The sequence below is a fragment of the Lithobates pipiens genome, unplaced genomic scaffold (assembly GCF_037356315.1).
Source record: "Lithobates pipiens isolate NorthernLeopardFrog02 unplaced genomic scaffold, aLitPip1_a1.2 Scaffold_13, whole genome shotgun sequence".
NCBI classification, from domain to species: Eukaryota; Metazoa; Chordata; class Amphibia; order Anura; family Ranidae; genus Lithobates; species Lithobates pipiens.
The window spans coordinates 490,944,102-491,520,817 of NW_027507718.1; the positions used below are offsets into that span (position 1 = coordinate 490,944,102).

General features: G+C 43.7%; 2 protein-coding genes across 2 annotated transcripts; one reads left to right on the plus strand and one right to left on the minus strand.

The window, feature by feature from the left end:
- Nucleotides 1–123,948: 123,948 nt before the first annotated feature.
- Nucleotides 123,949–376,143, minus strand: ADRA1D (adrenoceptor alpha 1D). Its single transcript, XM_077478012.1, has 2 exons — nt 374,744–376,143; nt 123,949–124,637 (listed from the first exon to the last, which is right to left on the minus strand). Exons 1-2 carry the CDS (start codon nt 375,669–375,671, stop codon nt 124,081–124,083), a joined length of 1,485 nt encoding a protein of 494 aa, XP_077334138.1. The 5' UTR covers nt 375,672–376,143; the 3' UTR covers nt 123,949–124,080.
- Nucleotides 376,144–462,286: 86,143 nt separating this feature from the next.
- On the plus strand, nt 462,287–464,694 carry LOC143975917 (uncharacterized). Its single transcript, XM_077478453.1, has 3 exons — nt 462,287–462,297; nt 463,285–463,459; nt 463,545–464,694. The coding sequence occupies exons 1-3, from the start codon at nt 462,287–462,289 to the stop codon at nt 464,640–464,642; spliced, it is 1,284 nt and encodes a 427-aa protein (XP_077334579.1). The 3' UTR covers nt 464,643–464,694.
- The last annotated feature ends 112,022 nt before the right edge of the window (nt 464,695–576,716 follow it).

Genomic DNA, 576,716 nt, shown 5'->3' on the forward strand with positions numbered 1-576,716 from the left:
AATTGAAATAAAAATAAAAATAAATAAGAATAAAAATAAAAATAAAAATAAAAATGAAAATAAAAATAAAAATAAATAAATGTGAAAATAAAAATAAAAATAAAGATGGTACATACATGTATAAAATTAGCAAAATTATCTGTCCGAAATGAAGCAGTTTAAATCAAAATCAACGTTCAAGCCACTCGGGGCAAGAACCCTTGTTTCATGAATCCAATGCGACTCACGTCTGCTCAGTTGGCGTATGAAGTTACCCCCACGCCAATGTTTCGTAACCTTCTCTATCCCTCAGAAACTCAAACTTTTGGGATTCTGAGCATGTACCAATTTAAAGTGTCGAGATACATTGTGTGTCCTCAGACCCTTCTTAAAGCGGGAGTCCACCGGGACTCCGCGTTTTTTTTTTTTTTTTTAAAAGCCAGCAGCTACAAATACTGCAGCTGCTGACTTTTAAATAGTGACACTTACCTGTCCAGCGCGCCCGCGATGTCGGAACCCGAAGCCGATCGCTCGCTCGGCTGCCGGGTCCCGCCGCCATCTTGGGTATGGGAATCAGGAAATGGAGCCTTTCGGCTTCATTTCCCGGTTTCCTACTGCGCATGCGCGAGCCGCGCGGCGCAATCCGGACGGTCCTCGCTGCCTCTGGGAGCTGTGTGTTTCCCAGCAGGCAGCGGGGCACTTGCTGAAGGGGGCGGGCGCTTGCGGAACAGGGGCGTAACCTACGCCCGTTCCGCAGAGAGCTAGCCCGGAAGTGGGTGCAGTTACCTGGATTATCCAGGTAACTGCACCCCCCTCCCCCCTGAAAGGTGCCGATTGTGGCGCCGGAGGGGGGGGGATTCCGATGAGCGGAGGTCCATTTTAGGGTGGACCTCCGCTTTAATATTATTTACATGCTCACCTAATCTCACATGGAGAGGCCTGGACGTCCTGCCAATATATTGGAGGCCACATCCACATTGTAACATATATACCACCCCTACCGTAGAGCAAGTGATCAATTGATCGATCTTGTACTCCCTATTGTTACTAGTAGCAACAAAGGATTTCCTCTTTTTTACATTGCATCTGGAGTGTTTGCAAGCAGTACACCTACCACACGCATAGAAACCAGACAAGAAAGAGAAAAGCCTGCTTTCAGTTTGTACAGGAGGATCAATGACACTGGGGGCTATCTGATCACGTAACGAAGGAGCCTTTTTATATATAAAAGAGGGGCGTGCGGGTAAGAGAGGTCCTAATACCCGATCCTGTTTCAGTATAAACCAGTTTTTAGCAACTAATTTTTCAAATTTCTTGTGCTGGACATTATAATCCAGAACCATTCTAAAGTTGACACCACCATCTACTGGTTCTTTTATTTTATCTCCTAGCAGAAGAGATCTATCCAACTGTTGGACTCGAGCTACTTCATGATCAAGACCAGATCTGTCATAGCCTTTTTCCTGAAATTTGGAGGATAGAATTTGAGCCTGAAGCGCAAAATCGTCCACTTTGGAACAATTACGTCTTAATCTAACATACTGTCCTCTGGGGATGTTGCACAGCCAAGACTTATGGTGGCAGCTCCCCAGAGGTATGTATGAATTGCGGTCGGTTGGTTTGAAATAATTCTTCAGAGACAACCCATCCTTATCTTTACTAATCTCCAAATCAAGGAATACCATACGTTCCTGACTAATGTTCCAAGACAGCTGGATGTTCTTATCATTCGTGTTCATAGTCCCAATGAAATTGTCCAGACCCGCTCGATCGCCATCCCATATCATAATCAGGTCATCAATAAATCTTTTGTAGCAGATTAATTCATGGGGGCGATTACGGAAGACGATGTCCTCCTCCCAGTGGGCCATAAATAAATTGGCCACACTGGGAGCGAACTTAGCCCCCATGGCCACACCCCTGGTCTGTAGATAGAACTGATGATTACACCAAAAATAATTTCTGGTCAAACAGAAATTTAAACATTTACGGAGAAATTTTTTATGGCACTCAGAAAGATCGGAAAATGTGGACTTAGCCCACTGAACCGAAGCCTGCGCGTCATTGTGCCCAATAATTGTATACAGGGAGCCAACATCAGCAGTCACAAGGAAACAGGATGCCGAAACATTCTAATGATTCAAGAATTTGTATGATATGTTTGGTGTCTTTAAGAAATGCCTTCGTTTTCAACACCAAGGGCTGCAGAAAGGTATCTATATATTGGCCCACCCTAGATGAAATAGAATCAATGCCATTAACTATAGGCCTGCCGGGAGGATTGACACAATCCTTATGTATCTTCGGCAGGCTATATATAATGGGGGTCCTACAAAACAACGGATCAAGGTAAAGTCCCTCTTTTTTATTTAAAACATTCTTGTTTTTTCCTTCCTCTATTAGCCAATGTAATTCATCCTTATATTGTAACATAGGATCTTTGTTTAGCACTTGATATGTATCTATGTCACTCACAAGTCTATTCATTTCGGACATATAGTAGTTTTTATCTAGAATGACCAACCCACCGCCCTTATCGGCAGGGCGTATAATAATATCATCCCTACTTTTTAAGGACTCAACACCTAGTTTAATATACTGGGGATCTTTCACTTTACGTATTTTTAGTGTATCTAAATCATTTATTACGACATTTTTAAAAACCTCCAGAAACTTGTTATCAGTATTAAGAGGATTAAACGTAGATTTGTTACGGAGATTAGAATGTTGAGTTTCAAAAGTTCTAACCTGTTTAGTCGGTTTAGACAAAAAATATTTTTTCATATTCAGATTCCTAATGAATTTCTGAATATTAACATAAGTATGAAATTTATTTAAATTCCGAACGGGAGCAAATTTTAAACCTCTATCTAGAACCTTCAGTTCATTGTCACTTAATGTGCATCCACTAAGGTTGTAGATACCCGCTCCTACTGGGGTTTTTGTTTTTTGAATTCTCCTACCCCCTCTCCTTCCTCTCTCTCTTTTCTTTTTCGAACCTGGCTGCCTGACCGAGGGGTTCCGTGGGGTTGCTGTTTCCACCACTCCTGATGGGTAGGTGGTTGTACATAAGGTGGATTGGTGGGTTGGTGGATAGGTGGTTGCACATAGGGGCCCCCCCCTGGACCACCCCGTGTGCCCAAAAAATCCCCTCCCTCACCTGTTGGACCATATTGTAATGGCGCAATCTGTTGGACACAGGTATAGGGTACCTCACAGGACCACCATACGAAGCCCCCTGGTGGGAAATGTGTTCATGCTGGTAACCTCCCTGTCTATTTGGGGAGTGGTAGCCATAATAATATTGGGAGTCATTCCCAGGCCCCTCCCTAGGACCCCAATTCCCATTGAAATTGCTATTACCTCTCCCCCTATTTTTCCCACGATTATTACGGGCACCCCTCCCGTACGTACCTCCCCTAGGGGAGTTACTTCTATTGCCACTAGATCGAATTTCGGGATACTGTGGAGTTTTTATTTTTATTTTTATTTTCACATTTATTTATTTTTATTTTAATTTTCATTTTTATTTTTATTTTTATTTTTATTTTTATTCTTATTTATTTTTATTTTTATTTTTATTTTTATTTCAATTTCATTTATATTTATATTTATTTTTATTTTTATTTATTTTATTTCGATATTTATTTTGGGACTCATTTTCATTATGTAATTTATTATTTTTGTATTAATTGTTTTTTCCATGCATGGATCAGTGTTGCTTGCTGATGGCGTCGGCGGCTTTGTGGTTTTATCTTATGTTCTGCAGGGGTGCAATGATGGGTTGAGAGACACTTATGTGTCCCCACATCGGCGCTATAATACTGCATTTTTATGGTTATTAGGAATTTTTCTTGCTATCTAATATGCTCTATTTGATGGCAATGGGTTGTGTAACGTATGTATGTTGCTACTGATGTGGTTTAATTCATATGCACCCCTTTATGTTATTAGTTTTATTAGTTTTTATAATGTTTCCTCTCTTTCCGGTAATTGATTAAGTGTTAATTTGGCTTCCGGAGTCACGCTTGATGCGTGTTGTCTCTGTGAAACTGCCTTGCGCACTATCTTCTCTCTCATTGGCTTATTATCAGTATACCAGCTTAAAAGCGGCTGTCCGACGTCACGCCGTCGCCGCTGATGAAGTCCCGCCTACTTTTCGGGGACGCAACGCGTACGGACCACGTGACCTAAGCCGTGATGTCATCCGCAAGCTGTTATACTGATCCATGCATGGACGCTGTGCTACATTTGTTTTCATGCCCAGCACTCAGCACTGGAGATCAGTGCACCAGAATGTGAGTGTATTTCTTTCATTTCTGTTTTAAAATAAATTTGTTTAAACGGAGAGCACTAGATTTTGTTCTTTATGTTTTTATATGGAATCATATTAACTTGAGGATACTGAAAAGGATTCAATCTTTGAGCACTACCGCTACATCAACTGAATGCTGTGATTAACCCATGATGGGAACATGCGTTTTCTGACCTGTCTGTTAAATCAGGGGTCCATGTTTTGAGGTGAGAGTCCATCTTGCTTATTGGTGAAGGAATCACATCATCACTTGTTATTGTCGATTGAAGGCACACTGCACAAGCGGATCTTTTCCTTGACAACTCTACTTGTTGTTTTGTTGTATCTATGGACTTTTGGGTTTAGATGCATTAATAGAGTGTCACTTTATTATTATTCACTTATATTATTTATTTATGCGCTGTACTGTTACTTTTTTACTTTGTATTGTGGGATTTGGTATTTTGACCTATAGTATTCTAGCTGCATATTGTTTATTATTTTATTTATTTGTTGTGTTCAGCGCTGATTGATTTATCGTTATATAGTTTTTTGCACAAAATAATTAATACAGTGGTGTGAAAAAGTGTTTGCCCCCTTCCTCATTTCCTGTTCCTTTGCATGTTTGTCACACTTAAGTGTTTCGGAACATCAAACCAATTTAAACAATAGTCAAGGACAACACAAGTAAACACAAAATGCAATTTGTAAATGAAGGTGTTTATTATTAAAGGTGAAAAAAAATCCAAACCATCATGGCCCTGTGTGAAAAAGTGATTGCCCCCTAAACCTAATAACTGGTTGGGCCACCCTTAGCAGCAACAACTGCAACCAAGCGTTTGTGATAACGTGCAATGAGGCTTTTACAGCGTCCTGGAGGAATTTTGGCCCACTCATCTTTGCAGAATTGTCCTAATTCAGTTACATTAGAGGGTTTTCGAGCATGAACGGCCTTTTTAAGGTCATACCACAACATCTCAATAGGATTCAGGTCAGGACTTTGGCTAGGCCACTCCAAAGTCTTCATTTTGTTTTTCTTCAGCCATTCGGTGGTGGACTTGCTGGTGTGTTTAGGATCATTGTCCTGCTGCAGAACCCAAGTTCGTTTCAGCTTGAGTACACGAACAGATGGTCGGACATTCTCCTTCAGGATCTCTTGGTAGACAGCAGAATTCATAGTTCCTTTTATCACGGCAAGTCTTCCAGGTCCTGAAGCAGCAAAACAGCCCCAGACCATCACACTACCACCACTATATTTTACTGTTGGTATAATGTTCTTTTTATGAAATGCAGTGTTCCTTCTACGCCAGATATACTTGGACACACACCTTCCAAAGAGTTCCACTTTTGTCTCATCGGTCCACAGAATGTTGTCCCAAAAGTCTTGGGGATCATCAAGATGTGTTGTGGAGAAATTGAGACGAGCTTTGATGTTCTTTTTGCTCAGCAGTGGTTTTCTCCTTGGAACTCTGCCATGCAGGCCATTTTTGCCCAGTCTTTTCCTGATGGTGGAGGCATGAACGCTGACCTTAACTGAGGCAAGTGAGGCCTGCAGTTCCTTGGACGTTGTTGTGGGGTCTTTTGTGACCTCTTGGATGAGTCGTCGCTGCGCTCTTGGGGTAATTTTGGGCGGCCGGCCACTCCTGGGAAGGTTCACCACTGTTCCATGTCTTCGCCATTTGTGGATAATGGCTCTCACTGTGGTTCGCTGGATTCCCAAAGCTTTGGAAATGGCTTTATAACCCTTTCCAGACTGATAGATCTCAATTACTTTCTTTCTCAATTGTTCCTGAATTTCTTTGGGTCTCGGCATGATGTGTAGCTTTTAAGGATCTTCTGGTGGACCTTACTGTGTCAAGCAGCTCCTAATTGAGTGATGCCTTGATTGTGAACAGGTGTGGCAATAATCAGGCCTGGGTGTGGCTAGAGAAATTGAACTCAGGTGTGGACAACCACAGTTATAGTATGTTTTAACAAGGGGGGCAATCACTTTTTCACACAGGGCCATGATGGTTTGGATTTTTTTTCACCTTTAATAATAAACACCTTCATTTACAAATTGCATTTTGTGTTTACTTGTGTTGTCCTTGACTATTGTTTAAATTGGTTTGATGTTCCGAAACACTTAAGTGTGACAAACATGCAAAGGAACAGGAAATGAGGAAGGGGGCAAACACTTTTTCACACCACTGTAGCTGTGCAAACATAGTCCCACCACATGGCCAATGACATAACACATGTATGAGGTGAATCTGGGATCGACAACTACAAGCATTCTTCTTTTATATGGGAAATTGTTGTGACAATTCAGGACTGTGGAGCGCATGAAGGCAATGGAGGAGAGGGAAGGTCAGGGTAGGCAAAGACGGTGCAGGAGATGATCACCAGCAGCGTGACATACAGCAATGACACCTGCACTGTGATAGAGTGATCTGACACCAGCACCGTGATAGAGAGCACTGACATCAGCAGCGTGACATACAGCAATGACACCTGCACCGTGATAGAGTCATCTGACACCAGCACCGTGATAGAGAGCACTGACATCAGCAGCGTCACATAAAGCACTAACACCAGCACCGTGATATACAGCAGTGAAAGCAGCACCGTGATAGAGAGCACTGACATCAGCAGCGTGACATACAGCAATGACACCTGCACCGTGATAGAGTGATCTGACAACAGCACCGTGATAGAGAGCACTGACATCAGCAGCGTGACATAAAGCACTAACACCAGCACCGTGATATACAGCACTGACCGCAGCACCATGATAGAGAGTACTGACATCAGCACCGTGATATACAGCACTGACACCTGCACCGTAAGCAGCCCCAGGAGGAAGTCAGCATAGCACAGGGATGGTGGGAGCCCCTCATAATGAGCATAGCACAGGGATGGTGGGAGCCCCTCATAATGAGCATAGCACAGGGATGGTGGGAGCCCCTCATAATATGCACAGCAGAGGTACAGCCCCAGGAGGAAGTCAGCACAGCACAGGGATGGTGGGAGCCCCTCATAATAAGCAGCCCCAGGAGGAAGTCAAGTATGTGCAAGTATTTTATACGTGTATTACACAACTATATACTGCACACGAAATAGTACACCTATACCAGTCCTTAAGGACCTTTGTGGAACTAGTAGCTAGGGATTAGCAGACTGTACCTCAGTCCCTATACTGATAAAGGACTGCTGCAGCAGTAGGGCAGCAGTCAGCAGTAGTGCACCTCAACCCTATGTATTGTGGACCTATACCAGTCCTTAAGGAATAGCAGACTGTACCTCACTCAACCCTATGTACTGTAGTACCCTAGACCTTACCAGTCCTTATAAGGACCTTTGTGGAACTAGTAGGTTGTGAATGATTAGCAGACTGTACCTCAGTCCCTATACTGATAAAGGACTGCTGCAGCAGAAGGGCAGCAGTCAGCAGTAGTGCACCTCAACCCTATGTATTGTGGACCTATACCAGTCCTTAAGGAATAGCAGACTGTACCTCACTCAACCCTATGTACTGTAGTACCCTATACCTTACCAGTCCTTATAAGGACCTTTGTGGAACAAGTAGGTTGTGTGTGACTGATTAGCAGACTGTATGTCAGTCCCTATACTGATAAAGGACTGCTGCAGTATAGGGCAGCGGTCAGCAGTAGTGCACCTCAACCCTATGTATTGTGGACCTATACCAGTCCTTATAGAATAGCACACTGTACCTCACTCAACCCTATGTACTGTAGCACGCTACACCAGGTTACCAGTCCTTATAAGGAGCTTTGTGGAACAAGTAGGTTGTGTGTGACTGATTAGCAGACTGTACGTCAGTCCCTATACTGATAAAGGACTGCTGCAGTATAGGGCAGCGGTCAGCAGTAGTGCACCTCAACCCTATGTATTGTGGACCTATATCAGTCCTTACAGAATAGCAGACTGTACCTCACTCAACCCTATGTACTGTAGTACCCTATACCTTACCAGTCCTTATAAGGACCTTTGTGGAACAAGTAGGTTGTGACTGATTAGCAGACTGTACGTCAGTCCCTATACTGATAAAGGACTGCTGCAGTATAGGGCAGCGGTCAGCAGTAGTGCACCTCAACCCTATGTATTGTGGACCTATACTAGTCCTTATAGAATAGCAGACTGTACCTCACTCAACCCTATGTACTGTAGTACCCTATACCTTACCAGTCCTTATAAGGACCTTTGTGGAACAAGTAGGTTGTGACTGATTAGCAGACTGTACATCAGTCCCTATACTGATAAAGGACTGCTGCAGTATAGGGCAGCGGTCAGCAGTAGTGCACCTCAACCCTATGTATTGTGGACCTATACCAGTCCTTACAGAATAGCAGACTGTACCTCACTCAACCCTATGTACTGTAGTACCCTATACCTTACCAGTCCTTATAAGGACCTTTGTGGAACAAGTAGGTTGTGTGTGACTGATTAGCAGACTGTACGTCAGTCCCTATACTGATAAAGGACTGCTGCAGTATAGGGCAGCAGTCAGCAGTAGTGCACCTCAACCCTATGTATTGTGGACCTATACCAGTCCTTACAGAATAGCAGACTGTACCTCACTCAACCCTATGTACTGTAGTACCCTATACCTTACCAGTCCTTATAAGGACCTTTGTGGAACAAGTAGGTTGTGTGTGACTGATTAGCAGACTGTACGTCAGTCCCTATACTGATGAAGGACTGCTGCAGTATAGGGTAGCGGTCAGCAGTAGTGCACCTCAACCCTATGTATTGTGGACCTATACCAGTCCTTACAGAATAGCAGACTGTACCTCACTCAACCCTATGTACTGTAGTACCCTATACCTTACCAGTCCTTATAAGGACCTTTGTGGAACAAGTAGGTTGTGTGTGACTGATTAGCAGACTGTACGTCAGTCCCTATACTGATAAAGGACTGCTGCAGTATAGGGCAGCGGTCAGCAGTAGTGCACCTCAACCCTATGTATTGTGGACCTATACCAGTCCTTACAGAATAGCAGACTGTACCTCACTCAACCCTATGTACTGTAGTACCCTATACCTTACCAGTCATTATAAGGACCTTTGTGGAACAAGTAGGTTGTGTGTGACTGATTAGCAGACTGTACTTCAGTCCCTATACTGATAAAGGACTGCTGCAGTATAGGGCAGCGGTCAGCAGTAGTGCACCTCAACCCTATGTATTGTGGACCTATACCAGTCCTTATAGAATAGCAGACTGTACCTCACTCAACCCTATGTACTGTAGTACCCTATACCTTACCAGTCCTTATAAGGACCTTTGTGGAACAAGTAGGTTGTGTGTGACTGATTAGCAGACTGTACGTCAGTCCCTATACTGATGAAGGACTGCTGCAGTATTTGGCAGCGGTCAGCAGTAGTGCACCTCAACCCTATGTATTGTGGACCTATACCAGTCCTTATAGAATAGCAGACTGTACCTCACTCAACCCTATGTACTGTAGCACCCTAGACCTTACCAGTCCTTATAAGGACCTTTGTGGAACAAGTAGGTTGTTACTGATTAGCAGACTGCAGCAGAAGGGCAGCAGTCAAGTATAATATTCTTTCTATATTTGGAAGAAAGAATATTATACGTGTACAAGCCTATTACCATACCACTGATACCAGTCCTGAAAAGAACCTTTGTGGACCTAATATAGTAACAGCTACTGATTAAACTGACCCTCACTGCCTCACACACAGCTTCCTGCCTGTCCCTATATAAACTGACAAAACAGAGGCTGTTGGAACAATAACTGGTTACTGGAATAGCACTTTTGTGGACCTGATAGTAACAGCTAATGATTAAACTGACTCTCCCTGCAGCACACACCATCCTGTCCCTTTCTCTAAACTGACAAAAGACACTCAGGCTGCTGCAACAATCACTAACACAGCACTGCCTCAAACCTATATCCTGAACTACACCTAACACCTATACCAGTCCTGAAAATAACTTTTGTGTACCAAATAGCTAGCAATTTGGGTCACTGCAATCTCTCCCTGCTCCACACAGCAACCTCTCCCTATAGTGACAGAAGAAAGAATGTAAAATGGCCGCCGGATCGGGTGTATTTATAAGTTAGGGGGAATGTCTAAGTGTCCATGTGCTGTAATGTCTCAATTGGCTGTCCTGTACCCCATGATGGATGTGTCATCATAGGTCAAAGTTCTTTTACACAGAAAACACGGAAGTCCGCCGGGCGAGCAGCAGCAATAGTCCGCCGATCGGGCGAATCGCGAACAGCCGAAATTCGCCGCGAAACGACCGCCGGGCGAACCGTTCGGCCATCACTATTTATGGTTGTTAGATAAGCAACCCTCTTTGATCCTAGCATAACCAGTTCCCACATTAGCATGTCAAGGACCCCTGACCAGGTGGTGACACACAGTCTGATATGGCTCTCTACAAAAGGGTAACTTAGTTATCACCTGACTATTTAAGACCTCAAACAGCTTTTAAAAAACAGGAAAAAAGAAGTCTTGCAAGCCGGGCCCATATCTCACCATGATATCACAAAATATATTATGTACATCCAGGGCAGGACTTAGGGTGGTGGGGGCCCCTGGGCTTGAGTCCCTTTCAGGCCCTACCTTCTATACATTACCATATTTATAGGAGTATAACACGCACCGGCATATAACACGCACCCCAAGTTTAGGAGGGAAGTTTAAGGAAAAAAAACGTACATTTAAATGCCCATCAATGCAGCCTTATCAGTGTCCATCTGCAGCCTTGCCCATCCATCTGCAGCCTTGTCATTGTAGCCTTGTCATTTGCAGCCTTGCCCCAGTGTCATTTGCAGCCTTTTTATTGCAGTCTTGAAGTTTAAAATTGGCGCCGCCGAGATACATAGTCCTCTGCATCTCAGCGGCTCTTGTGTCCCCTCGGTAGCTCTTGGGTCCTCTCGCAGTCCCAAGCGAAGCCGAGAGTAGCCGAGTGTACTCGGCTTGGCTCACAGTCACGCCCAGTCCCTGTGTTATGTCCATCATAGGGCAGGACTGGGCATGACTGTGAGTGGAGCCGAGCTGAGTACACTCGGCTATGTATCTCGGCGGGGGCCCCCTATTGGGAGGGGTCCATGGGCTTGAGCCCAGTCAAGCCCAATGGTAAGTCCTGCCCTGTGTACATCATCCCCCTGTAAAAACATATACATACATCTAATGGGGCATGGTAATTTAAAAGTCCTCACAATGGTTCCCTTGAAACCCCTTCATATATATATATATATATATATATATATATATATGAAGCTCAGTATTTCCAAACCAGTTCCCCCTGAAGTTCATTCTTGAACTTATGCCACCCCTCAATGATTTTGTACCCACCCACAAAAGCCCAGAAACCAAGATCCTTCCCCACTACCACTGAGGCCTCCTCTTCCTTTTCTTGAACACGCCATCAATGTAGACTTGAGACAGCAAGAAAAATCCTGGTGCCTTTGAGACTCCACATCAGGACAATGAGTGCCTGTGCTGCAATGTTTCCATGCTCCTCTGCCTTGGAACATCGATGGCGGGATCCTGGCATATCTAGTGCTGTAACTTGGGCATATGGTGTAATGATTGTAACGATTGGATTGGACCGCAAGATAGCACTTTTCAGCATGGTGAAGGAAAGTTCAGGAGAGTCTTTTCGTTGCACATTTGTCTCAAGAAATTACTTGGTTGTCAGGTAGCTTCTTAGAATAATATCAGTGTACAGTTATTGGAGGAATGCCAGACAGGAGCAGTGGGTTGTCCATGAAGACTAAATAATTATAAGGGGTGTAATGTAGATGAGTAAAGCGGGATACCCACGGGGTACAGAATCCGAGCAACAGACAGTATCATCCATGGCCCTTGATGGTAGGGATAGTCAACCCTGCCTACTATTGCCAGGTCTCTGGGTTCACCACACCTGCTCACAGGGCTCAGGTTAAAGCAGTAGGCAGACTAGCGGAGGTAGAATTACATTTGGGAGTTAGAATTACATTAAAGCGGGAGTCCACCGGGACTCCGCGATTTTTTTTTTTTTAAAAGCCAGCAGCTACAAATACTGCAGCTGCTGACTTTTAAAATAGTGACACTTACCTGTCCAGCGCGCCCGCGATGTCGGAACCCGAAGCCGATCGCTCGGTCGTCTCTCGGGTCCTGCCGCCGCCATCTTGGGTATGGGAATCAGGAAATGGAGCCTTTCGGCTTCATTTCCCGGTTCCCTACTGCGCATGCGCGAATCGCGCGGCGCAATAAGGACGCTCCCCGCTGCCTCTGGGAGCTGTGTGTTTCCCAGCAGGCAGCGGGGCACTTGCGGAAAGGGGCGGGCAGTTGCGGAAAGGGGCGTAAGTTACGCCCCTTTCCGCAGACAGCTATCCCGGAAGTGGGTGCTGTTACCTGGATTATCCAGGTAACTGCACCCCCCTCCCCCCTGAAAGGTGCCGATTGTGGCACCGGAGGGGGGGAGGGTTCCGATGAGCGGAAGGTCCACTTTAGGGTGGACCTCCGCTTTAAGACATAAGACCTGGATGTCCAGGGATACTTTGGTTTCACTGGGTGTAAAATATGGTACTGGCAGGCAGGAATGCTTATGCCTCCTAATTTGTAAAAACAAAAATTATATGACTCATGTCTTAGTTACATTATCTTGAGGAGACAGACGATAGAAACCACAAGAAAAACGTAGAGGGTTATTTACTAAAGAGAAATCCACTTTGCACTGAAAGTGCACTTGGAAGTAAAGTCGCTGTAGATCAGAGGGAAACATGCAAGGAAAATAAAAAACAGCATTTTAGCTTGCACATGAGTGGATGATAAAATCAGCAGAGCTTCCACTCATTTCAGATCTACCCCTTAGATTTAGAGCAGGGATGTCCAAACTTTTTTCAAAGAGGGCCAGATTTGATGAAGTGAACATGCACGAGGGCCGACCATTTTTCCTGACATTCTTTGAACCATTAAAATTCGGTCTAAGTGTGTTCGTTCGAACACTAATACACGGCCCAACAAGAATTCTCTTGCCTTTGTGGCTGTGTGTGTTGAAGAGTTGAGCTTGGGCATGTTATTTGGATATACCGTATTTATTGGCGAATAAGAGGGAAGTTTCAGGAAAAAACCTTAAAATTTTAAATAAAAAACTGTAAAGCAAAATAAGGGTCAGTGCCCATCTGCGCGCCCACCATTGCTGGGAATGCAGCCCCCACCATTGCCAGGAATGCACCCACCATTGCCAAGAATGCAGCCACCATTAGCCAGGAATGCAGCCACCATTGCCAGGATTTCACTCACTATTAGCCAGGAATGCAGCCACCATTGCCAGGATTTCACTCACCATTAGCCAGGAATGCAGCCACCATTAGCCAGGATTTCACATACTATTGCCAGGAATGCAGCCACCATTAGCCAGGATTTCACATACTATTGCCAGGAATGCAGCCACAATTAGCCAGGAATGCAGCCACCATTAGCCAGGATTTCACTCACTATTAGCCAGGAATGCAGCCACCATTAGCCAGGATTTCACTCACCATTAGCCAGGAATGCAGCCACCATTGCCAGGATTTCACTCACTATTGCCAGGAATGCAGCCACCATTAGCCAGGATTTCACTCACTATTAGCCAGGAATGCAGCCACCATTAGCCAGAATTTCACATACTATTGCCAGGAATGCAGCCACCATTAGCCAGGAATGCAGCCATCATTAGCCAGGATTTCACTCACTATTAGCCAGGAATGCAGCCACCATTAGCCAGGATTTCACATACTATTGCCAGGAATGCAGCCACCATTAGCCAGGAATGCAGCCACCATTAGCCAGGAATGCAGCCACCATTAGCCAGGAATGCAGCCACCATTAGCCAGGATTTCACATACTATTGCCAGGAATGCAGCCACCATTAGCCAGGAATGCAGCCACCATTAGCCAGGAATGCAGCCACCATTAGCCAGGAATGCAGCCACCATTGCCAGGATTTCACTCACTATTAGCCAGGAATGCAGCCACCATTACCCAGGATTTCACATACTATTGCCAGGAATGCAGCCACCATTAGCCAGGAATGCAGCCACCATTGCCAAGATTTCACTCACTATTAGCCAGGAATGCAGCCACCATTAGCCAGGAATGTACTTACCACTGCCATCAGTGCAGCCTTGGAGGGGACATGGAGGGGGCTGAACGAGCGCCAAAGAACAGGAGAATCTCCTGTTTACACAGCGGCCTCTTTAAGAGAAAGTCCCGCCTCCTTTGATGGACAGAACAGTCGTCCAATAGCGGAGATGGGACTTCCTGTTACAGAGGCTGCCGTGTAAACAGGAAATACACCTGTGTGCACGGCGCTCGTACAGCCTCCTATCTCCAATGCAACCAGACTATATATCTTTTGTGGCCCCGGCGCTGGGAGATTGCCGGGGGCCACAAAAGATATATATGTTTAGATTACGAGGCGGGCCGTTCAAAACCGGGCCGCGGGCCGCGATTGGCCCGCGGGCCGGACTTTGGACATGCCTGATTTAGAGTGACTGCACGTTCAAGTGCGCTTTTAGTGCACTTTCAAGTGCACTTGCAGTGGAAAGTGGCTTTGCATTTCGTATATAACCCCCTTAGAGTGCATAATATTAACCACTTCCCGACCAGCGCACGACGATGTACGTCGACAGAATGGCACGGGCAGGCATATTGGCGTACATGTACGTCCAATATTCGTTGCCGCCGTGCCATCGGGAGCGCGCCGCCGGCGGCGCGCTCCCGCGCTGGTCGGGGCCCCCGTGAGTCCGGTCGCGGGACCCGCGGACTCGATCGCCGCGGGCATCCCCGCGATCGTCTCACGGAGCGGCCGAATGGAGGAAATGCTGTATAAACAACATTTTTCCATTCTGCCTAGCAACTAGTGACGCTGATCTCTGCTCCATGTGATTGGAGCAGAGATCAGTGTACACTAAATGAAAGCCCAACCCCCCTACAGTTAGTAACACACCCCTAGGAACACTTAACCCCTACACTGCCACCCACTGGTTAACCCTTTCACTGCCAGTGTCATTTACACAGGAATCACTGCATTTATATAGCAGTGATTACTGTATAAATGACAATGGTCCCAAAAATGTGTCAAAAATGTCCGATGGGTCCCCCACAATGTCGCAGTCACAATAAAAATCGCAGATCGCCGCCATTACTAGTAAAAAAATAAAAAATAAAAAATGATTAATAAAAATGCTATAAAACTATCCCTATTTTGTAAACGCTATAACTTTTGCGCAAACCAATCAATAATCGCTTATTGCAATTTTTTTAACCAAAAATATGTAGAAGAATATGTATCGGTCTAAACTGAGGGAAAAAAATGTTTTTTTATATATTTTTGGGGGATATTTATTATTACAAAAAGTAAAAAATAATGCGTTTTTTTCAAAATTATCGCTCTATTTTTGTTTATAGCGCAAAAAATAAAAACCGCAGGGGTGATCAAATACCACCAAAAGAAAGCTCTATTTGTGGGAAAAAAAGGACGTTAATTTTGTTTGGGAGCCACGTCGCACGACCGCGCAATTGTCAGTTAAAGCGACGCAGTGCCGAATCGCAAAAAGTGGTCTGGTCTTTGACCAGCAAATTGGTCCGGTCTGAAAGTGGTTAAGGAAGGAAAAGGAACGGAAGAGAGGTGAGTAATGGAAATGAACAAGAAGAATAGTAAAAATAATAATGAAAAATAAATAAAAAATAAACTACAGATTTAATGCTGCTCCAACCAAGATTTTTAGTTTACATTCCACTTTAGACTGTTAAAGAGCATTGAATCTCTATTCAAAAAACGAATACCTAGTTGCCCTGAAAACATTTGCTGACTGAAAGTAAATAAATAAAGTTCATTACAAAAAATGGCAACTCCTCTCCTATACTAGTAATTAGCAGTATTTTTGCAGGTCAGGTTCACAGATATTAACAAATAGAGAGAGAGCAAAAAATGATTACAATTTTTAGAATTTAGGTAAACCTGACTGCAATTTATTATTACAAACTGAAGAGGCTTATCCCTAAAACAACAAAAAAACAAGAAAATATAGTTCTAGGGTCCTCTCTTAAATGCGCAAATTCTTTGTACTGGTCTGGATTGGATCAGGTTTCTTTAGAGATCTTTTCTGAGTTAGTGGCTTTTCTGAGGAGATGCGTCATTGAGGTTCACATTCTCATAGCTTTGGCATTCGTTCTCCTGATAGTAATGCGCATTATTACTTGCATCAGGAAAAGCAATAGGGCTACACAGATTAGGACGACAACAACAGGGTGGAGTAAAATTTTTAGGAAAGCTGTAGTGTTAGGACTGTACCCAAATATACTTTCCCACCAGGAAATTTTAGCGCCTGCATCTAAAGCGTTGAATACTTGGATCAATCTATTTTGATCATGTGTGAGTCGTATGGTGGCTTGTTTCTCAGCATCTCTTAACACATTTAAAATTGAATCCTGTTCTAATCTAATAGCAAAGCTTTTAACTGAGCCCCAAATCCAAGAGGAAGTTTCTGTAGGTGTAAGGGGATGTCAGGTTTGATATCAAGCATTTTCTCTGGGGTAATAGGGGTCGGTCCTTGTGTCTCTGCTATATCTGATCCAAGGACAGGGGAAGATGTACAGTAGACTCCCTGAGGTAGTGTACCAAGCTTGGTAAAGTTCAACCCATATGCAGAATATAGAGCATCACTGGCCATTTGATACCAGCACCAATACCCTTGCCCCAAGTATTTTAAATAAGGTTGGGGCAATCCCTCTGCATCCATGAGACATGACCCTTCCTTGTGCCAGCATTGCTGTCTCATGATCCTGTCCTGTTTCCCTTGGCATAACCCAACCCCTTCCTTTCTCCAGTACCCATCAGTATCAATCATTTGAGGTTGTCCGGATTCATAAACCATCAGATCATGCTGGACTTGGGGGTATAACACGGTAGAGCCTGATAGGATAGTACCCAAATTGACTGTGGTAAAAGCACGATGTTCAGTCCCTTCGACCAGAATCAGGGTTGAGCCCGTGCAAGTCAGGTTTTGACAGCCATGGAATTGAGTCATCCATCAATATATATGACTCATAGCAAACTTGGATACTACCCTACCTGCTTGTTTTCTCAATTTTAGTGGAAATTCTCCTGCTGAAAAAGAAGCATTCATCACTCTGAGGTCCTGGGACAGTTCTGATTGCTCTTGGGTGCAAGATAAAGTAAGTTGAATGTCTTCCTGTACCTTGGATAATCCCGCTATCAATCCTGTGAATTTTTGTTTCATTACCTCAGATAGTGAGGCAGTAGCATCAATATGAGCATGTTGTAAATTTTCAAGGATACGATTCACATCTAGCTGCACCTTAACCCCTTCCCCAACATGTTGTGCCAACCCTCCCAACTTGTTTCTGAGTACCTCTAAATTCATTGTGTTTAGGCTACCCAGGGCAACACCCCCTGCTATTAAGGCAGTCTCTATTAGGCCTCTCTTTGCTCTAGTATGGGAATATTCTGAATATCCAGATTACATCCACTCCTTTAACATGCATTCCTGATTCTTTATGAAGGCTGCACACTGTTGATCCCATTTATCAACCTGGAAATCAGATAAGGTTGTCCTCCATGCATATAACATAAATTGCGTTTCTGTTAGTACTGTCCAGTGAGAATAGAGTAAAGGGATGACTAGATCTGCTGCCTTCACTATAAGAGCCTTACAGGAGTCTGAACTACTTTTTGCCGGGACAAGAACATCCACTTATTGGGTACCTGGATAACTGTCACACAGATCTTTTCCTCACTCTTTCCAGGGAAACCAACATTTAGGATCAATAACTGGGGTACTTATTCTGGGGAACATGTCATCACTCTTAGCCCTTGTACACATCCGTCGGAATGTGTCCTATCGGACCATGTTGTCGGATAATCCGACTGTGTGTGGTATGCATCGGACTGATTCTGTTGGAATATCCGTCGGACCCAATTTTCCAACATGTTGGAAATATTTCCCAACCAACTGGGCCGATCGGACATACTCCGATCATGTGTAGAGAATTTTGATCGGACCAAGTGCCACGCATGCTCAGATCAAATTCCTACATCAAAGCTATTGGCTACTAGCCTGAATGTAGTCCCATCATAAAGAAATTACGTCATCACGTTCTGAAAGATCGGATTTTTTGGCAACTTTGTCCAACCGTGTGTATGCAACAGTTTCGGACAAGATCCGACGGACAAAATCCGACAGGCAAAATCGGATTTAGTTGTGGAAATCTCCGACCGTGTGTACAAGGGCTTAAACTTTGTCATTTGCATAAAGGTCCAACAGCCTTCATCAAATGTGTTGCAGAATGGCCACACAAATGGGCCACCTAGATTTAAGTCTAAATCCAGTTCATATCCTTGGGGATCCTGACAGTCTACAGTCATATGCACACCTCTCATTTCTTCATTCATTGGCCTTCCATTCATCCACTCATTCAAGCTAGGCAAATCCACACCATTGCATAAGACATCCCACTTCCATGGGTTTGGATTGTTGAAAGCCAAGGACTGATTTGGGGGCCAATAAAATGTCAATAAAACCCTCTATTTCGGGGACACAAGTCTCCCTCATTGCTTGCAACACAAAGGCAAGTATGGATAGTCTTGGTTGTAAATCCAGGACCTCATACTGTTTGTTTTTAGCATCAGTCCTAATTTTTAAGATTACAGTGTTTGTATATTTGGCAGAGACAATTGTACAAGGACGGCCGCGCTTATGGAGTAGGTCACAGTCAAACAGCGATGTATGTGAATGCTTGTGCCTCCCCCAGGCTCTGTTAATAATGTATTATTAATTTCAGTTCTTATGAAATATAACAATATACAAAATGCATATGTGAAAGTTGGACCTATTTAAATTAATCGCTATGAGGTTGCTGCCTCCCTAAGAACACAATCTGCTAACCAGGTTATGTTTAAAAATTGAATAGTAGTTGTGGGCTATTGGCGCTACCTCAAACCCTATATTACCTTTTATCTTCCCTACAGACTCTGTGCAAACCAAATATGTGTTTGCTATAATGTCCCAATTTTTGTAGTTGAGGACCCATTGGTGGACAACAAAGCCTCCTTCTCTCATCGCTTCCAAAAAACCCTGGGGAGGACCAGTTGAAGACAGAGTCAATCAGAAGAATCCTCAACTAGTGGAACACTGATTACAGGCAATAAACCCCTTAGGGGGTGCGTGGATTCGGTGAGTGGGGACCCTTGAGGGGGAACGAGCACGGAAGTCACCAATAAGCAGGCTTAATCACAAAAGTCACCTTCCTGTTGTTTGAAAAAGAATAATCGCACAGTTGACAATACCTGATAAGAGACTATTTTGTGGACTATATATACACATTTATTAATATTCTGACCTTATTCACATTTTTCCTAGGTTTTTTGTATTTTTTTATATATCCGTAAGGGGGTTAGAATTACTCTGCACATTTTGTTTATTTTTTATTTATTTTTATTTTTAATTTTTATGTTTTGGGTTGCTTTTGTTGATTTTTATACTGCAATACCCCCTTTTTTCCTTTATTGGGGCACTATAGTGGAAATATAAACTGCGCACAGTGAAAGTAATTATCAGCACAGGAACTGCGCATGCGCAGTAGAATTATAGGTGTTATAATTTTTTCCCCTATAAGGGGCTTTTTGTACACAGAGTGTGTTTGTCTCTGTCTAGTATCACAAATATTTTTAGTATTACAAAAAAATTTAGTATCACAAAAGTATTTTGAATATTGCTTGGTACTCTTGAATTTTTGGTGGTTTTCATATGTGGTTTTGGGTACTTCAGGGTCTAATTAATTAATTATCCCTTTGGGATTTTGATTGACTACGTTGGTGAATAATTGAACGTGTCCATCTCTTTTGGGGTTATCCACTGTAGGGTAATCAATATAAATGGTTTATAGTGGCACGTGGTTGAATCTAGGATAACAAGAAAAAATCTGTTGGACACAAACACAAAAATTGGGACATTATAGCAAACACATATTTGGTTTGCACAGAGTCTGTAGGGAAGATAAAAGGTAATACAGGGTTTGAGGTAGCGCCAATAGCCCACAACTACTATTCAATATTTGGCAGAGAGAGTCACATTTGCTCGTTCATACCACACGGCCTGATGGGCGTCACTACAGTTCAACTGCAATACAACTTTTTCTTTGACAGGTAGTCTTTGACAGGTAGTTTAGTGGATGTATCTTCCTATCATAGGTGGGATGTTTAGCGATCAGAATCTCAAGGGTTCCTTCAGCGGGATGGAAACACTTGTCCACTAGTCCCTTGAACAAGTTCTGGGAAACCATAATAGTACCTCTTTTGTTCTTTCTCTTCCCCTTGATTGAAGATGATGTAAATAATATACCACCCTTCATAGTTCTCACCTGTGGGATCTACTGGATATAATTTGCTATTTTTGCATTTTATCCTCCATAAATCTGACCCCTTGGTTAAGTTTGTTATGGACATTTCATAGGTCTCGGTATCAAGATCTACAAACATTCTTTTGGTAGCTTGACTGTCATTTGATCTCTCAGGAAAAATCCTGGGATTAGACATTCCATATTCTTGAGGTCCCAATCCTCTTCACACAAGTCAACATTATCTATGTGATATGTCACATACAGTATGGTATCAGGGGTATTAATTTCCGCTCATCAGGACTGGTCTTCCAGTATGTAAGACTGCAAAGCCTAGCACCCAAGAGATTTTTCCCTTCTTCTTCACTGAGGTGGGGGTGGCCAGCAATACCTTGTAGAGACCCTCAAACCTGGGCTCCAGTCCTCTTTGTTGAAAGTTACTGATCACCCCCCAATCTCCAGGCTGTAGGGAGTGAGAATTATCATCTGAATTTGGGTCTGGAATAGAAGAGAACACTTGGGCATGCAACTTAGTGAGCTGCTTGTGTAATTCCTGAACATATATCTTTAATGAACAATGCATTAATGTCATCTCTTCTGGGAAAAACAATCCTGTCATTGGGGGTCTCCCAAACAATATCTCAAATGGAGGTAGTTTTTCTGGACCTTTAGGAGTATGTCGCATGGATTTTATCACCAGAGGGGGAGCTTGCACCCAAGTAATACATGTATTTTCACAAATTTTGGCTAGTCTATTCTTAATCATCCCATTATATCTTTCGACCTTCCCTGACGCCTGCGGGTGATAGGGAGTATGGAACTTTTGTTCAATTTGGAGTCCTCCCATAATCTCAGCCATCACTTGGCCTGTGAAATGGCTCCCTTGATCAGATTCTACAGTCTCTATTAGGCCATACCTGCACACAATTTCCTGCAATCATTTGTTTGCAGTGACTGACGCAGTAGCATTGGCTAGAGGACAGGCCTTTACCCATCCTGAAACATGTCTACACATACTAGGACATATTGGAATTGTTGGCATTTTGACAATTGAATTTAAACAATCAGCAGTCTCTGGAAGGGATACTGTGCTTTGGACAAATGCTTAGTTGGGGTTTTGACAAGTCTCCCAGGATTATGTATCTGACATGTTTCGCACCCTTGACAGAATCTCTCCGCAACAGTGGTGAATCTGAGGGCCACCCAGTGAGATGTGATTGCCGAGACAATTGCTCCTTTTGACAGATGAGAGGAGCCGTGCAATGCCCAAGCCAGGTATGGATACAATGCTGGAGGGGCACAGTACCTTCCATCCTCATGGGCCCAAAGTCCATTGGTTTCTTTACATCCCTGGTCTCGCTAATTCTGTTTTGTCTTTTCATTGGTTTGCACTTGAAATTTCTTCAAAACAGTCAAATCTACCTGATCAGGACTGTCGGAGGAAGGTGTGGCCATAAAGATTTCCACAGACTCAGTACCAGTTACAGCAGCTGCCTTTGCAGCGGTATCTGCTTTAGCATTCCCAAGTGAAAACTCATCCGTGCCTTTGGTGTGTGCTGCACATTTTAGAACTGCTATTTCCTCTGGGAACCAAATTGCCTCAAGGACTTTCTTAATGAGCTCACTATGTTTTCCACAGGTGGTCAGGAAGCCTCTCAGTTTCCATAGTTGGCCAAAATTGTGGCATATGGCAAAAAAAAGGCTGTGTAGACATTGAGCTTTTTTTCTTTCCCTACTATGCAAACTTGCATGAGAGTCATAAGCTCTGCCACCTGGGCGGAATGATGCCCAGGTAGTTTTTCTTGGAAAAGGATTTCCTCCTTGGTGACTGAATATTCAGTAACAGGGTGCCCTTCTTCAGTATCGAAGCGGGACCCATCTACAAAAACAGTGAGGTCAGCATTGTGGATGGATGTGTCTCTTACTCTCTGTGCTTCCAGATAATGATCCTCCATTTCTGCATTGCAGTCATGGCTTCCTATTTCATCTTGCGATGTCTCTGGTAGCAATGTTGTTGGATTTAATTTTGCACACCTTTTGAGGGTAATATTTGTGGGCGTTAAAAGTGGCAGTTCATATCTGGTCAATCTTGCTGACGAAATGTGCTTTGTGGTCAGGTTCTGCATGATCCCATTTACCTCATGGGGTACCTAAATTTCCAATGGGTTCCCTAGCACAATGTCTGCCTTCTTGGGCAGCATCTCAACAGCTGCTGCTACTGCCCTCAGGCAGAGTGCCTTTGCATTGACAGCTGTGGCAATCTGACAACTGTAGTAGCCAATGGGCTTGTCCTGTCCTTCATGGTCCTGTGTCAGTACTCCGGAAGTGTGGCCTCTGGACTTCTGACAGTAAAGCCAGAATCCCTTGGTATAATCTGGCAGGCCCAAAACAGGAGCTTCAATGATTTCCTTTCTTGTCTGAACAGAATGCATTTGCCCCACACTGAGTTCCAGTTTCCCCAGTATGTTTACAGAGTCATAGAGTGGCTTACAAACATAGGACATTTCTGCTATCCATTGTCGGCAATATCCAACTAACCCTAGGAATCCGCTCAATTGTTTTGCATTTTGTGGCATTTTGCTATTCAGAATAGCCTTTTTTTCAGTCTTACGTCAAGTGTTTTTTTCATTGGGAGATGCAATAACCCAAAAGCACAACTCAGTCCATGTTGTATTGTAACTTGGTGGGGGATACTCTGCATCCCTCCTCTCCAAGGTGATTCAACAAGGAGATAGTGGCATCTCTACATGCCTCTCTCATGTCGCTGCAATCAGCAAGTCATCCACATACTGAAGGAGAGTGATACACTCTGGGCAGTGCGACCTGTCCAGGCATTCTTTTATTGCTTTGCTGTACCCATTTGGGCTAGATACCATACCCATGGGCAATCTACTCCAGGTATACTGTTGCCATTCAAAACTGAAGGCAAAAAGGTATTGACAGTCAGGGTGAAGTGGTACCGTGAAAAAGGCATCCTTCAAATCCATAACTGTGAAATATTGATTAGAAGGGATGATGTTACTCAGAATAGTGTAAGGGTTTGGTACCACTGGAGCATCCTCTTGGATGATGTTTGGACCTGTTATTTTTTACACTGGGGTATTAGCTGGTAAACTCACTTTCACCAATATACCCTCTTTCAGGAGGTATTTGATTTGGTCATAAGATCATAAGTCTAGTGGTCCGATCTTTAGCCCAAACATCTGGATTGATGCTTTCAAATAAAACACTGGGCAAGCTCATTGCAAAACTTGCATCCAGTTCCAATTTACACAAGTGTAGCACTAACCCCCGAAGGAGCTGCTGGTTATTTTTGGGCTTACCATTACCTTCCATTCTCCTTGTGACATGTCTAGGGGATGTCCCATGGTAGATGACCCAGTAACTTGAGACTGACAATAAATCCACTTGAATGGATTTTATTTGCAAAATTCAAACCATTGAACAGTCTTTCATCTTGGGATCAGAGGGTTGGAAAGGAAAGTTCAGGTACTCTCAATGTCAAAGTCCAAAAAAACGTTAAAGAACTTGCTTACTTTGACTGCATACAGAGAATAGCCATTTGCAGCTTCATGAACACTCAGGTTGGACAGTCCCTCTCTCATAAGGCCTAGCAGCCAACAAGGTGCTTACTCAGGAACAAAGTCTTTGTCACAGACGTTGTTGCAGAACATGAAGGGAAACTAAGCTTTAGAACACTTGTAGGATACCTGGATCTTTCAACCTGCTTGGCGATATTCACAAGACCGGATTCTTTTGGTAACTTCAGTCCTTCCAGGCTCTTGTTAAGAAAACCAACCCATACGTGGTGTTCTTCTAAAGAGTCCTCCCCTGGAATGCTCGAAGTACAATGGGTCTCTCCCAAACCGCAGACGACACCCAACCACCTGAGAATCCTCCTTTCGTTTACTTGCCCTGGGCTAGCCAGCCCCGAGGCATTACAGTCGGGTGAACCATAGCCTTCCTGCGGGCTGGTCAGGAGGACCAGGACCATGTAATCAGCACATCATACTGGACCAGAACCCGGAATCACGTGACGTCCGCATCTTAAATACCCTCTCCCAGAGGGCACAGCGAGAGGGCCACTCCCACTGACCTGACTCCAAGAGAGAGAGTAATTTAAACATCAGACCAGACCCCAGTTCCACACCTGCCAGAAGAGACAGTGCCCCCTGTGGCCAGGCTGAACATTTTACAGTCCAGTCAGACTGATACAGAAGTCAAATTTAAACAAATAATGCCCAAACCTAACTGCAGCTTAGGTAGAGTTTAATTTTGAAAAAACACATAGCGTGTGCTCTTCAGGAGCCCGCCGCTACACATTCCCCTGCTTATTTAGACGATGTACCCATTGTCTGGGAAAGAGAGGAAAAAAGAAACCCAGAGTTAACAACTAATCCTAAAAAAAAAAATTAGAGTACCCGAATGTTGGGGATGGGAAAGGGAAAAGAGGGAGGGAAAACAATAGTAAAATCTCCATATAGTATCAAACAGACTCATCTCACATTACAGTTACCACCCAAGCCTGCCTATCTAACCCACCTATTCTCCGGCGGTTTGATAGATGCTCTCCCGTGAATCATGGAAAAAGAAAAAAACATATATATAGTATTTTACATCAGACTATTAGAAGGCAGGATTCCACCTATCTCTGTGGATTCCTCTCCTCTAAATTCCTAAATTTCTAAATCTCTAAAACCTTTTTTTTTCTCTGTAAAACAAAACAATACTAATTGTGCCAACTCATCCCACCTAGTGGTATGCGTCGCTGAAGTGCAGTCTTTGACCTAAAACTGTTTAAATGTTCTTGACACGATGGATCTTCCATTCTCTGTGTGACTGGCTCTGACTAACTACCCCAAAGTTCAGTAGCTTCAAAGGAAAATGCAAAGAGATGAAGACCCGGAGAAGCTCTCCTTGCAAATTCAAAGTCTTGACTCAGGAACAGTTCACCAGTAAAAACGGGGCTCAAGCAACCGTGTGCAGCCACGGTAGTAATACAGTACACGGCACTGTCTTTGTCCGGTCTGCAGATCACCACTTTGTCCTCATAGATGTGCCGACCGTAGCTCCAATGCCGCTACACAAGGCAATGATGCTATCCCAGGTTTCTACCATTTGGTGTTGGTCAGGATCAGAAGGGATGTTTACTTCCACTCCATCCTCAGTGAATTGAATTTGTGCTCTCATTTGGGAGAAGAAATATTTTCCAAGAAAATTGCAAGGAATTGAACTGCTCAAGAGCAGGGAGGCTTCAGTTTGAAAGGGTCCAATTAGAACTTTTGTGGGAGTGGTTTCCAATAGGGGGTATGATATACCCCCTAGCCTAACTCCTCTCACGGTATTTTGAATGGGAAGATTCACTTCACTGGATTTTGAAATGGTGCAAGCTGCCACGGTGTCTACCAATAGATTTAGGATCTGATTATTTAAGTGCATTTGTACATAAGAACTACCTAGCTCATTTGTGGATGATTACAGGTAACACCGGGAGCTCTATCCCATCACTTGAGGTCTCTTTCAGATTCCCTCTCATGTCATGGTGGCCTACTTTGTCTTGGAACTCTACACTCCCTCTTGAAGTGTCTGAGTTTGTTGCACTTGAAGCAAACCGGTTTCCCTTTTGTTTTTTTGGCCGAGATCGGCACTGTTCAACTGATCGGTGACAATGCAGATCCTTTGAGGTTTCTGTGATTCCCAATCTGCTATATTCCTTTGAATAGCAGTTGCAAATGACAACAAAGAGAAGAGGGGCTTATCTCTCCAGTCTGGATTTGCAATCATCAATTTTTTCCTGATGTTTCCTCTCAACCCGGTAATGAAGCTATGTATCAATACAGGTGATAGGGCACTGTTAGCAATGTCCCCAGCAGCCAAATCCACAGCTTGTTTAAAGTGATTCATTTGGACATTGGATCACTCCTGACACCTTGGTCCAAGACTAGGGAGGATAGACTGTTTTAATCAACTGCGCCAAATGCTTAGTGAGTATACCTCCTTGATGGCTGAAGTCAATATACAGGCAGTGGCGGCCTGTGCACTGTGGGTGCACAGGGCCACCCCCCCATCCAATGCGCCCGGCCCCTTTCAGGATGCGGGATGCATGGATAACTATGGCGGGGGTGGGAGGGGGTGGTACATTTTGAAGCACCTGATTAGAGCCAGAGGCTCTAATATGCTTCAAAATAGGGTGGGCTCAGGGCACAGAGAAAAAAGAAAAAGAAAAACAGTGATTATAAAAAAGAAAAAAAAAACAAGAAATTCCACTGGTGTAAGCAATACTGGCAGTTCTGCTATGGAGTACACTGCCTATGTACCTTTACACCCCAAAGTAACTAGCACCCCACAGCAAGGACCTATGTGGTGTCACTCTAATGGGGAAAGGATATCACCCAATGTGGGCACACACATTCTGATAACCCCTTATATGAAACCAGAATCCAGGGGGCTCCAGCCAGGTTCCTACCCGCTAGTGTTTCCTTCAGAGGCACCCAAAGTTTACTAGCAGAGTCATGGCACCAGTTCATAATACGAACCAGGGCCATGGCTCTATGTCTGGAAGTCCCACCCCACCCTCCCGTTTTGGACTTCTCAGTATCTCGTATGCCAACCTAGGGTGTTTATCTCCCCACACAAAGGTCGAAAAAGCCCTTCGTATTTGTTTGAAGAATGTCTGTGGGAGTGTTATGGGTACGGCATGTAAAACATAAATAAGTCTATGGGTTACACTAATTTTACGCGCATTTACCCTGCCAAACCACGTCCGAGTATGACTTCTTCACCTCTGCAAGTCTTTTAATATAGGTACCACCAAGGGACCATAATTTAGATCATATAGGCACTTTACATCTGAAGAGATATAAATCCCCAAGTAGAATATAGAATCGAGGAGCCAAACAAAAGGAAAACATTGTTGCAAAGTATTCCTCATCCTCACAGGCACATGACTCGGCATTAACACTGATTTCTCAATATTTATTTTAAAATTAAATATAAGGCCAAACCTGTCTATTTCCAACATCAGTTCTGTCAAAGACTCTTGGGTAAAAGAGAGATACAACAGTAGATAATTTGCGTAAGCTGATATCTTATGTTCCATTGATCCGATACAAGTCCCCTTAATCCTCCTATTTCCCCTAATCGTTCGTAGAAAAGGTTCCAGCACCATAGCAAATAACAATGGGGACAATGAGCATCCCGGCCTAGTCCCGTTCCATATTTTAAAAGAATCTGATAATCTACCGTTAACCTAATCCTTGCTATAGGATCTGTATACAATGCCTTCACCCACCCCATCATCCGTTCTTTCAGACCCATCTCCCTCAAAACTCTGACCATAAAATCCCACCCCACACTATCAAATGCTTTTCCAGCATCCATTGAAATTACTACGCTCGGGGTGCAGAATTGCTTGTTAACTGGCGTTTAGGGAGAATGCTGTCTCGCAGCCAGTAAATGGAGGATTACTATATTCAGGAGGTTCCTCCGTCAGAGGGGAAGAAAGTATCCCTTCTGATGGTATACGGTCTCTGGAACTGGGGATACTTTTCTCCCTTGATTCCAGCATTCCCTTCCCCTGGCTTGCTGTGCTATCTCTCTTCTTTTGTTTCAATGCTTCACAGGAAGAGTTTTTCTATGATTCATTCGGGGTTTTAAATGAGGTGTCAAATTTGGCAGCAAGTTGTTGTGGCTTTCCCTTTTTATCATCTGTTGATAGATGATAATTCCTATCAGCTTCTGAGTATTTTGCCAACCAGGATCGGACGATTGCATAAGGCCCCAATCCTGACAATTCCTCATCGTCCCCCTGTTCATCACTGTCACTAATCCGGGGATTTGGCTCTAGTGGCTGCCCCTGCTTGTCCCTACTCCTCAGCATCATTTGGTGTGTTTTCTCCTTAACTCCCACCTTAAAATATTCACATCATCAGTTCTATTCGTGGATTCTACCATCCATGCACTTCAAGCATCTCTTTCATTTGTTCGTATCATCTTCCCATGGTGACTGTACCACAGTGCTTCCCAAGCTTTTGGCTTAAAAGTACCTCTTTTGGAATACTTTTTCCCAGTCCAGCGATCCCAATCTCGAATATATTTCACAACCCAACGTCCATATTTATCTATCATCTCTTCCTACTGGGTCAAGCGGTACCATATTTATCTATCATCTCTTCCTTCGGGGTCAGACGGTAGGGCTCCCCACGGTTAGGCACCCTCTTTGAAGCAAATGTATTACCCATCCTTTACGGATACTGGACCCTGAAGTGATTCCCCAACCTTTTATAGGTTGCTTTTTGCAGAGGTAGCTACTCTCTGGCCAATGATTGGGTTGATAGGTGCCACCCCTGTCACTGTTGCTGCTTTTTTTTCACTACTTGTCAGAACAATATTTTAACTTTTCCCTGCCCTGACTATAGTCCTGGGAGATTTTGGGAGTTTGAGAGATTTGAGTTTGAGATTTCCCAAACTCAATAATAGTTCAATCCCCCCGTGGACTTTTCCGAGGTATTCTAAAAGAAATGCTTAAAGAATGGCTATTACTTCTGTTATCTCAAGAATGATTAGCACAAACTTGGATAATCAGAACCCTATGAGTGCTTGCAGTGCAGGAGGCAGTCAACTGAGGCACACCTAATTGCAATGTGATTTGTAGCAGTTACAATATAGCCAGTGTTTAAAGTCTAATTACAAACCATACAATCCCCAGTTAGTAGTTTACAAAGAAAGACAGATTCATACACATCGAGACCATTCAGTGTAACCTAGGCCCACAGGTGCGTTTCAATCTCAAAGATTGGGAAGCGTCTTGACCTAGTCTCATGCAAGGGTCAACCGGAAACACTTGTCAGAAAGGCCCAAATACTAATTCTTTTCACTGCTTTCAAGTGTCCAATCAAAGCCCATATCATTCACGCTGACACCCTCCTGCAATTTAGGCGCAACCGAGCAGGATGTCTTCTCATACAATCTCAGTACAATTTTATTTCACTTACACTGTTCATATCAGTCTCATCAAAGTATTAGTACAGACAAAAGGTTTTATATATATATATATATATATATATATATATATATATATATATATATATAGATATATATATATATATATCTATATATATATAGATATATATAAAAACAATGTTCGAAGAAGCTTGCCAGTTTGGGTGTTCAAACAGGGGAGACAGACATACGAACGAGGACATAAAAAATGCTTACCATGGAATTAGACTTGTCTGGTTCAGCTCCGTCTTTCACTCACGAAATCACAATCACCCAAATGTTAAACTTCCTCACACACAGGCACCATATGTGATGGCAATGTTTGTACCTCACTTAAATGATTAATGATACATAAAATAAGTGATGAAAACCTTTTGTCTATATAAGAATCAACCAATGCAGTTGCAGCTATTAAGGAGAGAGAATTAAAAATGAATGACAACTGTACGAAAAACTATAATAATCAAATTTATTTATACAGAAAAGAAACGTTTGAATAATCAGATATTACCAAATATAATTTAGCAATGTTACAAATACAGTGTTGCCAGTTTACAAAGATAATTAATGCAAAAAGGATATATGATTACAATGGACATACAAATGCTATCAATGTATAAAGGCAAATCCTAGGACAGAAAAAGTTATAGAAAAGAAAAGAGAAATAAGATACTGTATTTGCCGGCGTATAAGGCGACTGGGGGTATAAGACGACCCCCTATTTTTCAAGTGAAAACATAGGTTTTGGGCAATACTCGCGGTATAAGACTACCCCCTTTCTGAGGCAACACTATTTAAAAAAAACATTAGAACCATTAAAAAACACAAAGCAAGAATGCCAACTACTCATCCGCCATGCTGTGATATGTCATAAAGTAAATCAAACAGTAATAACACAAACAGAGATCAAAACCTATACCACTTTTGGGTTACATTCTATGGGAATTGTCCACCAAAATGCATTTAATAACCCCCCCTGTCATATGTCCCAGATTTACCTGTCCCTCTTGGGTGCCTGGGACCTCAAAGGCAAACAGCAGGATGTATAGTAGTAGGAGATCAGTGGATGGATTTACCCAAGGAAGTATGGTGAGCGGTATATTATTTTAATGAATACGCCTTCTTGGATTGGCAGAGGCTGTAGCATCATCAGCCCTTGCCTCTCTCTATCTCTCTCAAAGCCAATCTGAGCAGGCTACTCTATGTAGCCTGCTCAGATTGGCAGAGGTTGTTACTCCAATCCAAGCAGGCTCTGTATTCATTAATAGAATACATCGCTCGCCGGGATTGGCTCAACGGCATATACTGTTTGTAGCTGAAGCCACATACAGTATTAGCAGACATTTGGGGGCTGACATCCATTGGGCAGCATTGTATACCCGATGTATAAGACAACCCCCGATTTTTGGGCATTTTTTTAAGTGTAAAAGGTAGTCTTATACGCCAGAAAATACAGTAATACGAATATGTTACACAGACCTCCTGACTTCCCGATGGTTTGGGCTCAAGCAGAGCTTCCTAGAACTTCCCACCTATTTTTATATTCCTTCGCCACCAATCAACCAAATAGAATACTTTCATTGGTTCAGAGCTGCATCAAATTCTGATTGGCTGCGCCTGAAGCCTCTTTGACTACCATGCTCAAGAATCAGAACTTTCCGGTGCCCCTCTGTCTACCATATTGTCTATGGTTGTTAGGTCAGCAACCCTCCTAGCATAATCAGTTCCCACATTAGCATGTCAAGGACCCCTGACCAGGTGGTGACACAAAGTCTGATATGGCTCTCTACAAACAAAATCGCAACTTATGCCGCGTACACACGATCAAACAAGCGGGTGGAAAAGTCCGGCAAACTCAAGTCCGCCAGACAATCCCCCCCTTGTGTAGCCTCCGGCATATTTTTTGACCCGAAAGTACGGCGGACTTAGAAAGAAGTTTTGCACTCCAATCTTCCCGCCGGACTCGCATTTCTGCGGACATTCCGGCCGTGTGTATGCCAGTCCGCCGTACTTTTGAAATGAGTGGACTTTTCCCGCCCGGAGAAAAGTCCGCTCATTTCGAGCGGGTCTGCAGGTAGGCGGGGCCCGCGAAGGAGACGCCGCTGGATCCGCCACCTGGTATGGACTTAAAGGGGAACCCCAACGCCGAAAAAAAACGGCGTGGGGGTCCCCCTAAAGTCCACAACAGACCCTTGTCCAAGCACGCTACCCGGCCGGCCAGGAAAGGAGGGGCGAGCGAACGCCCCCCCCTCCTGAGCCGTACCAGGCCGCGTGCCCTCAACATGGGGGGTGCTTTGGGGAAGGGGGGGCCGCGCGGCCCCCCCACCCCAAAGCACCTTGTCCCCATGTTGATGAGGACAAGGGCCTCTTCCCGACAACCCTGGCCGTTGGTTGTCGGGGTCTGCGGGCGTTGGGCTTATCGGAATCCGGGAGCCCCCTTTAATAAAGGGGCCCCCGGATACTGGCCCCCCACCCTATGTGAATGAGTATGGGGTACAATGTACCCCTACCCATTCACCTGTCAAATAAAGTACAAAAAAAACCCCACAACACACAAGATAAAATAATTTATTGCACAGCTCCGGGGGTCTTCGGTCTTCGGGGGTCTTCTCGCCGGACTCCTCCGCTATTTTCTTGTAGCTCTTTTACTAGCGGAGGAGCCCGGCATTCTTCTTCGTCGCCGCGGCCTCTTCTTTCGACTTCGGGGGTCTTGTCCCCCTCTTCGGTTCTTCTGCCGGGCCACCGCGCCTTCTTATAGCTCTTTTACAGGCGGTGGCCCGGTCTTCTGTCGCCGCCGCCGCCGCCTTCCGTTCTTCTTCTTCTTCTTCTTCTCCTGTAGATGTTCACTCAACGTTCTCTCCGGCCGCAATGCCAGGGACGCGCTGCGCTGCCACTTATATAGGGACAAGGGGCTGTGTCACATGGGTTGGTGTCACATGGTTTGGTGTCACATGGGTTGATGTCACATGGCGACAGTCCCAGCATCCTCCGGGACTGTGACATCGTAAGGGGGCGGGGTCACCATGTGACACCAACCCATGTGACACCAACCCATGTGACACCGCCCCTTGTCCCTATATAAGTGGCAGCACAGCGCGTCCCTGGCATTGCGGCCGGAGAGAACGTCAAGTGAACATCTCCAGGAGAAGAAGAAGAAGAAGAACGGAAGGCGGCGGCGGCGGCGACAGAAGACCGGGCCACCGCCTGTAAAAGAGCTATAAGAAGGCGCGGTGGCCCGGCAGAAGAACCGAAGAGGGGGACAAGACCCCCGAAGTCGGAAGAAGAGGCCGCAGCGATGAAGAAGAATGCCGGGCTCCTCCGCTAGTAAAAGAGCTACAAGAAGATAGCGGAGGAGTCCGGCGAGAAGACCCCCGAAGACGGAAGACCCCCGGAGCTGTGCAATAAATTATTTTATCTTGTGTGTTGTGTTTTTTTTTGTACTTTATTTGACAGGTGAATGGGTAGGGGTACATTGTACCCCATACTCATTCACATAGGGTGGGGGGCCGGTATCCGGGGGCCCCCTTATTAAAGGGGGCTCCCGGATTCCGATAAGCCCCCCGCCTGCAGACCCCGACAACCAACAGCCAGGGTTGTCGGGAAGAGGCCCTTGTCCTCATCAACATGGGGACAAGGTGCTTTGGGGTGGGGGGGCCGCGCGGCCCCCCCTTCCCCAAGGCACCCCCATGTTGAGGGCACGCGGCCTGGTACGGCTCAGGAGGGGGGGGGGCGTTCGCTCGCCCCTCCTTTCCTGGCCGGCCGGGTAGCGTGCTCGGACAAGGGTCTGTTGTGGACTTTGGGGGGACCCCTACGCCGATTTTTTTCGTTGTTGGGGTTCCCCTTTAAGTCCATACCAGGCGGCGGGGCCAGCAGCGTCTCCTTCGCGGGCCCCGCCTACCTGGAGACGCGCTCGAAATGAGCGGACTTTCCTCCGCGTGTGTGGGCGAGTCCGTTCATTTCAAAAGTAGGGCGGATAGTACGGCGGACTTAGTACGCCGTATTAGTCCGCTCAAAAAGTGCCGTGTGTGGGCAAGTAGCCCGTTCGGAAAGTCCGACGGACAGTCTGGCGGGAAGTCCGCCAGACTAAGTACGTCGGACAAACGGCTACGTGTGTACGCGGCTTTAGTTATCACCTGTCTATTGAAGATATCAAACAGCTTTTAAGAAACAGGAAAAAAGAATAAGCCGAGAAGTAGAAAGGAATGAGGAGGATTTGAATGCAAGATCTTTTCTATGAGTTTTTAACTCATCCTTGAGGTGAGCGGGCATTTTGGCTGGTGATGGTGTGAACATAGCATTATACTCAAGAGAGAGAGGATCTGCACATGGGGTGTTTCTGTTTACAACACATTTGATGAGAACATTTTTTAAGAAAATACAGGAGTTGTTCTTTCACTAAATTTATTATTTTTTCATTAATATTTTTGAGCGGTCACACAAGGACTGATTTGAGTGTGAGATAATCACTATTAATAAGCATCGTACACTTTATATTTGTATGTATATTTTAGAGTTTATTTCAAAGCGCTGCACTATTTAACAATTATTATAGTATATATACATACATACACATATTGTATATATATATATATATATATATATATATATATATATATATATATATATATATGTGTGTGTGTGTGTGTGTGTGTGTGTGTGTATATATAATATATATATATATATATATATATATATATATATATATATATATATATATATATATATATATATATATATATATATATATATATGTTTATATATATACATCATCATCACAATGGTTCCCTTGAAAACCCTTGTTATTAATATGAAGCTCAATATTTCCACATCAGTGCGGTATCACAAATGGCCTGGTCAGGAAGAGGGGTAAATCTTCTGGAGGACAAGTAGTTAAATATCCAATGTTGATAGTCATGCAAATAAACCAAAACTCTCATAAAATAGCCTAATGGACCAAACGGTTCTTGCAATGTCCTTATTTCACCATAAAACAGTACTAGGTAATTTGTCAGACACGTTTAGGGAGAAAGTCATCTCCCACACAAAGGCTTTATGTACCTAATTTAAACCAAACACAAAAAGATTTCCCCGATGGGGCTTTTTAGCAGCGGAATAGCAAAGTCAAATCTCTTTGTCATGATTGTATAAAAAGAAATTGATTTATTCAAAAGATGTCCAGTGTCATAATGTAATTCAATACAGTACAATGTATCATCTGGTTCAGAGATTATATGTTACATATTCCACAATCCAATAAAAACAAACATGTATAGTTACACATTTCCCAGTGGCCCCAAACCAGATAGCATAAAAACCTAAATCGTAATAATTGGACATCTAACCATTGCATTTGTAAGATGGTAAAAACATAAAATATCCAATAAGGACTATTTATATTTGACTGTTGCACAAGAGCTGTCTACTGCCATACCACCCTGGTTATCCGCATGAAAAATTCCAATTACAATATATCCACAGAAATCATTTAAGATATTCGGGCATCATCCCATGCAGGGATCCATAGTGGATACATCCTGATACATGGAGAGGGAAAAGACTGGATCTCAATCCAATCCCCCTTTGTATAATTTATTGTTGAAAATTGGAAAATGCGGAGGTCGGGTGGTGGCGGAGAGACACATAGCCCTTGTCTTCTCTCACAAGGTGTCATAATGGGGAACGGGTGTTTAACCACCCAAAATTGGAATACCAAAAACAGAAAGGGAAGACACCTAGAGGGAAAATGGGAAGCGCTGCACACCCCTAAAAGTTATACCAAACACAAAAAGATTTCCCCGATGGGGCTTTTTAGCAGCGGAATAGCAAAGTCAAATCTCTTTGTCATGATTGTATAAAAAGAAATTGATTTATTCAAAAGATGTCCAGTGTCATAATGTAATTCAATACAGTACAATGTATCATCTGGTTCAGAGATTATATGTTACATAAATTATTATGTACCTAATTTATTCACTTTCTCTGCCTGGGCGGATTTATTACTTTCCTTACTTGTTCTCCGAGCTCGTTTTGGTATTTACATGAAGTTTAATGAGTTTGAGAACTTTCTGAGTTGCTCCTCTTCTTACGTAACGTATTTGTTTTCCGGTCTGATTATTTTCTCAATACTTTAGTTCCACCTTAGAGCTTATTTATGAGAATTTCTCTAGTAATTAATAAGGACATTTTAAATAACGTTAGATACTGGTTTTGAAGATTTATCCTGTAAAGGGGCACATTTTTAGAATCTTATTGCAGTGTTTACCTTAACACCTTCCTGCCCAGCCCTGCCATCCCTTAACTGGGCTATTATGCGGGCAGCAAGGTCTGCCTTATCACGTGACCACTGTGAAATAGTGATGAGTGCAATTTCAAAATGATGTGATGATCACTAGCAATACCAGTAAATGATAATAAATATTAATAAATATAAGTGATGAATAAATCACATGGTGATTGATGATCTAAGTAAATGTGAAAAAAGTTCAAAATATTGAAATAAAACATGGTCAATCAAAAAGCAAAAGATGCTGTGTATAGTTCAAACAAAAACAAATCCTAATTGTACAATAAAACTTCCAGTTCATATGTCAAATAAAAAGCTTCTTATAAAGTGCTTCTCATGAAATCTTCCTTAAATAATGAGCTCTCAGAGCACTTACCTCATCGGCAGCTAAAAACAGCATGAAACAAACTCCCAGGCGTTCAGATCTTCAGAAACGATCGTCTGGTCAGGCCTCCATCCGATCGGTGGTTCATCGGCAGCTGAAGAAACCATAAAACAAACTCCCGGACATTCAGATACCCCGATAACAACCGTCTGGTCAGCCTTTCATCCGATCGGTGGCCCGAATAATGGGGTAAGCAGCAATGGTAATGATGATCAGTCAAAATATCGGTGGCACATATAATAAGGAGAAAAGGAAAGGCCTCTCATCGTGTAAATTGTAAAATATGAATTTTAATAAAATGAGCGCTTACATGCAACGATCGGATAATGGGTAAAAAATCAATACGACGGGTTCCACGTCACTTCCGGTCACACGCAATAGTCCTTACGCATTGCGTCACACTATGACTTCATCAGAGGAACTGATTGGGTGTGACAGCTTTCTTTAAATATTTCTTTAAATATTCGTTCCAGCAGGATCAAGTCATAGGCAACAAAGGTCCTTCCAGCTTCAAGCTTCTCTCAGCTCTGATAGCTCAACAGCCATTCCCCCCACTGAGGTTGGCTGTCACAGTCATCGGATGATAGGGAGTTGGTTCCATCACCTACAATCATAACTATCAACCAGGAGAGACTGGGAGCTGTCATTGAGCTCTAAGCACAAAAACCTGCCACCAATGGATGCATATGCAGGGCCGGACTGGGAATAAAATCTAGCCCTGGAAAAAATTTCATACCAGCCCCACTGCATTATTATACCAGCGTAACAGCATAACGTCATTATTTTCTTGTTCATAAAAGGTAAAACCACACATTTTAAAGCACATTTGAAGAGTGTATTATATATAGATAAGACAGATATGAAATCACATATATATATATATATATATATATATATATATATATATATATATATATATATATATATATATATATATATATATATATATATATATATATATATAAAAGCAAATTCCAGTTAAAAGTGGTCAATCATCAAGGGGGACCCCAGGAACTCAGAACGAGGGGGGGCACCTTCTGCAGAAAGAATACACTAAGGTAAGGGGGGGTGGGTTACTAATATAAGGAGGAAACCCTTTATATCAGTGCCCCTTACATTATCGTATTCACTCCCCCCTTACATCAGTGACCCCCCTTCAGACTGGCCTGGTGGTGCTGTCACTCACGACCTCTTAGGTGCACCGTGCAGGGCTCAGTCAGTCAGCTCCAACTTGGTTGGCTCTGGTTTTATCCTATAGTCTCCTCTTCACAGTCCACACAAGTCTGACTTCTCCCATGACCCCCATCCTGACTCCTCTCCAGACTCCCTCAGAGACTACAGACATGATACAGGAGATGGTCAGAGACTGCAGAAATAATACTGGAGATGGTCAGAGACTGCAGACATGATACAAGAGCTCAATGCAGCCTCACCAGTTCCCATCAAATGCAGCCTCACTGTGCCCATCATGCAGCCTCACTGTGCACACCATTGCAGCGTCACTGTGCCCATCAAATGCAGCCTCACTGTGCCCAAAGCAGCCTCACTGTGCCCAAATGCAGCCTCACTGTGCCCATTAATGCAGCCTCACTGTGCCCATCAATACAGCCTCACTGTGCTCATCAAATGCAGTCTCACTGTGCCCATGAATGCGGCCTTACTGTGCCCACCATTGTGGCCTCACTGTGCACATCATTGCAGCCTCACTGTGCCTATCAAATGCAGCCTCACTGTGTCCACCATTGCAGCCTCACTGTGCCTAAATGCAGCCTCGCTGTGCCCACCATTGCAGCCTCACTGTGCCCACCATTGCAGCCTCGCTGTGCCCACCATTGCAGCCTTGCTGTGCCCATAATTGCAGCCTCACTGTGTCCATAAATGCAGCCTCACTGTGCCGTGAATGCAGTCTCGCTGTGCCCATCATTTCAGCCTCTCCTGTGCCACATGTCCCAGTCTGCAGTCCCTGTCTGTGGGAAGGTGTGCTGTTGATGCTCGGTACGGTACCTTGCATGTCAGCAGGATATCCATGACAGCCAGCAGCAGGCAGAGTCTGTTTTCGGATGGGGACAGTGCTCCTTCCAGAGGATCTGTTAGCTGTGAGATGGAGTGGTCCCTGGCAACCTGTACCTTCAGCCGTCCTCATTTTCTGGCCCCAGTCAGCCTGGCCTCTGGTCCTAGGGAAGTGGAGCACTGGGTGGGAGCTGGAGAGAAGGAGAGAAGGGGGAGCAGAGAGTACTGGTGGGGTTGGAGAGCACATGGGTGGGGGCAAAGAGCAGGGGTGAGTGGAGATCACAGGGGTGGGAAGTGCTGGGGGGGAACTTGAGAGCAATGGTGGGGGCCAAAAAGAATAGGGGTTGGAGAGCACAGGAGGCTGAGAGCACTGGGGGGGCTAAGAGTGTGGGGTAGCGAAGAGCACTGGGGGGAGCTTGAGAGTACTGGGGGGCAGAAAAACAGGGTTGGAGAGCACTGGGGGGTACAAAGAGCAGGGGGGAGTGGCGAGCAATTGGGAAAGCTTGAGAGCACCAGTGGGGGCCAGAAAGAACGGGGGTGGAAATCACTATAGAGGACGGAGAGCACTGGCGGGGTTGGAGAGCACATGGGTGGGAGCAAAATGCAGGGGGATTAGAGAGTACAGGGGTGGGGAGCGGAGAGTGCTGGGGGGGAACTTGAGAGCAATGGTAGGGGCCAAAAAGAACAGGGGTGGAGAGCACTGGGGGGGGCTAAGAGTGTGGGGTGGCGAAGAGCACTGGGGGGGAGGCTTGAGAGCACTGGGGTGAGCTTGAGACTACTTGGCGGAAGAAAAACAGGGCTGGAGAGCACTGGGGGGGGGGTACAAAGAGCAAGAAAGAGTGGAGAGAAATGGGGGGAGCTTGAGAGTGCCAGTGGGGGCCAGAAAGAACAGGAGTGTAAAGCACGGGGGACTGGAGAGCACTATGGGGGGTGGAGAGGACTGGCAGGGTTGGAGAGCACATGGGTGGGGGCAAAATGCAGTGGGGAGTGGAGAGCACAGGGGTGGGGAGCGGAGAGAGTGATGGGGGGGAGACAAAAAGAACAGGGGTGGAGAGCACGGGGGGCAGAGAGTGCCGGAGGAGAAAGAACAGGGGCGGGGAGCATGGGGGGCTGGAGAGCACTGTGGGGGGGTGGAGACCACTGTGGGGTGCTGGAGACCACTGTGGGGGGGGGGGTGGATGGCACTGTGGGGGGGGCTGGAGAGCACTGTGGGGGGGGTGGACGGCACTGTGGGGGGGTGGACGGCACTGTGGGGGCTGGAGAGCACTGGGGTGTGGGCTGGAGAGCACTGTGGGGGGCTGGAGAGCACTGGGGTGTGGGCTGGAGAGCACTCTGGGGGGGGGGTGGACGGCACAGTGGGGGGAGTGGACGGCACAGTGGGGGGGCTGGACGGCACTGTGGGGGGGCTGGAGAGTGTGGTGAGGGAGGAGAGCACTGGAGGGGGGGCGGGGGAGCACTAGGAGAACTGGGTGGACAGTAAAAGAAGTTGGATTGGATAGGAGGAGAAGCAGTGGCTGCATGGAGGAATATAGAGAGCTCATCTCCTCTATATGTCCTGCTTCTCCTCCTATCCAGGCACACAGGGCGGCATCTCTTACTGTGTATCATAGCGCTGGCTGAGTTTTGTGTTCGGCGGCCGTGCTATAACACGGCACCGCCCCCCTAGACGTGCTTGTGTGATAGAATCAATATTCCGCCTATCACACAAGCAGATCTAGGGGGGCGGGACCGTGTTACAGCAGGGCCGCTGAAGACAAGACTCAGCCAGTGCTGTGATACACAGGAGAAGGAGAGAGTAGCAGTGCAGCCACAAAGCGGCCCCAGAGCAGGCGGCCTACCGGGAAATCTCCCGTTATCCCGGCAGGCCAGTCCGGCCCTGTGCATATGTGTGGCATGTAGCATGTGGGCGTTAAAGGGCGTTAATGCCACACATATGTATTACGTGGGTGGCAGTAACCTAATGCACAAAAAATTGAAATGCTGTTTATTTAATTTTTAATATTCAAAATGAACTCCCACATCCAGTGCTGCATTAAACCCTGTGGTGCCCCATAGGCAGTCAAAACTTTGGCACCCCCCTCACAGGTTTCTGTCTTTATCATACACGCACTCTAGTGGGATAACATAGTAGTATGCATGTCAGCTGCTAGTTGGAGATTGCCATCCCTTTTGTGCATTACACGTATGTAGGTTGAAGTAACTTTTTTTACAAACCGACAGTTGAAAGAAGATGAGCTTTTAAGAGACAAACTGTAATGTGAATCTGATGTCTATGGTTTATGTACTTTAAGTTGGTATTAGGTACATTGCATGATTACAGTATTTTCTCCATAGAGTCGTTAATGTAAAGTTTTCATTTCTTGAGTTGATTATTTTTTTTCTATCTTTTGTAAACAATTTAAGAAAGATTCATTGTAATTTCTTTCCAGACTACATCAATATTATTTTGATACATTGTAACAGGGCCTTTAAACATTGCCTATTTGTTAATCTGGTACTGTACCCATCCATTTATGTCTCCATGCTTTGTCTTGGTGGAAAATCACTTTTTAAAAAACACCCTTCCAGCATTTCTAGCCACAGCCTTCTGAAGTAAGAGCAGATGATTCATGTAGAACTTACTTCCTGGATTCCATCTGCCCTTGGCTCAGGCATGCATGCAGGAGGGTGTGCTTATTTAAGAAAGCCCCTCCTTCCTTCTTCCAGATGAAAGAAAAAAATGCCCCTGAAGACTCCTTGGATGTATGTCATTTTGGCCTAGAACAGAAACCAGGAGGCAACTGAAGAAAAACGTTTAAAATAAGTAAATATAATATAATTTCCTATCTGTTTACTAATGCTAACAGAACAAAGATTAAAATTGTTAATGTTGCTTGAGAAAGTTTAGTTCAACTTTAAGGGAAAACTGAACTCTGGAAGATGTATCTTAAAAAAGCAGGCAAAACACAAAGGATGAGTTACTAGTATTGCCTATTTTTTTGTCCAGTAGCTGTTCTTTTCCCATAACTGACTACTTTGACCTGGGTGGAGGTGACCATCTTGGTGGAATCAGGGTTTTGATTTCTCACGTCAGAGCTTCCAGCAAAGAGAACATAGGTCGCCACAGTAGTGACATCACCAAATTTCACAAAAAATCTTTTGAGGATAGGGGCAGCAGTGCCTTAAATCTCACCTGCAGATATAGACAGCACAGGGGTGCCTAGGCACCCTCCCATACCAGGAAGTAAACTGTTATTTTTCTGAAAAAATGCTAAACTAAAGGTACATTTTTTCATGGTACTGCTTAGGTACAATTAACACATTTAGACATTCCATATACCAACACAAATCATTACTTTTTAAGTTCAGTTCCACTTTAACTACTTGCCGACCAACCGCCGCAGTTGTAATGCGTTAGGTTGGTACAGCTGTGCGAACCGCCGTCATTGTATGTCGGGCACTTTAAGAGCTATTGGAGGTGCTGAGTAGGAACAGTGATTAGGAACAGCGATCTGTCTACTCCTCCAGTCACTACACTCCCCCCACAGTTAGAAACACTCCATAGGGAACACTTAACCCCTTGATTGCCCCCTAGTGTTAACTCCTGATAAAGAAATTCGATTTTTTTTTTAATTTTTGGGGGATATTTATTATAGCAAAATGTAAAAAATATTGGGTTTTTTTCAAAATTGTCGGGCTTTTTTTGTTTATAACGCAAAAAATTAAAACACAGAGGTGATAAAATACCATCAAAAGAAAGCTCTATTTGTGAGAAATAAAGGACATCAATTTTGTTTGGGTACAGTGTCGCACGACCGCGTAATTGTCAGTTAAAGCGACGCAGTGTCATATCGCAAAAAATGGCCCGGGCCTGGTCATTAAAGGGGCAAATCCTTCCGTTCCTTAAGTGGTTAACCACTTCCCACCCGGCCAATGCACATATACGGCCGGGTGGGAGCCGTCTACTCCTGATAGGACGTTCAGGAACGTCCATCAGGAGGAGCGGGATCGCGCGATCCCGATGCGCCCGTGTCACCGGGACACGGCGCATCTTAGATCGGCAGGAGGGCTCTGTGATTGGCCCTCCTGATCACATGACGGCCGTGTCCAATCACGGCCGTTATGTGATGTAAACAAACAGCCGGTTGCTAGGCAATCGGCTCCTCCTCTCCTCACACAGAAGTCATCGCTGAGGAGAGGAGAGCAGATCGCTGCAGCCGGCTGATGATCAGTGAGTATGAGCTGTTTTTTACAGCTTTTTACTCACTGATCTTCAGTCTAGTGTAAACACACAACACATCACACAGTGTAAACACAGTCCCCACATATGTCCCCATAACACACATGTCCCCAAAACATACATGTCCCCAAAAAATAAAAACACATGTCCCTAATAATAAAAACATGTCCCCCACATATGTCCCACTAAAATCACTTGTCCCAATGATTATGTGCACACATATGTACGTGATCACCTGCACACATATGTACATGATCATTTGCGTACATATGTCCGTGATCACACAAACCAATTATTATACACTTAACGGAATTTTTTTTACCAAAAACATGTAGCAGAATACATTTTGGCTTAAATTTATGACAAAATTTGATTTTATTGGATTTCTTTTAAAATAGAAAAAAGAAAATATTGTTTTTTTTCCAAATTTCCGCTTTTTTGCGCTTATATCGCAAAAAATAAAAAACGGAGTCGTGAATAAATACCACCAAAATAAATCTCTATTTGTGCGAACAAAATGATAAAAATTTCATTTGGGTACAGTGTAGCATGACCGCGCAATTGTCACTGAAAGCGCTAGAGCGATGAAAGCTGAAAATTGGGCTGGGAAGGAAGGGGGCGAAAGTGCCCAGTATTGTAGTGGTTAAAGACAAAACTTTTTTTCAATTTGGATTGAGAAAGAAATTGGTAAATTTCTGGTTAGGGGTTTTTTTTTGTCATTCAAGAGATTTTTCTTTCACTTCCTTGGCTGGATGCATACCTGGAATCCCAGTGTCTTTACTTCTATTATATAACAATTCAGGGTTCTATCTACATCTAATACCTAGAGTTTTCCTAAGGCATTACGGCTTGGTTATCTTCCTGCCCCACCTATTATTGGGCAGTGACAAAGAAGGGAAGACTAATGCAGGGTACCTGATTGGTCCAAAGTACTGCTCTTCCCTCTCCTAGAGTGTTGTTGTATAGTTAGCTACAAGGTTGAAATCAAAACAGTGTAATTCATTTTTGCTTCATTTAATATATATGCAATTATATATATTATTTTAAATAAGCACATAATAGTATTCATTGGTGTGTTTCAATATTTACTTGGGGTTCATCCTTAAACAACAGAAAGATCCGTCCGTAGTTTTCCAGTGTTGTGTGAATATTTAGTATATGGCAGTTGCATGACTTTTTAAGGATGACAATAGACATGTTAACCTCCTTGGCGGTATGATTATGTCAGGAATTTTGTACCAAAAGCGGTACTATTTTTTGCATGGAAATTTGGTGTTATGTATTATAGGCCTGCAATTCTTAGTAATTACTTACTTAAATCTGACCAAGCAAGACTCTAGTAGACATCCCAGATGTGATAAAGTTTTAAACACAAAATCATGAATTATAATCTAATAAATAATATAATTTTATTCAATAATGTAATACAAAATAATGAAATTTGTCAAACAAAGAAAATTCAATAAACATCCTGAGTGTGATACATTTTGAAACAAGGTACAGCACACAGTCCGACGTCACAATCAGGACAATGGAACCTGCTTTCTTTTCAAACTTTCTTTCCATTGCCATCTCTCTTTGCACAGCAAACCATCCTGGTAGGTGCTGCCTTTTTCACAGTTGGCGGTATGTAGTCCATAAAGTGATGACCAGTCAGGCGTTCTGGGTTGGTAATGTCAACAGCATGTCATCCAGGTCTGTTCACAGCTACTGATGGTGCCTGGTGTTTGACAAAAATCTGCTCAGCCACCTTCCAGATAAAATCAGCATGAATAAGAGGCTTGTCACTCTTTGCTCTGTACAGGATATACGCATTCCAAAGACATTGTTCCACAAGATGCCTGAAAATCTTCTTATAATATTTTTTTTGCTGTTTGTGCACAGCCGGATAAAATGTCATTGCCTGATCGGCTCTGTTGACACCTCCCATGGTGTTATTATAGTCTAACACGACTTGCAGCTTCAGAACATCTTTCCCACCTTTTGTGTGGACCATGGCAGTGGAGGTATTGTGCACGTGCTCATGAGACACACATCCTTCTTTTCTCGCCATCGCATTACCATCATCTTACCCTTCTGCCAGGCAACCATTTCTCAGTTTTTTTCTTGGCAAACATAGATGGCATGTCATGTCGGTTAGGCCTAACGGTACCATACGCATCAGTCTTGTTTTGTAGCAAAACCTCAAACAGTTCCGGGAACGTGTAGAAATTGTCCATGGTCAAACAATATCCCTGGTTCAGCAATGGCTCCAGCAGTGTAAGGACAGATGATGTGGCCATCCCATAGCCGCTGTACCTGGGGTTGAACTTCGTGCCTTTACCGGTGTAAATGACTGAATTCCAGATGTACCCAGTGGATGATTCGCAAGAGCATGTAGGATTTGATGCCAAGCCGCGATCTTTTGGATGAAATAAACTGTATCCAGCTTAGGCGTCTCTTGTAGGCAATTAAAGTTTCATCCACGTTGACGTCCCTTTCTGGCACGTAGGTCCGCTGGATATTGGTCACAATAATTTGGCATACCTCCCAGATTTTTTTTAGTTTGGGTGCAGGATGCATAGCCTCATCAAATTCTTCATTGTTCGTGAAGTGGAAGTACTTCATGATGACACCACGGTACTTCATGATGACTTTGCGTTATTCTGACATCACGGTGGCAAAAAACGGAGTGTCCGGTAACTTATTGGTGGTCCAGTGCCATTTCTGGAGCAGTTTTCCCACCACCCCTGAAGAATGATGAGTCCCAGAAACTGCCAGATGTCCTCTCTGGTCACCAGTTTCCACTTTCTGCTTCTGGAAAACCTGGCATGCAGCGTTGCTGCTCTTGGTATCGATTTGGCTCTGTGACAATTTTTTCAATTACCTCCTCAGTGAGGAATAATTGCAGGTATGCCAGAGGGTTGTCATGCTCAACATCTACCTTCACCCCAGGTGATCCAGTGAAGGGGAATCTTGGGGGCGCTACCTGGTCCATATCGCATTCAATAGGACACCAAGTGCGCTCTGAGGTCAGTTGCAGGATCATCACCGTTGTTACTTGCCAGATCAGTGTCAGACGACAAATCTTCCATCGATTCACTATCGCTCATTTCTGCGAGCAACTCCATGTCGCTGTCACTGTCGCTGTCACTCAATTGGTCCAAAAGCGCTTTTGTAGTAAAGTGCTTCTTTTTTAGATGCCATGTTATAAATATTGTATGGGCACAAGTTACAGTAAAATGGCAGGCAAGGGGCACTGTACATTGATCAAGTGTCAAATCTGAGATGATACAGTGTAATCCTCTTAGGTTACAATGTATCACCTCTTTTTATGTGTGTGTCACTTTTGAATTTCCCACCCAGTCCCACTCCCATGCACCACTGCTACTCGCAGGGAACAGAACCAGGAAGTCAGATGCCAGTGATCTCGCCGGCAATCACAGTGGAGGACGTCGCTGGATCGCCAGGAGAAGGTAAGGGGCTCCGCTGACAGCTCTGCAATGTTACCCCGAGCGTGACTTGGGGTTACCGCTCCTGGCAGAGAAAATCAACCCCGAGTCACGCTCGGGAATACCGCCAGGGAGGTTAAAGGTAGGAACAAATCAAATAAGACAAGAAGGAGATTTACAAAGAGTGGTAGTTGCAGAAGAGGAATTTTGAGGCTGTAAATGAGTTGAGAATATGGGTGAGAAGGACAACAGTAGGTCAGTGGGGGTGAGTAGAGGGTAGATTGGGGTGAACGTGTCTATGTGATCAGAAATATAGGCGGAACATAAAAAGATGTGTAGGAAGGGGAGATCATTGTCAGAAAGAATATGTAACCATTTTACAATGTTTGGTTGATAAAGTCGTTGAAACCTAAATGCCCAGACTAAATGTAAGAAAGAAGGATGAGATTGCGCTATGGAATAGTATTGGAGTGATGCTAAAGTAATATAGGGTAAGAGCTGCCTCTACTTAATATGCACCCCCAACCGGATGGGGCTTATTGAGATATGAAAGGAAAATTGGGTAGAATTGGCACTATACCTTTAAATCAGTTATATATTTCAATTCACAAAAACCCTTTACTCGTTAATGTTATGAAATTGCTACTTTTCGGTGGGTTTAACGAATTACATTTTTTTTTTAATGTCCGTGCCCATTAGCAGGGGCCTCGTGCTGCTATAAATTTCAGGTGTGCAAAAAAAAAAAATTATATATAATATATAAGTGTATGTGAGAATTCCTTAGTGCTACAAAAAACATTAATCAACATTTATATAGGTATAGGTTATAAATGTTGATTAATGTTTTTTGTAGCACTAAGGAATTCTCACATACACTTATATATTATATATAATTAGCTTTTTTTTTTGCACACCTGAAATTTATAGCAGCACGAGGCACCTGCTAATGGGCACGGACATTAAAATTTTTTTAATTTGTTAAACATACAGAAAAGTAGCAATTTCATAACACTAACGAGTAAAGGGTTTTTATGAATTTAAATATATAACTGATCAGGGGCGTAACTATAGGGGGTGCAGCAGTCGCGACCGCAACCGGGCCCTGTGATGCAGAGGGCCCATGCAGCCCCCACTACATATGGCTGGCAGCAGCATAGGCAGCTAAGGGTACCAGTGCACCATGCACACGGGTGGCTGGAGGTGGAGGGTGACTAGCAGAGCTCCATGCTCGACTATCGCACTGACTGCTCTTTAGTTGTGGATTCCCTGCATGACCTGTGTCCTCAGCTGGCTCCTCAGAGTACCCCTCTCCTGCTCCATGCATTGCCACTCAGTCTGATGTCTGTTCTCCCCAGCCAGACAGGGACAGCCCCCCAATGGGGCACCTAAAAATTGAAAAAAAACTAATAAAAAAAAACTACCGATACCAGTGGTGGAACTACAGGGCTCACAAAGGTCATACCTGTGACCACGCCCTAGAGTTTCACCGCCGGACTCAGAGGGAAGGGCCCTGGCTGGGGTTCAGGGGGGCCCTTCATGGTTTCTTGCATTGGGGCCCTGAAGGTTCTAGTTACGCCACTGTAACTGATATAAAGGTATAGCGCCAATTCTACCCAATTTTCCTTTCATATCCCAGACTAAATGTGCCCTTTTCAAGGCAGGGTGGCAGCTCCAGCTGGCATGTTTGTTTCTATTCAAACCCTTATGTGATCACCACACTGATTGTTTTCTAATTGTTAGTGTGGGAAAAGACGCTATCCGTGATAGCAGTTTCTCCTAGCAGGTCCTTGTCACTCCCAAGATGTACAGCAGTCCATATACCCTTGGGAAATCACAATCCTTTCAGCATACATATTTCCTCACCCAAAATGGTCATTCCCTCCAAGGTTGAAGACACTCAATAGCCATGCATTGTTCATAGTCATTCCCAGAATGGTTACTATAAGTCTACATTGCAGGCAATCCACTTACTCTCCTTGTTTCACAGGTAAGGAGTAAAGCTTCCAAACAAGGAAAATGCATGTAACCACTGTAAACCTGGCCGCATAGACTTACATTCTCTCAGCATACAGTGCCTTGAGAAATAATTAAAACCCCCTTTGCCATGTTACAACCAAAAACGTAAATGTATTTTATTGGGATTTTAAGTGATAGACCAACACAAAGTGGCAAATAATTTGGAAGTGGAAGGAAAATGATAAATGTTTTTCAACCTTTTTTACGGATAAATATCTGAAAAGTGTGGGGTGCATTTGTATTCAGCACCCTTTACTCTGATACCCCTAGTTAAAATCTAGTGGAACCAATTGCCTATACAAGTCACCTAATTAGTAAATAGAGTCCACCTGTGTGTAATTTAATCTCAGTATAAATACAGCTGTTCTGTGAAGCCCTCAGAGGTTTTTTAGAGAATCTTAGTGAACAAACAGCATAATGAAGGCCAAGGAACACACCAGACAGGTCAGGGATAAAGTTGTGGAGAATTTTAAAGCAAGGCTCGGTTATTAAAAAATATCCCAAGCTTTGAACATCTCATGGACCACTGTTCAATCCATCATCCGAAAATGAAAAGAGTATGGCACAACTGCAAACCTACCATGACATGGCCATTCACTTAAACTGACAGGCTGAGCAAGGAGAGCATTAATCAGAGAAGCAGCCATGTGGCCCATGGTAACTCTGGAGGAGCTGCAGAAATCCAAAGCTCAAGTGGAAGAATCTGCCCATAGGACAACTATTAGTCCTACATACCACAAACCTGGCCTTTATGGAAGAGTGGCAAGAAGAAAGCTATTGTTGAAGAAAGCCATAAGAAGTCCCATTTTCAGTTTGCTAGAAGCCATGTGGGGGACACAGCAAACATGTGGATGAAGGTGCTCTGGTCAGATGAGACCAAAAGTTAACTTTTTGGCTTAAAAGCAAAACGCTATGTGTGGTGGAAATCTAGCACTGCACATCACCCTGAACACTCCATCCCCACCATGAAACAGGGTGGTGGCAACATCATGTTGTGGAGAAGCTTTTCTACAGCAGGGACAGGGAAGCTGGTCAGAGTTGATGGGAAGATGTATGGAGCCAAATGCAGGGCAATCTTAGCCCCTGTACACACGGTCGGACATTCTGCCAACCAAATCCGTTGGATTTTGTCTGACGGATTGTGTCCGAAACTGTTGCATACACACGGTCGGACCAAGTTGTCTGATTTTGCGGTTGCCAAGAACGCGGTGACGTAAGCCGTGTACGGCGGGACTAGAAAAGGGAATTTCAGTACCACGTCCGGCACCCTTTGGCTCCTTCTGCTGATCTTGTGTTAGTAGAAGCTTGGGGAGAGATGATTCGCACTTTTCACATTAGTGATTCAGATCGCTACTGCTCTTCAGTTTGTGCTTGTGTTTGCGTATCTGATAATCAGTGCGTGTAGTCATTAAGTATTTGTTTCTCATTGTGGACTATATCTTGGTATAGTACGCTTTGAAAGGCATTTTTTATTGTCTGCTTGCTTCTGCTATTCAGGTCATTCTTTCAGGCCTTGCTGTTTATCGGCGCTTTCTGGTGTCCGTTCTGACCAGCCGACCGTTTTCAAACCATGTTTCGTCTACGTACTCGTCGTACAGTTTGTGCTGTGCAGGGTCTTCGTGTTGGGGTTCTTACTTTGACACAAGCCCGGTCCATGAACAGGGAGGGGAGGCGTTTGTGGACCAAGAATTGGTTGCGCCAGCGTCACCAGTTCTCGCACATGCCTTTGCTCCGGGAGATCCGCGAGAATAATCCTGATCATTTCAGGAATTTTCTCCGGATGACGGACCCCGTTTTTCACCGTCTGCTGGCTTTGCTGACCCCTTATATCACCAGGCAGGATACCTGCATGTGGCAAGCCATCACTCCGGAGCAGAGGCTCATCGCCACGTTGCGCTACTTGCCGACAGGGAGAAGTCTTCAGGACCTCAAGTTCTCTACAGGCATCTCCCCCCAGGCTCTGGGGATCATTATTCCAGAGACCTGTTCTGTCATCATTCAGGTCCTGCAGAAGGACTATATGAAGCTAAGTTTTATCCTTAAACATCACATTCTATGTATTTCATGATTGCTAATGTCTTGCATTTCTTTCTTCATTCCCTAATTACCATCATTGCAATATGCTCTAATTCATATACTCTGCCCCTTTGTCCTCATGCATATTTGCCTCACTAACTTCCCCACCATTCTCTTCTTGGTCTAGTCACTTAACAATGTCTTTTGGCAGCTCCATAGTATTGCTTTCCCCTAAACACCCCCTAAAATGTCTACAAATGTGATGTGTGTGCTTCAATTCATGCAAAGTGACCTTTTTTTTATTTTTGGAGTTGTGCCAACTCATTACTAACCCCCCTCTCCCCAACTGCTACCTCAGCTGATAGCAATCTTCTATCTGATGACTTGACCAAACCCAATACACACTATAACTACCTTTTTCATTATCACATTTATGGACGAATTCACCAAAGCATGTTGTGCAAGGGCCTGCCTCAATACTTTCAAATGCTATTTTTATTTTTTTAACACATTAATTTTCTTGCTATGTAATAGCAGAATGTCAAAATGTCCTTTCATTTTGTTATTATGACATTTCTTACCTGTCCGGTGGGCTGCCAATAGTGTAAGTAAGGAGGGGCTTCCCAAAGTATCACACATTATTTAGGCATTCAGCTCTCAATCAAGTGGAGAGGGTTACCTGTCCTAAACATCCCCCCTCATTTTTTAGCAAGGGCCCATCAGATGGGGGGGGGGGGGGGGGTGATGACTCTCATAAGGGGACCTTATACTTTAGGCTTTAAATACTCAGTTCCCAAAATGTTATAAGAATTTTGACCAAAAATGTGGGTGTCTAATCTGCTTGCAATGTTGATTTGTCAAATAACGATTTTTTGTACTTGTTTCACTACACAGTGTCCTTCAACGCCACAGGAATGGCAGACTGTGGCCTCCCACTTTGCCATTTTTTTTTAAGTTGTGCCTTTTTCACCAACAGTGCAAACCCAAGTTCAGAGCGAGATGAGTTTCTTCTTCAGATAATCCAATAATGTTGTGGGTCTGCTACACACACATCTTGTTTTTGTTAACTAATGTATGTAGTGAATTACTGACCAAAATCGTGCTCATTTTCAGCACCATGGCAGGAAAATGGCATGATTGTCCAAATTTACACCTCACTGTGGGTGTTTTTTACTAAAGGCACATCCACTATGCACTACAAGTGCACTGCAAAAGTACACCTGAAACTGCACTTGGAGTGCAAAGTGGAGTTGCCTTTAGTAAATCACACTCCTTCTCAGCACAAACTCAAATTTGACTACAAATACATTTTATGCGTATTGAAAAAGGAAGCCACACATTGTTGAGAATTCAACTTTTTAATACAAGCACATTCACATGTGCGTTTTGAAAAGGTTTTTACAACAAACCAAGAGATTTTGTGTATCCAAAACAGAGTTTAATCAGAATTTAGTTTCCTTGTTGTTTTTGTGTAAACAGACATGTATCAAACCGTAAAATACAGAACACAGGAACTTACAAAGTTCAACTTTGAAAAGTGAAGACAATATCAGACATGAGTATGGACAAACTGGGCTGATATTGCCTTCATCACATGGGGTGTGACCCCTGAAAAAAACTAATTTGGAAGATGCACACAGTGTGTCAATATGTGCTAACTCCCATCATGGGGGATCAATGTACATGCTTTGGGGCTGCAACCCCTTCATCTCAGCCACTTTACACAAAACGCATACATTGATCCCCCATGATGGGAGATAGCGCATGTTTACACACTCTGTACACCTTCCAAATTTGGAATTTCGATAAATACAACATTTTGTTTTTAAAATAGCAAAAATAAAACCCTATCTAGTTTTTGTTGTTTCACACTCTCCCCAAAACATCAATGATGTTCTTCATTTTATTTTTAACATCATTGATGTTTTGTTGGATAATTTCCAAATCCCGATTGCACCCCATTATCTCCCAAGATCTGGGCGCTTTCACTGGTAAAACGGGAATCTTCTTCCACATCACCTAGAAAACAAAGCAAACAAACACACTATGTAATCCAAATATGGTGATATACACTGAGGGCTTACCGGAAGCTGTGTTCTCCGACACTCTCCTGTTGTGGTGACAATTTGTCCAACCTGCACGATCTCTCCTTCCTCCTCCTCCTCCTTCTCCTGCTCCTCTGTTTCTGCTTTTGGAATTTGCCCTTCTTTGAGAGGGGTGTGGTCCCTGGTGTCCTCATACTTGCAGAGTCTTCTCTCCCCTATGAGAATGTAAACAAAGATTAATTAGCAGGGCAGAAATAGGAATATGAAACATTGCTTGGAAGTGTTGTACAATTGTGTTTTTGGGCCGAGTTCCAAGGTGAGAACATTATTGGGGACACTCTGTTAAGCTGGAATACTTCCCTGCAGAACGATGTTTCATACGAACGAACAAAACCATGAACTTAAAAGTGGCCATTTTAAAATACACAACATGAAATCAAAGCACATGGAGCAGTATGCAAGCAAGAATAATCATATGAACACACGACAACTACTTACTTTTTTTAAGAACACGCTTGATCCTTAGGTACTGCTCGTGCTCCCTCAGTTTCAGGTCTGACCAGCGTTTTCTCAGTTGATCCTTGGATCGGTGTACCCCAAAATTCTTCAGAAGACTCTTCACAACTTTATTCATGTTCTTGGCCTTTCTGATATTTGGGTTTGGGTAAGGTCCATACTTCCCATCATAGTCGGTCCTGTTCAATATGTCCACCATCTCCAACATCTCTCCAAAAGACATATTTGAGGCCTTAAATCTTGTCTTCCTGGATCGGGATGTTTCAGGCTCCGGGCTTTCCTCACCCTCCTCCTCGTTAGTGGAACTATTATTAGTGTGCACCTGTGTTCTCTCCGCCATGTGCTCTCCCCACTGCGCCAGAAGCAAAGGGGCGGGGAATAGTCTGCAAAAGAACGCCAGGGGCGGGCAGAGTTTCACGCATGCGCACTGTATATAAAACGCAACACGCGTGTATTGTCCGTACGATCTGGGAAGAGAGTGAGGCGCGGACGTGACGAACGTGGAAACGAAGGTAAAATTTTTAACTTGGTGCTTCACTAGACTAGACTGCTTCTACCTAGGCCGATGTTGGGACAAGATTAGGAGGGTTTTTAATGGCATTATTAGTATTTGAGGGTTTGTCTTGTGTTGTGTCTTGCAGACAATATGGATCCTTTCACAAATGCAAACTTTATGGGGCTATTCATAGAACTGTACATGGAGATGCCCTGCCTGTGGCAGTTCCACAACAAGTTTTATACTGACAGAACAAAGAGGAATGCAGCACTGGAGAAACTGCTTTCTTTGGTGAGGATCATGGTCCCCACGGCAGACATGGCCTATCTGAATCGGAAAATTGTGGCCATGAAGCTTACATATTTCAGGGAGAGAAAGAAGCACCTGGAGTCCTTGAGAGCAGGAGATACAGATGCTGTTTATTACCCCAGGATGGTTCACTTTGACAGGCTGCATTTTCTGGTAGACCAAGGGGTACCCAGGCCACCACTCTGGCCACCCCTCTCCAGGCTTCCTTCAAGGCATCCTTCACCCCCAGCTGAGGCTTCTGATGTCCAACCTGGGCCTTCCAGGCAGCAACATGTGGTGGGGCCCAGCTTGAGACAGGTATTGCATTGTTGAACATATTTCTTGTGTTACATTTAATGATGTTAACTAGATGTTCTTATTGATCAGTAAGTTGTGATTTCTCAAAGTGGCTTACATCTCAATAGACAGTAGTGACCAAAAATTATTGGGACGGGAAAGAAAAATGCTGGGCTCAGAATGATAGTCTGTTCTATTTGGTAACATTCAATTATCAAAAGTCAGGAGCACAAAATGGTGTGATTGATGATCAAAAAACTAAAACTATGTCCCCTTTTCATACACAGGAAGACCTCAGTCGGGGGAGGCTGTAGCAAGTGGCAGCCAGGAGGTCGACCAATGCCCTCCTTCTCCTCCTGCCCCAACTACAGGAGCCCAGCCACAGCCTGGAAGGATGCCTGGTGGGAAGTGCCCAAGGAAGACGAGAGAGTGATGGCCTGGGTTCAGTCTGGTCTGCCAGAAGATGCAGCCTCTTGAAGATCCACATCCTGGGGACAGAAATGGCATCTGAATTTGCTGTTCTCTAGGACTTCGCGACCAGACTTCTCTCCCTGAGATATCTACTCCTCAGGCCACCAATTTTTTCAAGTAGAACTTGTTCATGTCTGCCCTGGGGGCCAAAGGCTGCACCAAAGTTAAGAAGTTTCTCCAGTGCTGCGTTCCTATTTTTATTTTATAGCGACCAAAATAAAGGTTTTTTTTGTTTGATGAAATACTTGTGTAATGTGTTTTCCTTCCAAAAGGCCAGTTTATTTGTGAGCAGGCAGGTACATTTCAAAAATACAAAGTGAAATGAATAACAAGGGGTACCAACACTAAACAACCTCCTGTAGATTAAAAAAGAAAAACCAAAGATAAAAAATAAAATAATGTTGTTGTGGTAAGTTTACACACAAAAAACACCCCAAAAAAAGGAGAAATGAGCAAACTGTCTTTAACCACTTAAGGACCGCCGCATTCCATTGTACGTCATCACAATGGCATGTACAGGCACAAGCACGTACATGTACGTGCTTGCCTTCCAGTGGGTGGGGGGTCCGATCGGACCGCCTCCCGCTGGATGCGGCGGTCCGTTTCGCTGCAGGAGCAATCCGGGGTGAGGGGATGGCCGTTGGTTTCTGGCCATCCCCTCTCGATCGCTCCTGGTGAATGAGAAGCTTCCTCCCTCTGTGTATAGTAAACACAGGCAGGGAGGAAGTGATGTCATTCTCCTCGGGGCGGTCTTATTGACCAGACTACGAGGAGAGGACACAGTAAGTGTGCACCAAACACTACACTGACACATAGGCACACATAGGTTCACCGCCAGGTTTTTATAGTGCTAGGTACCCCAATATACTACCCAATAATGGTTTTAACCCCCTGATTGCCCCTAGTTAACCCTTTCACCCCCTTTTGCCAGTGTCACTAAGCGATCATTTTTCTGATCGCTGCATTAGTGTCGCTAGTGTCGCTAGGTAGCTAGTTATTTTTTTAGGTTCACCGCCAGGTTTTTATAGCGCTAGGTACCCCGATATACTACCCAATAATGGTTTTAACCCCCTGATTGCCCCTAGTTAACCCTTTCACCCCCTTTTGCCAGTGTCACTAAGCGATAATTTTTCTGATCGCTGCATTAGTGTCGCTAGGTAGCTAGTTATTTTTTTAGGTTCACCGCCAGGTTTTTATAGCGCTAGGTACCCCGATATACTACCCAATAATGGTTTTAACCGCTGATTGCCCCTAGTTAACCCTTTCACCCCCTTTTGCCAGTGTCACTAAGCGATCGTTTTTCTGATCGCTGCATTAGTGTCACTGGTGCCGCTAGGTAGCTAGTTATTTTTTTAGGTTCATCGCCAGGTTTTTATAGCACTGATCAGATCTATACTAGCGTCCCCAGCAGTTTAGGGTTCCAAAAAAAAAAACGCATTGTTAGCGAGATCAGCCCAGATACCTGCTAGCACCTGCGTTTTTCCCCTCCGCCTAGCTCAGCCCAGCCCACCCAAGTGCAGTATCGATCGATCACTGTCACTTACAAAACACTAAACACATAACTGCAGCGTTTGCAGAGTCAGGCCTGATCCCTGCGATCGCTAACAGTTTTTTTTTGGTAGCGTTTTATATTTTAATCCTGAAGGCAGTGCTTGGTTTTCGGGGTCCCTTACGTGGCTAGGCTCCCAAAAAGTCCCCCACATGTGGTATCCCCGTACTCAGGAGAAGCAGCAGGTTTTTATAGCGCTAGGTACCCCCCACATACTACCCAATAACGGTTTTAACCCCCTGATTGCCCCTAGTTAACCCTTTCACCCCCTTTTGCCAGTGTCACTAAGCGATCATTTTTCTGATCGCAGCATTAGTGTCACTAGTGTCGCTAGGTAGCTAGTTATTTTTTTAGGTTCACCGCCAGGTTTTTATAGCGCTAGGTACCCCGATATACTACCCAATAATGGTTTTAACCCCCTGATTGCCCCTAGTTAACCCTTTCACCAGCGATCACAGTATAAGTGTCACTGGTGACGCTGGTTAGCCAGTTAGTTATTTAGGTTCCCCGTCAGGTTTTTATATAGCGCCAGGGACCCCCATATACTACCTAATAAAAATTTGAACCCCCTGATTGCCCCTAGTTAACCCTTTCACCAGTGATCACCGTATAAGTGTTATGGGTGACTCTGGTTAGTTTGCTTTTTATAGCATCAGGGCACCCACCATTTTTTACCCAATAAAGGTTTAACCCCCTGATCACCCGGCGGGTGATATCAATTAGGTTTTAGGGTCAGGGTCTGCGTCGCCCCAGGCAGTGCTAGGTTAGTGCCAGTACCGCTAACACCCACGCGCAAAGCATACACCTCCCGTAGTGGTATAGAATCTGAACAGATCAATATCTGATCTGATCAAATCTATACTAGCGTCCCCAGCAGTTCAGGGGGGCCAAAAAAACGCATTGTTAGCAGGATCAGCCCAGATACCTGCTAGCACCTGCGTTGTGCCCCTCCGCCCAGCCCACCCAAGTGCAGTATCGATTGATCACTGTCACTTACAAAACACTAAACACATAACTGCAGCGATCGCAGAGTCAGGCCTGATCCCTGCGATCGCTAACAGTTTTTTTTGGTAGCGTTTTATATTTAAATCCGGAAGGCAGTGCTTGGTTTTCGGGGTCCCGTACGTGGCTAGGCTCCCAAAAAGTCCCCCACATGTGGTATCCCCGTACTCGGGAGAAGCAGCAGAATTTATTTTTGGGTGTAATTTGACTTATGCCCATAGCATGTGTGAGCAATATATCATTTAGTGACAACTTTGTTCAAAAAAATTTTTTTTTAATATTGTGGCAAAATATAAAATATTTAATGGACTCAACATGCCTCTCAGTAAATAGCTTGGGGTGTCTACTTTCCAAAATGGGGTCATTTGGGGGGGGGGGGGGGTTGTGCTATTTTGGCATTTTATGGCCTTCAAAACTGTGATAGGTAGTGAGGAGTGAAATCAAAAATTTGCACCCTCAGAAATCCTGAAGGCAGTGATTGGTTTTCGGGGTGCCGTACACAGCTAGACTCCCAAAAAGTCCCACATATGTGGTATCCCCGTACTCAGGAGAAGCAGCAGAATATATTTTGGGGTGCAATTCCACACATAACTATGGCATGTGTGAGCAATATATCATTTAGTGACAACTTTTTGTAAACTTTTTTTTTGTGTCATTATTCAATCGCTTGGGACAAAAAAAAAATATTCAATGGGCTCAACATGCCCCTCAGCAATTTCCTTGGGGTGTCTACTTTCCAAAATGGGGTCATTTGGGGGGGGGGGGGGGGTTTGTACTGCCCTGCCATTTTAGCACCTCAAGAAATGAGATAGGCAGTCGTAAATTAAAAGCTGTGTAAATTCCAGAAAATGTACTCTAGTTTGTAGACGCTATAACTTTTGTGCAAACCAATAAATATACGCTTATTGACATTTTTTTTTACTAAACTTGAGTTTATTCGATTTTTCTTATAACAAAAAGTAGAAAATATCTTTTTTTCTCAAAATTTTCGGTCTTTTTCCATTTATATCGCAAAAAATTAAAATCGCAGAGGCAATCAAATACCATCAAAAGAAAGCTCTATCTGTGGGAAGAAAAGGACGCAAATTTCGTTTGGGTACAACATTGCATGACCGCGCAATTACCAGTTAAAGCAGCGCAGTGCGAAATTGTAAAAAGACCTCTGGTCCTTAGGCTGAAAATTGGTCCGGGGCTGAAGTTGTTAAAGGAGATTTTTAGGAATGAAAAATAAAAAAGCATCCAAAAATGAATAAACCAAATCTAAAATTGTGTAGATGTGATGCAAACTAAAATTGTATTGCTGAAATGGTTAAAAAAGAGTAATGAAATCCGTTCGGGAGAAGTGTATGTGACTATGAGCATCAAAAGAAGTTTGTTCTTGCAGCATTGTAAAGAACAAGAGAATGCGCTTGAGGAAAGAATTTTTAACATTGCAGCGTGACGAATGTGCTATATCGCAGTAGTTTTACCTGAACAAGCACTTCCGTGTCGGAATTTGAATGTGAGCATGCGTGGCACCTTATCCGTCGGAGTAGGCTACACATGATCGGAGTATGTCCGATCGGCCCAGTTGGTTGGGAAATATTTCCAACAAGTTGGAAAATTGGGTCCGACGGATATTCAGACGGAATCAGTCTGATGCATACCACACACAATTGGATTATCTGACAACACTGTCCGATAGGACACATTCCGACGGATTCTCCGACCGTGTGTACAAGGGGTTAGAAGAAAACCTGTGAGAGTCTGCAAAAGACTTGAGACTGGGGTGGAGCTTAACCTTCCAGCAGGACAACGACCCTAAACCTACAGCCAGAGCTGCAATGGAATTGTTTAGAACAGGAATATGCAATTAACGGACCCCCAGCTGTTGCAAAACTGCAAGTCCCATCATGCCTCTGCCTCTGAGTGTCATGCTTGTGGCTGTCAGAGTCTTGCTATGCCTCATGGGACTTGTAGTTCTGCAACAGCTGGATGTCCGCTAATTGCATATCACTGGTTTAGATCAAAGCATATTCATTTGTTAGAATGGCCCAGTCACAGTCCAGACCTAAATGAGAATCTTTGGTAAGACTGGAAAATTGTTCTTCACAGACGCTCTCCATCCAATCTGACAGAGCTTGAGCTATTTTGCAAAGAAGAATGAGCAAAAATTCCACTCTCTAGATGTGCAAAGCTGGTAGAGACATCCCCAAAAGACTTTCAGCTGTAATTGCAGTGAAAGGTGGTTCTACAAAGTATTTTCTCAGGGGGGGGGGGGGTGAATACAAATGTACACCACACTTTTCACATATTTAGTTGTAAAAAAAATTTAAAACCATGTATTTATTTTCCTTCTACTTCACAATTAAGTGTCACTTTGTGTTGGTCTATCACATAAAATCCCAATAAAATACATTTACGTTTTTGGATTTAACATGGCAAAATGTGGGAAATTTCAAGAGGTATGAATACTTTTTCACAGAGCTGTATGTTTAAGGATGTTCATCTATAAATTGTATTTGATAGGGCCAACTAGACTGAGGAATAATGGATTTGAACTTGTACTTAGCCAAATGAGCACTTTACCCATGCAATCTCAGGAGTTCATGCACACGGACTAAAATAGGTATTTTATATGACTACGTTTTTTCTGTGGAAGTTTCACACTCAGGAGACACATTGCATCAAGCGCTGATGCAAAGAAGCATTTGCATTTATAAGAGTACAGCCATGTACAGCTATTTACTAAAATGACTGGCTGAATATGGAACATGCAGCTTCCCAAGTATGGAGAAGCATTTGGAGATTTAGGCTAGGCTTTAAAAAATTACCTATTTTAGTCCATGTGAATATGATCAGCAGCCTGAAGTTGGGCATTAAAACCAAAAAAACTGAATTTATTATAATGCAGCTTGCCAATTCTTACATGTGGTGGCTGCATTAGTTTCCTTTTTAGTTTTTTCCCAATTATACTCATACATAAAGGTTATTGCTGCTGTTTGATTAACAAAGTGCAAGTGTAAATGTGGACTGGCATGATCTATAAACCAGAGTTGGTTTTCATTCCCAAGTCCAGTACAGCTTTATGACCTTGCTTGTAACTATGAAACTTTCCTCTGAATTTTTCTCTTCAGAGACTTAATCATTCCATAAAATGTCCTTTCAAAATTCAGGATGCTGAATATGTACTTTGGAGAGATTACTAAAAGTGACCTCTTCAGCAGTTTCCAAGAAAACTTGGATTCAAAAACAAAAGTGTACATTAGGCATATTTGGTGGGATAGTCCATTGTGCCAAACTCATCAAGAAATTATTTTCAAGATCAATGCCGTGTTGTGTCAAGGTTCTGCTAAACTCTTCTAATATTTAAAGTCATTATAATAAAGACTGACACTTTACTGCATAATGATCTATTAAACTGCATTTGCATCCAACACGTTTGATTTAAAGTGGTTGTAAACCCTTACAAACCACTTTGACCTACAGGTAAGCCTAGATTAAGGCTTACCTGTAGGTCCAAGCAATATCTCTTAAACCTATATGGTTTAGGAGATATTTGCCCGAAAACGGGCACCGCTGTCTACGGCGCATGTGCCGTAGACAGCGGCGCGCAGGCGCACTGAGCGCGGCAGTTCCAAGAATGGAGCTGCCGTATTTGTCGACTCCCTTTGCGCATGCGTGGGAGTGACGTCATCGCGGCTTCGCCGAATGACAGCGGCGGAGCTGCGAGACGCCACCAGCAAGATGGATGCGGCGGACTACAGGACTCGCTGGCTCCTGTGTCAGGTAAGTGACACATAATGGGCTACTATGCGATGCATAGTAGTCCATTATGCTTTACCTTTGCAGGGAAAAAAAGAGGAAGTAAACTCATCAGGGTTTACTTCCTCTTTAACTTTGCATAGAGTAGGGAAGAGTTAAAACCAGTGTTTATTTATTTTTTCGTGTTTCATGCACTCCATTGAAGAAACAACAGAAAGCAAGAGGAAGGGGTTTTAAAACTTTCATGCACCCCATTGAAGAAATCGGTTTTAAAACTAGAGGGTGAAAAAAATGGTGCAGCTATGCATGGTAATCAATCAGCTTCTAACTTCAAACTATTAAATTAAGCTTTGACAAAAAAAATTGGAAGCTGATTGGTTTCAATGCAGAACTGCACCAGATTTAGCATTTTCCAATTTTAGTAAATCAAGCCCAAAGTGTCTCTACAATATAAAGGGAGACAGTGGGGGTTATTTACGAAAGGCACTACCACTTGGAAGTGCAGTCGCTGTAAATCTGAGGGGTAGATCTGAAATGAGGGGAAGCTCTGCTGATTTTATCATCCAATCACGTGCAAGCTAAAATGCATTTTTTTTATTTTCCTTGCGTGTCCCCCTCGGATTTACATCGACTGCACTTCCAAGTGCACTTGCAGAGCACTTGTAGTACAAAGTGGATTTGCCTTTCGTAGGTAACCCCCAGTGTAGTTACAATACAATAAAATACAAGAGGGTTAAGAGGGCCCTGTTCCTAACAATTTACAATCTAATAGGGTAGGGCAAGTGGTACAAAGTTAATAGCTGTGGAGGATGAGCTGATAGATTTATTAGTTGGAAGTGTGATAGGCTTTCCTGAAGAGATGAGTTTTAAGGGATCACCTAAAGATGGCCAGAGCAGGAGATGGCAGGACAAATTTAGGTACAGAGTTTCAAAGGATGGGAGAGGCTCGGGAGAAGTCCGGGAAGTTAGCATGGGAGGAGAAGACAAAAGGGCTAAAGAGCAGGAGGTCTTGGGAGGAGCAGAGAGAAAGGTTTGGGTGATATTTTGAGATGATGCTGGTGATGTAGCTCAGGGCACTGCTGTGTATGGCCTTGTATGTTGTTGTTAGTACTTTTTATTTATTCGCTGGGCAATCCAGTGTAGGGATTGGCAGAGAGTGGTGGTAGATGAGAGGAAGTCCAGTTGTCAAAAAAGCATGTGTCCCTTTTCTAAGATTTCTCCTCTTTCCTCTGTTCATCATGCATTTTATCCAAGACCGATCCAGCAGTGTACTGTATATCTTGCAAAGAATGACCGCTTCAATACCAGTCCTACCTTCGTTACACCAAACACACCATTTGGAGGGTCTCCCTTGGTCGGATGATTTAAAATGAATAACCGGTGATGTACAATCTTTGTACGCAAGCATTCCACATACTTCTAATCTTCAGGCCTTATGCCATCATATGGATTTATGTACAGATTAAATACAAGAAATAAAATAGTTTATCCCGGAAAGTGAATATTTTCTACTGAGACATAACTACTTTTTTTTCAGACAAAAAATACTATCTACAAAAACAGGGAGCCTCAATGGGGGCCAGATTTGCACCCATGTATGCCAACCTGCCCATGGGTAATTGTACAGGTTCTCATCTTTTATGCTCACAATCCTTATAGAGACTTAATAAATACATATTTTCGACACATCGATGACCTTATGTTTATAGTTAATAAAGATCTGGAGTTGGAGGGTCCTCTCACTTGTTTTAACAACAATTCACTAAATTTACAGTTTACCAGGGAAGAACAATCCATCAAAGTCAATTACTTAGACATCGCTTTTAGCAGGCTCCCTTCAAGAACATAGGGTAGGAGTACGAGTGTATAGGAAACCTACATCAAAAAAATCACTGTTGCATTCCTCAAGTTGTCATCCTCCCCATTTAATAAGAGCTGATCCTAAGGGCCTATTCATTTGACTAAAATGCAACTGTTCTACCCTTACTGAATTTGAAAAGGTAGCTGACATTGAATACTTGTTTCAAGAACAAGGTTACAACAAATACGTTATCAAACAATCATGCACCTCTGCAAGTGACACATCCAGGGAAACACTATTACAAGAAAAGAAACCCTTGAGATTTCCACTAGGCATTGATACTACATCAGTAGTTTTTTCAACATGCTTTAGTAATCAATTTTTTAACATCAAACGTATCGCCTCCCAGTATTTACCCATTTTATATGGTTATTCAGAGTACAAAGTAATACTTTCTAAGGAGTAAAGTACATTGTAAAAAGCACGCACAATATCATTATTTCCCAAAGTCTTTCTACTTCTGAAAAACAAGCATGTACATGGTTGCATACTGTCGGTTTCTTCAAATGCAGTGCAACTCGATGTTCAAGTTGTCGGTATGCCAGGGACCTTCACTATATTAAATCTAGTTCAAATGGCACCGCTTATGAAATTAAACAGCTAGTCAGCTGTCAAACAAGATATGTAATATATGTGATTACCTGCACCCACTGTAATATTCAATAAGTGGGCTATACCACGAGATGCTTGTGTGACAGGTTATGGGGTCACATCTCAAACATCAATACCAATAAGGAGACCAACGTTGCCAAACATTTTAGGTCCTTTCATGCCTCAAAAATTCAGATTGTGGAAAGAGTGGACACTCCCCTTGGGGGAGGAGATCACGTCTCTCTTCTTTGTAAGAGAGAAGTCTTTTGGATTTTTAAACTCGAAACCAGCATCCCTAAAGGACTTCATTTTGAACAGATGTGACTGACTTTTACGAGTAGATATCCAAAAAGTGCCTTTTTCTTGGACTCTTCCTACTAGTCAAATGGCATCCTGGGATCTCCCTCCTCTCCTTTCTATAGCAGTGAATGGCAGTTTTCAATACTGACATCAGTGCAGTTTTGTGCAGTGTGATATTGTGAATCCAGGGCTCTATGGTGATGAATCCTCAGAGGGTGTGTCCATGCAGCCTGGGCTCACATGAAGTTGGCTGAATGATGCTGGCCGCCATTCAACCTGGAATAGGACAGGCAGCAGATCTGAGTTTCTTTGGGGGACAGCTCTGGAGATAAGGCATACCAGCAGTGAGAGGTGTATTTTATTATTTTAAAAAGTCTGGGCAAGTAATTAATATGAAATAGAACTGGAGATCTGTTTTAACAACCAAAACCGGTCAACTCATGAGGCAAACTTATGTTTTCAGTCAAGATTCACACAACTTTCACCCAAGAGTCACACATTATTCACCCCCCCCCCTTTCTCTGAACTCCCCCAAGTGTATATTGTGCTTTTTTTAGCATATCATTTTGACATGTCTTCTGGCTAGACATGTGATGTGCTGGGTCTTCTTCTTTGCCAATAAGCATTCCTGGATGATGTAGAGAGCGGCACCATGCTTAGGAGGTATCATTCAACCCAGAAGTCTCAGGATGTCTTTTGGCAGAGAAAAGTTATGGGAGACAGCTTCAAATTGACTGGAGAACTTAAAAAAAAATCTAATTTAGAGTGGAGTTGAACTTGAAATCAATAACTCAGATTGATTATAGTATTACCTTAGGCTGATCTCTTTTACACAAATAGCTCAGGGCTATAAGTCCCCTTTAAATATAGAAAATAATGATAATGTATCTAGCTTGTTTCTTGATGATGAAAGACTCATGTTCACATCAGTAGGCCACACAATTAAAGGTTTTCAAATGAGGTTGTCACTATAACGAAAATGTAAGCGTGGATAGTTTTGCCTTAGCAAGATGTGATGTGATCTGTAGAAGTAGTGCAATTGTAGATGTAGTTTAAAATCTGGGTTATTAAAAATATAGTATTCTATGTCAGTCATGCACATATGTTCTTTCATTAGCATTTGAAAAGAACAGAGCCAGTTTTCTAGGATCGAAGTGACACCTAGATGCCAATAAAAGTTCCCATTAGAGTAAACATAGATTGCCACCTTCCTGAGGCCTCAAAGAAAACTGCTAGTTATTGTGGCTACACAGATCTGCAGGGGGCGTTCACATGGCCCCGGCCGGTCTGCAAACTTTGATTAATATCAACAGATCTAAGGAACCTATTTTATCTCTCATACAAGCTAAAATATTAGTGACAGAGAGATGAAAATAATTCCTTTTGATTGTACACGTGATGGGTTACGTGGACATGCAACTCTGTATTTTTAGCATGTGTGGAATCCTAGAGAACCACACAAAACTGATATATGGCGCCTGATTGCGGAGGCAGGCATTGATTGGTACTGTTGCGATTGGACTCATGCGCTGGTATCGGAAATCCAATCCATGACCCAGCAATCAGCGCCGTTCTGGGCCAAATCAACTCTGGTAATTTCAGAACACAAAACATCCTGTGGGTTGAGGCAGGAACACCCCCAGGGTTGAGAGGGGCTAAAGTCCAGCCCACATCCATATTTCAATAAATTGGGTAGCCTGAGATATGGACATTGTTCTTCCATTAAGCCAGTTCGAAACTGGGGAGTAGAAGTATGCTTCTACTAATGGATAGACTTCGGTAAAGTTTATTTCAGTTTTTTATCCCCTTTTATTTTCATAGCCAATTGCCAATTGTGTGTCTTTCTGTATTTTTTGTATCTTTTTTAGTAACTCCTTTTTCTTTGTATATCTTATATGCACTGCCCACTTTCGGGATATTAAATGATAAAATTAATAAGTGACTTCTGTGTACTAAGCTAGGACTCATATCTCTGGAGAGGTTGTTGTATTTTAGTGTCTAAGTACTCGGTCTAAATTACGCACCAATCGGTATGCAATTGCACTGTGTGTTGGCAGATTGCATGCAGATTGTAAGTGAACAGATCTTCCAGACAGAGATCTGTGTGTGTGGTGGCTCAGCAGACCAGTCTGCGGACAAACTGTTGGGTGGTGGCAGGCTATCCTTTATTGTGTGTCTGGTGTGTGGGTGTGGGGACAGTGGCAAGAGTGATTAACACCATGGTTTAAGCTTGCAGGATAGCTGGAGGAACCCTAGAAGTATGTAGTAATTGCTAGACTGCTCCCCAACCCTTAAAGTGCACCAGATTGTATGTAAGATTCGTATCTGCCTGGGTGTGGTCAGCCAGATGGATTGAAGTGGAGTCTCCCTCTAGTGGTGGCCAAAGGTAGTGCAGGCTGTGAAAGTACCACAGGCAGTCTTACATGCTCGGTATAAGTTCCCCCTTATTTCCTTAGTTCCCCTTATACCCCAGTCACGGAACGCACGCCGCGGTTGGCTAGTTGCCTTGGGCAGGCGTGATTTGTGACAGTCACAATCTATTTATACAGTTTACTGACAAAAAAAATAGAAAAATTGAGTGCCATTAAGTGATATGTTTTGATACATTATAGCTTCTACAATTGATAACTGCCTGGGAAACTATGGTGGAACATGAAATGACTCATTCTAGCCAAACAGTGAAGATAATAGCTAGCGTAAACTTTAAAATATTCAGAAGCACTGAGATAACCGATGACAACTGAACATAGAACAGTCATAAAACAAACATGAACCTGAAAACAGTTTCTCTTCTCTGTATGTGGGAAATTGAATAAAACCAATTAAAAAAATGGAGAAACTTAAGCAGGTTTCATTCTGTTGATTGGTGGATGTTTGAGGATTGGGGTAATTAACCCTCCAATCAAAGTGGTTATTTTTTTCTCTAATTATATATATCTAAAGTGGATTAAAAAATATGTTAGACTTAACAGTGACACTAAACAATATACTTATTTTTTTTTAAATAATCCGTACACATCCACTACTTAATGTAGAACTATAGGCAGAACTTTTTTTTTCATTTCGGATAGAGCAAAGAAAGATTATAACCCATGTCAGATTTTTTTTTTGCCATCTGCATTCCATTATGGAGATTTCTCTTCGCTCCCTGTCCCAAAGCCAAATTTATAGAAATCCCTTGGGGACCCCAGGTCACCAGAACTAGTATCCCCATTGGGAGATTTCCCCTCCCAAAATTTAGGATTTGCTTCTACTTACCCTTTTTAATGGTAATGGTAAAGAGGACAAATAGAGAGGGTGAATCTCCATAATGGGGATACAGACAGCAATAAAAACTGACAAGCTTTCTAATTCATCTCTATTCTATGCACAACGAAAAAAAAAAGTTTTGCCTTTAGTTATACTTCAAAGCGGTTGTATACCCGCTGAAGTTTTTTTTTTTTCCTGACCTGCAAAGGAAAAGGCATAATGAGCTATTATGCACCGCATACTAGCTCATTATGAAATACTTACCTTAGAACGAGGCCCCGACATCTGGCCCGATCCACACCGAGGGAGCTGACATGTTCCCTCGGTGTTTTTTTCCGGTTATCGCGGCTCCGGCGCTTTGAGTGGCCGGAGCCGTGATATCGTCACTCCCGCGCATCAGCACATGAGACACATCATACTGACTGTAAATTATGTCTCTTGTGCTAATTATTGTGTTTTCTATCTTGACTGCATCTAGGTTCTAGTATCCTTGTAGTCTATTTTTCATGAAATCATTTCCTACTGTGATTTCTGCCTCCTTGTAATGTCCAACATGAGCTCCCTAACCTCTCTTTTCCTCCCCTCACTTCATTTGAATGGAACAAACAGTGCATGTTAGTTGCGGTCCTAGTGACAATTAACCCCCACCACCACCTTCCCATCTCTTGCACGGGTGTCACAGGGAAGGATGGGAAAATCTCCCCAAGTGGGATCACAGACCGAAAAAAAATAAAACTCTAAAGAATTTTAACATTTGCTAATTCTATCCAAAGGGTAGAGTAAGAAAGGGTTGATAGAAAAAGGCATTCCAGGCATTTGTTTGGGGTATTTTTTCCTGTACGCATAGGGTCCTAAATGCAAGTAACTGAAACTTTGACAGGTTGCAGGGAGTGGGGCTGGACTATAAACAGAAAAGTCAGTGCTACTACCCATACAGCACATAGATAGCAGAGCTCCCGGGTGCTCGATCCATAGTCGCTGGCTGAGTAAAGTAATGTAGGAAAAAAGATCCGCACTCCGGTTATTGCTATTTAACCACTTCCCACCCGGCCACTGCATGTGGGTGGGCGCTCTCTCCTTCTGAGTGGACGTTCAGGAACATCCCTCAGAAGGAGCGGGATTGCACGCTTGTGTCACCCGGACACGGCGCACTCTGTGATTGGCCCTCCTGATCAAATGACGCCCGTGTCCAATCACGGCCGTCATGTGATGTAAACAAAGAGCCGGTTGCTAGGCGATTGGCTCTCCTCTCCTCACACGGAAGTTGTCGGTGAGGAGAGGAGAGCAGATCTCTGCAGCCAGCTGGTGATCAGTGAGTATGAGCTGTTTTTTACAGATTTTTACTCACTGATCACCAGTCTAGTGTCACCACACAATGTAAAACACACAGAGTAAACACACATGTCTCCAAAACACATGTCCCCACATAGTAATGATCCCCAAAATACATGTCCCCCACATATATAACAGTAAAATCACATGTCCCAATGATCATTTGCACACATATGTCCGTGATCACCTGCGCACATCTGTACATGATCATTTGCGTACATCTGTCCGTGATCACACAAACCAATTATTATACACTTAACAGGATTTTTTTTTACCAAAAACATGTAGCAGAATACATTTTGCCTTAAATTTATCACAAAATTTGATTTTATTGGATTTCTTTTAAAATAGAATAAGGAAAATATTGTTTTTTTCCCAAATTTCCGCTCTTTTTTCGCTTATATCGCAAAAAATAAAAAACAGAGTCGTGAATAAATACCACCAAAAGAAAGCTCTATTTGTGTGAACAAAATTATTAAAATTTTATTTTGGTACAGTGTAGCATGACCGCCCAATTCTTATTGAAAGGGCGAGAGCGCTGAAAGCTGAAAATTGGTCTGGGAAGGAAGGGGGCAAAAGTGCCCAGTATTGATGTGGTTAAAAAATCTTTGTTTTTATTGACAAGCCACAGTGAACAAACGCAAATGAAAACAGTTGACACGTTTCAGTCTATAAGGCCTTAGTCATAACCACATATGGGGCTGGACCTGTCTCTCCAGGGGTGGCCCTGTGTGCTCTGGGCATCCTGTCCTGACCCAAACACCTTGCAGTTGCCCGGAAAAGTACCAAGTTTTGGTGATTTGCTCCTAGATATTGGACTGCTTTAACGCATTATGGAGATTTACTAAACCTGGAGCACTCAGAATCTGGTGTAACCATACATGGTAGCCAACAGTGGCGACCCGTCCACTAGGGGCACACGGACGCCGCCCCCCCATCCATGCATCCGGCCCCCCTGATCTACATGCAGGGATGCCAGACACATGGATTCCAATAGGGGGAGTGTGTTGTTTTTGAAGCACGTGATTAGAGCCAGAGGCTCTAATAGGCTTCAAAAATAGTGTGGAATTGTGGTGCAGAGCACCCAGTTGTGTTACAATAGCGAGTGAATATTTTCTATTATAACACAGAATCTCCTCCTGGCCAATCAGGAAGTGGGTCATGAGACCCGTCACTCGATTGGGCGAAAAAATATCAGATCGGACTGGCTGGCTGGAGGAGGAGGGAGAAGACGGGAACTGAGCCAACAAGCAGCCCGCAGCCCAGAGAGAAGCTGACACCGTAGCACTGCTCGCGATATGACGTAAGTGATCTGTGACCTGGTTGACCTGGGGGGGGGGGCACATGTCATAGCGTAGGATTGTTTGCCACCACCCCAAAAAAAAAAAATACCGCCACTGGTAGCCAATCACCTTCTTGCTTCAGCTTGTTCAATTAAACTTTGACAATAAAACCTGGAAACTGATTGGTTTCTATGCAGGGCTGCAACAGATTTTGCACTCTCCAGTTTTAGTAAATCAACCCCATTGCATCTTAATGCATCAAAAATGAAAAATCTAAAAATCATTCAGTTCGGGTTTTGAGGTTCTTTAAGTATTTGTGAATCTTTATGTAGTTATACAAAGTACATTTTAAATGAAATGGGTTCTTTAAAACCCTATTTGTCCAGTGCTGTCTATTCTCAGAGACAGTGATACCGAGACATTCTCATGAGCACATGAGGGTATTTTTTATGATTACAGCTCAACATTCTGTGGAAAAAATGTGAACTATACAGATTTCTTCAAATTGAGTTCAAATCTGCTCTTCAGAGCTATACAGAATAACACAGTATATCTATATATAGGTCACAAAGCCCCGTGTAATCGTGTGGAAACATCAAGCAAGAAACCATGATGCTTGAACTTTGGCCAAGCCTTCATACATCTCATGCTCCTGCTTCACTCAGTGGGGTTCCAGACTTGGCAAAGACTTGGCCAGATCACTTGAAGGTCTCATGTCTTTTATCACTTGGAGGGGTTATAGACATTGTGACAGGCAGGGCTTATCATATCCAAAATTCACCTGCGTGAAATGTACATTTCCTCTGCTTTTGTGGGCTTTAAATACAACTCTGTTAAAGCTAAATTCCAGGATAAGTAAATACTGTCTAAATACCATGTGTATTCTTACTGGAATCTTGGTGTGCTTTGCACATTCCTTCCAGATCGGTGCAGTAATCCAGTGTTTTACATGGATCAGGTATGTACATCTGATGATCATCTTGTTCCATGTCCAACTTCAAGAATAGTGATTTAATATTATATCCAGAGTACCCCTTATATACACTTTAGGTAAGTTGTACCAGTGTTGGGCAGGGCCTACTGAGACCGGGCGTAGACTGTGGTCATGTGAAATATTTACCATTAAGGCAGCTCACCTCCTTAGGGATGGGTCTTTAATGTGCATAGTAATAATCAGGGATGAAGCTGTTGTTCGAGTCGAACATCGGGTGCTCGCCTGTTCGCCGAACAATAAACATTATGTGGTGTTCGCAGCAAATTCGAAAAGCCGCAGAACACCGTTAAAGTCTATGGGACATTAACATGAAAAACCAAAAGTGCTCATTTTAAAGGCTTATTTGCAATTTATTGCCATAAAAAGTGTTTGGGGACCTGGGTCCTGTGGCAGGGGACATGTATCAATGCAAAAAAAAGTTTTAAAAACTGAAATTTTTACGGGAGAAGCGATTTTAATAATGCTTAAAGTGAAACAATAAAAATGAAATATTCCTTTAAATATCATGCCTACGGGGTGTATATAGTATGCCTGTAAAGTGGCACAGAACAGTACCACAGCAAAATGACATTTCTAAAGGAAAAAAGTACAGTATTTTTCGCTCCATAATGCCACGTACACACGTAGCGGACTATCCGGCCCCGCCTACCTGGAGACGTGCTCAAAATGAGCGGACTTTCCTCCGGGCGGGAAAAGTCCGTTCATTTCAAAAGTACGGTGGACTGGCATACGCACGGGCGGATTGTCTGCCGAAATGCAAGTCCGGCGGGAAGATTGGAGTGCAAAACTACTTTCTACGTCCGCCGTACTTTCGGGTGAAAAAAGTCCGCTGGAGGCTACACACGGGGGGATTGTCCGGCGCACTTGAGTTTGCCGGACTTTTCCACCCGATTGTTTGATCGTGTGTACGCGGCATTAGATGCACCTGACCATAAGGCGCACCTAGGTTTTAGAGGTTGAAAACAAGAAAAAAAAATTCTGAACCAAATGGTGTACTAAAATATTTTCCAGTGCCCAGGAAATGCAGAGTGACCATTACTATAGAAAATGCAGAGTGACCATTACCATAGAAAGTATTGGCAGGGTATTGGCAGGGTATTGCAGAGTATTGGCAGAGTATTAGCAGGGTATGGCAGAGTATTGGCAGGGTATCGCAGAGTATTGGCAGTGTATTGCAGAGTATTGGCAGGGTATTGCAGAGTATTTGCAGGGTATGGCAGAGTATTGGCAGGGAAATGCAGAGTATTGGCAGGGTATGGAGGGATGGCTGTGACTGCACTTGTCACAGAGCACAGAGATCGGATGGCAGCAGCACTGTGGGCTGCATCTGTAGTGCCCACAGTGCTGCTGCCATCCGATCTCTCCCCTCCACTATACAGATCTCTCCCTTCCACTGTACAGAGAGGAACCAGTGTCATCATGATGCCGGTTTGTTTACAAGTGATCGCTCCGTCATTTGATGGGGACAAGGGCCTCATCCCTACAAACCCTTGCCCGGTGGCTGTGGGGGTATGTGGGTGGGGGGTCTTATCAGAATCTGGATGCCCCCTTTAACAAGGGGACCGCCAGATCCCGGCCCCCCCATCTGAATTGGTAATGGGTACATGTACCCCTACCAATTCACACAAAAAAAGTGTCAAAAATAGTAAAAATGACAGGAGACACTTTGGGACAAATCCTTTATTAAAAAAGAAAACTGTCCCATGATATAGATCCATCTCACACTGCCTGACAGACCGAAAGAAGAAAAAAAAGCAACAGCTCCGCCTCAATGGGAGGCTCCCGCTGTGTGACGCTTCTTCTCGATGACAGCTGTGTCCCAGAAGTGGATAGCCTTATCCCTTATGACTGTGGTACTACAAGTGTTAGCAAGATGACTACCAGCAATGATGTTTGTATACAGTCTTCAAATAACTCCTTCTGTAGTGCAGTGTCCCTGTTCCCTGCAGATGGGCAGAAATGCCCTCTCACCCAATCCTGCGAACAGGCCCCAAGCAAACGTCCTGGAATAGGCAGGATTTCCCGGTGACCCGACCGGTCCCCTAACACTAAAACGGTTCACCGTTGGTGGAGATGCACCTCAATATTCACCTGGGATCCCCCTCTCTCAGGCTGGATGTCCCACCTGTCGGTAGAGGCCTGAATTGTGCAGGGAGATCATCTGAGAGACAGAACCCCCTCCCTCAGGTCTGGTCTCTTTACTCCCTCATCGCTGACTGAACTTTACCTCAGGGCACAAAATGGAGTCTTTTACTTTCCTGTTAGCAAAGCCTGCCGGGATTTGTATTTTTTCCTGTATACCAGTCTACGGGGCCATTTTGAGCAGCTCTCCCTGCAGTTCAGTAAATCTCTTCCATTGGCTGTTGTAACTGTGCCCCTTGGTTTTCCTCTTCCAGCCAATAGGGGCACAAGAGAGGCCACTGAATGCAGAGTTCTGTGTCAGCTCATATTACATTAACTCAGTCAGTGAAAACAGGAAGAAGGGGGGGATACCCCTTACAGTTGGTGGCAGGCAGCTCTCCTTAACTCAAGCTAGAAAACCTGTGTACATTGTTCCGGCCAGCTTGGCGAGATCTGTGGGTAATAGAGTGAGACACCCGCTACACTTACAACAAGGACTGATTCTGTACAGTACACAATGGCAGTTCTTCCTTTCATAAATTATGTGAACAGTTTAGATTGTCTTTTTTTATGTGTTTTTATGACTGGAATGTCAATATGAATGAATGAATGAATGAAATGCTTGTATAGCGCACAATGCAAACTGAATTGCCTCTAGGCGCTGTGGCGAGCTTTGATCATCTGCTAAAAGAGGAAGGTCTTACCTGTAAGCCACCAGAGTTGAACCTTGGTTGGACCTGGATGTTGTAATGGGGCCGGGAAGAGGAGCGCCCCCCCCCCCCCCCATCCTCCCTTTTCTCCCTATACTCCACCCCTTCCCCCTAACCCTATACAGCTGCCCTTCTAAGGTCCCTCTCAGGGACCCCCCTGCTCCCTTCTTCCCCATGTCTTACCTTCCCTTCCCCACTTTTACCCTCTTCTCTTTCAACTCCCTATAGATATACTCCATTTCATTGGCACACTACCCAACGAAAATACCCATCACCCCGTGAGAAAATGATACCGGGAGGCGCGTCGAACCTCATAAACCTATCTGCTAGTCTTATGCTCCCTCTGAGGCTGCGGGAGGGCCGAGTATTTGGCGTCCCCGTGGTCATTGTCTACTCTTGATTATGCTAGCCACCACAAGTTTGGAGCCTCCCGGGAGCTCGTAACTGTTGGTAGTAAATACAATGGTTCTACCCGTTTATTAATCATATTTACATAGTACATTGTGTACTCTATCTCTTCATGTCTAGTAACTCAAATGTCTTGCCTCAATATGATTTGTCATTGTACCGCACAGTAATTGTTGTTACCTTTCTGTACCAGTTTGCTATGACATGTATGTGATTACTTTATCTTTGAATAATAAAAAAAAAATTTTGAGGAAAAAAAAAAAAGAGGAAGGTCTTGAGTTTTTTCCTAAAAGCCAGGTGATTTTCTTCCAGGCGGATGTTGATTGGTAGAGCATTCCATAGCCGAGGCCCTTGGACATCGAATCTCCGATCCCCCTTGGATTTATACCGGGCTTTGGGCACGAGGAGGAGGTTTTTGTTGGCTGATCGAAGACTGCGGTTTGGTGTGTAATGATTTATTTTCTCCATTAGGTATTGCGGAGCTTCTCTATGCACGCATTTCTGGGTGAGGCAAAGGATCTTGAACGTGATCCGATTTTTTACAGTTAGCCAGTGTAAGCTCCTCAGCGAAGGAGAGATGGATTCCCAGGTTTTTTTTCCTGTTATCAGCCTTGCTGCCGTGTTTTGAATCAGTTGTAATCGCGCAAGTTGATATTGTGGTAATCCTATGTAAAGCGGGTTTGCGTAGTCCAGTCGTGACTTAATGATTGTTCCAACTACCACTCCTTTATCATTCTGTGGGATAAAAGGGATGAGTCTGCGAAGCATGTGCAGCAGATGGTGAGATTGACTGACTACAGATCCTATTTGCACATCCATTGACATTTGTGCGTCTAAAATAACCCCGAGACTCTTCGCTTTGGTCTTTGGGGAGATAGTCTGCCCAAAGACGGTTGGTGGAGACCAGGAGGTTTTGGTTGCGCGCTTATGATTTGGGTGTAAGATAAGAAGCTCTGTCTTTGATTCGTTCAGCTGGAGGGAGTTGGTGGTCATCCAGTCCTCTATTGATTTGAGGCAGTTTTCAAGTTGTTGTTGGTGATCTTTTTTTCCATTGATCCGGAAAAAAAGTTGCGTGTCGTCAGCGTAAGAGTGGAAGCAGAGATCTGAGCATCTGATGATTTGAAGGAGTGGCGAATGTAAATGTTGAAGAGAACGGGTGACAAAGGAGAGCCTTGAGGGACTCCGCAGGTGACTGCCTGAGTTTCGGAGAGGAATTTTCCTAGTTTCACTGTTTGTGACCGATTTCCTAGGAAGGACGCGAACCATTGGAGATCTATGTCTTGGACTCCGGCTACTTCTGTGAGGCGGACGAGTAGAGTCTTGTGATCTACTGTATCAAACGCTGCACTTAGGTCTAGCAGTACGAGGCGACACGGCTCTCCGTCATCTGCTGCTTCAAGGGCGTCATCCCAAATCTTGAGGAGAGCTGTTTCTGTTCCATGACCCGGGCGGAAGCCTGATTGAAGCAGGTCCAGGAGTTTGTGAGTATCCAGGTGAAGTTGTAGCTGATGTACTACAGCTTTCTCCATGATCTTAGAAATGGTGTTGAGGCTTGTGATTGGCCTACGGTTGTTTGGATCCTGAGGGTTCAGGTTTGGTTTCTTGAGTAGAGGTTTGACGATGCCTTGCTTGAGGATGCTGGGAACAATCCCTTCGTGGAATGATCTGTTTAGGAGGTGGGTTATGGTTGGAGCCACGATGTCCGAGCATTCTTTCAGTAGTTTTGTGGGGATGATGTCAATAGGTGAGGTACTGTCACGCAGTTTATTAATGATGTTTTTTGCGGTGTCTACTGTAATTGGGGATAGTGAAAATTTAGGCGGTTGCGGTATGTTGGTGCAGACATCCTCTTTATGTATTTGCTGGCTGAGGTTGGATGTTTTCTTCTGACAAATTGTTTCCCTGATGGTTTTGACTTTATCGATGAAAAAATCTGACAGTTTGTCACAGTAATCCTGGGATTCACTTTCTGGGGGTTCTAGGCACATCGGATTCATTGATTGATTAACCAGTTTAAACAGTTCCCGTGGTTGGTTTGCGGCCGTTGAGATTGTATATGAGAAGTGGTCCTTTTTGGCTTTGAAGATTGCTTTCCGATAATTCTCTGTGAGACCTTTGTAGTTAAAGTGGTTTTCCTCGGTGGGATTTCTTCTCCATGTTCTTTCCGCTCTTCTGCGTTCTTGCTTTAGTACGGCGAGGGAGCTATTAAACCATCCAGAGTTTTTTTCAGTACAGAGAGGGGAGGGAGGCCGGTCATGATGCCGGTTTGTTTACAAGTGATCGCTCAATCATTTGACGGAGCGATCACATGGTAAACAGCCGCTACCAGCGGCTGTTTACCGCGATACATGATGCCGGTAACCCGGGGTCACGGATGTTTGCGGGAGCGCACCCCAGGGGGTGCGCAAGAGCAAGATTCTGGGAGGACATCCATGGACGCCCACCCAGAAAAACACGACCACGCTTTCGCCGTCTTTCAGCTATGGCCGGTCAGCAAGTGGTTAAAGAAACCCAGCATGGGGTCCACTCCCAATCCATACCAGGCCTTTCGGGTCTGGTATGGATTTTAAGGGGAACCCACGAGGCCAAAATAGGCATGTGACAGCTACTCTTTATGGAGAGATCTGGGCTCTTTAGAATTCTTTCAATTTGTAAAAAAAAAACTGGCACCAAAGGTCAAAGCGGACATGATGTCATCCCTTCTGATTTACTGTTACAAACAGCCAATGCAAGCCGATCCCCGCTTTGCTTGGCTGTCCAGCCAGCTATCGGACATGCTGGTGGTGATGGTTTGGGTCTCCCAGGGGGACAGGAGAGTCTGAGAGAGCCACGGAAGGAAGCGGGGGGGGGGGGGGGGGGTGCATCCCATCCTGCTGCTTGTAGTGGCAATCAAGCAGCTGGTAAGCCGAGCCAATTGCTATTACAAGAGATACAACCGCTGGCTCTAAAAAACTATACCAGGATGATGCCACAGCACAACCACCAAAAAGATGGAAAGTGGCTAAAGAGTAGTAAAGAGAGGGTAGTGAAGGGTGGAGGAAGAGGGGCACAGAAGTAGTGTGGGGGGGGGGGGGCTACCATGCCACCTTGCCACCATTGCTGTGCTTAGTGCAGGAAGGAGGATTTTTTTAACGAATGGGGAACGGGTAGGACGGAGCGAACGGAGCGGGTTTGGGCTTCAAGCTAAACTGTGCCATAGTAGCACCAATATGATCTCACTGTAAATCCCCATACCCTTCAACTAGGAGGTCAGAATTTCCAAACGCTGTAGGCTTCACTGAACAGCAAGTAAAGAATATATGTAGTTCCTGCAGTAGATGAGACCGGTTCTCACACAGACGTTGGCAGTCCTGCCATGTCTCACACCCCACAATGCCAGCAGCAGAAATATTTCACCATTGGACCATACACAGATTTATTTTAAACATAGCTCAACATGCTTATCACATCAGCTAAGTGGAACATAGCATTGCCTGTCTGGGGATAGTGACAGACGTTCGTAGATTAGGGGTCTGGACGCAGAGGAGATTAAATGCATTCTGTGATCAAAACATTCTGGAGTATAACCTTTAAAGTAGTATTGAACCCAAGGCCTTTTTTTAAACTTAAAGCAGTATTCTGCCCATAAGCAAACATTTATTATATTGCAGCTCATCAGTTCTTAGATGTGATGGCTGCATTTGTTTTAATTTTGGGCTTTCTTTCTTCTATTTTCACCTGGCAATCCAGCCAGTAAGTTTGTTGTTTTTTAAAGTAGACAAGCTGTTCTACAGTTGTAGCACTTAGAGAGTTTATACAAGCCATTTATCATCGACAGAGGTACTTACAATTATTATCTTTTCCTCTCCAAATTATTTTATTAGAGGTATTCAAAGATACAAGAATAGGTAAACAAAAGTTACATGGGCCCATCGGCCTGAAGAAATATTTGAATTCCATAATCATAACAGTGATAAACGTTTTGACCTGATGTGAGGAGAATATAAAACTCAGAGGTTGTATATATTATTGAATATACAGAAGTTTTATGTTGTTTGGGCCTGTGAAGGCCATTTCTTTAGAGCAGTCAGAATCTTACTGATATTGATTCTGGTGTGAGTTGATGTGACTTCTTGAGATCGACGGGGTTGAATAGATAGGTTATACTAGGATAATGTGGGGTGTATTTTAATTTGCAGAATGGCTAATGTCATAGGGTGGATGTTGTTTGTGGTTGGGCGTATATCCAAGGTTGACAGTCCGGCTGGTCACCTTGATTGATTATAATATTTGGCTATAGGAAGGCAGATGTGAGAGGGGGGTGTGAAAGGATGAGTGAGACTCTAGGTAAGGGCTATAGATATGTATGAGATGAAGGATAGGAGGGGAATGGATCAAGACAGGGGGGGGGAGGGGGGTATGCGCCTCCAACCAAATCCTGATCTTTGACCCATCCAACCCTACCTATTAAGAGAGTATGATTATGATTGTTGATCCAGCTTAGGTGGAGGGTGGGCATATGGTTTGGGTGTATTCTGAGGTAGTTTTAAAGTGGTACCAACAAGCCCAGTAGCCTGTGTGTTTGGAAATATTGTCATGAGAGTTGACTGTGGGCTCTTCCATTTCAGCGATTTGGTTGATTCTCTGAAACCATTCTTTGACTGAGGAAGCACGTGTCTTGCCCCACAAGACTGGGACATACAACTTAGCTGCGTTTATCATGTGCATAGCTAGAGATCTATGATAAGAGCGTCTGGATAATGCGGTGTGGTGTAAGAGAAGTTGGGTGGGGGAAAAATCCAAAGCCAGGGTAGAGACTCTTCATGTCACTTCATGGACTTCTCTCCAGAACCGTTGGATGATGGGACATGCCCACCAGATGTGTATGAGAGTGCCTGGTGCAGAGGTGCATCTCCAACATAAGTTGGACATTGATGGAGCAAATTTGTGTATAGTGGTCGGGACTCTGTACCCTTGAGTTAGGATTTAATTATGCCACATACACACGATCGGAATTTCGGCCCGCAAAAAAACGATGAGAGTTTTTCGGCGGAAAATGCCGTTGTGTATATGCTCCATCTGTCTTTTGCTGGCGGAATTCCAGCGAGCAAAAGATTGAGAGCATGCTCTCAATTTTTTTGTCGGGAAAAGTTCCTATCCGAAAATGTGGTTGTCTGTGGCAATTCCAACGTGCAAAATTCCTACGCATGCTCAGAGACAATTCAACGCATGGTCGGAAGCATTGAACTTAATTTTCTTGGCTTGTCGTAGTGTTGTACGTCACAGTATTCTTGACAGTCGTTCAGCAAACTTTTGTGTGTATGCAAGACAAACTTAAGTGGAATCCCGTCGGAAAAGCCGTCATATCTTTTTCAGATGAGAAATTCGATTGTGTGTATGCGGCATAACTGTTTTCTTGAGTTGATACATTTGTCGATCCTTTAAGGATGTTCTCATGAATTTGTTCCCATTGTTGTTCCGTGATTTCTAGAGAGAGTTCTTTTTCCCCAAATTGCCATGTTTTGTTGTGTACGGGATGTTTTGGCAAAGAGTAATGAGTAGATAGTGGAGATAAGATGTCTTTGTGGGTTATTTTCAGAGCATAGTATTTCTATAGGAGTAAGCTGTCGAGTCCAATGCAGTTTGTGGTTTGGATCTTGGAGAAAGTGCCGTATTTGCAGGTACAGTGGTGTGAAAAAGTGTTTGCCCCCTTCCTCATTTCCTGTTCCTTTGCATGTTTGTCACACTTAAGTGTTTCGGAACATCAAACCAATTTAAACAATAGTCAAGGACAACACAAGTAAACACAAAATGCAATTTGTAAATGAAGGTGTTTATTATTAAAGGTGAAAAAAAATCCAAACCATCATGGCCCTGTGTGAAAAAGTGATTGCCCCCCTTGTTAAAACATACTATAACTGTGGTTGTCCACACCTGAGTTCAATTTCTCTAGCCACACCCAGGCCTGATTATTGCCACACCTGTTCACAATCAAGGCATCACTTAAATAGGAGCTGCTTGACACAGTAAGGTCCACCAGAAGATCCTTAAAAGCTACACATCATGCCGAGACCCAAAGAAATTCAGGAACAATTGAGAAAGAAAGTAATTGAGATCTATCAGTCTGGAAAGGGTTATAAAGCCATTTCCAAAGCTTTGGGAATCCAGCGAACCACAGTGAGAGCCATTATCCACAAATGGCGAAGACATGGAACAGTGGTGAACCTTCCCAGGAGTGGCCGGCCGCCCAAAATTACCCCAAGAGCGCAGCGACGACTCATCCAAGAGGTCACAAAAGACCCCACAACAACGTCCAAGGAACTGCAGGCCTCACTTGCCTCAGTTAAGGTTCATGCCTCCACCATCAGGAAAAGACTGGGCAAAAATGGCCTGCATGGCAGAGTTCCAAGGAGAAAACCACTGCTGAGCAAAAAGAACATCAAAGCTCGTCTCAATTTCTCCACAACACATCTTGATGATCCCCAAGACTTTTGGGACAACATTCTGTGGACCGATGAGACAAAAGTGGAACTCTTTGGAAGGTGTGTGTCCAAGTATATCTGGCGTAGAAGGAACACTGCATTTCAGAAAAAGAACATTATACCAACAGTAAAATATGGTGGTGGTAGTGTGATGGTCTGGGGCTGTTTTGCTGCTTCAGGACCTGGAAGACTTGCCGTGATAAAAGGAACTATGAATTCTGCTGTCTACCAAGAGATCCTGAAGGAGAATGTCCGACCATCTGTTCGTGTACTCAAGCTGAAACGAACTTGGGTTCTGCAGCAGGACAATGATCCTAAACACACCAGCAAGTCCACCACCGAATGGCTGAAGAAAAACAAAATGAAGACTTTGGAGTGGCCTAGCCAAAGTCCTGACCTGAATCCTATTGAGATGTTGTGGTATGACCTTAAAAAGGCCGTTCATGCTCGAAAACCCTCTAATGTAACTGAATTAGGACAATTCTGCAAAGATGAGTGGGCCAAAATTCCTCCAGGACGCTGTAAAAGCCTCATTGCACGTTATCGCAAACGCTTGGTTGCAGTTGTTGCTGCTAAGGGTGGCCCAACCAGTTATTAGGTTTAGGGGGCAATCACTTTTTCACACAGGGCCATGATGGTTTGGATTTTTTTTCACCTTTAATAATAAACACCTTCATTTACAAATTGCATTTTGTGTTTACTTGTGTTGTCCTTGACTATTGTTTACATTGGTTTGATGTTCCGAAACACTTAAGTGTGACAAACATGCAAAGGAACAGGAAATGAGGAAGGGGGCAAACACTTTTTCACACCACTGTATATCCACAAAGGGAATTTCCTGTCTATCCTTTTGGAAGGGGTCTTTTTGTTCCTGAATGTGTCTCTTTGGAAAAAGTGTTTGGCTAGGATATGTTTATGAGGCCATGAGCTAGAGAGAAATTGTTGGGACATTCCTGGTGGGAATTCAGGATTGAGACGGAGCGGGGTCAAGGGCCCTGGTGTGGACAATAGAGAAAGTTTGATACTCACTTCTTGAAAGCATAGGTGGGTCCTATAAGCATATGATCATTGGCGGTGGTCGGAATATGTTTTGGGTGTAGCCAGGGGGCTGAGGCTAGGGGGATAGAGGAGAGGGATTCTTCCAATGTAACCCATTGTTTTGTGTCTGCATAGATGTTCCAGTCCACTATCCTTGTAAAAAGGCAGGCTTTATAGTAGTTGCGTAGGTCAGAGAGGCCTTTGGATTTGGGGAGTGTGAGGTGTTCGTATTTGATGCGTGGGCATTTGTTGTGCCATAGAGATTTTGTGCATATATCTTTGTATATAGAGAAGAACGTAGGGGGTAAGTGGATGGGAATGGTTTGCATAAGGTATAGTAATCTAGGGAGGACGTTCATTTTCAATATTGCAACTCTTCCAAATCAGGAGAAGGAGGGTGCATCCCATTTTTGTAGATCTGTTTTTATGGATGCTAGTATTGGTGCAAAGTTTAGTGCATATAGGTCAGAGAGACAGGCTAGAAGTTGTATACCTAGGTATGTAATTGCTTTGGATTTCCAGATAAATGGGAAATTGTTTCAACATTGGGTTACTGTGTCTTTGGGTAAGGAGATATTCAGGGCGTAGGATTTAACTAAATAGATTTTGAGGTTGGAGATGTTTTGAAAGTGTGCAAAGTCCTTGCAAGTTTGGGAGGGTAATGTGGGGATCCAATAAAAATAATAAAATATCATCTGCAAATGCTGCAATTTTAAATTCACGTACCAAGACCGCAAGTCCTTTGATATTTGGATTGTCTCTGAGACGGTTGAGAAAGGGCTCCAGAGTGAGAACGTAGAGAAGAGGGGATAAAGGGCATCCCTGGCGTGTTTCATTCCGGATGGAGAAGGCATTCGACAGGCAGCCATTGGCTCTTAAGCCGCGTACACACGGGCGGACTGTCTGTCCAACTTAGTCCGCCGAAACACATTTCAGCGGACAGTCCGCTCGTGTGTGGGCTTCAGTTGACTTTTTCAGCGTGCAGTCTGGCGGACTAAGTATTTCGGAATTTCCGTAATATTGTCCGTCCAACTTTTGTTTCAGCGGACAGTCCGCTCGTGAGTAGGCTAGTTGGACGGACTAAGTATGGCGCATGCTCAGAAAGGATTTACACGGCGGAAGGTTGCATTGCTGTGTATTGGACGTCCTATTTCTAGTCCCGTCGTACGTGCTGTACACGTCATCGCGCAAGCTTTCAACGGACTGTTTGTTCATCGTGTGTGGTCAAGTCCGTTCATTCGAAAGTAGGACGTACTGTCCGTCGGATTGTCTGACGGACTTAGTTGGCCAGACAGTCCGCCCGTGTGTACGCGGCTTTACTTGTGCAGTCGGGTTTGTATAGAGTGCCCGGATCAGGTCGAGCATGTTGTCCCTCAGGCCAATGGCCTTGAGAGTCTCTTCTAAGTAGTCCCAAGCTACTCTGTTGAATGCCTTCTCCTCATCCGATCAGAGAAAGAAGCCACTTTTTTTGAGGAGTTTACCCAGGAGTGGAGATTGATGGCCTTGATGGTGCTGTCCCTGGCTTCTTAGCCAGGAATGAAACCCACTTGGTTTACGGGGATAAGTGGGAGAAGGAGGTTTGATAGTATTTTCACAAATATTTTGGTATCTACATTGAGAAGGGACATGGGACGTTAGTTGCAGTCTAGAGTGTGGTCCTTGCCATCTTTGGGCATGACGGTTATGTGGGCTTCTATGACATGGTGTGGGGGGAAGTGTTGTAGATGTGAGAGAGTTAAATGCAGAGAGGTATGGAGCAGTAAGAGTGTTTGCAAAGGTTTTATAGTATATGGCTGTGAAGCCATCTGGGCCAGGGCTCTTTCCTGCTTTCAATTGTTTGCTTGTGTTAGCTCTTCCGCTGAGATAGGAGGTTCCAGGGACTGAGCTGTATTTTGAGGCACGGGGTTGGGGGAGTACTGTCTCAGAAACTCTCTGATGAGTGTGGCTCTGGGTGTAGGAGGATTTAGAGGCTGTTTTCGAATGGGTTAGGTTATATAAGTAATACTGTTTAAAACATGTGTCATATGTCTTTGTTGCTTGTGGAATGTGTGCCATCAGGGTTCTAAATTTTTCATTGAGAGCTTTTTTGACTTTTTGTCTTGCAGAGCTCTTGTCCAGTAGGGCACCACTTTTATTCATAAAACAGATTTACGGGACAAGGTAAATTTGCCCTTTGTTATTTGGTTTAATTCATCTAATAAGAGAGATCTAACTTGGGTGAGTTCTTGTAGGGTTTGTAGGGCCTGGGTTTTTTCTTCTAGGTCAGCTCTCAAATATGCTCTTGTTTCTGGCATTTGTTTTAGCGGTAAGGGCTAGGAATTCTTCTCTAATGGTGCATTTATGTGCTTCCCATTGGGTTAAAGGATGAACGTCAGGGGTCTTGTTTGTTTGAAAAAAGGATCTGAGGCAAGAGTGATTGTATTCTAGATTAGCTTTATCTGTCAGAAGTAAGGAGTCTAGACGCCATATTTTTGATTTTTTTGACCATCTCAGGGAAGGTTTGTAGGATAGAAATAGGATGATGATCCTACAGGAACGTGGGTTCAATCGTCGCTTTGGTTTGGAAAGTCAAGTCTTGTTGGATTAGGAAAAAGTAGTCAATTCTGGAGTATCTGTTGTGCGGGGCTGAGAAGTATGAATAATCTTTTTTCTTTTGGGTGTAGGGTGTGCCATGTGTCATGCAGTAAGAGATCATGGATCTGAGTATGTATCTGGCATAGAGCTCAGAAGGTAAGGGAGGAGGTGCCTGTGGAAGAATCTACAATGGGGTTGAGGGGGGACATTGAAGTCACCTCCTAAGATCAGGATCCCAGATTGAAAGGAAGATAGAAGCAAGACAATCTCATGGAAGAAGGGTACTTGTTTCACATTGGGGGTGTAAACGTTGGCCAAGGTGACTGGCCTGTTCCCTAGATGTCCTTTGAGAATGAGATAACAGCCTCCGGGATCCACCAGGGAGTCCGGTATATCCAGGGACAGTGTTTCACTATTAGAATAGAGACTCCCTTTGACTTGGCTAGTGGTTTGTGGCATGGAAGTCTTTATAGTAGTGTGAATTGCCAAGCTTAGGTATACAATTGGTTCCAAAGTGAGTTTCTTGAAAGTATATTACATCTAATTTATGTTTTTTTATTGTAGTGAGTAACTGTGAATGTTTCTCAGGGATGTTAAGTCCTTGAACGTTTAGGGAGAGAAGTTTAACCATGAGCTTCAGATGCTTTGGAAGGCATTGTGTTGTGTGGAATTATTATATTTTATTTATCTTGTAAAACCTTTATCCCAAAAGAAAAACAAAATGCCTAAAGTGCTTATAACATGTGAGCTGGAGTTTGGCTTCAACTTGTTAGTATATCTAAATCTGCTAGTCCATCAATCACTCCCCTCCCCCCAGACTGAGATTGCTGCTGTCTGCTGTGCCCTCTACACATGCCTTTACTTCATTATATTTCTTTATTTACAGGTTTTGCTAGGTGAACCTCCTGATTATGTTTGTCTGGGCATATATGGACTTTCAATGTTTATATTGATCTTAATGTTGCCTTTTCAGTATACTGTATATGTGAAAAAAATTATGCATATGTATACTTTTTTCACTATTTTTCCCGTTTTTGATTATGCATGGATTACCGTTAAATCATCTTTTCCCATACCTTTGGATGCACAAATGATTTTTAATTGATAGTCCATGATTTGATATTAATTTATCACATGCAATCACTATGGTCAATGTTTTATTGTTTTTTTTATCACCCTTCTTTATCTACTGACGTTTGGTCCAGAAGGGGTTAAGAGCGTTAACTCACACAGGTGGGATGTTTTCACAGATGGTATATATGAGAATGTGCTTAATCCCTCCGCAGTTATGATTAAGCACTGCTTGTGTGAAACGCGTTAACTGTATTGTCCATCCTAGTGCTGTCTGTCCCGTGTTATAGAATACAGAAATTTTATGGATGTTATCTGCAGTGTGTGGCCAATCTTCACTTTTCCATACTGTGCCCCCTGTGCTCCTTCATCCAGAGTGGAGGTACTCTAATACAGGAGGTGTGTTACTGGCCAAATCACCAGGAGAAAACAGAGTGAAGAAAGCCGAAAAAAAAGGAAAATTAATGTATCCATCGCATCTAATGATTGGTAAGCTGCAATATATTAATTTATTGGTTTTGGGGTTATTACCGCTTTAACACATTCAGCACAGTGTAATACACATTTGCCAGTAAACCTTTGGTTAAATTCTTTCCCAAGCACTTCCAGATTACAACTTTCTGTTGGCTTTCCTGCCTCTTTTTCCTGCAAGTGCTGCTTCCCTGAAGTTCTGGTCTTCAGAGGAAAGTTTTAACAGTGGACATTTCAGTCTACAGCCAGTCTGTTAAGAAGGAGGAGGAAAAGTAGGGAGGAGCTGGGGAGTGCCTTGCTATCTTAGGCTATGGGGCTGTGTGTTTCTATTGATGCACACAGTGTAGGCAACCAGAACTCTAGTCCCTGCATGCAATCGTGACTCTATAGGATGCTCCAAGAGAAAGGAGCCACCCTGAAACAGGAAAACTGGAGCAGTGATCATGAAACCAGCTTAACCAGTTGTCAAGCAGCCGCCGCAGTTAAACAGCGGCAAGGTGGCTCGGCTGAGCGAATCGCCATACTGGTACGACAATTTGCTCACTAGCTTTTGCGGGTGCGCGCTCGCCACCCGCGGGTCCGCCGCCCACCTGCGATCACGGTGAAGAGAGGCAGAACGTGGATCTGCCTATGTAAACAAGGTGGATCCTCGTTCTGACAGGGGAGGAGCAAGAGATCATCTGTTCCTAGTGATCAGAAACAGCGATTTCTCTCTACTTCCAGTCTGTCCATCCCCCTGACAGTTAGAAAACACCTCCCTAGGGAACACCTAAACCTTTGAGCACCACTCGTGTTAACCCCTTCCCTGCCAGTGCCATTTATACAGTAATCAGTGCATTTTTATAGCACTGATCACTGTATTGGTTTCACTGGTCATCAAAAAGTGTCACTTAGGGTCAGATTTTTCTGCCACAATCTCAAAGTCCCACTAAAAATTGCAGCCATCGATGCCATTACTAGTAAAAACAATAAAAAAATAAAAAGTCCCTAAATCTTCCCCCTATTTTGTAGACGCTATAACTTTTGCGCAAACCAATCAATATACGCTTATTGCGATTTTTTTTCCAGAATAGCAGAATACATATTGGCCTAAACTGATGAATAAATTAAATTTGTTTTATATATATATATATATATATATATATATATATATATATATATATATATATATATATATATATATATATTGTGGATATGTATTATAGCAGAAAGTAAAACATTTTGTTTTTTTTCAAGATTGTCAGTTCTTATTTGTTTATAGCGCAAAAAATAAAAACCGCAGAGGTGATCAAATACCACCAGAAGAAAGCTCTATTTGTGGGAAAAAAAAGAACATCAATTTTGTTTGGGTACCTCATCGCACGACTGCGCAAATGTCAGTTAAAGTAACGCAGTGCCGTATCCATAAAAATGGCCTGGTCAGGAAGGGCGTAAATCCTTCTGAAGTGGTTAAACTGGTACATTGACAAAGATTAAGACCCCTTTCACACTGGGGCGTTTTTCAGGCATTTTTCAGGCGTTTTTCAGGTGCTTTAGCATTAAAAAAAGCGCCTGTAAAGCGCTTGAAAGAAGCTTCATCTGCAATCATAATGTGAAAGCCTGAGTGCTTTAAGAGCCCTTTCACAAAGTCAGCGCCCAAAAAACGCTCGTAAAGCACCACTTAAACTAGCAGCGCTTTACCAGTGTTTTTCGAGCGTTATTGGGGTGCTTTTAACCCCTGCTAGTGGCCAAATAAAGGGTTAAAAGCGCTCACAAAGCGATCCTGCCAAATGCGCTTTGCAGGAGCTTTTCAGGAGCTTTCATGTGCTTTTCAGGTGTTTTGCAGGAGCTTCCCATTGATTTCAATGGGAAGGGGCGCTTTAGAATCGTGTATTCACTGCTCCAAAAGTGCTGCATAGAAGCTGCTTGCAGGACTTTTTTTGATGCATTGCCAGCGCAGCGCCTCAGTGTGAAAGCACTCGGGCTTTTACATTGGGATTGCAGTTGCGGCTTCTTTCAGGCGCTTTACAGGCGCTTTTTTTAAAGCTAAAGCGCCTGAAAAATGCCCCAGTGTGAAAGGGATCTCAGTGTGAAAGCACTCGGGCTTTTACATTGGGATTGCAGATGAGGCTTCTTTCATGCTCTTTACAGTTGCTTTTTTTAACGCTAAAGCGCCTGAAAAACGCCCCAGTGTGAAAGGGGCCTTAAAGATAAAGAAGCTGCATATTGAGGAAGTGAATGAACCTGCTGCTGCAAATGCTTAAAAAGGGGGGTTAGTATCCCTTTAAGGTTTAATCACTCAGAGCACATTATAATATCTGAGCACCCATTATATATATAACCATCTGCATTTACTGGTCCAATCTTCAGTGCTACCCTTTAAACCCTCGGAGCACGCTCTCACTTCAGGGCTACAGTAAACAATATAATAACCATCGCTGTTCACCAAATTGAATTAGATTTGATCTGTCACCGTGAAACAAAGGGAGACAGCTGAAGTATGAAATAAATACAGTGTATAACAAAGCACACTTTGACATTTGCTGAGTCCGGTGTTCTCTATTCAGCTTCGCAGCTCAAGATGTAGTATTGATCGAACCAGAAGGCAAAATACATTGTTGCTGTAAACTGTAATCTCTTAATGGAACTAAGATAGCTGCCAATGTACAGTGGGTATAAAAAGTCTACACACCCCTGTATTAAATCCGGTTTCTGTAATGTAAAAAATGAGACAAATTTCAGATCTTTTTCCAACTTTAATGTGACCTATAAACTGTACAACACAGTTGAACAACAAACTAAAATCTTTTAGGTGGAGGGAAGTAAAAATTAAAAACTAAAATAATGTGGTTGCATAAGTGTGCACACCCTTACACTTATACTTTGTTGAAGCGCCTTTTTATTTTTATTACAGCACTCAGTCTTTTTGGGTATGAGTCTATCAGTATGGCACATGTTGACTTGCCAATATTTGCCCACTCTTCTTTGCAAAAACACTCCAAATCTGTCAGATTGTGAGGACATCTCCTGTGCACAGCCCTCTTCAGATCACCCCACAGATTTCAATCGGATTCAGGTCTGGGCTCATTCCAAAACTTTAATCTTCTTCTGGTGAAGCCATTCCTTTGTTGGTTTGGATGTACGCTTTGGGTCGTTGTTATGCTAAAAGATGAAGTGCCTCTTCTTGTTCAGCTTTCTAGCAGAAGCCTGAAGGTTTTGTGCCAATATTGAAACTGTTTATAATTCCCTCTACAATGACTAAGGCCCCTGTTCCAGCTGAAGAAAAACAGCCCCAAAGCATGATGCTGCCACCACCATGCTTCACGGTGGGTATAGTGTTATTTGAGTGATGTGCAGTGTTGTTTTTGCGCCAAACATATATTTTGGAATTATGGCCAAAAAGTTCAACCCTGGTTTCATCAGACCATAACACATTTTCCCACATGCTTTTGGAAGACTTCAGATCTGTTTTTTAATGTTTTTCTTTCTAAGAAAAGGCTTCAATCTTGCCACTCTACCCCATAGCCCAGACCTATGAGGAATACGGGAGACTGTTGTCACATGTACCACACAGCCAGTACTTGACAGATATTCCTGCAGCTCCTTTAATGTTGCTGTAGGCCTCTTGGAACCTCTCTGACCAGTTTTCTTCTCGTCTTTTTATCAATTTTGGAGGGATGTCCAGTTCTTGGTAATGTCACTGTTGTGCCATATTTTCTCAACTTGATGATAACTGTCTTCACTGTGTTCCATGGTAACTGATACCTTTTAACAATGAGATCCCTCTGATGCTTTGGAAGCTCTCTGTGAGCCGTGGCTTTTGCTGTAGGATGTGACTAAGAAAATGTCTGGAAAGACCTACCGTATTTATTGGCGTATAACACGCGCCGGTGTATAACATGCACCCCAAATTTAGGAGGGAATTTAAAAGAAAAAAACTTTTAGGAGGAAAGTTTAAGGAAAAAAAACTTACATTTAAATGCCCATCAATGCAGCCTTGTCAGTGTAATTTGCAGCCTTGCATTGCATTCTTGTCAGTCATTTGCAGCCTTCCATTGCAGCCTTCCATTGCAGTCTTGTATTGCAGCCTTGCATTGCAGCCTTCCATTATAGCCTTGCATTGCTGCCTTCCATTGCAGCCTCCCATTGCATTCTTGTCAGTCATTTGCAGCCTTCCATTGCAGTCTTGCATTGCAGTCTTTCATTGCAGCCTTGCATTGCAGCCTTCCATTGCAGCCTTGCATGCTTTTCTCCTTGCCATTTTAAAAATGGCGCCACCGAGATACAGAGCAGATATCGTGTGTATCTTGGCGACGCTCGTTCTCAGACGTTCTCGGTGGCTTTCAGGTATTTTCGGCTGCACTCGGCCGTTCTCGGCTATTTTCGGCTCTTCTCGCCTATTTTTGCTGTCGAGAATGGCCAAATGTGGTCGAAAATAGCCGAGAAATGACAAAAATAGCCGAGAATGGCCGAATATACCCGAGAACGGCCGAAAATATCTGAAAGCCGCCAAGAGCGGCAGAAAGGGTTAGGAAGGGCAAGGGATCGGTGTATAACAAGCACCCCCGATTTACCCCTGGTTTTAGGGGGAAAAAAGTGCGTGTTATACGCCGATAAATACGGTACTAGAACAGCTGAACTTTATTTGGGGTACATCAGAGGCACTTTAAATGATGGAAGGTGTGTACTGACTCCTATTTAACATGATTTTGAATGTTATTGCTTAATTCTGAACACAGCTACATCCCCAGTTATAAGAGGGTGTGCACAATTATGCAACCACATTATTTTTTTTTTTTTACTTCCCCCCTAAAAGATTTCAGTTTGTTTTTCAATTGAATTATACACTTTATAGGTCACATTAAAGTGGAGTTACACCTACTTTTACAAGGTTGTCTTAAACTAAAGACCACCCTTCCACCCCTCGTTATTGGAGATTTATATATATATTAGGGCTGTTACTGATTAAAATTTTCATGTTTGATTAATTGATTTTTTTAAAATGGATTAATCGACTAATTTCGATTAATTATAACGCACATACAGATCCAACTACTTTTAGCTAATCTCCTTGCATTGCAGCTCTGCATTAGTCAGTGGTAAATGTGGTATACACTATATACAATCACCAGACACTAGTTCGTTTCCACAATCCATGACTTAACTTCACAGTTCGCACAAATACATTTTAAATTCTAACTGTAGCACTGACGTAAGTCATTTTTTTTCCACAGTAACGTGACAATCCCTCCACCTCCAGTCTAACTAATCACTCTCACCTTATGGCATGCCTAGACCCCTGTGCAAACAGGTGGTCATGCAAGCGGGAATCAAAAGGGTTAACACGGACCATAAACTTCTCTCACGTCTCCTTAGATCTCAGCAAGGATGCCAGGTCATGGGTAGAAAGAAAAGATCTAAATGCTCACTGCTTAAGTATAATATTAAATTTTTGTGTTCAAACACAAACTATTCTAAATAACTACATAAAGTTGATAAAAACAAAACTTAGTTCCGTAGGGCAGCAGCGGGTGACGTCATGCGTAGCTCCTCCCCCGTACCCATTACGTTCAATCAGAACTTCAATATCACCAGACTCCTCCTCCCTTCCATTTGTTAGCAGATGGAGGCACTTGGGGAAGGGGGGGGGAGTCCAGTGATGTTAATGTCCGTGACATCACCGGATCTCCGATGGAACTTCCTGAAGAACCGTAAGCTGGCGGAGAGGTGAGTACCGATCAAAAGAATTTTGATCAATCAAAAAAATTTATCGATTAATCAAGGAGTTTATCTTTAATCTCCACAGCCCTAATATATATATATATTTTTGCTTTCATACCATTTTTGAAGTGCTTAGTGTACTTCCGTTCTCAGCCTCAGCACAGGACGTCAAGTCCCCTTCTTCGGTGAGCTCTCCTCCTTCACCCCTGTTGTCTTCTGAGACCTGTGTGTGTCCCAGAAGATGAACTGGCTATTCAGAAAGCACCTCATGACTCGCGCATACTGCACAGTAGGAAATCGGCTGTGAAGCCTGAAGGCTCCAATGCTGGTTTCCCTTAGTTGGAATAGCAGCTCCTGCACCCGAGCCGGTGAACAAATCGGCCTTGGAGGGTCCGACATTGCGGGCTCCCTGGAGAGGTAAGTGTCCTTATTAAAAATCAGTAGCTACAGTACTTGTAGCTGTTAACTTTAAACAAAAAAAAATAATTGTGGCTGGAACACCTCTTTAGCCACTTCAATACAGGGCATTTCCACCCCCTTTCTGCCCAAGCCAATTTTACATTTTCAGCGCTGTTGCAGTTTGAATGACAATTGCGTGGTCATGCAGCACTGTATCCAAATAATTTTTTATCATATTTTCCCTACAAATAGAGCTTTCTTTTGGTGGTATTTGATCACCTCTGCGGTTTTTATTTTTTGCACTATACACAAAAGAAGAGTGATAAGTTTGAAACAAAACACAATATTTTTTATTTTTTGCTATAATTAATATCCCAATTATTTATTTATTTTTTCCTCAGTTTAGGCCAATATGTATTCTTCTACATATTTTTGGTAAAAAAAATCGCAATAAGCGTATATTTATTTAATTTGGCAATCTACTAGGAGGCTATCAAAGGCTTAACTCTGTGTCCTAGGGAGTGATTTTAACTGTACGGGGAGGGGACTCACAAGGGGAGGAGACCGATCGGTGTTCCTCTGTACTGGGAACACATGATCGGTTTCCCTTCCCACCTGACAGGACGTATATCTGTTTGTTTACACAGATCCATGGTCCTGATTGGTTAACGGGCAATCGCGGGTGCCTGGCGGACATCGTGGCCGCCGGGCATGCGCATCGGTGTGGTGCGCACGCAACCCCCAGACGGCTGGGTAGCCCAGGACGTCATATGACGCCCACCCAGGATGGGAGATCCCTCCATCAGACGTCATATGACTATATGCGGAATGTGAAGTGGTTAAAGATGGAAAAAGTTCTGAAATGATTTATCTTTTGTCTCATTTTTTCAGGGGCGTGTAGACTTTTTATATCCACTGTATCCTTTTTATCTCTTAAAGCAACTGTAGAGCTGGTTTTAAATTAGTAATACATTAGTATTACTAATTAGTTAAGAGATAAAATATCATCTTCTGGGGATAATTCGTGAATTAATATGACTACGCTAAACTGCTGATATGTCATATGGCAGCTCACCCTCATTATCAAGATAAAAACGTTTTGTGAAAGTGATTGCTACAGATTTTAAACAATCCAACATATGAAATGAAAAATCAGCAAGAAAAATAAACAGTCTAAAAAAGAAAAGACTTCCCACTTAGATGAGAAGAATTAAAAATAACTTTCATTTTCTTTGAAAGTGTGAACAATCTAATTTCTCTTGTAATGTGTTTTAAATGTTATATCTTTGGATGCTTATTAAAAATAATTTCTTCCTTTGCTTACAGTAAACTTCTGCTCGTTATCATTTATATTCTAGAAGTCATTAAATTCTATAATAGGTGTTAGGCTGCGTACACACGCGCGGACTGTTCGCCCAACCTTGTTCGTCAAACAGTTTCGGCAAACAGTCCGCTCAAAATTAGCATGGACGGACATGGCCACACACGACGAACGAACAGTTTGCTGAAACCGTGCGCGATGACGTGAACGACACGTACGACGGGACGAAAAATACGACGTCCTATACACTGCATTATAACTTTCGGCGTGTAAATCCTTTCTGAGCATGCGCGGAACTTAGTTTGACGAACAAGCCTACACACGGGCGGACTGTTCGCTGAAACAAGGTTTCAGCGGACAGTTTTTCGGAAATTCCGTAAAACCTTGTTCGTCAAACTGTCCGCTGAAACTGTCCGCTGAAAGCCCACACACACGAGCGGACTGTCCGCCCAAACACTGTTCAGCGGACAAAGTTGGGCGAACAGTCCGCCCGTGTGTACGCGGCCTTAGTGTGTGTGTTTTTCTTTTTTATAAAAATGATTTACTGTAGCATCTGAAGGTGCCTATACAATCCACTCACTTTATCTCAAGATGTATCTAAAAAATTTTTCTTTTTTTTTTTGGACATTGGGGTCTACTCACTAACATTTATCACATACGATAACACGGTTATGTGACTCATAAATGATTGCATGTGGTAAAAAAAACGTTGAATTATTTAAAAAAAACGATTTTGGGTTAAACAATGTTAAAAAAAAACGTAAATATCGCCAAAAATCATACAGTAAGCTGTCAAAGCCCGATTCACAAACTGTAAGTAAAAAAAAAAAACTGCAATATTTATCACCAGGGCTTTGCTGACGGTAACCAGTGCAGTATTTCCTGCTTGAGAAAGAGTTGGCTTAGCAGCATCACCAGCAATGAAGGTCTTTGAATGCAATTTATTGAAATTTAACCTGCTCAGAAGGCGTCTGAGAAAGAGGAGAAGGGTTGTCATGATGGCTCCACAACATTTTATGGAGAGGACCCTTCTGGATGAAAGTTCCGGATGAACAAGGAGCTGATTCTTATGCTGTAGGCAAGGTTGCGGCTAGTACTGGAGACCACTACCCAGAGGAGTCATGCTATCCCGGGCATGACGAAGTTGCTACATTTTCTTGGCAGTGCTTTCTACCAAACCAAATGGTGGCCGGGATGTTGTTGGCATGTTGCAGATATCCCTTTCCCGTATCCTTGGTCGAGTGCTGCGGGGAATACATGCAATTGCATCCACCTATGTCTACATGCCATCATCTTGCCAGGAGTGGGCTCGTTCAGTGTGGGAAGTTTAGGACCACTATCAGTTTTTTTTTTACTGTCTGTGTCTTTGGGGAGGCTAACCCTCTGTGATGCTGAGTATTTTCACTGGGATAAAAATAAAAATGGGGAAAAAAATTTAAATATATAACCACCTAAAACAGGAGTCTCCAAACTTTTCAGTATGAGGGCCAGGTCGTATATTGTAAAAACATGGGAATGCAGGCCGCACCTACCCTCCCCGAATACCAAAACTTATCTAGCCTATTTAAATAATACTCAACACACTTATTGGCAAAGAATTGGCCGCTGCACATTTATTGGTATATTCAAATCAATAAATAAATAATAACCATATTCTGATAATTTTATTGCATCATAAAATTCTTATATTTCAAACGATCAACTTCAAAACAGCTCAGTCTTAAAGGACTCGAGCATACATAAATCTTTTAACCAAACGTCCCCCCTACATCACGTAGGGTGACAGACCACATAAACGTGCTTAGCGACAAGGAAAGGGGGGGTGGGAAGCTTGTTGCACCTTCACTGCTTGGCTGGGAACAGGTGTGAGTGCACCTGTGAGAGATTCCTATATATAATAAGCCCTTTTCCAGAACATTCCCCATGGGTCACATGACCATTTGGGATATCACCAATAGCCTTGCAACCCTTAACCCCGCCCCCAGCCCAATTTGCCATTCTCTTAAAGGGACATTAACCCAAATACATTAACCTGTATATAGCCCTAAATATTTACACTATTGCTTCTATTCTCTTATTAATAAAGGGAGGGGCGACCGCATTCCCATGCTGTCGGGCTCAAAGCCTTAAGCCCTCCTATTTCATGGGAATGCAGGCCGCACCTACCCTCCCCGAATACCAAAACTTATCTAGCCTATTTAAATAATACTCAACACACTTATTGGCAAAGAATTGGCCGCTGCACATTTATTGGTATATTCAAATCAATAAATAAATAATAACCATATTCTGATAATTTTATTGCATCATAAAATTCTTATATTTCAAACGATCAACTTCAAAACAGCTCAGTCCTAAAGGACTCGAGCATACATAAATCTTTTAACCAAAGTCCCCACATGCCGGGTTTGAGAATTTCAAGCCCGGCCTACCCCACAACCGCGGCCAATTCAATGCAGTTTTGCAATCCTACATTAAATATATCTAAACCTATATCGGACAGATGAACTCCATCTGCTCTATATAATCCAGGGAAACCACCCTCTATATTAATGTGTCTATATGAGAAACCTCCAATGCGCATAATTAATAACCATATTCAGATAATTTTATTGCCTCATAAAATTCTTATATTGCAAAAGATCAACTTCAAAACAGCTCAGTCTTAAAGGACTCGAGCATACATAAATCTTTTAACCAAATGCGCAGCATAAATTTTTCCATAAACCTGTTCAATCTCATCCTAATTTTCTTCAAAATTTTTTAAATGTACTTCTTGGAGCTATACTTACCGAGGGATTATCTCCGAAAAGATAATTCTGGTATTCGGAAAAGATAACTTAACCTTAATTAGCTCATGTCTAAAAAACGACATGAGGTCCAGAGGTCTAACTTTCCCCACATCATTTCCCCCTAGGTGTACTGTTAATGCATCTGGAACTGGCCATGACTCAATCAATCTAAAGACATAAAAATAAATAAATAAATAAATTAGCCCATTTAAGACCCTTTAATTACTTTCCAGAAAATTCTGGAAATTCATGAAATTTCTCCAGGATCCATAGACAAATTGGACATATAGTAGCGCTTCTTGGCTCTTTTATTAGCCCAGTATACAAAAGAGTGGCTCAGGATCCAAACATATCTTCTATTACCTAGAATTTAAAGAAAAAGAGCAGATCTGACATAAATCTGAAAACGATGAGATTCCCATCTCCCCAACCGTTTGATTATTGCATCATCCAATCCCATCCTATCAGCTTCCATAGCTGCCCCGATCCTGAAAGAATGAGAAGTAAATTTAAATTGATGCAAATTCAATTTTCTCAAGCAAGCCTTTAATATGTAATTGAATTGATACTGAGTAAGAGGGGACCCATCAGCATCTACCAAAAAATAAATAAATAAATTCCCCTCTCCTATTGGCCTAACTGCCAGGTAACCATTTATGACTCTAACTGGACATATATCCTCATCTCCACATCGACTTAAAGGTACCCAACTGCCTTTTCCTAACCTATCTGTTTTTTGACACAGGGATGAACAATTTGACCGAGACAATCACATTCTTTTTTAGTAAACCCACCATTACTTTTTTGTTTTTTTTGGCAGCAACTCAGATATTCTGAGAGCCCCAGAAAGGCTAGTACAAATGCAGTATTAAATAATATAGCCGTAATTTTTTAATTTAAAATATTTTTAATTTGAAGAAAAAAGATAAACCCGCCATGATTTTGGAAATGTGACTCAAATTGTAAATCCATTTCCATAGCAAAATTATAACACCCATTCCATGCGATTGAGTACTCAACTCATGTATTTTCTGCCACAGAGTGTCTTATCGCATTTGTAAGAACCTCTAAATTAGGCTCCACAGATTTTCTGGACACACATTACCTTCCTTGTCCGCATTCTGCAGGAGTTGGTGAAACCGGTATACCTGAAATCGAGATAATGCATCCGCAATTTGATTCTCCTTCCCTGGGACGTGCCTGGCCTTTAACCAAATATTAAATTTAAGACAAAGAAACACTAAGAATCTTAGTAATTTGACCACTTGTGTAGATTTGGCTGACAAACAAATTCACAGCATATATGACCCCTTTATTATCCAAATTAATCAGGATTCTTTTATTTGCAAATTGCTCACCCCACATTTCTATCGCAACCACTAAAGGGAAAAGCTCCCACACTACTATGCTTTTGGTGACTTTATTCGTCTCCCAACTCACAGGCCACTTACCACAGCACCAGTGAGTCTTCCAAATAGCTGCAAATCCATATGAGCCTGCAGCATCTGTATATAGCTCAAGGCCGGATAAGGACACAAATTGTTCCTGAAAAAATGATCTGCCATTGTATTTTAGATTGTAAGCTCTTCCGAGCAGGGTCCTCTTAATCCTCTTGTATTTAATTGTATTGTAACTGTATTGTCTCCCTTTTATATTGTAAAGCGCTGCGTAAATTGCTGGCGCTATATAAATCCTGAATAATAATAATAATAATAATAATATATCAAAGGATTTAAACCAAACTGACAGGTCCTCCTTGAGGTCAACTGTCAATCTGATGTGGGAAAATGGTGATTTCATTCCTGACATGGCCAAGTACAAGAGCCACGAGAAGATTCTACCAACTGCCATAATCCTTGTCGCGAATGCCAGAAGGCCTAATAAAGATTGGAGTTCTTTTAATAACACTTTTTTACGCCTAATCAACACCGAAATTAAAGATTTTAGATTCAGGTAACTGAAATATCAGATTAACAGTGTCAATCTTGACACCTAGGAATGCTATAATTGAAGAAGGAAAAACTGTTTTCTTGCTAGCTAGTGGGATACTGAAATGATGCGCTACCGCACTAAACAGATGGAACATAAAATAACAGACAGGAAATTGCGCTGGACCAATGAATAAAAAGTTGTCATGGTAATGTAATATACCTTGGTAGCCAGATTGAAAAGCCACAATCCATTGGAGAAAGGTTGCAAATTTTTCAAAATATGCACAAGATATGGCACATCCCATAGGGAGGCACATATCAAAGTAGTATTTGCCCTAAAAATACATACCCAAGGAGTTGAAAGCTACTGCCAATCGGTAGCAGCCTGAAGGCCGCCTTTATGTCTGCTTTCGCAAGCAACACACCTTTCCTAAACTTCCTAATTTGCTGAATAGCCTCTTCAAATGTGCAATATGATACTGATGACATGCCAGCATCTATTTCATCATTTAACAAGCTACTTTTTGGGAATGATAAATGGTGGATTAGGCGAAAGGTATTTGGCTCTCTTTTTTTGGGTATGATGCCTAACGGCGATATGCTAAACGGTGAGAAAAGAGGGGAATCAAATGAACCTGCTATCCTACCTTCCTTAATTAACTTCTCTTTAACACTGTGTGCGTAAGTATCCACTGTTTACATTTTTTAACTGGCTCACACCCTTCACCCTGAAATACTGGTAAAGGGAAACCTTTGGAGAAACCTTTAATTAGGAACTTGGCTGTCTCCTGGTCTGGATATATGTCCAACCATTGCTGCATACTTGCTAGTTTCACTGGGGTGTGAGCTTTTTGCATAAATATCCCTCTGGGAGCTTTGAATATTGGAATTCCTTTTTGAAACACCTGATCAAAGGGTGGGGCCCAGAACTCATCATATTGAAACCATTCTAAACCCACAAAACTTTATACGCTTCTAGCACATGCTCCATGTGTTGAAACAGCTCGCTGCAATACTCCAGGTGCTTTTCACCTAGCACACTGGAGTATATTGCAAATGACTGACACCAATTATTAAAAGACCTCGCCACAGGTCTTCTCCTATCACCCATATCTTTCTCATCTGATTTTTTTTTTATAATTTCTGTTGACAAATTCCTTTTTTTTTATTTTTTAAGCGACAGAATATGTACGAATTGACCTTTCCATATTTTTTCCTTAGTCTGAGGAGTAAGGTGGTAACCTAATGGCGAGATCTCACATGGTAATGTCTCTTTAAAGCACACTTCTGGTACCGATGCGCTAGATATATTAATCTCAGCTGGTAATAGATATTGTGAATTAACATTAGCTGACTGATTGTTATTAACATTGCCTATATTGCTTAAGCTGACAGAATGTCTATTTTGATTAGACCATACATTACAATAATTACTAGTTTAAATTGCAGGTGTATTCATAGTGTCAGCTAATCTGTTAATGGATTCCATAATGCTATTAAGTGTGTGCTAACTTACCTATACCGCCAGGGGGCGCTGGAGCATTTGTTATATCTGAAGCAGCATAATGCTGCTCTCTGTTGCCTCCAGTGGCCATCTGTGGGATGTCTGGGATACTCACACTGCTTGCAGCCGCATGCTGTGGTAATAATACTGGGCAGGGTTTGTCTCTCCTCACAACCGCAGACACTGCCTCTGTCCTCTGTATAACTGACGCTCCTCTAGCCCACCCAGCACTGCCTCTGGGCGGCGATGGGGACCGGACCCTCCTCTATTTCTTTTCTCTCAAGCTGACCTGATGCTGCATAGTGGCTGCTGGTTTTTCCAGCCATGCTGTGCTGCTGTCTTCTCTGTCCTGTGACACCGGCGGCTGCGGAGACGGTTTATGGCAGCGGTTCCGGCGGTTTTGAATGTCATTAACAGTTGTTCTACCTCTGACTACAGGGGAATACCACAGGATACTGTACTGAATTTACCTCAGCCAAAGCACTTTGCTCATTATCATTCTCTGCCGAAGCCAGTCATTTTCTAAGTCCTTCTTCTCCACCTTTATCCCCAGCTTTCTCCAACACTTGCCTCATTAAGGTTTTCATAGCCATGAATGAAGTACTTCAGGAGCCTGTTTTCACCTTCACTAAGCTTGTTGCACCTTCACTGCTTGGCTGGGAACAGGTGTGAGTGCACCTGTGAGAGATTCCTATATATAATAAGCCCTTTTCCAGAACATTCCCCATGGGTCACATGACCATTTGGGATATCACCAATAGCCTTGCAACCCTTAACCCCGCCCCCAGCCCAATTTGCCATTCTCTTAAAGGGACATTAACCCAAATACATTAACCTGTATATAGCCCTAAATATTTACACTATTGCTTCTATTCTCTTATTAATAAAGGGAGGGGCGACCGCATTCCCATGCTGTCGGGCTCAAAGCCTTAAGCCCTCCTATTTCATTATTGGAAAAACAGTTTTATAAAGGAATGAAGGCACAAATACATTTTACTCTGAGCTTTTTTTGTAATCAGTGTAGCTCCACCCCTCTAGGGGCCACTGGAAGATGACTGTCCCCCAAGGTTGCCCTGACCTTGCAAGCCTCCCGATACCTCTGACACTAATTATTTTGGCGCAGAGTTCCCCTTAAAATTCATACCAGACCTGAAGGGTCTTAATGATTTTTTTTTGGGGGGGGGGCCCTTCAGGTCCCGCCATTTAAAAAAAAAATTGGTGCAAGGTCCCTCTTAATTTCCATATCAGACCTGAAGGGCCTGGTATGGATTTTGGGGGGACTCCCACACAATTTTTTTTAAACTTTGCTTCGGGGTTCCCCTTAATATTCATACCAGACCCAAAGGGCCTGCTAATGGACTGGGGGGGGGGACCCATGCCATTTTTTTCAATGACTTTTATATACTTTTCTATATTGCCGAAACCCGACAATTCATTCCAGCCGTGATTAGTTTTACGTGACTTTTTTCCTTTAGAAATGTCATTTTGCCCTGAGACTGTTCTAAACATGGGAAAACTGCGCCACTTTACAGGCATACTATAGACACCCCGCAGGCACGATATTTAAAGGAATATTTAATTTTTATTGTTTCACGCATAATTAAAATCACTGTTCCCGAAAAAATGCCAGTTTTTAAAACTTTTCTTTGCATTGATACATGTCCCCTGGGGCAGGACCCGGGTCCCCAAACACTTTTTATGACAAAAAAATGCAAATAAGCCTTTAAAATGATTTTGATGTCCGCGTCCCATAGACTTTAAAGGCTTGAGGAGTTTTGGCTCATCCTTATTAATATTGTCTGCAAATACAGAGATTGAACTGTTTACCCCAATACGCCAATTCATTTTGTATTTTGTAGAGTAAACGTTTATGGGGAACTGTGTCATATGCCCATGTCTACGGGCCTTCCTTTATCTAGATGGCAACTCACCTCCTCATAGAAGGTTAATAGTTGTTCTCTTAAAGTTTGTCTCTTACTCTCCAGTAATCTTCATTTTATTTTTCTTCTGGATATAATCAGTCCCAGTAGTTTTTGTTCACTGCCATTAAAAAAATGGTACCATTCGTCAACAGTTTCTTGGCTATCTAGACCATCACTGGGTGCTATATCCTAACAAAGCATTTTTGGGGTGATGCCATCTTTAACGTATTGTTCCAGTGTAGTGATATCCCACCAGGTTCTCACCTGTTTATCTAAAGTGTGTTTAAGTTGCTTAAAATTATATTCAGTATCTACATTAGGTGCATTTTGTGAAAAAAATCTCCTCTGTATTGACTCTTTTTTTTTTTTTTATAAAATCAAATAACTCCATTGCTGTTGGGTGAAATTGTGAAAAGCACAATGCTATGTAAATGGGACAGTAGTAACTAAAAATAAATAACAATGTGGATATGTAGTTTGTGCTGCTGCTGTAGTGCAAGGTAAAAGACCCCAAGTGATGAAAAATATAGATGTTATACTCAGCGCTGCTCCTGTAAACAATAAACACTAATAAAATATATAATAAAGTGCCTACATCAGTATAATCAATAACATGGTGTTTCTTAGAAATATAAAGTGCTCAGCAGGATTATAGTGCAAAACCAATAAAGTGCAATCAAATAAAGTCCATCCATATAGTGTCCAAATTTCGAAGTTGGTGTAGATCTTGGTGACACCCCGTGCTCCCCTCCTGGGTCCCCACTCACCAGCAATAATCTTTAAATGTGCCTGTTACTAAATTTAGAATGGCGTCTCTCATCAATGACTAGGGCTTTTGAATGTGATCAGTATATGGGTGAAAATAACACCTTTGTTCCATCAGCATATAAGAGGCATCTGGTATATCCTATATCCAAATAAGGTTATCACCTTCCCAACTTTCACAGTGATTTGATATCCATTTTAGATGTATGACAATGAAGAGAAAAGGAAATATAGTGTAATACTGCTAGTTTTATTCATAAAAATCCCAAAACATTACACTTACATGAAAACTTTTAAAATTGTGCAGAAAAGCGCTGCCTTGGCATGCAAACAACTGTCACTAGGTCTCCTCAGCTTGACGCATTTCAACCCTCCCACTGGGTGTCTTCAGAAGCTAGTGGAGCCCCTGACTGGTTGCCTTTCATGCATTAAGTCCCGCCTACTACACCTGGTAACTTCTACTACTCTCACTAAGTGCAGTAATAATTTCCATCACTTGGCTGTTACCGCCATTTTGTTACTCCCACTACATGAGCAGTATGAGATCACATCCTGTTTCCTCAAGAAGTGCTCATATCACCATCTTGCTACTCATTTTTGAGACATTACACCCACTGCTGTAACTACCTTATATACGATCACTTCCTGTATACACAGGAAATGTGGATGTCATCATTCTAATACTCAATGTCGTCCTTTAATTATGTGTATGTTATACTTAGTGTGGTATTAACAAATTACCTTCTCAATATACCCATTGTATGTCTGTCGTTTATTTTGTCTACACGTGTTGTTTACTCTAATATGGATGGCAATGTTTGAGAAAATTCCCGAATTAGGACATGCAATCAATAAATACAATGTTGTGCTCTACTGCCCCAAACACACAATCCGTCTTCCGCCAACAAAAACATGGATTTTTGTTCGAAGGTTGTGGCTCAAACTTGTCTTGCATACACACGGTCACACAAATGTTGGCCAACCATTCCAAACGTGGGAATGTGGTGACGTACAAGACGTACGACGAGCTGAGAAAAAGGAAGTTCAATAGCCAGCGTGGCTCCTTCTGCTTGATTCCGAGCATGCGTGGACTTTTTGGGAAGCGGGTTTAGAAGACAAATAGTATGCCTAGGCACTTCTTCCATGTCGAGGTGCCACAGAGGCCGCTTAGTGTGGGCTGGACGAGGTGTTTTTTAAGTAGATTGGTAGATGGGACTCCAGGAGATTCTGTACCTACATTTGCCTGCATTTGTTGGCTGATTAGCCGATGGTAAGGAGGAGGGGGTGTCTTATTGAGGGCAGGAGTCTATGGGATTCTTTCATGTTGGGTGAGTATTCATGGCGGCCTTGGTGTTATCCAGTGGTTTTGTTCTTTTCTTTCAGATGGAGTGCAGTTATGCTGTAGTTAGGCCAGATGGCAGGCATCTGGGTATTTCTAGGAGGGAGGCATGTGTTTGTTGGTTAGGGGTACCGGGGATGATGTGGAGCAGGGTCATGCCTGAGGTGCATCGCTTTGCATGCCATGACAGGCCACCTGACATTCTGATACTCCATGTTGGCTGGAAAGATCTGGGTTTTTTTTCCAGTAGGGAGCTGATTATGAATGTCAAGTTAGATTTCCTCCATACATTCTTCTCCAATATGCTGGCCTTGTGGCTTGGGCGACTTGGCGAATGGTGAGGTCAGTTGTAAGAGTCAACAAAACTTATATAAGGTCAATAAAGTGGTTGGCTGATTTTTTATTCGGAATGGGGGCATGGTCACCCGCCATTTGGAATTTGAGTCAGATACCAGGCTGTACCTGAGGGGGGATGGTGTCCACTTATTGTCAGGGCTGGCTTAGCCCTTCCTCCTCTGGCCTGGCCGCTCAGCTGTCGGCTAATTGTCAGCTCTCTTCTCTTTTCACAGTTACCAGCTGTTCCCGATGATGCTCGTCTGACCTGCCTATTTAAAGCCTTCCTGCTCACTTTTTCATTTGCCTTCACGTTGGTCACATCACAAGGAACCATCTCCTGCTGTTTGTTTCAAGACTGGCTTGCTGACATCCCTCCTGGCTTCTTATCCTGCTTGCAGTTGCTCTCCTTGGATCCCTGACTTCTGGCCTGGCTGATTACCCGATCTGGTTAATGAACTTTGGACTGGCTGACTATCCGATCTTGCTACTGGACTCTGGCTATGCTTGACTACGCTTTTTTCTATTTACCTTTTATTTTTATTAATAAACAAGTGTGATTTGATTGTACTTCTGTCTCAGTCTGTTTCATGGTTCCTGACACTTATCTGCGGTGGGTATAGATTTATGGTCCTTGGGGTTACAGGATGGGATTCAGCATGCATTGCGGGTGTGGGGGGGCCCTTAAGGGTAAGGTGTCACCCTTGTGGGCGGTGACGGTGGTTGGTCTTTGACGGTGTAAAAAAATACGAGATGGAAATGTTGGGGACTCATTGGTGGCATGTACCCCTCTGGTGTATTCCAGTTAACATGGTTTAGCTGGACTATGGTAATGGTTACACTGCGGGTAGTGGGTTGTCTCCAAGCTGGTGTGTTAAGGCCGGAGGCCTATCATGGTAAAGGTCCCGCAGTGTAGAAGTGGAACATGTTTTGAATTTTGGGTTGCCGTCAAAGACCAACCAGCAGAGGACTGTTAGTTTGTTTTTCACATGTTGATGTGTAAAAGAATGTTAATTTAACCACTTCCCGACCAGCGCACGACGATGTACGTCGACAGAATGGCACGGGCAGGCATATTGGCGTACATGTACGTCCAATATTCGTTGCCGCCGTGCCATCGGGAGCGCGCCGCCGGTGGCGCGCTCCCGCGCTGGTCGGGACCCCCGTGAGTCCGGTCGCGGGACCCGCGGACTCGATCGCCGCGGGCATCCCCGCGATCGTCTCACGGAGTGGCCGAATGGAGGAAATGCTGTATAAACAACATTTTCCCATTCTGCCTAGCAACTAGTGACGCTGATCTCTGCTCCATGTGATTGGAGCAGAGATCAGTGTACACTAAATGAAAGCCCAACCCCCCCACAGTTAGTAACACACCCCTAGGAACACTTAACCCCTACACTGCCACCCACAGGTTAACCCTTTCACTGCCAGTGTCATTTACACAGGAATCACTGCATTTATATAGCAGTGATTACTGTATAAATGACAATGGTCCCAAAAATGTGTCAAAAATGTCCGATGGGTCCCCGACAATGTCGCAGTCACAATAAAAATCGCAGATCGCCGCCATTACTAGTAAAAAAAAAAATAATAAAAAATTATTAATAAAAATGCTATAAAACTATCCCTATATTGTAAACGCTATAACTTTTGCGCAAACCAATCAATAATCGCTTATTGCGATTTTTTTTACCAAAAATATGTAGAAGAATACGTATCGGCCTAAATTGAGGGAAAAAAATGTTTTTTTATATATTTTTGGGGGATATTTATTATAACAAAAGGTAAAAAATAATGCGTTTTTTTCAAAATTGTCGCTCTATTTTTGTTTATAGCGCAAAAAATAAAAACCGCAGTGGTTATCAAATACCACCAAAAGAAAGCTCTATTTGTGGGAAAAAAAGGACGTCAATTTTGTTTGGGAGCCACGTCGCACGACCGCGCAATTGTCAGTTAAAGCGACGCAGTGCCGAATCGCAAAAAGTGGTCTGGTCTTTGACCAGCAAATTGGTCCGGTCTGAAAGTGGTTAAATTATTTTTTTTTGTTAATAAAAGGCTGCTTTAAAAGGCTAATTTAGGTAATGTTAAGGGGTGGGGTGAGTGCAAATGGTTGGACAGACATCAAAGAAGGTTGGGGACATCTGATTTACACTGGTCAAGCCTATTTCTGGCAGAAGACGGTGGTACTGCTCAGTGAGAAGACTAGTGCGCTTTATGTCCCTCACCGGTACTCATATAGGGACCCGCTGTGGCGCAGGGTCAACCTAGGGTGCAAAGCATTGTATTATTTATAAAGCGTGGTGGCTTCCTGTGGTGGAGCCTTTATGGTGAAGAGAATCTTTAACAGAGTAACAGTATGAGACAAGTGTTTGTGTCCAGGGTAGGACATGAGACACTGGTAGGGTATGGGGCATGTTCTGCACCCCCATCTTAAAAAAGTTAATCATCTTAAGTGGAGAGAGGAAAATACTAGGGTGTGTTGGTCCTGGGCATGGAGAGGTTAATGCTTTGGGAACTTTGGGAATTGTGAATAAATACTTAATGGCTTCTGGTTTCCAACTTGCCCTCCAGGGGGTGAACTCCCATTCCCCAATATAATATTATTCCCCCAGCCCATAGGGGAATACTAGGTGCTATCTCTTTGCAGGAGTACACTCTTGTGTTGCTTGTTTAATGTAATTTGTTTGGTTTCCATTTGTTTAAAAAGCACTTTAATAGTATTTAATATAAATATAATAGTATATAATATAATATATTAATATATTTTATTAAACTATTCTATATATATATATATATATATATATATATATATATATATATATATATATATATATATATATATATATATATATATATATATATATTGTAGACATGTCACTGGAGAAGTGATCGAGGGGGTGTACATCTCACCTAGGTTGCTACACAGTGTGAGATGGTAAATCCAGGATGGTTCAGTTTCTCAGCAGCGATATGCTGCTGAATTGTTATTTAATTTTGCCGGGCCTGGGTTTATATGGAATGGCAGGTAGGTTTGGTAGAGGGACCTGTCATTCCACATCCCCCGATCCAGTTCTGGGTTTGGGATCAGGTGAGCTTTGATCCTAATTAGCCTGGGAAGCTAAAGGCTCTGTAGGGTCTGCAGGTGATTGCTCTCAGCCAGGGAATGAACAATCTGTGTGTTGAAGGAAGCTGCAAGCACAGCCACTGCTGGAGCTAAAACTCACCCTGCGACATCCAGGCGAAAGACGCTGTGTTTGTAAGTGTCAGATAGGTGAGCAGAACCTGTTAGTAAGCGCCCAGCCGGGCTAGGACTTTTATTTTTGTTGTACTTAGAAAGCACGGTGTTGCTGTATATTTTGTTTGCTGGACTGTTTGTACCACGAATAAACGCCAAGATCTGCTTTATAAATTCCAAGTCTGCTGTGAACTGTGTCCAAACACACCCTACCCCGGGAAGATCCCTTACAATTGGTGGAGGTAGCGGGCAACGCGGTTGCTAGGGGCAACGGTGTGGACAGACTTGGCTACAGCTGCTGATGTCCTGGGTGAAAGCTGCAACTACACTCCAAGAACAGTCCAGCAACATGGAGGAGATGCTGAAGCAGTTTATGCAAGTGAGTTTGCAACAACAGCAACGACATGAACAGTCCATGGCTGCACAACAGCAGATGCATAAGGAAGAGTTGCAAGCTTTGCGCCAAAGCCAACAACAACTTATCGAGCACCTGATAGTAAATCGAGAGGCGCCCGTGGTTGCTAATCCACCCACAATGGAGGGAGCCGCTCCAGAGATTTTTTTTGGGAGAAGGACTGTGCAGAAAGCGCTGCAAAAGATGACTGCTGAGGACGATGTTGAAGCCTATCTAACAGTATTTGAGCGCGTGGCTGAGCGAGAGAAGTTACCAGCCGCTGAGTGGGCAGAGGTAATTGCGCCCTATTTAACAGGTGAACCTCAAAAAGCCTACTATGACCTCAGTGAGCAAGAGGTTAAGGACTATACTCGGCTAAAAGAGGAGATACTTGCCCGACTAGGAGTTACTACTGCAGTCCGTGCCCGGAGGGTACGCAACTGGAGCTACAGTCTGGACAAATCAGCGAGGTCCCAGATGTATGACCTAATCCATTTGGCAAGAAAGTGGTTGGAGCCAGACACTTCTACTCCTGCACAAATCCTAGAGAAGGTCGTGATGGATCGCTACCTCCGAGCGCTTCCTACTGACTTGCAACGCTGGGTGGGACAAGGTGATCCTAAGAATGCAAACGAACTTGTCAACCTTGTGGAGAGGTTCCAGGCGACTGAGGACTACCTCCGTGATGTTCCTGCAGCATCTTCACCTCCCCGGAGCGCCAGATCTGTGCCGTCAGCTGGTAAGAGACTTCCATCTATTGGGGGAGTGTGGAGGGGTGCTGATGGGGGGAAAAGGGCTCAAGTGGTGTCTCAGGGACAAAAGACTGGTGATGGTCCAGGGTGGCTAAGGGGCTCTGAAAAGGACTCCTTGCCAAAGAGACCAGGCCCTATCCAGTGTTGGAGATGCCATGAGGCGGGACACGTGTCGGCCCATTGCCCTCTTACCTCTGAACCCATGGAATGTGACGCTAGCCGGCGTCAGTCGCTATTTGCGGAACCATCTTGTGCTGCAGTTCCTGGACTAGAGACTGAACCGCAAATCTGCAACATCACAATCAATGACTTTCCTGTTAAAGCGTTAATGGACTCAGGAAGCCTTGTAACCTTGGTGCATGCTAGCCTGGTGACTGGGGACTTAGAGTCTAAAAAGCATATGAGCGTTGTGTGTATACATGGTGATACAAAAGTGTACCCTATAGTGCTGGCTAAAGTCGGGACTGAACAAGGCACAGTACAATATGAAGTGGGTGTGGTTAAAAACCTCATGCATAATGTAATATTGGGGCGCGATTTTCCTTTATTCTGGGCTCTCTGGGAAAAAAAGAAAAATCCCCAAAAGGAGTTGGGATATCTCTAAGGTGGTTGCTTTGTCCACTGTGAATGATAAAAGTGTACAGGATGAAAATGATTGTTTTCCTTTGCAGGTCCTGGCTGGGGAGGAGGAGGCTCCTCCCACTGAGCAAAATATACTAGACTTAGAGGTGTCTAGCGATAATTTTGGGGCTGCACAATTACAGGACCCCACTCTCAAAAATGCGAGAGAGCAGGTTGCTGTTATGAACGGGGTACCTCAGGAACCAGATGCTGAAAAAAGATTTCCACATTTTTCGGTGACTAATGATCTTTTCTATAGAGTCAATAAGGTTAAGGATGAGATTGTGGAACAGCTTCTGGTACCTAAGCCGTACCGGCGTCAGGTGCTTGACATGGCACATAACCATGTTCTTGGGGGTCACTTGGGGACTGACAAAACGCGAGAGAGGGTTCTCCAGAGGTTTTTTTGGCCGGCCATATATGATGACATTAAAAAATACTGTGAGTCGTGCCCCACATGTCAGGTTAGTGCCCCAGTGTCACATTTTCGCAGTCCTTTGGTTTCGCTCCCTATTATAGAGGTGCCTTTTGAGCGTATTGCCATGGATCTAGTGGGTCCCATTGTAAAGTCAGCTAGAGGACACCAGTATATTTTGGTAGTCCTAGATTATGCGACCCGCTATCCTGAGGCTGTACCCTTAAGAAACACTGCATCTAAAACAATTGCACGTGAGTTGTTTTATATGTTCTCTAGGACTGGGATCCCCAAAGAAATCCTAACTGACCAAGGTACGCCATTTATGTCAAAAGTAATGAAGGAGTTATGCAAACTATTTAAAATCTCACACATCCGTACCTCTGTATACCACCCCCAGACGGACGGATTGGTGGAGAGATTTAATAAAACTTTGAAACATATGTTGAAGAAAGTGGTGGCAAAAGATGGTCGTGACTGGGATCATTTATTACCCTACCTCATGTTTGCTATTAGGGAGGTGCCCCAAGCGTCCACAGGGTTCTCACCATTCGAGTTGGTCTATGGTCGTCACCCTAGGGGTCTACTGGACATTGCAAAAGAGACATGGGAGAATGAGTCCACCCCATACAAGAGTGTTATTGAGCATGTAGCACAAATGCAGGACCGTATAGCCACTGTAATGCCCCTGGTAAGGGAACACCTCCAGAGGGCTCAAGAGGCCCAAAGTAGAATTTACAACCGGTCCGCAAGAATCAGGACATTCAACCCAGGCGATAGGGTCCTTATACTAGTCCCCACTGTTGAGAGTAAATTCTTGGCGAAGTGGCAAGGTCCCTATGAAATTGTTGAAAAGATCAGTGAGGTGAACTACAAGGTGCACCAACCAGGTAGAAGGAAGCCTTTCCAAGTTTATCACATAAACTTGATCAAGCCCTGGAAAGACAGGGAATCCTTGGTGGCGACAAATACTGTTAATAATTTGTCACCACCAATCCCTCCAGTCAAGGTAGGTGATACTCTATCAGTGTCACAGAAACAGGAGGCTCAGGAATTTTTACAGAAAAACAAAAACAAGTTCTCTGACCTCCCAGGGCGTACACACCTCATCCATCATCACATTGAAACTGAGCCTAGAAGCAGAGTAAACCTTAAGCCCTATAGGATACCCGAGGCACGTAGGGAAGCCGTATCTGCCGAGGTAAAACGTATGCTTGCTCTGGGGGTAATTGAGGTGTCACAGAGTGAATGGTCCAGCCCAATTGTGCTAATCCCAAAGCCCAATGGAACTTGGAGGTTCTGTAACGATTTCAGAAAGTTGAATGAGATCTCCAAGTTCGATGCGTATCCTATGCCCAGGGTAGATGAGTTGATTGAGAAGTTGGGTAACGCCAGGTACATAACCACCCTCGATCTCACAAAGGGCTATTGGCAGATTCCACTTTCTGGTGAGGCTAAAGAGAAAACTGCATTCTCCACCCCTGATGGGCTATTCCAGTATGTAGTGATGCCATTCGGGTTACATGGAGCGCCTGCAACTTTCCAGAGGTTGATGGACTTGATTCTGCGACCACATCGTGATTACTCAGCTGCCTACCTCGATGATGTGGTCATTTTTAGCCCTGATTGGGAAAGTCACCTCTGTAAGGTACAGGCCGTGTTGGATGCCATAAGTGATGCGGGGTTGACCATAAATGCCGAGAAGTGTGCTCTAGCCCTAGAAGAGGCCAAATATCTAGGCTACATTATTGGGAGAGGGTTGATTAAGCCACAGCTAAATAAAATTGAGGCAATACAGAATTGGCCTAGACCCCTGACAAGGAAACAGGTTAGAGCTTTCCTGGGTATTACGGGGTATTACCGTAGATTTGTGCCGAACTTTGCCTCAGTTGCTGCTCCACTAACTGACTTGACAAAGGGCGGAAAGACAGCAATGGTCACGTGGACCCCAGAGGCCGAGAAGGCTTTCCAAAGCCTTAAGTCTGCCTTGTGCCAACCACCTGTGTTAGTTACCCCCGATTTCAGGCGAGAATTTCTGGTCCAGACAGATGCCTCTAACACAGGCTTAGGTGCAGTACTCTCACAAGTAGTGAATGGTGAGGAGCATCCGGTGACGTACTTGAGTAGAAAATTAACCCCGGCCGAGAAAAATTATGCCATTGTGGAGCGAGAGTGTTTGGCAGTAAAGTGGGCCCTAGAATCGTTAAAGTATTACTTGCTAGGCAGGAAATTCAAGTTGGTGACAGACCATGCCCCCCTAACATGGATGAAGTTAAACAAGGAGAGAAATGCAAGAGTGACTAGATGGTTTCTCTCCCTACAAAACTTTAATTTCACTGTGGAACACAGGCCAGGGAAATTACAGGCAAATGCTGACGCATTGTCAAGGGTAAGTTGTCTGTGGGGACAAAAGGCTCAGCCCTCCGGTCTGAAAAAGAGGGGGGGGATATGTAGACATGTCACTGGAGAAGTGATCGAGGGGGTGTACATCTCACCTAGGTTGCTACACAGTGTGAGATGGTAAATCCAGGATGGTTCAGTTTCTCAGCAGCGATATGCTGCTGAATTGTTATTTAATTTTGCCGGGCCTGGGTTTATATGGAATGGCAGGTAGGTTTGGTAGAGGGACCTGTCATTCCACATCCCCCGATCCAGTTCTGGGTTTGGGATCAGGTGAGCTTTGATCCTAATTAGCCTGGGAAGCTAAAGGCTCTGTAGGGTCTGCAGGTGATTGCTCTCAGCCAGGGAATGAACAATCTGTGTGTTGAAGGAAGCTGCAAGCACAGCCACTGCTGGAGCTAAAACTCACCCTGCGACATCCAGGCGAAAGACGCTGTGTTTGTAAGTGTCAGATAGGTGAGCAGAACCTGTTAGTAAGCGCCCAGCCGAGCTAGGACTTTTATTTTTGTTGTACTTAGAAAGCACGGTGTTGCTGTATATTTTGTTTGCTGGACTGTTTGTACCACGAATAAACGCCAAGATCTGCTTTATAAATTCCAAGTCTGCTGTGAACTGTGTCCAAACACACCCTACCCCGGGAAGATCCCTTACAATATATATAAATTATTTTATATTTTACTTACGCCTTGTGTGTTTCAACAAGCAGATTTTGTAGCAAATCTTAAAGGGTTATTTTTTGATCCCCACTCTGGCCCTCTGAGCACTAGTTGAAATAATGTTTGAATATGCTTAATGGGTTAGTTCAGATGGCATGTAATGGTGCCATCCAGGCGATGTATGATTTAATGAAACCTTTGGCTTGCTCACCATAGATTTGATAAAGACATTAGTGGTTACAATGTGTGATACCAGCCTTGCAATGTTTCTAAATGGATTATAATACAGGATTTTGTATATTAGGGTCATACTGATTATCTTGTGGTTTTGGACAATGCAGATGAGCATACAGATGGTGCATCCAGGATCTATCTCCAATGAGAGCATATGAAAGGAGAGCTGGTTTGAACATTTATTTTGGTGACCATGAAATCCAGACAACTAGTACATGACCTCTGATCCATTTTTTTAAAGCCCAGTGTTGGCAGATTTAGTAAGGATTTTAGGTGTGCTTCTATTCTGATTAGCAGCAATACGATGTTCTAGAATTCTGCATTGAGCAACCTGCCACTCATTCCCATGTGTGCATGGTTTCAGAGATAGGGCATTGCTATGGAAGATCAGTGCATTTTCACAGACTTAGATTCAGAGCTCATCAGATAATGAGAATACTGGAACCCAGCTAGCAGACATGCACATTTACTGTATATAATCATGAAATAAATACATGTATTTTTTAAAGCAACTAGCATAATTACAGCACAAATTTATCTCAGTGTCGGCACACAGACTGGAAGAAGGAACATGAAGATTACTGGCCAATCAGGTGTGCAACAAACACATGTTCTTACAAGGAAATTGCTGACAAATGTAGAAAGCAGAGTTAGCAGAGAGATGTCCTACACTGTCTGCTGCTATGCCTCTACTGTCTAATAACATGCTGGGCATGGGGTGGTAATCAAGTCATATTGGCTAACTGCAGTAGAGATAACTCAACTCACAAACCTGGACTGGATGGAGAGAAATACAGATCATTTAGCAGTTAAAATGCTCCCATATTCCAAATATATATTTAGTTGCTTGCCAGGAGCTTAGCTTTAAAAAAGGAATAACAATGGAAATATTTTTATCAAGAGGGGACTGTGATGTCAGGAATTGCTGAGGTAAGCAGAGGCACTAGTTGAACTGTGCCCACAAAATCACTCCCACACTTTGTCTGGCTCATTCTTGCCATGTGTGTATCTATAATTAATCGATTGTGATCTAAGGCTTTAACTGTACAGTCTCCTTTGGAAATACCAACACCTATGTCAGCCATTATCAACATCTCTCTCCCCCCCCCCCCCCCCGGTTCGGTTAGCACCAGAACATGCGAGCAGACAAAAATTATGTGCGAACATGTTAAAGTCTATGGGACACAAATGTGAAAAATCAAAAGTGTTAATTTTGAAGGCTTATATGAAAGCCATTGCCATGAAAAGTGTATGGGGACCCGGGTACTGCCCCAGGGGACATGTATCAAGGCAAAAACATGTTTTTAAAACAACCGTTTTTTCAGGAGAAGTGATTTTAACAATGCTTAAAGTAAAACAATAAAAATGTAATATTCCTTTAAATATCATGCATGGGGGGTCCCCTTAGTCTGCCTGTAAAGTGGCACATCTGTCTGATGTGTTTTACTGTGCCACAGAAAAATTTAATTTCTAAAGGAAAAAATGTAATTTAAAATTGCTTGCAGCTGTAATTTATTGCCGGCTCCTGGCAATATAGATAGAAAAATCAAGGACAAAATTGGCATAAGTTCCTCCCCATATTAAAGGGAACTCCACGCTAAAATAAAAAAAAAGCACTGTGGCCCCCCCCCCCCCAAAAAAAAAATCCTTACCAAGCCTTTCAGGTCTGGTATGGATTTTAAGGGTAACTCCATGCCAATTTTTTTTTTTTAATCGCCATGGGAGCCCCCCAAATTCGTACCAGACCCTTATCTGAGCAAGCAGCCTGGCAGGCCAGAAAAGGGGTGGATGAGCAAGCGCCCCCCCTCCTGAAACATACCAGGCCACTTGCCCTCAACATGGAGAGGGTGCTTTGGGGTCCTGGCCATTGGTTGTTGGGATCTGCGGGTGGGGAGCTTATCGTAATCTGGAAGTCCCCTATGTGAATGGGTATAGGCTACATTGTACTCCTACCCATTCACCAAAAAAAGTGTCAAAAAATAAAAACCACAATACACAGTTTTTGACAAGACCTTTATTAAAAAAAAAAAAAAAAAAAGTGTCTTGCAATGTACATCCATCGTCAATCACACCGCCCGACAGACCCAAAAAATAGAACCCCCCAAAAATACTCCACTGCTGTGTTTTGGCTGTTAAAGCTCTTATATAGGCAATGTTGGGGCCACCCGCTGACATTATAGTATGCTGTCCAGTTCTGGGCACCAGTCCTCAGGAAGAGTGTACTGGAAATGGAGTGAGTACAAAGAAGGGCAACAAAGCTGATAAAGGGTCTGGAGGTGACCCCACAATAGGGATAAACTTTTTCATGGAAGGGAGTTTAACAAGTCATGTGGCCACTCATTAACCACTTCAGCCTCAGAAGAATTTACCTCCTTCCTGACCAGAGCACGTTTTGCGATTCGGTACTGCTTCGCTTTAACTGACAATTGCGCAGTCCTGTGACGTGGCTCGCAAACAAAATTGACGTCCTTTTTTTCCCACAAATAGAGCTTTCTTTTGGTGGTATTTGATCACCCCTGCGGGTTTTTTTGCGCTATAAACAAAAAAGAGCGACAATTTTGAATAAAAAGCATTCTTTTTTACTTTTTGCTATAATAAATATCCCCCAAAAATATTTAAAAAAAAATTTTTTTTCCTCAGTTTAGGCCGATACGTATTCTTCTACATATTTTTGGTAAAAAAAAAACGCAATAAGCGATTATTGATTTGTTTGCGCAAAAGTTATAGCGTTTACAAAATAGGGGATAGTTTTATGGCATTTTTATTCTTTTTTTTTTAAATGGTGGCAATCAGCGATTTTTATCATGACTGCGACATTATGGCAGAAACATCGGACATTTTTGACATATTTTTGGAACCATTGTCATTTATACAACAATCAGTGCTATACAAATGCACTGATTCCTGTGTAAATGACACTGGCAGTGAAGGGGTTAACCACTAGATGGCAGTGTAGGGATTAAGTGTGTCTTAGGGGCGCGTTGCTAAGGCCCCTTTCACACCGAGGTGGTTTTCAGGCGCTACAGTGCTAAAAATAGCACCTGTGTAGTGCCTGAAAAACCGGCCCCTTTCACTCCAGTGTGAAAGCCGGAGGGCTTTCACACTGGAGTGGTGCGCTGGCAGGACGGTGCGCTGGCAGGATGGTGAAAAAAGTCCTGCTAGCCGCATCTTTGGAGCGGTGTATACACCGCTCCTAAACCGCTCCTACCCATTGAAATCAATGGGGCAGCGCGGCTATACAGCGGGCGGTTTTAATCCTTTTTTGGCTGCTAGCGGGGGTTAAAACCACCCCCTAGTGGCCGCTAAAACTACGGTAAAGCACCGCTAAAAATAGAGGCGCTTTACCTCCGGCGCCCGCACCGCCCCAGTGTGAAAGGGGCCTAACTGTGGGGGGCGTGGCTGTGTTTTAAAAATCACTGATCTATGCTCCAATCACAGGGAGCAGAGATCAGTGTCACTGTTGCTAGGCAGAACAGGGAGGTGCTTGTTTACTTGGTATCCCCGCGGCGATCGAGTCTGCAGGACCCACGACCGGACTCATGGAGCTTCCCGCACGTGCGGCCTCTTAAAGGGCAACGTGCAGGTACGTGATTTTGCCCGTATGTGCCCTTCTGCCGACGTATATCGGCATGAGGTGGTCGGGAAGCAGTTAAAATTTGAAGAAAAGAGGTTTAACCTTAAACTACATAGAGGGTTCTTTACTGTAAGAGCGGCAAGGATGTGGAATTCCCTTCCACAGGCGGTGGTCTCAGCGGAGGGCATCGATAATTTTTCAAGAAACTATTAGATAAGCACCTGAACGACCACAACATACAGGGATATACAGGGTAATACTGACATATAATCACACACATAGGTTGGACTTGATGGACTTGATATATATATATAGCAGCTGTCACTGCCAAGAAGAAGCAGTCGGCAGGAAGCCTCCCATTGCTGCAGAGTTTTTTTTTTAAATATTTTTCAGGTTCGTTGGGCGGCGGGATTGAAGATGGATGGACATCGCGGGACACTTTTTCTTTTCTTTTCTTTTTTTAAGGGCTTGTCAAAAACTGTGTATTGTGGTTTTTACTTTTTGACACTTTTTTTGGTGAATGGATAGGGGCACAATGTACCTCATATACATTCACATAGGGGGGAGAGCCAGTATCTGGGTCCCCCCTTGTTAAAGGGGGATACCGGATTCCAATAAGCCCCTTTCCCGCAGACCCCCACAACCACCGGGCAAGTGTTTTGGGGATGAGGCCCTTGTCCCCATTAACATGGGGACAAAGCACCCTCCCCATGTTGAGGGTAAGCGGCCTGGTATGGTCATACCAGGCCGTTTTTCTTTTATTTTGGTGCGGAGTTTCCCTTAAAATCTATACTAGACCCAAAGGGCCTGGTATGGACTGGGGGGGCATGCTGTTTTTATTCTTAATTCTGTCATAGGGTTCGCCTTGACCATTTCAATACACTGTATTATATAATGTACACTGCCTGCACTGTATATATATTCTACACTGAATGCAGAGTATATATATTGTATATATACAATTGAGATTGTTCAGAGATTGTACCATCAGATTGTATAGTGTATAACAAACATAAGACAACCTGTGTGACAGTAAGCTTGTCAAACTAAACTGGTACTGTAAATTCTTTTCATCTTCTTTTTGAGTCTGGCTTTCCCCTGAAATATGAAAATGATCCTAGGCATAGAAACTTTTATGCCAGGGTACCATAGGAACAACTAGTGTACTCAAATAATAGGAACAAATAAGAGTCTATTATGCTTACAGGAAACAGGAGGAACCATGGGAACAACTAGTGTAATAAAATAATAGAAACAACTAGTATATTAAATTAACAGCCCCTGTTATGTGTCTGCGAGGGACTGAACATTAATACCGTTGTCATCAGGTTATGCATACATTTATTGCTGCCATTTAGTTGTGTGTGAGATTTGTTTGCTATGCCTCTTATTGTTTTACTGAATGCCAATTGCTGCTATAAATGTTCATCAGCATCCCAGCTAATATTTGCAGGAAAGCGAATCCTGAGATCAAGTGAAATGACTGCATTTAATAGGATATATTCCTTAAAGCCGTTTTCCAGGGTAAGTACATATGATCTAAATACAAGAGTCATGCGTATTCTTCCTTACATCTTGGTGTGCTTTGTGTATTTCTTTCACATCTCTGTAGTAATTCAGTGTGAAACTTTACCTCTGTCCAGGAGTTTCCTGTAATAAAGACCTCCCGATGCTGCTCTCACCTTGTGAAGGGAGACTGGTCTTGTCTCCATTCCCTCCTGTAGATTTCTGCAGGCAGCCTGTACTGGGAGGAGCCTGTTGAGTCCAGTGGCAATTTTTTGGGGGGAGGCGGTAAACAGTACCACCCCCATGCACCCGTTGGTTGGGTCTGGAGTACTTACCTCTTTTATGGTGGCCAGCGCTTCTCCCTGGCTTCACCGGGGGCTTCCCTTGCTCAGCAGCAATGGCTGTCCCTTCCCCTGCTCTCCATGGGCATCGCAGTGGCTTCTGTTTCCTACCTCCTTCTCGGTGGCCAATTGGGACTCTTTTCTTTTTGGCCAATTGAAAAACGGGTTTCAGGCCTGCTTCTGATTGGCCGGATTGAGGATCAGTGTTTCAATAGCAAATGTTCATTCGGTGTTGTAATGCCCGGGTGGGCTCATGGCGCAATGCTCTGCACCACAAGCCCACCCTATTTTGAAGCCTATTAGAGCCTATGGCTCTAATCAGGTGCTTCAAAAAACACCCCCCGCTGTAATTCAGACATACTGAAAGGGGCCGGATGCCTGAATAGGGGTGGCTGCGGCGTCTGTGGATAGATTCTTTCATAGCATGAGTTCTATCTATTCATATAGGGGATAGCATGTATAAAAGGGGCAGCACCTGGGTGCCCCTAATGAATGGGCCGGCACTGGCTGAGTTCCTTCTGCAGCTCTGCTCTCTGCAGAGCACAGTGATGACATTACTGCGACTTTTATAAGGCATTACCTGGGTTTAATGGTTGTGCCTAAAGTTCAGCTTTACAAAAGAGAATCATGCTTCACTTATTTGTCAGTTGTCATATAATTAACGTGGTTGTAAACCTCAACATGAAATGTGAACAAAGCATATCCCTCTGGGATTAAACGTACCATTTCAGTCTTTGCAGATGACACTAAGCTATGCCGTGAAATAACGTCCTTACAGAATGTCTACAATTTACAAGCCGACCTCAATGCTCTGTTTTATTGGCAAACTGTGTGGCTAATGAGGCTTAATGTTGATAAATGTAAAGTTATGCACTTGGGGGCTAAGAATATGCATGCAACATACATATTAGGGCAGTGGTTCTCAACCCTGTCCTCAAGTACCCCCAAAGCACCTATGCATCATAAAGGAAAACCTGCAAACATGGCCTGTTGGGGGTACTTAAGGACAGGGTTGAGAACGACTGTACTAGGGAGAGTACAACTGGGGGATCCATATTGGAGAAGGATCTGGGTGTTCTGGTAGATCATAAGCTTAATAATAGCATGCAATGCCAAGCTGCGGTTTCCAAAGCAAGCAAAGTCCTTTCTTGTATAAGAGAGGTATGGACTCCAGAGAGAGAGATATAATTTTTCTCCTGTACAAATCATTAGTAAGACCTCACCTGGAATATGTAGTTCAGTTTTGGGCTCCAGTTCTCAAAAAGGATATCGGGGAACTGGGGAAAGTGCAGAGAAGAGCAACCAAACTGATAAGAGTCATGGAGGAGCTCAGCTATGAGGAAATATTAGAGGAACTGAATTTATTCACTCTTGAGAAAAGGAGATTAAGGGGGATATGATCAACATGTATAAATACATAAGGGGTCCATATAGTGAGTGAACTTGGTGTTGAGTTATTAACTTTATGATCATCACAGAGGAAAAGGGGGCACTCCTTACGTCTGGAGGAAAAGAGATTTAATCTCCAAATGTGGAAAGGCTTCTTCACAGTAAGAGCTGTGAGAATGTGGAATAGACTCCTTCAAAAGCTAGTTCTGGCCAGCTCAGTAGATTCTTTTAAGAAAGGTCTGGATTCTTTCCTAGATACACATAATATATAACTGGATACTAACATTTATAGGTAAAGTTGATCCAGGGAATATCCAATTGCCTCTTGGGGGATCAGGAAGGACTTTTTCCCCTGCATGTTGCAAATTGGATCATGCTTTATTGTTTTTTTTGCCTTCCTCTGAATCAACTGTGGGTATAGGATTGTGTATATAGGATTGCATATATAGGATTGTATTTTTTTAAATATTTTTCCTTTCTATGTGTTGAACTGGATGAACTTGTGTCTTTTTTCAACCAGACTAACTATGTAACTATGCTCTCTATAATGTGTCTCAATTAAGGACACTAATGGTGTGTACACACGACCAGACTTTTCGATGGACTGAATTCTGTCAGACTTTTGACAGACTTTCGACGGACTTTACAAACGAACAGACTTGTCTACGCACAATCGCTCCATAGGACCTTTGCTGTCGAAAAGTCCGGCCGCATGTACACGGCATATGTATAATTTCTGTCAGCTGCTTCATTCCTCTTCTACCAGCATGAATCACTTCTGACAAGTTTTCCTGACATTTAGAGAAAAATTGTGACAGGGGAGGGACCTCTAGCTGAATGACAGCCTCAGTTCTGTTCCTGTGCTGTGTCAGCTCTCAGAGATCTCCTCACTGAAATCTGCAGTCTGTAATTTCAGCTCTCCACCCCCTTTTTTCTGACAGCTCAGACAAGCTTAAAGTGTAACTAAACCCACAACAGTAAAATCTGTCTGTATATGCAGAATAGCATGCTTGTTATACGCACTGTGGAACTTAAGGGGTTAATCCTCTGTATTGTGTAAAAAGGCTCTTTGATCTATGCACAGATCCTCCCCCTCCTACAGGGTCTCTCTTGGCAAGGCCAGATAAGACACAGTGAGGGTAGTAAAGCTGCACATGCTCAGTTTGGTCTCTATTGCTGGAGAGCACAGTTCCTTGTTGAGCTGAGCTATTCAGGTCACATGATATTGACATCACACATGTGGGTGTGTATACAGATCCTATATGACAGCCTAGTCCTTCCCTCCTCCTCCATTCCCAGTAACAAAAAAAGAACACAGTGGGTGGGATGTCACATGTTGATTGATGGATGATCCGCCTCCCACAACAGGACGCAGGCTGTAGTGGAACTCTTCTCCTACCTGAACACTCAGCACTCGGGCAAACCCTGCAGTTTATCACATGACAGTGGCATACATATCAGCCAAAATGGTATATAGTGGCAGTGTTTTAATGTAAAAAGAAGATTTATAAGCTGTGAACACTGTAAGGGGGGGGGGGGCGATGAACTATTTTCATATTACTGGGTTTAGTTACACTTTAATAAACTCTGCACTTTGTACAGATATAGAGAAGAAAGGGCTGCCGATAAGATAAATGGGTACAACTTAAGGAGGTGGATTTGCTTCATCTCTGTGTGTCACTTTACTGGGTATATGTAAGGGTTTACAACCACTTTAGGATAAAGATTGCATCCTTTTAAATGCACTAAGTCCTGTTTGTTCTACTTTTACCACTTTAATATAATTGTGAAGTGACTATTTCTGGTGTGTTTACATTCGATCTGACTTGGCCTATGTTGTGACAAGAGAGTGAACCAAGCAGCATAACAGAAGAATTAAGTTTGAAGCCCTTGAGTGTTCTTGAGACTAAGGATCAAGGAAAGGCGTTTCAGCACGAAATCACGCTGTCCATTGTACCTTGTTGAAAAACTAATAGCAAGCTGTAAGCTCTATTCCTGATCTCCGCCTGTGGATTCTATACGTTCCATACCATATACACTCGTGTGCTTGTCTCAGAGTTTGTCTGCAAGTCATTCAAAAGAACCATGAAAATTTGTTGGGCATATAACGGGACTGTTGGCTAACCCTAGCTACTTTACTGTTTCAGGAAACCTGTCATGCAAGGAATACATAGGATACCATTATTGGTTTACTTCTAAACATGTCAGCTGGATTGTCGGTTATGCTGATTCTCAGACTGTCATTATTTTTGAGCTTCTGATCCAAAACAATTAGACTAGGTTCACACTGCAGCTATACAATTTCAGACTTTCAGTGCAATTATGAAGTGCTACTTGGATGCAACTCAGATGCAACTTTGATGTGGTTTGTATATTCTATAGGGCCAAAATCGCACTGGAATTACACCAAATTAGTGCAGGAAACTTTTCCAAAATTGTGACATGTTGAGTCGCATTGATGTGAAGGGACACCTTTGAAAACAATGTGATTTCCCTTGTCATGGGATTCTGTGTGACTCACATCTGAAATCGCACTAGTGTGAACCAGGCCTTATGGAGATCAGGATTTCTGACCATGTTGGCCGAATGCTTGTGCTGGGTCAGTGAATTAAAAAGAAATGGATTGGATGGTATGCAGGAAACTAGCATTTTTATAAAGGAAGCAAACAGTGGCTTCCATTATAGCTAGTAGTAGTTTGTTACTTTCAACTGTTCTTGCCTTTTAACATTGAAAACGTTTTGCAGCTTATCCAAGCTGCTTCTTCAGTTCTAATGAATGTCCGGAAAATGCCCTAAGCATAGGTAACACCATGATACATTGAATGTGTCATGGTGATTGCCATACTTCATAGTTCTGTCAAGACCAGTATCTTCTAATGTAGTTTTTATCAGTCAGAGTTCTATGGACCCCTAGGGTTCCTTTAGAGCAGGGATATGCAATTAGCAGACCACCAGCTGTTGCAGAACTACAACTTCCATGAGGCATAGCAAGACTCTGGCAACCACAAGCCTGACACCCAGAGGCAGAGGCATGATGGGACTTGTCATTTTTCAACAGCTGGGGCCCGCTAATTACATATCCCTGCTCTAAAGGAACCCTAGGGGTCCATAGAACGCTGGCTGAGAAAGACTATATTAGAAGCTTAAGCAATGAGCAGTGACAGTTGGATCTCCTACTTGCACAATTCTAGAGCCAGGGTCACGTGGCAGAGCCAACAGTGAGAGACAAGTTGAGCCCTTTTCTAGTCTCTCAGGTAACCAGTTATCTTTTTAGCTGTTTGCCCATGTAAAATGCAATCTTCTCAATTGACCACAAATGTAAGAGGCATGCTTGAGTTACACTAGTGCAAGGAGAGTTTGCTCCTACTGACCACTAATGTAAGGGGCATACCTCCACTGAGCACCAATGTAGGGAGACCCTACACTGACCATCAATCTTAGGAGGCACGAAAAGTGTGTTTCTGACCAGATGACTATTTGTATCAATTCAAAATGATTGCTGAAAATAATATTATTGTATTGCGCATGTGATGTTAAAAATGATCTGCTCTGGGTGTCTAAATTCTAGGTAGGATATATTATTTTTTAGTATCATATATATAATTTACTGATTGTGCATGTACAATAGGCTGCAGATAGATTCATTTTTTGCAGAAGTTTCTTGAGGCCGGAAACCAAGGGTTCCTTTGTGATAAAGGGGTTGGAAAGGCTGCTCTAAGTTCAAATTAGACTAAACAAATTCTGGAAATATTTTATTTTTAGCAATGATAGGAAAACAACAAAGTATTTTCAGCTTTGCAGTATCCACTTAGAGCAGTCTTTCTAATCTCTTTAACATGGAAGAAACACTGAAAGAATTTTTAGGTTTCAGGGACCTCCTGCTAATAATCACTATACTGTATCTACAGTTCATGGTTCATGTCAGCTTGGTGGTCAGTGGGAGGAATGCTCTTTACATTGGAAGTCAGTGAGAAGAATGCACCTTACATTAGTGGACAGTGGGAAGAATGCTCCTTACATTAGTGGTCATTGGGAAGAATGCTCCCTAGGTTAGTGGTCAGTGGGAATAATGCTCCATACATTACTGGTCAGTGGGAATAATGCTCCTTACATTAGTGGTCATCAGGAAGAATGCTCCTTACATTAGCGGTCATTGGGAAGAATGCTCCTTACATTAGCAGTCATTGGGAGGAATGCTCCTTACATTGGTCAGTGGAAATAATTCTACTTACATTGGTGGTTAGTTGGAATAATGCCCCTTACATTGGTGTGGTGGTCAGTGAGAAGAAGGCTTCTTATATTGGTGGTTAGTGGTAACAATGCTTCTCACATTAGGAGTAGTAGAATTAATGCTTCTTACATTAGTGGCCAGTTGGAAGAATATCTATTACATTGGTGGTCAGTAAGTGGAATGTCCCTTACATTTTTGGTCAGTAAGAAGAACCCTCCTTATCTTAGTGGTCTGTGGACATAATACTCCTTACAGATAGCAAAAATGATACTTGGGGGCAATGATTTCATATCACAGAGGCAAAAAATTACTCATTGCTCAAGAAACCCTTAGCAACCTCTGGAATATTTCTAGGTTTCCATGCAACCCTGGTTGAGAAAGGGTGATCTAGAGTAACCTGCATACATTCTTTTTCTTTGTCTGGTTGATCCAAGTTATGTATCCTCTGCAGAAATCGCCAGTAACATAATGCCAGGACAAAAATGCGGAAGACCTATAAATCTCAGTGAAGATGAACAGGAACAAATTGCCCTGGATCTATCATGTGGGGGCTGGATGAAGTCTGTTTCAGCCAAGTTCCAGCACAACCAGGTATAAACAGACATAAAAAAGTCCCTTGAAACCTGTCCTGTAATAACAATGGAGATGACCATTGCTGACCCTATTCAAAAAAATGTCAGTTGCCTAGCTCTCAGTCTGATCTGATGGATTCAATACTCTTTGAGTTCTGAACCTGAACATGCATATATAGAGTGAAGTTCTAATCTGCAGAGGCCAGTTACTCCACTGGGGTGGATTTACTAAAGGAAAGTAGACTGTACTTTGCGTCTTCTGTTCAACAAATTCCTATATACCCTTTCACATCCTCTGGAAAAGCAACTTTTTTTGTCCCATGTCTTACAAAAAAGTTTGCTGTATGTTTCCCTAAAATCTCAATAAATCTCTTGTGAAATAAAGGCAAACAGACCGTGCATTTTGTAAATGCAGTTGCATTTTCCCCAGAGCTTAATAAATGCGGTAAAGCTCTGTTGATTTCCATCATCCAATCATGTGCAAGCAAAAATGCGTTTTTTTATTTTCCTTGCACCTGATTGGGTATTCTTTACAAAATGAAGCTTCATAACATTTATATTTACTAAGGAAAATGAGTGCAATTGCAAAGTCCATAGTCTTTAGAAAATTTACCCCAATGATTCTCCTTGGCAGCTAGACAGTACATTTTTTTTTGAGGAAACAGCAGTTGTAGCCTCCATTCCTCCAGTTTTCTTTTAGCGGGCATCATTTAAAAAAAAAAAAAAAAAAAAAAGGAGACCCGTAGTTTGAGACAATCACACAGTTTTTAGTTTTTTTACTGCATACCAAAAATCTTTTATAATCCACATTTGTTTTTCCAATAAAATCACAATTTTTTAAACAACCCCCCCACAGTTAAAACAATAATAGATGACATCTATATATCAGTTTCTCTAAGCCCACAGCAGTCTGATAAATCGTACATTTGACACTCAAGTTCTGTAAAGTCATTTGAGACAGCCATTGAGATGGACTCAACTTCACTCTTGTAGGCCGCTGACATGTTGCTCTTTGTGGAGCTGCTGCGAATTTTATTAGAAATGTTGTTCATTTTCTCTTTCAGCTGAGAAGAAGAGTTCTGAAAAGGGGAGATTAATTTCCAGCTATTACAATCCACGTTTTTCCTCTTTGTTGTTATCCCCTGGTTACCAGGGTTATAAATAAACGAGGAGTTCATAGAAGAGAAATCTGTGGTTTCACCTTCAGAACCTCTCCGTGAACTGTTCATTGATGTCCTCCATTGATTGTCATAGACCCTCCAGAGGGGGCGCCGTCTCCTGCGGCAACGGCATCTTAGCAGCCTGATAAATGCTCTTTTAAATTCCTTGCTCGAACACGGGTATATGATAGGATTGACGCAGCTGTTGAAGTAGCCCAGCCAGAAGATCACTTTGAAGACACCGTCTGAAGGCTTCAGATTAGGAAAGAAAGATCCTGAACACGGAAGGAAACAGAAAAACAAGATTAGTATATTAGCATGCATTATTGTAATCCTAAACAATATAGTCTACTTAAAGTGTACTTAAACCCAAGAACAGAAATGTAATACTTTGCAACTGGTCACTGCATTGTTTTATTTTTTCAGCTTATTAATCCTTTCGTTTCACCTGTTGACCCTTCCATGAACATTTCCTGTCCTAGGGTGACAAAGCTTGCTCACTTGTATGCCCTGTACACACGGTCAGACATTCCGACGGAAAATGTGCGATCGGATCGTGTTAACGGAAAATCCGATCGCGTGTGAGCTCCATTGGACTTTTTCCATCGGAATTTCCATCACACAAAAAATGAGAGCTGGATCTAAAATTTTCCAACAACAAAATCCAATCATTTAAATTCCAATTGTGTGTAGACAATTCCAACGGACAAAGTGCCACGCATGCTCAGAATAAATTATGAGATGAAAGCTATTGGCTACTAGCCTATTTATAGGCCCGTCGTACGTGTTTTACGTCACCGTGTTCTGAACGATTGGATTTTCCGATAACTTTGTGTGTATGCAAGACAAGTTTGGGCCAAAATCCATTGCAAAAAATACGACGGAATGTCCAACCGTTTGCACAGGGCAGTAGTGTAGCTAAGAAGAATAACAGTGTCGCCACCCTAGGACTGGAAATGTGTTATGACTACAGAATGCCTCTCTGTCTCATCATCTCCATAATATAGAATGGGGGGGGGGGGTGTTGTAGTTCACAAAGGTAACCTGGAGGGGAAGATAAGACTTCTTTTACAACCCAAAGAGCAATAGACAACACTGGATTTCTGGCAAGACCAAAAATATTTTTTGCACTTGTAAAACCGATATAAGAAAACACTTTCAATTATATATTTAGCAGAACAAAAATGGAGCAAATTAGAAAATTTAATTGTTAGGGATTTCATGCACTTTAATACATAGTTGACAAATGTCTCAATTTATGCTGACAGTATGTATATATGCGGCCTCACTGGACTGGGCGCGTCATTTTGGAACAGAAAGGGGCCATCCCCAAACTGTTCCCACAAATTTGGGAGCATGAAATTGTCCAAAATGTCTTGTTTGGAATGCAGACGCCTTTAGAGTTTCCAACCCCTGAAAAACGACCCCACATCATAATCCCCCCTCCACTAAATGCCATTTTTGCAAATATTTTATTATGTCTTTATATGTGACAACACTGAAGAAATGCTGAAGAAATTACACTTTGCTACTTTAAAGTAATGAGTGTACATATTGTATAACAGTGTACATTTTCTGTTCCTCAAAATAACTCAATACACAGCCTTTAATGTCTAAACTACTGGCAACAAAAGTGAGTACAAATTCTTAAGTGAAAATGTCCAAATTCAGCCCAATCAGCCATTTTCCCTCCCCAGTGTCAGGTGACTCGCTAGTGTTACAGGGTGTCAGGTGCGAATGGGGAGCAGGTGTGTTAAATTTTGTGTTATCGCTCTCACTCTCTCATACTGGTCACTGGAAGTTTAACATGGCACCTCATGGCAAATAACTCTCTGAGGATCTGAAAAAAAGAATTGTTGCTCTACATAAAGATGGCCTAGGCTATAAGAAGATTGCCAAGACCCTGAAACTGAGCTGCAGCACAGTGGCCAAGACCATACAGCGGTTTAACAGGACAGATTCCACTCAGAACAGGCCTCACCATGGTCGACCAAAGAAGTTGAGTGCACGTTCTCAGCATCATATCCAGAGGTTGTCTTTGGTTAATGAGTATGAGTGCTGCCAGCATTGCTTCAGAGATTGAAGGGATGGGGGGTCAGCCTGATGGTGCTCAGACCATACGCCACACACTGCATCAAATTGGTCTGCATGGCCATCGTCCCAGAAGGAAGTTTCTTCTAAAGATGATGCACAAGAAAGCCCGCAAAACAGTTTGCTAAAGACAAATAGACTAAGGACGTGGATTACTGGAACCATGTCCCGTGGTCTAATGAGATCAAGATAAACTTTTGGTTCAGATGGTGTCAAGCGTGTGTGGCGGCAACCAGGTGAGGAGGACAAAGACAAGTGTGTCTTGCCTACATTCAAAAAGCATGGTGGTGGGAGGGTCATGGTGTGGCTCTGCATCAGTGCTGCCGGCACTGGGTAACTACAGTTCATTGAGGGAACCATGAATGCCAACATGTACTGTGACATACTGAAGCAGTGCAAGATCCCCTCCATTCAGAGACTGGGCCGCAGGGCAGTATTCCAACATGATAACGACCCCAAACAAACCTGGAAGACGACCACTGCCTTGCTGAGGGTAAGGGTGATGGACTGGCCAAGCATGTCTCCAGATCAAAACCCTATTGAGCATCTGTGGGGCATCCTCAAATGGAAGGTGGAGGAGCACAACATCTCTAACATCCACCAGCTCTGTGATGTTGTAATGGAGGCATGGAAGAAGATTCCAGTGGCAACCTGTGAAGCTCTGGTGAACCCAAGAGGGTTAAGACACTGCTGGAAAATAATGGTGGCCACACAAAATATTGACACTTTGGGCCCAATTTAGACATTTTCACTTAGGGGTGTACTTACTTTTGTTGCCAGCGGTTTAGACATTAATAGCTGTGTGTTGAGTTATTTTGAGGGGACAGCAAATTTACATGGTTATACAAGTTATACAAGCACACTACTTTACATTGTAGCGAAGTGTCATTTCTTCAGTGTCCTCACATATAAAGATATAACAAAATATTTACAAAAATGTGAGAGGTTTACTGATTTTTGTGAGATACTGTGTATATATATATATATATATATATGTATGTATGTACTGTGTGTATAGATATAGTATATTGTATGTACAGCGGATAGAGGCACTTTAAGAAGCAGCTTTTCTAAACTTCATTATAATAACAAATACCTGTTTAAAAATAATTGAAGCCAGCTACCCTATCACCCTCCGAACACTTGTGCAATCACATACTCCGCAAGCGTATCTTCACCCTCCAAGTACTGCAGAATCCCAGCGATAACTAATTACTAAAAGCTGAAAACACATGATTTTTCCACTCGGAAATAAATGAGTATGGTAGCATGGAGCCAAAAAAGATATTAAATATATCTTCAGACGCAGACAAAGAAAACGAAGAATGCTAGGATTTAGAACAACAGTCGAACTTTTATTGGAACCCAAGCTGTTCTTTATTACAACTCATTACAAATTTTAAAGGAAAATTCCACTTTCTCTAAAGAGTGATATATTTTATATATCAATGCTACACAAGCTGTTTTGGAAATTATTGTCATTAAATATGACTTTTCCATTTCATTCCAGCTGCTACGAGTTTCTAACACGGCTGGAGAATTCAAATGTCTCTTTCTTGCAGCCATGGTGTCAACTCGCCATGACAGAATCGCTAGAGAGTGCAAAAGGAAAGAATACCCATCTGGTTCTATGGCATTGCTCCATCAGTGGTCAGAATAGAGAGGCTTTGCTCATTCATCAGCTGAAAAGCTACAGACTCTCCCTTGCCAGAGAGGAAGCTTCCTCTGTTCTTACAATGTTGACGTAAAAGGTATATGGTATTTCGTTTTTTAGTTTTTTCATCTTTACTGATTTTTTTTTTCATTTTAACTTAAAAGATTCACGCTACTATATGATAATGATATAACAATCATAAACAATGTGCATATGACTCGTGTATACAAAATATAGCTATATAAATAAGAGAAAAAAATAAAAATTTACAATCTAACTAAAGTCCAGGTGCAAATATGAATTTGTGAAAGAAATTGAGTCTGTGTATACAGTGGACATCCATTACCATTATAAAATCCAAGCCGTGACACCACCACCTCAGTATGGCAAGGATACAATCATCCAGCTTCACAGGACCTTCTAAGATAACAAAGGCCAACAAAGAGTGTGGCCAAACAACTCGGCCATGGTCTTCACAAAGTGTTCCTAAAGGATCCCTTTAGAGGTAGATGTTTGAGCAGTAATTATCGTCTCAGCATCATCTCCTTAGACTCATCCCCAAAATATGGAAGAAAATGCTCCACATGTAAAACCTTTTCTTGTATTTATTTAAAATATAAGATTGCACTTACATTGAAAAAATGGAAATAGCACTTAAAAGAAATCCGCGACATGCACTTGCGAAACCACATGATGACATCAGCACGGCATACTGCCCTATGCGTTTCGTCACAGGTGGTGTCGTCCGGGGCAGTGATTTTTTTCATTGCCAAGTTGTGGACAGTGAAATAATTACTAATGTGCCATAAGCTTAAAGCATAGCTCCTAACTATCCTGCTTTTAGAAGCCAATCCCAATCCCATTGTCCCTCTTCCTCCTCCGTTGCCTCTCTTTTTTGCGCTGAAGTATAGACAGCTATAAAAAAATATATACTATTATTCTATCAAAAGTGTTATACTACCCCAGTCTTTCTCAACATGAATGAACTCTTAAAATAAATTTCAGGTCTCAGGGAACCCCTGCTAATAATACTTGTATCTACAGCTCACAAGACATTGGTGTCTATGGCTAATAGACACCATTAGATGGCTAATTAGAATTATATTGAAATTAAACAAATAGTAATAATGGCCAGAAAAGAAATGCACGCACATACAATCCAATGAGACGGCCAAACACATGTCCAAGAGTAATTTAACCCCTTAATGCTGGAGTTACCTGGCCCTTTAAGAGGTTTCTGATGTTAGGAGGCGGGGCGGGGTTTCTGATCATGTGACCGCCATGATTGCTTGTCACAGTGGTCACATGATTGGAAAGCTCCCGATCACAAGTGGAGACCGGGAGCTTTCAGTTAGACGCTGGTAACTGTGCATACTCTCGGCACAGCTTTGGTTACATTCTGCTACGCATATATACGGCTGCTTAGGATTAAGGCCCACGTGCCGAGAGCCACATTAGTGTTTACCCCCGGCGTCAAGATGTTAATGATAAAAAAAATAGATTTATAGCAAAATAGAGCCAACGGGCTTCAGGGGCCAAAGACACTGCCCCTTCATCAGGGATATGAATTCTGACTGTGCTTAAATAGACTCAGGTAAGCAGATACCAAACAAAACTGTGCTGTGACTTACTGCTTGGAAAGTTTCAGGTGGACAATGTTGGTGAAGGCAGCAAAGGAGCTGCTATTCTCTCATGAATCAATTTCTATTATTCTATTATTAAATTACCTTGGAATCTTCGATGTGTATTTGGCGACCTCATTTGATTGTATGTGTCTGGCTTCTCAACTGGTGGTCAGTGGTAAGAATGCTCTTTACATTGATAGTCAATAAGAGTGCTTCCTACAATGGTGGTCATTGGAAAGAATACCCCTTACAGATAGCTGAAATGGTAATTGCTGTTAGTAGTTACGCATGTGAAAGGCATAAATTGCTCATTACCCAATTGCAACCTCTGGAGGAACCCTAGAGATCCACAAAAAAAACCCTGGTAGTCAGTACTATGCTAATGCTTTAATTGCACCTCTAAAATATTGCATTTGTTATATGAAAAGTCAGTAAAAAGGAAAATTAGGCAATGAAAAAAGAGCTTGGGAGTTTAGCAAAAAGTTGTCCCTATGTCTTTCCTCAGAAAGTTAGAATGTATGCCTAAGGCAAGGAGCAATGTGGAAGGTGCAGTAGCTACAAGCATCCAGTCAAAACTCATTCATGTATGATATAATTACCGTAACTTAAAGGGACTGGTCGCCATGGAATTCTTCCTGCTACTCATCATCATTGCTTTACAATGCCATATTGAATATTCTTTACTTGTATGCATTAGCTATAGCAACCTCTATTAAAATTGAGATCCTCAAAGTCAAGCTCCCAGGATGTCATACCAATTCAAAACTATCCTCAGATAGATCAGTGCCAGAATTTCCAGGCTTAGTGCTGAGTGCCCACTGCAGCATATCAGATTGCAACAAAAGGTTATTTTTCTCGTTTATATTTGGAAATAGTTGAAAAAAGCCTGTTAATTTGCCAGGTACAATAGAGTCTGTTCTATTTTCAGGCACATTGATAAATTAGACTCTTGTACTGTCAATGTAAGAACCCTGCTGATTGTGAGGCCTTTTCCAAAGTTGTACATGAGCCTCTCTCTCTCTCTCTCTGCACGTTTTCAGATAAATGGATGGCTAAAGTGTTGCTCCAATGCCTTTCATAACATGGCACTGATAAAAGTCCCTGTTTGTTCCTATCTTTATTAAATAAACCCATGTGTGTTGATATTGGCTGTACACTTCCCTCAAAAGCTCAGAGAAATCATAACAAAGCGGCGAGAACGTGTCTCGGCACTGTTTGGCTTCTTTAGGAACTCTTACCCTCTGTATTTCTTAAATATTTGACTTGTTTAACTGCTGTACCGATGGTATCACAGATCAAAGAGGAATCACAAAGCCATCTCTACTAACCAAATACGGTCTTGCAGACAACGATTTAAAGAAGGGGTAGAAGCTCTACAGACAGGTAGTTAGATGGTGAACTCCATTATTCGCTCCACTGGGTGAATATTCAAATTTACAGTGGTAGTGGTTAAAGCTGAAGTCTGGAGAAAGTTCAGAATTACCCTTGCAGTGGGGCAACTCCTGCACTACAAGGGATAAATGCTCTTTTTTGCCAGGGTACAAATAAAAAGCAGTTTACTTGCCTTATCCTACACCAGTGATGGCGAACCTTGGCACCCCTGATGTTTTGGAACTACATTTCCCATGATGCTCAAGGACTCTGCAGTGTGGTTGAGCATCATGGGAAATGTAGTTCCAAAACATCTGGAGTGCCAAGGTTCGCCATCACTGTCCTTACACTCTTGCAGGCCTCTTTTCTTCGATGCGCCAACCCTTGGTTGAACACTTACAACATCACATAAAATGCAGGACCAGCAGTTCTGTAATGTAAGTAAGGATCCAGAGGGCTCGTGCACAACCAGGAGCATTGAATGGAAAGAGGGAAGCATCAGCTGTTGGGGGAGAACAGGATAAGGTAAGTCCCGTGTTCTCCTAGACAACAAGGAGCATTTAACCCTTGTAGTGCAAGGGGAATCACACTGCAAGGGTAGTTTTGAAATTCCCTGGAGTTTATCTTTAACTTGTAAAAAGTTTTCCAAAAGACCACTTACCAGAACACTTTCAGGAGGTATAGATACAAATCACTTCTCCCCCAAACAGGAAGCCTACACTCCAAGTGTGCACTCTACTAGGTGCTAAGAAATTGTACTAATTTATTAGATCACTGATATCGCAAAGGTGACTACCACCCAATAACACTCTACAGCCTTAAAAATAGAATCCTCACTGGATGCTGCTAGGTGCCCCTGACAGTTGAAGATTTCTGGTTTATGGGAGCTCAACTCCTCTCAATAGCAACTTTGACTTTCTGAGATGGAAAAGGGGTATACTTTTAAGTGCAAATCTACTGAAGCAAAAGACAGACCCTTAACATAACTTTGCAGAACATGCAGAATTTATGAGCAAAAGACACATTTACAATAGTAAGTTGCCTCCGGTGCTAAAATTTTGGAGCAAGGTCAGAAGCTATTGGATTGTTGCATCTACTGGACACAATACTTTCAGCCCTAAAATCCATACTAGGCTTTAAAATCCATACTGCATACAGTATCTCACAAAAGTGAGTACACCTCTAACATTTTTGTAAATATTTTATTATATCTTTTCATGTGACAACACTGAAGAAATGACACTTTGCTACAAAGTAGTGAGTTTACAGCTTGTATAACGGTGTACATTTGCTGTCCCCTCAAAATAACTCAACACACAGCCAATAATGTCTAAACCGCTGGCAGCAAAAGTGAGTGCACCCCTAAGTGAAAATGTCCAAATTGGGCCCAATTAGCCATTTTCCCTCCCCGGTGTCATGTGGCTCGTTAGTGTTACAAGGTCTCAGGTATGAATGGGGAGCAGGTGTGTTAAATTTGGTATTATCGTTCTCACTCTCTCATACTGGTCACTGAAAGTTCAACATGGCACCCCATGGCAAAGAATTCTCTGGGGATCTGAAAAAAAAAAAGAATTGTTGTTCTACGTAATGATGGCCTAGGCTATAAGAAGATTGCCAGGACCCTGAAACTGATCTGCAGCACAGTGGCCAAGACCATACAGCGGTTTAACAGGACAGGTTGCACTCAGAACAGGCCTTGCCATGGTTGACCAAAGAAGTTGAGTGCATGTGCTCAACGTCATATCCAGAGGTTGTCTTTGGGCAATAGACGTATGAGTGCTGCCAGCATTGTTTTGTTGCCAGTGGTTTAGACATTAATGGCTGTTTATTGAGTTATTTTGAGGGGACAGCAAAATTGACACTGTTATACATGCTGTACACTCACTACTTTACATTGTAGCAAGTGCAATTTCTTCAGTGTTGTCCCATGAAAAGATATAATAAAATATTTACAAAAATGTGAGGGGTGTACTCACTTTTGTGAGATACTGTATTTATGGATTTTAAGGGGTTCATCTAAAGCTGAAGTATGGATTTTTTTCCATAGTTACATTGGTCCAGCTTAAGCCATTGTAACTATGCATGTGCCATACCTGGTTGATCCCTGGGAAAGCTGTAAATCACTGGTAGGCACCACTACTACAGTGATCACTGCTAGCTTTCAGGTCTGATACTGAGAAGAGATGTCTTTCAGAGAAAACTTGGCATTTTATCAATGAATACAAAGCGTTCTTTGATTGGATGTGGTGGATATTATGATGTCAACTCCTCCCCACTTCCTCTCCACCTCATCCAGCCAGAGAACACCTTGCATTCCTAGGTATGGGACCCGAGAGCAAGCGAAAATCACTGTAGTAGTGATGTCTATTACAGGGAATTCGATCTTCCAGGTATGGCACATATTTGGTTCATGCATGCATGCAAGTTCATCAAAACTCTCTTAACCTGCACCAATGCTTCATAAAAGGCCCCCCATATAGCCAGCAGAAGAAACATCTCAAGGACTGCCCCGTCACGCAACCTGCACACAAACCCCCTATATCCTTCTGTGCCTGTTCTTAACCTCTCTACCACGGCTCATGCTTAGGCCTAAGAACCCTTTCGCACTGGGGCGGGTGAGCGTTGATGGTAAAACACTACTATTTTTAGCGGCGCTTTACCGTAATTTTAGAGACTATTCGGCTTTTAACTCCCGCTAGCGCCCAAATAAAGGGATAAATGCGCCCGTGTAGCACCACTGCCGAGGCGCTTTGCAGGCACTTTGGCAGCATTGGCCATTCATTTCAATGGGCAGGAGCGGTGGAGGAGTGGTATATACACTGCTTCTTTACTGCCCCAAAGATGCTGCTTGTGGGACATTTTTAACGTCCTGCCAGCGCATCGCCCCAGTGTGAAAGCACTCAGGCTTTCACACTGGGACTGCAGGGGAGGTGTTTTTCAGGCGCTTTGCAGGCGCTATTTATAGTCCAAAAAGCACCTTAAAAATGCCTCAGTGTGAAAGAGGTCCAACAGAACCACCATTAGAGCACTCTGACAGTATAGCCCATGTAATTTTACTGCTCAGTGTTGCACTTCAGGTGGCATTGTTACTGTTTATGCTGTTCTACCCTGTTCTTATTGTTAAATTTTATATGTACTAAGTGTATTATTGTCATTATTATTCAATGCATCTTTGTACCAACTTTATTTTATGACAATATATTAAAGTGATACTAAATACACACTGTTTAATTTACATTAACCCTTTTATTTCTGTGTGTGGATGATGGCACTGTAATTATTTTAATAAAAAAAAAAATCTAAGTGCCTTTTTCCTAATAAATATACAGTTGTCACATGACCCAGCTCTTTCCCAGGCATGTCTGCAGGGAAACATAAGCAGGAGGCGCTTCCAGTCCTCTGCAGCTGGTCACATGTTCAAAAAAAAAAAACAGCCTTTGGAATACAGAGTAAAAATAAATAACTAATATCAATAAATTGTTTTAAAACATCCTACAAATATACTGTATATTTGAAATGAAATCTTTATTTTATGGCAATAACATGGAATGAGTGGATTTCTGACAGCCACGGGCTGTGTCACGCCCCTCCAGCCTGTGTTTTAGAATAAAAGGGAGGTGAAGCCTCCATTGATTTACATGTAATATCCCACCCCTTTGTGTTTCACTGGTTAGTGGGCATGAAGGAGCAGAGAGGGAGTGGGCTGTCATTTAGCACTGTGTAGACGCCCACATGTGTGACTCTATAGTCACATGGGCTGCTTAGATATGATAGGAAGGAAATGCTCAGCATAGAAACTCACTGAAAACTGAGCATGTGCAGAGTTGCCACTACAGCTGCAAAATTCCCCGCTGAATTGGGGGCATGGACAGAACGTGAAGATAGAGCGCAGCAGATCAACTAGTTTTTTTTTGCAGAATACAGTAAACTAATCTCATAGTGACCGAGTATGATCAGCATGTAATACACTATTTATTGAAAGTTTTTTATGATGTGGGTTTAGTGACACTCTAGGTTTGTTTTTCACCAATTGTCTTGGTATTTACAGTCTTTAAATTTAGCATTATAGTTGGGTACTTGTGTTACTGTCAGGAATTCCTCTGTGATACTGTGAGGGAGATTCAAGCATTCTCTTCTCTATCCAACCCGAACCTGCGCACTCAATATCATTATCGTATAAATGTATATTATAAATTGTATAACTGAATATACAGCGTATTATAGATCTATGTATAAAAATATAGAGGACATCCGAATGATCTCTGATGGGCAGCTTTAGTTCAAACACATACAATGTACTAAAAATCAAACCTTCAAAAGATCAGGGCAATTTTCTTATCACTAAGTCACCCAAGTCCGTGACAAGTTTCCTTTAAAGCCCATTGTTCTGTCTTTGAGAACTTCAAACGATTTATGATTTAGGCAGAACATGAGTGAAAAAAAAAGATGGATTTATTGAATATGTTTGTGTAACATATAAGAGATAATTGATATCTGAAATCACGACGTGTTATGTAAGTGAATGTCTAATTAAATCATCCTGAGCATGAACAGCATGTAATACATCATGTATTGATAGTTTTACAGCACAATCAATCAGGTTTTTTTTTTTTGCAGAATACAGAAAATGAATCCCATAGTGACAGAGTGGGTATGATCAGCATGTAATACACCATTTATTGATAGCTATTTTATGATGTGGGTTTAGTGACACTTTAAGTTTGTTTTTTACCATTTGTCTTGGTGTTTGCGTTCTTTAAATATAGCATTATAATTGGGTGCTGGTGTTACTGTCAGGGATTCCTCTGTGATACCAGATTTACCAGAATTGGAGCACTCAGGATCTTGTGCAGATGTGCATGGTAGAAAATCAGCTTCTAACGTCAGCTTGATCAATTAAACGATGACAATAAAATCTGGAAACTGATTTGTTTCTATGTAGAGCTGCTTTTTGCATGCCTGGTGTATTAGAGGGGCTGAGGTCTTTGAGAAGGTCGAGGACAGATAGAGAGGATGTTAATTAGCGGCTCCTTTGGAGGTAGTGCTTCAGTCTTCTCCTTCCTTCTTTAATTCCTTCCTGTTTCCTTTCTCTTTTCCTTCCTTTCCCCTCTCATACCTACCTCTCATGTTGCCTTTCTTTCTCCCCCATTTCCCTTTTTTTCCCTCTATCTTCACTTTCATACTTTCTTTACCTTCATACCCCTTCACTTCCTTTATGTCTAAACCACCCTTTCTTCCTTTGTTCATACCCCTTTGCTTCCTTCATGTCTTATCCACCCCTCCTTCCTTCCTTCCTCCATAGTCCTCCGCTTTCTTCATGTCTGATCCATCCTTCCTTCCTTCATTCATACCCCTTTCCCCTTCTTCATGTCTGATCCACCCTTTGTTCCTTCATTCATACCCCTTCGCCTTCTTCATGTCTGATCCACCCTTCCTTCCTTCATTCATACCCCTTCGCCTTCTTCATGTCTGATCCACCCTTCCTTCCTTCATTCATACCCTTTCACTTTCTTCATGTCTGATCCACCCTCCCTTCCTTCCTTCATTCATACCCCTTCGCCCTCTTCATGTCTGATCCACCCTTCATTCCTTCATTTATACCCCTCTACCTTCTTCATGTCTGATCCTTCCTTCTTTCCTTACTTCCTTCATACATCTCTGCTTCCTTCATGTCTGAGCCATCCTTCCTTTATACCCCTCCGCTTCCTTCATGTCCGATCTTTCCACCTTTCCTTACTTCCCTTGAATCAATCTGCTTCCTTCAAGTCTGATCCATCCTTCCTTCATGTTTGATCTATTCTTCCTTCCTTCCTTCATACCCCTTCACTTCCTTCATGTCTGATCCATCCTTCCTTTCTTCATACCCCCTTCATGTCTGATCCATCCTTCCTTCCTTCATACCCCCTTCATGTCTGATCCATCCTTCCTTCCTACATACCCCCTTCATGTCCGATCCATCCTTCCTTCATACTCCTCTGCTTCCTTTATGTCTAATCCATTCTTTCTTCATACTCCTCCACTTTCTTTGTGTCTGATCCCTTATTTCATTGCTTCCTTCAAACCCCTCCACTTCATTCGTGTCCAATCTTCCTTTCTTGCTTTTTTCCTTCCTTCCTTTCCCTCTCCTTGCTTCCTGTCCTTTCCCTTCCTTTTTCTTTCTTCATACATTACGATATTCACAATTTCTTATAGTATATGACAAGACCTTGTATAGTCTATGAAAAGATCCAATGAGTCCCCCTGCTGCATCCTTATCAGACCGAAGTTCCACCTAGATAGAGTTCTCATTTTATGTTATTCCTGCATTCAAAAGTTCGATGTGTTCCAAACAAAAGCAACCCAACCATTAAATTGGAAAGGCGATGCCTGATTGCTTTGTACTTTTCACCAACGACTTTCTGTGTCCTCTGGATGATATCCCCAATTGTACAAACAGTAATCAGCCCCCACATCGCTTTTTAGTTTACCTTGTTGAATAAAGCAATAGAAAGAGAACACTGAATCATTTCACAAATCAAAGAGCAGTCTTCACTGTTCCAACTGATGTTATAGAAGAGGGAACATCCAGTTTACTAAGTGTCTCTGATCGTCAGAGCTTGTTGAGATCTTTCAGAGATTTATGCAAAAAAAAAAAAAAAAAAAGAAGAAGCATTTAGATGAATCAAATAAGTCTTTTAAAAGCCTCATTAAATGAATGCTTAAAGGGGGTCTAATCAGAGGAACTAGAGAGAAGATGATTGCAGGGAAGTAAAAGGTTCTTTATTGAACTAACAAAATAAAACTTCTTAATTGCCTTAAAGGCAAGGAAAAGCTTTGTTATTACTGCCGTTCTATTTCATTTTTTTTCCATAGTTAGCAATGTATGCTGCAGCCTCTGAGAAGGTCAGGCAATAATAAAAAGAAATACCTAGCAAAAAAAGTGCTTTTTAAATAGGCCATCATATTATAGCTGCCTACCTGTAATAAATGCCCTAGTCACGCCTCCTGCTTTAGCTCCATCTTGTGGCCAACTGGGGAATACTTTCAGCATTTTGACCTTTCTATCCCCCATCCTTTGATTAGAAGAGGGAATAAAGTGAAGAAGAGATGTTTATCTCTCTTGTATCAGTCTTTAAAGTCTTAAAAAAGTATATATATATATATATATATATATATATATATATATATATATAAAATTCTTAATTATGATCTTGTAATAGTCTTTTTTTACACTTTTATTGTATTAGATTTTTTCAATTATAAGTCATTACTGGGATGCTCTTGGAGAGATGTTACTTCACCTATGAGGAAGGGCCCGAAACTGTCATACAATGGAATACTTTTGACATGTTTGTATATTTTTTGTAATTTTTGTGTTCAATAAATTTGATGTGCAACACTGCAGAAATGACACTTTGCTACAATGTAAAGTAGTGAGTGTACAGCTTGTATAACAGTGTAAATTTGCTGTCCCCTCAAAATAACTCAACACACAGCCATTAATGTCTAAACCGCTGGCAACAATAGTGAGTACACCCCTAAGTGAAAATCTATCTATCTCTATGTAGCGCCAGGCTCCTGAAGTTTTTGTCAATTTAAATGTTCCTAAAACCATAGTTGGGTTTTAGGGTTAATTGTAGTAAATTATGGTCTCAGTATCAGTTTGGCTGGACTGTATTGTGTTCTGCTTGGCCATAGGTGTGGGTGTCACCTTTGGCAGGCATTGGAACGCAGTCCTGTTGGACGCATTGGGTGCCAATCTTTCTCGGAACCAATCAGTGGGTGCGTTGTCTAGCTGTGTATTCTGGGAAAGGGTACTTAAGGTACTGAGGTCACGTGATTCGGGATTCCAATTCAGAGAATTATTTCTGACTCCCTGGTCCTCCTGACCAGCCCCCAGAGGCCTTCATGGCCTGGGGTGTGGATCCATCCATTTCCAAGTCTCGGAGCTGGCAAGCCAGGGGCACAGTGACTGGAAGGAGGGTTTCAAGGTGGTCCGGTGCTGTCTCGGTTTTGGAGAGGCCCAGCAACTGAAAACGCAACCAGGGGATGACTCTTCAGAAGAGGGCCATGCACAAGGCTGGCTGCTCAGCAAGAGCCTGGAAGCTAAGCTGGAAAGGACACCAGGTGAATCCACATGATATCGCCTGACCGGCTGCAAGATACTGGTACCGTGTGAGAGTTCTCTAATTTCATTCTAAAGTTCTACAACCAAGTCTGTGGCAGAGACTTTGCTTTATCTGAATCACCTGTCGGTTGCTAAGTTCACCAAAAGGGGATTTATCCGATAGTTGTAATATCCAGTTGCGAATGGCTATTCCCTGGATTGCATAGAGAGAGACATTCAAGTGTCAGCAGTTCCAAGAGTACCTGAGCTTTTCTACCTATACCCTCTATTTCCTACTGAGAGACTGTGTCCTGTTCAACGTTTTGCAAATAAAAATCCCTAAAGTGGATCCAGTGTCAGTCTCTGCAGTTCGTTGGGCCATCTACCTCGGGAAACCCCTAGATGCACACGAGGTCAAGAAGGTAAAGGTAAGCCCAAAAAAAATAAAAATAACCAGCAGTGCCTTTGGGGGTTAGTGCATCTATCTCTCATGCTCTCACTCACACACACATACAGTGGTGTGAAAAAGTGTTTGCCCCCTTCCTCATTTCCTGTTCCTTTGCATGTTTGTCACACTTAAAGCGGGAGTCCACCAGGACTCTGCGTTTTTTTTTTTTTTTTTTTAAAGCCAGCAGCTACAAATACTGCAGCTGCTGACTTTTAAATAGTGACACTTACCTGTCCAGCGCGCCCGCGATGTCGGCACCCGAAGCCGATCACTCGCTCGTGCCGCCGCCATCTTGGGTATGGGAATCAGGAAATGGAGCCTTTCGGCTTCATTTCCCGGTTCCCTACTGCGCATGCGCGAGCCGCGCGGCGCAATCCGGACGGTCCCCGCTGCCTCTGGGAGCTGTGTGTTTCCCAGCAGGCAGCGGGGCACTTGCTGAAGGGGGCGGGCGCTTGCGGAAAGGGGCGTAACGTACGCCCCTTTCCGCAGAGAGCTAGCCCGGAAGTGGGTGCAGTTACCTGGATTATCCAGGTAACTGCACCCCCCTCCCCCCTGAAAGGGGCCGATTGTGGCGCCGGAGGGGGGGGGGATTCCGAGGAGCGGAGGTCCATTTTAGGGTGGACCTCCGCTTTAAGTGTTTCGGAACATCAAACCAATTTAAACAATAGTCAAGGACAACACAAGTAAACACAAAATGCAATTTGTAAATGAAGGTGTTTATTATTAAAGGTGAAAAAAAATCCAAACCATCATGGCCCTGTGTGAAAAAGTGATTGCCCCCCTTGTTAAAACATACTATAACTGTGGTTGTCCACACCTGAGTTCAATTTCTCTAGCCACACCCAGGCCTGATTATTGCCACACCTGTTCACAATCAAGGCATCACTTAAATAGGAGCTGCTTGACACAGTAAGGTCCACCAGAAGATCCTTAAAAGCTACACATCATGCCGAGACCCAAAGAAATTCAGGAACAATTGAGAAAGAAAGTAATTGAGATCTATCAGTCTGGAAAGGGTTATAAAGCCATTTCCAAAGCTTTGGGAATCCAGCGAACCACAGTGAGAGCCATTATCCACAAATGGCGAAGACATGGAACAGTGGTGAACCTTCCCAGGAGTGGCCGGCCGCCCAAAATTACCCCAAGAGCGCAGCGACGACTCATCCAAGAGGTCACAAAAGACCCCACAACAACGTCCAAGGAACTGCAGGCCTCACTTGCCTTAGTTAAGGTCAGCGTTCATGCCTCCACCATCAGGAAAAGACTGGGCAAAAATGGCCTGCATGGCAGAGTTCCAAGGAGAAAACCACTGCTGAGCAAAAAGAACATCAAAGCTCGTCTCAATTTCTCCACAACACATCTTGATGATCCCCAAGACTTTTGGGACAACATTCTGTGGACCGATGAGACAAAAGTGGAACTCTTTGGAAGGTGTGTGTCCAAGTATATCTGGCGTAGAAGGAACACTGCATTTCATAAAAAGAACATTATACCAACAGTAAAATATGGTGGTGGTAGTGTGATGGTCTGGGGCTGTTTTGCTGCTTCAGGACCTGGAAGACTTGCCGTGATAAAAGGAACTATGAATTCTGCTGTCTACCAAGAGATCCTGAAGGAGAATTTCCGACCATCTGTTCGTGTACTCAAGCTGAAACGAACTTGGGTTCTGCAGCAGGACAATGATCCTAAACACACCAGCAAGACCACCACCGAATGGCTGAAGAAAAACAAAATGAAGACTTTGGAGTGGCCTAGCCAAAGTCCTGACCTGAATCCTATTGAGATGTTGTGGTATGACCTTAAAAAGGCTGTTTATGCTCGAAAACCCTCTAATGTAACTGAATTAGGACAATTCTGCAAAGATGAGTGGGCCAAAATTCCTCCAGGACGCTGTAAAAGCCTCATTGCACGTTATCGCAAACACTTGGTTGCAGTTGTTACTGCTAAGGGTGGCCCAACCAGTTATTAGGTTTAGTGGGCAATCACTTTTTCACACAGGGCCATGATGGTTTGGATTTTTTTTCACCTTAAATAATAAACACCTTCATTTACAAATTGCATTTTGTGTTTACTTGTGTTGTCCTTGACTATTGTTTAAATTGGTTTGATGTTCCGAAAAACACTTAAGTGTGACAAACATGCAAAGGAACAGGAAATGAGGAAGGGGGCAAACACTTTTTCACACCACTGTACATACACACATATAATATATATATATATACATATATACATATATACATATATACATATACATATACATATACATATACATATATATATATATATATATATGTGTGTATATATATATTTATTTATATATTTATAATTTACATTTATAATAATTTATATTTAATATATATTTATCATTTATCACATGCTGGTAGGTTACATTTTCCTCCATGAAAACTCCTCTTCTTTTTCATTGCAAGTAATTAATGTATTACAAGCAGAAGCAACGTGCTGTCATTGCTTTTTTTGATGAAGATGGGGTGCAACATCCATAGAAGGTTACAGAATGTTTACAAAGGTGACACCATTGAAAAGTACAATATCTTGTCATTGGTGAATTTTGCCAGTGGTGCGATTTCTGTAAACATTCTGTAGCCTTCTGTGGATGTCAAAAAATGCAATGAAGGCAAATTGATTATGCTTGGAATCCAATTATACAGTATATTTACAATGAAGAAGAAGAGTTACTATAGAGGACGATTTACTCTACCAACATGTGAAGCTTGAACAACCTATTTAAGGTTATAAAAATGTTATTTGAATGACTAATGTAAGTTAACAAAAAAAGCTATTCTCACTTTTGCATTATTTTGGGTAAAGTACATATACAGTATATATATATATATATATATATATATATATATATATATACACACATACACACACACATCAGTTATTTCTACATCTGTTACCTGCTACAGGGTCATGCAAAAATCAATTGCCATGCACCTTCCTCTGATATACGCTCACCGACCACTTTATTAGGTAAACCTGTTCAATCGCTTGGTAACACAAATTGCTAATCAGCCAATCACAACATCTCAATGAATTTAGGCATCAAGACACGGCGAAGATGACAAGAAGTTCAAACTGAGCATCAGAATGGGGAAGAAAGGGGATTTAAGTGACTTTGAAAGTGGCATGGTTGTTGGTGCCAGACGGGCTGGTCTGAGTATTTCAAAAACTGCTGAACTACTGGGATTTTCATGCACAAGCATCTCTAGGGTTTACAGAGAATGGTCCAAAAAAAGAAAAAGAAAATATCCAGTGAGTGGCAGTTGTGTGAAGGAGAATGCCTTGTTGATGTCAGAGGGGAATGGGCAAACTGGTCCGAGATGATAAAAAGGCAACAGTAACTCAAATAACCACTCGTTACAACCAAGGTATGAAGAATACCATCTCTGAACGCACAACACATTGAACCTTGAAGCAGATGGGCTACAGCAAAGTACAGGAAACTGAGGCTACAATTCGCACAGGCTCACCAAATTTGGACAATAGAAGATTGGGAAACCTTAATTTCCCAATCATCACAGCTGTCTGATGAGTCTTGATTTCAGCTACGACATTCAGATGGTAGGGTCAGAATTTGTCATAAAAGCATGGATCCATGTCCATCCCTTTATGACTACAGTGTACCCATCTTCTGATGGCTACTTCAAGCAGGTTAATGCACCATGTCACTGTCACAAAGCTCAAAGCATGGGACAGAGGCCCTCGTTCTGACTTTTCCCGGGAATGGACAAAAGTATAATAGAACCAATATTTTATTAACAACAAGATTACAACAGACAGGTCATATATAGAAAAGAGTTAAAAGCATAAAATACATATTGACAAAAATCCTCAGAACTTTAATGTACTTAGAAGTTGCACTTACAAGATATGTCATGTAAAAATGCCTTAATTCGTATACATAGGCTGGCACTCTGCTGACGTCACCATTACACTCTTGTGCCGGCCTACTCATAGGAATTGAGGCATTTTTACATTTCATATCTTGTAAGTACAACTTCTAAGTTCATTGATGTTTTGAGAATTTTACACTATGCAGAGTCTTTTTTATTTTGGGGAACCGCTATGATCGCCCTATTAGGAGGATTGATGTCCCTTGTCTAGAAGACTTGCTGGATTTAAAAGGCCCTGGTTGGGTACGGAGCCACAGGCGTTTCTGACCTTTTTTAATGAGAGGTCCATTTGATCTGGTAAGCAAGCATTTTTCAGCCTTTGGTAGTGGTGTTAAGTCACAAGATCAATTCCCGAGGTGTTGGATGGTGGTGAAGATCTATCAAAATTACTGAGCACTATTATTGGATTATTTATGTTACTGGACTTATTTTTATTGCTTTCATTGCTTTGATTTAAATTGGCTAATGGGACATCCATAGTTATTAGATCATCTTTCTTTGGTTTATTAATTTTGTCTTATGTGTTTATAAGTTATGCAATTTGAGCGTAGTTTATTTTTGAACAGGTATACTGAAAAAATAGACTATTTCACCGTGACCGACTGAGGGTTTCAAAAAATGTACCTTGGCGCCAAATGACTATCAATTTGGTGCTGAGCAGGGCAGGGTGTACCAAGATGGCCGTCAGCACCTTCTGACTGCAGGATTGTCATGCTCTATATCTTCTTCTTGTCATTATCATATTATATAATACATTGTATAATTGGATATGCAGTATATTATAGATCTATATATAAAAATGGTATAAAAAAATAACAGCACCACAGGTAATAATCTAAGTGGACTGCAGCTTTCTCAATTATTGGCAATGTCAATAAATAATTTGGTTGGTAAGAGTGATTAGCGCAAGTCCTCAACACCCTATAAAATATGGCCATGCTATAAATACAAACAAATAACCTTATTATTAGTGGTTGTAGACCCTACTGTACAGCTATGCAAATTAAAGTGCAAACTATTTTTGTCCAAAGTAAATTAAAAAAACAAATCTGTATGAAAATTGTTTCTAGTGCCCAAAAAAAAATCTAGAATCATGAAATACACCAATAATCATATAGTGTCCCAAAATGTGAACAAAATTCCAAGTTCTTCCACCATGGCATGAGTCCTTCACCAATCCAAATGTATATAAAAATATAGAAAACATCTGATTGGTCTCTCATGGCCATCTTTAGTCCAGACATAAAACATATTAAAAAAAAAAATATATATATATATATATATATACATATATACAACTTTAAAAAACACCTATCTCATGGCCATCTTTAGTCCAGACACATAAAACATATTACAAATATATATATATACACATTTAAAAAACATCTGAATGGTCTCTCATGGTCATCTTTAGTCCAGACACATAAAACATATTAAAAATCTATAGATACAAATTTAAAAAAAACATACGTATGATCTCTGAAGGCCAGCTAGCTTTAGTTTAGTTCAGACATATAACATGAACTAAAAATCAAACTGTCGAAGACCGAGACAATTTTCTCATTACGAAGTTGCCCAAGTCTGAGACAGGTTTCCTTTAAAACCCATTGTTCTGTCCGTCAGAGCTTTAAAAGATTGATGATTTAGGCAGAACATGAGTGAAAAAACTCATAGATTTATTGAATATGTTTGTGTAACATAATAGAGATAATAGATAGCTAAAAACACGACTTGTTATATAAGTGAATGTCTGATTAAATCATCATGCATGCTATGTGACAGAAAGAGTTGAGCATCCTGTCTATAAAAAAAAATAATAATCGACTTTATCTTCTGAGAACGGCAGGCTGCCTATCCTGGTAATGGACTTGAGTACTTTCACTTCTAGGAAAAGATATTATCTGTCCATTTCGATGCTCTTGGATGTTGCTATTTCTAAATAGCTCATCCTCTAATAGTCCACATTAAACTTGAACCAGAATCTATTTTTCTTTAAAATCACATTCGGTACAAATAATGATGACCTAAATAGATCAGGAGTGTCTCAGCCCCCTGGAGTGATGGGGTGGCGAACTCTTATTTTAAAAGGAATCTGAAATAGAGGAATATTTTTTTTGTATCTGTAAAAGTAATAGTTTTAATAAAGATAATCTTCTTAAAGTGAAACAGTGCCCAGATTATGCTCACTAAAGTATTTACATATTCTGAAAAATCTGTAATAAACACACTTCAAAACAAGCCCTGATTCACAGCTGTAGCTATAGGAATTATGGACAAATTAATTTTCAAAGTTCAAAACAAGCCCTAATTCACAGCTGTAGCTATAGGAATTATGGAGAAATTTGTTTTCAAAGTTCGCAACAGAGGCACAGAAATCACAGCTTTATGCTATGGAAAATAAGTCTTGGCAGCACACAATAAGCAGTAAACACACTTCAAAACAAGCCCTGATTCTCAGCTGTAGCTATAGCAATTATGGAGAAATTCATTTACAAAGTTTAAACAAAGCCCAGATTCACAGCTGTAACTATAGGAATTATGGAGACATTTATTTTCAAAGTTCATAACAAGCCCTGATTCACAGCTGTAGCTATAGTAATTATGGAGAAATTCATTTTCAAAGTTCAAAACAAGCCCTCATTCACAGTTGTAGCTAGAGGAATTATGGAGAAATGCATTTCCAAAGTTGAAACAAAGCCCCGATTCACAGCTGTAACTATAATAATTATGGAGAAATGAATTTTCAAAGTTCAAAACAAGCCCCAATTCACAGCTGTAGCTATAGGAATTATGGAGAAATACATTTTCAAAGTTCGCAACAGAGGCGCAGAAATCACAGCTTTATGCTATGGAAAATAAGTCTTGGCAGCACACAAAAAAGCAGTAAACACACTTCAAAACAAGCCCTGATTCACAGCTGTAACTATAGGAATTATGGAGAAATTCATTTTCAAAGTTCAAAACAAGCCCCAATTCACAGCTGTAGCTATAAGAATTATGGAGAAATAAATTTTCAAAGTTCAAAACAAGCCTTGATTCACAGCTGTAGCTATAGGAATTATGGAGAAATGCATTTTCAAAGTTCAAACAAAGCCCTAATTCACAGCTGTAGCTATGAGTATTATGGGGAAATTAATTTTCAAAGTTCACAACAGAGGTGCAGAAATTACAGCTTTATGCTATGGAGAACAAGTCTTGGCAGCACACAAAAGCTGTTTCTAAACCATCCAATCACAACCAGAATTCTGTGTAGCACTAAGGCTCGGTTCACACAGGGGGCGATGCGAGGCGACATGAATTGCCTCGCCGCGACCTCAGCGGCGACTTGCAAATGACTTCTGTATAGAAGTCAATGCAAGTCGCCCGAGGTCGCCCAAAAGTAGTACAGGAACCTTTTTTCTAAGTCGGAGCGACTCGAGTCGCTCCTCTTAGAACGGTTCCGTAGTACAGAACGGGGGCGACTTGTCAGGTCGCGGCACGGCAAGTCGTGTCGCCTCGCGTCGCCCCCTGTGTGAACCGAGCCTAAGGCTCCTTCAGAAGTTGCTAGGAGTTTCTAGAGAAGTCGCTAATTGACCTCCCATCTGATGGTGCCTGCATAGCTCCAAGTGTGAATTTACTATTAATTTAGTCTGTAGTGCTGCACTTTATTAATGTGGTTGTAAAGCTTAAGGCTCCGTTCACACTTTGGCAATTGGAATCGCGGGCGGAATCGCCATGATTCTGTCCGCGATTCCAAATCGCGGGACGCTTGTGCGATACCATTACTTCTTAATGGTACCCAAATTGCACTGCCATTTTACCACAATTGTCACGCCACAAGAAGTAATGGCATCACACAAGCATCACGTGACTTGCTGCGATTTGGAATCGGGGGCAGAATCGTGATTCCAGGTGGGAATGGAGCCCTAAGCTTTTTCAATGCGCACCTCCTAAACCGCAAGCACGAAATCACGTACAGGTACGTAATTTTGCACACCCGGGCAGCCCTGCCGCAGCAAATGTACATTAGGCGGTCCAGAAGTGGTTAAAATATGTAACTGATATCATGTCTGGACGCAGCTGCACTTTAAAGCGTGTTATTATTTTAGCTATGCATGCCTTGCCATGATAGTTTTATAATAAGGACAGTCGTCGTTTCCTCCTCTTTTGAAAATGCTTAAAGCGGGGGTCCACTCAAAAAAAAAAAATATTAAAAGCCAGCAGCTACAAATACTGCAGCTGCTGAATTTTAATAAATGGACACTCACCTGTCCAGGGTGCCCGCAATGTCGGCAGCCGAAGCCGATCAAACGTTCGGCTCTCAGCTGCTGCCACCGCCATCCTCGGTGAGGGAATCGGGAAGTGAATCGTTGTGGCTTCACTTCCCTGTTCCCTACTGTGCATGCGCGAGTCACCCTGCGCTGTGTTCTGGGACCTGTGTGTTTCCCAGAACAAAGTGGGGGGGGGGGGGGGTGTGAAGGGGCGTGACTCCCATGGGAATCTAAGCCCAGAAGTGGGTGAAGATATCTGTATTATACAGAAATCTGCACCCCCTCCCCCCGAAAGGTGCCAAATGTGACACCGGATGGGGGGGGGGGGGGTGGGTTCCGAAAAGCGGAGGTTCAATATTTGTGTGAACCTCCACTTTAAGGGTGGCCATAAAAAAAAAATCTGACACTCAAATGAGGATTGGTTTATTTTTGGGCAAGAATAAAAAAACAAAACAGTTTTGACTACCAAAGGCTCTCATTACCAGTTACCATTCAACTTTTTGGAAAATCTCTGAGACATGGCTGCTTGCAAAAGAGTCACCCAGAAGTGACATTGATTTCCATATCTTCTGGGCACTCCAGCAATGAAATCTCCCTGTCTCTATTTCCTGGTTCTGTTCTGACATCTTTTGGGTCTTCTCTCTTTTCCTGTTGCATTCTCAGGGATTCATTTAAATGAATTTAGTAATTTAATTAAAATTAAAATATGGAAATTTAAATTAATTGAATTAGAAATACAACAGCGAGAGGGGGACTTTTCATAATGGTCACAGCGGGTAGATAGATCTAAGAACTCATTAATGGAGTGCAGCAGTTTCATGATATATACTGACAGTGTATATATATATATATATATATATATATATATATGTGTATATATATATATATATATATATATATATATATATGTGTGTATATATATATATATATATATATATATATATGTATATATATATATGTATATATGGATATATGGATATATATATATATATATATATATATATGTATATATGTGTATATATATATATATATATATATATATATATATATATATATGTATATATATAGATATATATATATGTATATATATGTATATATATATATATATATATATATATATATATATATATATATATACACACACACAGCTAACGTAAGGCCTCATGTACACTGCTGCTGCTAAACAGACTCTTAGGATCAGTAGGGCATTTTTTTCAACTGCTCCTGAACTCTCCTCTATGTTATCCTATCAGTACATGTACACCGGGTCGTTTATAGTTGTTTCTAGGCAGTTGCGTTTAGAGGCTTTTTTTGGAACCCAAAAAAATGCGTTCAAAATCTGTGTTTAGAGGCATTTCAAACGCCAAACGTGGCTAAACTCGCATTTATCTGCGTTTTGTTTACAGGTCTTTTTCATTTTTGGCTATTTTGAAAAAAAAAAATATATTATTTTTTTTTCAAACGCTTCTAGGCGCAAACGCGGCATGTAAACGCGGCTAAACAGCTGCTTTTAGATGCCGGTTTCTAGCTGTCAAGTTCAATTGTTCAGGAGAGGTTGAACAACGTCCCGTGTACATGAAAGCTTACACTGATTATCTTGTGACAATGGCACATGAAAGTATTATGCAGCAAATGAACATGTTATCACTGAAGTTGTTGTTAGTAGGTGAGGTTGAAAAAATACATCAATTCCAACCTATGTGTGTGATTATATGTCAGTATTACATTGTATATCCCTGTATGTTGTGGTCGTTCAGGTGCTTATCTAATAGTTTTTTTGAAACTATTGATGCCCCTCGCTGAGACCACCGCCTGTGGAGGGGAATTCCACATCCTTGCCGCTCTTACAGTAAAGAACCCTCTACGTAGTTTGTGTTTCAAGCAAAAAAAAAAAGATAGGCAAGTGTAACGATTTTAGCAACTTTGAAAAGGCCAAATGTAAATAGCCAGGTGACTGAGTCAGAGCATCTCCAAAACTGTAGCCCTTTGAGATGTTCCAGGTCTGCAGTGGTCTGGACCTAACAAAAGTGGTCGAAGGAATGAAGTACAACAAACAGGTGACAGGGGTCATGGGCAGACAAGGCTCATTGAAGCACATGGGGAGAAAAGGGTGGCCCGGGGGCTGTTGTTAGAAATCATGAGGCTCGTACAGCCTTCCCAAACCCTGAGGTGCAGTGGAACAGCAGCACTGACTTTATCCGCCTATGCTCCAAAATGAAAAAAAAAGTCCCTCCTCTGCTCCCACCTTCTGAGCCCCTCTGATGACATGACGGGGCACAGAGAAATGTAATTTAAGCCCTGGAAAGCAAGTAGGAGGGGGTGTGTGGTCTAGTAAAATCTATTTATTAATTTACGCAGAAATAAGTCAAATTAGGCAGAACAATAAAGCTGCCCTGGGCCCCCCTTTTTAGCTGATGAGGCCTGGGCCCCGTACAACAAGACTGGTTGTACTGCCTTATAAGTAGCCAGGGCTGGCCCATATTCTCTGATCCAATAGAAGAGCTGCTGTAGCTTAAATTGCTGAAGAAATGAATGCTGGTTCTGATGGAAAGGTTACAGAACACACAGTACATTTCAGTTTGTTGCATATGGAACTGCATAGCCACAGAGCAGTCAGGGTGCCCATGCTGACCCATGTTCACAGATAAAAAAAGTGCCCACAATGGCCCTGTGAGTATCAGAACTGGACCATGGAGCAATGGAAGAAGCTGCCTTTGATGTATTGACTTGGCCTCCAGACTGTCCAGATCTTAAAGTGATTGTAAAGTCTTGTTTTTTTCCTATAAAAATAACAAACATGTTATACTTACCTCCTCTGTTGCAGTGGATTTGCACAGAGAAGCCCTGATCCTCCTCTTCTTGGGTCCCTCTAATGTGATCCTGGCCCCTCCCTCCTGGTCAGTGCCCCCCACAGCAAGCAGCTTGCTATGGGGGCACCGGAGCTGAGTCCCAGCTCCCTGTGTCCATTCAGACACGGAGCCCGGGCCTGCCCCCGCTCTCCCCCAATTGGCTAGCTGACTTTGATTGACAGGAGCCAATCACACCGCTGATGTGTCTCAGCCAATCAGGAAGCAGAATCTCAGACGACTGAGACACTCGTGGACAACGCTGGACAGAGAAGGACCTCAGATAAGTGTTGGGGGACTGAGGGGGGCTGCTGCACACTGAAGGCTTTTTATCTTAATGCATAAAATGCATCAAGATAAAAAAAAACTTTGCTTTTACAACCACTTTAATCCATTTGAGCATCTGTGGGATGTGCTGGGAAAAAAGTCAGATCCATGGAGATCCAACCTCACAACCTACACCTAAAGGATTTGCTACCGATTGCTTGGTACAAGATACCACAGTGTACCTTCAGATGTGTAGTGGTGCCCATACCTCAAAGGGTCAGGGCTGTTTGGGTGGCAAATGAGGGATCTACTCAATATTAGATGGGTGGCCATAATGTTATGGCAGATCGGTGCATATATATATATATATATATATATATATATATATATATATTGCTGTCCCCTCAAAATAACTCAAACAGCCATTAATGTCTAAACCACTGGCAACAAAAATGAGTATACATCTAAATGAAAATGTCCAAATTGTGCTCAATTAGCCATTTTCCCTCCCCAGTGTCATGTGACTTATTAGATTGACAGGGTCACAGGTGTGAATGAGGAGCAGGTGTGTTAAATTTGGTGTTATCGCTCTCACTCTCTCATATTGGTCACTGGAAGTTCAACATGGCACCAAGAGCTCTCTTTGCCATGAGGATCTGAAAAAAAGAATTCTTGCTCCACGTAAAGATGGCCTAGGCTATAAGAAGATTGCCAAGACTCTGAAACTGAGCTGAAACTGAGCTGCAGTACGGTGGCCAAGACCATACAGTAGTTTAACAGGACAAGTTCCACTCAGAACAAGCCTCACCACTGTTGACCAAAGAAGTTGAGTGCACATGCTCAGTGTCATATCCAGAGGTTTTCTTTGTGAAATAGACGTATGACTGCTGCCAGCATTGCTGCAGAGGTTGGGGGGGGGGGGGGGGGTCAGCCTGTCAGTGCTCAGACCATACGCCACACACTGCATCAAATTGGTCGTCCCAGAAGGAAGTCTCTTTTAAACATGTTATCTAAATATGATGCACAAGATTTTTGCTCTAAATAAAGATGGCCTAGGCTATAAGAAGATTGCCAAGACCCTGAAACTGAGCTGCAGCCTAAGTCTTTAGGCCCAAAGTGTCAATATTTGTTGTGGCCACAATTTTTTTCCAGCAGTGGTGGTGGGAGTGCCATGGTCATGGGGCTGCATGAGTGCTGCTGGCACTGCAGAGCTACAGTTCATTGAGGGAACCATGAATGCCAACATGTACTGTGACATACTGAAGCAGAGCATGATCCCCTCCCTTTGGAACTGGGCCGCAGGGTAGTATTCCAACATGATAATGACCTCAAACACACCTCCAAGACAACCACTGCCTTGCTAAAGAAGCTGAGGGTAAAGGTGATGGACTGGCCAAGCATGTCTCCAGACTTAAACCCTGTTGAGCATTTGTTGGGCATCCTCAAATGGAAGGTGGAGGAGCGCAAGGTCTCTAACATCCACCAGCTCCGTGATATCGTCATGGAGATACATCAGCTGTCAAGAGCCACCCTCCCTCCCTTGCATCACAGTGCACCCCCCTCCCTTACCTTGTGCTGCTGCTGAGAAGAAGCTGGGGGTGGAGCTGGGAAGTAGAAAGTGCAGAACCTGGAGGAGGAACTGAGGAGGGCTGGAGCCAACTGCTGGAGTTTGCTGAATGCTGAGACCAGGGGAGGCGGAGACAAGACGTTGCCGTGGCTGTACAGAGAGGCACAGGATCTGTATGGGGAGTTCTGTCCTCCTCTCTGCTGCCAACTGCTGAGGTGAGGTAGGGCACAGCTGAGCCTCTCTGAGGCTGCATGAGGGGATGCCGCAGCTGCAGGAGAGGTGCGAGGGACAAGTGAAATGTGACCCGCAGGCCTTCCATTTGACACATATGATCTACATTAAGAGCCAGTTCACACCACATGCAGTCCAGTGCTTTTTCTTCTGAATCAAAAAACGCATAGATAGTAGGCTATATGGTTTTCAATGGCATAGTTCACATCAGTGCTTTCAGTTCCAGTGCGTTCCAGTTCCAGAAAAAAAAGTAGAACACGCTGCATTTTTCCTGCACTGGACTGTACTGAAACGCTGTAAAAAGCATCAAAAACTCACGGGAACGCACCAGAACGCACCTAAACGGGCCAAAAACGCACTGGAAGACCCATGTTCCTATTTAAAGTTAAGGAAAAAAAAAAAGGGGGGGGGGGAATCTGGACTGCGTTTCTGTGGTGTGAACTGGCCCTAAACGTATGGATCACCACACATTTCCCAACCATTTCAGTTGTTCTACATGATCCTGGCTGTAATTGCTAATCCATAGTCATTGTTTTGTGCACACAGAGGACTGCAATTGGTCAGAGTACATAGAAATAATGGTTAGCGGGGTTTTTCTTTAGAATACCTGGAATCGGGGAAATTCCATGTTCTGCTTTTCCCAGGACATTTTACGACACTGAAAATCTACGACTTTGAATACTGGGAATAGTTTTTGTTTCCAAAAAAAAAAATGATACTGGCAGAGCGTTATTTATATTGGCAGGATCAGAGGAACTTGAATGTAAATGATTCAAGGGCTTTATGTTCCTGAATCATTTTTTTTTTCGGGATTATCCTGTGTGACCATGATACATATAGCATAGACCCTAAGGAGTCATTACAGTGCAATCGTCACAGAAGGTCCCGTCTATACCACATGGGATAGGAATGGTTAGAAGCAAGAAATGAAAAGAGTCAAAAGAAGAGTTGAAACAACGGTATGACCTATATATACATATATATACACTGTGTATATTTACATTATTATGTGTGTGCAATATACACACATATATATAGTATCTCACAAAAGTGAGTACACCCCTCACATTTTTGTAACAATTTTATTCTATCTTTTCATGTGGCAACACTGAAGAAATGACACTTTGCTACAATGTAAAGTAGTGAGTGTACAGCTTGTATAACAGTGTAAATTTGCTGTCCCCTCAAAATAACTCAACACACAGCCATTAATGTCTAAACCGCTGGCAACAAAACTGAGTACACCCCTAAGTGAAAATGTCCAAGTTGGGCCCAAAGAGTCAATATTTTGTGTGGCCACCATTATTTTCCAGCACTGCCTTAACCTTCTTGGGCATGACGTTCACCAGAGCTTCACAGGTTGCCATTGGAGTCCTCTTCCACTCCTCCATGATGACATCACAGAGATGGTGAATGTTGGAGACCTTTCTCTCCTCCACCTTCCATTTGAGGATGCCCCACAGATGCTCAATAGGGTTTAGGTCTGGAGACATGCTTGGCCAGTCCATCACCTTTACTCCCAGCTTCTTTAGCAAGGCAGTGGTCATCTTGGAGGAGTGTTTGGGGTCGTTGTCATGTTGGAATACTGCCCTGCGGCCCAGTCTCTGAAGGGAGGGGATCATGCTCTGCTTCAGTATGTCACAGTACATGTTGGCATTCATGGTTCCCTCAATGAACTGTAACTCCCCAGTGTCGGCAGCACTCATGCAGCCCCAGACCATGACACTCCCACCACCATGCTTGACTGTAGGCAAGACACACTTGTCTTTGTACTCCTCAGCTGGTTGCCGCCACACACGCTTCACACCATCTGAACCAAACACATTTATCGTGGTCTCATCAGACCACAGGACATGGTTCCAGTAATGCATGTCCTTAGTCTGCTTGTCTTCAGTAAACTGCTGGTTTTCTTGTGCATCGTATTTAGAAGGATGACAGCCATGCAGACCAATTTGATGCAGTGTGCGGTGTATGGTCTGAGCACTGACAGGCTGACCCCCACCCCCTCAACCTCTGCAGCAATGGTGGCAGCACTCATACGTCTATTTCCCAAAGACAACCTCTGGATATGACGCTGAGCATGTGCACTCAACTTCTTTGGTCGACCATGGCGAGGCCTGTTCTGAGTGGAACCTGTCCTGTTAAACCGCTGTATGGTCTTGGTCTTGCAGCTCAGTTTCAGGGTCTTGGCAATCTTCTTTACGTGGAGCAACAATTCTTTTTTTCAGATCCTCAGAGAGTTCTTTGCCATGAGGTGCCATGTTGAACGTCCAGTGACCAGTATGAGAGAGTGAGAGCGATAACACCAAATTTAACACACCTGCTCCCCATTCACACCTGAGACCTTGTAACACTAACGAGTCACATGACACCGGGGAGGGAAAATGGCTAATTGGGCCCAATTTGGACATTTTCACTTAGGGATGTACTCACTTTTGTTGCCAGCGGTTTAGACATTAATGGCTGTGTGTTGAGTTATTTTGAGGAGACAGCAAATTTACACCGTTATACAAGCTCTACGCTCACTACTTTACATTGTAGCAAAGTGTCATTTCTTCAGTGTTGTCACAGGAAAATATATAATAAAATATTTACAAAAATGTGAGGGGTGTACTCACTTTTGTGAGATACTGTATGTGATTCTGCACCGGAGTGCTCCCCTAGCAGTAAATCTGCTATGAGCCTGTCTGGAAGTGGTTAAACTGCCTGTGGATGGTGCCAAGCCAGCGGGTGACCATACTGTCTGGATAGACTGGGTCTAAGAAGGTATTTCAATGCATAATGTGGCATTTGAACAGAACCGAACAGTATTTTGGAATCAATGTTGAGATAATATTTAACCAAGAGCTGTATGACAATAGTGGATACATATAAAAGGCATTCAGAAGTAACCCTAGGGTCTGTGGAAGAAACAAATATGAGGATGACTGTATGAGCAATATACACAGGACCGTCTACCAAGAGACAACTGCATATAATACTGAGATGGATAAGGTTCTAATGCAATCTCTCGGAACGTGTCACCTGTGCCACCTTCATTCGCAGTCAACTCGATTTCAATACGTCTGAGGATTAAGGCAGAGCGGAGAATGTATTGAGTGTCACGGGCTCAGTTATGAAAATGAACTTTCTTCTCACCTCTGATCTCAGGATAGTAATTCAGTTTCTTATGGTTTAATCCAAATGAAACAATAAAAAACAGACCTGTTTCAATGACATGACAAGCTGATTTTATTACAGTGATTTTATTTATATTCTTCATTTATATCACTCCCTGACTTATTCCATAGCACTCTTCGCAGTGTGCAGACCAGCCATTCTCAAGGGTTCCTCCAGAGGTTTCTAGGGGTTCCTTGAGCTTGTGGCTGATGAACCACCATTTGGTGCCTATAGATCAGCGATTCTCAACCAGGGTTCCCCCAGAGGTTGCTAGGGGTTCCTTCAGCATTGGGCAATTTTTGCCTCTCAGATAGGTTCCCACTCACACTATTGATCTTGTTAGCTATCTGTAAGGAGGTAATTCTTCCCAATGACCACAAGTGTAAGGACCATTCTTCCCACTGATCATCACACTAGTGTATCATGAGTTGAAGATTTACATTTTTTAGAAGGGGTTCCCCGAGACCGGAGAACTATTTCAAGGGTTCCTCTGTTTTGAAAAGGTTGAGAAAGGCTGCTATAGAGTTTCACTTGTTGAACCTTAAACAAAAACCAGCAGCATGACACAAAATCTTTTTAGCTGTCTTTAACCGATTCCCAACCAGCGCACGCCGATGTACGTTGGCAGAATGGCACGGGCAGGCAAATGGGCGTACCTGTACATCCCTTTAAATTTGCTGCCCTGCCATCGCGAGCATGCCATCGCGAACATACCACTGGCAGCGCACTCGCGTGCCGGTCGGGACCCCCATGAGTCCGGTCGCAGGTCCCATGGACTCAACGATACCCGCGATCGTCTCACGGGGTGGCTGAACGGAGAGATGCCGTTGTAAACAGCATCTCCCCGTTCTGCCTAGCAACTAGTGACGCTGATCCAGGGGCGGACTGACCATTGGGCCACTCGGGCACTGCCCGAGGGCCCCGTGCCACTAGGGGGCCCCATCAAGATTGCCAGCCTCAGTAAAACCAGGGACAGTATGTAAAAATCTGTGTTTTTTTTTACATCTGTCTCTGAAATGTCCGTTACTGACATCCTTTTGGTCTAAAAATCCTGAGATTATAGCTGCCCCACCTCTCCAGTACCTTCTCAGCCAATAGAAACATGTCTGTGTATACTGTGTGATTGCATACTGTGTGTGTGTGTGTGTTTGTGTATACGGTGTGGCCCCATAATGTCTGATTGCCTGGGGGCCCCATTATCTCCTATTGCCCAGGGGCCCCATGAGTTGTCAGTCCGCCCCTGCGCTGATCTCTGCTCCATGTGATTGGAGCAGAGATCAGTGTTCACTAAATGAAAGCCCAGCCCCCCCACAGTTATTAACACACCCCTAGGAACACTTAACCCCTACACTGCCACCCACTGGTTAACCCCTTCACTGCCAGTGTCATTTACACAGGAATCACTGCATTTATATAGCAGTGATTGCTGTATAAATGACAGTGGTCCCAAAAATGTGTCAAAAATGTCCGATGTGTCCGCCATAATGTCGCAGTCACAATAATAATCGCTGATCGCCGCCATTACTAGTAAAAAAAAAATATATTAATAAAAATACCATAAAACTATCCCTATTTTGTAAGCGCTATAACTTTTGCGCAAACCAATCAATAATCGCTTATTGCGTTTTTTTTTTACCAAAAATATGTAGAAGAATACGTATCGGCCTAAACTGAGGGAAAAAAATGTTTTTTTTATATATTTGTGGGGGATATTTATTATAACAAAAAGTAAAAATAATGTGTTTTTTTTTCAAAATTATCGCTCTATTTTTGTTTATAGCGCAAAAAATAAAAACCGCAGAGGGGATCAAATACCACCAAAAGAAAGCTCTATTTGTGGGAAAAAAAGGACATCAATTTTGTTTGGGAGCAATGTCGCACGACCGCGCAATTGTCAGTTAAAGCGATGCAGTGCCGAATCGCAAAAAGTGGTCTGGTCGTTGACCAGCAAAATGGTCCGGTCTATAAGTGGTTAAAGGTGGCATTCTGAGCACCACTTTAAGGAGAACATTCTTCCTATTGACCACCAGTATAAGGAGCATTGTTCCTATTGACCCCTAATGAATTGGTTTAGTAAGGGTTCCTTGACATCTGAAAATTATTTCTGGGGTTCCTCTAGGGTTAAAAGGTTGAGAAAGCCCGGTGTAGACCATTCACATAACTCCCTGAGCTCAAAGAGGCTCCCAATATCTCTATCATTGCATTATACACTCACTGGCCACTTTATTCGGTACACCTGTAAAATTTCTTGGTAACACAAATTGCTAATCAGCCAGTCACGTGGCAGCAACTGAATGGATTTAGGCATCTAGACGACTTGCTGAAGTTTAAACTGAGCATCAGAATGGGGAAGAAAGGTGAATTAAGTGACTTTGAACATGGCATGGTTGTTGGTGCCAGACAGGCTTGTCTGAGTAATGTCAAAAACGGCTGATCTACTGGGATTTTCACACACGACTATCCCTAGGGTTTACAGAGAATGGTCAGAAAAAGAGAAAATAACCAGTAAGTGGTAGTTGTGTGGAGGAAAATGCCTTTTTGATTCCAGAGGTCAGAGGAGAATGGGCAGACTGGTTCGAGATGATAGGAAGGCAACAGTAACTCAACCACTCATTACAATCAAGGTATGTAGAATACCATCTCTGAGTGTACAACACATCAAACCTTGAAGCAGATGGGCTACAGCAGCAGAAGACCACACCAGTTGCCATTCCTGTCAGCTAAGAACAGGAAACTGAGGCTACAATTCGCACAGGCGCACAGAGCCGCTCAGTGTGTGAAACTGTGGGGAAGGGAGGTAATTGGCCGATTTTTTGTACAAAAATCGTCCGATGCCGATTTCTTAAAAAAGGCCAAATATCGGCCAATATATCAGTCGACCTCTACACAAATGCAAAGAACACTAAATAAAAAATGTAAAAAAATACCATAAATATACTCAAAAAAGGAAAACAGAGCCGTCAAATAGGAAGAAGAAAAAAAATTAGACTTTTGAAATTTTTTTAAGAAAATTTTGACTAGACAGCTCAATGAGCAAAATTGAGAATTACACTTCAGCTTACATAAGAATAAGGCCCCTTTCACACTGGGGCGCTTTACAGGCTCTACAGCGCTACAAATAGCGCCTGCAAAGCTTCCTGAAACAGCCGCTGCTGTCTCTCTGGTGTGAAAGCCTGAGTCGCATCTTTGGAGCGCTGTAGAAGCCGTGTATTTACTGCACCTAAAGCGTCCCTTCCCATAGAAAATAATGGGGCAGCGCTGCAAACCTGCCTGCAAAGCGCCGCTGCAGCGCCGGGTTAAAACTGCCCCGCCAGCGCCCGCAACACCCCAGTGTGAAAGTAGCCATAGTAATTTTGTAATAAAATCATTTTTTGTCAAATTAACTCTGTCAATCTGTAACCAGCAACAACCCTAGCATTTGCGGTAAGAAGACATTCCACGACTGCATTTTCTCAAACCCCTCGTCAGGGAAAACATCTGCCGCAGCTCAGGAGCTAACCATCAGTTATATCCCATACTACAGACTACTCAACCTTTCAAGATAATAGGGAGCTGTACCTATTGCCAATGGTTATTAATAAAAGATACACCATTCCTGATAAGAAAAAAAAAAACTAAAACAAATGTCCATTAATACAAACAAAATCATCGCACACTGAATGTTTGTTCTACCTACAATGGTCCATACCATCGAAGAACGGTAACTACCAAAAACACAAATCACTCGCACACAACATTGCCTCTCCAAAAACAAAATAGCTTTTCGTAACAATGGAATTCCTGTGTGGCATCGGTTTCTGGATTAAGTTACAAAGTGAAGACAAACATTTGACTGGTTGGTATGGGTACCATTAGGGTTTAGAAATAAGGAGATTAATTTACTGAGCGGTCTAGTATAAAGTTTGGAACAATATAAACACTTCATTTAAATGGTACACCTAATTATACAGATCCTCAGATGTAGATGATGGCATTTGGCATATGTTAATGAAAGAGCGTCAAGGATACAGTTGAAAATAGGGACTTTTTCTTCAAAATGGGGACTGTTGGGAGCTATTATATACCTTTAAAAAAAAAAAGATTTTGGTCAAGCCATTTGCCTAGTACAGGGCTTAGGGCCGTCCAGGCACTCACCAGATATATATATATATATATAGATAGATATTGCAAAGTTCTAAGAGTAAGGTGCATGTCGGTCATGGATGTTCGTGCAATGCAATCACGGCTTCTCAAGGGTTACTATATAGAAAAAGAGATGGGATTGCTGCACAAAAATTCTTTAATGAAAAGACTAAAAATACATCAAAGTTATATGGTATTCAAGGTTGACAGTTTTGGGCTTAACAGATAATGCCCTTCTTCAAAAACCAAATACCTACCAGGTAAGTATTTGGTTTTTGAAGAAGGGCGTTATCTGTTCAGCCCAAAACTGTCAACCTTGAATACCATATAACTGATGTATTTTTTAGACATGTGCATTCGTTTTCGTCCGAATGCATTTTCGTCCGAATTTCAGCTATTTTCGTTTTCGTTTTGCCAAACGATAACGAAAGCACAAAATCCGAAAAACGAAAGATCCGACATAAATAAATGCTTTATTTTCGTTTTCATTGTTACAACAGTTCGATATAGAATAGGAGATTCGACGTGACTCTGACAACGTGTCTATAGAACCTGTGTTCGAATGTGCCTAACCTTACCTCTATTAGTCCAAGATTATATAGAGAAAATATTCGACAGAGAAAAAAGATTTGACAGAGAGAAAAGATTCTGCAAGATACTGTCCTAAAAAGTGTTTGGGGACCCGGGTCCTGCCCCAGGGGACATGTATCAATGCAAAAAAAAGTTTTAAAAACGGCCGTTTTTTCGGGAGCAGTGATTTTAATAATGATTAAAGTGAAACAATAAAAGTGTAATATTCCTTTAAATTTCGTAGGGGGGGGGGGTTGTCTATAGTATGCCTGTGAAGGGGCGCATGTTTCCCGTGCTTAGAATTGTCCCTGCACAAAGTGTCATTTATGCAGGAAAAAAAGTCCTTTAAAATCACTCGCAGCTATAATGAATTGTCGGCTCCCGTAATACAGAGAACACTCATTGAAAGTCATTGATAAAAAAATAAATAAATAAATAAAAAAAAAAGCGTGGGGGTCCCCCAAATTCAATTACCAGGCCCTTCAGGTCTGGTATGGATATTAAGGGGAACCCTGCCTCAAATTTAAGAAAAAATTTGACGTGGGGTTCCCCCTAAATATCCATAACCAGACCCTTCAGGTCTGGTATGGATATTAAGGGGAACCCCGCGTCAAATTTAAAAAAAAATTGACGTGGGGTTCCCCCTAAAAATCCATACCAGACCCTTTATCCGAGCACGCAACCTGGCAGGCCGCAGGAAAAGAGGGGGGGACGAGAGAGCGGCCCCCCTCCCTCCTGAACCGTACCAGGCCACATGCCCTCAACATTGGGAGGATGCTTTGGGGGTCTGTGACCCCTCAAAGCACCTTGTCCCCATGTTGATGAAGACAAGGGCCTCATCCCCACAACCCTGGCCGGTGGTTGTGGAGGTCTGCGGGCGGGGGGCTTATCAGAATCTGGAAGCCCCCTTTAACAAGGGGACCCCCAGATCCCGGCCCCCCCCCCTGTTTGAAATGGTAAGGGGGTACAAAAGTACCCCTACCATTTCACAAAGAAAGTGTAAAAAATGTTTAAATAAAACAAACACACTTTTGAAAAATTCCTTTATTAAAAATAAAAAAATAAAAAAAAGATTCCAGCGGCGGTAATCCACTCTTGCTATCCATCGACGGACGGTCATATCTCCAGCGATGTCTAATATCATCCAGCGCAGCGCAGCATCCTTCTTCTGTCTCCGTGGAGGAGACACTACAGGCATTCCGGCGGCTGACGTTTGTTATATACGGAGGGCGGGGCCACCCGTCACCTGACCCCGCCCCCCTCTGACGCAAGGGGAAACCCGGGGTTCCCCGTGACGTAGGGGTGACCCGCACCCCTCTGATGTAACACAGGCAGGTTTCCGTTACATCAGAGGGGGGCGGGGTCACCCCTACGTCACGGGGAACCCCGGGTTTCCCCTTGCGTCAGAGGGGGGCGGGGTCAGGTGACGGGTGGCCCCGCCCTCCGTATATAACAAACGTCAGCCGCCGGAATGTCTGTAGTGTCTCCTCCACGGAGACAGAAGAAGGATGCTGCGCTGCGCTGGATGATATTAGACATCGCTGGAGATATGACCGTCCGTCGATGGATAGCAAGAGTGGATTACCGCCGCTGGAATCTTTTTTTTATTTTTTTATTTTTAATAAAGGAATTTTTCAAAAGTGTGTTTGTTTTATTTAAACATTTTTTACACTTTCTTTGTGAAATGGTAGGGGTACTTTTGTACCCCCTTACCATTTCAAACAGGGGGGGGGGCCGGGATCTGGGGGTCCCCTTGTTAAAGGGGGCTTCCAGATTCTGATAAGCCCCCCGCCCGCAGACCTCCACAACCACCGGCCAGGGTTGTGGGGATGAGGCCCTTGTCCTCATCAACATGGGGACAAGGTGCTTTGAGGGGTCACAGACCCCCAAAGCATCCTCCCAATGTTGAGGGCATGTGGCCTGGTACGGTTCAGGAGGGAGGGGGGGCCGCTCTCTCGTCCCCCCCTCTTTTCCTGCGGCCTGCCAGGTTGCGTGCTCGGATAAAGGGTCTGGTATGGATTTTTAGGGGGAACCCCACGTCAATTTTTTTTTAAATTTGACGCGGGGTTCCCCTTAATATCCATACCAGACCTGAAGGGTCTGGTTATGGATATTTAGGGGGAACCCCACGTCAAATTTTTTCTTAAATTTGAGGCAGGGTTCCCCTTAATATCCATACCAGACCTGAAGGGCCTGGTAATTGAATTTGGGGGACCCCCACGCTTTTTTTTTTATTTATTTATTTATTTTTTTATCAATGACTTTCAATGAGTGTTCTCTGTATTACGGGAGCCGACAATTCATAATAGCTGCGAGTGATTTTAAAGGACTTTTTTTCCTGCATAAATGACACTTTGTGCAGGGACAATTCTAAGCACGGGAAACATGCGCCCCTTCACAGGCATACTATAGACAACCCCCCCCCTACGAAATTTAAAGGAATATTACACTTTTATTGTTTCACTTTAATCATTATTAAAATCACTGCTCCCGAAAAAACAGCCGTTTTTAAAACTTTTTTTTGCATTGATCCATGTCCCCTGGGGCAGGACCCAGGTCCCCAAACACTTTTTATGACAGTAACTTGCAAATTAGCCTTTAAAATGAGCACTTTAGATTTTGAACGTTGGAGTCCCATAGACTTTAATAGGGTTCTAAAGTATGCTATATACTAGCTCCGTCGAATCTTCTTTATACATTCGACAGACACCATAAGCCTTCAAAGACAGATTCGACCGTGATTCATGTGGATTTTCGGACGAATGCAATTTTTGAACGAAAAATGAAATAAATAAAAACGAATTTCGGGAGTAACTAAATAAATTAAGTTTTCAGACGAAAACGAAATTCCGAAACGAAATATTTTACTCTGCACATGTCTAGTATTTTTAGTGTTTTAATTAAAGCATTTTTGTGTAGCAATCCCATCTATTTATATATATATATATACAGTGCCTTGTGAAAGTATTCGGCCCCCTTGAACTTTTCAATCTTTTGCCACATTTCAGGCTTCAAACATAAAGATATAAAATTTTTATTTCTTGATCATACATCACGGGACACAGGAGCTTCATTACATAGTGGGTTATATAGGCACCTCTGGTGATTGGACACTGGTTGACCCTAATTAAGGAGAATTCCTCCCCTATATAACCCCTCCCATCTGGGAGGCACCTCAGTTTTTTCGCCAGTGTCTGGGTGATGGTCACGTAAAACTTTAGCTCTATGCAGGTCCCTGCGGGGCCGAAGGGCTACATCAAACCGGATCCATATCTCGGGCCGATATTTGACTCCCAAGATGGTATGGTACCCGGGCCTCGTCTGCCGAAGAAGCGAGGTTTTGCCTGTAAGTCCTCTCCATTGGAAGACTGGGCTCTGGGAAAACCAGACTTGGGGTACTGTTTATACAGAGCGCCCGAAAGTTTCTGGCAGAGCTTTTTACATGGCCCAGGTGGGAGGATCTTTTCGTAAGAGCCCCAGATATACCTGAAGGTTGGCTAACAATACCCGCCGTGATGGGTGAAGGCTGGAATTGGTCTGTTTCAGCAATTCCTGCGGCGGGGACAGGTAAGGGAAGTCATCCTATATATTTAAATATATGAATGGATTTCTTCATTGTGAGTAGTTGTATGTCTTACCTGGTTTCCACCACTAGAGGGAGTAAGAGCACCCTGATGCATACTTACATGCCTTTCAATACACACGCTCAGTGAAAGCCTGGTTCTTCAGCTACTCACGTCTCCATTGCAGTCCCTGCCACAGATGAAGGTAAACAGGGGTCCCACGCAGTTCAGGGGTCCCACGCTGCTCCGTTTTGGGTTCTCCCCCCCCCCCCGGATTCCGCGGTCCGGGCGCGCTCCCGGCCTTATGGAGAAGGGGGGGGGTGTGGTTGCGAGCCGTGCACGTCAGTGTGCACGGCGCTGTACTGCGCAGGCGCCAGGCGGCAATTTTAAAAAGCCCAGAGCGTCAGGGGGCTGTAACTGGAGACACAGGAGATGTGGGCAGTAGGCATCCGTGGGGATTGGATCCAGGCAAACCTTAAGACACCTACTCAGCGTCAGGTTGTGCAGTTTAAGCATATATTTATTTATTGTGAGACTTTAAGCGCAACAGTGATCGCACTTGTACTAGTACCTCTGCTTTGTAGCTTAGTACTATGTCTCCTCATAAGAGGGTCTCAGGGGGAGGTAATAAGAGCACTGGCAAGTCACCGCCTAGGTCCAGGGGTTCCAAGAGTGCCTGTAAATTACCATCCCCCTCTGCAAGACTGGAGCCAGCCTCTCAAGACAAGTCAGTGCACCTGTCAGGTTTTGCAGCCTCTCCTAATGTCGCAGCCCCGGTTTATGTCACTGAGGACTCCCTTAGGGCTACATTGGAGGGTTTTGAAGGGAGAATCATGAATTTTATTTCTGCTTCCCTAAAAGATAGCAGGAAAAGGGGTAGATCCCCTCCCTCTGCTGGTATCCCTCTCTCGGATAGTTCTTCTGAAAATGAGGAGGGATCCCTATCTTTGGATAGGGATCATGAGCAGTCGGATGAGTCAGAGGAAGAGGAGAGAGTCCCCTCCTCCCAGGCACTCAGAAAGCAGGTGCAGTATTATACTGAATTGGTGCGTACCACGTTCAGAATGCCTGCTGCTGAAGTCGCTACGTCCTCTGTTTCTTCCCTGGGTGTCAGGAAAGCCCCACAGACTGCTTGTTCCTTCCCAATTCATCCTTTAATGGATAAATTGATGTATGAGGATTGGGGACATCCCGATAAACTGTTTACTCCTCCCAAAAGGTTTTCCATGCATTATCCTGTGGAGGAAAGTTTCACCAAGAAGTGGGGGGTCCCATCTGTCGATGCGGCTGTTTCTTGTGTGAATAAAAACCTAACTTGTCCTTTGGATAATGCGCAGGTATTCAAGGATCCAACCGATAAAAGGCTGGAAACCTTATTAAAAACCTCCTTTTCCATGGCTGGCGCTGTGGTGCAACCTACAGTCGCAGCCGTGGGGTTGTGTCAGTTCCTCAAGGAACAAGTTAAACAGATGTTTGGGCTCCTTCCCAGTGAGGAAGTAGAAAATTATGCAGAATTGCCTCACATCCTGTGTTTTATAATTGATGCGATTTTGGATTCTGTCCAATAAGCATCACGTTTGTCCCTCATGTTGGTACACATGCGTAGGGCCCTATGGCTAAAAAATTGGGCTGCTGAGCTGTCATGCAAAAAGCATTTGACTGGGTTCCCGTTTAAAGGGGAGCGTTTGTTTGGGGAAGAATTAGATAAATTCGTCCAAAATTTTTCAGGAGGTAAGTCTACACTCCTTCCAGTCAAAAAGAGCAAGCGTCCTTCATTCAGGCGTGCTCTCTCTCCCGAAGCATCAAGCTCTAAACAGTGGCGACGGCCTTCTCAGTCCTCCACTGCTAGAAGGGCTCAAGGCCGAGCCCAGGGACAGAAAAAGACTTGGGGGCGAAAGCCTGCCAAGCAGAGCCCCAAAACTTCCTTGTGAAGGGGCGCCCCCACTCGGCAGAGTGGGGGGAAGGCTCCTGCAGTTTGCAGGCGCCCGGCGGGAAGAGATCCAGGACAAGTGGGTGATCTCTTCAGTATCTCTGGGCTACAAGCTAGAGTTTCAGGAGATTCCACCTTCTCGTTTCCTAAGGTCAAGGATCCCCAGGGATCCAGTAAAGCAAAAACCGCTATTCCTGGCCTTAGATCAGTTACTATCCCAGGGTGTGATAGTAGAAGTGAGCCCGAAAGATCAGGGTTCAGGGTTTTATTCAAATCTCTTCACCGTTCCAAAACCAAATGGAAGTGTCAGACCTATCCTGGATCTGAAAGACCTAAACCGGTTTTTACACATCCAGACCTTCCGTATGCAGTCAATCCGCACTGTGGTCTCCTCCCTGCAAGGGGGAGAGTTCATGGCATCAATAGATATCAAGGATGCATATCTCCATGTGCCAATTTTTCCCGCACACCAGAAATTTCTAAGGTTCGCGGTAGAGCAGCGCCATTTTCAATTTGTGGCCTTGCCGTTCGGGCTTGCTACAGCCCCTTGAGTCTTCACAAAGATTCTGGACCCTCTCTTAGCAATCTTAAGAGTTCAGGGCATCGCCGTCATGGCTTATCTAGACGACTTGCTTCTCGTAGAGAGAACTGCAGCGTTCCTAAGTCGCAGCGTCACCAAAACGCTAGAACATCTAGAACGCCTAGGTTGGATTATAAACCTAGAAAAGTCGTCCCTACAACCGTCTACCAGGTTGGAATACCTAGGTATGATTATCGACACCGCTCAGGGCAGGGTGTTTCTTCCAAGGCTAAAGGCCTTGGCCATTGGAGATCTGGTGCGCCTGATTCTGGGCAGAAGATCTTCCTCCATTCGGTTGTGCATGAGACTATTGGGAAAGATGGTCGCCTCCTTCGAGGCCGTCCCATTCGCCCAGTTCCATTCAAGGCCTCTGCAAAGATGCATCCTTGCGGCTTGGAACGGGAAGCCCCAATCCCTGGTTCTTCCTATGCGTTTATCCCCCGGGACACGCAAAAGTCTTGTCTGGTGGTTACAAACCAGGAATTTGCTGAAAGGCAAAACTTTTCTTCCCCTCTCATGGAAGATTATCACAACAGATGCCAGCCTGACAGGCTGGGGAGCTGTATTGGAGGGAACATGCTCGCAGGGGAAATGGTCTGCGACCGAAAGTCTACTGCCCATAAATATCTTGGAGATTCGGGCAGTTTACATGGCACTCATAGAGTGGTCTTACAGACTGCGAGGTTTCCCGGTTCGGGTTCAGTCCGACAATGCCACTGCAGTGGCTTATATCAATCACCAGGGCGGTACCAGAAGTCTGGTGGCCCAAAAGGAGGTGAATCGCATACTTGTCTGGGCAGAAAAGCATGTTCCGTGTCTTTCTGCAGTCTTCATCCCAGGAGTGGAGAATTGGCAGGCGGATTTTCTCAGCCGCCAGCAATTGTGCCCAGGAGAATGGGCTCTGCACCCCGACATGTTTCAGAACATATGTCACAAGTGGGGCACTCCAGACGTAGATCTGTTTGCATCCAGGTTCAACAGGAAGCTGGACAAGTTTGTGTCAAGGACAAGAGATACACTTGCTCAGGGGTCAGATGCTCTGACGGTTCCCTGGGATCATTACAATCTGATCTATGGCTTCCCCCCGAGCCCGCTGCTGTCGCGGTTCCTGGGAAGGGTCAAGAGGGAGACGAAGTCGGTCCTTTTGGTGGCCCCGGCTTGGCCCAGCCGACCATGGTATGCAGAAATCATGAAGTTGGCAGTAGGCAGGCCATGGACCCTCCCTCTCCGGCCAGATCTGCTCTCACAGGGTCCAATCTACCATCCTGCTTTACGCAGTCTGAATTTGACGGTTTGGCTGCTGAGACCCACATTCTGAGAGACCGTGGCCTTTCGGGGCCAGTCCTTTCTACTCTGGTCAATGCCAGAAAGCCGGCCTCCAACTGGAGGGCATATGTTTCCTGGTGTGAACTCAGGAAGTGGCATCCTAGAAAGTATGTCATTAACAGAATCTTGGCCTTTCTCCAGTCAGGCCTAGAAATTAATTTGGCCATAAGCACTATCAAAGTGCAGATTTCGGCCCTATCGGTATTTTTTCAAAAACCACTTGCATCACATTCCCTGGTACGGGCTTTTATCCAGGGGGCCATGCGGACAAAGCCGCCAGTTAAACCTCCGGTATGCCCATGGGATCTGAATTTGGTTCTCTCGGCCTTACAGGGGCAACCTTTTGAACCTTTGCATCTAGCTTCTTTAGCTCTCCTGACTAAAAAGCTGGTCTTCTTAGTAGCCATATCCACGGCTAGAAGAGTATCAGAGTTGGCAGCTCTTTCCAGTAAAGAGCCGTATTTAATTATCCATAAGGACCGGGTGGTTATGCGTCCCAACAGGTCCTTTCTACCTAAGGTGGTTTCGGGTTTCCATTTGAATCAGGATGTAATCCTACCATCCTTTTTTCCGGACCCTCAGTCCACAGAGGAAGAGTCTTTTCACACTTTGGATGTGGTTAGAGCAATCAGGGTTTATCTTCAGGCAACTTCTGAGATAAGGAAAACTGATAATTTATTTATTCTGCCGGAAGGCCCTAGAAAGGGCCAGGCAGCGTCAAAATCCACTCTCTCAAGGTGGATCAGACAAGTTATTTCTCAGGCCTATGACTTAAAGGGGAAGATTCCTCCTTTTCAGGTGAAAGCGCACTCTACTAGGGCTGTCAGTGCTTCTTGGGCAGTGCATCACCAGGCCTCCCTGACTCAGATCTGTAAGGCTGCGACTTGGTCATCAGTCCATACATTCACCAGATTCTATCAGGTGGATGTCAGAGGGCAAGAGGATATCGCCTTCGGGCGCAGTGTACTGCAGGCTGCAGTTTAGGTCCTCAGGTCCCTGGCGGTCTATATTTATGATCTGTGTCTCCCTCCCCTCAATCTGAGCATTGCTATGGGACATCCCACTATGTAATGAAGCTCCTGTGTCCCGTGATGTATGATCAAGAAAATGGGATTTTTATATACAGCTTACCTGTAAAATCCTTTTCTTGAGAGTACATCACGGGACACAGGGCTCCCGCCCCTCTTGGGTTTTACGTGGTTTCTTATTGCTTTGCTACAAAACTGAGGTGCCTCCCAGATGGGAGGGGTTATATAGGGGAGGAATTCTCCTTAATTAGGGTCAACCAGTGTCCAATCACCAGAGGTGCCTATATAACCCACTATGTAATGAAGCTCCTGTGTCCCATGATGTACTCTCAAGAAAAGGATTTTACAGGTAAGCTGTATATAAAAATCCCATTTTTTTGTGAAGAATCACCAACAAGTGGGACACAATTGTGAAGTGGAACGAAATCTATTGGATTTTTGAAACTTTTTTAACTAATAAAAAAATGAAAAGTGGGGCGTGCAAAATTATTCGGCCCCCTTGCGTTAATACTTTGTAGAGCCACCTTTTGCTGCGATTACAGCTGCAAGTCGCTTGGGGTATGTCTCTATCAGTTTTGCACATCGAGAGACTGAAATTCTTGCCTATTCTTCCTTGCAAAACAGCTCGAGCTCAGTGAGGTTGGATGGAGAGTGTTTGTGAACAGCAGTTTTCAGCTCTTTCCACAGATTCTCGATTGGATTCAGGTCTGGACTTTGACTTGGCCATTCTAACACCTGGATACGTTTATTTGTGAACCATTCCTTTGTAGATTTTGCTGTATGTTTGGGATCATTGTCTTGTTGGAAGATAAATCTCTGTCCCAGTTTCAGGTCTTTTGCAGACGCCAACAGGTTTTCATCCAGAATGGTCCTGTATTTGGCTGCATCCATCTTCCCCTCAATTTTAACCATCTTCCCTGTCCCTGCTGAAGAAAAGCAGGCCCAAACCATGATGCTGCCACCACCATGCTTGACAGTGGGGATGGTGTGTTGAGGGTGATGAGCTTTGTTGCTTTTAAGCCAAACATATCGTTTTGCATTGTGGGCAAAACGTTCGATTTTGGTTTCATCTGACCAGAGCACCTTCTTCCACATGTTTGGTGTGTCTCCCAGGTGGCTTGTGGCAAACTTTAGACGTTACTTTTTATGGATATCTTTGAGAAATGGCGTTCTTCTTGCCACTTTTCCATAAAGGCCAGATTTGTGCAGTGTATGACTGATTGTTGTCCTATGGACAGACTCTCCCACCTCAGCTGTAGTTCTCTGCAGTTCATCCAGAGTGATCATGGGCCTCTTGGCTGCATCTCTGATCAGTCTTCTCCTTGTCTGAGCTGAAAGTTTAGAGGGACGGCCAGGTCTTGGTAGATTTGCAGTGGTCTGATACTTCTTCCATTTCAAAATGATCGCTTGCACAGTGCTTCTTGGGATGTTTAAAGCTTGGGAAATCTTTTTGAATCCAAATCCGGCTTTAAACTTCTCCACAACAGTATTACGGACCTGCCTGGTGTGTTCCTTGGTCTTCATGATGCTCTCTGCACTTTCAACAGAACCCTGAGACTATCACAGAGCAGGTGCATTTATACAGAGACTTGATTACACACAGGTGGATTCTATTTATCACCATCAGTCATTTAGGACAACATTGGATCATTCAGAGATCCTCGCTGAACTTCTGGAGTGAGTTTGCTGCACTGAAAGTAAAGGGGCCGAATAATTTTGCACGCACCACTTTTCAGTTTTTTATTTTCTAAAAAACTTTAAATTATCCAATAGATTTCGTTCCACTTCACAATTGTGTCCCACTTGTTGGTGATTCTTCAGAAAAAATTAAAATTTTATATCTTTATGTTTGAAGCCTGAAATGTGGCAAAAGGTTGAAAAGTTCAAGGGGGCCGAATACTTTTGCAAGGCACTGTATATATATATATATATATATATATATATATATATATATATACACACACACACACAGTATCTCACAAAAGTGAGTACACCCCTCACAATTTTTTTAATATTTTCTTATGTCTTCGTATCTGGTGGTTAAGGAGGGCATGAACAATGAAGTGAAATGTTATTTATATATATATATGGAAGAGCGCAAGATCTCTAATATCCGCCAGCTCCATGATGTCATCATGGAGAAGTGGAAGAGGACTCCAGTGGCAACCTGTGAAGCTCTGGTGAACTCCATGCCCAAGAGGGTTATGGCAGTGCTGGAAAATAATGGTAGCCACACAAAATATAGACAATTTGGGCCCAATTTGGACAGGAGAGGAGATCACAGCAGGGCCGTCATAATGAGTGGGCGACCCTGCACTTTCCCAGCTTTGTAAACATCAGAAGTTCATCGGGTCGGTAGGGGGCCCAACGGTGCAGGGGAGGGTGGTTGCCTGTCTCCCCAGTCATCCAATCAGGCAGACTGTCCTTCGACGAACTTCAATGTCTCATGAGGTGGGTGGGGCCAGGGGTGTGGCTGTCTCTTCCACTCCTCCCAAAGACTCCTTCACTGGCTGACCCTGCAGCTGAAAGAGCCACGAGTGTCTGCATCTGCAGCTATGCTGTAAGTGAGCACATTGTCACTGTATACAGACCTAACCTGCCCTATAATACCTATACAGACCTAACCTGCCCCTATAATACCCTATAAAGACCTAGCCTGCCCCTATAATACCTATACAGCTTTAACCTGCCACTAAATACCTTATACAGCCCTAGCCTGCCCCTATAATTCCCTATACAGTTCTAATCTGCCCCTATATAACCCTATACAGCCCTAACCTGCCACCACAATACCCTATACAACCCTAACCTACCACCATAATACCCTATACTGCCCTAACCTGCCACCATAATACCTTATCCAGCCCTAGCCTGCCACCATAATACCCTATACTGCCCTAACCTGCCATTATACTACTCTAACCTTCTTAAATTGAGCTGCAGTTGCGGCAAATCACAACGTGTGATACTGTTGCTCAAAAGAAGCTCCTGCTCCTTTTTAAATGACAAGCTTTGTGTGCTGTGATTTTGTTGGGGGGCGTGCCAGAAATAGGATCCGCCACGGGTGCCAAATGCCCTAGGTACGCCCCTGACAGTATATATATATATATATATATATATATATATATATAAACATTTCACTTCCCTGTTAATACCCTCCTTAACCACTTCCCATTCATTTGGACTAAAGTTGAAGTGTATATACCAAGATCATGACTGTAGCTACAGTGATAACCCTGGTGTTGTTCCATTCAATTGGTAATTCCCTATCACATAAAAGTTATTCTAGCAGCTGTTTATAGCCTCTGAGTCACTTTTACAGGCAGTGGAAGGGGGTCTCCTGTCCCGCCATTACTTTTACAGCGCCCTCATCCCCCCCATGCTCATACACAAATAAGTCCCGCACTCATATGCAAATGGTGATCGCACAACACATGTGAGGTATACTGATAATCTATAAAGCTTTTAAAGCATTGCCTATGGAGATTTTTCTGCACCATAGTTTGGCGCCTTTCCGCAGGCATACGCAATTTTAAATCTTGACATGTTAGGTATCTATTTACTTGGCATAACACCATCTTTAATGATTTAATAATAAAAAAAAAGCGGGTATTATATTGTATCTAAAACCATTTTATTCTGCAGGGTCTCTGCTTAAAAAATGTATAATGTTTCAGAGTTCTAAGTAATTTCTTAGCAAAACAATGTTGATTTTCACATCTTTGAGAAAAACGTTTAAATTGCCCAATACTGGAACTGCACACACACACACACACACACACACACACACACACACACACACACACACACACACACACACACACACACACACCTCCTCTTGTCAGGAAGGTCTTGCTAGCCAAGGTGTGCAAAAACTGAAGAGCAGACATCATAACTTTGTCTTGTCTAATGACCCTGCACTCACCACTCACTTCTACCTGAACTCAACCTTAGGCTTAGCCTATGTTTTTACTGAGTTCCTGCCATCTGGTACCTGCCTACTAGTGATCAGAAGACTTCAGCTTCCAATAGGCCAACAGATTTTCAACTGCTGTTGAGTCTTCATCCTGCACTTGTTCTACTAAACCAACTTAGCACCCCCTGTAACCTGTTTGGACTACAGGCTCAAGAGGATCCTTATCATTAGCTCTGCCCTCCACCTTCTGTGCACTCCCCCCATAGCTGAACGCAATAAAAGAGCCCTTTGTGAGCTCCAGGTTGGTCTAGTTAAAGATTTTATGGAGATAAAGTCCCTCCCCACTGCCTTCATGTGCCGATGCTTGGATCTGGCAATTGGCTGCTGAGGAACCATTGCATACTGGTGTGTAGTGGCTATCAACATTCCACACTAATCTAAAATGTCCCATTAATGAGTGAACAAGGTGGCCAATGTGGATGACACTGTTAAATACAAACTATAATCTCTAAGGCAACCTTTCTCAACCTTTTTAGCCCAGGGGAACCCTTAAAATTATTTTCGGTCTCGGGGAACCCCTAATAAAAACCAATCATTGGGGATCAGTGGGAACAATGCCCCTTACTTTAGTGGTCAGTGTAAGAATAGCCCCCTTACAGAGAGCTATGAAGATCATTGGATCATACCACTGGCCCCTCCAAGTGGCATGGGCTCAGAATTATGTAGGCACCATCAAACAGGAGGTAAATAAGCCACAGCTCAAGGAACCCCTACCCAGCTCTGGAGGAACCCTAGGTTTCCACGGAACTCTGATTGAGAATGGCTGCTCAAAGGAATATTCAACATTTCACGCAGAGTCACGTGTTCCCCCATGCTCGAAAGTGCCGGATATTTCACTTTGCGTGTAATGGTGGACCATTAACTGTATCATTTAGGAAAGAACAGCATTTTGGTGAAGAGGGTAGCATTCTAGTCTTGTGGTACCAAGTACATTTTCTACTAGCAGTGCTGCATGGAATTTCTCTGTTCTCCTGGTGTTTGTGTAGTAAAGGTGTATTACACAAAAGCTCCTCGGGGGCAGGGACTGGCATGAATGTTTTTTTTTATCTACTCTTCAAAGAATGCTGTGACAAGTCACATTGTACTAATATTAAAAACAACAAGAAGAAACTTCTAAAAGATCAGTAAAATTTCTTCACGACAAATCTTCCAACAGAGATCAATCATTCGTAAACTCCGAACAGTAGCGCATGAATTTTCCTATTGTGTGTTGATCCACCCAGCCTTAAACACGGCAATTAAACCTGATGGGACAAGACAGCTATTTAATTATGTAGGCTGATTTTCTTTCTTTAATTTCTGAGCACAAAATGAGGAGATAAACGATTTTCTGTGAAGACAAAACATCTTTCAAATAAATCATAGGCAGGAGAGCGGGGGAGGGCGGTTTATCTTTAGGTCGTTTTAACTTAAAAAAAAAAAAAAAAGTTTTGAACATTGTGTTTGTTTTTGGTGACTAACATGTGTAATATAGACGAGTTATAATCATGTCAGAGAGAAGTTTGAAAAGCAGCATAAAAATAATTGCTAATTATGGGTGGAGTAGACCAGCATGCCATATCGGAGCTCACCTCTGATCCGAAGCTCAGCGTCAATATATGGGAAGGTAGATGCAAAGGGATGTGTATCTGTTTACATTCAATTGCCTCTGAGGTCCAAAAAATAAAAAAAAAGTTTGTGTCCTTATCCTTTTTTTCAGATCTAAACGTGAACGATCAGAGGTAAACAGACGCACATTCGTTTACATCTGCTTGCCCATAGACTTAACATGGATTAATTTGCCTTCGCTTGCAAGCTGGAGAAAAAAAAGAATGGACATGGATATCATGATCCCGATACCTTTTGGTTCCGGTTCACGGATCTCCTGCTGATAGGGGGAAGCCATCTGCAAGTGGCCTAAATTGTATCTATGGTTAACAACTTGAACTACCTTCTCCATGATGACCAGGGTATTTTTTGCTATTCGGTACTTCGCTATTTTAACTGACGATTGCACAGTCGTGCAACACTGTACACAAATGAAATTTATATACAGTAAAACCTTGGATTGTGAGCATAATTTGTTCCGGAAACATGCTTGTAATCCAAAACACTTGTATATCAAAGCAAATTTCCCCATAAGAAATAATGGAAACTCAGATGATTCGTTCCACAACCATTTATTCATAAGTCCTTCAGTTTATAGTCCATATATAAAAGATTTTAGCAATGTGACCAGGTTGTGTAACTATAAAATGTTCATGCACAAAAAAATGAAAGCCTCCACAAAGGGATTAGAAGCAAAATCCAGCAGGAATTACAGAGTATAAAAGAGAAGAGAGGCAATATGGTTACATTTAATGACGGTACAACATGCGTCTGTTTTAATCATCAACCATGTGATTTGCTAAATGTTGTACCTTCATTAATGTATCCATATAACCATATTGCTACACTAATGCCCCATACACATAGGAAATTCCACCAGAAAAAGTCAGATGAGAGCTTTTGGTCAGAAAATGCGATCATATGTATGCTCCATCGGACTTTTGCTGTCGGAATTTCGGCCAGCAAAAGATTGAGAGCACGTTCTCAATTTTTCAGTCGGAAAAAGTTTCGATTGGAAATTGCGATCATCTGGACAAATTCCGACGTGCAAAATTTCTACGCATGCTTGAAAACAATTTGACGCATGCTCGGAAGCATTGAGCTTCATTTTCTCGGCTCGCCGTAGTGTTGTACGTCACCACGTTCTTGATGGATGCAAGCCAAGCTTGATCGCAATTCCGTCAGAAAAACCATCCAAGTTTTTTCAGACTGAAAATTTGCTCGTGTGTATGGGGAATTATAGGCACCTCTGTTCTGTTTTATACTCAGTTGTGACGTGACGCTACTTGTATATCAAGACATCTCTTGTATATCAAGTCAAAATTTATTTGAAAATTTTGCTTGTCTTGCAAAACGCTCCCAAACCAAGGTTTTACTGTAATTCTTTTCACACAAATAGAGCTTTATTTTGGGAGTATTTGGTCACCACTGTTTTTTTTTTTTTATTATATAAACAAAAAAAGAACATTTTTGGGGGAAAAAATAAAAACTATTTTTTAAACTTCCTGCTATAAAAGTTGAAGTGTATATACCAAGATCATGACTGTAGCTACAGTGATAACCCTGGTGTTGTTCCATTCAATTGGTAATTCCCTATCACATAAAAGTTATTCTAGCAGCTGTTTATAGCCTCTGAGTCACTTTTACAGGCAGTGGAAGGGGGTCTCCTGTCCCGCCATTACTTTTACAGCGCCCTCATCCCCCCCATGCTCATACACAAATAAGTCCCGCACTCATATGCAAATGGTGATCGCACAACACATGTGAGGTATACTGATAATCTATAAAGCTTTTAAAGCATTGCCTATGGAGATTTTTCTGCACCATAGTTTGGCGCCTTTCCGCAGGCATACGCAATTTTAAATCTTGACATGTTAGGTATCTATTTACTTGGCATAACACCATCTTTAATGATTTAATAATAAAAAAAAAGCGGGTATTATATTGTATCTAAAACCATTTTATTCTGCAGGGTCTCTGCTTAAAAAATGTATAATGTTTCAGAGTTCTAAGTAATTTCTTAGCAAAACAATGTTGATTTTCACATCTTTGAGAAAAACGTTTAAATTGCCCAATACTGGAACTGCACACACACACACACACACACACACACACACACACACACACACACACACACACACACACACACACACACACACACACACACACACACACACACACACACACACACCTCCTCTTGTCAGGAAGGTCTTGCTAGCCAAGGTGTGCAAAAACTGAAGAGCAGACATCATAACTTTGTCTTGTCTAATGACCCTGCACTCACCACTCACTTCTACCTGAACTCAACCTTAGGCTTAGCCTATGTTTTTACTGAGTTCCTGCCATCTGGTACCTGCCTACTAGTGATCAGAAGACTTCAGCTTCCAATAGGCCAGATGAGAGCTTTTGGTCAGAAAATGCGATCATATGTATGCTCCATCGGACTTTTGCTGTCGGAATTTCGGCCAGCAAAAGATTGAGAGCACGTTCTCAATTTTTCAGTCGGAAAAAGTTTCGATTGGAAATTGCGATCATCTGGACAAATTCCGACGTGCAAAATTTCTACGCATGCTTGAAAACAATTTGACGCATGCTCGGAAGCATTGAGCTTCATTTTCTCGGCTCGCCGTAGTGTTGTACGTCACCACGTTCTTGATGGATGCAAGCCAAGCTTGATCGCAATTCCGTCAGAAAAACCATCCAAGTTTTTTCAGACTGAAAATTTGCTCGTGTGTATGGGGAATTATAGGCACCTCTGTTCTGTTTTATACTCAGTTGTGACGTGACGCTACTTGTATATCAAGACATCTCTTGTATATCAAGTCAAAATTTATTTGAAAATTGTTGAATTGTTAAAAATGCCATAAAGCTATCCCCTATTTTGTAGACGTTATAACTTTTGCGCAAATCAATCAAAATAAGCTTATTGTGATTTTTTTTTACCAAAAATATGTAAAAGAATACATATCGGCCTAAACTGAGGAAAACAAAAATTTTTTATATATTTTTGGGGGATATTTATTATAGCAAAAAGTAAAAAATAATGTGTTTTCAAAATTGTCGCTCTTTTTTTGTTTATAGCGCAAAAAATAAAAACTGCAGAGGTGATCAAATACCACCAAAAGAAAGCTCTATTTGTGGGGAAAAAGGACGTCAATTTTGTTTGGGTGCAATGTCGCACGACTGCGCAATTGTCAGTTAAAGCGACGCAGTGCCGAATCGCAAAAAGTGCTCTGGTCAGGAAGGGGGTAAAATCTTCCGGAGCTAAATCGGTTAAAAAAAAAAAAAAGAACGAAGCTTTACATTACATATTCTTTAAGTACTCGGTATTTGTTTTAGCTATTCTCGTAGGAGGAAAAAGGATCATTGCACATAATAAGTAACATCAACAGTTATTCAGTTTAAAATATCATTATTTTCCATTAGGCAGGTGTTCTTCTTAATATAATTCCCATATTAATTTCCAATTCCATAGACACAAAGTGTGACTGCTGACAGCTGTCATGATGTCTTGTCTTTGCACTTCCTGGAATGTCCACTAGTAGGCAGCAAGAGACCGAACTCATGAACTGTGTATCCACGCCGCAAAAGAGACAAGACGCTTCTCCGAACAAAAAACATTCTTGACAAGCGTCTGAAAACAACTCTCTGGGTTTATCCAAACAGTGAATGATGGCCGATGTTCATATATACATACAGAACTGTGGCTGTCTTTCTAAGCTCAAGGTGCTGGAAGACGGACACATGATTATTGTTCTGAGAGGCAGACGTTCTGCTAAGTTTAGGTTTCATGTCAAAGGTCTTCCATCATGTGTAAGGTGATTGTAACCGTGTTGGTGCAATTGAAACACCACAAGCGAAATACCGAATGTGAAAGTTTCTATTTTGCACTATTAGTTCATTTTTCAGGACAAACTTTCGGGAAATTTATTCCTTTCCTTCAGTCCAGGCAAAAATGAAAATTCTGCATATTTCTAAATACTGTACACCCGGAGTCTCCGATTATATTCAACATCCTATAAATCCACCGTTCCCGGGGCTAGAATAAAGTGGACCACTTTATAGAACAATCGAGAGATGTAAAACGGAAACATTTGTTTTAATTTTGATTCATTCGTTAAGTAAATCATTTTGTTTTGCCTTATTAGTTAGAATGATTTGTTTTCAGAATTAATTTTGTATCCTCGTCCGAATCAAGTGATATTTACGGAAGTTATTTCAGAAGATTGTCTATATTCGTTTTAATGTGTTAAAGTGGTTCTAAAGGCCGAACATTTTTTACCTTCATGCATTCTATACATGAAGTTAGAAAACCTTCTGTGTGCAGTGGCCTCCCCAATTCGTACCTCAGCCCCCTCCGATCCAGCAATGTTCACGATAGCCTCAACTGTCCCGGGACTCTCCCTCCTTATTGGACAGCAGTGGGAGCTCATTGGCTCCCATTGCTGTCAATCACAGCCAGTGAGCAAATGAGGAGAGAGCGGGGGGGGGGCGGAGCCAAGCTATGGCTCTAAGTGTCTTAGGGACGCATAGAGCAGCTGCTCGGGGGCGAGCACACAGTGGTGCCCCTATGGCGTGTGGCTTTTTCTGGGGGGGGGGGGCCTGAAGAGAAGAGAACCGGAGCTGCAAAACCACTGCACAGAACTGGTAAGTATAACATGTTTGTTATTTAAAAAAAACAAAATTGTATTTTTAGTATTTACTACAATATTATCATTACAATATGTTTAGGAGTCCCATGGGGGGGGGGGGGGGGCTTGGATGTAATATCAGGGGGTTTAAACAGACCCCTGATGTCTCACTTTTTGATTAGGGTGTACCCAAGCGCACGCCTATGCCACCATCATTTAATGGTGATCTGTTCACGAACATAAGTATGCCCTAACAATTACATTATTTCAGTTTAGAGCAGTCTTTCTCAACCTTTCTAACACAGAGTACCCTTGAAATAATTTCCATTTCTGGGGGAACCCCTGCTAAATGATTACATCTAAGTCAAAAGTCTAATAATACATAGAAGAATGTAGAGTGCTTAGCATATTTGTCACCCAAAACTGATTAATAGGAAAAAAAAAACGGATTCAGTAACAATAATAAAATGTAGAACAAATAATAATAATGACCAGAAAAATAACAAACAACAATGGAGACAATTCTAGTGCCCCTTACATTGGTGGTAAGTGGAAAAGTGCTTTCTTATATTGGGGGCCGGTGCAGTGGTTCCAAAGATAGATGGCCAATGAGAGAAAGACCCCTTATGCCGTGTACACACGGTCGGACTTTCCAGCAGAAAAAGTCAGACGGAATCATTTGATCGGATATTCCAATCGTGTATGGGCTTCAGCAGACTTTTTTTTTTCGAAAATTCTGACGGACCTAGAAATTGAACATGTTATAAATCTTGCCAAAGGAATCAATTCCTTCAGGAATACCGTTTGTCTCTATGCTGTTCCGACTGACCAAAAATGACGCAAGGGCAGCTATTGGCTACACTGGCTATTGAACTTCCTTTTCTAGTCCCGTCGTACGTGTTGTATTTCACCGCGTTCTAAACAATCGGACTTTGGTGTGACCGTGTGTAGGCAAGTCCATTTCAGCGGAACTCCGTCGGAAAAACCGCCAGAGTTTATTCTGACGAAAAAAAACGGTCGTGTGTACGCGGCATTACAATATATTAATAGCTTGTGGAAGAAGGGCACTCTTACATTGTCGACCAGTGGGAAGACTTCCCTCCTTACAGACAATTAAAAACATAATATTGATAGGAGTTAGAAACTGTTCATTATTCGAGGAACCCCTACCAACCTCTGGTTTAACCCTAGTGTTCCACAGAACCCTGGTTAAGAAACCCTGGCATTGACCAATAAAACACAGGCTCTCTACCCATCTTAACCCTGGTTAAGAAACCCTGGCATTGACCAATAAAACACGGGCTCTCTACCCATCTTAAAGTAGTACTCACATCTAAACTTTTTTTTACCTTAATGCATTTTTTACATCCAACTGCCCATAGAGGAGAACAGGCTGTGCCCCTGTCCATTCAACATATTTGGAGCAGACGCGGACCTGCAGCTCAGCAGGGAATCAGTGGACAGACAGGGGCCTTATAGAAGGAACTGAAACATTCCTTTTGGGCAAGGCGCCCTTCAACCTTGAGAGTCGTATGCTCAAGGTAGGTGGGCCAATCCCATTGAGAACTACATAAATTGCTTGCTTGCAGTGATTGCCCCTGAAGGGTATGCAACAAACGGTTTGGTTAAGGATCCTATCATTTTTGCCCATGCCATTTCATTTGTTTCTTTATTTAAATTATTCAGTCGAATCAAAATCTCTACATTTTCATTCTTGGAAGGGTTCCTTCACTTTCGTGGAGAGTTGCCAACATATTGTATATATATATTCTAATATAATTATAATATACAGTATATATATATATTATGGGAAGCTTTGGGGTGTCTGGTGGGGCATAAGGGTCTTGCCAAATGTAGCTTTTTATTTTCCGCATAAAAAAAATAGATTCATTAATTGAAAAAATGATTACAGGAAATTGATATTTTAGCAAATCACTGAGAGATTTTTTAAGAGAAAAATATAAAGTATCTGATGATATCTCAGTTATTGGGCAACAATATCACCGCAGGCTCCAGACATTGCTTTAAGTAATGTAGATAGCATGACCTTGTAAGTGACCTGTGGCGGTCGCTACTCCGAATGGCGCTCTCTCTGTAATATGACAAGATAAACAGAGCCAAACAGGTTGAGGAATTCTCTGAATAAAAAGCTAATTAAGTTGTAACTTTGTTATAGCGCTGTGAATAATGCATTGATAAGGCATGAGGTCAGCCCTTATTGAAGGCAATTATTTCTAAAAGCAAAGTAGTCCATGTTTCTTATTCATTTTATGAAGTCACTTCCATTAGTCACGCTAGCCTAGACAATAGAGACCACATAAGAACGATAATGTGAAATAAGGATGCAGCTCCTTATCTATCTCATTAAATAAATCAACGTATTTTTATTTGTCTCTATGCTCTGCCTTATTGTAGAAGAGTGGGAATTATGAAGACAAAAGTATCGTTTTAAAATACGTTGAAGTCTTTCCTTTTTTTTCCCCAAACGAAGAATCAATTGGCCTTTACAAGAGTAATAACAAAGTCCCAATGTCCAAACTCAAAATTAATATTCATAACCAATAAGTAATCGCTAAAGCTGAGAATTTGTTTGAATTTGTCGAGAATTTATATTTTGGAGAGTAGGAAACCCTACCATGGTTGTAGGACATTGGTGGTTCATCGGCGGCTGAAACTATGGCTTTGTAGCATCAGGATTCTATGTTTGTTTCTCACCAGTGGCACTCGGTGCTTTATTTCTAATGCCGCGTACACACGGCTGGACTTTTCAACAGCAAAGGTCAATTCAATCGTGTGTGGGCTTCATTGGAACCTTTGCTATCTAAAAATCAGACGGACTTTAGATTTAAAACATGTTTCAAATTTTCTCGACGGACTTGAGTCCGGTCGAAAAATCAGTTTGTCTGTATGCTAGTCCGATGGACAAAAACCGACGCGAGGGCAGCTATTGGCTACTGACTATGAACTTCCTTATTCTAGTCCAGTCGTACGTCATCACGTTCAAATCCGTTGGACTTTGGTGTGATTGTGTGTGGCCAAGCCCGTTCGTTCAGAAAGTCTGTCAGAACTCCACCGAAAGTATGTCGGGAAGACCGTCGGACCTAGTCTGCTGGAAAGTCCGGTCATGTGAATACGGCAAAAGATAGAAAAAAAATTTAATAGTTGTAGGAAACCTGGACTGAAAGAAATAGGTTGACCACTATCAGTCTGCCTGATGGTTTAATGGCTTGAATGCCGTCTTAGCAAGTCACCTGGAACAAGCGTTCAAGTTGGAAGTTCCAAATTCACTTGTTTACCTATTTCAGGTTACTGCCTTAAAGTGGTAGCAAACCGACAATAAAAAACAAAACAAACAAAAAAACCCTGCAAGACAATAGCATAATGTGCTAGTATGCATCTCATACTAGTGCATTATGAGATACTTACCATAGAACGAGGCTCCCGAGTTCACCCAGTCACCGCAGAGGGAGCTGACATGTTTCCTCTGCCTTTCTTCTAGGTTCGCAAGCTCCGGTGCTGTGACTGGCCGCGATGAGGTCACTCCCGTGCATGCGCGTGGAAGTCCTTCATTCTGGCAACGTCCAGCATGAGCCACTGGGACCTTCAGCGCGCATGCGCCACTGACGTCAGCGGCTGCATGAAAGGTGAATATCACCTAAACCGTACAGGTTTAGGAGATATTCAATTTACCTACAGGTAACCCTTCTTATAGTCTTACCTGTAGGTAAAAATTGAGCAAGCTGACAATACAATTGCTTAAACCCCTTGCCTACCAGGCACTTTTACCCCTTTTCAGCTTTCAGTGCTGTCGCCTTTTGAATGACAATTGCGCGGTCATGCAAGACTGTACCCATATGACATTTTTTACATTTTTTTCACACAAATAGATCTCTTTTTTGGTGGTATTTAATCACAACTATTTTTTTTTTATTCTAAACAAAAAAAAGACAGAAAATTTGGAAAAAATAATGTTTTTTTTTAAATTTCTACAAATAAGTAAATTTTTCTTCCTCACCGATGTGCACTGATAGGCTTCACTGATGGGCACTAATGAGGTAACACTGATGGGCACTGATGAGGTAGCACTGATGGGCACTGATGAGGTAGCACTGATAGGCACTGATAGGCTGCACTGATGGGCACTAATTTGTGGCACTGATGGGCACTGATTTGTGGCACTGATTAGCTGCACTTATGGGGCTGCACTGATAATCAAGGCATTGGTGATCAGTGCCCTGATTAGCAGTGTGAACGATGTCCTGACAACTTTGCCGGTTAACGGCTCTCTTTTCCTCCCACAGACACAGCGTGGGAGGAAAGGAATGCCAATAACCAGCAATTCTGTTTACATGTGATCAGCTGTAATTGAGCGATCACATGGTAAAGGGACGCTGTGATTGGCCCTTTTCCACCGATCTGTAATCAGCTGTGTGCAAAGGACACAGTGATCAAACAGCGCCACAGGAGGTGTCGCAGGAGGCTGGGTACTGGTAGGGCATCTAATGACACCCGCCCAAAACTGGATGGATGTAGCCGTCATTTTAGTTATATCGCGGTTAGCGAGTGCTTGAAAAGTACTGGAAAATGGGACAGCAAGTTTATTTTTCACACATTTCTTCCCCATTGCCATGGCCTTGACGCCCAAAAAGCCACCGTGTTTAGAGAAAAGACTCTTGGGGGATGTCTATGTCAATAGGATCTGAGCTCCCGGAAGCTGTCCCTGCAGAAATTTTATAAGTCTGGTAATAATATCACAAGGAGTAATAAGACAGAACAAGATAAAAGAAAAAAAGAAAAATTAATGCTGGGACATGCCCTAGAGAGAAAAGGGGGGATTAAGGTTAAATTTAGGTAATGCCTTGACATACCCTTTAAGCATTTTTGCATTTCTCTTTGCGTTCATTGATCTTCGGTTCGGACTGTCTCCCCACAATATTTATTTCCTCCTAACATCTGGAGATTATTCTCTAAGCTTACTCGGCACCCCCCTCCCTTTTCCTTTCTGCTCATCTCACTCTTTCATCTCATGGCTTCTGTCTCTTCTTCCAATTCTCCCCCCCATCAATCTTACCCCACACCACGTTTTCATGTCACCTGTGTCCTCACTTGACTTTTCAGAGTCACAAGCATTTGCAGTACAGCTGTCTTGCTGAAATTGCCCATGTAATTCTTAGCCCTTGTACACACGGTCAGAAAATCCGATGGAAAATGTCCGATCGGACCGTGTTGTCGGATAATCCGACAGTGTGTGGGCTCTATCGGACTGTTTCCTTCGGAATATCCGACGGACAAAGTTTGAGAGCTTGGTTATAAAATTTTCTGACAACATGATCCGATCAGACTTTGTCCGATCGTTTGTAGAGAATTCCGATTGGACAAAGTGCCACGCATGCTCAGATCAAATTCCTAGACCAAAGCTATTGGCTACTAGCCTGAACGTAGTGCCGTCGTAACGAAATAACGTCATTACGTTAAGAACGATCAGATTTTCTGACAACTTTGTTCGACTGTGTGTATGCAACACCACTTTCGGACAAAATCCATCTGAAAAAATCAGACAGATTTTGTTGTCGGAATGTCCGCCCGTGTGTACAAGGGCTAATACCTTATAACTTAAACAGTCATTTTTCACTAGATATACCGGCACATTCTACAGGTGTGTTTCATGTGGCTTATTTTGACCCTAATTATCCCCTATATGTATGATTTAGAAGCCATGCACTAACTACCTTCAGTAGGTCATCTTAGGCCCCACACTGGTTTATTGTAAACACTGTTTCTAATGCCAGGAGAAAATCTGCATTAAAAATGCACCCAAGCCAACGCATTTAGGCACGTTTAGCCGCAACTGGTGTTTGGATGTTAATTTATTTCATTAGCCAAAATTTTTATTTATTTGGGCCATTGAAATGAATAAACATTCAAGTGCTAAATGCACCTAGTGCTTTAGCGTGTTTAGAAGTATTTATCTTGGCGATCTTGAATGATAACATGAGGATGGTTGAGAAAGCATGTGACCCAATAAAGAACCTGCTTGCTCGCATTGTTTTACTTTAGTTCTTCTTTAATCACCTCACGGCTGAGTGGGACGTTCGTCATTCCGGGTGGACGTCATATGACATGCTCCCAGCAGGTGCCTTGTGCTGCCGGTACCATGTGATCCATGTGACCAATCACAGCAGATCACATGGCAATTGTAAAGAGTGGTTGGATTCCTTTAACCAATTCCCAACCAACCGCCACAGTTATGCTGCGGCAGGTTGGCTCCCCTGCGCGATCCGTTGTAGCTGTACGTCGGCTCATGGGGTCGGGGAAGCAGGTATGCTCGTGGCCGATGGTCGTGATGACCGCTGACCACAAGCGATCGTGAGCAGGAGACAGTGTCTGTGTAAACACACACTTCCCTGTTCTGTTTTGACAGGAGTGACAGATCGTGTGTTCCTATTAGCTAAGAACCACGATCCGTCACTTCCTCTAGTCAGTCCATTCCCCCTTCAGTTAGAATCATCTCCCAGGGAACACAGTTAACCCCTCGAGTGCCCCCTAGTGTTAACCCCTCCACTGCCAGTGACATTTTTACAGTAATCAATGCAGTTTTATAGCATTGATTGCTGTATTAATGGCAATGGTCCCAAAAATGTGTCAAAAGTGTCCAATGTGTCCACCATAATGTCTATTTGTGGGGAAAAAAAGGATGCAAATTTTGTTTGGCTACAGTGTCGCACGACCACGCAACTGTCAGTTAAAGTGACGCAGTGCCGTATTGCAAAAAAAGAAAGAGCTTGGTCAGGAAGGGGGGTAAATCCTTCCGGAGCTGAAGTGGTTAAATACCACCAAAAAAAGCTCTATTTGTGTGAAATAAATGATGAAAATCTCATATGGGTACAGCGTAGCATGACCACGCAATTGTCATCCAAAGTGTGACAGCGCTGAAAACTAATAATTGGCCTGGGCAGGAAGTGGGTAAAAGTGGCTGGTATTGAAGTGGTTGGGCGATAAAGTGGTGTCACCCTCCTGGCTGTGTTGTCTGGCAGAGAGGTGTAATGTAACACGCGATCGGAATTCTTGTCGGAAAAATCTCTGATGGTTTTCCCGATGGAATTCCGATGGAACTCCGCTCAAGCTGTCTTGCCTACACGCGGTCGCACCAAATTCCGATTATAACGCATTTATAACGCAGTGACGTACAACAGGTACGACGGGACTAGAAAAAGGAAGTTCAATAGCCAGTAGCCAATAGCTTCTGTCTCATAGTTGAATCTGAGCATGCGTGATTTTTGGCGTGTCGGAATTGCATACACACGATCAAAATTTCCGATAGAAAGTTTTTCCATCTGAAAAATTGAGAACATGCTATCAATTTTTGGCTGGCGGAAATTCGGACAGCTAAATTCCGATGGAGCATACACACGTTCGCATTTTCCTGGCCGGAATTCCTGTCTTTTTCTGGCCGGAATTCCGATCATGTGTACACGGCATAAAACATGAAAATGGATGGACAGAATTAGAAATCTTTTGGTTGCTGAGAGAGTTCACAACTGTGAATTCCAGCAGTTTTTTTTATCAGTTTGCCTCCTGGAGTTCAGCTTTAAAAATGTGGTGCAGAAATGTTTTCTGTGTAGGACAATGGGCCGTGTGACAAGTACACTCGGAGGTCCCGGCAAGTCCTTATGGCTTTCTGTAGTTACACTGACAGATCCATGCAGAGATGCAGCGGGCAGACAGAACGAGTTAGAATGAAGTCTACCTGGTTTGTATTTGGCTGTGTATGTGGACAGGCTCAGCCGGGGCCCCGCAGACACATGTGCTGGATTACAACAACACGTGTTCAACACATTTCCTACCAGCCAGGCCGTAATGTAATCCTGCTGTGGATGATCCAGACAGGCATTGGATTGGGGGGAGATTTACTAAAACTGGAGCACTCAGAATCTGTTGCAGCTGTGCATGGCAGCCAATCGGCTTGTAACTTAATTTTCTTCAATTACGCTTTGACAATAATACCTGGAAGCTGATTGGTTTCTACGCAAAGCTGCACCAGATTTTGCACTCTTCAGGTTTAGTAAAAAACCCTCAATGCCTCTCACATAGGAAATAAAAGGGAACATTAGCTCTATTTATTTATCAAGCACTTGTAAACCCTTCTGGCTACTTTGCGTGTTGTGACATGTCGGGCTGCCTGATATTGCGGCATTATATATTTATTATAGGGCTGCTACTGATTAAAATGTTCGTGTTCGGTTAATCAATTTTTTTATAAACGATTAATCGACTAATTTTGATTAATTATAACGCACATACAGATCCAACTACTTTTAGTTGAACTCCTTGCATTGCAACTCTGCATTAGTCAGTGGTAAATGTGGTATACACTATATACAATCACCCGACACTAGTTAGTTTCCACAATCCATAACTTAACTTCACAGTTCACACAAATATGCTTTATATTCAAACTGTAGCACTGATGTAAGTCATTTTTCTTTCCACGCTAACGTGGCAACCCTCCACCTCTGGGCTAACTAATCACTCTCACCTTATGGCATGGACCCCTGTGCAAACAGGTGGTCATGCAAGCGGGTATCAAAAGGGTTAACAGGGACCATAAACTTCTCTCACGTCTCCTTAGATCTCAGCAAGGACACCAGGTCATGGGTAGAAAGAAAAGATCAAAGTGCTCACCGCTTAAGTATAAGATTTATTTTTTGTGTTCAAACACAAACTATTCTAAATAACTACATAAAGTTGATAAAAACAAAACTTAGTTCCGTAGGGCAGCAGTGGGTGACGTCATGCGTAGCTCCTCCCCTGTACGCGCTGCGTTCAATCAGATCTCCGACATCACCGGACTCCTCCCCCCTTCCCTTTGTTAGCAGATGGAGGCACTTGGGGCAGGGGGGAGGAGTCCAGTGACATCGATGTCCGTGACATCACCGGATCTCCGACAGAACTCCCTGAAGACCCAGAAGCTGGCGTAGAGGTGAGTACCGATCAAATAATTTTTTGATTGATCAAAAAACATAGTCGATTAATCGAGGAATTCATCTTTAATTTCCACAGCCCCAATTTATTATTCGGACTCATTTATATAGTGCTGAAATGTTCTGTAGTGCTTTACAGAGAACACTTATGCCGCATACACACGATCGGACATTGATCGCACATTCCGACACAAAATCCATGGGGTTTTTTCCGACGAATGTTGGCTCAAACTTGTCTTGCATACACATGGTCACACAAATGTTGTCGGAATTTCAGATCGTCAAGAACACGGTGACGTACAACACGTACAACGATCCGAGAAAAATTAAGTGCAATAGCCAGTGCGGCTCTTCTGCTTGATTCCGAGCATGGGAGAACTTTGTGCGTCGGAATTGTGTACACACGATTGGAATTTCTGACAATGGATTTTGTTGTCGGAAAATTTGAGATCCAGATCTCAAATTTTGTGTGTTGGAAATTCCGATGGAAAATGTCCGATCGGGCCTACACACGGTCAGAATTTCCGATAAGAAGCTTGAACATTTTCCGTCGGAAAATCCGACCACGTGCACGGGGCATTAGAGGCGCCTCTCTTCTCTTTTATACTCAGTTGTGATATGATGCTACTTGTATATCAAGTCAAACTTTGTCTTGCAAAACGCTCTCAAACCAAGTTACTCTCAAACCAAAGTTTTACTGTATTTGTAACAGGAGCCCAATAATTGCTTTTTAATGATTTGTAGGCTGTATACTATGACATGTCAAGAATTTATCCATACAGATTTGCAAATTTGCAAAAAATGTTCTGCTTTCATTTTTATTTTTACCACACTAGTCTTCTTATTCTGCAACAAGTCACCTCTCTGAACTTTGGCTTTGATAATGGGATCAGAACCTTCTATTCCCCGGTGGGGTCATTTGTAAATTGTATGAGATGTGTGTAATCAGACCCTAGTCCTGGAGCCAGCAGAAGTGGGAGCTGGAAGACCTGCATCCAGATCTGTCAGTGGGATTAGAAGGATAAAACTGTGTTTAGTTCAATAATCTGTGCCAACTGGACGATCGTCTGTGCTGTATAAACCTCGCTGTCAGCGGGGATTCACTTATGTCATAATCCTCCTAATGATTAATTTTCATTTCGTTTTCATATCCTTCACAAAGATCTTTATCCTCTGTTGTAGGATCACAGCTGAAAAGTAATTACTAAAATATATCGGTATATAACATTTGTGAGAGCCCTGCAAGGACAGATGTGAAAAGAATTTGTCAAAATTTAAAGGGAACGAACATATCATCCAAGCATTCCAGCACATTTCCCCTACCTGTTCCCTGATTCTTTGCCTGCCTGTGTGCCACCTTAGCTCCCATGAACTAGACCCACTTTCAGTGACTGTTGGCACACTCGAGCCTCACGACTAGCCTACAAGCTGGTCGCATCTGCTCCTGACGAGTGGTAATCAACCACGAAACGCGTCGAGGTACAGATGCCATACCAATGCGTTTTCTATTCAGAGCAACATTTAGATATGTATCATCGGGGCTTTTTTTCAGCGGGAATGCGGGGGAACGCAGTTTCAGCACCTCCAGCACTGAATATATGTAATGGCAAGGAGTGCTGGGTTGTGCTACAGTGTCTATTGATGCTGGCTGCTGGTGGATCTATTGTTGCTAGCGGGGATCAATTTCTACAGAAGGGTTGATTGCTGCTGAGGAGGTCCACTGTTGCTGGTGGGGGATCTATTGTTGCTGGGGTGGGTCTTATTTTGCTGGGGGGGGGGGGTCAGTTGCTACTGGGAGAGATCTAATGTTAGGAGAGCAGTCTATTATAGCTGGTAGCTAGAAGGTCTATTGTTGCTGGGGGTATTTTGTTGTAGGTGGTCCATTGTTGCATGGGGGATCTATTGTTGCTGGTGGGTCTATTGTTGTTTGCTACGGGGAGTCGATTTTATTACTTTTCTTGTTATCAATAACAAATTCCATACAAATGACTTAGTACCACAAATGTTACTTGGTTCTGTATTCTCTAAAAGGGGTAGTGCTGGGAGGTGGGTAGGGGGTGAAACCAAGGACTGGCGCTCAGAGGTAGGTGGGGGAAAAGACAATGGGTAACTCCCAAAAGGAGGAGTTCCTGCACCTATTCTCTGAGAAAAAAAGCCCTGTGTATCATTATATGCTTTACCAATGCCTACTAGATACTTCTTTTTTATTATGCTATCAACAATTCATGATTTTAGAAATTGATCTATGAGCTACCATGAAGTATTATGCCCTTGCATTGATGTGTATTTTCATTATGTACATATATATGGAATTTACATCATGCTTATGTGTATGTGTGAAACAGCTTCGACCTATTTATGGTTATATGTGTAGCGCCGGCTCCTGAAGAGCATGTGTTTTTCTATATTTAAAATTCCTAAAACTACAGTTGGGTTTTAGGGTCAATTATACAAAATTATGGTTTCAGTACCAGTCTAGCTAGAATTGCACTGGGTTCTGCTTGGCCACAGGTGGCGCTGTTACTACTGGCAAGTGTGAGAACGCAGTTTAGCTAGGCGCATTGAGTGCCATTCTTTCTCGGAACCAGCCCAGTGGGAGTGACTTCTTGCTGTGCATTCTGGGAGAGGGTACTTAAGGTACTGTCATCACGTGCTTCTGGGTTCTGGTCCAGAAGATCTTTCTGTCTGTTTAGTCCTGGTCCTCCTGACCGGCCCCCATGGCCCTCATGGCCTGGGGTGTGGATCCATCCAATTCTGAGTCTCGGGGCTGGCTAGCCCGAGGCAAAGCAACTGGAAGGAGGATTCAAAGGTGGTCCGGTGCCGTCTCATCTGTGGAGAGGCCCAGCAACTGGAGAAGCAACCAGGGGAGGACTCTTCGGGAGAAGGCCACGCTGAAGGTTGGCTTCTCAGAAAGAGCCTGGAGGCTCAGTTGAAAGACACCAAGTGAATGTACACTCATACGGTATCACCGGACCGGCTGCGAGATACTGGTACCGTATGATAGCTCTCTCAATTTATCTACATCCTTCAGTTACATTCTAGTCTGTGGCAGAGACTTTATTCACAAGTGTTCTACATCCAAGTCTGTGACAGAGACTTTGTTCAAGTGTTCTATATGCAAGTCTGTGGCAGAGGCTTCGCTTTACTCAAACACTCTATCGGCTGCTAGGCCTAGTGAGAGGAGGTCTATCCGGTAGCTGTGAGAATCCAGTTGTGAGCGGTAATTCTCTGGATTTCTATAGTGGGAGACTTTCTATATTTTGCAGTTTCAAGAGTACCTGAACTTCCTACCTAAACCCTCTACCCTTCATTGAGGGACTGTTCTGTCTACTTGTCAAATAAATATCCTAAAAGTGGATTCAGTGTCAGTCTCTGCAGTTCTTTGGGCCATCTACCTCGAGGAAACCCCTAGACGTACACGAGGTCAAGAAGGTAACGGTAAGCCCAACAAAACCAGCCTCTCCTTTGGGGGTCAGTGCTACATATGCAATAAACTTGTCTACACAATAATGCCCCATACACACAGTCGGACAATCCGACCACAAAATCCGTCTGATTTTTTCCAACAGATTTTGGCCGAAACTTGTCTTGCATAAACATGGTTGGACAAAATTGTCGGAAAATCCGATCGTTCGGAACGAGGTGACGTACAAAACATATGACGGGACTACATAGAGGTCAGTAGCCAATAGATTTTGTCTCCAAATTTTTTCTGAGCATGCGTGTGCATTGGAATTCTCTACACACAATCGGAAAAAGGCCGATCGGATTTTAGATCTAGCTCTCAAACTTTTTCCGTACGAAATTCCGACAGAAAAAGTCCAAAAGAGCCCACACACGATCGGACTTTTTCCGTCGGAATTTCTGACCATGTGTATGGGGAATTACAGTTCGTTACTCCTTCCCATATTGCATGTTTCATTTAAAGTCCCAAACCCTTGTTTTTTATCATCTGAAGAAGAGCACTTGTCAGGAGTGAGCATCCACCTATTTTAATATGACATTAGAAATATAATAAGAATAGACTTATATTAAACCGGAATGGTATTTAACAGAGTGACTCATCTACCGGCATACGCATTGGAGGCACATACTGTACTGAAAGTCCCAAAACAGATGTACAGATAATTGGACCTTCCAGTCACATTTCAAGTCTACATAAATACATTCATGACATGTCACAATAGACAGCAACAATGTTGAATTCGTGGACGAAAATATTTTTATCCTAATTTTCGGCATCGGCATGTTTCCAGTGATGAAAACTAAATGAAAATTGCTCCAAATTTTCATCAATTGATGAAAACTATGACAAAAATCAATTTCAGTTTTCATCAACGAATGAAAATGTGAGGGAGGGACATTTACACATGTGAACTTCTGGTTTCTTCAGAGCTCAAAGCCCATGAGTGTTTCTCCTCCCAGCAAGTAAGCAAGCAACCATAGCGTGCTTAGTGGTGTGCTTAGCGCTGTGCAGCATTACAGTCTTTCTCAGACCACTGTTGTCCAGAGCACTGTGCAGCATTGACAGGCCTCTCGACTGTCCAAAGCACTGTGTGCAGCATTATTACAGGACTCCTCAGACAGACAACTCCAGAGCACTGTCTGTGCCATTACAGGCCTCCTCAGATCACTGTCCAGAGCACTGGGTGCAATACAGGCCTCCTCAGACCATCAAGAGCACTGTGTGCATTACAGGCCTCCTCAGACCACCATCCAGAGCACTGTGCAGCATTGACGGGCCTCCTAACCATCCAGAGCACTGTGTAGCATTGACAGGCCTCCTAACCATCCAGAGCACTGTGCAGCATTAACAGGCCTCCTAACCATCCAGAGCACTGTGTAGCATTGACAGGCCTCCTAACCACCCAGAGCACTGTGCAGCATTGACAGGCCTCCTAACTATCCAGAGCACTGTGCAGCATTGAAAAGGCCTCCTAACCATCCAGAGCACTGTGTAGCATTGACAGGCCTCCTAACCATCCAGAGCACTGTGTGTGGGAATAATTACAGGCCACCTCAGTCAGACTACCTTCCAGAGCACTGTGTACATTACAGGCCTCCTTGGACCACTGCCCAGAACACTGTGTACATTACAGGCCTCCTTAGACCACCCAGAATGCTCACTGTGTATTACAGGCCTCCTCAGATAATCCAGATCGCAATTTAACTAAACCCATTTGATTTTAGTTGACTAAAACGTACTGGAGATTTTGGTTGACTAAAATATGACTACAACTAAAACAATTCAAATGACTAAAATACGACTACAACTGAAACAATTCAGATGAATAAAATACAACTACAACTAATATGGCATAGTCATAAGACTATGACAAAAACGAAATCAAAATATGATGTAAAAAATTAACATTGGACAGTACAATAAAAAAAAAAAAGATGAATCCTTAATTATTAAAAGGCCGTTCTTGAGCTCCAAGTCTAAAGACTTTGCCTAGGCCGAGATGTCATCAGTCTGCTGCAGGCAGGAGGAAGCATTCCTCAGTCTTCTCTCCTCTTAATACCCAACACTGTAAAGCGGGGTCTTCACTTACCAGCAGGTTAACAACCGCAGAAGATTGAAAAACCACTGTGCCTTCCCGCACCGCTTCTGGTGTCAACCAGCCCTGAAGGCGCCTGGCACATAAGGGGTGTCTAGCTGCTGTGCACCCCGTCCAGTGCCAAGGAAAGACAGGTATACAGTATTCAGCTCAAGGTCTTCTGAGTTCCATGAATTCATCCCTGAATTACAGGGCCCTAATTGTGAGTACCACTTAGCACAGCATTCAGTCATAACCAGCCACAGCACGCCATAGACTTTGATAGGCTGCAGGCAGTGCGGTCTGCCACTGCACCCGTCCCCCCTGGGCACATTAAAATGCTGCAGGGAGTGCGCAGCAGCTAGATGTCCCCCTGTGCAAGAAGCCTAAAATGTAAGTTTGTTCACGGCCTTTAAAAAAATAGCTTTGAACCAGAATCATAATTTTAGCACCATAAGAGTGTAGAAGAACTTTTCTGTGCCACCCATATCTATCGATTTATCTATCTACCCTCCCTCTTAGATTGTAACTTCTAAAGAGCAGGGCCCTCTGATTCCTACTGTATAAAAACTGTATTGTAATTGTACTGTCTGCCCTTATGTTGTAAAGCGCTGCGCAAGCTGTTGGTGCTATAATAATAGTCACCTACAGCAGTGTTCTCCAAACTGCGGCCCGTGGGCTAGATGCAGCCCTTTTCATGCCTTTATCCAGCCCTTGGGGCCCCCTTCATACCACTGATTAAGGCACTAAAATACCTCCTATAAAATATACATGATAAAACAGTGCTGTGCTCCCTAAACAACTCCCAATAAATCCTTAAATAAGAATATGTGATTAACTTGCAATATAGCAAGATACTGAGTGCACAATCAAATATTCATGTTCCCTGACTGGGAATAGTGAAAAATACACAATAATGAAATATACGTGTTAAAATAAATAGAATAAAAATAAGAATAAGAATAATAAAATTCCTCCCACTGACACAGAGAAAATGAGACACCATTTCTTCTACTGATACCAATGATGGGGCACCATTCCTCACACAGACATCAATCACGAGGCACTATTTTTCCCACTGACATCAATGATGAGGCACTATTCCTTCCACTGACCCCAATGATGAGGCACTATTCCTTTCACTGACCCCAATGATGGGGCACTATTCCTCCAAATGACACCAATGATGGGTCATAATTCCTCCCACTGACATCAACGATGAGGCACTATTCCTTCCACTGACCCTAAGGGGCCAAGCCCTGAAAAACAACCCCACACCATAATCCCCCCTCCACCAAATGATTTGGACCAGTGCACAAAGCAAGGTCTATAAAGACATGGATGAGTGAGTTTGGGGTGGAGGAACTTGACTGTTCAGAGTTCTGACCTCAACCCGATAGAACACCTTTGGGATGAATTTGAGTGGAGACTGCGAGCCAGGCCTTCTTGTTCAACATCAGTGCCTGACCTCACAAATGCACTTCTGGAAGAATGGTCAAACATTCCCATAGACACACTCCTAAACCTTGGGGACAGTCTTCCCAGAAGAGTTGAAGCTGTTATAGCTGCAAAGGGTGGTCCAACTCAATATTGAACAACAGGGACTAAGACTGAGATGCTATTAAAGTTAATGTGCGTGTAAAGGCAGGTGTCCAATACTTTTGACAATATAGTCTATCTATCTATGTATGTCTATAGAAATGAACATAAAACCTCCCTACACATACAGCAGTGGCAGCTGGTGTGCGAACAAACTGAAAAATTAAAAACTGTGCCTATCAAATGCAGCCTCACTGCACCCATAATAAGCAGCCTCACTGTGCCCATAATATGCAGCCTCACTGTACTAATCAATTGCAGCCTCACTGTGCCCATCAATTGCAGCACAGTGAGGCCTACTGTGCCCATCACAGTAGGCCAATCACATCCACGTTTTAAGTAAAATAAAATAAATTCACTGTCCTCAGAGCCCCCTATTACATCAGATGTCACAGTCTCCCATTACAGCAGGTGTACCGATCAGAGTCCTCCTTTATAACAGGTGTCCCCATCTGCATCTCCCTTTACATCAGGTGTCCCCATCGGAGTCCCCTTCACATCAGATGTCCCCATCAGAGTCCCCCTTTACATCAGATGTCCCCATCAGAGTCCCCCTTTACATCAGATGTCCCCATCAGAGTCCCCCTTTACATCAGATGTCCCCATCAGAGTCCCCCTTTACATCAGATGTCCCCATCAGAGTCCCCCTTTACATCAGATGTCCCAATCAGAGTCCCCCTTTACATCAGATGTCCCCATCAGAGTCCTCCTTTACATCAGATATCCCAATCAGAGTCCCCCTTTACATCAGATGTCCCCATCAGAGTCCCCCTTTAGATCAGATGTCCCCATCAGAGTCCTCCTTTACATCAGATGTCCCCATCAGAGTCCCCCTTTACATCAGATGTCCCAATCAGAGTCCCCCTTTACATCAGATGTCCCCATCAGAGTCCTCCTTTACATCAGATATCCCCATCAGAGTCCCCTTTTACATCAGATGTCCCCATCAGAGTCCCCCTTTATAGCAGATGTCCCCATCAGAGTCCCCCTTTACATCAGATTTCCCCATCAGAGTCCTCCTTTACATCAGATGTCCCCCCCCCCCCTTGTACTCACAGCCTGCACAGCAAGTCGCCTGTCATCCACCTTCAGACGAGTCAGAGAAGTGAAGGCACGGCACCCGCCAATCACTAACCACAGCAGGGAACAATACTATAGTTGGAGTGTTCTGAGCGCAGAGCTCTGCTCCCCGAGAACTTTCTAAAAGAAGCCAATAGAGCTTCTTGTTTGCAATCAGACTTGTACACACACTTATAGCGATTGTATAGTCATATTTGTAACTTTGACCTACAGGTGAGCCTATAATAAGGATTACCTGTAGGTAAAAACAATATCTCCTAAACCTGTATGGTGTAGGAGATATTCCCCTCGCAATGAGCCACTGACTTCAGCGGCGAATGCGCTCCGGGTATTCTTAGTTGAAAGTCCGGCAGACGCCGGACCCTGCCGGGAAGAAAACTCCCGCACATGACGACTTCGGGGCTCCGGCCACTCACCATGATACCTGGAAGACACGCTGAGGGAACATGTCAGCTCCCTCGGCGTGGACTGAGTGAGATGCCGGCGCCTCGTTGTAAGGTAAGTATTTCATAATGAGCTAGTATACTGTGCATACTAGCTCATTATACCTTTTCACTTACAGGTGTAGAAAAAAAAAAAAAAAGTCAGCGGATTTGCTCCCACTTTAAAGGGCCAGTATTTTTTTATTTTTTTATTTTAATGATGAGTAGCTTTGGTGGCTGGGAGGGCGGGGGTTGGGGGAGTGTGTGGCGTCCTTGCGCCCCCTATGGGCGGGCCGCCACTAACATACAGTATACAGTTTGCATATTCCTTGCATGTATCAGTGTGTTGATGTAGTTGAGTGTTCTCTAAGGCAGAAGATTGGACGTAGAGGCCAAGGCATTGCGGAGGTCATGACATGAAAGTAGTGGTTCTGGGAGATGATAGGTGATGGAGCCGACGGGGTCTCTTTGTAGTGAAGGATGTAAATTGAAAGCAGCAGAACAGATCAGATGCTTAAAATGAGAACCTTACTACCAGCCTGTGCACACGGTGACCCCCCAACCTCTCCCCATCCTGATTTAGTGACTACTACATCTGCACTGTATGGAGACAGTCTATCTTCATATTTCACATTATACTGCATTAATAACGAGCCACTTAGAATTCCCGAGCCAATCAGCTCAATCTAATGCCTTGTACACACGGCCGGAAATTCCGACGGAAAAGGTCAGATCGGATTATATTGTTGGAAAATGCGATTGTGCGGATTTTCCGGCAAAAAAATCCTATCAGACTTTTTCCGATCGTTTGTAGAGAATTCCGATCGGACAAAGTGCCACGCATGCGCAGATCAAATTACGAGACCGAAGCTATTGGCTATTAGCCTCAATGTAGTCCCGTCGTAACGAACAAACGTAATCACTTTCCGAGCGATCGGATTTTCCGACAGCTTTGTCTGACCGTGTGTAGGCAAAGCTAGTTTTGGACAAAATCCGTCGGAAAAAATCAGATGGATTTTGTGGTCGGAATGTCCTATCCTGTGTAAAAAGCCATTAGATTCTTAAACCAATTCAGAATTTTTCTAAACTGGAGAAAAAAAAAAGCACCCCGGTTCAGCAGTAAATATACGTGATCTGGTCAGCAAGTGGTTAAAGTGGTTGTAAACCAAACCCCCCCCCCCCTGGCATAGGTGTGCACCCCCCCCTGGCATTACATTAGGGTGTGCACCCCAAAACTTAAAACACACACGTCTTTCTCCGCAGCCTCAGCCACACTGGGCAGTGAATGAATGAGAAGTGCTCTGTGTGGCTTTCTGTTCATTCACAAACTGAAGCATAGTAAACACAGTTTACTATTCTTCCGGTATTAATGGACACAGTGAGCACTGTGTTCATTTAGAAAAGGAAAAATTACATATTCACTAGCCCCTTTCCCTGCTCTCTCTCCTGAAACATCTCCCGCAGCAGCCGGAGGGAGAGGAGAGGAGGGAAGCCAGCAGCACTGTGGGGCTAAGGAACCAACACAGGGGGAAGCCCAGACAGTAGGAGGAATCGTCACCTCACTTAGTGATTAGGGTGTGCCCGGGCACACCTGGCACACCCCCTGCCCATGCCTATGCCCCGCCCCCGGAGACATTTTTACATATAGGTAAGCCTATAATAAGGCTTACCTATATGCACTGAAGATATCTCCTAAATGTGCGCCGTTTATGAAATATTTACCTTGTAGTGCGCCGACAATGTCATCGGCACATGCGCAGTGAAGAAACGGCCCTCAGTGCCGTTTCTTTCCCAGCGCGTGCTGTGACTGGTGGCTCTGGGAGTGACGTCACGCGACTCTGGCCAATCACAGAGCTGGAAAAAGAGGGGTGAAGATGGATGCTTCCACCAGCGGGGACATTGTGGACATTGGGGGCTTTGTTTGCAGGTAAGTGCCACATAATGGGCTATGCGATGCATACTAGCCCATTATGCTTTTATTGTGCAGGAGAATAAAGAGGAAGTAATACCCATCAGGATTTATTTCCTCTTTAGAGCCTAAAATATGATTTTTTACACTTTTTTTTTTTTATATTTTCAGGAAATAAAGACTATCTCAATTTTGTTCATACCTAGCCCTTCCTTCACTGCTTGGTAATGATCTCACTGAAGCACCTTCTGATATATGTAAGACAGCCATGGCATCGCTATATTTTATTTTAATTCCAAAGCCCAAAATTTTAGTAACACTAATGCCGCGTACGCATGATTGGAAATTTCTCCAGCAAAAGACCAATGAGAGCTTTTAGTTGGAAAATGTGACCGTGTGTATGCTCCATCGGACTTTTGCTGACCGAATTCCCACCAGCAAAAGATTGAGAGCAGGTTCTCAATTTTTTTGGTCGGAAAAAGTTCAGATCGGAAATTTCCGATCGTCTGTAGCAATTCCGATGCGCAAAATTCCTACGCATGCTTGGAAACAATTTGACGCATGCTCGGAAGCATTGAACGTCATTTTCTCGGCTCGTAGTAGTTGTATTTTTGTTGTATGTTACGGCGTTCTTGCCGGTCGAAAGTACATAGAACTTTTGTGTGACCGTGTGCATGCAAGGCAAGCTTGAGTGGAATTCCGTTGGAAAAACCATCCAAGTTTTTTCCGATGGAAAACCCGCTCGTGTGTACGGGGCGTAAGAGATAATGAGTTATTGTTGACCTTTATTTGTGATGCATCAAAAAGAACAGACAATCAGCTCCCTCATTGGTGACAAATAAAGGCCAATGATTATCATGACCCAAGTGCACATCACATCTCGTTTGATCTCGCTGTTATTGATGGATTTGTAACAAATAATGCCCTGTACACACGATCAGACATTCCGATGACAAAATCCATGGGATTTTTTCCGACGGATTTTAGCCCAAACTTGTCTTGCATACACACGGACGCACAAAGTTGTCAGAAAATCCGATCGTTCAGAACGCGGTGTCGTAGAACACGTACGACGGGACTATAAAGAGGCCAGTAGCCAACAGCTTTTGTCTTGTAATTTATTCTGAGCATGCGTGGCACTTTGTCTGTCGGAATTAAAACAATCAGATTTTGTTGTTGGAAAACTTTAGATCCGGCTCTCAAACTTTGTGTTGGAAATTCCGACGGAAAAAGTCAGATGGAGCCCACACACGATCGGATTTTCAGACAACGCAATCCGATCGCACATTTTCCGTTGGAAAGTCCGACCGTGTGTACAGGGCATAACACTGTTGTTGCAACTTCTCAATCTTGTCACTGAATAGATCTCAGTTGAGCCAGAGCCAAAGAAAGGAAGGATATATAAACTTCTACAAGTTGTGACTTTGTAGAGAAGAAGCCAAGATCTTTGTATCTGCAATGAGTGGAAAGGATGTGATATCTCCACCCCGGGGTGCCTGAAGGGTAGAAGAAAACAAGGGGGATCCATGTCATTCAAACCAACACATCCGCTTTGAATTAAGCCAACCTGAAGTCAAAAAGGAAAGATTTATGTAATATGGAGCATTTACTGTCTGTTTCCCATTAGTGCATTTATCTTCCCCCTTGTCCCAAAGACACAGAAGGGGGTAAGAAGGGGGTAAGAGGAGATCATGGAAGATGACGCTTCCTCTATATTCCCTATTTCTTCCTTTCCCCATCTACATTCTAATGACACTTTTTAAATAGAATCTTTCCATTGTCATTATATATTGTTGTTTTTTTAGACCAAGTGACATCATCACTAGGTCTCTGTGCTTTTCTATTCAATGTAGGCAGATCATGGATGGTGGGGGCTGGCAGGGTGCTGTACATAGATTCCTGAAAACATCCCAGCGCCCATTCTCAGTGGTCCTCACAAGACCCCCCCCAGCCATGACACAAGCAGTGGGCCGGCTCTTGGGAGGGGTTTTGCAATTACCATGGGTGAGTGTTAGTTTGGAGGAGTGCGTTCTCCTAGATAGAGCACCCTGAGCCTCCATCATTTAGAGAACTACTGTCCATAAAATCAGTGGTCTCAAAACTGCGGCCCGGGGGCTGGATGTGGCCTTGTCTTTATTTGCCCCTTGGGGCACCATTCCTCCCACTGACACCAACAATGGGGCATAACTCATGACACTGATACCAACAATAGGGCACCATTCCTCCCACTGACACCAATGATAGGGCACCATTCCTCCCACTGACACCAACAATGGGGCATAACTCCTGACACTGATATCAACAATAGGGCACTATTCCTCCCACTGACACAAATGATGAGGCGCTATTCATTCCACTGACACAAATGATGGAGCGCTATTCATTCAACTGACACCAATGATGGGGCACTATTCCTCTCACTGACACCAATGATGGGGCACTATTCCTCCCAATGACACCAATGATGGGGCACTATTCCTCCCACTGACACCAATGATGGGTCACTATTCCTCCCACTGACACCAATGATGGGTCACTATTCCTCCCACTGACACCAATGATGGGTCACTATTCCTCCCACTGACACCAATGATGGGGCATTATTCCTTCCATTGACACCAATGATGGGGCACTATTCCTCCCACTAACACCAATGATGGGACACTATTCCTCCCACTGACACCAATGATGGGGCACTATTCCTCCCACTTACACCAAAGATGGAGCACTATTCCTCCCACTGACACCAATGATGGGGCATTATTCCTCCCACTGACATCAATGATGGGGCACTATTCCTCCCACTGACACGAATTATTGGGCACTATTCCTCCCATTGAAAAAAGAAATAAGCCACTATTCCTCTTACTGACACCAACAACAGGGCATAATTCCTGTCACTGATACCAACTATAGGGCACTATTCCACCAACTGACACCAATAATGGGGCATTATTCCTCACACTGATACCAATGATGGAGAATAGTTTACTTCCATGGACACTGGGACATTTTCTACTCCTATTGGCCACAGTCTGACCCCCTCTGAAGAAAATGAAATAAAAATCTATTGAAATCTAAAAATCGCAGATCGTCGCCATTACTAGTAAAAAAAAATCAGAAAAATGCCATAAATCTATCCCTTATCATGTAGACGCTATAGCTTTTGTGCAAAACAATCAATAAATGCTTATTGTGAGTTTTTATTTTTACCAAAAATATGTAGAAGAATACATATCGGCCTAAACTGTGCAAGAATTACGATTTTTTTTTTTTATAGATTTTTGGGGGATATTTATTATAACAAGTAAAAAATATTGCTTTTTTTCAAAATTGATGGTCTTATTTTGTTTATAGCGCAAAAAATAAAAATCGCAGAGGTGATCAAATACCACCAAAAGAAAGCTCTATTTGTGGCAAAAATGTAGGTTGAGTACAGCATCAATAGACCGCGCAATTGTCAGCTAAAAAGGATGCAGTGCCGTTTCACAAAAAATGCTTTGGACAACAAAAAAAAAGAAGAGAAGAGGAGGAAAAAGAAAAGGGAAGGAGAGAATAGAAGAGGAGAGGAGAGGAAAGGAGGAAAAAGAAAAGGGAAGGAGAGAAGAGGAGAAGAGAGGAGAGGAGATGAGAGGATGAAAAAGAAATGGGAAGGAGAGAATAGAAGAGGAGAGGAGAGGAAGAAAAAGAAAAGGGAAGGAGAGAATAGAAGAGGAGAGGATAGGAGAGGAGAGGAGGAAAAAGAAAAGGGAACGAGAGAATAGAAGAGGAGAGGAGAGGAGAGGAGGAAAAAGAAAAGGGAAGGAGAGAAGAGGAGAGGAGAGGAGGAAACAGAAAAGGGAAGGAGAGAATAGAAGAGGAGAGGAGAGGAGGAAAAAGAAAAGGGAAGAAGAGAATAGAAGAGGAGAGGGGAGGAGAGAAGAGAAGAGAGGGAAAAGGAGGAAAAAGAAAAGGGAACGAGAGAATAGAAGAGGAGAGGAGAGAAGAGAAGAGAGGGAAAAGGAGGAAAAAGAAAAGGGAAGGAGAGAATAGAAGAGGAGAGGAGAGGAGAGGAGGAAAAAGAAAAGGGAAGGAGAGAATAGAAGAGGAGAGGGGAGGAGAGAAGAGAAGAGAAGAGAGGGAAAAGGAGGAAAAAGAAAAGGGAAGGAGAGAATAGAAGAGGAGAGGAGAGAAGAGAAGAGAAGAGAGTGAAAAGGAGGAAAAAGAAAAGGGAAGGAGAGAATAGAAGAGGAAAGAAGAGGGGAGGGTAGGCAAAGAAAGGAAATGGAAAGAACTAATGGAGGGATGGATGGACTATACACTCATTTGTGAATGGAGTCAATGTTCGTTTCCTCTTGAGAATTGCAGGCTCGTGGTGGGCAGAGGAATTCAGACTGCAATGCTGGACTGACCATGCAATTGTTTAATGGGTGGCTGGGTCTGGAGGGTCTCACCAGGCCTTGCAAAGCAGACGACTCTCTTTAACAACTAAATTCACTCTGTCTTACATTATGTGAAATAAACACAACTGAATGAACTATTTTCTGGTCCGTTGCACTTTCTAAAAGTCAAAGTCTTTAGAATAAAGTGAAAGATCATTACACATAATAATGGAGCTTCAATTTAAAATTTTACATTTATAAAAAGGTTGGCACAATTGGCAAAGCACATTTTTATCGATGTGAAGAATGATTTTGTATAATAAAATCTGTGATCCAAGTGCTTCTAAATAACTGATGTGTTTTGTAGAGGCGTTTGCTCAAAGATGTCCCAGAATAGTATTTTTAATAATACTTTAACTCAACCAGCCGTGCAGGTACGGTACCAAAACATAGCAGTAAATATTTCAGTGTATCTATGGTCAAAATGTAAAATCATATATTCATTTCCACATTGTATTTCCATTTTTCTAGTCTATGCCTATCTATCTGAAACCTACTTTGGGAAGATTTCTTATGATACTTACCGCCATCTAGTGGTCAAATGATGTACCTGCAGTTTTAAACCAATTGAAAGCATTTGAACAGCACAGGAAATAGCCTAATAAGTACTGATGTTTGCCCCATTTGCAAGGAACAAATGTGCTTCTGGTAATAAAGTGAAGAGAGGCAATAGGGCTGGAGTAGGATGAATATTTGTGGTTCTCTTTAGCCAAGTGCTAGGAATTTTGTTACTAGTGGTGCATGCTGGGGAAAGATGTAGATATTTGGGTTAACCTTGAGGAGAGAGTCTTTCTCCCCAAGGCTTAGTCCTGCTGCAGAAGTGCTTTCGGTGTTGTTAACTTCTTTGGCCTTCTGCCTGAGGATGATCTACACGTATTTGAAGGTCAGGCCTGGGCCATGGTCTGGACTTGTTTTGTCTAGAATAATAGAAGCTATACTCAACTGGAGTACCAAGGGGAAGACTCTCTACTGGATAAGGTGACCTGATTAGTTGTGAGCAGCCGGGGCCTCACAGAGGTAGGGATGAGCTTCGTGTTCGAGTCGAACGCATGTTCGACTCGAACATCGGTCGTTCGTGCGTTCGCCGAATTCCGAACGTTTGGGCCGTTCGCGGCAAAATTCGTGTGGCCCACAATGCATTGCGATGGCGCAATGCATTGCTGTCTCACGATTGGCCAAGCATGCACTGTGACCCCGCATGCTTGGCCAATCGCAGCGCCAGTATCGAGGAGAGCAATGGTTGGCCACAGGCATCCTGCCTGTGGCCAATCATAGCTCAGGCTGTGTAGTGCACGCCCCACACTATATAAAGCTGCCTTTCAGGCGGCCTCGTGTAGTGTTTGTTAGCATCTGAAGCAGTGGGTGTTCTGTGTACCTTCAACACAGTTACACACCAATCGTTTTTGGCTGATTTACTATTTTGCTCTTGTGTAGTGGTTACTGTCTGTGCCCTGACCGCAGTATACACCACTATATTCACCTCACCTATATAGCTAGTGATCTAGCTTTAATAATAGAGCTTGCAGTCAGTAGTGTTAGTGCGTGCTGTCTGCGTGCTCTGTACCCAGTACATACCACTATATACACCTACATAGCTGTTCTCTATTTGAGCCCGATTGTCATTTGCTGGAGTTATTGGAAGTTGTGTGTGCCTCCAGCACAGCACAGTATACATCTGTATATACCCCTTTAACTCTGCTGTTTTCTGGTTATTGTCTGCGTGCCCTGACCGCAGTATACACCGTGATATTCACCTCACCTATATAGCTAGTGGTCCATCTTTAACAATAGAGCTTGCAGTCAGTAGTGTCACTCAGGAGATAGTGCGTGCTGTGTGCCTGCTCTGTACCCAGTACATACCGCTATTATCCACCTACATAGCTGTTCTCTATTTGGGCCCGATTGGCATCTGCGGGAGTTATTGGAAGTTGTGTGTGCCTCCAGCACAGCACAGTATACATCTGTATATACCCCTTTAACTCTGCTGTTTTCTGGTTATTGTCTGCGTGCCCTGACCGCAGTATACACCGTGATATTCACCTCACCTATATAGCTAGTGGTCCATCTTTAACAATAGAGCTTGCAGTCAGTAGTGTCACTCAGGAGATAGTGCGTGCTGTGTGCCTGCTCTGTACCCAGTACATACCGCTATTATCCACCTACATAGCTGTTCTCTATTTGGGCCCGATTGACATCTGCTGGAGTTATTGGAAGTTGTGTGTGCTTCCAGCACAGCACAGTATACATCTGTATATACCCCTTTAACTCTGCTGTTCTATAAAAAAGGCATCTGCAGGAGTTAGTGGGTGTTGTGTGCCTCCAGCACAATATAAACTACCCAACTACTGTTTTACCCAACTCCCTTCAGGCCATTACCATGTCTGGAAGGCCAGCAAGGAGAGGCAGACAGGCGCGAGCCGATAAAAGAGGGCAAGCAGGCTCTGTGTCTAGAGACAACAGTGCTGGTCGTGGACGCGGTGCATTGTCATCAGCACGTGGCCATGGGACATGCTTGTCCTTCTTTTCTGCAGCTGGACATGTTGAACCGCAACATGCCAACGACTTGGTAGAGTGGATGACCAAGCCCTCTTCATCCTCCTCATCCTCTCTCACCCAGTCTCAGGGTAGTAGAAAAGCAGCTGCCAACACATCGTCGTCCCTCCTCTCAATGTCATCATCAGTGACTCCTTCCCTAGACCCACCACGTCCTCCTGAGGAGTCTCCTGAACTCTTTGAGCACAGTGTTGGGTACATGCTCCAGGAGGATGCCCAGTGTTTGGTGGGCTCTGATGATGACACTCAGCTAGAGGAAGGCAGTAGCGTGAGCACAGAGAGAGGGGATGCTCAAGAAGGACAGCAATCTGGCAGTCATGTTCCACAAGCTGCAGCATACTGCCAGGTTTGCTACAGCGATGAAGAGGGAGGGGATGATGAGGGCACTGACTCCACGTGGGTGCCTGGAAGGAGGGAGGAGGAGGAGGAGGAGGCACATGTCCAACGAGGCAAAATGCCTTCCGGGGGCCAGCTTAGGGGCAGCACACCGACTGAATCACACCGCAGAGCTCCGCCTGCGCAGAGCGCTTCCTCTGCGCAGAGCGCTTCCTCTGCGCGTTATTCTAAAAGTTCTTTGGTGTGGGCCTTTTTTGAGACGAGTGCATCAGATCGCACCGCTGCTATTTGCAACATATGTCTCAAGCGTATCTCACGTGGCCAAAACATCAGCCGCTTGGGCACCACATGCTTGACCAGACATATGTTGACCTGCCATGCAGCTCGTTGGCAAGCATACCTCAAAGACCCACACCAAAGAACAAAGCGGACCTCTCCTTGCTCCTCATCAGCTGGCATCTCCAACCCCACTAGACCTTCAGTCCTCTCTGAAACCTGCTCTGAGAGGAATGAAGGTGTAGAATTAGGTGTGTCACAGCCAAGTGCTTCCGGGAACTCTGCTAGTGGTACATCCACGTCCGATTATAGCAGACAAATGTCCCTGCCCCAGCTGCTGGACCGGCGGAAGAAATTTACTCCCAGCCATCCACATGCCCAGCGGTTGAATGCTAGCTTGGCTAAATTGCTAGCACTTCAACTGCTGCCTTTTCAGTTGGTAGACTCGGCCCCCTTCCGTGAGTTTGTACAATGTGCGGTTCCTCAGTGGCAGGTCCCCAAACGCCACTTTTTCTCACGGAAGGCGATTCCGGCTCTCTACCGGCATGTGGAAGGCAATGTCCTTGCCTCGCTGGACAGGGCGGTCAGCGGTAAGGTGCATATTACCGCTGACTCATGGTCCAGCAGGCATGGACAGGGACGTTACCTGTCTTTCACGGCCCATTGGGTCACTCTCCTGGCTGCTGGGAAGGATGCAGGACAAGGTGCAGTAGTGTTGGAGGTTGTTCCGCCACCACGCCTCCAAAATGCTACTATTGGTTGTGACACACCTCTCTCCTCCACCCCCTCCTCTTCTTCTTCCTCCATGGCCTCTTCCAGTGCTCTGTCCTCAGAACCAGCGGTGCTCCGTAGGCGTTCCAGGGGCTAAGCAAGTACGCAGGCAAAACGATGCCATGCCGTGCTTGCGCTGGTTTGTTTGGGGGACAGGAGCCACACTGGGGCGGATGTTTTGTCAGCTCTGCAGGGGCAGGCCGAGAGGTGGTTGACGCCACGCCAGCTTAAGCCAGGAATGGTGGTTTGCGACAATGGCACCAACCTCCTCTCCGCCCTCCGACAGGGACAACTGACCCATGTGCCCTGTGTAGCTCACGTCCTTAACCTGGTGGTGCAGCGGTTCTTGGGCAGGTACCCCGGCTTACAGGATGTCCTGAAACAGGCCAGGAGAGTCTGTGTGCATTTCCGCCGATCATTTAATGCCTGTGCTCGGCTGGCTGAGCTCCAAAAGGAGTTGAACCTGCCCAAGAACCGCCTTATATGTGACATGCCCACCAGATGGAACTCAACATTGGCCATGCTGCAGCGGCTGCACACGCAGCAGAGGGCCATCAATGAGTACCTGTGCGACTACGGCACCAGGACAGGGTCAGGGGAGCTTGGTTTTTTCTCACCACGCCAGTGGGGCATGATCAGGGATGCATGCACTGTCCTGTCACCGTTTGAGGAGGCCACAAGGATGGTGAGCAGTGACAGTGCATGCATCAGTGACACTATACCTCTTGTCCACCTCTTGGAGCATACGCTGCGTGGAATAATGGACAGGGCACTTGAGGCAGAACAGAGGCAGGAAGAGGAGGACTTCCTTGCCTCTCAAGGCCCCCTTTATCCAGACAGTGTTCCTGCTGTGCCACCCATCACACAGGAAGAGGGTGAGGAGGAGGAAGAGGAGGAGGAGGATGATTGTGTCAGCATGGAGGTGGAGGCTGGCACTCAGCATCAGCAGCAGCAGTCTTATAGGGATGATTTACAGTCCCAAGAAACACGTGGACTTGTACGTGGCTGGGAGGAGGTAGCTGTGGATCATGTTGTCCTTAGTGACCCAGAGGACTCCGGACCGAATGCCTCAGCTAACCTACGCTGCATGGCCTCCCTGATCCTGCAAAGCCTGCGGAAGGATCCTCGTATTCTTCGGATCAAGGAGAGGGACCATTACTGGCTGGCCACTCTCCTTGATCCACGGTACAAGGGTAAGGTTGCCGACCTTATCTTGCCATCGCAGAGGGAGCAGAGGATGAGACATCTCCGAGAGGCCTTGCAGAAAGCTCTGTGCAACGCGTTCCCAGAGACTGGGAGGTCACAAACTCCTGGTCCTGGACAACGTGTTGCTGAGGCATCAGTCAGAAGGAGCGGTGGAGAAGGTGGCCGTCTGACTGATGCTTTCAGACAATTTTTTAGTCCGCAGCCCCAAGGTATGATTGGTTCCAGCACCCATCGCCAGCGTCTAATTTACATGGTGCAGGAATACCTAGGGGCAAGGTCAGACTTGGACACCTTTCCCACTGAAAATCCTCTGGCTTACTGGGTCTTGAGGATGGATCACTGGCCAGAGCTTGCACAGTATGCAATTGAGCTACTGGCCTGTCCTGCATCCAGCGTTCTTTCGGAACGCACCTTCAGTGCTGCTGGTGGCTTTGTTACCGATCACAGGGTGCGCCTGTCCACCGAATCAGTTGATCGACTGACCTTCATCAAGATGAATCAGTCTTGGATCACCCACAGCTACCAAGCACCTGAAGCTGATGTAACCGAAATACCACATCCCTTCAAGACTGCCTATGCTGATGCTGAGTGACTGTCCTGTTATGTTGATTGTCTATCCTCTTCCTCCTCCGCTGATATGTTGGAAGAACATTTTTGGTTCTGGGTGATGCCAGCAGCCCAATTTTTCTGCCCCTGTTTAACAGGGGCGTTTAAGTACAATTTTTGATGCAATGTTTTGCAGCAGGGCTAATTCCTGCAATAAAACTAGAGTATATGGCAGAGGTTGCAGTGTGATGGCACCAGTGCCTAAGGCCCAATTTTTCTGCCCCTGTTTAACAGGGGCGTTTAAGTACAATTTTTGATGCAATGCTTTGCAGCAGGGCTAATTCCTGCAATAAAACTAGAGTATATGGCAGAGGTTGCAGTGGGATGGCACCAGTGCCTAAGGCCCAATTTTTCTGCCCCTGTTTAACAGGGGCGTTTAAGTACAATTTTTGATGCAATGCTTTGCAGCAGGGCTAATTCCTGCAATAAAACTAGAGTGTATGGCAGAGGTTGCAGTGGGATGGCACCAGTGCCTAAGGCCCAATTTTTCTGCCTCTGTTTAACAGGGACATGTAATTACAATTCTTGATATAATATTTCACAGGAGGGCCCCTTCCTGTGCCCACCCAGAGTAACTGTGAGGACTTATAGTGTTGTGGCACCAGCACCACAACCACCAAAGGTCAATTTTTCTACCACTGTTCAACAATGGCATGTAATTACAATTCTTGATATAATCGTTCACAGCAGGGCGCTCCAGCGCCCACCAAGAGTCACTTTGAGGGCTTACAATGTTGTTGCAAAACCAACACCTTGTTCCGCCATTTCTGCAGAGCATATAGGGCAGGCCCCTACTTTCAAACATCCAATTTACAAACATCTCCTACTTGCAAACGGAAGGAGACAACAGCAAGTGAGATGAAAAAAGATGGACGACAAAACAAATTATACAGGGGTGATAACCCTTCCCTATGTTTTCCAAAAAGCTTAAAAATATTTTTTTTGACTGGAGCTACACTTTAAAAATGTACCAGTTGAAAATTACAAACAGATTCAACTTAACACAACAAACCTACACAGTCCCTGTCTTGTTTGCACCGCCTGTATACTTCTGTTCTGAGTATATAGGGCCTGGGGGCCACACGCATTTCCTTTTTTTAATATGGGTACAGGGTTCCCCTTAATATGCGTACAAGACCCAAATAGGCTGGTAATGGGCAGGGAGGGCTACCCATGCCATTTTTCTGAATGATTTTCAACCATATTGCAGGAACCAGATATAACATTAAAACCGCAAGCAGTTTTAAATGGTGTTATTTCCGCTTAATGTCATTTTGTGCAGGGACTGTTCTAAACACGGTAAACACGTGGCACTTCACAGGCATACTACAGACACCCACCAGGCACCATATTTAAAGGAATATTTCACTTTTTTTTTTCACTTTAATCGTCATTAAAATCAGTGCTCCCACCAAAACGGTAGTTTTTAAAACTTTTTTTTGCAGTGACCCATGTCCCCTGAGGCAGGAGGCAGGTTGCCAAACCCTTTTTAGGACAGTATCTTGCATATTAGCCGTTAAAATTAGCACTTTCCAATTCGAACGTTCGAGTCCCATAGACTTCAATGGGGTTCTAACGTTCGTACCGAACGCGGGGGTCGTTCGCAAGTTCTGGTGCGAACCGAACCGGGGGGTGTTCGGCTCATCCCTACACAGAGGACTCGTAACTGAATAGAGCCCTTTACTTATCATCCAATGTACTGAGATGCCAGTCTCGTGTTTAATGCTCTGAATCTGTAAGACAGACGTGGAGACTAGAGTCTGTCCAGAACTGTGCTTGTGGTATTTGATGCCCTAAAATCTCTTTCCTTTTGGTCAATTACTGCCAAATAAATTTCAGCCCTGGGGTGAAGTGTTAGCCTGCCCTGCCTGCCAATGTGCCTCTGGGGTCAGGAAGGTTCTTCATGAGGCCCTCAAAGAACCCTGAGAGACTTGTCCTTTTGCCCTCATCTGGGTCTTTTCATTGGCTTCCATCTCCCCATCTTTATATTTCATTATTTAGCATTACTCTATTAGTTCCCCCTTCTCTTATTTAGCACTTTAGGTATCTGATACCATAAACCTTTTTTCCTTTTGACCAATTACTGCAAAAAGTATCCAAATTTATTTATAAAAGTGACAGGTGAACAACTTCTTATTTACATGTAAACATAGGATCTGCAGGTGAGTCATCTGCACACAACAATAGGGCAGAGCTGGGCAGAATTAGTACCAGCACTTCACACTGAGATATTGGGACACAACACAGGAATAAAACTTCAAGGGACAAGGGAATTTAAACCTGGATAGTTGGCAAGTATGACACAGCTGTTTTGGGCCCCACAACAATGACAGGGCCCAGGGCAGCTGCCCCTTTTGCCCTGCCTTAAAGACGGCCCTGCCTGGAGACATGTCCTTGTGTCCCCGTGTGGGTCTGTTCATTGGCTTTCCCTTTCTTGTTGCTCCATTATTTCCCATCGCTCTACTAGTTTCCCTCTCTCTTACTTAATGTTCTAGGTCAGTGATGGCGAACCTTGGCACCCCAGATGTTTTGGAACTACATTTCCCATGATGCTCAACAACACTGCAGAGTGCAATGAGCATCATGGGAAATGTAGTTCCAAAACATCTGGGGTGCCAAGGTTTGCCATCACTGTTCTAGGTAGTGGATGCCTTGAACCCTATCCCCCTTTGATCAATGTGTTACATCCCTCACCTTTAGCTGTGGACTCAACTAGGACCCCTGTCTCTGTGGGTTCCTAATGTGCCTCTGGGGTCAGAGGGTTCTACATAATTCAGATTCAGAATACTTTTCTAATCCCAAGGGGAAATTATTGTTTTTTTTTCAGATTCAGAATACAAACAAGGCCTACAAAGAATCCTGGAGACTTGTCCTTGTGTTCCCAGGTGGGTTTCTTCATTGGCTTCCCCCTTTTTGATTGTTCCATTATTTCCCATTACCGTACTAGTGCCCCTCTCTCTTACTTAGTCACCTAATAATGTCTTTGAAAATGTTCAAACTTGTTTGCAAAGATTTTTTTTTTTTTAAGTATGATGAATTTGCTCTTACTTTATGTAAAAAAATAAATAAATCAACATATAGGACACGTAGGCTGTCTTCTCGGACACTGGAATTTAAATTGGTTTATGTAAAACTTTACACAGTCCCCCCCTGTCCGATGAACATTGCATACATAACTTGAACAGAATCCCAAAGTACTACATCATAAATCACATTCTATATTGTCAAAGTCTGCTAGAGGAAGAGCAGAGCGAAACCAGATGCATAAAAGAACACTCAGTAATCAAATGAATGAATTACATAATAGCATAATAGCTCTTCGCGGTCAGCCCAAAGGCAGAGGAAGAAAGTTTCATGCAAAGTTAAAATATAGGAAAGAGATCCGCCATTGTGGTGAAGCACGTAACACAGAAAATGGTACACGGCTCTAAAGCTTTGCATGGACATTTGGCTCAGTAACAGAGGTGGCAAGTACTATTGGACCCATGGCCAGAAGAAAGAAACTCTGCCATCAGGGTACTATATTGTCCATGTGTAGCCTTCTTTTTTCATTTAGCCATCCCCAACCCCGTATATCTGCAATTTGTTCTGTCTGAGAATAGGACCAGGGCATAATGCCCATTTCTATCATGGTCGCCTGCCCCTGACAAGCGTTATGCTTAGTCCAAGTGCGGACTCAGACAGGCAACTACTGGCAAACTTCCTGACTCTGGCCATATTCCAAAATGGCCGATGCGCTGTAAGGACGTGGTTTACGTCCTTCGCACATGCGCAATATGAAGTGTACGCGCAGCCAGGAAGTCCTCTCTATAGGTGTGCCCGCAGCCCGGCGGTGACGTCAGACGCCGCCGGGCTGGAGTCACGAGATAAGACGTCGGTCCCGTCAGTGTCGATCGGGCAAGCGACAGGAGAAGACACGTGGGGACGCTCCCCAATAGATGAGCATTCGAACCACCTTGATCGCCATATTATTTTACAAAACAGGTAGGAACTGGGAAGTTTTGTTGGGACTCAGAGGACGCTCCTCAGGGCCCAATTGTGGAACTATTTTTTCTATATCTCTGAGGTAGATATACATTAATGATCGGGATGTTGTCCCCATTTTCTATTTTTGTTTTTTAGATCTATATAGACGAACATCTCGTACTTAAAAACGTATTTTGTTTAACTTTCATCTGACAATACACGGATTGTGCTGGTATTGGACATGTTTAACTGGTTCTAATTCAGCTATTTCCTGGGTTGTGCCAGGTATGTTTTTAATATCAATTTTTGCTTGCCATTTGAATTTTTTTTAAAACTCAAATAGCCTAGATATATTATATAATTTCTTCTCGTGCCTCTGCAGACTCATGGGAGAGATCGGGGATCCTAACGTTGTTTTCATCACACTCCACTTATTTGGTGGAAAAAAGATTCTTTTTCGCTTAGGGCCGGTTCACACTGCAGGCGAGGCGAGGCGACTCCGACTTGCCTCGCCGCGACCTGCCGCAACCTCAGCGGCAACTTGCAGATGACTTCTGTATAGAAGTCAATGCAAGTCGCCCCGAGGTCGCCCAAAAGTAGTACAGGAACCTTTTTTCTGAGTCGGAGCGACTCGAGTCGCTCCTCTCAGAACGGTTCCATTGTACAGAACGGGGGCGACTTGCGAGAGCGAGGCGAGGCGAGTCGTGTCGCCTCGCATCGCCCGCTGTGTGAACCGGCTCTTAAGCAACAATTAATATTTATAATAACGATACACAATATACAAACTTACAAACCATATGGGGTAAGATGTTTTTGTTGTTTGTTTTTTGTTTTTTTGTTCTTTAACTCAATCTGTAATCTCCAAAATGGAGAATTATGTTATTATTTAAGTCTATCTAACAAATTTGGATGCCATTCATAGGAGTGAATGTCTTTTTCCATTAATTAATCAATTTGTTATCTTATTGTTTACAATAATTATGTCCTGTTTTTCATCATTGTAGAGGTAATTGATTCACTTTTCTTTTGGGTCGAATGTTCGATCTGAATGGATCTTTTACCATACTTATTTAATGTTTTGTGTTAGGCTGTCTATGTGGACATTTCGTATGTCCCCTAGGGGTTCTGTGTATGCACATTATTTACGTTTACGTTTTGTATATTTTCAGTTTTCTATCTATAACTGTATGCTGCAATTGTCCTGAGGAAGCTCAGAAGAGCGAAACATGTAGGAAAGAAACAATGCAGGCCAAATCATATACAAATGTGGTAATTCGTGGAGTTTTGTAGGATTCTGCACCAACTTTTGTATATTTGTATATTTATATTTCTCACATTGTTTATGTATGGATAAAATTGTCTTTCTCATTTGAGAAATGCTTTTTGTACATTTAATAAAACTTTATTGATTTTATTCATTGTCTGCATATATCTGGTACCGTTAAGAAAAGCCCGGGGGTTGGTTACCCTCCAGTCCTCTCTATTCATTTCCCCTTTCTTTTTCTTTTATCGGTTGTTTTAAGCTGATCTGAGTAGCTGCCATTGTTGCTTTTTTTGTGTTTGGTGCAGACACACCAGGGATCTTTCTGTACCTTTAAGGGGCAGGGAAAAGCAGGGCTATCTAAATATCATCATGGGCCCTTAGGCAAAGTAATGCATTGGGGCACCTACCAGCCTGCCCCAATTTGCACACCTACTTTCAAGGATGAAAGTATAAATAGCTGATAAAATTAAACATATATTATTATTAGTACTTTCAATAAAAGGAGGGGGGGGGGGGGTTATGAGGGCACAATACTGGCATCAGGACAGCACAGTACAGGTTCCAGGATGCTGCCTGGGACATGGTCATTCTGGGATCACTTAGCAAAAATAACGTGACTGTCCCGGCAAATCCGGGACAGTTGGCAAATCTGGTGTAATGCAATTATCATGGAGTCCCCATATACCTGGGGCCCCTGGGCGGTGCCCATGCATTAAGATGGCCCTGAGCAGCACAGTGCCTTAGTGGTTAGCACTCATGCCTTGCACCATTGGTTTTTAGTTGTCAGCCAGGAAAAAATTAGAAGCTGCACCTTTAAAAAAAAAATATTAAAAGCCAGCAGCTACAAATATTGCAGCTGCTGACTTTTAATACATTTACACTTGCCTGTCCCAGGGTCCAGCAATGTCAGCGGCAGATAACGAGCAATCACTTGTCTCTCTGCTGCCCCCGCCGCCATCCTGTGTCAGGGAATCGGGAAGTGAAGCATTGCGGCTTCACTGCCCGGTTTCCTACTGCGCATACGCGAGTCGCGCTGCGTGTCTCCACTGGTCCTCGCTGTGTCCTGGGAACTGTGTGTTTCCCAGAACACAATGGGGGGGGGGGGGGCATCTGTGGCTAGCTGTGGCTAGCTTGTCCCAGAAGTGGGTGCAGGTACCTGGATTATCCAGGTATCTGCACCCCTCTCCCCCCTGAAAGGTGCCAATTGTGGCACCGGAGGGGGGAGGGATCAGATGAACGGAACTTCCACTTCAGGGTGGAGGTCCGCTTTAAGCCCCATACACACTATCAGTTTTCCTGCTGAGTTTTTCCTTCAGATTTACCAAAACCATGTAGTGCAAGGGCCTGCCTGATTGCATACAATTGGAAACTCCTAAGGTTTGACCTCATATTATATGGTTTTGGTAAATCTGAAGGAAAAACTCAGCACAAAAACTGATAGTGTGTATGGGGCTTTAGAGTTTGAATGTTCTCCCTGAGCTTGCATGTGTTTCCTCTGGTTTCTTCCCATACTCCCATACTGGTAGGTTAATTGGCTCCTGCCTCAGTTGGTCCTCAGTTGGTCCTAGGTCCGGACACTTTATTAGGTACACCTTGCTAGTACCGGGTTGGACCCCCTTTTGCCGTCAGAACTGCCTTCATTCTTCGTGGCATAGATTCAACAAGGTGTTGGAAACATTCCTCAGAGATTTCGATCCATAGTGACATGATGGCATCACGCGGTTGCTGCAGATTTGTTGGCTGCACATCCATGCCGTGGCAATTAAATGATGCTCAATTGGTACTAAGGGGGCCAAAGTGTGCCAAAAAATATCCCCCACACCATTACAGCACCACCACCAGCCTGAATACTGATACATGGCAGGATGGATCCATGCTTTTATGTTGTTTACGCCAAATTCTGACCCTACCATCTGACTTTCGTAGCTGAAATCAAGACTCATCAGACCAGGCAACGTTTTTCCAATCTTCTGTTTCCTGTTCTTAGCTGACAGGAGTGGCACCCGGTGTGGTTTTCTGCTGCTGTAGCCCATCCACTTCAAGCTTCAATGTGTTGTGCGTTCAGAGATGGTATTCTGCATACCTTGATTGTAACGAGCGGTTATTTGAGTTACTGTTACTGTATTTTGATGAATACAAAGCTTCCTCTGGATGCCTGAGATAGAGAGGCAAGCTGATGATGTCATGATGATGTCATGATCTCCATCTCAGCCAATCAGATGAAACCTTGTATTCATTCATAAAAATACAAAGCTTCCTGTAAATGGCTGAGCAGCTCTCAGCCCAACTTGATTTTGTTCTGAGAAATGGACGGGAAGTCTCTGTCCTGTTGTTGGAACATAGCATTGTATACTGCATTTAGCTGAGGCTATGTTCAGTTTATACAGCACTGAGACTGGATACACCTACTAGTAAAAAAAATAGTTTGGACCAGCTTGGTCCAAACAAACTAATTAAGATTGATTAAAACCTGGAGTTAAAGTGTAACTAAACCCAGGACCCTGCACTCACTATATCTGGTCTCCCACAGTACAGAGAACATGGAAATTCAATTATTTTAGTAATTACAAACTGCTAAATACCTTTTCTCATCAGCAGTATATAGCAGTCTTCTGACTTCTATCGGTGTCTGGGTTAAAGCTTGTAGGAGGAGTTTTCATTCTCCTCTGACTGTCCTATGAGGCTGCAGGACCCCTGACCCTCTGTCTAGACAGTGCTGATTGGCCCTGTACCGATCACATGCACCATCCCAAGAAAAAAAGAAAACAATACACACCAAACTAAGCATGTGCAGAGTGACTCTAAAGGCTCTGTTTTATCAAGAGATGGATTGGGGACAGTGGAAGAAGGAGAGGATAAGAGAAGACATGATCAAACAGCCTTTTCACAATACAGAGGATTGACCCCTTAGGTCCCACAGTGAGTATAACAAGCATGCTTTACTGCATATACAGACTGATTTCACTGTTTAGTGATTTTACTGGGTTTAGTAACACTTTAAGCCTAGTAAACACAATGAGATTATTGGACGAATGACCATCCTTTTTTTTTTTGCATACTAGTCTCCATATCGAAAATGCGGAAATGAAGAGGTTACTCTCAAAATTCCCGTACAACAGAATAAAAATTTGGAAGTGATGTAATGTATTGTATTTTCGGATGAAAATTACTGATTAACCACTTGCCGACCGCCGCACGCCGATGTACGTCGGCAGAATGGCAGGCATAAGGGCTTACATGTACGTCCCTTGCCTCCCGCGGGTCGGGGGCCCGATCGGGCCCCCGCCCGGTGCCTGCGGCGGTCGGTATTCGTTCGGGAGCGATCCCACCCGAGGGGACGGCCATTCATTCATGGCCACCCCCTCGCGATCGCTCCCGGCGAATGAAAATGTCCGGTGACATCACTTCCTCTCCTGTAATGTAAACACAGGAGAGGAAGTGATGTATTCTCTCCTCCGTGTCGGTAGTTTTCGTTCCGGCACCGAGGAGAGAGCATCGGTGAGTTGCACAAGCACTACACTACACAGTAGAACATGCCAGGCACACTCACACCCCCCCTTTACCCCCCGATCACCCCCCAATTACCCCTGCCCCCCCAGTCACAGTGACACCAATTGCTTTTTTTTTTTTGCATTGGTGTCATTTGTGACTGTAATAACTGTTAGGGCAGTTAGGGTTAGCCCCCTTTAGTTCTAATGTGCCCCCCTAACCCCCCCAATAAAGGTTTAACCCCGTGATCACCCCCTGTCGCCAGTGTCACTAAGGCTGGGTTCACATTGCAGCGGTTTATGAGAACCAATGTGATTCGCACCGCACTGCAGTGCAAATCACATCCGATCTCTGTGCGATTCGAGTTCAGCCATACAGATAGTATGGCTGAATTCGTGTCGCACCCGCCGCAAACTCGCACGGGACCCTTTTTTTGGTCCGCAGCAGAATCGGATCGCATGGGTGTTCACACCATGCGATCCGAGTTTGCAGATCGCACTGCGATATGCAAACTGATCTGGGGGTGTCATTAACATTTCACTGACACTCCCAGCAGTTCGCATAGGGCAGTGTGAACTGCCGCCGGGAGGCATGTGATGCGGGAACCCGCCGCGGATTCGTGGCGTTCCCGCATTGCTCCAGTGTGAACCCAGCCTAATAAGCGATCGTTTTTCTGATCGCTGTATTAGTGTCACAGGTGACGCTAGTTAGGCAGGTAGGTATTTAGGTTCGCCGCAGCTTTTTATAGCGCCAGGGACCCCCATATACTACCGCATAAAGCCCCCTGATTGCCCCCTAGTTAACCCTTTCACCAGTGATCACCATATAACTGTTACAGGTGACGCTGATTGGTTAGTTATTTTTTTTATAGTTTCAGGGCACCTGCCATTTATTACCTAGTCTCACTAGTGTACCCCTAAATTTAGGGGTGTCTACTTTCCAAAATGGGGTCATTTGGGGGGGGTTTGTGCCATCTTGGCATTTTATGGCCTTCAAAACTGTAACGCCCTTAGAAAGCCTGAAGGCGGTGCTTGGTTTTCGGGGCCCCGTACGCGGCTAGGCTCCCAAAAAGTCCCACATATGTGGTATCCCCGTACTCAGGAGAAGCAGCAGAATTTATTTTGAGGTGTCATTTCACATATGCCCATGGCATGCGTGAGCAATATATCATTTAGTGACAACTTTGTGAAAAAAAAAAAAAAAAAAAAAGTTTGTAATTTTCCCGCAACTTGTGGCAAAATATAAAATATTCCATGGACTCAACATGCCTCTCAGCAAATAGCTTGGGGTGTCTACTTTCTAAAATGGGGTCATTTGTGGGGGTTTTGTGCCATCTTGGCATTTTATGGCCTTCAAAACTGTAATAGGTAGTGAGGAGTGAAGTCAAATATTTACGCCCTTAGAAAACCTGAAGGCGGTTCTTGGCTTTCGGGGCCCCGTACGCGGCTAGGCTCCCAAAAAGTCCCACATATGTGGTATCCCCGTACTCAGGAGAAGCAGCAGAATTTATTTTGGGGTGTCATTTCACATATGCCCATAGCATGTGTGAGCAATATATCATTTAGTGACAACTTTGTGAAAAAAAAAAAAAAAAAAATTAAAGTTTGTAATTTTCCCGCAACTTGTGGCAAAATATAAAATATTCCATGGACTCAAAATGCCTCTCAACAAATAGCTTGGGGTGTCTACTTTCTAAAATGGGGTCATTTGTGGGGGTTTTGTGCCATCTTGGCATTTTATGGCCTTCAAAACTGTAATAGGTAGTGAGGCGTGAAATCAAAAATTTACGCCCTTAGAAAGCCTGAAGGCAGTGCTTGGTTTTCGGGGCCCCGTACGCGGCTAGGCTCCCAAAAAGTCCCACATATGTGGTATCCCCGTACTCAGGAGAAGCAGCAGAATTTATTTTGGGGTGTCATTTCACATATGCCCATAGCATGTGTGAGCAATATATCATTTAGTGACAACTTTGTGTAAAAAAAAAAAAAAAATTTTTTTTTTGTCATTATTCAATCGCTTGAGGCAAAAAAATAAAATATTCAATGGGCTCAACATGCCACTTATCAATTTCCTTAGGGGGTCTACTTTCCAAAATGGGGTCATTTGGGGGGGTTTTGTACTGCCCTGCCATTTTAGCACCTCAAGAAATGAGATAGGCAGTCGTAAACTAAAAGCTGCGTAAATTCCAGAAAACGTACCTTAGTTTGTAGATGTGACAACTTTTGCGCAAACCAATAAATATACAATTATTGACTTTTTTTTACCAAAGACATGTGGCTGAATACATTTTGGCCTAAATGTATGACTAAAATTGAGTTTATTGGATTTTTCTAATAACAAAAAGTAGAAAATATCATTTTTTTTCAAAATTTGCGGTCTTTTTACGTTTATATTGCAAAAAATAAAAATCGCAGAGGCAATCAAATACCATCAAAAGAAAGCTCTATTTGTGGGAAGAAAAGGACGCAAATTTTGTTTGGGTACAACATTGCATGACCGCGCAATTACCAGTTAAAGCAGCGCAGTGCCAAATTGTAAAAAGACCTCTGGTCATTTACCAGCAAAATGGTCCGGTCTGAAGGTGGTTAAACGAAAATCGCATGAGAACATTTTTTGTGTTTGTCCCTTCAACTAACAATCAATCAGATTATCGCGCAATCGATTAGAAAGCGGTATTTTTTGTACGACTTTCTAAACATGTGTATAGGCCTTTAGGCTTTAAAGCGGGAGTCCACCGGGACTCTGCGTTTTTTTTTTTTTTTTTTAAAAGCCAGCAGCTACAAATACTGCAGCTGCTGACTTTTAAATAGTGACACTTACCTGTCCAGCGCGCCCGCGATGTCGGCACCCCAAGCCGATCGATCGCTCGTCTAGCGGGTCCTGCCGCCGCCATCTTGGGTATGGGAATCAGGAAATGGAGCCTTTCGGCTTCATTTCCCGGTTCCCTACTGCGCATGCGCGAGCTGCGCGGCGCAATCCGGACGGTCCCCGCTGCCTCTGGGAGCTGTGTGTTTCCCAGCAGGCAGCGGGGCACTTGCTGAAGGGGGCGGGCGCTTGCGGAAAGGGGCGTAACGTACGCCCCTTTCCGCAGAGAGCTAGCCCGGAAGTGGGTGCAGTTACCTGGATTATCCAGGTAACTGCACCCCCCTCCCCCCTGAAAGGTGCCGATTGTGGCGCTGGAGGGGGGGGGGGATTCCGATGAGCGGAGGTCCATTTTAGGGTGGACCTCCGCTTTAAGTCGGGCCACCTTGTCGCTTCTCACTTCTTATCCCCATAGAAGGGCATTTTATATTAGAAAGCTAAATATAAATACACAGATGAAAAATATATAGTGAGGGGAAAAAAGTATTTGATCCCCTTCTGATTTTGTACGTTTGCCCACTGACAAAGAAATCATCAGTCTATTATTTTATTGGTAGGCTTATTTTAACAGTAAGGGACAGAATAACAACAAAAATTGGCCTGGGCCAAAAGGCAGCGGTGGCCCGTCCATTAGGGGCGCCGCACCCCATCCATGCGTCTGATCTCCTGATCTACATGCAGGGCGCCAGATTACGGATTCCAACGGGGGGTGTTTTTTTTTTGAAGCACGTGATTAGAGCCAGAGGTTCTAATAGGCTTAAAAAAAGGGTGGGCTCGGGGCGCAGAGCACTGTGCTCCGAGCCCACCCAGTTGTGTTACAATAGCGAATGAATATCCACTATCGCTACACTGATCCTCTTCCCAGCCAATTAGGAAGCGGGTCTTGAGACCCATCACCAAATTGGCTGAAAGGACAGGCGATCCTATTGGACACCTAGGAGGAGGAGAGAGGAGATGCACAGCAGAAGCCCCTGTGATTCAGAAGAGGAGGAGAGGGCACAGGAGCCACTGCCCGTAGGAGCCCGCTTGATGACCAACTGGGGGTGGGGGTGTGGGTGACCAGACCATTGACCGAACAACCTACCTAAAGTGGGGGGGGGAGGGGAGGAGGTGCCGCTGGCCGACTGGGTGGGGGTGGTTGTTTGCTGCATCCCCCCCAAAAAAAACACCAGCCACCACTGCTAAAAGGCCTTTTGCAATCCACCCTAGCTCCCAACTCCATAAAGATCAGAAAGTCCACAGCTGACTCTCCTGGGTGCAGGTCTACTCCTTCCTTCCTATCCTCCTGCCTTGTACAGGACCTCAACATGCTGGTTACATTTGTGCTGCTGTGGGGTGCCCCAAGTGCACTAGGGTTTATAACTGGGTACTAACTCACCCATGACATCACTGCAGGAGGGCTCTAACTAAAAGGTCACCTGATGACACTAAGTGCTGTAATCAGACACTATTCTGGTACAGGGACACCTACTGACAAAATAGGTAACTGCACCTGTATACATGCTCTCTCCTCCTATCGGCACACCTCAATGGCTGCTTGTTCTGCCTTCCCTTCCCCGTCTTTGAACTCTACTATACATAGATTGCACAAGGTTAATACCAGGTCAAATATAGGTCCCTTCACTGCATGAATTTAAGAAATTCAATAGGATATATCCATGGCTACAGAGCTGCATTTATTTGTGTCTTTTATATACTGGATGTCTGGAGTTTAGCTTTAACCACTTGAGATCCGCGCTATAGTCAATTAACGGCTACAGCGCGGATCTCCTTTTCCGGGACTATGTCTATTGACGTCGTCCCGTGTACGAGCGGCGCGCTCTGTGATCGGCGAGTCCATGAGACTCGCCTGATCACCGATCCGTGCAAGGGGTCGATCCCGACCCCTTATCACGTGGTCAGCTGTCAGCCAATGACAGCTGATCATGTGATATAACGGAGCCGGTAATCGGCTATTATTCCTCCTCGCGCTGACAGCGCGAGGAGAAAAAAAAAAAGCCGATCACCGGCGGCCGTGATCGGGACATCAGTTCCGATCACGGCCAGCCCTGCTAGCGACCACCTGCCCCCTGCCAGTGCCCACCTGCCCCCTGCAGTGCCCCACTTATTAAAAGTAAGTGCCCCCCGTCAGTGCCACCCAGCAGTGCCCATAGTGCCACCCAGCAGTGCCCACAGTGCCACCCAGCAGTGCCCACAGTGCCACCCAGCAGTGCCACCCACAGTGCCAACCAGCAGTGCCCACAATCTGCCTCAAAGGTGCTGCACCCCAGTGCCGCCCATCAGTTCCCAGCAGTGCCGCCCATCAGTGCCCAGCAGTGCCGCCCATCAGTGCCCAGCAGTGCCACCTATCAGAGCCACCTATCAGTGCCACCTATCAGTGCCCATCAGCCCCATCTATCAATGGTACCTATCAGTGCCCATCCGTGCCACCCATCTGTGCCACCCATCCGTGCCACCCATCCGTGCCATCTTATCTGTGCCCATCTTTGCCCATCAGTGCCGCCTTATCTGTGCCCATCGGTGCTGCCCTATCTGTGCCTATTAGTGCCGCCTTAACTATGCCTATCAGTGCCCACCAGTGCAGCCTATCAGTGCCCACCAATGCAGCCCATCAGTGCCCACCAGTGCAGCCTATCAGTGCCGCCTAATCAGTGCACTTCAATGAAGGAGAAAAATGACCCGTTTGCAAAATTTTATAACAAACTATTAAAACATGATTTTTTTTTTGCATCTTTTTTTGTTTGTTTAGCAAAAAATAAAACTCTGAGCTGTAATTAAATACCACCAAAAGAAAGCTCTATTTGTGGGAAAAAAATGATAAAAATTTCATTTGGGTACAGTGTTATATGACCGCGCAATTGTCATTCAAAGTGCATCAGCGCTGAAAGCTGAAAATTGGTCTGGGACTGAGGGGGGTTTAAGTGCCCAGTAAGCAAGTGGTTAAACATATTAAAAAAATCCATCATGTGTAAGTGCGCCTTGGGTTATTGCCGGTAATATGCCGATAATATCTATAACCTTTCTTGTCACGGTCTTTGTCACTGTTATGTTATGGAAAATATCTTTTGAGTGATGGTGCCACATTCCGTAGATATTATGTATACTCGGTAGAATATTGATTGCTCGTGTCTCACATGTTCATTATACGGGCTGATGATTGGGAATCCCTCGAATGATTGTCTACATCCCTGTAGCACACATCGGGAATCGTTCTAGATTATCTCACTAAACAGTCTCAGGTGGGCACTTACTCCCATTCTGTGTTGTATATGATCCCGTTTTGTGTCCAAAGGAGAGTCACTTCCACTGGTAAAATGAGAGGAAAAACTACTTTCTAAGGCTGGCCATACACTATATGAGGGTTTCTCAACCAGGGTTCCATGGAACCCTAGGGTCCCCCCAGAGGTTGCTAGGGGTTCCTTGAGGAAGGAACAATTTTTGCCTCTCAGTTCCCACTGGCACCATTGATCTTTTTAGCTATCTGTAAGGGGTGATTCTTCCCAATGACCACAAGTGTAAGGACCATTCTTCCCACTGACCATCACGCTAATAATGTATCATGAGTTGTAGGTATAGTCATTTTTAGCCGCGATTCCCTGAGACCGGGAAGTTGCGTCAAGGGTTCCCTTGTGTTGAAAAGGTTAGGAAAAGCTGCACTATACAACTGTCTTGTTCAATTTTCCTTTAGATTCACCAAAACCATATACAGGGATTTTAACAAACCAGGTAGCAGAATCCTCTCTTTTGTTGCTCTGAAGAAATAGCCATTTGTTCCCTCCATGTCCTGGCCACACTGATTCTGAATTGGAGGGTCTGGTTCATTATAATCACCTGGTACGCTATCAGTGTTCTTAAGACAAAAGCTGCACTGTCTGAATCCCTAGATGTATATAACCCCTGTAGGGCATTTCACTAAAACTGAAATTCCTATTCCATCAGGTGCCCAAAATCTGACTTGTATCTTAGAGCAGATTTCTTTGAAAATCAGTGAGCCAATCACACAAGGAGGAAATTACATATTTGGGGGCGTTCTGTTCACTGACAGTTTACATAACAAACCCCACCCCCCCCCCAGGTTGGGTTTTACAGAAAAATAAAGTGGCTACAGATTGAAAAGGGAAAGGTCATATTTTTCTAATAATAAATCACATCATGGCTTTTGTAGCAATTGTATGTTTTATATTATTTTTTATTATTTGTTATATTTTTATCCACAAAAGTGGCGTTATCCTTAAGCTGGCCATACATTATACAATTTTTCTTAGTCCATTTCCTTTAAATTTACCTTCAACTATGTAGTAGACATGTGCATTGCCGAAAAATGTGTTTGTTTTTGTTTCATTCGTTTTGTTTTGTTTTTCCGTTTTTCGGGTCATTCGTTATTATCGCAATTCGTAAATTCGCAAATTTGTAAATTTGCAAATTATAAAATTTGTAAATGAGAAAATTTGAAAGAATAACTAACTAATAATAACTTAACTATTACTAACTACCAGTATTAAATTATAGATATTTGAATTTCCTTTCAAATTTGGCTGTTAGTGAATGTAACGAATATGAAATTATCTAAAGTTACGAATTAACTGAAATAACGAATGCCGTATCTAAACAAATGGAACGGAACAAATTCATAATAATAAATAATAATAATAATTAATATGTTTTATTATTATTATTGTTATGTATTATTATTAATTCATTACGTTCCATTTGTTTAGATGCGGCAGTCGTTAATTCGCATTACTCATAACTTCGGATAATTTCATATTCGCTACGTTCACTAACAGCCATATTTGAAAGGAAATTCAAATACCTATAATTTGATAGTTAGTAATAGTTAAGTTAATATTAGTTAGTTATTATTTCAGATTTTCACATTTTTGCGCCACATGTGCACCCTAGAGGCGCGCAGCAGCGCAATCTATGACACAGATCATTGTACCGGGCCGCTGTACGCAGTCCTGGTACCAGGTGATTGCTGTGACTAATCGCAACAATCGCATGTCAGTTGTCAACGATGGCTTTCATTCACGGCTATTGTTTTATTACTGTGATCTCTGCCATTGGTCACAGCAATCACATGGTACAGGGAATAATCACAGTACTTGTACCATGTGATAGCTGTGGCCAATGAAACCTTTGAACAGTGTTAGAGATTGCTTATTACAGTGATAATCTGATCACTGATCGCTTCCCCCAGAGTAGTAAAGTGTCATTATGGTAACACTGTACTGCTCTGGTCACAGTATGTTAAAAAAAAAAAAGAAAGAAAAAAAAATTGTAAAAAAAAGAAAAAGCTAATTATATAAAAATGATATACATTTAAAGGGGTTGTAAAGCTTCGTTTTTTATTTAATAGGTTCCTTTAAGCTAGTGCATTGTCGGTTCACGTACCTTTTTCTTTCGATTTCCCTTCTAAATTTTTTTTCTTTGTCTGAATTTCTCACTTCCTGTTTCTCCTCAGTAAACTTCACACCATCATCCGAGCGGTGTTTAGTCAGCCAGAACAGCTTACTGAGGAGGAACAGGAAGTGAGAAATTCAGACTAAGAAAACAAAGAAAAATAACATTTAGACCCCTTTCACACTGGGGCGTTTTTCAGGCGTTTTTCAGGTGCTTTAGCGTTAAAAAAAGCGCCTGTAAAGCGCTTGAAAGAAGCCTCATCTGCAGTCCCAATGTGAAAGCCCAATTGCTTTAAGAGCCCTTTCACAATGTCAGCGCCCGAAAAACGCTCGTAAAGCTCCACTTAAACTAGCAGCACTTTACCAGCGTTTTTCGAGCGTTATTGGGGCGCTTTTAACCTCTGCTAGTGGCCAAATAAAGGGTTAAAAGCGCCCACAAAACGCTGCTGCCAATAGCGTTTTTCAGGCGTTTTACAGGCACTTCCCATTGATTTCAATGGGAAGGGGCGCTTTAGGAGCGTTGTATTCACCGCTCCAAAACCACTGCAAAGAAGCTGCTTGCAGGACTTTTTTTGACGCCCTGCCAGCGCAGCGCCTTGGTGTGAAAGCACTCGGGCTTTTACATTGGGATTGCAGTTGCAGCTTCTTTCAGGCGCTTTTTTTAATGCTAAAACGCCTGAAAAACGCTCCAGTGTGAAAGGGATCTCGGTGTGAAAGCACTCGGGCTTTTACATTGGGATTGCAGTTGCAGCTTCTTTCAAGCGCTTTACAGGCGCTTTTTTTAACGCTAAAGCACCTGAAAAACGCCCAAAAAAACGCCCCAGTGTGAAAGGGGTCTTAGAAGGGAAGTCGAAGGAAAAGATAAGTGAACCAACAATGCACTAGCTTAAAGGAACCTATTTAGAAAATAAAAACAAACCTTTACAACCCCTTTAATTTGGGTACAGTGTTGCATGATCACGCAATTGCCAGTTAAAGTAGCGCAGTGGTGAATAGCAAATAATGGCCTGGTCATGAAGGGGGTAAAACCTTCTGGAGGTCCAGTGGTTAATACCGCTTTAGGAGTGTAGTAAAGCTTTTGTTGAGTTCCCCTCTGCATGTTTCTATAGTCCAGTTCTATAGTTTTTGTGTATATTGTGTAATGTCTGTCCTGTCTGAAATGAAAACTTGCTGACATTACTAACAAATAATTCCAAAGCTTGTGGCATTGTTTTCAGTGCAGCTTGAAATATTTTCCATTGTGTGCTGTAAACTTGCGATGATTGAAAGAGATATACGGTAAGTCGCATACAAACTGGAGGATTGGCTGTGGCCAGTTTGTATGTTGCTGGAAACACCAGCCCCTGGCCACAAACTGTCATCACCCAGGCCCAGTCAAGGTGGATGAGTGAACAGTGACAATGCCAGCCATTGATTTGTACAGAAAGTACAAACTTGGTAAAGTGACTGCTGGCTGCAGCTAAATTTACACAGAGTGATTAATAATGGTATAATTCAGATAGATAGATAGATAGATAGATAGATAGATAGATAGATAGATAGATAGATAGATAGATAGATGTAATATGATACTCCGAGACATCTAGTGGCCAAATGTTGTATTTTCCATTTTAAATCAATGAATAACTTTCGACCAGCACAGGACATAGCCTAATAACATTTGTTTTTTAACCCATTTGCTGAGAACAAATGTACATGGACTTTTTCGTCTGGGTGAATTGCTATGCAATTTTTTTTTTTTTTTTTGGTGTTCTTGATTTAATTCTGTCCTAGTTGAAGTCTTGGCTAAATGTCCCATCTTTCACATCCATATTTGTGCTTGTTGTTTTCTTGCGGCCTTTGTGATATTTCAGCAGTCTATGAAAATATTTGTCGTAATGGAGCACACATGTTTCTGCTTTGCCTGCTTTATTTTGGTTTCCCCCTGCGCTGTTTTGTGAAATGACGGTTTCGTGACTGTATTGGGGATGACAGTCGAGGACACGGTAGCAGTCGGCTAAAGAGCGGGGTGATATTCAATCCTGCAGTTTACCCAAGAACAATTTGGATGATGGTCTAATTATTTCTACGGATCTGGGGATTTATCAACATGCAGAATCATTGTTTTTTTTTTGTTTTATGTTTATTTTATGTTTGTCTGTACTTGCACATAGCTTAGATGTGGATGTCATAACTAAGACATCATAATCCTGATTAAATACAAGGAAATCTCTAGATTTCTTGGTTTAATCCTAAACACAAAGTGTCTTTTTAATAAATACTCTGGATTACCCTGGAGGTCTGTTCAATGTACCCCAACGTCCATCTGCCAATAGTCATTTTTTATTTTTTTATTTTTTTTATCTCAAGCTAATGATTATTGAAATAGTTACATTTTTATTTCCTATGTAATGGTTTCTTTTTTTTTTTACTTTTTTATAGATTTTTTTGAACTTCATAAATAGATAGTGATTATAGAATTGCGACATCCATTTGATGTTGAAGGATGAATTTTTTTTTTTCGTGAGATCACCCATTAACATCTATTCCAGACCCTCATCTAGGATAAGGATATGGTATAGATGAAAGGAATCCCTTGCCGCTTTGTTTATAAATAAAGTAAGTAGCTCGGAACTGTCATTTACTGCCAATTTAAACAGAATTATTTATATTTTTGTAAGTGCCAGTTTTGCTGTAGCAGGTTGTATACAATGTATTGACCAGTAATGGCTCATCCATATGAGGCACAGGGGTGCTGCCCCCCTAATCCTTGTGTTAAACCCTAATCTACATGCAGGGCACCAGACGCATGGATTTCAATGGGGATTTTTTTTTTTTAGAAGCACATGATTAGAGCCCGAGGCTCTAATTGGCTTAAAAAAAGGATGGGCTCGGGGCGCAGAGCACTACGCCCTGGAACCCCCCCCCCCCCCAGTTATGTGACAATAGTGAATTAATATTCGCTATGGTCTTCTTGATTCTCAGCCAATCAGGAAGCTGGTCCTGAGACCCGGGAGGAGAAGCGATCATATTGGCCGTCATGCCGAAGTTGCCAAGGAGGAAGCTGCCATGAAGCCTGAGAAGCGGGGTGAAGCCGCAGAGGAGGACCTAGATCGGGGAAGTAGGGGTCGGCCGACTGCCTGGAGAGGGGGGGGGGTGCAAGTATTGCAAGGCCAACCTACAGATGGGGAGGGCGGGATGCCGCCCCCCCCAAAAATAATATACAGCACCAGCCGCCACATGCCACTTCACAGGCAGGTTAAAGGCATCTCCCAGCAACATTATTTAAAGGAATTTTCCTGATTTTATTGTTTAATTTCAAGAAACATTTAAATCACCGCTTCCTGTCAAGCAGAATTCTTTAAAAAAAATATTTTTTTTTGGTTCATGTTCCCCATGGCAGTGCCCAGTCCCCCCCCCCCCCCCCCCCCCCCATACAATTTGTTTGACCATCCCATTCCTATTAGCCTTGAAAATGTCCATTACTTATTTTCAGTCCTGTTGACGTCAATAGGTTAATATACGGTACGGACCTTGTTACATTGGAACCCAGGTACGTTTAACTCATTAATCAGTATACAGTTAAAACAATATTACCCTTAGCAGTAAAATAAAAATGTCCTAGCCCAGCACTTGCAGTATACAACGTTCAATGCTGTTGGCTTCTTCTCTCTCAGTGCTGCTTCCCTGAACTTCTGGCCTTCACAAGAAAGAGCTAAAAATGGGCAGTGCAGTCTGTTAGCCTAAAGAGAGGAGGGAGGGTGAGGAGGGGGGAACAGAGGAGGTTCCTTGCCATCCTAAGCTATGGGGCTGTGTGTTTCTATTGATGCACACAGTGCGGGGAGACACAACTCTAGTCCCTGCATGCAAAGGTTGCTCTATAGCAGGGATATGCAATTAGCGGACCTCCAGCTGTTGCAGAAGTACAAGTCCAATGAGGCATAGCAAGACTCTGACAGCCACAAGCATGACACCCAGTGGCAGAGACATGATGGGACTTGTAGTTTTGCAACAGCTGGAGGTCCGCTAATTGCATATCCCTGGTCTATATAATCCTCCAAGTAAAGGAGCCACCCTGAAACAGGAAACCTGGGGCAGTATTTGCGGTTATCGACAGTGGGTGAGTATTTACTTTCTGGGATATACAGTAGGTGTGCACCCCAAAGCTCAAAAACAGAGCAACAGAGGCAGTGGCTTGGGGTGTACACATTCCACAGCTGTGACGCTATGCTGTGCAGCCATGGCAGAAATGATAGAAGCATATGTGAATGGGTCCTTAATATTTGTTTTATTTGATCTTTAGTACTGGATTTGTTTTTTATTTTTTTTTAGATTTTTATTTCTTTATTCACATTTTTTAGCTTCCCTGTTGGTGAAACAGACCCCTGATATTTCACCTTTAAGGCCGGGAAATGGACAGAGGACATAAATTCATCAGTCCCTTTGCCTGCTGATGTATGAATAGGAAGTGCTCACAGGCTTCCTGTTCTTTCACGAACTGAAGCATAGTAAACATAGTTTGCTATGCTCCAGTCATGAATGGACAGAGGACTGATCGATAACGATCGCTCTCTGTGTTCATCCAGAAAAGGACATATCTATTGACCCCCCTTCCCCTACTCTCCATACTGAAACCTCCCCCCTTGTGCCCTCAGCAGCTGCCATCGAGAAAGGAGAGGAGGGAATCTGGCAGCGATGCAGGGGAGAAAGGCACATGGGGGGGGGGGGGGGCACAACTGTGCAGGGAAAGAAACAAGAAGATTAGTGTCTGCAATAAGGCAGTACAGCCAGTCCTCCTGCTCGGCAAGTGCCTGGGCCCTCCTTTTGAACTTATAGGGCCCAGCCCAGGCCTTGGTACAAGAGGGCCAGCTGTATTGCCTTATCAGGGGCCCTGGCACACTGGGTGATTAGGGTGTGCCCAGGCACATCCAGTACACGCCATGCGCTTGCCTATGTTTTGGGATGTTTTCTGGCAAATTTTAGTTTTCTGATGTGGATGCTTTTAAATAAGTCACCAGATATCCTTCAGCCTAATTTAATTATTTTTTATTAAATATTTCCTTAAAAGCTAAAGGAATAAACAAGCAAGACTGTAGAGAAAAGAGGTTCATTCAGTAAACTTGTTTTATAAGTAAAAAGTCACTTTAGTATTAAGTAACACATTTTGTACATAGGATTACAGTTCAGCTCAGGGAAACACAAATACATCACATTTAGGAGATGGTTCGATAAGAAAAGCTTTTGGTCTTCAGGGTTTGGTCCAGTATGCTGCTGTTAGAATTGATGTTGAGGTCAAACATACAGGAACATTGAGGATTTTATTTTTTTGTTATACTAAATTTTAGGCAGCTGGAACATTGCAACATTAAGGAACTTTAGAGTAAAGTATAATTGAAAGACAGCAAATAGAGGAAAACCATCTGCCACATAAGGAAGAGGCAAAAAAATGCATGTCTACATACTGTATATTTACACCACCATAGATTCCTTCCCATACGGGTACAGCTTTTTTTTAAAGGAAATGTATAGTGGACTATTTTTTTAATTTATTTATAGGTAATTACTACATGCTTACATATGAATAAACTATATTTTCATATGTAATCAGCAACTTTACATTTGTTCAGATTCTGCTTTAAAAAAAATGTTTGCCATAGAGCTCAATAGCTGAAGCTGAAAATCTTAGGTTCCGTTCTATGAAGATACATCAGTTTTATTAACATCCCTGGTGGTATGATTATTTCGGATTTTAGGTGCTAAAGCGGTACAATTATTTTGCATGAAAATTTGGTGTTTTATATTGTAGTCCTGTAATTTTTAGGAATAACTCACTTAAATCTGTCCAAACCAGAGTCTAGCAGACATCCCGGGTATGATAAAGTTTGAAAAATGAAATCATAAATTATAATATAATAAATAATTATAAATAATTGTACCAAATAATAATATAACAATAATAAAAAATATTCAATAATGTAATCAAATCAAAGACACTGAAATTTGCTCAGTTGCAGAATTGTCACTGTCATTACTTTTCAGTATTTGATGACGGATCTCCCCACAAATCGCTATCCCTCAATTCTGCGAGTGATTCTAATTTATTATCGCTGTTTTCTAGCTGGTCTAAAATCTTTTTTGATGTAAAGGGACAGTTTTGGTTGCTATGGACAATCTCCAGTTTCCAGGCATAAAGAACAGTTTTTATTATATAAAACTGCATGCAGGACACTGGGCAGAACACTAGGGACAAAGGGGATGTGAAATATTTACATACAGCAATGTAATCTGTAAGATTACATTATACTGTATGTATACTGTGTGTTTCACTTTTTGAATTTGGTGCCGCTTGCAGGGAACGGAGATCGGCTCCATGATAGATCGAGCGAGACACGGCTCGCTCGTACAGAGGGGGGACATCGCTGGATCCGAGGGAGAAGGTAAGTAAGCGTCCTCCTGGATCTAGCGATGCGGTACCGAGTCTGGCTCGGGGTTACTGCTTTTGGTATAAAAATTCCACCCCGAGCCAGACTCGGGAATACCGTCAGGGGGGTTAACCTCCCTGACGGTATGATTCATTCTGGTTTTAGGTGCTGAAAGCGGTACAATTATTTTGCATGGAAATTTGGTGTTTTATATCGTAGTCCTGTAATTCTTAGGAATAACTCTCTTAAATGTGTTCAAACCAGAGTCTAGCAGACATCCCGGGTATGATAAAGTTTATAATATAATAAAGAATAATAAAAAAAAATTCAATAATGTAATCAAATCCTAAAACACTGAAAAAGGGACACTTTCTGGTTGCTATGGGCAATCTCCAAATTTCAGGCAGAAAAAACAGTATTTATAATATAAAAGTGCATGCAGGGCACTGCACAGACCACTAGGGACAAATGGGGGTATGTAATTTTTCAATACAGTACTGTAATCTGTAAGATTACAGTACTGTGTGTGTGTTTTGTGTCTTTTTACTTTTTTGAATTTGGCGCCGATCTCCGCTCCTGTGCGCCGTAACGTCACAGGGAACGGAGCTCGGCGGCATTCGGCACTGTGAATCGAGCGAAGGACGGCTCGCTCACACAGCGCGGAGGACATCGCTGGATCCAGGGGACAAGGTAAGTAACTCTCCCTGTGTCCTCCCTGCATCCAGCGATGCGATCCCGAGTCTGGCTCGGGGTTACCACTTGTGTTAGTAAAATCCCAACCCGAGTCAGACTCGGGATTACCGCTGGGGAGGTTAAAGGAAATGTATAGCAGACTCTTATTTTTTCTCTTTTTCATTTTAAAAGTAACTGTGACATATCACATATGAATCATTTATATTTTTGTATGTAGTTAGCAAGTTAAATTTTGAAAAAACTAATTTGCCACAGAGCTCAGTAGTTAAATCTGTTTTTCTGAATATATTTTGATTCCTTACCACGAGGATTCATCTGTTTTATAAAGGAAAATGTATAAGGGACTGTTGTGTTTTTTTTTCTTTTTCTTGTCAAAGGTAACCGTGACAAATCGCATATTAATAAGTTTGATTTTTGTATGTAGTCATCAAGTAAAGTTTGAAAAAAAAAAAACTTGGCTTGCTGGCTACAGAGCTCAGTAACTGAATCTGACATATTTTGCTTTATTTAGATTCCTTCCCCTCAGGATGCATCTGTTTTATTAAAGGAAATGTATAGTGGGCTTATTTGTTTGTTTTTCTCTTCCGAATATATTTTGATTCCTTCCCACGAGGATTCATCTGTTTTATAAAAGAAAAGGTAGAAGGGAATGTTGTGTTTTTTTTCTTTTTCTTGTCAAAGGTAACTGTGACAAATCGCATATTAATAAGTTTGATTTTTGTATGTAGTCATCAAGTAAAGTTTGAAACCAAAGTAAAAAAACTTGGCTTGCTGGCTACAGAGCTCAGTAGCTGAATCGGACACATTTTCCTTTATTTAGATTCCTTCCCCTCCGGATGCATCTGTTTTATTAAAGGAAATGTGGGCTTATTTGCTTGTTTTTTCTTTTCAAAAGTAACACTTAAATATTGCATATGAATAATTTATATGTTTGTATGTAGTCAGCAAGTTACGTTTAACAAAAAAAATTAAAAATTAAAAATATGAAAAAAAAACTTGTTTGCCACAGAGCTCAGTAGCAGAAGCTAAAGTTCTCTCCGTTAGCCTCCTTCCCTCATTATATTTTTACAATTACACATCACATACGAATCATTTATATTTTTGTATGTAGTTAGCAAGTGAAGTTTTGAAAAAAAACTATTTTGCCACAGAGCTCAGTAGTTAAATCAGTTTTTTCCCCACATATTTTGATTTCTTCCCACGAGGATACATCTGTTTGATAAAATAAATTGTATAAGGGACTGTTGTGTTTTTTTCTTTTTCTTGTCAAGGGTAACTGTGACAAATCACATATGAATAAATTATATTTTTGAATGTAGGGAAGTTTGAAAAAATAAAAACTTGTTTGCTACAGAGCTCAGTAGCTGAATCGGACGTTTTTTCCTTTATTTAGATTCCTTCCCCTCAGGATGCATCTGCATTATTAAAGGAAATGTATAATATATATCAATTTACAGAAGTTGGGTTTATCTCATTTAGTGTTCTTTGTATTTATTTTCTTTCCCTTTTGTGCATATTTGAGTTTTGTTTGTTAACTGTCCTTTAAAAATGAAAAAACCCTGCATAGAATACTGAATCTAGTCTTTTTTGCACAAGAAACAGCCCAGGATAGTTGCTGACCAGCTGCCCCAGTTTTACCGTGGCAGAATGGCACACCTGGGCGAACCCATGTTACCTCACGTCACTTCACCTTTTGACCACTAGGGGTGCACCTGCAGCATGTGCCCGGGGCTGATGCGAGTGCCCGTCACCCGCGATTGCTTGTGACAGAGTGAGAACCAGGATCTGTGTTTTTTATTTTTATTTTTTTGTTACCAAAAATATGTAGAAGAATACATATTGGCCTAAACTGAGGAAAATATTTTTTTTTGATAAAAAAAATGTGGGATATTTATTATACCAAAAAGTTAAAGATATTGGGGGTTATTTACTAAAGGAAAATTCACTCTGCACTGCAAGTGCACTTAGAAGTAAATTCGCTGTAGATCGGAGGGGGACATGCAAGGAAAATAAAAAAACAGCATTTCAGCTTGCACATGATTGGATGATAAAATCAGCAGAGCTTCCCCTCATTTCAGATCTACCCCTTAGATTTACAGCGACTGCACTTCCAAGTGCACTTACATTGCAAAGTAGATTTGCCTTTCGTAAATAACCCCCATTGTGTTTTTTTCAAAATTGTCGCTCTTCTTTTGCTTATAGTGCAAAAAAATAAAAACCGAAGAGGTGATCAAATACCATCAAATGAAAGCTCTATTTGTGGTAAAAAAAGGACGTTGATTTTATTTGGGTACAGTGTCGCACGACCGCGCAATTGTCAGTTAAATTGATGCAGTGCCGAATCGCAAAAAGTGCTCTGGTCAGGAAGGTGGAAAATTCATCCGGGGCTGAAGTGGTTAAAGAGAACCTGTTACCAAAAATTTTTTACATGGTGGACTTATTGTCCCCTATGTGATGAAAAAAAAAGTTACGTGAAAACATTTTTAATTGAAAAAAAATTACACCCAAGCACATAACAAAACATAAACAAAAAAGGGCGACAACTTTGAAAAAAAAAACAATATTTTTAACTTTTTGCTACAATCAATATCCCCCCCCCCCCAAAAAAAAAAAGTCTTCATCTGTTTAGGCCAATATGTATTCTTCTAAATATTTTTGGTAAAAAAAAATGCAATAAGGTTTGGAATTGCAATTGTTTGGTTTGCGCAAAAGTTATAGCGTCTACAAAATAGGGGATAGATTTATGGCATTTTTATTATTTATTTATTTTTTACTAGTAATGGCGACGATCTGCATTTTTTAGCAGGACTTTGACATTGTGGCGGACAGATCAGACACTTTTGATACTTTTTTGGGATCAGTGACATTTATACAGAGATCAGAGCTAAAAACAGCCACTGATTACTGTATAAATGTCACTGGCAGGGAAAGGGTTAACACTGTCAGGGGGTTACGTGTTCCCTAGGGAGGTGTTTCTAACTGTGGGGGGAGTGCACTGATTGGAGGAGGAGAGAGATCACTGTTCCTGATCACTAAGAACAGCAGATCTCTCTCTACTCCCCTGTCAAAACGGGGATCTGTTTGTTTACATAAACATATCCCCGTTCTGGCTCTCTGTGGAGCAATCAAGGGTGGCCGGAGGACATCACGACCGCTGGCCACATGCATCGGCTCTGGCATCGCACGAGCCTCCTATCACTTGCCAATGTGCCAACCTGATGCAGTATGGTGGCAGCTGGTGGGCGAGCGGTTATCATCTAATCATGTGCTTGCTTTGAATACCCAGTTATGTTTAGATGACATAAGTAAACTGGAATTTACTGTTCATGTGATTGCATAACTGAAGTAAGGAATTCACTAGTTATGTTATGTTATTATAAGAAGATGCTCAACTTCTTTAGTAAATCAGCCTACATGTATTGACTTAAAGAGGAAGTAAACCCTGATGGGTTTACTTCCTCTTTGTCTCCCTGCAAAGGTAAAGCATAATGGACTACTGTGCATCGAATAGTAGCCCATTATGTGTCACTTACCTGACACAGGAGCCAGCGATGTCACTGCTGTCCCCTGTAGCATGGAGCGTCCATCTTCTTCCAGGTATCGCTGCTCCGGCTACTCACAGCGCCGGAGCAGCGATGATGTCACTCCCGCGCATGTGTATGGGAGCCACCACTAATGGCATATTGCCCAGTGCGCCTGAGCACCGCTGTCTACGGCGCATGCGCCGTAGACATCGGTACCTGTCTTTTAGTAAATATCTCTTAACGGTTTAGGAGATTTTTTTTGGACCTACAGGTAAGCCTTAATCTAGGCTTACCTGTAGGTCAAAGTGGTTTGTAAGGGTTTACAACCACTTTAAAGTGGTTGTAAAGACTGAAGGTTTTTTACTTTCATGCATTCTATGCATAAAGGTAAAAAAACCTTCAGTGTGCAGCTCCCTCCTCAGACTCCCTCATACTTACCTAAGCTCGATCTAGATCCAGTAACATGCATTAGACCTGAGGCTCTCCCGGGTCTCTCCCTCCTGATTGGCTGAGATGCAGCAGCAAGAGCCATTGGCTCCCGCTGCTGTCAATCACAGCCAGTGAGGCAGGAGTGGGGCTGAGCCACGCTCTCTGTGTCTTACAGACGTTAAGTGCCGGCTCGGGGATGAGCGCACACGAGTGCCCCCACATCAAGCGGCTTACTATGGGGGCACTCAGCAAGGGGAAACCGAGAAGAGGAAGATCGGGGCTACTCTGTGCAAAACCACTACAGAGAGCAGGTACGGTAAGTATAATTTTTTTTTTTTTTAACATACATTTTTTTCCTTTACAATCACTTTAAACCCCCCCTTGGTTTCCTTTTAAGACACAGAGTTGTAAATTTGTGGATTGATGTGATCATGTCCAGAAAACATTTTTGTGGATATCTGAAAAGCTGCCTTGTGGCTCTTGGTCTCATATCAGCATCTATGTCTGATCTCCAAAGAAATGTCAGAAAGGATTTGGAGAGAACATTATATTTCTTCTCTGCTTCTTTATTATGTAACATAATATATAACGAGATCTAACGTTCCTCCCCAGACCATTGTTTTCTTCTCTTCCATCTACATTGTAAAGACAGTCTACCCCTTCCTCCTATAAGCCTCGTTCCTTTATTTTATCTGGAATCTTTCTGTATTTATTGGCAGGACGCGGCCCATCTAAATTCCCCGCTAGCTCGCAATAACAGCTATTTGGCAATAAAAGACTGGACAAAATAGGTTCAACCAAAAACACAAACAACTTCTTAAATGTCAGAAGAAGGCCTTGGTAGACACCTCTCATCGGAGTTGGGTACAGAAGCTACTCGTCTCTGAAAGACTGGTGAACTCTGGATAGGTGACGCAGGGACTGTGGTTGAATATAAGACCAAATCTATTCTTTAGGGACCAGTGTTGCCAACCATCAGTATTTTTACTGCCAGCCATTAAAAAATGGGCGCTTTTCTCCTGCCTGTAAATGCCAGTGACAGGAAAAGGGAAAGGTTTCCAGTAAATAATAAAAATATGACTGTGACACTCGGCTCGGAACTACGCAATCGATGTTCCGGTCTGGAGCCGGCCTGGTGCCTGCTACAGTGTGTTCAGGCAGCGGCAGCTGGCAGAGGCGGTGCCTGAGTGTGTTGTGTGATGTCATAGTGCAAGGGAGCCAGGCGCAGTGGCCGGAGCCTGTTGTGCGGGTCTGCGGGATGGGAGCAAAGCCAGCGGGGAACGGGACTGTCAGTGCTCTTTGGACTGGAGTGGACTGAAGAGACCACCTGGCATGGAGAGCGACTGTCAATGTGACTCAGGAGGGGACGTGTCGTGTCAGTGAGGTGTTATCATCGTCTGTGCTGCTACACATTGCTGTCATTGTCACTGTGAGACAGGCTGGGAAATTATATAAAGATATGACTTGTATGCATGTGCTGTGACTTTACTGCAAGGTATAGCTGCTGAAAAAGGAAGGAGAGGAATAGGATGAACAGTCCCAAGCCCCATCAAATCCTATTGATTGCAGCATAGCATAGTTCTATAATATGTGGGGTCAGTAGTGTGCAGTTCGTGAATGGTCCATATACACCCTCCCCATGAATTTAATAGAACTCTCAGTTTGTTGTGCTCCAAAACTGTTACGTCCCACTTTAAATTTCCCCACCACTCCAAGTGCAATTTCAAAGGGTATGAATACTTTTTCAAGGCACTGTATATGTGTGTGTATATATATATATATATATATATATATATATATATATATATATGTATATAAATGAGCATTACCTTGTTGTTTTAGGTAAGCTCTGAGTTTTTATTTTTTGTATGTACAGCACAAACAGAACCTTTACCTTTTTGTAATTCAATTTTAGAGCTCCATAGTCCCCAATAGCCAGGTCGTCAGCATGCAGACCTCAACTTTGCCTTAAGGCTGACCTCAGATGCCCCATCCCTGCATTCCACAATGTAATATAGGCACCACCGTGACCTATGGAGAAGCCTGCATATGTGAAGTAGTATTATAGAGAGTTGTGGTTGAGCAAATCTGAGATCCACATACTGTGTACACCATGGGAGCATGACAGCATCTGAGCATCTTGTAATAACATGAACTTTATACCCCATGGCATTTCATCAGTCAGTTATGCCAGTAAATTTCCACAATATCTTCTAATGACAGGTTGCATTTAGAATAAAACAAGGGAAAGCCAGATATCGCCACTGAGACTTTGCTGCCCTAGGCTGTGGCCTTTCCACAAATCCAGACTCCAGACTTGCATACTTAAAATACTTGAATACATGAAAAAAGCCCCTTTATATTATAATATACACACATGCCTATATATACAGTATATATATATATATCAATATATATATATCAATATATATATATATATATATATATATATATATATATATATATATATACAGTGCCTTGCGAAAGTATTCGGCCCCCTTGAACGTTTCAACCTTTTGCCACATTTCAGGCTTCAAACATAAAGATATAACATTTTTATTTTTTGTGAAGAATCACCAACAAGTGGGACACAATTGTGAAGTGGAACGAAATCTATTGGATAATTTAAACTTTTATAGCAAATAAAAAACTGAAAAGTGCAAAATTATTCGGCCCCTTTACTTTCAGTGCAGCAAACTCACTCCAGAAGTTCAGCGAGGATCTCTGAATGATCCAATGTTGTCCTAAATGACTGATGGTGATAAATAGAATCCACCTGTCTGTAATAAAGTCTCTGTATAAATGCCCTGTGATAGTCTCAGGGTTCTGTTGAAAGCGCAGAGAGCATCATGAAGACCAAGGAACACACCAGGCAGGTCTGTAATACTGTTGTGGAGAAGTTTAAAGCCGGATTTGGATACAAAAAGATTTCCCAAGCTTTAAACATCCCAAGGAGCACTGTGCAAGCAATCATTTTGAAATGGAAGGAGTATCAGACCACTGCAAATCTACCAAGACCTGGCCGTCCCTCTAAACTTTCAGCTCAGACAAGGAGAAGACTGATCAGAGATGCAGCCAAGAGGCCCATGATCACTCTGGATGAACTGCAGGGAACTACAGCTGAGGTGGGACAATTGTGTCCCACTTGTTGGTGATTCTTCACAGAAAATAAAAATGTTATATCTTTATGTTTGAAGCCTGAAATGTGGCAAAAGGTTGAAAAGTTCAAGGGGGCCGAATACTTTCGCAAGGCACTGTATATATAAAAACTTTGTTACTATCTATTAGATAGTAACAAAGTTTTTTTAATATCTAATCATCTAATCATATATATATATATATATATATATATATATATATATATATATATATATATACACTGTATGTGTATCATATGTAACTAAATATAGCATGTTTTTAGTAAAGGGTTGCATAGGGTTGATTTAATAAATCAGTAGAACAGTAGAGAGTGTTCATTTAGTATAGCTAATAATTACATTGGAAAATTTGTATAGCTTAAGGGCTGGTTCACACCACAATAGTGCACTCCAGATCCAGTCGAGATGCATTTCTGCATGCATGTTTTAAACGTGTTTTTGATGAGTTCCGGTGCATTTTTGATGCTATTTTTCTTCTTGTTTGCTTTTTTTTTTCAGGGTCAGTTCGCACCAGATGTAGTCCAGTGCGTTAGTTTTTCTACATCAAAGGCGCATGGATAGTAAGTTATATGGAGAAAAAAAATGCACTGGACTAGATGTGGTGTGAATTGACCCTAAAGGTGACATAAGGTAAAGCTAGTTTCACTTTAAATACCCATTCTTGTCTAACGAAAAAAAAAAAAAATTATAAAAAAGCTTTTGCCTTGTATATAATTGGTTGAAATTACGATAGAGGCACCTTATTTACTAATCAACTTTACTGTTTACTTTGTTAAGTCCATATTCAATTTCCATTCTGAGTTATTATTGCAATTGCGATATAATGTTTAATAGCTTAACATGTGCCTATGTGTGTCTTACATATATGCAATCTTTAATTGTTTAACAATGTGCTTCTGTCTGTCTATACTGTATATGTAAATGTATATATATATGTATATATATATATATACATATATATATATATATATATATACATACATATATATATATATATATATATATATATATATATATATATATATATATATATATATATATATATATAAATAAAAAAATAAAAAAATAAAAATAAAATATACAGTATACGGTATATTGTCACAGCATTCAGTGGACCCTCTGTGTTGCCAGAGGACAGCAGGAGGAACAGATGCTATAGCAGGTGTAGACAGGGTCCAGGTTCCAAACAGGTAAATGGATCAATGAAAGACAATAGCAAAGACAGGGTAGACTGAAAGTAAGCCAAATTGAGTATAAACACAGTCCAAACAATACACAGGAATAATCCAAGGCATAAACAGACAGAAATTAGAGGTAATCCTGGAATGTTCAGAGCTTTCACAAGATACCGGGATGTCCTCTCCTTTTCCCTTCACCATTCCCTTTTTCTCCTTGTACTAACTAGTATTTACTGTACATCCTTTGTAATTAGAAATAGAAATTAGAGGTAGACAGACCTCTGTCCAGGGCATGAGCAAACCTGTTGATGAACAGAGGCTGAATTAAATTTCCAGCATTCAGTTTAACCTCTCTGGATTAGAGCACAGGTGTACCCAACAGAGACCTGAGCTGCAGTGTTGAACAATGACCATCAAATTGTTGTTACAAAAATATATAATACAGGGGTTGGACAAAAATACAGAAACATCTGGTAACATAATTAAATTCTTACCTAATATGGTGTTGGACCGCCTTTGGCATCCAAGATGGCCTGAATTCTCCTGGGAATTGACAACTATAAGTTTCTGGATAATGGGATTTGATACTACTCTTCATGCAACAATTGTTCCAGTTCTCTCAGAGATGCTGGAGGTGGAAAACAAGACTGAACCTCCAAAATTGATCAGGTTCGGAGGGGGGGGGGGGGGGGGGTTCTATGGGATGGGTAATTTGAGGTCACCTGAACCCCAGGAATATTACAGAAATTCCCAGGACCACTTTTTAAGCAGGAGGCTGAGGTGGGTCGTTGTCAGTTGCCAGAGGGATATTTGAAGAGTGCCCCACTGGTTTTGTTTACAGTTTTAAAGTAGTGTTTCATTAAAAGAGTTATGGTGAATTGTTTATATTTGTGAAAAAACAATAAATAAGGCTGCACCCGTTGTTAATTCAGTTTAGTGTGTCTAGTGTTTTTTGTATGTTTGGAGTTTATGCCATCTACCGTTCCATGTTACATCACTTTCACTTTCAATGCAAAACATATAGTCCCTTTCACACCTGAAGATCATGTAGTGTTTCCATATTTTTGTCCAACCCCTGTACATTATATATATATATATATATATATATATATATATATATATATATATATACAGTGCTCAGCATACATGAGTACATCCTTTTTGAAAAGTAAGATCTTAGTCAATATCCCAATTTCCAAAATTTCCAAAATTTCGTTTAGCTCATTATATGAAAGAAAGGTTGATAATATAACTTATATTACAAAATCTTCAGTTTTACTCAAATTAGTTGATGCAAAAATGAATACACCCCACAACAAAAACTATTCCATCTAGTATTTTGTATGACCTCCATGACTTGTAAGGACAGCACTAAGTCTTCTAGGCATGGAATGAACAAGTTGACAGCATATTGCAATATCTATATTTTTCCATTCTTCAAGAACAACCTTTTTTAGAGCCTGGATGCTGGATAGAGAGTGATGCTCAACTTATCTCTTCAGAATTCCCCATGGGTGTTCGATTGAGTTCAGATTAGGAGACATACTTGGCCACTGAACCACTTTCACCCTATTCTTCCTCAGAAATGCAACAGTGGCCTTATGCCCTGTACACACGGTCAGACATTCCGACGAAAAAAATCCATCTGATTTTTTCCGATTAATTTTGGCCCAAACTTGTCATGCATACACACGGTCGCACAAAGTTGTCGGAAAATCCGATCGTTAAGAAGGAGGTGACGTGGAACACGTACAACGGGACTATAAAGAGGGCAGTAGCCAATAGCTTTCGTCTTGTAATTTATTCTGAGCATGCATTGCAATTTGTCAGTCGGAACTGTCTACACACAATCGGAATTTAAACGATTGGATTTTGTTGTTATTTTTGTTGGAAAATGTTAGATCCGGCTCTCAAACTTTGTGTGTCGGAAATTCCAATGGAAAAATCCCACACACGATCAAATTTTCTGATAACACAACCTGATCGCACATTTTCCATCGGAAAGTCCAACTGTGTGTACAGGGCATCAGATGTGTGTTTTGGATCATCTTCATGTTGGAAAAGTGCACGACAACCAAGGGCATCTTCCCTTTTCGATATAGAGCAGTACATCTGTGAATTCATGATTCATCAATGAAATGCAGCTCTCCGACACCAGCAGCACTTATGTAGCCCTGCAGAAGGCCACTGTCACCACCATGTTTCACTGTAGGCACCATGCATTTTTCTTTGTACTCCTCACCTTTGCAACCAGTGGCGTAACTAGAACCTTCAGGGCCCCGATGCAAGAAACCATGGAGGGCCCCCCTGACTTCCAGCCAGGGCTCTTCTGACTGATCCCGGGGGCAGCAGGACCTGGATAGGAGGGGGAACAAATCCTCTCCATTTTCCTCCTGCAGTTACTTAATTCCTATCAGAGGAAGAGGAGGAGAAGCAGACTTTTAGTGGCTACAGGAGAAAAATTGAGGGGATGTGTTCCTCTAAATGCCCCCCTCCCCCATCTAGGTGTTCAGGGGCAACACGTGCACTATTGCAATTGTGAACCCTGTAGTTACGCCCCTGGGATGAGTGCCAGTGGTGGTGGTGGGGGATGGGATTAGTGGCAGCAGTGGTGTTTGAGGAGGGATAGGATCAGTGGCATTGGTGGTGGGGGATGGGATGAGTGGCAGTGGTGAGGGAGAGATGGGATGAGTGGCAGCGGTGGGGAGGATGGAAAGAGTCGCAGCAGTGGGGAGGATGGGATCAGTGGCAGCAGTGCTGGTTGGGTGGGGATGGGATCAGTAGTTGCGGTGGTGGGGAATGGGATGAGTGGCAGCATGAGTGGCAGCGGTGAGGGTGATGGGATCAGTGGCAAGGGTTGTGGTTGGGGTGTGGGATCAGTGATGGGGGGGTTGAATGGGATGAGTGGCAGATGTGGTGGTGTGAATGGGATCAGTGGCAAGGGTGATGGTTGGAGGGGGATGGGATGGGATGAGTGGCAGTGGTGGTGGGAAGATGGGATCCGTGGTGAGGGTGATGGTTGGGGGGGTGGGATGGGATGAGTGGTGGGGAGGGGAATGGTATCAGTGGCAAGGATGGTCGTTGCTGGATGGTCATGGTGGGGTGGATCAGTGGCAGAAGTGGTTGTGGTGGTGTGGGGGGTATAAATGGTGGTGGTGTGGGGGAGGGGGAATCAGTGGCAGTAGTGGTGGTGTGGGGGGTATCAGAGGCAGTAGTGGTTGTGTGGTGGGTATCAGTGGCAGTAGTGGTGGTGTGGGGGTATCAGTGGCAGTAATGGTGGTGTGTGGGGGTATCAGTGGCAGTAATGGTGGTGTGTGGGGGTATCAGTGGCAGTAATGGTGGTGTGTGGGGGTATCAGTGGCAGTAATGGTGGTGTGTGGGGGTATCAGTGGCAGTAATGGTGGTGTGTGGGGGTATCAGTGGCAGTAATGGTGGTGTGTGGGTGGTATCAGTGGCAGTAATGGTGGCGTGTGGGTGGTATCAGTGGCAGTAATGGTGGTGTGTGGGTGGTATCAGTGGCAGTTGTGATGGTGTGGGGGGTATCAGTGGCAGTAATGATGGTGTGTGGGTGGTATCAGTGGCAGTTGTGGTGGTGTGGAGGGTATCAGTGGCAGTTGTAGTGGTGTGTGGGGGTATCAGTGGCAATTGTGGTGGTGTGCGGGGGTATCAGTGGCAGTTGTGGTGGCGTGCGGGGGTATCAGTGGCAGTTGTAGTGGTGTGCGGGGGTATCAGTGGCAGTTGTGGTGGTGTGCGGGGGTATCAGTGGCAGTTGTGGTGTGCGGGGGTATCAGTGGCAGTTGTGGTGGTGTGCGGGGGTATCAGTGGCAGTTGTGGTGGTGTGCGGGGGTATCAGTGGCAGTTGTGGTGGTGTGGGGGTATTAGTGACAGTAGTGCTGGTGTGGGGGGTATCAGTGGCAGTTGTGGTGGTGTGGGGGTAACAGTGGCAGTTGTGGTGGTGTGCAGGGGTATCAGTGGCAATTGTGGTGGTGTGCGGGGGTATCAGTGGCAGTTGTGGTGGTGTGTGGGGGTATCAGTGGCAATTGTGGTGGTGTGCGGGGGTATCAGTGGCAGTTGTGGTGGTGTGCGGGGGTATCAGTGGCAATTGTGGTGGTGTTCGGGGTATCAGTGGCAGTTGTGGTGGTGTGCGGGGGTATCAGTGGCAGTTGTGGTGTGCGGGGGTATCAGTGGCAGTTGTGGTGGTGTGCGGGGGTATCAGTGGCAGTTGTGGTGGTGTGCGGGGGTATCAGTGGCAGTTGTGGTGGTGTGGGGGTATTAGTGACAGTAGTGCTGGTGTGGGGGGTATCAGTGGCAGTGTGCGGGGTATCAGTGGCAGTTGTGGTGGTGTGGGGGGTATCAGTGGCAGCAGTGGTGTGGAGGGGGATCAAGAGATGGGTGCCACTCACTTGTAGATCACTTGGTTCCCCCTCCTTGCTCGGTCTTGCTTGGGTGAGCAGGGAGACTGGGCGGGGCCTGTGATTGAAGGTGTGGACGGAGAAGATGGGCGGAGCAAGCGGGGACAGAGAATTTGGGCGGAGACTGTGCGGGCAGAGGGAATGGGCGGAGAGGATAAGTGAAGCGGGCGGGGACTGTCCCCGATGAGTGCGGGAGCAGAGGATGGGCGGGGAGGATGGGCGGAGCAGTCGGGGAGGATGGGCGGAGCAGTCGGGAAGGATAGGCGGAGCTTACCGGGACTCCGCGTAAATGACTATCTCCCGAGCGGCGGCGGGCCCCCTTACAGTGGCGGAGCTCAAGGGCCCAGTCGCAAATGCGACTGGTGCGACCCTGATAATTCCGCCACTGTTTGCAACGCCATTCAGTTTTGAAGCCATCAGTTCCAAAAACATCCGAATTATCTTGGTCTCATCACTCCAGAGTACAGAGTCCCAGTAAACTTCTTCTTTTTCAGCATGGCCCCTTTCAAATTCTAGGTAGGTTTTTTTGTTCATGGGCTTAAGGAGTGTGTATGCATTATTGTGTCATGGGAAACAGTCACCCCAGTTTGGCTTTCTACTTCTTTAGCTAACTGCAGTGAACTTGCATGGTGAGTTTCTTCAACCCTTGTCATCAGGATAGGCTCCTGTCGAGATGTTAACTCCCGTGGATGGCCTGGACGTCTTTGTGAGATGGTAGCAGATCCATCTTTGTTAAATTCTTATTCTTATCTTGCTGCTACAGTATTCTGACTGATATGCAAAGCTTTGCTGATCTTCTTGTGTATAGAAATAGTTTTCTTTCTCAGGCCTTGTGCCATTGCTGACACCATGAAATGGGAAGGGGTTTTCTTTGTTAAGTAACAACCTTTTATAATTTACTGTCTGCTGGACACCTGTTTAATGAATAATTAGACTCACCTGTAGTTGAATTCTTGTTAATGAGGAGTTTGTTGTCTAAAATGTAGCTTTGCTCCATGGGCTGGGTTCCAATCCAATCCAATTCGCATAGTAGGAGATTGTGACTGGCTCTCTATAGAGCCGGTTCACAAATCTCCGGTGCAAATTTGTACAAGGGTCCTGCGTCCTGCATCTTTTGATCCGTTTCAGGTCTGAATTCAGCCCAAAAAATATGGACTGAAATCGTACCTGAAACGGTGAATGGGTACACACTGGACCCCTGCTGTTAGCCTCATGCGGCAATAGTGTGAACCCAGCCTAAGACTTTCTTTGGTGTGTATTCATTTTTGCTACATGGCCTTAAATTAATTTAGGAAAAATACTTGTATTTTGTAGCATAGTGTCCCATAGAAAATGTTGATTCTGAAAGGAAAGTGAGGCTGGGTTCACACTATTGCGCATTGGATGCGGGTTTCCCATCCAATTTGCATAGCATGAGATTGTGACTGGCTCACTATGGTACCGATTCACACACCCCGCAGCGACTCCAGTACAAATTGCACAGGAGCCCTGTGAATCTTTTTGTGCCTTTCAGGTCCGAATTCAGACCAAAATTTGGGCTGAAATCAGACCTGATATGGTGAATGGAGACGCACTGGACCCCTGTTGTGAGCAGCTGCACTTTATAGTGTGTACCCAGCCTAAAAGTTTTCTGACAAATCTGGTGGGGTGTACTCATTTATGCTGAGCACTATATATTGGGTCCAATTAGCAATTATCTCTCGCTCGGTGTCATGTGACTGGTTAGTCTTACAAGGTCGCAGGTATGAATGGGGAGCAGGTGTGTTACATTTAATGTTATCGCTCTCACTCTCTTATACTGGTCACTGGAAGTTCAACATGGCACCTCATGGCAAAGAACTCTCTGAGGATCTGAAAAAAAGAATTGTTGCTCTACATAAAGATGGCCTAGGCTATAAGAAGATTGCCAAGAACCTGAAACTGAGCTGCAACATGGTGGCCAAGACCACACAGCGGTTAAACAAGACAGGTTGCACTTGGAAGAGGCCTCGTCATGGTCGACCAAAGAAGTTGAGTGCATGTGCTCAGCGTCATATCCAGAGGTTGTCTTTGGCAAATAGATGTATGAGTGCTGCCAATATTGCAGCAGAGGTTGAAGGGTTGGGGGGGTCAACCTGTCAGTGCTCAGACCATACGCCGCACACTGCATCAAATTGGTCTGCATGGCTGTCGTCCCAGAAGGGAGACTCTTCTAAAGATGATGCACAAGAAAACCTACAGTTTGCTGAAGACAAGCAGACTAAGGACATGGATTACAGGAATCATGTCCTCTGGTCTGATGAGACTACAGTGCCTTGCAAAAGTATTCGGCTCCCCTTGAACTTTTCAACCTTTTGCCACATTTCAGGCTTCAAACATAAAGATATAAAATTTTTATTTTTTGTGAAGAATCACCAACAAGTGGGACACAATTGTGAAGTGGAACGAAATCTATTGGATTTTTGAAACTTTTTTAACTAATAAAAAAATGAAAAGTGGGGCGTGCAAAATTATTCGGCCCCCTTGCGTTAATACTTTGTAGAGCCACCTTTTGCTGCGATTACAGCTGCAAGTCGCTTGGGGTATGTCTCTATCAGTTTTGCACATCGAGAGACTGAAATTCTTGCCCATTCTTCCTTGCAAAACAGCTCGAGCTCAGTGAGGTTGGATGGAGAGCGTTTGTGAACAGCAGTTTTCAGCTCTTTCCACAGATTCTCGATTGGATTCAGGTCTGGACTTTGACTTGGCCATTCTAACACCTGGATACGTTTATTTGTGAACCATTCCTTTGTAGATTTTGCTGTATGTTTGGGATCATTGTCTTGTTGGAAGATAAATCTCCATCCCAGTTTCAGGTCTTTTGCAGACTCCAACAGGTTTTCATCCAGAATGGTCCTGTATTTGGCTGCATCCATCTTCCCCTCAATTTTAACCATCTTCCCTGTCCCTGCTGAAGAAATGCAGGCCCAAACCATGATGCTGCCACCACCATGTCTGACAGTGGGGATGGTGTGTTGAGGGTGATGAGCTGTGTTGCTTTTATGCCAAACATATCGTTTTGCATTGTGGGCAAAAAGTTCGATTTTGGTTTCATCTGACCAGAGCACCTTCTTCCACATGTTTGGTGTGTCTCCCAGGTGGCTTGTGGCAAACTTTAGACGAGACTTTTTATGGATATCTTTGAGAAATGGCTTTCTTCTTGCCACTCTTCCATAAAGGCCAGATTTGTGCAGTGTACGACTGATTGTTGTCCTATGGACAGACTCTCCCACCTCAGCTGTAGTTCTCTGCAGTTCATCCAGAGTGATCATGGGCCTCTTGGCTGCATCTCTGATCAGTCTTCTCCTTGTCTGAGCTGAAAGTTTTGAGGGACGGCCAAGTCTTGGTAGATTTTCAGTGGTCTGATACTCCTTCCATTTGAAAATGATCGCTTGCACAGTGCTCCTTGGGATGTTTAAAGCTTGGGAAATCTTTTTGAATCCAAATCCGGCTTTAAACTTCTCCACAACAGTATTACGGACCTGCCTGGTGTGTTCCTTGGTCTTCATGATGCTCTCTGCGCTTTCAACAGAACCCTGAGACTATCACAGAGCAGGTGCATTTATACAGAGACTTGATTACACACAGGTGGATTCTATTTATCACCATCAGTCATTTAGGACAACATTGGATCATTCAGAGATCCTCGCTGAACTTCTGGAGTGAGTTTGCTGCACTGAAAGTAAAGGGGCCGAATAAATTTGCACGCACCACTTTTCAGTTTTTTATTTGCTAAAAAAGTTTAAATTATCCAATAGATTTCGTTCCACTTCACAAATGTGTCCCACTTGTTGGTGATTCTTCACAAAAAATTAAAATTTTATATCTTTATGTTTGAAGCCTGAAATGTGGCAAAAGGTTGAAAAGTTCAAAGGGGCCGAATACTTTCGCAAGGCACTGTTATTTGGTTCAGATGGTGTCAAGCGTGTGTAGAGGCAACCGGGTGAGGAGTCCAAAGATAAGTGTGTCTTGCCTACAGTCAAGCATGGTGGTGGGAGTGCCATGGTCTGGGGCTGCATGAGTGCTGCCGGCACTGGGGAGCTACAGTTCATTGAGGTGAACTATGAATGCCAACATGCAATGTGACATACTGAAGCAGAGCATGATCCCCTCCATTTGAAGACTGGGCCACAGGGCAGTATTCCAATATAATAATGACCTCAAACACACCTCCAAAACGACCACTGCCTTGCAAAAGAAGCTGAGGGTAAAGGTGATGGACTGGCCAAGCATGTCCCCAGACCTAAACCCTATTGAGCATCTGTGGGGCATCCTTAAACGGAAAGTGGAGGAGCACAAGGTCTCTAACATCCACCAGGTCCGCGATGTCATCATGAAGGAAGGGAAGAGGACTCCAGTGGCAACCTGTGAAGGTCTGGTGAACTCCATGCACAAAGGGGTTAACGCAGTGCTGGAAAATAATGGTGGCCACAGAAGATATTGACACTTTGGGCCCAATTTGGATATTTTCACTTAGGGGTGTACTCACTTTTGTTGCCAGCGGTTTAGACATTAATGGCTGTGTGTTGATTTATTTTGAGGGGACAGCAAATTTACACTGTTATACAAGCTGTACACTCACTACTTTACATTGTAGACAAGTGTCATTTCTTCAGTGTTATTACACGAAAAGATATAATAAAATATTTACAAAAATGTGAGGGGTGTACTCACTTTTGTGAGATACTATATATATATATATATATACACATACACACACACACACACATACATACATATATATATATATATATATATATATATATATATATATATACATACACACACACACACACACACACACGTTTTATATATATATATATATATATATATATATATATATATATATATATACATATATATATATATATATATATATATATATATATATATATATATATATATACATATATATATATATATATATATATATATATATATATATATATATATATAAACACTAGACTTGCGTGCAAGACTTTTAATGATAAAGGGTAAACTGAATGAAAAACTGAATGGGAAAGCTTATGCTGACTACCAAACCATGCAGACAATTTCAAGAAAAGCATTAAAATCTTTACAGATAGGGAATGACATTTAAAATGATATGCAGACAACTGTGTGAAGCCAGAAACCAACCTGCACCCTGCAAGCCACTGAACTTTACACTCCAAATGTGATTAAAAAATAATTGTCCTTTGATCTGCTGTATCAGATCCAATAACAAGAGAACACTGTAATCCAGCTATTGTTTTTCTGGAGGAATTATTAAACAATGCTTCATTATGAAGACAAGTCTCCCCCTGGGCCTCTTTATGACACAACCAACACAAGCTCATAATAGTGATTGGGCCAATTTCTGAAATGTAATATCTCGCATTCATAACGCAAGATTGGCCAGTATCTAAACCATGCAGATGAGCGGAAATGAATATGTCTGTGACAATTACATGGAACTATTAAAGTGATATTAAACCCCCAGTTTTTTTAAGCACTTTCTGCAGATGATTTAATCACTGAGTATAAAGCTTCTTTATCTTTTAATCCTTGCCATGTTCTAGTTTAAACTGTTGCCATGACCGCTGCCCCAGGTTTCTTGTTTCAGGGCGGTTTCTTTCTCTTGCAGCATCCTACGAAGTCACCCTTGCATGCAAGAACTAGAGTTGTGTCTCCCTACACTATGTGCATCAATAGAAACTCATAGCCCCATAGCCTAGGATGGAAAAGCACTCCCCTGCTCCTCCCTCTTCCTCCTCCCCCTCCCTTCTCCAGACTGACTGGAGACTCCGTGGTCCACTGTTAACTCTTTCCTGTGAAGAGCAGAAGGCCAAGGAAGCAGCAAAGAGAGAGCAGGAGCCAGCAGCATTGAAAGTTGGAAAGTTTAACAAATAATTTACTGGGGACTTTTTTGTGCTCAGTGTGTTAAACTAAAAATACTGAGGGTTTAATAATACTTTAGGTCTTTCTCTGGCTTAAAACTGAAGAGAACCTGTCATGAGGTAAAATCAGAGGCTACCCTTGCTGAACACAACTGAAATTGCTCTTGGTCTTGCTGTCAAGCTGACTTATTTGGTCCAATATTTCAATGCACAATAAACCCAACTAGGCTTATGTGTAGGGTCCTGTATTATTGTAGCCTGGATTTTACATGGTTAAAACAAGGTCACAGGTAGGGACCTAGGTTCTCAATAAATTTTGGCTCTTCGGTTGCTTTTAGAAGAATGTCTGAACTTTTGGCCATTTGGCCCCGTTTGGCAGGAGCCAAAAAACATATATAGAAGTCACATTTCTGCTGCTTCTGTATATGACAGCATCCCACTGTCACTGGTTCTTAATGAAGAGGTGGTGCTTACAAATGCTATGTCCCTAGTAACCATTGATATCACTCGGAATAGCAGTTCCATCACTGCACAAATATGTCCACTGCCCATATTTGTACAATGACCGTGACCAAATATGCTATAGCCATATTTGGTCAATGATGTCATCACAATCCCCACCCCTTTCATTATATGGCTGGTAACAGATTGGGGAGCTACCATTCGGCTATGGGTACTATCGGGATCTCTCCTGTGCACTGGCCATCGGGTCAGTACTATTCTGGTACTGTAAAAGTTACTGTCAGGATGGCGAGTGGAAGCAGATCAGGGAACTTCCGTCCTCTGCTCTGCGATCACAGTCCTGTGCTTTATGAGTTTAACATTTAAAAATCTATACGCTAAAAACTAAACATAGAAGTGTCAGCATGAATGAAGTCTTAGATGGTGTCTTTTTTTGTCTTAAAGCTGAACTCCGGTATATTATAAATGATCCACTGTTAGACACACCTAACCCATTTCACAGCTCACAGGCCAGCCTGTATCCTCTATTTCCTGCAATCAATTAGATGCCAGGAGTTTGCTCTTGCTCCTCTGTAGTCCACCATCCAGATAAAGGGCCTGCACACTAAAGATATTCAACTTCAGCCATGGTTTATTGCAATGATAGCAAGCCATTTAGTCCCACCTAAACAAAGCCATGACCCAATAGGGATTCTCCATGAATAGGCTCTACTGTGGGTAAAAACATGTTGGAGGCATGGCTTTTGGTGGGAGCATGCGGCGTGCTGTCATTGCAATAAACCTTGGCTGGAGTTGAATGTCTTCGGTGTGAGAACTCTTATTTGGATAGTGGATTATAAATGATCCAATTTCATTGGATTTGCTTTGAGAACTGAACTTCATGAACCTAAATCCAGACAAATGTTACAGGGCCAGCACAAGACACTGTTGGGGTCAGTGGTTTGCCCTGTGTTTCTCCTTCTAGTGCATGGCATAGCTTCTAGCATTTGGAGGTAATTTTTCCCATATTGGTAGATTTGGTAAGTCCTTTACACTCTAAGCCCTTGTACACACGATCGGAGATTCCAACGGAATGTGTCCGATCGGAGCGTTTTTGTCAGATATTCTGACTGTGTGTGGTCTGCATCGGACTGTTTCCGTCGGAATATCCGTCGAACCAAATTTTCCAACTTGCCGGAAATATTTTCCGACAAAATTCTCCGATCGGACATACTCCGATCATGTGTAGAGAATTCCGATCGGACGAAGTGCCACGCATGCTCAGATCAAATTCCTACATCAAAGCTATTGGCTACTAGCCTGAACGTAGTGCCATCGTAACGAAATTACGTCATCACGTTCTGAAAGATCGGATTTTCCGACAACTTTGTCCGACCGTGTGTATGCAACAGTTTCAGACAATATCCGTCGGACAAGATCCGTCGGACAAAATCCGACGGACAAAATCCGACGGACTTGGTTGTCGGAATCTCCGACCGTGTGTACAAGGGCTAAGGTAGAAGGATCAGAAGACAATATATTTTCTTTTCCTCTTGCCCTTGCTTGGGATCTCTATTCCCGGATGGCCACTGACCAGTCAGTGAATGTAGTATTTATGTGAAGGAATTAATTCCGGGCATTTTGCCAAACACGACTAGAGATACAGTGCATGTGTTACTAATGCTGTTTGTATACCAGGACCTCCATGTTATGGCTACAGTACAGATAACGTGCACGCAGCTCAGCTGCTAGCAATTGCAACAGCCTGCCCTTCAGCTCATGTATACATAACCACTTTAGATCATTTGATTACAACCTAAATACTATTACGGAAGACCGATCAGCATTGATAGGTTGTTTTTTTTTAATCTTTGGGGCACTAAAACTGACCTATGGATATTGGATGATTGAAGGACAGCTATTACAAAAGAAAAGCTGAACTCCAGCCAAAACATTTTTTGCTTTGGATGGGATGGTTTCTTCCATTCATCCTGCTGGTGGTACTTTATCAAAGCCTGACACACCAAGACAAAAAAGTATGCTAAAATCTTGCACGTTTACTTCCGGTATTTGTTGCTGTCATTGCTGGCTATTGACAACCCACTTCTGACCAAGCCTGACCCTCAGACTACAGTTTGTGCTTGTTTACTTTACTCCACAGTTGGATATTGCTGACCTCTGACCTATGTCTGTGCCCGTTGACTTGATACCACACCTGACCACCACTAATCTGTTGATGACTTGGCCTAACATCTGACCTGTGCCATTTCCAGACTGTCCTCAACTTTAATTACTCTACCAAAGTACAAGATAATAGAGTTTAGCCTTTAAATCATTACGTCTTCATATGGTTTGAATCTACTTGCTGGACTATGATATCAGTCCACAAAGAAGAACTGGTGTAGTTTCTTCAAAGTAATGCTTAGCTTCTTGACTATGTTTGTACAGTCATCTGGCATCCACTATTAACTGAAATTCAGCACTATCACACTGCTAAATCTGTTTGCTGCTTCTCACCCTGCTTGATGGAAAGTTACAATCAGCAGTCACAGAAAACAGTTTTTTCTCTAATCTACAGCAGGTGACCTACATCATCTTCCCAGGATGCTCTCGTAGCACCCCCTAGTGTGCTACTAGTGTGAGTGTTGGCAAATGTATGTTTTGACTCATAGTTAACTTGTGAGTCTTAATTGAGTCATGGGTTTACTGCAGGCAAGACTGGACGACTCAAACAGGCAGGCCAGCATATGGTTCTGGAAGTTTGGAGAAATTTCTAGATGCTAGATGGTGGAAGCCAGGAGGGTTAATCTGCATACTTAGGAGAGCTTGGCCAATCCCCAGGCAATGGGCCTGGCAGGGTGGCTGAAACAGCCCTTAAATATGGATCAGTCATGCCAGCAAGGGGTCAGGTGAAAAATGGAGTGCTAGGGGGGATCCCTAAGGAAGTCCTTGCCTAAGGAAGCAGCAGGGAGGACAGTGTGAGTAAATCAGCATACCTAGGGTTACATAAGCGGAGGGACTGTCACATGTAGCAAGTAATTTGAAGACAGTGTTGTGCTTAATCCTTCCTTTCCCTTTGCCCTGAAAAATCTTCAGAACTCTTTCAGAAATCTTCAAAACTGCAGGTTTTTCCATGTCAGGAGATTGTGACCGACTCTCTATGAAGTTTTGCCGGGTCCTGTGCGTGTTCTGGTCCGAATTTAGCCAAAAATGCGGATGGAAATCGGACGCTCCATACGGCACTGTGAGCCCAACCTCCCTAGCGGTAATCCCGAGTCTGGCTCAGGCTGCAATTTCAGTACCACGACCGGTAACCCCAAGCCAGACTCGGGATCGCATCGCTGGATACAGGGAGAGGTTACTTATCTTGTCCCCTGGATCCAGCGATGTCCTCCACGCTGTGTGTGCGTGCTGTCCTCCGCTCGATTCACACAGTGCCCGAGTGCCGCCGAGCTCCGTTCCCTGTGATGTTACGACGCACGGGAGCGGAGATCGGCGCCAAATTCAAAAAAGTTAAAATACACAAAATACATACAGTACTGTATAAAAAAATTACACACCCCCTTTGTCCCTAGTGGTCTGTCCAGTGCCCTGCATGCACTTTTATATTATAAATACTGTTTTTTTCTGCCTGGAATTTGGAGATTGTCCATAGCAACCAAAAAGTGTCCCTTTATGTCAAAAGTGATTTTAGACCAACTAGAAAACAGCGATAATAAATTAGAATCACTTGCAGAATTGAGCGATAGCGATTTGTGGGGAAATTCGTCATCAAACACTAAATCTAATGACAGCGACAATTCTGCAAATGAGCAAATTTCAGTGTTTTTGGATTTGATTACATTATTGAATAATTTTTATTATTATTTATTTTCATTATTTATTATATTATAAACTTTATCATACCCAAGATGTCTACTAGACTCTGGTTTGAACAGATTTAAGAGAGTTATTCCTAAGAATTACAGGACTACAATGTAAAACGCCAAATTTCCATGCAAAATAATTTTACCGCTTTCAGCACCTAAAATCAGAAATAATCATACCGCCAGGGAGGTTAAACTGCACTGTTGTGACATGTCACATTGTTTCTATGTCACCTAGCTGCTTCATATGGAGTGTCCTGTTTGCCCATTGACTAAACCATTAGACCTAAACCAAAAACAGAAGCCGGTTTTAACTGCAGCGCACCCTTAAACTCATCATATACCGCTTAGATAAACACAAACATAAAAAAAAAAAAAAAATGAAAAGTAAAACAAGTACAAAGGTCAAAGTCCATAAAACCTGTTCCAAACCAGAGACGGAACAGGCATTTCACATGCCTTTCCCAAGGACGAGTCTGTTTGTGAGAACATTTCCAAAAGACTTCACATTTCTATGACAATATACAAGAATAAAGTCATGTAACATTGCAAAATATCTTGGATCTGGCACGGGACACGGCTTGGCTGCGGCATGCTTAAAATTCATCCAGATTGCATTTTTTCCTCTTAACTTTGAACATTCCGTGTTTTCTTTTTGAAATTGATTTTGCCAAATAACATCTCAGGAGGATTACTTAAGTACTTTTGACATTCACTCTACATCTCGCTTCTTCAATACGAAGTTTCCTTATTTAAATAGCAGATACCTCAAGTGTCAGTAGAAATTTCCTCTCTATTAAAATCACAGAAGGGCTCCGTAAAAAGATCCATCTGATTCTGATTATGTAGAGTTCCCTGTGGCAAGTGTTTAGTGACTACAGCGATCACATTGATGTACCTTATTTATCAGCATCTCTACAGAAGGACTCTTGGCAGATTTATAAAATACAACCTTTAGTTCATTTATATAATCCTTCAAACACCATGGAATCATTTTTCAAATTATCTCTATGAACTTTACTTTGATAATGAGCTGCCACACACCAGTGTAAAGCTGACAGTTTTGCAGTTGGAGTGTCTAATTTGTAAACCATACTTCTCTTTTAAGTACACCCCCCAGAACTACATCTCCCAAGAGCCCTTTCATTCCAGAGTGTGAAGCATCCTTCTTGCTACTCTATGTGGAAAGAGTAGCAAGAAGGAACTTCACACTGTGAAACGAAAGGGCTCTTGGGAGATGTAGTTCTTGGGGTGTGTTTAAAAGAGAAGTATGGCTTTAAAAAAAAAAACATACTAGCCTAGATAACTGAAGCATCCATCCCAGCTGCAGCTATCCCCTGTCACCTTTAAGACTGAGAACTGAGACTGAGAACCACTGATCGCTCAGTTCTCGGTCTTCAGCCTGCAGAGAGCTGGTGACTGCCAGTCACCAGCTCTCTGCTCTGCCCTTCCAGTGCACACTGGAGTGCTGGGCTATGGTGGGGGCAAGAATTGATTGCTCAGTCTTTCAATGGCTCACTGTGGGGCTGAACCAGTTGCCAATCCAGGTATCTGGGTGGATACCGACTGTAAAGTCGTGATCTTTCCCGAGCCTAGACCAGCTATAAATGGGTCACAGGAGTGCAGAAAGAAACGGCACTCCTGTGATCCATAGGAGAAGCATAGACAAAATAGCTATACTTCTTCTTTCTAGAGGAGCTCCAGTCTGTAAAAAATATAAGTCAGCAGCTACAAATACTGTAGCTGCTGACTTTTAATATAAGGACACTTACCTGTCCAGAGATCCCGTGATGTCAGCACCCCGAGCTCATTCGTCAATCACTTCCGGTGCAGGTGCTGATATTGTAAGTAAGGCAAAGCAGCCGTGAAGAACAAATAGAAAAGCAAGGTGTGCTAAAAACTAAGTGCAGCAGAAGATGCAACGAATGGTATAATGAATTAAAATCAGCTAAATGGCTGCTCACACTTATATAAATATCAATAGGCATATAACAGTTTAATACTGTGGTCATTCAGTGGGTCCACAGTGGATGGTGGTGTGTAGATGCTGACACGAGAGGAGAGGAACAACTGAAACCTTATCTCCATGTTCTGACATCACTTCCGATGCGACTCCAAGTGCGTTCCATGTTGGTTCCGAGACAACGAGATGGATGTCTGGCCAGTTGTTCCTCTCCTCTCATGTCAACATCTACACACCACCATCCAATGTGGACCCGCTCATTGCATTTCTGTTGCACTTTTCGGCGCACCTTGCTTTTCTCCTAATTGATCTTCCAGAGACTGCTTTACTCTCAAGGGAGCTGCCGCTATTGCTGCATACATATACTTCCTGGACTTTATATAGACTTTTAGTTGTTTTAAGTGTGTTTCGGTACCCTCTCGTGCGCCATTCTGTTTTGTCTTAATGTAAACCAGCAGTAAAGCCTTCAGGCTTCATGGCCGGTTTCCTACTGTGTATGCGTGAGTCACGCTGTGCTTTCTGAATGGTCCCTCTGTCTTCTGTAATCTGTGCATGTCTCAGAAGGCAACGGGGAGAAGCCGGAGGGACAGGAAATGTCACAGATCACTGATCTTAACTGGAAGTGGGAGTGGGTACCAGTCAAAAACAGGTACCCGCTACTCCATCCCCCCTAACAAGTGCCTAATGTGGCAGTGGTTGGGGGGGGGGGGGTGCGAACAAGTGGAGCTTCCCCTTATGAGTGGAGCTCCGCTTTAATTCAGTGTGAAGAATTGATCTCCCAGAAGCTGCCCCTGCAAGAATTTTTCAAGCCTGGTGGTGATGACATCTCAGGGATATGGTAAATGAAAACAATTATGTTGGGGTATTTTATATCGGATCTATCACTTTTAGTAGTTTTGGTGAGGAGGAAAAGGTGACTGATGGATTGGTTCAGAATTATGGATAATCATTCCAAATCTGGGACAATTGGGAATATTGGACACTGAGGGTCCCATACATTGTTCAGAGCCCTCCTCGCAAGATGCCTAAAAATGGAATAGAAAATTTAAACTTGTACTTTCACCAAAAAATACTTCACCAATATATATGTCGGCACCCTATACCAGCATCGGAGAGACAAATTTTATAAATTCTAACAGAACCTAAATCACAAATTCACTTCACTAATAGCAGTACAGCTCTGTTTTATATACTCTATAAAAACAAAGATCTGAGGAGCCCTACACAACGCCTTGTATCTCCATTTCCCACCTCGTATCTTCTTCGACCACCTCATATCCCCTATCTCAGCAGAATCTCTAATGGGTTCTTTCCTGGAGATGAAGATGTTGGTGACATGAGAGATCACAGTCTAGAGACAGTATGTTCTAAGCATTCATTCATAAAGACCTGTGATCAAAGCATTCTGTAGCTGCTATGAGCTGCTATGGGATGGAGTTCGGAATGGAGGAGCATCTAAAATTTCAACATTCACTGCAGATGTTTGCCCATTAGACATGAGTGTTTTGTTTTGTTTTTTTTTTGTTTTTTTACGAATCGAAATTTAGACAAATTTTCATTATTCAAAGATTCTGATGTAATCAAATTTACCAATCACAATAGTAACGAATTTCAACGAATCTGAAATAAATTATAACTGAATAAATTATCTGAATTTGAAATCGAAAAATTTATTTGAATTTGAAGCCGAATATTAATTCAATATTTTGAAATAGAAACATTGCAATAAATACAGTAAGGTATAAAAGTGAAATAAGATGATTCCTACTCTACTTAGGCTGCTTTATAGAATAAATTAAAATATAAATAGAAAATAATATAATAGAATAATATAGAAAATAACAAACAATTAATAAAACAGATTAGAAGAGACTAGAAAAGAAAAGAATATATAAAAGACTATAATAGAAAATAATAGAATAAAACAGAAAATAAAATAACAGAATAGAATAAAATAGAATAGAAACTAAAATAAAATTATACAATGAAACAGAATAGAACAGAAACAAATAAAATAGAAAATAAAAGAATAGAGTAGAAAACAATAGCATAGAATAGAAAATAAACTAATATAATGAAAAGAATAAAATAGAAAAAAACATAGGATAGAAAAGAATAGAATAAAACTGAACAAAATAACACAGAATATAAAATAAACAAATAGAATAGAAAATAAACAAATAGTATACTACCCAATTGGTTTCCAGCGTTGTTCTCAGTCAATACTGTTGGCATGCATTGACACCCAATGCCTCCTCTGTAGTTACGGCTCTTGTGAACTCAGAGGGAGGCGCCAGGAATAGTGAAGAGTGCGGGAGGTGAAGAAGGAGGAGACTTCCAATGGCAGTGCTGATTACAGACTTGAGCACATGGCTGGAAAAGGAGGTGAGATCCAATAATGAGTCTGTGCAAGGCAGCAGAGTGATGCAGAGTGCAGGGGAAGGATGGGGAGCAGAAAGCCAGAGCATTGTGTGCATAAGGCTTGTACAATTCATACTAGTGATCTGTGGGGTTCAAATTTGTGAGCTTAGTGGTCCATGAGGTCCGAAAGAAAGCTTGGTGACCACTGTTCTAGATTGCCCCCAAGCCTCTTGGGATGTGTGACATGAGTATTCCAAGGAGGCTTCGGGCAGCTGTGTGGCATTCTTGTCTAGGTGAGAAAGGGGAGCACTGTTTTTGCTCCCCAAAAAGGGTTAATCCCCCACCCACCCGGGTTAATCCCCCACCCACCCCTCAAAAAAAATCTCTGCTATTTCTGGAAAAGAGGGAAGAGGAAAGGAGAAATATTTTTCAAAGGGAGTGAAGGTCTGCTTTAAAGGGGTTGTAAACCCTTGTGTTTTTTAACCTTAAAGGGGGATTCCGTTGAATTTTCTTTTTTTTAAGAGTCAGCAGCTACAAATACCGTAGCTGCTGACTTTGAAAATATGGACACTTACCTGTCCAGGGCGTCCGCGATGTCTGCACCTGAAGCCGATCTGTCCCTCAGCTCTTGGGTGGAGGCACCACTATCTCCAGTAAGGGTATAAGGAAGTGAAGCCTTGTGGCTTCACAGCCCATTTCCCTACTGTGCATGTCTGAGTCGTGCTGCGCGATCCCACTGGTCCCTGCTGTCTTCTGGTACCCGTGTGTCTCCCAGAAGACAGCAGGGGGGGGGGCGGATATGGCGTAGATATCCGCTGATACTGCGGCTATCTGTGCCCGAAAGTGGGAGGAGATACCTGGATTAGACAGGTATCTGCTCCACCCTCCCCCAGAAAGGTGCCAAATGTGACACCGGAGGTGGGGGAGGATTCCGAAAAGCTGAAGTTCCATTTTTGGGTGGAAGTCTGCTTTAATGCATCCTATGCATTAAGGTGAAAAAAATACCTGCCAGTAACCGGCCCCCAGCCCCCCGTTTTACTTACTAAGCCATGGAACATTACCCGGCGGGGACACGCTGTCCCTCTACCCAGGGGTTCTTGGCTCTTGATTGGATATATTGATAGCAGTGCAGCCATTGGCTCCTGTGGCTGTCAATCAAATCCAATGAAGCAGACGCCGGGGCCGAGTCATACATTCAGCGACTATGGACGCCAAATGATGGACTCGGGAGCACGCCTGCAAGGTAACCGCCCTGGAGAGCGCTTATCCTAGGGGGTTATCTGATGTGGGGAGGAGCTGCGAGAGCTGCCATGGGACCCCAGACCAGGTTTGGGGCCACTCTGTGGAAAACGAGCTGCACAGTGGAGGTAAGTATGCCTTGTTATTAAAAGAAAAGAAAAAAAACCCTTACAATCACTTTAGGGCAGGGGCCCTAAATCTCCTATATTTGGTACCAGCAGGGGGCAGCGTATTGCACGTGATGGCAGGCGGCACGCTTACCTTGCCAAGTGTCATCCCAACTTCTCTGGAAATGTGGGCAAATTTGGGATACTTTCATGATTAAATATATATATGGTTATGATAGTTTTCATGTTTTTTTGTTTGTTTTTTACAAAAAAGTATTTCCCTTCTTATATTGATGGATGTATTGGCTCTGCTCATTGATACAGTCATTGGCAGAAGGCACAGGCATGCTGCCTAGCACTTCACCATCTAAGAGATTAAATTGACAGCTGAAGACGGTGTAACCTGCTGTGATCGGAACTTTTGCTTCAGCTATCAGAGGAATTCTAAAAATAGACGGGAAAGTCTTCAGTATGCAATGAAAGTGCGCAGATTGTGACTCACTGTCCCTGATCCTCGGGCAGGGAGAGAAAAAAAAAAGACATCACATGGTGAATATAAAAAGGATAACAGTTATAAAGGAGAGAAATTTCATTTTCCCAGCCTGATGTATGGTACGTGCGTCTGGCGTAGATGTCTCTTTCAGATGCAGTAAGATGACACCAAGACTGGCTACAATATTAAGAACTTATTTAAAGGATAGAAAACAATGCTGGACTTTTTATTATATGATTTACCCAGACATTGACCCTACACCCTATAATGGAGACCCCACCACCAGCAACCATGATGTTACTAGGTACAGTATCTCACAATAGTGAGTACACCCCTCACATTTTTGTAAATATTTTATTCTATCTTTTCATGTGACAACACTGAAGAAATGACACTTTGCTACAATGTAAAGTAGTGATTGTACAGCTTGTATAACAGTGTAAATTTACTGTCCCCTCAAAATAACTCAACACACAGCCATTACTGTCTAAACCGCTAGCAACAAAAGTCAGTACACCTCTAAGTGAAAATGTCCAAATTTAGCCCAAAGTGTCAATATTTTGTGTGGCCACCATTGTTTTCCAATACTGCCTTAACCCTCTTGGTCATGGAGTTCACCAGAGCTTCACAGGTTGCCACTGGAGTCCTCTTCTACTCCTCCATGGAGACATCACAAAGCTGGTGGATGTTAGAGACCTTGCGCTCCTCCACCTTCTGTTTTGAGGATGCCCCACAGATGCTCAATAGGGTTTAGGTCTGGAGACATGTTTGGCCAGTCCATCACCTTTACTCTTAGCTTCTTTAGCAAAGCAGTGGTCGTCTTGAAGGCGTGTTTGGGTGTTGTTATCATGTTGGAATACTGCCCTGCAGCCCAGTATCCAAAAGGAGGGGATCATGCTCTGCTTCAGTATGTCACAGTACATGTTGGCATTCATGGTTCCCTCAATGAACTGTAGTTCCCCAGTCCCGGCACCACTCTTGCAGCCCCAGACCATGACACTCCCACCACCATGCTTGACTGTAGGAAAAGACACACTTGTCTTTGTACTCCTCACCTGGTTAGCGCCACACATGATTTACACATCTGAACTAAATAAGTTTATCTCATCAGACCACAGGACATGGTTCCAATAATCCATGTCCTTAGTCTGCTTGTCTTCAGCAAACCGTTTGCGGGCTTTCTTGTGCCTCATCTTTAGAAGAGGCTTCCTTCTGGAAAGACAGCCATGTAGAGCGATTTGATGCAGTGTGCGGCGTATGGTCTGAGCACTGACAGGCTGACCCCCCCACTCCTTCAACCTCTGCAGCAATGCTGGCAGCGCTCATATGTCTATTTCCCAAAGACAACCTCTGGATATGACGCTGAGCACGTGCACTCAACTTCTTTGGTCAACCATGGCAAGGCCTGTTCTTAGCGGAACCTGTTGTGTTAAACCGCTGTATGGTCTTGGCCACCATGCTGCAGCTCAGTTTCAAGGTCTTGGCAATCTTCTTATAGCCTAGGCCATCTTTATATAGAGCAACATTTTTTTTTTTTTAGATCCTCAGAGAGTTCTTTGCCATAAGGTGCCATGTTGAACTTCCGGGGACCAGTGTGAGAGAGTGAGAGCGATAACACCAAATTTAACACACCTGCTCCCCATTCACACCTGAGACCTTGTAATACTAGCGGGTCACATGACATCGGGCAGGGTAATTGGCTAGTTGGTCCCAATTTGGACATTTTCATTTAGGGGTGTACTCACTTTTGTTGTCAGTGGTTTACACATGGTTGTGTGTTGAGTTATTTTGAGGGGACAGCAAATTTACACTGTTATACAAGCTGTACACTCACTACTTTACATTCTAGCAAAGTGTAATTTCTTCAGTGTTCTTCAGTGTTGTCGCATGAAAAGATATAAAATATTTACAAAAATGTGAGGGGTGTACTCACTTTTGTGAGATACTGAATCCACAGAGTTCTCTCTTATATCAGAGTCTGCAGGATTCCCGCTTACTGTGCAAGGGGGAACTCTGCGGACTCTGGTGTTAAGGGGAGCACAGATGTCAGGTGGTCTCTAGTCACCAGAGCCCCCCCACCACCTTACATCAGGGTCTGCAGCATAGCACTTTAAATCAGTGTTCCCCTTTAGATCAGGGTCTGCAGATTTCCTCCTTGCACTGTAAGGGGGAATCCTACAGACTCTGATGTAATGGGGTAGTTATGACTTCACCACGTGCCCGCCCCGTCTCCCCCTTCTCTGTCCAAGCCCACCCAAGCCCAGCCAACTTTGGATTTGTGGAAATGCAGTTCCAAAAATGGCCCACGGCCATATGTTTTATCGGCAGCCGCTGTCCATAACAGACTTTTACAGCCAGTTTGTAAGTTGGCCAATTATTACAAACTGTCCATAAATTTATGGACGGTTGGAAACCTTGGTGGTGATAGGTTAAAGACCATAAGAGATGCAGAGTTTGGTGACAAGCCATTAAAATAGTAAACAAAACACAGGCGACTCACCTTCATCAACTCCTTTATCCACTGTTTTTTATTAGCCCCTGTACACATGGTCGGAGATTTTGCCAACCAAATCCGTCGGATTTTGCCCGTCGGATTTAGTCCGACGGATTGTGTCCGAAACTGTTGCATACACACAGTCGGGCCAAGTTGGCGAAAAATCCGATCTTTCAGAACGCGAGGACGTAATTTCGTTACGATGGGACTACATTTAGGCTAGTAGCCAATAGCTTTGATGTAGGAATTTGATCTGAGCATGCGTGGCACTTGGTCCGATCAAAATTCTCTACACATGATCGGAGTATGTTCGATCAGCCCAGTTGGTCGAGAAATATTTCCAACATGTTGGAAAATTGGGTCCGACGGATATTCCGACGGAATCAGTCCGATGCATACCACACACAGTCGGATTATCCGCCGACACGGTCCGATAGGACACATTCCGACGGATTCTCCGACTGTGTGTACAAGGGCTTAAAGTGGTTCTAAAGGCTCAAGGTTTTTTACCATCATGCATTCTATCCATGAAGGTAAAAAACGTCCTGTGTGCAGCAGCACTCCCAGCCCCCCCAAAACTTAGCTGAGCCCCATCGCGATCCAGCCATGTGCACAAGAGTCTTGGCTCTCTGGGGACTCTCCCTGCTCATTGTCAATCACAGCCAGTAAGTTTGTGAGAAGAGAGAAGGTGTGGGGCGGGGTCGTGGCTTTGTGTGTGAATGAATAGGGAGCCTGCTCGGGTGCCCCCACAGCGAGTTGTTTGCTCTGGGGGGCACTCGGCAGGGGGGGAGGATTCATGAGCCACATGGGGGAGGACCCAAGAAGAGGAAGATTAGGGCTGCTATGTGCAGAACCATTACACAGAGTAGGTAAGTATAACATGTTTATTTTAAAAAACGGGCCAAACTTTTTTTTTTTTTAACAAAAAACAGTGTTTAACCACATGTCGACCAGCGCACAACGATGTATGTCAGCACAATGTCACAGCTGGGCAAATGGGTGTACAGGTATGTCCCCTTTAAATCGCGGCATTGTGGGCGTGCACTGCTGGTGGGGCATAGTGGGCGCACGCCGCATACTATGTGACCGTGCCCGCGGGTCCCGCAGACTTGATGTCCCCATTCTGCCTAGTGACATGACAGGGATCTACTGCTCCCTGTCATTTGGAGCAGTGATCTCTGTCATGTCAGTGGTAGCCCCCCCCCCCCCCCCACCGTTAGAATCACTCCCTAGGACACACTTAACCCCTTCCTAGTGTTAATCCCTTCCCTGTCAGTGTCATTTACACAGTAATCAGTGCATTTTTATAGCACTGATCTCTGTATAAATGACAATGGTCTCAACATTGTGCCAATAGTGTCCGATGTGTCTGCCATAATGTCGCAGTCACGATAAAAATCTCAGATCGCCGCCATTACTAGCAAAAAATAATAAAAATGTCATAAAATTGTCCCCTATTTTGTAGATGCTATAACTTTTGCGCAAACCAATCAATATACGCTTATTGTGATTTTTTTTACCAAAAATATATAGAAGAATACGCATCGGCCTAAACTGAGAAAGAAATTAGTTGTATTCATATATATTTTGTGGGGATATTTATTATAGCAAAAAGTAAAAAATAATGCTTTTTTTTTCAAAATCGTCGCTCTTTATTTGTTTATAGCCCCAAAAAAAAAAACGCAGGAGGTGATAAAATAACACCAAAAGAAATCGCTATTTGTGGGGAAAAAGGACATTGATTTTGTTTGGGCACAACGTCGCACGACCGCGCAATTGTCAGTTAAAGTGACGCAGTACTGAATCGCAAAAAGGACCCTGGTCAGGAAGGGGGTAAATCATTCCGGGGCTGAAGTGGTTAAGAATCTTAACTTCTGTCAAATTGTTAGTGTTGTTGGTGTCACCACTAGGGATATTTTCCATTACTGCACCAGGACTAGAAGAGAGACAGGAATGACACGGGGAGTATTAAAAATCTGACAGATGCTCTAACCCTATTCCCACTCTACTAAATTAATGTTAGCCATATCTGTGCCAATCAGAATAATATCTGATTACTTTCTTTCCTGTCTTGAGACCAGGGGCATGCTAGGTCTACAAAAGATCTGGGGCTAGAGCCCATAGCAGCGTAGTAAAGAAAGTTATACGCTTGGGCGGTCATACACATGTATATACAGAAATATACATGTGTGTGTGTGTATCCCCAGAGAGCCCCCCTCCCTTACATCAGGGTCCCCAGAGCCTCCTTCTTACATCAGAGTTCCCAGAGAGCCTCCCCCTTGCATCAGGGTCCCCAGAGGCCCCCCTTACATTAGGGTCCCCCAGAGAGCCTCCCCCTTAAAATCAGGGTCCCCAGAGAGCCTCCCCCTTGCATCAAGGTCCCCAGAGAGCCCCCTACTTACAGCAGGGTCCCCAGAGAGCCTCCTCTCCCCTTGGGAACCCCTGCAGAGACTCAAGGCTATGAGCCCCAGATACGGGGCTGTAGCCCCAAAAGCCACCCCCTAGTGACGCCACTGCTTGAGACAATCTTCACGGAAACAGGAAACAAAGGTAAATCTCAATGGAGACACAGACTGAAAAAAGACTGACAGAGGCTCTAATCTAGCCCTTTCTGTGCAAAACATAAAAAAAAAAAAAAAAAAAGAAAAACAATGCTTTGGCAAAGTTTGGGATGGGGGGGGGGGGGGGGGTTCTTAATCGCTACTTTCTTTACCCAGTAAAATTGGATCTCCTGACATACAATACGTGCCTCACTAAGTATGGAAGCCAAGGTGAAAGCTGTCATATTCTTCCTCTGACAGGTCCCCTTTAAATCACTGATCCACGGTTCGCCGTGATCAGTCACAGTATATTTTTTGTAGAATGGTGGGGTTTTCCTGTTACATTTGGCACATGTGATTATGTACTGTTCCCTGCTTACAATCATCAGATTCGATTCTCATTACACTCCGCAGACAACGTGGGCTTGTTTCGCTCGTTGGTGATATTGGATCTGTTCTATCGGAGTTTGCAGTAATTCACACTGAGCAGGGAATTTCACACTCGAATATTGGACAAAGGCTCGCGCTAAATTGGTGCATTTTCTCCAAATACATAATATGCGGCGAGCATATAGGAGGCACAAGTATTTCTGGCTTTAAAGACATACAGTAAATCACGTTTTGGACATTTAAAGAGACCCTGTCACCAGGTAAAAAAAAAATAAGTTGGTGCACACTAAGACCCCTTTCACACACACAGTGCGGCCGCAGTGCTTTTAAAGGGGTTGTAAAGGCTCGTGTTTTTTCACCTTAATGCATCCTATGTATTAAGGTGAAAAAACACCTTGCAGTCACTGATCCCCCAGCCCCCCGTTTTACTTATCTGAGCCCCGAATTTCCGTCGACGTGCCCCTGCCATCCCTCTCTCAACAGGCTCCCGGCTCCTGATTGGATAGATTGATAGCCACACAGCAATTGGTTCCTGCTGCTGTCAATCAAATCCAATGACTCGGACGCCGGGGGCCAGTGCCGAGTCCTGCATTCGGCCTCTATGGATGGGAGCGTGCCTGCAAGGTAACCCCCTCAGGAGAGAGCTTCTCCAAGGGGGTTATCTAATGCGGGGAGGAGCCACAAGAGCCACCGAAGGACCTCAGAAATGGATGTTCGGGGCCACTCTGTGCAAAACGAGCTGCACAGCGGAGGTAAGTATGACATGTTTGTTATTTAAAAAAAAAAATTAAAATGATCCTTTAGCTTTATCACTTTAACGCCTGTGGCCTAGTGGCCAAAGAAAGGGTTAAGTGCACCTGAAAAGGTGCATGAATTTATCCATTAACCATATAGAAGGTGGCGTGGATAGAGAGGGCGGTCCCAGGCGCCACTAATGGACAGGCGGCCACTGAGGTCCATAAAGACATGAATGAGCGAGTTTGGGGTGGAGGAACTTTTCTGACCTCAACCCAATAGAACACCTTTGGGATGAATTAGAGCGGAGATTGCGAACCAGGCCTTCTTGTCCAACATAAGTGCCTGACCTCATAAATGCACTTCTGGAAGAATGGTCAAACATTCCCATAGACACACTCCTAAACCTTGTGGACAGTCTTCCCAGAAGAGCTGAAGCTGTTATAGTGGCAAAGGGTGGGCCAACTCAATATTGAACCCTACATACCAAGATTGGGATGCCATCAAAGTTCATGTGTGTGTAAAGGCATGTGTCCCAATACTTTTGACAATATAGTGTATGCCAATGCATAAAGCGGCATCTGAAACAGAACATTCCATCTGCAACTAAAGACTCACTTTTCCTGATAGGTTTGATTTAATAATTATTTTAAACAAACTGTTTTTTTTGAGGGTGACAGCTCTATTGTGTGTGATATGTTCTCTACACTTGAATAGCTCCGGGCAGATTCATGACGTGACTTATGCAGGAATCTGAATATTATATGTTCTTTGTTATTATAACTGTTCTGGCTGAAAGATTTATATTTTCCGCTTGTTTAGCTTGAACTTACTTTGTGCCAAGCCTGACACTTCAGTTGGAGCGTGAGGGACATTTGCTAGATATCATATGGCTGACCTCACACACTGCACACTGGGAAGATGGGAGGCACTGAGGTCACGCATTTGACAGGCCACCTACTTATAGACTTCAGGTGACCCCTGACTATCACAGTAATTCCCACATTTCTTTTCTGACGGGTTGCTTTTACGTTTTGAGCAGCAATAGTTCATAAGCAGCTAAATTGAAGTACGGTAACCCTACAAACAAATGACGAAACCTTTAGATGAAGATGGAAGCTACCCATGAGCACCAAAACACAAGAGGCTCTGTTATACAAATTGTAGTTTTAGTTTAAAGGGTTAGCTGTGAAAAATGCCTTCTCTTCTAAAGTGTGACAAACACAAACTCTGGTGTAATCGAACATTTAACAAGAGGAAGCTAAACGTTTTCTGGTGTTCCACCAAGGACTCCCTCGTAGGAGTTTAGATTTGAGGCTGCAGGCGCAGAGGTGGCACAGTGAAGATCTTAGGTTGTGGGTGCAGAGGTGGAACAGTGAAAGTTTGAGGTTGTGGGTGCAGAGGTGGCACAGTGAAGATTTAAGGTTGTGGGTGCAGCGGGGGCACAGTCAATATTTAAGGCTGCGGATACAGAGGTGGCACAGTGAATGCTTGAGACTACAGGTGCAGAGGTGGCACAATGAAGATTTGAGTTGTGGTGCACAGTTGGCACAGTGAAGATTTGAGGTTGTGGGTGCAGAGGTGGCACAGTGAAGATTTGAGGTTGTGGTTGCAGAGGTGGCACAGTGAAGATTTGAGGTTGTGGGTGCAGAGGTTACACAGTCAATATATGGGACTGCGGATACAGAGGAGGCACAGTGAATGCTTGAGGATGTGGGTGCAGAGGTGGCACAATGAAGGTTTGAGGTTGTGAGTGCTGAGGTGGCACAGTGAAAGTTTGAGGTTATGGGTGCACAGGTGGCACAGTGAAGATTTGAGGTTGTGGGTGCACAGGTGGCACAGTGAAGATTTGAGGTTGTGGGTGCATAGGTGGCACAGTGAAGATTTGAGGTTGTGTGTGCATAGCGAATATTTGAGGCTGCGGATACAGTGGTGGCGCACTAAATGTTTGAGGCTGTGGGTGCAGAGGCAGAGGTGGCACAGTGAAGATTTGAGATTTTGAGCGCAGAGGTGGCACAGTGAAGATTTGAGGTTGTGGGTGCTGTGGTGGCACAGTGAAGATTTGAGGTTATGGGTGCACAGGTAGCACAGTGAAGATTTGAGGTTGTGGGTGCATAGGTGGCACAGTGAAGATTTGAGGTTGTGGGTGCTGAGGTGGCACAGTGAAGATTTGAGGTTATGGGTGCAGAGGTGGCAGACTGGAGGCTTGAGACTGCGGGGGGCGGCAGAGGCTGCTAGTGCAACACAGGTATGAGGTTCAATGGAGGTTCAGACTGTGGATGTGGTGGAAGCTGCTGGTGCACTGGAGACCAACAACATGGTCTGAAATCGCATTGCACCCAGGAATGAACGCGCAACACATTTCTTTGCAATTCATGGTTTGAACTGGGCCTATGGGGGGGGGCAGGTAATACCGTGGTTCAACTGCTCAAATGCAGGTGTAAAAGATGCCCACTAGGGTATCGCTAGCTTAACACTCAGTTCTACCAAATACCAATAAACATAAATTGAGAGTGAATTGGTTCTCCAATTTCCATTACCTTTGCCTAGTGGATTCTTTTCTCCAGTGAAACATCTGTTTTGTGCACACCCCAACTAAAAATCTCTGGCCATGTAAGAAAAAAATCTAGAAAATCTATGTAAATACTTAGGTCTGACCCCTATGACTTGTGTACATGATCCTTTTAAACACATACAATCAATTGGACATGGAGCAATTCAATAATTAGACATGGTAGCATTTTCTGAATCTCTCAATGTCCGGGTCACACTTACATGAATACATTCTGGAGGACAAGAAATTGAACAATTCTGCACAGTGTACAGGACCAGCGCAGTGTCCAGAGCTCCAGGCATTGAGCAGCTGATAGGCTACTTACCACAAACTTCTCAATTATTTAAACATAAAATATTAAAACTGATCTTTCACTACCGATTATTTGCCAATGGCAGCAGGAATGTAAAAAATAAAAGTGATTTCTGTGAGATCTCAGCGTTCACTGACATGGAACAAATGTAGAGATAAGGAGATAAGAAATGCTAAATGATAAAGTACTTGCTAAATTTTCTTCTTTATTAGAAAAGGTCCATTAACCTCTTGCTTACTGGGCACTTAAACCCCCCTCCTGCCTAGACCAATTTTCAGCTTTCAGCGCTAACGCACTTTGAATGACAATTGTGCAGTCATACAACACTGTACTCATTTGGAATTTTTATCATTTCTTTCACACAAATATAGCTTTCTTTTGGATGTATTTAATCACAGCTGGGGGTTTTATTTTTTGCTAAACAAACAAAAAAATGGAAAATTTTGAAAAAACAAAAAACACGTTTCATAGTTTGTTATAAAATTTTGCAAACAGGTAATTTTTCTCCTTCATTGATATGCACTGATGAGGCAGCACTGGTGGGCACTGATGGGCTGCACTGATGGGCACTGATAGACACAGATAAGGTGGCACTGATGGGCACAGATAAGGCGGTACTGATGGGCACAGATAAGGCGGTACTGACGGGCACAGATAAGGCGGCACTAATGGCCACTGATAAGATGGCACTGATGGTCCCTGATAGGTGGCACTTATACTTACCACTGATAGATGGCACTGATGGTCACTGGTAGGTGACACTGATGGGCAGCATTGTTGATGAAGCAACTGAAAGGTTGTTGTCTTTCTTTTAAAAATACTAGTTGCTTGGCCTTTATTCTGTCTTTCTGGTTTCAGTACTTTCTGATTTACTTACTAGGAATGAGTATACACATCAAGTCAGTCATAAAAAAGCCCTTATTTGCATCATTGTTCCAGGTCTGTAACTGAAAGTAAGTTTGGAAGAAGTGGAGTGTAGCAAAATAGAGATAAAAAACATCACAGCACCAGAATCCAAGGTAGACCCGTTAATGCGTTTTACTCTGAAAAGCACAATGCATAAGCGATTTTCAGTGAGAAACACGTACACATGTTTTTTTATCTCTATTTTGCTACAATAAAGATTTTAAAGTGTCCTACTAGAATGTGCGGTCACCCACTTCTTCCATTAAAATGTCTTCGGTTGCAGTCTGCGCAGGTACCTCGATTTAAGGACTTTTGGAAGAGGTACTATGTGGACCGACCTTGAGCAGTGCTTTATTTTTGTAGGGTTAAAGGGAAGGTCAGTGTTATGATTAGCGTTAGGGTCACAGACAGGGTCAGTGTGAGGGCCAATGATAGAGTTACACCTTGAATATGGACAGATTAAGATAGAATAGGGTCCTAGGCAAGGTAGAAGCTTTGACTCTCCCCAACACTTTGATTGGCATCCATAAGGTTTGCAATATGTAAAGTGTAGACATCCCGGGCGTGACCGGATGTTGAGGTCGTAGCAGCCCGGACCTTGCACCCACTCCTGTGCTGGGTACCTGGCGATGCAGCTCGTGGGGGAGCTGAGGCGACGCTGAGCCGCTGGGAGGTGCATTGGCTGACTGGCGTGCTGGATAGGTGGCGGAGGGTGCCCTATCTCTGTGGCTGCCACCAGTGGAGAGCTCTCCCATGATGATTCCAGTGGTGCATTTCCTCAGTGAGAGGGGAGGAGACAGCGTGGGCCCGGGATAGAGCCACAAAGGATATCAGAGAATGGCGGAGCATCCCCTACCGCTATGACCAGGAGGAAGGGTACGGAGGAGGCAGACACACAGGATGGCGCTGGTGCGCAAGCACAAGGCAAAGCGAAAGAGAAGGGAAACAAGGCCGCCGCAAAGTTGAGGGATTGCCCATATACCGGCCCAGACACCCACGAAGGGTGGACAGGCTGGAGGACAAAACAACTTTGCTCCCAGACTGGCCCTTCTGTGGGGAGAAAGAGCCAGGGCCCAGCACCACCAGTAGCAGCAGCAAACTGGGAAACCTTGGAGCAAACTCCAGGAGGGGGAGGGGGACCCTGAAAGATGTTTTCTATGCAATCAACAACTGTAAGTCCTCTTTATCTGAAATTTCTGACCAACTTAAATGCATAAAAGAAGAGCTCTTACTGTTAAGACATGATGTGCAAGAGGTAAGTGAACGCACATCTGCTTTAGAGGGGAGACTTAAACTCATAGAAGATGATGTGAATCCAATGAAACAAGAGATAAAATCAATGAGGGAACAACTGAAAATGCGTATACATAAAATGGACACAATGGAAAATAGGTTATGCAGGAAAAATCTAAGGGTCCTAGGTCCGGAGCAGAGTAAACAGATCAACCCCATAGAATATTTTGAGGACTGGTTTAAATGAATTTTTGGTAAAAAATCTGTCAAAATTTTTTTCAATCCAGCAAGCACACAGAGTTCCTTTTAGGGTACCACTTCCAGGGGTCAGCAGAGGCCCCTTCTTTTTAGACTTTTATGTTACAGGGATAAAGTTATGATCCTTCAAAGAGCAAGGGAGATGGAAAATATATTGTTTAATGGTGTAAGGATTTCTATACACCCGGACTTTTCCCCGGAGCTACAGAACAACAACAAAGGGCCAGGTTCACAGAAAGCAAACGTAGATTGCAACAACTTAATATAGGATATGCAATGCTATACCCGGCACGATTGCGGATAACAGCCCTGGGGGGAAACCAAGTGATACTGTGGTTGGATACCAATGAAGGGAAACTTTAGTAGAAAATGGAAACATGACAGGAAATAAGCCTATGTGACTGAAGGGGGAGTTTTTGTCTGGTCTTTGTCTGTTTTCTTGAGCTCTATATATAATGCCATACTAAGGAGTGTGTGTGGGGGGGGGGCTGTAGTAGGGTAAGGGATTAGGAGGTGTGTATGTTTTGTGGGGAACACATTCTTATTATTGTTATACTTGTTTTTCTTTTTCACTTGATAAATGGATCACAAAAGAAGTGGCACATATCACCTTAACAAGAAAACACAGTCACTTTAGAAGCCCATGGTATAGGCCCAAAGAGGGGCAAGGAAAGACGGAGGGGAGGAGGGTTGGGTGGGAAGACTAGATGGATCGGATGAAGTGTATGGTGGAAGGAGGATATGAAGGGGAATGGATGGAGTGTATGTAAGAATGAGGGTATGATGAGGGGTGAAGGGGTGTGAGGAATTGATGCACAATTAGAATCCACGCAAGGAGGGAAAGAGCGACAAAGTTATAAGTGTGAGAAAAGACACACAAACACAAGATTTAAGGATAATTACTTTCGTTTAGTGAAGAGGGAAGAAGTAAATGATTGTCACTAGAGAAAGGGGAGGAAAATCCCCAGGGAAAACCAGAAGGTTAAAGATATGCTCCTGGAATGTTCGGGGGATGAGGGATCCATCTAAGAGTCAGGCAATCTTTTCTATGTCCAAGGCAGGAGTTGTTAAAATACTCTGCCTGCAGGAAACACACCTGGAGAAGGAGATGATATGCACATTGAGGCTTAGCAATTACCAGGTGCAATACCATTCTATTCACACCTCCTATTCGAGGGGAGTGAGCACTCTGGTGGATTCGGGGGTGGATTTTTCCTGCAGGCAGAGTAAGATAGATAAGAAAGGTCAATATGTTTTTTTTTGTTGTTCAATAGAAGATAGGTTGTTTATTTGGCTAATGTTTATATCCCCCCCACCTTTTGGCATGGAAATCCTGAACGATCTAATGAAGTTTATTATGAATAAGCCATAAATACTGGTGGTAGTGGCAGGAGACTTTAACATGACCATGGATAAAAATATGGATAGGTTTCCTTCGAGGCCCCCCTGGTGGTACATCCAGCAGCCCGCTCCTCCAGTTTTGCGGGGAGACAGGGCTGGTGGATGTATGGAGGAGGTACTGCCCGGATGTAAGACAGTACTCTTGCCATGGTTTTCTCAATAAAAATAGGGAATAGCTATAGAAGAAGCATTTGGAAAGTAAACCCCTTCTGGCTGGAAATGATCGAGGATTCAGGGAAAATAACAACCAGCCTGGAGGAGTTTTTAGATCTAAATGCGCAGTCAGCCTTTGTAGGAGTGATCTGGGACACCCTGAAGGCATTTCTTCGGGGGGTATTAATTCAGCAAATCTCTCAAGTTAAGAAACAAACAAAATTAAAAGAGATCATTGCAGGGGAGAATGCTAGAAATGCGGAAATGCAATACGTGGTGGATCAAACGCCGGTTAACTACGGGGAGTGGATTGAGAGACAGGAAGAATATAAGAAGCAGGTCTTGACGAAAGCAGAAAATAAGAGGCAACTTAAAAAACAGAGTTATTTGGGGAGGGGGAGCAAGTAGGGAAAATCCTGGCTTTAATAGCCAGGGCAAATGCACCCTCTTATACCATACCGGCCATAATGGTTGAGGGAGGCAGGATTACTAGGTCAGTCCCGGAAATAGTGAATGAATTCAACAATTATTTAAAAAGTTTGTATAGCACATCATATATAAACGTAGAAGGGGAGATGTGGGACTTCTTCAGGGGGTTGTAGATTCCGTCACTTTCAAAGGAGGATAGAGAGGGATTGAAGGCTCCATTCACATTAGAAGAGCTACAAAAGGCAACAGCAGATATAGCAAACCACTAGGCCGTGGGCTCAGATGGTTTGCCAATAGAAATATAAAAGCATACTGCTCCCAAAACTCTTGGAGGTGCTTAATTGGGCTGTGGGAGAGGGGAAGTTGCTGCCATCCATGACAGAAGCAACAATCGTATTGCCAAAGGAAGGGAAAAAACAACATGAAGTAGCATCATACAGACCAATACCCCTCCTTTGCTCAGATGTAAAAATTTTAGCAAAGGCGTTAGTGGCAAGATTAAATATAATAATATCAAAACTTATACACCCGGATCAAACTGGATTCATACCAGATAGAGCAGCAAGTGCGAATATAAGGCGGGCATATTTAAACATCCAGTTACCGACAGAAAATGAGGGGACAAGGGCCATCTTGTCATTTGGATGCTGTCAAGGCTTCTGATAGCCTTGAATGGCATTACCTCTGGCATGTCCTAGCGGATTTTCAATGTCAGCCCAATTTTGTTAAATGTATCAAAATACTATATGAGGGACCAAAAGCCAAAGTGAAAATAAATGGGGAAAGCTCAGAGTGGTTTCGGCTGGCGAGGGGTACAAGACAGGGGTGCCCATTGTCGCCCCTGCTCTTCGCCCTGGCAATAGAGCTATTGGCTATTGCTCTGAGCTCCTCAACAGAAGTACAGGGATTTAGGAGGGTGATGGGTGAAGAGAAGGCCGCCATGTACGCAGACGACGTATTGCTGTTCTTGGGGGACACGCAGGCTTCCCCGGGGGCAGCAATGGGTATAGTCAGGGATTTGAGTCATCTCTCTGGGCTGGTAATCAGCTGGGGAAAGTCCGCACTCCTGCCAATTGACCCTCTTACAGAGCCACTTCCCCAACAGATAACCCAAGTGAGGGTAGTAAGCCAAATTAAGTATCTGGATATTAATATATGAAAAGACAATATATAGCTGGTAACTAGTCCCTCTCATGACAAAACTAAAACAGAAATGCCGGGTGTGGTCCCAGCTTCCACTCTTGGTAGCTGGCCGTTGCAATTTAATTAAACCGGTTTGGATGCCACAGATTCTGTATTTGCTACTCAACTCTCCAGTTTGGATTCCAAAGCATTGGTTTAAAAAATTTGTTGCAGCTGCTGAGAGAGGAGGGGGGATTAGCCTTGCCAATTCCAAGAAACTATTTTGTAGCTGCACAGATGCAGCATATGAGAGGGTGTAGCATATGAGAGGGTCTTAGGTGTAGAGAGGGACGCAGGAAGGAACATGGTGTTGGAAGACACTAGTCACGATACAGTGGTAGAGGCAGTTGAAGTGGACTCCTTCAGCCTTAGGTGCTCTACGGCTCAACTGATGTTAAAAAGGTGGGAAACCGTTAGGCCCTGTTGGGCTATGGTGGCCTCTCTGAATTTTCCCCTTTGTGGGACAATAAGAACTTAAAGGAACTGATGGCAATGGGGAAAATCGAGGAACAAAGCGGCATTTACTGCCTGGCTGTATAGCACTGGGAGGTTGAAAACATTTCAGTAGATAAGGGAGGAATATGCAGTCCCAAATAGGTCTTTTTACAGGTACCTGCAGGTTAGACATGCCCTGAATGCACAGTTTTGGGGGAGAGCGGTGGAGTGGAATGAGATACCCTCTCTCCAAAAGGTGGTTAACATGGGGATTTCTAAAGGGCTGGTTTCTGACATGTTTTGGCGCATAAGCAGGGCAGAACTGGAGGGCGATAGGGGACTCTCTATTAGATCTAAATGGGAGGAGGATATCGGATGATTGTATTTTTTTTTGCTCTCCCTGTGACGTATAAAATGTAAAATGAAGAAGTATTTGATTTAAAAAAAAAAAAGTGTAGCCATCCCATTTGATGTTTCTGTTGTAGATGATCTTCCTGGACATTCATTGCACCCTATGTTTGTTCCTAGGTCGCCTTATGAATATAGGCCTCTGAGGTTGAGTTAGCTTGACGGTTAGCATTATAGTTATAAGAAGAGTAATATTAGGATTGTAGCTACAGGGAAGGTTAGTGTATGAGTTGAGGTTATAGGGAGGCTAAGGCCTCGGAGGTCTTAGGTTAGGGTTTCTCTCAGAGTCTCAGTGCCAGGACAGGTTTCTCTCTGAAAGTTGGGTTGGAAGGAAGGTCAGTGTGATGGTTAGTCTGATGTTTATGGAGAGCTGGGGACTGGAGGTGGCTGGGGCCTCAGAGGTCTTAGGTTAGGGCTTCTTTTTTGGTGCCAGGAACAGTACTCTGAAATCAACCAGTGCCAAACTACCAGTGTTGAAAGCTAATATATTGTACAAATGTTGGTTTGTGAAGGGGCATGTGTTCACGTAGGCATGTCAAGAGGCAAAGTTGAAACCTACAGAAAACACATTGAACTTGAACAGAGTAAAGATTGCATATTGCATAGAAGACACCAATAGATACATTTAAAAAAACGGAAGAATTTATGGATAGGGGAAGACCACCAGATCTGCTTGAAAATAATGTTTTTTCAAGTGTGGTAATAGAGTGGTGGTAGAGCCGTGTCTCTACATCTCACTTTATGATTTATGTTTGTTCCCTGTGAGAAGCTATTCAAACCAGAGATGCATTATCAGAAGGGTTAGAAATATAGGGTCACCCAGAAATTGTTATTAACAGCTGTCAGTGCTTGTAACTTAGGATCACATCTGGAGATATAAGTGAGACGACAAAGAAAATACATTTATCACCACATCTAATGCACTTTGTGGTTTGTGGTATAGAACCACATTTCTTTGGTATATTTGAAAACACAACCTTATTTGCTGGACGCTGTTTTCAAACAGGTTGAACAAAAATAAAAAAATAAACAGATTTGTATCTGGATCAGTGCTAGATGGTCTACATAACAACCAGACAACAGAATTTTATCAGGAGAGGTCAGCAATGGCATACTTGCCAACATACTTGTCCCAGTTCCCAGGACACCTCTGCCTATGGCTTATACTTGACATGCCCACCTTCCAGGTTGCCCAAGCCAGATAATGCCCACTTTCCTAGCAGTTCTAATCATAATTACACAGGAACCGTCCACTTGTGGTCACATATCCCTCAGTAAAGGCCCTTTTTGAGTTACTGCACATAGTCATTAAAGAGTAACTAAAGCCAAAACGTTTTTTTTTTTTTTTTTTCGTTTTGGATAGAGTGGAGAGGAATTAAAAAACTGGTCAGTTTTTATTGCTGTCTGTGCCCACCATTAAGGAGATTCACGCTCTATAGTTGTCCTGTTTACTATTACCAATGAAAGTGAACGTAAAAAAAATCACACATTTTGGGTTGTCCCCAGCACAGTAATAGAGTTTTGGTGACCCCGGTGTCCTTAAATTGCAGGGATGTCCTCTCACTTCCTGATTAGCTGATGGGACAGGAAGTCAAGGGAAATCTCCAAAATGGTGGGACACAACTATCAAAAATGAGAGTCCCGGACAGCTGAGACTCTCATGTAACATCGCTGGATGGAGATGGGGCTCAGGTAAGGCGCTTAACAAATGTGCTTAACAAATGCCTTAGTATGGGCGTTAGACTCTCATTAATGAGCTTTAGTATGGGCATTAGCCTTGCATTAATGAGTTTTAGTATGGGCGTTAGACTCTCATTAATGAGCTTTAGTATGGGCATTAGCCTTGCATTATTGAGCTTTAGTATGGGCGTTAGACTCACATTAATGAGCTTTAGTATGGACGTTAGACTCACATTAACGAGCTTTAGTATGGGCATTAGACTCGCATTAATGAGCTTTAGTATCGGTGTTAGACTCTCATTAATGAGATTTAGTATGGGCGTTAGACTGGCGTTTTACAAGCTTTATTGACAAGTTAAAAATGCTCCCCAAATGCCCTATGGGCAGTTTTGAGCGTTAAGTTGTGTTAAAACCGCTCCACAAACTCCTATTCCATTACAGGAACTAAACAAATCCTAATTCTCCGCAACTGCATGGCAACTGCCTGCCAGAAGCTTTACCATAGACTTGAATGGGAGGCTTCAAACACATTGATAGGCTTCAAACACCTCCTGACCCGACATGAGGCTTCAGTTTTGAAGTGACGCAACACTAATGCCCCGTACACACGAGAGGGATTAAGTCTGACAGACCTCCAAAGGAGTTCCGCCGGAGTTCCGACGGAGTTCTGGCGGACTTTTCGACCGAACGGACTTGACCACACACCATCACACCAAACTCCGACGGAGTCGAACGTGATGACGTACGACTGGATTCGACGTAGGAAGTTCATAGACAGTAGCCAATAGCTGCCCTAGCGTCGGTTTTAGTCCGTCGGAGTAGCACACACACGAGCGAATTTTTCGAAGGGGACCGGGTCCGGCGGAGTTCCGTCGGGAAAATTTGAAGCATGCTTCATTTCTAAAGTCCGTCAGACTTTGGCGAAGCTAAAGTCCGTTGCAGCCCACACACGATCGGATAGTCTGACGGACTCGGTCCGTCGGAGTTTGGATGTCGAAAAGTCCGCTCGTGTGTACGGGGCTTTAGCCCTTGTACACACGGTCGGACATTCTGACAACCAAATCCGTTGGATTTTGTCCGACGGATTTTGTCCGACGGATTTTGTCCGAAACTGTTGCATACCCAGGGTCGGACAAAGTTGTCGGAAAATCCGATTGTACATAACGCGATGACGTTATTTCGTTATGACGGGACTATGTTCACGCTAGTAGCCAATAGCTTTGGTCTAGGAATTTGATCTGAGCATGCGAGGCACTTTGTCCTTCGGAGTAGGCTACACATGATCGGAGTATGTCCGATCGGAGCATGTTGTCGGAAAATTTTATAGACAAGTTGGAAAACTTGGTCCGTCGGATATTCCGACGGAAACAGTCCGATGGAGACCACACACAGTCGGATTATCCGACAATACGGTCCGATCGGACACATTCCGTCGGAATCTCCAACCATGTGTGCAAGGGCTTATGCTTCATATTTTGATAGCGTGACCAGCAGAGTGCTCTCCATTGTATCATTCGTGTAGGTGTTTGAGGTGTGCTTTTGGTCTCAAATGCCTGCTTTTAATGCCAGCATGAACTTAAGCTAAGACTGCATTCACGCTTCAGCATTTTGAATCACTGGCAGATCCCCACCGTGATTTTAGGTATCATTAAAATGAATGTCCTCTCAAATGCGAGCCCGGTGATTTGTCATTCACACATCGGCACTTTCAAATCACGGGCAGGATCGAGGCAAATCTGCCTGTGATTCAAAACGCTGAAGTGTGAATGTAGCCTAATGCCGCGTACACACGATCGGAATTCCGGCCAGAAAAAAGCAGATGAGAGCTTTTCATCAGAAAATGCGACCGTGTGTATACTCCATCAGAATTTAGCTGTTTGAACTTCCGCCAGCCAAAAATTGATAGCATGTTCTCAATTTTCCCGATGGTAAAACTTTCTATCGGTAATTCCGATCGTGTGTATGCAATTCCGACACGCCAAAAATCACGCATGCTCAGATTCAACTACGAGACAGAAGATATTGGCTACTTGCTATTGAACTTCCTTTTTCTAGTCCCGTCGTATGTGTTTTACTTCACCGCGTTATAAACGATCGGAATTTGATGTGACCGTGTGTAGGCAAGACAGCTTGAGCCGAATTCCGTTGGGAAAACCATCAGAGCTTTTTCCGACGAGAATTCCGATCGTGTGTACGCGGCATAAGGGAGCAGAAGGTGGAAAGGGGGCACAAGCCCAGATGTGGGCTTTAAAGATTAAGACTACGTTGGTCTTAAATAGAATGTATAGTATTTACAAAGTTTTTTTTTAGATACTATATATACTGTACATGAAAGACTTCTGCGATCTCTGCAACAACGTTTGGAATGCTCATGTGACCAAACCAGTTAGGCCCCATATCCACCCAGTGCTCTCCACATCTTAACCCACCCAACCAGCTCCTAGTACATGAAAACATGTTAGGTTTGCAGCTTTGTGCAATGCAAAAGAGCCCAATAGTGCATTAGTTCTAATTCTAACTCAGGCGGGTTTGTTAACAGTATTTAAAAATGCATTTAATTAGATGAAAATGTGTTTTTATGTTTGGCTAGAATTCTGAGTTAATGAGTTTCTTTTTCCCTTTTATGTGATTGACATCCCAGTTCAAGCTTTAATAAAGTATCAGTGTGTAATGACAATGTACGATATAAGCCGCGGACAGGATCACAGAGGACATAAAGGACAGAACCAAATCAGCATAACAAAGCAATGACATGGACCGTACCCTGTCTGTGTATAATGAGATGAGACAGTGTAAGTCCAGATCAGAATGTATTATTAAATTCCAACCAGCCAAGTCATGTAAATCTAGATCTAGGCCATCTAGTCAACGTGACATATACTTAACCACTTCAGCCCCAGGCCATTTAACTGGCCAAAGACCAGAGCACTTTTTGCGATTTGGCACTGCGTCGCTTTAACTGACAATTGCGCGGTCTTGCGACGTGGCTCCCAAACAAAATGTACGTCCTTTTTTCCCCACATATAGAGCTTTCTTTTGGTGGTATTTGATCACCTCTGCGGTTTTTATTTTTTGCGCTATAAACAAAAAAATAGCGTAAATTTTGAAAAAAAAACACATTTTTTTTTACTTTTTACTATAATAAATATCCCCAAAAAATATATAAAAAACCTTTTTTTCTCCTCAGTTTAGGGTGATACGTATTCTTTTTCTATTCTCTATTTTTGGTAAAAAAAACTATTTGCAATAAGCGTTTATTTATTGGTTTTGCGCAAAACTTATAGCGTTTACAATATAGGGGATAGTTTTATGGCATTTTTTATTAATAATTTATTTTTATTAGTAATGGCGGCGATCAGCGATTTTTATCATGACTCTGACATTATGGCGGACAGATCGGACACTTTTGCCGTGATTTTTGGGACCATTCCCATTTACACAGCGATCAGTGCAATTAAAAATGCATTGATTACTGTGTAAATGTGACTGGCAGTGAAGGAGTTAACCATTAGATGGCAGTGTAGGGGCTAAGTGTGTCCTAGGGAGTGATTCTAACTGCGGGGGGGAGGGGCTGTGTGTGACACATCACGGATCACCGCTCCCGATTACAGGGAGCTGTGATCAGTGTCACTAGGCAGAACGGGGAAATGCTTGTTTACATCAGCATCTCCCCGTTCTTCCTCTCCGTGAGACATCGAGTCCACGGGATCACGCTTATGAAACTCCCGGGGTGGGAAGTCGCCTCTTAAAGGGCAACATACAGGTACGTGAGTCTGCCTGTACGTGCCCTTCTGCCGCAGTATATCTGCGTGAGGCGGTCGGGAAACGGTTAAATAGAAACTGTAATGATTTTGGGAAATTTAATTTGAAGTACATTAAACACTATAGACTATAACACTTGGTAGGATATATCTCGTGAGCTGTACATTATGTTATGTGTTGCATATTCTGAACTGCTGCTTGCACTGTACATTACATACTATAGGAAACTGTAATTGTTATGTTGTTCTCAATGCTTCATACTCAAAGACCAGTGCACTCTGCATTCTGTTCTATATCCCATTCCATAACCCAGAGTGCTGAATGCTTTACAGTTGTTATAAATTCTTTCCACTGCACTCTATTTGCTGAGTTAGGATGGGTTCACACTACTGCAAATTGGATGCCGTCTTCTCCACATCCAATTCTCACGTTGGGAGATTGTGACTGGCTCTCAATAGAGCCGGTTCACACATCGCTCCGGAGCGAATTGCATGGGAGTCCTGTGCGTATTTTGGTCCATTTCAGCTCCGAATTCAGCCAAAAAAATTAGACCGAAATCGGGGCTGAAACGGTGAACAGAGCCGCTCCGTACTGACAGATGATACCTGAGCACTGAACTCTAGACACTATTTTATACATTCCTTACTCCAGACCATTGTGATCTGTACACTGCATCATATATTTTTTACCCCAGACTTTTGCAATCTGTATACTGTATAATACATTAGACACGTGTGTGGTTCGTAGCAAATGGATTTTCATACCAATTTGTTAGTATTCATACATTTGGATCAATCCAAACATCCAAATATCCGAAAGGACCAAAATACGAAAATTACGAAATTACGAATAAGCAAAATAACGAACACGTGAAAATACAAACTTATGAACGGACCAATTTACGAAAATACGAAACTCTGAAAAAGTAAAAGAAAGAAAATTACATCTATAACGAATGATTTACATTTCGTATGTTCAATCCTTTGTCTGTTCATAATTTTGTATGTTCGTGTTCTCGAATCGTGCTGAGTTTTTCCTTCAGATTTACCAAAACCATATGATATGAGGTGAGACCTTAGGAGTTTCAATTTGTATGCAATCAGGCCGGCCCTTGCACTACATGGTTTTGGTAAATCTGAAGACAATAATGAGCAGAAAATCTGAAAGCCCTTGTACACACGGTCGGAAATTCAGACGGAAAATGTCCGATCGGACCGCGTTGTTGGATAATCCGACCGTGTGTGCGCTCCATCTGACTTTTTCCGTCGGAATGTCCGACCAACAAAGTTTGAGAGCTGGATATAAAATTTGCCGACAACATGATCCGATCGGACTTTGTCCTATCGTTTGTAGAGAATTCCGATCGGACAAAGTGCCACGCATGCTTAGATCAAATTACGAGACCAAAGCTATTGGCTACTAGCCTGAACGTAATCCCATCATTGCGTACGAACGTCATCATGTTCCGAACGATCAGATTTTCCAACAACTTTGTCCGAACGTGTGTATGCAACACCGGTTTCGGACAAAATCAGTCGAAAAAAATCTGACGGATTTTGTGGTCGGAATTTCCGACCGTGTGTACAAGGGCTTAGTGTGTACGGGGCTTAAGTGTATCTTAATATGTATGTTTGTAATTTCGTATGTTTGTAATTTTGTGTTCTTGAATCGTTCTTTCGAATGGGCAGTGCATTAGTGAGTGATGTATTTTACTTAATATCTTTAGCCAATCGGTTCCCTTTTGTGCCTGAGTCGCACGGCATTCCTGAATCTTTTTAGATTCAGTTGAGAAGGAGACGGAGTCGGGTCTCGTGACTGAGGGAGTGGACTGGAGTAAGTACAGGACTTATTAGAAAAGCAAGAAGAGGATTATTATTCTTTATTTCCTATGAAAGTATGACTCAACGACAAAGGCAATCTCACTAAAGTAACAATTACTAAATTACGAGTAGTGTTCAGAATAAATGAAAATTATTATCTAACAAAATTACGAATATCAAATCAAAGAAAATTAAACGAATCACGAATCATTCTGTATCAATGAAAATATAACTGCTACGAAAATAGGAACGAGTCCAAATATGAAAACCCACGTCTTATGAAATTACGAATTGTTACGAATTGTTACGAATCAATGTAAACAAACAAAGAGAAACACATTTTTTTGTTGTGCACATGTCTATAATACATCCATTACCACTGACTGCCCACGTTGGACACTGGGGGTTATTTATGAAAGGCAAATCCACTTTGGACTGCAAGTGTACTTGGAAGTGCAGTCGCTCTAAATCAAAGGGGTAGATTTGAAATGAGGGGAAGCTCTGCTGATTTTATCATCCAATCACGTGCAAGCTAAAATGCTGTTTTTTTATTTTCCTTGCATGTCCCCCTCGGATCTACAGCGACTTTACTTCCAAGTGCACTTGCAGTGCAAAGTGGATTTTCCTTTAGTAAATAACCCCCATTGCTTACAGCCCATGAGAGAAAAAAGTAACAAGGACTACGTAGAGGCCAGTAGCCAATAGCTTTGGTCTCGTAATTTAATCTGAGCATGTGTGGCAAAAGTCCGATAGAGCCCACACACAATCGGATTTTCCGACAATATAATTAGATTGGACCTTTTCCATTGGAATTTCCGACCGTGTGTACAGGGCATAACTCCCAGCTGTGGCAAAGCTGGGGGGAGGGGGCTATTTTCAAAATCCCTTTCTGAAGCTAAATGAGGGATTTCCCCTAAGGGTTTGGTCTAGAGAGCTCACTGAAGAGTGCCTGATGGAAGTTCTAAGCATTTTGCCTGGGTTTTCATTTTCTAGTCATATTTCATCAGTGTGGCCCTGCAAAGTAAAATTGAAGTTGGTGCCGTTTTTTTCTTTTTTTTGGTCCTACTCCTTTGTGAATTGCTGGGGTTATGTGAGGACTGGAGTCTGGGAAAATACATTGCACATGAAGATATTCACTTTACCCCCCTAGGTGAAACCAACTAGTGGAGAAGAATTTTGACAAAATCGCCTGCAAACTTACAAAATCCGTAACTCACGATATAACCTTCTGGACTGACTCCTGGCAGCTGAATGAATATGGTACCATCAGAACAGTGTGAATTTTTAATGTTAACATTTAAACATTTCTTTGGTCTGCTACACATTTAAAGGCCACTTTTTAAATTAAATCGTCTTCCTCAGCTGGATACAAGTTCTATTTTCTCTTTTACTTTTAGTTATATCTAGAATCATCTCTTTCTATAGAGACACATGTCCAGGTACTCAACTGAAAGTCATTGTCAATTTTAACACATCCCTCCTACCTGAAATTTCTTTCTTTTTTTTTTATTTTTCTTTTTTTTTCTTTTTTTTCTCGTTTCAATATATTTTATTTTGCATCAAGAAAATGAAACAGAGTCATTGTAGATAAGACAAACACATCAAGAGGTAATACAAATGTGCAAACATTCATAGTCCTGAAATTGCCAAGCGGTTGTACATTCGATCAAAACAATATGAGAAGATCCATGAGCCAATACAAAGTAAGTGTTATAGGGAGTACAAACTTATACATCCGGATAAGTACCTGAAATTTCTTTATTCTTCACTTATCACAATAAATAAACTAGAATAACTGGAATCAAGATGCGGATAAGTATGGGGTAGTTTGCACTTAGGGGGAATAACAATGCTAGGAGGGGGGTGGTACGTTGGAAGGGTAAATGATCAGGTTGTCCTGATACAGGTTGATACAAGTTGTAAATGATACAGGTTGTAAGTGATACAGGTTGTCCTGTAATGAACATCACCGAGCAGATAATCAGTGTGGTAGGGTTGTCTTGCAATGAGCATCATAGGCCAGATTGTCAGGGCACTAGGGTTGTTCTGCAATGAACATCTTAACCCCCTGGCGGTATTCCCGAGTCTGGCTCGGGGTGGAAGTTTTATACCAAAAGCGGTAACCCCGAGCCAGACTCGGGACCGCATCGCTGTATGCAGGACTTACCTTCTCCCCTGGATCCAGTGATGTCCCCGCGCTGTACGAGCGGCTCGTCCTCCACTCGATTCATCATGGAGCCGATCTCCGTTCCCTGCGAGCATTGCGATGCATGGGGACGGAGATCGGCGCCCAATTCAAAAAGTGAAACACACACATTACATACAGTATAATGTAATCTTACAGATTACATTGCTGTATGTAATAATTTCACATTCCCTTTGTCCCTAGTGGTCTGCCCAGTGTCCTGCATGCAGTTTTATATTATAAAAACTGTTCTTTATGCCTGGAAACTGGAGATTGTCCATAGCAACCAAAACTGTCCCTTTACATCAAAAATGATTTTAGACCAGCTAGAAAACAGCGATAATAAATTGGAATCACTCGCAGAATTGAGCGATAGCGATTTGTGGGGAGATCTGTCACCAAATACTGAAAAGTAATGACAGTGACAATTCTGCAACTTTGCTGCAATTTCTGTGTTTTTGATTTGATTACATTATTGAATAAATTTTATTATTGTTATATTATTATTTGGTATAATTATTTATAGTTATTTATTATATTATAATTTATGATTTCATTTTTCAAACTTTATCATACCCGGGATGTCTGCTAGACTCTGGTTTGGACAGATTTAAGAGGGTTAATCCTAAGAATTACAGGACTACAATATAAAACGCCAAATTTTCATGCAAAATAATTGTACCACTTTCAGCACCTAAAATACGAAATAATCATACCGCCAGGGAGGTTAAAGTGGTTGTAAACCCTCTACAACCACTTTTTACTACAGGTAAGCCTATAATTAGGCTTACCTGTAGCTACACAGGATATCTTCTAAACCTGCACGGTTTAGGAGACATCCTCTGTATTTGCATGTGCCTAAGCAAACTGAAGCAATGGCACGTATGTGTCATTGCTTCAGTTAGACTGTGCCACCGTGGGAGTGACATTATTGCGGCTCTGGCCAATCACAGCATAATCCCTGTGAGCGATGTCGGAGGGGTGAACGAGGAACGCTGCGGGGGCTTCGATCTCAGGTAAGTAATTTATAATGAGCTGGTATGCTAAACATACTAGCTCATTATGCCTTTTGTGTTGCAGTTTTTTTTTTGGGGTTTACAACTACTTTAAGACAGATAGCAATGCAATACGATTGGTCTGAATTGAGCATCATAGGGCAGATAGTCAACGCAAGGGTTATCTGTAACGAACATCATAGGCTAGACAGTTAACACAGTAGGTGTGACGGAACGCTTGCCACCCTGCTTGGGTGCTTCCCCCAAACAGTGCCTCCTGGTCTCCAAACTGTTCAAGCAGACGGAAAGTTAATACCAGCCCTTTTACCCCAACTATTGTACACAGACAAGATGTTGTGGTAGAACCAAAGGAATGACTGTTTATTAAACAGAAATACAGGTTTTTATACACTTCAAAAGTAGGTCAGTCACCACATGAACAATAAAACCAAATATTTACCCAAAACATCACACAATGGTTAGATAATGGGCTAAAGTTGACACAAGGCTAATCCCATCATAAGAACCTACAAAAGTTAGCCAAATTAGCCAACAGACGGAGACAATAGGTGACTCAATTAACAATGGGCATGCACACCTAGAAGGCCCACAATGGGAGAGACACACTTAAAGTGTGTCAGGGTTGGCTTAGCCCTTCCTCCTCTGGGCTGGCCGCTCAGCTGTCGGCTAATTGCCAGGTCTCTTCTCTTTCCACAGTTACCAGCTGTTTCCGATGATGCTCGTCTGACCTGCCTATTTAAAGTCTTCTTGCTCACTTTTTCATTTGTCTTCGTGTTGGTCACATCACAGGGAACCATCTCCTGCTGTTTGTTTCAAGACTGACTTGCTGACATCCCACCTGGCTTCTTATCCTGCTTGCGGTTGCTCTTCTTGGATCCCTGACTTCCGGCCTAGCTGATTACCCAGTCTGGTTAATGAACTTTGGACTGGCTGACTACCCGATCTGGCTACAGGACTCTGGCTATGCTTGACTATGCTTTTTTCTATTTACCTTTTTATTTTTATTAATAAACAAGTGTGATTTGATTGTATTTCTGTCTTTGTCTGTTTCGTAGTTTCTGACAAAGTGTTACTAAACCCAATAATATGAAAATAGTTAATCCGCCCCCCTACAGTGCCCACAGCTTATAAATATTCTTTTTACATTAAAATACTGACACTATATACGGTCACATGATAAACTGCAGGGTCTGCCTGAGTGCTGAATGTTCAGATAAGAGGAGGTTTCCACTATAGCCTGTGTCCTCATGCTGTTATGCTAGGCAGATCATATATGAATTAAGATGTGAAATCCCACCAACTGTGTTCTTTTTTAGTTATTGGGCATACACGTCAAAATGTGAGATCTCAATACCATGTGACCTGACTAACCAGGAAATGTTCTCTCCAGTAGTAGATACCAAACTGAGCATGTGCAGCCTTACCACTCTGACTGTGTCATATCTGGCCTTGCAAAACGAGACCCTGCAGGACGGGGGAGGATCTGTCCATACAGGATCAAAGAGCTCTTTTTCACAATACAGAGAACTAACCCCTTGAGTTCCACAGTGAGTAGAACAAGCATGCTATTCTGCATATACAGACTGATTTTACTGTTGTGGGTTTAGTAAGACTTTAATAAACACAGAACACCTTAATATACAGACTATAGCAGGAGATCTCCAGCATCAGGTTGCTTGTGCTGATTATATTAACATCTGCTCTGAGTCTCACAGTCTAAACAAATCGATGCTGGCTTGGGCATAGAAGCCCCAAATATGTATCTGGGTCCTCCAGTTCCCAGAGTCTGTGTATTTTGGGGAGACCTGGACTTCTGAAGAAATACCACTCCAAGGGTCCCCCAGGCACACACCCAGTAGTGTGTGCCTGGGGTTTTGTGCTGCCCTAGGCCTGACTAAACTCGTGCACACCCTCATTTAAATATGACCCACCCCATCCTGTCAAGGCCACACCCATTGCTGTTTAAAACCTGCCCTGAAATTTTTGAGTAGGGACACTAGTTCTGAGGGCCGGGGGGGGGGGGGGGGCAATGGATTCCCTTAATTTGCTCTTAATTTAAATTTTCTCTCACTTCCTGTTTGGCTATGGGGCAAGAAGTGAAGGGAAATCTCTGCAATAGGACAGGGATGGTAAAAAATAAACTCACCCTCCATTCCTCTATCCAAAATGAAAAAAAAAGTGCTGCCTATAGTTCTACTTTAAGCACAAATTTCTGATACTTTTATGGAGAGGACTAAGAAGATATAACCATGCCAATGGTACAGCAGAAAACATATAGCACAGTAGTGAGGAAGGTTTGTTGTCCTGGATGAGAGAAAAGTCAAAATTAGAAGTGGCACCTGACCCACACACAGTTGCAGAATGCCAGCCGCCTGCATACCAGAAGCAGTTATGGGGGTGCTAGACTAATTTGCCTCTCAGCCCAGTCCGCCCCTCTTTCCGTGCTGCCCCCCCGCAAAGTGCTGCCCTAGGCCTGGGCCTTGTTGGCTTAGGCCAGGATACAGCGTTGCACACACCACCCAAAAAAAGTGTTCCCTTAAAAGCCAGGGCTCATAGTCAGTACCAAGAGGCCACCCTGCAGTCCCCTCCGAAAGCCCCTGTCCTAGTTGGTTCTGTCACAGTAGGGTTTGCATGTAAAGAACATCATAGGGTAGATACTGCATTCAGAAGGGTTGCCCTGTGATGAACTTCATAGGCCAATGCAATAGGGCTGTCCTGTCATGAACATCATAAGACACATAGCAATGCAGTAGGATTGCCCTGTAATGAGGGTCATATAGTCAAATAGTCAAAGTAGGGCTACCCTGTAATGGACATCATAGGCCAGATTGTCAACTCAATAAGGTTGTAATGTAATGAACATCATAAGACAGATACCAATACAGTAGAACTGTCCTGTAATGAGCATCATATGGCAAATAGTCAAAGTAGGGCTGCCCTGTAATGGATATCATAGGACAGATAGTTAATGCAATAGGGTTGTTCTGTAATGAACATTGTAGGCTAAAAAGTCAATGCAGTAGGTTGCCTTGCAATAAACATCACAGGTCTGATAGTTAATGTAGTAGGGTTGTCCTGTAATACACATTTTAGACTAGATAGTCAACACAGAAGGCTTCTAGTGTAATGAACATCAAAGGCCAGATAGTCAATGCAGTATGGTTGTCTTGGAATGATCATCATAGGCCAGATGGTCAATGCAGTACGGTTGTCCTGGAATGATCATTATAGGCCAGATAGTCAATGCAGTACGGTTGTCCTGGAATGATCATCATAGGCCAAATAGCCAAGGGTCAGGTCAACTACTTTTATGTATAAAGGTAACTTTTGAAAATAACAAATTCCTTCTCTGTTGACTATCACAGAAGACTTCTGTGTTGACTATCTGGCCTAAAATGTGCATTACAGGACAACCCTACTACATTAACTATAAGACCTATGATGTTCATTGTAAGACAACCTACTGCACTGACTAGCAAAGTATATTAGAAAACTTAAAAAAGGACAAGCAAATACCTTTTCATGAATAATAAGTGGAGAAAAATCTGCCTATCTTCACGTCATCAGAATTCCAGGACCCACCTCACTCAGAAGTGACAGTGGACCATGTGTTGTACTTGTTACTTTATTCAGGATATGCCTACTTTATCGAGACCCCCTACCGATTGAAGGATCAAGTTGCACAGGGCTAAACCCAATCATTCTGAAAGGTGTTAGTGGTGCACATGATGTACATGTCTCCTTCCCTCAAAAAGGGACCTACTGGGCTGGAATCCTTCCTGTATAAAGAAAAGAACTGTAGACCACCAGGATCAATCATGCCCCAAAGTTACTGTACTATACAAGCTTTATATTGGTTCTTCATTCAGTATGGCTCCATTTGCAGCATCTTATGCCTATAACAATAATAATTTGAGGATCCTCCTTTAATTGAAAGAGTAAAATAAAGAGTGCAAGGACTGACCATATCCAAAGATGATAATGGTACACACACTGTAGTTTAGTTCTTCACTTCTGACTGAAGAACCAAAGTATAGAACATCAGGACAAACCTTGCCAGTAGGTGACAGAGTTGCACATGTTGTACTTTAATGCTTCATTCAGAACAGGGCAACCTCACAATGACATTTCTACAAATAGAACAGTCTCCCTTTGTGCGGTGGTTTAAGGAGATCTCAATTATTACGTTATTGCATGGTTTTTGGCCATCCTGACCTAACTGAAAGGTGCCAAGTCCTTTTTTAACAAATAAAGTTCTTTCTCACTTTCTGTGCCAGATTGTTCATTTCAAAGAGCTGAGGCCAATTAGCTGCGTATGCCACACATTATTTTAACACAAAAAGAAACGCTTTATCTAATTAAGCATAATGTACTATCCCAACCCTACACTGTTCGAATTTTTGTCACTTTAGTATTCCAGTTCTTTTTTTTTGTCATGAAGTTCGGTTCCAGTCTAATTAATAAACAGCGGGTACGTTTAAAATGCTAAGATGCATACAGCACAGAACCTGGAAGATAATGGAGAATACATGAGTCTCTCTCTCTCATAATTTCGCCATAAACTGGGCATGACTAAGTTCTCCTCACAAGATTTCTGACAGGGGAGTGAAAAGATTTATCATAAGAGTTGTCCAAGAGTCAAGGACTCTTTGTGGACAGTTTCAGAAACACCTGGAATTAGCAGGTACTGTACAATTGTTTCAATTAAAAAAAGTAATGCACTCAGCCGCCATGGCCTGTATGCATGCTCACCACGCAAGACTTCATTGCTGAAGAAAAAACATGTTGAAGCTTGTTTAACGTTTGCTGCACAACATTTAGACAAGCCTGTGAAATACTGGGAGAATATAGTCTGGTCAGATGAGACTAAAATTGAACTCTTTGGATGCCATAATACGCACCATGTTTGGAGGTCAAATGGCACCGCACATCACCCTAAAAACACCCCCATACCAAAAGTTAAGTTTGGAGGTGGGAACATCATGGTGTGGGGCTGGTTTTCAGTATATGGCACTGGCAAACTTCATATCATTGAAGGAAGGATAAATGGAAAAATGTACGGGACATTCTTGATGAAAATCTGCTGCCATCTACCAGATGATGATGAAGATGAAACAAGGGTGGACATTTCAGCCAGACAATGATCCCAAACATGGAAACTGTCAATTGGTTTCAAAGAAAGAAAATAAAGCTGCTAGAATGGCCCAGCCAATCACCTGACTTGAATCCAACAGAAAATCTATGGAAAGAAACTAAGATCAGAGTTCATAGAAGAGGCCCCCAAGGAACCTTCAAGATGTGAAGAATGTTTGTGTGGAAGAATGGGCCTAAATCACACCTGAGCAATGCATACGACTAGTTTCTCCATATAGGAGGCGCCTTGAAGCTATCATTACCAACAACGTATTTTGCACAAAGTATTGCATACATTTCAGTTAGTGTGTTCAGTACTTTTTCTCTGTGCCATTCAATTTTATTACACATAACTTCATTTCTGAACTTATTTGTTTTGATTTCTTTGTATGTATCGCATGGGTTGTTAACGACATGGAGAAAAGTTTACCTAGAAAAATGGTGACTTGTCCAATACTTATTTTACCCGCTGTATATTAGCAGGGATTTTCTGAGACTTAGGCCGCGTACACACGCGGGGACTGTTCGCCCAACTTTGTCCGCCAAACAGTTTCAGCGGACAGTCCGCTCAAAATTAGCATGGACGGACTTGCCCACACACGACGAACGAACAGTCCGCTGAAACCGTGCGCGATGACGTGAACGGCACGTACGACGGGACGAAAAATACGACGTCCTATACACTGCAATGCAAACTTCGGCGTGTAAATCCTTTCTGAGCATGCGCGGAACTTAGTTTGACGAACAAGCCCACACACGAGGGGACTGTTCGCTGAAACAGAGTTTCAGCGGACAGTTTTTCGGAATTTCCGAAAAACTTTGTTCAGCAGACTGTCCGCTGAAACTGTCCGCTGAAAGCCCACACACGAGCGGACTGTCCGCCGAAACCCTGTTCAGCGGACAAAGTTGAGCGAACAGTCCCCGCGTGTGTACGCGGCCTTAAAAGGAAGTAAACCCTCATGGGTTTACTTCCTCTTTGATTCCCTGCAAAGGCAAAGCATAATGGGCTACTGTGCATCGCATAGTAGCCCATTATGTGTCACTTACCTGACACAGGAGCCAGCGAAGTCGCCGCTGTCCCCTGTAGTCCGGCGCATCCATCTTCTCGGTGGGTCTCGCTGCTCCGGCGCTGTGATTCGCCGGAGCCGCGATGACATCACTCCCGCGCATGTGCACGGGAGCCGACACTCACGGCATATTGCCGCGATCTGCGGCCTGCCCAGTGCGCCTGCATCTACGGTGGCTGTCTTCGGGTAAATATCTCCTAAACCGTATAGGTTAAGGAGATATTTCTTGAACCTACAGGTAAGCCTTAATCTAGGCTTACCTGTAGGTCAAAGTGGTTTGTAAGGGTTTACAACCACTTTAAAAGTTGTTTTAAGGGTTCCTTTATGTTAAAAAGGTTGAGAAATACCGCTTGCAACCTGTGGAAATTATAGCTGCTTTAAAACAGTCCTTATTTTTGAACAGTGTATCTCTGTATGGCTCAGGGCTAAAAAAAAAACTCTCCTATGAGAAAATGCAGTTAAACCATATGAGGTCTCGTAAATTAGGTGAAAACTGCTTTCCCCCCTTTGAAAGCCCCAAATGAACAATTGCCAGTAATGAAGCTGGGAAAGCAAAGTAAAGGCAACTGATTGTCAAACAAACCTGCCAGAACATACCAATGAGCCTGCCCGTCTGCCCACCATACAGCGCACAACTCTCTGTATTCACAGCTCGTCCCCCATCCTATGTGGGTCAGCCACTAATTACAGTGTTGGAGGAGACCAGAAAGTACATTACACATTGTCCCAGGGAGCGATTACTGCCCCGGCCAATCACACATATCGTATAAACAGCGATTTGCTTCCAGTCTGTTTCTTCCACTTAATAACAATGACAGTTTAATTAATAATGGATAAAAAGGAATAAAAGAGAAAAAAAATTAAACACTGGCGACGACGGCAAAACATTTAGATAACTATTTATAAAAGGCTGAAAGTGATAGAGTTTTTTTCTCAAGATATCTTCATTCTAATAATTCAGCCTTTTTATAAAAATACTATGGGTGAATTTACAAGGCCTTTTTAGTGGTGGGACTCTAGTCATTTCTTTTTTGCCCCCTTCCTCTCCCACACTCCTTCTCTGTGAACTCTGCAAGGCTGTGATCCATTGGTGCTATAGGTGGGCGCAGCCTATTGCAATAGGTTGTGCAACCCAAAAGCTCCAACACATATGCATTTGACATATTTACCAGCCTCTTCCCCGCTCTCCATCCTGAAACAATGGAAGGAAGGGGGGGGGGACCCGGGCAACAGAAGGAAGAGGAACAGGGAAAGGAGGGGCGATCCACCTCCGTGTTTCACAGTAGGAATGGTGTACCTTTCATCTCCTTGTTGACTCCTCTCCAAATGTAGTGTTTATGGTTGTGACCAAAAAGCTAAATTTTGGTCTCATCACTTCAAATAACTTTGAGCTAGAAGGTTTGAGGCTTGTCTCTGTGCTGTTTGGCATATTGTAAGCGGGGTACTCTGTGGCATTTGCATAGTAATGGGTTTCTTCTGGCGACTCGACTATGCAGCCCATGTTTCTTCAAGTGCCTCCTTATTATGCATTCTGAAGCTATTTGTGGGTTTTCTTTGCATCCCAAACTATTTTCCTGGCAGTTGTGGCTGAAATTGTAGTTGGACTACCTGACCGTGGTTTGGTTTCAACAGAACCCCCCAATTTTCCACTTCTTGATTAGAGTTTTAACACTGCTGAATGGAATTCTCAATTCCTTGGATATCTTTTTATATCCCTTTCCTGTTTTTATACAGTTCAACTACCTTTTCCCGAAGATCCTTTGACAATTCTTTTGCTTTCCCCATGACTCAGAATCCAGAAACATCAGTGCAGCACTGGATGAAAGATGCAAGGGTCTGTCAGGAATCCAGAAACTCATTGACCTTTTATACACACACACTAATTACAAGCAAACAGATCACAGGTAAGGATGGTTACCTTTAATAGCCATTCAAACCCCTTTGTGTCAACTTGTATTATCAGGCCAAAATCACCAGGGCATGTAAACTTTTGATCAGGGTGATTTGGGTAGTTTTTGTTGATTGATAATAAATGGCTTCAGCCAAACACTAACCATGAGTGAAAGAAAAGTTTGTGTTATCATTCATATTGTCTGAAAAATGGCCAAGAAATCATAAATTCTGCCAGGGTATGTAAACTTATGAACACAACTGTATTAGTACCGATCCCTTATATTTTCCTCCTGCAGCAGCTGAATGTTGACAAAAGGGAGAGGAGGAGAAGCCTACTTTCAGTTGCTGCAGGAGGAAAATACAGATTGGTTCCACTAAATTCCACCCCGCCACCTCTCCTGTCCAGGTTCTGAGGGTCGGCAAGCAAGGATTGCGGTTTACCTGTCACTTGCCCACCACTGACAGGTTGCCAACCCCAGGATTAGGGTGTGCCCCAGCACACCCCTTGCGCGCGCCTATGGTTGTTGCTTCTAATTGAATTACTGATGTCCTTCCCTCTGCAAACTCTGGGCAGACACTACAAAAATTTTGTATGATAATGTTCCTTTTAAAATGCAATAAAAAAAATGTTTCATTTAAAAAAACAAAAAAGGCCCTTTAAGAGCTATGAGCAGAAGTGATGTTTTGACGTTGCTTCTGCTCTGCAGTGATATGGACATCTTCCCCTCACTCGTCTCCATATCCAGCAAGGGGACAGACGCGATTGCCTCCACTGCTGCCAATGGCTCCGGTGAGCAGTGCAGGGCACCGGATCGCGGCCGGGGGGGGGGGGGGGGGAGGGGGGTGCGTCTCCCGCCACCGATAAAAGTGATCTCGCTGCAAATCCACCGCAGAGACCACTTTTATCTTGTAGCGGAAATGGAGGATACTGGGGATATGGCACTTAGCTGCTGCCCTAACAGCGATATCCTCCTTCAAAGTCATCACATAAAATGACAGTGGGCGGTCTGGAAAGTGGTTAAAGAGGTAGAGATCTACCTGAACAACACAGGAGATGTCAAAGATCACCAAGTCCAGTGTCACCTCCTCACACCTGATTTAAACTTCTAAGTGCCGTACTACTGTGTAGTAATCACGGTAGTACGGCAGTTAGAAGTTTAAATCAGGTGTGATAGAGGCCGCCACCCGGACCAGCAGTGTCTGCTGTGCTTGTGAATGTGCCCTTAGTTGCATTTGACAGTAGCACCCTTAGGGTTTGTTCACACAAAGTTGGGGGGGTGGTAAAACCTTCCAAATGTGACCCATTCAAGTAAACGGGGCCACTCTGCAAGTGCCCCGCAACTGCATGCTTCACCGGTGGGGGGGGTCCAAGGGGTCAAAGCAGGTGGTGAGAAAGCAACACAATGCTGCCAGCTTTAACCCCTTGTTTGCTGTACTACACAAAGTTGCAGGGCATTTGCAGAGCGGCCTCATTCACTTGAATGGGTCATGCTAGGTAGGTGCTACACCCACCAACCATGACAGGGCATATAACTCTTTCTGCGGATCGATACTGCCTCCACCTACGGTATGTGAGTATAGATGTTTGTTTGGTTTCAGCATATCCACGCTAACCCCCCCTCCCCCCTCCTTGAAAAACGTCCTCCACGACACCGGTCCCTGGTACCAGTGCTGGGTAGTTGGAGTTGGGGTCTATTGCTCTAGCAGGCAAAGAAAAGAAGATCTGCTTACCAGTCCCTACAAAATCTTTTGCCCCATTCTCCAGTATTCTAAGGACCTGATGTGATCAAGACTGATGTAGAGTCTATAGACCTACATTATATGCATACCTCCCAACTTTTTGAGAGGAAAATGAGGGACACCTATCAGCAAAAGTATGCAGGCATAGGACACACCCCCTGCCACGCCCCCTTAAAGGAGAATTGTACAAAAAAACAAGATTGGTTAAACCCACAAGTGCTTTTTTTACCAATACTATTCCTTTATATTGGATTTTAGAATTTACAAATGCAGCAATTTAGAAATCAAATGAAAGGTTTAGCACTGGGAAACACTTTTTGATAGATAAAAAGTGCATTTTATATACATCTATATAGATCAGACCAGAATGAGGGAATAAGGGACAGAGGGACATTGCTCCAAATTAGGGACAGTTGGGAGCTATGCCGCTAAAGGACAGTCCACCCACCCTGAGCATATGGGAGCACCACTTGCTGGGGGGGTGGTGGATCAGGTAAGTAAAAGTCCTTTTCCTTTCCCCTAGAAAAAAAAAAGCAGTTAAAGTAGAACTATAGGCAAAACTTTTTTTTTCATTTTGGATAGAGTAGGGGAGGGTTATAACACCTGCAAGTTTTATATTTTTACCATCTTTGTCCCATTGTGGAGATTTACCTTCACTTTCTGTCCCATAGCCAAACAGGAAGTGAGAGGAAATCCCTGCAAAATAAGGGGTCCTCTTGGGGACCCCCAGATCACCAGAACTAGTTTCCCTATTGTAAGATTTCCCCTCTTTAGCTCTTAGGTTGTAAGCTCTAACGATCAGGGCTCTCTAATGCCTCCTTTGTTAAATTTTATTGTAATGCCGTGTACACACGCCGGACTTTCCGGCAGAAAAGGTCAGACGGAATCATTTCATCAGATATTCCGATCATGTGTGAGCGTCATTGGACTTTTTTTAAAAAAAATTCTGACGGGCCTAGAAATAGAACATGTTTTAAATCTTTCCCACGGAATCAATTCCTATCGGGAAAACCATTCGTCTGTATGCTATTCCGACGGACCAAAAATGATGCAAGGGCAGCTATTGGCTACTGGCTATTGAACTTCCCTTTTCTAGTGCCGTCGTACGTCATCACGTTCTAAACTAACAGACTTTGGTGTGATCGTGTGTAGGCAAGTCCGTTTCAGCGGAACTCCATCGGAAAGACCGTCAGAGTTTATTCTGATGGAAAAACCGGTTGTGTGTACGCGGCATTACTGTAATGTCTGCCCTCATGTTGTAAAACACTGCGAAAACTGTTGGCGCTAAATAAATCCTTAATAATAATATTAATAATAAGAATATCCCATCTTGTAAAGAGCTGCGCAAACTGGTGGCGCTATATAAATCCTGTATTTTAACAATAATAATATTACTTTTCCGGGGGCAACCCAAAATTAGGGATTTTCCTTTACTTTTAATAATAATTGTAAACAGGACAAATAGAGAGGAGGAAATCTCCCTAACAGGGGGCACAGACAGAAGTAAAGACTGATAGGGGTTCTAATCCATCTCCACTCTATCCAAAGCTAAAAAAAAAAAAGGTTTTGCCTTTGGTTATACTTTAACCCTTGCAGTGCAGATCCACTTTAAGGGATCATTTTCAGATTTCACGGAGTTGAGCTTTAAATTAATAGTTGCACTCAAAACACATTCCAATGCACTTGCAAAAATCATGATCTCAAGTTCCTTGAGCTGCCATCCCTGTGGCACACCTCTATTGCTCTAAATATCAACAAATACATTTTCATAACTATTATTTTGTGTTAAACTTTGTGTGATATGTCACACTTTAAGGCTGGATTCACACCAGAGCGTAGCGTCTGTGAGCACTTTTCCGGCATTTTTTTCATGTGTTTTTCTTTGCTTGTTTGTATGCAGCGTGTTTGGGCTTTTGCGGGTCTTTTATATTAGCCAATCAAGGAAACTGTTATCTGTTGCATCATTTGTTGCTAGGTATTTCAGCTTTTTTAGCTTTTCCATTCACTTTTATTTCTTCTTTTATTATTATTATTATTCATTTATTATAATGGTTTTTTTTTTGTTAGGGTAAGCGAGTTGGGGGGTTATGGTTATTTATTATTATTTTATTTATTTTTTATGTTATTTTATTTATTATTATACGAATAATAATACATGAATAAATAAATGCACAAAAAAACTAAAAATCATACATAAAAAAAATTCAATAAATGAATACTAGGTAACAATAAATAAATCATTAACCCTTAACTTTAACCCTTACCCCTTAACAAACTAAAATAGTAATAAATAAGTTATCACCCTAACCCTAATGCAAAATGTATTATTATTATTATTATTATTATTATCATCATTATTATTATTAATAATGTATTTTTTGTTTGAGTATGGCTGTTTATTGTTATTTTATTATTATTATTATTATTATTATTATTATTATTGTTAATACTAATAATACTAATAGTATATTTAATATTTTTTTAAGATTAGATGTTAATTATCATTTATTAATGTAGTACAGGCATGCCCCACTTTTAAGTACACAATGGGTTTTATTTACTCAAAGCTGGAAAGTGCAAAATCAGGCTAATTTCTGCATAGAAACCAATGAGCTTCCAGGTTTTATTACCAAAGCTTAATTGAACAAGCTGAGGTTAGAAGCTCATTGGTTTCTATGCAGAAGTGAGCCTGATTTTGCACTTTCCAGCTTTAGTAAATAGACCCCATTGCGTACTTAAAAGTGGGGTATGCCTGTATTACATATTATTCATTTATTTTACTTATTTATGATTATTTTTAGTTATTTGTGCATTTATTTTACATGTATTTATTAATATATTCTTACTATTGAATTTTTTACTTTTTTTAATTTGAGCAGAAAATTATACAAAAACGCATGCAGAAACGCGCAAAAATGCACAAATGGCGCGTTTCCATTTGTTTCTATGGGAATACAAATGTGCCAAAAATGCCCAAATCTGCCCGACTGGAGCGACAAAAAAAGCTCCAGAACTTGTGTTGAGCTTCAGACGTTTGGCTTCAGGTGACATGGATTGGAGATGTGAACCTTCTCCATAGAGAATAATACGTTTTTTTCTCCTCCAGCGTTTTTGATCTTCAAGCTTCAAGCAGATAATCTCTCAGGTGTGTATGGGACCTAAGGCTCTGTTCACATCGCAGCACGGAGCGGCTTACAGCAGGGGGTCCGGTGCCTCCTTGTTCACTGTTTCAGGTCTAATTTCAGCCCAAATTTTTGGCTGAATTCTGACCTGAAACGGACCATAAGACGCACAGGACTCGTGTGCAATTCACACGAAAGCCGATCCGGAGATGTGTGAACCGACTCCATAGAGCGCTCCTGACACCTGCATCCAATTCACACTAGTGTGATCCCAGCCTAAAGGATAAGTTCGCCTTTTGGAACATGTTACATGTTTAACCCGAACGTGTAATATATTCCAGCAGCTGCAGCCTCTCCCCCCTTTCCCTGTGACAGCGAGTGGGGATCTTTTCCCCGCACCCACTGTCACTACTTGAAGATAACATGGCCGTGCCGTAGAATCATTGCACCCCTGATCTGATCAACTGATCAGAGTTCCAATGCTTTCCAGGCTCCTTATGCTGCGTACACCCGACCGGCCTTTCCGGCAGACTAGGTCCGACGGGAGCAGTGCATCGGACAATCCGATCATGTGTGAGCTAGTCTGATCGTTTTTCAAAAAAAATAAATCCGACAGACTTAGAAATAGAACATGTTTCAAATCTATCCGACTGACTCAATTTCGACAGACTAAAAATCGTGAAAACCATTTGTTTGTGTGCTGGTCCAACGGACCAAATACGACATAAGGGCAGATATTGACTACTGGCTATTGATTAGTCCCTTTTACGTCATCACGTTCATTGTTTAGTCCCTTTTACGTCATCACGTTGAAAAGGAACGGACTTTCGAACGGACTTATGCCCTGTACACACGGTTGGACATTCCGACTACAAAATCCATCGGATTTTTTCTGACAGATTTTGGCCCAAACTTGTCTTGCACACACGGTCGCACAAAGTTGTGGGAAAATCCGATCAGAATGCGGTGATGTAGAACACGTACGACTGGACTATAAAGAGGGCAGAAGCCAATAGCTTTTGTCTCCTAATTTATTCTCGTAATTTATTCGGAGCATGTGTGACACTTTGTCCATCGGAATTGTCTACACACGATTGGAATTTAAATGATCGGATTTTGTTGTTGGGAAATTTTAGATCCTGCTCTCAAACTTTGTGTTTCAGAAATTCTGACGGAAAAAGTCAGATGGAGCCCACACACGATCGGATTTTCCAACAACAAGATCCAAACGCACATTTTCCATCGGAAAGTCCGACCGTGTGTACATGACATTGGTCTGTTCGTGTGTGGCCAAGTCCGTTCGTTCAGAAAGTCAGTCGAAAGTCCGTCGGGAAGACCGTCGGACCTAGTCTGCCGGAAAGTCCGGTCGTGTGTACACGGCATTAGGGAAAGAATAATAAATGCACTTTTTTTTCAAGCAAAACAATGTGAATTTATAATTTTTTTCCAAAAAGGTGAACGTATCCTTTAAGATTTTTAATATTTGACTCTATTCCATTCCATAATGACGACAGCTGTCCTTAGGAGGTCCAACAAAACTGTGTGAGCTACAGCTTGGATTGCTTCTCTATACGGTGGATGGGGGTTAGGGGGGCAGATAAAGAGACAAGCGGGTGGGGGTGGGGGGGGGGGGGGCAAAGGAAAGATATGTGCTGCTTGCAGGGAGGGAGAGAGTGGGGTGGAATTTTAGAATGAACCCGTATAGATGAGCAAAGCACAGGTCATTCAAATCAAAACTTATATTTCAGTTTTTGGGACATGCTGGCTAGATGAATGATCTATCAGTTTCTTCCATCTAAGGAGGAGATCTTCCTTTATAGTTTCCACCACTTCTCCTCCGCATCTACTCCTCGCAGCCTTTGCAGAGTAAAGCTGGCCAAACACCAGTAGAATTTCGATCCAACGTGCAAATAGAAATTCAGAAAAGTGATTCACCAGAGCATTTGATGGTACCATTATTGAATAAAAATATCTGCATAAAAACTCTTAAAAGTCTCCTTCCATGCCAATGTCTTGAATTCTATGTTCGATTTCAGGATGCACATGCATATTATAAGTACAATTTTTCCTGAACAAAAGCCATTCACAGTAAAGCCGCGTACACACGATCGGACTTTCCGACGGGAAATGTTCAATGACAGGCTGTTGTTCGTGGAAAATCCAACAATTGTCCAATGCAACATACACATGGACAATTGTTTAGGGTTAGGGTTTCCCCTAGAAGAACAAGGTTAGGACTCAGGGATTGGAATAGGGACCTCCCCCAAAGGTCAAAGGTCAGCAGGCGTGTCCCCCAGGGGTCAAAAGGTCAAAAGATCAGGCTGACCCACCCCCACCAAAGTGTTCCGCCTACCCCAACTAAGTCGGGGCATGAACAAGTCGGGGTAAGGTTTTTGAAATTTTCTGTGGACACAGGGCCCCTTCGTCAGGCAAGTGACGTCACTTGCCTGAGGAAGGGGCCCTGAATGGCTCAGAAAGGTTGTTGTATGTTTATCATGTGACCACCAAAATAAAGTTTTGGACCCTTTTGAGGAATTCTTGGTGGGTTGATGACATTTTCTTTACTTTGATCATCTATGGTTTCCAGCCTATGGTCACTGAACATTTTCTTCACTTTGATGTAAGGGGGGGTACGGATTCATTTCTACAACTGATTTTATTGGCCTACAGATTTTTGTAAAATATACAATGTGGCCCCTGTAATAATTGTTTGGAGACCCCTGATCAAATCTTGGGTTTTTAGATGGTATTATCCATGGTGAACATGTCAGCTACTTCATAGACTGGATGTGAGTTTGTAGGCTGACATTTGTTTGCTCGGTAGCTTTCCAACCAAGGGAAGAATAATGTTATTATCACCTGCTTGTTTTACAAATTTGGAAACATTTATTGCTCCATCTCTAAGATTCAACTTCAAAAGGGAATCATTCTCACTTGCCAAAAATCAGGCAGAATAACATCTGTCATAATATTGCCTCACAATAGTCAGAAACTTGCAGTATGAAAGATTAATCTTTTCAGGCACGCTTTTGTCTCCCCAACTGATCTCCATCATATACACGGAATTGTTTCAAGGTTTTGTAAGAGATCAAAGCTGTCCAAAAAGTCTTTTTGTAAAAACTTAAAGCAAAGCTGTACTTTTCTCATATTCGGAGAAGCAAATTTGGAACACAGGCTTTAGAACATTTAGAGCTTACACAAGACAATGGTCACTATCCCCACCTCTCCCGACAGTGCTAGGGACTGGTGATTGGCTGGCTATGCATTGAGCAATGTATTGTTGGAAACAGTGAAGGAAGTCCTGTGCTCCACCATATTTTTCAGTACTGGGTTCCCTTAGAGCAGGTAAAAAGGACTCTGTGCCGTGATATTGATCCATATTGATTGATATTGATCCAGTGTATGAGGTACTGATTGCTAGGGAGGAGGTTAAGCTCAAAATCTCCCTCACTACCAGAGCTCTCCGTCATCCCTGCAAAGTCACTTATGGGTGGCAGGTGCCGTTCATGGACAGCAGGACCGGACAAGAGGTTGACAGGAGGGGTGGCTGTCCTGGGCACTATGGTATCATGTGAGGTGGGGAGCCACCATGAGGAGTTTGGGGGGAGAGTATTTGTGATGGTTGGGGGAATTTGGGGGCAGCAGGAGGTAATAGTTGTTGTAGAAGGGGATATTTAGGGAGGGGGTGCTAGGAAAGATGATTTGGGGGGATTTGTGTTGGGAGGGGGGATGGGGCAAGAGGAAAAGAAACTGGCTGTTCCGTAATGCTGAGTGCTATAATGACCATAGGCTGGAAACCATAGATGATCAAATTGAAGAAAAAGTCATCAGCCCACCAAGGATTCCCCGAAAGGGTCCAAAGCTTTATTTACATGGTCACATGATAAACATACAGCAATGTTTCAGAGCCACGCAGGGCCTCTTCGTCAGGATTTGAGGATTTGTGCTAGGATTTGGATTGTTTTTTACTCAAAGTGATATGTTGATAGAGGGGGGAGGAGATTGGTGCTAGGAGGGATGATCAGGGCGTATATTTGCTAGGAGGGGCAATGTGGGGGATTTGGAGTGGGAGGAGAGGATGTGTATTTTGGAACTTGAGGGGTAGAGGAATTGTGCTAGGAGAGGTGATTTTTTGGGGGGGGGGGCGCAAAGTTTTGTGCTGTGAGGGGTGATTTCTGTCCTGTGGGGAGGGAGAGTTTATTCTTAGGGGGTAAGCATGCTAACACATAATGGTCATACAGTTTGGGGGGGGGGTGCAGTTTGGCATGTTTGTCCTGGGGTCCAGATGACCTTGTCCCAGTACTGATGTTCAGTACAAACTATCTGTAAAAAAGGAGCCTGGCTTCTTCTGTTATGCCGCATACACACGATTGGAATTTTGGTCGCAAAAAGCTCTGATGGTTTTCCCAATGGAATTTCCGACAGGATTTCGCTCAAGCTGTCTTGTGCGGTCACACAACGTTACAAATTCCGACCGTCAAGAACGCAGTGGCGTACAACACGTACGACGGGACTAGAAAAAGGAAGTTCAATACCCAGTAGCCAATAGCTTCCATCTCCTAGTTGAATCTGAGCATGTGTGAGTTTTTGCGCGTCGGAATTGCATACACACGATCGGAATTTCCGTCTAAAAAATTGAGAAAATGCTCTTAAATTTTTGCTGGCGGGAATTCAGCCAGCTAAATTCCGATGGAGCATACACACGGTCGTATTTTCCGATTAAGTGTTTGCACAGGCCCCGCATCAGAGAAGGAGGCTGTATCTTCCTCCTGCTGTCCAGACTTGCTCTGCCTCCCTTCTGCCCTGCAGTGAGGGATGCTGCCCAGACTCTGGAGGGGGATAAGTGAGGAGGACGCTGATGTGATTGGGGAGGGGCATGGTGTATGGCAACAAGGGAGAGGACTGTGGATGTAAGGGGGAACTCTGTGGACTGTGATATAAAATAGAAATCTGCAGACCCTGGTGTAAGGGTGGAAACTGACGTAAGGAGGGAATGCAGGGGTAAATCTGATTATAGGGGGAAACTTTGTGGCCTCTGATGTAAAGGAGAACTCTTATGTAAGGTGTGCACTCTGGTGTAAAGCCGAACACTGGGAACTCTGATGTAAGGAGAGACTCTGGGAACCCTGACCTATAGGGAAATGCTGGGGACTGTGATGTAAGGGGGAGCTCTGAGGTTAATCCTGACTGCTGCATTCTTTATGCTGTTTTGTAGGCTACTTACTCCTGATCCCTGCACTCTAAGCATTATGTGGTACATTACATATTCCTGACCAAGGTGTCCCCATTAGAGTCCCTCACCTAAATGGCATATTGGTACATAGGGGAGGTGGAATTTAGGGAAAAAAGGGTGAACTTATCCTTTAAGAGCTTAGCTGTAGGCAGACACAAGTATTTATAAGCAGCCATGAATGTATAACTCTGCAAAATAAAGTCTGCATAGGTTGATCAGTGATCAGATGTCTTCCTTGGTATATTTGCATTGCCATAACAGGATCAGCAAGGAACAATGGGATGTGTACTCCAACAAACAATGCATAATGTGTAGTCTGCACAGCTCAAGGCTGATGTATCAAGGATCAAGGCCTGGTTGGTGATAAATCCCGAATCAGCGCCATGGGACGGAATATTGGATCAGGCAGACAAGTCATGTGGTTGGGTTATTGATCTGTGAATGGAGACAGAAGGCCTTGACTGGAGGGCAATTGACAACACTGTAAGCAGAGAAGTCCCTCTACACACTGCAAATCCAAGGGCTAATTAATGTGTTTTACATTCAAGTAGCTGCAAAGTACAGCTAAGTGTCTGTAATTGGCCGTAAATCATAGAGTATGCAGAGGGAAAATGATAGGGATAATGAATCCCTACTGGGTTGACCTCGGGGAACTCTGGTTTGTACAATGATGAGAATAAAACACAAGTATTCTCAATTTGTTGGTGTTTAACCACTTGAATACAGAACATTTATACACCCTTCCTGCCCAGACCAATGTTTAGCCTTCAGCGCTCTCACACTTTGAATGCCAATTACTCAATCATGCAACACTGTACCCAAACAACATTTTTATCATTTTTTTTTTTCATACAAATAGAGCTTTCTTTTGGTGATATTTAATCTCCACTGGGTTTTATATTTTTGGCAGCATAAGTGAAAAAAGAGCAAAAGTTTTGAAAATAAAACACTTTTTTTTTAGTTTCTATAATACAATCTTGCAAATAAGTATTTTTTTTTCATAAATTTGCATTACAATTTATAATGCTACATCTCTTTGGTAAAAATAACCCAACTTAGTGAATATTATTTGGTTTCTGTGAAGGTTATAGAGTCTACAAACTATGGTGCAAATCATTGAAAATTGATCCGACCCGATGCACTGACAGCCTATCTCATTTTTGAGGCCCTGAAGTGTCAGGAAAGTAAAAATACCCCCAAATGACCCCTTTTTCAAAAGTAGACAGTCAAAGGTAATTAGTAAGAGGCATGATGAGTTTTTTGAAGTTGTAATTTTTTCCCACAATTCTTGAGAAAATTAAGATTTTTTTTTTCTTTTCACATAATTGTCATAATAACAAGTTATTTCTCACACACAGCATATGCATACTTCTGATTATACACCAAAATACATTCTACTACTCCTCCCGAGTATGGCGATACCACATGTGTGGGAGTTTTAGCCCACGTACACACGGTCGGAGATTTTGCCAACCAAATCCGTCGGATTTTGCCCGTCGGATTTTGTCCGACGGATTGTGTCCGAAACTGTTGCATACACACGGTCGGGCCAAGTTGGCGAAAAATCCGATCTTTCAGAACGTGATGACGTAATTTCGTTACGATGGGACTACATTCAGGCTAGTAGCCAATAGCTTTGATGTAGGAATTTGATCTGAGCATGCGTGGCACTTGGTCCGTTGAAAATGCTCTACACATGATCGGATTAGGTCCGTCCGGCCCAGTTGGTCGGGAAATATTTCCAACATGTTGGAAAATTGGGTCGGACGGAGATTCGGACGGAATCAGTCCGATGCATACCACACACAGTCGGATTATCTGACGACACGGTCCGATAAGACTCATTCCGACAGATTCTCCGACCGTGTGTAAAGGGCTTACACAGCCTGGCCACACAGAGAGGCCCAACACCCAGGGAGCACCGTCAGGGGTTCTAGGAGCATAAAATTACACCTCTGATTTCCTAATGACCTATTACATTTGTGAAGGCCCTAAAGCCCCAGGACAGTGGAATTACCCACAAAATGACCCCATTTTGTAAAGCAAACACCTCAACGTACATTCTATGAGGCATGGGTTATAGATAGGTAGTCGGGTACTCTGATAGGCTGGTGACAGGTCCCTGAGTACTCTGATGGGCTGGTGACAGGTACTCGGGTACTCTGATGGGCTTGAGATAGATGCTTGAGTACTCTAATGGCCTGGTGACAGGCAATCGGATACTCTGATGGCCTAGTGACAGGTGCGGGTACTCTGATGGCCTAGTGACAGGTTCGGGTACTCTGATGGCCTGGTGACAGGTACTCAGATACTCTGATGGCCTCATCCCCGATCACCGGTCAGGGGGCCCGCAGGAGCAGTGAGAAACTGAGGACATCATATGACGCCCACCCAGGATGGGAGATCCCATCTGCAGATGTCATATGACTATAGCCTGTGAATGAAGTAATTAAATAAGTTGTCTACTTTATTTATACTGGGATATAACCAACCCTACTTTCATTTTTGGACAGTTAAATTTACCCCATCGGCACTGAGCCACATCTAAACACAAGGCAGTGCAGTGTGGTGCAGGGACAATAATTCACACAGGCCGGTGCAATAAAACTTGTATTGAAGCAATGCAGCAACGGTTCACAACAAACCCGGTGGTTAGGTCACCCAGCCAGGCACACTCACAGTTCAGTAGCATGACAGAAGTAGATTCTAGCCGGTATTATAGCATCTGTTGAGAGGGCACTGAATGCGGCCTGGCCGTCTGGTCCTATTGTCCTGAAGAGATGAGGCCCTACATTTACCCTCCTCGTCAGAGACCTTTCCCTAGTGCTGTTACTGTCCCTCAGAGATGGAGTACCTCCCCCTACTCTGTCCACTCACCAAAGAATAACAAAACCCAGGAGTCGGGGCCTAAAACAGGCTCTGCTAGACCCAAGAGTGCTGAGGTCACACGGGGAGGCAGCACCCAATAGGATAGCTTCCCCAGTGATGCAGGAATCTATAGAGTCTTCCTAACCTCCTCTCCAGGAACAGTGCCACTGCAGAAGAATGCCACCTGTCGTGGAGAAAATGAACTGCACCTGCCTACAAGCCAATAAAAGAAGAGTGAATATACTTACCTTTCCAGTGGCCCACGTGTTGAAAAGCTGTCACTTACCAGCTTACAGCATGTATGCTACACTACAGGACACACAAGCTGGTGGTAGGAACCCCTGTGAGTGGCAGGTTAGCAAGTATTCGGCACTTTAACTGATAATTGCGCGGTCTTGCGACGTTACTTCCAAACAAAATTGACGTCCTTTTTTCCCACTAATACAGCTTTCTTTTGGTGGTATTTGATCACCTCTACAGTTTTTATTTTTTGCGCTATAAACAAAAAAAGAGCACCAATTTTAGAAAAAAAAGCTATTTTTTTTTACTTTTTACTATAATAAATATCCTCCAAAAATATATAAAAAAAATTATTTTTTTCCTCAGTTTAGGCTGAAACGTATTCTTCTACATATTTTTGGCAAAAAGCTTATATTGATTGGTTTATAGCGTCTACAAAATAGGGGATAGATTTAGAGCATTTTTTTTTTATTAGTAATGGCGGCGATCTGCAATTTTTATCATGACTGCGACATTATGGCGTCACATCGGACACTTCTGACACTATTTTGGGACCATTCTCATTTACACAGTGATCAGTGCTTTAAAAATGCATGTGGCGTGCGTGCGTGCGCCCACAATGCTGTTTCTTAAAGGGGACATACCTGTACGCCCATTTGCACAGCCGTTCCATTGTGCCGACGTATATCGTCGTGCACTGGTCAGCAAGTGATTAAAGCATCGCCTATGGATAGTAAAATTTCCGTTGTTTGTTACCATTGCAGGGGTGTGCCCAGTTTTAAAGCATGACATGTTTGTTATCTATTTACTTGCCATAACATCATCTTTTATATTTTACAATACAATGGGGGTTATTCACTAAAGAAAAATCCACTCTGTATTACAAGTGCACTTGGAAGTGCAGTCGCTGTAGATCCGAGGGGGACATGCAAAGAAAATAAAAAAACAGCATTTTAGCTTGCACATGATTGGATGGTAAAATCAGCAGAGCTTCCCCTCATTTCAGATCTACCCTTTAGATTTAGAGCGACTGCACTTCCAAGAGCACTTTCAGTGCAAAGTGGATTTGCCTTTTGTAAAAAAAAACAATATGTATTGTTTTTTTGTTTTTGTTTTTTTATTCAAATTTTTTTTTTTACCAAAAACTGCATTTGAAAAACTGCTGCGCAAATGCCATGTGACATTAAAAAAAAAGAAAAACCCAACACTTTGCTTTAAAAAAATATTTCATGTTTGAGGATTCTAAGTAATTTTCTAGAAAAAAAAAAACCTGATTGCTACATGTATCTAAAAAGTGCCAAAAAAAGCCCGATTTTCAGGTGGTTAAGTTGTTTAGCAAAATACACAAGGCAGGGCTGACACCACACAATTCACAAAAATGCTTTTAAATGTTTCTATCAACTCAGCAGGTATTTTCTGTACTTGCAGGGTCATCAAAGGGATAAAACATTGGGAAATGTGCATCTATTGCAAACATAGACCTTTTTTTTTTTTTTGCCTTGATATACATTTTAAGTGAAAGCTACCAGGGAACTGCCAGGGTGATCATTTGGGTAGTGTAGTCCCAGACTGAAGGATCCTCTGAGAAGAACATATTTACATGGCATTAACATCACCGACACAACAAATTACCCAGCTATTATGTAGTTGGAATCACTCTATAATTACAGCCTACACAACTCTTCTATCACCAATATAAATACCGCAGTATTGCGACATGCGATGATGTGCCCTGCCTATTACATTCTGTTCATCATTCTCCTGCGGCGCTATGAGCGTCTCACTCTGACTTCTGACCACTGATGGATTTCAAGCTCTGCCGGCTGATTCATAACAACAACTAGAGACAAGAAAATAGAGCTGGAGCCAAAAAAATCATTTTTCACTTTTTTCATTTGCATAGCTCCCAGCTGTCCCTGATTTCTAGGGACTGTCCCTGATATGGAACAATGTCCCTCTGTCCCTCATTTTGGTCTGATCTATATAGTTGTATATAAAATTCACTTTTTATCTTTCAAAAAGTGTTTCTCAGGCTAAACCTTTCATCCAAATTCTAAATTTCTGCATTTGTAAATGTTAAAAGCCAATATAAAGGAATAGTAGTGGTAAAAAAAAGCCCTTCTGGATTTAATTAATATTTTTTTTATTAATTCTCCTTTAAGGGGGTGTGGCAGGGGGCGTGTCCTATGCCTACATACGCATGCTGGTAGATGTCCCTCATTCCCATCTCAAAATGTTGAGAGGTATGCATTTGTGAAAAACTAAAGCATATGTCCAACCAATTCATTTTTTTTCCATTGGGTAGATTTGGGGAGGATTTGAACTCTTGTCGAGTGGTTACTGCTCTCCATTAACTTCAAACTGTATTACGGGCAAAATTAAAAATGTCATATATTGCAGCTTACCAATCATTAGATGTGGTGGCTGCATTTGTTTTTTTTTGTTTTTTTTATGTTTTTTTGTGTAGTGCCCCCCTGGGTATACTGGGAGCAAAAAGGGACCTCCAGATACAGGGAGTGAGCTTACATTCACCCCAGGGCTGAGTCCATGGCTGTAATGGGAAGTTGGAACAAATATGGGTGCCAGTCACTTTAGGTATTTTTCAATGCTTTAACTGAAACGTGAGAAAGGTTGTAGAAAAAGAGGTTGAGGGGAGGTTTTTCAGCCGATCACTTACAGACGCCTTGAATTAAAGGACAAAACAGCTTTCTTTTAGCAGATCTTGACTACCTGGGTAGGTCTCTCACACAGACCAAGCAACCAGTAAAATGCCTGGATAAGTCTCTCTCACAAACGTAGCAACCAGGAGCGTGTTACCTTGATTGGATTGTAGAGCAGCTCGACAGTACCAGAACCTTTAAGCCGATCTGGAGGTACTGTGAGGGTAGTTTAGATGTAGGTGTGTTCTCCAAACGGGTTACCAGGCCCTTCTGAGAGACCAGCCTTTATACTGGCTCTCTCCAGCAAGGCTTCTCCCCTGGATCTTCTAAGCTTGGCTTGGATTCTTCCAAACAGGCAAGACAGCCTAAGGACTACCACAGAAGTAGTGGACCCCAGACAGGCTTCTGGGCCTACTTGCACAGCTTGCAGCAGCGTAGCCTCAGGCCCAGGGGCGGACTGACCATTCGGCCACTCGGGCACTGCCCGAGGTCCCCAGGCCACTAGGGGGCCCCATCAGGGTTGCCAGCCTCATTAAAACCAGGGACAGTATGTAAAAATTTGTGTTTCTTTACATCTGTCTCTAAAATGTCCCTTACCGACATCCTTTTGGTCTAAAAATCCTGAGATTATAGCTGTCCCACCTCTCCAGTACCTTCTCAGCCAATAGAAACATGTCTGTGTATACTGTGTGATTGTATACTGTGTGTGTGTATACTGTGTGGTCCCATAATCTCTGATTGCCTGGGGGCCCCATAATCTCCTATTGCCCGGGGCCCCATGAGTTGTCAGTCCGCCCCTGCTTAGGCCAGAAGGGCCACAAGGTCAGGACTGATCAGAGCACATGGCATCTGTTCAATAAATACCCCTTCCCAGAATGCACAGCGGCAGGAACCTCCTACTGGGCTGATTCTGGTAAAAGAATATTCATACAGCTCAACCTAGTTATTCTCACACTGTCCTGTAGTACCAGTGACACCTACTGGCAACAGTGGGAAATGCACAACACAGTCAAAATTAGAACAGAACCAAATAAACTTTGTACAATCAATCTGAGCTGTTTACAGTTCAGCCAAAAATAAAATTTACACTATAGCCCCAATTTTAGGAACAGGGGGCTACATTCGTTATTTTTCCCCTCTGTTTTTGCTCTGGAGCAACTGCACTTAGCAGAATGCAATTGCATTTTGCAAAGTGCACAGTCTTTTTCCCTTTAGTAAATCAACCCCGTCTGTGTTAGAGTGCTCCCACACCTTTGGACAGCAGCATTGTCAGTCTGGGATGCACTAGCATATTTAGCAGTGGCGGCCCGTCCATTAAGGATGCACGGGTGCCACCCCCTCACCCATACGTCTGACCCCCATGCAGGACGCTGGATACATGGATTCCAATGATGAGGGTTTTTTTTTTTTGAAGCACCTAATTAGAGCCAGAGGCTCAAATAGGCTTCAAAGTAGGGTGGGCTCAGGGCGCAGAGCACTGCGCTCCAAGCCCACCCAGGTGTGTTACAATAGCAAATGAATAGCGCTATTGTAACAATGATCCTCCTCCCAGGCAATCAGGAAGCGGGTCTTGAGACCCGTCACCCGATTTTCTGAAAGGGCAGGCGATCCTATTGGATGCCTAGGAGGAGGGGGAGGGGAGGAGAAGCACAGCGGGAGCCTCTGTGATGAAGGAGAGGACAAAGGAGCCGCTGCCCGATGTATGTCACCTAGATGGGGTAAGCTTGGGGTGGTCCACGTTGACCAGCTTGGTCCATGCTGTTCCCCACCAAGCTGACCAACGACTATTAATCTTGGAGGGACTTGTTCATGGGGGGGTCAAAATAAGAAGGGGGTTAAAATGTTGGTTACCGGCACAAAGCGCCATGGGGGGGGGGGGTCTATAGGCATGGAGGCAGCAGCCCAAAAAAAATTTTGGCCAGCTTGGTGTGCAAAATTCGACAGCGAGCAGCCACCACTGAGATTTAGATACAATAACAAATTGAAGGCAAACTCCTGTTCACACTGCAGTTAAACAAGCAGCTGCAGCAACTGTTTTTTTTTTCTGTTTGGGATAAAGGTTTTACATGAAGAAGTAAAAGCTGATCACTGTAAGCACCCGTGCTAGTGTTAAATAGTTAGTCCCAACACTCCTAACTGATACATTTGCAGGAGAGCTTGTTCTATTAAAAACAACAGACTTGCTGGCTAGATCTCGAGGTGAAAATAAAGAAAAGAACGCCTAAAAAAGAAAATGAATGCAGCCATCACATCTAAGAATTAGTAGGCTGCAATATAATACATGTTTGCTTTTAGATTTAATACCACTTCCATTAAAAAATAATAATAATAATTCAACACTACCACCTGTCCTGGTGACTACAGTTTCACCTGACAGGAAGTAATTGTAAATATCCAACTGCAACATGGATATAATATACATAAAATCTTTTTTTTTTTTTTTTTTTTTTTTTAGCGGAGCAGGGGAATGGTTAGAACCCCTGTCAGGTGTTTATTTCTGTCTTAAGCTTATTTTAAAGTAGAATTTCAACACCATTGGGGTTATTTACTAAAGGAAAAACCACTTTGCATGGCAAGTGCACTTGGAAGTGCAGTCGCTGTAGATCGGAGGGGGGACATGCAAGGAAAATAAAAAACAGCATTTTAGCTCACACATGATTGGATGATAAAATCAGCAGAGCTTCCCCTCATTTCAGATCTACCCCTTAGATTTAGAGCGACTGCACTTCCAAGTGCACTTGCAGTGCAAAGTGGATTTGCCTTTCATAAATAACCCCCATTACCCATTCCCTCCAATCCATGCCACCATACTGAAGGATCCGGCACATGCACAGATGCACCTCCGGTCTCTGACAGGTCTCAAATAGCTGACAATAGCCAGCGGCACATGTCCCTAATATTTTGTATTTTCATTTTTTCTTTATCAGTAAACTTAAAATGGAACTTTAGCCAGAAAATTAAGTCCTGCTAGATGACTTTAGCCTGGCCCCTTTTGCAGGTATAGCTATATAAAACATTACAAATAAGTGCCTATACTGTTTACAATGCAGTAATACACCCCGCTCTGCACATGCTCAGTTGCTCTCTATTTTTTGCCACTGGTCAGAAACTAACTGAAAAGCGCAAAATGAAAAGCACGAATCAACACTCACCAAACTTCAACTGACACGAAATTAGCAAAAGGAGCCCAAAGGGTGGCGCTAAAGAGCTGAAAAACAACATAGTACATCACTACGTTCGTATTTGTTGGCCTTGCCGTGTGTATGCAAGACAAGTTTGGGCCAACCCACTTCGGACAAAAGTCTGCGGTTTTGTTGGTCAAGAATCCGATCGTGTGTACGAGGCTTAAGTGTAGAGGTCCATCGTGCCTCCTGATTATCCCTACAGCTCTGCAATCAGCAACATTTACTCTCCTTGCTGATTGAAGAGCTCACTAGGGGGTGTGTTGTGACCCCTGCTTCTACACAGAGAGCGAGGGTCCATTTCTACAGCATGTTGGTCGGGGACAGATCAGGTGTATCTTTTTTCGGGGGTGGCTGCTTCCTAAAGAAGACACCCTGAGACTTTGAATTATTTTACTATTATTTATAGTTTTGATGCACCTGAAAATTCAGACCTTTCCCGTGCCTATCTATTGGTTGTAGGCATGGTGGATAAGCTCTCATCTCGACCATCGGAGGTGGATGAAACTTGCATAGCAGGAAATCTGGAGATAGAAAAACTCCTGGGGCACTCAGAAGGAAAGCTTAGCTTATGTGCAAACCCTTAGAGGTGCTCATTGTGACATACAACTAGCGACTGACAGATCTTTAGATGGCTCCAGGGTACTTTTAGATGGCTTAAGGTTTAAAGGACCCGATTTTCTTGGGGCAACAAATACGCAACCGAGGAATCAAAGCAAAAGAAACCCAAAAAATCTCCAATGGGAACAAGTTTTCCTCACTCCATATACTGTATGCTAGTTCCAGGTTAGTAACTCGTTCACAGTCCAGATGGATAACTTCAACAATTATATCTAGAAATGTCTTTTGCTACCTTCTAAAACTGGGGAAGCTTCCAACAGCTGGCAATGTAGGCCTACTAAAATTTTCCATCTGGAAACTTTGCACGATGTGTTACACTAAACAGCCCTCAGGAGGAGAACTGATCCATTTGAGATAATAGAACACAGCTCCAGTGATTGCCGTCTGAAAATAAAAATAAAACTTTCACTTGAAGTAAACCTATTAGGTGTATAATCTATGCCAATAGAAGCTCCGACATTGGACTAACCAATGGATGGAGTGAGGTTTAATTCTAGCGGAGAACAGGGCTTAGGTTCAACATGGACAAACTGAGATTTACTGTGGACCGTGTGTCAGGTATGGGCTTCCGGAAAACTCTTTGGTTTGCAATATTTTTTAACCACTTCAGCCCCAGAAGGTTTTACCCCCTTAATGACCAGGCCATTTATTGCAAATGGTGACAAACGTTTACCCTTAAAAATCTCCATAGAGGACATTTAAAAAATTCTACAGGTTGCATGTTTTAAGATACAGAGGAGGTCTAGGGCCAGAATTATTGCTCTCACTCTACCGATCGCGGCAATACCTCACATGTGTGGTTATAACACCATTTTCATATGTGGGCGCTACTCACGTATGCGTTTGCTTCTGCACGTAAGCTCGACGGGACGGCGTGCTTTTACAATTTTTTTCTTATTTATTTTACCTTTTTACACTTTTAAAAAAAAAATAATAATAAATTGTGTCACTTTTATTCCTATTACAAGGAATGTAAACATGTAAATAGAAAAAAAGTATGACATGACCTCTTAAATATGAGATCTGGGGTCAAAAAGCAAAACATGCAATAAAAAATAAATAAAATAAATGTTGTCATTTAAAAAAAAAAAAAAAAAAAGATAGCCCTTTAAGAACGGAAGTGATGTTTTGACATCGCTTCCACCCTGCAATGTTATGGAGATGGGTGGGGGCCACCTTCCCCTCACTCGTCTCCATACCCAGCAAGGGTGAAGATCCGACTGCCTCTGCCGCTGCCGACGGCTCCGGTAAGCAGCAGAGGGCCCCGGAGTATGGCAGGAGGGTGGCCCTCTCCCGATGTTGATAAAAGTGATCTCACGGCAGATCCGCCACAGAGACCACTCTTATCAGAAAGCGGACCGCTGCCTGAAGAAGAGGATACCAGGATTATGGCAGCTAGCTACTGCCATAACAACGATATTCCACTTCAAAATATGGACATATATCAGCATGTGGCGATCCGGACGTGATTATCAAAAAACAAATTCTCATACTTCTCTTTTATGTTCCCTGTCCAGGTCCCTCACTGCCGATGGTACCAGTGCGGGGGGCAACTAATCCAGCACAGTAATGCAGCCCTGAGACCACTAGTTCCCTGCTGTCCTGTAATAACATTGTCCTCTTTTCTCTCCTGAGAGGACCCAGCTACTTGGATGTTTGTGGGTATCACAGACAGTGACATGGACACCCAAAGAAGGACCACCACTTGGCCTTGCCAGGTCACATCAGATAACTTTAAAAGAGTATCAGGGGCGGACTGAAAACTCATGGGGCCCCCGGGCAATAGGAGATTATGGGGCCCCCGGGCAATAGGAGAAGATTATGGGGCTCCCAGGCAATAGATTACGGGGCCCCCAGGCAATAGATTACGGGGCCCCACAGTATACACACACACAGACACACAATATACACACACCGTATACACACACAGAATACACAAACACACACTGAAAGGTACTGGAGAGGTTGGGGCAGCTATAATCTTGGGATTTTTAAGAAATTTTTAGATACTGTCCCCAGTTTTATTGAGGCTGGCAACCCTGATGGGGCCCCTTGGTGGCATGGGGCCCTTGGGCTGTGCCCGAGCGCCCGAATGGTCAGTCCGCCCCTGAAGAGTATTTAGCTAGAGAAGGGTGAGAAGAAGGGGTGGGCAGCTAGTGAAAGGTATCCAAGAGTGGTGCCTTAAATGGCCCAAACCTGACCACAGGATCCCTTTAGAATTGTTGGAATTCTATTACAATGGAGCTGTTGTAGGGGTGCCTTTGTGAAGGCTTCATAATGCTTTTCTTGAGAATGATTTGTGTTTTATTTTTTTCCTACAGTTTAAAATGGCAAGTGGACAGTTATTGCAACACCGCCGCGCCACAAATCACTTCGGATTTTGTCTGAGCTCCAGACACAGCAGCAGCCTATTCAACTAAATGTCATCTCAGCTTTGAAATATACGGTGGAGGAAGTGAGGAGGGAGAGGGGACTGTCCTTTTATTGTGCGCTATTATCAAAAAGCTCAGCAAACACAAAGCATCATGGAAGCCAGACACATGTGTTCTCCCTCATCATTATCTCATCAGTGATCAGCACATTAGGCAATGAAGACAATTATAGTGTGCAGGCTGTCAGCATCAAATTCCTTCAAAGAGATAACTGGCCCAGAGGCAGCAAATAAATGAGGGATACTTAAAAAACAACAACTCAATAGATGTAAAATGTAGTCCAAGCAATATAAAACACCATGAAAAGTCATTTAGGGTATGATCAACGAGCACAAATATTGGATTATAACTTCTGATTGAAATGTAAGGAGATAAAGCTGACTTGGAGTCAGATTCCACCATCAACACCCAGGGTCAATGTCTACTTCCATAACTGAGATGCCGGCTCAGAGATTACGCAACCATGTCAATTCTGGTATCTGCACAGTTCTTGAAGGTCTAAGCCCTTGTACACACGGTCGGACATTCCGACAACAAAATCCATCGGATTTTGTCCGACGGATTTTGTCCGAAACTTGTGTTGCATACACACGGTCGGACAAAGTTGTCGGAAAATCCGATCGTTCGTAACGTGATGACGTAATTTCGTTACGACGGGACTACGTTCAGGCTAATAGCCAATAGCTTTGGTCTCGTAATTTGATCTGAGCATGCGTGGCACTTTGTCCGATCGGAATTCTCTATAAACGATTGGACAAAGTCCGATCGGATCATGTTGTCGGAAAATTTTATAGCCCAGCTCTAAAACTTTGTCGGTCGGGTATTCTGACGGAAACAGTCCGATGGAGCCCACACACAGTCAGATTATCCAACAATATGGTCCGATTGGACATTTTACGTCGGAATGTCCAGCCGTGTGTACAAGGGCTTACACAGATTAGCCTCTGCTGCATCAACTCTCTTTGTAGCTTGCTACAAAATGCTACAATGTCTGATCACTTGGGAAGAGGAGACTGAGGGTCCATTTACACAGGGGCAACTTTGGATCCGACTTGAAGTCGTCCCAAGTTGCCTCAAGTTTTGCAACATGATAGAATTAATGTAAGTGAATGAGAGCTGTCTTCATGTACACTACTGAAGTCACTCCGACTTCAGAAAAGGTTCCTGTACTACTTCAATCCGACTTCTAGGCGACTTGTACCCATTGATTTCAATGGAAGTCGCCTCCAAGTCGGATCCCCTGTCTTACATGAAGCAACTTTCCAGGAAGTAAAAATAGTTTTCTAGGCAAACCCCTCCCTCCCACAGAGCTGATTATTATGTGATTGGCCACTGGCAAAGTCCCCTGTCCTGGAGCCAACTTCAAGTTGCCTTGTAAGTTGCCTCAAGTCGTGCTGTGATTCACACTCAAGTCGTGTCCAAGTTGCCTCCCAAAGTCTCACTGAAAGCCGTGTTGCCCCTGTGTGAATGGAGTCTCAGGAGAATGAGAGTCCATTCACACAGGGGTAACTTTGGATCCGACTTTAAGTCGTCCCAAGTTGCCTCAAGTCGTGCAACATGATAAAATCAATGTAAGTGAATGGATCCGTCTTAATGTACATCAGACTGATGCCACCATCTCAGACTAGGACTCAGACTAGTGTTCAAGGACAGCTTTTAAAAGCTTTAGACATTTTACTGAACACCTATACTGGATCTGCCTATTGGGACGTTGGGAATATTTTCCTTAAAAATTTGCAGGGCTGAATTATGTCTATGTTGTGGAAATACTTGCGTTAACACATACATTACTGCAAGAGATGGCAAAGCATGTTACATACATTAATTCATTGCTGTGCCATTCTTTTTGTGCGGCACCCTAATGCACTCAGGCAACGCACATAAGTTGCAATGCACGGCAACACACCATAACACATTGTTGCAAAAATCTGTCTGATAATTGGGATAATTTTGTGTATTTGCCCAGTGATTTCAATGGGCTGCCTTAGTGCAATGCATGTTAAAGCGAAGTAGGATTAGGAATATTGCCCCATCATTGATATCAGTAAGAGGAATATTGCCCCATCGTTGCTGTCAGTGGGAGGACTGGTGGCCCATCATTGCTTTCAGTAGGAGCTATAGGGCCCCATCATTGGTGTCAATGGAAGGAATAGTGGCCCATCATTGGTATTAGTGGGAGAAATAGTGGCCCATCATTGGTATCAATGGAAGGAATAGTGGCTTATCATTGGTATTAGTGGGAGGAATAGTGTCCCATCATTGGTGTCAGTGGGAGGAATAGTGGCCCATCATTGGTGTTAGTGGGGAAAATAGTGCCCCATCATTGGTGTCAGTGGGAGGAATAGTCCCACATCGTTGGTGTCAGAGAAATAGTGCCCCGTTATTGGTGTCAGTGGTAGGAATAGTGCCCCATCCTTGGTATTAATTGGAGTAACAGTGCCCATCATTGGTATTAGCGGATGTAATGGAGTACAGGATAAGGGATTTTAAAAGTAAGTATCTTAAGTATACACTACAATATATTGATGTAAAAATAGAAAATTGTTTTATTTATACAAAACAAACAGATAAAAAAGGTGGATACAGATATATGTTCAGAGTCATAGGTATATACAAAAAATCCCTATTAGCGACACTGTTGATACTGTAATCACACACTACGTCCAAAAGCTTCTACATGTTTCGCCGAAAGCGGCTTCATCAGGAAAAATGGGCGAAGTTGTTCAAAAATTAACTTTTAAGAAAGATATTTTTATATATTCAACCTTAGGTGTATAGAAGAAAAAAGAAAACAGAAAAAATGCAACGGATGTAACATTACCCATTCATTACTGTCAGTGGGAGGAATAGTGTCGAATCATTGGTATCGACACTACAAAATTCACTACTACTATCATCTAGAGATTTGAATGCACCTGAAATTCAGAATAACCAAAAATTCCTCTAAATTTAGATTCGGACTGAAATGAATTGCACATGTCTATACAGAACTCCCATTCTCTTCTCCTCTAGAATACCTTGATGAGGTATGAGCAGCAAATGAGCAGAGAGAGTGATGAGGCAACATCTGAAGAGAAGAACAGAAGACATCGATAGCGGCGATGGCGGCGGCGACAGAAGAATGGGCCACCGCCTGTAAAAGAGCTAGAAGAAGGCGCGGTAGCCCGGCAAGAAGAACCGAAGAGGGGGACAAGACCCCGAAGTCGGAAGAAGAGGGCGGCCGCGAAGAAGAAAGCCGGGCTCCTCTGCTAGCAAAAGAGCTAGCAGAAGATAGCGGAGGAGTCTGGCGAGAAGACCCCTGAAGACGGAAGAACTCCGGAGCTGTGCAATAAACTATTTTAACCCTTGTGTGTTGTGTTTTTTTTTACAGGTGAATGGGTAGGGGTACATTGTACCCCATACTCATTCACATAGGGTGGGGGGCCGGTATCCGGGGGCCCCCTTATTGAATCGGCCGGTATCCGATAAGCCCCCCTCCCGCAGACCCCGACAACCAACGGCCAGGGTTGTCGGGAAGATGCCCTTGTCCTCATCAACATGGGGACAAGGTGCTTTGGGGTGGGGGGGCCGCGGCACCCCCCATGTTGAGGGCACGCGGCCTGGTACGGTTCAGGAGGGGGGCGCTCGCTCGTCCCCCCCTTTCCTGGCCGGCCAGGTAGCGTGCTCGGACAAGGGTCTGATGTGGACCTGGAGGGGACCCCCACGCCAATTTTTTCGGCGTTGGGGTTCCCCTTTAAGTCCATACCAGGTGACGGGGTCAGCGACGCCTCCTTCGCTGGCCCCATCTACCTGGAGACGCGCTCAAAATGAGCGGACTTTTCTCCGCGCGGGAAAAGTCCGCTCATTTCAAAAGTACGGCGGACTGGCATACCAATAGTCGAATTGTCTGCCGAAATGCGAGTCCAACGGGAAGATTGCAGTGCAAAACTATTTTCTAAGTCCGCCGTACTTTTGGGTAAAAAAAGTCCGCCGGAGGCTACACACGGGGGGATTGTCCAGCGGACTTGAGTTCGCCTGACTTTTCCACCGCATTATTTGATCATGTGTACGCGGCATTAGGAAGACAGAGGGTTTCCCTGCTTCCAGTGATATCATTACTCTAATAAAGACAAGAGTGCCTGCACCCTTAATAAGAGTTTCCAAGGTATTTGATGGATTGCAGGGTGAGAGGAATGTTTATGTCAACAGATTTGCAGCGATCTTATCTGCCTCTAGTCAATAAATGTATATGAAAGAAATCTGCTCCGAGGGGAATACAGGCATACCATTGCACACCTACTTCTGAAAACACAAGTGGTAGCCTGGTTATCTCCGGATCCAGTACTTAGACCAGTCACTGGCCTGAAAAAAGTAAGGGTGAAGTCAGATCTGATGGACATACAGTACTTGTCAGGAGTTTAACCACTTGACCACTGGGCACTTAAACCCCCTTAATAACCAGACCAATTTTCAGCTTTCGGTGCTCTCACATTTTGAATGACTCATACAACCATGTACCCACATGAAATTGTTGTCCTTTTTGTCACACAAATAGAGCTTTCTTTTGGTGGTATTTATTCGCCGCTCGTTTTTTATTTTTTGAGCCATAAAAGAAAAAAGACTGAAAATTCTGTAAAAAAATAATAATTTTTCTTCGTTTCTGTTATAAAATTTAGCAAATTATTAATTTTTCTTGATAAATTTTGGCCAAAATTTATATAGCTACATACTTTTAGTAAAAATAAGTACAAATTAGTGGATATTATTTGGTCTTTGTGAAAGTTATAGAGTCCACAAGCTGTGGTGCCAATATCTGAAAATTTATCACACCTAATTTCTTGAGACCCTAGCATGCCAGAAAAGTACAAATTGCAAGGTATTTAGTAAGAGGCATGATGAGTTTTTTTTAAGTTGTCATTTTTTCCGACAACTTCTTTGCATAATCAAGATTTTGTTTTCTTTTTTTTTCTTCTTCACAAAATTGTCATATTAGCAGGTTATTTCTCACACACCCCATATGCATACCACAAATTACACCCCAAAACACATTCTGCTATTACTCCCGAGTACGGCGATACCACATGTGTGAGACTTTTACACAGTGTGGCCACATACAGAGGCCCAACATGCAGGGAGCACCATCAGGCGTTCTGGAGCACCCAGGACAATTCTGACATTTCTCTCCTACATGTAAAAATCATAATTTATTTGCTAGAAAATTACATAGAACCCCAAAACATTATATATTTTTTTAGCAAAGACCCTAGAGAATACAATGGCAGTCGTTGCAACTTTTTATCTTGCACGATACTTGCGCAGCAATTTTTCAAATGCGTTTTTTTGGGGGAAATTTTTTTTTTGCGCTTTACAAAAAAAAAAAAAAACAGAAAAGTTAGCACAATGTTTTTACATAATGTGAAAGATGAAGTTACGCCAAGTAAATAGATACCTAACATGTTACCCTTCAAAATTGCACACACTCGTGGAATGGCGCCAAACTTCGCTACTTAAAAATTCCCATAGGCAACACTTTATTTTGGTTACATGTTTTGAGTTACAGAGGTGGTCTAGGGCCACAATTATTGCGCTCTCTCTAACGTTCGCAGCGATACCTCAAATGTGTTTGAACATCGTTTTCATATGTGGGCGGGACTTACGTATGCGTTCGCTTCAGCATGCAAGGACACAGGGACAGGGGCTCTTTACATTTTATTATTTTTTTTATTGTTCATTTTACTTTATTTATTTTAGTTTGACATTTTTCCCGAAAAAATAATTTTTTTGATCACTTTTATTCCTATTACAAGAAATGTAAACATCCCTTTTAATAGGAATATGGCATGACAGGTCCTCTTTACAGTGAGATATGGGGTCAATAAGACCCCACATCTCACCTCTAAGCTGGAAAGCCTGAAATAAAAATAAATAAAAAAACGATCATGGCTTCATTCGTAGTGGTGAGCTGGTAGAAGCACTGTAGGGCGGCGGGTGGGGGGACGTCCCCTCCCGTAAGAATGATCAAGCAGTGGAAAAGCTGCTATGATCGTTCTTATGGTGTAGGGAATCGCTGGCCGAAAAAGCTGATATCTGAATGATGCCTGTAGCTGCACCCACCATTCAGATATCCCCGCACAAAGTCAAGGACGTCATATGACGGCCGGAGGGCGGGAAGTGGTTAAAACACTTTTTTTTAAACACAAATTTGTCCATTTATACAATATTTCTAACACATAGCATGTACATACCAAAAATGACACCCCAAAATAGATTCTCCTACTCCTCCTGAGTATGGCGATACCACATGTGTGAGTCTTCCACAGCCTGCTCATACAGAGGCAGAGTACAGCCGAGCATGGCCGAGTATGGCTGAGCATGGCTGGGTACGGCTGGGTATTGCCGAGTATGGTTGGGTATGGCTGGGTATGGCTGGATATTGCCGAGTTTGGCTGGGTATCACTGAGTATGGCTGGGTATTGCAGAGTATGACTGGGTATCGCCGAGTACTGCAGAGTATGGCTGAGTATTGCAGGGTATCGCAGGGTATGGCAGAGTATGGCAGGGACCACCAGAGTATCGCAGGTGGTTGCATGGTATTGCAAAGTATCGCAGGGTATTGCAGAGTATCGCAGGGTATTGCAGAGTAGCGCAGAGTATTGCTGAGTATTGCACGGTATTGCTGGGTATTGCAGAGCCAGGGATGGCTGAGCATGGATGGATGGATCGGTGGATGTGACTGCAATTGTCACAGAGCAGCGCTGTGGGCACTACAGATCCAGCCCACAGCGCTGCTGCCACCAGTCTCTCCCCCTCTCCTCTCACACTGTACCGATCGGTACACAGAGAGGAGAGAGGAACACGACGCCGGTTTGTTTACAAGTGAAATGCTCCATCATTTGATCCAGTATGTTCTCGGGTGTTCCGGTATGTTCTCGGGCACGCACCCGAGGGGAGTGCACGAGAGCGGAATTCTGGGAGGACGTTATAGTACGCCCTCCCAGAGTTAAGCAACCGCCCTGTAGGCACCATTCAGCTATGGGCCGGTTGTTAAGTGGTTAAAAGGATGGGAGAAGCTCTGGAGAAATCCTGGAGGCGAGCATGGGAGGAAGTGACAAGGGAGCAAGAGAACAGGAGTTCTTGGGGGGACCAAAGAGAGCAGCTTGGTTGGTATTTTGAGACTAGGTTAGTGATGTAGCTGGGGGCAGAGTTGTGGATGGTATTGTAAATTATTGTTAGTACTTTGAATTTTATTTGTTGGGTGAGTAGAAGCCAGTGCAGGGATTGGCAGAGAGGAGTGGAGGACACTGAGCGGTTGGTAAGGTGGATGAGTTTTGCAGCAGCATTCATTATGGACTGCAGGGGGGATAGACTATGTAGAGGTAATCCAATGAGGAGGGAGTGAATTAGAAGCTTTATGGTGTCATTGGTTAAAAAGGGGCGTATTCTGGAGATGTTGCGGAGGCTAAGGCGACATGATTTGAACAGGGATTGGATGTGGGCCTGAAAGGACATTTCAGAGTCTAGGGTTACCCCTAGCACCCCAGAATGTGGGGACGAACTCAGTGGCGGCTGGTGAAGTTTTTGGATGGGGGGGCGCCAGACCCTGCCCATCATGACCCCGCCCATCATTTTGGCCCCTCCCATTTCTCATAAAACACGCCCCTTATGTAATCTGAAAAAAAATTTGGCGTGGGTTCCCCCCTCCGAGGGCATACCAGGCCCTTAGGTCTGGTATGGATTCCAAGGGAACCCCCTACGTTGAAAAAACGGCGTGGGGGTCCCCCCCAGATCCACACCAGACCCTTATCCGAGCACGCTACCCGGCCGGCCAGGTAAGGGGGTGGGGACGAGCGGGCGCCCCCCCCCTCCTGAGCCGTACCAGGCCGCGTGCCCTCAACATGGGGGGTGCCTTGGGGGAGGGGGGGCGTGCGGCCCCCCCCACCCCAAAGCACCTTGTCCCCATGTTGATGAGGACAAGGGCCTCTTCCCGACAACCCTGGCCGTTGGTTGTCGGGGTCTGCGGGCGGGGGGCTTATCGGAATCCGGGAGCCCCCTTTAATAAGGGGGCCCCGGATACCGGCCCCCCACCCTATGTGAATGAGTATGGGGTACAATGTACCCCTACCCATTCACCTGTGGAAAAAAAGTACAAAAAAAACACAACACAGGGTTAAAATATTTTATTGCACAGCTCCGGGGGTCTTCCGTCTTCGGGGGTCTTCTCGCCAGACTCCTCCGCTATCTTCTTGTAGCTCTTTTGCTAGCGGAGGAGCCCGGCTTTCTTCCTCGCCGCCGGCCTCTTCTCCCGACTTCGGGGGTCTTGTCCCCCTCTTCGGTTCTTCTGCCGGGCCACCGCGCCTTCTTATAGCTCTTTTACAGGCGGTGACCCGGTCTTCTGTCGTCGCCGCCGCCCGTTCTTCTTCTTCTTCTTCTTCTCCTTCTTCTCCAGGAGATGTTGCCTCGACGATCTCCCTGGCCGGAATGCCAGGGACGCGCTGCGCTGCCACTTATATAGGGACAATGGGGCGGTGTCACATGGGTTGATGTCACATGGGTTGGTCACATGGGTTGATGTCACATGGCGACTGTGACATCAACCCATGTGACCAACCCATGTGACATCAACCCATGTGACACCGCCCCATTGTCCCTATATAAGTGGCAGCGCAGCGCGTCCCTGGCATTCCGGCCAGGGAGATCGTCGAGGCAACATCTCCTGGAGAAGAAGGAGAAGAAGAAGAAGAAGAATGGGCGGCGGCGGCGGCGATAGAAGACCGGCAGAAGAAACGAAGAGGGGGACAAGACCCCCGAAGTCGGAAGAAGAGGCCGGCGGCGAGGAAGAAAGCCGGGCTCCTCCGCTAGCAAAAGAACTACAAGAAGATAGCGGAGGAGTCCGGCGAGAAGACCCCCGAAGACGGAAGACCCCCGGAGCTGTGCAATAAAATATTTTAACCCTGTGTTGTGTTTTTTTTGTACTCTTTTTCACAGGTGAATGGGTAGGGGTACATTGTACCCCATACTCATTCACATAGGGTGGGGGGGCCGGTATCCGGGGCCCCCTTATTAAAGGGGGCTCCCGGATTCCGATAAGCCCCCCGCCCGCAGACCCCGACAACCAACGGCCAGGGTTGTCGGGAAGAGGCCCTTGTCCTCATCAACATGGGGACAAGGTGCTTTGGGGTGGGGGGGCCGCACGCCCCCCCTCCCCCAAGGCACCCCCCCCCATGTTGAGGGCACGCGACCTGGTACGGCTCAGGAGGGGGGGGGGCCCGCTCGTCCCCACCCCCTTTCCTGGCCGGCCGGGTAGCGTGCTCGGATAAGGGTCTGGTGTGGATCTGGGGGGACCCCCACGCCGTTTTTTCGGCGTAGGGGGTTCCCCTTGGAATCCAGACCTAAGGGCCTGGTATGCTCTCGGAGGGGGAACCCACGTCAAATTTTTTTTCAGAAATTTGGCGTGGAGTTCCCCCTTCAGAGCTCATTCTCTGATTGGCCACGGCAAAAGTCGCCTGGCCTGGGGAAACCTTTCTGGCTGTGAAAGCTTTTTGCATTCATTCAGCTAAATGCATGAACATTCTCAACAAAGTAGAAACTAGAAAGCCTTTATGCGGTGACTCACCTGTCTCACTGTCTGGCAGCTCCGCTCGTGCTAAGGAACGGAGCTGCCAACGTCACTTCCGGGTTTTGTGAAGCAGCCGAAAGCCGGAAGTGACTGCCTGTCTAAGAATGACAATGCTCCCGCCCGTAGAATCACAGTGATTTTACGGGCGGAAGCTAGTCGGCGTTCTGCAGTGCGCCGCAAGGCGGGTTTTTAACCCGCAAATGAAGCGCCATGGATGCAATCTTGTGATTGCATCGACGTGGCGCTTCTCATAGTGCACTGTGACCGGCGCCACAGTACACTATGTCAAATTGTTAAATGACATTTTTTTTTTTTTTTTTAATGTCTTAAAGGGCCCGTTTTTTTTTATTTATTTTTTTTTAACTTTTTTTTTTTTTTTTTTTTTACTTTTTTTTTTTTTACACCTAGGGAGAGGGGGGCGGCGCCCGGGCGCCCCCTATGGGCGGGCCGCCACTGGACGGACTGATAGTTGTGCCATTGATCTTGACAGAGAAGTCAGGGGAAGGGGCACGTGGGGAGGAAATATTATGAGCTTGGTTTTAGATAGATTCAGTCTGAAGAAGTGGTGTGACATCCAAGCTGATTTGTCTGTGAGTAAATCAGTGATGTGATTGATGGGGTGAGCTGAGGGGTAGAGAGATAGACTTGGGTGTCATCGGCATATGAATTGTAGCGGACCAGCTGACCCAAGGAGAACGTATAGATCAGGAATAGCAGAGGTCCAAGGACAGAACCTTGGGGGACCCCAATGGTAAGAGGATTTCGCGAGAAGGTTATATACTCTATAAATAAGGTCAACAGCACTTGGGCTTTATGCAACGAGTGCCATGCAACGTGGCTGTCCCAAGCAGCCACAACATATAAAAAGAAAGTCTATGACTGCAGCGCTACAAACAATTTATTTTTGAAAAGCAAAGAGGTTGCATTGATAGCAGCCTTCAGCTCGTCCGCATTGTTGGGTCTGGTGTCTCTCATCTTGCTCTTGACAATACCCTACAGATTCTCTATGGGGTTTAAGTCAGGCGAGTTTTCTGGCCAATCAAGCACAGTGATACCATGATCATTAAACCAGATATTGGTACTTTTGGCAGTGTAGGCAGGTGCCAAGTCCTGCTGGAAAATTAAACCAGCATCTCCATAAAGCTGGTCAGCAGAGGGAAGCATGAAGTGCTCTAGAATTTCTTAGTAGAGGGCTGAGCTGACTTTGGACTTGATAAAACACAGTGGACCAACACCAGCACATGGTTCCCCAAATCATCACCGACTGTGGAAACTTCACACTGGACCTCATGTAACTTGGATTCTGTGCCTCTCCACTCTTCCTCCAGATTCTGGGAACTTTGGAGGTGTCCAAAGTCTGGTTCTGGTTTCCAAATTCTGGTTCTGGTTTCCAAATTAAATGCAACATTGTTCACAGTCTGTGATGATTTGGGGAGCCATGTCATCGTCTGGTGTTGGCCCACTGTGTTTATAGTTAACATCATAATAAAATCCTATAGTTCAGATGTACCTGTCCTTTAAGGCATTTAAAATGTGTGTTTAAACAATATGCAAAACTGGACAAAATTTGCATTCTTCTGATTAATAATTCATGATTGTGCTCTGCCTCAGCAATCTGCCAAGTATCAGCACCTTTTTACTTTGTGAATAACTAAACACCATTTAACGATACAAATTAAGCCATTTAGATGCAACAAGGGACCGTGTTCATAGATTTATTTTCCTTCCTGAATCAAAGGTTTAGGAGCCTCCCAGGCATCAGAACAACCCTCTCCAATACCAGACAACAGCGCGGCTATAATTGTAACCATGTGTGCGAGAAGGCCGTAGAAATTCATTTCCCCAAAAGACATGAAGCTAAGTAGACCCCAATCACCAGGATTTACAAGGCACGTCCAGGATATTAATGTCAATTGCTGCAATCACGCAATGCGGCGGTCTACACGAAGGATTACTGTAAGAATGTCAAACTCTAGGTTCCCTGATAAATATATAAAGAAATGAAGAACACGTTTCAAAACTATAAAATCTTAAAATCCATCAAAGTACAATATACAGTATTTAAACTTGAGACCCCTTTCACACTGCCAGCATTTTTTGGGCGCTACAGTACTAAAAATAGCACCTGTATAGCGCCTGAAAAAAGTGGCTCCATTCACTCCAGTGTGAAAGACCGAGGGCTTTCACACTGGAGCTGTGCGCTGGCAGGGCGTCACAAAAAGTCCTGCCAGCAGCTTCCTTGGAGCGGTGAAGGAGCTCCTCCACCGCTGCCTCCCATTGAAATCAATGGGGCAGCAGTGCGATACCGCTAGCAAAGCGCCGCTCCGGCCACATTTTAATCCCTTTTAAGCCGCTAGCAGGAGGTTATAACCGCCCTGCTAGCGGCCGAATAGTGCCGCTAAAACGACAGTAAAGTGGCGCTAAAATCGTATTGCCGGCAACCCCCCCCCCATGGCTCGTGTGAAAGTCGTCTAAATCCCTTTCACACTGGGTCATTTTGCAGGCGCTAGTCTGCTAAAAATAGCGCCTGCAAACCGACCTGAAACAGCCGCTGTGTCTCCAGTCTGAAAGCCCCGTGGTAGTGCGCTAGCAGGACGGTAAAAAAAGTCCTGCTAGCAGCATCTTTGGAGCGGTGAAGGAGCGGTGTATACACCGCTCCTCCACCGCTCCTGCCCATTGAAATCAATGGGGCACCGCAGCTATACCTCTGCAGAGGCGCTTCACGGTGGTTTTTAACCCTTTCTTGGCCTATAGCAGGGGCAAAACCGCCCCACAAATTCGACAGTAAAGCGCCTCTAAAAATAGCAGCGCTTTACTGCTGACGCACCTCCCGCCCCAGTGTGAAAGGGGACTTAAGAATAAAAATGGAATCAATTGCAGCTTACAAGACCTAATATGTAGTTGTCCACATTGGTTTTCTCTTTGAGTCTAGGTTCACATTATTGCGGGTCCTGCATGCCGTGTTTGTGCGTGCAAAGCAGGATATGCATTTGAATGCAAAAAGTGGCTGCACAGGTCCACATTGAATTGCAGCACCATGTGGTTTTGTGCACCCGAAAAACACACTGCGTTTTTTGATGTGTGGAGGTGCTATTAAGAATGAAAGGCCCCTCTTGCGTCAGCACCTTTAACCTGCAAGTCGGAATGCATGCAGTTATGCACGTGTTCCCCACCCACACAGATGTTAACCTATCCTAATCCCCCCCCCCCCTTTCCCCTTCATTGCTGGCTCCACCATCTTTGATGGTCCAGAACAATGTTCACCAAACTTTATAAACACAGGGCCTTGAACATAACCTTGAACATATTGAAAATTTAAATGGTAAATCAATGTCGCAAAAGTTAGAAAAGTAACATAAAAACGCAATCTCTGTCAGTCTGTCATTCATTGGTTCCTTTAGTAAAGTGAGACTTGTGCGAGATCTCGGGAGAACTCGATCGCTCTAATTATAATATAATAATAGAGACCGTTCCATTCCAACTTTGATGCTTATACATAAAGTTTGTTTGTTGTTTAGCGATGGATAAATACTTAATCAAGTCTGGAACTCTGAAGGAGAAACTATTTAACCACTTTCAGACCGGACCATTTTGCTGGTAAATGACCAGAGGTCTTTTTACACTTTGGCACTGCGCTGCTTTAACTGGTAATTGCGCGGTCATGCAATGTTGTACCCAAACAAAATTTGCGTCCTTTTCTTCCCACAAATAGAGCTTTCTTTTGATGGTATTTGATTGCCTCTGCGATTTTTATTTTTTGCGATATAAACGTAAAAAGACCGCAGATTTTGAAAAAAAATGATATTTTCTACTTTTTGTTATTAGAAAAATCCAATAAACTCAATTTTAGTCATACATTTAGGCCAAAATGTATTCAGCCACATGTCTTTGGTAAAAAAAAAGTCAATAATTGTATATTTATTGGTTTGCGCAAAAGTTGTCACATCTACAAACTAAGGTACGTTTTCTGGAATTTACGCAGCTTTTAGTTTACGACTGCCTATCTCATTTCTTGAGGTGCTAAAATGACAGGGCAGTACAAAACCCCCCCAAATGACCCCATTTTGGAAAGTAGACCCCCTAAGGAAATTGATAAGAGGCATGTTGAGCCCATTGAATATTTTATTTTTTTGCCTCAAGCGATTGAATAATGACAAAAAAAAAATTTTTTTTTTTTTTTTACACAAAGTTGTCACTAAATGATATATTGCTCACACATGCTATGGGCGTATGTGAAATGACACCCCAAAATAAATTCTGCTGCTTCTCCTGAGTACGGGGATACCACATATGTGGGACTTTTTGGGAGCCTAGCCGCGTACAGGGCCCCGAAAACCAAGCACCGCCTTCAGGCTTTCTAAGGGCGTCAATTTTTGATTTCACGCCTCACTACCTATTACAGTTTTGAAGGCCATAAAATGCCAAGATGGCACAAAACCCCCACAAATGACCCCATTTTAGAAAGTAGACACCCCAAGCTATTTGCTGAGAGGCATGTTGAGTCCATGGAATATTTTATATTTTGCCACAAGTTGCGGGAAAATTACAAACTTTTTTTTTTTTTTTTTTTTTTTCACAAAGTTGTCACTAAATGATATATTGCTCATGCATGCCATGGGCATATGTGAAATGACACCCCAAAATAAATTCTGCTGCTTCTCCTGAGTACGGGGATACCACATATGTGGGACTTTTTGGGAGCCTAGCCGCGTACGGGGCCCCGAAAACCAAGCACCGCCTTCAGGCTTTCTAAGGGCGTAATTTTTTGAGTTCACTTCTCACTACCTATTACAGTTTTGAAGGCCATAAAATGCCAAGATGGCACAAAACCCCCACAAATGACCCCATTTTAGAAAGTAGACACCCCAAGCTATTTGCTGAGAGGCATGTTGAGTCCATGGAATATTTTATATTTTGCCACAAGTTGCGGGAAAATTACAAACTTTTTTTTTTTTTCACAAAGTTGTCACTAAATGATATATTGCTCACGCATGCCATGGGCATATGTGAAATGACACCCCAAAATAAATTCTGCTGCTTCTCCTGAGTACGGGGATACCACATATGTGGGACTTTTTGGGAGCCTAGCCGCGTACGGGGCCCCAAAAACCAAGCACCGCCTTCAGGCTTTCTAAGGGCGTTACAGTTTTGAAGGCCATAAAATGCCAAGATGGCACAAACCCCCCCCCCCCCAAATGACCCCATTTTAGAAAGTAGACACCCCTAAATTTAGGGGTACACTAGTGAGACTAGGTAATAAATGGCGGGTGCCCTGAAACTATAAAAAAATAACTAACCAACCAGCGTCACCTGTAACAGTTATATGGTGATCACTGGTGAAAGGGTTAACTAGGGGGCAATCAGGGGGCTTTATGCGGTAGTATATGGGGGTCCCTGGCGCTATAAAAAGCTGCGGCGAACCTAAATACCTACCTGCCTAACTAGCGTCACCTGTGACACTAATACAGCGATCAGAAAAACGATCGCTTATTAGGCTGGGTTCACACTGGAGCGATGCGGGAACGCCACGAATGCGCGGCGGGTTCCCGCATCGCATGCCTCCCGGCGGCAGTTCACACTGCCCTATGCGAACTGCTGGGAGTGTCAGTGAAATGTTAATGACACCCCCAGATCAGTTCGCATATCGCAGTGCGATCTGCAAACTTGGATCGCATGGTGTGAACACCCATGCGATCCGATTCTGCTGCGGACCAAAAAAAGGGTCCCGTGCGAGTTTGCGGCGGGTGCGGCGGGTGCGACACGAATTCAGCCATACTATCTGTATAGCTGAACTCGAATCGCACAGAGATCGGATGTGATTTGCACTGCAGTGCGGTGCGAATCACATCCGTTCTCATAAACCGCTGCAATGTGAACCCAGCCTTAGTGACACTGGCGACGGGGGGTGATCACGGGGTTAAACCTTTATTGGGGGGGTTAGGGGGGTACCTTAGAACTAAAGGGGGCTAACCCTAACTGCCCTAACAGTTATTAGTCACAAATGACACCTGCCGGGTGATCAGGGGGTTAAACCTTTATTAGGTAATAAATGGCGGGTGCCCTGAAACTATAAAAAAATAACTAACCAACCAGCGTCACCTGTAACAGTTATATGGTGATCACTGGTGAAAGGGTTAACTAGGGGGCAATCAGGGGGCTTTATGCGGTAGTATATGGGGGTCCCTAGCGCTATAAAAAGCTGCGGCGAACCTAAATACCTACCTGCCTAACTAGCGTCACCTGTGACACTAATACGGCGATCAGAAAAATGATCGCTTATTAGGCTGGGTTCACACTGGAGCGATGCGGAAACGCCGCGAATCCGCGGCGGGTTCCCGCATCGCATGCCTCCCGGCGGCAGTTCACACTGCCCTATGCGAACTGCTGGGAGTGTCAGTGAAATGTTACTGACACCCCCAGATCAGTTCGCATATCGCAGTGCGATCTGCAAACTCGGATCGCATGATGTGAACACCCATGCGATCCGATTCTGCTGCGGGCCAAAAAAAGGGTCCCGTGCGAATTTGCGGCGGGTGCGGCGGGTGTGGCGGGTGCGGCGGGTGCGGCGAATGGCTGAACTCGAATCGCACAGAGATCGGATGTGATTTGCACTGCAGTGCGGTGCGAATCACATTCGTTCTCATAAACCGCTGCAATGTGAACCCAGCCTTAGTGACACTGGCGACGGGGGGTGATCACGGGGTTAAACCTTTATTGGGGGGGTTAGGGGGGTACATTAGAACTAAAGGGGGCTAACCCTAACTGCCCTAACAGTTATTACAGTCACAAATGACACCAATGCAAAAAAAAAAAAAAAAAAAAAAAAAATGACATTGGTGTCACTGTGACTGGGGGGCAGGGGTAATTGGGGGGGTGATCGGGGGGTAAAGGGGGGGTGTGAGTGTGCCTGGCATGTTCTACTGTGTGTGGGATGTGTTGGTGCAACTCACTGATCCGCTCTCCTCCGTGTCGGAACGAAAAATACCGACACGGAGGAGAGAATACATCACTTCCTCTCCTGTGTTTACATTACAGGAGAGGAAGTGATGTCACCGGGGATTTCCATTCGTCGGGAGCGATCGCGAGGGGGTGGCCATGAATGAATGGCCGTCCCCTCGTCCGGGATCGCTCCCGAACGAAAACCGACCGCCGCAGGCACCGGGCGGGGGCCCGATCGGGCCCCCGACCCGCGGGAGGCAAAGGACGTACATGTATGTGCTTATGCCTGCCCGTGCCATTCTGATGACGTACATCGGCGTGCGGCGGTCGGCAAGTGGTTAATGAAAAGCAAGGAAGGAAGTAAAAGTGCAAAGAAGATTACAATCACTTCAATCTGATTTGCTCTCAAGAGCTGGCACATCCTTGACAATAGATTTAAAATTAAATATATATGTACAAATAAATAAGTTCTTCACCAGAAAAATTGTTAAATCTTTTCAGGTGTGCCCTGAAAATCTTTTTGGTGCGCCGCAAGGCAAAAAAAGTTTGTGAAACACTGCTCTAAAATTCCCTATCTCGAGCTGCCCAGCTATGTCGTCTGCCTTCAGGCAACCCCTGAAAACTCATCTCTTCAAGAATGCCTATCCTGCCTTTTACCTTCTCAATCAGCTCACCTTACAGGTATTATCTTTAGTATCACTTGCCCTTCCCTTTTGGATTGTAAGCTCTTAGGACAGGGCTCTACTAATCCTTTGTTTAGAATTGTAATATAACTGTATTATCTTCCTTTATTTTGTAAAGTGCTGGACAACTACAGGCACTATATAAATTCTTTAGAAATCCTTTATTATGATAATAATAATAGCAATAATAATCTATGCATGCACGTGAGATAAGGACCTTGAGGACAAGGCTGATGGGAATGTCCAGCATGTGACGTGTTACGTAAAATTGTCAGTGCTATAAAAAATACCGGTAATCAATAAATAAATAATAATATAGACCTGCAAGGCATTTGTTTTAACTCCACTTAAGCATTGGAGGTATTTTCCAGTTTTCCTCCTCCATTTATAACCTTTTTTTCTTTCAACATACTCTATTAATTATTGTAAGCATAACTTTCCAACCTAAGTGGAACCAGATGCCAATTGTCACACTTAGTTAGGGACATCTGGAAACCTCAAAGAACCTTGCCTGTCGAGATTAGGTTAAGGAGGTTATTGTGATAAAAGGCCTTTGATATCTTCAATGAAAAGAGCATGGCGGTAACATATAAAGAGTGCAGAAACAACACGAGCTGTCATATAAACACTCTATAGAGGCCATCACCCTACTGTACACGTTAGCTTCTGCATGGATGTTGGTGAGTTCCTAAAAGACCTCAAGGTACAGATGCAGCAAAAAGTGGGTGATGCTTTTTCTTTACCCACATATAACGCCTTGTGTCAACCTTCTCTTACTTTTTCTTCACTGCCGTTCTTACCTTTGCCATACTTTTCCTTTAAATATCTGAAAAAATATCTGAGCGTCTTTGGTTCAGTTTCAGGGCCAAATTCAGGCAAAATGTGGTCCCTGAATCGTCTCCGGAAAGGGAGAATGTTATTATCCAGTGTATGAAGGAGCATATTTACAAAGGTGCACTCTCTGGAAACTGATCATTTGTGGGATTTAAAGTGGTTATCATCCATCCATCCAACCTGGGATGTGTCCCAAAACAGCTCTGTTAGCCCCACCATAGTCCACAATTGAGGTCTCTGAGTCTGATAAGCTGGCAAATGTTTTTTTTTTATTTTTTTTTTATTTTTTTTTTGTATGGTGGCTGGTGCACTATATGGGTATGAAAATACAATTTCACTTCACGCTGGACCTCATTTTAGGACCATTTCTATTATTTTTCTGTATAATTTGTTAAATGATATGTTTAAAATGGCAGCGTAACACATTTGTGCTTCTTTGTACACATTTTATTGTGTTTAGTATCTCTGTTTTTATAATTTATAATTTTTTGGATTTATGTTAGCACCTCTACCGCAGGATTTCACATTTATTCGTATTTACATTAGTTTGTGCAATGCACCCGGTGTTGAACAAGCCCTAAGGCTCCATTCACGCCTAGGTGATTTGAATCGCTGGCGGAATGTCTGGGATTCTGACCGTGATTCCAAATCGTGGCAAAACGCGGGACGCGTTTGCGATGCCATTACTTCTAAGGCCTGAGTTCGCACTGCTCTGACATGAAAGTCACGCAACTTTGCCAGGCGACATTGGCGTGACTTTGACACGACTTAGAAGCAACTTTGCAGCAACTTCAGGGAGTTCCTGTGTAATCTTCCTGTAACATCGGATCCAAATCACATCAATAAAGATGAGGATCCAACTTGGATGCCTTTTCCAGAGTTGGACTCGTTAAGATGGCTTTCATAGGGAAACACTGATTTTTTACATGTCATGCGACATGTGCTCTCAAAGTCGGAGCGCATGTCGCACCAGTGTGGCATTCCAATCGCGGTGTCATTTTGCTGTGATTGTTACACAACAAATTGCTGCAAAGTCACGCAAACAAAATTGCGGGATGCCTGTCACCCAAAAGGAATTCTTTTGGACGACAGGCATCCCGCGATTTTTGTTTGCGTGATTTTGCCGCAATCTGTCGCACGACAATCACATTGCAATTGAGGTTCCTTTAGGAAATAATGGTATCGCAAACAAGTCCCGCATTTTGCAACAAATTTTGGAATCGCGGACAGAGTTGCAGCAACTCTGCCCACGATTTAAATCGCCTAGGTGTGAATGGAGCCATAATCACTGTGATATGTTTCAGAACAACAGAAAAACAGAAAAAGAAAAACAAACCGATGAAATTCCAATTAATCTTGAGCCACCAGCGTCCCTGATGTACAGGGGGATTGTGACGGGAACTCTTCTTAGGTAAGGGGGTACTCTTATGAGGGCTCTCATGTAAGGAGGAACTCAGACAGGGGCTCTTATGAAAGAGGGAATTTAATGTATGGGATTTAAGGAATAACGACAACAGGGGAACAGCCAGGGGAACCAGTTCTGAGGACAGGGGTAGGGGTTGTGGATGTTGGAGAGAAACAGAGACCATAGACTGATCTGAAAACCTATGTAAGGCATGTTTGAGAGGCCATTAATCCTATCAGATGACCAGAGAAAATCTTGCAGCGGGATGGATCTGGCCTGCAGGCTGTAGTTTGGAGACCTCTGCTACTAGACAACTTGTACACATTGTAAAGTTCTAACTTCACTAGATCTCTAGTCCCGGGGGCTGACAAGGGAGGGACATCATTCATTCTGGGCAGGTATTCTATCATAATGCTGCCCCTTGATGATGCCCCTGACGGCTATCCTTTAAGAGGGCATTGAGTGCAACGCTTTAGCCAGCAGTACAGAGCAATGGCATGTGAAGTGATGCCAAGGGTACCATGGAAAGGAGTAGATAAGATCAAACTAACAGCCGCTAAGAACATTATGGTGATGAAGAGGCCAGCAGGACATTTGTTTGCGGCTGGGGATCTGATGCTGAACAGACCAATGTTTCAAGCTGCGAAGGGCACATCCAGACGAAATTCCATTTGACAAATGGACTTGATTAAGGCAACACAGTGATGGCCTTATCTGTGAAATAACAATAACACATGTACAACCCAAGGAATTTCTGTGATAAGTTATGTTGCAGCTTCCTTTTTTTAAAATCTCATTGCAAGCATTTATAAACAATTTACAGATAGCATTAAATGCCTCCTGTTTTATGGTTTTATTTAAAGTGCATATTTTTTTATGCATGAAATAAGAGACGCTGCTATTAAACGGAGGCATCCTATTTCGTGAGGCTAGAGAGATCATTAAATATGCCATAAAAAGCTCAATTGGCGAGAAAATAAAAGATTTCTTTCTGGGCTATTTTGTTATTATACCTGACGAAAATGATCTTGAAATATAGAGAGAAAAAAAATAAAAAATAAGATTTCAAATAGTTTCTAGTGTCTGGCCGGTTCTTGATGTGACTGACATTGCTGAAATCTGACCACTGGCATCACTAAAATCTGATCACTGACACCATTAAACCTGACTAGGGATGAGCCGAACACCCCCCGGCTCGGTTCGCACCAGAACTTGCGAACGACCCCCGCGTTCGGTACGAACGTTAGAACCCCATTGAAGTCTATGGGACTCGAACGTTCGAATTGGAAAGTGCTAATTTTAACGGCTAATATGCAAGATAGTGTCCTAAAAAGGGTTTGGCGACCTGCCTCCTGCCTCAGGGGACATGGGTCACTGCAAAAAAAAGTTTTAAAAACTACCGTTTTGGTGGGAGTACTGATTTTAATGACGATTAAAGTGAAAAAAAAAAAGTGAAATATTCCTTTAAATATGGTGCCTGGGGGGTGTCTGTAGTATGCCTGTGAAGTGCCACGTGTTTCCCGTGTTTAGAACAGTCCCTGCACAAAATGACATTAAGCGGAAATAACACCATTTAAAACTGCTTGCGGTTTTAATGTTATATCTGGTTCCTGCAATATGGTTGAAAATCATTCAGAAAAATGGCATGGGTAGCCCTCCCTGCCCATTACCAGCCTATTTGGGTCTTGTACGCATATTAAGGGGAACCCTGTACCCATATTAAAAAAAGGAAATGCGTGTGGCCCCCAGGCCCTATATACTCAGAACAGCAGTATACAGGCGGTGCAAACAAGACTGGGACTGTGTAGGTTTGTTGTGTTAAGTTGAATCTGTTTGTAATTTTCAACTGGTACATTTTTAAAGTGTAGCTCCAGTCAAAAAAAATATTTTTAAGCTTTTTGGAAAACATAGGGAAGGGTTATCACCCCTGTATAATTTGTTTTGTCGTCCATCTTTTTTCATCTCACTTGCTGTTGTCTCCTTCCGTTTGCAAGTAGGAGATGTTTGTAAGTTGGATGTTTGAAAGTAGGGGCCTGCCCTATATGCTCTGCAGAAATGGCGGAACAAGGTGTTGGTTTTGCAACAACATTGTAAGCCCTCAAAGTGACTCTTGGTGGGCGCTGGAGCACCCTGCTGTGAACGATTATATCAAGAATTGTAATTACATGCCATTGTTGAACAGTGGTAGAAAAATTGACCTTTGGTGGTTGTGGTGCTGGTGCCACAACACTATAAGTCCTCACAGTTACTCTGGGTGGGCACAGGAAGGGGCCCTCCTGTGAAATATTATATCAAGAATTGTAATTACATGTCCCTGTTAAACAGGGGCAGAAAAATTGGGCCTTAGGCACTGGTGCCCTCACACTGCAACCTCTGCCATACACTATAGTTTTATTGCAGGAATTAGCCCTGCTGCAAAGCATTGCATCAAAAATTGTACTTAAACGCCCCTGTTAAACAGGGGCAGAAAAATTGGGCCTTAGGCACTGGTGCCATCACACTGCAACCTCTGCCATACACTCTAGTTTTTTTGCAGGAATTAGCCCTGCTGCAAAGCATTGCATCAAAAATTGTACTTAAACGCCCCTGTTAAACAGGGGCAGAAAAATTGGGCCTTAGGCACTGGTGCCATCACACTGCAACCTCTGCCATACACTCTAGTTTTTTTGCAGGAATTAGCCCTGCTGCAAAGCATTGCATCAAAAATTGTACTTAAACGCCCCTGTTAAACAGGGGCAGAAAAATTGGGCCTTAGGCACTGGTGCCATCACACTGCAACCTCTGCCATACACTCTAGTTTTTTTGCAGGAATTAGCCCTGCTGCAAAGCATTGCATCAAAAATTGTACTTAAACGCCCCTGTTAAACAGGGGCAGAAAAATTGGGCCTTAGGCACTGGTGCCATCACACTGCAACCTCTGCCATACACTCTAGTTTTTTTGCAGGAATTAGCCCTGCTGCAAAGCATTGCATCAAAAATTGTACTTAAACGCCCCTGTTAAACAGGGGCAGAAAAATTGGGCCTTAGGCACTGGTGCCATCACACTGCAACCTCTGCCATACACTCTAGTTTTTTTGCAGGAATTAGCCCTGCTGCAAAGCATTGCATCAAAAATTGTACTTAAACGCCCCTGTTAAACAGGGGCAGAAAAATTGGGCCTTAGGCACTGGTGCCATCACACTGCAACCTCTGCCATACACTCTAGTTTTTTTGCAGGAATTAGCCCTGCTGCAAAGCATTGCATCAAAAATTGTACTTAAACGCCCCTGTTAAACAGGGGCAGAAAAATTGGGCCTTAGGCACTGGTGCCATCACACTGCAACCTCTGCCATACACTCTAGTTTTTTTGCAGGAATTAGCCCTGTTGCAAAGCATTGCATCAAAAATTGTACTTAAACGCCCCTGTTAAACAGGGGCAGAAAAATTGGGCCTTAGGCACTGGTGCCATCACACTGCAACCTCTGCCATACACTCTAGTTTTTTTGCAGGAATTAGCCCTGCTGCAAAGCATTGCATCAAAAATTGTACTTAAACGCCCCTGTTAAACAGGGGCAGAAAAATTGGGCCTTAGGCACTGGTGCCATCACACTGCAACCTCTGCCATACACTCTAGTTTTTTTGCAGGAATTAGCCCTGCTGCAAAGCATTGCATCAAAAATTGTACTTAAACGCCCCTGTTAAACAGGGGCAGAAAAATTGGGCTGCTGGCATCACCCAGAACCAAAAATGTTCTTCCAACATATCAGCGGAGGAGGAAGAGGATAGACAATCAACATAACAGGACAGTCACTCAGCATCAGCATAGGCAGTCTTGAAGGGATGTGGTATTTCAAAAAAAATGATTCGGTTACATCAGCTTCAGGTGCTTGGTAGCTGTGGGTGATCCAAGACTGATTCATCTTGATGAAGGTCAGTCGATCAACTGATTCGGTGGACAGGCGCACCCTGTGATCGGTAACAAAGCCACCAGCAGCACTGAAGGTGCGTTCCGAAAGAACGCTGGATGCAGGACAGGCCAGTAGCTCAATTGCATACTGTGCAAGCTCTGGCCAGTGATCCATCCTCAAGACCCAGTAAGCCAGAGGATTTTCAGTGGGAAAGGTGTCCAAGTCTGACCTTGCCCCTAGGTATTCCTGCACCATGTAAATTAGACGCTGGCGATGGGTGCTGGAACCAATCATACCTTGGGGCTGCGGACTAAAAAATTGTCTGAAAGCATCAGTCAGACGGCCACCTTCTCCACCGCTCCTTCTGACTGATGCCTCAGCAACACGTTGTCCAGGACCAGGAGTTTGTGACCTCCCAGTCTCTGGGAACGCGTTGCACAGAGCTTTCTGCAAGGCCTCCCGGAGATGTCTCATCCTCTGCTCCCTCTGCGATGGCAAGATAAGGTCGGCAACCTTACCCTTGTACCGTGGATCAAGGAGAGTGGCCAGCCAGTAATGGTCCCTCTCCTTGATCCGAAGAATACGAGGATCCTTCCGCAGGCTTTGCAGGATCAGGGAGGCCATGCAGCGTAGGTTAGCTGAGGCATTCGGTCCGGAGTCCTCTGGGTCACTAAGGACAACATGATCCGCAGCTACCTCCTCCCAGCCACGTACAAGTCCACGTGTTTCTTGGGACTGTAAATCATCCCTATAAGACTGCTGATGCTGAGTGCCAGCCTCCACCTCCATGCTGACACAATCATCCTCCTCCTCCTCTTCCTCCTCCTCACCCTCTTCCTGTGTGATGGGTGGCACAGCAGGAACACTGTCTGGATAAAGGGGGCCTTGAGAGGCAAGGAAGTCCTCCTCTTCCTGCCTCTGTTCTGCCTCAAGTGCCCTGTCCATTATTCCACGCAGCGTATGCTCCAAGAGGTGGACAAGAGGTATAGTGTCACTGATGCATGCACTGTCACTGCTCACCATCCTTGTGGCCTCCTCAAACGGTGACAGGACAGTGCATGCATCCCTGATCATGCCCCACTGGCGTGGTGAGAAAAAACCAAGCTCTCCTGACCCTGTCCTGGTGCCGTAGTCGCACAGGTACTCATTGATGGCCCTCTGCTGCGTGTGCAGCCGCTGCAGCATGGCCAATGTTGAGTTCCATCTGGTGGGCATGTCACATATAAGGCGGTTCTTGGGCAGGTTCAACTCCTTTTGGAGCTCAGCCAGCCGAGCACAGGCATTAAATGATCGGCGGAAATGCACACAGACTCTCCTGGCCTGTTTCAGGACATCCTGTAAGCCGGGGTACCTGCCCAAGAACCGCTGCACCACCAGGTTAAGGACGTGAGCTACACAGGGCACATGGGTCAGTTGTCCCTGTCGGAGGGCGGAGAGGAGGTTGGTGCCATTGTCGCAAACCACCATTCCTGGCTTAAGCTGGCGTGGCGTCAACCACCTCTCGGCCTGCCCCTGCAGAGCTGACAAAACATCCGCCCCAGTGTGGCTCCTGTCCCCCAAACAAACCAGCGCAAGCACGGCATGGCATCGTTTTGCCTGCGTACTTGCGTAGCCCCTGCAACGCCTACGGAGCACCGCTGGTTCTGAGGACAGAGCACTGGAAGAGGCCATGGAGGAAGAAGAAGAGGAGGGGGTGGAGGAGAGAGGTGTGTCACAACCAATAGTAGCATTTTGGAGGCGTGGTGGCGGAACAACCTCCAATACTACTGCACCTTGTCCTGCATCCTTCCCAGCAGCCAGAAGAGTGACCCAATGGGCCGTGAAAGACAGGTAACGTCCCTGTCCATGCCTGCTGGACCATGAGTCAGCGGTAATATGCACCTTACCGCTGACCGCCCTGTCCAGCGAGGCAAGGACATTGCCTTCCACATGCCGGTAGAGAGCCGGAATTGCCTTCCGTGAGAAAAAGTGGCGTTTGGGGACCTGCCACTGAGGAACCGCACATTGTACAAACTCACGGAAGGGGGCCGAGTCTACCAACTGAAAAGGCAGCAGTTGAAGTGCTAGCAATTTAGCCAAGCTAGCATTCAACCGCTGGGCATGTGGATGGCTGGGAGTAAATTTCTTCCGCCGGTCCAGCAGCTGGGGCAGGGACATTTGTCTGCTATAATCGGACGTGGATGTACCACTAGCAGAGTTCCCGGAAGCACTTGGCTGTGACACACCTAATTCTACACCTTCATTCCTCTCAGAGCAGGTTTCAGAGAGGACTGAAGGTCTAGTGGGGTTGGAGATGCCAGCTGATGAGGAGCAAGGAGAGGTCCACTTTGTTCTTTGGTGTGGGTCTTTGAGGTATGCTTGCCAACGAGCTGCATGGCAGGTCAACATATGTCTGGTCAAGCATGTGGTGCCCAAGCGGCTGATGTTTTGGCCACGTTAGATACGCTTGAGAAATATGTTGCAAATAGCAGCGGTGCGATCTGATGCACTCGTCTCAAAAAAGGCCCACACCAAAGAACTTTTAGAATAACGCGCAGAGGAAGCGCTCTGCGCAGAGGAAGCGCTCTGCGCAGGCGGAGCTCTGCGGTGTGATTCAGTCGGTGTGCTGCCCCTAAGCTGGCCCCCGGAGGGCATCCTGCCTCGTTGGACATGTGCCTCCTCCTCCTCCTCCTCCCTCCTTCCAGGCACCCACGTGGAGTCAGTGCCCTCATCATCCCCTCCCTCTTCATCGCTGTAGCAAACCTGGCAGTATGCTGCAGCTTGTGGAACATGACTGCCAGATTGCTGTCCTTCTTGAGCATCCCCTCTCTCTGTGCTCACGCTACTGCCTTCCTCTAGCTGAGTGTCATCATCAGAGCCCACCAAACACTGGGCATCCTCCTGGAGCATGTACCCAACACTGTGCTCAAAGAGTTCAGGAGACTCCTCAGGAGGACGTGGTGGGTCTAGGGAAGGAGTCACTGATGATGACATTGAGAGGAGGGACGACGATGTGTTGGCAGCTGCTTTTCTACTACCCTGAGACTGGGTGAGAGAGGATGAGGAGGATGAAGAGGGCTTGGTCATCCACTCTACCAAGTCGTTGGCATGTTGCGGTTCAACATGTCCAGCTGCAGAAAAGAAGGACAAGCATGTCCCATGGCCACGTGCAGATGACAATGCACCGCGTCCACGACCAGCACTGTTGTCTCTAGACACAGAGCCTGCTTGCCCTCTTTTATCGGCTCGCGCCTGTCTGCCTCTCCTTGCTGGCCTTCCAGACATGGTAATGGCCTGAAGGGAGTTGGGTAAAACAGTAGTTGGGTAGTTTATATTGTGCTGGAGGCACACAACACCCACTAACTCCTGCAGATGCCTTTTTTATAGAACAGCAGAGTTAAAGGGGTATATACAGATGTATACTGTGCTGTGCTGGAAGCACACACAACTTCCAATAACTCCAGCAGATGCCAATCGGGCCCAAATAGAGAACAGCTATGTAGGTGGATAATAGCGGTATGTACTGGGTACAGAGCAGGCACACAGCACGCACTATCTCCTGAGTGACACTACTGACTGCAAGCTCTATTGTTAAAGATGGACCACTAGCTATATAGGTGAGGTGAATATCACGGTGTATACTGCGGTCAGGGCACGCAGACAATAACCAGAAAACAGCAGAGTTAAAGGGGTATATACAGATGTATACTGTGCTGTGCTGGAAGCACACACAACTTCCAATAACTCCAGCAGATGCCAATCGGGCCCAAATAGAGAACAGCTATGTAGGTGGATAATAGCGGTATGTACTGGGTACAGAGCAGGCACACAGCACGCACTATCTCCTGAGTGACACTGCTGACTGCAAGCTCTATTGTTAAAGATGGACCACTAGCTATATAGGTGAGGTGAATATCACGGTGTATACTGCGGTCAGGGCACGCAGACAATAACAAGAAAACAGCAGAGTTAAAGGGGTATATACAGATGTATACTGTGCTGTGCTGGAAGCACACACAACTTCCAATAACTCCAGCAGATGTCAATCGGGCCCAAATAGAGAACAGCTATGTAGGTGGATAATAGCGGTATGTACTGGGTACAGAGCAGGCACACAGCACGCACTATCTCCTGAGTGACACTGCTGACTGCAAGCTCTATTGTTAAAGATGGACCACTAGCTATATAGGTGAGGTGAATATCACGGTGTATACTGCGGTCAGGGCACGCAGACAATAACAAGAAAACAGCAGAGTTAAAGGGGTATATACAGATGTATACTGTGCTGTGCTGGAGGCACACACAACTTCCAATAACTCCTGCAGGTGGCAATTGGGCTCAAATAGAGAACAGCTTTGTAGGTGTATATAGTGGTATGTACTGGGTACAGAGCACGCAGACAGCACGCACTAACACTACTGACTGCAAGCTCTATTATTAAAGCTAGATCACTAGCTATATAGGTGAGGTGAATATAGTGGTGTATACTGCGGTCAGGGCACAGACAGTAACCACTACACAAGAGCAAAATAGTAAATCAGCCAAAAACGATTGGTGTGTAACTGTGTTGAAGGTACACAGAACACCCACTGCTTCAAATGCTAACAAACACTACACGAGGCCGCCTGAAAGGCAGCTTTATATAGTGTGGGGCGTGCACTACACAGTCTGAGCTATGATTGGCCACAGGCAGGATGCCTGTGGCCAACCATTGCTCTCCTCGCTACTGGCGCTGCGATTGGCCAAGCATGCGGGGTCACAGTGCATGCTTGACCAATCGTGAGACAGCAATGCATTGCGCCATCGCAGTGCATTGTGGGCCACACGAATTTTGCCGCGAACGGCCCAAACGTTCGGAATTCGGCGAACGCACGAACGACCGATGTTCGAGTCGAACATGCGTTCGACTCGAACATGCGTTCGACTCGAACACGAAGCTCATCCCTAAACCTGACCACTAAACCACTAAATCTGGCAACTGGCACCACTAAAACTTACCGGTAATCATTGACTACTAAAATCTGCCCACTGACACCACTAAATCTGATCATTGTCACCATTAAAATCAGGCCAGAGACACCACTAAATCTGACTGCTGACACTACTAAAATTTGACCACTGACACCACTCAATCTGAACACTAGCACCACTAAAATCTAACCACTGACACCACTAAAATCTGTCCACGGACACTAGCAAATCTGACCTCATACAGAGAAATGAATGGTGCGCATCTGGCTCTAGTAGATCCATGCTGACAGCCACTGGGAGTGCCGGCAGGGAAAGAACTTGTCTTAGCTCCATTAGGAGTCAATGAGGAAGGAAAAGAAGTCACAGGAGCCGCATATCACACCTAATTCTCATGTAAAGAGTGGAAAAAGCCTCAGCCTAGACTCCAGGCCTTAAACCTGACATGTTTCTCCCCTCCCTCAGGGCTTAGTCATGGCTGCTTCCACTCTTTACATGAGCATTTTGTGTGATGTGCGGCTCCTAGGATATCTTTTCCATCCTCATTGACTAAATCTGACCACTGGCATGGCTAAAATCTGACCATTAGCACCACTAAAATCTGCCCACTGGCACCACTAAAATCTGCCCAGTATCACTAAAATACTACAGACAATATGACCAATCTAGCACCGCTCGCCTGTACATATGTGAAGTCAAGGCATGACCACTTCTGGGTGATTCTATTTGTATCCTCCTAGTTCACCTCTCTTCAACCGTCTTTCGGACATTTTTACCTCAATGGCTGCTTAGAGTTGTAAACAGCCATGTCTACTTTAGCAGGAAATTACAGGAAATCAAGGTGAAATTTCTTCCATGGCAACATTTTTAAGAGAAAGGCAATTATATTCACTATCATACAGCAGTCCATGTTTCCTATCTACCCTCTATTCCAACACTGACGCCTCCATTAGACTCTTTAACACCTTCAAAGGTTCTGGATGCCTTTTCCCTTCCGCCATGCACTGTGGTTCCATCCTTTAAAACTTACGTCATTCCAAGATTCAGTATAGACATAAGCATGAGCATTCTTTGGGGGACACAGGCACCCAACACTCTTGGAGGTGTTGAATTCCAAAGAGACTAAAAGAAGGCTACAGCACTGGAATGAAGCAGAGGTCGAAGTCACAGGCCACTGGAGAGGTGAGGATAATGGCTGTTCTGTCACAATTTTTTAGACACTAAAATGGTCTCTTTAAAGTCATTGAATCACCATATTGTTTTGTGTTTTTTTGGGCTAAAAAGCGTCCATTTACACCTTTCTGCTTTTGTTGTTGTAGTATGTAGTTTTCCTGAAACTACCTCTAAATTATGTTGGTGGATATAATGAAATGCAAAAAGTGCTTAACATAGGTCTTCGATAATGCCTACTTAAAAAATTGAATTGAAAAGTTGGCTCATACAAAGTCTCCATTCACCAGCTTTTTCAGTGTCGGTATCTTCAATAATAGGCAACAGCAGAAACTGGCAGACACTACAGCACAGTCATCAGATTAGTAATTATTATTATCTCAAGCATGGCAAGAATGTTCTTGTTAAACTGAAAACATTTAAAGGAAGGGAAGAGCCTCCAATGCCCGGGGCCAAGGCGAGGTGTGTGCTGTGCTTGCCCTATATACACTTAGACACAATCTATCTAATAAGTCAAATAGGCACTCATCTGCCAGGGGGCTACATTCCCAAGCCATGCAGGTCATCAGAGACATCTTATGTACTTGGATAATTCTGTGCTTACTAATTTATAAGAGGATGCTGCAAATTCAAACCTTTCCTCACCAGTTCCCTACCTTATCATCTTTTAATCATCTTTTAATCATCTGACATGACTAAGTATGGTTTGTAGCATAAAACAAGACATGAATGCAGCACGAGATGTAGTCAATTTATCTGAAAGTTTTTCTCTTTATGGTTAAAGGAGGAAAACTTTGTCTAATGAATTTTTAGAGGATGATTCCTATCAGTATGTTTGAGCCAACTGGGTTGAATGGAATTAAACCTGGTCTTCAATCTCCACAAAGTATAACAAGTCAGACATTTAGAAGTATGTCTGCCCCAGAGCAGGATTAAAGTGTATGTATAGCTAAAATGTTTTTGGTGTTTTTGGATATAGTAGAGAAGGGCTATATCCCTTTTAAATGTATTTTTTGCTTTAGAGAGACACCTCATTTCTTCTCGTCTTGGTGACAAAAACATGGAGTTCTCTGCAAAGTGAGGAGAATTTTTCTCTTATGCCACGTACACACGATCGGAATTTTGGTCGGAAAAAGCTCTGATGGTTTTCCCGACCGGAATTCCGACGGGATTTCGCTCAAGCTGTCTTGCATACACACGGTCACACCAAATTCCGACGTCAAAAACGCAGTGACGTACAACACGTACTACGGGACTAGAAAAGGAAAGTTCAATAGCCAGTAGCCAATAGCTTCCGTCTCGTAGTTGAATATGAGCATGCGTGAGTTTTTGCACATTGGAATTGAATACACACAAACGCATTTTCAGATAGGAACTTTCTCCGACCAAAAAATTTAGAACATGCCCTCAATCTTTTGCTGGCCAGTAAAAGTCAGATGAAGCATACAAATGATCGCATTTTCCGACCAAAAGCTCTCATTGGTCTTTTGCTGGCTGAATTTCCGATTGTGTGTATGGGGCTTTAGACAGATGCCACCAGAACAGGTGTCCCCATTGGAAGATTTATCCTTACTACCTCTTCTTGTAGAAAAGTTCCCTACAGACAAGTTAATCTAACTGGTGGTGAGGCACGGAAATCAATAAAAACTTGACCAGGGTTCTACTTCTTCACTTCTCTTCTAATTCTAAAACATAAACATTATTAAAAAAATCAGGGAATCTAAAGAATGCTTACAACCTCTATCTGAACTTTTTTTTTCTCGGGAAGCATGTTAGGGAGATTTGATGTGCCAAACACGCATTAGGAATGACAGAACAACTAGGATAGGAAATCTTCCCAAAGTTAGATGAAATCCACTATTAGAGAACTCTCACCTTGACAAGTGTCTCCAAATTGAAGATTTCCACTATCCTCCTGATTATCTGTTGACACCTGTAAAATGTTGGACTTTATGTCAACATCTGCACCAGTGACAATGGTCATCAGGATGGACAGAGATAGTGAATCTGCCCAGTGGGGACAGAGACATTAAGGAAAACTTGATGAAGGTTTTAGCTTTTCCCAATTTTAAAATTAAAAAAAAAAGAATTTTGACTTTAGAACTTTAACTTCACACTTAAAATGTGTGTTTAAGGTTTTAGTATGTTCCTCTGAATCATTTTGTTTATTTTTTATTTTATTTTTATGTAGGTACTTATATAGTGCCTTCAATTTACGCAGCACTTTACACATATATTGTACATTCACATCAGTCCCTGCCCTCAAGGGGCTTACAATCTAAGGTAAGATAATATCTGCTTATCTTTCTATGTTAGTTAGCACAGTCCCTGTTTTACTACACTCCACCCCTCCATGCTAGATAGCTCTCACCAGTTCTGGTGTGCTTTTTTTTTAACTGCAAGCATTTAGAATAACATCCTGTGAAGAATGCTTAGAAATTGGGGGATAAAAGCTGCACTTACCTCAGCTGAAAAAAAATCACCATGCAATTGGATCCAGCACTGCCTTAATTGTTTTTTTCTTCTAGGGGATAATGAATAAGGTGAACTACTTACCTCATCCCTCACTCCACAGGCAACCAGCATATTGCTCTCTGACCCCCTGGGATGAGGGCAGGCCTTTACTGTCCTTACATACCAGATGGCATCGCTGAGTTGCGTGTGATGGTAAACAAGAGCTATGACCAGCCGAGCGGGCAAAGAGTAGTGGTTTTAGGGAACCGCTCTCCTTAAAGTGGAAGTCCATGCTAAAACAAAAATCCCTACATCTATAGCCACCAACATTCTAATGCCCTGTATACAAGATCGGATTTTCCGACAACAAATGTTGGATTTGAGCTTGTTGGTGGAAAGTCCGACCGCGTATATGCTCCATCGGACATTTGTTGCCGGACTTTCCGACCAACAAATGTTGGCTAGCAAGTTCTCAAATTTTCCACCAACAAATAAATGTGTGTTGTGTTTTTTTTAATGAAAAACTATCGGATTAGCCCACACACAATCGGATTGTCCGACGGACTAATTCCGTCGGACCTAGTCTGCCGGAAAGTCTGGTCATGTTTCCTCGGCATTAGTCATAAGGAGCATAAGCTGTTGGAGATGTTGGATGAATTGGAGATTTAATTGGATGTTGGATGAATGGAGATTTAATTTACCTTTCTGTCCTTGAGGCACTAGGAAAATGGAAGGGTGCAGGTGTAACCAGGGCAAGAAGACCCAAAGAGCAATAAAAGGTGTCCTAACCTTTCCCTACTCAACAGAGAAGGTTTTTGGCTGAAGCTGGGCTTTATGGAGACCTGTCACCCAACCTATGAATAATGTTTCTGTCTAAACTGCACTAAAATAAAAAGTTTAAGAAGCTTAACAAGGCTAATACCATCTCGCCATACACATCATTATGGGATAACCCAAAGCTTAGTCACCGTCCCAGAACCAGCTCTCTGGGCTAGATATGATATCAAAACTCTACAACACATAATTCCGGAAGGTACGCTGCTCTCATTTAACACCCTACGAGACGCCTTCCAGTTTCCATCCAGGATGTTATTCCGATACCTGCAGCTGCGTCACGCAGTGCAGGCACAATTCCCCCTCAGAGTTGCCCTTAAATAACATGGGGTGGAGAGCTTCCTAGTCTCCAGCAATGCAGATCGCATTCTCTCCTCATTATACCAGCAGATATCCTGTGAGGATTCCAGCGAAGGGACCAAATTGTTTTGGAAATGGAAGGAGGATGTGCCTGCCTTCTTGGTGGATGATGACTGGGAGGAATGGATCCAACAATATATCCCCCTAATGATCTCTGCTAAAGACAGCTTCATTCAGCTTAAATTCATACACAGCGTGTACTTTACCTCCCAGAGACTTTCGAGAATATACCCTACACATTAGGATAGATGCCCAAAGTGCACCAATGTACTGGGCACCTTCTTCCATGTGGTATGGTCCTGCCCTATTATACAACAGTTCTGGGTAGACGCGGTCTCTACGATCAACTCAGTTGGAAGCCTATCGAAAGGTAAAGACCCGCTTATCCTCCTTCTAGGTATATGTGACGATGTTACATCGAATACACACAAACAGCTGTGCATTTTCTATGCAACATTCTATGCTAGGAAGATTATGCTGTTTCATTGGAAGCAACTTAGACCCCCCCACAGTTTTACAATGGAAAGCCATGGTCGACTCCACCTTACCATTGTACAAAATCACATATATGAGTCATAAATTTGTGAAGATATGGGGCAACTGGAATAAGCTGAGCACCGAGGCGGGCAATGGGATACATGGAGTGGAGGAGAGTGGGAGAACATGAAAGAGCATGGGGAGATTAGTTTACCTAATCTATGATCAACTCAGTTGGAAGCCTATCGAAAGGTTTAGACCCGGTTATCCTCATACTAGGTATATGTGATAATGTTACATCGAATACAAACAAACAGCTGTGCATTTTCTATGAAACATTCTATGCTAGGAAGACCATCCTGCTTTATTGGAAGCAATCAGACCCCCCCCCCCCCCCCACAGTTTCACAATGGAGAGCCATGGTCGACTCCACCTTACCATTGTACAAAATCACATATATGAGTCATAAATGAAGATATGGGGCAACTGAACTATGAGTTGAGCACTGAGGCGGGCAATGGGATACATGGAGTAGTGGACAGCGGGGAAACACGAAAGAGCATGGGAAGATTAGTTTACCCTTCTTCAGTGTGACGTCCTTTCTGTTGTTCCTCCCCCCACCCCCTCCATTATTGCTCCCTGGTCACCCTCCCCTCCACTATGATCCTTCCCCCCCCAGGGATGGAAGATCACTAACATCTATTGTCAAAATTTAGTATTGGATAGCAATAATAGGCGAATGACTGTTTGATATACACTCACAATCTAAAGTTGGTTCTTCTTTGGATCCTCCTCAAACTATTGCAACTCTATTACCTTTTACCATGCTTCTGTAATACTATGACCTGAAAGAATGTTTGTACACTGATCTTTGTGTAAAAAGTATGTGTAATACACTGTTAAATTATACACCACGTTTCTCCTAATGGAGACAAATACGTACCTGTTAAAAAAATAAAAATGCTGCATCAACTATGGTCTCTATTCTTCGATTGGAATGTCCTCATACAATTTTTGTCTGTATAACATTATGCCGCAATAATCTGTTACCACAAAACAGCAGAAAACTCCACACTGCGGGCCCTTATTGGAGGATCGCCAAATTTCATTATGGCTTCCTGTACAATTTCACCTTCCATCAGTAGCAATCACAAGATTACTAGGAGCAGCACTGTTTGTTAATTGTGCAGATTACTGAAGCAGAGCGCCTCTGATTATGTGCTGTCTTATCATGCAGGCTTTCCACAGAATTTTTTTGCTTACAGGGAGAACACAAGTCAGGTACACGATGATCTGAAATTAACTGCTAATTTGTAGTTCAGAACCTGATGCCCTCATATATTAATAAAACTTTGTTCTCAGCCAAAACTTTCCTGTAGCATCTAATGGTAGAGCTCTTACTTCTCTAGTAAAAAAAAAAACAATTTACATCTTCCACAATAATCAATTTACATCAATTTACATCTTCAACATTAACCTGTTTACAGATAATTTGCACCTCTGATTCTGGTGACCTCAAATATTAGGAAACTTATTTCTAAACCCAATACTTTCCTGTAGCCTCTAATGGTAGAGCCCATACTTCTCTAGTGAAAAACAACTGACATCTTCCACAATAACCAATTTACATCAATTTACATCTCCAAAAATAACCAATTTACAGATAATCTGCACCTCTGATCCTGGTGACCCCAAATATTAACAAACATCACCCTAAATCTAAAACTTTCCTGTAGCCTCTAATGGTAGAACCCATACATCTCCACCAATAACGCATGTACACCATTTTACTGTACATTCTTAAACAATAACCAATTTACACCAATTTACATCTCCAAACAATAATTATTTTATAGCTAATTGGCAGCTCTGATCCTGGTGACCAAAATATTGACAAACTTCAATCCAAACCAAAACTTACCTGTAGACTCTAATGGTGGAGCCCATATTTCTCCAACAATAACCAGTTTATGCCAATTTACTGTAAATCTCCAACAATACCAATTTACATCTCCAAACAATAACCAATTTACAGCTAATGTGCGGCTCTGATCCCTGGTGACCTCAAATAACCAATTTACACCAATTTACATCTCCAAACAATAATTATTTTATAGCTAATTGGCAGCTCTGATCCTGGTGACCAAAATATTTAACAAACTTCATTCTAAACCAAAACTTACCTGAAGCCTCTAATGGTGGAGCCCATATTTCTCCATTAAAATAGAATTTGCGTCTTCCACAATAGCCACTTTACATCAATTTACATCTTAAATAATAACCAATTTACAGCTAATTTGTACCTCTGATCCTGGTGACCAAAATATTAACAAACATAATTCTAAGCCAAAACTTACCTGTAGCCTCTAATGGTAGAGCCCATACATCTCCAACAATAACCAGTTAACACCAATTTACTGTAAATCTCCAACAATACCAATTTACATCTCCAAACAATAACCAATTTACAGCTAATGTGCAGCTCTGATTCCTGGTGACCTCAAAATTTAACAAACTTTGTTCTAAACCAAAACGTTCCTGTGGCTCCTATTGGTAGAGCCCATACATCTCCAACAATAACCAGTTTACACCAATTTACTGTAAGGCTGGGTTCATACCGCAGCACGCTCCGGCTCACAAAGCTTCCCCATTAACAGTTTCAGGTCCAGTTTAAACCCAAATTTTGGGCTGAATTCAGACCGGAAATAGACCAAAAGACACACAGGAATTCGCAATTCGCACCGGAGCCGCTGCGGAGATGTGTGAACCGACTCCTTAGAGAGCCGGTCACGATCTCCTGCTGTGAGGTGAGAGCCCAGCCTCAGTCTCTAACAATAACCGATTTACATCTCTAAAACAATAACCAGCTTACAGGTAATTTGGTGACCTCACAAATTAACAAACTTTGTTCTAAACCAAAACGTTCCTGTAGCTTCTGATGGTACATCTCCAACAATAATCCATTTACACCATTGCAAATACTAGGCAGCTTTTCAATTTGTTGTCACATATTATGGTCAGTGGCTCTCCTTGTGCAGTAGACATTAAATAAAAGACAAGAGGAACTACTTGATGCCAACATGGCAGCATATGTATGCTAGTACCCCACCTACTGCTATCACATGTATGTTTGCATGGACTGGCATCAGGAAAGGACAATTACACTATGGGTAGTTTCACACTGGGGCAGTATGAGCCTCGGCGGTAACATGCCCGCTAGTTTTAGTGGTGCTTTACCGTTGTTTTAGCGCCACTTTTTGTCCGCTAGCGGGGCACTGTTAACCCCCGCTAGTGGCCGAAGAAGGGGTTATTACCGCCTGTGTATCGCCGCTGCCAAAGCATTTTGCCGGCGCTCCGGCAGCAGTGCCCATTCGTTTCAATGGGCAGGAGCGGTTTAAAGATGCTGCTTGCAGGACTTTTTTTTTAGGGTCCCGCAAGCGCACCGCTCCAGTGTGATAGCCCTTGAAAGCACACTTCCCTACAGGAGACAAACACAGAAAAAAAGAAGCCCCTGACACTTTTCCAAAAATGCAGTGCACTGAACTGCATGGTGCTGCAGTACTACCATGGGGTTTGGTGCATAAAAACGTGTGTGTTTGCAGGTGTGTGGGGGCGACATTAACAAAAAATGGCATTGCGTGGTTCCATACATGTTGGCAAAGAGCGTGATTTTAAGTGCATTCCTGATATGCACAGATGTAAACCTAGCCTTAAAGCTGACAGATCCCTATACAATTTGATTGTACAATCTCTTTTAAATCTACCACCAACAATGTAATGTAAGGGCTTGCCCATAGAATTCAAGCTGAATGGATATTTTTTAATCCACTGTCTGCCCAACCACATTCTTACACTTCTTACATATATGTAAAAATAGAAAATCGCCATTTTTTTTTTTTTTTTTTTTTTTACTAGATAATTACGTGGAACCCCCAAATACTATATATTTTCTGAAAGCAGAGGCCCTGGAGAAAAAATGGCTGTTGTTGCAATTTTGATTGGAAATGGATTCTTTTTTTCAAGGGCACATTTTTGGGAAAAATACAATTTAATGAATTTAGAAATTTTGAATTTTTGATGAAATGTACAAATGTCGGTCCCTCTTTCAGAACACAGCAGCACAGCGTGGTAGATTGATGAACTAACATTGCATAGTTAGTACAACCACCTGTTGTTAGTACAAAAAAAAAAAAGAATGCGTGTACCAGGCTTTGGGATCACCATGCTACAATTTTTGCATAATTAAATTTCGATTTCCCAAACCTATGTAATATGAAGACCCAGCTATCCAAGCAACCTGTATCCAACCAGGCAGACCCTTGTACTTAGGGCCAGGACAAGGGGTGGGCAGAAGGGATGGCTGCCTTTGGCACTGTGGTATCATGTGAGGGGGGGGGGGTATCCGAGAGGAGATTGGGGAAGAAAGTGATTTGTATTGGGAGGGGGAATTTGGGGGGTGGCAGGGGCAAGAATTGCTCTAGGAGAGGATTATTTTTTCTGGGGGGGGGGGGGGGGTTGCTAGGAGTGGAACTTGTGTTGGGAGGGGAGATTGGGGGTTTGGGCTAGAAGTGTTGATAACGTAGAGGGAGAGGAATTTTTGAGGGGGGATTTGTGATAGTGGGTATGACTGGGGGCATTTGTGCTGGGAAGAGGGAATTTGGAGTTGGGGGGGAGGGGGAGATGTACACTGGGGGGAAATTTGAGGGGTAGAAGATTTGTGCTAGGAGGAGTGATTTATTTTTTGGCTGGGGGAATTTGGGGGATAAAGGGGACCAAATATAGGGTTCTGGGATTGGGATATTCAGCAGGGGGGCAGATTTGTACTGGGAGGAGATAAAATGTATGCTTAGGGAATGAGCATGCAGATTAGTGCCCAGTTTATTGGAGGTAATTTTTGCTGCCACACAGTCCTCATACAACTTGGGGGAGTGCAGTTTGGCATATTAACCAGTGGCGGCCCATCCATACTGGGCGCAGGGGCGCTGCCCCCCTAATCCATGCACCCGGCCCCTAATCTACATGCAGGGTGCCGGACACATGGATTTCAAAGGGTTTTTTTTTAAGCACATGATTAGAGCCTGAGGTTCTAATTGGCTTCAAAAAAGGGTGGGATCAGGGCGCAGAACACTGCACCCTAAGCCCACCCAGTTGTTTCACAATAGCAAATTAATATTCAATATTGTCTTCCTGATTCTCCTCCTGGCCAATCAGGAAGCGAGTTTTGAGACCCATCACCAGATTGGCTGAAAGGACAGGCGATACTATAGGACACCTAGGAGGAGGAGGGAGGAGACACAGGGCCGCTGTGATGCAGAAGAGGAGGAGAGGAGACAGGAGCCGCTGCCCGTAGGAGCCCGCTTGATGACTAACCTGGGGTGGGGGTGTGGGTGAGACCTGATTGGCTGGGATTATAAGGACCCCTGGTCAATCGGGTCTCAGGACTGACTTCCTGTTTGACCGGGAGGAGAAGCAACTCCCCCGGAGTAAGCAGCAGCCCTATCCTGGATCCTTGTCATCTGCCTCCTAAGGTAAGGAGGCCTCTGATCGCCACCTTCCCGTCTGTCTCCTGCTCGTGAACGGGGGGGGGTCCCCACCTTCTGTCTGATCCGTTTCCGGCGGGGGTGGCATTGATCTGCCGCCCCCCCAAAATATTGAACACCAGACCCCACTGATGTTCACACTGGGCTCTAGATGACCTTGTCCTGGCACTGCTTGCACTACATAGTTGTTGGGACATCTAAAAGAGATTGTGCAATCAGATTGTAACATGTGTGGTGAGCTTGAAGGAGATTGTACAATCAGATTTTACACTGTATAACCAGTTTTTGGGTTTGATTGATGTTAATGAATTGCAAAGAATCGGCCAAAATGAATCCCTGGTCCCGTGTTCAGCATGCAGTGCAGGTGGTACTGATGACTAATTATATAAACCCCGCTCTGCGGACATATGACAGCTCAGCGGGATTTACATTAGCAGTCAGCTTGCTACTCCACACCGCGCTCGGGTGCCAAGACGGAGCAGACAACGTTCCTCTGTGCCAAACATACTTATCAGTCGTGCTGGGATCAGCGAGCCTTCAGCGCTCACATAAAGGCGGCTCTGTCACCCAGCAGAGCGAGGAGGGGAAGAAATAACACTTCCCTACAACCTGTTGTGTAACACCATCCTGCTCCCAACTAGTGATGGACGAACGTTTCGCCCGGCGGTCGTTTCGCGGCGAATTTCCGACTTTCGCCGTCCGCGGGTTCGAACGCCTTTTTCCGTCGTTCGCCCCGGCGGACTTACGTGTTTAATGTATACAAGAACTTTAACCTTTCGTGACACGTTTATCATGTGTTACAGGACAACCAATTGAGACATGACAGCTCATGGACACTTGGACATTCCCCCTAACCTATAAATACACCCGATCCGGTGGCCATTTTACATTCTTTCTTCTGTCACTGTAGGGAAAGGATCCTGTGTGGAGTAGGGACAGAGAAAACGCTAGCTATTTGGTACACAAAAGTTCTTTTCAGGACTGGTATAGGTGTTAGGTCAGCAGCCTGAGTTTCTTTTGTCAGTTTAGATAAAGGGACAGAGCGCTGTATGCTGCTATTTTAGGGACAGCTCAGCCAGATTAGTCTTTCTTCATCATCATCATCATCATCATCATTAGCTGTTACTATCAGGTCCACAAAAGAGCTATTCCAGCTAATCGTTCCAGCCTACTCTTTTTTGCCAATTTGTATAGGGACAGGCAGGAAGCAGTGTGTCAGGCAGTGAGGATAATTTTAAAGACTTGCTGTTACTATTAGTTCCACAAAGGTTCTTTTCAGGACTGGTATCAGTGGTACGGTAATAGGCTTGTACACGTATAATATTCTTTCTTCCAAATATAGAAAGAATATTATACTTGACTGCTGCCCTTCTGCTGCAGTCTGCTAATCATTCACAACTCACTTGTTCCACAAAGCTCTTTATCAGGACTGGTAACTTGGTCTGTCTAGGGTGCTACGGTACATAGGCTTGGGTGCGGTACAGTCTGCTGTTCTGTAAGGACCGCTATCGGTCCACAATACATAGGGTTGCCGTGCACTACTGCTGACCGCTGCCCTATACTGCAGCAGTCCTTCAGCGGTATAGGGACTGACGCACAGTCTGCTAAACACTAATACACAACCTGCTTGGTCCACAAAAGTTCTTATAAGGACTGGTAACTTGGTATAGGGTGCTACGGTACATAGGCCTGAGTGCGTTACAGTCTGCTGTTCTGTAAGGACCGCTATCGGTCCACAATACATAGGGTTGACGTGCACTACTGCTGACCGCTGCCCTATACTGCAGCAGTCCTTCAGCGGTATAGGGACTGACGCACAGTCTGCTAAACACTAACACACAACCTGCTTGGTCCACAAAAGTTTTTATAAGGACTGGTAACTTGGTATAGGGTGCTACGGTACATAGGCCTGAGTGCAGTACAGTCTGCTGTTCTGTAAGGACTGCTATCGGTCCACAATACATAGGGTTGCCGTGCACTACTGCTGACCGCTGCCCTATACTGCAGCAGTCCTTCATTGGTATAGGGACTGACGTACAGTCTGCTAATCACTAACACACAACCTGCTTGGTCCACAAAAGTTCTTATAAGGACTGGTAACTTGGTATAGGGTGCTACGGTACATAGGCCTGAGTGCGTTACAGTCTGCTGTTCTGTAAGGACCGCTATCGGTCCACAATACATAGGGTTGCCGTGCACTACTGCTGACCGCTGCCCTATACTGCAGCAGTCCTTCAGCGGTATAGGGACTGACGCACAGTCTGCTAAACACTAACACACAACCTGCTTGGTCCACAAAAGTTTTTATAAGGACTGGTAACTTGGTATAGGGTGCTACGGTACATAGGCCTGAGTGCAGTACAGTCTGCTGTTCTGTAAGGACCGCTATCGGTCCACAATACATAGGGTTGACGTGCACTACTGCTGACCGCTGCCCTATACTGCAGCAGTCCTTCATTGGTATAGGGACTGACGTACAGTCTGCTAATCACTAACACACAACCTGCTTGGTCCACAAAAGTTCTTATAAGGACTGGTAACTTGGTATAGGGTGCTACGGTACATAGGCCTGAGTGCGTTACAGTCTGCTGTTCTGTAAGGACCGCTATCGGTCCACAATACATAGGGTTGCCGTGCACTACTGCTGACCGCTGCCCTATACTGCAGCAGTCCTTCAGCGGTATAGGGACTGACGCACAGTCTGCTAAACACTAACACACAACCTGCTTGGTCCACAAAAGTTTTTATAAGGACTGGTAACTTGGTATAGGGTGCTACGGTACATAGGCCTGAGTGCAGTACAGTCTGCTGTTCTGTAAGGACCGCTATCGGTCCACAATACATAGGGTTGACGTGCACTACTGCTGACCGCTGCCCTATACTGCAGCAGTCCTTCAGCGGTATAGGGACTAAGAGTTTTGTCACAGGGTGATTTAAAAAATGACAGGCAGAGGAAGAGGCAGGCCCTTCCGCAGGGGTGGTAGGGGTAGGGCAGGAGCAACAGCCTTGAGCCAAAGTGGGAAGTTGCAGAAGGTGCGTTCAATTACTTTAAAGGACGCACCAGACTTGGTTGAGTGGCTCACTCAGCCTTATTCTTCTGCACCCTCCTCATCCTCTCGATCTGCACCCTCTTCTTCACTCTCTGCTATGTGCACCCCCAAAGACACTACCACCAACAACACCACCACCACCACATACCTTCCGCTTGAGTGCAAATGGGGGCCTTCATGCTCCAGTGTTTTAATAGGGACCCCCGTATAAAAAGCATGAGGGTCAAGGACCAGTACTGGGTGGCAACGTACTTAGATCCCCGGTACAAACACAAAATGGCGGAAATGTTACCGCCGTCGCAGAGGGCTGTCAGAATGCAGCACTTCCAGGCCTTGCTTCGAGAAATGCTGCATTCTGCTTTTGCGTGCGCTGGCAGAGGAGCAATTCCCACTCCCAGAGAAGGATTTGCGGGTACCAATCCAACAGCGCCTGCAAGAAGAGGCCGGTTTGAAGATGTGTTGGTGACTTCGGATATGAGGTCATTCTTTCAGCCGACCCATCGACAGGTGTCATCCGGATCCAGCATCAGGGAACGCCTAGACCGTCAGGTGTCCGACTACATTGGGTTAACGGCCGATGTGGACGCTCTGAGGAGTGATGAACCCCTAGACTACTGGGTGGGCAGGCTTGACCTCTGGCCAGAGCTTGCCCAATTTGCAATCGAACTGTTGGCTTGCCCCTCATCCAGTGTCCTGTCCGAAAGGACGTTCAGCGCAGCAGGGGGGATTGTGACCGATAAGCGTACTCGCCTAGCTCACGACAGTGTTAACTACCTCACATTTCTAAAAATGAATGAGGCATGGATCTCGGAGGAATTCAACACATGTGATCAGTAGACCATGTATATGTCTATAAACAATTTTTGGAATCAAGCACACAGACCTTCTTAATTCATTTGGCTCACTTCCCTGACCCAAAAAAGCACACCGTACTATATGCCCCTACCCTCCTCTTTGAAGAGGTTGAGCGGTGTCATATTTCTACTGGGGCTGCTTATTATGAGGGGTTCCCACCATCCCTGTGCTGTGCTGACTTCCTCCTGGGTGTTCTTATTATGAGGGGCTCCCACCATCCCTGTGCTGTGCTGACTTCCTCCTGGGGGTTCTTATTATGAGGGGATCACACCATCCCTGTGCTGTGCTGACTTCCTCCTGGGGCTGCTTACGGTGCTGCTGTCAGCGCTGTATGTCACGGAGCTGCTGTCAGCGCTGTATGTCACGGAGCTGCTGTCAGCGCTGTATGTCACGGAGCTGCTGTCAGCGCTGTATGTCACGGAGCTGCTGTCAGCGCTGTATGTCACGGAGCTGCTGTCAGCGCTGTATGTCACGGAGCTGCTGTCAGCGCTGTATGTCACGGAGCTGCTGTCAGCGCTGTATGTCACGGAGCTGCTGTCAGCGCTGTATGTCACGGAGCTGCTGTCAGCGCTGTATGTCACGGTGCTGCTGTCAGCGCTGTATGTCACGGAGCTGCTGTCAGCGCTGTATGTCACGGAGCTGCTGTCAGTGCTGTATGTCACGGAGCTGCTGTCAGCGCTGTATGTCACGGAGCTGCTGTCAGCGCTGTATGTCACGGAGCTGCTGTCAGCGCTGTATGTCACGGTGCTGCTGTCAGCGCTGTATGTCACGGAGCTGCTGTCAGCGCTGTATGTCACGGAGCTGCTGTCAGCGCTGTATGTCACGGAGCTGCTGTCAGCGCTGTATGTCACGGAGCTGCTGTCAGCGCTGTATGTCACGGAGCTGCTGTCAGCGCTGTATGTCACGGTGCTGATGTCAGTGCTCTGTATTACGGTGCTGCTGTCAGTGCTCTGTATCTCCTGCACCCTCTTGTTTGCCTACCCTGGTCCCTGACCTTCCCTCTCCTCCATTGCCTTCATTAGCTCCATAGTCCTGAATTGTCAGAACAATTTCCCAAATAAAAAAAAAATGCTTGTAGTTATCGATCCCAAATTCACCTCATACATGTATTATGCTATTGTCCAGGTGGTGGGACTACGTGCTACCCCCTAATAATTACCCCGTGGCCGCAAATTCGACCTAAAGGTTTGCGAAATTCGCCTCCCATTGAAGTCAATGGAGCCCGCGGCGAACGGTCGTTTTCGCGAACGTTTGTGTCCGTTCGCGTTTCGCGTTCGCGAAACGTCCCGTCGGAAGTTCGTCCATCACTACTCCCAACTCCAAAGACGTCTGATATTTACACAATCAAAGGGCACGCTGGGCGGAGACACCAGAAAACAACAGGAGAGCCGCTTTTATTTCTTCTCCCCCCTCCATGGCGAGGTTCTTAATACGCCACAAACTGCGGCCAATCACAATAAACATAAAACGCCCCCAAAAAAAGGGGGACTCCGGGTCAAGAAGCTTTTCTATGTTGTTCTAAAAGAGTATTTCTGATGCTGTTAAAGTGTTTGTTACCCCAACATTTCATATTCCTGATATGTGCCTGCTGTACCTTGTTATGTATGTTATGTTATGTATGTTATGTTATGTATGTTATGTATATAAATGTATGCTGTTCTCTTTGTATTGCTCCTTTGTGTGAAATTCCTGGTGATCCTGCCTTCCTTCTTCCTATTAGGATATGAATGCATATCCTGCATTTCTATTTCAAACTGACCATGCCGGGCATTAAAGCACATCCACCGCAGCGTGGTCAGTTTTCTTCTTGGCCTTAGCTGGGAGCTCAGCCCCCCCCCCCCCCCCCCCCACAGTTTTTCACTCTGGAGATGAATGTACTGCTCTCCCTCTGCCCCCTGCTGACATGTCCCCCTGCATAGCTCCTCCCTGGGAAAATTTGTATACTACTGCTTCTCTGCCTCCTGCTGAAACACCCCCTGCACAGTTTCTCACTAGGAAGATCAGTGTGCTGTTGTTTTTCCACCCTTTGCTGACACACCCCCCCCCCCCCCGCCCCGCATAGCTCCTCACTGGGAATATCAGCAGGGACGTAACTATAGAGGGTGCAGCAGTTGCGACCGCAACTGGGCCCATTGATGCAGGGGGCCCATGCAGCCCCCCTCTACATATGACCAGCAACAGCATAGGCAGCTAGGGGTACCAGTGCACCATGGACACGGGTGGCTGGAGGTGGAGGGTGACTAGCAGAGCTCCATGCTCGACTATCACACTGGCTGCTCTTTAGTTGTGCATTCCCCGCATGACCTGTGTCCTCGGCCGGGTCCTTAGAGTACCCCTCTCCTGCTCCATGCATTGCCGCTCAGTCCGATGTCTGTTCTCCCCAGCCAGAGTCCCCCCCCCCCCCCGAGTCCGGCCCACACTGCACTGCATACTTCTCCCGGGTAAACAAACTTTAAGCACAAAGATTCAGTGCAGCCCTATGAGAGCCCCCCGGAGGACACCGCAGGCTTGTCTGCCAGCCCCCCTCCTCCCCCGTCATACACAGATGATGAAAGGTCTTTCTGGGAGATATGCTGATCGCCCGTCCAGCACACTGGATGGAGCCCAGGCCAACATGGATCAGTGTGCGGCCTACAGCTTGGTCATGGTGAGTGAGAGGACCCCATCCCCTACACACCATTACATACCTCCTCCATCTCCCCCTGGGGACAGGGACCCCTTCTCATGTGGGGACAGGGACCCCCACCTCCCCTGGGGACAGGGACCCCTTCTCACCTGGGGCAGTAACTTTATCTGCCCTGGAGAAAAGGACCTCATCTCTTCTGGGGACGGGGACCCCGTCCTGCCTAGGGACAGTCCCCCAATGGGGCACCTAAAAATAAAAAAATAAAAAAAAACTACTGATACCAGTGGTGGAACTACAGGGCTCACAAAGGTCATACCTGTGACCACGCCCTGGAGTTCCACCGCCGGACTCGGAGGGAAGGGCCCTGGCTGGGGTTCAGGGGGGCCCTTCATGGTTTCTTGCATCGGGGCCCTGAAGGTTCTAGTTACGCCACTGAATATCAGTGTACTGCTGCTTCTCTGTCTCCTGCTGACATGTACACCCTGCATAGCTTCCCCCTGGGGAGATCAGTGTACTGTAGTTTCTCTGTCTCCTGCTGAAATGCCCCTTTCCATAGCTCTTTACTGGGTAGATCAGTGTACCGCTGCTTCTTTGCCTCCTGTGGACACCCCCCCCCACCCCCACAGCTCCTTACTGGGAAATACTGTGAAGATCAGTGTACTGCTGTTTCTCTGCCTCCTGCCGAAATGCCCCTCTGCACAGCTTCTTACTGGGAAAATCAGTGTACAACTGCTTCTCTGCCTCCTGCTGACACCCCCCCCCCCCCGCACAGCTCCTCACTGGGAGATCAGCATACTGCTGCTTCTTTGCCTCCAGCAGACACCCCCCCTCCTTGCACAGCTCATTACTGGGGAGATCAGTGTACTACTACTTCTTTGCCTCCAGCTGACAACCCCCCTCCTTGCACAGCTCATCACTGGGGAGATCAGTGTACTACGGCTTCTTTGCCTCCTGCTGCCCCCCCCCCCCCCCGCAGATTCTTACTGGGTAGATCAGTGTACTGCTGCTGCTCTGCCTCTTGCTGACAACCCCCCACCACCCTTGCACACCTTATCGCTGGGGAGATCAGTGTACTACTGCTTCTCTGCCTCCTGCTGACACCCCCCACCCCATCATCCCCAAGTAGTCTCCACCCCCACCTCTCTATGCCCCATTATACAGCAGAGAACAGAGGTCATGTGGTCACTTAAAAAAAATCTGAAATAAAGTATTTAGAAGTTGTTTTCATATATGCACAACTGTTTTGCCTTTCATTTCTATTTTAAGCGAAATTATTTTTTTACAAGAATAAGGCTCACAGTCTTTGGATGTGGTGGCTGCATTCGTTTTTTTTTTTTTTCATACTTTATTTTAACCTGCTAATCCTGCCATTAACTCACATTCTGTCCTCTGGTGAGAATCGTACTGAGCAGCATTGTCAGCTTAGGCCAGAGTGTGTGTTAGGACTACATGATACTGGGCTCGAACTACAGTCACCTCCCTTCCATCTCTGCAACAGGGGGGAGGTGTTTGGTAGTCCACTGAGATAAAGTTGGCAGGCAGTTCTGATTTTTATTGCACTGCCTTGCAGCATGTATTTACCCCCATATGGTTGTCTTTGCAGCTTAGAAGGGGATCATTAGACATGAGCAATTTGTTTCATTCCGAATTCGCTTAATGCATTTAGAAAAATGTGTTATTTAATTTGTTATTTGTTATTCCAAATTATCCGAATTAACGAAAACTCGTAAATTTGAATATGCTAAAATCCGTAAATTCGTAAATTCGAAAACTCAGAAATTCAAAATTCTAAATTTGAAAATCCGAAAATTCAAAAATCTGAAATAATTCTAATTTTTTTTTATTATTATTAATATTATTTATTAATTAGTTCCATCCCATTTGTTTAGATGCAGCATTCGTTATTTCGGATAATTCTTAACTTCCGAAATAACTAATGCTGCATCTAAACAAATTGGCGCAAAAAATAAAAAATGCAGAGGTGATCAAATACCACCAAAAGAAAGAAAAAGGACATCAATTTTGTTTGGGAGCCACGTCGCACAACCGCGCAATTGTCAGTTAAAGCGACGCAGTGCCGAATCGCAAAAAATGCTCTGGTCTCTGGGCAGCCAAAAGCTCCGGGGCTGAAGTGGTTAAGGAAAAAAAACTTACATTTTAAATGCCCATCAATGCAGCCGCATCTGAGATAGACAGAGGCGGATGTCCTGTGTACTTGGCTCCTCTCGGCTCGCAGTCCTGCCCCTATGGCACGGCTCCTATGATGGACATAACACCGGTCCAATGGCGGGAGGCGGGACTGGGCGTGACTGCGAGGGGAGCCGAGAGAAGCCAAGTACACAAGTGATTTGGCTCTGTCTATTTCGGCGGCGCTCGTTCCCTCCTTCCCCTAGCCGTTCAGCGTATAACACGCACCCACGATTTCCCCCTGATTCTAAGGGAAAAAAAAGTGCGTTTTATACGCCGATAAATACGGTAGTTATTCTTTAGAATTTTCAGATTTTCTTTCTTATGTTTGGATTTTTGAATTTAAGAATTGCAATCATAACGAATGACCCGAAAAACGAAAAAACAACAAAAAAGACACAAATGAAACAAATGAATTTTTCGGCAGAGCACATGTCTAGGGATCACTGGAGGGAGACTCAACTGCCCATTTTTAACTGTCGCCCAACTGCAAGAGTAAACTAGGTCTTATTTTTACATAAAAAAAATTCAACATAAAAAAAAAAAATGCCCATGGGACGTTTGAGGGGTTATGCCAAAATAAAGTATGAAAGTTACAAAAATATATAAAAAACTATTTGACAAAAAAATAAAAAAAATAAATATATATATATATATATATATATATATATATATATATAAATATAATATATATATATAAATATAATATATATAAATATATATATATATAATATATAAATATATATATATAATATATAAATATATATATATATATATATATATATATATATATATATATATATATATATATAATATATAAATATATATATATATATATATATATATATATATATATATATATATATATATATATATATTCATTTACCAGTATGCAGTGTAATGCATTAAAGTTGACATAACAGCAAAAATGTCTGACATAAATCAGATACTAACACATCCTCTCTCAACGCGTTTCATACAAGTTCACTTCTTCAGGCGAACGGGTATGTTTCAAGCTGATAAATAACATACATCAACCACTAAAGCAAACAACATTCACTTGATACATCAAGAATATAATTGAAGTCTTCCCTTACAAGGAAAAGGGCCCGATGGGTAGACACTGAGCTGAAGGTAGGACAAGCCACCGAATGGAAAGTGCACCAAAGGGATGGTGAAGTAGACAGGATCTATATCGGCACAAGATGTGACTTTCAGTGGTCCCCCCGGGAGCGCCTAAAGCCCTCCGTGACTCAACCCTTAATGTGAAGAGTCACAAAATAGGTCTTAACCAGAGCAAATAAGAGAAGATTATGTTTACATGCACTTTATGTTCTTAAAGCGGTTGTAAACCTCAGTCATGAAATATGAGCAAAGCATATCCCTCTATAGTGTGTACTTGTCCCAATTCAGAGCACTAAGTATCATTTCTGTCTGCTGCTTCATTCCTCGGCACAGTTTGCTTTAACAGCCTTTTTAGGTAGTTGCAAAGGCTGAAGGGGGAGAGAGGATCAGGGCTGCTCTGTGCAAAACCATTACACAGAGCAGGCAAGTATAACATGAATGCTCGCTCCCAAGCCCTTCTCTCTCCATAAGACACACAGAATGGGTCTTGGCCCACCCCTCCTACCTCCTCACTGGCTGTGATTGACAGCTGTGGGAGCCAATGCCTCCCGCTGCTGTCTCTGAGCCAATGAGGAGGAAGGGAGCGGGACAGCAGTCACTCTTGGGCACATCACTGGATAGAGATTGGGCTCAGGTAAGTATTGGGGGGGGGGGGGCTGTAGGGGGAGTTGCATATTGAAGATTTTTTACCTTTATGCATACAATAGTAAATGGAAGGCAAAAGACCTTCAGGCTTTACAACCATTTTAACCGGCAAATGACAAAAATGATTGGGTAACTGCACTTCTTTTCCTTTTTGGTGGCTCTTCATTATATCAAACGGAATGATGCGGAATTTTAATGAAGGCTTTAGTGCACTACTTAACCACCTCAATACAGGGCACTTTTACCCCCTTCCTGCCCAGGCCATTTTTAAGCTATCAGCACTGTCACACTTTGAATGATAATTGAGTGGTCATGCTACTCTTTAACCATGTGACATTTTTATAATTTTCTTCACAAAAATAAAGCTTACTTGGTGGTATTTAATCACTCCTGGATTTTTAATCTTTTGCTAAAAAAAAAAAAAAAGACCACAAATTTTGGAAAAAAATGAAATTATTTTTCAAAATGGTCACTATTTTTTGATTTATAGCGCAAAAAATAAAAAACGCAGAGGTGATCAAATACCACTAAAAGAAAGCTCTTTTTGTGGGGAAAAAAGGACGTCAATTTTGTTTGGATACAACGTCGCACGACGGCGCAATTGTCAGTTAAATCGACGCAGTGCCGAATCGCAAAAAGCGCTCTGGTCATGAAGGGGGTAAATTCTTCCGGGCTGAAGTGGTTAATGAACATATTAATGATCAAATGTTTCTATCCAGACCCATCAGAATCATTTTGATGTATTTGCTGTTTTACTCAAAGTCAAGCAATGACGTGGTAAATATCTTTGCGATAATGCATAGATTTGATCATATTGTCTGATTCTGTGAAGATTTGTTCGGTCAGATTGTTCCATGTATGGCCACCAAAACACTTTTTAGGCTCCATGCATTTTTTTTAAGCTCCTACAAGCTGTCCATGCACACTACTTTAGGCTATTTGTGTTTTTTTTTGAGCTTCAGCATCTAGAAACAGGAAAAAAATAAATGTTTTTGTAGAGTTTCCTGGAGCCTTTTGCCAGCAGAAGAACCGCTAAATGCTACTAACAGCGTTTTATCAGCGTTTTTTTTTTTTTTTTAAAGAATTGCAAAAACACAAATAAAATGCTAACACTCCTAAACGCTCCAAAAATGATACTAAAGCCCTACTACAAAAAGCTATTAGCAGCATTTTTTCCAGCATTTTTACAGCTAAAAAAAAAAAAAGGTGTGCATGGAGCCTTACAGCCCCTGTTCTTCTCGTTTGGATAAACGGTTTAACCCTTAAGAATACAACCTGACTGTTGTAAGCACCTCTGTCATTAGTTTGTCCAAGCTGCCACTTTTGCTGAACAGATTGTCCTGCATTCAAAAGTGTAATAAAATATAAAATATCACATACAAACTTTCACATCCACCACGGGATTGATTTACTAACGCCAAAAAGACAGTTGCCCTCTGCAGGTGCAGTTGCTCCAGAGCTTTGTAAATGAGGTGAGGCTTCACTTTACAAAGAATACCCAATCATGTGCAAGGAAAATATGATTGGGTGATGGAAGTCAGCAGAGCTTCTGCTCATTTACTAAGCTCTGGAGCAACTGCCTTTGAGTAAACCAACACTATTGTGTCCATAGCACACACAGTATTAGTTCACAAGCTACCGTATTTATAGGCGTATAATACTCACTTTTTTCAGGGGAATCAGGGGAAAATCGTGGGTAAGCTCTTGTACACACGGGCGGACATTCCGACCACAAAATCCGTCGGATTTTTTCTGACGGATTTTGTCCGAAACTGGTGTTGCATACACACGGTTGGACAAAGTTGTCGGAAAATCCGATCGTTCAGAACGTGATGACGTTCGTTCGTTATGACGGGACTACGTTCAGGCTAGTAGCCAATAGCTTTTGGTCTCGTAATTTGATCTGAGCATGCGTGGCACTTTGTCCGATCGGAATTCTCTACAAACGATTGGACAAAGTCCGATCGGATCATGTTGTCGGAAAATTTTATATCCAGCTTTCAAACTTTGTTGGTCGGACATTCCGACAGAAAAAGTCAGATGGAGCCCACACACGGTCGGATTATCCGACAACACGATCCGATCGGACCTTTTCCATTGGAATGTCCGACCTTGTGTACAAGGGCTTAGTGTTATACGCCCATCCCCAACTGATGGGGAGCGGAGGAGCGAGCGCCACCGATATCTATACATAGCTGAGTGTACTCGGCTATCCTCCACTAGTTCCGCTCACAGTCACGCCCAGTCCCGCCCTATGATGGACATAACACAGGGACTGGGAGTGACTGTGAGTGGAGCTATCCGAGCCTAGCCGAGTGCACTCGGCTACGTATGTATATAGGCAGCACTCAGCTTTGCTCACAGTCACGCCCAGTCCCACCATTGGAGCTGTGTTATGTCCATCATAGGGCGGGACAGGGCGTGACTACGAGCCGAGCCGAGATACACAGGACCGGCTCTGTATATCTCTATGGCGCCATATTCAAACTGCAGTGACACTGACAAGGCTGCAAATGACACTGACAAGGCTGCAGATGGACACTGACAAGCATGCAGATGGACGCTGTGCAAGGCTGCAAATGACACTGCCAAGGCTGCAGATGGACACTGACAAGCATGCAGATGGACGCTGTGCAAGGCTGCAAATGACACTGCCAAGGCTGCAGATGGACGCCGTGCAAGGCTGCAGATGGACACTGATAAGGCTGCATTGATGGGCATTTAAATGTAAGTTTTTCTCCTTAAAAAGTTTTTTTACTTAAAATTCCCTCCTAAACTTGGGGTGCGTGTTATACGCTGACGCCTGTTTTACGCCAATAAATACGGTATTTGTTTTGTAAAGGTAGCTTGCAATACTTTATTGTTTTAAAAATATAAAATATAAATAAAAAATATATATATATATATATATACATAATAAAGAAAGAGATAGGAAACAAAAAAATGGAATTCACATACTACAAACAATTATCACAGGTTATTATTACTATTATAATGTTATTACTTCTTATTATTTAGGTTATATTTCTCATTATTATTATTATTACCACATACAGTTAGTATATAAAGTATTGTTTACTACAGTATACATTTAAGAAAGAAAAAATAATGTAAAATGACATAAAATCAATAAAATTTAATGAACGGTGGACAGCCGCTGGCCACCCTAATTTTCAGGCAGTGTTCCTTATTTTTCATCCAAAAAAAAAAATCATGTTTTAGCCATTGCAACTTCTTGCACCGATTGTATATATTATTGTACCATGCCAATATTTTATATATATATATATATATATATATATATATATATATATATATATATATATATATATATGTATTATTTTATACCTGTATACCTGTTGTTTTAAGTATATCAATTTATCTCTATATCTATCTATCTATCTATCTATCTATCTATCTATCTATCTATCTATCTATATATATATATATAGATATATGTTTGGTATACCTAAAATAACAGTATTTAAAGCAGAGTTCCACTCAAAAGTGAAACTTTGGTTTTAAGGCATCCTGACATGCCACATTTGGCATGCTATTTTTTTTTTGGGGGGGGGGGGGTCAGAGGTACCTAGCTCCCACTTCCGCTCCGGGCCACATAAGTGACTCCTCCTCTCCCCCTAGGCCCCTCCCTCCCAGCAATCTTCTGGGACACGTCCCAGAAGATTTCCCGGCCACGCAGGACGCGCAGAGTGACTTGCGCAGTGCGCACCCGACTGTGCAGCTGCAAGCTGCCCACAGTAATGATGTCGGCGCTGCGAAGAAGATAGGAGCGAGGCTTCAGGCGGCCGCACCGGTGGACTGTGGTATGGGAGAGTATGTGTTTATGAAAAGCCAGCAGGTACAATTTTTGTAGCTGCTGACTTTTAATAAACACAAAAACAGTTGTAACTCCGCTTTAAAGCTGAACTCGGGTAAAAACAAAATTCATCCATTACAATGGGGCTATCCTTCTCCAAGGGTTTACTTAGGTCTAGGGTAAGGTTTCTCAATCAGGGTTCCTCCAGAGGTTTCTAGGGGTTCCTTCAGCAATGAGCAATGTCTGCCTCTCAGTTAAGTTCACACTGACACTATTGATCTTTTTTTGGGGTAATTCTTCCCAATGACCACAAGTGTAAGGGCCATTCTTCCCACTGACCATCACACTAATGTATCACGAGTTGTAGATTTCTAATTTTTAGCAGGGGTTCCCCAAGACTGGAGAGCTATTTCAAGGGTTTCTCTGTGTTGAAAAGGTTGAGAAAAGCTGGTCTAGGGTGCCTGATCCCCCCGCTCCTGCAGGCTCCCTCTGCAATACTAGAAAAGCCCCAGCAGCCTCTCCCCCCCCCCCAATATCCAACTGCCGCAGGTCCTCTGATGCCATCAACACCCATAGCTTTGCATTGGATATAAGGACGCCGGGGGACAGTCCACCGCTGGAGCACAGGGGAGAAGAGGAGAGCGCCAGTTGCCAGGGGAGAAAGGGATCAGGTGAGTAAAAATTCTTTTTCCAGTTCTCTAGACCTAAATGAGCATCTAACCCTTGCACTGTGGGTGAAACCTCACCGCAAGATGGGATTTTAGGATTTTTGTATTTTTTCGTTCCCCAGAGATAGGCTTTAAAATCAACCTATGGTGAGAGAAATACAGAGGTGATCATTCTTGAAATTGCTATCTTTCTGGCACCATTCCATGGTGATCCTCTGTCTTCATTACTTTCTGAGTGACTTATCCAGAACACCTATTTGGATCATACAAAAACTAAGCAGCACACTTGTTATTGGTCCCTATGACAGCAAGGCAGGTGGCATTTTCAGAAGGAAAAGTGAATGACGACAGGCTCCTTGACAGGTTTCCTTTACGTTTCTAAAATAAAAATATCTGTGATCCAGTTTAGATGTTCAGTTTAGTGTCCAATGCCCTCTCCTAGGGCAAGATTTAAACCTTGTGGGGGACCTGGGCAGTTCAGGTTCTGGGGACCCCTCATACACAGTGTTTGTTTACATTCTCAATGACAGTCACACATTTTTAAATGCATAACACAATGTCATTCTGAGGTCATGCGTGCGCACACACACGTGTGGTTTGCTTGAGCTGCCAAAATTTGTAGTTAAAAACGATACAATATACCAGTCTAGAGTAAAAAAAAAAAAAAAAAAAAGTTGGCCGGCAAAATATTACTTCCCAAGATACATTTATTAACAGAAAGTATTTTTTTATTATATATTTTATATTTTAGTATTATTTATTTTTTATTTTATATATTATTATATTATTTTAACTTGTTTTATTGTTTATTATTTTTTCTGTGGTTTATATTGTTTTCTATTACTTTTTGTATAGAGGGGCCCCTTCTGTCCAGAGTATAAACTTTACAGATGATGGCCAGCAAAATATTATTTACTAAGATGCATTTATCAAAATAAACTACATTTCTTTTGTCATTATATATTTTATATTATTTTCTTATTGTTTATTTTTTTATATTATTTTTATATTGTTTTATATTTTTTAAATTATTTATTTTTTTATTATTTTATAGCATTTTTTTATTGTTTTATATTATTTTTTGCATGGGGGTGGGAGGGCTTACCGATGATGACCGACAACATATTATTTGGCAAGATACATTTATTAAAATAAAGTAATGTATATATTATTATTATTTAAGATATATTTTTATATTGTTTTATATTAATTTTGCATAGAGGGGTGGCCCCTTCTGTCCAGAATAAAGACTTTACTGATGATGGCTGGAAAAAAATATTTCTTGCCAAAATACATTTATTTAAAAAAAAAGTCATTTTTTTTAAATCATTGTATAGTGTATATATTATTATTATTTATTATTTTATATAATTTGTTTTATATTGTTTTATATTATTTATTTTTAAAAAAAGTAATTTTTTTATCATTGTATATTGTATATATTATTATTATTTATTATTTTATACCATTCGTTTTATATTGTTGTATATTATTTTTTGCATGGGGGGGGGGGGGCTTCTGTCCAGAATAAAGACTTTACTGATGATGGCTGGAAAAAATATTATTTGCCAAGATACATTTATTTAAAAAAAAAAGTAATTTTTTTTATCATTGTATATTGTATATACTATTATTATTATTTTATATCATTAGTTTTATATTGTTGTATATTATTTTTTGCATGGGGGGGGGGGGGCTTCTGTCCAGAATAAAGACTTTACTGATGATGGCTGGAAAAAATATTATTTGCCAAGATACATTTAAAAAAAAAAAGTATTTTTTTTTATCATTGTATAATGTTTATATTATTATTATTTAATATAATTGGTTTTATATTGTTTTATATAATTTTTTGCATAGAGGGGGCCCTTTCTGTCCAGAGTAAAGACTTTACAGATGATGGCCGGCAAAATATTACTTGCCAAGATACTTTTATCTAAAGAAAGTAATTTTTAATTATTAGATATTTTATATACATGTTATATTGTTTTATATTATTATTATTTTATATCATTTTTTTATATTGTCTTATATTATTTTTTGTATGGGGCCCTTCTATCAGGGGGCCCAGGGCAGTTGACACTTTTGCCCTCCAGTCCCCCCCCCCCCCCTCACCACCTCCCAATATAAGTCCGCCACTGCCCCTTCCCATTCATTCTTTTCGATGTTAATAATAACAATAATAATAATACTAATAATAATAATAATATTGATAGCTGAATTAAATTGTATGTCCAGCAGTGATCCTTATTTTAAATTGTTAGCAACCATGCACATAGTGGGTGTGAAGTCAAGCGTAAAACAAGCAGATTAAGAACAATGTATGGTGTTACAATACACTTTTACAGAGCAATAGTTCAAACATAAAATAAAGTCCTTACTATGCAACAGCAACAAAACACACAAAAATTGATAAACTGGAACAACAAAACAGCAACAAATGTAACAAGTTACACATTTAACGGTAGAAATACTCATGAAACCTGAGCTATCAAACCACAAGTGGGGGGTGATAAGTAGTGACCACTTACCTAATGGTAGTACAATGAAGAAAGGTAGCCAGCAGAGGATGAACACCCCCACCACTATGGCCAAAGTTTTGGCTGCTTTCTTCTCCCTGGAGAATTTGATGAGCCTGACAGACAGAGAACTCCTAAAAGTGTGCCCCTTGTTCCTGGAGTTGGCATTGGACTCCACTAAACTTCTGCAGTGAATCCTGAGGACAACCTCCATGGACTTGTTCCTTTCCTTCTTGACACCAGCCTCTAGGCTCTTGGTGGTCCTTCTGGCCACAATGTAAACCTTGAAGTACATGATGAGGATGACTAGCAGGGGCAGGTAGAAGGAGAAGAGGGAAGAGAAGAGGGCATATCCAGGTTCTTCAGTGATGCTGCACTGGCTGTCATCTTCAGGTGGAGGCTCCTTCCAACCCAAGAGAGGTCCAATTGAGATGACCATGGAGGAAACCCACAGGACGATGATGATGACCACAGCCTTCTTCTCAGTCATTATAGTTGGGTACTTGAGGGAATGTTTTACACCTACATACCTGTCTATGGATATGATACAAAGACTCATGATAGAGGCAGTGCAGCAGAGGACATCCACAGCTGCCCAGATGTCACAGAAGATCCTACCAAAGACCCAAGTGCCCAGCACCTCCAGGGTGGCCGAGAAGGGCAGCACCAGGGTGCTCAGCAGTAGGTCAGCTATGGCTAGGTTGATGATGAAATAATTGGTGACAGTTTGCAGCTGCCTGTTGCATGCCACAGACAAGATCACCAGGATGTTCCCAACAATGGCAAAGAGAATGAAAACTGCCAGGACAATGCCCACACTCAGAGCCTGCAGGTCCAAAGCTTCTGCCAAGGAGGTGCCATTATCAGTCCCATTCTCACCTGGCAGGTAGGCACTTGATCCATTCCACAGGCTCTCATTGCTGGGCTCTAACCAAAACATGTTAATCCAAGCTCCTCTCCATATAAGAAGCAGATCCAGATCTCATGGCTGAAGGTTGACACATCTTATCTCCAGGGGTCTCAGGAAGTCATCTGCTGCACCAAATCCCAGGCTGGCACTCACTCTTTGCTCCCACATGCTGCAAAAAAAAAAAAAAGGGGGCAATGAGAGGTTCTCCAGGAAGGTGTGAGAAGAAGCAGCACCAAAACTTTTCTCAGTGCCTTGCACCTCCTCCTGTGAGTGTCATTGTGCCCAAGGATGCTTCTCTGAGTCAACTGCAGCACAGAGCTATTGCTACTCCCCTTCAGATGAATGATGGCTCAGATCCCCCCCTCCACTATGGGAGAAAGCAAAGCAACATGGCACAGAGTGATGCTGACTCCACTCTCCATGGCAGTCCTGTGCAGTGCATGAGATCAGCCACAGTTGCTTGCAAGACAAAAAAAAAAAAAAGAAAGAAAAAAAAAAGAAAAGGCAGCTCTGAATGGATAAATGAAACCAACCCTGGCTGTGCTTCATTCACTTTGGCAGGTCCCCTCCCCGCCTCCTTTCATTGCTACTCTGTGATAAGGCGCTGGAATGCTCCTGCATTATCTTCCATCGCCACTAGAGGGCAGCAGGTGGTTCCGTGTTTATGGCTACTAGAATACACATTGAGATCAAAGAGTCTGTGATTTCCCTTGTGTGCTAATGGGCAGCTTTCTTCTCAGGACAGAGGAAAACATGGCATGCTGATTAACCTGCCCACATACTTGTCTTGTTATTGTTAAAGCCAATGTGGCAGTTAATGATTTCCTGGAAGAGCCATGTAATTCCAAGGTGATTTATTAAGGGGTTACTGTGAGATTGTTATATTGATGTCCATGGCTTTATTATCTGTGCCTGCCTTGGGTGTAAATACCAATTTACTGAGGAACTACAAGAGCCAGCGTGCCTAGCTTGTTTTTATACTAAAATGGCATCTCATCCAGCATAGACACCATTAGGTACAATAAGTGGTTTGTAGGACTACAATTATCAGCATGACTTGTTTGCTATATACAGTATAATGACATTGCATCCCCCAGCATGGTCTGGTCTCTAGAACTACAAGAGCCAGCATGCACTAGGGTACTTGGTATGATTACAGCATTTACAGATAATTAGGCTGAGCAACTACAAGAACCAGGATGCCTTGTTTGCTATATAATAACACTGCATCACCCAGCATGGTCTGGTCTCTAGAACTACAAGAGCCAGCATGCACTAGGGTACTTGGCATGATTACAGCATTTACAGATAATTAGGCTGAGGAACTACAAGAACCAGGGTGCCTTGTTTGCTATATAATAACACTGCATCATCCAGCATGGTCTAGGGTCCCTGATACCAGCCACACCAGGAGATAAATGGTCTGTAGAACTGCAAGAGCCAGCATGCCTGGCTTGTACTAAAATTGAATCCCATCCAGCATAGACACCATTAGCTACAGTAAGTGGTTTGTAGAACTACAAGAACCAGCATGACTTGTTTGCTATATAATGACACTGCATCACCCAGCATGGTCTGGTCTCTAGAACTACAAGAGCCAGCATGCACTACGGTACTTGGTATAATTACAGCATTTACAGATAACTAGGCTGAGGAACTACAAGAGCCAGGATGCACTAGGGTACTTGGTATGATTGCAGCATTTACAGATAACTAGGCTGAGGAACTACAAGAGCCAGGATGCACTAGGGTACTTGGTATGATTGCAGCATTTACAGATAACTAGGCTGAGGAACTACAAGAGCCAGGATGCATTGTTTGCTATATAAAGACACTGCATCACTCAGCATGGTCTGTTCTCTAGAACTACAAGAGCCAGCATGTACTAGGGTATTTTGTATAATTAGAGCATTTACAGATACTTAGGCTGAGGAACTACAAGAGCCAGCATGGACTAGGGTACTTGGTATGATTAGAGCATTTACAGATAACCAGGCTGAGGAACTACAAGAGCCAGGATGCCTTGTTTGCTATATAATGACATTGCATCACCCAGCATGGTCTTGGGTCACTGAAACTAGTGACACCAGGAGATAAGCAGTCTGTGGAACTGCAAGAGCCAGCATGCCTGGCTTGTAATAAAATAGAATCCCATCCAGCATAGACACCATTCGATACAGTAAGTGGTTTGTAGAACTACAAGAACCAACCTGACTTGTTTGCTATATAATGACATTGCATCACCCAGCATGGTCTTGGGTCCCTGATACTAGTGACACCAGGAGATACCTTGTCTGTAGAACTAGAAGAGCCAGCATGCACTGGAGTACTTGGTAAACATTGCCACATTTACAGATATCTAGTCTATAGAACTACAAGGACCAGCATGATCTAGGTTTGTTGGTATAAGAGACAGCATCCAGAGAAAACTGGTCTAGAGAACTACAAGAGCCAAAATGCAATAGGGTACTTAGTATAATTAGGAGGAACTAGTGCTTACAATGCTAGGCAGAAAAGAACAATTTATTGAAACATGGGTCCCATTGGAGGTATTTGTACAGTCAGAAGAGGGAGAGAGGTTATTGGGGACTGGAAGAAGGGGCATGATGCACTGGGGTACCTGGAAGAAGAGGCAAGATGCACTGGGGTACCTGGAAGAAGGGGCAGGATGCACTGGGGTACCTGGAAGAAGGGGCAGGATGCACGGGGGTACCTGAAAGAAGAGGCAGCATGCACTGGGGTACCTGGAAGAAGAGGCAGGATGCACTGGGGTACCTGGAAGAAGGGGCAGGATGCACTGGGGTACCTGGAAGAAGGGGCAGGATGCACTGGGGTACCTGGACGAAGGGGCAGGATGCACTGGGGTACCTGGAAGAAGAGGCAGGATGCACTGGGGTACCTGGAAGAAGGGGCAGGATGCACTGGGATACCTGGAAGAAGAGGCAGGATGCACTGGGGTACCTGGAAGAAGGGGCAGGATGCACTGGGGTACGTGGAAGAAGGGGCAGGATGCACTGGGGAACCTGGAAGAAGAGGCAGGTTGCACTGGGGTACCTGGAAGAAGAGGCAGGATGCACTGGGGTACCTGGAAGAAGGGGCAGGATGCCTGTTTTGCCAAGTTTTGGGCTACAACTAAGGAAAAAGACCATGTTTGCTCTTAAATTGACTTTTACCGCATGCCGTTGCCCATATCAACCAAATCCAGAATTGTCACTAAGTGTTGTTGTCCATAGCAACCATCCAGGATCAGCGCTGCCATCATGCTCCTGCACTCAGTTGTTTCAATGGACACTCACCACCTCGAAAAGCCCTGTCTGTAATCTTGTGCAATCACCCGTGGCAACCACGGCGCGCGATCACGCTCCGGATTACAAATATGTCCAGCGTTCTGCATGGCACGGAATTGTTCACTGCATTGCAGAGAAGAAAAAAAAATCTAAATTTTTACTTCATTAATCCTGCTTAACACAGTACAAGGAGTTGTGGATATCTACTGTTGCCCTCAGTAACGGAAGGCAATGAGGGGGTGTCTTTGAAGGGATGCCGCACAGTCAGTCCCACGCGGCAGAATATCACAGGAGAGACTTTACTATGTAATGGTGATCACTGTACAGTTTTCCTGCTTTCAGTTCCAGCTCTGTGACGCAGTTTTAAAACTAAACCTGGGCAGTGCCTGCAGTTCATCAGCGCCTGCCACCAGGTGCCACTACAGCACACACTGTCTGAAGCCTGATTACAGTTCCTCGCACGCTGAACCAAGGAGTGTGTGGGCAGAGTCACGCCCCGGCGGAGGACAGAAAATAACTCAGTGTGCTGAGCACCAGACACGAGGTGGAGGAAGGATGCCCGCTGTACAGGGAAAATCTGAAATGCAGGACCGGCTACTGGTTGATACTGGCATCCGATTGGAACTTTCTGGGGGAATCGCCATGGGAGTGATAGGAGGAGTGGAGCTGTTATGCATGCTGTGTTCCAGGTGCCATCTACCTACGATCAGAGTCAGCGCCTGGGCCCGGTGTGGTCACTGTGGGGAGCCACTAACCTGCTTAGAGTCGGTGCAGTGGGAATCAAGATACTACATCATCCACCCGCTCACAGGACTATGCACACTGCAGCCACAGGATATTCAGAGGGCCGGAGAGGGCCAAGGATCACTTGCCAATGATGGAGAGGAGCATCCAACAGGTGCGTCTACCCAAGAGGAGGAGAAGAGACTGTTTGGAGACCCGTGGCCTTGCCAGGGGCCCGGAGGCTGCAGGAGTCAGTGTGCGGCCTTCAGTTGATATCCCTGAAGAGTCGGCTCCAAGTAAGACCCTTGATGTGACCATCCGGAGGGAGCCCATGCTGCAGGAGGGAGTACCTTCAGGTGAGCTGGATGTGGTAAACGAGGGCCGGGTCATAGAATGAGGTTCACTCAGAGTGTTGGAGAGGTTCGGATCAGTGGAGAAGTTCTTTTCCTGGTCCTTCCCTGAGAAAGGGCTCCAGTGAGGAAGAATGGGAGACCGGACATTCCCCATCTGTTGATACCCCATCTGATGCACTGGAGGAACCACAGTCCCCAGCATGGACCCCAACACAAGCCAACAGGACCTTCACAAATCAGCCTTCCACTACCCAGACCAGAGCACCCACTTACAGGCAACGGGTCATCAAGGCCCCAAATGCCTGCGTCCTGCCGGGAAAATTAAAGAGTTACCCCGACTCTAAAGATTCCAGTGGGAAGTGCAAAGAAGGGTAGCCTTGGAGGGGGGCTTTGATTACCCTTATGTCCCAACCCAGACCATGAACATCATAGATAGCTCACGAGAACAGTGGGAGGATGACAGGGTTTGGGACTTTTTGCATGTCCCCAAGCCACTCCGGGTGCCAGAGAGTGAAGCCTGGGCCAGTTTCAAGGACATCAAGCAGGAGTGGAGCTTGGGGCGTACAATCCACATAGACTGGGTCCTGATTGTGAAGGTGGGTCAGCCTACCAGGAGCCATTCCGTCTCAGTCAGAGGGGACGGGGATGGTCGGAGAAGACTGCAGAATCCCCGGTTCTATGTCTGAGGAAGGACTGCTGTGTTGTGCAGCCCATACGGAGCCGGCCACCAGGACTGCAAGAACAGGGCAGGGTCTGGGTGGTTTTCCCTAATGACACTTTGAAAAATTTTACAGGGACAGTTTTTTTTTTGCCCCCCGCCTAGGGTGCCTGATGGAAGGAAAGTTATCATGGACACTAGAGTGCAATGTCCCTGTTAAACCTTCCTGCTACCTGACTTTTGGGAGGGGCCCCTCCAACTAGGAGCAGCCAGAAGGGTTCTTTTTGATACTGGCATGTCTACTTAGGCTGCACTCTGCAGGGGGTCTCTTAGACTTCTTTTGAGGGAGTGACAGTAAAAGCAGAAGACTTCATGCCTTATCTCATACAATTAAAAAAAAGATAATAAAATGTCTGTGTTTATTCACCAAGTGGAGGATGATATAGACTGTGTGCATGTTTTGTCTTCTCTTAGGAACACCGGGATGGGACGGCTGTCCATCCCCACCGTGGGACAACAGATGAAGACCTGTGGTAGGCAGAGTATTCCTCCCCGGGGAACAGTGCTCTGTCTCCACTTGCATGACTGTAACTACAGGGACCTGTAGGATTAGGATGTGTGTAAAAAGTACAACATAAATATATGATCAGAGTGTATATATCTATATTTTTGTACTTTTATACAAAATTCCTGTCCAAGTTGTCACCCTTTTTCCCCATCCATCCAAATTTTATGGGATGCCCTTTACTCCTGGGCCCAGGAGGAATTTTTGTAAAAAAAATTTCCACAACTGAGGACAGCTGTGATTTTTGGTGGGGGATGAATGTACCAACCTCTACCAATAGGTACATATTAGTAAGGTTTATTTTACTAGGTTAGCCAACACAGGCAAATTTAGACAGGCCTATGCTGCATGCTAGGCCTGTCTGTCTTGATCTGGGGGGCTGGGAGTGGTCAGAGTAGCAATGGGTGTGACCACCTGCACTTCAGTTCTGAGGCGCCTCCCCGGCTTCCGAGGAGAATATTCTGGAAGAGGGGCTGGGCCTGTAACTGGAGTGGCAGGCAGCTTGTGTGTGAGCCCTGACCAATCCCCAATCGGTATTGGCAGGGGGCGGGCCTCATATATAAGCAGAGGTGATATGCCACTGGGGGGGGGGGGGATAAGTCAGCTGGGTGAAGGGAGGAATGGCATGTTAGACAGTCGCAGGAGGCCATCCCCATCGGGGGAGGGGGGGTGAGAAGGCCCGGAAGAGCTGTGAGGGAACATTGTCATTGACAATGTCTCTACCACTACACTGTCGGATGGCAGGGAACTCCTGGAGCAGAAGGGCAGGCAAAACTGTCGGTATGCATGGTCCAGTCAAAGTTCCTCATCAAGGGGCTGTTGGAAATTCGGTGAGTGTTATCACAGTGGGGCTGGAGGTGCCAAGGGCTGAAGTGCCAAGGAGTCTGTGAGGGAACTCTGCTTGTACAGGGTCACTAGTGGTGTCTTCATCAAACACACAGTGGATGATGGTGAATCCTGAAGCAGGAAGAGACTGTGGGGATCTGTGTCAAGTAGATGCTGCCTGCAGGTACATGATTTGCAAGTTGGGCTGGCTGGGAACAGTAGTCCATATTTCCTAGAAGATATGTTTTAACCCATTGGGCCTCCAGGGAGAGGTTCTGCAGGCCTCAGGCCTAGTGGCAGCGAGCAACCAGAACCACAGTAGTGAGGCTTATTCAGAGTGGGCCCCTACTATTCAATAGAAGAGGATGTGTCAGATTTCAATACAGTAACTTCAATTTTGTGCAGGAGGAACCAAGTGAACAGGAGGAAACTTGCTTATGTTTATATAGAGGGAAAAAAGTATTTGCTCCTCTGCTGATTTTGTACGTTTGCCCACTGACAAAGAAATGATCGTCTATAAATTTAATGGTAGGTTTATTTTAACAGTGAGAGACAGAACAACAACAAAACAATCCAGAAAAATGCATTTCAAAAAACATATAAATTGATTAGCATTTTAATGAGTGAAATAAGTATTTGACCCCTTCCCAAAATCATGACTTATGCCACGTAGACACGATCTGAATTTTCGTCTGAAAAATCTTGGATGGCTTTTCCGACTGAATTCCGCTCAAGCTTGGCTTGCATACACACGGTCACACAAGAGTTCTCTGAACTTTTGACCGCCAAGAACGTGGTGATGTACAACACTACCACGAGCCGAGAAAATGAAGTTCAATGCTTCCGAGCATGTGTCGAATTGTTTCCGAGCATGTGTAGGAATTTTTTGCGAGTCGGAATTGCTACAGACGATCGGAATTTCCGATCAGAACATTTCCCGTCGGAAAAATAGAGAACCTGCTCTCAATCTTTTGCTGGCAGAAATTCCGCCAGCAAAAGTCCGATGGAGCATACACACAGTTGGAATTTCCAACCAAAAGCTCTCATCGGACTTTTGCTGGTAGGATTTCCGATCGTGTGTACGGGGCTTTAGTACTTGGCGGCAAAACCCTTGTTGGCAATCAGAGGTCAGACGTTTCTTGTAGTTGGCCACCAGGTTTGCACACATTTCAGGAGGAATTTTGTCCCACTCTTCTTTTCAGATCCTCTCCAAGTCATTAAGGTTTGAAGGCTGACGTTTGGTAACTCGAACCTTCAGTTCCCTCCACTAGGGATGAGCCGAACATCGAACATTATGCAGTGTTCACGGAAAATTCAAAAAGCCATGGATCACCATTTAAAGCGGGATTCCACCCTAAAGTGGAACCTCCGCTGATCGGATCCCTCCCCCCCTCCGGTGTCACAATTGACACCTTTCAGGGGGGAGGGGGGTGGAGATACCTGTCAAAGACAGGTATTTTCACCCACTTCCGGGCATAGACTCCCGTGGGAGTCTACGCCATTTCCTGCCCTGCCACGCTGTCTGCTGGGACACACACGGGTCCCAGTGACAGCGCGGAGATTTCCTATTGCGCGGCGCGGCTCGCGCATGCGCAGTAGGGACCCGGGAAGTGAAGCCGATTCGCTTCACTTCCTGATTCCCTCACCTAGAATTGTGGCGACAGCAGCCGAGAGCCGAGCGATCAATCGGCCTCGGCTGCCGGCATCGCTGGAACCCGGGACAGGTGAGTGTCCATTTATTAAAAGTCAGCAGCTGTAGTATTTATAGCTGCTGGCTTTTAATATTTTTTTTTTTTGGTGGAATCCCAAGTCTATGGGACACCAACATGAAAAAACAAAAGTGCTCATTCTAAAGGCTTATATGCAATTTATTGTCCTAAAAGGGGTTTGGGGACCCGGGTCCTGCCCCAGGGAACATGTATCAATGCATAAAAAAGTTTTAAAAAGTCAATTTTTTCGGGAGCAGTGATTTTAATAATGTTTAACCGCATGCCGGCCAGCCGCCATAGTTGTACTGCAGCAGCATGGTTCGGCTGCGCAAATCACCCTTATGCTACGTCGGTTGCATAAACGGCCACTAGGGGGCACGTGTCCCCTGCTCGTTCCCCAAGCCGATGCGAGTGGCCGGCGGTCTCGATCACTGCCGGGCTCCCATGATCGCTCGGGGCACACGGCAAACCAGGAGCTGTGTGTGTAAACACACAGTTTCCAGTTCTCTGAGCAGTGAACTGACAGATCGTCTGTTCATACAGAGTATGGACTGCTATCTGACTGTTAGTTTCCCAGCACAGTCCCCTCCCCCCTTCAGTTAGAACACATACTAGGATACATATCAACCCCTTCACTGCCAGTGACATTTTTACAGTAATCAATGCAATTTTAATCACACTGATCGCTGTATTAATGCCAATGGTCCCAAAAATGTGTCAAAATTGTCCAGTGTCCGCCATAATGTCGCAGTCATGATAAAAATCGCTGATCGCCGCCATTACTAGTAAAAAAGAAAAGTTTTTTGATAAAAATGCCATAAAACTATGCCCTATTTTGTAGACGCTATAACTTTTGTGAAAACCAATCAATATACCCTTATTGTGATTTTTTTTACCAAAAAAATATGTAGAAGAATAAACTGAGGAAAACATTTATTTTTATATATTTTTGGGGGTTATTTGTTATAGAAAAAAGTTAAAAAGAATGCGTTTTTTTTTTTTCAGAATTTTCTCTCTTTTTTTGTTTATAGCGCAAAAAAATAAAAACCGCAGAGGTAATCAAATACTACCAAAAGAAAGCTCTATTTGTGGGAAAAAAAGGACGTCAATTTTGTTTGGGAGCCACGCCGCGCGACCACGCAATTGACAGTTAAAGTGACGCAGTGCCGAATCGCAAAAAGTTGTCTGGTCTTTTGCCAGCTAAATGGTCCGGGGCTTAAGTAGTTAAAGTGAAACAATAAAAATGGAATGTTCCTTTAAATATTGTACCTGGGGGGTGTCTATAGTGTGCCTGTAAAGTGGCACAATTTTTCTGTGTTTAGAACAGTACCACAGAAAAATGACATTTCTAAAGAAAAAAAAGTCATTTAAAATGGATCATGGCTGTAATGTATTGTTGGGTCTTGGCAATATAGATAAACATCACTGAAAAAAAAACAGCATAGATTCCACCCCAGTCCATTACCAGGCCCTTTGGGTCTGGTATGAATATTAAGGAGAACCCTGCGCCAATTTATTTTGTAAAAATGGCATAGGGGTCCCCCCAAAATCAGATGAAAATAGAAAAGTGCCACTCTTACGACAATTCTAAGGAAAGTTCTAAGTATGTAAATGAAAACCAAAAAAAGAGGGTGAAGAGGGTGAATGGCGCTACCTACATACTAAAGAGTGATCTGCCACGTGACCTCCGATTACCAGAACGGGTGGGTGGAACGCAGCTGGAACGCACGCTGTTGGTACGCACGCTGCCCCCCCACAGCCTGGTTTGCATCAGTTAGCGCTGTTTTTTGTGAAAGTACCTATACTGTATGGACCCCGTTTTTCTGTAATATATATATTTTTTAAAACATTTTTTATTATTGTTTTCTCAAGTGTGTTTTTAAAAAAAAATTATTTTTTTTAAATAAAAGTTTTTTTGACTATTGCACTATGGGAGATGATTTTTTCTCTTCCATGAGGAGCATGATCAATTACATTCAGTAATGCCTGGATATCTGAAGGCTGTATGAAGGACTGCGGATGCTGACACCTTACATTGGTCTACACTGTGGATCTACATGTGCCCTACCCCTGCAGGAGTTGGTGAGTGGGGACCTAAGAGGGGGAGCATGCAAGTCACCTGTGAAGTTTCTGTGAGCACTACAAGTCACCTGTAAAGTTTTTATGAGCACTACAAGTCACCTGCAATAATCTATCAAAGCATGAACACTTAACCACATTGGAATGGATGCATTCATATTTTAAGTGGAGCGATTATTGTGCTATTTTTGTTTTTTTGTTTTTTGGTGCAGAAAAACTTTTTTTGCATTTTTTTGTTGTTTTTTGGGTTCACCTACACACTTTTTTTGTGGACTTTGTATTTTTGGATAATTTTCTGGATAATATCTCAACAACACATATAGTTTTTTGGACACTTTTTATGTATATATAGTAGCTTTGATTCTTGGTATTTATGCACTATAGAGGTTCATCTTTAAATCTTTTTGATGTAGGTAAATTAAGTGGCATTCTATAGTATACAGTATATCACAGAATCTTGATCACATTGTAGGCACCAGTCTAGTTTAATGTATTTAATTACTATTCTCTTGGTTAGGATGTGGATCCCCTGTGGGGGCTCAGACTGTGGGCTAAGAGCTTTGTTCACATAAGGGTGGACCATTACACTCTTTCATACCCTTGGGGTAGAGCTAGATAGTTTACCCTATCATTGTGTATTCACCACATTTTCGAGTTGCTTTCAAGCGACTGAAAAGCGATCTGGCAGATCACTCTTTAGTATATAGCCATTCACCCCCCTTTTGTTGTTTACATTTACATACTTAGAACCTTATCTGAGCACGCAACCTGGCAGGCCGCAGGAAAAGAGGGGGGACGAGAGAGTGCCCCCCTTCTAAACCGTACCAGGCCACATGCCCTCAACATGGGGAGGATGCTTTGGGGTCCCCCTCAAAGCACCTTGTCCCCATGTTGATGGGGACAAGGGTCTTATCCCCACAATCCTTGCCCGGTGGTTGTGAGGGCTTATCATAATCTGGAAGCCCCCTTTAACAAGGGGACCACCGGATCCCGGCCCCCCTATGTGAGTTGGTAACGAGTACATTGTACCCCTATCATTTCACAAAAAAAGTGTCAAAAATAGTAAAAGAGACAGGAGACACTTTGGGACAAGTCCTTTATTAAAAGATAAAAAAATAAAAATGTCCCACAATGTAAATCCCTCTCACGCTGCCCAACAGACCGAAAAAAGAAAAAAAAACGCACCAGCTCCGCCTCCATGGGAGGCTTCCGCCGAGTGATGCTTCTTCTCGGTGACAGCTGTTATATAGCTGAATTCAGGGCCACCCGGTGGCGTAAACGGGTGACCCCACCCCCCTCTGATGCCACATTACGTCAGAGGATAGTGGGGTCGCCCAATCACATCCCAGAGTGGCCCCACCCTCAGCTATATAACAGCTGTCATTGAGAAGAAGCGTCACTGGGCAGGAGCCTCCTATCGAGGCGGAGCTGTTGCGGATTTTTTTTTTTTGGCCTTGTCGGGTTGGCGTGAGATGGATTTACATCGTGGGACATTTTTTATTTAATTTTTTTAATAAAGGACTTGTCCTTGTACTCGTTACCGATTCACAAAGGGGGAGGCTGGGATTTGGGGGTCCCCTTGTTAAAGGGGGCTTCCAGATTCTCATAAGTACCCTGCCCGCAGACCCCCACAAGCACCGAGCAAGGGTTGTGTGGATGAGGCCCTTGTCCCCATCAACATGGGGACAAGATGCTTTGAGGGGACCCTAAAGCACCACCCCCATGTTGAGGGCATGTGGCCTGGTACGGTTCAGAAGGGGGGGGCGCTCTCTCCGCCCCTCATTTCCTTTTCCATGTTGCGTACTTAGATAAGGGTCCGGTATGGAATTTCGGGGGGCCCCAACACCATTTTTTTAAAAAGTTTGGCGCATTTTTTTAAATTATAGACTGATCATTTCTTTGTCCGTAGACATTGTAAAAAATCAGCAGGAGATCAGATACCCTTTGCCCGCACTGTATGGGTATATATATATATATATATATATATTGCAGGAAGGCATGAACCAGACAGTCTCTGAATTTGCCTGTGAAATTTAGTATGCTCAAAGCTGAGGGTAATCAATGGTTGTCTGTTTTCCCTCACTTAGTGAACTAATTGGATTAATAAATAGCTCCTAACCTCTTATCCCACTCTGAAAAATCTCTACAATCGATCTTAGAAGCATCATTAATATTGTTGTTATGTTGATTGTATGGATCTAACTTAACACCTACCTGCCCCCTTCTGGCAGCCCTTTAACTGGGTCTTAATGCCAGGAGGGTGGATTTCCCAATGACATAATTACTGCGATTGGCTGTAACAGTGGTCACATGATCAGGAGCCTGTCCCAACAGCTCCATATCTCAAATAGAGGCCACGGAGCTGTCTGTGACAGCTCAGGCACTGCGCTGTGAACATATAACATATGGATGCATATGTGCACCATGTAGGTGTTTTTTAAATCACAAACATTTTATACTTACCTGTTCTGTGCAGTGGTTTTGAACAGAGCAGTCCCGATCCTCCTCTTCTTGTGTCCCCTTCCAGTGCTCTGGGCCACTCCCCCTTGCCAAGTGCCCCCATAGCAAGCAGTTTGCTATGGGGCGCACTCATGCATGCTTGCTTCCGGCCTGGCTATCTGTGTCCATAAGACACAGAGAGCTTGGCTCAGTCCTGCCCCCCCCGCTCCCACCTCACTGGCTGTGATTGACAGCAGGGGAAGCCAATAGCTCCTGCTGCTGCATCTCCCCACTTTAAATATAGATGGGACTTTTCAGGCATTATGCTTATACACAGACATGTAAATCTATAAAATGTCAGAAACATGTTAAAATTACATAGATAAAAATCAAACCACTACATTAGGCCATGATGGTGATCAGTGCATGTTGAATACAATTCTCTTCACTCTTCAACATATTTTGAATAGATGGTCGGTTTTTCCTCTGGGTAAAGAGAATCTGTAAGAGACCCAAGCGACCATGGTAAACATATGGCCAACATCACTGCTCTGCTGAAAAACCACCAAGCTCTAAACCCTAATGCCCCGTACACACGAGCGGACTTTTCAACATCCAAAGTCCGACGGACTGAGTCCGTCAGACTATTCGATCGTGTGTGGGCTGCAACAGACTTTTGACTCGCCAAAGTCCGAAGGACTTTAGAATATGGAACATGCTTCAAATTTTTCCGAAGGAACTCCGCCGGACCCGGTCCCTTCGAAAAATTCGCTCGTGTGTATGCTACTCCGACGGACTAAAACCGACGCTAGGGCAGCTATTGGCTACTGGCTATGAACTTCCTTATTCGAATCCAGTCGTACGTCATCACGTTCGAATCCGTCGGAGTTTAGTGTGATTGTGTATGGCCAAGTCCGCTCAGCCGAAAAGTCTGTCAGAACTCCGTCGGAATTCCAGCAGAACTCCGACGGAACTCCTTCGGAAGTCTGTCGGACATAAGTCCTCTCGTGTGTACGGGGCTTAAGGAGTGCCTCCCTCAGCAGGACTGTAGGACCTCCGTTGGGGCCACTTTTTCTATATTGCTTGAAATAGTTCAAGATTTCCTTGAAGCGATGACCAACCCACACTTCAAATAATGGCCGGATTCCAAAGAGCCTGGTGAGTGGTTGGGACAATCAACAGGGAAGAAATTAGTCGGAGCACCATCCAGCCCGAAGTCCAATATATTAATGATACAATATAGGCAAGTACCTATGGTAAACCTTGGTCCCATGGCAGCAGGCACTCAGATCTTCTTTTATGCTCACCACAACGAGTCCTCAACATTATCAGAAGCAGTGCAGGACTGCTGGTTCTGCTCTGTAAGTGAAGACAATACCAAAAGACTGGCCACACCAGCATTGAGGAGAGCCTATAAGGAATTAATTGAGAGAAACCTGTGAACTGCGGAGTAAGATAAGTAACACAATTTATTAGAGCCCCCCAAATAATCAAGCATTAAATGCTACATATGTGGAGTGGTTATCACTATCTATTTTTGTGGCCGGTCCAAAATTCTACTTTAAATTCTCTTAACATAAAGAGCCTCTTCTGAAACTGATGGAAAAACCTCCATACTCATAGACTATATTGTCAAAAGTGTTGGGACACCTACCTTTACTCGTGCATGAACTTCAATGGCATCCCAGTCTTCGTCCGTAGGGTTCAATAGAGTTGGCCCACCCTTTGAAACTATAACAGCTTCAACTCTTCTGTGAAGTCTTTCCACAAGGCTTAGGAGTGTGTCTATGGGAATGTTTGACCATTCTTCCAGAAGCACATTTGTGAGGCCAGGCACATTGGATGAGAAGGCCTGGCTCGCAGTCTCCGCTCTAATTCATCCCAAAGATGGTCTATCGGGTTGAGCTCAGGACTCTGTGCAGGCCAGTCAAGTTCCTCCACCCCAAACTCGCTCAGCCATGTCTTTAGGGACCTTGCTTTGTGCACTGGTTCAAATCATTTGGTGGAGGGGGAATTAAGCTGAGTAAGCAGAGCTGCATCACTCAATGCCAAGCCATAGCTGGAAAAGCACATACAAAACTTGGGATGTATAAAATAGAAAGTAAAAACATGGTATTCTTGTATAGTACCGCTCATGTATAACTGACTTGGAAGGACACACCTTAAATCTGTATTCTTCTACATATTCTTGGTAGAAAAATGCAATAAGAGCATATTGATTGGTGTGCACAAACGTTATAGTATCTGCAAACTATAGGAAAGACTTTTGGCATTGGTGGGGAAGGGGTTAACACTAGAGGGAGCTCAAGGGGATAAATGTGTGTTCCCTCAGTCTGTTGTAACTGTATGGGGATAGGCCTGAGTAAGATTTCCTATTTACTACGAACAAACAAAATGTCTCCTCTCCGCTGACAGCACAGGGATTTGTGTGTTTACACACACAGATCCCCATGCTGGCTCTCATGCATGCGATTGCGTGTGGCCGGTGGCAATCCTGCCCGCCGGCTGTGCGCATCGGGTCCCCCGCCCTCTGGCAGCTCTTAAACGGCCAACATACCCATACGGGATTTTGCGCACCCATGCCAACTGAATACACCCCTCACATTTTTGTAAATATTTTATTCTATCTTTTCATGTGACAACACTGAAGAAGTGACACTTTGCTACACTGTCAAGTAGTGAGTGTACAGCTTGTATAACAGTGTAAATTTACTGTCCCCTCAAAATAACTCAACACACAGCCATTAATGTCCAAACCGCTGGCAACAAAAGTGAGTACACCCTTACGTGAAAATGTCCAAATTGGGCCCAATTAGCCACTTTTGATCCCCGGGTCATGTGACTCGTAAGTGTTACAAGGTCTCGGGGGAGCAGGTGTGTTAAATTTGGTGTTATCGCTCTCTCATACTGGTCACTGGAAGTTCAACATGGCATCTCATGGCAAAGAACTCTCTGGGGATCTTAAAAAAAGGTTTGTTGCTCTACATAAAGATGGCCTAGGCTATAAGAAGATTGCCAAGGCCCTGAAACTGAGCTGCAGAATGGTGGCCAGGATCATAAAGCTGTATAACAGAACAGGTTCCACTCAGAACAGGCCTCATCATTGTCGACCAAAGAAGTTGAGTGCACGTTCTCAGCATCATATCCAGAGGTTGTCTTTGGGAAATAGACATATGAGTGCTGCCACCAAGGGGTGGGGGGTCAGCCTGTCAGTGCTCAGACCATACTCTGCACTAGGGATGAGCTGAACACCCCCCGGTTCGGTTGGCACCAGAACTTTCGAACGGACCTCAAATTCGTACGAACGTTAGAACCCCATTGAAGTCTATGGGACTCGAACGTTCGAAATTAAAAGTGCTAATTTTAACGGCTAATATGCAAGATACTGTCCTAAAAAGGGTTTGGGGACCTGGCTCCTGCCCCAGGGGACATGGGTCAATGCCTAAAATGTTTTTAAAAATGGCCGTTTTGGCGGGAGCACTGATTTTAATGACGATTAAAGTGAAAAAAAAAGTGAAATATTCCTTTAAATATGGTGCCTGGGGGGTGTCTGTAGTATGCCTGTGAAGTGCCACGTGTTTCCCGTGTTTAGAACAGTCCCTGCACAAAATGACATTAAACAGAAATAACATAATTGAAAACTGCTTGCGGTTTTAATGTTATATCTGGTTCCTGCAATATGGTTGAAAATCATTGAGAAAAATGGCATGGGTAGCCCTCCCTGCCCATTACCAGCCCCTTTGGGTCTTGTACGCATATTAAGGGGAACCCCGTACCCATATTAAAAAAAGGAAATGCGTGTGGCCCCCAGGCCCTATATACTCAGAACAGCAGTATACAGGCAGTGCAAACAAGACAGGGACTGTGTAGGTTTGTTGTGTTAAGTTGAATCTGTTTGTAATTTTCAACTGGTACATTTTTAAAGTGTAGCTCCAGTCAAAAAAACAATTTTTAAGCTTTTTGGAAAACATAGGGAAGGGTTATCACCCCTGTATAATTTGTTTTGTCGTACATCTTTTTTCATCTCACTTGCTGTTGTCTCCTTCCGTTTGCAAGTAGGAGATGTTTGTAAGTTGGATGTTTGAAAGTAGGGGCCTGCCTTATATGCTCTGCAGAAATGGCGGAACAAGGTATTGGTTTTGCCACAACATTGTAAGCCCTGAAAGTGACTCTTGGTGGGCGCTGGAATTGTAATTACATGCCATTGTTGAACAGTGGTAGAAAAATTGACCTTTGGTGGTTGTGGTGCTGGTGCCACAACACTATAAGTCCTCACCGTTACTCTGGGTGGGCACAGGAACGGGCCCTCCTGTGAAATATTATATCAAGAATTGTAATTACATGTCCCTGTTAAACATGGGCAGAAAAATTAGGCCTTAGGCACTGGTGCTGGTGCCACGACACTGCAACCTCTCCCATATACTCTAGTTTTATTGCAGGAATTAGCCCTGCTGCAAAGCATTGCATCAAAAATTGTACTTAAACGCCCCTGTTAAACAGGGGCAGAAAAATTGGGCCTTAGGCACTGGTGCTGGTGCCACCACACTGCAACCTCTCCCATATACTCTAGTTTTATTGCAGGAATTAGCCCTGCTGCAAAGCATTGCATCAAAAATTGTAATTAAACGCCCCTGTTAAACAGGGGCAGAAAAATTGGGCCTTAGGCACTGGTGCTGGTGCCACCACACTGCAACCTCTCCCATATACTCTAGTTTTATTGCAGGAATTAGCCCTGCTGCAAAGCATTGCATCAACAATTGTAATTAAACGCCCCTGTTAAACAGGGGCAGAAAAATTGGGCCTTAGGCACTGGTGCTGGTGCCACCACACTGCAACCCTTCCCATATACTCTAGTTTTATTGCAGGAATTAGCCCTGCTGCAAAGCATTGCATCAACAATTGTAATTAAACGCCCCTGTTAAACAGGGGTAGAAAAATTGGGCCTTAGGCACTGGTGCTGGTGCCACCACACTGCAATGTTCTTCCAAGATATCAGCGGAGGAGGAAGAGGATAGACAATCAACATAACAGGACAGTCACTCAACATCAGCATAGGCAGTCTTGAAGGGATGTGATATTTCAAAAAAAAATATTCGGTTACATCAGCTTCAGGTGCTTGGTAGCTGTGGGTGATCCAAGACTGATTCATCTTGATGAAGGTCAGTCGATTAACTGATTCGGTGGACAGGCACACCCTGTGATCGGTAACAAAGCCACCAACAGCACTTAAGGTGCGTTCCCAAAGAACGCTGGATGCAGGACAGGCCAGTAGCTCAATTGCATACTGTGCAAGCTCTGGCCAGTCTGACCTTGCCCCTAGGTATTCCTGCACCATGTAAATCAGACGCTGGCGATGGTTGCTGGAACCGATCATACCTTGGGGCTGCGGACGAAAAAATTGTCTGAAAGCATCAGTCAGACGGCCACCTTCTCCACCGCTCCTTCTGACCGATGCCTCAGCAACACGTTGTCCAGGACCAGGAGTTTGTAACCTCCCAGTCTCTGGGAACGCGTTGCACAGACCTTTCTGCAAGGCCTCCCGGAGATGTCTCATCCTCTGCTCCCTCTGCGATGGCAAGATAAGGTCGGCAACCTTACCCTTGTACCGTGGATCAAGGAAAGTGGCCAGCCAGTAATGGTCCCTCTCCTTGATCCGAAGAATACGAGGATCCTTCCGCAGGCTTTGCAGGATCAGGGAGGCCATGCAGCATAGGTTAGCTGAGGCATTCGGTCCGGAGTCCTCTGGGTCACTAAGGACAACATGATCCGCAGCTACCTCCTCCCAGCCACGTACAAGTCCACATGTTTCTTGGGACTGTAAATCATCCCTACAAGACTGCTGCTGCTGAGTTCCAGCCTCCACCTCCATGTTGACACAATCATCCTCCTCCTCCTCTTCCTCCTCCTCATCCTCTTCCTGTGTGATGGGTGGCACAGCAGGAACACTGTCTGGATAAAGGGGGCCTTGAGAGGCAAGGAAGTCCTCCTCTTCCTGCCTCTGTTCTGCCTCAAGTGAACTGTCCATTATTCCACGCAGCGTATGCTCCAAGAGGTGGACAAGAGGTACAGTGTCACTGATGCATGCACTGTCACTGCTCACCATCCTTGTGGCCTCCTCAAACGGTGACAGGACAGTGCATGCATCCCTGATCATGCCCCACTGGCGTGGTGAGAAAAAAACCGAGCTCCCCTGACCCTGTCCTGGTGCCGTAGTCGCACAGGTACTCATTGATGGCCCTCTGCTGTGTGTGCAGCCGCTGCAGCATGGCCAACGTTGAGTTCCACCTGGTGGGCATGTCACATATAAGGCGGTTCTTGGGCAGGTTCAACTCCTTTTGGAGCTCAGCCAGCCAAGCACAGGCATTAAATGATCGGCGGAAATGCACACAGACTTTCCTGGCCTGCTTCAGGACATCCTGTAAGCCCCGATACCTGCCCAAGAACCGCTGCACCACCAGGTTAAGGACGTGAGCCTCACAGGGCACATGGGTCAGTTGTCCCTGTCGGAGGGCGGAGAGGAGGTTGGTGCCATTGTCGCAAACCACCATTCCTGGCTTAAGCTGGAGTGGCGTCAACCACCTCTCGGCCTGCCCCTGCAGAGCTGACAAAACATCCGCCCCAGTGTGGCTCCTGTCCCCCAAACAAACCAGCGCAAGCACGGCATGGCATCGTTTTGCCTGCGTACTTGCGTAGCCCCTGGAACGCCTACGGAGCACCGCTGGTTCTGAGGACAGAGCACTGGAAGAGGCCATGGAGGAAGAAGAAGAGGAGGGGGTGGAGGAGAGAGGTGTGTCACAACCAATAGTAGCATTTTGGAGGCGTGGTGGCGGAACAACCTCCAACACTACTGCACCTTGTCCTGCATCCTTCCCAGCTGCCAGAAGAGTGACCCAATGGGCAGTGAAAGACAGGTAACGTCCCTGTCCATGCCTGCTGGACCATGAGTCAGCGGTAATATGCACCTTACCGCTGACCGCCCTGTCCAGCAAGGCAAGGACATTGCCTTCCACATGCCGGTAGAGAGCCGGAATCGCCTTCCGTGAGAAAAAGTGGCGTTTGGGGACCTGCCACTGAGGAACCGCACATTGTACAAACTCACGTAAGGGGGCCGAGTCTACCAACTGAAAAGGCAGCAGTTGAAGTGCTAGCAATTTAGCCAAGCTAGCATTCAACCGCTAGGGAATGTGGATGGCAGGGAGAGAACTTCTTTCGCTGGTCCAGCAGCTGGGGCAGGGACATTTGCCTGCTATAATCGGATGTGGGTGTACTGCTAGCAGAGTGCCCGGAAGCACTTGGCTGTGACACACCTAATTCTACACCTTCATTCCTCTCAGAGCAGGTTTCAGAGAGGACTGAAGGTCTAGTGGGGTTGGAGATGCCAGCTGATGAGGAGCAAGGAGAGGTCCACTTTGTTCTTTGGTGTGGGTCTTTGAGGTACGCTTGCCAAGGAGCTGCATGGCAGGTCAACATATGTCTGGTCAAGCATGTGGTGCCCAAGCGGCTGATGTTTTGGCCACGCGAGATACGCTTGAGACATATGTTGCAAATAGCAGCGATCTGATACACTCGTCTCAAAAAATGCCCACACCAAAGAACTTTTAGAATAACGCGCAGAGGCAGCGCCCTGCACAGGCGGAGCTCTGCGGTGTGATTCAGTCGGTGTGCTGCCCCTAAGCTGGCCCCCGGAGGGCATCCTGCCTCGTTGGACATGTGCCTCCTCCTCCTCCTCCTCTCTCCTACCAGGCACCCACGTGGAGTCAGTGCCCTCATCATCCCCTCCCTCTTCATCGCTGTAGCAAACCTGGCAATATGCTGCAGCTTGTGGAACATGACTGCCAGATTGCTGTCCTTCTTGAGCATCCCCTCTCTCTGCATTCACGCTACTGCCTTCCTCTAGCTGAGTGTCATCATCAGAGCCTACAAAACACTGGGCACCCTCCTGGAGCATGTACCCAACACTGTGCTCAAAGAGTTCAGGAGACTCCTCAGGAAGACGTGGTGGGTCTAGGGAAGGAGTCACTGATGATGACATTGAGAGGAGGGAAGACGATGCGTTGGCAGCTGCTTTGCTAGTACCCTGAGACTGGGTGAGAGAGGATGAGGAGGATGAAGAGGGCTTGGTCATCCACTCTACCAAGTCATTGGCATGTTGCGGTTCAACATGTCCAGCTGCCGAAAAGAAGGACAAGCATGTCCCATGGCCAGGTGCTGATGACAATGCACCGCGTCCACGACCAGCACTGTTGTCTCTAGACACAGAGCCTGCTTGCCCTCTTTTATCGGCTCGCGCCTGTCTGCCTCTCCTTGCTGGCCTTCCAGACATAGTAATGGCCTGAAGGGAGTTGGGTAAAACAGCAGTTGGGTAGTGTATATTGTGCTGGAGGCACACAACACCCACTAACTCCTGCAGATGCCTTTATTATAGAACACCAGAGATAAAGGGGTATACTGTAATGGAGTCACACAACACCCACTAAGCCCTGCAGATGGCTCTATTAGAGAACAGCAATAAAGGGTAGATACAGGTGTATATTGTGCTGGAGGCACAAAACACCCACTAACTCCTGCAGATGCCTTTATTATAGAACACCAGAGATAAAGGGGTATATACAGATGTATACTGTGCTGTGCTAGAGGCACACACAACTTCCAATAACTCCTGCAGATGGCAAGTGGGCTCAAATAGAGAAGAGCTATGTAGGTGGATATAGCGGTGTGTACTGGGTACAGAGCACGCAGACAGCACGCACAAGCTCCTAACACTACTAACTGCAAGCTCTATTATAAAAGATAGATCACTAGCTATATAGGTGAGGTGAATATAGCGGTGTATACTGTGGTCAGGGCACGCAGACAACAACCACTACAGAAGAGCAAGATCGAAAATCGTCCGATAACGATCGGTGTGTACTGTGTTGAAGGTACACAGAACATCCACTAACTGCTTCAGACGCCAACACACTACACAACATAACTTATATAGTGTGGGGAGTGTACTACACAGCCTGAGCTATGATTGGCCACAGGCATCCTGCCTGTGGCCAATCATGGCTCTCCTCGCTGCTGGCGCTGTGATTGGCCAAGCATGCGGGGTCACAGTGCATGCTTGGCCAATCATGAGCCAGCAATGCACTGCGATGACACAGTGCATTGTGGGCCATGAGCGCCACACGAATTTGGCACGAACGGCCCATAACGTTCGGAATTCGCCGAACGGGCGAACAGCCGATGTTCGAGTCGAACGTATGTTCGACTCGAACACGAAGCTCATCCCTACTCTGCACACTGCATCAAATTGGTCAGCATGGCTGTCATCCCAGAAGGAAGCCTCTTCTAAAAATGAGGCACAAGAAAGCCTGCAGACAGTTTGCTGAAGACAAGCAGACTAAGGACATGGATTACTGGAACCATGTCCTGTGGTCTGATGAGAAAAAGATAAACTTATTTAGTTCAGATGGTGTCAAGTGTAGCGGATGACATTTGGGATCAAATGTCACATGCATTGTAAATTTAGTTTTTGGCCTCAGGACAATAAAGGTTAAGGGTTAATTATTGTAGGTAGGCCTAACACCAGTCTGATCAAGCTATGCTTAGAAGTTCTGCCTGGTCATGTGAGCAGTGAGGTGCACATGACAGGCCAGAACCAAGTCTGGTTGGAGGTTTTGGTATCGGTCCTCTCGGAGCCACGACCAGCACTGTTGTCTCTAGACACAGAGCCTGCTTGCCCTCTTTTATCGGCTCGCGCCTGTCTGCCTCTCCTTGCTGGCCTTCCAGACATAGTAATGGCCTGAAGGGAGTTGGGTAAAACAGCAGTTGGGTAGTGTATATTGTGCTGGAGGCACACAACACCCACTAACTCCTGCAGATGCCTTTATTATAGAACACCAGAGATAAAGGGGTATACTGTAATGGAGTCACACAACACCCACTAAGCCCTGCAGATGGCTCTATTAGAGAACAGCAATAAAGGGTAGATACAGGTGTATATTGTGCTGGAGGCACAAAACACCCACTAACTCCTGCAGATGCCTTTATTATAGAACACCAGAGATAAAGGGGTATATACAGATGTATACTGTGCTGTGCTAGAGGCACACACAACTTCCAATAACTCCTGCAGATGGCAAGTGGGCTCAAATAGAGAAGAGCTATGTAGGTGGATATAGCGGTGTGTACTGGGTACAGAGCACGCAGACAGCACGCACAAGCTCCTAACACTACTAACTGCAAGCTCTATTATAAAAGATAGATCACTAGCTATATAGGTGAGGTGAATATAGCGGTGTATACTGTGGTCAGGGCACGCAGACAACAACCACTACAGAAGAGCAAGATCGAAAATCGTCCGATAACGATCGGTGTGTACTGTGTTGAAGGTACACAGAACATCCACTAACTGCTTCAGACGCCAACACACTACACAACATAACTTATATAGTGTGGGGCGTGTACTACACAGCCTGAGCTATGATTGGCCACAGGCATCCTGCCTGTGGCCAATCATGGCTCTCCTCGCTGCTGGCGCTGTGATTGGCCAAGCATGCGGGGTCACAGTGCATGCTTGGCCAATCATGAGCCAGCAATGCACTGCGATGACACAGTGCATTGTGGGCCATGAGCGCCACACGAATTTGGCACGAACGGCCCATAACGTTCGGAATTCGCCGAACGGGCGAACAGCCGATGTTCGAGTCGAACGTATGTTCGACTCGAACACGAAGCTCATCCCTACTCTGCACACTGCATCAAATTGGTCAGCATGGCTGTCATCCCAGAAGGAAGCCTCTTCTAAAAATGAGGCACAAGAAAGCCTGCAGACAGTTTGCTGAAGACAAGCAGACTAAGGACATGGATTACTGGAACCATGTCCTGTGGTCTGATGAGAAAAAGATAAACTTATTTAGTTCAGATGGTGTCAAGTGTAGCGGATGACATTTGGGATCAAATGTCACATGCATTGTAAATTTAGTTTTTGGCCTCAGGACAATAAAGGTTAAGGGTTAATTATTGTAGGTAGGCCTAACACCAGTCTGATCAAGCTATGCTTAGAAGTTCTGCCTGGTCATGTGAGCAGTGAGGTGCACATGACAGGCCAGAACCAAGTCTGGTTGGAGGTTTTGGTATCGGTCCTCTCGGAGCCAATCAGTGGGAGTGCCGGGGCCCGCTGAGGAGTCTGGAAAGGGGTACTTAATCAGGTGTGGGTCACGTGTCCGGGGTTCCGGAGTTGTTCGTGAGACCCGTGTGGTCTGTTCTGATTCCAGGACCGGGGTAGCCCTGTGAGGGGTCCCGGTCATGGGGTGTTCGACATCCCGCAACATATTCTTGTCAGTGGCCCCTGATAGGCCGGCCTGGTCTGGGGTGGGGATCCGTCTGTTCCCGAGTCTCGGAACCTGCTGGTCCGAGGCGCTGTAACTGAGGGAGGATTCAAAGTGTCCGGGTGTGCTCTCGGCTTGGAGGGACACCACAGCTCATGGAAGTGACCGGGGAAGGACTCTACTGAGTTGGGAAGGACATTGACGAATTCACAATTTTCCAGTACCACAAAGGAAGTGGGAAACGTTCCAGGTACGTTTGGAAAAAGGTTCCTATATACCCTCAGTGGATTGTTCAAGTTTTGAGTCAACGTGCAGACTGCTATGATCTCTGGCTAGAGATCTGTTCAGCCTTGAGGTACCCAGCTGCGAGTGGCTACTCTCTGGGTGGAAATAGAGACTTTGTTAAACCTGCAGTTCAAGGTGCCTGAGTTCTTCACCCGTGCCCTCTGTTCCCTAAGAGACTTGTGAAAGTTCTACTGCAAAATAAACCTTTTTGAAAGGACTTCATCTGTGTCAGTGAACAAGTCGTTGGGTATCAACCCTGGGACCCCCTAGATTCAGAGGAGCAGGCCAGGAGAAGGTAACCGGTAAGCCCATTAAGTCAAGGGCGCCCTGCAATGGGTTATGGCCGCTACACAAGCATGTGTGGCGGCAGCCAAGTGAGGAATACAAAGACAAGTGTGTCTTGCCTACAGTCAAGCATGGTGGTGGAAGTGTCATGGTCTGGGGCTGCATGAGTGCTGCCGGCACTGGGGAGCTACAGTTCATTGAGGGAACCATGAATGCCAACATGTACTGTGACATACTGAAGCACAGCATGATCCCCTCCCTTTGGAGACTCGGTTACAGGACAGTTTTCCAACATAACAACCCCAAGCACACCTCCAAGATGACCACTGCCTTACTAAAAAAGCTGAAGGTAAAGGCGATGGACTGGCCAAGCATGTCTCCAGACCTAAACCCTATTGATCATCTGCGGGGCATCCTAAAACGGAAGCTGAAGGAGTGCAAGGTCTCTTACATCCACCAGCTCTGTGATGTCATCATGGAGGAGTGGAAGAGGACTCCAGTGGCAACCTGTGAAGCTCTGGGGAACTCCACGCCCAAGAGGGTTAGGGCAGTGCTGGAAAATAATGGTGGCCATACAAAATATTGATACTTTGGGCCCAATTTGGACATTTTTTAGTTAGGGGTGTATTCACTTTTGTTGCCAGCGGTTTAGACATTAAAGAGGAAGTAAACCCTGATGAGTTTACTTCCTCTTTGATTCCCTGCAAAGGTAAAGCATAATGGACTACTATGCATCGCATAGTAGTCCATTATGTGTCACTTACCTGACACAGGAGCCAGCGAAATCACCACTGTCCCCTGTAGTTCCGAGCGTCCATCATCTTGGTGGGTCTCGCTGCTCCGGCGCTGTGATTCGCCGGAGCAGCGATGACGTCACTCCCGCGCATGGGAGCCAACACTCGCGGCATATCGCCGTGATCTGCGACTTACCCAGTGCGCCTGCACCGCTGTCTACGGCGCATGCGCCATAGACAGCGGTGGCTGTCTTCAGGTAAATATCGCCTATACCGTATAGGTTTAGGAGATATTTCTTGGACCTACAGGTAAGCCTTAATCTAGGCTTACCTGTAGGTCAAAGTGGTTTGTAAGGGTTTACAACCACTTTAATGGCTGTGTGTTGAGTTATTTTGAGGGGACAGCAAATTTATACTGTTATACAAGCTGTACACTCACTACTTTACATTGTAGCAAAGTGTCATTTCTTCAGTGTTGTCACATGAAAAGATAGAATAAAATATTTACAAAAATGTGAGGGGTGTACTCACTTTTGTGAGATACTGAATATCGACAAGAGCCAGTCGGCAAGTGGTTAAGGCATTGTTAAGAAAAATCAAGCTAAATTAATAAATGGTGGATAATTTCACATACAGTAAAAGGATGAAAAAAAATTGGCATGCTCACTTTGGAAGAAATCCATCTTAGAGATTAATACATTACTAGGTCTATATATATCCAAGATTAATATAAAGATCTGTCTACTTATAATTTTTTTTCCTGGAACTGTATAAAGGACAAGCAGAGAATATACAGTGTGACAAACGTGGGTATCGGATCCCTGCCCTCTAACTGGTGACAATGGACCATCTCACACCACACTGTCACTTACGTAACAATGTCACTCTCATCTGCACCTGGCACAAAGATTTTCCAGTTTGGGGGACCACATTCTAGGTGCCAGCAGCCTGAGAGTGATTGTCACTGGGCTAACCAAACCAGTTAACCCTAACTGCCACCACTGACGTTTGTTTACTGAAGTGTCAGAACTTTCACCAATTTAGAATTACAATTATGATTTTAGAATAATTGTCTGTAACACACACTGTCACCACAGACGTATGTTCAGAAAGTTTATTTTATACTGTAGCACTCTTCAAGAGATAGATTTTTGGTAAGCTTGCATTAAGAGCTTAGGGAAAAGGTTAACATTTTTCAAAAAAAGGTTTTAATAATGAAAAGGTCAAAAGTTGTGAAAATAAAATATTTACATAAAAAGGTGTATCAAACAAATAAAGACAATATACAGCAACAGAGAAATAAGGTAGAATGGTGGAGGAAGAATACTTGGGCAATGTCCTGGATTGAACAGAGTTTGGTCGATAAGCCAGGTGTTAATCAGTTCTCAAACTTGGTAGATGTTCCTGATTTGATGGTAAAGGAGAACAGTCAAACTGTCCTGGCATCTCCCTTTTATTTGGGATCAAAGGGGTGTTGACAGCTAAGAAAAGACCAATCATCTGATCATCTTGTCTAGGGGTTGATTGCTGGGAGGTCATCACTTTCATGACCATGTCCCAGGTACAATTTGTGATAAATATTCATATCTATGCATCTCTACTGTTTACAGACTGCTAACATCCATATTATCGTCCAGCAGGAAATTTGCTTCAAAACAAATATAAAGATCGCATTTTTCCAATGTCTTTTTTACCTAGGAAGAATAGTGCCGCGTACACATGACCGGACTTTCTGGCAGACTAGGTCCGATGGAATCAGTCCGTCTGACAATCCGGTAGTTTTGCATCTAAAAAAAATCAGACGGACCTAGAAATAGAACATGTTTAAAATCTGTCTGATGGACTCCATTCCTATCGGGAAAACCATTTGTCTGTATGCTGGTCCAACGGACCAAATACGATGCAAGGGAAGCTATTGGCTACTGAACTTCCTTTTTTGTCCAGTCTTAGGTCATCACGTTCAAAATGAACGGGCTTAGTCCATTCGTGTGTGGTCAAGTCCGTTCGTTCGGAAAGTCCAACAGACCTCCGCCGAAAGTCCATCAGGAAGACCGTAGGACCTAGTCTGCCAGAAAGTCCGGTCGTGTGGACGCGGCATAAGGGGTACCAGTGGTTTCCCATATGATGTGACGTAGTGTCTGGACTTAAAACGCTACAAATTATCTGAGGAAAGTAAATATGTCCCTAATAGGGCTGTGCTATTAATATTTTGGAAGTTATAAAACATGCTGAAGTGTCAGAACTATCTTACTACACTGTCTGCACGTTATATGAATTGAGCCATTTACGACAGGTATCTGTTTGTTCTCTAGATATGGAAGGGTGACAGATTTTTGGGGGTTTCTAACCTTAGATTGTGGATTGGGTAATGGAAAGTCTGGGTTTCTGTTGTCTATATATAACTTGTACCTGGATGGGACAAGGGTTGTCCCAGGAATGCAAAGTAAGGGAAGGGTCAACCACAGCTTGAGATGTAATTAAATAGAGACTTTTTTGATTAAAAAGATGCACACCCAATGATAGGGAAATATGCAAGGCAACACAGAACTGTACTTCTCACTATACCCAATCAAAGTAATAAAAACATTCTACAGTTAGCAATGACATTATGGTAAACAACAAATACAGAGCACTATAAACACCACCACTCCAAACCATCAGTCTCCTTTTTTCACATAAAGGTAGCGCATGTTGCTACCGATTGTTTTATCTTCTTGCTTAAATGCTTAAATAGGGCAGGTATCATGTGCTAAGGACGAAATAGCTGGTGTATAATTCAGTAATTTATCCAGGTCCAAGGATTCTTTGATTTTTTACCTTGTGTCTAATCACTGGACTGATGAGGTCCTCCTGGCCTCAGTCAACAGTTTTATGTATTAGACAACTTAAAGTAAAAGGTGGGGGTAAGGTTACGGTGTTATGTCCTTCACTGGACAACATGGCTGGGATGAGCTGCACAATGAAAAAATGGCTACTAACCATGCAGCTATGCATTAGCCCAGTACACACGACCATACATACAGTTCATCCATGTCTTTATGGACTTTGCTTTGTGCAGTGGTCCAAATCATATGGCGGAGGGTAGATTAAGGTGTGAAGTTGTTTTTCTGGGATTGTGCTTGGCCCCTTAGTAACAGTAAAGGGAAATCTAAGGGCTAGTTTACACTTGCTTTAAAACATTGCTTTGGACAGGCTTTGTTAAAGCTCTCTGAATGCCAGTCCAAGCCCTTGTCACTAAATAAAATGGTTAGGGGCTTCGGTGAGGCTTGGTGGGGCTTCAGTGGGGCTTCAAGAGAGCTTTGCCATAGACTTCTATGGAGGCTTTGAAGGACCACAAAAGGTACATGGGGTACAATTTTTGAAGTGAAGCCGAAGCAAAGCAAAAGAAAGATGTAAGGTGTAAACAGGACTGTAAGCTAACCATTGACTGGCATTCAGAAAGCCTGTCTAAAGCCTTGTTTTGAAACAAGTATAAACTAGCCGTTAATGTGTGTTGAAGCCGAAGCAAGTGTAAATGAGCCCTTAAGATGTCAGCATACCAAGACATTTTGGACAATTTCATGCTCTCAACTTTGTGGGAACAGTTTGGGGATGGCCCCTTCCTGTTCCAACATGACTGCCCACCAGTGTACAAAGCAGGGTCCATAAAGACATGGATGAGCGAGTTTGGGGTAGAAGAACTTGACTGGCCTCAACCCAAAAGAACACTTTTGGGATGAATTCGAGCAGAGCCTGGCCTTTTAGAGTTGAAGCTGTTATAGCTGCAAAGGGTGGGCCAACTCAATATTGAACCCTAGGGGCTAAGACTGGGGTGCCATTAAAGTTTGCGTGCGTGTAAATGCAGGCGTCCTTATACTTTTAACAATATAGTGTATATTTCTGCTTGTCCTTTACACAATTCCAGGAAAAAATATATATAATTAGCCAGATCTTTATATTAACCTTGGATATATTTAGACCTATTAATGTATTCCTCTCTAAGATGGATTTCTTTCCAAGTGAGCATGCCAATTTTGCTTCATCCTTTTACTGTATGTGAAATAATCTACCATTTATTAATTTAGCTTGATTTTTTTTTAACAAAACCTTAAACTTGAGCTCATATTTAAGGTGTGTCCTTACAAGTCAGTTATACATGAGCAGTACAATATAAGAATACCATGTTTTTACGTTAAATTTTTTACATCCCAAGTTATGTGCTATTCAAGCAATGGTTTGGCATTGAGTGATGCAGCTCAGCTTACTGTGAACCAAACTTAAAGAATATGGTGCCCTGTTCAGTTTTCCTTGAAGGTAACCCTGTCAGAAAACTAAATTTAGCCAAGAGCTGTCCCTTTAACCACTTAAGCCCCGGACCATTTGGCTGGCCAAAGACCAGAGCACTTTTTGCGATTCTGCACTTTAACTGACAATTGCACGGTCATGCCACGTGGCTCCCAAACAAAATGTACGTCCTTCTTTCCCCACAAATAGAGCTTTCTTTTGGAGGTATTTGATCACCTCTGCGGTTTTTATTTTTTGGGCTATAAACAAAATAAAGCGTAAATTTTGAAAAAAAAACGCATTATTTTTAACTTTTTGCTATAATAAATATCCCCAAAAAATTAATACATTTCTTTTTTCCCCTCAGTTTAGGCCGATACATATTCTTCTACATATTTTTGGTAAAAAAAAAAAAAAATCGCATAAAGCATTTATTGATTGGTTTGTGCAAACGTTATAATGTCTACAAAATAGGGGATAGCTTTATGGCATTTTTATTAATAATTAATTTTTTTTTACTAGTAATGGCGATTTTTATCATGACTGCAACATTATGGCGGACAGATTGGACACTTTTAGCGCAATTTTGGGACCATTCACATTTATGCAGCGATCAGTGCAATTAAAAATGCACTGATTACTGTGTAAATGTAACTGGCAGTGAAGGGGTTAACCACTTGGTGGCACTCTAGGGGTTAAGTGTGTCCTAGGGAGTGATTCTAACTGTGGGGGGGAGGGGCTGTGTGTGACACGACACTGATCACCGCTCCCGATTACAGGGAGCTGTGATCAGTGTCAGTGTCACTAGGCAGAATGGGGAAATGCTTGTTTACATTAGCATCTCCCCGTTATTCCTCTCTGTGACGTCGATTGCGGGTAACCCCGCAGACTCGACCCCCGATCTCACTCACAGAGCTCGCGGCGGGCGCACACCCGCAAGCCACTTCTTAAAGGGTAATGTACAGGTATGATATTCTGCCTGTACGTGCCCTTCTGCCACAGTATATGTGTGTGAAGCGACCGGAAAGCAGTTAAAAAAGGATATACATACTTACCTCTCCTATTGCCCATGCTGCTGACCCCTCTCTTTTTTGAAACCTTCCTCTAGAATCTGTTCAGAAACTGACACTTCCGGGAGTGTCAATTTCCTGTGCCTAATGGTTCCTCCCACCTACCTCAAGGGTGCTGTGTTAATAAGGTGGCTAGAGGGAGGAACCAATGAGCACATTGGTGGACACAGGAGACTGACACTCCTATGACTTAAACTTGTTTATCAACTGACTTGAAAGGAAGATCTCTCTTCGGTAGAGAGGCGCATGTCAGCACAGCTAGTGGGAGAGGTATTTACTTTACTATTTTTGCAGGGAGAGCTTTTTGGCTAATTTAACTTTCCAACAAGGGTCACTTTAAGAATAAACTATAATAATTTGAGTCAATTTTGTTTTTGTTTTTTGTAATTGACGACTTATTGACAAGTCACTGTTTAACCAGTTCAGGACCAGGCCTTTTTCTGACATTTGTTGCTGACAGCTTAAATCAGTATTTTTTGCTAGACAATTAATTTTTTGTCACATGGTTTTTGTGCAGTTTTTCAAATACTATTTGTTAGAACGATTGCTCTCGCTCAGACGTTCACAGAGATACTTCACATGTGTGGTGCAAACACCGTTTACATATGTGGGCGTGACCTACGTATGCGCTTACTACTGCATGCAAGCACGCGGAGACAGGGGCGCCTTCAACTTTTTTTTTTTTTGTATATTTTTTTTCATTTTTACACTGTCCCTTTAAAAAAAAAAAATGTATGATCACTTTTATTGCTATCGCAAGGAATGCAAAACGTCTCCTGTGATAACAATACAGCATGATAGGTCCTCTTTATGGAGAGATCTGGGGTCTAAAAGACCCCAAATCTATCCTCTACCCTTAAAAGCAAAAGATAAAAAATTATTTGTGAAACATAAAAATAAATAATGTTTTTAATTTTTTATTTTTTTTATTTTTTGCTTTAAAAAACAAAAACAAAAAAGTTTTAAGACCTGGGAACCTTAAGTGATGTTGCTCCGAGGCTCCAAGGGCATAGAGATGAGCAGTGGCCATCTAGGCAACACTTATCTCTATGGAAAAACCCAGCCGATGCCAGATGTTTTCATGGAGCTACCGATCAGGAAGAGGTAGGGTGGGGGCAGCTCTCCCCCTGCTTCTCAAAGAGATATTGCGGCAAATCCACTGCTGGGATCACTTTTATTGGAAAGCCAGCCACCCAAAGGAAAAAAAAATTTCTGGGGTTATGGCATTTAGCTTCAGCCATAGTGAATATATATAGAGACTTCCGCGCTCTATGGAAAAGATAGGAGAGGGCGAGAATAGCAAATGAAAAAAAGCAGCAATCACTAAATGAGTTGTCTCTCACTGGTAAAGGTAATTGAATAAAGATGTGATGCGCTAATTACAAAACATTCAAATAGCCACAACAAGACTAAAAATGTGCAATTATAGAGCTATATAAAGTGCAACCGTGCATAAATCAATCAGAGAATATCCCTATACATATATATCAATGAGTTAAAAAACCATGCCGGTGATTGATAAGTGCAAAAAAACACAAAAAAAAAACACATAAATGTTTAACGTAAAAAATAAGATATAAGATATATGCACGTGTCCAGCGTGTAATATATATATACAAAGAAAAATAAATAAATATTAAATCGTGATTTGTATAAAATGTCCCATACACAATCAAATCAAAACGTGCAATTCGGTAAGCACACTCAATTAAACGTGCAATGTGCTGGGTAATGAGTCCATTCGTGGTGATCCGTGCAGGTGGTGTAAATGCTATGTAATTACCTCACTGCTGTGGGTAACACAGCGAAAATAGTAATGGACACAAATTTTAAACGTGCAATTCAGTAGGCACACGAGATTAAACGTGCAACGTGCTGGGTGATAGATCCATCCGTGATGGTCCGTGCAGATAGTGTTAATACTATGCAATTATCTCACTGCTGTGAGTAACAAAGAAAAATAAATAAATATTAAATCGTGATTTGTATAAAATGTCCCATACACAATCAAATCAAAACGTGCAATTCGGTAAGCACACTCAATTAAACGTGCAATGTGCTGGGTAATGAATTTTTTTTTTTTTTTTTTTTTTGTGTTTTTTTGCACTTATCAATCACCGGCATGGTTTTTTAACTCATTGATATATATGTATAGGGATATTCTCTGATTGATTTATGCACGGTTGCACTTTATATAGCTCTATAATTGCACATTTTTAGTCTTGTTGTGGCTATTTGAATGTTTTGTAATTAGCGCATCACATCTTTATTCAATTAGCTTCAGCCATAACCCTGGTATTTAATGTCAAACTATAAGACGTATATTTTCAGGTAGGTGGTCGGCAAGTGGTATATTGTTGTCGTTTATATAAAACCTTTACGATAAAGACAAAAAAGAAGGGTGCACCAGCCTTATGGAATACTTTAAAGAGCCATTTTTTTATATCAAAGTAAAGAAAATATACACAAACGACATATACAGTATATATATATATATATATATATATATATATATATATATATATATATAATATGTTGCAGGATTAAAAATCACTGAAGTGTCAGCCACATTACAAGACAAGAACATGAAAGTACAATATGAAGAAGACCTGGATGGATCTGCTGTGGAATGTTGTCCAGGTCCTCACAACATACTTCCTTGGTCTCTTCCTGTACTGTGAAAGAATGGGGGTATGCCCCTGTAGCACCGACCCCATATAGGCTACTAGGAGAGTTAGGCAAATTTAGCTTTGTTTGACTCCACTGTATTTAGAAGAGCAGTGGGTGATTGCTTCCTGCCGTCTTGTGGAGGCTTCCAGACTATAGTGGGTTGGGGGGATGCAAATCAGCAGTCTGAATATTTATGCTGTCACAGCCAATCCCTAGGGAAGGGTGCCCTGTAAGTGGCTGGAGGGTGCATAAATAGCAAACAGCCCTGTTCTTGTTCAGGAGGAGAATTTCCTAGCCTAAAGGATCGCTGCTCTTTCAGGCAGCCCAGAAGAAAATCTGACTGTGTTCACCGAGGTCCCAGCTTCTACTGAGCTAGGGGCCTACTTCCTGAGACTTGCTGCAACTATGCAAGGTAGTTTCACTGAGGAAAGTCTTTGGATATTGGAAGGTGGCATCCAAGTATCCAGGGACACTGTAAGTACAGACTTTTATGCAGGATGCTAGTGTCTACTGCTGCTGCTGCAACCTCTTGTGCAATAAGGCTAAAGTTTGCCTGAATTCGGACATTGACTACGGTGTCTCAGTGCTGTCCTTAGCTCCCAACTTTGTGGGAACAGTTTGGGGATGGCCCGTTCCTGTTCCAATATGACGCTGCACCAGTGCACTAAGCAAGGTCCATAAAGACATTGATAAGTGAGTTTGGGGTGGAGGAAGTTAATTAGCCTGCACAGCGTCCTGACCTAGAATACCTAGAATACCTTTGGGAGGAATTAGAGCAGAGACTGCAAGCTAGGCCTTCTCGTCCGACATCAGTGCCTGGCCTCACAAATGTGCTTCTGGAAGAATGGTCAAACATTCCCATAGACACACTTCTAAACCTTGTGGACAGCCTTCCCAGAAGAGTTGAAGCTGTTATAGATGCAAAGGATGGGCCAACTTAATATTGAACCCTACAGAATAAAACTGGGATGCAATTAACCACTTGCCGACCGCCGCACGCCGATGTACGTCGGCAGAATGGCACGGGCAGGCATATTGGCGTACAGGTACTTCCATGCCTTCCCGCGGGTGGGGGGCCCGACAGGGCCCCCCCCGGTGCCAGCGGCGGTCGGATTCCTTGCAGGAGCGATCCGGGATGAGGGGGCGGCCATTCATTCATGGCCACCCCCTCGCGATCGCTCCTGACGAATGAAATGCTTCCCCTACATCACTTCCTCTCCTGTATTGTAAACACAGGCAGAGGAAGTGATGTAATCTCTCCTTGTGTCGGTCTTTTTCGTTCCGGCACCGAGGAGAGATGATTAGTGAGTTGCACCAACACACTACACTAACAGTAGAACATGCCAGGCACACTTTCACCCCCCGATCACCCCCCCAATCACCCCTGCACCCCCAGTCACAGTGACACCAATTGCATTATTTTTTTTTTTATTATTGCATTGGTGTCATTTGTGACTGCAATAACTGTTAGGGCAGTTAGGGTTAGCCCCCTTTAGGTCTAGGGTACCCCCCTAACCCCCCCAATAAAGGTTTAACCCCGTGATCACCCCCCGTCGCCAGTGTCACTAATAAGCAATCGTTTTTCTGATCGCTGTATTAGTGTCACAGGTGACGCTAGTTAGACAGGTAGGTATTTAGGTTCGCCGCAGCTTTTTATAGCATCAGGGACCCCCATATACTACCGCATAAAGCCCCCTGATTGCCCCCTAGTTAACCCTTTCACCAGTGATCACCATATAACTGTTACAGGTGACGCTGGTTGGTTGGTTATTTTTTTATACATTCAGGGCACCCGCCATTGATTACCTAATAAAGGTTTAACCCCCAGGTGATATAAGTTTGAGGGTCAGATAGGTGGGGTGTCTATTTTCTAAAATGGGGTCATTTGGGGGGGGTTTGTGCCACCTTGGCATTTTATGGCCTTCAAAACTGTGATAGGTAGTGAGGAGTGAAAATTACAAATGTACGCCATTAGAAATCCTGAAGGCGGTGCTTGGCTTTCGGGGCCCCGTACGCGGCTAGGCTTCCAAAAAGTCGACCACATGTGGTATCCCCGTACTCGGGAGAAGCAGCAGCATGTATTACACATATAACCATGGCATGTGTGAGCAATATATCATTTAGTGACAACTTTGTGTAAAAAAAAATTTTTTTTATTTTTTTTGTCATTATTCAATCGCTTGAGGCAAAAAAATAAAATATTCAATGGGCTCAACAGATAGGCAGTCATAAACTAAAAGCTGCGTAAATTCCAGAAAATGTACCTTATGCCACGTACACACGGGCGGACTGTATGGCCTACTTAGTCCGTCGAAACACATTTCAGCGGACAGTCCGCTCGTGTGTGGGCTTCAGCTGACTTTTTCAGCGTGCAGTCTGGCGTACTGAGTATTTCGGATTTTTGAAAATTCTGTCCGTCATACTTTGGTTTGAGCGGACAATCCGCTCGTGAGTAGGCTAGTTCGACGGACTAAGAATGGCGCATGCTCAGAAAGGATTTACACGGCGGAAGGTTGCATTGCTGTGTATTGGACTTCCTATTTCTAGTCCCGTTGTACGTGCTGTACACGTCATCGCGCAAGCTTTCGACTGACTGTTTGTCAAGTCAAGTCCGTTCATTCGAAAGTATGACGGACTGTCCGTCGGATTGTATGACGGACTAAGTAGGCCATACAGTCCGCCCGTGTGTACGCGGCTTTAGTCTGTAGATGTGACAAATTTTGCGCTAACCAATAAATATACAGTTATTGACTTTTTTTTACCAAAGACATGTGGCTGAATACATTTTGGCCTAAATGTATGACTAAAATTTAGTTTATTGGATTTTTCTAATAACAAAAAGTAGAAAATATAATTTTTTTCAAAATTTTCGGTCTTTTTACGTTTATATCGCAAAAAATAAAAATCACAGAGTCAGCCAAATACCTTTAAAAGAAAGCTCTATTTGTGGGAAAAAAAGGACGCACATTTTGTTTGGGTACAACATTGCATGACCGCGCAATTACCAGTTAAAGCAGCGCAGTGCCAAATTGTAAAAAGACCTCTGGTCATTTACCAGCAAAATGGTCCGGTCTGAAAGTGGTTAAATTAATGTAAAGGCAGGCATCCCGATACTTTTGACAATATAGTGTGTATATATATATATATATATATATATATATATATATATATATATATATATATATATATATACAGTTGTGCTCATAGGTTTACATACCCTGGCAGGATTTCTTGGCCATTTTTTAGAGAATATGAGTGATAACACAAAAATATTTCTTTCCCTCATGGTTAGTGTTTGGCTGAAGCCATTTTTTATCAATTGTGTTTAGTCTTTTTAAATCATAATCACAACAGAAACTACCCAAATGACCCTGATCAAAAGTTTACATACCCCAGTTCTTAATACTGTGTATTGCCCCCTTTAACATCAGTGACAGCTTGAAGTCTTTTGTGGTATTTGTGGATGAGGCTCTTTATCTTCTCAGATGGTAAAGCTGCCATTGCTCTTGGCAAAAAGCCTCCAGTTACTGTAATTCCAGGGCTGTCTTACATGAACTGCGAGTTTGAGATCTCCCCAGAGTGGCTGAATGATATTGAGATCAGGAGACTAAGGCCGCGTACACACGCGGGGACTGTTCGCCCAACTTTGTCCGCTGAACAGTGTTTCGGCGGACAGTCCGCCCGTGTGTGGGCTTTCAGCGGACAGTTTCAGCGAGCAGTTTGCTGAACAAGGTTTTTCGGAATTTCCGAAAAACTGTCCGCTGATACTTGGTTTCAGCGAACAGTCCCCTCGTGTGTAGGCTTGTTCGTCAAACTAAGTTCCGCGCATGCTCAGAAAGGATTTACACGCCGAAAGTTGTAATGCAATGTATAGGACGTCGTATTTTGCGTCCCGTCGTACGTGCCGTTCACGTCATCGCGCACGGTTTCAGCAAACTGTTCGTACGTCGTGTGTGGCCATGTCCGTCCATGCTAATTTTGAGCGGACTGTTTGCCGAAACTGTTTGACGGACAAAGTTGGGCGAACAGTCCCCGCGTGTGTACGCGGCCTAAGATGACCACTCCAGAACTTTCACTTTATTCTGCTGTAGCCAATGACAGGTCAACTTGGCCTTGTGTTTTGGATCATTGTCATGTTGGATGTCTAAGTACATCCCATGCGCAGCTTCCTGGCTGATAAATGCAAATATTCCTCCAGTATTTTTTGATAACATACTGCATTCGTCTTACCATCAATTTTGACCAAATTTCCTGTGCCTTTGTAGCTCACACATACCTAAAACATCAGCAATCCATCTCTATGTTTCACAGTAGGAGTGGTGGACCTTTCATCTCTTTGTTGACTCCTCTCCAAATGTAGTGTTTATGGGTGTGGCCAAGAAGATCAATTTTGGTCTCATCACACAAAGTGTAAATTTTATGTCCCCTCAAAATAACTCAACACACAGCCATTAAAGTCTAAACCGCTGGCAACAAAAGTGAGTACACCTCTAAGTGAAAATGTCAAAATTGGGCCCAATTAGCCATTTCCCTCCTCAGTGTCATGTGACTCGTTAGTGTTACAAGGACTCAGGTATGAATGAGGAGCAGGTGTACTAAATTTGATATCGCTCTTACTTTCTCATACTGGTCACTGGAAGTTCAATATCGCACCTCATGGCAAAGAGCTCTCAGAGGATCTGAAAAAAAGAATTTGTTGCGCTAGGATATAAGAAGATTGCCAAGACCCTGAAACTGAGCTGCAGCATGGTGGCCAAGACCATACAGCGGTTTAACAGGTTTCACTCAAAACAAGCCTAGCCATGGTCGACCAAAGAAGTTGAGTGCACATGCTCAGTGTCATATCCAGAGGTTGTCTTTGGGAAATAGACGTATGATTGCTGGCAGCATTGTTGTAGAGGTTGAAGGGGTGGGGGGTCAGCCTGTCAGTGCTCAAACCATATGCCACACACTGCATCAAATTGGTCTGCATGGCTGTCACCCAAGAAGGAAGCCTCTTCTAAACATGATGCACAAGAAATGCCGCGTACACACGTATCAGACTATCCGGCGGACTTAGTCTGGCGGACAAACCGCCGGACTGTCCACCGGACTTTCCGAACGAGCTACCTGCCCACACACGGTAATTTTGCACCGGACTAGGTGCGGCGGACTAAGTCCGCTGGACTATCCGCCGTACCGCTGGCCTTTTCAAATGAATGGACTCGCCCATACACACGGAGGAAAGTCCGTTCATTTTGAGCGCGGCTCCAGGTAGCCGGGACCAGTGAAGGACCCGTCACTGGCCCAGTCACCTGGTATGGACTTAAAGGGGAATCCCTACGCCGAAAAAACGGAGTGTGGGTCCCCCCCCCAGGTCCATATCAGACCCTTATCCGAGCACGCTACCCAGCCAGCCAGGAAAGGGGGTGGGGACGAGCGCCCCCCCTCCTGAGCCATACCAGGCTGCGTGCCCTCAACATGGGGGTGTGCTTTGGGGAAGGGGGGCCGTGCGGCCCCCCCACCCCAAAGCACCTTGTTCCCATATTGATGAGGACAAGGGCCTCTTCCAGACAACCCTGAAGAAGAAAGCCGGGTTCCTCCGCTAGTAAAAGAGCTAGCAGAAGATAGCGGAGGAGTCCGGCGAGAAGACCCCCGAAGACGGAAGAAGACCTCCGGAGCTGTGCAATAAACTATTTTACCCCTTGTGTGTTGTGTTTTTTTTTTTTATTTCACAGGTAAATGGGTAGGGGTACATTGTACCCCATACTCATTCACATAGGGTGGGGGGCGGTATCCGGGGGCCCCCTTATTAAAGGGGGCTCATGGATTCCGATAAGCCCCCCACCCGCAAACCCCAACAACCAACGGCCAGGGTTGTCGGGAATAGGTCCTTGTCCTCATCAACATGGGGACAAGGTGGGGACAAGGTGCTTTCCCCAAAGCACCCCCCCATGTTGAGGGCACGCAGCCTGGTATGGCTCAGGAGGGGGGCCGCTCGCTCGTCCCCACCCCCTTTCCTGGCCGGCCGGGTAGCGTGCTCAGATAAGGGTCCGATATGGACCTGGGGGACCCCCACGCCGTTTTTTCGGCGTAGGGATTCCCCTTTAACTCCATACCAGGTGACGGGGCCAGTGACGCCTCCTTCGCTGGTCCCGGCTACCTGGAGCCGTGCTCAAAATGAGCGGACTTTTCTCTGGGCGGGAAAAGTCCGTTCATTTCAAAAGTACGGCAGACTAGCGCACACACACGGCCGTATTGTCCGCCGGACTGCACACACGCGGCCATATTGTCCGCCGAAATGCGAGTCCGGCGGACAGATTGATGTGCAAAACTACTTTCTTAGTCCACCGGACTTTTGGGTAAAAAAAAGTCTGCCGGAGCCCACAAACGGGCGGATTGTCCACGGGATTGTTTGATCGTGTGTACGTGGCTAAAGCCTGCAAACAGTTTGCTGAAGACAAGCAGATATGAATTACTGGAACCATGTCCTGTGGTCTAAGACCAAGATAAATGTATTTGGTTCAGTTGATGTCAAGAGTGTGTGGTGGCAACCAGGTGAGGAGTACAAAGACAAGTATGTCTTGCCTACAGTCAAGCATGGTGGTGGGAGTGTCATGGTCTCGGGCTGCATGAGTGCTGCTGGCACTGGGAAGCTACAGTTCATTGAGGGAGCCATGAATGCCAACATGTACTGTGACATACTGAAACAGAGCACGATCCCCTCCTTTCGGAGACTGGGCCGCAGTATTCCAACATGATATTGACCCCAAACACACCTCCAAGGTGACCACTGCCTTGCTAAAGAAGCTGAGGGTAAAGGTGATGGACTGGCCAAGCATGTCTCCAGACCTAAACCCTATTGAGGTGGAGGAACGCAAAGTCTCTACCATCCACAAGCTCCGTGAGTTCCTCATGGAAGAGGGGAAGAGGTCTCCAGTGGCAACCTGGAAATCTTTGGTGAACTCCATGCCCAAGAGGGTTAAGGCAGTGTTGGAAAATAATGGTGGCCACACAAAATATTGATACTTTGGGCCCAATTTCGGCAATTTCACTTAGGGGTGTACTCACTTTTGTGGCCAGCAGTTTAGACATTAATGTCTGTGTTGACAGCGCTAAATATAAAAATATTTTTCAATCCAATATACATAAAAAATATATATACGGAAAAGGATGACAGTTTCTCAAGGAATACACCAAAAGGTTTTTTTAAAGTCCAAAAACAAGTGTTTACATGACATCCATTGCAGTATTCACGAGGTGATGAGAAAGATAGTCCATCTCCAAGTAAAAGACACCAGTGCGCAGAAGCTTCACACACAGTGGCACCCCTTATGGTAAAACACTTACCAGAACTTAAAGGGTTACAGGCACATCACAAAACACATTGGTTCCTCAGATTCCTTATAGTAATGCTTCCAATCAAACCAAATGCCAATACGGTTGTCAGCAATAGTAGTTTAAAGACTCCTTTGATTTCTTTATAACTATATCTTTGATTCAATAGTACTCCATTCAGCATAGATTCACATGTAGGAAAAATAAAAAATATTCCATAGTGCAAACCATTTTATTTTTTTTAAAATCTCATGCGCTTAATAAAACATACGTACACAATATACAATCATCAAGTCATTAATCATACGCGGAGCGATCAGGCTTGTCTCACCGCAGTCCTGAGATCCAAAGATAGTAAGCGATCTCAGCGTCCATGGCGGGTCCCGGGTAAAGTTTCAAACCTTCTCCCCTGCGATGACGTACAGATGCTTAGTCATACGCGTTTCGTCACTACGTCTTCGTCTGTGAGCATGACCAAGCGGCGCAGCTCATACGTTTATGTACAAAGCGGGCGGCGCACTGACAGGGAGACCTGACACAGAGACACTCCTCCGTCCCACCTCCCCTCTGCTCAGCACTGCCTACCCTCAATACCAACCTCGCAGCGGGAATGACAAGACACGCCGTTACCATAACACCGTGCCTCACAGCGCACTGACCACCATCAGACAACCTGACCATCAGTGTATTGCTGGAGCATTCAGTGCAATCAATAGATAGAATCCAGGATCTTCCATTGTAAGGCAGTCACACATCTGTGATAACCCATTAACATTCCCGCTCACAGAGTATCGGTTGATAATGCATCCTACCTAAAATACACAAAGTATCAGTAGCTAATCAGAACATAAAAGCTACCAACAGCACATATCCAATGGCTCAGAATATTACATCAACTGTGTAAATGCTTATTATAAACATCTCCAATAGAAAATGATAATAATCTTGCATTTTCGTTACATGAAGAATTTACAGAAAATTGCAATTCATACAATAATTCAAAATTAACATACAAACATTGCAAATAAAACGTTATAACAAGATAAAAAAGGGGAGGAAATATATTCTTACTCCCTTATACATCAAAACCTCTCAACATTTTTTACTGAAAACCAGTAATAGTTGTTCTCCACAAATATCACTGAAAATAGTATTGTGATTAACACCGAAAAAATTAGTACCCATCATACCTCAGTATCCCTGGGCGCTGGGATCAGTGAGGAATATTTCATATTGTTCAGTGATATTGGTATTGATTAACCACTACAGCCCCGGACCAATAAACACCTTAAGGACCAGAGGTCTTTTTCCAATTTCGCACTGCGCTGCTTTAACTGGTAATTGCGCGGTCATGCAATATTGCACCCAAACGAAATTTGCGTCCTTTTCTTCCCACAAATAGAGCTTTCTTTTGATGGTATTTGATTGCCTCTGCAATTTTTATTTTTTGCGATATAAATGGAAAAAGAGCGAAAATTTTGAAAAAAAAAGATATTTTCTTCTTTTTGTTATAAGAAAAATCGAATAAACTAAATTTTAGTCATACATTGAGGGCAAAATTTATTCAGCCACATGTCTTTAGTAAAAAAAATGTCAATAAGCGTATATTTTTTGGTTTGCGCAAAAGTTATAGCGTCTACAAACTAGAGTACATTTTCTGGAATTTACACAGCTTTTAATTTATGACTGCCTATCTCATTTCTTGAGGTGCTAAAATGGCAGGGCAGTACAAACCCCCCCAAATGACCCCATTTTGGAAAGTAGACACCCCAAGGAAATTGCTGATGGGTATGTTGAGCCCATTGAATATTTATTTTTTTTGTCCTAAGGGATTGAATAATGACAAAAAATAAATAAAAAATTTACAAAAAGTTGTCACTAAATGATATATTGCTCACACATGCCATGGTTATATGTGGAATTGCACCCCAAAATATATTCCGCTACTTCTCCTGAGTATGGGGATACCACATGTGTGGGACTTTTTGGGAGTCTAGTCACGCACGGCACCCCGAAAACCAATCACCACCTTCAGGATTTCTAAGGGTGCAAATTTTTGAATTTACTCCTCACTACCTATCACAGTTTCGAAGGCCATAAAATGCCAAAATAGCACAAAACCCACCAAAATGACCCCATTTTGGAAAGTAGACACCCCAAGCTATTTACTGAGAGGCATGTTGAGTCCATGGAATATTTTATATTTTGCCACAAGTTGCGGGAATATTACAAACTTTTTTTTTTTTTGCACAAAGTTGTCACTAAATGATATATTGCTCACACATGCTATGGGCATATGTGAAATGACACCCCAAAATACATTCTGCTGCTTCTCCTGAGTACAGGGATACCACATGTGTGGGACTTTTTGGGAGCCTAGCTGCGTACGGGACCCCGAAATCCAAGCACCGCCTTCAGGATTTCTAAGGGCATACATTTTTTATTTTACTCCTCACTACCTATCACTACCTATCACAGTTTTGAAGGCCATAAAATGCCAAGATGGCACAAAACCCCCCCAAATGACCCCATTTTGAAAAGTAGACACCCCAAGCTATTTGCTGAGGGCCATGTTGAGACCATTGAATATTTTTTTTTTTTGTCCCAAGGGATTGAATAATGACAAAAAATACATTTTTTTTTTTTTTTTACAAAAAGTTGTCACTAAATGATATATTGCTCACACATGCCATGGTTATATGTGGAATTGCACCCCAAAATATATTCCCCTACTTCTCCCGAGTATGGGGATACCACATGTGTGGGACTTTTTGGGAGTCTAGTCGCGCACGGCACCCCGAAAACCAATCACCACCTTCAGGATTTCTAAGGGTGCAAATTTTTGATTTCACTCCTCACTACCTATCACAGTTTCGAAGGCCATAAAATGCCAAAATAGCACAAAACCCCCCAAAATGACCCCATTTTGGAAAGTAGACACCCCAAGCTATTTACTGAGAGGCATGTTGAGTCCATGGAATATTTTATATTTTGCCACAAGTTGCGGGAATATTACAAACTTTTTTTTTTTGCACAAAGTTGTCACTAAATGATATATTGCTCACACATGCTATGGGCATAAGTCAAATTACACCCCAAAATAAATTCTGCTGCTTCTCCCGAGTACGGGGATACCACATGTGGGGGACTTTTTGGGAGCCTAGCCACGTACGGGACCCCGAAAACCAAGCACTGCCTTCCGGATTTAAATATAAAATGCTACCAAAAAAACTGTTAGCGATCGCAGGGATCAGGCCTGACTCTGCGATCGCTGCAGTTATGTGTTTAGTGTTTTGTAAGTGACAGTGATCGATCGATACTGCACTTGGGTGGGCTGGGCAGAGGGGCAAAACCCAGGTGCCAGCAGGTATCTGGGCTGATCCCCTAACAATGCGTTTTTTTGGAACCCTGAACTGCTGGGGACGCTAGTATAGATCTGATCAGATCAGATATTGATCTGTTCAGATTCTATACCACTACGGGAGGTTTATGCTTTGCGTGTGGGTGTTAGCAGTACTGGCACTAACCTAGCGCTGCCTGGGGCGACGCAGACCCTGACCCTAAAACCTAATTGATATCACCCGCCGGGTGATCAGGGGGTTAAACCTTTATTGGGTAATAAATGGTGGGTGCCCTGATGCTATAAAAAGCAAACTAACCAGAGTCACCCGTAACACTTATACGGTGATCAATGGTGAAAGGGTTAACTAGGGGCAATCAGGGGGTTCAAATTTATATTAGGTAGTATATGGGGGTCCCTGGCGCTATATAAAAACCTGATGGGGAACCTAAATAACTAACTGGCTAACCAGCGTCACCAGTGACACTTATACTGTGATCGCTGGTGAAAGGGTTAACTAGGGGCAATCAGGGGGTTAAAACCATTATTGGGTAGTATATGGGGGTACCTAACGCTATAAAAACCTGGTGGTGAACCTAAAAAAATAACTAGCTACCTAACGACACTAGTGACACTAATGCAGCGATCAGAAAAACGATCGCTTAGTGACACTGGCAAAAGGGGGTGAAAGGGTTAACTAGGGGCAATCAGGGGGTTAAAACCATTATTGGGTAGTATATCGGGGTACCTAGCACTATAAAAACCTGGCGGTGAACCTAAAAAAAAACTAGCTACCTAGCGACACTAGCGACACTGATGCAGCGATCAGAAAAATGATCGCTTAGTGACACTGGCAAAAGGGGGTGAAAGGGTTAACTAGGGGCAATCAGGGGGTTAAAACCATTATTGGGTAGTATATCGGGGTACCTAGCGCTATAAAAACCTGGCGGTGAACCTAAAAAAATAACTAGCTACCTAGCGACACTAGCGACACTGATGCAGCGATCAGAAAAATGATCGCTTAGTGACACTGGCAAAAGGGGGTGAAAGGGTTAACTAGGGGCAATCAGGGGGTTAAAACCATTATTGGGTAGTATATCGGGGTACCTAGCGATATAAAAACCTGGCGGTGAACCTAAAAAAATAACTAGCTACCTAGCGACAGTAGCGACACTGATGCAGCGATCAGAAAAATGATCGCTTAGTGACACTGGCAAAAGGGGGTGAAAGGGTTAACTCTAGGGGCAATCAGGGGGTTAAATCTTTATTGGGGGGTGATAGGGGGCTACCCTGGACCTAACACTAACTGCCCTGACAGTTTTAACTGTTACAACTGACACTGAATGCATTGATCAGTAAAGAAATGATCAATGCAATCAGTGACACTGTGACTGGGGGGGGGGCGGGGGGGATCGAGGGGGGTTTGTGCGCCTGTGTGTACCTACATGTCAGTGTAGTGTTGGTGCACACTTACTTTTAGTCTTCTCCTTGTAGTCCGGTCAAAAAGACCGCCCCGAGGAGAATGACATCACTTCCTCCTTCCTGTGTAAACAATACACAGTGGGAGGAAGTTCGTCATTGGCCAGGAGCGATCCAGAGGGGGTGGCCAGAAACCAACGGCCATCCCCTCATCACGGATCGCTTCTGCAGCGAACCGGACCGCCGTATCCAGCGGGAGAGGGTCCGATCGGACCCCCCACCTGCTGGAAGGCAGGCACGTACATCTACGTGCTTGTGCCTGCCTGTGCCATTGTGATGACGTACAATTGCAATACGGCGGTCCTTAAGTGGTTAATGTCTGTGTGTTGAGTTATTTTGAGGGGACAGCAAATTGACACTGTTATACAAGCTGTACACTCATCTCTTTACATTGTAGCAAAGTGTTATTTCTTCAGTGTTGTCACATGAAAAGATAGAATAAAATATTTACAAAAATCTGAGGGGTGTACTCACTTTTGTGCGATACTGTATAGATATCTATATATAAAATATATTATATAAATCACACACACATATACAGTAAATATAATTGCATTCATTTTAAATTATTTGTGTACAACACCCTCATTAAAGTTGTTTTTCCATACTTGGATAAACTTTGGTAGCACTTTAATATCATTTATCAGTATAGTTGCTGAAAGTTTCCAGCTCAGAAAAGCGTAAAAGTGAACTGGAGCCCGACAATAACAAACTGTCTAGTGTCTGATTTTACCAGACGATAAACTGATTTATTGGGCCACAGACAAATGCTATCTCCACTTTTATGCTTCTCTGGAGTGTGTTTTAAAAGGTTTTTTTTTTTCTTTTTTTTTTTACTGTATCTTTCATTTACAATCAGAAAGCATTGAGGCATTTTGAGTGGCGTGGCCCAATATAGCAATTTCTATTGTGACGCTTTCAAAGTTTTATAAAAGTAGAAGTAGGATTGATTGTTTTATAGCCTTGTATGACGCTACTCAGCCTCTGTGCCAAATGAAATCACATGCAGCATGGGGCATTGTGTACCAGTATCCTCAGTTCTATCCTCTGTTCTGATGTATTGTGTTGTTATGAAAGAAAAGAATGTGTTCACAGAGAATCAGTTATGATCTAGAATAGAATGTGTGGCCAAATGTTTGTTTTCTATTATTTCAGTCCGAATCAATTCAAGAAAACCTGCCAGCACCACATAAAAAATAGTTAAAGAGCAACTCTACTTTTGTGGAGAAAAAAAACAAAACATTCCCCTCTGGGTGATCGATGTACACTGCAAGGATTTTAACAAAGTCTGTTGCAGATTTCTACCTTTTGTTATTCTGAAGAAATATCTGATTGCTTGTCTGTGTCGATGTTTTGAGTGAATCTGTATGGAAGTAGTTTTATAATTATCAGCTGCTGCACCTACAAGGCTATAATGAGGAAATGGGCAGGGTCTGCATTCCTTTAGATGTCATTTCCCTTTAGGAGTATCCCACCAAAAATGACATTTTGTTGCAGAGGATGACTTGTATCTCAGTCCAGACTTTAAAATCAGTGAGTCAATCACATAAGCAGGAAATTACATATCTGGGAGGCGTTCTGTAAACCATCTGTGTACAGAACGCCTCCAGGTAGCCATATTGCATTGCAATTTACAGAAAATAACAGCTCTGTAGATTGAAAGAGAGAGGTCATTTTTAATATCTACCATAGTCAGTACACTCCTCACATTTTTGTAAATATTTTCTTCTATCTTTTCATGTGACAACACTGAAGAAATGACACTTTGCTACAATGTAAAGTAGTGAGTGTACAGCTTGCATAACAGTGTAAATTTGCTGTCCCTTCAAAATAAATCAACACACAGCCATTAATGTCTAAACCGTTGACAACAAAAGTCAGTACACCCCTAAGTGAAAATGTCCAAATTGGGCCCAAAGTGTCAATATTTTGTGTGGCCACCATTATTTTCCAGCACTGCCTTAACCCTCTTGGTCATGGAGTTCACCAGAGCTTCCCTGGTTGCCACTGGAGTCCTCTTCCACTCCTCCATGATGACATCACGGAGCTGGTGGATGTTAGAGACCTTGCGTTCCTCCACCTTCCATTTGAGGATGCCCCACAGATGCTCAATAGGGTTTAGGTCTGAAGACATGCTTGGCCAGTCCATCACCTTTACCCTCAGCTTCTTTAGTAAGGCAGTGGTCGTCATGGAGGTGTATTTAGGGTCGTTATTATGTTGGAATACTGCCCTGTGGTACAGTCTCTGAAGGGAGGGGATCATGCTCTACTTCAGTATGTCACAGTACATGTTGGCATTTATGGTTCCCTCAATGAACTGTAGCTCCCCAGTGCTGGCAGCACTCATGCAGCCCCAGACCATGACACTCCCACCACAATGCTTGACTGTAGGCAATATAAACTTATCTTTGCACTCCTCACCTGGTTGCCATCACAAACGCTTGACACCATCTGAACCAAATAAGTTTATCTTGGTCTCATCAGACCACAGGGCATGGTTCCAGTAATTCATGTCCTTAGTCTGCTTGTCTTCAGCAAACAGTTTGCGGGTGTACTTGAGCATCATCTTTAGAAGAGCTTCCTTCTGGGATGACAGCCATGCAGACCAATTTGATGCAGTGTGCGGTGTATGGTCTGAGCACTGACAGGCTGACCTCCCACCCCTTCAACCTCTGCAGCAATGCTGGCAGCACTCATCTATTTCCCAAAGACAACTTCTGGATATGAAACTGAGCATGTGCACTCAACTTCTTTGGTCGACCATGGTGAGGCCTGTTCTGAGTGGAACCTGTCATGTTAAACCTCTGTATGGTCTTGGCCACCATACTGCATCTCAGTTTCAGGGTCTTGGCTGTCTTCTTATAGCCTAGACCATCTATATGTAGAGCAACAATTCTTTTTTTCAGATCCTCAGAGAGTTCTTTGCCATGAGGTGCTATGTTGAACTTCCAGTGACCAGTATGAGAGAGTGAGAGCGATAACACCAAATTTAACACATCTGCTCCCCATTCACACCTGAGACCTGGTAACACTAATGAGTCACATGACACCAGGGAGGGAAAATTGCTAATTGGACCCAATTTGGACATTTTTCAATTAGGGGTGCACTCACTTTTGTTGCCAGCGGTTTAGACATTAATGGCTGTGTGTTGAGTTATTTTGAGGGGACAGCAAATTTACACTGTTATACAAGCTGTACACTCACTACTTTACATTGTAGCAAAGTCTAATTTCTTCAGTGTTGTCACATGAAAAGATATAATAAAACATTTACAAAAATGTGAGGGGTGTACTCACTTTTGTGAGATACTGTATATATATATATGTATGGACTGCGGTTTTCCATTGTGTACTGGCTGTTTGCAACCACCTTTTTCACTCATTCCAAGCACTGTGTCTGGTTTATCTCCCTTTTAGGACTCTGGGATTTTTTCTTAGTAACACTTATATGTGGAATTTTTATGACTTTATGCATAAGATTTTTTGTACCAGATTAATTTTTCACTGTATTGCATAGCACCTTTTTATTTGTATGCACTTTATTACATATAATTTATAGCGCTGCACATTTTTTCTATATTATCTTGATATACTTTACCAGAGTATCAGTATAGTGCTAGCAGCTGATTTCGAATAGAGGCCCGAGTGCGAAAAGATCTTTCTTTTTACTTAGTGAAATTTTTAGTATCATTCAATTGCAGTATGACTTGTGTTGCAGTTGTATATGCTGTATTATTTTTTTTAATTGCTAATTTTTTGGAGTTACCCTGCAAAGCGGCATTACACCTAAAACAAAAATGTATTATATTTGTCAGTTTACCAATCACTAAATGTGGTGGCTGTATTCGTTTTACCGTATTTTCCGGCGTATAAGACGACCTTTTACATGTAAAAAAATTGGCCAAAAAGCAGGGGTCGTCTTATACGCCGGGTCAGCCCCTCGGATGGCTGCTTGGTGTTCGGTAATACTGTATGTAGCTTCGGCTACATACAGTATATACCGCTGAGCCAATCCTGGTGACGATGTATTCAAATGAATACAAAGCATGCTCGGATTGGAGTAACGACCTCTGCCAATCCGAGCAGGCTACTCTGTAGCCTGCTCGGATTGGCTTGGAGAGTCAGAGAGGCGCGGGCTGATGATGTTACAGCCTCTGCCAATCCAAGCAGGCTTTGTATTCATTAATAGAATACATTGCTCGCCGTGATTGGCTCCAGCAAATGCAGGAAGAAGGAAGAAATATGAAGCCTCGGAAGCCTCGAAAGCCGGGTCGTCTTATACGGTAAGTACAGTTTTAAAAGCGTTTTTGTCATGTAAGATTAGGGGGTCGTCTTATATGCCGGGTCGCCTTATACACCGGCAAATACCGTAATTTTTTACCTATGCCTTGCTTTTGTCCCCCTGGAAGAATAATCAAGCATTCTCATAGACACACTCCTTAATCTTGTGGATGGCCTTGCCAGAGGAGTTGAAGCTCTTATAGCTGCGAAAGGTGGGACAACTCAATATTGAACCCTACGGACTAAGACTGGGATGTCATTAAAGTTCATGTGCGTGTAAAGGCAGGCATCCCAATACTTTTGATAAAATATTGTGTATATTGTACATTATTATCAGTCCCTGCCCTCATGGAGCCTACCTAAGGTCCTAACTCACATTCATACAAACACATACTAGAGACAGTTAAGGCCTCAGGGGGACAGAGCCATCAAAGTGTCAAATGCTGAGTTTTACAGAGGCTGTAAATCTTGAACGTGGAAAGGTAGCAGACACCGAGCCTTCTATAATAACTCTCCTATTGCTGGGAACATAAAGGCTTTTTGGTTCATTGACCTAACTTCAGCTGAAAATCTCAAACTTTTTTTGGGTCAGGAACTGCCATTAAAACTTTTTTGGTTCACTGATGGTGCCACATCAAAGCCTAAATTCAGCTTTAAATTCCACATTATTGATTTATTTGTTGTCTATCGTGTGAAAGATCTTCCATTGGGTGTTTATTTCTAAAGACATAAAATGGCCAGTACACAAAAAATAGTGGATGTCAAATTTTTACTGAGATCTTAGGAGCTTCTACAATAAAAAACACCAATGTTTCAGAAACAAAAAGACCCCCTTTCTCCAGGCAACAGAAAGTGGACCTCTGTGTCTCCGTCGGTGGTTTTTACTGCACAAACTTTGTTTTGCTACTAAGATCTCAGTAAAAACTTGAAATCTATGTACAGTTTGGCTCATAAGTTTACATACCCTGGCAGTATTTATGATTTCTTGGACATTTTTCAAAGAATATGAATAACACAAAAACTTTTCTTTGACTCATGTTTAGTGTTTGGCTGAAGCCATTTATTATCAATCAACTGTGTTTACTTTTTTAAAAAATCATAATCACAACAGAAACTATCCAAATGACTCTGATCAAAAGTTTACATACCCCAGTTCTTAATACGGTGTATTGCCCCCTTTAACATCAATGACAGCTTGAAATCTTTTGTGGTATTTGTGGATGAGGCTCTTAATCTTTTTAGATGGTAAAGATTCCCATTCCTCTTGGCAAAAAGCCTCCAGTTCCTGTAAATTCTTGGGCTGTCTTGCATGAATGGCACATTTGAGATCTCCCCAGAGTGGCTCAATGATATTGAGGTCAGGAGACTGAGATGGCCACTCCAGAACCTTCACTTTATTCTTCTGGAGCCAATGACAGATCGACTTGGCCTTGTGTTTTGGATCATTGTCATGTTGGTTGTCCAAGTACATCCCATGCAGTTTCCTGGCTGATGAATGCAAATGTTCCTCCAGTATTTTTTGATAAGATACTGCATTCATCTTACCATCAATTTTGACCAAATTTCCTGTGCCTTTGTAGCTCACATATTCCCAAAACAGCAGTGATCCACCTCTGTGTTTCACAGTAGGAATGGTGGACCTTTGATCATAGGCCTTGTTGAATCCTCTCCAAAGGTAGTGTTTATGTTTGTGGCCAAAAAGCAACATTTTGGCCTCATCACTCCAAATGACTTTGTGCCAAAAAGAAAGTTTGAGGCTTGTCTCTGTGCTGTTTGGTGTATTGTAAGCCAGATACTTTGTGGCATTTGCATAGTAATGGCTTTCTTCTGACGACTCGACCATGCAGCCCATCTTTCTTCAAGTGCCACACCACATGTTTTCAGAGAGTCCTGTATTTCACCTGAAGTTATTTGTGGGTTTTTCTTTGCATCCTGAACAATTTTCCTGGCAGTTGTGGATGCAATTTTAGTTGGTCTACCTGACCACTTCTTGATTAGAGTTTGAACACTGCTGATTGGCATTCTCAATTCCTTGGATATCTTTTTATATCCCCTTCCTCTTTTATACAGTCCAACTACTTTTTCCCACAGATCCTTTGACAATTCTTTTGCTTTCCCCATGACTCAGAATCCAGAAACGTCAGTGCAGCACTGGATGAAAGATGCAATGGTCTGTGAGTAGTCCAGAAACTTATTGACCTTTTATACACACACACTAATTACAAGCAAACAGATCACAGGTAAGGATGGTTACCTTTAATGGTCATTTAAACCCCTTTGTGTCAACTTGTGTGCATGTTATTAGGCCAAAATCACCAGGGTATGTACACTTTTGATCAGGTTCACCATCTAAGAAAATAAAGAGCCTCATCCACAAATACCACAAAAGAACTGGGGTTTGTAAACTTTTGATCAGGGTCATTTGGGTAGTTTCTGTTGTGATTATGATTTAAAAAGACTAAACATATTTGATTGATAATAAATGGCTTCAGCCAAACTCTAACAATGACTGAAAGAAACGTTTTTGTGATACTATTCATAGTCTCTGAAAAATAGCCAATAAATCATAAATTCTGCCAAGGTATGTAAACTTATGAGCACAACTGTATAGACTGGTGCAGTTTCCCAGATAGCAAGGATAACTGTGTTGAGTTGTAAGTCTGTTAACTTGTTGCACATTTTCACTGGCAATTTGCACACTTGCAGAGCACTTGAAGCACAAGTTCTAGTAGACACGTTTCCAACTTGTGGCAAATTTGGTGGCAAGTCCCTAGCAAGAGCGAAGTTGCAGTGGTGAGTCTACAGCATGAAAATTCAGCAACCGTGACCCCTGTGGTGGGATGACTATTGTACAACATAACTAAACTTGCAGCAGACTTGTAGAATGTTTGCAAAGAATGTTCATCTGGAGTCATGCAATGCGGACTTGCTGCAATTGTGCAACAAACTTGTGAAGCCTGGAAAGCCCGCAGACCCCCACAACCACTGGGCAAGGGTTGTGGGGATGAGGCCCTTTTTCCCATCAACATGGGAACAAGGTGCTTTGGGAGGCTACCACAAAGCACCCTCCCCATGTTGAGGGCATGTGGCCTGGTACGGTTCAGGAAGGGGGCGCTCTCTCGTCCCCCCTCTTTTCCTGCATCCTGCCAGGTTGCATGCTCAGATAAGGGTCTGGTATGGATTTTTGGGGGGACCCCCACGCCATTTAAAAAAAAAATGTTGGCATAGGGTGCCCCTTAAAATCCATACCAGACATGAAGTATGGATTTTGAGGAGAACCCCTACGCCATTTAAAAAAAAAATGGAGCAGGGTTCCCTTTAATATCCATACCAGACCTGAAGAGCTTGATATGGAATTTGGGGGGACCCCCACGCAATTTTTTTTAAAACATTTTGATTTGGGGTTCCCCTTAATATTCATACCAGACCCAAAGGGCCTGGTAATGGACTGGGGGGGGGGGTGCCATTTTTTTCAATTCATTATAGCCGCGAGTACTTTTAAATGACTTTTTTCCTTTAGAAATGTCATTTTGCTCTGGGACTGTTCTAAACACGGGAAAAATGCACCACTTTACAGGCAGACTATAGACACCCCCTGGCACGATATTTAAAGGAATATTTCATTTTTATTGTTTCACAAACAACGGGTGTTTAAAAACAAAAAAAACAAAATGTCATTGATACATGTCCCCTGGGGTAGGACCCAGGTCCCCAAACACTTTTTATGGAAATAACTTGCATATAAGCCTTTAAAATGAACACCTCCGGCGGCTTTTGAATTTGCCCCAAACACAGCATATTGTTCGGTGTTCTGCAGAACATCTAAACAACCAAAGTTCGGCCCAAACTTATGCTCTGGCCAAACCGTTCACCCATCCCTTCGCGATACTAGCAAGGTGTATCTAATAAAGTGTCTGGCGGTTGTATATTTGACAATATAGTGCAGCCATTCTCAACCAGGGTCCCGTGGAACCTGAGGGTTCCTCCAGAGGTGGCTAGGGGTTCCTTGAGCTGTGGCTGATTTACCTCCTGTTTGATGGTGCCTACATAATTCTGAGCCAATGCCACTTGGAGGAGCCAGTGGTGTGACACCAATGATCTTTATAGCTCTCTGACCACCAAAGTAAGGGGCATTGTTCCCACTGACCCCCAATGAATGGGTTTTATCAGGGGTTCCCCAAGACCTGAAAATAATTTTAAGGGTTCCCCTGGGCTAAAAAGGTTGAGAAAGGCTGATATAGTGTATAAAAAAATACAATAATTCTGTATTGAAAAGCACAGCAACACAGAAATCAATCTATCTTATAATTAACAAGCGTCACAGTCAGTTTAGAACATAAATGTAGTATGCCTCCGGGCAACATTATTAATGCAACATCATAACTCAATGTATACAGAATGTAATATCTTAATCCTAACTATATTAATGAAAAGAAATAACAATGTATGATAAAAATCTATAGATATGTAGAGAGCGAGAGCCCAGCACACTGTTCCATAATGCATGGGAAAATATCCTTGTGAACCAGACCTCGGGAGAACATTTGGGATTATTCTGTGCCTCCTGTAATTAGTGGAGTGTTAGTAAATGGTGCGGGTCGTGTTATCCTGATGAGGCAGATCTGTATTTACACAGCCAGCAATGACTTACTCATTGACTTGTACTACCCACAGAGAGGATGTTTAAAGATGACCTTTCACAAATGGGAACATAATTGAATGATAATAATGTTTATAGTAAAGGGTAAGTGCACTTTTAGTGCATTCATCTTTATTTATTCCTTATCTCCTGCAGCAATTTTGTAATTGCAAATACCTTCTCCGGGATCATCGCTGTGCTGGCCCAGTGTCTCCAGACTCTTCTAAAAAGTCTGTGCGTGTTGTTCCAATCCTTGGCTAAGAGCCATGAGCGTTGTGACTATATTCACGGAAAAATAACTTTGGTTTTAAAGTGCAACTCCAGCCCAAACTTTTATTTTTTATTTTTATTTAAGTTTGGTTAGTTTGTTGTTGCCAGTGTCCCCCATGGAGAGTAGGCCCATGACTCATGAGCTGATGGGACGGCATCCAAAGCAGTGGAAGGGGACTCCCTCCGGGCTTTTTTCAGGCTTACTGTTTCTTCTGGTTCTTCTGAGAAACGATCGGATGGTGCGCTGGCTGGTCACACAGGAGATCAAAGAGTAGATCCGCTTTGATTACCTCTATGGCCTTGGAGGACCGGAACTACATCTAGGCCAGGCTGGAAGTCAACAAGTTTTTTTTTTAAATCCAAAAGACCCCAAATCTCTCCTTTACCTTTAAAAGCAAAAAATAAAAAACATTTTTTTACATTTTTTTCAGATCTTATGCTTTTAACCACTCCCGGACCACCGCACGCTGATGTACGTCCCTACTTTGGGGACGGATATCGTTGTGATAGCAGCAGGTAGCTGCCATAACCCTGGTATCCCCATGTTCAGCCGGCGGTCCAGTACACAATAAAAGTGGTCTCTGCGGCGGATTCTCCACAAGATCACTTTTATCGGCAGCAGGAGAGGGGCCCCTCCCGCTTTGATCCAGTGCCCTCCACCGCTTCCCGGAGCCGTCAGCAGCAGCGAAGGTGATCGGATCCTTCTCAGTGCTGTGCATGGAGACAAGTGAGGGGAAGATGGTCCTCACCCATCTCCATGACACTGCAGGGCGGAAATGACGTCATAATATCACTTCTGCCCATAGCTCTTAAACGGACATTTTTTTTTTTTTTTTTTTTTTTATCACATATTTTTTTTTCTTTGCATTTTAGTGTAAATAGGAGATCTGAGATCTTTTTAATCCCAGATCTCATATTTAAGAGGTCCTGTCATGCTTGTTTTCTATTACAGGGGATGTTTATATTTCTTGTAGGAATAAAAGTGATACATTTTTTTTTTTTAAAAACAGTGTAAAAATAAAAAATAAAGGACAAGTGTAAAATAAATAAATAAAATATAAAATGAATAAGATTTTTTTTTTTTAAAGCACTCCCATCTCTCCATGAATGCCACAATGGTATTCACGCCACACATGTGAGGTATCGCCGCAGACAGTAGAGTGAGAGCAATAATTCTAGCACCTTCTCTACAGTATAACTCTAAACAGGTAACTTGTAATGGCGTTTAAATTTCGTATGTTCGTAATTTCATATGTTCCGTAATTTCATGCTCTCGAATTGTTCTTTCGAATGGGCAGTGTATTAGTGAGTGATGTATCTTACTTAATATCTTTAGCCAATCAGCTTATCCCTTTTGTGCCTGAGTCGCACTGTATTCCTGAATCTTTTTAGATTCAGTTGAGAAGGAGACGGAGTCGGGTCTCGTGACTGAGGGAGTGGACTGGAGTAAGTACAGGATTTATTAGAAAAGCAAGCAGAGGATTATTATTCTTTATTTCCCACAAAAGTACGAATCAAGGACAAAGGCAATCTCACTAAAGTAACAATTAATAAATAAGTAGTAGTGTACCGAATAAACAAAAAAATGTATCTAACAAAATTACGAATTGCGAATCAAAGAAACATAATTACGAATCATTTCATATGAACGAAAATATAACTGTTACGAAAATACGAACGAGTCAGAATATAAAAACTCACGTCTTATGAAATTACGAATGGTTCCGAATCAACAGAAACATAAAGAAATGAAACAAAACCATTTTTTTTTGTTTTGCACATGTTTACTTTGTATCACCACTTATACCAAAACATAAAATAAAGTGTCACCTATGGAGATTTTTACATAGCGTAGTTTGTCGCCACTCCAGTGTGCACAATTTTAAAACGTGACATGTTAGATATCTATATACTCAGCGTAACATCATCTTTCACATTTTAAAAATATTGTGCTTTGTTTATTTTTAAATTCATTTAATTCACTTATTTGTTTGCAAAACCGCTTCGCAAATTCCGTGTGACATAAAAAAAATTGCAACAATCACCATTTTATTTCCTAGGGTCTCTGCTAAAAAAATGTATAATGTTATAAGTCATTTTCTAACAATAAATATTGATTTAAACTTGTAAACAAAAATTTCCAGAAAAAGCCTGGCCTTTAAGTGGAAGAAAATGATGATTCCTACCTAGGCTGCTTTAACACTGATTTGTTGCAAAAAACATGCTGCAATGTGTTGCTTACTTGATTCCTTTTTACCACTTTTTGTCTCTATTCATTTCAATGGAGAAGATTTATTTTTGTTGCTTCTTTTTTTAATGTACCAAACATGCAGCAAGCAGGACTTTAAAGGGCCTTTTCCCTCTGATCAGTTACAAAAAGTGGACAAAAAATGCATGAAAATGCATCCCTTTAAATCCTTTGGAACTCTTCACACTGGTTCATTCTGTTCCAGTTGCATTGTTAAAAGTCCTGCTTGTTGTATCTTTGGTGTATCTTTTGTCTAACTTTGGTGCGGTACAAAAAAATGCACCTCGCCATTAACCACTTCAGCCCTGGACCATTTGGCTGGCCAAAGACCAGAGCACGTTTTGCGATTCGGCACTGTGACGATTTAACTGACAATTGCACGGCCGTTCTACGTGGCTCCCAAACAAAATTGACGTCCTTTTTTTCCCATAAATAGAGCTTTCTTTTGGTGGTATTTGATCACCTCTGTGTTTTTTTTTTTGCGCTATAAACATAAAAATAGCGACAATTTTGAAAAAAATAATTTTTTTTTTAAATTTTTTCTATATTAAATATCCCAAAAAATATATAAAAAAAACATTTTTTTTCCTCAGTTTAGGCCAATACGTATTCTCCTACATATTTGTGGTAAAAAAAAAACACAATAAGCGTTTATTGTTTGTTTGGGGAGGAGCTACGTGTGGCACGACACTGATCACCGCTCCCGATTACAGGGAGCAGTGATCAGTGTCCTGTCACTAGGCAGAATGGTGGAAATGCTTGTTTACATCATCAGTTCCCCCGTTCTTCCTCTCCGTAAGACGATCGCAGGTATCCCCATGGACATCGAGTCTACAGGACCCGCGGTCAGACCTATGGAGCTCGTGGCGGCTCCATAGGCCTGCTATCCGGGCCTCACGAGATCACGTACAGTAACGTGATTTCTGCGGCGGCTGGTCTGCAAGAGGTTAAAGTGAATGGAAAATGTGGCAAAAAATGCATCGAAAACGCAACACATGTCCAGGGGAAAAACGCAAGTGAAACATATCAAAAGGCATGAAAAACCCAATTCCACATTTTGCCATGTGTTTGCAACAGAGCGGTGTGAAAGCAGCCTAAAAACCCAACTGAAATGCAAAGGACTGGTGTAAAGAGTTCCCGAGGATTTAAAAGGATGCATTTTTCATGCGCCTTTCTTCTGCTTTTTTTACTGAAAAATGGATCAAAAACCGATCCATGTGAAACGACCCTTATTGTGTTTGGGTTGGATGGAGGTGGATCCATCAGAATCACTGAATCAGAACATAACGAATAAAACCCATATTAATTTAGTTCCAATTATTATGTGATGATTTGGAGATTCTGATGAATCCACCTCCACCCAGCCCAAGCAGAGTGCAAAGTATTATCTCACAAAATAATGAATTAACACATTAAGACGAATATAGCCGTCCTTTTCAATAACAACAAATATACTAACCAAATCCAAATATAAGAAACAAATTTCAAAAACTATTTATTCTATCATAACGAATATGATGAAAGGAAATGATTAACTTGACGAACTAACCCAAAATGAAACAATTTGTTTTTTTATAATGCACATCTTTGGTATTAGCAATGGTAAGCCATACATGAGACTGGGTCACTGAAGAACAATCCTAGCAGGTTTGCCCTGCATGTTTGTATCCTTTTAGTGTTCTGTCAGCACTCTTTTCACCCAGCAGCAGAGCAGGAGAGAGCCTCCTCCCTGATCATCAGTATGCTCACATATATAAAAGTCTGTGGGCAGCTGAGCCTACCAGGATGTGGACCTAGGACTGGAGGCTTTTCCCCACAAAGCTCTACAAAGTCTCCAGGCTCCAGGACCTATAACAAAACCTTTTCCAGAGCAGTCACAAACCCTAGGGCTCCTCATCATATGCAGGTGAGAAACCTAATGTAAGGAAAACTGAGTTTATGCCCATGTCCAAAGAACTCCACATGTGCGTGGTACTATCCATAGACCTGTGCACAGAATCAGGGCCATACACACGTCTGCCTATTTGAGTGAACAGGAGAATGAGTGTGCATGCGTGAACTGTCTGTGGCACCCAGCAGTCTATTTAAAACTCTGAAAGGCTCAACAACCTTTCTGAGTGGTCATCAGATTTACTGCCTGTGACCTGATCCGTGCTTGCTTCTGTGCTCTGACCTGCCTTGTTTGACTCCACTTACTCGTGAAATCCTGTTGCTGACTCTAGCTTGTGACAAGACCTTGTCTTCTGCCTTCTGTTTTGGTACCTTCCTTTGCTCGCTGATACCAACCTTGGCCTGGCTCTGACTTGGCCTCTGGTACCTGCATCTCTACCTTTGCCACCTGATTGTTGCCTTTCTGACCACCCGAGATTCTGCATCTGCCAGTTGCCTACTGCACAGTCTTCAGTTCTGCACCTACTACAGTGTCTCCCAGCCAGGATCTCCTACAGGCACCCGTGCCACTCTTTTTTCCCCTATCATCTACTTCAGGGGAAAAAAGCACAAGAGTCATAAAGGGAAACCCTCTCATCAACTTGGCCTCGACCAGGTACAGGACACCTAGGTCACTCAGGTACGCAACACCTATAACATTCACAATCCTATCAGCCAGTTGTTCCAACTCTTGTTCACTAATATATTTTTTACTGCGGGTCTTGGATCTCATAGCAATGTCTGCATGTGGTATGAGCACCTTATGGGGGCATTGTGCTTCTCCCTGAAAAAAATGCTACACTAGGGCTTTGTAGGCTTTCCAAAGATCTGGGTCTCATCACACAAAACATAATTTACTGCAGAGCCAGTAGTTAAGGTTTTATAAAGGAGCATGTAGGCCCCAATCTTGATGAATGTTTGGTTCCTCAACAATGTCTTTTGCTGGACACACTTTTCTCTATGGTTAAAACACACATTCACAGTCTGGATTTGCTTACCATATTTATGTCCGTTCTTAAAGTGATTGTTAAAATTTGACATGTCATACTTACTTGCTCTGTGCAAGGGTTTTGCACAGAGCAGACCCGATCCTCCTTTTCTGGGGTGCCTCAGCGGTGTTCCTGGCTCCTCCTCTTCATCGGGTGCGCCCACGGAGAGCCGCTTTCCATGGGGGCACCCGTGCGGGTGCATTCACGAGTCCTGCTGCTGACTCTGCTCCACCCCCGGCTCCTGTGTCACTGGATTTGATTGACAGTAGCGGGAACCAATGGCTCCCACTGTTATCAATCTATCCAATGAGGACCTGAGACACTTGGGCTCGTGCTCATCACTGGAATGATCGGGTTCAGGTAAGAAAAAGTGGGGGGCTCTGGGGGGGAGCAGAAGGTTTTTCACCTTAATGCATAATGCATTAGGTGAAAAACCATGAGCCTTTACAGCCCCTTAAATCCAAATCCTGCATATGTGTAGCACGCACTATGTGTTTTTGAAATTTAATGTTTAATCTAAACTGCAGTTTGGTTTGGGTTTGATTACTCAAAATTTTGACCTCAGCATCAGTCTGAGTAGACTGCAAGGTGTTCTGCCTGGCCATGGGGGGCACTGTCACTTCTGGCAGGCATGGTTGGGTGCTTTAAGGTTACTTTCTCTCTGAGTCAGCCCAGTGGAAGTGTGACTCTTGCTGTGCCTTCTGAGAGAGGGTGCTTAAGATGCAGATGTCACGTGTTTCAGGGTTCCAGTCCAGAAGTATGTTCTGACTCCATGGTCCTGGTCCTCCTGACCAGCCTCCAGGATACCTATGGCCTGGGGTGCGGATCCACCCAACATTACGTCTCAGGGCTGGCTAACCCGAGACGAGGAAACTAAAGGAAGGATTCGGAGGTGGTCCGGTGCTGTCTCTGGTTGTGGAGAGGCCCAGCAACTTCGAAGTTATCCAGGGGAGGACTCTTCGGGAGAAGGCCACGCAAGGGTTAGCTTCTCAACAAGAGCTTGGTAAAGCTGAAGGACTTGAGCGAATCCAATCTCGTGCATTATCGCTGGACCGGCTGCAAGATACTGGTACCACACAAGCTAAGTTTTCAAGTTTCCTTACGTGTGTTCTATAATAAAGTCTGTGGCAGAGACTTGTTCCTGACTCAAGCACCCTGTTGGCTGCTAGGTCTGGGGAGAGAAGGACTATCCAATTAGGGTGAAGATCCAGCTGTGAATGGCTATTCTCTGGATTTATTCAAAGTAAGAGAGTTCTCCTATACTGTCTTTGACATTAAAGAGGAAGTAAACCCTGATGAGTTTACTTCCTCTTTCATTCCCTGCAAAGGCAAAGCATAATGGACTACTATGCATCGCATAGTAGCCCATTATGTGTCACTTACCTGACACAGGAGCCAGCGAAGTCACCGCTGTCCCCTGTAGTCCGGCATATCCATCTTCTCGGTGGGGCCTTGCAGCTCCGCCGCTGTCATTCGGCGAAGCCGCGATGACGTCACTCCCGCGCATGTGCACGGGAGCCGAGACGCGCGCCATTGCGCGGCATCTTCGTCATCGACAATGCCACACTCAGTGCACCTGCGCGCCACTGTCTACGGCGCATGCACAGTAGACAGCGGTGCCCGTCTTCGGGCAAATATCTCCTATACCGTATAGGTTTGGGAGATATTTCTTGGACCTACATATAAGCCTTAATCTAGGCTTACCTGTAGGTCAAAGTGGTTTGTAAGGGTTTACAACCACTTTAAGAGTACCTGGACTTTTCACCTAAACCCTCTGATCCTATACTGAGAGACTGTTTGTTAACTACGTTTTTGCAAATAAAAATCCCTTTAGGCGGATCTGTCGTCAGTCTCTATAGTTCTTGAGCCATCTACCACGGGAAACCCCTAGATGCAAATCAAGGTGAAGAAGATAACGGTAAGCCCATTAAAATCAGCCGCTCCTTCGAGAGTCAGAGCTACATATGCTATACTTACAGTGGGGTAAATTTTGCTTTTGCTAGCCTGGATTATCTCTGGACAACCCACTGCTCTTATTCCCACTCGTTTTCTGTCTTCTACACTCGACACAGTACTATGCAAGTTTGTCTGGAATTACATAAAGAGATAGAACAGTGATGGCGAACCTATGGCACGCGTGCCACAGCTGGCACGCATAGCCATCTCTGTGGGCACTCGAGAGGGTCCTGGTTCACGATGGGGAGAACATGGCAGCAAACAGCGGCGAGGTGCAGGAAATTAACTGCACGAGTGAGTGGGTGGCTCCGCAGCCTCCGCACGGAAGGCTACAGACCTGAGAGCACGCAAGGGAGAGAAGCAAGCAGCGACTAGGTGCGGGACACTGTCTGCACGACTGAGTGGGCGGCCCCACATTCTCCGCGTGGTAGGCTACAGGCCTGACAGCACGCACGGGAGGGAGAGAAGAGCTTCACTGCTTCATTGTATGGCTGAAGAGGGGCGCAGCATCCCTGGCGCCTTCCAGAGCTTGGACTCCTCAAACCTCCTTCAACAGTGAGGCCCACAGAACAGACTGACCGTGGGCCCAGAAGACAAGGACAGGTGAGAGGCGCAGGCTGTGAGGGAGCCGCTAGATGGAACAGGGATGGAGACAGGTACTGGGCACAATTATACACTGAATACCTGCAGACAAAGACTGGGGCAGGGAGGCAGAGCATGGATTGCAGATAAGGACAGAGCTAGAGGTCTCCCTTTCTCTCAGCTATCCTCTTTTTCAGCCCCCGTGTCCCCCTCTTTCTGCTCCCCTTTCTGTGCCCCCCTCTCTCTGTGTCCCCTTTCTATCTCTCTCTCTATGTCCCCCCTCTCTCTCTGTCCCCCCTCTCTCTCTCTCTCTGTGCCCTCCCCTTTATCTCTGCCCCATATCTCTCTCTCTCTCTCTCTCTCTCTCTCTCTCTCTCTCTCTCTGTGTATCTCTCTCTCTGTGTCCCCTCTCTCTCTTTCTCTGTGCCCTCCCATTTATCTCTGTCCTGTATCTCTCTCTCTGTCCCATCTCTCTCTCTCTGCCCCCTCTCTCTCTCTCTCAGCATATCTCACACTCCTGCACCCCCCGTGTGCCCCCCTCTGTGTGTGTCCCCTATCTCTATCTGTCCCCCCTCACTCTCTGTCACCTTTCTCTCTCTATGTGTCCTCTCTCTCTGTCCCCTCTCTCTTTCACTGTGCCTTCCCCTTTATCTCTGTCCCATATCTCTCTCTCTCTCTCTCTCTCTCTGTCCCATCTCTCTCTCTCTCTGCCCCCTTTCTCTCTCAGCATCTCTCACACCCCTCCCCCTCTGTCCTCCCTCTCCATCTCTGTCCCCCTTCCCCCTCTCTGTGCCCCCATCTCTCTGTCCCCCCTCTCTCTCTGCCCCCCGTATGTCCCCCCTCTCTGTGTGTGTCCCCTATCTCTATCTATCTGCCCCCCTTCACTCTCTGTCACCTTTCTCTCTCTATGTGTCCTCTCTCTCTCTCACACAGCCCCCTTTCTCTCTCTCTCTCTCTCTCACAACCCCCTCTCTCTCTTACACACAACCCCCCTCTCTCTTACACACAACCCCCTCTCTCTCTTACACACAACCCCCCTCTCTCTTACACACAACCCCCTCTCTCTCTTGCACACAACCCCCTCTCTCTCTTACACACAACCCCCCTCTCTCTTACACACACCCCCATCTCTCTCACACACCCCCTCTCTTTTGCTCAGCACCCCTTTCTCGCGAATTGCCGTGTTGGCACTTTACAACACAAAACCAACTTATTTATTTCAGTTTGGGCACTCAGACTCAAAAAGGTTCGCCATCACTGAGATAGAAGGATCTAAGGCAGCCGACATCCACAGAAGATCTGTGGTTAGTTCTCCAAGATGTTTGAAACAACCTACCTGCCGAGTTCCTTCAAGAACAGTGTTCAAGTATTATCTAGAACAGGGTTTTTCAACTCCTGTCCTCACGGCGCCACAACAGGTCATGTTTTCAGGATTTCCCTCAGATGTGGCAATTACTATGGCAATGAGACTGATCAAATCACCTGTGCAAAATAATGGAAAGCCTGAAAACATGACCTGTTGGGGCGCCTTGAGGACTGGAGTTGAGAAAGCCCCTGTACACACGGTCGGAGATTTTGCCAACCAAATCCGTCAGGTTTTGCCCGTCGGGTTTAGTCCGACGGATTGTGTCCAAAACTGTTCCATACACACGGTCGGGCCAAGTTGGCCGAAAAATCCGATCTTTCAGAACGTGATGACATAATTTCGTTACGATGGGACTACATTCAGGCTAGTAGCCAATAGCTTTGATGTAGGAATTTGATCTGAGCATGCGTGGCACTTGGTCCGATGAAAATGCTGTACACATGATCGGATTAGGTTCGTCCGGCCCAGTTGGTCGGGAAATCTTTCCAACATGTTGGAAAATTGGGTCGGACGGAGATTCGGACGGAATCAGTCCGATGCATACCACACACAGTCGGATTATCTGACGACACGGTCCGATAAGACGCATTCCGACAGATTCTCCGACCGTGTGTACAAGGGCAAACACTGATCTAGAAGAATTGATGCTGGTTTGAAGGCAAAGGATAGTCATAACAAATATTTATTTGATTCAGATTTCTCTTCTGTTTATTTATTTTCCATTTTGTTAATTGATAAAAAATAAACCAATAACACTTCTATTTCTGAAAGCATACATTTTTTCACACCTGCCTAAAACTTTTGCACAGTACTGTACATAGATAGGGAATTGTAAGTGCCAGAGGATGAAATTAACCCTTTCATAACTAAGCCTATTTTTCACATTTGGTGTTTACAAGCTAAAATCCATATTTTTTGCTAGAAAATTACTTAGAACCCCCAAACATTATATATATATTTTTAGCAGAGACTCTAGAGAATAAAACGGCGATTGCTGCAATATTTTATGTCACGTGGTATTTGCACAACGGTGTTTTAAATGCAACTTTTTGGGAAAAGTGACACTTTCATGAATTAAAAAAAAAAACGAAATGTTATGCCGAGTAAATAGATACCAAACATGTCACACTTTATAATCGCACGCACTCGTGGAATGACGACAGACTACGGTACCTAAAAATCTCAATAGGCGACGCTTTAATTTTTTTTCCAGTTACCAGGTTAGAGTTACAGAGGAGGTCTACTGCTAGAATTATTGCTCTCGCTCTGACGATCGCAGCGATACCTCACATGTGTGATTTGAACACCGTTTACATATGCGGGCGTGACTTTGTATGTGTTTTATTTGCTGCGCGAGCTCGCGGCGACGGGGGGGGGGGGGGGGGGGCTTTAAAAAAAAATAATTATTTTTTAATTAATAAATTGTTTAAAAAAATAAATAATTTGATCACTTTTATTGCTGTCACAAGGAATGTAAACATCCCTTGTGACAGTAATAAGTGGTGACAGGTACTCTTTATGGATGGATCGGGGGGTCTAAAAGACCCCTGATCCCTCCTTTACACTTCAAAGTATTCAGATCGCCGAAAACGGCGATTCTGAATACTGTATATTTCTTTAAATCCGGCGCCATTGGCAGCCGAGTAAACGGGAAGTGACGTCATGAGGTCGCTGTATTCCGTGTTTACAATTAGGAGACTGCAATGACACCGCTTACGGCGTCATTCCAGTCCCTCCCTAGCCGCTGGAAGCGTAAGAGCGGCGGGAGGCGGCGGGAAGAGGGGACGTCCCTTCCCGCTCCTCCGGCATAACAACCGAGCGGCTTTTAGCTGCATCGGTTGTTATGGCTGGAAAGCCAATCGGCCGCTCAGAAAAACGGTACTGGGATGATGCCTGCAGGTGCGGGCATCATCCCGGTATACCCCCCGGAAGCCGAGTATGCACATCTGCGTATGCCCGGCGGCAAGGGGTTAAGAATGTTACTGGATTCTTTTTATTACAAATATGCCCCTACCAGTCTTAGTATTGGCTTCTGTATTCATTTTATCATTATTACATATCATCTTTGAACATTTAGTGTGTTTTATTGACTTTCTCCCTGATTACTTGTTGCATGTTGTTTACGCTCCTCTGTGACATTCTGTTTTGTTCATGGATAATTTTGATGGTTTGGCTTTCATTTTTTCAGACAGTGCTGAGTCACTGGCTGCTTGCTAATGGGGATATTAGCACAATCTGAGTCATTCTTCACATGACATTTTTCCTCATTTGATTATTTAATTTCAATAAATTTTTATTAAGATAATCAGTGTTCATACAATATCGGAGAAGTTTTACATGCAATAAAAGAGCAAGAATACGAGCAAGTCACAGAGTTGCATATCAAACAGCAATTGAAGGTAAGTAAAACCTTGGACAGAGGGGTGGCGGTGGACGTGGTATACTTGGATTTTGCAAAAGCATTCGATACAGTTCCGCACACACGGCTCATGTGTAAGGTAAAGTCTACAGGTTTGGAAATATCAGTTTGTAAATGGATAGAAAATTGGCTAGAAGACAGAATTCAGAGAGTAGTGGTTAATGACTCTTACTCTGAATGGTCTAAGGTTATCAGTGGTGTACCCCAAGGTTCAGTGCTGGGACCCTTACTTTTTAACATCTTTATAAATGATATTGGGTCTGGGATCAAAAGTAATATTTCTCTCTTTGCAGATGACACCAAGATATGCAGTGGAATAACGTCTTTACAGGATGTCTCCAATTTACAAGCCGACCTCAATACACTGTCTAATTGGGCGACTATGTGGCAGATGAGGTTTAATGTTGATAAATGTAAAGTTATGCACTTGGGGCCTAAGAATATGCATGCATCATACATGCTAGGGGGAGTACAACTGGGGGAATCCATAGTGGAGAAGGATCTGGGGGTTTTGGTAGACCATAAGCTCAATAACAACATGCAATGCCAAGCTGCTGTTTGCAAAGCGAGCAAAGTCCTTTCTTGTATTAAGAGAGGTATGGACTCCAGAGAAAGAGATATAATTTTGCCCCTGTTCAAATCATTAGTAAGACCTCACCTGGAATATGCCGTTCAGTTTTGGGCACCAGTTCTCAAAAAGGATATCGGGGAACTGGAGAAAGTGCAGAGAAGGGCAACCAAACTGATAAGAGGCATGGAGGAACTCAGCTATGAGGAGAGATTAGAGGAACTAAATGTATTCACTCTTGAGAAGAGGAGATTAAGGGGGGATATGATCAACATGTTCAAATACATTAGGGGTCCATATAGTGAACTTGGTGTTGAGTTGTTCTCTGTACGGTCAACCCAGAGGACACGGGGGCACTCTTTACGTCTAGAGGAAAAGAGATTTCATCTTCAAGTACGGAAAGGTTTCTTCACAGTTAGAGCTGTGAAAATGTGGAATAGACTCCCGCCAGAGGTGTTTCTGGCCAGTTCAGTAGACTGCTTTAAGAAAGGCTTGGATACTTTCCTGATGGTACATAATATAACTAGGTACTAACATAGGTAAAGTTGATCCAGGGAAAATCCGATCGCCTATTGGGGGATCAGGAAGGAATTTTTTTCCCCTGCTGTAGCAAATTGGAGCATGCTCTGCTGGGTTTTTTTTTCGCCTTCCTCTGGATCAATTGTGGGCATAAAATTGGGTATCTGGATTGTACGATTATTTTTTATTTTATTTATTTGTTTTTAAGGTTGAACTGGATGGACTTGTGTCTTTTTTCAACCTGACTAACTATGTAACTATGAAGAGAAGTATAACAAGAAAGAACAGGTTAGAAACTTATTAGACTTCTATAAGTATTGATTCTGTAAACCATGTAAACAACATCAAAAAAGAGGTTGTGTTCACTAACAACTTCGAGAGGCGTACCACGTAGACCAACTTGATCATTTAATGCTCATCTGTAGAAAGTTACCCTGGGAGGCTGCAAAAAGAATTTCATATGTGGCATGCGTGTTAGTTGTTTCAATGACTTCTCTGAGGGAAGGAGGGTTAATCTCCCTCCAATGACGCAATATTACTAATCTAGTGCTAAAGAGAATATGAGTGGCTATAGTCCTAGTCTGTGGTGGTAATTGTTCTATACCCAAGGATAAAACTGCTACAGCTGCAGTAGGTAGCACTAATTTCCCTGTAAGGGTGGAGATCAGACCAAACGTCCCAGACCATAATTGCCTCAACTCTGGGCAATCCCACATGACATGGTAAAGAGTTCCAGTCTCTCCACAGCCTCTCCAGCAAAGGGGGGAGGACTGGGGGGAGAATCTGGAGATCCTGTAGGGCGTCAGGTACCATCTTAGTAATAATTTATGGGTCATTTCCCAAAGGTTAGTGCTTTTAGTCGCCTTAAAGGTAGTTTGTAAAGCCTTAATCCATTGGTCTGCAGGGAATTCTGCACCCAATTCGCGTTCCCACGCCTTAATATTAGTGGATTTTTCAAAGTTTGTCTTAGAATTTAAAAGACATGTATCTGTATCGGTCACTGTCCTCTAGGCCGTATTCTACATGTAGTGCATCAAATGTTTTAAGAGTAGGCCCCGTCATCAAGTCTGACAAATTAATGATTCCCTTAGCCACCCACCTACTCATATTAAGATCAGGTACTAGCCATGAAATACAAGAGATTGGGAGTGGAATTGCTTTTAAAACCTGTCCCGAAAGGTCTAAAGATGTAAACTGTTTCCAGACGTTTAGGGTGGCCTCCATAGTAACCAATAAGTGCGCATGGATCTGAGTGGGGAAGGTGGAAGACAAAAGTAGGTCCACCAGTCCCCTCTCATTGATCTGTGCTTTCTCCAACTCCACCCATCTAGGACTCTGTGGATGGGGGAACCAGGCCCTGGCTTGTGCAAGGACAGCTGCAGAGTAGTAGTCTTTCAATATAACATGACCTATACCCCCCGCATTTTTAGCCTTGACCAGTTTTTTAAAGGCACATCGAGCTTTCTTACCTCACCATAGATATGTGTTCAACAGAGATTGTGCTTTGGTAAAAAAGGAGTTGGGGATTACAATAGGTAATGCTCGGTACAGGTACAACAGCTGTGGGAGCACCAACATCTTAAAGGCTGCTAGGCGGCCTGTCCAAGACAGTTCTACTTTCGAGATCTCCTGCAATTTTGTACCGAGGATATCTAAGAAAGGAGAATAGTTGGCTGCAAATAACCCTGCTGTGGATTCCGTAAGGGTTATACCTAAATATTTGATCCCATCTTGCTTCCACACGTAGGGGAATTGTGACATAAGTTTCTTTCGGACCCATGGGTCCACTCCCAGATCCATTATGTATGACTTAGTGTCATTGACTTTGTAATAAGATATCTCGTTAAACATAGCGAGAGATGCATGTACCGAAGCCAGGGAAGTTTCCACATCCGTCAAGATCATTATGATATCATCTGCAAATAGACTGAGTGTATGCGTTGAGTTACTTGTGTGAAAGCCTGAAATATCCGGGTGAGAACGGATATAGATCACCAGGGGTTCCATTAATAGGTTGAAAATTAAAGGAGATAGGGGGCAGCCCTGCCTAGTGCCGTTCGTAATCATAAACGGCCTAGACAGTACTCCAGAGGTATAAATTTGGGCTGAGGGCTTGGAATAAAGGGCCAGGATGGCATTAAGGATACTACCAGAGAAACCAAATTTCAATAGAACCTGGGTAAGATATTGCCAATGAATACGATCGAAGGCCTTCTCCGAGTCTAAGGCTAGCAGCAGAGAAGGCCTTCCCCGTAACCTGGCCAAATGGATAATGTTTATCAGTCTACGTGTGGCATTAGACGTCTGCGGCCCCTTGGTGAAGCCTGTCTGATCCTGATGTATAAGCGAGGGCAGGAGGTCTAATAAGCGGAAAGAAATCATTTTAGCATATATTTTCAGGTCGATGTTAAGGAGCGAGATAGGCCTGAAGTTTTGAGGGGTGTTGGGCTCCTTACCTGGCTTCGGCAATGTTACAATGACAGCAGTTAACATCTCAGGGGGAAAGGAGGCAGAGGCAGCAGCAGTGTTAAAAACTTGTTCTAGATATGGAGTCAATAAGAGTTTAAAGGATTTGTAATAGTCCCCTGAGAATCCACCCGGACCTGGTGATTTATTACATGGGAGGGAGTTAATAGCTCTGTGGACTTCCTCTGTGGTGAATGGGCGATTTAGGGTTGTTAAATTATCCTGTGAGATAGCAGGAACACTCAGTTTGTCCAAAAACGCCCGAATTGCTTCAGGAGTAGGTTGGGCAGTATGAGGGTCATTTTTCAAATTATATAGGGAGCTGTAGTATTGGCTGAATGCGTCCGCTATCTCCTGGGGGTGGTAAAGCTTGCTATGTGTGACAGGGTGTAGTATAAATGGAATTCTGGTCTTATGTCTCAGTCCCTTTATTCTATTTGCTAAGTTTTTACCTGCCCTGTTCCCCGTAGCGTAATAAGACATTTTGAGCCTCCGGGAAGATTTCTCAAAATCTCCTAAGAGTAATAATCTCAGCTCATGTCGCAGCTTACTAAATTGGTTGGATATTATGCGGGATGGATTATGTTTGTTGTGAGTTTCTAATTTAGAGATCTGCTCAGTTAGATCTATAACCTGCTTACGTTGCTGCCTCTTGATCCTCGCCCCCAATTGCATAAATATACCTCGTATGAATGCTTTATGCGCATTCCAAAGTACAAATTGATCTTGTACAGATAAAGCATTAAGTTCAAAAAATTCTTTCAACTGCGATTCAATTCTTTCCCTAAAGTTCTTCCTCTGTAGAAGAAATGAGTTAAGCCTCCATAATGGAGGTGCACCCCCTGTCAGTGACCCTGACAGTGTCAAGGTAATAGAGGCGTGATCAGACCACGTAATGGTGTTAATGGTTGTGGAGGCCACGTCTGCTAAAGTGTCCTGTTGCACCAAGAACAGGTCGATGCGGGAATACGACCTGTGTGGGGATGAAAAAAAAGTGAAGTCTCTTTCTTCAGCGTGAAAGCACCGCCAGGCGTCAAACAGTTCAAGCCTATGGAGTGAGGGTAGCAAGGATGGGCCAGTGCGCCTGGAGCCTGAGGAGGAATCCGTAGTCGGATTGGGAGTAGCATTAAAGTCCCCACAGATGATAAGTTTCCCTTTTTGGTGTGCTCTCACTTTTTTCATCAAGCTATGGAAGAAGCTTACCGGGCACCTATTAGGGGAATAGGCATTCACTATTGTGAAAGTGGTTGAATTGAGTTCACAAATCAATATGAGGAATCGACCCTGGGCGTCTTTAATGACCTCGATTGGAGAGAAAGCAATCGAGTCTTTGATCGCTATTAGGACTCCTTTTGTTTTCGTGGGTGCATTAGCAGTAAACACGTGGGGAAAACTTTTGTGTAAGCAGCGTGGTGGAGCTGACGCGATAAAGTGTGTCTCCTGGGTACACAGGATACCAGCCTTGTTGGTGATTGCTTCATTCCACATGGATCTCCTCTTAACTGGGTGATTAAGACCCTTCGTGTTGATGGAGATAATTTTAATACCCATGGGTAGTATCTAAAGTAAGCTGTATTGTAGCAGTGAACTTTAAACTCAGAAGGCGGTGAATTCTCATCCCGTAAGCTATCGTGGAAGAGTATAGAAGGGCACATGCTATCTGAATAGTGGATATGAAGTACTCACTGTGCCGAACGTCTTGGAACTGCTGTTTGTGTCTGTCATCCGTTTGCGCCAGGAGGTGCTCTTGAGCAGTGGATACATCTTGGAGTCTCCGAATTCCGATTAATAGAACTTGAAACAGAAAAAAGTAAGAAACAACAAAGTAAAGTAAAGAAAACAAGCGAACTATAGAACCAAGTGACTTATCATGAAGCCACATAACTTAACCACTTTCAACGGGAGCGGAAAAACTTATAGCACCGGTATGCAGTGACAAACTGCTCCAAATCAAAAAAGGTGAGAAAGTTATTCAGCCTAAAGGCAGTCTTGAGAAGACCATCGGGGATAATGTAGTAAACATAGTTCCCAACCGGGTTATGCATGGGAATGTGTATTCTTATGTGTGACGGTTGTCCACGTAGGGCTTGGTGTGCGTCTAGGGTTGCTCGCGTTTTCCTCCGCCGATCGCTCAGGGAGAATCTTGCATTGCTCTAGGAGGGCTAGTCCTTTTTCTAAAGAGTCAATGACGTGCGTGCGGCCATCTTTCACAATTGAAAGTTTAGTAGGGTAGCCCCAGCGGTAAATGATTTTGTGATTCCTGAGCGCCTTAGTAATGGAGATCAGATTTTTCCGTTTTTGCAATGTGTATTGCGACAAATCCGCAAAAAACTGCAGGTTATGATATTGTGTAGGAATGTGCTCACCTTTGCACATCAGCATTGATAACTGTTCTTTAACATGGTAAAAGTTAAGACGTAGGATCACATACCTTGGGACCTGCTCTGACAAGAAAGATGGTTTAGGCAAACGATGAATCCTATCGATAGTTATATCAAGGTCAGAAAGATTGGGGTCCAGGGCCTTAAACAATGAGGAAACATATGTGCGTAAGTCATTCTGTTGTATCGACTCTGGTATCCCTCTGATTTTCAAATTATTCCTCCTGTTTCTGTCTTCAATGTCAGCGAGTTTTGATTTAATCCACTCAGTATCCCCCTCTCTTTCCTCATGTGAATCCACCAGATCATTAATGGTGTTAGCAAACTCACCCATTTTCTGTTCAATGTGCTCAACCCGGGTCTCCACTCCCTGTATAGATGAGTGAAACTTATGCATGCATTGTGCCATGTCGGATTGGAGTGAGCTTCTCAGGGATAATAGCATATCTTTCAGCACAGTGTCCATGACAGGCTGATGCTGTGTAGGGAACGATTCAATGGAGTCTGGAAGTTCATGTGTCTCATCACCTGAGTCTGAGGCATGGTAGGCCTGCTGATTGCATCCATCGCCATCCACCTTAAACTTGGCCTTTGCTGGGCTGCCCGATATGGGGGAGGGAGAGCTAAGCTGGGAGCTTACTGAGGAGCTGTCATTATGATGACCATTGCTAGCTGAGGGGAGTGAGGAGGCCGCATTGATCAATGGCGTGGAGGATGGCCGGTGGCCATTTTGCTTACCCTCCTGTAGCTTGTGTGGATAAAAGTCCGTCAGGCGTTGGGGCTTGCGCAGCTCCTTGCGTTTCCGAGACATGCTGCGGAGGTATGTGCGGGTGTCTGGCTGTTCGTACGGGGTGGAAGGGCCCGGTGAGTCGGTTTGTGCCGCTAAATCCCCGATGTGTTCCGGAGCTCCGGACTCAAGCTGCCATCCGCTACGCGCGCAGGCCACGCCCCCCTCATTTGATTATTTAAATCAGGGGTCTCCAAACTTTCTAAACAGAGGGCCAGGTTACTGTCCTTAACAGTGGTGGCTGTGGGACGGGTAGCGCGGCAATGGCTCTTGTGTCCTCCGTGCGTGTTTTCTTCCTGTTCTGCTAGGCGGCCAATGGGATCATCTCTGCCTTCTGCCAATCAGGTCACCAGTATTACATCCACACCTTCTGATTGGCTGAGAGGCGGTTCTGTGTTAACAAAGCAATCATTTTGAAGCCTCTGTGCCCTTAATATGCAGCCGCTGTGCCCAGCAAATGCAGTGAACTGTGCCCATCATATGCTGCCCCTGTGCCCATCACATGCAGCCTCTGTGCTCATCACATGCAGCCTCTGTGCCCATCATATGCAGCCAACTGTGCCCATCATATGCAGCCAACTATGCCCATCATATGCAGCCTACTGTGCCCATAATATGCAGCCAACTGTGCCCATCATATGCAGCCAACTGTGCCCATCAAATGCAGCCAACTGTGCCCCATCAATTGCAGCCTCTGTGCCCATAATATGCAATCACTATCCCCAGCAAATGCAGCCAATTGTGCCCTGTCAATTGCAGCCTCTGTGCCCATAATTTCCAGCCACTGTGCCCCCCCGCCCGCTCACCTGCCTGCCTACTGCCTGCCTGGCACTTACCCCATCATGGTGGCAGTTCAGGCAGTGAGTCAGGCGGTGAGCTGTGGGACGGGTAGCGCGGCAATGGCTCTTGTGTCCTCCGTGTGTGTTTTCTTCCTGTTCTGCTAGGCGGCCAATGGGATCATCTCTGCCTTCTGCCAATCAGGTCACCAGTATTACATCCACACCTTCTGATTGGCTGAGAGGCGGTTCTGTGTTAACAAAGCAATAATTCATTTGCTTAGCTAACACACCTAGGTGGACTGCGAACGCAATGGTTCACCTTTTTTTAGACAATTTTTTTAGCCTTTTAGAGCCTATGGCTCTAATCAGGTGCTTCAAAAACACCCCTTGCCTCTGCAATTCAGGCGCCTGATGTCTGAAAAGGGGCCAGTCAACCCGCTCCTGCTGTGATTGTATACAGTGGGAGCCAATCCGATTTCCGCTGGGACCCACTGATCGTTCGGGACACAGGCAGAACGGCAGAATGGCCTATGCAAACAAGGCAGATTGTCGTTCTGTGAGAGGGGAGTGTGCTAAGCAGGAACACAGATTTTCACCTTCCCCCCAGTGAAAGCACCTCCCCTACAGTTAGCAAGCACTCCCAGGGAACACATTTAACCCTGTGATCCCCCCTCTTCTTAACCCCTTCCCTGCCAGTGTCATTAGTACAGTGACAGTGCATATTTTTTTAGCACTAATCACTGTATTAGTGTCAAATTTAGGTGTCAAATTAGGTGTCCAATTTTTCCACCAAAATATCGCTATAAGTCTTCGATTGCCGCCATTACTTGTAAAAAAACAAAAACAAATTATACATATAAAATGTTGCCAAAGTTACTTATTATCTGAAATAATGAATGCCACATCTAAACAAATGAAATGGAACGAATTAATAATTCTAAAAGTTTTTATTGTTATTAATTATTATTAATGCGTTCTGTTCCATTCGTTTAGATACGGCATTCGTTAATTTTGGATAATTCTTAACTTTGGATAAATTCGTATTTGTTACGTCCACTAACAGCCAAATTTTAAAGGAAATTCCAATACCTATAATTTAACCACTTCAATACCGGGCACTTATACACCTTCCTGCCCAGACCAATTATGAGCTTTCAGCGCTGTCGCACTTTGAATGACAATTGCGTGGTCATGCTACACTGTACTCAAACTAAATTTTTATCATTTTGTTCATACAAATAGAGCTTTCTTTTGGTGGTATTTGATCGCCTCTGAGATTTTTATTTTCTGCTAAACAAATAAAAAAATATCGAAAATCTTTAAAAAAAAAACATGTTTTTTTTGTTTCAGTTACAAAACTTTGTAAATAAGTAAGTTTTCTCCTTCACTGATGGGCACTGACGGGCTGCAGTGATGGGCACTGATAAGGCTGCACTGATGGGCACCGATGAGGTGGCACCAATGAAGTAGCACTGATAGGCAGCACTGATAGGTGGCACTGATATGCGACACAGACACTGATAGGTGGCACAAATAGGCACTGATAGGTGGCATGGATTGTCATGGGTAGGTGGCACTGCTCCATTCAACAAAAAACGTGGAGAAAAGAAAACTTCTGTGTAGCACCCTCTAGCTAGTGTGCAAGATGTACATAACTAGTTGTTAGTGGTAAATTTTGCTTGTCTGAAAGCCAGGCCTGAAATGAATCTGGGTCAGGGTTGAATGACTCAGGGAGACTGGGTGACTCATTTGACAAGTCTTCTGATGCCTCCCCCTGTTTTCTGTAACCTTGGAGAAGGTTTAAGATGTAGTGGGTGGAAGCTAGGAGGGACTGTCATTCATGTTTATGAGGACCCTGGTCGATCCCCAGCAAACAGAGGCTGGAAGGGTGCAGCTCACCTCATAAATAAACATGTGCCATGCCAGCAGGGGGAGTTGGGTGTCAGGAGTTGGAGTTGGAGTGTTGAGGAGGCTGTCAGAGGCCCATGCAGGGCGTTCCCTAGTCTGGGGGGGTGACCTTGGGCTTGGGGCTCAGGTGCTGGAAGGATCCCCTACAACACATGGAGAAAAACCTTCCTGGAGGCACAGGAGCAAGGAGAGGACAGCGGGAGCAGGTCAGCGTGTCTGGGAGATCTCCTGAGAAGTCAGCTGGATAGGCTGGTGAGTGATCAGTCATGGAAGACTTTGAAGAAAGTGTCAGTCTGGAGCACTGTGGAGAGAGTGTCAGTCTGGGAGGACTGTGGAGAGAGTATCAGTCTGGGAGGACTGTGGAGAGAGTGTCAGTCTGGGAGGACTGTGGAGAGAGTGTCAGTCTGGGAGGACTGTGGAGAGAGTGTCAGTCTGGGAGGACTGTGGAGAGTGTGTCAGTCTGGGAGGACTGTGGAGAGTGTGTCAGTCTGGGAGGACTGTGGAGAGAGTGTCAGTCTGGGAGGACTGTGGAGAGAGTGTCAGTCTGGGAGGACTGTGGAGAGAGTGTCAGTCTGGGAGGACTGTGGACAGAGTGTTAGTCTGGGAGGACTGTGGAGAGAGTGTTAGTCTGGGAGGACTGTGGAGAGAGTGTCAGTCTGGGAGGACTGTGGAGAGAGTGTCAGTCTGGGAGGACTGTGGAGAGAGTGTCAGTCTGGGAGGACTGTGGACAGAGTGTTAGTCTGGGAGGACTGTGGAGAGAGTGTCGGTCTGGGAGGACTGTGGAGAGAGTGTCAGTCTGGGAGGACTGTGGAAAAGTTAGCCATGTGAGCTGACAGTGCCTGAAGAGGTGATGCTGGGATTAGTAGCCACAGGGATATATGCTGGACACTACTTTTTTGCTACACATCTAAGGAGCCTTGGGTTCCCTGACTATAGCAGGCTTTTGCTTTGATCTGACTGAGTGCTGTGTCAGATCTTCTAAGCCCACGTACACACGGTCGGAGATTTCCACAACCAAATCCGTCAGATTTTGCCCGTTGGATTTTGTCCGTCGGATCTTGTCCGAAACTGTAGCATACACACGGTCGGACAAAGTTGGCGAAAAATCCGATCTTTCAGAACGCGATGACGTAATTTCGTTACGATGGGACTACATTCAGGCTAGTAGCGAATAGCTTTGATGTAGGAATTTGATCTGAGCATGCGTGGCACTTGGTCCGATCAAAATTCTCTACACATGATCGAAGTATGTCTGACCGGCCCAGTTGGTCGGGAAATATTTCCAACATGTTGGAAAATTGGGTCCGACGGATATTCTGACGGAATCAGTCCGATGCATACCACACACAGTCGGATTATCCGACGACACGGTCCGATAGGACACATTCCGACGGATTCTCCGACCGTGTGTACAAGGGCTAACAGTGTGCCAGTGGATTTCTGCAAGCAAGTGAGTGCTGGAGGAAGCAGAGGAGTGTATATAGACTGTATAGCGGAAGAATTGTCCCTGGAGTTGTTCTGAAGTCAAGTGGACATCCCATAATCCCATAATTTTCCCAATGCCTATCCAAGTTCTAATCCCTCAATAAAACAAAAAAAGTCTGGGATTGTTTTCTGTCTCTGGAGTGACTATGAAAATTCAGTGTGCCTACGGGGGGCGCTACATATGTTTTTAAATCTCATGTCTGTTGGTGGGTGCAGTGTGGTGTGGCGACAATAAAACACACTCATTCCAGATGCAAAAAATGAAACTTATATTGAAGTCAATGAAAAACAGTTCACAACAAGCCTGGTTGAAGGAAGCTCAACCAGGAACAATCACGGATGACAGGAGCGTGTAGCAGAGTGGGTCTCAACCTAGCTGACAGTGTCTGGAGCGGTAGGAGGGGGCCTGGCCGGTCCCAGCCCAAGTGGGGACTTTCCAAGAAGAGTGGAGGATCCCTAAGCTTTCCCTACTTGCCTGGAACCTTTCCCTACTGCTAATACTGTCCCTGACAGATGGATGACCTGTCCCTACACTACCCATATGCCAAACCCAGGAACCAGGGTCCTAAATAGACTCTGCCTGACCAAAAATGGGTGTCAGCCATGGGCTGTCAGCATCCAACTGAATCACTGCCCCAGTGACCCAGGAAACCATGTAAGTAACAGCCATGTTGCAGTTAAGTACCACCTGCAGTGGAGAAAATAGACTGCACCTGCCTACATGTCTGTACAAGATCTGTCCAAGATCCCCACCACTGAAGTTTACTCTGCCCTCAAGCTGATAACCCTAACCTAAATAACCCAAATAATCACATCCATGCCCAAGAGGGTTAAGGCAGTGCTAGAAAATAATGGTGGTCACACGAAATATTGATGCTTTGGGCCCAATTTGGACAATTTCACTTAGGGGTGTACTCACTTTTGTTGCCAGTGGTTTAGGCATTAATGGCTGTGTTTTGAGTTATTTTGAGGGGACAGCAAATTTACACTGTTATACAAGCTGTACATTCACTACTTTACATTTTAGCAAAGTGTAATTTCCTCAGTGTTGTCACATGAAAAGATATAATAAAATATTTACAAAAATATGAGGGGTGTACTCACTTTTGTGAGATAATATATATTTTTTTCCTTTAAATAAGCGTAGAGTACGCGCTATGTGTTTTGTCATTTAACTTTTCCTGGAACCGCAGTTTGGTTTTGGGTAGTTGGGTGCATTAAGAGTTTATTCTCTCTCGGAAACCAGCCCAGTGGGAGTGTCACTCTTGCTGTGCATTCTGGGAGAGGGGACTTAAGGTGCTGACGTCACGTGCTTAGGGGTTCCAGTCCAGAAGTGTTTTCTGACTGTTTGGTCCTGGTCCTTCTGACCAGCCCCCAGGGCTCTCATGGCCTTGGGTGCCTGGGGTGCGGATCCACCCAACTCCAAATCTCGGGGCTGGCTGGCCCAAGGTAAAGAAACTGAAAGGATTTAGAGGTGGTCCGGTGCCGCCTCAGTTTGTGGAGAGGCCTAGCAACTGTGGAAGCATCCAGGGGAAGACCCTTTGGGAGAAGGCCATGAAAAGGTTGGTCTCAAGACCCCAAGTGAATCTGGTCTTTTGTGGTATCGCTGGACCGGCAGCAAGACACTGGTACCATATGAGGGTTCTTCAAGTTGTCTACATCTTTCAGTTCTATTCAAGTGTTCTACAACAAGTCTGTGGTGTTTTATTTAAACACCCTGTTGGCTGCTAGGCCTGGTGAGAGAAGGACTATGCGATAAGGGTGAGGATCCAGCTGTGAATGGCTGTTCTCTGGATTTCCTAGTGTGAGAGACTTTTTACTATTTGACTTAGTACTTATAGTATCTGGATTTTCCTACCTAAACCCTGTAACCCTAAATTGAGAGACTGTGTTTGTTTATCCTTTTTTGCAAATAAAAATTCCTTAAGTGGATCTGGCGTCAGTCTCGACAGTTCTTGTGCCATCTATCTCGGGAAACCCCTAGACACACACGAGGCCAAGAAGGTAACGGTAAGCCCAATTAAATCAGCCGCTCCTACGGGAGTCAGTGCTACATAAGCTTTTTAATCTGAATTTTAATTTTCATCAGTACAATCTAGGAGGTACTGTTAGTAATAACAATGGTGATTTATAGATACTAATGGGGTTATTTACGAAAGACAAATCCACTTTGCACTGAAAGTTCACTTGGAAGTGCAGTCGCTGTAAATCTAATGCCGCGTACACACGGGCGGACTGTATGGCGTACTTAGTCTGTCGAAACACATTTCAGCGGACAGTCCGCTCGTGTGTGGGCTTCAGCGGACTTTTTCAGCGTGCAGTCCGGCGTACTAAGAATTTCGGATTTTTCGAAATTCTGTCCGTCGTACTCGCATTTCGGCGGACAATCCGGCCGTGTATATGCCAGTCCGCCGTACTTTTGAAATGAGCGGACTTTTCTCGCTCGGAGAAAAGTCCGCTCATTTCGAGCACGTCTCCAGGTAGGCGGGGCCCGCGAAGGAGACGTCGCTGGCCCCGCCGCCTGGTATGGACTTAAAGGGGAACCCCAACGCTGAAAAAAATCGGCGTGGGGGTCCCCCCCAAGTCCACAACAGACCCTTGTCCGAGCACGCTACCCGGCCGGCCAGGAAAGGGGGGCGAGCGAGCGCCCCCCCTCCTGAGCCGTACCAGGCCGCGTGCCCTCAACATGGGGGGTGCCTTGGGGAAGGGGGGGGCCACGCGGCCCCCCCACCTCAAAGCACCTTGTCCCCATGTTGATGAGGACAAGGGCCTCTTCCCGACAACCCTGGCCGTTGGTTGTCGGGGTCTGCGGGCGGGGGGCTTATCGGAATCCAGGAGCCCCCTTTAATAAGGGGGCCCCCGGATACCAGCCCCCCACCCTATGTGAATGAGTATGGGGTACAATGTACCCCTACCCATTCACCTGTAAAAAAAAAAGTACAAAAAAACCACAACACACGAGATAAAATACTTTATTGCACAGCTCCGGGGGTCTTCCGTCTTCGGGGGTCTTCTCGCCGGACTCCTCCGCAATCTTCTTGTAGCTCTTTTGCTAGCGGAGGAGTCCGGCTTTCTTCCTCGCCGCCGGCCTCTTCTCCCGACTTCGGGGGTCTTCTCGCCGGACTCCTCCGCTATCTTCTTGTAGCTCTTTTGCTAGCGGAGGAGTCCGGCTTTCTTCCTCGCCGCAGGCCTCTTCTCCCGACTTTGGGGGTCTTGTCCCCCTCTTCGGTTCTTCTGCCGGGCCACCGCGCCTTCTTATAGCTCTTTTACAGGCGGTGGCCCGGTCTTCTGTCGCCGCCGCCGCCGCCTTCCGTTCTTCTTCTTCTTCTTCTTCTTCTCCAGGAGATGTTGACTCGACGCTCTCTCCGGCCACAATGCCAGGGACGCACTGCGCGGCCACTTATATAGGGACAAGGGGCGGTGTCACATGGCTTTATGTCACATGGGTTGGTGTCACATGGTGACCCCGCCCCCTTACGATGTCACAGTCCCCATGTGACATCAACCCATGTGACCAACCCATGTGACATAAAGCCATGTGACACTGCCCCTTGTCCCTATATAAGTGGCCGCGCAGCGCGTCCCTGGCATTGTGGCCGGAGAGAACGTCGAGTCAACATCTCCTGGAGAAGAAGGAGAAGAAGAAGAAGAACGGAAGGCGGCGGCGACAGCGGCGACAGAAGACCGGGCCACCGCCTGTAAAAGAGCTATAAGAAGGCGCGGTGGCCCGGCAGAAGAACCGAAGAGGGGGACAAGACCCCCGAAGTCGGGAGAAGAGGCCTGCGGCGAGGAAGAAAGCCGGACTCCTCCGCTAGCAAAAGAGCTACAAGAAGATAGCGGAGGAGTCCGGCGAGAAGACCCCCGAAGACGGAAGACCCTCGGAGCTGTGCAATAAAGTATTTTATCTCGTGTGGTGTTTTCTTTTGTACTTTTTTTTTACAGGTGAATGGGTAGGGGTACATTGTACCCCATACTCATTCACATAGGGTGGGGGGCCGGTATCTGGGGGCCCCTTATTAAAGGGGGCTCCCGGATTCCGATAAGCCCCCCGCCCGCAGACCCCGACAACCAACGGCCAGGGTTGTCGGGAAGAGGCCCTTGTCCTCATCAACATGGGGACAAGGTGCTTTGGGGTGGGGGGGGCGCGCGGCCCCCCCCTTCCCCAAGGCACCCCCCCATGTTGAGGGCACGTGGCCTGGTACGGCTCAGGAGGGGGGGCGCTCGCTCGCCCCCCTTTCCTGGCCGGCCGGGTAGCGTGCTCGGACAAGGGTCTGCTGTGGACTTGGGGGGGGACCCCCACTCCGATTTTTTTCGGCGTTGGGGTTCCCCTTTAAGTCCATACCAGGCGGCAGGGCCAGCGACGTCTCCTTCGCGGGCCCCGCCTACCTGGAGACGTGCTCGAAATGAGCGGACTTTCCTCCGCGTGTGTGGGCGAGTCTGTTCATTTCAAAAGTAGGGCGGATAGTACCGCGGACTTAGTACGCCGTATTAGTCTGCTCAAAAAGTGCCGTGTGTGGACAAGTAGCCCGTTCGGAAAGTCCGACGGACAGTCTGGCGGAAAGTACGCCAGACTAAGTACGCCATACAGTCCGCTCGTGTGTACGCGGCATTAGGGGTAGATCTGAAATGAGTGGAAGCCTGAGTGATCTCCATTTCATACTTTGCCATGTTGTTGTCCACAGATGGGAAAACATTTCACAAAAAAGAGACTACGGCCAGATATTTCTCTTAATTTTTGATCTTTTCATGCCCTTGTAATAGTTTCCAAAGTGCTAAACATCCTCAATGGATAAATACAAAATCTGTTTCCAGACAAAAACAATATATGAGGCCAAAACACAGAAGCCTACAGCTATTTTCTATCATTTCGCTGCTCCCAAAAGACTAAGCTCTGATGCAGAATTGATATTTTGGAAATTAATTCAATTTTCAAATATAATTAATTCAGTCAAGATGTAAATCTGAATTAGACTTCAAAGACCAAGACAAACCTTACGGTTTAGAGAAATGATGGTTATTGTTATTATACTGCTGGCTGTCGATAACCATTTCACTGCCTGAGCCGTTTTTAAAAAAATTTTGTGCACCTGTTAACCACTTCAGCCTCCGAAGATTTTACCTCCTTCCAGACCAAAGCACTTTTTACAATTTTGCACTCCATCGCTATAACTGACAATTGCGCGGTCATGCGACGTTGTACTCAAAAACTAAATTTGCATACCTTTTTTCCCCCACAAATAGGTTTTTATTTTTTGCGCTATAAACAAAAGAAGAACGACAATTTTGAAAAAAATATAAAAAAAATAGATTTTTTACTATAATAAATATCCCCAGTTTTTTTTTTAAAACAAATTTCTTCATCAGTTTAGGCTACTATATAGCCTTCTACATATTTTTGGTAAAAAAAACAAAAAAAAACGCAATAAGCGTATATTGATTGGTTTGCGCAAAAGTTATAGCATCTACAAATTATAGGAAAGAATTGTGGCATTTTTATTATTTATTTTATTATTATTATTTTTTTTTACTAGTAATGTTGGGGATATGCAATATTTAGCGGTAGTGCGACATTGCAACGGACAGATCGGACACTTTTGACAGATTTTTGGGACCACTGACATTTATACAGCAATCAGAGATATAAAAATGCACTGATTACTGTATAAATGTCACTGACAGGGAAGGGGTTAACACTAGGGGGGCAATCAAGGGGTTAAATGTGTGTTCACTCATTGTGTTCTAACTGTATGGGGATAGGACTGACTAGGTGAGGAGACATATCATTGTTCCTACTTACTAGGAAAAACCGACATGTCTCCTCTGCTCTGACAGCACATCGCACGTGGCCAGAGGCAATCGTGACCATCGGCCATGCACATCGGGTCCCCCCGCTGTGCAGCAGGCAGGTGCATGTGCCTCCAAGGCACATGTGTGCCCTCTGGCAGCTCCTAAAGGGAAACCCTATATGGACCATTCTGCCCCCGTAATGTGATCGTGTGTATGCTCCATTGGACTTTTGCTGACCAAATTTCGGCCAGCAAAAGATTGAGAGCATGCTTCATTCGGAAAAAGTTCCTAAAATGCATTCGTGTGTATGCAATTCTGACGCGCAAAAACTCAAGCATGCTCAGATTCAACTACGAGATGGAAGCTATTGGCTATGGCTACTGGATATTGAACTTACTTTTTCTAGTCCCATCGTACGTGTTGTATGTCACCGCGTTCTTGTCGGTCGGAATTTGGTGTGACCGTGTGTATGCAAGACAACTTGAGCAAAGTCCCATCGGAATTCCGTCGGGAAAACCATCAGAGCTTTTGCCGACCAAAATTCCGATCGTGTGTACGTGGCATAAGACACTAAGCAACTGGTCATTAGGCGTAGTACCTGATAGATTCTTCACATGACCACAGTCTCCACCTGGTTCCGGGCATTGATGAGCGTGCTCCACGTGAAAGGTACCTCCATGTGTAGGGTGAGTAGACCCCGTCCACAATAAGGCATAGTTGAAAAAGAACTCTCTTTTATTTATTTTTTGAGAGATACAAGAATTATTTTTTTTCAGGGATTGCTTTGATTAGATTGATAGGATACAAGTTATATATACAGATACAGGGTACAGATGTGGCACTAATAAAGTCTTAGGTGGGAAAATAGATGATAGGATTAGACTATCTGTAGAGCACATTTTATATAACCAACTTTCTGCAAGCCCATGAGACCTCTACCCTTATCTAGGATGTTTCTATATAAAACATTCCATCTGGAGCTGCTTGTAGGATTACCATGCATGACATGGGAAGTCATGGATATAAATCCTCTTCCCAACCACTAATGTCAGTTTTATGTCTTATTTTTACTACCATCTTTACTGTGATAGTTCTCATAAATTCCTTTCTGAAAACAGATTTGGGACCCCCAAAAGCATTGAGCAAGATTCTTAAAGAAAATGAACAAATGCATCAAAGGAACAGAGATATATTGAAGGAAAGTGCAAACCAATATATTCCCATGCATAGTCTCTTAATAATAACTCTATTCTATCCACAAATAAAGTATATATGTAGTGGGACAGTATATATAAACCCTATCACTAAAGTTAATTCCATTTCAAAAATCTTTCTCGATATTTTTAAATTCAGTCTTTTTATTATAAGTGTAACTTGGAGAACCTGCCATAAAGGTCCTTGTTCAGGCCTTTGCTGGTATAGTCTTGGTCTGCCAACTGTCCTCCTGCACCATCACCTTGTAACTGCTACTATGACCAGTCTGAGCCCTTAATATGACCTACCCCTTCCTGTCAATGCCACACCCCTTGCTGTTTAAGACCTGCCCTGAAATTTTCAAGTGGGGAAACTAGTTCTGAGGTCGGGGGGGGGGGTGCAATGGATTCCCTTAATTTTCATAGATGTCCTCTTACTTCCTGTTTGGCTATGGGGCAGGAAGTGAAGGGAAATCTCTACAATGGGACAGGGATGGTAAAAAATAAACTGACAGGGGCTATAACACTCCCTTACTCTATCCACAATGAAAAAAAAGAAGTGTTGCCTATAGTTCTACTTTAAGCACAAATTTCTAATAATTTTTATGGACAGGACTAAGAAGATATAACCATGCCAATGGTGCAGCAGAAAACAGCACAGTGGTTTGTGGTCCAGGATGAAAGGACAGTCAAAATTAGAAGCAGCGCCCCCACCCCCCCCAGTTGCGGAATGCCGGCCGCCCGCATACCGAAATAAGTGCGGCCGCTTTTTGGTGGCGCTAGACTAATGTGCCTCTCAGCCCCGTCCACCCCATAAGACTGGCACTAACTAACAGTGTAGCGCAAACTCTTTCCGTGCTGCCCCCCTGCAAAGTGCTACCCTAGGCCTGGGCCTTGTTGGCCTAGGCCAGGATACAACGTTGGCCTGAACCCATATAGTTTCTTACCTAGGATTCTCCTGAATACATTTTCAGTGTGTACTCTAAGGCTCCATGCACACTGAAGCTGATAAACTGCAGTTTATTGGAGTTTGGGCGTTTTTTGTAAAAGCCCATAAACTCCACTCTATGTTAGCCTATGTGTCCATGCACACATGGACGTTTTTCAGCTTTAATGAGCAGTGGAGTTTATGGGCTTTTTTCTGAACGCCAGAAATTCGCGTTCAAAGTGCCGTTTTTCAGCGCCAAAAAAACGACAAACGCTGATAAACGCTCATAAACGCTCATTAACGCTCGTTCATTAGTGTTCGGCATTCTATTTTTCAATGCATTGTGGGATTTTTGGAGTGTCCTCTGTGTATTTTTATAAAAAACGCCCATTAACACTAACGCTGTAAAACGCTCATAAACGCTCATAAACGCTAGTATAAAACGCTGTTAAAAGCAGGTTTTTCAACCAGCGTTTTCTGCCAGCAATCTGGCGTCCAGAAATAGCTTTTTTGAGCTTCAGTGTGCATGGAGCCTAAGGGTTTTATGCTAAGGCTCCATGCACACTGGAGCTCATAAACTGCAGTTTATTGGAGTTTGGGCGTTTTTTTTAAAAGCCCATAAACTCCACTCTATGTTAGCCTATGTGTCCATGCACACATGGACGTTTTTTAGCTTTAATGAGCAGTGGAGTTTATGGGCTTTTTTCTGAACGCCAGAAATTCGCTTTCAAAGTGCCGTTTTTGACCGGGAAAAAACTCCAAAAAACGCCAAACGCCGATAAACGCTCATAAACGCTCATAAACGCTAGTTAATCAGCGTCTGACGTTTTTATGATAAAAAAAATTACAGGACATCTTGTGCATACAGGAAGCAACATTTGACCTCCCATCCACACCTCTTGAGCAGTTCACTTCCTCTCTTGCTGCACACACATCTTCTGAGTCGTCCTATGCATACAGGACAGGAAGCAAAATGGCAAAAGATGTTTCTCAATCACAGCTCATTGCTGCAGTACAATGCACCCTGCAATTTGGGACTTATCTCACCCTGGACATGGGGACCGTGTTTCCAAAAGGAACAATTGGAATGAAATTTGCTGCAGCCTAACGGAGGACTGGGATGAAATGAGCCAAAGCATGAAGAAAGATCGACGTAAGTGCATATGTGTGCTTGAATAATTTTTTTGTTTTTATGTGTATATTGTATATAGTTTCAAAAATGCTTAATGTACCTTTTTTTTTGTCAGTTGCAGCTTTGCAGTCTCGATGGAAGTCACTAGTTGACAGAATAAGGAGGGAAGTGAAGGATAAGCTGCTTACGGAGCGAAGTGGAGCACCTTCAAATATTAGACCGCACCCCTTAGCTGAGGAGCTTTCCTTCCTAAGACGCTCCATGGAGTCAAGAGCGTAAGTAATTTGCATTGCAGGGAGGGGCCAGTGAGGTGACGTACCATTGGTAATGAGCATATTTTTATGTTAACAATTTTTTTTGTTAAAATATTTATAAAAAAATTCCAAAGATTACATTTTTTATAATTGTATTTATTTTTTAAATATTTTAAATCAAATATTTTTTAAAAAATTTAGAAAAAAATGTTTATTAAATTTTGGCTATTTAAAAAAAATATTAGGCAGATTTTTAAAATATTTTAACTAATATTAACCGCTTCCCAACCGGTGCACACACATATACGTCGGCAGAATGGCACAGACAGGCATAAGGGCATACAGGTACGTCTCTTTGAATTTGCCTCCATGCCATCGCGTGCATGACGGTCAGGTCCTCCAGGAGTCCGGTCGCGGGTCCCGCAGACTTGATCGCCGCGGGGATACCCACGATAGTCTCATGGGGAGGATGGACGGGAGATACGGAAGTAAACAGCATCTCCCCGTTCTGCCTAGCAACAAGTGACTCTGATCTCTGCTCCCTGTGATTGGAGCAGAGATCAGTGACTGTCACACACAGCCATGCCCCCCACAGTTAGCAACATGCCCCTAGGACACGCTTAACACCTACACTGCCACCCCCTGGTGAACCCCTTCACTACCAGTGTCATTTACACAGGAATCAGTGCATTTGTATAGTACTGATTGCTGTATAAATGACAAGGGTCCCAATGTGTCAAAAATGTCCGCTGTGTCCGTCATAATGTCACAGTCACAATGAGAATTGCTGATCACCACCATTACTAGTAAAAAAAAAAAATTATTACTAAAAATGCTATAAAACTATCCCCTATTTTGTAAACGCTATAACTTTTGCACAAACCAATCAATAATCGCTTATTGCGATTTTTTTTACCACAAATATGTAGAAGAGTACGTATCGGCCTAAACTGAGGAAAAAAAATGTTTTTTGATATTTTTTTGGGGGATATTTATTATAGCAAAAAGAAAAAATAATGCATTTTTTTTCAAAATTGTCGCTCTTTTTTTATAGTGCAAAAAATAAAATTAAATGATCAAATACCACCAAAAGAAAGCTCTATTTGTGGGGGAAAAAAGGACACAATTGTCACTTAAAGTGACGCAGTGTTGAATCGCAAAAAGTGCTCCGGTCTTAAGCCAGCAAAATGGTCCAGTCTGAAAGTGGTTATTTCAATATTTCAATAAATATTGTGAACAATTTTTTTTTTCAATTAAATTTTCTTTTTTTTCCATTTTTTTTAGAGCTTGATTTTGTAAATTTTAAAAAATATTATGTAATTTTTTTACAAAAAAATTAACATTAATATTTTTGTAATAACTAAAACGTTGTTTTTAACAGTAGTCACAACCTTTCTGTTATCTTTATTAGAACCACATCAAACTGGAATGCTACAGAGGCAGATGAGGAGGATGATCAGAGGGAAGGAAATGTTTCACGGGCGACTGCTTCCCCAAATGTTAGCACATTGTCCACGCCATCAGAAGTTGGGAGTGTGGATCTAGAAACTGAGCAGGTATGTTTATTATTATTATCTAATATATCTATTCATCTATCTATCCCTTTTGTAAAAATCAATTATCTGTTTTTTTTCTTCATAGGAAAATAGAGTTGGTAACGCATGCTCTTCCAGTGGTGGTCGTGGACGCGGTAATCGTCGGCAGCGTAATCCAGACAACAGCAACCAAATGGACCACCGCATTGTACAGCTGATTATGGACTTAAATGAACAGAGAACCGAAAGCGACGTGTTTATGGATCATAGTCATCCTCGTGTGACTTTCTGTCGCAGCCTATTCATGCTGCTGTCAGATCTAGATGCTGAACGGGAGAAGCAGTGCATGGAGAACATGTACACATATGTGTTGGCCTGTAGGGTGGCGCAAAGGAGTGGGATGCCAACACCACCCATTTTAGTTCCCTCTTCCACTGCTCCTCCTGGGCCAGCAGTCTACCACTCCACCTATGCGCCTGTTACCTCTTGCACTGCTCCTCCTGGGCCAGCAGTCTACCACTCCACCTATGCGCCTGTTACCTCTTGCACTGCTCCTCCTGGGCCAGCAGTCTACCACTCCACCTATGCGCCTGTTACCTCTTGCACTGCTCCTCCTGGGCCAGCAGTCTACCACTCCACCTATGCGCCTGTTACCTCTTGCACTGCTCCTCCTGGGCCAGCAGTCTACCACTCCACCTATGCGCCTGTTACCTCTTGCACTGCTCCTCCTGGGCCAGCAGTCTACCACTCCACCTATGCGCCTGTTACCTCTTGCACTGCTCCTCCTGGGCCAGCAGTGTACCACTCCTCCTATGTACCCAGTCCCTCTTCCACAGCTCCTCCTGGGTCAGCAATGTACCACTCCCTAAACGTACCAGGTCCATCTTCCATTGCTCCTCCTGGGCCAGCAGTGTACCACCCCCCCAACATGACAGGTCCATCTTCCACTGCTCCCTCTGGGCCACCAAGGTACCACTCCACCAATGTGCCAAGCCTGTCTTCTAGCAGCCCTCCCACTGGTCAAGGTTCCCCTTCTGCCTACTCCTACAATGTACCAGGCCTCTCCTCCTATATACAAAATGTGCCTCCTGCAAGTATGCCACCCACACCTCAACACCAGAGACATCAATTTGATACCACTAATCCCTCCAAATCACCACGCCTGGAATCACGGAGTGATGATCCGGTTTATGAAGAATTATGATTTTATTTTGACTATATTTTCATTTTTTTGAACGTGTCACCCATTTTGACATTATATAACGTTTTTGGCCAGTTGATGGTCAGTTGTCAGTTATAAGCTATCAGTTTTGACCTCTTTTTTTAGAAAAAGTTACACTATACACTGTTTGGTTGTATTATTTTTGATGATCAAAAAAGAAAAGAATAAAAAAAATCTGAACTTTATTGTAATGTAATGAATTTTATTAAAAATTAGTTAACTTTATTGAAATGAAAAAAAACATATGCAATTTTATTAATCTGGGAGAACATTCAAGGTAAGTAAAGGCTGGTATCAAGAAAAAGTAAACGAAATATATTGGTCTTGCCAGGCCAAACTACCAGCAGGGGAAACAAAAAAATTGACAAACTGATTTCGGATGTTTATAACTCTAGCAGTACTGCGCAAGTCCATGAATTGCATATCATGTCCTGGGTTTGGGGGTGCAGGTTCTGTGGAGACTCTCTCGTTGACAATTAAAAAGTTATGCAGCACGCAGCATGCTAGGACGACTTTTATAGCGTTCTCCACATCAAGCTGCATGGCAGAGAGAAGTACACACCACTTTGCTGTGCATACTCCAAAGGCGCACTCCACAACACGTCTGGCTCGGCTTAATCTATAGTTATAGATTCTCTGCTGGTAAGTAAGTCCTCCTCCACTATATGGGCGCATTAGATTTTCTGCTAAGCCAAAAGCTTCATCGGCTATCATCACCAGTGGAAGACTGGGCTCCGTAGTGCCTGGAAGTGTTCTACAAGAAGGAATCCCTAGTCGTCCTTCATGCAGACGACGACCCAGTGCAGACTCCCGGAATATTCGGGCATCCCCCTGACTCCCGTAGGCCCCCACATCCACAAATATGAAGCGCAGATTTGCATCCGCCAATGCCAGAAGTACAACAGAAAAGTACTTTTTATAATTGAAATAACGCGACCCGGAGTTAGGTGGTTTTTTGACTCGGACATGCTTTCCATCCAGAGCTCCTATACAGTTTGGAAACTGTGTCTTTTCCCAAAATTCTTTAGCTACTTTTTCCCATGTTTCTTCTGTAGGCTCAGGCATCATATCGGTTTTTAACTCCTCCCACAGAGCAAGGCAGGTCTCCCGGGTCACTTTTGCCACTGTGCTTACACCCATCAGAAAATAGTGGTGCAGCGAGACAAACGATTGTCCTGTGGCCAGGAACCTACAAAAAAATAAAACATTTTTGTCAATAACATTTTAGAATTGGGAAAAGGTTACAAACTAACTTTTTTTTATATACAATCCTTTTTATTTTATCAAAAAATATAAAAAAATCAACAAGCCAGTAAATTTGTTGTGGATAAAACATTGTCCAAGCAAAAAAAAATTGGTAATGTTAAAAAGGCAAATATTTTTAAAAAATTATATTTTTTAAGGACAATTGTGGAAAACATGACTGTTTAAAAAAAAAAGTAACATTTTAAATACACATGACAAAAATAATGAAATACCTGAGTGTCACCAGGAGACGTTCCTCAGGAGACACGCTCATCCTCATCTGGGTGTCCATTCGAGTGAGACGTGGTCGCAGCCTCTCTAAGGCCGCGTACACACGCGGGGACTGTTCGCCCAACTTTGTCCGTCAAACAGTTTCGGCAAACAGTCCGCTCAAAATTAGCATGGACGGACATGGCCACACACGACGGACGAACAGTTTGCTGAAACCGTGCGCGATGACGTGAACGGCGCGTACGACGGGACGAAAAATACGACGTCCTATACACTGCATTATAACTTTCGGCGTGTAAATCCTTTCTGAGCATGCGCGGAACTTTGTTTGACGAACAAGCCTACACACGAGCGGACTGTTCGCTGAAACAAGGTTTCAGCGGACAGTTTTTCGGAAATTCCGAAAAACCTTGTTCGTCAAACTGTCCGCTGAAACTGTCCGCTGAAAGCCCACACACGAGCGGACTGTCCGCCCAAACACTGTTCAGCGGACAAAGTTGGGCGAACAGTCCGCCCGTGTGTACGCGGCCTAACAGATTGTCATATGTGCCAACAGACATCCTTGTGAAGTTAAAAAACTTTTCAGGATAATTACGCAGATGAACATATAGGTTGGTGAAATATCCTGAAGAGATGCGTTGGTCAATCAACGGATGGGTCCAGTACCGACGAACTCTGGTCCTCTCATTAATTTCTCTTCGTCTTCTGATCCGACGCAACAAAATCAGGAGGAGTATTTCCTGCATTGTCTTCACGGCTGGATCCATAGTCAACGCAGCTAGCAACAGTAGACAGCTCTCTGCTGAAGACAGTGCTTTTTCTGGTCTAAAATGGCTGCTAGGGTAAAAAAGGCTATTGTTTCAATGCATTTTTGGAGTTTGGGAATGCATTGTGGGATTTTTGTAGTGTCCTCTGTGTATTTTTATAAAAAACGCCCATTAACGCTAACGCTGTAAAACGCTCATAAACGCTCATAAACGCTAGTATAAAACGCTGTTAAAAGCAGGTTTTTCAACCAGCATTTTCTGCCAGCAATCTGGCGTCCAGAAAAAGCTTTTTTGAGCTCCAGTGTGCATGGAGCCTAAGTGTGAATTTTCACTTACTGTATTCCCTTATATGAATTGGTGTTTTTATTTAACCACATCAATACTGGGCACTTTCGCCCCCTTCCTTCCCAGGCCAATTTTCAGCTTTCAGCGCTCTCGCATGTTCAATGACAATCATGTCATGCTACACTGTACCCAAATGACATTTTTATAATTTTGTTTGCACAAATAGAGATTTCTTTTGGTGGTATTTATTCAGGACTCCATTCTTTATTTTTTGTAATATAAGCAGAAAAATAGCGTAAATTTGGAAAAAATATATATTTTCTTCATTCTAGTTTAAAAGAAATCCAATAAAATCTAATTTTATCATACATTTAGGCCAAAATCTATTCTGCTACATGTCTTTGGTAAAAAAAAAAAAAAAATCCAGTGTATAATAATTGGTTCATGTGATCACGGTCGCAAATGATCATGTACAGATGTGCACAGGTGATCACGGTCATATGTGTGCAGATAATCATTTGGACATGTGATTTTACTGGGACATATGTGGAGGACAGGTGTTTTTGGGGACATGTGTGTGGGGACTTGTTTTTGGGGACATGTGTTTTACACTGTGTGTTACTATGCTGGTGATCAGTGTGTAAAAAGCTGTAAAAAACAGCTCATACACACTGATCACCAGCCGGCTGCAGCGATCCGCTCTCCACTCCTCACTGACAACTAATGTGTGAGGAGAGGAGAGGAGAGCCAATCGCCTAGCAGCCAGCTCTCAGTTTACATCACATGACGGCTGTGATTGGATCGGGAGTGCCAATCACAGAGCTCTCCTGCCAATCTAAGATGCACCGTGTCCGGGTGACACAAGCACATTGGGCTCACGCCACTGCCCGATCCATCTCCTTCTGAGGGACGTTTCTGAAGGTCCATTTAGAAGGAGAGAGCGCCCACCCACCCGGTTAATAAGTAGCCCGCCATGGCATAACTGTAACTGGACAATACTGTATAGAAGAAAATCTCCCTGTGACCGCACATTGAAATGATTCCATCAAGCTGTAAAGTGTAGCAACCTCAGCCTGGGCTCCAACCATCTCACTCCACCCCTTGGAGCTTAATCATGTGGATCATGGGCAGAGTGAAACACATTGGGGTCATGGCCTGTGTGGAGTCCAGGCTGAGGTTGCCACATTTCATAGATTGATGGGATCGTTTCGATGTGCAGTCATAGGGAGATGTTTTTCTCTACTCTGCGATGGTAGGAGCTGGGATGAGGTTTCCGTTACATCGGGGGGGGGGGGGGCAGGGTCACCCGTACATCACTGGGGAAGCCCGGCTTTCCCCTTGCGTCAGAGGGGGGCGGGTGGCCCTGCCCTCCTCATATAAGTGTCAGGCAGCCGGATCCCCGCAGTGTCTCCGGGGGAGACAGAGGATGGATGTGCTGCGCTGGAGGGAGAGTTCACCCATCGCTGGATCAGATCAGCCATCGCTAGACCCTGGATAGATGATCATCCGTCACTGGATAGCAAGAGTGGATTACCACCGCTGGAATCATTTTTTTAGTTTTTATATTTTTAATAAAGTACTTTTGCAACGGTGTGTGTGTCTTTTTAAACAATTTTTTACGCTTTCTTTGTGAAATGGTAGAGGTACTTTTGTACCCCCATACCATTTCAAACAGGGGGGGTGGGATCTAGGGGTCCCCTTGTTAAAGGGGGCTTCCAGATTCTGATAAGCCCTCCGCCCACAGATCCCCCACAACTACCGGCCAGGTATGTGGGGATGAGGCCTTTGTCCTCATCAACATGGGGACAATGTCCCCCCCAAAGCATCCTCCCAATGTTGAGGGCAGGTGGCCTGGCACGGTTCAGGAGGGAGGGCGCTCTCTTGTTCCCCCCCTCTTTTCCTGCAGCCTGCCAGGTTGCATGCTCGGATAAAGGGTCTGGTATGGATTTTTTAGGGGGAACCATGGGGGCGCCATTTTTTTTCATCTGGCGTGGAGTTCCCCTTAAAATCCATTCCAGACCTGAAGGGTCTGGTATGGATATTTGAGGGGAACCCCACGTAATTTTTTTTAAAAATATGTCACGGGTTTCCCCTTAATATCCATACCAGACCTGAAGGGCCTGGTAATTGAATTTGGGGGAACCCCACACTTTTTTTAAATTTTTTATCAATGACTTTCAATGACTGTTCTCTGTATTACGGGGAGCCGACAAGTCATTATAGCCGCGAGTGATTTTAAATAACTTTTTTTCCTGCAGAAATTACACTTTGTGCAGGGACAGTTCTAAGCACGGGAAACATGCGCCCATTCACAGGCATACTATAGACACCCCCCAGGTACGAAATTTAAAGGAATATTACAATTTTTTGTTTCACTTTAATCATTATTAAAATCAGGGCTCCCGAAAAAAACTGATGTTTTTAAAACTTTTTTTGCATTGATACATGTCCCCTGGGGCAGGACCCAGGTCCCCACATACTTTTTATGACAATAACTTGCATATTAGCCTTTAAAATTAGCACTTATTATTTTGAACGTTCAAGTCCCATAGACTTTAATAGGGTTCTAAAGTTCACACGAAGTTTAGGTCTGTTCGCAGGTTCTGGTGCGAACTGAACCGGGGGGGGGTGTTCAGCTCATCCTTAGTGATAATATGTAATCTATTTAAACATTATATACTTGTGCATGAAAGATTTCTCTGCTTTCTTGTGTCCTGAAGTATTCAAAGTCCCATTTTATACAATAGACATGTCGTCTTCAAACTATGACTTATATGGTAAATCTGGCCTGCTACAAAATTTTATAGAGCCCTGTCATATAAGATGAACTCTGATTGGGACTCTCAAGTAAGAGGGGACTCTGAGGGGGTGTCACGGCCAGCGGTCAGGTTCGGATACCAGTAGCTATAGCAGTACAGAGGCTTCAACAGACCAGCTAAATAAGTATATAAACAGGTCACCCTGATGGATGACATGGGTTTACCTGAGGTGCAGGGTCTAAGCACTAACTGGCATTCACCAGAGCTCCTGATGCAGATGTGTTTTGCTGCGTGTTAGTACCAGGTTGCGGTCCTCAGGATCGCCCCACCAGTAGATGAACAAGCTGGCGTCCAGTAGCAGATATAGCAGGTATGGATCAAGAAGTCAGTAAACAAGCCAAAGGTTGGTAACAAGTGGTTGCAGGTTGGAATCAAGTGGAAGTGTAGTGGAAGAACAAGCCAAAGGCCGGTAGCGAGTGGTAGTTGAGATAAGGACAGCTGCAGGTACACAAGGAACAAGATATCTTCCAGATAGAGCACAATAATCTGGCAAACAGGAGGTGCAAAGGTATGGCTTAAATAGGAAGTTCATAGGAGAAGCAAGGAGTTCAAGGTACATTGCAAGATTACGAAAATTAGTCAGATGGGATGCTGTTCAGCATCTCAGGTGGCTCAGCAAGAGGAATCAAAGAAGAGAATAAACGCAAAGACTAAATTACCTAAACCACTATACAGTGCATACACCCAGAAAAAAGAAATCCTCTAAATAAAAAAGAACAAAAAAACAAAAAACAAAGAAGGAAAGAGTGGATTAATTGTTTTCTTCCAAGGAAATTTTGCCTAAGCAGCTCAGTAACAGTAATTGAGAGTTTCTCGTTTCTCGGGGTACTGCAGAGTAATGGTGGGTACTGCAGAGTAAAGGCAGGGTACTGCACTGCAGAGTAATGGCGGGGTACTGCAGAGTAATGGCGGGGTACTGCAGAGTAATGGCGGGTACTGCAGAGTAATGGCAGGGTACTGCACTGCAGAGTAATGGCGGGGTACTGCAAAGTAATGGCGGGGTACTGCAGAGTAATGGCGGGTACTGCAGAGTAATGGCAGGGTACTGCACTGCAGAGTAATGGCGGGGTACTGCAGAGTAATGGTGGGGTACTGCAGAGTAATGGCAGGGTACTGCAGAGTATGCACTGGTATTGCAGAGTATTGGCAGGGAATTGAGGGGTTAAATTCGGTGAGCAGCGATGTGGGCACTGCAGATGCAGCCCACATCGCTGCTGACACCGATCTCTTTCCCCTCCGCTGTACCGATCGGTACAGAGAGGGGAGGGAGGAACCGGCGTCATAACATGACGCCGGTTTGTTTACAAGTGATCACTCCGTCATTTGACGGAGCGATCACGTGGTAAACGGCCGCTATGAGCGGCCGTTTACCGTGATCCGTGATGCGCCGGGTCCTGTGGACCCGGCGGTCACGGATGCTCTCGAGTGCGCGCCCCAGGGGGCGCGCGAGAGCAGAATTCTGGGAGGCCGTTAATTAACGGCCTCTCAGAGTTAAACAACCGCCCTGAAGCCGTTAATCGGCAATGGGCAGTTGTTAAGTGGTTAAAGCTAGATCACTAGCTATATAGGTGAGGTGAATATAGTGGTGTATACTGCGGTCAGGGCACAGACAACAACCACTACACAGCAGCAAGATAGGAAATCAGCCAAAAACGATTGGTGTGTAACTGTGTTGAAGGTACACAGAACACCCACTGCTTCAGATGCTAACACACTACACGAGGCCGCCTCAAAGGCGGCCTTATATAGTGTGGGGCGTGCACTACACAGCCTGAGCTATGATTGGCCACAGACAGGATGCCTGTGGCCAATCATGGCTCTCCTCGCTGCTGGCGCTGCGATTGGCCAAGCATGCGGGGTCACAGTGCATGCTTGGCCAATCATGAGGCAGCAATGCACTGCGCCACCGCAGTGCATTGTGGTCCGCGCGCGCGCCACTCGAATTTTGACGCGAACGGCCAAAACGTTCGGAATTCGCCGAACGCCCGAACAGCCAATGTTCGAGTCGAACGTACGTTCAACTCGAACACGAAGCTCATCCCTAATCCCAGCATAAGAAACACCACTATGGAACTTGAAGATGGAACCATCTCCAAAACTTGGACAACTCCAGCCATGCATAACAACCTTGGCTATAACAGATAAAAGTTAGCTGTCCTGACAGGTTCCCTTTAAATCAAATATATATGAATCAGCTGAACAGAACCATCAGTCCTATATGCCTCCTAAGATGTCTACTGGATGGTTCTGGAGTAATTCCGCATCTATCCAGTTTTATGTGCAACTTGTGCTGTCTTATACTGAATAGATTTATCCGTTATCGACTTGCGGATGGTTTCTTTTATTTCCTGTGGCTCAGCCGTGTGTGCCCTGTCCAAGATTAATGGTGCTGACGTCCCTTTTACTGGGAGCATGCAATGCCATAAATCGTCTTTGCACTGTACATTGCTTACCAAGAAGACACATTTTACGTAAAGAAAAACCATTCCCTCTAAACTATTCACTTACCCCGGTGAAACAGTCGCTTCAAGATGATATATGTTTTATACATTTATAGAGATGGATTTCCTCTACCGCTTTCGACAAGACAAGTTGTGTTTTTTTTCTTTCCAATGAAGGAAAAATACAAAACCCAGCTTACATGATCTTAGATTGGGAATTTAGGCTGTTTGCTATTAGGTATTTAAAAGGCACCACAGATCAGAAGTATAATAAGAGGAAACATCAATAATAAAACTTTTGAAATCACAGCAATGTTAAAGTAGAAGGGAGGGTTATAACCCCTGTCAGGTTTTTTTGCCACCTGTGTCTCATTGTAGAGATTCACTTTCACTTCCTGTCTCCTAGCCAAAACAAAAAAGGGAATTCCTTGCCCCCACCCACAGGTCACCAGAATTAGTGTCCCCATTAGAAGATTTACCCTCTATTACTTTTTTGGGGACAACTCAAAATTTGGGGTTTTCTTTTACGGCCATCTTCAATTATAATGGTAAACAGGACAAACAGAGGGGGTGAATTTCTCTAACGGGGGCACAGGCAGCAATAAAAATGGACAGATGTATTTAAATCCCTCACCACTATCCAAAATTGAAAACAATTGTTTTGCCTTGGTTATTCTTCAATTTTCTCACCGCTAATGGATGGCGTTTTATGGGGGGGGGGGGGCAGGGCACCTTTTTTAAGTGACCAATGCGTACTTAGGGTTGCTTCACAAGCATATAGTAATCCTCTAGGTTAAAGGTGGTTGCAGAGGGGCTCCTAGAGAAGATCCCGCTGCATTGCACCTTCTGACTTAAAGTGGAGGTCCACCCTAAAGTGGACCTTCCGCTCATTGGAACCCTCCCCCCCTCCGGCGCCACAATTGGCACCTTTCAGGGGGGAGGGGGGTGCAGGTACCTGTACAGTACAGGTATCTGCACCCACTTCCGGCGTAGATTCTGCAGAAGGTACGCCACTTTCTGCAGAATCTACGCCCCTTTCCGAAGGTCCCCCACTGCCTGCTGGGAAACACACAGATCCCAGAGACAGCGGGGACCATCCTTATTGCGCAGCGCGACTCGTGCATACGCAGTAGGGAACCGGGAGATGAAGCCGAAAGGCTCCACTTCCTGATTCCCATACCCAAGATGGCGGCGGCAGCACCTGAGAAATGATCGAGAGATCGGCTTCGGGTGCCGACATCGCGGGCACGCTGGGCGGGTAAGTGTCATTATTTTAAAAGTCAGCAGCTGCAGTATTTTTAGCTGCTGGCTTTTATATAAAAAAAAACGGCGGACTCCCGGCGGACTTCCGCTTTAACATGAATAAAGAGATTAGTGTCTGGAGGAGAACAGACAGGTGCACTAACAGTAGAACAAATGACCTCCCGGGTAATCCATATGTTGTTGCCAACATCCCTGATGTATGAACAAGGAATAACAAGTACCCCCCCCCCCCCCCGGTACTAGTGGGACTTTGAGGCAACGGTGAGGACACAGATAGGGGTAAAATGTAACACATTTTTATTATACAGAGAGAAAACAGGTGTATATATCACCAATAAAAACAATGGTAATACATATCAACACATTGACTGCTATGGCATTCTTGATGATGTTCCAATGAACCCAACACATTTTCGGGACACGATGAGTCCCTTCATCAGGGTCATTTAAACATGGAAGATCACACACATTATTATTCTATAAAAGAGCAATCATATTAGTCAAGATACATGGCCAAGATGCAGACCTGTTGTATCAGAGCAAGAGGCACCAGAGCAAAAACATACCCATAGAACAGCCAGAGAATCTGCGTGGTCCAGCAACAGAGACGCCACACCACATGGGGAAGAGTTCAAAGAACCTCAAGGGTGCACTAAGGATCTGTAGAGATGAGAAGTGTATGCAGAATCCTCTGGAGGCTGGATGGCACTGGTGAGGCACAAGCATGGTTAGCTACCCCCCACAGAGTTTTAATTACTCAATAGACATGTGCGGTTTGTTTCGTTCTGAATTCACATTCGGATGAATTTTTCGTTATTCGGATATGTCCGAATACCCAAATTGCTATAACAGCTTCAACTCTTCTGGGAAGGCTGTCCACAAGGATTGTGTCTATGTCTATGAGAATGTTTGACCATTCTTCCAGAAGCGCATTTGTGAGGTCAGGCACTGTCTCCGCTCTAATTCCTCCCAAAGGTATTCTATCGGCTCTTCTGCTTGATTCCGAGCATGCGTGGACTTTTGTGCATCGGAAATTGTGTACACACGCTCGGAATTTTGTTGTCGTAAAATTTGAGAACCTGCTCTTAAACAGTTGTTGTCAGAAATTCCGACAGCAAATGTCTGATGGAGCATACACACGGTCAGAATTTCCGACAACAAGCTCACATCGAACATTTGTTGTCGGAAATTCTGATCGTGTGTACACGGCATTACACGTGTGGCCAGCATGACCACCTTTAAAGCACAGACACTGACACAAGTAAGGAACTAAGGTTTAGCCGTTGCGGTATAGTTGGCCTTACAGTATTTTGATTTGGCTCTATGAACATTTTCTGTTATTTTTTGCAGCTCCAAAAAAATTCATTGAAAAATGAAAGGAAATATGAATTCTTAAATTGCTCAAACAAGGGCTTTTCTCAATCCCACATAACTGGTCTTTTAATGATTACCAGCGTTGGCATATTACCAGTCATTTGGTTGCAGAACTTGATAAATGTTAACAGGTTTTTTTTTACAGGATTTAGTCTAAAGAAAAATATTAAGTGTAATAGGAATTATTCTGATGACATAAGGTCTCTAGATTCCATACATGAAGGATTACAGTGAATTATGTTCTTATAAATATATTCAGATGATCACGTAGAAAAATTATTTGACAGTATAGTATATTTCCAGGAAGCCCGTATTTTGTGCTACAATTTCAGTGTTTATTTTAACCACTTGCTTACTGGGCACTTAAACCCCCCTCCTGCCCAGACCAATTTTCAGCTTTCAGCGCTGTCACACTTTGAATGAAAATTGCGCAGTCATACAACACTGTACTAAAATTACATTTTTATCATTTTTTTCACACAAATAGAGCTTTCTTTTGGTGATATTTGATCACCATTTGGGTTTTTATTTTTTTTCTAAACAAACTAAAAAATACAGAAATTTTTGAGAAAAAAAAAACGTTTCATAGTTTGTTATAAAATTTTACAAACAGGTAATTTTTCTCCTTCATTGATATTTGTTGATGAGGCTGCACTGATGGACACTGATGGGCTGCACTGATGGGCACTGATGGGCTGCACTATTGGGGACAGATAAGGCGACACTTATAGGCACAAATAAGGCAACACTGATAGGCACAGATAAGATGCCACTGTTGGGCACTTATAAGATGGCACTGATGGGCCCTGATGGGTGGCACTGATAGGTAACACTGATGGGTGGCATTGATGGATGGCACTGATGGGTGGCACTGATGGGTGACACTGATGGGCAATGATAGATGGCACTGATGGGCACTGGTAGGTGGCACTGATGGGCACTGGTAGGTGGTATTGATAGGCAGCACTAGTAATGACTCACTAATTAATTTATAGGTGGCACTGGTGGCACTGTGAGGTGGCACTGAGGGCACTGATAGGTGGCACTGTGAGGTGACACTGTGGGCACTGATGGGTGGTACTGTGGGCACTGGTAGGTGGCCCTGTTGAGCAGTGGTAGGTACCTTCAGGATCGGGACCTTTGTCCCTCTCGCAGCCGCCAGTGATCAGCTTTTTTTTTTTCCTCCTCACGCTATCAGCATGAGGAGGAAAAATAGCCAATTACCAGCTTTGTTTACATCACATTATCAGCTGTCATTGGCTGACAGCTGATCACACGGTAAGGGCTCGGGGTCGACCCCTTACTCTGATCTGTGATCAGGTGAGTCGCATAGAGCCGCCAATCAAAGAGTGCGCTGCATGCGCTCTGCAGGATGAGAATGGGCAGGGGAGGACGTCCAGGGACGCCCTTCCGGCAAATAAAGTCCGCGCTGTAGCTGTCTTTCGGCTATATCTTGGACGGCAAGTGGTTAAAATAAATCGAAACCCTAAACTGATTACATTCAATTTGCTAAAGCACTGTATATTATAACTAGTTGTAATTTTTATGACACAAGATACTATTTTATCCCTTTATTTATTTGTCATGTCACTGCAGCTAATACCCTCCAGTCAGTTGTAGTCTCAGCCAGGTGCACAACGATGACCTTCATGGCAGGATCACCCGGTATTATTTTAATTGAAACTGTAGATTATAACAAAAAAATTAAATAAAAGATTAAAAATAACTTTTGAAATGACATTAACATCATAAAGCTTACATGACTTTTTACTGATTGGGATAGACCTAGCTTTAACTATTTCCCGCCCATATGATGTCCATGGACGTTCTCGGGTTGAAGTAGTTATACCGGGATGATGCCTTCACTTACAGGCATCATCCCGGTATTGAGTTTTTCAGCCGGCGATTCTGTTTTAAGCAGGAGTGGCTAAATAGCCGCTCGATCACTTCTGCGGGTGGCAGAAGGGGGTCTCACCCCCTTCCCTCTCCATAAAAAGGACCTGTCACGGCCCATGCTGTCACAAGGAATGTTGCTCATCCCTTATGATGGTTAATCGGAAAAATAAAGTGTAAGAAAAAAAAAGTTTGTATAAAATAAATAATAATAAAAAAAAATGTAAAGCACCCCTGTCCCCCAGTGCTTACGTGCAAATGCAAGCACTTACTTTTCTCTCGCACGAATGGGTAAACGGTGATCGCACCACACATGTGAGGTATTGTTGTAAAAGTCAGAGCAAGAGCAATAATTCTAGCACCAGACCTCCTGTATATCTCTAAACTCGTAGCCTGCAAAGGCATTTCAAATGTCACTGATTTTTGAGCATCGTAGTTTGCTGCCATCCCACGGGCATATGCAATTTTAAAGCATTACATCTTAGGTATCTATTTACTCGGCGTAACATCATCTTTTGCATTATTGTAGCAAGGTCCCGGCCTTTCAAAGGCCTAATGTTGACCTCCAGGGTCAGGGATAGCTGACATCCATCTTTGTAGAATGGGTTACAAGGCATGGTGGGTGTGAAACAAGATGGAGTGATGGGCGCCACACACTTTTTGAATGCAAAAGAGCTTTATTGCCTCTTAAGAGAACTGTGGGAGAGAGGGTTAGAGCCAGGACACCCTTAAGTAGATGGATTGAGAATTACCAGACTCCGAGACTTCTATAGGTAGACAGCTATACATTGAAGGTCGTCCGGCCGGATACCACTTCTGTACAGATAGGACCGCTGTCTCCTATGGCAACAAATCTTGTAACAGTCACTATCGGTAGTTGTACTTAACTATTGGCAACATAGAATAGTTCTCCTTGCACTCTACAGTCTCTCACTGTAGCTCTTCACTCACCGAGCTCCCAGTCTTTCCCTAGACTCTCAGACCCAATCGCCACTGGATCCTCTGAGCTCTTCCACTTCCATAACTTGGTATCTTCCTCAAGAGTCACCCCTGCTTCCCTGCAGGATCCCTGGCTTGGCACTCACAGATCCTCCTCAAGCGTCACCCCTGCTGAGCTGCTAGGTCCATGGCTTGGCACTCACTGACGCTCTTCAAGCATCACCTCTGCTGTCCCATTGGGTCCCTGGCTTGGCACTTGCTGAAGATTTCCCACTTCTTCACCATCCCCCGGCTGGTGAGAAGACTGCTCTGGTACTGGCTCCAGCTTACTCAGAGTGGTCTCCAGTAACAAGGTGGATGGTCCCTTAGTCACGACAGCTTCCCTTCTACCTCCGACCACAACTGGTTCCCAGTCCGGCTGAACCGTTACTCTCGGTTGGACTCTAATCCTGCAGTCCCAACCCTGCACTGCTTCTCCTGCTTCTGGATAGGCCCTCAGACAGCCTAGCAGCCATATGTCCCAGAGATAGGTCTAAGGCTTGCAGCCTAGAAGCCGGGGGCAGCATAACACATGTCCACCCAGACAGCCGCTCGGGTGGCATAGAACCCCGATCAACTGGCTCCACCCAAATAAATAGGCTCTCCCAGCAGGCCAAGGGGCTTAAAGAAACCCCTGCCCATTGGTTAAGACACCCCGTCCATTCATAACCTGACCTCGCTAAGACCTTGTTTATCTACTGTCACCAGCATAATGCCATCTAGCGATAGAAGAGAAAAGGTGCAGCAAAGTCCAGGACTAGAGAGGAATCAGTGGATCTACTAACAATAAACCAGGTCAACTACCACCTGGCATACTAAATTTACTAGAAACTCTGCCTAAACACCAGGGTGCTACACCATGAAAAATTGGGGCAAATATTGTGTGTGTTTTTTTGTTTGTTTTTTTATTCATTAAAGTGTATTTTTTCTCCCAAAAAACTGAGTTTGAAAAACCGTTGCACAAATACTGTGTGACATAATATATTGCAACACCCATCATTTTATTCTAGAAGGCCTCTGCTAAAAAATATATATATAATGTTTGGGGGGGTTCTAAGTAATTTTCTAGCTAAAAAAAAAATAGATTTTTACACATAGGAGCGAAGTGTCAGAATTGGGCAGGATACGAAGTGGTTAAGGAGGTTGTACACCCTGTTAAAAAAACAACCTGTAAGACAAAAGGCATAATTATTATTATACAGGATTTATATAGCGCCAACAGTTTTTTGAAGGCAGACACTACAGTTACATTATAACTTGGTACAAGAGGAATCAGAGGACGATGATCACTAGAGCTTACAATCTATAATGAGCTAGTATGCGTCGCATACTAGCTCATTATGTAATACTTACCTTAAAACGAAGCTCTCTCAGTGGTGCCCACACACTGCTGAGACAGCTGACATTTTTCCCAGAATTTCTTCACAGGTTTGCAGGTTCCGCGATTACATCACTCCCACACATGCGCGTGTGCCGCTGTTCATAGCACGGGGTTCAGAAGGGACGGCACGGGTGGTCGTTCCTTCAGAGCGCATGCACCAATGATGTCACTGGCTGCACGTATACTAGATATCTTGGTACATGTTTAGGAGATATTTTCACTACCTATAGGTAAGCCTCATTATCATTGGTGGTGTGTCCATAAGGGCGCACGGGCGCCGCCCCCTCTCTCCTACCACCCCTCTATCACCAATAGATAGATTCATGCATTGCATGAATCTATCTATGGCCACCGCTGCCACCCCCTATTCAGGCGCCTGGGCCCTTTTTAGGCGCCAGGTGCTTGAATTACAGAGGTGTGGGCTGTTTTTGAAGCACCTGATTAGAGCCATAGGCTCTAATATGCGTTAAAAAAGGGGACCTGTGAGCGCCATGCTGGGTGCTCGCAGGTCATTCAGTTGTGTTAGGCCGCGTACACACGGGCGGACTGTTCGCCCAACTTTGTCCGCTGAACAGTGTTTCAGCGGACAGTCCGCTCGTGTGTGGGCTTCAGCGGACTGTTTCAGCGGACAGTCTGACGAACAAAGTTTTTCGGAATTTCCGTAAGACTGTCCGCCCAAACTTGGTTTCAGCGGACAGTCCGCTCGTGTGTAGGCTCGTTCGACAGACTAAGTTTCGCGCATGCTCAGAAAGGATTTACACGGCGAAGGTTGCATTGCAGTGTATTGGACGTCAAATTTCTCGTCCCGTCGTACGTGCCATTCACGTCATCGCGCACGCTTTCAGCGGACTGTCTGCTCATCGTGTGTGGTCAAGTCCGTTCATGCAAATTTTGAGCGGACTGTTTGTCGGATTGTCTGACGAACTAAGTTGGGCGAACAGTCCGCCCGTGTGTACGCGGCCTTAGAAAAGCGAATGAATATTCACTTTCCTAACACTAAACTGCCTCTCTGACAATCAGGTGCTCAGATCTGTTACCAGTCACCTGATTGGCTGAAACAATAGGTGCTGTGATTGGACACCAGGCTTATAATCATAGCAGAGGACGGGAAGCTTTGTGAACAAGGTAAAGCCACCAGGGTTTACTTCCTCTTTAAGCAGAGTACAGAACAGATATAGCGAGCCCTTTTAACTGCTAGAAACATCGTGCCTGTTTTCTGCATTCAGCCCGGCTGGTCCAGACAGAGTTCACACTGCAGCTGCTGTTCCATAAATCATATAATATTAGTCCCTGCTTATGTGATTTGTCATTTTTGAGAACCCGAACAATCCCTGGCAGAAGGGAAATACCAAACACAGCCTCATCTGATAAATACTTAACTGTACTGTATGTTGTATTGAAAACAGGCTTTTACATCAGTCTAATAATTACATATAGTACATCTAGATCCATATATTGATGTGAACAGGCCATTGAGAATTCAATTATACAATCATCATCATCATCATGACATTAAGGAAAACGTGTAGACCATATCAATCTCAACTTCTAATGCTTATTTAATTATAGGTAATAAATACACGTCCTACTTAACCATTTGTTTAGCTGGGAAATAAAAAAAAAAGAAAGAGGAAGGAAGGAGGGAAAGAAGGAAGGAAGGCGGGTGGGAAGGAGGGTGGGAAGGAGGGTGGGAAGGAGGGAGGGAAGGAGGGAGGGAAGGAAGGAAGGAGGGAAGAAAGGAAGGAGGGAAGGAAGGAGAGAAGGAAGGGGGGAAGGAGGGAGGGAAGGAAGGAGGGAAGGAAGGAAGGAAGGAAGGAAGGAAGGAAGGAAGGAAGGAAGGAATGCGGGTGGGGAAGCAAGGAAGGAAAGAGGGAAGTATGGAAGGAAAGAGGGAAGGAGGGAGAGAAGGAAGGAGGGGAGGAAGGAGGGAAGGAAGGAGGGAAGGAGGGAAGGAAAGAAGGAAGGAAGGAAGGAAGGAGGGAAGGAAGGAAGGAAGGAAGGAAGGAAAGGAAGGAAGGGGGGTGGGAAGGAAGAAAGAAGGCAAGGAAGGAAGGAAGGAAGGAAGGAAGGAAGGAAGGAAGGAAGGAAGGAAGGAAAGAGGCAAGGATGGAAGGAGGGAAGGAAGGAGGGAAGGAAGGAAGGAAGGAAGGAGGGAAGGAAGGAAGAAAGGAAGGAAGGAAGGAGGGAAGGATGGAAAGAAGGAGGGAAGTAATGAAGGAAGGAAGGAAGGAAGGAAGGAAGGAAGGAAGGAAGGAATGCGGGTGGGGAAGCAAGGAAGGAAAGAGGGAAGGATGGAAGGAAAGAGGGAAGGAGGGAGGGAAGGAAAAAGGGAAGGAAGGAGGGAAGGAAGGAGGGAAGAAGGGAAGGAAGGAAAGAAAGGAAGCAAGGAGGGAAGGATGGAAGGAAGGAGGGAAGTAATGAAGGAAGGAAGGAGGGAAGGAAGGAGGGAAGGAAAGAAGGAGGGAAGGACAAAAGGAAGGAAGAAAGGAGGGAAGAAAGGTTCTCTGTTCTGTGCCTTGACCAAACCTAAATGGTGTTCTGAAATTAAATGAACACACAACTGATACTAATTCAGACACAATCTACTAGGCAGTGTAATAACTACATCACAGTGACTAAGAATCGGGTTCCATACCACTAAACTGAGAGTAATACCTGAATAAGCAAATCAGCAATAATTGGTGCAAATAAACACTAACTGCAGGATGAATAATAATACTACACTGGATTAGAGTACACTCTAATGGATTGGTTAGGTTAAGACACACAAAAATGTATTTCCTTCCAAATTTGTTTTTCAATGAAATTTGACAAAATCATGAATTCAGAAATATTCGAATTAACGAAAACCAGTTTAACTATTTTTTCAGAAAATTCGAAAATTCTAAAGCATGAAAAACTGAAATCCGAAAATAAGAAAATAAGAATGAAAATGTGAAAATCCAAAAATGATAAAATCCTAAATAATAACTAACTAATAATAACTATTACTAACTATTAAATTATAGGTATTGTAATTTCCTTTTTTAAATTTGGCTGATAGCGAATGTAATGAATACGAACTTATCCAAAGTTACGAACTATCCAAAATAATGAATGCCGCATCTAAACGAATGGAATAATAGTAATAATAGTATTTTTTTATTATTTATCCATATTAATTCATTTAGATGCAGCATTCATTATTTCGGATAATTCGTAACTTCATATAAATGCATATTCATTACGTTTCACTAATAGCCAGATTTGAAAGGAAATTTCAATACCTATAATTTAATAGTTATTATTAGTTAGTTCTTTTTTTGGATTTTCACATTTTCAGGTTTTCATTTCTATTTTCTGATTTTTGTTCTTTCAAATTTTCGGATGTTCATTCCTATTTTTGAATTTTCGAATTTTGGATTTTTAGGAATTGTCGAAATAACGAATGCTGCATCTAAATGAATGGAACACAACAAATTAATAATAATAAATAATAGTAATTATAATAATAGTATTTTTTATTATTACTTATTAATATTAATTCATTGTGTTCCATTCGTTTAGGTGTGGAATTCCTTATTTTGGATAATTCGGAACTTCGGATGAATTTGTATTTGTTACGTTCACTAACAGCCAAATTTGAAAGGAAATTTCAATACCTATAATTTAATAGTTATTATTAGTTAGTTATTATTTTCAGATTTTGGAATTTTGGATTTTTAGGAATTATCAAAATAACGAATGCCGCATCTAAACAAATGGAATGCAACAAATTAATAATAATAAATAATAGTAATAATAATATTAGTATTTTTTTATTATTATTATTTATTAATAGTAATTCATCACATTCCATTAGTTTAGATGTGGCATTCATTATTTTTAATAATTTGTAACTTCGGATAAATTTGTATTTGTTACATTCACTAATAGCCAGATTTGAAAGGAAATTTCAATTAATAATTTAATAGTTAGTTATTATTAGTTATTATTTCAGATTTTTAGATTTTTGAAATTTTCAGATTGTCATTCTTATTTTCAGATTTTTGTCCTTTCGAATGTTTGGATTTTCGTTTCTATTTATGAATTTTTGAATTTCGGATTTCTAGGAATTATCGAAATAATGAATACTGCATCTAAACAAATGGAATGCAACAAATTAAATTTTTTCATAAATTACAAATTTATTCAAAATAATGCATTTCGATCATAATGAATGACCCGAAAAACTAACTTCTCCTAATTGGTTCCTCTTCAGCTAAGTAAAAGGGGCAAAGGTCTCTGGCTAGCAACTGTTAAGGGCCAGTCTTTAGTCCTGACTCTTTAGCCGGCTAAACGTTGTTTCCCAATAACCATTGGTGAACTTGTATGTAGACAGTGTCAGGGACCATGAACCAGGCAGAGACAGAAAATTCTGTTAAAATTACACCTTTAATGTAATAAGAAAAAAATTACAGATCAGGAATGTAGTAAAAAACTTAGGCAAAGCCAAGTATATGTTTTAGTGGACGTAGACCTATGAGTCATGGCTATTGTAAAGCCTCGTACACACGATTGTGTGATAACAGGCTGTTGGCAGAAAATCTGACCCTTTGTACGCCCCATCAGACAATTGTTGTCGGATTTTCCACGGACAAATGTTGGATAGCAGGTTTTAAAATTTTCCACGGACAAATGTCTGCTGTTGGATTTTCCGAGCGTGTCTACCCAAGTCCGTCGGACAAAAGTCCAAAGTACAAACATGCATGCTCAGAAGCAAGGACGAGCCAGAAGCGGGCGGTCTTGTAAACTAGCGTTCATAATGGAGAATTAACATTTGTGATGCAGCAAATTATTAAATCTTGAAATGCAGCGCACATTCTCTTCTTCTTTAATGGGATAATAACGAAGCTGCTTTGCTGGTGATACTGATGGAGTTATTGCAAACACATTGTCAAATGCTTTTTTTTTCTAGTCACATAAAAGAATAATATTATTATTCTTTTTTTTTTTCTTTTTTTGGGCAAGTTACCACAACACCATTATCCCGTAGTTTTTAAGATCAAAGATACAACTATGTTGGTGTCCCTTGTTAATTTTACATTGTATTTTTTTTTAAATGTAACTGCCTAATCCCAAACTGTCATTTGAAGTAAAACACATGGCCAAGTATTATTCTACACAATTTTTTTATTGTGCATTAAAAAAGAGAAAACAAATAAAATTAGACATGCTATCTGCCAATAGAACTTAACCAAAAAGTGCCTTCTATGCATCCAAAAATATAGAAAATATAACAAATCAAATTATTATTATTCAACCAAAAAATAAAATAAAAGCCTTATGCATGTGTCCTGCTTCTTAATGTAGGGGGTCAACAATGGCAAGAGTTGGTGAAAGCAGGGGTCCATCATCCAGAGATAATTCCGAAAATCATCCAGATTATTCTCCTAGAGCTCCCGCAGAAAAGACATATTACATAATTGGTCATGATTAATAAAGCAACCAATTTTTGGTCCAAGAACTCCTCCTCCTTCTGTTCCTGGACTGGATTTTGGTCAAAGCAATAACTCCAAGGCCAATAATAACCAACACGTTATCTCTACCGATTCCACAACATGGCTGGTTGACGAACGGCCGTTCAGAAACGAACTGAAAAGCACAAAATGAAAAGCGCTAAATGAAAAGCGCTAAATGAAAAGTGCGAACTGAAAAGCGTTAAGTTAAAAGCACAAAATTAAAAGCGTGAATCAACACTCACCAAACTTCTACAGAGTCCAGTAACCAGATCAAGTAGTCAGAAATATAAAGTGTAAGCGCCCAACTTATGTGTATAACTCTTAAAGTGATACAACAATATACAAATGTATGTGCACACATGTGTAGCAAATGAGTGTAGTGTGACCCCAAAAAAGATGGGGATAATACTGGTATGTATACCAAAAAAAAGAATAAATGATGAATCAAAAGTGATAATCTAAAAATATGTGTATGAAATTCACTGAAAGCTATATAAATGTTTATCCCAGTGAAAAGAAAAACAAAAATCAATCAATACAGACACATAAAAGTATAACTAATAAAGGTGATAAAGTCCATAATTAGACGTGCAAGATATCAGTCCCAATGTGCTCCGGTGTCCACCGAGATCCTATGTTGTTGTGACCAAAAAGGTGTTCCACCCTGTGAAGCTCCCACCACCTTACGAAGCGCAGGCTTACCGGATGAATATGACCCAAGTAGACATACGCCTCTGGGGTCAACAAGAGCTTGTAATCCCGGCTAAAGTAGTCCCAGAATGGGTATTCCAATCGCACCACATACGGTTCATACAGACGACTGGGTGTAATCACTGTTTTTCATATACATGGACAACTCCGACAACAGCTCAGGCATGAAAGATGAAGAAACAGAGCCAACATGGCATAATAACGTTTTTTTTAAAAAAGACCTTTAATAAAAATAGTTCAAACTCACATTTCCAAAGTGATCAACAAAGCATATCAGAGGAAAATAGGCAGTGGCGGAGTCCTTCCGACGCGTTTCGACCTACAGGTCATCATCTGGGGTGGGCTCCAACCACTGACACACTGCCTTATATAAGTACTTACACAATAAAGTGATACCATTCCCCCATGTGTTGCAATCATGCCCACTTCCGGTACATACAAAATGGCGGACGGGCGTGCGTTCCACGCCTCCGTTTTTTATGCGTTCCACCTATATATCCAATGTATTAGGTAAGAAAGACATAATTGGGGATGGTAACGGCCCCACTTCCGGTTATGGTAAGATGGCGGCCTGGCGTGCGTTCCACGCCTCAATAATAATGCGTTCCACCCATTCCTAACAATCTACAGAGGAGAAAAAATGCCTGCTAGTGTGATGATACAAATGCTACCATAGGACCGTGCACCCAATATGAACATTCGTCCACTAGACCTGCAGAAGGCGTGTACAATACGCCCGTATCACCATCCGGTCGCAACCCGGAACCGGAAGTGCGCATCCGCAATGATGCCGAAACCGGAAGTAAACAAACGTCACTTCCGGTACGGAACAGAAATGGGAACGAGGCCTGGGCATAAACTAAACATATTACTTCCTCACTGGTAATACAAAGAAGGGTGCAACAGCGACACATAATGGCCACAGATAGAATTGTCATAGTAATAAGGAGACAATGCCCAAAATATATCACTTTGTAGATAATATTTGTCACATAATTTCAAAATATCTTTAAATATAGATAAAATATCTTATTGAATAAAATAAAATAAATATAAAACCAAGGAGCTGTAAAGGATGTGATAAAAAATATCACAAATTCGACGCGTGAAACATTCATTAAGTACAAGCCTCTACCAGTGAAGTAGGCCTGCACTTATACGTGTGTATTACCAAACACAATATTGCAAATATCCAAAAAACATGTCTATAACGAAATAAAAAAGAGGAACTATAAAATAGGAATAAATGGAGATAGAAATAAGCTTTTTTTCACAACTTGGCAGGTTATTTCCCATGTAAAAAATGTAGTGTGTGTCAGTATAATACATTGACACAACGGAAAATCTTGGAATTTACATCCACAGTGACAGGGAGAAGATATCCCATTAAATCTTTTTGCACTTGCAAAACCAGATATGTAGTCTATCTAATAACCTGCCCTTGTGGGAAGCAGTACGTTGGTCGTACTACTAGACCGTTTTCCACGAGGGTAGGCGAACATATTTCCCTGATTAAGAGTAAGGTGTCTAAACACACAGTGCCAAGACACTATAGGGAATGCCATAATAATGACTTACGGGGCACACAATTCATTGCGATAGATAGATATACTCCACCTTGGCGAGGGGGGTCCCTCACACGAGGGGTCTCCAGGTTGGAGACTTATTGGATCTACGAACTCCAGTCCCACTCCCCACTCGGTATGAATGTGGAGTGGGACATCAATGTCTTCATTGATGATTCTTAAAAATATGACAGAGCTCTCTTTTTCCTTGCTTTTGACCTAGTGGGTATTATGTGCGAAAATTATTTTCTATTTTTTAATTTCATTTTTATTTTTATTTTTATTTTCATTTTTATTTGTATTTATATTTATTTTTATCCTTATTATTATTTTCATATTTATTTTTATTTTATTTCCAATTTTTTTTTTTTTTTTTTTTTTTTATTTATTAATTTTTATTTTCATTTTTATTCTCATTTTTTGCTTATTTCTATCTCCATTTATTCCTATTTTATAGTTCCTCTTTTTTATTTCGTTATAGACATGTTTTTTGGATATTTGCAATATTGTGTTTGGTAATACACACGTATAAGTGCAGGCCTACTTCACTGGTAGAGGCTTGTACTTAATGAATGTTTCACGCGTCGAATTTGTGATATTTTTTATCACATCCTTTACAGCTCCTTGGTTTTATATTTATTTTATTTTATTCAATAAGATATTTTATCTATATTTAAAGATATTTTGAAATTATGTGACAAATATTATCTACAAAGTGATATATTTTGGGCATTGTCTCCTTATTACTATGACAATTCTATCTGTGGCCATTATGTGTCGCTGTTGCACCCTTCTTTGTATTACCAGTGAGGAAGTAATATGTTTAGTTTATGCCCAGGCCTCGTTCCCATTTCTGTTCCATACCGGAAGTGACGTTTGTTTACTTCCGGTTTCGGCATCATTGCGGATGCGCACTTCCGGTTCCGGGTTGCGACCGGATGGTGAGACGGGCGTATTGTACACGCCTTCTGCAGGTCTAGTGGACGAATGTTCATATTGGGTGCACGGTCCTATGGTAGCATTTGTATCATCACACTAGCAGGCATTTTTTCTCCTCTGTAGATTGTTAGGAATGGGTGGAACGCATTATTATTGAGGCGTGGAACGCACGCCAGGCCGCCATCTTACCATAACCGGAAGTGGGGCTGTTACCATCCCCAATTATGTCTTTCTTACCTAATACATTGGATATATAGGTGGAACGCATAAAAAACGGAGGCGTGGAACGCACGCCCATCCGCCATTTTGTATGTACCGGAAGTGGGCATGATTGCAACACATGGGGGAATGGTATCACTTTATTGTGTAAGTACTTATATAAGGCAGTGTGTCAGTGGTTGGAGCCCACCCCAGATGATGACCTGTAGGTCGAAATGCGTCGGAAGGACTCCGCCACTGCCTATTTTCCTCTGATATGCTTTGTTGATCACTTTGGAAATGTGAGTTTGAACTATTTTTATTAAAGGTCTTTTTTAAAAAAAACGTTATTATGCCATGTTGGCTCTGTTTCTTCATCTTTCATGCCTGAGCTGTTGTCGGAGTTGTCCATGTATATGAAAAACAGTGATTACACCCAGTCGTCTGTATGAACCGTATGTGGTGCGATTGGAATACCCATTCTGGGACTACTTTAGCCGGGATTACAAGCTCTTGTTGACCCCTGAGGCGTATGTCTACTTGGGTCATATTCATCCGGTAAGCCTGCGCTTCGTAAGGTGGTGGGAGCTTCACAGGGTGGAACACCTTTTTGGTCACAACAACATAGGATCTCGGTGGACACCGGAGCACATTGGGACTGATATCTTGCACGTCTAATTATGGACTTTATCACCTTTATTAGTTATACTTTTATGTGTCTGTATTGATTGATTTTTGTTTTTCTTTTCACTGGGATAAACATTTATATAGCTTTCAGTGAATTTCATACACATATTTTCAGATTATCACTTTTGATTCATCATTTATTCTTTTTTTTGGTATACATACCAGTATTATCCCCATCTTTTTTGGGGTCACACTACACTCATTTGCTACACATGTGTGCACATACGTTTGTATATTGTTGTATCACTTTAAGAGTTATACACATAAGTTGGGTGCTTACACTTTATATTTCTGACACTTTTCCCAGCTAAAAAGATCCCAATTTTAGCGTGTTAGCAGCCTTCAGCTTAGCCTTATTTTTCTTTCACCGATCACTGCGCAGTATTGTTGTTTTTATTTAGATCAAGTAGTCAGCCAGTCCAGAGTTCAATAACCAGATCGGGGAATCAGCCAGGCCAGAAGTCAGGGATCCAAGTGGAGCAACAGCAAGCAGGATAAGGAGCCAGAAGGGATGTCAGCAAGCCAATCTTTAGACAGAACCACAGGAGATGGTTTCTTGTGATTTGACCAAGGCGAAGGCAGAAATGAAATGAGTAGGATCAGGAACAGCTGGGTGACTTTGGAGAGAGATGAGAGCTGGCAATTAGCCGACAGCTGAGCAACCAGCTCAGAGAAGGAAGGGCTAAGCCAGCCCTGACACCTGCCTGGCCAGAGTAAAAGCACAATCTCTCCCTCCTCCTAAAGGCCCTCTCTTTTTTCAAAATGCACAAACAGTTTATAAATGAAGAAAGGTGATCCGTGCAATAGAATAGAAAGAAATAATGAAGCCTACTTTGTGTAGCGCTGACTCTCCTGTCTATTAATGTATGTTAGCATACTATAGCAAAAGTCTATGGATGGTTCTATAGCTTAGTGTTTGGTGCCATCTAGCAGGCAAATACTGAAAGTGAACTTAAATGATATTTGGCTTTCAAGCATTGAACTATTTACAGGAAGTGACTGTTATTTACATTGGAGAACTGACCCTTTTACCCAGGATGCTGAGTGACCTAACCATGGACACCCTTTCTTGCATTGCATGCTGGGTAGGAGATAAAAGGACCTTGAGCGGCCATTTTGGGTCTCTTGGGAATGCATGGCCTGAAGTGAGGACTTGTACGGGTGCGGAGGCCTCCCGGAGGAAGCGGCCTACTGCCCTTGTGGAACGCAACCCTGCATGGTTGTGTGAGTGACCTGAAGTGCCAGAGACACAGTGATCGGATTGAAAGGATCCAGAGACACTCGTTTGAGCATCGGAAGACCAGGTCCAGCTGTTGGAACGGGATGGAGTGACGGAGCTGGCTGATGCAGAAGCAAGCTGCAACCACCAGACCAAAGTCACCATACCAAGTTTATGATCCAGTTGGTAAGCGGGTTGCTACCCACTGTTTTCTAAACCATTGCACCTAGTCAGACTTATATACAGGCCTCGTTGGGATACTTAGTCCCACGGAAGAGGAGTATAGCAACTGACGCTAGGCAGGCATAAGGCCTACTTACTATCACACTTCAAGCATCGTATTATATTTGCGGAAGCAACACTAAGATCAGCCTTAATTCAACTTTACCTGCTTTAACCTTGGATTACAAATGTATAAGGAGTTATCACTGCTATCGAAGATCAGAAGATAAAGACTGAGTGAGATCTCACACATAGCTATAAAAGTAGTGGGAGCTCATATATATATATATATATATATATATATATATATATATATATATATATATAGTTTGTAACTGTTTTATCAAAGTTCATTGTCCTGTCAATCTTTGTTGGATGACAGTACAATTGCTGTAATCACCTATCTACAAATATATATAGTAAAATATACTTTGGTTAAGTACCTCATTGTGTGGAGTGTTTTCTTCCAGCAGGTGGAGCCAGTGGATCCTGAGAGGACAATACAGGTATATTGTGATATATTATATTGTACTGTATTGTACTGCACCACAGCTGTGTCAAGGGGACTGAGCCGAGTTAGTGGGGTTTATTAGCAGAGTGCAGGCTCAACTCAAATCAGCAGCTCCTTCGGGGGTCAGTGCTACACGTGGGGGCTCGCCCGGGATTCTGTCACTCTGCAAGCAAGCCTGTCCCCTTGGTGCCAGTATGGGCCCCACCACAGTGGTCTAGTGGTGCAAAGCGGAAGGCGCACTCTCAGAAGCGAGCGTGGCAATTGAGCTCCCTGACGATGCCTGGGGTGAAGAGGAGGTCAGTAAAGTTGTAAAGTTACTGTCCCCAGACAGAAAAGCATGGGTGATTGCCATCAAGCAAGATACTGAGACTTCTCGCACTCATGCATTGTTAGAGTGGAAAAAGGGAGTACCCGAAAGCTTCAGAGGCAAAAGTGTACAACTAGGAAACAAATAAAAGTTTTACATAGTACACCCAAGAGTCCTACAAGAGGGCCCTCTCAGTGTTGGTCAGGTAGAGCCAACTAGAGAAACCACCACCTCCTCATCGCCTCTGACCATGATAGGGCCAGAGCTCCTCACAGCTCTGGGGGACTTTGTATCAAAGTGCCAGAAAAGCAACACAGTGTGTGTGGAGACTGGGTACAGTAAGTTGGGGATCTTCTCAGGAAAGCAGCCTGTGCTGGCTGGGGAGGAAGAATTTGATGTCTGGATAGAGCGGGCCATGCAGGCCCTGGAAGAATGGGAACTGCCAGAGGCCCAAAAGAAGCAGTGTATAAGTGAGAGCCTGCGAGGAGCTGCAGCAGAAGCTGTCAGGAACTTGAGTTTCAGCAATACCACCTGCACAGCCTATGATTACTTAGTCATGCTGCAAGAAGAGTTTGGGCGGTTAGAAAAGGCAGGTGATTTAATCTACCAGTTTGAACACACCCTCCAGCATCAAGGAGAGTGTCTTTCTGAATACATCAGGCGTCTGAATAAAATGTTATATCAGATTGTGCTAAAGAAAGGAATGACGCCCTCTGCCATAGACCAAGCCAGGATACGGCAGATCTTAAAAGGGGCTCTGTGCTCTGACCCAGTCTGGCTTCATTTGAAAACCTCTGTGGGTGCCATTTCATTAAGATACCTTGACCTTATCCGAGTGGTGAGGGATGAAGAGGTGCTGCTAGATGACCAGCAGGCAACTGTTCGAACAACCTCGACCTCTCTCATTGGAGTCAGATCTGCGAAGACAGTGGAGCAGGACTCTGAAATCACCACTTTAAAGTCCCAAATGGCACAAGTGATGGAAATGCTGACTTCACTGCTGGCAGAGGTCTCTCAAACAGTTAAAGAGAAAAAAACGGCAAACAGAAGTAATTCAGGCCACACCCATTCTCTCAACTCAAAGGCCAATGGGTGACAAGGTTTGTTCCAACTGTGGAGGAATTGGACATTTTCGGCCAGTGTGTCCAAGTCCAGAGAAGTCTGAGACACAATGTCAGAAGCTGACGGGAAATTTCAGAGGGCCCCGGTGAGGGAGTCAACCGGGTGCCCTGTAGTGTCAGCTAACTCCAAAAAATGTAACAACGTGAAGAAAGCCTTAAAGAAGGGGTCGAACTCCATTAAGAAAACCCCCAATACCCAGCATCTCAGGCTCCCCGGCTCAGACCAAGAGGCGTCGACGACCCAGTGCATGCCAGACTCACAGGGTATCACAGGAAGCCAAGCGGGAACTCAAATCCCTACAAGAAGGGAGTACAGGTCCCCTCCAACAAGTGGATTAAACCATCCGCCTCCTCCAAAGTACCCCCCAAATTTGTGTGACCTTCCCCAGATGTCCCCATCCAGGTGGAGGGAATTTACACAAAGGGCCTTCTTGATACTGGAGCCCAAGTCACAATACTTTATAGGGAATTCTGTGATAAGCCCTTCCAACATCTGCTAGAGGAACTAGAGGAACTGAAGATCTGGGGCATTGGGACTGAAAATTTCCCCTATGATGGGTACTTACCAATCAAACTGACTTTCAACCCCTGTGTAGCCGGGAAGGCAGAAACATTTGATACTCTAGCAGTGGTTTGCCCTCGTCCTCCAGGTGCCAGCATAAACTCTATCATTATTGGAACCAATACTGACCTAGTTCGGAGATTACTTATGCCACTTGTACAGGAGAAGAGCACCTGTTCCCCGAAAATGCACCCCATGCTAACGCGGGTGTACCAGGATCTTGTAAAGGAGCAAAAGGCCCCACCAGAAGGAGTGAGAAAGATCTGGCTTCTGGACAAGAGAGAAAAGCTGGTGTCACTGGGCGAGGTTGGCTACTTAAAAGCCTCCATCAAGCTGAGTTGGAAACAGCCTGGTCCCTTAATTGTCCTTGAGACGGACAGACAGAAGGAGGTTAAAGGCCTGGAGATTATCCCCGAAGTATTATCAAAAAAAGCACTGAAGAGAAGTAAGGGAAGAATCTCAGTCAGTGTTCGCAACATGACAGCCATGCCCATGAGGGTGCCCGCCAAAGTGATGTTGGGACGGGTCAGTCAAGCAACTCCAGTCGCACCGTGTGACCTCATGGGAAAACAGGGTGGAGAGATTCCCCTGGAAGAGTTCTACCCGAAGAACACACATCTCACTACGGCCTGGATGGAGAGAGCTAAAACCCAACTTCTGAGATTGAAGACAGCTTTCTCCAAAGGTGAGTTTGACGTGGGACTGGCGAAGAGTGCAACCCACCGAAATCGGCTGGAGGAAGACAAGCCCTTTTGGGAGAGAGTCGGACGAATCCCACTGGGGGACCTTGAAGATTTGAGGGAACAGCTGGCTGAACTCAAAAGAACGGGCATCATCAGAAAGTCCCGGAGCCGTTATGCTTCTCCAATTGTGGTGGTAAGGAAGAAGAATGGGTCCTTACGGCTGTGCATTGACTATAGGACCCTGAACCGGAGGACCATTCCTGACCAGTACACCTTGGATAGAGGATGCCTTACAGAGCCTGTCGGGGGCAAAGGGGTTCAGTGTGCTGGACCTAAAAAGTGGGTACTATCAGATCCCCATGTGTTCCGAAGACAGGGAGAAGACTGCTTTTATCACCCCAGTGGGCTTCTTCCAGTTCAATCGGATGCCACAAGGTCTGTCTGGAGCCCCTGCAACCTTCCAGAGATTGATGGAAAAGACAGTGGGCGACATGAACCTGATTGAAGTGCTGGTATACTTGGATGATGTTATAGGGTTTGGAAGAACGCTAGAAGAACACGAAGAATGCCTGGAGAAGGTCCAGAAGAGACTTCACGATGAAGGCCTGAAGCTCTCCATGGAGAAATGTAAATTCTACCAACCCTCAGTGAACTACCTAGGACACATTGTGTCTGAAGAAGGGGTGGCAACAGATCCCAAGAAGCTGGAAGCAGTCACTTCTTGGCCCAGACCTACAAATGTGACTGAGCTCAGATCATTCCTAGGTTTCTGTTCGTACTACAGGAGGTTCGTAGAAGGGTTTGCCAAAATAGCCCAACCACTTACTGAGTTTCTGAAGAACCACGAAGAAGATGGTGCAGACTCGGGCCAGCCTGGGGAGCCGAAAGAGGGACCCAGAAAGAAGAAGGAGTCCATCCAGGACCAGTGGACTCCACAATGTGAGGAAGCCTTCAGACAACTGAAGTGGAGACTTACCACTGCTCTGGTCTTGGCCTACGCAGACACTACCAAACCCAACAAGCTGCATGTGGAGGCCAGCCAAGATGGGCTCGGTGGAGTGCTATACCAAGAATATTACGGGCACCTGAGGCCCGTTGCCTATGTGAGCAGAAGTCTAATTCCTGCTGAAAGGAACTATCCTACTCATGAACTTGAATTTCTGGCTCTGAAGTGGGCAGTGGTGGACAAGTTGAAAGATTATCTCTACGGAGCGGAGTTCATAGTGAAGATGGACAACAACCCCCTCACATACTTACTCACCACCGCAAAGTTAGACGGCACCGGTCACAGGTGGTTGGCTGCCCTCTGGGCGTTTACCTTCAGCCTGAAGTACAGACCAGGGGTTGGTAACTGAGATGTGGATGCTTTGTCGAGGAGGCCACACTATTCCCAAGACCACTCAAAAGACTGGACCCAACTTACCCCTGAAGGAGTAATAGCCCTCTGTGAAGGGACAGAACATCAGTCAAAAGGGGGAGCCAAAGCTGAAGAAGTTGGAGTATCTGCAGTGGGGGTGCCCAAATGTTATTGTAATGTCTCTCAGATCATGCAAGAGGGCCTTCCCAAACTATCTAAAAAGAACCTCAGAAGAGATCAGCAGGAAGATTCACTTTGTGGGCTAGTACTGAAAGCTTTGAAAAGCCAACAGCCTGATCTGCTGCTGAAGAGCCCCCGGAGAGAAGCCTGGCTACTACAGATCGGTTGCAGTTACAACAAGGGGTGGTCTACCGAAGGGGCCCCTCTAAAGATCCCGAAGAGAAGTGGCAACTGTTTCTGCCGCAGAAACACAGAGAGAAGGTGCTGATCGCCCTGTATGGTCACCATGGTCATTTGGGATGAGAAAGGACTCTTCAACTTGTAAGGGACAGGTTCTAATGGCCTTGCATGAGGACTGAAGTGGAGAGCTACTGTCATTCCTGTCTCAGGTGCATACAACAGAAGACCTTTCCCCAGCGAGCCACCCCAATGGGCCACTTAGAGAGTTAAGGGCCGATGGATCTGGTGTGGGTAGACTTTCTATGTCTGGAATCCGACCTGAGTGGGCAAGGGAACATATTATTAGTCACAGATCACTTCACCCGCTATGCTCAGATGTTCCCTACTAAAGACCAGCAAGCAGCCACAGTAGCAAAGACTCTCATGGAGAAGTTCTTCGTCCATTATGGTCTACCTCAACGGATACATTCGGACCAAGGAAGAGACTTTGAGAGCACGCTGATAAAAACACTGTTGGATCTACTAGGCATACAAAAGTCCAGGACTACTCCTTACCACCCAAAAAGGGACCCTCAACCAGAAAGGTTCAACAGAACTCTCCTGAACATGTTGGGGACTTTGACTGCAAAGCAGAAACCCCATTGGAGTAGGCACATCACCGCATTATTTCATGCCTACAACAGCACCAAGAGTGATTCTACTGGATATTCACCATACAGGCTAATGTTTGGGCGTGAAGCCAGGCTGCCAGTAGATCTAGTATTTGGGACCTCTCTGGACCACACATCAGAGACCTCCCATCGAGGGTTTGTGGACAGACTGCGGAGGAACTTTAAGATAGATTATGAGCAGGCTCAAGCCCCCTCAAGTACAAGAGAAAACCGGAATAAGAGGAATTTTGATTTAAAAGTAAGAGTTCAGGATCTTCAACCAGGTGACCATGTCCTAATAAGGAATCTGGGCATCCCAGCCAAACATAAGTTGGCTGACCACTGGAGATCACAGCCACATGCTGTGTGCATGAACCTCCCAGGACTCCCAGTGTATGAAATCAAGCCAGAAGGAAACAACGGGCCAGAAAAAACCTGGCATCGAAATCATCTCTTACCCCTCACAGAAGCAGTCAGGGTAAATCCAGAAGAGGAATTCCCCTCCATGTCCACTGCTGTGCGCAGATCAGCAACTAGGTCTCAGCCTGCACCCTCTGGAGATGAGGAAGAGGAAATGGAGATGAGTTGGCTATGGTTATCTGACACACCAGGAACTGAAGCCAGTGTTTCACCTCAGGCAGAAGGAGGAGACAATGGGACTCTTAGACCTGAAGCCCCCCGAGTTTGTACCTCAAGACAGATCAACAGACAGTTCAGAGGAGTCTCAAACTTCTGTGTTAGAAACAAAATTCTGAGAATTTTCCTGATGGTGTTGAAATGGAAATACAGGACACAGAATTGAGTGAACAGGAGAGTGAGGACATCGAGGAAGATGTCAGCCTACTTGAGACACCAAAAGAACAGAGAACCAAAAGGGTGATTCACCCCCCCCCCCCCAAAAGACTGACATATGATACACTGAGCGAATGCTCTGAGGAGACTCAAGTTACCAGTAAAATAAATCATGAAGCACCTGGTCCTTCTACTGACAATTCAGGAAGGGACAACCCCAACTCACCCCTTGACACATCTGTACCAGACACTATATTGACAGCTGTGAGTACACAGGACAGCCCCCCATCACATATGAATTGGTGGGAGGCTCCTCTGTCCAACTTATGTCATTGTATGGCACACTTGAGTTTAAACTCGAGTTACGGAAATGCAGATTGTTTATTGTCATGTTAACCAATTTTCTCTGCATGTAAGTTATAACATGTAACAGGCCAAAATGGGTTGTGAAAAAAAGATCCAAATATCTTTGGAGGAACAAAGATTAAAAGTAGGGGGAGTGTGTAGCGCTGACTCTCCTGTCTATTAATGTATATTAGCATATTATGACAAAAGTCTATGGACGGTTCTATAGCTGGATCACCCCCAAAATGCTGGCAAAGTGGAGCAGAACCAGTCATACCTCTTACAGAGGTAGTCTTAGAGGTGAGTGCCTGCACAGAGACTGGAGCAGCAGCAGGTATGGCTTGCAACACTGGTTGGAGAAGTCAGAGTGGCAGGAATCAAGCAAGTAGTTTGAATCAGGATCGTCTGTACCGCTATAGCAAATTGATCCATGTGGTGTTCCTGCTCATTCAATCTGTAAAAAATAATACAACTAGGTGGATTGCCTGCATCTTCTGAATTCAAGGCCTTAACCAGATGCCGACTGCCCCATGTACATTTACTGCGGCATTGCAGTGCAGGGCTCTGGGCAGAATCATGTACCTGTATGTGATTCTGCACTTCCGGTTCTGGGACGCGCAAGCGTGCCACAGGCGGCCCACCCCCACTGTGATTGGACAGGGTGAGAGCCAATCAGCGGGACTAGCTTTCTGCCTATGAAATTGAGGCAGATCGCTGATCCTTTCCACAGTACAAGCACTTCCCTCACAGTTAGCAAGTACTGCCTAGGAACACATTTAACCTTTTGATTTGAACCACTTTTTTGCACAAACCAATCAATATACGCTTATTGGGATTTTTTTTACAAGCAATATGTAGCAGAATACATATTGGTCTAAATTGATGAAGAAATTTGATTTGATGAAGAAATTACATTTTTTACATTATTTTATTGGGTATGTTTTATAGCGGAAGTAAACAATATTGTTTTTTTTTTTCAAAATTGTCTTTTTTTGTTTATACCACAAAAAAATAAAAACCACAGAGGTGATCAAATACCACCAAAAGAAAGCTCTATTTGTGGGAAAAAAGGACATTTTATTTGGGTACAGCGGTGCAACGCAATTGTCAGTTAAAGTAACACAGTACCGTATCGCAAAAAATGTCATGGGCATGAAGGGGGGTAAACCTTCCGGAGCTGAAGTGGGTAAAATCACACCTTTAATGCAATAATAAAAATAATACAGATTAGGAATGTAGTCAAAAGCAGAAGCCAGGGTTAGGAAGCCAAAACGGGTAATCAGACGAGCCGGGATCGGGAAGCCAGGAATCAGCGTTGTCAGAAGCCAAAAATCAGGATCCATAAGAAACATCAGCCAGGCAAAGTCATAACAGGAACACAGCAGAGATGTAGACCAGGTGAAGGCAACGGAGGGAATGAACAAGGCAGTTTAAAATAGAAAAAAGGGGCTGGCTGTAGGTTGGACTAATAAGGCAGATAATGGTAACCAAATGCGTCACTGCGGAAAGAATGAGTGGTTGGTATTTAAAGCGGTGTTCCGCTTAAAAAAAATAAAAATAAAAAATCAGCAGCTACAAATACTGCAGCTGCTGACTTTTAATAATCATAAACGTACCTGTCCCAGGGTCCAGCGATGTGGGGGAACGAAGCCCCGCTCGTCTCCCCCTCCGCTCGGTGGCGCCGGCATTTTAACTGTGGGCGCCCGGCTGTGGCTTCACAGCCGGGCACCCACTGCACATGCATAGGCCGCGCCGCGTGGCGTGACTGGCTGCGCAATTATCTGGGACCTGTCACGTGTCCCAGATGGATGAGAAGAGGGAGGGGGGAGAGGCGATCTCCCTTCCTGAAGGCAGACTACGAGGGACCCCCTAGCAACAGGCATTTAGAGCTGAGTAAAAAAAAAAAAATTTCTCCAAATGTTTACATTAATAATTTTTTTTTTTGGGTGGAACTCCACTTTAACTGGCAGCTGAGCAGCCATGAGCCTTGAGAAGAGAGCTGCTAGAAGCCCAGCCCTGACAGCTGTTTAGGTAGTTCCTAAGGGCTTAGTCTCTAGTGGTAACCATGGGTAATGGCTGTAAGGCCCTCTCACCAGATCCAGCAACACAGCAGCAGTGGTTCCTCTGATCAGGTGTCAGCTCGCTCTGTTTTGCCCCGGGCGACTTCGATTTGTACAGGTCTCTATCCTGGCAGGAGCTCTGTTCTGATATTCTAACAACATGCATGTTCATGGACTTTTATATTCTTTTACTTTCTAGTTACAGTAGCTGTGCAGGGTGTCTAAATGTAACTGTGCTGTCAAACAGGCAACAAAGTTAAATCTAGTGCATTTAGTAATAAGCACTCTGAGAGAACACTGGAGTGCGTGTGCAGGAAGGAAAATTTCAACTGTAACAAAATGGCATTGAGAGTAAAAATCAGTCACAAATCCTAATAATTGGGGCTAGAGAACAATAGAGATAAACTGGTCTAAGACAGGGGTGTCAAACGATTTTATCGCGGGCTGCATTAGCATTGTGGTCACCCTCAAAGGGCCGGTTGTATCTGTAAGATTAAATGTCCAGAGCAACTCCCCCCTTACATCAGATGTCAAGAACTCCCTCCTCCCCTTACACCAGATGTCAAGAGTCCCCCATCTTTCCCTAAATCACAGTGTACCACCCTTACTATTTGCCAGGTTTGCCACCAGTCCGGTATTCACCCGGACAGTACGGGTCTTGAAACATGTGTCCAGGTCTCTGCCCACCTGAGACCTGGGCACATTATTCAGACCCGCTGGTGGCATGGCTCCCTGTGCAGCGTGCCTTGCCTAAGCTGTGCCACCACACCCGTGTTCGGAGTTCAGGTCCGCAATGGTATCTGCTCCCGCTGCTGCTGCCTCCCTATCTACCCCCTGCAATGTCAGTGTCAGCGACACGCGCTCAGTGTACTGCAGACGGGACACAGAGGCAGAGGTGGAGCCTCCATGTTGCCGGGTGCTTTCCTCTGGTGATCACAGATCTGGTGATCTGGAGATCACAGTGTTAGACCTAGTGGATCTCTCCTAGGCTACTGACAGCCTCCTCAGCACTCCATATTCCACCTGATTCCCTGCTAGCATGACATCCATATTTAAGGGCTGATCTAGCCACCCTGCCAAGACAGTATGCCTGAGAATTGGCCAGGTTCCCTCAAGTATGCAGATCAACCCTTCTAGCCTCCGCCTAATAACTTCTAGAAGTTTCTTCAAACTTCCAGATCCACATAGAGGCACCAGGGACCTGCCTATATGAGTCACCCAGCCTGACCCGCAGTAAACTCTGACCCAGATTTAGACTTACTTTACCATATGTCAATAAATTTGCCTGCACTACACTAATAGCACACTAGATGGTGCTACATAATTTTGATCAAAACTAGTTAAAGTGATATTAAAGGAAAGTAAAAAAAAAAGAAAAACATTTCATACTTACTTGCTCTGTGCAGTCGGTTTGCACAGCCCCAACCCTCTTCTCGGGTTCCCTGTCAGAGATCCTGGGCCCTCCTTCCTGGTTAAGTGCCCCCAGAGAAAATAGCATGCTCTTGGACACCCAAGTGGGTTGCTGCCTAAACCCCCTGCTCTGTGTGTCCATTATCACACAGAGCCAGGGCTCAGCCTTGCCCCTTCTATCTTAGTGGCTCACTGGCTGTGATTGACAGCAGTGGAAGCCAATTGCTCCTGCTGCTGTCTCAGCTAATGAGGAGGGAGAGTCCCCAGACAGCCAAGGTATTTCATGCACATTTCTGGATCACAATGAGAGTATAAGCTGATGCACATAGAAGGTTTTTTACCTTCATGCACGGCCGCCTATTTTTTGAATTGTGGCAGCAGACATGAGGAGAAGATCCACAGTCTCCTGTCACAGCGAGGATCCGGGGGGTGCGTATTGGCTGGTGCATAAAATGTTATGAAAGGTGAACTTATCCTTCAATTTTGATAGATTGGGATACAAATAAAGGTAACATCTGTCATCTCTGGTCAACTGATTGAAGTACTAGATTATTATTTTATCAGCAAGAATCAAAGATTGACTGACTGCTAGCTAGGAGACTAAAAAGTTTTTCTGCTGCTTATGCCTCCTGCATGATGGCCAATAAATAAAAAAAAAAGATATTTCTGCATGTCATTGTCCCACTCACACATACCAGAGAGACTTTCATACAGCCTTTGTCATAACAGTGGGGCTTCCATTTTTTTTTTTTTACTTCTTTTATTTTCTAGTTTAACTGTTTACAGAAAGCACTGTCGGAGGAATATATAACATTTCCAGTTCATTAGTTGAGTTCAGTTGGCATGTATTTCGCTTCCACATTCCAGCCTTTTGTCTTTAGTTTCCTTTAAACACAGCAAGACTGGCCCCAGTCTACAACAGTTGGTGGAACATTGCTTGGGTGAAGCTCCTTTATAGAACTATGGAGTGTTGAATGAGCTCTGCACCGTACAGTGTCTACTAATCAAAATGGGTTTTCATGCTCACTGAATATTTTGTGATTTCCTGTGATGTCCACAAAGACCAACTGCCTTGATCTCCTATTAACACATGCACATAGAGGCAACATGGCTATTGATGCAATTCAAGTCATCTGTATTCACTTCCAGAAAAAAACTAAATTGCAGCTGTTTAACATTTTCAGTGAAAGCTTGCCAGGCATTCCGGTTGAATTCTCTCACTTTTCAAAATACATCATATTGCCAAGAGTTTGTGGACACCTGGCCAACACACCTATATGAGCATGTTGGACATCTAATTCAAAAACTATGAGCATTAATATGGAATTGGCTTATTTTTGTAGCTATAACAGCTTCCACTCTTCTGGGAAGGCTTTCCAAAATATTTGAGTATGTCTTTGGAATTTTGTGCCCATTCAGCCAAAAGAGCATATGGAGGTCAGGTACTGATACGGGACAAAAAAAAATGGCTCATTATGGGTGTTCCAAGTTATCCTAAAGCTGTTCAGTAGGGTTGAGGTCAGGGCTCAGTCCAAGTCACTTGAGTTTCTTCACACCAAGTTCATGAAACCATGACTATATGGAGCTGGCTAGAGCACAGGGGAACAGTCATGCTGGAACTTATAAGGACCTTCCCCAAAATGTTACCGCAAAGTTGCAAGTGTATAGTTGTTTTAAGTGTCTTCGTATGCAAAGTTAGTAGCACCCTTCACTGCGAACACCCCTTTTTCAATATTTAATGAGGGGTGTTCAAATATTTTGGTTATATAATTTTAGGTGGGATGGTCAGGTGTTTTATTAACTGTAGTTTAGGTAAAAAAAGATAATTAATATTAGGGTTTAATGTGTATGTCTGACCAGAATGCTTTTATAGTTTTTGGATAAAGTAGAAAAAGGTTAAAAACCCTATCAAGCTTATGACCCCCCCTGTCTCGGCTTATTTTATCCTCTCGTCCCACAGCCGTACCCTCCTCCCATCTTTATACCCCTTTCTCTCAAACCACATCCCTCCTTTTCCCCCTACATCCTTCTTACTTAAAGCCATTCCCCCATGCCCGCTTACATACAACCAACTGATCTAACCAAGGCTGCCAGCAGGACTGTTAGCCTTGAGTTCATCCCGAATCACAAGTAACTCTCACCATTTGATACCTACCACACCAAAAACGTAACCACCACATCACCCTACAGAAACACTAATAGTCAACACAGTTTGTTTCAAGAAACCAGCTCAAACCACAGCAAGGTAAAATCAAATGTGAATTTTATCTACTCAAATCCCAGGCACCTCCTGGTTTCAGATGAACAAAATTCACGTCCTAATTACAAACTGTACAATTGTCTAACATATTCAACTAGTCACTGTTATGTGCTATTCTTTTCCTACACTGGTACACACATTTCATCTTTGAGATTGCTACAGAACTTTTGTTTATCCTTAGACCGTTGGGTCCATATACCTCTGTTATATATTTTTTTATTTATTTCTGAATTTTCCTCAATGAAATACTATGGAAAAAGAAATAAAAAAAAAACCCTTATCAGTTTTCTTTTTAGCTGTTTGGTCTCATTAGGGAGTTTTCTGTTCCTTTCCTTTTACAGAAACAGATCAGGAAGTTAATGAGGGGAAAGCCCACTTGTCCACATTGGAAGATTCCCCCCCCCCCCTTACCTCCTATTGCAGTGATAACTGTAACATTTTAAATTAAATGTCACTTTTCATTCCAGTAACAATAGTCTCAAGGACATATATGGGTCGATTTACTAAAGGCAAATAGACTGTGCACTTTGCAGTTGCACTTCCGCAAGTGCAGTTGCTCCAGAGCTTAGTAAATGTGCAGAAGCTCTGCTGACTTCCATCATCCAATCATGGGCAAGCAAAATGCAGTTTTTTTTTATTTTCCTTGCATGTGATTGGGTATTCTTTGCAAATTGAAGTTTACCTCATTTACTAAGCTCTGGAGAAATTGCACTTGTAGAGTGCAACTGCACTTTGTAAAGTGCTCATCTTTTTGCCTTTAGTAAGTCAACCCCAGAGTGAGGATGAACCTCTCCAGTGGGAACCCAGACAGCAACAAAAACCTGCCAGGGGTTCTAAGCTTTCCTTCTAAGAAACGGTTACAGGAGCCTTTCACAATGTTTAGTAACACGGAAGAGCCTTTGAAATGACTCTCTTGCCTTAAGAAACCCTTGCTAATAACATCTATAGCTCACAGTACATTAGTGTAATGGTCAGTGAGAATCATGCGTCTTACATTTGTGGTCAGTGGGAAGAATCCCCTCTTTTACAGAAAAATTAGATCATTGTTGTCTGCGGTTACTGAGAGGTAGACATTTGCTCATTACTCAAGGAACTTCTGGCAACCTATAAAGGAACCCTTGTTGAGAAAGGCTGGTCTAGAGACATATTTTGATGATGGGGAGCTGTTGTCACCATCTTTGAAGCACCTCTTGGCCTTAATGGAACATCTATTTCCAGATAGGTCAACAGATCTCTGGCTAATCAAACCCCACTGCCTATTACATGGACTGTTTCAACTGGCTGAAGGTCATCAAAACATTTAATTATTTTACCTATAAATAAAACGTCCCTTTACTGCATGGGCCCACTTTCTGCAGCAATGAGCCACCTCCACAATCTTATTTGCTCAATTATTATAGCATACCAACTTCATAACTGCATGGAACCTCTGGCAACCTATGAAGGAACCTTATTGAGAGACACTTGGTGTAGAGCTGATGATTATGGGGAGCTGATGTCACCACCGATGAAGCACCTCTTGGCCTATTTGGAACATCTATGGCCAGATAGGTCTACAAGCAATGAGCTAATCAAACTCAGGTCCTCCTGCATATATTGTATGCTCAAAGTATGTGGCTGGTTAAACCTGGTAACCATCGTTAAATATCATGTTTAGCTTTTAGCTAATTGTGGAATAAACTATGACTGTGCCACCCCAATGGGGCATAGAATTTATATAGACTATTTTATTAATCATTTTCTATGATGTTTTATATTTAGTTCACATGCTACCATCTAGTGACCTTTTATGGTAATGTACTTGTTCTACATGTATTTTCCCTTATATTATGACGCACTTCCTTTTGTATGTAATGCTCCACACTTCTTCCTGTGTTTGTACTTCCTGTGTCATGGATGCAGCTACAAGCCACATGTAGCAGGGCACATGCATTCTGCATTGTAAGCTACAGACAATATCATCTTTTGACCACATAAATACTACAACCTATTCATCTGTTTGTATCCTGTCACCTGCTGTAACCTGATGTTCAGAATAAAAGCATCTTGTGGATGGAATCGGTATTTGGTGAGTTCAAACTATCTGATGAGGATTATCCTCAGTGATTATATCTTATACAGGCCAGGCATAGAGGTCTCACAAAGGATAGTCGCTTCACAACAATCGGAGTCACGTTGTCCTTTGAGCATTTGGGCTCTTGGATCCACTTGGTAGTTAGCCCTTTATGGTAATTTAAACTTCACAGATGTCATTCATATATCATTCTAGGAGCGCCTTGCCAGTATCATGTTTTTATGTTCCCTTGCCACTAACTCAGTGGTCATTTTGAGGCAGCCCTTTCTATCATTAATTGGCATTACATTACATTTGGCTGCGGTTATCTACCAAGATGGTGATGAAGCAGTCCAGTGCTGTACAAGCTTGTTTAACCACTTAACAACCAGCCCATAGCCGGATGACGGCTACAGGGCGGTTGTTTAACTCTGGGAGGACGTCATATGACGTCCTCCCAGAATTCTGCTCTCGCGCGCCCCCTGGGGCGCGCACTCGAGAGCATCCGTGACCGCCGGGTGCATCACGGATCACGGTAAATGGCCGCTTATCGCAGCCGTTTACCACGTGATCGCTCCGTCAAATGAGGGAGTGATCAGTTGTAAACAAACCGGCATCATGTTATGACGCCGGTTCCTCCTTCCCCCTCTCTGTACCGATCAGTACAGTGGAGGGGGAAGAGATCGGTGTCAGCAGCGCTGTGGGCTGCATCTGCAGTGCCCACATCGCTGCTCACCGAAAATCAACCCCTCAATTCCCTGCCAATACTCTGCAATACCCTGCAATACTCTGCAATGCCAGCTAATACTCTGCAATACTCTGCAATACCCTGCCATTACTCTGCAATACTCTGCAATACTCTTCAATACTCTGCAATACCCTGCAACACTCTGCAATACCCTGCAATACTCTGAAATACCCTGCCATTACTCTGCAATACTCTGCAATACTCTGTAATACCCTGCAACACTCTGCAATACCCTGAAATACCCTGCAACACTCTGCAATACCCTGCAACACTCTGCAATGCTCTGCAACACTCTGCAATGCTCTGCAACACCCGCCAATACCCTGCAACACTCTGCAATGCCCTGCAACACTCTGCAATGCCCTGCAACACTCTGCAATGCCCTGCAACACTCTGCAATGCTCTGCAACATCCGCCAATACCCTGCAACACTCTGCAATGCTCTGCAACACCCGCCAATACCCTGCAACACTCTGCAATGCTCTGCAACACCCGCCAATACCCTGCAACACTCTGCAATGCTCTGCAACACCCGCCAATACCCTGCAGTGCTCTGCAACGCAATACTCTGCAACGCCATACTCTGAGACACCCAACCATACTCTGAGATACCCAGCCATACTCTGAGATACCCAGCCATACCCAGCCATAGTTGGTGATACCCTGCAATACCCAGCCATAGACATCCCCCCCCCTCCCGCCGCCCTCCGGTGCTTCTACCGACTCGCCAATACGATCAACGCCAGAATCTTTTTTTTTTTTTTTTTCAGGCTTCCCAGCTTAGAGGTGAGATGCGGGGTCTTATTGACCCCATATCTCACTGTAAAGAGGACCTGTCATGCCATATTCCTATTACAAGGGATGTTTACATTCCTTCTAATAGGAATAAAAGTGATCAAAAAATGTCAAACTAAAATAAATAAAGTAAAATGAACAATAAAAAAAAAAAAAATTCTTTTTAAAGCACCCCTGTCCCCATGTGCTCGCATGCAGAAGCGAACGCATACGTAAGTCCCGCCCACATATGAAAACGGTGTTCAAACCACACATGTGAGGTATCGCTGCGAACGTTAGAGCAAGAGTAATAATTCTAGCCCTAGACCTCCCCTGTAACTCAAAACATATAACCAGTAAGAAAAATTGAAATCGTCGCCTTTGGGGATTTTTAAGTAGCGACGTTTGGTGCCATTCCACGAGCGTGTGCAATTTTGAAGAGTGACATGTTGGGTATCTATTTACTCAGCGTAACTTCATCTTTCACATTATGCAAAAATTGGGCTAACTTTACTGTGTTTTTTTTTTTAAGCACAAAACTGTTTTTTTCCAAAAAAAAGCATTTGAAAAATTGCTGCGCAAATACCGTGCGAGATAAAAAGTTGCAATGACCACCATTGTATTCTCCAGGGTGTTTGCTAAAAAAACATATATAATGTTTTGGGATTCTATGTAATTTTCTAGCAAATAAATTATGATTTTTACATGTAGGAGAGAAATGTCAGAATTGTCCTGGGTGCTCCAGAACGCCTGATGGTGCTCCCTGCATGTTGGGCCTCTGTATGTGGCCACGCTGTGTAAAAGTCTCACACATGTGGTATCGCCGTACTCGGGAGTAATAGCAGAATGTGTTTTGGGGTGTAATTTGTGGTATGCATATGCTGTGTGTGAGAAATAAACTGATAATATGACAATTTTGTGAAAAAAAAAATAAAGTAAAAAAAATCTTGATTTTGCAAAGAATTGTGGGAAAAAATGACAACTTCAAAAAACTCATCATGCCTCTTACTAAATACCTTGGAATGTCTTCTTTCCAAAAAGGGGTCATTTGGGGGGGTATTTGTACTTTTCTGGCATGTTAGGGTCTCAAGAATTGAAATAGGCCGTCAGTACTTCAGGTGTGATCAATTTTCAGATATTGGCACCATAGCTTTTGGACTCTATAACTTTCACAAAGACCAAATAATATCCACCAATTTGTACTTATTTTTACCAAAGATATGTAGTAGTATAAATTTTGGCCAAAATTTATGAAGAAAAAATTACTAATATGCTAAATTTTATAACAGAAACAAAGAAAAATTCATTTTTTTACAGAATTTTCTGTATTTTTTCTTTTATAGCACAAAAAATAAAAAACCCAGCGGTGATTAAATACCACCAAAAGAAAGCTCCATTTGTGTGAAAAGGACAAAAATTTCATATAGGTCCAGTGTTGCATGACTGAGTAATTGTCATTCAAAATGTGAGAGCACCGAAAGCTGAAAATTGGTCTGGTTATTAAGGGTGTTTAAGTGCCCAGTGGTCAAGTGGTTAATTTTTAATCAAGCCCCACTGCCTATTACATGCACTGTTTTGACTGGCTAAAGGTCACCAAGACCTCTATTTACTCTTTCCTATAAAAAAAAAAGTCCTTCTACATCATGGGCCCACTTTCTCCAGCAATGGGCCACCTCCGCAACCTTATTTTCTCCATTATTAGTAATATACCAACTTCATAAATGCAATTAAAATAATACTAAAGCTTGGCAGGAAAACATTGCCTGATATAATGCCAGAGTTACCTGGAGAAGGCAAATTTCTTCCCACACAATAATGTTTTCATACGTTTCCTTTTTCCTACACAAATACATTATATAATACACAATCCCACCAGCGACGGCAACATTAATGTACCTGAAAAGCCAACAGGATACTGTGGTGTGTACAAAGTGCAGAACCCCATGCGATGCTTTTTGTGTTAGAATGGGATTCTGTTGCTTAGTGGAGGGCTTACAGTACGCTGCTCAGGTGGGAAATGTAAGTCCTTCAGCTTGCTGTTAAGTATTCTGTAGGAGAAAGACAGAAGGCAAGAGTACAGTAAGTGTGTTCCAGAATACACAGTGATCAACGCATTGAGCTCTGTGTTGTACAAAGCCTGGATAACAAAAAAAACGCACCTTCCTACTGATTCTGGGTAAATTATCTTTATTTGTCATGTAAGACTGGAAATGCTGAAATGAGTTTGGTAATTGGTTCTTTAGGTATACAGTAGCTCAGGAATTGTTTTATGTGTAATTTAATTGATTCTGGGTAAACAGGCGAAATACTCAATTCCTATGGTTGTCTCCTCAACTGCAGAATGGTCCTGATCCTGAATGCAAACCCTTGAAATACGAGAACCAAGACGGTATAATTATGTAGAATGCCCTCTGTTACTGTTAGTTACAAATACACTGATGTCATAAATAAGTCTTGTGAACCTAGCGTAAGACGTTTTTTTCATGGTAAAGATTTTTTATGTTAAATTCCAGACAAACAGCTAAACACACAGATATAATACATACACTATATTACCATAAGCAGACGCCTGCCTTTACACCAGGGATGGACTGGGAATAAAAACCAGATCTGGAAATAATTTCATACCAGCCCCATAGCATTATTATACCAGCACAACAACATAGCATTATTTTCTTGTTTATAAAAAGGAAAACCATACATTTTAAAGCACGTTTGAAGTTCGTATTATTATGATTATGATTAGAGACTGAGGACATGATACTAAAGATGGTCAGAGACTGCAGACATGGTACAAGAGATCAATGCAGCCTCAGCAGTGTCCATCAATGCAGCCTCATTGTGCCCATCAATACAGCCTCGCTGTGTCCATAATTGCAGCCTTACTGTGCCCATCATTGCAGCCTTACTGTGCCCATCATTGCAGCCTTACTGTGCCCATCATTGCAGCCCCACTGTGCCCATCCATGCAGCCTCACTGTGCCCATCCATGCAGCCTTACTGTGCCTGTCAATTCACCCTCACTGTGCCCATCTATGCAGCCTCACTGTGCTCATCCATGCAGCCTTGCTGTGCTCATCATTGTCACCTTACCGTGCCAATCATTGCTGTCTCACCATGCCAATCAATGTAGCTTTGCTGTGCCCATCTTTGCTGCCTCACCATGCCAATCATTGCAGCCTTACTTTGACCATCATTGCCACCTTACCATGCCAATCATTGCCGCCTCGCTGTGCCAATCAATGTAGCCTCACCATGCCCATTATTGCAGCCTTACTTTGCCCATCATTGCAACCTTGCCATGCCAATCATTGCTGCCTCACCGTGCCGATCAATTTAGCATCACCGTGCCCATCATTGGCACCTCACCATGCCCATCATTGCAGCCTTACTGTGCCCATCATTGGCACCTAACAATGCTCATCATTACAGCCTTACTGTGCCCACCATTGTTGCCTCACCGTGCCAATCATTGCCGCTTAACCATGCCAATCATTGATGCCTCACCGTCCCAATCAATGTAGCCTGACCATGTCCATCATTGCTGACTCACTGTGCCAATCATTGCCGCCTCACCGTGCTGATCAGTGCAGCCTCACTGTGCCCATCATTGCTGCCTCACCACGCCAATCATTTCCGCCTTACCGTACCCATCATTGCAGCCTTACTTTGCTCATCATTTCCACCTTACCATGCCAATCATTGCCACCTCACCATGCCAATCAATGTAGCATCACCATGCCCATCATTGCCGCATAACCATGCCCAGCATTGCTGTCTTACCGTGCCAATCATTGCCGCCTCACAACTTAGTTCCAGTGGATTACGTACAGACACAGTGTGCATATCACGCTGTGTCACGGCGCCCAGTGTGAAAGGTTCAGTCGCACTGTGACAAAAGTCCCGCCCGCCTCCTAGACCAGCTCGTCTGATAGACAGAACACTGTGTCCATCACGTGCTGGTCTAGGAGAAGGGCGGGACGTTTGTCACAGCACGACTTCACACTGAGCTTTGTGACATAGCGGGACTCTGTTTGAGCTACGCTGCAGCCACAGCATAGCTCAAAGTGGCCCCAGGGCAGGCAGCCTACCGGGAAATGTCCCGGTAGCCTGGTAGGCCAGTCCGGCCCTGCTTTACACGCACATGAACTTTAAGGTTGAATTTTTTTATAGTTACAGTTCAGGTAACAGTTTAATACAGTAAGAATTGAGGGGGGAGGGGGTACAGAATAAAGAAAGTTGGGGAGGGGGACAGGGTATGAAATGCATTGTATACACGACATCTTATAAGTATCCTAAGAATTCGTATAGCAATTCGTACAGTCATACCCGTTCAAGAAGGTGATACTCGCAAGATCTCCCACGCGGCGTCATCTATCTATGGACCCTGCCTGGGAGATTCACCCTTTAAAAGAGCGCTCAAGCCTAGATTGGTAACAAACAGGTATGGGACAGGTCAACTGCATGTGTAACCTTATGGGTCAACGGGGTGGGGCAGGGTGTAGAAAAGGGAAAACTCAGCAAAGAAAGTCTCTCAGCCTTATAATTAGTACATTCCACCTGGGGATCTGCTCAGAGCCCCCTAGTCAGGGTGACCATGTTTAACAGTCTACCTGCGCACCACAGTTGTAAGACCCCGTTCTCACGAAGCCACACTATTGAGAAAGAGGACCGATGAAGAGTGATGAAGTCAGAGATACCAGAGAGACACATACTTATCCCACCTATCAGTTTGTTTAGCGTGCAGTTCTTCCATGAGCATAACATCATTCATGGCGTCTGCCCACCTCGTAACTGGGGGGATAACATCCGTCTTCCAGAACTGCAAAATAACGTGTCGAGCTGCAGACAGAAAGAACCGAAATAGGCTCTTTCGAGCTCAGCGGTCCTGGGAGTATGGAAAGTAATGCTATTTGTGGCGTCGGCAGTACAGAGACATCATACAGGTCATTATGAATTTTAAATACCTTGTCCCAAAATGGACGTACTCGGTCGCAGTCCCACCACACATGGATATAAGTGCCCTCTCCTCTGTGGTAGCGCCAGCACCTGTCCGAAGTCCCAGGATACATTTTGCTCACCGTTTTTTTTTTCTTGCGAAAATCCCGATATGGAAGAATTATGAGTTATTATGAACGAGGTGTTCCATTGTGCCGGGGATATGTCCATTCTGAGGTCTCTTGACCACTTTTGTGTAAAGTTTGGTGGCGTGTTATAAGAATGTAGTTGGACGTCTTTATATATCAGAGATAGTGAGTGTTTAGGTGTTCGGGAGAGACCACACATATCCTCAAAAGTTGTAAGAGGTCTATGCACCTGCCCAGAGAGATGAAGTGACTTACAGTATTGTGTAATGGTTAGCATGGAGAGCTATCTGGTTTAAAGGTTGGGAGTCTGTTGGGAGTCTACAGGTGCACAAAATAGACTAGTGGAGGCCTGAACAAATTGCCTGGCTGTGGGCCAATGGTCCCTGGAGTAAGAACCACATCGTCTCCCTGTGTGGAATGTCGGAAGTGCCAGGCTGTCGAATAGGGGTGAGAGTGGGCTCGGATCCGTGTAGATGAAGAGAGAGGTTTGTTTGCGATATCAAAGGGTGAGCGCTGCCACCGTTAATGGGGAGAGTCCGGTCATGATGCGAAATTTTGCGTGGTAGCCCCATAAAAGGGCTCTAAGATCTGCCTGAGCCATGGTTTGTTCAATTATCGTAGATGGCTTGGTCAGGAGTCGTGAGAATACGGCCGACAAGTGGTACAATTGAAAGTCCGGGAGATCTATGCCCCCTTTATCTTTAGGAGCACACAAGATTCTGTGTTTGAGCCTAGGTGGATGATTCTGCCAAATAAACCTGACCGCTAGGGAACGGAGCGTGCGGAAAAAGGCCACAGGAAGGGTTAATGTCTGAAACAAAAACAGCAACTTAGGCAGAATGTCCATTTTCAGTACATTCATATGTCCCCACCAAGATAATTTGAGGTTATGCCAAGATTCCAGCGAATGTCGGATTTTCGCCAACATAGGGCTGTAATTCAAGGCATAGATGTCTTTGAAATTCCTAGGTATCTCTGTCCCCAGGTACTTAACCGAACGCGGTTGCCACTTAAATGGGAACCTCTTCTTTATTAGAGATACTGTATGTGGTTTCAGAGACACGTTCAAAGCCTCTGTTTTTGTAAAATTCAGTTTAAAATTACTGTGCGTTCCGAAGCGGTCAAGTTCCTGTAGTAAAGCTGATACACTAGTTAGTGGTTGTGTGATGTATATGAGCAGGTCGTCTGCATATAATGATAGTTTGCTGGGTTTTGTGGAGGTTGGGATCCCGTGTATGGCAGAATTGGCACGGATCGCTTGTGTGAGATGTTCAACTGTAAGCGCGAACAGCAGGGGTGATAAAGGGCACCCCTGCCTGGTGCCGTTTCTAATTGCCAACATCTCAGAGGAACTCCTATTCGCTGTCACTGTTGCAGAGGGATTAGTATATAATGACATCACCTTAGATAGTAGCTTTGGTCCCATCCCTATTTGCAGTAGTGTTGCTTGCAAGAAGGACCAACTTACACATCAAATGCCTTCTCAGCGTCACACGCCAAGAGACACGTAGGGATGTTGTGTTGTTGGGCATACGAGATAAGGTGCAATGTCTTTGTAGTGTTATCGCGAGCCTTATGGTCTGGGATAAAACCAACTTGGTCGCTGTGTACAAGAGACGGCAAGAGGGGGTCTAAACGAGTGGCTAGGAGTTTGGCAAAGTGTTTGAGATCGACGTTAAGGAGGGAAATGGGCCTGTAGTTGCTACAGTGAGAATGATCTTTACCAGGTTTGGGTAATACCACTATCTGAGCCTGGAGAATGTGAGAAGACAGGGGGTGGGTGTCATCTATTTCCTGAAACGCGCGAGTCATAATAGGAGCTAATTGTTGTGCAAAAGTTTTATAAAACTGTGGGGTGTACCCATACGGGCCCAGACTCTTCCCCTTTTTTAGGCCCTTAATTACAGTCAAGAATTCTGCGGTAGTCAGGGGTAATTCTAGATTGTCACGCTCATGAACTTTAATAGCATCCCAGTCTTAGTCCATAGGACTCAATATTGAGTTGGCCCACCCTTTGCAGCTATAACAGCTTCAACTCTTCTGGGAAGGCTGTCCACAAGGTTTAGAAGTGTGTCTATGGGAATGTTTCACCATTCTTCCAAAAGCGCATTTGTGAGGTCAGGCTCTGATGTTGGGCGAGAAGGCCTGGCTCACAGTCTCCACTCAAATTCATTCCCAAAGATGTTCTATCGGGTTGAGGTCAGGACTCCCAAACTCGGTCATCCATATCTTTATGGACCTTGCTTTGTGCAGTGGTGCGCAGTCATGTTGGAACAGGAAGGGGCAATCCCCAAACTGTTCCCACAAAGTTGGGAGAGTGAAATTGTCCAAAATGTCTTGGTATGCTGACGCCTTAAGAGTTCCCTTCACTGGAACTAAGTGGCCCAAGCCCTGAAAAACAACCCCACACCATAATCCCCCCCTCCACCAATTCACAAAGCAAGGTCCATAAAGACATGGATGAGTGAGTTTGGGGTGGAGGAATATGACTGGCCGGCACAGAGTCCTGACCTCAACCCGATAGAACAACTTTGGGATGAATTAGAGTGGAGGCTGCGAGCCAGGCTTTCTCATCCAACATCAGTGCCTGACCTTACAAATGCGCTTCTGGAAGAATGGTCAAAAATTTGCATAGACACACTCCTAAACCTTGTGGACAGCCTTCCCAGAAGAGTTGAAGCTGTTATAACTGCAAAGGGTGGGCCAACTCAACCCTAAGGACTAAGACTGGGATGGCATTAAAGTTATGTTATGTGCGTGTAAAGGCAGGCATTCCAATACTTATGGTAATATAGTGTATGAGAGCTGTTTACCTGCCGAAGAATTTTTATTTATGTCAATCCAGTCCTGGGAGTTACACAGCTGTGCCAAACAACACAGTAATGTCTGGCAGGCCAGTGGACCTGATTTTACTGTGTTGCAGTTAAGTAACACCCAACAGGTCTTGTCCCTCCCCCAGGGGCTGTGGCTTGACAGTGAAAGGGGAAACAGCAGACTCATGAGCTCATCTCTCTGTCACTCTGCACTATCCATCTACTAGCATGCTTCCTTTTAGCATATAAGCACTGCAGCACAACTGCTTGTCTCCTACTGCTTCTCCCCCTTCAGTTTCATAATTGCCAACATTTCAAAAAAGTTCCAGAGACACTTTTTTTTTGCTGTGTGTCCAGCAAGCCAGCAAGCAATTGTTGTCTAAGAACGCTTTAATAAACTCCAGCATTGGAGTCAATGGATACAAGAATACCCCCAGCATTGGAGTCAGTGGATGCAAGAATACCCCCAACATTGGAGTCAGTGGATGCAAGAATACCCCCAGCACTGGAGTCAGTGGATGCAAGAATACCCCCAGTACTGGAGTCAGTGGATGCAAGAATACCCCCAGTACTGGAGTCAGTGGATGCAAGAATACCCCCAGCATTGGAGTCAGTGGATGCAAGAATACCCCCAGCATTGGAGTCAGTGGATGAAAGAATACCCCCAGCACTGGAATCAGTGGATGAAAGAATTCCCCCAGCACTGGATTCAGTGGATGAAAGAATTCCCCCAGCACTGGAGTCAGTGGATGCAAGAATACCCCCAGCATTGGAGTCAGTGGATGCAAGAATACCCCCAGCATTGGAGTCAGTGGATGCAAGAATACCCCCAGCATTGGAGTCAGTGGATGCAAGAATACCCCCAGCATTGGAGTCAGTGGATGCAAGAATACCCCCAGCATTCGAGTCAGTGGATGCATTAAAAACTCCCAGTGTCGGTGCCTACAAGAATAACCCCCAGCATTGGAATAACCTCCAACATTGGTGTCATTGGATGCATTAATACCACCAAGCATTGATGTCAGTGGACGCAATAATAACCCAAGCATTAGTGTCAGTGAATGTCAGTCCACTTAAAGCTGAACTTCAGTAATTTTTTTCATCTTTCCTTCTATTAAATCTTCTGCCCTTGTTGTTTTAACTTTGGGTAGTAAAACATTTTTTTTTTCTGCCAGTAAATCCTTTATATGGCCCACTTCCTGTTTCTTGTCTGGTAAAAAGCCTAGGCTTGTAACATCATGCACAGCTCTCTGTCTCACTCTCATGAGAGTTTTCCAGTAAGGCAGGGGGATGAGTCATAAGAGGGCCAATGAGAGCGGCAGAATTTGAGGTGTGCCTCTGTGTGTCTGTGTAAATCCAGGAAGTGAACAGGCAGCAGCTTCAGCTGCCCACAATTAAAATGGCTGCAGCCAGACTCAGTGGAGGGAGATTTCTGCAGCATATTTGGCAAGTACAGAATCACAGTATATATAAAATAATATGCAAAGTGTTTGGAGGGAAGCTTCAGAATGGCAAATATGTTTTTATTACAAATTATGTGAGCAGACTGCAGTTCCTCTTTAAGGACCAAGCCTATATTTCACACTTGTTGTTTACAAGTTAAAATCATTTTTTATTTTTTTTTGCTTGAAAATTACTTAGAACCCCCAAACATTGTAAATATTTTTTTCTGACCCCCTAGAGAATAAAATGGCGGCCGTTACAATACTTTATGTCACACCGTATTTGCGCAGCTGTCTTACAAATGCAATTGTTTTGCAAAAAATATACTTTTTTAAATAAAAAAATAAGAAAACAGTAAAGTTAGCCCAATTTTTTCTATATTGTGAAAGATAATGTTATGCTGAGTTAATTGACACCCAATATGTCACGCTTCAAAATTGCGCCCGCTCGTGCAATGGCGACAAACTTTTACCCTTAAAAATCTCCATAGGCGACGGTTACCAGTTCTGAGTTACAGAGGAGGTCTAGGCCTAGAATTATTTCTCCCACTTTAACGACCGTGGCGATACCTCACATGTGTGGTTTGAACATCGTTTTTATGTGGGGGTGTGACTTACGTATATATATATATATATATATATATATATATATATATATATATATAGTAGATGTACAGTCATGCTCAAAAGTTTGTATACCCTGGCAGAAATTGTGAAATGTTGGCATTAATATTGAAAATATGACTGTTCATGCCAAAAAACAGTTTTTTAATTAAAGATAGCGAACACATGAAGCCATTTATTATCACATTGTTTTTTGGATCCTTTTAAAATCATAATGATTTTGATCATTTTAATCACCCAAATAAGGGGGGATATGATCAACATGTACAAATACATAAGGGGTCCATATAGTGAACTTATTCTTAGGTCATCACAGAGGACTCTTTATGTCTAGAGGAAAAAAAGATTTAATCTCCAAATACGGAAAGGTTTCTTCACAGTAAGAGCTGTGAAAATGTGGAATGGACTCCCTGCAGAGGTGGTTCTGGCCAGCTCAGCAGATTGCTTTAAGAAAGGTCTGGATTATTTCCTATGTGTACATAATATAACTGGATATTAATATTTATAGGTAAAGTTGATGCAGGAAAAATCAGATTGAGCGGTGGGAAGGCGTCAAATTACCTCTTAAAAGCGACTCAAACGCAGATCACTTTTCAGAGAGTGTGAGTAATAAATGTAATTCATGTGAGTAATAAATTGTAAGGTCTATCACATACTTCGTTATGAAAATATAAAAAAGTTATAATTAACACATTAATATTAACCACTTGCTTACTGGGCACTTAAACACCCTTCCTGACCAGACCAATTTTCAGCTTTTGGTGCTCTCACATTTTGAATGACAATTACTCAGTCATGCAACACTGTACCCAAATGAATTTTATGTCCTTTTTTTTCCCACAAATAGAGCTTTCTTTTGGTGGTATTTGATCACCTCTGGGGTTTTTATTTTTTGCGCTATAAATGAAAAAAGACCGAAAAATTTGAAAAAAACGCATATTTCTTTGTTTCTGTGATAAAATTTTGCAAATTATAATTTTTTTTTCATAAATTTTGGCCACAATTTATACTGCTACATATCTTTGGTAAAAATAACCCAAATTAGTGGATATTATTTGGTCTTTGTGAAAGTTAGAGAGTCTACAAGCTGTGGTGCGAATCGCACAAAATTGATCACACCTGATGTACTGGTGGCCTATCTCATTTCTTGTGACCCGAACAAGTCAGGAAAGTACAAATACCCCCCAAATGACCCCTTTTTTGAAAGTAGACATTCCAAGGTATTTACTAAGATGCATGGTGAGGTTTTTGATGTTGTCATCTTTTTCCCACAATTCTTTGCAAAATTTTTTATTTATTTTTTTTTCTCACAAAATTTTCAATGTAATAGGTTATTTCTCTCACATGGCATGTGTATACCACAAATGACACCCCAAAATACGTTCTGCTACTCCTTCTGAGTATTACGATACCAAATGTGTGAGACTTTTACACAGCCTGGCCACATACAGAGGCCCAATATTGAAATAGCACCATCAGGCGTTCTAGGAGCATAAATTACACATTTCATTTCTCAACCACCTATTACATTTTTGAAGGCCCTGGAGCACCAGAACAATGGAAATGCCCACAAAGTGACCCCATTTTGGAAAGCTAACACCCCAACGTATAATCTATGAGGCATATTGAGTCGTTTGAATGGTTCATTTTTTTTCCAGAAGTTTTGGGAAAATGTGGAAAAAAAATGAGAACGCATTTTTTTTACGCAAAGTTGTCCATTTATAAGATATTTCCAACACATAGCATGTACATAGCAAAAATTACACCCCAAAATACGTTCTACTACTCCTCCTGAGTATAACGATACCAAATGTGTGAGACTTTTACACAGCCTGACCACATACAGAGGCCCAATATTGAAATAGCACCATCAGGCGTTCTAGGAGCATAAATTACACATCTTATTTCTCAACCACCTATTACAGTTTTGAATGCCCTGGAGCACCAGGACAATTGAAATGCCCACAAAGTGACCCCACGTGGCACTGACAACATGTGGCACTGACGACACGTGGCACTGACAGATGGCACTGGAGGCAGATGGCACTGGAGGCAGATGGGGCTGACAGATGGGGCTGACAGATGGGGCTGGCAGATGGGGCTGGCAGATGGGGCTGGCAGATGTTGCTGGCAGATGTCGCTGACAGATGGCACTGGGGCTGGCACTGGCAGATGGCACTGGCAGATGGTGCTGGCTATTTGCTCTGGCTAATTGCTCTGGCAAATGGGGCTGGCAGATGGCACTGTGGCTGGCAGATGGCACTGGCGCTGGCAGGTGGCACTGGCGCTGGCAGGTGGCACTGGCAGGTGGCACTGGCACTGGCGGCACTGGCGCTGACGGCACTGGCGCTGACGGCACTGGGGCTGACGGATGGCGCTGGCAGGTGGCACTGGCGCTGGCAGGTGGCACTGGTACTGGCAGGTGGCACTGGCACGTGGCACTTGCACGTGGCACTGGTGGCACTGGGGCTGGCGGCACTGGGGCTGACGGCACTGGGGCTGACGGATGGCACTGGCGCTGGCAGGTGGCACTGGTCCAGGCAGGTGGCACTGGCAGGTGGCACTGGCGGCACTGACACTGGCGGCACTGGTGCTGGCAGGTGGCACTGGCAGGTGGCACTGGCACTGGCGGCACTGGCGGCACTGGGGCTGATGGCACTGGGGCTGACAGATGGCACTGGCGCTGGCAGGTGGCACTGGCGCTGGCAGGTGGCACTGGTGCTGGCAGGTGGCACTGGCACTGGCGGCACTGACGGCACTGGGGCTGACGGCACTGGGGCTGACGGCACTGGGGCTGACGGATGGCACTGGCGCTGGCAGGTGGCACTGGTGCTGGCAGGTGGCACTGGTGCTGGCAGGTGGCACTGGCGGCACTGGCACTGGCGGCACTGGGGCTGACGGCACTGGCGGCACTGGGGCTGACGGCACTGGGGCTGACGGATGGCACTGGGGCTGACGGATGGCACTGGCGCTGGCAGGTGGCACTGGCGCTGGCGGCACTGGCGCTGGCGGCACTGGGGCTGGCGGCACTGGGGCTGACGGCAGGCACTGGCGCTGGCAGGTGGCACTGGCGCTGGCAGGTGGCATTGGCGCTGGCACTGGCGCTGGCAGGTGGCACTGGCGGCACTAGCACTACTGGCAGATGGCACTGGGCTGACAGATGGCACTGGGCTGACAGATGGCACTGGCACTGGGGCTTTCAGATGGCACTGGGGCTGACAGATGGCACTGGGGCTGACAGATGGCACTGGGGCCGACAGATGGCACTGGGGCTGACTTACAGATCGCTCTCCCTCCTCACACGCTGTCTCTGTGTGAGGAGGGAGAGACACGGCAATGGGAGATGATCTCATATGTTTACATATGAGATCATCTCCCATTGGCAGCTGCGATCGCGCTGTGAACGGCCGCTTTGATTGGCCGTTCACGGCAATCTGTATTTGCCTGTCTCCGGGAGACACGGCGAATACAATACTTCCGCGATGTGCACCCCCGGCGGCGCGCATTGCGGAAGTAAACACAAGGCCGTCCAGGGACGGCCAGGCAAAGGAACCCGCCTGCTCTACCGCCGTCATTCGGCTATAGGGCGGGCGGGAGGTGGTTAATACATATATTAACCGCTTCAGCCCCGGAAGAATTTACCCCCTTCCTGACCAGAGCACTTTTTGCGATTCGGCACTGCGTCACTTTAACTGACAATGGCGCGGTCGTGCAACATGGCTCCCAAACAAAATTGAGATCCTTTTTTTCCCCACAAATAGCGTTTTCTTTTTGGGTATTTGATCCTCTCTGCAGTTTTTATTTTTTGCGCTATAAACAAAAAAGTGCAACAATTTTGAAAAAAACACACTATTTTTTACTTTTTGCTATAATAAATATCCCCGAAAAATATATAAAAAAACAATTTATTTTCTCACTTTAGGGCGATACGTATTCTTCTACATATTTTTGGTAAAAAAAATCGCAATAAGCGATTATTGATTGGTTTGCGCAAGAGTTATAGTGTTTACAATATAGGGGATAGTTTTATGGCAATTTTATTAAAATATATACATATATATATATATATATATATATATATATATATATATATATATTTATATATATATATATTTTTTTTTTTTTTTAAATGACAGCGATCAGCGATTTTTATCGTGACTGCGACATTATGGCGGACACATCGGACATTTTTGACATGTTTTTGGGACCATTGTCATTAAATCAGTGCTATACAAATGCACTGATTCCTGTGTAAATGATACTGGCAGTGAAGGGGTCAACCACTAGGTGGCAGTGTAGGTGTTAAGTGTGTCCTAGGGAGTGTTTCTAACTGTGGGGAGGCGTGGCTGTATGTGACACGTCACTGATTTCTGCTTATGATCACAGGGAGCAGAGATCAGTGACACTGTCACTAGGCAGAACGGGGAGATGCTTGTTTACATTAGCAGCTCCCCGTTCTTCCTCCCCTTGAGGCGATCTCGGGTATCCCCGCGGCAATCGAGTCTGCGGGACCCGCGACCCGACTCACAGAGCTTGCTGCGGGCGGGCGCATGCACTGGCCGCCTCTTAAAGGGAAACGTACAGGTACGTGATTCTGCCTGTATGAGCCCTTCTGCCGACGTATATCGTCATGAGGAGGTTGGCAATCGGTTAATAAGTTAATAAATACATGATAAAATAATACAGAAATAAAAATAATAAATGAAGGTTAAGAATTAAATAATTATTACAATTAAGAAATTGTAAGAGGCAGTGAATGTGAGCAATAAAATGTAAGGTACTTGCACATTGTTCTTGCTGCAAACACAAGGCAACTCCAAGACTAGATGGTAAGTCAAGGCAATGTTCTGCCCCGAGTGCCCCAAACTTTAAAAAAAGGCAGTCACTGGCCGAACAAGGAGGTTGTATCTTTTTTTTAGGACAGAGATGCCACACAGAGAATACCTTTTACAAATTATAGGCTGACATCCCACCCTCACCCTTCAGAAATAAAATACTGCCTGCAAAAAGGAGAGTTAATACATTGACTGCATAGATTAGTCAATGCTAAGTCACTTTCACTGCCAACAACTTAATAACCGTTGTTCATTCTAAAGTAAATCTGTCACAAAGATGGGCAGTTCAAACTGAACATTCACTTTAATGACAAGACAATATGATGTTTTGACACTGAAGGTGATTTTTATTGTATGCTAATTTTTAAAAGCCTGAGTTTGTCCTTTACTCTGGATAATAAATGTTAATATAGCTTTAATTAGCCTGGTTGTCCTACTTCTTTAGTCTACACAAAAATAACTTAAAATATTTTTAACTTTTTGTAGATTCTTGGTAGACATTTGGAAATATTTTAAATTACTTAATGCATTACTACACCCCGAAACAAGAAATGTATATATAATACCACATACACACGGTTGGATTTTCCGACAGAAAATGTTCAATGGAAGCTTTTTGTCGGAAATTCCTACCTCCATCAGACATTTGCTCATGCTGTTGTCAATCCCATCCAGTGAGCAGGGAATGGGGGGGCTGAGCCAATGGACACGCAGAGCCTGCTTGGGAGCAATCCCGCACAAGTGCCCCCATAACAAGTGGCTTGCTATGGCTTGCTATGGGGGCACCCGGCAGGGGGGAGAAGTCAGGGGCACCAGCGGGGGACCTGAGAAGAGGAGGATTGGGGCTGCTTTGGGCAAAATCTTTGCACAAAGCTGGTAAGTATAACATGTTTGTTATTAAAAATAATAATAATAATAATAAAAAAAACAATATTCAATCACTTAAAATATTCTGGAGGTATCTCACGATCCCCAGCTATAAGACTTTAACTATTATGAAATACAGTAAGCCACAGTTCCCAGCTGTGAGAGTTATGCCCTGTACACATTCCGACAACACAATCCATTTGCTTTTATCCAACGGATTTTGGCCCAAACTTGTCTTGCATACACACGGTCGCACAAAGTTGTTGGAAAATCCAATCGTTCAGAACGGGGTGATGTAAACCACGCATGACGGGACTATAAAGAGGCCAGTAGCCAATAGCTTTCGTCTCGTAATTTATTTGGAGCATGCGTGGCACTTTGTGCGTTGGAATTGTATACACACGATTGGAATGTGAAGGATCGGATTTTGTTGTCGAAAAATTTTAGATCCTGCTCTCAAACTTTGTGTCGTAAATTCCGATGGAAAAAGTACGATGGTGCCCACACACGATTGGAATTTCTGACAACACAGTCCGATCGTACATTTTCCGTCAGAAAGTCAGACCGTGTGTACAGGGCATTAGACTGTGCTACCTTTCCAAAGAGAAGAGTGTCCTCTGCCAACTATCTTTTAAGCACTTTGGAGTATCCCATACCACCTCATCCCTTTGCTGTTAAAGTTCTGCAACCAAAAGATCTTTAACTCCTTCATGTCAACGTAACACATAAATGCGGCCTCACTGCACTGAGCTTTTGTGTTTTTCTCCCATATATGTGTTTCTCTCTTTGGGCTGGGAGTGAGCCACACAGCCTGCTCCCAGCACAGAGACCAGGATCTCAGTGGGACTCCCGGGTCCCGTACTCCTGACTACGGGTCACCTGATCACTGTTGTAGCCTCTGATTTGCTACAGCAGTGATCAGTCACTGTGAAGCTCGGCCTGTGTTTTTTTCTTTCTGTGAATTGGGAAGAAGGATACATTGTACCTTTCTCATTCCTTGCAGAAAAAGTAAAATAAATAAATATACAATTAAAAAAAAGAAATAAAAAAAAAATAGATCAAGATTTTATCTAGGTCAGTGCCAGGGTTAGTGCCCGGGTCAAGGTTAGGGTGAAAGGTCAGGGTCAGTTTTTTTAATTAACAGGAGCTTTAGTTAGTGTAAAGCCACGTACACACGGTCGGATTTTCCGACGGGAAATGTTCGATGTGAGCTTGTTGTCTGAATCAATCAGAAGGAGCCGCACTGGCTATTGAACTTCCTTTTTCTCGACTTGTCGTACGTCTTGTTCGTCACCAAGTTCAAACGTTCAGCATTTTTGGCCAACATTTGTGAGACCGTGTGTATGCAAGACAAGTCCTTCGAAAAAAAATCCAATTTTGTTGTCGGAAAATCCAATTGTGTGTATGGGGCATAAGGTTTGTTTTAAGCAGGACAAAAAAAAAAGGGGAAAAAAAGCAAAGTGTGCACTATGGCTTCCGGGCTGTACTATAGGTACAAACAATAAATAACATACATATATATATATTTATATGTGTTATCATTGTAATTGTCAGGAGAAGGAGAGTTTATTTTGGGTTGTTCTTTGGTGTTAGGTTATGGTAGTAAAAAGAAATATACAGCTAAATTTAAAAAATATATATATTTTTTAACTATTTTGGGTCAGTTTTCCTTTGATAATAAAACAAAAATCAGGAGATATCCATAATTATTTACTACCAAATGAAAGCCCAATTTTCCTGAAAAAACCCACAGAAGGTATAATCCACCTGGACACACAAAGTATTTGAAATGATAAGTATGGTTTTACTAATACATGTCAAAATTGCAGCCACTGTATTATATAGGGAGAACCCATCTAATGGGGATAGTCCTACGCATTGAATCATTTGGAGTTTAAAAAAAAATTCTCCTGGGCGAAACTGCACATAAATGATGTGATATAATGTCCCAATAGGCTGTGCATACTTTCCTGCCCAACCCGAAAGAGGTAAGGTTTCACTTTAACCACTTATGGACCGCCGCACGGCGATGTACGTCCTAAGTTTGAAGAGGAATCTCGTTGTTATGGCAGCAGCTAGCTGCCACCCATAGATCTTAAAGGGCTATTTAAAAAAAAAAAAATTTAAAGGACAACATTTTTTTTTTATTGCATTTTAGTGTACAGGTAAATATGAGATCTGAGGTCCTGTTATGTTTTTTTTCTAGTACAAGGGATGTTTACATTCCTTGTAATAGGAATAACAGTGACATTTTTTTTTTTTAAAGAACAGTGTAAAAATAAAAAATAAAAGGTAAAATAAATAAGAAAAAAAATGTGCAGAAGCAAACGCATACCTGAGTAGCGCCCGCATATGAAAACGGTGTTCAAACCACACATGTAAGGTATTGTCATGATCAGTAGAACGAGAGCAATAATTTTAGCCCTAGACCTCCTCTGTAACTCAAAACATGCAACCTGTAGAATTTTTTAAACGTCGCCTATGCAGATTTTAAAGGGTAAAGGTTTGTTGCCATTCCACGAGCGGGCGCAATTTTGAAGCGTGACATGTTGGGTATCAATTTACTTGGCATAACATTATCTTTCATAATATAAACAAAAAGGCCTAACTTTAGTGTTGTCTTATTTTTTTATTCAAAAAATAGAATTTTTTCCAAAAAAAGTGCGCTTGTATGACCGTTACGCAAATACGGTATGACAGAAAGTATTGCAACGGCCGCCATTTTATTCTCTAGGGTGTTAGGGAAACCAAATGTATAATGTTTGGGGGTTCTAAGTAAATGTTTTTAACTTGTAAACAACATCTCAAAAAGAGCCTTGGCCCTTAAGTGCTTAAGGCTAAATTGACTTTTACTTATTGGGCGAAGATCTACTTTGACTTGTGGGATCTATGCAATCCATGCCATGGGAGAGATCTGAGACTTTATCCAAAGTTCAGGTCTGTTTTCAGAAGCAATGCAATGTGAAATTGTGTTTTCACAAGGAATTGCTTACATTTTTTTTAAATGGATGCTTCTCATAAACCAGCCAATTTAAACAAAAACTACTATAGATAGATGGAACATATCTGTTTTTCATCTGGTCCAACATTCATTTTGTTGTCATGTATAACCGCATAGTTGAGCTGTTTTCACAAAGTGCCTTAACCCATGCCCAGAACCCTTATTACACTGAGGAAAATAATTATTTGATTCCCTACAGATTTTGTAAGCTTGCCCACTTATAAAGCTACAAAGAAATTAATTGTCTATATTGTGTGTGTGTGTGGGGGTTGGAGGGCTTAATGTCACTGAAGGGGACACAATTGTGGGGGAGTCTGATGGCTGTGATGGGGACACAATTGTGAGGGGGGATGTGATGGCTTTGAGGGTGACATAAATGTGCAGGAAGATGCTGATGGGCACACAAATGTGTGTGTTGGGGGAGGGGGCTCCGATGGGCACACAAATGTGTGGAAGGGTTCTGATGAACACGAATTTGCAGGGATCCTCTGATTTGTGATGGGACAGAAATGTGTGGGGGGTTATGATGGGGACATCAATTTGCAGGGAAACACTGATGAGTGATGGGGACACAAATATGTGGAAGGGGTCTGATGGACACACGCGTTTGCAGGGATCCTCTGATGGGTGATGGAGACACAGATGTGAAGAGGGGCTCTGATGAGCACACAAATGTGCAGAAAAGCTTCGATGGGCACACAAATGTGCAGAGAGGCTCCGATGGGCACACAAATGTGTGGAAGGGCTCTAATGGGAACACATGTGTGGAAGAGCTCTGATGGGCACACAAATGCGTGGAAGGGCTCTAATGGGAACACATGTGTGGAAGAGCTCTGATGGGCACACAAATGTGTGGAAGGGCTCTAATGGGAACACATGTGTGGAAGAGCTCTGATGGGCACACAAATGTGTGGAAGGGCTCTGATGGACACACGAATTTGCCGGGATCCTCTGATGGGTGATGAGCACAAAAATGTGTGGAGGTGTTCCGATGGGCACACAAATGTGTGGAGGTGTTCCGATGGGCACACAAATGTGTGGAGGGGCTCTGATGGACAGTTTACAGGGATCCTCTGATTTGTGATGGGACAGAAATGTGTGGGGGGCTAAGATGGGAACGTCAATTTGCAGGGAAACACTGATGAGTGATGGGGACACAAATGTGTGGGAAGACTTTGATGGGAACACAGATGTAAGGCCCTAATGCACATTGGAAGTTTAACCCTCTGCATGAGGCCACCGCGTTTAGCTTCAGGAGTAGGATTCAGGCGCACCATCATGCCCCGCTTCCAGCAGCCTGGCAAATTTTATTCTATTCTGCTGCTGCAGATTTATTTGCAAATACATTTTTTTTTACGGCCCACGAGTATGTGTAAAATTTACGATTTGGCCCTCGTAATGAAAAGTTTGGAGACCTCTGATATAATGGATCTGGACCTATTTGCAGGTAGATGCTCCACTCTTTCAACTATGAAGTGGCCCAAGCATTGATCAAAGCTGTCATATTGTTTGCAATTATTGGCCTGACTAGCAAAACTTTTCCCAATTCAGCAAACATTCTATGGGCGATTATAAATCATCGCTTAATTGCTTAATTCTCAAAATAATAATCTTCAGCTTTGAACTGTGTATTATTATCGAATTGTAACTAAAGTGTGCACAGTGTGTCAATTATGAACTTCAGTAGTATAACAAAGTAGCAGAGAATGTGCGGTTTAGGCCACAGGGATTGTTGACTAGTTGGTTGATAAATACAATAATCACAGCATAGCTCCTTAATGCACTGCGGGGATGTGCATTGTACAATTAATGCGATAATATTGCAAAGCTACTGAAAAAAAGGACAATTGTTTATTTGAGCTGCTTTTATAGTTTACTGGGAAATAACAAATTACAATAAAGACATTGTATATTTGCAAAATAAAACTAAATTGGAAGCAGATTGTTTTGTACTGCTGCAGAGAATGTATGTTTTAATTCCCAGAAGTGCATGTAATGGTGCTGCCCATCAATGCCATGTAGACATAGAAGTTCTTTACCACTTTGCACCCAGGCCAATTCTGACATTTCACTCCTACATGTAAAATTCATATTTTTTTTTGCTAGAAAATTACATAGAACCCCTAAACATTATATATGTTTTTCTTTAAGCAAAGACCCTAGAGAATACAATGACGGTTGTTGCAACTTTTTATCTTGCACGGTATTCGCACGGCGATTTTTTTGAACACTTTTTTGGGGGAAAAGAAAACATTAAAGTTAGCCCATTTTTGCATAATGTGAAAGATGAAGTTATGGCAAGTAAATAGATACCTAACATGTCACACTTCAAAATTACACATGTTCATGGAATGGCGCCAAACTTTGGTACTTAAAAATCCCCATAGGCGACAATATACATTTTTTTACTGGTTACATGTTTTGAGTTACAGAGGAGGTCTAGGGCTAGAATTATTTCTCTCGCTCTAGCGTTTGCGGCGATACCTCACATGTGTGGTTTGAACACCGTTTTCATATATGGGCGGGACTTACTTATGTGTTCGCTTCTGCGTGCAAGCTCACAGGGACAGGGACGCTTTAATTTATTTTATTTTTTTATTGCTAATTTGACTTTTTGATTTTAGTTTGACACGTTAAAAAATATATATATATATTTTGATCACTTTTATTCCTATTACAAGGAATGTAAACATCCCTTGTAATAGGAATATGGCAGGATCTGTTCTTTTTACAGTGAGATGTGGGGTCAATAAGACCCCACATCTTACCTCTAGCCTGGGAAGCCTGAAATAAAAAACAAAACAAAAAAAACGATCCTGGCTTCTCAGCCATGGCAGCGCCGTTTTTTTGAATGCAGAAGCCAGGCATAACATTGTAACCGGCCTCCGAACGATCATAGAGACTCTGGCGACCATCTGGTCCCCCTGAAATCTCTATTGTCACCATCTGGGGCTTACGGATCCGTTCTCCGACTCACCGATGGAAGCGGTGAGTCTGTAGCTGCAGGCATCATTCAGATATCACTGCACAAAGTCAAGGACGTTCCTGAAGTGGTTAAACGTTATGACACCTAAAATTGAAAATTTAATATATTCCTGATCATTAGACGTGGCGGCTGCATTCATTTTCTTTTTTTAAGGCTAAGTTTCCTCTGTTTAAACCTGGTGATCTGGCCAGGACACACCTCCCTTACTAAGCACCCCCCCCCCTGGGGCTGAGCATGGAGACGAGCGAGGGGAAGATGACCCCCACCCCTCTCCTTGACACAGCAGGGCGGAAGTGACGTCAAGACGTAATTTCCACCCATAGCTCTTAAAGGGACATTTTTTTAAATCATTTTTTTGAATGACAATTTTTTATTTATTTATTTTTTTGCATTTTAGTGCAAATATGAGATCTCAGGTCTTTTTGACCCCAGATCTCATATTTAAGAGGACCTATCATGCTTTTTTCTTTTACAAGCGATTTTTACATTTCTTGTAATAGAAATAAAAGTGACACAATTTAAAAAAAAAAAAAAAACAGTTTAAAAATAAAAAATAAAAGGTAAAATAAATAAGAAAAAATAAAAAATTTTAAATGTGCCATGCCCCGCCCTGCCGAGCTCGCGTGCAGAAGTAGCAAATGTGACACCTGAGGGGGGGAGGATTCCAAAAAGTGGAAGTTACATTTTTGGGTGGAACTCCACATTAAGGACCGAGCCTCTTTTTGAGATTTGTTGTTTACAAGTTAAAAACAGTTTTTTTTAACACCCTAGAGAATAAAATGGCGGTTGTTGCAATACTGTCTGTCACACTGTATTTGCGCAGTGGTCTTACAAGCCCACTTTTTTTGGTACAAATACACTTTTTTGAATATAAAAAATAAGACAACAGTAAACTTAGCTGAATTTTTTTTTTATATTGGGAAAGATAATGTTATGCCGAGTTAGTTGATACCCAACATGTCACGCTTCACGATTCCGCTTGTGGAATGGCGACAAACTTTTACCCTTAAAAATCTCCATAGGCATTGTTTAAAAAATTCTACAGATTGCATGTTTTCAGCTACAGAGGAGGTCTAGGGCTAGAATTATTGCTATCTACCGATCGTGGCAATACCTCACATGTGTGGTTTGAACACCATTTTCCTATGCGGACGCTACTCACGTATGCGTTTGCTTCTGCACGCGAGCTCGGCGGGACGGAGCAAGTTAAAACATTTTTTATCTTATTTATTTTACCTTTTATTTTTCATTTTTACACTGTTCTTTTAAAAACATAACATTGTGTCACTTTTATTCCTATTACAAAGAATGTAAACATCCCTTGTAATAGAAAAAAGCATGATAGGTCCTCTTAAATTTGACATCTGGGGTCAAAAAGACCTCCGATCTCATATTTACACTAATATGCAATAAAAAAAATAAAATAAATAGAATAAAAATGTTGTCATTTAAAAAAAAAAAAAATGCCCTTTCAGAGCTATGGTCGGAAGAGACGCTTTGACATCGCTTCCGCCCTGCAATGGTATGGAGACGGGTGAGGGCCATATTCCCCTCACTTGTCTCCATACCCAGCATGGAACAGCAATGCGATCGCCTCCACCGCTGCCGACGGCTCCTATAAGCACCGGAGCGCGGCGGGCCCTCTCATGGCGAATCCGCCACAGAGACCACTATTATCAGAAACCAGACCGCCGACCAAAGTAGAGGATACCAGGGTTATGGCAGCTAGCTCACATTTTTGTAAATATTTTATTATATCTTTTCATGTGACAATGCTGAAGAAATGACACTTGTCTACAATGTAAAGTAGTGAGTGTACAGCTTGTATAACAGTGTAAATTTGCTGTCCCCTCAAAATAACAACACACAGCCATTAATGTCAAAAACCGCTGGCAACAAAAGTGAGTACACCCCTAAGTGAAAATGTCCAAATTGGGCCCAAAGTGTCAATATTTTGTGTGGCCACCATTATTTTCCAGCACTTCCTTAATAAAATATTTACAAAAATGTGAGGGGTGTACTCACTTTTGTGAGATGCTCTAAGTCAACCAAAATTTTCCACTTGCCTAGTGGAAAATGAGGGCTGGCGAGCGTGGGTTGCCTGGGCCCGGGGGGGTGGTTAACACCTCCAGCAGGGGGGGTTGAATGGGAGCTCTTCTCCCAGCGATTGCCCATAGGAAGAGAGTCGGGCAGATCATCAGAGTGCCAAGGAGCATCGCTGTAACAGCTTTCATTTCAATTTCTGTGTGTTCCCCACACTCGCTGTCACATACAGCTCCGCCATCTGGCCCGGGTATTTTGATAGACAGAACACCTGTCCAACCAATCCTGAGATTTGTGACGTATATCAAAGTCCCCGGGCCAGGAGGCGGGGCTGTATGTGACGCTCTGATAATCCAGCCAGCAATCCTGTTCCTCTCCTCTCTTCCCCTGCACAGAAGAGGCTGCATTGTTTGGCACAGGTAGGCTGCATTGTTGGGCACAGGTAGGCTGCATTGAAGGACACATGTAGGCTGCATTGTTGGGCACAGGTGGGCTGCATTGTTGGGCATAGGTAGGCTGCATTGAAGGACACATGTAGGCTGCATTGTTGGGCACAGGTAGGCTGCATTGTTGGATACAGGTAGGCTGCATTGAAGGACACAAATAGGCTGCATTGTTGGGCACAGGTAGGCTGCATTGTTGGGCACAGGTAGGCTGCATTGAATGATACATGTAGGCTGCATTGTTGGGCAGAGGTGGGCTGCATTGTTGGGCACAGGTAGGCTGCATTGGTGGACACAGATGAAGCAGCATTGATGGAAAAATGATCAATACCTCGTGCCAATATATATATATATCAACTAAAAAGGCTGCTTTTAACGTGGCTAAGGTAGAAAAAAGGCTACTTTAGGTATCAATAAATGTAATGTGAGGGGTGCAATTGGTGGGCTATGGCCCAATTAAACAAAGTGCATTCTGCTGAATAAAAGTATATGTGTGTATACAAATTAATAAAAAATGTGCAACATACAAAACTATGATAACTACCACTATTCAATAATAATGTGCAATGGGCCATAAATATTCAAAAGTCCATTAGCAGTTGGTATAAATCCTCAAAAAGTGAATTCATATAAAAACCATAGTGAGGAAATAAAGAGTCCTTTTAGTGAACATCTTCAGTGCTTTTCATCTTCAATGTGACATCAAATAAATAAACCGTCACTGACTGTGAATCATACACCCAAAGTGCTCCGTAAGTAGATTCCACTTACCAGAGGGATATGTCCTCTTTAATTAAAAAGAAGGTCCTATAGCGCTTTTGGCAAAGTATTAAACTTGCTCAATATATTGGAGATTTTCCTTATTGTAAATCCTTCCTCCACAAGCCCATGAGAGAGGTATAAAGGAGATTAAAAGGGAACCAATAGCGTAATCCAGTTTTATTAAACTACAATACAAAGTATAATACAATACATGAGTAAGTGCCGTGTCCCAGCACTAGGATGACTCGAATACTGGCTGGAGTGATAATGACTCTCAGCTCACGCTGACAGGTCATCATGCGTTTCATCGCCTAGTACAGTGATGGCGAACCTTGGCACCCCAGATGTTTCGGAACTACATTTCCCATGATGCTCAACCTAACTGCAGAGTGCACGAGCATCATGGGAAATGTAGTTTCAAAACATCTGGGGTGCCAAGGTTCTCCATCACTGGCCTAGTACATGGATGTGACATGATGAAGAAGCACTTCAACGTATGTTTTGTATTGCTAAGTCATCAGGAAACTGCATTGATGGACACAGGTGAGGCTGCATTGATGGACACAGGTGAGGCTGCATTGATAGACACAAGTAGGCTGCATTGATGGATACAAGTAGGCTGCATTGATGCACAAAGGAAGGCTGCATTGATGGACCCATGTAGGTTGCATTGATGGGCACAGGTAAAGCGGCATTGATGGATACAGGTAGGCTGCATTGATGGACACATGTAGGCTGCATTGATGGTCACAGGTGAGGCTGCATTTTTGGGACAGGTGAAGCGGAATTGATGAATACAGGTAGGCTGCATTGTTGGGCATATTTGAAGCGGCATTGATGGATACAGGTAGGCTGCATTGTTGGCCACAGGTGAGGCTGCATTGATGGATACAGGTAGGCTGCATTGTTGGGCACAGGTGAGGCTGCATTGATTGATACAGATAGGCTGCATTGATGGACACAGGTAGGCTGCATTGATGGACACAGGTAGGCAGCATTTATGCACAAAGGGAGGCTGCATTGATGGACACTTGTAGGCTGCATTGATGGGCACAGGTGTGGCTGCATTTTTGGGACAGGTGAATCAATACAGGTAGGCTGCATTCTTGGGCACATTTGAAGCGGCATTGATGGATACAGGTAGGTTGCATTGTTGGGCACAAGTGAGGCTGCTTTGATGGATACAGGTAGGCTGCATTGCTGGGCACAGGTGAGACTGCATTGATGGATACAGGTAGGCTCCATTGTTGGGCACTGGTGAAGCGCATTGATGAATACAGGTAGGCTGCATTGTTGGGCACAAGTAAGGCTGAATTGTTGGACACAGGTAAAGCGGCATTGATGAGCACAGGTAAGGCTGCATTGTTGGACACTGATAAAGTTGCTGTTAATATTTATTTTATAACTTAATTCTGCATAAAACATTTAAGTGTAATTTCATGAGATAATTTATGAGAGCGTGTTTAGGGGCAAAATTAGGGGTGGGGCAGGGTAGGGGTTGGGTGTTGCAACTGGTGGCGAGTAACCCTTGAGGCCTGGCTAGTAGCTCAGGACTTGAAATTTTGAGCCCTGCTGTACATACATAAATATCGAATTATCCAAAAACGAATTATATATAGTATATATATTATATATAGTTATAATGAATATCGATACTCTACAGAAAAAACAAATTAACGTAACATAACGAATATAACAGAACAAAATTATGTATTTTATGAATGAAAATGAAACTAAACAAAACAAAATATTCTATTGTGCACAAGTCTAGCACACAGAACCTATGCAGAAAAATGCAGCTCTCTGCAGAAGTGTGAACTTGCCCTTTGATTTTTCTAGTTGAGACTAAGGGTTTGATTTGCTAAAGGCAACTAGACTGTGCAATTCACTCAGTAAGTGCATTTCCTCCAGAGATTAGGAAGCTTAATTTTGCAATAAAAAGGAAAATTTATTGTCAAATACTTACCGTAATTTTCCTTTCCTGATGGACTCCATGGCAGCCTATGTGTGGGTTGACCCCGCCACCACTCCGAAGCTATAGGACCCCATTCAAATAAAAGAGCACTCACCACTCCACACGGTGTTCCGTAACTAGCCTCCTCATAAGACTTATGGGTGGGAACTCCGTCTGCCATGGAGTCCATCAGGAAAGGAAAATTACGGTAAGTATTTGACAATAAATTTTCCTTTTTCCCTGACAGACTCCATGGCAGCCTACGTGTGGGAAATAACTAGCCGACCACACGGGTGGGTATGCTTTAAACAGAAAACATTTAATTTGCTTTATCAACCGATAAAATCTTTAAACCAAAATTTACAGAGGATAGAGAAGCAGGCTCAACACAGTAATGTGACATGAACGTATTAATAGAAGACCAAGAGGCCGCCTTGCATATTGTGTCAGGAGCCACATGCCGAGCCGCTGCCCATGAGGCTGCCATTCCCCTGGTAGAGTGAGCCGTCACCGCCTCTGGAGGAGCCAAGCCCTTCGCCCTATATGCCCGTTGTATAGTTCTTACAATCCAGCTGGCCAGCGTCCTAGTTGAAGCTTTCTTGCCCTTGTTGCTACCTGAAGGTAGGATAAAGAGATGCTCCGAGCGTCTGAAGGGGGAAGTGATAAGAAGATATTCTTTCAAGGCTTCTCCAACATCCAAAGGGTGAACGTCATTAGAATCTGAAGTCCTAAAAGTAGGCAAGACAATTTCCTGGTTCTGGTGAAACACAGAAGTAACCTTTGGATTAGATCCCAACATGGGAATAAGGACTACTCGGTCCGGAAAGAACGTCAAAAAAGGCTCTTTGAAGCCCAAGGATCCAATTTCCGAAACCCTTTTGGCTGAGGTGACTGCAACTAAGAAAACAACTTTTGCTGAGAAATCCTTAATAGAGAGCGGGGATGGCCCCGTCATACTTAGACCGGAGATTGAGTCCAGGACTAGAGGAAGATCCCACTTGGGGAATCTAGGCTTTCTTTGGGGTTTGAGTCTTGAAGCTCCCCGGAAGAACTGACGAATCAGTGGATGCACTGCCCAAGATGTACCTGAGAAAGCCGATAGAGCTGACACCTGCACCCTGAGGGAGCTTACCGATAAAGGAAGATCGAGGCCAGACTGCAAGAAGCTAAGAATGTCCTGTACTCCTGGATGTTCAAAAGGTCTATTCGAAGAAGAGCAGAACTTAACAAATTTGTCCCAGATTCTGCCATACACTTTGTACTTGATCTCCTTGCACTCATCAGAGTGGAAATCACACTTGATGCACAACCAATGGATTCCAGCCTCTTCCTCTCAAGAACCAGACCATCAGTCTCAGAACTGCTGGGCAAGGGTGCAGAACTCTACCTTGAGAAAGAAGGTCCGGCCTGAGAGGGAGAGGTACGGGATCTCGAACACTGAGTTGGACCAGGAGGGGAAACCAAGGCCTGTTGGGCCAATAGGGAGCTATCATCACAACTTCTACTGCTTCCACTCGGAGCCTCTGAAGGAATCTGAGGATCATGGGAAGTGGAGGGAAAGCATATGCCCTCCTGAACCTCCACTGGTCCATCAGAGCATCCGTCCCGCAGGCCTGACTGCAATGACTTCGCGTGTAAAATTTCTTTATTTTGAAATTGCAGGGAGAGGCGAAAAGATCCACTTATGGACTGACCCCTAATGACAGGATCCACTTGAAGGTTCGAACATGAAGAGACCATTCGTTGTTGTGCAGTAGAGACCGGGATAGAAAATCCACCTGAGAGTTCTGAACTCCTGGCACAAAGACCGCTGAGATGTTCATCAGGTTTTTCTGTGTCCATGATAGGATGGGTTCGACCTCCCGTAGAAGAGTAGAGCTCCGAGTACCCCCCTGCCTTTTCACGTAGGACACTGCCGTGGTGTTGTCCATCCGTAATAACACTGACTTCCCCTTCAGAAGGTGAGAGAATTGCTGGAGAGCACACCAGGCTGCCCGAAGTTCCAGGACATTCGACCCTGGTAAGGGGAGATGAGCGTCCCACTTGCCTTGTGCAAGATTTGATCCGTAGAGAGCCCCCCAACCTGTCCCACTGGCGTCGGTCGTGACCGTGACCCAGGAGATGGGAATGATGGAATGACAGTTCAGCAGATTCTTGCGCTGTAGCCACCAAAAGAGGCTCTCTCTCATGGTTGAGGTTATACGAATACTCTGATTTTTGTCCCCTGACTTCCACTGCTTGAGAAAACCTGCTTGGAAGGGGCGAAGCCTCCACAAAGCCCATTTCACCATCGGGGCTGTCGAGACCATCGTACCAATGATCTTGAGACACTGAGAAGCTTTTAGGTGCTGAGTGTATAGGGCCCAAGAGACTCTTTCTCGCATTGTCTGTATTTTTTCGTCCGGGAGAGAGATAGTACTCTGCAGAGTGTCGAATTGGGCTCCTAGATATATTAGCCGTTGGACCGGCTCTAGATGACTTTTTCTCAGATTTAGAAGCCACCCGAAGCTGGACAGAGAAGAGATTACTTGTTCCCGGTGCTTCAGCAGTTGTTCTCTGCTTTGGGACAGAACCAGCAGGTCGTCCAGGTAATGGTACAGTCGAATACCTTTTAACCTGATAAAAGCCACTACAGCCAGGAGGACCTTTGAAAAAACTCGGGGAGAGGTCGTCAGCCCGAAGGGGAGGCAAATAAATTGGAGATGGTCTTGACCTACGTGAAATCTTAGGAATTTTTGAAAATCCCTTTCTACCGGGACATGGAAATAGGCGTCCTTTAAGTCGATCGAAATCAACCAGTCTCCCATCTGTATGGCTTGTTGAATGGTCGAAAGAGTTTCCATCTTGAATTTCCCATACTCTATGTATTTGTTTAGATAGGTGAGATCTATCACTGGGTGCCAGGAACCGCTTTTCTTTCGAACCAGGAAAAAGAGGAGAATAGACTCCTTGAAACCACTCTTCCTTTGGCACCTGAATTACCGCTCCTTGAGCCTTCAGCAGATCCACATAAGAAGACAGTACTTGACTTTGTTCCTCCGAGCGAGGGAGGAGGGTGGGCACGAATCTGGGAGGAGGGGAGCTGGAGAAGGTCCATCTGTGGCCCACCAAGACCGTTCTGACTACCCAGTAATCTGAGATCGAGGCCACCCAAATGTGCCGAAAGAGGGATAGCCGAGCCCCCACCCGACCTGTCTGGGCGGGCGCAACCTCAGAAAGACTTAGCCTGCTCGCGGCCACTGGATGACTGGTTCTTGCTGGGCTTACGAAAGGAAGTCTGACCTCTGTACCAATTCCTTCTGAAGTCCCGACCCGGTTTGTAGGAACGTGCATCCCTTGTCCGCCCTGGGCTGCGTTTTTTTATACTGTGGTCTCTTCCGACCTAAAAGTCTTCTGTCCTGGGGAAGGAAGCCAGACTTGCCACCTGTAGCACGTGTAATGGCGTCATCTAACTTGTTACCAAATAACGTAGAGCCCTCGAAGGGGATCTTACACCACGCCTGCTTAGAAACCGGGTCCGCTAGCCAGGGACGTAACCACAAGGCCCGCTTAGCCGTAACCGAAGACAGCATCACGCGTGGCAACAGACGGATTAGATCAATGGACGCCTCCCCCAGAAAGACTGCCGCCAGCTTCAGTTCTGCTGCTGCTGAATTCTTAGCCAGATCCTCGGAAACGCCCTTAAGGAAGGATTCCACATTTTCAGACCAAGCTTCCATGGCCTTAGACATAGCTGCTAGTGCCAGGGCAGGCTTGCAGGCCATCCCAGCCAGACCATGGTCCAAATGGAGGAGGACAAAAAAGGAACACCGTGTGGAGTGGTGAGTGCTCTTTTATTTGAATGGGGTCCTATAGCATTGGAGTGGAGGCGGGGTCAACCCACACGTAGGCTGCCATGGAGTCTGTCAGGGAAATACCCAATCACACGCACATTAAAAAAAAAAAGAATTTTTGCTTGCACATGATTGGATGATGGAAGTCAGCAGAGTGTCTGCTCATTATTAAGCTCTGGAGCAACTGCCCAGTCTATTTGCCTTTAGTAAATCAACCCCTGTCACTCAAAGCACAGTAATTATGTGACATTTTTTGGGTATACAGTATGTAGGCCAAAGTATATTTAACCACTTCAGCCCTGGAAGGATTTACCCCCTTCCTGACCAGGCCATTTTTTGCGATACACCACTGCGTCGCTTTAACTGACAATTGCGCAATTGGACAAAATTGTACCCAAACAAAATTGATGTCCTTTTATTCCCCACAAATAGAGCTTTCTCTTAGTGGTATTTGATCACCTCTGCAGTTTTTATTTTTTGTGCTATAAACAAAAATTGTGACAATTTTGAAAAAACAAAACACAATTTTTTACTTTCTGCTATAAAACATTTCCAAAAAAAAGGTAAAAATAAAAAATGTATTCATCAGTTTAGGCCGATATGTATTCTGCTACATATTTTTGGTAAAAAAAAAAAAAAATCGCAATAAACGTATATTCATTGGTTTGCACAAAAGTTATCACATCTACAAAATAGGGGATATATTTATGGCATATTTTTTTACTAGTAATGGCAGCGGACAGTGATTTTTAGCAGGATTGCGACATTGCAGCGGACAGATTAGACACCTAACTGACATTTTTTTTCCATCAATAAAGTTTTTATTGCAAGTTTCAGAACAGTACAATGGGAAATAAAGTGCATAATGTGAGGGATACAAAGACAAGGTCTTCAACAAACCAGCAGTGTACAACATCACAATAATACATGGATGTGAATACAAGATAATGGCATTTGGTGGTAACAATAAATGAGATGTCAGGAAGTGGTTTGAAAAGTTATTTGGATCCACAGGCAGATCCCTGTTCTGTCACTGCAAGGAACGATTGTGGGTGGCATCCGCTGGACTCTCTGATTGGCTCCCCCGCTGGCTAATGGGAGCGCATGCCTCCGGTAGCAAGCTGGCACCCACAATAGCGAATTCCTGAGCCAATGTACAGCTATGGCGATTCTTTTTTTATTTTTTATTTTTTTTATTTTAGTGTAAATATGAGACCTGAGGTCTTTTAGACCCCATATCTCATATTTAAGAGGACCTGTCGTGCTTTTTTGCTATTACAGGGGATGTTTACATTCCCTGTAATAGGAATAAAAGTGACACATTTTTTTTTTTTTTTAAAACAGTGTAAAAATAAAAAATAAATAAGAAAATGTTTGCAGACTGTTAAGCAAGGATTTCAATCTCATCACACCAGTTGGTTAGGAGCCAAGCCTTTGCCCCCGTACTCTTCCTGCCAGGGGCATGAATAGACACCCTGCTGGTTCAACTTTCAACTTCCAACTTCCCACCAAGCTTGCGTGCAGAAGCGAGCGCATACGTGAGTAGCGCCCGCATATGAAAACAGTGTTCAAACCACACATGTGAGGTATCGCCGCGATCGGTAGAGTGAAAGCAAAAATTCTCACCCTAGACCTCCTCTGTAACTTAAAACATGCAACCTGTATAATTTTTTAAATGTCGCCTATGAAGATTTTTAAGGGTAAAAGTTTGTTGCCATTCCACGAGCGGGCTCAATTTTGAAGCATGACATGTTGGGTATGAATTTACTCGGTGTAACATTATCTTTCACAATATAAAAAAAATTGGGCTAACTTTACTGGTGTCTTATTTTTTAATTGAAAAAAGTGTATAATATTTTAGCAAAAAAAACTTTTAACTTGTAAACAACAAATCTCAGAAAGAGACTCGGTCCTTAAAGAGGAGAGCCAGCTTTAAAAAAAAAATTCTAAAATTCAGCAGCTGCAAACACTGTAGCTGCTGACTTTTAATAATCAGACTTACCTGTCCAGGGCGCCCGCGATGTCGGTTGCCCGAGGCTGACCCGTCCCTAGGCTCTCGGGTCCCGGCGCCGCCATTTCAATGAAGGGAAACAGGCAGTGGAGCCTTGCGGCTTCACTGCCCGTTTCCTACTGCGCATGCGCGAGTCGCGCAGCGCTTTGTGAATGGGGCGCTCTGTGTTCTGGGACACACAGTTCCCAGAACACACAGTGCCCCATTACCCAGAAGACGCCGCACGGAGGAGAGAAGAGCGAAGATCACCGCGGAGGAGGAAAAGGCAGATTAGGACGATATGCCTAGCAACAGGCATTTCTGGTAAGTTTAAAAAAAATACATTTTTCATTTTTTTTTTTACAGATTTTTTGCTAAATTTTAATGTATTTTTGTTTTTCAGGGTGGCCCTCCACTTTAAGTGGTTAAGCCGACTAGTCAGTGCATTTTATCCATGCTCATTTTTGCTGCACCGCATGTCTTCTCGATCCTAAGCTGTCCTTCCTTCTCAACTTCCCCAGTTGGAATGTATGTCTGAGGTCTGAGAGGATTTGAAAGAGCAGATTCAAATACAATACCAGAAGCAGCAGAGAGTTTAATGGTGTTAGCAAGCAGTAGCATTGTCTGGGCTTAGCAGCATGCAGGTCATAGGAGTCTTCTGCAAGTGCTGAAGACCAAAGAGGGTCAAGTATGGAATGAGAACAAAGATATGTGAATACATAGCGGCACATTTTGCTCTTAGATCTTGGGGAGTCGAAAACTCAGCGCTGGTTGGATTTAATGGCAGGAATTTGAGGAAAGGATTTGATGACAGTATGCTTATAGACTGAAAGGAATATTCCTGTGAAGAGAGATAAGGTAATAAGATAGGGGAGAAAATAATGCAAAAAGAAATAACATATAAAGAAATAAGGATGAAAGACGTGCTGAAATAGCCAGAGTTATATGTATACTATATACGTATTTATATAATGAGTGAGCGAAAAAGACAGAGACACGAGGCAAGACTTCAGGTATAAATACAGAATGTTCTTTATAAACAATAATAACAGGAAATAAAATAAATTTACCCCAATTAGAACTTGGCCATTACAGTTAAAACTACACTCCAGGCAGTGGGAAAAGAAGATCATCGCAGAGGGGCCTACCTGCACTGCAAAGATTCAAGTGATTGTAAAACAACCCATTCAATTTAAAATAGAAACGAAAGCCAAAACATTTTTGTATAGATATAAAAAAATATATAAATAAATACGCTTTCCCCTTTTTTTTTTTTTTACAAGTGATCACATTCCCTCTGTTCTCAGCTGCATATGAGCTGGGGGGAGGAAAAGCAGCAGCACACTGAGCTTTCTAGCGAATGGCCGTGCAGGGGGGAGTGTCAGGACAAGTCTGATCATTGGAGGAGAGCAGGCTGAGTTCCCGGCACATCTAGAGAACTGATCACGCTGTTCTCTCCTGCTTAGTGTGGTCAGTTTTAATAGGAAAGCAGAGGGACTGACAGTAACACCAGAGGTTTCTCACAAAGGAAGCAATACAAAGAGAACAATGTACTTTATCATACAAGTACATGATACAGCAGGCACATATCAGAGAATGGCACACATATGGCAGGCACATATATGAAATGTTGGGTTTACAAATGCTTTAAATGTTTGATCATACAACAATCATAAACCCTTGTCATTTTTTAGTGATTGGAAACTTTATTTTTTTTTTAATAACAAACATGTTTGTACTTACCTGCTCTGTGTGTGGAATTACACAGAGTGCTCACTAACTTCCTCTCCTGGCGCTCCTGACCTCTCCTCTCTGTCTAGTACCCCATGGGAAGTCACTTTCCTTGGGGGCACTCGTGCATGCTTGCTCCTGAGCTCCTTTGACACAGGCAGCGGAACTTGGCCCCGCCCTCCACACTCTCATCACTGACTTTGATTGACAGCAAGGGAAACAATGGCTCCTGATACCCCAGCAAAGTCAGCAAAACCGGAATGTGAGGAGAGAGAATAGTTGCAGACTTGCACAGCGCTGGATCGAATGAAGGCTCAGGTAAGGGAAAAGGGGAAGTGAGGGGGGATGCTGATGACAAAACATTTTTTTGCAAGGAATGCATTAAGGATCAATAAAAAAAAAAAAGGAACATGGACATGTAGTCAAAAAAATTTCCCAGCTAAGGGCATAACTAGCATTGAGAATGTTGAGTACATGCCCCACATCTAATACTGCGTCCCCCAGGTTCCAATACTGCCCATGACCATGCACCATTTTTGTATTCTGCTGCATATCAGACCTGGAGTATAGAGTAAAGGACAGTGCACTGAAATTTCTCAACAGCTTTGTGCTGCAGGTCTGACAGGTGGTGGGTGGAGAAAGGGGCCACCAGTTCCACCCCCCCCACTGAACCTGTGCAGAGGTTGTTAGAACAGAAAGCTCCTTGGACCTCTACAAAATCACCCCCCCCCCCCCACATTAGGGTAGACTTACTCCTGATCCCTGCATTACTTATTCTTGAGGTCATTGCTCTGTGTGTTGCTTACTCCTTACCCCTGCATTCTGTGCACTACTTATTCTTAACGCCCGCAATCTCTGCATTACTGATTCCTGAGCTCAGTACTCTGTGTGCTCTCTGCAGTACTTTATACTGAAACCTGCATTCTATGCTTTACTTACTCCTGCTGTCTGTATCTGTGCATTACGTATTCCTGAACCCTGTACTCTGTGCATTACTTTTTTCTGACCCCTGCACTTTGTGCATTACTTAGTCCTGACCCCTGCACTCTGTGTATTACTTGCTTATGATCTCTGTGATCTGTTTATTACTTACTCCTGAGCTCTGTGCTCTGTGTATTAATTTTTCCAGACCCCTGCAGTATGTATATTACTTACTCCCGAGCCCTGCATCCTGTGCATTACTTACTCCTGACCCCTGTGGTAAGTTACGCTGGACTCCTCATTGTGTGCATAGGTGAGGGTAATGGACCCCTTTTTCGCTACAATGCTATATTGGTCAGGAAAAATACTGACACCTTTGCAGCCATTGTGCGATTTGCTGGGTGCTCAATTTTCACCTGTACCTTTAAGAAGGGGTGGGCTCCCTTCAGTCCATCTGCCCTCCAACTACTCATCAGAATGCATGTGCTTCTACTGTGGACTCATCAATCAGTGATAGAAACTACAGATACCAGGGTGCCTTGGCGGGGCTCTGCAGCTTACACATGTATTTGCAAATGTGTGCAGACTAAACCCCTGTTTTTAACGCATACTGTTAAGCCTTGTACACACGATCGGAGAATCCATCAGAATGTGTCCTATCGGACCGTGTTGTCAGATAATCCGACTGTGTGTGGTATGCATCGGAATGTTTCCGTCGGAATATCCGTCGGACCCAAATTTCCAACTTGTTGGAAATATTTCCCGACCAACTGGTTCGATCGGACATACTCCGATCATGTGTAGAGAATTTTGATCGGACCAAGTGCCACACATGCTCAGATCAAATTCCTACATCAAAGCTATTGGCTACTAGCCTGAATGTAGTCCCATCGTAACGAAATTACGTCATCACGTTCTGAAAGATCGGATTTTTCGACAACTTAGTCCGACCGTGTGTATGCAACAGTTTCAGACAAGATCCGACGGACAAAATCCATCGGGCAAAATCCGACGGATTTGGTTGTCAATCTCCGACCGTGTGTACAGGGGCTTAGACAGGTTGATTCAGTTGTCTGTGGGCTGGTTGTTAAGTAGGCTTAAGTAGGCTTGTTAAGTAGGCTTGGAATTTTTCCTTGGACTTATCCTTGGCCTTGTTTATATCTATTTGCCCTCCAATGCTGCTTACCGTAATGGCCAGTCATAGATGAGAGGAGTGGACCCCTTTTTTGCAACATTGTGTGCATTGCTTACTCCTGAACTGTACTCTGTGTATTACTTACGCTTCCTCTCTGTACTCTGTGCATTTTTAATTCCTGACCCCTGCACGTTGTGTTTTACTTACTTCTGAGCTCTCCACATTACGTATTCCTGGGCTCTGTGCCCTGTGCATTAATTACTCCAGACCCCTGCACTATGTGCATTACTTATTCCTGATCTCTGCATTCTGTGCATTACCTACTCTTGATCCCTGCATGCTGTGCATAAATATCGGATATGGACTGTCGGGTCACCTTGAGGCCAGGTGACAGATGCACACCGTAGGAGTGCACCGCAAGGTTGTGGACCCTACGGCTAACTGCGGCTGACAGAGGTCAAGGCGATAGGAAGGCAGGGCCGCCAGAACACCAAGATGGATCCCACCGGGGATAGAGTGTAAGATTCCCTGGGGCGCGGAGTCTAAGAGCCAGCAGGTGTTCACCAGAGCTTTGAGTGGTGAGGATGGACTTGGCTGCACTGGCTCCAGGTCGCGACCCCCAGGGTCCCCAAGCTCGCACCCACAGTAGGCAACAGGAGGATAGGGATGGTGAGGGACAAAGCCAAGGTCGGGGCCACAAGCAGACAGGAATAGTCGGGAACACGCCAAAAGGTCCGGATCACAGGCAAACAGGGATGGTCAAGGACACGCCAAAGTCGGTAATGGAATAACAGCAGAGCACACGGCAGGTAACAGGAAGCTAACACTAAAGGTTGATCAGCAGGGCTGGCCTGCAGTGCACAGGTTAATATAGAGCTCTCTGATAGGAACTAGGGTGGAGCCATGCCAGAGGATGGATTATAAAAGCAGTCAGGTGAGGGTCGGCTGGTCTCTAGAAATGAACAAATGGAGACAGGTAAGCAGACGAACTCTATTGCATAACCATGACAGTACCCCCCCCCCTCTTACGAGGCCTCCCCCTTCCCCGCCTGGGACCAGGTTTAGAGGGGAACTTCAAATGAAACTTCCTCAACAGACGAGGTGCAAAGACCTCGGAAGCCGAAATCCACGACCTCTCCTCAGGACCAAAACCTTTCCAGTGCACGAGGTACTGGAGAATGCCTCTACAGAGTCAGGAATCCAAAATTTGGCTAACCTCATACTCCTGATCATCCTCAGAGACTGGTGCTACGGTAGAGAGAGGACGAGAGAACTTATTGAGGACTAAAGGCTTCAGAAGGGCAACATGGAAGGAGTTAGAGATTTTGAGGCTTTTGGGAATCTGGAGCTTGAAACAAACTGGATTAAGTTTAGAAATTATGGTGTACGGACCAATGAATCTTGGAGCAAATTTGAGAGAAGGAACCCGGAGTTTGATGTTCCTGGTGGAGAGCCAGACTTTGTCTCCTGGCTGAAGAGAAGGTGGCTTATGCCTGCAACGGTCAGCAAAACTCTTGAATTTGTTGGCAGCTTTCTGGAGGGAATCATGAACGTCTGCCCACATGGAATTGAATGATTCCTGAACAGTAGCCAAAGCTGGAATGTCAGAAGAACAAGTCATAGGAAGAGGAAGCTGAGGATGTCTTCCATAAACAGTGACAAAGGGTGTTTTCTGAGAACTGACGTTGACATGATTATTGTGGGAGAACTCAGCCCACGGTAATAGTGATGCCCAATCATCATGATGGGCAGAGACCAAGGTACGGAGAAAGACCTCAACTCCTGATTAACTCTCTCAGTCTGGCCATTGGATTGGGGATGATAAGAAGAGGTAAAATCCAAGGTAATGTCGAGGGATTTGCAAAAGGCTCTCCAAAAATGAGAAGTAAACTGCACACCCCTGTCCAAAACGACATGAGAAGGAACACCATGAAGGCGGAAAATCTCTCGTACAAAAATGGGAACCAAGGCAGGGGCAGAAGGGAGACCAGGAAGAGGAACAAAATGAGCCATCTTGGAGAACCGATTGATTACTACCCAAATGGCCGTATTATTCTCCGACAGTGGAAGATCAGTGATAAAATCCATGGCGATATGAGACCAGGGCTCCTTAGGAATGGGCAAGGGCATGAGAAGACCAGCAGGGGCTTGAGTGGAAGATGTAGACTGAGCACAGACGTGACAAGCCTTAACATAGTCTTTAACATCCAAGCGGAGCTTAGGCCACCAGTAGTGACGACTGATGAGCAGGAAGGATCGGAGGAACCCAGCATGACCTGCCACCTTGGAATCATGTCCCCAACGAAGGATCTTAGTTCTTAGCTCCGTGGGAACAAAGGTCTTACCAGGAGGAATTTTAGATTCCAGGGTGGTAGAATGGGCAAAAATGCATGAGGTAGGAATGATCGGCTCAGGATCAGGGTTGGACTCTTTGTCCAAAGTGTCAAATGACCTACAGAGCGCATCAACTCGACCGTTGCAGGAACCAGGTTTGTACGTAATCGTGAATTTAAAACGGGAAAAGAAGAGACTCCACCTGGCCTGTCTGGGGTTCAGACGTTTAGCATTCTGTAGGTACTGTAGATTCTTATGATCAGTAAAGATCATTATGGAGTGAGGGCAACCTTCCAAGAGATGACGCCACTCCTCCAACGCCAATTTAATCGTGAGAAGTTCCCGATCACCAATGGCATAATTTCTCTCTGCCTGAGAATTTTTTTTGGAGAAGAACGCACATGGTTGACGTTTCTTCTCAAAGTCCTGAAGAAGCACAGCTCCCACCCCCATCGAAGAAGCGTCTACTTCAATAAAAAATGGGTCCTCAGGATTTGGTCTCCTCAAGAGAGCTCCAGAGACAAAGGCCTGTTTCAGATCGTGAAATGCAGAGACAGCCTCGGGAGGCCAGTCTTTGGCATTCACACCCTTCTTGGTCAAAGCGATAATAGGCGCAGCAATGGAAGAGTAATTCCTTATGAACTGCCTATAATAATTTGTGAAGCCAAGAAAACGCTGTGTGGCCTTGAGGCTAGCGGGAAGGGGCCAGTTGGTAATGGCTGAGACCTTCCCGGGATCCATATGAAGGCCCGCACTAGAAACAAAACATCCCACAAACAGGACCTCGGAACATTCAAAGGAACATTTCTCCATCTTAGCATAGAGATTGTTCTCTCTAAGGCGCTGAAGTACGGTGTGTACATGGTTTCTGTGAGCAGGCAGATTTTCGGAAAAGATGAGAATATCATCCAGATAGATGACAACAAACTGGTACAGTAGGTCCCTGAATATTTCATTGACGAAGTACTGGAACACAGCTGGAGCATTACACAAACCAAAAGGCATAACCAGGTATTCGTAATGCCCGTCCCTAGTGTTAAACGCAGTCTTCCATTCGTCACCTTCCCGTATTCGAATGAGATTGTATGCACCTCTGAGATCCAACTTAGTGAAAATGGAAGCCCCCTTCAACCTGTCGAATAGCTCAGATATTAGAGGTAAGGGGTATCGGTTTTTAATAGTCACTGCGTTTAAACCTCTATAATCGATGCAGGGTCTGAGGGTACCATCCTTTTTGGTAACGAAAAAGAACCCTGCTCCTGCAGGCGATGAGGATCTCAGGATGAAACCTCTCTCCAGATTCTCAGCGACATACTCAGACATGGCCTGGGTCTCTGGAATGGACAGAGGGTATGTACGACCCCTGGGCAGGGTTGCTCCAGGGACAAGGTCAATAGCACAGTCAAAAGATCTATGGGGAGGAAGCACCTCAGCAGACTTCTTACAGAACACATCCCGGAAATCGCTGTATGCCGCGGGAAGACGATACGGATGTGGTAGCAATGGGAAGTTTCCCCTTGGGGCTCACCTTGAGAAGACAGGATGAGAAACACGAAGGGCCCCAAGCCAGGATCTGCCCAGAGACCCAGTCCACATGTGGCGAGTGGAGCTGTAGCCAAGGAAGGCCCAAAACATTGGGGGTAGAGGCCTTGGGAAGGATGAGGAAGGAGATCCACTCCTGGTGGAGTATCCCTACCGACATCCTAATAGGTAGCGTCTGGAAACGGATCAGACCCCCTGGGAGCACAGTGCCATCAACTGCCGAGACTACCAGTGGCGTAGCGAGGGGAGAAAGGGTAAGCTTCATAGAAGAAGCAGTTCTCCAGTCCATAAAATTGCCGGCAGCTCCGGAGTCCAGATATGCTAGGACCAATTGGGGAGAAGTGCCTACATGGAGGAACACCGGAAGAAGAAGACGAGAAGGTGATGTCTCTGGGTCCAATACTCCACCTTCCAAATGTATTACCCGAGCGTTTCCCGGACAAAGCGAGCAGCAGTCACGAAAATGACCCTTGCCACCACAATAAAGACACAAGCCCAGAGTTCTGCCTCTAGCACGTTCTTCGGGGGTTAGTCTGGTCCGGCCCAGCTGCATGGGTTCCTCAACAGACAGAGGATGCTCCACAGGGTGACGGGAAAAAAGTTCAGACTGACTAAGACCTAGGGGGTGCTGGCTTCTTTTTTCTAAGGACCTCTCCTGGAAACGAATGTCAATCTGATTGCATAAGGAAATTACATCGTCCAGACCGGCGGGAATAGCTCTTCCTGCTAATTCGTCCTTCACTCGGTCAGAGAGGCCATGTAAAAAGGTTGCAACCAGGGCCTCATTGTTCCAGCTCAATTCAGCTGTGAGGATACGGAACTGAAGTGCATATCGTCCCACAGAACAAGATTCTTGACAAAGGCGTAAAAGGGCACTAGCCGCAGAAGAAACCCGAGCTGGCTCCTCGAAGATATTACGAAAGAGCTTCAAGAAGTTGGACAGGCCAGGAAACCACTGGATCATTTTTTTCCCACAGGGGAGCAGCCCAGGCTAAAGCTTTACCAGAGAGGAGGGAAATGATATAGGCTACCTTTTCCCGATCAGACAGAAAGTTTTGAGGCTGGAGCTCAAAATGAATGGTGCATTGGCTGAGGAAGCCCCTGCAGGCCTTGGAGTCCCCAGAGAAACGGGACGGAGCTGGCAGTAATAACAAATGCGTGGATGCGACTGGTGCGATAGGTGCAGTCGCAGACTGTACTTGAGGCTGCAGGTTCGGGGTTCCCAAGGAAGCCTGTAGCTGCTCAAAGCGGGAAGCCAGATCTTGAAGGAATCGCATCACCTGAGTCTGATTAGATTCCTGGGTCTCGAGTCTCCGCACTATGCCCTGCAACGGATCGACTGCAGGGAGCGGCACGTCAGCCGGGTCCATGGCTGATCAAACTGTCAGGTCACCTTGAGGCCAGGTGACAGATGCACACCGTAGCAGTGCACCGCAAGGTTGTGGACCCTACGGCTAACTGCTGCTGACAGAGGTCAAGGCGAAAGAAAGGCAGGGCCGCCAGAACACCAAGATGGATCCCACCGGGGATAGAGCGTAGGATTCCCTGGGGCGCGGAGTCTAAGAGCCAGCAGGTGTTCACCAGAGCCTCGAGTGGTGAGGATGGACTTGGCTGCAACTGGCTCCAGGTCGTGACCCCCAGGGTCCCCCAGCTCACACCCACAGTAGGCAACAGGAGGATAGGGATGGTGAGGGACAAAGCCAAGGTCGGGGCCACAAGCAGACAGGAATAGTCGGGAACATGCCAAAAGGTCAGGATCACAGGCAAACAGGGATGGTCAAGGACACGCCAAAGTCGGTAACGGAATAACAGCAGAGTACACGGCAGGTAACAGGAAGCTAACACACAAAGGTTGATCAGCAGGGCTGGCCTGCAGTGCACAGGTTAATATAGAGCTCTCTGATAGGAACTAGGGTGGAGCCATGCCAGAGGATGGATTATAAAAGCAGTCAGGTGAGCTGGTCTCTAGAAATGAACACATGGAGACAGGTAAGCAGACAAACTCTATTGCATAACCATGACATGGACAAATATATAGAAACACTACATGATTTGCCGGTGTGAAAGTGACATGTTTTGCGTTGAAAGTGGAAGTGATATAACATTCTTTTGCTTCCGCTGTGTGGGGAGACACCTAGTCAACAAGTGGGAAGCCTCACTTTCGGCATTCACTGCATGTGCTGATAGTAATACAGAGTCATGTCAGAATTTACTGAGCTTCAAAGAGGGCAAATTGTTGGTGCCTCTTAACTGGTGCCTCTATGACTGAAGTTGTCAATTTATTTGCGGTATCACAAGGTGCAGTATTAAACGTTATGACGGTGTTGGAAGGCAATATGGTTTAATATCATATTTCTGAATTTTCCTTTTTGGTTTTAATACAACCAGGTGACTTAAGTTGGAAGTTGAAAGTTGACCCAGCAGGGTGTCGATTCATGCCCCTGGCAGGAAGAGTACGGGGACAAAGGCTTGGTTACTAACCAACTGGTGTGATAAGATTGACATCCTTGATTAACACTCTGCAAGCTTCAAAGAGGGCCATTGCTGCCAAGATGATTGATGAAGGTGGGCTACCTAAGATCAAAGGGCCACCAGTCACTGAAGATGACCCAGGGCATATAGCGATGATACATGGATGAATGCTAGCCCTGGAGGCCAATACAGAAGATAGGACAGAAATATAAGAAGGACTGCCTCTTAACTACTTTGATTTGTCAGAAACCTATATGGGCTGGCAATGGGGTTGGGTCTGAACGGTGTATGGACAGTGAATTGAGTTTAAAAATACACACAGATTAGGGAAATTGCTCTCTTGGCTCTCTTGGCTGATGGCTCTTGTGCCTCATGGCCCTCTCTTGATATTTCTACCCCAGTTGACGAGACAATATATAGAGGACTGCCTTGCGTTAAGTATCATTGATGATCTTTTGTTATATTTTGTAATATTTTCCTTTAGTGTTTTTATGTTAGGATTTCCTATTTTCTTGGGAAATAAGATGTTGTTTTATTAAGCACTGCATTTAATTTCATAGATAACCTTATATCATTGTACTAGCAACAGTAACATTATCAGAGTTTTAAAAGACTAGCTAATTATAGGAATAGAAAAGTTAACCCCCCAGGCTAATATTTATTTAAATATTTTTTTCAATTGGTACCCCAGAAGGCATGTGGAATTTATTTCTGCACAGAATCCAAACCCTAATGTATTTCTGTCTTGAAGCTATAAGCTAATGAGTCCTTAACCACTTAAGGACCGCCGTATTGCCATTATACGTCATCACAATGGCACAGGCAGGCACAAGCACGTAGATGTACGTGCCTGCCTTCCAGCGGGTGGGGGGTCCGATCGGACCCCCTCCCGATGGATACGGCGGTCCGTTTCCCTCCAGCAGCGATCCGTGATGAGGAGATGGCCGTTGGTTTCTGGCCACCCCCTCTGGATCGCTCCTGGCCAATGACGAACTTCCTCCCACTGTGTATTGTTTACACAGGAAGGAGGAAGTGATGTCATTCTCCTCGGGGCGGTCTTTTTGACCGGACTACGAGGAGAAGACTAATAGTAAGTGTGCACCAACACTACACTGACATGTAGGTACACACAGGCACACAAACCCCCCCCCCCGATCCCCCCCCGCCCCCCCTCCCCCCCCAGTCACAGTGTCACTGATTGAAGTGATCATTTCTTTACTGATCACTGTATTCAGTGTCAGTTGTGACAGTAAAAACTGTCAGGGCAGTTAGTGTTAGGTCCAGGGTAGCCCCCTATCACCCCCAATAAAGATTTAACCCCCTGATTGCCCCTAGTTATTTTTTTAGGTTCACCGCCAGGTTTTTTATAGTGCTAGGTACCCCGATATACTACCCAATAATGGTTTTAACCCCCTGATTGCCGCTAGTTAACCCTTTCACCCCCTTTTGCCAGTGTCACTAAGCGATAATTTTTTCTGATCACTGCATTAGTGTCGCTAGTGTCGCTAGGTAGCTAGTTATTTTTTTAGGTTCACCGCCAGGTTTTTATAGCGCTAGGTACCCCGATATACTACCCAATAATGGTTTTAACCCCCTGATTGCCGCTAGTTAACCCTTTCACCCCCTTTTGCCAGTGTCACTAAGCGATAATTTTTCTGATCGCTGCATTAGTGTCGCTAGTGTCGCTAGGTAGCTAGTTATTTTTTTAGGTTCACCGCCAGGTTTTTATAGCGCTAGGTACCCCGATATACTACCCAATAATGGTTTTAACCCCCTGATTGCCCCTAGTTAACCCTTTCACCCCCTTTTGCCAGTGTCACTAGGCGATCGTTTTTCTGATCGCTGCATTAGTGTCGCTAGTGTCGTTAGGTAGCTAGTTATTTTTTTAGGTTCACCGCCAGGTTTTTATAGCGTTAGGTACCCCCATATACTACCCGATAATGGTTTTAACCCCCTGATTACCCCTAGTTAACCCTTTCACCAGCGATCACAGTATAAGTGTCACTGGTGACGCTGGTAAGCTAGTTAGTTATTTAGGTTCCCCGTCAGGTTTTTTGGTAGCATTTTATATTTAAATCCGGAAGGCAGTGCTTGGTTTTCGGGGTCCCGTACGTGGCTAGGCTCCCAAAAAGTTCCCCACATGTGGTATCCCCGTACTCGGGAGAAGCAGCAGAATTTATTTTGGGGTGTAATTTGACTTCTGCCCATAGCATGTGTGAGCAATATATCATTTAGTGACAACTTTGTGCAAAAAAAAAAAGTTTGTAATATTCCCGCAACTTGTGGCAAAATATAAAATATTCCATGGACTCAACATGCCTCTCAGTAAATAGCTTGGGGTTTCCAAAATGGGGTAATTTTGGGGGGTTTTGTGCTATTTTGGCATTTTATGGCCTTCGAAACTGTGATAGGTAGTGAGGAGTGTGAAATCAAAAATTTGCACCCTTAGAAATCCTGAAGGTGGTGATTGGTTTTCGGGGTGCCGTGTGTGACGGACTGGGGTTTATATGGTCACAAAACAGACACCCCAAAGCAAAGTACATATTCATTTTTTTTTATATTTCTAAACATGTCCCTTCTATTCTATTAATAACCAGTAGATGGCAGAGAAGGTACACAAACAGAGTCTATATAAGGCCACACACCATGTGACTGGAAATTAAACTACTTCCAGCCATAAAGCCAGTGGTCATATCTCATGCTGTTTGTGTGATTCTTTGCAGGTATGTACTCTAAATTGTTCCTAATCTGTATTAACCTGTGATAGAAAGATTCCTAAACATCTTGAGCAGATGCATAAAAAGTCTCAGAAGATTTTATGCTATAGTTTTGCTGTAATTAGAAGTTTAGAACAGCATGTGTCAGAAACAAGTGAAAAGTGCATAAGAACATGAAAATACTGCATTAGTCAGAACAAATGTCTATGATAAACACTAAACCTTTCTAAATAGGTATATTTAAACCTGATTCATTGGAAATTGCATAGATTTATAGAAGCACATGTTTTCTGTTATTTAATATAGAAAAAAACCTATTGTATGTAAAGCTTATGTATTGCATCATACAGACATGCAATGTGCACCATCTAGTGGTTAAAAAAGAGTACTACCATGAAAATATTTGTATTAAAGCAATGCATTGCTAGTATGATTATTGCACACTTAAAGTGTACCAGAGAGATAAAGATAATTATCTATAACACTGAATAACAGGGATATATATGTTATTAAATTTAGTAATGTTCATTGTTGTAACTACGTTTTAGAATACTTTCGTTAAAATCGGTATTATATATATTGTTAATGGTTATAAACATGTGACTATAAAAATTTAAAAGATGTATTGTTATGTAAAATTAAACTACTTCCAGCCATAAAGCCAGTGGTCATATCTCATGCTGTTTGTGTGATTCTTTGCAGTCCACGCCAAGCTGATCACCTTATCTCATCACGTCTACAATCATCGGCTCTCTTAATTCACATTTTGAGGTCGGTAACATTTTGGGGGCTCGTCCGGGATTCGTTGTGTTACCAGTGAGAAGGAAGCGCGAGACAAGCGTGAGCCTGCTACAGAGCTACAAGGAGAGTCGTGAGAGTCGTCTGCCTCGTGAGTGCAAGTCTTCAGATTGCAACAGAGATGGCGTCTCCTCGTCGTGCGCCTATGTGGGATATCCAGAAACAAATTCATCTGCTTAATGAAGAACAGCTGCATAGCCTCGCTATTATGCTGGAAGATGAAAGAGACATGGACGTTCCATCAGTGACTGGTACCAACGAAATGGAACTTGTTGAATTTATTAAAGGCTACTTGAGAAGTGATCAGCTGGAAAAGTTGGAAGATCAAGGTATGTATTACCTACTCATTATCCAAGACAAGATCAATGAACTAAAACTTAACAAGGAAAGTACACCAACTGTGGACATTGCAACCGCTGCAAAAAAAATAAGTAGTGGGACTGCAAGGACTGAACAGGTATCGGAGGTGGTGAGATTAACTGATGTTGTTGCTTTATTGCCACGTAGAGAATTTAAAATGCATGGTGGTGTAATTTCAGATCATGGTTCGGACATGAGTTACAGTAGCGTGTGCAGACAAATTGACGAGGGTCTAACAAAAAAGTTCCCTGAATCTGAAATTATACGCACAGTGTTGAGAATAATCAAACCTGGTAATTTTAAAGATATGTTGACTGACAAAGATGATCTTACTGTTGCTGAATTGAAAAGGTTTTTGAAGTCACATATGAGAGAACGAAGTGGTAATGAGTTATTTCAGGACCTTAGCAATGCTGCCCAGCAAGAAAGAGAAACAGCACAACAATTTGTTTACAGGCTAGTGGGGTTAAAACAAAAAGTTCTGTCTACATCACAACATGATAGGCGAGAGCTTAGCTATGACAAAAAACTGGTGCAAGGCATATTCCTTCATACACTCTATCAGGGACTAAATGAGCAAAATTCTAATGTTAGACGAGATATCAAGCCTTATGTGTCTGATTTGACAGTAACGGATGACTTTATCATAGAGCAAGTCACCAGATCAGTTCATGAGGAAACAGAAAGGCAGAGACGCTTAAACAGTGCACCTAAACATAAACCTATTACTGTTCATTCATCCCAGACACCAGGGAATAGCGAAAAAGACACCTTCCAAAAGGGAGTTGAGGGAGATGCTAGAGCAAATCACACTGCATTAATGGAACTAACAACACAGGTCTCTGCTCTCACAAAGAACCTGGAAAAGATGATGAAGCTAACTCCTCTTGTTGGAAACCAAATGACTAAGCCACTAACCAATGTTCAAGTTCCAGATACAACTCACTGCAAGCCCAGGTGTGATGATTGCATTAAACGAGAGAGTCAGAACTGCTACCATTGTTTCTACTGTGGTTGGACAGGACACAGAGCGGTTGATTGCTTGAAGAAAAGAAGGCAGTCGGGAAACGACAGACGGTCACTGGGAAAGGGACAACCAGTGACCACCTCAAATGATCTGTCCCATGCTAAGGTAAACAGGGTATTCACCCACCGGTCAACTAGAACACTCCCAAAAGAAAATGGATTCTCCAAACAACACGTAGCACAGTTAATTGGAGGAAAATGCCTACTGTCATGTCAGATGAATGGTGTACCGGTTGACATGTTGATGGATACAGGAGCTCAGGTCAGCATTGTCGGGAAGGCATGGTTAGAAAAGTTTCTACCCAGCGTCTCCATTAGGCACATACAAGATTTACTTTGTGATGACAACTTATCCATTACAGCTGCAAATGGTTCTATCATTCCATTCATCGGATGGATTGAAGTCTGCCTGGAATTCAAAAGTAGTGGACATGGAAACTCAGCCATTTATGTGCCAATGCTGGTGAGTGACTGCTGTAATGACAATCCAATTCTTGGGTTTAATGTTATCGAAGAATTGATCAGAGAAAACCGTGACCGACCAAACAGCACCCAAAACCTGACTATCTTGCTGAGTGAAGCTATGAAAGTAAGACAGAGTGTAGCGAATAACATTGTCAATGCTGTCAGTCAAGCAACTGACCCAGGAGAAATATTCGATAGTCGTATGGTCAAAGTGGGGAAGAAGGGACTCCAGATTAAAGGAGGCGAGCTCTGTGAAGTCAAATGCAGAATTAGAGCGTGGCCGAAAGGAGGAATCATGTCATTTGAACCACTTCCCGAATATCCAGTCGAGGAAGGACTTGAACTATTTCCTTCAGTGGTAGATGTGCCAAATGGGTTCTCTAAACTGGTGAAGATACCTATACTGAACCGTGCTCAACATGACATCTACCTTCCACCCAGAACAGTATTGGGTACCATTTCTCCAGCAGCTGGGATTCTACCATTGTCTCCAAACAAAGAGGATGGAAAGGGAATTGACCAGAAGAAAAGGGTGTTTCATGTAAACCAGTTGAATCAAGTGGACACTGGAAATCAGCTACCCACTAACAAATCTGTTAAGTGGCACCCACCTGTCAATTTGGAAGATCTCTCAGAAGAAGAACAGGAGATAGCGAGACAAATGTTATATGATGAATCAGATGTCTTTGCTCGAGATGAGGGAGACATAGGATGCATCCCTAACCTGAAACTGAGGATAAATCTGAAAGATGAAACTCCTGTCCAGAAACGCTACAATTCGATACCGAAACCCTTATACAAAGAAGTGAAAGAATATATCCAAAACCTTCTTGACCGAGGTTGGGTAACAAAATCTTCTTCCGCATACTCATCACCAGTTGTTTGTGTTCGAAAGAAGGACAGTAGCCTACGACTATGTGTTGACTTTAGGGAGTTAAACCGAAAGACTATCCCAGATAGACATCCACTACCCAGAATACAAGATCTGCTGGATAGCTTAGGAGGATTTACGTGGTTCTCAATCCTGGACCAGGGTAGTGCGTATCATCAAGGCTTTGTGCATGAAGACTCCAGACATCTGACGGCTTTCAGCACCCCCTGGGGACTCCTGGAGTGGAACCGTATTCCATTTGGATTAACGAATGCCCCAGCAGCTTTTCAGAGATGCATGGAGAATGTATTAGAGGGCATCAGAGACAAATGTTGTTCTCCATACTTGGATGACGTACTTTGCTACTCCAAAACTTTTCAGGAGCATGTCAATGATATTAGGCAAGTGCTTAGTCGAATGCGTGAGCATGGTATCAAACTTAGACCGAAGAAGTGTGAACTCTTTAAACGACAGATTCGATACCTTGGACGAATGGTGTCAGAAGAAGGCATAAAAATTGACCCAAAAGATCTTGAAGCGGTATTACATTTGAAAAAGAAAGAACCAAAAACAGTGGGAGGAGTCAGATCTTTGTTAGGATTCCTGAGCTACTACAGGTCCTTCATTCAAGATTTCTCTCGACTTGCTAAACCACTGTATGAACTTTTGCAGAACACTGAGAAAGAATCTGCTACATCCATCCCCAAAAACAATCGGATGGAATCTATGAAGAAAAACGGGAACAAAGCACAAGTGCCATCTAAAACACTGATTCAATGGACACCCAAACATCAAGCTGTAGTATCCAGACTGGTGGACATGCTAACCAATCCACCAATTCTAGCATACCCTGATTTTGACTTACCCTTCGTCTTACACACTGATGCTTCCAATGAAGGCCTAGGTGCTGTACTATACCAACGACAAGGAGAAAAACTTCGTGTTATTGGGTTTGGCTCCAGAACATTGACTCCAGCAGAGCGCAATTACCATCTTCACTCTGGTAAACTTGAGTTTTTAGCTCTCAAGTGGGCAGTCTGTGACAAATTCAGAGATTACTTGTACTACGCTCCAACATTCACCGTTTACACAGACAACAACCCATTGACATATGTATTGAGTACTGCACAGAAATCTTTTACTACCAGTAAATGACCTACCAATTGAAGGACACATTCCAAGAGTACCGATGAAACAAAGACAATCAAGTAACAGAAAGGATACCAGAATGGATCTGGACCAGGAGGAGGAATGTTCAGATGAAGAAAGATGGTATTATCCTTATATACCAGAGACTACAGAAAGTCATGATTGTGTTGTGTCTCAACCAAACTCTCAAAACGTACAGAAAATCCCAATAAGAGCTTCTGCTGAAGAGTTCTATCCTACAACTACCACACCCAATCTTGAACAAGAAATAAATGATGGAACAGTAGTTGGCGACCAAATCTGGGCTACAGACATGGTGGGACTAGACACTGCAGAATTACCCTCATTAAGTCAAGACTTACCTGTGAACCAAGATATGCAAATGGCAAATGATGTTGATGGAGAAGACTCAACTCCTGTCAGAAGATCTACCAGACAAGTTAAGCCTAAAGAGATCTTTACATATGACACACTAGGTCAGCCAAGATACATACCAAGTCAGATTCACACCATACAAACTCACACAATGCTAGCTACTCCCAGGACATGCCAGGTAGTTAACGTAGCTCCTTGGTGGCAACAAGTACCTATTTGGGTTACTTAAATCACTAAATAGTGTTCAGATACCAATTGAGTTTAATGTCGGGAGCCATTAACTGAAGGAGGGGAGAGTGTGACGGACTGGGGTTTATATGGTCACAAAACAGACACCCCAAAGCAAAGTACATATTCATTTTTTTTTTATATTTCTAAACATGTCCCTTCTATTCTATTAATAACCAGTAGATGGCAGAGAAGGTACACAAACAGAGTCTATATAAGGCCACACACCATGTGACTGGAAATTAAACTACTTCCAGCCATAAAGCCAGTGGTCATATCTCATGCTGTTTGTGTGATTCTTTGCAGGTATGTACTCTAAATTGTTCCTAATCTGTATTAACCTGTGATAGAAAGATTCCTAAACATCTTGAGCAGATGCATAAAAAGTCTCAGAAGATTTTATGCTATAGTTTTGCTGTAATTAGAAGTTTAGAACAGCATGTGTCAGAAACAAGTGAAAAGTGCATAAGAACATGAAAATACTGCATTAGTCAGAACAAATGTCTATGATAAACACTAAACCTTTCTAAATAGGTATATTTAAACCTGATTTATTGGAAATTGCATAGATTTATAGAAGCACATGTTTTCTGTTATTTAATATAGAAAAAAACCTATTGTATGTAAAGCTTATGTATTGCATCATACAGACATGCAATGTGCACCATCTAGTGGTTAAAAAAGAGTACTGCCATGAAAATATTTGTATTAAAGCAATGCATTGCTAGTATGATTATTGCACACTTAAAGTGTACCAGAGAGATAAAGATAATTATCTATAACACTGAATAACAGGGATATATATGTTATTAAATTTAGTAATGTTCATTGTTGTAACTACGTTTTAGAATACTTTCGTTAAAATCGGTATTATATATATTGTTAATGGTTATAAACATGTGACTATAAAAATGTAAAAGATGTATTGTTATGTAAAATTAAACTACTTCCAGCCATAAAGCCAGTGGTCATATCTCATGCTGTTTGTGTGATTCTTTGCAGTCCACGCCAAGCTGATCACCTTATCTCATCACGTCTACAATCATCGGCTCTCTTAATTCACATTTTGAGGCCGGTAACACGTGCGCGACTAGACTCCCAAAAAGTCCCACACATGTGGTATCCCCATACTCGGGAGAAGTAGCGGAATATATTTTGGGGTGCAATTCCACATATAACCATGGCATGTGTGAGCAATATATCATTTAGTGACAACTTTTTGTAAAAAAAAAAAAAAAAATTTTATTTTTTGTCATTATTCAATCCCTTGGGACAAAAAAAAAATATTCAATGGTCTCAACATGGCCCTCAGCAAATAGCTTGGGGTGTCTACTTTCCAAAATGGGGTCATTTGGGGGGGTTTTGTGCCATCTTGGCATTTTATGGCCTTCAAAACTGTGATAGGTAGTGATAGGTAGCGAGGAGTAAAATAAAAAAATTATGCCCTTAGAAATCCTGAAGGCGGTGCTTGGATTTCGGGGTCCCGTACGCGGCTAGGCTCCCAAAAAGTCCCACACATGTGGTATCCCTGTACTCAGGAGAAGCAGCAAAATGTATTTTGGGGTGTCATTTCACATATGCCCATAGCATGTGTGAGCAATATATCATTTAGTGACAACTTTGTGCAAAAAAAAAAAAGTTTGTAATATTCCCGCAACTTGTGGCAAAATATAAAATATTTCATGGACTCAACATGCCTCTCAGTAAATAGCTTGGGGTGTCTACTTTCCAAAATGGGGTCATTTTGGGGGGTTTTGTGCTATTTTGGCATTTTATGGCCTTCGAAACTGTGATAGGTAGTGAGGGGTGAAATCAAAAATTTGCACCCTTAGAAATCCTGAAGGTGGTGATTGGTTTTCGGGGTGCCGTGCGCGACTAGACTCCCAAAAAGTCCCACACATGTGGTATCCCCGTACTCGGGAGAAGTAGCGGAATATATTTTGGGGTGAAATTCCACATATAACTATGGCATGTGTGAGCAATATATCATTTAGTGACAACTTTTTGTAAATCATTTTTTTTTTTTGTCATTATTCAATCCCTTAGGACAAAAAAAAATAAATATTCAATGGGCTCAACATACCCATCAGCAATTTCCTTGGGGTGTCTACTTTCCAAAATGGGGTCATTTGGGGGGGGGTTTGTACTGCCCTGCCATTTTAGCACCTCAAGAAATGAGATAGGCAGTCATAAATTAAAAGCTGTGTAAATTCCAGAAAATGTACTCTAGTTTGTAGACGCTATAACTTTTGCGCAAACCAAAAAATATACGCTTATTGACATTTTTTTTACTAAAGACATGTGGCTGAATAAATTTTGCCCTCAATGTATGACTAAAATTTAGTTTATTCGATTTTTCTTATAACAAAAAGAAGAAAATATCTTTTTTTTTCAAAATTTTCGCTCTTTTTCCATTTATATTGCAAAAAATAAAAATCGCAGAGGCAATCTAATACCATCAAAAGAAAGCTCTATTTGTGGGAAGAAAAGGACGCAAATTTCGTTTGGGTGCAATATTGCATGACTGCGCAATTACCAGTTAAAGCAGTGCAGTGCGAAATTGGAAAAAGACCTCTAGTCCTTAAGGTGTTTATTGGTCCGGGGCTGAAGTGGTTAACTACACCCAGAACTTGAAACCTTCTCTACTGTGGACGTTGGTTCATGAATTCTGAAGCCCCGCTTCAGTGGTCCTGAAAGTTCTATAAAATATTTCATCAGTCAGCGGATGTGCATCTGGTGAGATTTTTGGTTGGTATATGTGTATGTGTTAACGTTTATTGTATTGCTAATGCAAATTGTTTTAGGCCTGTGTAGCTGGTCAAGTGTGCCAGTCAGTGAGGGACTGATCACCCTTGGGTAACTGATATAGCCTGCAGATTGACAGGATATACCAGATATCTTTGAGGAGAAAGTGGGAGAAATAGATTTAAAATATATATATATATATATATATATATATATATATATATATATATATAAAATTATTTTTTCCCCAAGAATATATATATATATATATATATATATATATATATATATATATATATATATATATATATATATATAATTTTTTTTTCCCCAAGTGGGAGTGAACCAGCTCTCTGTTCCAATAGAAGTGCAATGTGGCCTGTGATCTGAGATAAGAGAGTTACAATCAGTAATAATAAGGAGATAGTAAGGCATTGATTAATAGTGCATTTCTTCTTGTGTGGAACTACAAGTAAATGTTAGCTTTTAAACAGCTTTATCTGTTGTATAGACTTGTTAAAAAATCTTTAGTGTGAACTTAATTAGCACATCAATGGAAGCCATTGAAGATTTTCCTAGGAAACATGCTTGTGTTAAATTTAACACTATGGCAGAAAACGCTTTAACCCATCAATTCAATGATTTATTGAGACAATGTAATATTCCTAATGATGAGATAAAACATAAACTGTCATCGAAGAAAGGCAAGAAAGCGAGAATGGCCAATGTTTTATGCATGTTGTTGAAAATGAGAGGAGTTGCTATAGAAAAAGAAATGCAATGGTGTAAGGACGGAACAGAATTATTATAGCAGGTACGAAGTGTAACTAAGAATATATTACCAATGGCTGCGAATGCAGATGCACATTTTTGTTATCACAGAGAAATGTGTATTGGAACAGAAAACGAATGAATTAGAGGAAACGTGTAAACGAAGAGAAAGTTGTAGTGCCTCTTCGAATCAAAGAAAGGCTGAGAATGAGTATATTATAATACTGTTACGGGGGGAATTACATGAAGCCCAGTCTGACAAAATTGAGTTATCCTCCACACATCCTCAGAGCTTAGCAGAGATAAAAGCTCTGGAACAACATGTAGGAAAGCCAAATGCTATTGTTGTTGCAAGTGATGTTGCTATGGTGGGTATCAATGTTGGAGATCTTAATGAGGAATATTTAAATAAAAGTGCGGTAACTGCACTTGAAATTGATTTGGGAGCTGAAACAGTGGAGACTTCTGATGAGTCCATTGCTAGTGATTCCACAGACAATCAAAGTGTAAAGTCTGCTAATTACAATCATAGTAATGTTATGCAGCTATGTGAGTCTCCATCACCATATACTCAGAAAGGGGCCTATGCAGGGAGACCAGCTCACAAATGCTTTGTTTGTAATGGGGGTGTCACATCCCTAGGTATTGTTTGGTGGCTAATAATGATATGCAAAGGAAATCACACTACCCTAAAACGACACCAAGGCGTTATGAAGTTTATTCTGCGAGATGGGGTAGCAATCCAAGGCATAGAGGCCATAGTAATCAAACCCGTTTCCCTTTTAAAGCCCAAATGCTAAGACAACAAACTGAAAATAATAAATTAAGGCAGGAAAGGCATCACTATGTGGAGCAACTGCATAAACTCAAAAGGGAGGTAGCTGCATGTTCATTCAAATATAGCACTGGGGGGAAACAATGTTAGCAGCCCTTAGTGAGCTGCATGTAAGAATTTTCTGGTTAATGTTTCTTTGCTATAAATAAGGTTTTGATGTGAGTTTCAGAGATTTGGCCTTCATGTTTGAAATATTATATAGGACCTTGATATATTTTTTGTGTTTTCAAGGATAAGCCTCTGGATTGTTATTTTTTTTTTCTATTATTATTATTATCATGTTTTTTCCTCCTTAATTTTAACTTTTTTTTACTTTTTTTTATATATTTTTTTTTCTTTTTTTTGTTATTTGTTTATTCATAAATTTTATTTTTGTTTCATTCAGGTGAAAAAATTGTTAGGTTTAGTCCATCTGAAAGGGGGGGTCATTGGCTATGCCCTCAATTAGCAGCTGAAAACATTTTGTAAGACAAGAGTTGGTAGGAAGCCATTTTAGCCACTGGAGTTATTGTAGTTTTTTTCTTTGTTTTTATTTTCATTCAGGTGGAAAAAGTTCCAAAATGTTTAGGCTTTGCCCACGTGAAAGGGGATTTAGTGCATAGGTCTTAAGGTACAGATAAATGCATTTTTTTTAGTGTTTAAATTGAGAATTTTGGAGAAGCAACATTCACATTCATTTTTTTATTTTTGCCCTTACCATGGGGATCCATTTTAGAGTGGGATCATTCTAAAGAAATCATGGTTGTTTTGATCATTTGTTCAGAGTTGCAGATTCAGACAGGAATGCTAAATCCTGGGTTCCAAGGAGGGAACTATAATACCCCGTACACACGAGCGGACTTTTCAACATCCAAAGTCCGAAGGACCGAGTCCGTCAGACTATCCGATCGTGTGTGGGCTGCAACGGACTTTTGATTCGCCAAAGTCTGACGGACTTTAGAAATGAAGCATGCTTCAAATTTTCCCGAAGGAACTCCGCCGGACCCGGTCCCCTTCGAAAACTCCGCTCGTGTGTATGCTACTCCGACGGACTAAAACCGACGCTAGGGCAGCTATTGGCTACTGGCTATGAACTTCCTTATTCGAGTCGGGTCGTACGTCATCACGTTCGAATCCGTCGGAGTTTAGTGTGATCGTGTGTGGCCAAGTCCGTTCGGCCGAAAAGTCTGTCAGAACTCCGTCGGAACTCCGGCGGAACTTCTGGCGGAACTCCTTTGGAAGTCTGTCGGACATAAGTCCTCTCGTGTGTACGGGGCATAAGTAAACATAGCAAGCGAGTAGACATTGTGGATAAGAATTTGATTCTGCTCTTGTTTTTCACTTCCAGAGTCCTGGTGGAATGAGATTGGAGAGGTCTCTGGAATATGGATGACAGATGTTCATCTGGTTGGCAGTTTGTCTGTGCCATGCCACAACGCAAATTTGTTCTGACAAATATTCAGGCGAGAAGGGACAAACGAAAAGATTCAGATTAATACTTGCAATATAAGGTTTCTTTTTCTTATGGACAATTTAGTGCTAATGCTGCATCTGAAAGACTTTGCCCAGCAACAAGACTGGTGAAACATTTTTGGCAGAGTCTCTCCTGGACTTTATGAATGCAAACATACTGTGAATACATGTTCAATAGGTTGGAGGTTGGGGGAGGAACATAATATCCAATCCTTCAGAACAAGAAATGTAAAATATGTTTTTTTTGGAGGGAGGAATTGAAAGAAGGAAATCATGTTTTTAATGTGTGACGTGTATTGCCATAACTGAATTAATATGGTGCAGGTACCCAGGAGGCTGGCACTTATGCATAGTAAGGTGTCTGTTGGCCAGACTAGAGGGTGCCAGGTGACACGTCAATCGGGTGAAAATTTTCTTTGTGGAGGTGGTGTCTCAATCTTAGCAGTCCTACAGAGAGGTTCTCGGTTACTGGACAAGTGGGAGACCAGAACTGGATATGGGGGAGATACGCCTGGTTGATGTCTCACCTGAGAGGTTGGAACCTTGCACATTTAATGCCAGTGACTAGACACAGGAGCATGCTCCCTTAGAGAAAGGAGAACAAACACTGGCTACCAGGGTAAAGTATGCCTTCACTACACGGCGCTTCAACATTTCACAGTGGTTGATAAAAACCTATTACCTTATAGGTGCTGAGTATACACTGAATCAAGTGCGGTTATTGTACCAGTGGCTTGCTCCCAGAGATGTGTGGACACGGAATTAGGTTAATTTAGGATGCTTATTTCTGAGAAGTAACCGAAACAGGAGGGATGTATTTAGCACTATATTGGGGGGAATGGGAGCTGGGATGGGTGTTGTTAATGAAGTGGATGTCGGTATCCCGAGGAACAAACTCTCAGACAAAGCTTCAGACAATAAGCGGGGTTTTGTTACTCAGAGAGATTGGTGGCATCCTTAATAACATTCAAGAAAGTCGCATAAAAACCCAGGTTAAAGTGGCTCAGGATTTTGTCCACCCTGTTCAGAGGTTGGTAGAGAGTGTGGTGTACAGGACAGAAATCTCTCATGGGCTCTGGCATGCATGCAGGGGCAGGCTGAGGTATCAACCAACATCAAGCTGATTGTACAATCTCTGTATGAGGGACAGTGGCCTTATGGGTTGGCATCACAGCTCAGTAAGATTTTGCCAAAACACATCTCTTACGCTAATCCAAAGTGGTGATCGAATGCTAGTTTAGATTATGAGAGATATTATGCTTCCTCGTTGATTCCATATACAGAAGTGCAGACACGGTCTGTATATTTGGTGGTATCAATGGGCTTATTGACTGGGCATTCTACCTTGGTGCATCCAAGCCTATGTTACCCACATGTGATCAGAGAGGATGGAAGCTGGGGGCAGGCTGATATTTCCCTCTGTCGAAGAATGACCATGATGTCATTTGTAGGCTAGGTCAATACACGGTGGCGAAAGAGAAATTTTGGGAAGATATTTCACTTTGGGTTCTGGGTGGAGAGATCATTGTTTGGAAGGAAGCACCTGGGTATTATTTGGGACATAGACTAATTTGTTTCCTTATCCTAAAGGATACCAATGTAACATTAGTCATGGAACTAGGGTGTTCCTTGAAACTAAAGATAGATAGAGGTGCATGGTATACCCTGGGCATGGTCTCTTAAATCCAGGCATCAGGTGGTTTTGTCATTGTTTCAGGTTTATATGTGTTAGACTCAAAATTTATATAGGAAGCTCTCGCATTTATCTATGCAAGTTGAGGGATGAATTGATGGTAAGGTCCCTTTGTATGAGTTAGAGGCTTTGCTGCCAATTCAGAGTCCTGAAGTATCGCTGACAGGCCACTTTGAGCAAGCCCGCCTAATCCTGACCCGTATCTACAGTAAAGAGTTATAGGAGGTTGGGAGTGGGATGCTTAATTTGGTGGGTCATATATATGCATATATTATGGTAATGGGTTGATTTGTGTGATGGTATAGTGTGACATATGTGTATTTTAGGTTAATAATATGGGTAAGGCCCTCCTCGAGGTTCTGTATCTGAAGCTGGTTAATATGTTGCTTGGAGTGTGTGCTGGTGAATGGTGATTGAATGGACACCCTTGCCTGTATTGCACCCTGTCGTGAAGATACCAGAAAGGAGAATACACAGAATGGTGACATGGAAGCTGTCGCTGAAGAATTATGGTGGTGTGTCCCTCAGTGCCAAAGCGGCACATGTTGGGAAGCACACCACGTTAAGACCGTTATGGACTGTTCGAGAGGAACTGTTTCTGAAGTACATGTTGGGAAGCACAGCATGTTAAAGTGGTGTTTCCCCCAAAAAATAAAAAAATCTTTACTGTGCAGTAAATCAACCAAAAAATAAATAAATTGGATAAAAACATTTTTTGAACTTACTTTCTTTCCCTGTTGCTATGCGATTCCACAAAATCTGCCTCTTCCAGTGCCTGTGCTAAAGACGTCACTTCCTTTGGCCCCTCTGCTCTCTACTGCTCCTGGGAGATGTGTGTCACCATTTCCCAGGAGGCAGTGGGCAGCACCGAAGGGTAGAATCTTATCTCCGTCAACAGCTCAGGTTGCCATCCCAACGGGGCGGCGTGGTCGGATGTCCCGCCCCGTTGGGATGGCAACCTGAGCTGTTGACGGCGCTCGGATTTAAGCTTACTGCGTATGCGCGAGATCGGTGATACAATGGGATAATCACCTCTTCTTTGTCATTCCCCCCCCCCAAAAAAAAATGTTTAAGACAGTGGAACCCTGCTTTAACACAGTTATGGACTGTTCCATAGGAGCCGTGTCTGAAGAAGGGTGATATGCGCTCTTTAGTGTTGGAAGGCAACATGGTTTAGTATCTATTTAATATCTATTTCTGGAGTTGATAACCGGGTGACTTAAGTTGGAAGTTGAACGTTGACCCAGCAGGGTGTCAATTCATGCCCCTGGCAGGAAGAGTATGGGAACAAAAGCTTGGCTCCTTACCAACTGGTGTGAAAAGATTGAAATCCTTGATTAACACTCTGTAAGCAAGCTTCAAAGAGGGCCATTGCTGACAAGATGATTTATGAAGGTGGGCTACATATGATCAAAGGACCACTGATCGCTGAAGATGACCCAGGTCACATAGCAATGATACATGGATGAATGATGCCCCTAGAGGCCAATACAGCAGGATGGACAGAAAAATAAGAAGGACTGCCTCTTAACTACGTTGATTCATCAGAAACCTAGATGGGCTGGCAATGGGGTTGGGACTGGATGGTGTATGAATTGAGTTTAAAAGTACATACAGTTTAGGTAAATCGCTCTCTTGGCTCTCTTGCCTGATGGCTCTCATGGCCCTCTCTTGCCATGTTGAGCCCAGCTAACAAGACAGTATCTAGAGGACTGCCTTGCATTAAGTATCATTGATGATCTTTTGTTATATACATTGTAATATTTTCCTTTAGGCTTTTTATGTTAGCATTTCCTATTTTCTTGGGAAATAAATAAGTCGTTGTTTTACTAAGCAGTGTGTTTATTTTCATAGCTAACCTTATATCATTGTACTATCAACAGTAACATCATGAGAGTTTTAATAGACTAGCTAACTATAGGAATGGACAAGTTAATACGTATATGGAATAATTGCAGGGAATCTATAACCACCCAGGGCAATATTTATTTCAAATAGTTATTTCAGACGACATAAACAGTTTCCAGGAAAACATTGTCTGATAAGCATAAACGCAGTCAACGTGCTTAACTGACCGAAAGAGACAAAAAGGCATTACACAGGATTGTGACCTGGATTTTCGCAGGAAGAGTAGTATCAGATTTCATTATCCACCATCCAAGACTTCTTCTTTTTTTTTCAAATATCAGTTTTTTTATTAAAGCGGGAGTTCCGCCGTTTTTTTTTTTTTTTTAAAGCCAGCAGCTACAAATACTGCAGCTGCTGTCTTTTAAAATAAGGACACTTACCCACCCAGCGCGCCCGCGATGTCGGCACCCGAAGCCGATCTCTCGATCGTCTCTCGGGTGCTGCTGCCACCATCTTGGGTATGGAAATCAGGAAGTGGAGCCTTGCGGCTTCATTTCCCGGTCCCCTACTGCACATGCGTGAGTCGCACTGCGCAATAAGGATGGTCCCCGCTGTCTCTGGGATCTGTGTGTTTCCCAGCAGACAGCGGGGGACCTGCGGAAAGGGGCGTAGATTCTGCGGAAAGGGGCGTATATTCTGCAGATATCTATGCCGGAAGTGGGTGCAGATACCTGTACTGTACAGGTACCTGCACCCCCCTCCCCCCCTCCCCCCTGAAAGGTGCCAATTGTGGCGCCAGAGGGGGGAAGGGGTTCCAATGAGCGGAAGCTCCACTTTAGGGTGGAGCTCCGCTTTAAGTACGTACAAAGGGAGAAATCCCATCATTACAACAAAAATATAGATGTCCTTACACATGAAATACAATGTGTTTGAAGACATTAAACATGTTGCATCAATATCATCACTTTCATTCTTTTAAAACACGTTTTCCGTAATTTTGTCTAACCACTTTATATTTAGTCTGTAGTCAGTTGTCTAAAGAGACATTTTACTTACTGGAAGAGGTTTTGGCTTAAAGCTAAAAGCCTGTTATGATACACTTTACATAGTTTGTGTGGGCCAACTTGTTATTATGGGCCAAATATGTCCCTTACTAACCTGTGAGGCTGCTGGATGTGCTGTATAAAAAGTATGCAACTGAGGCCACACACAGCATACCGCAATGTGTTCCAGGTGTGAGCTGAGACATTCCTGTCTCATACACGAAACACAGTAGAGTCAATCACAGCAGCGCTCAGCCATTCGAAAGCAATGTATTTTTATCAATGAATACAAATTTTCCTCTGATTGGCTGAGTCAGATAGGCGGGCTGATGATGTGATAAACTCTTAGGCCGCGTACACACGCGGGGACTGTTCGCCCAACTTTGTCCGTCAAACAGTTTCGGCAAACAGTCCGCTCAAAATTAGCATGGACGGACATGGCCACACACGACGTACGAACAGTTTGCTGAAACCGTGCGCGATGACGTGAACGGCACGTACGACGGGACGAAAAATACGACGTCCTATACACTGCATTATAACTTTCGGCGTGTAAAGCCTTTCTGAGCATGCGCGGAACTTAGTTTGTCGAACAAGCCTACACACGAGGGAACTGTTCGCTGAAACAAGGTTTCAGCGGACAGTTTTTCGGAATTTCCAAAAAACCTTGTTCAGCGGACTGTTCGCTGAAACTGTCCGCTGAAAGCCCACACACGAGCGGACTGTTTGCCGAAACACTGTTCAGCGGACAAAGTTGGGCGAACAGTCCCCGCGTGTGTACGCGGCCTTACACAGCCAATCAGAGGAAGCTTTGTATTCATTGGCTTTAAAGCATAACTAAAGCCAAAGCTTTTTTTTCAGATAGAATGGAGAGGGATTAGAACACCTGTCAGTTTTTATTGCTGTCTGTGCCCCCCGTTAGGGAGATTCACCCTCTCTATTGTCCTGTTTACTATTATCATTGAAAGCAGTGGCGACCTGTCCATTAGGGGTGCCCGAGCGCTGCTCCCTCTATCCACGGCCACCACCCCCTCCACTTTCTAGCGATGCAGCGATGCAATGCTCTATCCATTGCCGCTGCTACCCCCTATTCATGCGTACAGCCCCTTTCAGGATGCCGGGCGCCTGAATTCCAGCGGCGGGGGTGTTCTTTTGAAGCACCTGTTTAGAGCCAGAGATCTACAAACTATGGCTTCCCAGCTGCTGCAGAACCACATGTTTCATGAGGTATTGTAAAGCTCTGATATTCACAGACATGACTAGGTATGATGGATACTGCAGTTCTGGAATGGCTGGAGGGCCCCAGATGATGCTTCTTTGCCCTTGTCTTTTTTTTTTTTTGAGTATTACAAATGGGATAGATGAAAGTCTGAAGGGAGCTGTGGCTTGAAGATAGTGTCTTAGTACCAAAGTAATATCGCCTTCGTGAAGAAGGTAAAAATCGGATCTGAAAAGACTGTCATAGCCCAACGCTCAGAGGTAGTAGAGAAAGAGAAAAACTTAGGGATGAATCCATGTACCATTAAGTTCCACTCTATCCGAGTTCAAAAACTAATATTGTCTTCTGATCCCAGAGCTTGATGTACTGATACTCCCCAGCCTGATGCCATCGCCACAAAGAAAAATCATTTCCAAGTGAGATTTCACCAGGATGGTGAATGAAATGAGGCAAAAGTCTGTTTGGATAAGGGCTCCAGAGTGATAGAGAGATAGAGATAGAGAGATCCCAAGTGGGAAAGATTTGTTTTAATGGGAGGGCTTATCTTTTTGAAGGATCTTCGGCCCATCTCTTGTTGTCACAGAAGAGATTGCCACCAGCTGTACCTTTTATATTGCTTAATCCTAATCCTAAATCAAGGTCTGCTTGCAGGAAGTCAAGGAGTTGGGAGGAAGAGGCTACATCAGGATTGAAGTTTTGCTGTTCGCTGTTTCGAAATTCAAAAGTTCGAAAATTCAAAAATCTGAAAATAAGAAAGAAAATCTGTTTAATTCCAAATAATAACTAACTATTAAATTATAGGTATTGTAATTCCCTTTCAAATTTGTCTGTTAGTGAACATAACGAGTACGAATTATTTGAAATAACGATCTAACCAAATGGAACGTAACGATCTAATAATTATAATAAAACCTTTTTATTATTATTAATTATTTATTATTAATTTCACAGTGGTTGATAAAAACCTATTACCTTATAGGTGCTGAGTATACACTGAATCAAGTGTATACTCCTAAAGGATACCAATGTAACATTAGTCATGGAACTAGGGTGTTCCTTGAAACTAAAGATAGATAGAGGTGCATGGTATACCCTGGGCATGGTCTCTTAAATCCAGGCATCAGGTGGTTTTGTCATTGTTTCAGGTTTATATGTGTTAGACTCAAAATTTATATAGGAAGCTCTCGCATTTATCTATGCAAGTTGAGGGATGATTTGATGGTAAGGTCCCTTTGTATGAGTTAGAGGCTTTGCTGCCAATTCAGAGTCCTGAAGTATCGCTGACAGGCCACTTTGAGCAAGCCCGCCTAATCCTGACCCGTATCTACAGTAAAGAGTTATAGGAGGTTGGGAGTGGGATGCTTAATTTGGTGGGTCATATATATGCATATATTATGGTAATGGGTTGATTTGTGTGATGGTATAGTGTGACATATGTGTATTTTAGGTTAATAATATGGGTAAGGCCCTCCTCGAGGTTCTGTATCTGAAAGCTGGTTAATATGTTGCTTGGAGTGTGTGCTGGTGAATGGTGATTGAATGGACACCCCTTGCCTGTATTGCACTCTGTCGTGAAGATACCAGAAAGGAGAATACACAGAATGGTGACATGGAAGCTGTCGCTGAAGAATTATGGTGGTGTGTCCCTCAGTGCCAAAGCGGCACATGTTGGGAAGCACACCATGTTAAGACCGTTATGAACTGTTCGAGAGGAACTGTTTCTGAAGTACATGTTGGGAAGCACAGCATGTTAAAGTGGTGTTTCCCCCAAAAAATAAAAAAATCTTTACTGTGCAGTAAATCAACCAAAAAATAAATAAATTGGATAAAAACATTTTTTGAACTTACTTTCTTTCCCTGTTGCTATGCGATTCCACAAAATCTGCCTCTTCCAGTGCCTGTGCTAAAGACGTCACTTCCTTTGGCGCCTCTGCTCTCTACTGCTCCTGGGAGATGTGTGTCACCATTTCCCAGGAGGCAGTGGGCAGCACCGAAGGGTAGAATCTTATCTCCGTTGCCATCCCAACGGGGCGGGACATCCGACCACGCCGCCCCGTTGTGATGGCAACCTGAGCTGTTGACGGCGCTCGGATTTAAGCTTACTGCGTATGCGCGAGATCGGTGATACAATGGGATAATCACCTCTTCTTTGTCATTTCCCCCCCCCCAAAAAAAATGTTTAAGACAGTGGAACCCTGCTTTAAGACAGTTATGGACTGTTCCATAGGAGCCGTGTCTGAAGAAGGGTGATATGCGCCCTTTAGTGTTGGAAGGCAACATGGTTTAATATCTATTTAATATCTATTTCTGGAGTTGATAACCGGGTGAATTAAGTTGGAAGTTGAACGTTGACCCAGCAGGGTGTCAATTCATGCCCCTGGCAGGAAGAGTATGGGAACAAAAGCTTGGCTCCTCACCAACTGGTGTGAAAAGATTGAAATCCTTATTAACACTCTGCAAGCAAGCTTCAAAGAGGGCCATTGCTGACAAGATGATTTATGAAGGTGGGCTACATATGATCAAAGGACCACTGATCACTGAAGATGACCCAGGTCACATAGCGATGATACATGGATGAATGATGCCCCTAGAGGTCAATACAGCAGGATGGACAGAAAAATAAGAAGGACTGCCTCTTAACTACGTTGATTCATCAGAAACCTTGATGGGCTGGCAATGGGGTTGGGACTGGATGGTGTATGAATTGAGTTTAAAAGTACATACAGTTTAGGTAAATCGCTCTCTTGGCTCTCTTGCCTGATGGCTCTCATGGCCCTCTCTTGCCATGTTGAGCCCAGCTAACAAGACAGTATCTAGAGGACTGCCTTGCATTAAGTATCATTGATGATCTTTTGTTATATACATTGTAATATTTTCCTTTAGGCTTTTTATGTTAGCATTTCCTATTTTCTTGGGAAATAAATAAGTCGTTGTTTTACTAAGCAGTGTGTTTATTTTCATAGCTAACCTTATATCATTGTACTATCAACAGTAACATCATGAGAGTTTTAATAGACTAGCTAACTATAGGAATGGACAAGTTAATACGTATATGGAATAATTTCAGGGAATCTATAACCACCCAGGGCAATATTTATTTCAAATAGTTATTTCAGACGACATAAACAGTTTCCAGGAAAACGTTGTCTGATAAGCATAAACGCAGTCAACATGCTTAACTGACCGAAAGAGACAAAAAGGCATTACACAGGATTGTGACCTGGATTTTCGCAGGAAGAGTAGTATCAGATTTCATTATCCACCATCCAAGACTTCTTCTTTTTTTTCCAAATATCTGTTTTTTTATTAAAGCGGGAGTTCCGCCGTTTTTTTTTTTAAAAGCCAGCAGCTACAAATACTGCAGCTGCTGACTTTTAAAATAAGGGAACTTACCCACCCAGCGCGCCCGCGATGTCGGCACCCGAAGCCGATCTCTCGATCGTCTCTCGGGTGCTGCCGCCTCCATCTTGGGTATGGAAATCAGGAAGTGGAGCCTTGCGGCTTCATTTCCCGGTTCCCTACTGCACATGCGCGAGTCGCGCTGCGCAATAAGGATGGTCCCCGCTGTCTCTGGGATCTGTGTGTTTCCTAGCAGACAGGGGGGGACCTGCGGAAAGGGGCGTAGATTCTGCGGAAAGGGGCGTATATTCTGCAGATATCTATGCCGGAAGTGGGTGCAGATACCTGTACTGTACAGGTACCTGCACCACCCTCCGCCCTGAAAGGTGCCAATTGTGGCGCCGGAGGGGGGGAGGGTTCCAATGAGCGGTAGCTCCACTCTAGGGTGGAGCTCCGCTTTAAGTACGCACAAAGGGAGAAATCCCATCATTACAACAAAAATATAGATGTCATTACACATGAAATACAAAGTGTTTGAAGACATTAAACATGTTGCATCAATATCATCACTTTTATTCTTTTAAAACACGTTTTCCGTAATTTTGTCTAACCACTTTATATTTAGTCTGTAGTCAGTTGTCTAAAGAGACATTTTACTTACTGGAAGAGGTTTTGGCTTAAAGCTAAACGCCAGCTTATGATACACTTTACATAGTTTGTGTGGGCCAACTTGTTATTATGGGCCAAATATGTCCCTTACTAACCTGTGTGGCTGCTGGATGTGCTGTATAAAAAGTATGCAACTGAGGCCACACACAGCATACCGCACTGTGTTCCAGGTGTGAGCTTAGACATTCCTGTCTCATACCTGAAACACAGTAGAGTCAATCACAGCAGCGCTCAGCCATTCGAAAGCAATGTATTTTTATCAATGAATACAAATTTTCCTCTGATTGGCTGAGTCAGATAGGCGGGCTGATGATGTGATAAACTCTTACTCAGCCAATCAGAGGAAGCTTTGTATTCATTGCTATAATACATTGGTTTATATGAATGGCTGGGCGCCGATCAGATAGACTCTACTATGTTCCGGGTATGAGAAAGGAAGTCTTGGCTCGAACCCGTAACACAGTGTGGTATGCTGTATGGAGCCACAACTAAATAAAGTTTATTCCGCACATCCAACAGCCTCACATGTCACAATGGCTTTAAAGCATAACTAAAGCCAAAGCTTTTTTTTCAGATAGAATGGAGAGGGATTAGAACACCTGTCAGTGTTTATTGCTGTCTGTGCCCCCCGTTAGGGAGATTCACCCTCTCTATTGTCCTGTTTACTATTATCATTGAAAGCAGTGGTGACCTGTCCATTAGGGGTGCCCGAGCGCTGCTCCCTCTATCCACGGCCACCACCCCCTCCACTTTCTAGCGATGCAGCGATGCAATGCTCTATCCATTGCCGCTGCTACCCCCTATTCATGCGTACAGCCCCTTTCAGGATGCCGGGCACCTGAATTCCAGCGGCGGGGGTGTTCTTTTGAAGCACCTGTTTAGAGCCAGAGATCTACAAACTATGGCTTCCCAGCTGCTGCAGAACCACATGTTTCATGAGGTATTGTAAAGCTCTGATATTCACAGACATGACTAGGTATGATGGATACTGCAGTTCTGGAATGGCTGGAGGGCCCCAGATGATGCTTCTTTGCCCTTGTCTTTTTTTTTTTTTTTTTGAGTATTACAAATGGGATAGATGAAAGTCTGAAGGGAGTTGTGGCTTGAAGATAGTGTCTTAGTACCAAAGTAATATCGTCTTCGTGAAGAAGGTAAAAATTGGATCTGAAAAGACTGGCATAGCCCAAGGCTCAGAGGTAGTAGAGAAAGAGAAAAACTTAGGGATGAATCCATGTACCATTAAGTTCCACTCTATCCGAGTTCAAAAACTAATATAGTCTTCTGATCCCAGAGCTTGAAGTACTGATACTCCCCAGCCTGATGCCATCGCCACAAATAAAAATCGTTTCCAAGTGAGATTTCACCAGGATGGTGAATGAAATGAGGCAAAAGGCTGTTTGGATAAGGGCTCCAGAGTGATAGAGAGATAGAGAGATCCCAAGTGGGAAAGATTTGTTTTAATGGGAGGGCTTATCTTTTTGAAGGATCTTCGGCCCATCTCTTGTTGTTACAGAAGAGATTGCCACCAGCTGTACCTTTTATATTGCTTAATCCTAATGCTAAATCAAGGTCTGCTTGCAGGAAGTCAAGGAGTTGGAAGGAAGAGGCCACATCAGGATTGAAGTTTTGCTGTTCGCGAAAGATCTAAACTTATTTCAAACCTTGTCACTAGACATGTGCAATTCGTTTGGTTCCAAATTCGTTTTTTTAACAAATGTTGACAAATTCGTTAATTTCGAAATTTCCCAATTTTTCAATTTCTGAAATTTCCGAATTTCCAAAATTCCGAATTTCCAAAATTCCGAATTTCAAAATTTACGAAATTATAAATTTACGAAATTTTCGAATTTCCGAATTTAGAATTTTCGGATTTTCGAATTTCCAATTTTCGGATTTCTGAATTTCGGATATCTGAATTTCCGAATTTCGGAGTTTCGAATTTACGAATTTCGGATTTCGAAATTCAAAAGTTCGAAAATTCAAAAATCTGAAAATAAGAAAGAAAATCTGTTTAATTCCAAATAATAACTAACTTTTAAATTATAGGTATTGTAATTCCCTTTCAAATTTGTCTGTTAGTGAACATAACGAGTACAAATTATTTGAAATAACGATCTAACCAAATGGAACGTAACGATCTAATAATTATAATAAAACCTTTTTTATTATTATTTATTATTTATTATTAATTTCACAGTGGTTGATAAAAACCTATTACCTTATAGGTGCTGAGTATACACTGAATCAAGTGTATACTCCTAAAGGATACCAATGTAACATTAGTCATGGAACTAGGGTGTTCCTTGAAACTAAAGATAGATAGAGGTGCATCAGAGAGGCATCAGGTGGTTTTGTCATCGTTTCAGGTTTATATGTGTTAGACTCAAAATTTATATAGGAAGCTCTCGTATTTATCTATGCAAGTTGAGGGATGAATTGATGGTAAGGTCCCTTTGTATGAGTTAGAGGCTTTGCTGCCAATTCAGAGTCCTGAAGTATCGCTGACAGGCCACTTTGAGCAAGCCCACCTAATCCTGACCCGTATCTACAGTAAAGAGTTATAGGAGGTTGGGAGTGGGATGCTTAATTTGGTGGGTCATATATATGCATATATTATGGTAATGGGTTGATTTGTGTGATGGTATAGTGTAACATATGTGTATTTTAGGTTAATAATATGGGTAAGGCCCTCCTCGAGGTTCTGTATCTGAAAGCTGGTGAATATGTTGCTTGGAGTGTGTGCTGGTGAATGGTGATTGAATGGACACCCCTTGCCTGTATTGCACTCTGTCGTGAAGATACCAGAAAGGAGAATACACAGAATGGTGACATGGAAGCTGTCGCTGAAGAATTATGGTGGTGTGTCCCTCAGTGCCAAAGCGGCACATGTTGGGAAGCACACCACGTTAAGACCGTTATGGACTGTTCGAAAGGAACTGTTTCTGAAGTACATGTTGGGAAGCACAACATGTTAAAGTGGCGTTTCCCCCAAAAAACTAAAAAATCTTTACTGTGCAGTAAATCAACCAAAAAATAAATAAATTGGATAAAAACATTTTTTGAACTTACTTTCTTTCCCTGTTGCTATGTGATTCCACAAAATCTGCCTATTCCAGTGCCTGTGCTAAAGACGTCACTTCCTTTGGCGCCTCTGCTCTCTACTGCTCCTGGGAGATGTGTGTCACCATTTCCCAGGAGGCAGTGGGCAGCACCGAAGGGTAGAATCTTATCTCCGTTGCCATCCCAACGGGGCGGGACATCCGACCACGCCGCCCCGTTGTGATGGCAACCTGAGCTGTTGACGGCGCTCGGATTTAAGCTTACTGCATATGCGCGAGATCGGTGATACAATGGGATAATCACCTCTTCTTTGTCATTTCCCCCCCCAAAAAAATGTTTAAGACAGTGGAACCCTGCTTTAAGACAGTTATAGACTGTTCCATAGGAGCCGTGTCTGAAGAAGGGTGATATGCGCCCTTTAGTGTTGGAAGGCAACATGGTTTAATATCTATTTAATATCTCTTTCTGGAGTTGATAACCGGGTGACTTAAGTTGGAAGTTGAACGTTGACCCAGCAGGGTGTCAATTCATGCCCCTGGCAGGAAGAGTATGGGAACAAAAGCTTGGCTCCTCACCAACTGGTGTGAAAAGATTGAAATCCTTGATTAACACTCTGCAAGCAAGCTTCAAAGAGGGCCATTGCTGACAAGATGATTTATGAAGGTGGGCTACATATGATCAAAGGACCACTGAGCGCTGAAGATGACCCAGGTCACATAGCGATGATACATGGATGAATGATGCCCCTAGAGGCCAATACAGCAGGATGGACAGAAAAATAAGAAGGACTGCCTCTTAACTACGTTGATTCATCAGAAACCTAGATGGGCTGGCAATGGGGTTGGGACTGGATGGTGTATGAATTGAGTTTAAAAGTACATACAGTT

Bases quoted from the DNA above. Each gene is read 5' to 3' on its own strand.
- LOC143975917 (XM_077478453.1), top strand. The intron at 463,460-463,544 runs GTATGTTTATTA...TTTTCTTCATAG, and splicing joins TGGATCTAGAAACTGAGCAG to GAAAATAGAGTTGGTAACGC.
- ADRA1D (XM_077478012.1), bottom strand. From the start codon at position 375,671: ATGTTTTGGTTAGAGCCCAGCAATGAGAGCCTGTGGAATGGATCAAGT. The intron at 124,638-374,743 runs GTAAGTGGTCAC...TTCCGTGTTCAG, and splicing joins CTTCATTGTACTACCATTAG to GATCTTTCTTTCCTAATCTG.